Here is a 576,716-nt window from a genome sequence, read left to right on the forward strand (position 1 = left end):
AGATTTTACATGAGAATGACTCTACTAGAGTCATTTTACTGTACATCAAACTAAAACCAATCCAATGCTGTGAGTGAATCAAGCTTTGTGAAATAAGGGTTTTAACACTTAATATTAATGGCCCAATGTGGCACCATACATGTGACCAAGACACAAAATGCCAACAGCAGAAATTTTGAAGCTGAAATTGATTCTTTCATTTGGTTTTGTGACAAATATTCTGATAAAGGTTCAGTACCTAGGTAGAAAATACACTAATGCCTTCTAATGCTAGACCTCATTTAATTTTTTTACATAAGTTTCCTTGACATTGGATAAGCTGAAGCTTTACAGGCTTAAATGCTTACTTTCATAAGGAAGCTATGGATTACTATTTCTGAGCCAGCAGAGCCGAAAGATTGGTCCTCTTGAAGCTGCAGCATACTGGTGTGTGTGGCTTCTCCTGGAGACAGCCAGCTTATCCCTCAAGTGGGTTGGATTCTTGCCCTGCAGCTGAAGGGAACAATGGGATCCTTGTAGTTCCACTAGCGTGATGTGTTGGAAGAACAGGTAAGCTTTGGACATTTATACACAGTATTACATTTTTGTATGAAACAAAAATCCAAATGCTCATTGTCACTATATCACCTTAATGAAGAAACTGTAGTTGTGCAGCTTCTGTTTGCATCTGCAGTAAGAGATGTGCAATATGGCATTCTTCAGTTGCAGCTTCTGTTGGTGGTGTGGTTTCCTTTCCTAATTTAATTTTCTCTTCTGCTTCATTGCTGTGTGTGTTTTTTGTGAGGTACAGAACTGAAAGGAGCCCTCTGACAGTGCCCACTCTTGGGCTGTATCACCCCAGTGATGCAGTTGCTATTGCAATGGGAGTTCTGTCTACCTTCTACTACATTTTATGGAAATTTTGGATTCCAATTTGGGTTTATTTTTAGAGTCCTCTGGATTATTTACCTGACTTCTGATTTCCTGTGTTATCTCACCCTCTGATTAGAGAGAGCACAGATGTTAATGGCCTTAGTGCAAGCAAGATGGGGAATGGGCTGTGTGTTGGCTGGCAGTGATGGACACGTGTGACTGTCCTGTGTCATTGTTTGAGGGGTGCTTTCCTCTTTTGGGGGGAGAGGGAGAATTCTGCTTACTCAGCATTTACTTCCTTGCTCACCATTGACCAGTTACTTGGTCACAGTCACTCCTTGTTAAAGTGATGTTTGGTGGTTGCACAACCATCAGAGCTTCACAGTACCCCTTACAGTGTTGTGCACTGTGCTTCAAAATGATTTGTCCCATAGTTTGAGGAATATTTGCCTAGCTTTCTAAGGCTGTCAGGTTCTTACACCAGCAGGCATTAAATAAAATAAAAAAAAAAAAAATTACAAAAATACCAGTAGGACATACCAGTAGAGCAGACAAAGAAAAGTCCGAGAAAAGTAAAAGCGCTTATTGCAGATGCTCTTAGGCAGTGATACAAAGTATCTCAAAAGCCTTTGTAGGAAGTGTCTGAGCAGCACGACCTATGTCCGCACATTAGGTGGAAAGAACGAGTTTGGAAAAGGAATCAGCTTTGTACACCCGAGTGGCTGCATTTGTGCTTCCGTGTGTACGCAGGGATGAGTCGGCTTGCGCCCATCTCAAAGCTGGGCGGTGCGGGGGCAGACAGCGTCCTTGCTCGCCCGCTTCTCACGCTGCCAAGCCAGCGTTTGTGGCGACTCGCTGTCCGAGAGGACTCGCCCCGCCGCCGGGGCTGGGGCTGCGCAGCCAAGGGGAAGCGTGAGCTGGGCTGAGCGGGGCGAATAGCCGGATAAATCAGCCGCCGGCAATTTACAAATGAATGCCACGTTCTCCTCAGCCATACGGAAACAGGGGATCAGCGGTGTCTGGAGGGCCCGTGTCACCAGAAGTAGGCCAGTTTGTGCGTCGTCCTGCGCTGGCAAACGGCCAGGCTTTGTGTGCTCCAGACACCAGATGGGAAGCAATTATGAGTGTGACAAGCGGGTCATCTGGCAGACTCTCTGTGGACCTGCTGCTGCATAATTTTTGGCGGGAAGAGGAGAAGTTTTTTTTTTCCTTTCCCCTGCCCCCCACCCCGCCTTGTTTGTTGTTGTTGTGGGTTTTTTATTTTTTGGGGTTTTTTTTGGTTCTTTTTGTTTGGTTGTTTTTTTTTGGTTTCTTTTTTTTTTGGTTATTGTTAATACAGCATCTCCTTTAGCAAACTTTCAGTGACTGGGTATGGAGCATCCTGTGCTTGCTGAGCTGATGTTCCTTTTGTGCCTTGTGGTGAGCACTCTGGAGTGCAAGCATTTTCCCCTGGGCCAAGTAAGCGATGGTTATGCTTGTGTTTGTACACTGTGTGGTCTGCAAATACTGGCCTGCAGTGCTGGCACGGGTGTTTTAGCCACTCGGCCAGCCAAGCCGGGGCAGAAGAGTTCCAGCGCAGACCAGGAGAATGAGGGAGCCTGGAAGTTCCTGCAGCATGGACCTGGCTGTCCAACAGTAAGAGAGGAATTTCCAATCTCCCTGTAGGGCCAGGTGGAGGGGCTGGACCTTTTGGCAGCAGGGGCCAACATGGGACCTCATTGGTTTGTCCTTTGACCATAGTCACTGGTCTGTGAAAGGGGAGTTTTGCGAACACGGACAAATCAGCTTAGCTGGCTCCAGCTGAGTGTGACAATGCAGCCCCTCGGCTAAGAGCCTGTTGCTAATTGCATTGGGCAAATGTGCAAAACATATTACATCTTCCATTGCTTTTGTCTGGCTGGCTGGGGGAAAATGGCAAACATGGCTTGGGTCACCCGAGGTCACCCTTTTCAGGGCGCAGTGGAGGCGGCAAAAGTCTGAGCAGGCACAGGGGCTCCGTTGGTCCTGGCCCCAGAGAGGAGAGCTGTGGCTGGCTGGTGGCAGATGCCTCTCTCTCTGCAGAGCTCCTGAGGAGCTTGGTGACAACGTGTGGCATCTGACTCCCTCCCTCAGCAATGGCTCAGGAGCAAACATGACTATTAACAACGTATCAGGGGGAATTTCTCTTCACCTGAAGTGCTCCCATCTCATGCATACAGTGAGTGGTCCTCTTCCATGTGTCTGTAAATAGCTGCAGAATTTGAATCCTCTGGAAATCATGTTCAGTATAGCTTTTAGGCCCAGTGCCTCGGTTCAGTTCATGACAGACACTGTCACTGTCAGTTTTATGGATAGTCCTGTGTAGGGCTGAAAGTCAGAATCAAAGATCCCTGTGGGACCCTTTAAACTCAGCATATTCTACAACAGCTCTGTAATGTTTCCTGCTGATAAACAATTGCCCAGGAGTCATAGTGGTCTGTGTTGATAACCCAGCCTGGCCAGTATGGGTTTGCATTGTGTTCCTTGTCCTTGGGGAAGGCAGGAGAAGGCATGCATGCTTCTCTCCAGGTTCAAATGAACAGGTAACAGCAAGATAAGAAATGTCACCTTGAAGAGAATTGGTGGTTGCAAGTGCAATTTCAGGGAAGAAGCACCTGCAGCCTCTATTCCTGCTCATCTTTGCCAAGGTTTGGTGCTGGGCTCTGGGATAGGGGAGGTGTGAGCCACCCCAGTTCCAGCCCAGCTCCCTGCCCCATAGCAGCTCTGCAGGTGGGCAGGCACTGGATCTGGCTGTCAGTATCAGTCCTTGTCTACCTCATCCTTCTATGTCCTTTAAACTCTATTGCTAGAGACTGCTTGCATTCATAGCAAAGGCATGCTCTGCAAAGGTGCATGGTGCCAGCTCTGCTTAAGCAGCCAAAAATTCAAATAATTTAAAATGTTGAAAAAATTCACCATGACTGTGCAAGGTCTGACTGTGGCGGAATAGGGAAAAAAGGTAAGGCTGATTTAGTTAAAAATCTGTAGAGCTAAGTGAGGAGGACCACCTAGAGTGCCAGCATATCTGTGTGTCTACTGAGTGTTGATATTAGATGTTGTGAAGTTTGGAGCTGAACCCACATGCACACACCCCTGAAGTTCAGGTGGTGGCTGGACACTTTTCATTGTACCCTGGTAACTTTTTTTCCCATTAGAATTTATTTTTGTCTTTCCAATTTAATTTTTTAAATTTTATTTCGTGTTTAGTTCAAAACCTGAGAGATCATTTGGAAGACGTTTTTATGTATAATGACTGGGTCCAAAATATTTTCAAGCAGAGTTTTTTGCAATTCTTTGCCTCACAAAGACTGTGATGGCAGGATAGAAGTAGCTACATTGTAACATAATAGTTATGGACCACAGTTTTTCTTCTGTGCATAATCCTGAACAAAAGTCTTTCTGGCTATTTACAGAACATGAATGAAGCAATTGGCTATTGATTTACTTAAGCAGTATAACAGCTGCAAAGCAGGCGGAACACAGATCTTGGAGGAAGAAAGAACTTCAGACACCTCAATAGCTTTACTCTATAGCAGTGACCTTCATTTGCTGGGTTAGTTGCTGGACTTATTTCCTTGCTGTGACCTCATACCCAGCAGCAGTCAGCTGGTGATGCTAAAAACTCTGTTTGGGTTTGAGTGAAAAAGGAGGGGTTTGATTCTCAAAGTCTGGTAAAGGTTTGAAATGAACAGGGGAGGTGAGGGATGCAGGCAGTGCCCTGACTGTGTTGCTCGGTCTGTCCTTGCAGTGCTCAGGGGCACACAGTTGCTCTGACAGACATGGCCTAGAGCCATGTGAAGCCATATTTTTGAGTTTTCCCCTTCCCATGTGAACAAGAAAACACAAAAATATTTAGTTTTTACTTTTAAAAGTGGTTTAAATCCACACCTCATAGCACTGGAAGATGTTGAACCATTTGTGGGAATATTTTTCTCATTATACTATGCTGTGTGAAATGTTTTCTGTGAGGAATTTTCGTAACCAGACCATGCACCAGAACAAGCTGAGGTTTGTGCCACCTAAATAAAACACAGTCAGAGACTTAGAGCTGGCTGTACACAAGGGTGCAGACACAAGGGCTGGTTTTGGTGTGCTGTCCCTGCCCCGCAACACGTGTTACACAACAACCCCCAGTATCCTGAGGTGCAGTGCTGCCCATGGGTCACAGTGCACAACCAGGCTGGGGCCTTGGTGACAGGCAGCCTCTTGTTCAGCTGTGTGCAGCCTAAGGTGACACATGTCCAGCTATCCTGGATGTTTATGGAACAGCAATAGAATAACTTTGCATAACTGTGTCCAACATAGGATGTAAGTCCTTTTGTTTCCCAGTGTGTGACATCAGCCAGGACTCTGTGGTTATCAAGATGCAGGAACTTGGATAATAGCTGTGTGCATTTGCCCTGATTGACTTTGTGCTATTTCCTCATGGGAAATGAAATAAAGCAGCTGCTTTTGCAGTGGTTTGTGGTAGGGGTTGCTGGCTGGGAGAGGGTGAAGCTGGATGTCTCCTGGCTCAGCACCCCAGCAGGACACTGCTGCACTGTCATTTGGGAACGGGTGTTGAGCCACAGGGGAAAGTGTGTGTGTCAGTGGGTGGTTTTGTACAGCACCTACCCTCTATGCAGCAAGTGTGAGGCTGCATAGTGTGGGATCTCCTTGATCATATGTTTCTCGGCGAGGCAGCTGTAGTGTCCTGTGTAGCAGTGGGCTGTTGCAGGACTCATGCATATGCTACTTTCTCTCTGAAATAATCTGCTTAAACTAACAGCCCTCCAGCTGGCAGCACAACTAGATGCTGAGGAGGTGACTTGGGACTTTTCCTTCTGTTGTGGGTTCTGTGGCAGAACTACTAAAGGGGTTTTGGTGCTGACCTCATGATTTCTATGGGCAAAAGTTATTGCTGTAACTGGGTGACCTGACTATTGCATAAAACTAGCTCCATAATCACATTTATCTCTAACTTCACACCAAACATCTGTTATATAGTCTATTATGGTGCATATAAAAAGAGATTAGAGGGCAGAGTGATTTTTAGTATTTGTCAGATCCTGGAAAAAGGAAGTGTTCAAGTTGCCTTGAGTTCTTTCCAAAAATATTGCTCCTCATGGAAAGCATCAGGTCCAGAACTGTGAGCAACTAAACACAGACTGTGCAGAAGTTTGCACTGCTGGGTCCCTTTTGTGAAAGCATTCCTCTGCTATGAAGCGAGCCCCCTCCTCTGGAGCCTGTGGAGAGGGCTTCCGTGGCAGCAGGGCACAGTCCCACAGGTTTGGACTGGTCAGAGCCTCCTTCAGCATTCTGATGACTGCATCACATGCTGGCTTTGTATTTCAGGTGAACTACTGAAAACTGAGAGTCCATGGGCTGTCAGGAACTGTGTGTTAATTTTCTGCCTGTTCTGTCTGAATTTTGAAACTTACTTTTCCCCGTCTTATATTACAGTCATTGTTGGAATTTTCAGCTCAGTGGCTGTGATGCAATTCTGTGACTTTATAGATACATGTAGGTTAATCAGAGCAGAGCAGTTTTGTACCCTACTTTTAGGCACTTGGATTAACTGGAGTCGATTTTTATTTTGTTGATGTCTGCTCTTACCGAGCATTTAAATGTCTTGCAGAACAGCAATTTGCAAGCTTTTTAATACCAACACTCTCCTGAGAGAAATGCAGGCACCTAGGAGTCAGAAGATAATGGTGCCAGCCAGCTTAGCTGGTGACATAGGGAGAGATGTGAAGATGGAACCTGTGCCTGAAAAAAGCAGCATTTACCTCTGCACACCTGGGTGGTTGCCTGCCTGCCTCTCTTCTCCATCAGAGGATACCCAGAAACGAAAGGCAAGGATTTCCCACCCTCTGGGAAGAGCATGTACCACCCTCCCACATCTCTGCAGGGTTTCTGAAGGGTGATGCACCCCCAAAAACCTGGTTATGGACTTGGGCAACCCAGTGTTCAGTGGGATGACCTGAAGGCTGAGAAAATCTGTGAAGCTGACTTAGTGTCAGAGCTGTGGTCTGTGCCAGGATGATGCTGGTCTGTGATGCGTGCCCTGGTAATTCAGACAATACTCCAGATGCCTGCTGGGGCCTGCTGTGTAGTGGCAAGGCTGCTGTAAGCCAGCTGTTCATGGCTAAAAACAAGAGTTGTGTCAATAAGCTGTTTCTCTTGCTTTTACACAAAGGCTGTTATCAGCTGGAATGTGCAGTCTTCCTCTTTACCCTGCTGTCTGCACGGAGCTTCTGGTGCCAGCTTTAGTGACTGGACTGGGTGAGGAATGGTTTATCTGACCCTTTATTGAAGGGGCTGAGGCTGCTGACCCCCACAATGCTTGGGTTCACAGTGTTTCCACCCCTATTGATCATGCTGGTTAAGTTTTCATTACATGAGTGTCTCCAGCCCAGCAGTAGGAAGGTATTTTTAGCCCTGGCAGCTTAAGCTGAGGGCATGGGCTGCAGAGAGGCCCTTGATGTGTCCAGCTGCTGTGGCTGGTCTGCAAATGGGGTTAGACCCTGTTCCATGGGTTTGCTACAACAGATGTGCAAGCATGGCATTGACCTGCCTTCCCTTGCATGAGGAGATGTGGGGGCTGGCTGTGGCATGGCTGGGAATGTCATGAACCACAGAAGAAGGCAGAATGGGCTGAGTCCTTCTGCTCCACAGGGTCCCTGGGGAAGGGACTGCATGGCTGTTTCCCATTCCTTACCCACAGAGAGGACTGATGTGGGCAAGACAGGCCCTGGAGTGGTGGCAACCAGACTGTAGCTGTTTTGCACAGCTGGGGTAACTCCTCTGTCACACCATCTCATTTCTTTAGGTGGTGAAGATCAGGGAAGGAAGGGCATTACCTGAGGCACTGCACAGCCACTGAGCATCTCTGCTTTCCACATGGAGACCCTGTGTCTGGTGAGAGCCTTGTGCCTGGCTCCAAAACAACCTGACAGCCAGAGTGCATCAGGTGTCAGCTGAGGTGTGTGCAACAGTCACAAAAAAAGGATCCCCTTGCAACCCCACAGGATGGATGACAGCAACCTTCATTCACAGCCTTGCCCGCCCCACATCAGCTTTGTACAGACCTTTGTCTTTGCTGCATGTGGCTGGTGCCCTGAGGCACAGAAGCCCAGCATGTCAGCTTCTGGGAATGTCCATGTCAAAGGGCTTGTCCATGGAGGAAAATTATTTGAGGCTTATTTCTTATTTGTTTGGATTTTTTTCCCCCCTAGAATACTTGTGTCTCTTCAGCTAATGGGATGACCCACTTCCAGTATGTTGTTGTCAGCTAAATAACTTGATATTTCTATTTGTAAATTATTTTAAAAAAATTGTTGGCAAGGCTTGGATTTTTATATATCGTAATTGAGACTAAATGAATAGACATTATAGGAGTCTGAATGTTTATGAACACCATTTATAAGAGTTCATTATAGATAAGTAATGTGAAACCTGATCCAGGCTATAGTGTCCAGTTCTGAGGCCCTGCAAGGTAAGAAAGATTTGGATGTGCTGGAGCAAGTTCAGAGGAGGGTCATGAAGATACTCAGAAGGCTAGAGCACCTCTCCTGTGGAGAGAGGCTGAGAGAGCTGGGGCTGCCCAGCCTGGAGAAACAAAGGCTCCTGGGAAAACTTAGAGCAACATTCCAGTGCCTAAAGGGAGCTACAGGAGAGCTGGAGATGGGTTTTCGGCAAGGGCATGTACAGATAGGACAATGGGGAATGACTTAAAACTGAAATAGAGTAGCTTTAGGTTAGATATTTGGAAGAAATTATTTACTGTGAGGCACTGAACAGGTTGCCCAGAGAGGTTGTGGATATCCCATCCCTGGAAGAGTTCAGTCAGGCTGGTTTTTAGCAAGCTGGTCTAGTGGAAGCCCCTGGCCATGACAGGGGATCGGGACTAGATGATCTTTAAGGTTTCTGCCAAAGTGGCCTGTAACTTCTGAAGTTTTTGCTATGCGTACTGTGGTCCTTGTTACTAAGGCAACACCTTTGATGAGGAAACTGTTGTTTCCTGAGCCCCACCTTTGCTTGTGCTGGCACATCACAGGCAGAGTGTCTGGTTTCACAGCATCATCTCCTGATGTGGCTGTGCCCAGGGCTCACTTCACCCAAAAGTGCCTCGTCAGACACAGGGGTGAAGAACTCTGTATGCTGCAGGGGCCTTTGCATGTCTCTTCTGCTTTATGGTCTAATGAACCCCATCCTCCCCCAAAAAAGGAGCATCAGACAAATAGATTGTAGGCTACCTCTTGCTGTTTCACTGCTATGCAAAATGTGACGGCTCAGTAGGGAAATGTCAGTCTAAAATAAAGCAGAGTCAAATGTTAGGCAGGTGAATCTACAGGACAGGAGGTCTGATGTGGTGAAACACCTGGCTGGGACTGGGGGCTGCCAGTGAGTGTCTAAATTGATCTGCCACCTTTGGGCCAGCTCTGAGGCCCTGTACTACACCACAGGGCTTATTAATTAAAGGCCGTTAATTATAGTGTCTCTTTTAGTGGGGACCCAACCTGATGGCATGCACACTGCTTCCATATCATCCTGAATTGTCCCCCTTTGAGCTAAACTCCTGAGGTTTTCTGGGCCTCAGAATTTAATTCATCTCATTGAATCAAATATTCAACTCTTTTTTTCCTGCTAAATACTTCAGTGTTTATATTAGTGATTTGTGTGCCCATATATTTAAATAAGAGTTCTGCCACTTAAAAGAAGTTTTGAGTAACATGTAGCTTAAGATTAGAGTTGAGAGAGTCAAAGAGCCTACAGCTCCAGGAACACTGGGGCTGGAAGGGGCATGTCAAGGTGATCCCAGCAGGGCCCCAATATTGTTGCTCCTACACCTTTCTAATCTGGACCACCCGTGGGACCTCAGCCCTGGTGCCCAGAGGGTTAGGTTTAGGCTTCAGAGATCTACAGAGCCTACAGTTCCAGGCACATTGACAGTCAAAAAAGTGTTACAAGGGCATCAGGGCAGGGCGCCACCATTGCCAGCTCCACACTTTAGTCAGTGCCACCTCTGGCAATGAGGACCTCTGGCTCAGTGTCAAATTGCCATCAAGGTTAGGCTTAGGGTTAGGGTTGAGAGAGTGAAGGAACCTACAGCTCCAGGAGCTGGAAAAGGCATGCCAAGGTGATCACAGCAGTACCTCAGAATTGCTGCTCTATGTCTTTCTTTCTGGACCACCTGATTTATTCTGAGGATTTCACATAGGATTCTTCCCTGTGCCAGTCAGGTGTGGAGGGACCGCCTGCCCACTCACAAGAGGCACTTTGGTGACAAGGTTGGCAGAAGAGAATCTCTGAAAACTAATGGATGTTTTCCCCTGGACAAGTTAGAAGAGGTGGTATTACAGTGGCTGGACAAAATGTCTGAGAAACCAAGGACAGAGAAATGTAGAAGAGCCTGAGCACACCTCCTTTAATCGACATAGGTGGGGGAGAAAGCGTGCTAAACAAAGCAGGGAAACTGAAAGCTCCATTCCCTTTAGGTGTGAAGGGGAGGAGCAGCTTGATTTATGTTGGACAGCTCACTGATAATGGAAATGGAGACATCTACTGATGGCAGCTCCAGGACCCAAGAAGAAATTACTAACATTTTTAGTGGACACTGTGGCTCAGATGTCAGCCCTGATTAAACAAGATGGCTCTGCTTGAGGGGCTGTCCCATCCCAAAGGCTCTTGCTTGTAGTGAATGTGCCAGAACCAGTAACTACCACTGCAATTAGGCTTATGTTGCTGGGAGAGGAAGCTACCATAACTGTTAACATGGCAACCTTTAAGTTTAAACCTTTAAGTTTACTGGGACTGGATGTTTTGAAAGGGAGAACCTGGCATGACAATCTGGGGTGCCAGTGGTCCTTTGGAACCACCAACCACCAAGCTGGGCTGTTGCAGATGGCCCCAGATCTTCCCCCTTCTAACTTAAAAAATACCAAACCCTATCTACTGCCCTTGGGGTCCTGGGAGGACTGGACCTCCCGGACTAGAGGACTTGAAAAAATGGGAAATTGTTATCCTCACTCACTCATTTTCCAGTTCCCCAGTATGGCCAGTGTGAAAACCAAATGGTAAGTGGAGATTAGCTGTAGACTACAGCTGCCTCAATGCTGACACAGACCCCTTAACAGCAGCTGCACCAAACATCACTGAGCTCACAGCCACCATCCAGGAGCAGGCATGCAGGGTCATGACCACTACTGATATTAAAAACATGTTTAGTATGGTGCCATTGCAGGGATCAGCATCAGTTTGCCTTTGTGTATGGGGGCAACCATATACCTTTACAGGGCTCCCTCAGGGGTACAAGCATTTACCCACCTTAGCTCACCGTGTGTTGGCAAAATAATTGGAAAAGATACCAGTGGAATAGGGAGTGAAAGTTTACCAGTACATTGATGATATACTCACAGGAGGTAATCATAAGGGGGAAGATTAGGACTACCCAGAGTAACATCATTACTCACCTCGAAGGTTTAGGATTTAGCTGCTCACTCGTGAATCCTCTCTAGAGTTAATGCTGAGATTCTAAAAACTTTGCATAGATAATTGTGTCTATTTGACATCTATATTGTTTGTAGAATTTCTTATCAGGGGTCTCATCTGAGAAATCTGGCTTGTTTCAATTTTTGTGTGTGCAATTTCTGACACTGCAATTTTTCTGGCCGGGTAATTTACAGAAGTAAAGTTATTCTGCTGATGTCAATGTTTGAGTTTAAATATTTTCTGTATAAAGTGTGTGGTATTCCCTCAAACAGTGATGTGTCTGTGATCAACTCTTCTGGCAACCCTGTTTGCTACAGGACCTGTAAAGTGAGAGCAAAAGGGGAAGAAAGACAGGCAAGGCATATCTGAGGTGGTTTTTTTCATGCATCAGTAGGAATTATTTTATATATTAGCCTAGCCTAAATTCACGACAGTTTATTTAAATAAAGTGGTATGCAAAATAATTATGCATATTTTAGTGAGTAACTCTATCACAAAGATGGTTTTGAAATGGTGAGCAGAAATTAGAAAACTTTTTTTGGGGGAAATGAATTATAAATTACTGTAAGTGGGATGGACTGTCATCATGCACTCTCCTTCTGTCAGTGCCCTAGTCAGTCTCTAGTTCTGGGGAACACCAAATTATAAATTGACATGAAACATATCTGAGAAATGCATCTTCTCAGAGATGTTATAAATTATGACAACAGGCTTGTGTCTGGTAGTGCCAGAGTCAATACTTTTGAATGCATGGTTAACAACTTCTGTCTTTGGTGGAAAAATGGTAAAGTTCACTTATTTTTGTAATCACTGTTTCACATTTTTCTGAGGGTGTGCTGGAGTCAACCTAATGCATCTTTCTGTACAACTTCATCTGGAATACACATTGCACATCCACATCCTCTTCCATACTCATGCTGGTATTTTTAGTGCACAGCTAAAGTTCAGGTAGTGACAGATGAGTTCCTAGCAGAGGTCCTGGAAAAAACCTGTGCCAGCTCCTGTGGTGTGGACACTCACCAAGAGGACACTCCCTGGCTGCTCATACGAAACGTAGATGGTGTCTGTAATGGAAGAGCCAGAAATGTGCCAACTTTTCACCAGAGCTATGTGACTATGGGCAGTGTGACAGGCAGGGAGCAAGTCATCCTCTAGTGGAGAGCTATGAAGTCTGGGTTAGTGAACCATGCCCACACCATATGCCTTTTTTCCTTGTATCCTGAATTCTTTCCACTTGCAGTCCTGAGTCACCTTCCCTAGGCTGGGTTCCTTCGGTCCTGTGCCATCCACCTCAGGCTGGGCTGTGGTTCAGCAGAGGCTCTCCAAAGTCAGCATTGTGTTCAAGGTAAGTTCAGTGACTTTGCTGACAACTCAGTTGGCTTTATTCTCTACCAGAGCCTTAAATCCCATTCAGGAGTCTCTGTCTTGGGACTTGTTTGATGGGAGAGAGATGATGCAAATGTTGTGTCTGGGATGTGCTTGAGGTCAGGCGTGTATAGGTGTATCTGATTTCTGACTGCTGACAGTATCAGGGTTTTTCTCTGCACATCTGATATCAAAATGGTTCTATCACCTGTGCAATACTGGAGCTGCTCACAAATACACTTTCAGGCTGTGGAGAATAAAGTTCATGTTCATTGCTAGCAGGGGTTCACCTTTTTTCAGTACCATACATCCTCCTTTACTCACTGCTAAATGCTTCCCAAAAACTCTTAAGTCTCTGAGACCTGTATGTAACCACATGCTACTTGTTTATTCTGTTGTTTGCTTTTTTTTTTAAGAATAGAACATACTTTTAAATCAATAAAATAAATATCTACTACAATACAAAAATGTCCACAGAAGTTCCTGGAATACAAGGAAATTAAATATGCTTCTTGTAAATAGTTCCTTCTCTTGTAGATCCAAATTATAAATAAATAAATAAATAAGAAAAGCATAAATACATATGTCAAGATACAGCAATTATTAAGAAGAAATATTAATCATCTCTGCCTCCATCCTCATACTGCTCAAAGCTATTAATTAACAAATTAAATACTACTACTACTACAATGCAACTTCCTCAACAAGCGAAACTCTTGTTGCCCTGGACTGTGTTTCAGTACTTGGGCCGTGTTATCTACAAGGGCAGGTACCACAAATTCTCACTCTCTTAATTGCACCTAATTCAGTAAATGGACTTTTCCCAGTGTCTGTCCCTCATAATTATTTTTCCTTTGTTTAGGAAATGAGACCAAAGAAGAGAAGCGGTGGTTGGTCTTCTCCTTGCTCTTTGAATGTATGTATTGCTATGCAAGGGAGCAGTCCCACTGAATTCACTAGGTTTACTTATATGTGTGAAAATACATGCATGGGTTTCTGGCAGGAGTTCTATAGGCTGAGGAGGGGGCTGAAGTGTGGTTAGTGATATTTGTAGAAAGTGTTTCAGGAAACTCTTGACTCCAGCTTGGTTCAGTCATAGAGGACCTGATGTTGGCAGGGTGAGGGTGCTCAGACTATTGCTCAGGATCAGTGTGCCAGGCTCTAATTTAAAGGTGGGCTGGAGCCCTGTGAGAAGCCTCTCACAGGGAACTGTTCAGGTGTGCAGCCTTCACTGGGTGTTAGCATTGCTCTCATGCCAGGGCAGAGAACACATGGTCGATACTGGGTCACCAGTGCCAGCACATTGTTCATAAGGAACTGTATTCTCCTTCTTCCCCAGGAGCAAGAAATAAAAACTGGAAAGCAGATCATCCCTGTCTCAGGCTGCTGGGCCAGAGAAGGACTTTTACCTTTGGTAATGAGGAGGGAGAGTCTGTGTGGTTTTGAGGTGCAAAGTTGTCCTCTGACCAGCTGAGCACCTCTGAAGGAGGAGCCTGTGACTGAAGCAATGATGGACAGCTGAACAGGAGGGCTGACAGAGGTATTTCATGAAGGTGTAGTGCTTCTCTCTCCTTGGCAGACTCTGGACTGACTTGTCTCTAGCAGCATGAAAAGCCACAGTACCTTTTTAAGTAGGAACTTCCATTCTCTCCCCACTACCATTTCCACCATGTCCAGCCCCAGATAGGTTTTCCCTGTTGCCCTTCTTGCAGCCATCAGGACCATAGGCTCTGTAAAGCTACTGGCCCGCTCCATTTGTTTTCCCATCCCATGAACTTTGATTGCTCAGGCTGTGAAGCTGCAAAACCTCTCCTGTGTGCTGCTCCACTCAAAGCCAGAAGTCCTGGCTGTCTTTCCCTCCCATCCAGGTGGTCCCTTGACCAGGGCCAGCTGCTCTTCACTACCATGGCACTGTCTGTGATGGCATCTCAGTGCATTTCACTGCACTGGCTGCAGGCAAGCAAGTTTCAGATGGGAGCTCCTTCCCTCTGCTGCTGTCACAGAGTCAGACCTTTATTTTTAATTTACGCTTTGGTGCACTGGCGGTTAGATTAGAGGTCATCATTACTATAAACAACAGGAGATACGCCTCCTCCAACTTTATATTTAAAGTTTGTATTTAGGGAAACCAGTGGTTTTTTATAGTAACTAGGAGAGCACTCACAGAAGGCAAGTACTGCTCATGACTAATATAATATGGCCCATAACAGCGGTGAAAACTTTTTTTATAAAACTTATTTGTTCTTTTTTGAGAGAAAAACCAAAGGGGACCTGACCAGCAATTTCTAAATTGAAAAAAAATAAGAAAAAATTAAAAAAAAATTAAAAGCAAATTCCATTAAATCCACCTGTTCATAAGCACAGGTCTCTTACATGCAAATATCTCATACTTAGTCACCCAGTTGCACCATTTACATACTTTCCTTCCTCCTAGTATTTTGTGCACTTAATGTAATATCCTCTACCACATGGGTAGAGGGTAAATTGCTGACTACCATTTCACTTACAAGCAGGTTCTATGGCAGAAAGTATCCCTCGAGGTTACCCTATTGCTCATAGTTTGATCTGGCAGAACACCTTAAAACACACTTTTCACATAGCAAAGTTTGGTACATATGTTTGCAAACTTGCTCAGTTCTGGCCCATTGTTTTAGAATTTTTGCTTCTTTTACTCCTCCCTTTTCACCAAAACTGAAGGAAAAGAGTTGTTTGGCATGTGTCATTCAGCCAAGCATATCGCAAGATGAGATTTTTATCTCATGATATGAGCGGGGAAAGATGACAAGCAGTGGTGCACAACAAATAGGTCCCTGGGATTTAATGGCACTCTGTAATCAATCTGTTGCCTTGCAGGAATACACAAACCTCTTTGTAGGCTTCTCTTGCTGCAAGTCCGAGCTCATTCAAACAGGACATAGAAAATGGTGAATGGGTCAGCAGTAGTCTCAGCATCAAGTCAAGATGCAAATCTAGTGGGATAGTTGGGATTTTAGTGTAATGCAACAAGGCAATGCCATTGAGTTGCATCATATTCACTGTTTTTACCTTTGTTAGCCTTTTTCCCACTGTTCTGAGGAAATGGCATCAAATAATAAAAAAGATAGAATTTTCCTGGATGAGCTGTGCTGTGTCTGTTCCCTCATTGATCCTAAAGCACCTTGTCCTGCTAAAGGACCTTCTGCCTTTCCAAGGGATGCTGAGCCTTATCAGTCCGCCTCAAAGGCACTGTTTGTTGCCCCTAGGTACTCTGACTTCTTCTTGTGCTTCATCCACATCTTTCTCAGGAGGCTGGGTGTCCCACACAGGTTGCCTCCTGTCAGTGGTAGGGAAGCTTCTGCTGCTGGTGGCAGGGCCAGGTCATACTCTGTTGTCTTCCTCCAGCGCTGCCTGTGGCTAACAAATAAAACACGAGGTGTGTACAGAATGCTTCTCCCTGGCCCTCCTTCCCTGCTTCCTTACTCAGAACCAAGAGCTGCCTGGCTGAAAAGGTGTGCCCATGCCTGGCTCAGCCCTGGGATCAGCAAGTCTGGAATGAGCAAGGGCTCTGTGGGTCTGGGATGCTGCAGCTGCCACCACACAGCTTGGTGCCCTTGATCCCTCCCTGTCAGAGGGGACACTCACACAAGGGGTTGGGCTGCAGGTGGAACCACTCTAAGTGCATCCTCTCTAGCCATTGCCACCCAGCAAGGAGAGGGGGGATTGCCCAAGGAGAGAGCTGGGCTCTCCCACCAAAGCCCCAGGGACCACGCAGCAGTGAGCTCCACTGGCTGAGGGGAACTTACCTCTCTGTCTATGGAGTGTGGAGGACACTGTGACAATGAGTTACCCTCAGGTGACAATGGTGGCACCTCAAATCCCACCCAGATCCGTGTCTGGGTTAACTGCCTGGTGATGAGTGCATTTGTACTGCACTCAGACTGTTCCTTAATTAGACTTTAATACATACATTTTTTTCCTTCAATTAATTACCTTTTCTAATTACACTTCAGGGCAAATATTACAGACTTCTTAGGGGGAAAATACTTTTATTTTAAATTATGATGATTTTTTTCTAGTGATAAAGTAGAGCTGTAATGGGCACAGGGGTAGCTGTATAAATGGCCATGGCTGATAATAAATTCAGCATAACCTTTACCAGTCTCTCCCTTCCTTTGGGAAACAAGAGGCACGGCTGGAGGGTGGGAAGGGACTTACTCTTCCGTAGAAGTGCGGTCGCGTGTGGGCGAGCCCGTGACAGCCACAGCTTTCACTGTGATATGGGCAACTGGAGATGGAGGAATCTGTGGGAGGATAAAGCACATCATTAGGAAATGCCACTGATGAGTGGGGACACCAGTTCATCTGAGGAAAGAGGCTCTTTTAAGAAAACCAATAAGTGCTGCAAGTCTCTTAATAAGAGAAAGCAGGTTAAGGATTTGACTGCCCAACTCTCACCCACACAATTACCAGCTGCTCACGTGAATATTCTCACTGAGCTCAGCACAGGGCTTGTAGGAGAAAGAGTTACACCTTTCATCAAAGAAGGGATACTTGCAGAACTTTTTATTCCCTGTTTTTTGCATTTAGTTTCCTGAGGCAGTGAGGTTTTGTGCAGAGCAAGCAGCCTGCCTCTTGCAGCTCCCCACCTCTGCAGCTGCCTGGGAAGCAGCTGTCTCAGCCAGCACAGCTCCTTGAGCACTCAGAGATGTTTCCCTGTTTTGTTTTATGCTGCTCTGTGGTGTGGGGGCACCCTGGTTATGCTCCAGTTCTGCCATGGCCCCACAAGTGCCTGAGCATCCACTTCCTCCTTGTCTTATTTGATCATAAATCGCCTGCCAGAACTGAGTCACGCTTTCCCATAAACAGGTCTCTGAGAATAGCACATCCTCCAAGATGGTAAGTTAAAGTGTGAGTTGCCCAGAAATAGAAAAAAAAAGTCAAAAGTTATGAGGTGATCTCATTATTTCAGGCAATAAGCACACATTGATTTTACTGGCGATCCTGAAAAAAATGTTCATATTATTGTCACTAGCATAACTGGTCTTAAACTTTCTATTTCTCCTAGGATGAATCTGAGACTGGGTACATTTAGGTGTGTTTTTCTAGTATCCTAGGACTTAGAGATGTTTGAAATCACTTTTGCAAGCATCTTTTGAAATTTAACTATGTTAATTATTGGTAGGTTCAATTAGATTCATTACACTGAATAACATTTTAACCATCCTTAATATTGTACTGTCATTTTTCTTAAGTGTAGCCGAGCTATCAGCTAGCAAACATGCTTCAGCCATCCAAAACAGCCTCTGAAACCATAAAGTTTCAACAGCATGGTCCGGTGCTGGCCAGAAACTATTAAATTTATTTTTTTTTCTCTTAGAAAAAGTTATTTTTTATTAAATGTAGGGGCTTTGAAAATTAGGGGGGCATCATAAGACAAAGGGAGGGAGAATATTTTAGTAAAGGTGAGTAATTTTTAACCAAAATATTTTTTCTGTCTATTAGAGAGCACATTTGGGGGGTTGTATGATAATTTTCTCATCAACTCTTTATTGATGTTTTTGACTTTGGAGATTATTGTGTCAGGTTGGCATTCTGCAGAAAACAAATTGTTTGATGCTTGTTCTACTTAAGAAATTTTTTTTTTTCCCCAATTTGTGAAATTCCCTGAGAGACGAGATGCTAATTTCTTCCAGCTCTTGCAGGTGCCTGAGCATCCAGAACAGGAGCCTGCCTGTTTCTGTCCCACCACTCTTCCTGGCTCCTGAGGGCTGTTTTCTGTCCTATGCTAAGGGATCCTATGGCATGAATTATGTTTCAATCTGAAATGAAATCTGCAGGTGCTGCAACAGACTGACATGATGTTACTGTGGGACATGCTGACAGGTACAAGGTTTTAAGACACATTGGTAGTTGGTCTGGCTCTATTTGCTTACCAAAGATTTTCCATCCAACAGATGATTATGGGACTTGGATGACTCTTTTTCAGTAATTCCTGCTGCAAAGCATAAGAAGCATGATATTAGGGGCAATTATCCCATTGGCACAGCTTGTATGAAAAACTTCCTTCTGTGCAGTAAAACCCAGATATGGACAGAGAACCAAATACAGGTTATAGTCCCACCAGATTTGATTATAGCCAAAAGAGCAGAGTGATCATCTATTGTGATGTCAAAATAAGTGATTGTGGAACTGCTTAAGTCACTCTGGAAAGTCTCTCAGCTTGCTCCTGGACTTTTCAAATAAGGTGATGAGCTGCCCTTAGCAGACCAAGCTTAGCAGACCTTGCCCCTTCTGTAAACACTTACATACCTCTACATGAAAGGAGCCCAAATGTTGCACCTCAGCCCCCACTGCAGGTTTGTCCTGCCTAGGAGATAATTCTCTCCTTTCTATTGCTCTGGAGTGTTATTTTAACCTGGGAAGAGATGTATGCTGTGTCTACCCTGTCACAGGGAGGGATTTCCACCTTTTTGCCTCTGGCTGAGTGACATCTCTCTCTCTGCTGTCCTCAACACTGAAAGCTACCCTTCAGTTTCAAGTAATTGCTCATCCAATAACTTATCCATGGATAAATGCTCATTGACATTCCTGTTCACTGTGCCAAGAAAATAAATGAGTGAGGGATGCCAGACTTTTTCATGAGGCCAAATCCTCCTATTTGGCTGTGGGAATGTGGACCTCTTTACTGCTGTGACCAGTGGAATATAAATAATGACAGCAAATACAGAAATAGCCAGGGTGCTGCTTACAGAGCTGTCTCCAGCATGACTTAGCAGTTGGAACTGTCTCCTCCTTCTGGGGGCAATATTTGACTACAATAAATATCCTAACCAGCTTCCCGCTCCACCCCCCTCCAGTAATTCCATTAGGTACCTTACTGTATCCCTCACGTCAAAGTTAATGCAATTACCTCCTCTCATCTTGCATATTAGGTACTAACAGAATTCAGCAAGAGGATCATCTCTGCTTCAGCTAATGCCTGTTTTATTTTCTCTGATTTTGTCTGATTCTTCTCTTCAGCCTGTCCCTCTTATTAGATACAGAAAATGCTCTTGCAAACTTTTAGCAAAACATCTAAGCAAAAGGAAGTCCTTATGGCTTCAGGTTTGTAGTTGCTCTCCTCAGGGCAGTGGTGGCTGGATGCAGTGTGAATTCCAGTAGTGCCTTCTCACATGCTGGAGTGGACTGTCCTTCAGCTTTGCTATTTTTGCAGGATTTGTGATGGTAGCAACAAACATGCTAACGGCCTCATCTGTGTTCTTTTGTTTGCTTGTTTGGTTTTTGTTCTAATTCAAACTTAATTTCCAAGTTCTGACTACTCATTTCCCTTTCTTCCCCTATGAGACCTGTTCACCCTTTTTCTGCTCTTCTTTTCAGATTCCTACAGCTTGTCTCTTGTTTGCACCTATCTGCCATGGTTCACCTCTCATCTCCCCTAACAGCAGAGACCAGCAGTCCCTCCTGTCTGCCTCTCTGCCATCCTTTACCCTGTAGCCAGTCCCAGTCACTCCTCTTCCTGTCCCTGCTCCGGTCCTGGAGCTTCAGTTCTTTTTTTCAGCCACATCTTGGCTCTAGTCTTGAGATCTTTTTGAGATCTTTTCCTATGGTCCCAGGCTCGGTTTCTTCCTTTCCAGTTTCCCAGGCCCTGCTCTTGTCTGGTTTGTGTTCTTGATGGGATGGCTTATGTGCAGTGTGGTTGCAGACTGGTGATGTGAGGAACATACACCTTCATGGACCTGCTCTAGAGATTTTGCACCTTTGAACATCCAAATGTCCAATTCCTCTTGGACAAACATGCCATGTGGGATTTCTTTAAAGGCATATGACTTGACTGCATCTGGGTGATTCTTCATAGGAGTGCAAAAGATGTGCTTTTGATTAAAAGGCCATCCCATGTGAAACTGCACAACCCTGCTCCAGCTTCAGTCTTCCAAACATAACACACCAGTGCTAGAGGAGCTGAATGGCCACTCTGTTTATGTTTACTCATCTCCTTGGTTTTGTATTGGCAAGCTCTATTTTTCCTTCACGGTTTCTTGCAAATATGCTGAACAAGCTTTAGTTGCCAAAAAATCAGGTCTGTGGCTGTTGTCCAGAACCTGAAAATTCGTCCCAAGTGTTTATTTTCTGGCTAATTCTAAGCAATTGAACAGGGACCTTATATAAGAAGATGACTCAGGCAAACTCAGTAACTTACAATTTATCATCTCTAAAATATTGTCAGGGAGTGTTTATGACTGAATAAATTGAGCAACGCCACGGTCATTATCTCATTAATTCCACTGGATATTTTAAGCATGGAATTATCCTCCAGGAACATAATAAAGTGCCTGCTTTGCTGCAAACTGGAAGACTACAATATCTAAAAATGTTGGGGAATGATGCCTAAGTTTTAGCTTTCATATTTTCCAGATTCTGTGCTGCTTTGGTGTGTAACTCTGAGCTTCATATTAGGTATTTGTGAGTTCTCTTCACAGGGTAGGAAGACAAAACAATCCTTTTCCAGCTTGAGATCAAGGACAAGGATTATAAGCTCCAGGCCCCCAAAGTATAAACAGTGGAAAAGAGAAAACAAGGAAGATGTAACTTCATAACCTGAGGCTGTAATTGGACAATTAACCCAAATATGCAAATGGACCAAAGCTCATAAAAGTGTGAGACCTCGCGACCAGTCATCCATTTTGTGACAATTTTGGGTCCATCTTGAGTGTAGCCCTGGCCAGGCTCTTGCACTGCCCAAGGTGTATCCACTAAGGCCTTTCAATAAATACCTACTTTATCCTTTAACTGTCTAGTCTCCGTTCTAGGTCAGCCCACTCAAGGCATCACTACCAGGGAGGAATCAGGGGCTTTAATTCCGGACTTACCGTGCTGGGCAGTGCCCTTGGCGAGGCAGGCTCCACGCTGGGCACCCTGCAGGCAGCCCACTCCCCGTGCCTCCTCCTCGCCCCTGGCCTCGTACAGCACGTGCAGGAGGTCACCCTGGTGGGGCCGGCGGTCCGATATGGCAACCACCTACAGGGAGAGGCAAACCACCCCGTTACACCCGGCCCTGGGGATTAGGTGGTCTGTCGAGGTCACGGGGGAGCTGAAAGGCTGCTTGTTCTTCCTACTGCTTTGCTGTCATCCACAGGGGATTTTCTCAGGTGAGGACTGTGGGATTTGTGGGATTTTGTTCGGCTCCAGCTTCTGTGCGGTGTATGGAAGTAGGGGAAAATCCTGCTGGGTCTTTCTGGGACCCTGCTACTTAGTTGCACCTTTCTGTATTCTGACTCAGGAGACTGAAATGTGCTCCTTTCCAAGCTCTCTGAATAGGATATGCCTCCAAGACAGCTCAGATTTATTTTCTTATTGCATCACATCTTGGGCAATCAGTCAGACTCATGCAGTGTGAATGACAAATGCTGTTTCCTTATAGTCTCTCCTGTCTTTTGTACTTAATTACATATTGTACCTCATAAATGACTGCAGAGAATATGGGGCAGAGAGGAATTGTGCTCCTAGAGATTAATTTTTCCAAACATTAGCTCACACAGACAAGCTCAGTGACAGCTGCAACTTTGAGCATCAGCCCCCCTGGTATCTCCAACAGTCCCTGAAAACAAGCATGAACAAAATCAAGTTATTTTCTAATCAATTATGACTAAGCCATGGCACTCACTCTACTGCCACAGGCAACTGGGAAGGCCAGAGTGAGTTTGAAAAAACAGGGATACACCTCAAAGAAATGAATTCATCAGGACTGTTATCCAGGATGGTCTGGAAAGAGTTTTCTCATGAAGATCAAAGTTCCAACAGCAGGGACAGAGTGTTTCATACTTTGTTGGGCTTTTTTCATTCTTCCCTAAAGACTTGCTGCTGTCATACAGAGAACCACTTAAACAGGGTAAAGATCCAAACCAGCAAGGAAACAAGACATGTGGCAACTATTCAGACTATTTCCTATTAGACTTACTTATGTTGGAAGATTATGAGAAAAGCAGCTAGTTGCATCTAACTGATGGCTGGTAGTTGCTGTCTACATGTTTTAAATATAAATATAGTTATTTTGTCTCAACAACTGGCCAGCCAGCTATTGGCATAGGAAAAGCCTTAAATCTGTCTATTGTTCTGCCTTCTAACACACACTCAAGATAAAAACAAGACCCTATTCAAACATGTCCCCTCACACCAAATTGTCCATTTCCTCTAATTAAGTTTTAATTCAGTTTGCTGTTAATCCACAATACTCTGTGTATATGATTTTTTTACACAGGCATAACAACACATGCAAACCCATGTTTTCCAAAACAGGAAAGAAGAAAAATCCCAACCTAACCACTTTTAATTCTTTTGTCTCCATGTACCCTCAGGAGTCTGGACAGGGCCACATTACCTAAATCCTACTGACTAGTAGGATGAGGAGCAGGAAACTGCCCAACAATAGGCAAAAATACTTCTGGAAAAGGCAGGTAAGGCAACCAAAGCCTAACCCAAGGCTGAATAGGGGTTTCCCCCTATTTCTGTGGGTTTTGACACACAGCCTAACACACTCCATGTGCTGTAAACTACTTAAAGACATGCCCAGTGTTCACTTAAAGGGACTGCTGGTGTCCTTGAAGACAAGCAGATGCTAAAGGAGGCTGCAGCTGGGTCCCAGCTCTGCTGATCACAAATTTGGAGCTGCCAAAGGAGCTGAGCCTCAGCGTTGCTCTGATGTTTCAGAAGGAGGGTGATGCTGGTTGTGAGAGGCCTCCTGTTGCTACTTAAGCTGTTGGCATTGGCTCCCTCCCTGCTGCCCCTGGAGCAGTTCCAGCACCTCCACATCCCTCTGCAGCAGCTCCTTGCAGGCTGCAGGCTCCTGTGTCCACATGTGCCTTACAAGCTGCTCACCAGGGCAGCACCCACTTCACCACAGTGGCACCAGTGGCCACACCTGTCTTCAGGACTAGTGTGACCAGACTGTGGCTGGCAGAGGTCCCTAATGACAGCCCTTGGAGCCTGCCTCGTGTGAACTGAGCTCTTCCAGCTTGCAAGGACACAAAGCTCAGCTTTTCCTGACATCTCTGGAAAAAACATCCTCTTGGTCACACTCAGTCTTTGCTGGTGTGTGACAGAAAATGTCACCAACTCTCTGCTACTGAGACACCTGAGGTCACTTATTTTGCATTGTCATGAAAAGAGCATTTTTGGTAAGTAGGATGCTGGCTGCAGTCTCCTCTAATCCTGAAAGTGGCTTATTTGATCAGTGTAAACCACCATGGGCTTGAAACTTAACATTCTGCCTACGTGTCTCACAGGATGAAATACAGTTTGGGGAAATGATTTTTATCCCGATTAATAGCAACAATTATATAGGCACATTGTATATGTTTTTGAGATTCCTTATTACATATGATGTCAGTAGTGCCAAAATGTCTTCAAGCAGCAGAATCTGTATAAATAAGTTGCAGTGCCATTTTCCATTACAGCTGGAGACAACAGTGCAATCTCTGTAATATATTTTCAGTGAACATCTTTGCAGCATTTGATTGTGCACACTTTGGGAGCTCCTTATCTCCTAATTCAAGATTTCACAGTGACTTTGGCTACCTCACACGTTACTGTAATATGTAAAGACTTATCTAGGTCAGGAAACTAAACCTGCTGTAGCTGGATTTTGATCTAAAGTGGAGCTGACATTTCTCTAGGGTACCTAGGGTAAGGCAGAAGGATCAACTGGGAGTCACTTTTCTTTTCTAGACATACCAGGAAATTTAAATCTGTGCAGATGGAAGAGTCAGCTAAACTATGCAGAATTAGCAAACTGCTCTCTAAAAACTTACTCTTTTTAGAACCTGTAAATCCTTTGACCAGCCCAGTCTGTTTGCAGGACAGCAACTCTGAAATCAGAGCTCAGCAAACTCTCTTTTTATGGACTTTGCCATGCACATGAGAGCACTGAGGCCTGACATACCCACTGATGGAATTAGCTGTGTTAAGAGGACACAGGATGGTCACAGAGGCTGTTCCTACCATCCTGGACTTAAAATCCTACTGCCAACCAACAGCTTTCCAGAAAAGGTGACAATTAAATATCTGGCTTTGGATAAAACTCTGAAAGTTAGAGTCTGAACAACAATGTGCCTGTTAGTGGAGAAAATTCCAGATCTGTAGAGTTAAGTTATTTTGATGGCTTAATGCTGAGCTAATTTTTAATGTGGCAGCTCAAGCATGCCCAGGGGTATTTTCTACTTTATTGCAAAGTAGACAGGTACTGGTGTCCAGACAGTTCTACCCAAGGGATTTTGGGGCTAGAAGAAGAAAAGGGAAGGATCTACTATCACTGGAAATAACATGGCAATAGGAACTGCAAATATACATATTGGTGAAATTCTCAGCTGAAAAAAAAAAAGGTGCTTCCTCCTTTCTGTCACCCTTCCACAGTCATTATCACGCTTTTGGGATGAGTTCTTGTATGTGATGGAAGTTACCCCCCACAGTCAGTAATTTGAATGTTAAATCACTTAATGCTACACTGCTTGAGTATTTCTGCTGTGAAAAAAAAAGGTCTGGCAGATGTCCACGTTGGTTGCTATTTTTGTCCTTGCTGAGGATTAAAGTTGTGCATCCACTGCAATCACCAGAGCAGAAGATTTTATGTTGGCTGAGGCATTTTTACAGTTCTGACTGCAGGTGCAGATGTAAAAGTGAAAAATAAACAATCATTCTGCGACTCCTCTGTGGGTCTAGAAATTGGCAATCACAGCTTCCTCACAGGCATGTTTATTCCAGTATGTGCAATTAGTTCAGTGCTTGCTTACGAGCTGTGAGCAGCTGCATCCCACTGAAGAAGGGGAAAGTCTAAGAGCTGACTGTGCCAGTCATTTTGGTTTGAGAGCCATCCTTGTTTTTGTAGCTGGAGCTGCAGACCATTCCTCAGGCTTGGTGTTCCCACTGCTAATATGATGCTGCCTGCATCATGACTAAGAGCCAATCAAAGGACATCCTTAATTGGGGTCAGGAAAGCCCCAAAGGAAAATAAACCCCAATCCTCTTAAAATACAGCAACAAAACAGGGACTTTCTTATCTTATTTTCTGAGGCCTTTATGAGTACAGTGGTGTCACAGCAGCTGATGCAATCCAAATTAAATATTAGATGCTTCCATTTAGTAGAAACAACTATCTACTGAGATTTGGAGCAAGATAACAGACATAGAGTTTCCCTTGATTTTGATATAGGCCAGCTGAAATTTTTCAGCTGAATAGTTCAATGAGAAATATTGTCCAAAAAAAAAAAAAAAAAAAGGAGATAAATTATCTGAGCATTTTGTTTCATTAAGTCAGAATAGTTGACTTTTGGTTTGGACTTTTCTGCTGTTTTTTATATTTCATGGGAAAAAAAAATATATCAAAGGTCTAACAAATAGAAGTGGGGTATCTCAAAATACCTCACTGTGTAACATTCAACAAGTTTGAATAACACTTCAGCAGTCTGACTCACCTTCCTTTGGAATGAAGAGTAATTTTGAAATCTCAGCCTGAGCTATGGGACAAAACCAACCAAACCGAGACTGTCACAATTTGGGAAAATATTTAAATGCATAGTTTCTACCCAAAAAATGACAGACATGTTACTGGCTCTTCCTGGGGACCACTTCAGGTGTCCTGTGACATTTTGGGATCCTGTGATCTGCTTTAATAACCAAAAGAGTGGGTGGGAGTGAATGTGATGAGGTTTTTTCCCAGTGCATAGGTAAGTGTGGTAAACAGGAAGACCTGCAGCTCTGTGTGGAGATCAGGGAATCAGGAATACAAAGAAAAGGCTCTCTGAAAATGACGATGCATCTGGGAAGTAGGAAGGGGCATTGAAAAAGGGAGCAAAATACTTCAGCAAAGTGCTAGAGAAGTGACAGGTCTGTGGTGAGAAGAAATGCTTCAGCAGAAGAGTCTCAAACTTGTAAGAAGTGTTTTGATGAGCAGAAGAGACTCATTCCTGCAAATCAGCTAAAAGGAAGGGGTTGTGAATGGGTCAAGTGGATTTAAGGACAGAAAACTGTCTCTGAAGACAAGAAACCTCACACCCATGTGTGAAAGCACCTGAACTTGCAAGACATTTACTCAGAGCATGAAAAATGTTCAGTTATTTTAATTTGGGGGGTACCTTGTCTACAGGGAGTGGGTAAAGCTTCCTCTGTGCCCTCTGCACCAAGGCTGAGGCAAGGACAGGCAAGCACTGCTGGGATCAGGGGACAAACATTCTCCCTGGGCTTCTCAGTGCTAACTTTTAGGGTCAAAGTTACTGTCCATTGCTTGGTGTTTTTAGCCCAAATTCCCTAGGATACTGGCTGCTTGATTAACATGATTATTATTATTATTACTTGATTAACACCGACATGATTTGGTATGATTTGCTGACTTTTCATTCCTGCACGTCTCTCTGGACTTATTGTGAAGGCTGTATGGACAATAAATAAGTCTGTGATTCCCTCAGATGGACAGTGTTGATAAGCCACTATGTTCATTTTGACTGGCTCTGCATGGCAAGACAATATTTTGTTTTTTTGTTTCAAAGTACTTCTGTAAAGAAACTGCAGCTTTACAGAAACTCCCCCTCCTGTTTCCCACCCTGCTCCCTGCATCAGACACGGATGCTCTGCTTTACCCTGGAAGATCTGCTTCCCATTTACCCACAGCCCTTTTGAGGGTATGCATAACCAACTGGAATGTAAAAAAATAAAAAAAAAAATAGGGAAAGGAAAGGAGATTTTTCTTACACTCTTTGTTAGGATGTGCTGCGTAGCTTTGGCTCGTCTTCGGGCAGGACTACATGCTGCAAAAAGAACAGGAACGTGGTCAGGATGCTGTGGAGGCAGACATACGCCTCTGTAAGAACTCACTGGGGGCATGGTGGGAAGAGGGGGAAGAATAAAGGGTTTGAGGAAGATTCCAGCTGAAACAATCCAAAAGAAAGCCCCTTTTGATGTGATCTCAGAGAACATGCTCTAGCTATACAAAACAGAAATCTGTGGCCACTGGGCCACAGCCTTTCCCAAGTTTCTGCACCTCTCCCATTGGCTTCCAGGGGGAACACTCCTTCTCCTTTCTCAGTTTTGACCTGGCCTCCCACCTGACAGCATTTCAGTAGGAAATCAGTAGTGTATACATTAACTTGGAGACTATTATGATTTTATCTAGTTAAAATTTATCAATTTTAACTAGATAAATTCTAGGGCCTTTATCAATAAGCTCAAACTCCCTCATGACATTATTTCACTTTTACTGCATGATGTCCAAAGCACAATGTTTGCACTAAGCCTAATCTTTTCTTTTTCAATCCTCAGAATGACCTGTTCTGTTCTTTAGCTTGGGACATTTTGCTTAAAGTCTGTTTCCCACTTTTATTTTTTAGACCCACGAAGACACCAAAATCATAGAACCACTGGCCAATAGACACACAGGATGCCAGGGCCAAGAGCCAAGCTTTTGTCTGGACTGAAGCAATTGGTTTTGGGTGATGGTTTTACTGGACTGAGTGAAGGACCTTTAAACTCTTGTTGTTTGACTTAGACTTAAAACTGGCCTGCAAGACTCTGTGATACTCCCAGCTCTCCCTCTCTTCATATCTTACTTACCCTGCAGGCTACCAGAACTACAGGATTTAGCCACCAGTGACAGAAACAGGCTTGCAGAAAGCTGCCAAATGTGGAGAATTAACTCCAATTCTAAAGGCTGACCCTGGGGGCAAGGCACGTGAATGGGGGTTTCCTATTCAGGCTCCATGTATAATCCAAAGGCTTTGAAGAGCCAGGAAGATTTGTTACAGGATGATGGGTGACTTCTACTTCCCAGGTAAGCTTTCCTTTACCTTGTTGGCACACATTTAGCTTGCAGTGCTTATAGCTGCTGTATATTACTGCATGCAGAGTTTTGGAGTAGTGGAAGCAGCTGGAGGTCATCCAAGGCTGCTCATTACTGCAGCCAAACTCCTCAGATGGCAGGAATAACAAGTGACTGGGCTTTCCAGGGCTCTGGTGCAAGCAGAGCTGGCAGCGAGACCAAAGTCACTCTTCCTAGACAGCACGTGTGTGTCTAACAGCCATCCCTCCACACCCCAGTGAGGATATAAGTCCTGAGCATTAGGAGCCCACTGGAGAGGAAATTCTGGCCTGTGCAACAGGACAGGAAAATGGGAAGGTCCTTGTGAGCATCCTGTTGCAGCACAGGGCACTTCCACACTGAGCTTGTCACAAGTAAGTTATCTGCCTGCCTAGAGTGTGCTAAGCTGTCAGTGTGATTACAGCTCTGCACAGTGTGATATCCTCAGGGATCCTTACTGTCTTCTCCTGCAGGACACATTTTGTATTTTAAAGCATGGTGAGTGGGGGATGAAAACCAGACAAACATAATGAAGGTGGTTTGTTTTTTTTTAAATCTAGGAATAGACTGTAAGTTGTTTTTGAAGCTGCTTCCATCACTTTTACTTCTGGAATTTCACTGTGGGAGGACTAAACTAATTGCTCATAAGCAAAACCCTCAACTACAGAATAGTTTAGTGATGCAAGGAATTACCTTCTTCTCTCTGGTGTTTTAGGTATTTTACCACACAATGTAAGGAGTACAGTTTTTTAAGAGATTTCTACCAGAAGCAAGTGCCCTTGTGCTGTCATAGCTGCTACCCAGGCTAGTGCAAAAGGAACAACACATAAACGTGCCTAACAGTAATAAATTTACCTACTTTCAGAGTACCTATGATCCCTCACCCCTGTTGTCTGCCAGAATGAGTGGCAAAAGGCTTACAGGGGCTGAAGAAAGGCAAGGCATGAAAGGGAAGTCACAGCACCAGCAAACATGCAATTACTTGAATAGGCATTGAAAGAAGGGTGAATCACAGAGGTAGCCAGAAGTGACCCACTTGCGTGGGAATACAATGGCAGCAATGCAAACACTGGGGCTGCCAGGCTGTCCCTGCAAACACAAACTTCTGCAGAGCACTGGAGAAGGAAGAGAGGAACAAATCCTTGCAGATGATGTATGTGGATTTGCCTGCAAAAGGATGTTTGTATGCTCAGCCCAGATTTTGGGCAACAAATACAATTACAGTGATGGTTCACTTTGTCATTTCCACTTATATTCCAAAATTAAGCAGCTGAGAGCTCATGCTCGCAGCTTGCACGTAAAGATCTGATCTGGCCCCACAATTTGTTTTCCCTGCTTTTCCCTGCTTTCTTGTTGCTGAAATATGCAGCCATTGAGTTTAAACTAATTTGTTCAATCAAATGCAGGCTGGGCTTTGTCCGGTTCTTACTCTTCATTAGAAGCAATTAATGTTAATCATGCATTCATTTCCAGGGCATGGCTTTGGAAATGTTCCACTTATTGAGCCAGCAGACTTAAATTCAACATTCATGCACTTCACCCACTTCTAACTGCTCGCAGAACTTCATTCTCTTTTCTATTACACAGAAAAGCCACACAGTTGCAAGCTGTCACTTTAGCAGTTACCTCATAGGTACAGCAACACCGCTTCCAGATCTCCCAATTTTGCCAAAGCAAAGATTTTACAGAGCCACAACATTGAAGCACCTGCACGGATTAGGTCGAGAAAGCAGCAGCGAGGGCTGGGCTGCAGGCAGAGCACGGCACAGCAGAACAGATGAGCTGCTCTCCTCAAATATTTCCCCGCTGCTAAACATCCCATCCCTCTAAAAGACAACACCGTAGCTGTTGTTAGATTTTGATGTACTCACATTTGGAAGAAATCACAGTGGTGAAAACTTCTAAATTTTCATCGCTGCAGCTGTAAATCTGGTGCATTTTCCGCCTCTCCCTACTGACTGCCTTTCAGCTTCATGCAACCGCTCTGAACTTCTGGTAAATAGGTTTCACTAATCCAATCTGGCTCTGTGATCATTGTCCAGATCTACAAAGGACAGACTGATGCTGTGATCTCATCTCATTCCATATTCTTCATTGCAACATTTTCTGCTCCCATCTGCCTTTCTATGAATAATATTAACACAAAGATTTAATTTAGCTCTTACTTAAGCCTCTACTAAGATAGGAGCATTTTATTTTACATTTCCTTTTACCAGTGTGGAGAGTCCTCTGCAATTAATAGCTAATAATTAAAGTCTAATCTATTGGAAAATGTTTACAGAAGTACTGCAAAGATACTTTAAATAAATTTGGTTGAGTGTGTACTTGAACACATTTACCATAAAGATTTGCTCCTTACATATAATGAGGAGATGATTCTAGGTGTGTTAAGAAAAGCGTTTTGTGCTTTACCTTTTCATTTCATAAACAAACACTGGAATCCTGGGTTTTTCAAAGTAAAATTCAAAAAGCATAAAATTACAAATGCAAATGTCTAAGAAGGGCAGATGTGCATAGATTCTCCATGCCCCCTACACGTCTGCAAGGGGAGGAAAGGTGGCTCAGTCATAGATGGGTTCCTGACTTGATGGCTCTGGGGCCTAATTCCATATTTAGGGACTTCAATAAATGGTCTTCTTGCCAAAGCTTTTAATTTCTTAATACTCCCATCAGAAATTGTTCCTTTGCATCTCTATAAATATCAGCCCCCTCAACTTTTGATGACTTAATGCTGCCATGGACACCCAAGACAGAAAATTCTGGCTTGCAGGCTCCAACAACTGATGCAGTTGGAGCACTTTCAAGTGTGAATAATGATATTAAATTATATCAGTCTAATGAATAGCTTTCATTACTACCACGTGTGTGTCTAATTAACACAAAAACAAGTGCTGTCCTCTCCTATAGATGTCTGCCACCAACAGTCCCAGATGGAAAGTGCCAGTGAACATGGGCTGTCACTGTCATATTGATGAACGTTTCTTATTTGAAATAATAAATATTGGTCAAATAGACGTCCTGAGCCTGGAAGCATTTTGGTCAAGTGGAAGGTGTCGCTGTTTCAGGAAAGCAGTGAGCAAAGAGAAGCTGTTGTCACTTGTCACCTCCCAGGGCAGGCTCCTGCTGTCCAGGGGCAGCAAAGCCTTTGCGGGCGGGGGGCATTGTCCCAGGGAACCGCGCCGTGCTTGGAGCAGGCAGTGGGACGGCAATATAATCAACCAAAAGTTCAATTAGTTTTTGATTTATTGCGCCACATGTTCTGCTTGTATGACTGATGTCATTAACATCAGGCTCGGCTGGCGCATTCATCTGTCCCTGCCCGGCTGCCTCTGAAGGCGCACGCACTCAACAGATGGGGAGCTGCACGGGTGCGAAGGCAATTGTTTACCCCCCTATTGTCCCTGTGTCAAGCAATCAACCCAAATCCATTACCCACCGAGAAAAAGATCAGCGCACTGTCCATTCAGCACTGAATGGGGCAGAGGCGGTTATGCAGGAGGCTCTAAAAGCTTTCAAAAGGATAAAAAAAAAATAATGAAGACCAACACTGAATAGTCGATTAAAAAAGAAAAAAAAAAGCTATAACAAATCTAACCCACCCTTTATTTAAGCTTCAGATATTCAGAGTCCTATGAGAAGAGGGGCACTTTTGGACCTAAGTCATTGTTTTCCTAATTTTAGGTATGACCTACAGATATTTTCAAATTATAGGTGGAGTTTTTACATTAGAACAAGTATTGGATTCTTCTTTCTTTGAGGGTTGGTGGGATGTGGAAATTGAAGTGAGACTCTAGAGCTGGTCACCAGCTGGCATTCACTCTGTTACAAGGCAGATAGGCTTTGGACACATCTTTACAAGGCACAGGATGCTCTGGGGACAAATCACTGTGCAGAGAACTGATGAAAGGCACTCACATCACTTTCAGACAGAAAAATAGGGCTCAGGAGGACAGATATAATATAACTCATCTGAGTTCCTCATTTGGGAATGCGTTCTCCCCTGTCCATGAAAAGGAGTTTGCATCTTCATTTTGTCCAGGTCTTGCAGAGTAGTTGAGCACTATGAATGCTCAGGGTTTTGCACGAAATCTTAATGTGGCTTGAAGAGAAGAACTGCACATATTGTGGGCTACTTTTTTCTACCCATGTGGGAGATATTTTGGGCAAATGTCCAATGTTTGGTTTAGTTATGAAACAGGTGTAATTATATCTGCAGGAAGTGTACTGCAAAAGCTCTATAGCATGCTACCTGATAAAGTATAGGCAGCAATTTTTGATTTGGAGAAGAAACTCTCCACAATGTGCAGCCTCGGAATTGCAGAGGCACATCAGACAATCTCACATGGTATATCCTTCCAGCTCCCTACTCACTAACAAGAGTCCAGTCCGTGGTGGGAGGAGAAAACCAGTTTTTGACTCTATGAATCTTTTTTTTGATCCCCAAAACACATAAAGTGTCTAGAAACCAGCTGAAGAATAAGCTCTGAACTTAACTCACACGGTGCCACTGCAGCCATGAGAAGACCTTAAGAAGTTTTTGCCCTGGGTTGCATCTTTGACCTAAGACTCCCAAGTGAACATGTTGAATCCAAATTCCTCCCTGTGTATGCTGTGAAAATGAAGTTCACCAAATACCCACCCTTGGTGTTGATAGGAAAAGGATCAAAACATTTCCTGGTGCCAGAATGAGGTAACCAAAGGTGAATGGGGACAACTGAGAAGGAAGAGGAGGTGGAGAAAGAGGAGGAGAGCTCCGGACATGAGAACAGACACATGCTGTCTGACAAAAACACACATCTAACTTTATCTGCAGGTCTGGGAAGTACTCGATTCTTGGGAATGTGGGTAGAAAGGAGGGAAAGGCAGAGAAGAAGAAATGTTTGCTGAGGCTGAAAGGAAAAAAAAAAAAATTAAAACAGCAGAAGTCTCAGCAAACCTTGTAAAAATGGCAGAAAAATCCCATAAACTGGTGAAATTTCCCTCTGGGAAGTTGGCAAAGGTGTTTTTTCCAAAGCCTGAATCTGTTAGGACCTATTTTGAAGAAACAAATGTAGATGTTTGTCCTATTCACCAAGTATGCCAGAGCTGGTAAACTTGAAAGGAATCAAATTTTAAAAAAAATGTGGCTACAAAACCTGTAATTAAAACTTAGAGTTATTTAAGATAAGAATCAGAAACCTCTGGACCATGTTTATCCTGGCCTCTGTGAACAAATGAATCCCTTTTCAGTGCAGTATTCTCCCAGTGTAGTTGCTGGGAAGCAACCTGATACTCTCGACATGTGTAAGGGGTATTGCCAAGGGATTCCCTGGCCCACAAAGGACAAAGCTCTTCCCAAGGCAGGTCCCTGGCTTCTCCCTGGATCTTGTACCTTGTTGCATAAGAGGCAAATCTAATCTGTACTGAGCCACTTGAGCCTATTTCTTACAGTTAGCTGGGCAATATGATAAGGATAAACCCCAGGTATTTTTGGAAAAGGATTGTGAACCAGAGGGATGCACAGATGACCATTTAAAAATAAGATGGGATAAAACTGCACATGCATACTGCAGGCATCTACTCTAAACCACTTCTGCCTGATGCAATGACAGCAGCATTTTTTTTGTGGAAGGAAAATCGCTTTGTTTCAGTTTAGGGCCAAAGAATTGCAACTGCAAACAAATGAAAAGGAAAACACACCAGAAAAGCAAATTATAAAGTGAGTTTCTCATACATAATCTGTTGTTTTTCTCTGAATGAAAGGAATGGAGAGACAGATACACTATCAGTAACTTCACCTCACACTCGTAGCAGACAGCAAAACTAGTTTAAAACTGAAGCAGCACTGCATGGCTGAAAGGTCTGTAAATAAGTGAAGAATTTTCAAAAGTAAATGTGAATTTGCATCTGCCTAGAAGCTGCTGTAACATCTTTTTCCTGAATGGGAATAAGATTGAGGCATTCAAAAACATTTTGAACTTTAAATTCTCTACAAGGAACCAGGAGAGAGAGATGCAAGAGCAGTGTAGTTTGAAAAGACGAGTGCACAGGCTTCTCTGCTAATCAGGAAAGGAAATACCAGCCAGACCTGGAAGCCAGGCTGAAAGCATCTCCCCACTAATTACAGAAAGATACTGCAGAATTCTGAAAAGAAGAAGAAAAAGAAAAAAAAAGTAAAAAACCACCCCAAACCCTGACTGGCTTCTCTTATAAAAGTTACATATAGATAATTGGGCATTCACAAATTTGCCCTAAGCTTGTAAAACACACTTGAGTAGGTCCATATGATGATTAGGTAGAAACACAATGCCCAGCACCACAAGGTTCCAGTCCCACAGAGCTTGTGCCAACAGCAGGGATTGCACTAAGCCAGTATTAAAGCTAGGGCCAGGTTGAGCACGTGGAGGCTTAACAAGCTTTCATATACTGGTCATGTACTGGTAATCCACAGAAAGCATTAAAAATGTCAACAAAGGAGCGATATGTCCAAACCGGGCTGCGACAACAATAATTCATCAAGATGCTAATCTTCAACTACATTTGTCCTGGATTTCTTAATTTCTCAAGCTAATTGATCAGTAAGGTCTTTAATTCCCCTGATAAACCACGATGATTTTTTAGATAAGGTTTTTTCACACCCAATTTTTTCCCTTACAACATTTTAAGATTATTTAAACTATTGGCTCCTGCTATAAACGTAACCATTTTTGGGAAAACAAGCACATTAAAGCTTGTCCCGTGGTTCCTGGATTTAGGCAGTGGTAGCCCTCTTGCTGCAACTGCATCCCAAGTCTTGCACCATATGCAGTAAAATTTACTCTTGGGTAACCAGGCACAAAATACTTAGGATTTCTCCAATGGATAAGTCTAAAGAGTAAGGCAACCTGAACTGTCACCCTACATATCTCGTGTGTCCTCACATAGCCATCAAGCTCCTTTTGCCACATGCAATACATGTGCTCCAATGGGGATGAAAGGTCTTTGGAGGGTATCAGATGGCATTGCCTCCTCTGGCTTAAGCTCTGTGTGAAAATGAGATTAAATTTAAAACAGGGACCATCATTTGGACTCAGAGACCATGGGGCTAGCAACTTAGAACACAGGAAGTAGAAGCTGCACTAAAGGCACAAAAGTAGGATCAAATTTATGAGTACTCTTTTGATCCAGACTCAGGTTGCGCGGCCTGTGTGAAGAGGCAAGGTAGCACAGGAGTTGGCACTGTGACAGAGCAGGCTTCAGGATTGCTGTGTCTTTGAAATGTGATTGTTTTGAGGTATCTTTTGTGCAACCAGTACATCAAATAACCATAGAGCATACAGGTAAGAACCTGGAGTGGGGAAACTCTGATGCCAATTATCCTAAAACAGTTTTTGCTGAGATGAGGCGATGTATCTCATCTTCCTGCTGGTTTGGTCTGTCCTCTCTACTGACGCTGCTAGTAGGGGTGTCAAAGATCTCCTGCTGTAAGCACTTGACTTGTTTGTAGGAATCTGATTAAAGTAGATCACCTCAGATAACAAGAGGAATTAATGCTGCAAATACATAGGAGAGGATTTTCAAGCTTATAAGCTACATAGAGGTCAGTACTTTTAAAGTCACGCAGCAGCCTCTGAGATCTCTGATTTTCGCAGAACTCATGATCTTTACTTGTCCTTTTCCTTTATCCTGTTAGCCTTTACACTTAAGTATTTGCCTTTATTACTTCAGTTCTATCTGTAATCTGTTCCATTGCTCTGTCCACTACTAGGAAAGTACTTTACAGAGCTAACCCTGTGAGAAAAAAACCCCAAAAGGGAACAGGAAAGAGTTTTTGTAGCCTTGCTATGGACATAGAACCTAATAACTACGTAAGTCTAGATTCCTTATCCTCCAGGTTTTTACACTATTTTAAAAACGCATATTCTCATCTTAGATGTCCCCCTGAACTCTGATCCTCTTGACTCTTAGCCTCCTAGATCCTGGCACTCCAATGTTTTCTCTCTGTAGCCATGTATGTAACCATGTTATACACTCAGGCTCAACATCTCAGCTGTGAACAGCTGTACTCACATGTCTGCCAGTTTTTCCCAAAGCCTGGCTTGCTGTGTGCATGCAGATGTCCCTGGTGAAGGACATGCTCAGACCTTTAGTGCCTGTCAGCCAACCCTGGGCTGCCCTTTTTGGGCACCCCGGTGTTTTTAGCTCAGCTCTGTTGGGTAGGGCCCCGATTGGGCTTTATGGTTGGTGACATTACAATTTTTGACACAAAAAGTCACAAAGAGTTACTTTACAATCAAAACCTGCCCGCCAGCTCTCTGCTCAGTTTTACCAACTGAGAGACCTAACTTTAGGTCTCCCATTTAAAATGCAAGTACAGTAGGTATGAAGTACGCCAGCTTGACCACACCAAGAACTAAACCTGGGAGATGGCTACATGAAAGCTGTGGGACATGACATTCCAGGATGTCCTAAATGCAGGTGGTGACACTTTGAGTGTGCCTGAATGTGACCTGTGTGCTCCAGAGGCAGGGGCAGAGGCTGCAGCCCTCCAGAAGGGAACACCGAGGTCCCATCGCTCACAGAACAGCACCAGCACGGCTTCAACCCTTCCTGGGGAGAGACTGATCCACTGAAACACAGAGGCTCTGAGATTTTAGCAGTGCAAGGCAAATGCAATGCAGGCTGTTCATGTTAATTCCCATTTCTCGCTGCTTGGATAAGAACATGGTGACAGCTTTCACGAGGCAGAGACCTGTCCATTGGAAAATGGATTATGACCACCAACTCTTGCACATAAACTACTGAGCAATCATCCAATGGTCACTAGTGAGACACCACAGGTCTGTGCTGGTGACCTAGGGGTGAAATGACTTTCTTTGTCTGTCTGAATCCCTGAGGCATTCAGACCCTGATCAGGGGGGATGTTCTGATCTAAACCACCATTAATCTTCCTTAAGGTGAAAAGGTCAGAAGAGCAAGTTATTCAATGTTAACAGTTTTGGGGTTTTTTTATGCCAGCAAAAAAAGCTTTTTTATTCCCAACGCTGTCTTAAAACATACAGCAAGACACAAACACCCAAACTTTCACAGTCATTTTTTGAAAGTGATGTCAGCTTTTAGATAAATGACAACGACCATACACAGTGTCAGTCCCCCACAGCTGTGTCCATAGCCATAACAACAATGCCACACAATGTTGTCCTTAAATCCCATAAAGGCAAGAAACAATGCCAGAGAATGAAGCGATAACATATTGGAGCTGCTGACAATCAGTCTTTAACATGTGTTATCCATTTGACTGCAGGTGTAAATCAGCATTTCAATGTCAACTTGCTAATTTAAGGCTGTATGGTCAAACACCGAGAAAAAGCACAAGTGCACTGCTAAAGTAGGTCAAAGTCACTGCAAGTCAGGTAACACAGAGGAAAAGTTCCCCATCGATAAACCATTTTGGGCTATGAGAGATATATTTCATTATAAGCTAATACCAGATTAAATTAAATATTTAATGAGAGCTCAGACTACAGTGTCAGCACAACCAATATTCCTTTGCTGCTCAGTTGACTTTGAGGGTGCATGTGCTGCCCGTGTTTGTGGCTGAGGAACCTAGCTGTGTGGCTACAGGGTGACACAAATTAACACATTAATTATCTCCAAAGGACACAAGTCCCATTTCCTCTGCCTTCACTTAACTGTGCCACCACATGGATGTAAATTAATTTTCCCCTTTAATTCCCATGTTCAGAGAAATAATGAAAATATCTGCAGCCATTTGTTGTACTTAGCATCCTCTGAAAATGGGGTACATGTAATTTTTCAATAGAAACCAAAGACTAAAAGTACTTTTTTCACCTTCCTCTCCTATTACTAGGAAAGCAGATAACTTAAGAACCTGATTAACACTCCATTAAGCTGTGTCAAATGGTTCTTCCTCTTATTTTTTGGCTGGACAACATTTTCTAGCAACTCACTCATGGCAGCTGTTTCAGTATTATGGGGGAAAAAAAGAAACTGAATGGCATTTTAGTGGGTTAATGGAAGACTAGAACAGGCAAAGTATAAAACTGCATTCAGGAATATTGCATCTAAGGGAAGTGTAGCCTTCCTAATGATAACCCAGGTTATCATGGGGCTTTCTTTTTCGTCTCACTTTCTTTGAGAAAATCAGAGCAAACAGTAGAAGGTTCTGCTTCTTCTCACATAAAAATTATGCACTAAACATTTTATGACAAACTGACCCTGTGTGATTTCTCATACATACACTGCAGGTAAACAGAAAGGTTGTAAAATAAGCATGTGCAAAGAGAGCTGAGACCTCTGCAAGTTTGGTCACTGACAGTCTCGCCACACCACTACTCAGAGGAATTTCTTCTACAGGTGGCCAGGTGGTATGTCAAAGAGTAAATCAGACCTAGAGGCAGGATTAGCAGAGATGGATAGGTGTGGAAGACTCTCTTCTCACTGCTCAGGGCTGACACTGCAGCAGACAAGCAGCTTGTGTGATGCTGCATGAGCTATGGCTGCTGCAGACATCAGGAAAATGGTGGCATCACTTTCTGCATTCACTAGCTGGTGCTTGGATTTAAATTAAGTTCATTTTTATTCAGGAAGGACACAGGGATGGTCTGAAGAAAAATGGAGACCCTACCTTTGGGCCTTCTGCTGCTTTGCATCAGGCTGCCCTTGTCCCCTCTGCACAGACACACTTAATGCCGTGATGGGTTTATTTGGTTGGAGCTGTTGACTCCAAGGCACACTGCACATGTCCTGAAGCACAGTGATGCTTAAGCAGATTTACTCAGGGGTTACAGAAAGGGCCTAGACAGAGCTTGGCTATGTCCCTTAACCATTGCTCTTTCTCATCCATTTTTTCAGATCTCAGGGAGATGGAAAGCCAACCACAAGACAGAAGGTGATAGTCACAGCTCAAGACAGTTCAACAGGAATGAGCATATACACTAAACTAGGTGTAGTTTCTTCGAAGTTTATTCAGACAGGATGAGGGTGAGATTTTTTGAAGACTTAGGCATGTTAGGTACATATTTTTTGCTTCATTCTCTTCTTAACTGCTGAGAAAAATCAGTACTGGTATGGAAAGAGGCAAGGGAAATTAGAGGATGGACAAACTACTGCAGCAGCTGCTCTCATATCTGTAAATCCCAAGCAGCAATCCTGCAGGCTCTACCTTGTGAAGTGAGTTTTTCATTTGGAACTCCAGATAAAACTATACTTGCTGGTATTTTCACAGCACTACATAGCACTTGTTCATACTTGCTCCCCACAGCTAATCTAATCAATGTAAATAGACAGTGTGATCACATGGGCCAGGTTTTGGGTTGTGTTTACCTGCACAGAGCTCAGAGAATGCAGAATTAAATGCTGCTCTCAAACACTCTCAAACAAGCTTAAGTTTATTTTTGTTATTTGCATTTCAGCATAATCTAAAACAGATCCATCACAGGGGGTTTGAATAACAGAGCAGTAAAAGGAGCCACAAGAACAAGCCTCCCATATTTCACACACATGCCCAGCCACCACTGGGCACTCACAATTACAGTGTTACCCCAGCTCCCCACAGAAATACCAGCACAGAGTCATTTAGTGAGATAACACATGAAAAATCCCACATAGCTCTTCAGTACTGAATAAAACTACCACTGCCCAGGAGCCAGGATGTGACACCCTGTCACATCATTATTTGAAAGACAGCATTCTGGGGCAACTCGAGCTCCCTGGATTTTTCCTCAGAAAATCTCAACCAGTAATTAATAACTGGCAGTGGGGACTGAAGTCCGTGAGAGAGGTTTTCACATGTAGCTGATGTCTGTGGGAGATTCCACAACCAATTTAAGCCAGCTGAAGACCTTGATGCAGCCAAAGAGGTGTGAAAAACTGAAATGTCCTCTCTTACAGCACCATCTGCTTATGTTAAGTTAGGTATTACATAAACCCCTTTGTCTCATCTGTAAAATAAGAGTATCAAAGGAGATATGAGGTTTATTTTATGAATCATCAGAAGCTGCAGGTTACCTGGTATAAGTGTGAGGTTCTGTCAGTTGAAAATGCAGCCTGCCAATAACAGCCATACTGGCACAAAAGGCAGATAAAAAGTGTGCTGGAAGAAGTAACGCTACCTTCCTAAGCAGCCCATCAAAGTGCTCTGCTGCAATGATGAAATCACATGCTGCTCAGTTCCCCAGAGAGCATATTCCCCCTCTGCACAGCATGACTGCTATGAATTAGGCTCTGGACAAAAAGATTGTCTCCATGAATCTGTACTGCAACCACAGATTGCAGAAAGACAGAAGTGGAAAGACAAAACAGGCCAAAAGTTTATATAGAATCACAGAATGGTTTGGCTGGAAGGGATCTTAAAGATCCAGTTCTAACCTCCCTGCCATGGGCAGGAACACCTTTCACTAGACGGGGCTCAGAGCCTCATCCAGCCTGACTTTGAACGACAAGGCTGGACAAAAGGTTTTGACAAAAAGGTGTTTTTTTTCCAAACATGTCATCTTTGCACAATATAATGAAGTGAATCCCCTGCTATTACATCACCCTGCATGACAGAGGTACTTGTAGGCAATTTCAGTGAGGGGAAGGTTCAGAAGGACATGGAAATTTCATGTGTATTACACAGTGGCAGTGCAGTCCTATGGCTGCCAAACCCGTTCTGATTCTAAAAACCAGTCCTCAGCCAGTATCCATCCAGCTGTTTTAACAGCACAGAAACACATGCAGTGCCAATATCCAGTACACATCTGTCCTCAGGTTCTAGGGCAGCACTAGTTTGATCAGACAAACACACAAATGAAAAGTTGTAAGCACAGAGCCTTCAACAGGGTGACTGAAAAGTGCTCCCTCCCCAGCAGAAAGAAATACACACACCAGAAGTCACGAGGTTCTTCTCTCATTTGTCTTGTGCTGTCATGCTGCAGCATGAATCAGATGCTCCAAGAGTCCAACATGAAGCAGAATCTGATTTAAACAAACTGCATACACAACCACGTGAACTTTTTAAATAAAGGAAAATAATATTAAAATTTTCATTTCCTTTCTCCTTTCCTCACTTCCCTTTCTCAGCTGACAGTCAACCAGCTGGTTAACTGCTCGGAAGGTGCACGCTCGTTCCCACATTTAACCAGTGCTCCCCGTGGGGCACTGTGCAGCCAAATGCTTCACCATCACTTTTTAATATTGAACCACAGCACACAGCCACTTCCTCAGGCTGGTGGCTGCGCTCTGAGGGACAGCACCTGCAGGAGCTCAGCAGAAGCAATTGATTTACAGCAAAGCAAGATACAGTTGAGAGCCGCCTTCCACAGAACACAGCAGGAAAAGTGAGATGTTGCCTTCAGAGAGACAGAATGACCATGATGGATGCTGTCTTGCTGTTACATGGTTCCTGTTGAGTATGTGACCATGTTTTACCCTGGTTTTGCTCCTGTGATGAACACCTCACGTGCAGCATAAAAGGAAGGACAAACATATAACAATTACAGAGATTACAAGAGGAAAGATAAATATATGACAATATATGTCAGAATTTTAAACCAAACCAAATTTTCAAGCAGCTATGAAATGTGTATATTTTTCCTAACCAAACAGTGAAAAAGCACCCCAGTCCAAAAGCCTTCTTAGCAAAGCCAGATGGTAAAAAGATGATAAAGCAGAACAGAATACAGTAAGCTGACATTTTCTGCAGGGGACTTCCTCTCCCTAATTAAAAATTACCTTCATTATTTCTTAACTAGCATGACTTTTTAAAACAAAATTATGGATAATTTAAATAGAAGCAGAATTTGCAAAATGGTTTGAAATATCCCTTAGAACAAATTTTTCACCTTTGACCACCTCTAAAGCACAAAAAAACCCTTCAGTAATGCAAGAAATCTGCTCTAACTTTTATGCAAGTCAATGCCACTGACTAGTGAGCAAGAAAGAAACCACAGTCAAGCCCACACTTCAAAGCACCATTTAGTTAAAGATGAATTACATGACCTTTTGGCAGTGTACAATGGAACAGAAGTCAAAGGTACCCAAATTCTTCCATGCTCTAAACAAGTTCAGTCCCGTATCTATGAGAAACTATCTCTGTGTTAGAATAGACCACACTCTCCAGAACAATATGTTTAAGCTAATAAAGTTTCATGGAAGCCTCAAAGAGAGCAGATAAGTCTTCTTCTGTTTGGGGACGTGGTGATAGTTTAGTGACTCTCTCCTGCAAGATGAAAGAAAAACTGGATTATAAATGGAGACCAACAAAATTATTTGTAATACCTACCTACCAGTAGGTGAACTATGTGTCTCTGTACCAACATCCTTCATAGTGAATAACAAGGTTTTGCAAAATAAGTAATCAAATAATTAAAGTTGAAGCATCATCAACTGTACAGTACTTTCAAGAATACATAAGCTAAAATTAAATTTAATGTAATTAAATACACAGAAGCAAGATCAGAATGCTGTTCATCCTCAGAGTCAAGCACAGCAAACACAGGCCTTCTCCATCACAGATGTCAGTACACTGAGGACATTATTCTGAGAATATAGTTAATTTTAAAATTAATTTGCCAGCCCTGAACTAGGAGTTAAGAGTTTTAGGAACCAGGTCTTTCAAAATACTACATCTCTCAAGGCCCAGGAGCTGCTGTAAATGGGGAGAATAAACAGCACTTGCAAGTCAGACTCCAAAAAAGACACAGCAAGGGACAGTATGAAACTGCTTAATAAACAGCCCCACACCTTGGAGTCAGAATACAAAGCAGCTGTACAAAGTCTTCATTTGTACACTGATTCAACAGAATGTTCAGGTGCTAAAGTCCCACTGACTGAAATGAAACTCAGGTATGTGCTTTAGTGCTCTGCTTGACAAAATAACCACAAGGGCAGGGGCTGCAATTCAGAAAAGCCCTGTGCTGCTGAGGATGAGGAGTTGCATTAGTGTAGGTACCCAGTTACTGCAGAAACATTCAGCTGAAAGGGCCTAACATCAGTGTACTCATACTGGTTATGATTAGAGCTTTCATGTTCTCAACAACCAATGATTTTACATTTATTGAAATGCTGGGGAGAGTTAGAGATGTCTGCAAAGACAGGCCTACACTAGGAACACATTATTTTCAGATGAGGTGTGTTTTGGCAAGAGTTTCTTCTGCTGCAACCTGTTGCAACATCTCCCTTGTGGAAGATGTTGCCCTCCAGCTTTTAAGTTCCCTCCTTTTTTTCACATATGAGACAGTGGATTTGCTGAGGTCCTTGCCTCAAGCTCGGAGTGGGATGCAGGGGAAGGGGCTCCCCCAGTGCCCTGCATGGGCAGGAGGCTCAGCTGAGCCCCTGGGAGCAGAGCACACCCCACTGCCCAGGGCGATGCCACGGCACAAGGCTGCACAGATGCCACTTGTGGGCAGGCTGGATGTGGTTACACAGCACGTGAGGCCACTGCACTGCCAAATCAATGTGAAACACTGGTCTAGCATGGTGAGAAGTCACCTGTGAGGTATTCACAGCTCATAATCATGGTTAGCATGGTTTGTGAGAAGCCTGAGAAGTGCAGCTCTGCGTCCGTAATTTTACCTACAGAAGCTTTACTGGTGCATAAGTAGCAATCAAATGGTACCTCTTTCCCCATTCCTGACACTGGTGCTGCTACACAGAGATCCAGCCAAAGAGAAGACTAAGATTCTTCTGTGCAGTTTTGAAACCAAATGGAAAATTCAAATAGCACTAGGGCAACAGTGTGTTGTTTTTTTCAGACTCATAATATGCAAAATATAACAACACAGTGCTCAAGTATTCATAAATTCATTATATTAGGACCATCTGGGCCAAAGCCAGTATTGCAGCTCTGTGCACTGAGATGTCCAAAGTTATCTGTAAAATCACACTGGGTGACAGGAGACAGCCAGCCTGACAGCCTGACAGACTGGAGCATTTCCCAGCTCTGTCAACAGAAGGCTGCAAACGGGTGCTCCTCCCGTATGCTCGACACAGAGGCACCATCATTACCTCTGCACAAGCTTGCTGATATTTGCTGGAGCCCAGACAGCAAGGCCATGGCTCCCTCAGTCGGACTCAATGCACTCTGGTCTTGTGCCAAACCAAGCAGCTCTGGACTCATCACTGGCTCAGCCCCATTGTGGCTGCCTCCAGGATGTCTGCAGGGGGTGCGTGGACAAAGAATAGCCTTTCCACAATCTCTGATTTCCAGTGGCCCCATCTCCTCTCAAAGAACACCACCCAGCCACCTTGAACTTTGAGACAGCATCTTCTTCACTAGAGTAACTGCTATCTGTAAATAAGATCAATTTCAATAGACTCACTTAGTAAAGGAAATAAAATTCTGTTTTAACTTCAAGCATTGATGTCTGTTCCAACAGAGGTCCCACTCCAAATCCCAGCAGTCAGATTGCGTTTTTCCCTGCAGCCTACACTTCATTGCATGAAATATACTTGGCAAAATTTTTAGTGCTATCACCACTACACCACATTAGTTTCCTGATGTGAATGGGCCATTGCTGTATTACAAAGCAAACCTACTGCAAGATGAAAAGCAAAAGAAATTATACCAAAAAATGAATGTATGGATTAACCCACAGTTACTAACAGACTGTTAAGGAACACTGATATGTTTACATCATATTACATCTCATATGAAAAAATACAGGCTGAGAAACTGTTAAATCATCTCATTTTACACAGTAAAATTAATCACTGATGCCATAAGAACACAGAAAAACCTTTCAACATCTTTTGGTGAAGAACTCCCCTCCAGATATGCAAAACTTGCATTCAATGATTGTTTTAAAGAAATATGTTTATCAAAATAAACCCTCCAAATGCCTTATAACAATGTACATGCATAACCTACCTAACGGGTGCTCAGAGACCTTAGTTTTCTTCCTGGCTTTGCCACTGCTCTGTTGTATGTGATCCTAAGTAGTTGCACCTTTGTGTCACTTTCTCAGGTATAAAACTGAAACTTTAATATTTACTGTTAATGTAACTAAGGTTACATTAGGTTCTAAGGTGCTCTGAGATTTATGAGTGAGAAGAACTATACAGGATCTGCTGTAAAAAGTGAACGTTTTGGCCTAAAAAAATTTCACTTTCTCCAAAGTATGTATTTCCCTTGAAACTTGGTGGAAACAAATACTAGGTCCATAGCATATGAATCAAACTCTCTTTTTACAAGGAAGACTTGGGATTTTGCTTTAAGAGTGGTGTGTTGCTTTTTGCAGTGTCTTTGTGGGCACTGAAACAATAAAGGGTATTACAAGTTTAATCTATATCATCCCAGGGGACCTTATTTCAAATTCTGATGGGGGTCAATGGAACAAAAAAGCCATCTGCGAAGAAAAATGCAACTTCTCAATATGGAAAGTTTAATGCAAAGTGAGTTTGGTTGTTCTTACCAGATAGCACTTGGTATTAAGGCTTTATCTATAGACCACCTGCACACATTATTAAGAGAGGTAGTTATGAAAAAGCAGTATCTACTACAAAGATCACAGGCCTATGAAAAACATCCTCTGTTAAAAAACTATAACATTAAAACCCCAAACCCAAACACTTAGCCCTTTTTTCTGAATCCATGTGAAAACTGCAGCATGCACTCCATCCCGCTGAGAAGAAAAACCTAAGCTGTGGAGTGAAACAAAATACAGTTGACTATCCATAATTTTCTCCATTTAAATAGTCTTCATGTAGGAACAGAAATAAAACTTGCTGGAAAAGAAGCACTTCTGTTTTTGCCAAAATCCGTTGTATTTCATTTGACAAGAAAAACTGTTTTGCTTTGTGTCTTACCTGAGGCAGAGTGCCTTTGACTAATGCAGGGATGTCTGCTTTGGAATAACCAATTGCAGCCAAGCCATCATCAACATTCAGATCAAATAGGAATTTCCGGAGTGTGTCTGCCAAAATAAGCCCTGCATCTTTGATTCTGGCAGTGCGGATGTCAGCTCCTAAAATAAGACATAATGCCTTGACTGTAGGGTGGAGAGAGCAGAGGAAGCCTGTCCTGGACTTAATTTAATCATAATATCAGCTGAATACATATCCATACATAACAGCCACTGCCCTAAAAGCAGCATGAAGTAAAAAGAAGAATCAGTCCTCATTTTACAGTTGGAACAGTTTGTGAAAGGTGAAATAAAACAAGATCAGAAGCAGGTTAACTACTGCCAAAAAGACTAACTGCCACATGAGGTTAACTTCCTTTCCCTCTGTGCTTACAGGGAGAAGCACTTTTCAGCCTGACTAACCGCTGGGCGGAAAGAAGCTAGCGCATGAACGTCACTGGTATTTATTTGTATGGATAGTGTGCCAAATGCTAACTTCATTTTAAGGCCTTGAGTTTGCTGACATCTAGAGGACTGCTCCCTTCAATTACACATTCACAGAGAGGACTACAGCATGCAGGCTGAAAAAGGCAGGAGACAGCAGGGCAGTGTTCAGCGGGTTGAGTAAATTCTAAATTTATTGCTGTTTGAATATGTGCTGACTTGTGTAGGGTACTGTAGAACCAGAGAGGAGGAACTGCTCTCCTTGAAACATCTATTGAACAGTAATGAAAACACCAATATAAAAGGAAAGATTACAAATATTTCTTACAGAATAGCTTGTGTTCCGTTCTTCAATGAATATTCAGGACTTAGATAAAACTAATAATAAAACTATGTTCAGACAGGAGACCCAAGCTCCTCCATATGACTTATTTCAAAGTAACCCGAGCTCAATTGGTTCTGGTGTAACCTCAGTGATGTTACACCAGAACTATGTTAGGTCCAAGTGCCATACTGTGAGATGAGAAAGAGCAATACATAGCTACAGGAGAAATATCTTCTGTGATCCTCACGCAGCTCAGTGTAACATTCAAAAGGAGTTAAGTGAACAGGAGACCTACAAGCCCACTTGAAGAGTTCAGATATTCAGGTAGTAAGACTGGCAGTAATCTAGCAAATAATGTCTGGGAAAAACTGATCAATAAGATATGACAGTCTTGTAGGAAATCTTGTGCTATTTGGGCTATGCCACGAAGTCTGCGTTCATCCTGGGTTTTGCTGTGGAGGGGTAACTAGAACATAAACATACTATCTTCAGATAGTAAAGCAAAAGGGAAAGGGAGGAGGATAAAACAAGACAGTAAATGTGACTGGCAGTTTTAAAATACTGCTATAGTTCTAGTACTTTCTTTTTGCTCAACTTAAAAGATTCATCAGTCTTTGACTGCACTTAGAAAATTTCTGGCCACGTGCACACCTATTTCAACGGTTTAAGAATACACCCAGGGAGGTATCAAGCTTTTTCTGGTTGTACTCAAATACACAGCTGTACATACACACAACATAACTATTTAGTAATCTGCTTCATGTCATAAAATACCTTTTTAGTCACTGCATTTGGCAACATGACAGATTTGAATCAGCTACTGTAGTCAGTTGGACTCTGGAGTGGACTCAGAAGTAAACATCCCAGATGGGAACTAGTAAATTCAATTACATGTGACATGTTTTTGGCAGAATCCCTTTCCAGCAAGGCACACAACTACGTAGTTAAAATTTCTACTGAGAAAATTAACAGAACTTTTAGAGAGAATTTATGGCAGAAGTTAATACCACAAAACCTAAAGGAACTGCTTTTCAGTCATTTGTTTTAAAATCAAGAGCCAGAGCTTAAATTTTCTGATATGATGTGCTGACCAGTTAAACAGGCACATTTTCTTCATCTAGTTTTAGTTGTATGCTATTGCTGTAGGAACACAGATATTGCTTAGTATATGATTCCAGCTAGGTTTGTGTTTTGGTTTTGACCATAGGCAGGACAGCATACTTTAGAGGAAGCCTGAACAAACTTACAGGACATTTATGAAATACACAGAACTTTCACCCAATGCAGTTTTCTAACCATGTTGTTTTACACCCTCTATAAAATATGGTGGTATTTTCATTGTCTATATAAAAGTCCCATTCTTCCTTGAGAAGCCCAATGCTTTGAGCTTACTTACACAAGCAAGTCATATACATGACTGGATTGCTGTGACTTGCATACAAAAGGCTGACCATACAAGGGACTGAACACAAATTTTGTGAGGTGGCCTAACCATTTTTTCTCCACTCCCTGCACTGCTGTGCATGTGGCTATGACTGCTCCTTAGCCAGCCTGGCTATTAGCAGCAGTGTAGCCACGACACAAAACCTAGTGCAGGCAAAGACCCTGACATTAGATATAAATTAGCTCAGTGCAGAGCCATGCTGTCACAGCTAGACTGCTAACAGCTCTGAGATTACATCACTGGAAGCTGCTTTATTACACATAGTCATGCTGGAGGTATAATAAAGAGCAATCCTTTCTCTCACGATACCCTTTGGTGATGGGCTGCACACATAAAAAGGCACTGTATGAGAAAATAACCTTTAAATGAGCTGTCAGCTTGCAGCATTCACTTTTTTTTTTTTTCCTGCTAAAAAGCAAAGGGACATTTTGTTCATTAATCTCTTCATAGTCATTATATATGTGTCCACAGAAGAGCTACTCCAGGAAAAGCTTCCCCTTGACATCAGCCACTGAGAAATTCCAACACCTACAAACAAGCTTAGGTCTACGTTAGAAAGACAAAAAACCCACAGCTGTGTGCCATGGAAAAAAGAGCAGGAGTGATTCAGAATATCACTGTTCTAATTCACTGTCACAGCAGGGATTTGGTAAGCAAAATCCTTCTTTTTAGCTAAGAAATGCCCCTGAGTAGTGGTTCACTTTATGGTAACTACTCTTCATAAAGCACCAAGAGTTCTGCCAATCACAGCTACTCTTGTTTGATTTGCAGCAGATTAATTTCTGCCGTCCACTTTTCTGGCCAGGAATCAGATTTCTCCAGCTTGCTCCTCTAATCACATAATTCAATATCAAAATTCAGCATTATTCTATCTAATTTGCATTACATCTAATTCCAGAATCTTGTTCTTTTAAACTTAACCCCTCCCCAACAACCAATGACAATTGATTGCACACAATTTTTTTCAATCCCAAAATGTCATTTTGGAAAGAATTCCATTTGTACACGAGAACTGTACCCACAGATATTCCTACCTAGAATCTCTGCAGCTTCTAAATGCCGCTCAGGATGTATCTGTGCTGTGAAAGCAAACACTGCTGGGGATGTCAGCACCACAGAAAGGCCATGTGGCTGGGGGGAAAAAAAAGAAAAAAAGAATAAAACACGTCAACAGGACATGTACTTTTAACTTCAATGCACTTTAATGCTCATTAATGACAGACAACAGATATTTGAAATGTATAATAAAACCCAAAAATAAACAAGTTTTACCACTAAAGAGTGATCCACATTATAATCCTTTGGTTTATAAGTTTTCACCAAACCAGAAATAGGGTAAGACATTCCATGGCTGGAACAGAGAGCAGAGAGAGAGTGGTTAGGGCAGCTCTCCCGGTATTTGGAAAATTTGTGTTCAGTCCCTTTCGTGGTCAGTTTTCAGTATGTAAGTCTCTTCAGTACAGATACTCAGAAGGTATTGACAGGTATGGTGTGGATACTAGGTACAGACAACCCTCATCCCTCTGCACCTCAGGAACCTAGCTGTAAGAAACAGTACCTCCTTACTTTGTGAGTGTGAAGTTTTATTACTTCACTGACTGGACTGAGAGATGTTCAGTTCCTAAAGTAATGTATGAGTATGCCAAAAATATCATACTCTGCATACCTATGTGTTCACACTCTCTGAGAAAAATAAACTTTAATTTTAAGATATAATTAAAAGAGTAGGCTTCTCAAAGAAAAGGAATGAAAGGAAGGTCTCTGAAGAGAATGACTGCTAATAACTTCTGCACACAATTCACTTTGAGGCTTTGATTCGTGGATATTTTCATCCAAATGAAACTATATTGCCTTGCAATATTAATTACAGCTCATTTCAGGCTGCTGATTGCCTATCCCACAGACAAACTTACAGATAATTGCATCAGTTCAGGTAAAACTCAAGATTACTGTCTCACTGTGGAACAGTGAGATGTAACAGTGAGAACACTTTAAATGTTGTTGTCTTTTTTACTCTTGTTTTTACTATCAAGGAAGGTAAAGAAGGCTGTGTTTTGTAATTTTCATGAGATTGGTTTTGAGTATCACAACCCAGAATACATAATCCTTATACACATAAATCACAAGAGCTGTGTTTGTCACAACACACAGATCCTTCAGCATCACAGGCCAGGCTACAATCACTTACCCTACATTCAGCAACAAGGGCAGCAACATCTTTGACAATCTGAAACAAACACTAGCTATAAGCTAACCTCACATGGGGCTGCTATTTCTCTGTACTCACCAGAGATGAACACCAGCATTGCCAAAGCCAATACCAGCAAAAGCACTTGCCAGGTGCATGTTGGCTCTTGCTTCACGGTCTTCAGGGTTTCTAATGGCTCTGTGCACCATGGAGGCAAATGGTACCAATGAATTCACAGACAGATAGGTGATTCAGGAGGGAGAAGGGAGAGAAGGCATCTTTATGGACAGATATACAAAAAATCTAAAAGATAAGCTGAGATAAAAATGATGGAAACAGAATCAAGTCACACTTCGGTGAAAGAACAATCTTGCATCTGGATCACTTAAGTAGATCATAATGGTTCAGTGAAGGGCAAGCTTCCTTTCATTTTTCAAAAAAACAAGTAAATAGAGTGACTTTAACCATATTCAATTCAGTGGTGAATTAAAACATTCTACTTAGAATCTCTGGTATTTCCATGCATGGCTCCAGTATCACTTCAGCTTTCTCACCACTTCATTAGGTGGTGCTCTAGACCCCAGCACCAGTGTGGGAAGAGGACAGGATTCCCTGCCTCCCTGTGCCTTGTGATCCTTGTGTAGTTTGACAGTAAGAAAACATCTCATGAATAGGCTCCAAAGGAACAAAAGCCAACTATTTTGACTCACTAGGTACTGTGAAAAGATTTTACTAAAAACCCCCACACTGATCTTTAACAGAAGTGCACATGGTAAGCAAAAGCGGTAAAGAAGCCAGAACTGTATTGACAAGGATCAAAACCAACTCCCAGCTAAGTCAATACCTATTCTAAACTGAAGGTCTCCTAAGAATGAGTAGGTTTGCAGTAAATGCATAATTTTGCACATCCATAAGTGCATGTCACCTTCTTGATGGATGTGCAGGTATCTTAATTTACACTGGAGGCCACAGAAATAAGACTAGCAGTATTTTATTCAGTTTGTTACATATTCCCCTTATACTGTCATAGAAAGGAGTTTCTTGAAAAAAATAGGTAAATGCTGCTCCCATATTAACTGAACAGCTTGAAATACCTTTAACTGAGGACTTCTAAAATAGATTCACAGAGGCATTAAAAAGCTGCCTCCTTATGACAAACTAGTAATCCCAAGTTTATTTTGAATTTTATTTGAAAAATATTTTCCTTTATTTACAAAAAATCCAGGGTAGAAAACAAAAGCTTAATCTTGCAGCTTGCCTCATTCTAGCCCAAAATTTACATTCTTGCAAGCATGTCTTTTAGGGCACTGGTGACTGAGCACACTGCATGGGAGATGGCTGTTAAATGTGTTACCTTTTCAGATATTTAGCGACAATACGCAGAGCGTGCAGAGCCCAGACATCGCTGATGGGGTTGCTGCCTTGGTAGGCTGGGCGGTTGATGGGATTGGAAGGGCAGGGACTGCGCTTGTTGTAAGGGAGAGCAGTGTATGATTCCAGGGCATGGCTAACAGAAAGATTAAAAAATTAATTATTTAAGGGGGAGAGCTCCATTTTACCACCCTGCTGTCCTTTGAATGCAGGTTCTTATTAATTTCTGGTGTCTAAGAGTTGCTGAAACAAGAAATACAATCTCACAGACAACTGGAAGAATGCTGGGCCAGCACCTCCAGAGCACTTCCTCTCCAACAAACACACAGAAGGCAATCTAAACTCAGTCCCGTTCTATCAGTTCACACCATGCTAAAAGCCTGGTTGGATGCACCAGCACTTGTAGAGTTTTCTACTGAAGAGGGCTGTATGTGTGCAATGAGTGCATTTCCTTTCTGTAGGACAGGAATCATAAGAAGCTTTAAAAAGCTTTAAAGCACTGGAAACTTCATAAGGTACTTTTCTTTTAGAAGTACTGAAAAAATTATGGGTATAATATTTAAGCTAAGTGGAACTGCCAGTAGTCTCATCTCCCAGATACTCATGAGCCTGACCACATAAAGAAGGGGCACTGCCTACATGGCTCCACTAAGATGAACAAAACTACAGAAAAATCATTTTCATTGATGAACAAATGCCTTTTTTCCATTACAGACATTGCAGGCCAGGGTCCTTCACCACAGTTGAGAAGTCACAGTTTCATCACATATCTATTACTTTAATATACATAGCAGCCAGAAGCAAAGTAAGCTCTGGCTCTCCAAATAGAAATGTCAATGCATTTTGTTGCAGTTAAGCTGTTGGTTTAAGACAAATAAAATTTTGTGCCAAGTGAAAAGTAAACTATGAGATTGGTTCCAAAGGTGACCATATCTGGGTGAAGTTCTGCTAGTATCTCACAAGTTTTACAAATTTTTATTGACACATCATGGCTTTTGTTAGAAAATTCTTGTTCTCTATTTCCTGCCATGTCTGTAATTCATGATAAATGCTATTACAGTTGTGATTAATCATCTATCTCCATGATCCCTTAAAAAGGGACATTTGGACTCTTTCTTGACAATGGCTATTCTGGAAGCAAACAGTTTCTCCAGTGCACTGCAAAAACATTAACATTTCTGAAAATGCAGGATTTGTTTCCGTACTTTCTGAGGGAGGCAGTGAAACTAACGATGAGGAAAGTCTGACAGAGCTCACCTTAACAAGAACAGCAAACAGAGAAAAAAAGATCATCCTCTAGTGCTCTCAAAATACATTTTTACTACAATCATTATAGCAGAAATAACATCAAGTAGCAGCCTATGCAGAAAACTCACCAAAGCACATCAAAGCCACTGTTGGCCACTATTCGTTCAGGCATAGACAGCGTGTGTAAAGGATCAATGATGCCTAATGTTGGCTTAATGGCTCTTGAAGCAATACCTGCAATGTGTAAAGGGAGGAAAATCAGTCAAAGATGGTTTGCAACAAAATAGGACAAGATAAGCTTAATGATCAAAACATGACAATGAGAAGGGAAAAAATATTTGAAACCATGAACACAAAGAGAGAGAAGGGAGGGTAGAGAGTATTTATGAATATAAGACTGATGATGAAGTCTCTCTAGAAGAGTTATATGATTTGAGACTTTTGCCTGAAGTGAATTATACCAGACAATGTTCTCTCTCTCTGTTTGCAACCTTGTAAAACATCTGTGGCATCTGAAGTATTCTTAGATTTGCATCTTCTGTGGATGTAAGATGGAAAAAACTGGTTTGTATCTACTATCAATTGCTACTGCCAATTGCTGTCTTCAGCATCTGTAATAACCACATGTCCTTGTATTTTGGTTAAGGGTGCAAAGATGTAGCTTTGAGACAGACAGACAGATTGACTACATATAGACTAGAAAACTCCTGAGCTATTGTTGAACCTCCTTAGCACACCCATCTGGGTCCCAAGTTCTGCAGACTGTGTGGCATATAAAATCCACATGTTGAGAAGAAAAACCTTAAAACATTTATGAAGCTCAAGATGACATTTTAGCCTTAATCTCTATTTGCCAGGGATGAAAAGGCCAAAGGAAGATAGTGTCCCTGACTTGCAAAGCATCCCAGGCCTGAGGTTTCCAAAGTCAGGAAAAGGAACATTTGGTTGCAATTACACAACAAAGAAGCAGAAATCTTAAAAGTAGAAAGAAAAATACAGAGGAAATAAGGAACAGTTGGTTGACCTTGAACATAAGTAGAAATTTCCTTTGCAAATTAACATTTTCTGCCATTTATGGACTTGAAAGATTTTAGTTTCCTGTTTTGCCTTCAAACTATAATCCACTGTATTGCATAGGTATTTCATTATGTTAATATGTTATAAATTTAATTCAAGGAGGAAACCTTTAAGCATTTAAAATTTGCCTGTGGCAGTTGAATCAAACAAAATGACACCTGAAACGACATGCAGTATTCTTTCCTTTCAAGGCAGGGAAATAACAAAGACATTGGAAAAGCAATTGTCTTGAATAATACACAAAAACCCCTACAAAACAAACAAAATCCCAAAAAAAGCACCAAAACCTCACCCGTTTTAACTTTTAGTTCTTTGAAGTCAAAAATGGCAACGCCAGTAGTTTCACTTCCAGTGCCAGATGTCGTAGGAACTGAAAAGGAAGAAAGGGGATAACAACAAATAATAAATATATAATACTGCAAAATAAATAATAAAACCACAATAGTAACACCATCCAAAATACAGGACCCAGGAAATCTTGGGGGTATCCCTGACCAAAAGCCACCAGATCAAAGGGAAACTTCTACTTTGATCTCTTTTCTCAATCGAGGAGTCTAACTGAGCTAAACAAAACAAAGTAATGATAAAACCTCTGATTTTACCTCCACTGAATTAAACAGCAAAATGACTGCTGAATACAACTAGAGGAGAAGTAAACCCAAAGGAAGCTGAAACAGTCACAGTAAACTGATTTCAGCAGAAATATCAGAGAGAGTAAAATGACCCACCTTCCCTTTGCCCAAACTCTTCACACACTCTCCTCATGCTTTACCTGCAATAAGTGGCTTGAGTGGCACGGTGACAGGCTTCCCTTTCCCAATAGGAGCATTGACATAATCCAGGAATTCTGATGAAGGGCTGGCTGCATACAGGTTGGCAGCTTTACAGGTGTCTATCACAGACCCACCTCCAACAGCAACATAGGCATCAAACTCTCCCTTTTTAGCAAATTGAATGGCATCCAGGAAACTTAGAACACAAGCAAGATTTTCCAATTAGTCAGGATAAAGCCAGTACACAGGGAAACTAAGTATTAAGACCAGCATACAGGCCACAAGGAGGTGTTTTAAAAGCCATATGGAACCCTGTAAAGGCCTAGGCACTACCTGGAGAAGTGCACTGAGAGAAAGAAATTGTACCTTTGGTCTGTTGGCTCCACACGGACATTATCATATATTTGAAAGTTTATACCATATTTTGCCAAGGAATTCAATACTGCATTTACAGGAGGCAGTTTGGAGAGGTTTTTATCTGTCATCAAACAAATTCTTCTAGCACCAAGATTCTGCAGGTCCTACAGTAACAAATCAAAAAACCAAACAACTGGTATAAAATCATACACTTCACTGTTTAACACTAATCCAAATAAATGGAACCATTTGATAATAATAAAACCCTGACTTAAAACTAGTTGGTTATTGTAAAATTTTTAAAACCATTAAATTTAAAAGCAGTTGAAGAAAAAGAGCATTAATCACACACATGTAGAATACAGAAAGCACAATGAAGTTTAAGGCTGCCAAATTTATATAGTTGAAATCTTATGACAGCAGAAAACTAAAGTTGTTGGACCACATGGAACCACTTTAAACTATAGTAAAATATAAAACATTGTTTAAAATATTTTTTCCTCAGTTCCTGTGAGAATGAAAAAAGCTTTTTCAGAGGTTGTCTACACTAACTGCCTACCAAAGCACAGAATTAAAATCATGAAAATGTAATACTGAATATTAATTTACTGATGAAAAATCATAATGAGGTGGCAAAAGGAAAAAAAAATAATGCTACATCCTAACCTTTGCTAAGTGAATTGTCACTATAGCTATACAGTGCGTATAAATTATTCTAGTGCTGTTTAAAGATAGGTTCTGTCTAATTTAATTTACTATATAATCTTACTTCACAAATTTTCAAATAAAAAAGAGATTTATTAATGCCAGTAATGCCAAAATGGAGGAAAAATTATACATGAAAAAAGCCAGTGATAAAAGCATACTGGAACAATGTGTTCAGGTGAACCATCTCATACTGCTGAAACAAAAACTCTGCACTTACACAGGGCAAACTGAGAGCTGAATTAATATCTAGATAATTTAAAGAAAGTCTCTGATTCATTTTAATGAGCGCTAGAAAGATGAAAGTGATCCTGAGAAAATCCTGGTGAGTCACCAGAATTCAAAACTTTCTGCATTAAATTCCCTGCCAGAGAAAAAACATTGTTGTGTAATTCTAGCAAGTTATCAATAAGCAAACTGTCCCCTGAGCTGCATTTCATATACCACAGCAGCACTGATGCACCATGCCTCTGTTCTTCAACCAAAAATTATGCTCCAGCCTTTTCACACTGATACATAGGACCACATCATTTATAAGCTTTCCTTTATTAAGTGGATTGATAGCACTGGCAGCCCTTTAGAAAACAACTTTTCACCAGTGATGGACTTACACCACAGCAGCTTACCATGCCAATCTCTTTTGTAACTCCTTCTCCATATCGGATGTTTGAAATGGCCATCTATAAAGAAAAAAACCCCCACATTTATTTTTCTCAACAAAAAAGGCATCTGGCCCTACTGGCCCAAAGTGAAACATAAATATTTAATAATGTCAATATTTGTTAAATGCCATATTGGTCAAGAAGTACTGCTTATACAAATTTTAAATGAAATATATTTTATTATTAAATCTACCTCAAATGCATAATCTGTATTCCCCGGGATGGGCCGTTCAGGGACTGTAATGGAAATAAAACAGCAGAATTAGGGAACAATAAGTTATTTAAATTTGTTTCTCAGCTCTAGAGTTGATAGATTCCTTTGCCTTTAGAATCACTAATCTTCACACACTTTAGAATCACTACTTTCCACAGCTCATCTCATCTTGTCTGGATAACAGTTACCCATTTCATCCTTTGCTGTTTATGAGATTAAATGATCCAAGTACTTGATCTCACACATATAATTCAACAAAACAAGTGAGTTTTTTCAAGTTCTTTCAAGAATTAAGTATTTCTTATAAAAGCTGAATAAATTAGCAGGAAGGTTGCATGAGAATTCGTTTGCAGTCTACAAAGACAAGAACAGCACATAAAAAGTAGAACTGAGCATGTGTAGAACACTCAAACTGCTACCTACAAGCTAAGAGGTGCTAGAAATGTGTAGGGGCTACATGAAAACCTTCAAAACAATGCTGAAGAGAAATTTGTGAGACATCTTCTTTATGCACCTGAATAGAGAACACCTTATGCATGCATAGGAGCAATATTAAAAGGTGTTTACACTTCTTTTTACTTCTGCCTAGTCATGAACTTGCAGGTGAAACTGAATTATTTGCTAGAAAATTACCGCATGCACTGCTAATTATAAATAAGAATCAATGTGTTATTCTTAACTTTAATTAGAATATATTTATAAGGAGAGTATTTCAGTCACAGCTTCTCTCTGCCATGTCATTTTTTGCATGAATTATCATAAAACTCAATTTCTGGCATATTCTGATTTTTCCACAGAGTGAAGCAAACAACATCAACTGAAATTGCCCAATATTCTCCAAGAAAAGATCAGGTGAAGCATTCTGCTCTTCCTGTTGAAGTCATGCCTTGCTATATTAATTGAAAAAATGTAATTTGGATTCCAATCCAATGAGTGAAGCCATGACAATGAGCCCTAGACACGCTGGGGTGCACTGAAGCACTGACCCACACCAGTAACAGATAGATACACTAAAACCCATTACGTACTTTCTATTCAAACACAGGCCAGCTGCTATCAGCTCTTTCATTGCCACCTCTTGCCAGGCTGTACATGTTCGACCTCTCCTGGAGCTGGAGTCTGCTGTACTTTCAGTCATTAATTTGTCAGGTTAAGGACATGTCCAAACCATTTACTCTCTTGCTTTCTGATGGTATAATAGGTGCCCTGCCATTGCATTCTCGAACCAAACTTAACTTCCAGGGCAAATTTTACTGAATTCAAAAATTCCACTATTTCCTTGAGCACTGCCAAGAAACAAAAATATCTTTTTTTTTTTTTTCCCACAGCTATAGTCAGTGTTCAATCAATTCCCACTATTTAGAGATCTACTGAACTGCTATCATCTTGCTACACTATAGACTGCCTAAAACTTTCAGAGAGGGTACTTAATTAAGGCTTCAGTTTAGCAAGAGCTTAGCTTGAATTGACTGAGTAGGTTATGAAGCAGACAAGCGAAATGATGAAATTTTATTTCTCAGCTGCACTATTGTCTTGCTGTACGACGGTCTTGGGCAAAACAAGTATCTGAACATATAAATAGCTTTTCTGTGTGTAAAATGACAACGCCAATTCTTTAATAAGTCTTCTAAGCATGTGAAACCATGATACTTAGAGTTACACATTACTGAAATTATTGCCCAAAACATCAGTTTTTAGTGGATCTGGAGACTTACCAACTACCTAGAGGCTGACAGATAGTTATTCTCCTAGCCACCCTACAGACCAAGCAAACAGAAACTCCTCCCAGGGTGACTTGGGTTACGCAGTGCAGCTCCCCTAATCAAAGTCCACAATTGGCACAAGTGAGCTGCATTCTTGGGACTGACTGTATAAAAACCCTATGGAGATTTTATTCCCCAGGCCAACACACACCTTTGTGAAAAGCTACTTTTTATCCATACAGCTCCCTGTTTATTTTCTGATGTAACAGGTATGTATTCTAAAGCAGATCTGAAGTTGAGCTGGTTCAGGTGATGACAGCCAGAGCAAAGTTCAGATCAACATGGTATGGGGAGGGAGGGGACAAGAGGCAGTAACTGTGCTTTATGTGGCAACAGTGACTCCAACAATAACCACTACCGTTGTACAGCTGCAAAATAACAGGCTCTTTACCTTCTCCTTCAGATTGTTCCTTCCCACCTGTTACCTGCACGCTCTGCCCAGGTTACATGGATACATACAGCCCTTTGCGGGGCCATGGTCTCCTACAGAACTATTCTGTAGACACAAATTAAGTCTTACCTTGGGAATAAGTGTGGCCATGGCTCGGGCACCGACAACTAGTTAAAATGTTAAAAAAAAAAAAAGAAAAAAGTATGGTTAAAAGGGGGAAACTAAAGCAGAAAAACTAAAGTCTCCTTGTAAGCACCCATTCCAAGGGCGGTGTGCAGCGGGAGCGGGCACGGCGGGGGCTTCGCAGGGGCGGAGCGGCCGCCGCTTTTCGCTTTTCCCTTTCCAGCCGCGGCCCCCGGGCTGCCCCGGGAGGGAGCCGGAGGGACCCCCATGCCCCCTCCCGCCGCACTCACGCTGCCCGCTCCAGCTGCCGCAGCAGGCGGGACACCCGCGCCCGCCCCGCCGCCATGGCCCGGATCTGGGCCCGGCCCGGGCTGGCGGCAGCGCCTCCTCCCGGGACAGCGCCGCTGCCAGGCCCCGCACACGGCTGACCCTAACAGAGGGGACCGCCTGCAGCCCACGGTACTAGGGTCAGCCGTGTCAAAACCCAACTCACGCCTGCTTTAAGGCAAGCAAAACCTGGCTGATGAAATATAAAGCACAGAATGCCGATGAAGAGCGACTAAAATCTAATCGGGACCGAGCGCGTGTCGTGTATTTGGCGCAGAAAAATATTGAAAGTAATGGAATTGCAAAGTGAAAATAAAAAAAAACCAAACCCATGGTCCTGAAATTTGGTGAAATACTTTTCTGACTCTTCAGTTGTGCCCAGTGACAGGACAAGGAGGAATGTTCATAAACTGAAACACAAGAAGCTTCACTTCAGCATGAGGAATTTCTTCACACTGAGGGCAGCAGAGCACTGGAACAGGCTGCCCAGGGAGGCAGGGGAGTCTCCCTCTCTGGAGACATTCAAAGTCAACCCAGACACGTTCCTGTGTCACCTGCTCTAGACGACCCTGCCTTAGCAGGGGCCTTGGACGAGATGATCTCCAGAGGTCTCTTCCAACCATAAAAATTCTGTAATTCTATGGAATCACAGTAAATCACAATGCAGGGTGGATCAAAATTTTCTAACCAAATTTTTAAGCTGTAAGATATGCTGCTTTGCTGCCAGCAGAGTAGTATATCAATATTAAGCAAAGGAAACATTGGATTCTGACAAAAAAAGTGTTGCTTTTCTATTGTAACAGATAAAAGTATTTTGCCTTTGCATAGTCTTTATGTCTTACTAGATGATCTTTAAGGTCCCTTCCAACTCATACCATTCAATGACTCTATAAACAGATCAGATGAGTCTGAAACTCAAAATTTTGCAAGGTATTGAGCTTCGGAAAACAGGTTAGTGGCCTGCTCAGGCCCCCACATGAAGCCACAAAATGTTTATCCACTTTGTGAGAGCCAGAAAGTGGCAGCATCACAGGAGCATCTGCACCTCTGCTCAGGTAACCACTTTGCTGCTGGAGATGAACCCACTTGATTGGATTTTGGTGGAGAAAATTGACCAGAAGCCTTGTGAGCAGCACAGAATTCTCATCAGGTGTGGGTATGTATGGGAAAAGAGCCCTTCTCTCTGGCTAAGCACATACAAGACGTGCCCTATGGAAATGCCTGGAAGATCAGAGGCCTGGAATGTCTCTGTAACAACCTTTTCCACCTGTCCAAATGTCTGTTGCCCCTGCTTTGCCTTGATACTTACACTCAAAGGTTGCTAACAAAGAGTTGTGCCCACAAGATCATTCCAGCCACTGACAAGTCCAAAGCAGCTGCAGCACTGCAGACAGCTCAGCATACAGGCAAGAAGCATTAGAGAGGAAAAGAACGCACCTTATGGAAGGCCCATAGGTTGGGCAGTGGTCAGTCTATCATTGCCACCCAAGCTCCAAGGTGTACATACCCCTTCTGCCCACAGCAGCTCCCCTACACAAAGGTTTTTGCTTTCTGATGCTTTTTACCAAAGCTGCCATCCTAACTGAAGTGCTACATAACGAGATAAGAGAACTGCTAAAGTCACCCAGCTTTTTCAAAAACTCACTTGCAGCGAGGCATTACAATATCATCAACCACTCAAAAACCTCAGAGTTTGAAAACCTAATTTAATTGAGATTACTGAAACTTGTTTTACTAACTTTCTTACCATGGAACATCTTCCTTGTAGCTAAGCCACACATCCGAGACAGCAGATTTTCTGTTTCAAGTGTACACGTGACACTACAAAGTTCAAATGAGTAACGGGAAGAAGTCTGCGAGGATTTTTACTACCTGCTCTCAAACTGCTAGGTAAACACTTAAGATTATTTCTATAAAACGATGCATTACTGCTACTACAGGGACAGATTTATTGTATAGGTTCTAACCTGTACAATACAAACATTTTTCTGCTGAACTCAATGGCTGGTAAGCAACTTTGACTTCCTTTTTTCATCAACAAAATTCTCTAGAAAATCTGTACAATTTCTTAGGCCCTGCAGTAAATCTCACACTAAGTTTACACGTTCTTTTTGCAACTGAACCTGAATACCATAGAGCTGAACGGCATTAGTTGACTTACAGAGCAAGAGCTCCACCGTCAGGCCACTTGCCCAAGGGAGAGTAGCAACCACATCCTTTAACTGGACCTGCGGCTGCTACTCCATCAAAACTCCAGGTCACATCCAGTGCCAGTCCCAGCTACCTAAAAACGGGACAGCTTTGCTCAGCTTTTGTCCTGGCAGAAATGCTGCAGGCTAACTTAGAAGCAACATTACATGTGAAACAAGTTCCTGTGAAACCCCCCACTGTGGGGGGAACTGGGCCTACCGACCCCCTTAACAGGACATCAATTTCCCTTGGATGGAGAACACGGCCCTCTTTCTACCAGCTAAGAGCCAAACGCAGGATGTTTTAGAAAGGTCAGAACGCATTTATTGACAGATACGTGTGTGAATAGAGCGCCGGGCAGGAGGCTGGCAGTGACAGTCCCTTCCCACGCCTCGGTGGGCATCCCCAGCCCGTGCTGCACATTGTCCCTCACGCCTTCTTCCTCCTGCCCCCGCCGGTGCCACCGCCCGCAGGCTTCTGCTGTGGCTGCCGCCGGGCTCCGCTCTTCTTGCCGCTGCGCCCAGGCCGCTGCTGCCGCCGGCCGCGCTTGCCCCGCTTCGACTGCTTCTTGCCCTTGTTGGCAGCGGCCGCCTCGGCTTCCTCCTGCCGCAGCTGCTTGTTGACGGCGCGGGTGATGTCGAGCACCGGCTTCTTGCTGCCCATGTCCCGCAGCAGCTCCAGCTGCCGGCTGCGCTCGGCCGCCAGGTTGCCCAGCAGCGGCTCGAAGCGGCGCTTCTTGCCGCCGCTGCGGGAGGGCGGCTCCGCCGGCTCCTTCGGCAGGCGCGGCTGGAAGCGGCCGAGCGAGGCGGTGGAGGTGCGGGCGACGCGGGCGACCCGGCGCAGCTCGTCGCGGTCCTGGTGGCCGGTGGGGTGCAGGGGCGCGGCGGGCACGGCGCTCCCGGCGCGGTGGGCTCGGGCCAGGTTGCGCAGCCGGTTCAGCTCGTTGCGCGCCACCCGCTCCCGCTTCTCCCGCCGCAGCCGGGCGAACTGGTCCTCCTCGGGGTCGGCGCCCGCAGGCACCTCCGCCAGCCAGGCGCGGGACGGGTCTCCGCCCGCCCGCCGGTAGCCCCAGCGCCGCCGCCACTCCTTGGCCTGCTCGTCCCACACCAGCGAGGTTTTCTTCTTGCGGCGGATGCCCTTCAGCCGCGCGAACTGCTCCCAGCGCGTCGGCGGCCGCGGCTTCGGCGGCGGCTTCTCCCGTGGCAGGCGGAACGTGGGCTCGGGCAGCTGCGCCACCAGCGGGCCCCCGGCGCCGCCGGCGCGCTCGGCCGGCAGCTCCCAAAGCTGAGACACGAGCAGCTGCGTGTTGTCGCGGGCCAGCGCCCGCAGCAGAGCCTCCCGCCGAGGGCCGGCCCCGCGAAGCGCCGCCGCCGGCGGGGGGTTGCGGTCCACCGCCAGCAAATTGCCCAGATCGTACTCCAGCTCCAGCTCCTTTTCCACCGTGATGCTCCGCCGCTTCTCCGCCTCCTGCTCCTCGGCGGCCGCCAGCACCGCCTCCACTCGCACGGCCGCCATGGCAGCGGCTCCACGTGCGAACGGCGCCGCCGCTGCCCCGGGAGTGCGGCAAAGCTCCGCCGGGTCAGCGCGCCGGAAGCGCCGCGCCCGGAAGCGCCGGGCCCTTGGGACGGGGCGGGTGCAATGCTCGCCGGGTAATGTAGTCCCGCCTGCCCGCCCGCCAGAGGGAGCCGTGGCTCCCCGGAGACCCGCCGGGGCGCCGCTGTGGTGTCACCGCGCCTCAGCTCCTCTGCCAGCGGACCTGCCGCCGTGGCTTGTGGGCATACACTTCCAGTCCCAGAATCACAAAATCAATTAGGCTCGGAAAACCCTCTGAGGACATCAAGTCCAAGCTGTGACCAGACATCACTGGTCGACTAGACCAGGGCACTGAGAGCCGTGTCTAGTCTGTCATGAAAAACCTTTAGGGACAGTGACTCCACCTCCTCCCCTGGCAGCCCATTACAGTGTTTAATCGCCCTTTCTGTGGAGAAAGTCTTTCTAATACTCAACCTGAACCTCGCTGGGTGGGGTTTAAGGTTATATCCTCTTGTCCTGTCACTAGTTGCCTGGCGGAAGAGGCCAAACCCCACCTGGCTACAATCTCTTTTCACCTAGTTGTAGAAAAGGATGAGATCACCCTTGAGCCTCTTCTCCAAGCAAAACAACTCCCTTGGTCATTCCTCATGGGACTTCACCTCCTGGACCCCTCACCTCTGATACTGATGATCACCAGTGATACTGATGAAATCCCCAGTGACTCCCAGGCTGGGCTTGTGTGGGGTTCAGGGTGGCCCCAAATCTGCCTCTTGCTGCCACCATGAGTGGTGCTGAGGTGGAAACTCTGTGGGAAGAGTCAGCACATGAGGGGAGGCAAATGCCAAAAGCAGAGAGGTAGAACCATCGTAGAGTCAATGGGGCCCTGCAGCTTCCCTTGCCTTTGCCTGCTCTAGGGACTTGCCATGGCATCCAAACACTGAGGCTGTGACACAGGAACATACTTTTCCCATGTTTGGTGGTTTGTTTGGGTTTTTTTTTCTGGTGTGTGTGTTTTTAAGCATATGATTCTTTCTGATGCACCTTGTTGTAGAATAGTCCCGCTAAGTGCTCCTTGCAGGATCAAAATTCAAGTGCTGTATTGCAACTCCACCGAGTCTGAGACAGGTGTTGTGGGTAAATCTCCCTGCAGAGGAGGGGAGGAGCAGCATTTGGGAAGCAGTATCATCTGGCAAATGTCTCAACAGACATAATTATAAGTGAGGTGATTGGGGTGATATGGTGTGCTCCCAAAGGTCAGCTGGGTCAAAGATACCTCCATGCTATTTTTAAACAAATGGGCTACAGAAGAATCCTTTTATAGCTATACAGTGATTTGGCTTATGTGGCCATGATATTTTGAGCTGATCCCTGGTGCCCAAAAAACAAGCTCATGATAGCACTTAGCTGTAGTGGAGGGAACTGATGGGTATTTTTATATAAGGTATAGTTCTCTTGTAAGTTATTATCTAATCTTTGCCTTTACATTAGTTTTGGAGTTATGGAAATTATTCTGAGTGTAATGCCACAGCAGTATTGTCAAAATGAAACAAAATGCTGTGTTTGTAAGACAGAACAAATAGCTGATTCTCAAATTCTAATGACTAGCATAACACAACTTACCCACAGTCTAACTAGGAAATTTATTTTCCCCAAATGAGCCATTTTGAGCATTATTTGTATACTATGGAGCAACAGAATCCCTGTGTATTTAAATCCAATATGGTTGGCATGGACTATTTTCTTGTTTACCACAAGATGGCATTGGATAATATTTTGTACCTTGCCTTGAAAGCTCATACTTTGATCTGGAATTGCAGATAAAATTAATTTTAAAGACAGTCCTTTGAAGAGGTGCATAGGCGCTATCTAGATTTAGGCATAAATTTAAGCTTTTGAACTGGAAGGTCCACTGTTCTGGCAGTGTGGTTAATACCTCTACACTGATCTCTAGGTACCCTCCTGTATCCTTATGCAGCTACCTCTCTGAGTTCCTTTGGTCTGTATTTGTACAAAGTCTAGAATGCTTCAGGTAGATGCCTTGGGCTGAGAGGACATGATTGATAATATCAATTGCACTTCCAAAGTTGCTTGTACTGTTAATGATCAACACTGGAATAGCAGAAGGAGTGCATGCCAGAAATTGATCTTGTTTTACCTGAAAACATGTAGAAGAATCTCAGAAGGTAAAAATTACTTTCTGGAAACAGCTGTGTTGATCTGAATTCCAGCCTTTTTGTGTATTCCAAGAATCTGCACCTCAGAGCATGACCCTGCTTTTGGCATTTGCAGTTTGTGATTTCACAGTGTGGCTGGGAAGGTAGTAGTTGGAAGAATTTTGGAAAAGATTTGTAAACAGGAATTTAGAAATAGTTATATATATATATTTATATATATACATAAATAGTCATGGATATTTTGGGAAACTGCCCCATTCTGAGAAGGGTCTTCTGAGCTTGCTGTAGTAATCATAGCCATTCTTTGAGCTTGTACTCCCAGTTTAGGGCTGGGGATTATAGCCAGGTACATGGCTTCTGTTAAGGGAATAGCTGTGTGTGTACTTCTGTAAATCTGGGCTTTCCAAAAGATGAAAGGGTAATACCAATGTTCAGTTATAGAGACAGCTTTTAGGAAATTAATGTTTTTTATTATTTCATGTTTAATTCAGCTTTTTAAAAAGACTTTTCCAGCAATTTTAAAAATAATTATTTTTTAGAAGTGTTTATTAATTTTGATTATCTCTGTTCTGGGGCTCCTGTTTTCCTTTTGGCACATCGAATATCACATTTCACAGACTGCCTGTGGGTTGTGCTCAGCTACAGGGCTCGACAACAGCTAACTCTGGGCACTTAAAATCCATAGATAATTAAACAATTTCATCATTGCTCTCCCTTTCCCTGAGGTACTTTATCTCTTCAGTTTGAACAATAGCAATACATGTCACAGTATGTGCGTATATGTGCTTAATGATGTACTGTTTGCTTGCTTTCTTTACTGGGAGGTGACCAGACAGAGTTTGGATGTTCTTGCAGAGTGCAGTTTTATTTTGGGGGCAAAGAAGACTGTAGAGTTTTGGGTCTTTTATTTTTATTTTTTTTTTAACCACATGAAAAATTTAGCTGCATGAGAAACGTAAGATGGCAGAGTATAATTTGCAGAAACACTTGTCCAAAAGATTATTTGAAAGCATAATGCAGGATATACGTGATGCACCGAAAGAACTGCAACATCAACGTGATATACTGTCAGGTTTGTTTTTCTTGTGAGAAAGAATAAAGAATTATCCTACTTAAATTTTATTTTTGTAGTTTCTGTTCAGCTGGGCTGCAACTTGAAGTTCATGTTTGATAGGAGCTGCTCTAATGTAAGGGATTCATGTCTCACTGTTAGTGATACCATTAACTTAGATTTACTCTTCAAACTTTTGCCAATTACCTCTGGATGGCAGTAGATGTAGTTACAAGATGATTCAATCAATTCATAAGCCTGCTGTGAGGATTGTTATGAAGAACACTTTTATCAGGTAAACTCAAAGTGCTGATAATTTTGGAAAATAGTAGAAAGTGCCCCTAAAATATCCACACTATCTCCGAATCATAGCCTTCCACTGACTTTGTTCAATACATTTTGAAGTAAAAATCTGTGCTATAGGATTTTTTTTTTTGTATAAGGGAGAAGTTGTTTGCTCACTGAAGCTATATTAAGTACAGCAATTTATGGACCCAATTCTGCTTCCTGATACGTTTTTTTACCCCTGTAAGATACATTCCATGTATTTCAGCATGTATCTTATTTCCTAGGGCATATAAGTGCCTTTTCAGTCTGAATAACAAAGCACAGGAATGCGAATTTGGCTAAACAAAGACTCTTTCCTAGTTGCTAGTCCATTCAATGTGAAAAAAGCCTGTAAGGAAAAAAAAAAAGCCTGCAAAGATTTAAGGCACCATCTTTTATAAAATGTGAGAGTTGACTTCAGCGGTATAAGAAAATACATCTTGTAGTCAGAGCTTTTCCTATTACAAGAATTATATTTCTCATTACAGATAATGGGGCATTTCTTTTCTGAATAATGACTACAAGGTCTTACAAGCAACCTCATAGGGGACATGCTTAATTCTAAGCAAGTTGTGTTGATGGTGATGATATTATCTGTGCTCACATGCTTCAGAACATTTCTGTTTGGATTGTAAATGAGCCGGTTTAAATTTCCCATCCAAAGATTTAATGTGATTATAGCAGAATGCTGTATTTATTTAAAAAAAAAGAAAATGTGCAGGTGATACTCAGGAGGCTGTAGCTTTAGTTCCAAAACATAAGACTAGGTAGTTTGGAATGCAGTTACAAGTGGATAACTAAGCAGAGCCTGATTTTTGGTGCAGAAGCCAGAGCACAGATAGCTGGTGAGATAGCAGGAAGATTTGGATGACTGCAGGCACTGTGGAAAGTGATGGGTGGACCAGAATCTATTTTCATCATTTGACTGGTTGTGACTGTGTGGTTTCACTGAACTGATTTTGGGTAAACAAAACAAAGCTAAGCTAATTTGAGGCCTTCCCAAGTGCTTGATGCCTATCTTGCTATGCATTAGGGAATCAGACTGAGAACAGATTGTGATGTGGTTTGCTTTTTTTATGAGCTTAACTGTGACCTGATTTTTGTTTGAGAAAGTTTTCTTGTAGAACAGTCTTAATATTAGAAATACCAGCAATGGTGTGGCTTGGTTTTGTTGAGTGTTTTTTAGGATAATTTAAAGAGCAGAATGAGAACTTTTTCAGGCAGTGATGGAAAGAATGGCAACATAGTAACACATTCCTGTTCCAGGGTCAGTCCTTCTTATCATCTGTCTAGAGTAGACCTACTTTTTGGCATAAGATTGCTTCTACAAGTTAAAAAAAGCCAGTGAACACATTTCCTTCTTTTAGAACAAATCTGTCATGCTCAGAAATTTGTCCTTGATTAAGTCTGCACTTGTAAACAGAGGAACAAAACAAGTTCCTCTGTTCTTGGATTGGGTTTATGGTTGGAATTATCTCCAACACTGGAAGTGAGATGAAACATGTAAGTCTTCATCCATGACATAAAAGATGTTCCACTACTGATTTCTGTTGACAGAAGGACACAAGACAAATTAAGTGGAGCAAGAGGTTCAATACCATGAATCTGAGAGAAGGGTGAATGTATGGCTGCTGGCAATGACCATGCCAGTTCCTATAATCTCGTGGTTTTATGAGTCAGAAATAATCCATATCCCAGCAGCAGCCTTCTTGGGATGTGTTTTCAATAGAAAATCTCATCCTTTTATGTGCATGTACTCCATGCATGTGATTAAACCTATGCAGATAACAGCATTCACGTATGCAAGAGATATAAATATTGATTTTGGTAAAGGAAAAAATATGAGACCTGATCTTAAAGCAAGACAATGCAATGCATAAAGGACCATGAATCTTCAGGAACCTTTTGGGGAAGTTTGAACCTGAGACTAGACATAGATCTAAACATCATTTCATACACACACCACAGCCATTTCACACTCCTTTTTCACACTGCCTGAATCTTCCCCCAACTCTTGCTGGATGACATGGAGATGACTGCTGAAGTCCAGTTTGCCAAAGGTGTCTTCAAACCTCAGCACTACTTGACAGCAAGAAAAAGGCTTCCCAAACACAGTTTGTAACCTTTTATCCTCCATTTTTCCATTCAGCAGCAAAGCTGATCTGTCAGGATGAAATTTTGTCCTCAGTGTGCTTTTAGACCATTTTGTTCTTAAAGCTACATTAAAGACTTCAAAGTCTTGCTAATATTTTTTCAGTTGTCAGTTATTAATGAAATGGGAGAATAGTCTTTGTTTAGATCTTTTTGTACCCATAAATAGGGAACTTTTAAAGTCCAGTCCAAGATATTAAAGAGGATTTCAACCACATGTAACCACAGGTGACTTTTGTAAGATAAGAATCATCTGTAAACTTCTGTGAGCTTCTACTTAGGATGTATGTTGTGGCTTAGAGTAAATTAGGAGAAATTTTGTCAAACAAGTATTATTCATTTTGAATGTCATACAGCCTAGGGCTTGTGGCTCCACATCATTACCAAGTGACGACAGATTTGGTTAAAATAGTTCTTATGCTGAAAAAGAAGTCCTAGAGGTTAACATAGTCAATTCACACATTTTAGGCCATGCTCACAGGGTAGCTGAATCAGCATAGCTTCTGGGCTGGGGTAGGAGTATGAATTTGTGGCTAGGCGTTTGAGAGGGAACAGCAATCTTTCAAACTGTTTTTTTTTTCCTGAGGTAATTAGCCACAGCTTGACTCACAATCAGGGATGGCTTTCCTTGGAGAAGCAATCATTGTTTGTACCTATACAACCTACCAAACCTCTTCTTGAAGAAGTCTGTTTTGTAAAGGTGGCTTAACTGCTCATGTAGCTGAAGAGATCTCCCATACCTCTTCCTGTAGCAACCAGAGCTCACAGCTTGCTGTATTAAGGGAGAATGGCAGCAATTTGCTGTCATCTTATTATAATATACCATAAACTAAACAAGTTGCTACATAGACTGCTCAGTCATTCCTGCAAAAGGTTTGGGAACATCTCACATGGGTGGAGTGGGAATAACTGGATGCAGGAATGACGTTGGCCATCACAGGGTAACCTCCCTGCTGCTGCTGCTGCTGAATCAGAGCCCTCAGAGCTGGGGCAGGAAATCCCTGTCCTAATCTGCAGTCAGGGCTCTTGAGTCCTTGGAGGGGATGAGACTCTCCAAGCTGCTCAGAGCCTCCCTCATGCTGCCAAAAACCCAAATCAGCTGTTCTGCACAGTGCACTTTATTCTTTTTGTTTTTGGCAATGTGCCTCTGTTCCTCATCCACTGCACTACATGATAAGGGACAAAACTAGATAGATTCTAAATTTCCAGAATTCTACAGGTACTATGGGAACTGCTCAATCTGTGATTTTTCTGAGTTGCTGAGGAAATTTTAAAGCAGGGCAGGGTAATTTTGTGGGTAGAAGTAGTTAGGAGCAATAAAATGAAAATAACTAAATATATTCACACAATAAATGAAAGGGGCAAAATACAAGGTTTGCTTCTTTAACCAAGGGTACATGAATGACTTAATCCCCAATACTGTTAACTTTTGGTTTAAAACCTGCAGATTTCTCATACAACTTGTGTTCAGTCTTTGTTTCTTGGACTGCCTGTCAGTGTGAGGTATGGAAATACAAGTATTTGCTGGGCTGCATTGTTGCTCTTTGTTGCCCCCATTTCTTTAGCATTTACAGGGCCAAGCATTTACATTCGCTAGCTGTCCAAATATCCCTGGCTCTGACAAAGGACACCTTCCTTTTCTCTTGAAGGTGGTGCTACACCTTCCTCCTCTCTGAGCTTTCGAATACTTGCTTTGATACATCCATAATACTCTATCTGGAGTGCCTCAGAGATTCTCTACAAAAGCTATCACCTGGATCTTTGTTTTCCTCTCGTCACTTCCATTCCCTTCTGTTGTTCCTTCTTCACTGCAATACAGCAAATACAGGATCATAGGATAGTTTGGGCTGGAGGGGATCTTTAGAGCCCACCTAGTCCTTCCTGCCTGCAGTGAGCAGGGACTTTTTGAATTTGATCTACAACACCCATTAATCCTTTAATTTACTTTCTTGCCCCTGTATTTGAAGCTGCTCTTCATGGCCTGTGCTCTACCCTGATCACGCCCATTAGTGTTTCTAATTATTTCTGTGATGCACCAAGTTTGAATTCCCATGATCTGTGAGGAAATCTTGCTGCAGCCTGTCTCTGGACTGTTTTGTTGTTGGGCAGAGCAGCCACTTTCAGTGTCTAGGTGTGTCAGAGCATGAGTTTCTGATGCAGGTCTACAGAGCACTTTTAGGGACCTGGCAAACATACCTACTAAATTGTGTGAGTAAGGCAGGCTGAACTTTCCTATAATACACTGATATAAATGCATGATAAGTGTGGTAAGTGTGAGAAACAGGTGTTGGTAAGTTTAAGAAAGAGCTGATGGTAAGTTTGAGAAATGATTTGAGTTGTGAATTAAGCTTGTGACTCAACCCTTATTGATGTTCCTGGTCAGTTACAGGATCATGGAAAATCCCACCTGTACATTTGCTGTGGGCAGTGTTATGTGTTGGAAAGAAATTGCTTTCCACTCACTTTGTAAGGCCTTTCCTGGGTTTTGCAGCCTACGCCAATGAAAATACAGACATCTACAATCAGAGAGAGTAGATGAAAGAAGAGGAAAGCTACATGGAAAAATACTTCATAAGTGCCTCTTAGAAGATCAGTAGGGAAGAAGGAGGTGAGCAACATCTCTTTAAATAAATGGTTTGAATGATCACAGCTTTTCCTTCATTCCAATTTACTCAAGCTGTGCAAAACAGCTCTGAATAAAGCATATTCTCATTATGGTTTTTGCTGATTAGAGAAAGTAAAAACCAACCCAGTATATGATTTAGGACTGGACAGAGAGTATTCACAGATTGCGTTCAGACTATGGATTGTTATGAAGGAAGCATCTGACACTAAGCCTGTCTTTCAAATAAACCCTCCAAACTCAAACAATTTGAACAATGAGAAGAGTAGATGGATACTATCAAACATCTTATTAGACAAAAAGGCTGGGTCTAGATTGGAAATTCAAAGATTTGTGATCATCATGTCAATGGATTTAGCAGTGGTTTTCAAGGTGGTGTGAAATCTGTTTTACATATAGGGAAAATGCACTTTGACTGCAGTATTGATTGCTGTCCTCTGGGGGGGAAAATGAATCTTGCTTTTATGGTTTCACATTCAAATTTGCATTTTTTGTGTAAATTACACTAGTTTAAAATTATGTACATATAAAAAGAATATGTCCTTGCAAACCTTTTTTCCTGCCTCCCTTCAGCTAGCTACTTTTGTTTTGCAAGTTAGCCCCTGGTGTTAGCCCAAGCAGACTGTATTAAGCTGAATTAATATAAATTTAAGAACTTTATGAACTGGAGCTTCAGTTCCTTCCTTTCCACTATTTTTTTATATGCCGTTTAGCTGAGATGTGATCAAACAGGACACAGGCTATGCTTCTGTGTTGGTTTCATTATAAATTTGGAAAATTCAGCAGATTGTTGCCAACTTGCTCTTTGCAAGAAGCCCAGATGAACAAACCCCCAAAGTGACTTGAAATATTCCTTTGTTTTGCTGACTTTCAGGGTGGTGGCGTGACAGCAATTTTCAAGGAAAAGTTTCTATCGCATTATGCTTCTGTCTCAAAACAGAGGGGATGATAGAGCTTTCAGGGTCCAGAAAACACATTTTGACATTAAATGCATAGCAAACTTTTGCTGTAGTAGCGTTAAAAGTACACTAATACGTTACCACTTGTGTTAGAGAAGAGCAAAATTTAGCTAGGTTTCCCACATGTTGTGGGCAGTGAGTGGGGGTTTGCCAAGATAATGAGAGCTAATGCTAGATGACAGCTGTTCAGACAAATCAAAATACGCTGACTTCATCTCTCAGCTTCATCTTTAGCTAAACTAGGTGGGGAAACTCCTCTTATTTTCAGCCTCATTCAGGAAGGTACTCAGGCACATGAAGAGTCTTACTGATTTAAGGGTTTGAAGTGAGGTTTGTAGTTAACTTCTTGTTCTGAAAGCAAAATTCTCCAGTAGTGTATGTTACTGAGCTCAAATTCATAAAGCCCTGCATTCTCACCATGACATCATCATGAAGGAGCATGGGTACCAATAGAACATAGATTGTTGGATGTATGATATGTTTCAACATACACAACTTTTGGCAAGTGCCTCACATGTACACTCTGTATTTGTTCTCAGTATGAGTCCACTTGTGCACCTTTTAGGGCTTCTCGGTAAAATTCTTCTCTGCTAACATTAGTAAAACAGAGTCCTTGAGTAACTACTGGCCATGGACATCACTTTACAAGCACTAAAAAATGCAAGGCCAAATAATATGTTAATTACCACTTCTGGAAACAGAAGTGCTCTTGTAACCTTTTTCTGTGTGGTACAAACTATTTTTTGAGAGGTTATTTAAATTCATTATGAAAGTTATGTGAGATTTTTATCCAGAAAGCTTTTACAAACCAATTTCTCCCATTGCTGTTGTACAGGTCTACAGGCTGAGCCTTGACAGGTGTAAGTTGGTGTTTCTTTGAGTTACATCAGCTTTGCCAGCTACCTGAGCCTGCTTTTGTGCACAGCCTCTCAGTGAGACTAATTAGAAGGACACAGCTTTACAGCATCCAGACAGAAAGTTGCTCTGTTTTGTTTGTTTCTGAGGGTACAGTAAGGGCACAGTTAGGTACAAAGATGTTACTAATTGTCTGAGTATCTGCAAGATACAGGTAGGTACTCTCAGAGAGTACAATTAAGGTAAGCTGTTGAAAGGATGTGGAAGGGGGGAAAAAATCATGCAGATACTCCAGACAATTGGTAACATCCTTGTAACTTGCATTACATACTCACACAGGCACTGTGGATGAGACTTCAGGAAGGCAGCTTTTCCCGCCTATTCCCTACACTTTCCTGAGATTTTTGTAAGTTTTCCTAAGAGAACACATTGGTGTTTGTGAGCTAGAAGGATTGTGTCAAGAATTCAAAAATCACACATTTGCAGCACTGTGAAAGGGAAGGACCTCTGGAAGCTGCAGTGATGATAATTGTGCCTCTAAGCCATCCTCATTTGTGGTTGGTTCTCCAGACTTTTTATTCTTTGTGTTGTCCCCTGAAAGCTCTCAACTGTGCCTACATCTTTCTTAGGCTTTGATACCCTAAGTGAAAATCAGTAACATAACTCCCAAGTCTGAGTAATGGATGTCCTGCCTTCCTTTCAGTACCTCAAAGAATAAAAATGGTTTAGGTTTGGTTTTTTGTCTCTTTTTTCCCAGCATCACACATCAAGTTACATCTTGTAACTTGATTCTTATTCAGCTCATGAGACTGTAACATTATTTTGTGCACAACTTCTGCCTAGTGAGAGGTTCCCCCTTCTAGAATATAATACAACACACATTGTAATATAGTCCATATTAAATTAAATTGGAAACAATTAGATAAGTGTCTCAATAACATATTAACTCTTGCAGTCCTGACATATATGAGACAACTACGGCCTCATGGAATGGGACCAACATGGATTTCTGATATCATACATGCATTGTACAGATTAATAGAAGAATATTGAACATGTAGATCGAGTGAAGAGCAAAATAGCAAACAGACCGAGTGAACCCTTCTGAATTCTTCACTCAGAAGTGAAACTGGCAGGGAATTGTGAAACTGGCAGAGAATTGGGAGAAAGGACTGAAAAGCTTGAGAATTTTCTAGGGTGCTGCCTAGAAAAGGCAGGGTGAACAATCCCTTTGGCTGCCACAAAAGGCAAGTCCCATAGTAGTGATCAAAAACACTTTTTGTGGAAACCTGAAGTAGACCATAAAGTTCTCAACAAAGACATTTTGAAATGTCAAGAATGCTGTAATTGACAACAGAATGTCACTTGGGGAAAAGCACATCTTGACACCAAAGCAGATGGCAGATGAGACAATTGAGCACTATGTCATATAGCTGTACAGTAAAGCAAAGTAATACGAATTTGACCAGATAGCAGCCTAATTTGTGAGTAATAATTTGTCTTCTAACATATCACCAGGTAAAAATAGGGCACAGGAAACTCCTCTACCATGAATAGCTGGGGCTGGCACAACCTAATGAAAAACTGTGCTCTGTTCCTTTTTATAAATTCGGAATTTGTACTGGAACTGTCTTTCAAGAAGAAGGCCTAAGCTGTCAGAGTTTTGAAAAGTGTGTATGAACAAAATACTATCTATTCTAATGCTACAAAGCATGTAGCCATTTAAATGTGGAACACTGCTGCTCATCCCATCTAATTTAAAATTTTCTTACTCTGTTTTCCCGTTTGTACAGTCCGGTGGATCTAAATGGATTTCTTTGTTTTTCACTTTTGTGTAAATGAATTAGGAATTGTCATCCTGAAACAGGAGTGAAAATTTATGTGCAACAGCCTGATTCTCATTTAGTAAGACATCACTTTGAACTTTTTTTGACTGTGTAACAGAATTGTGAAACAAATGTGAATGTAATCTATATAGTCAATGAGATGCAAAATAGATTTTGTATCAGAAAGCATTAAGGCTGAAAATGGCTTTGCTCCTTAGGACCTGAGCATAGATGAATTAATTTCTACTCACATATGCACTGTTATGGTGAGCCAAAATTTAATTGGAGGCCTGGAGACAGTTAGAATTAGAAATTAGAGTATTTACATACTCAGAAACTTAGTCAAAAAAGAAAATTAGATCCCTAGTCCCTCATTAATTTCCAGGTGTCTTCTTGTTTGTTACCTTTGTTTTAGCAAGTACTTTGTAAAACATTAGTCTTTACAGAATACGGAAATTTTATTAGAAATTACCTTGAGCTTAATTTGCACAATAATTCATTTATTGGGAAGTATTATTGAAAAGCATTTGAAAATAAGGATCTCTAAATATTTAAAATTCAAGTGCTGGAGAGGATCTCATCACATTAGGAAGCAATCAACCATCTTGAGACAGGTTAATAAAAGCATTTTAAAGTCATCGTCAAAAGGCACTCTTGATTTCCATTATTAGGCACAGGACTTTGAATGATTCATTGATCACATTTTCTCTGTTCAACAAAAATACCATGAGCTGAAAGGTTTCAAGATATGCAACATGAGAGGATTTTTTTCCTGCCTCACAACTACATTTGACAGATGACCTTTAGTCTTTCTTTCACATTAGTGAGATATCTAACAAAAATAATGTAGATACATTTTTCAGTGTTATCTGATGCACATGCTCACAGAATCCTCTATTTGGTACCACACAGTAAACAGATAAAAGAGTCTTCTCTAAATGCCTTCATTATAAATAAATACCCTGCTTTCAGCTTTCTTCTGCCAGCAAGATCACAAGGTTTAAAAGCCTCTGAATAATTCTGTGAACACATGTATTTAACCTGATGCTGTTTCACAGGGAGGTTGGTGCATGTAGATATACAGGATGCTTTCAGGAGGGCTGTGTAGTCTGTTTGCATCCCTTCCATCCCGTAAGCTAACAACTGCTCTTGGATCTCCAAAGTACCGAGAGGTTCCATGCATTTTGGTTCACACCTTTGCTGTTGTGGACTTCAGGAGATGGATTGTGGCTTGCCTTTCCATCCTGAGTGTACCTGAAGTTTCCTGGATTGGGTACAAGTAACAAGGGACCTGTGATGTTGAGGACATCTGCAGCCAAGTGCTCACCCAGGGTCCTGGGCAGATTTGCACAGTCTGTGCAGAAATATTACTGTCAGCACCAGAGCTGGCAGCTGAAGGTGACTCATGTATGAGCTGCAGTCACACCTCTGGATCACGGCAATGTTCCCATTTTCACTGTTTCTTCAGCCTTGGCAAGTATCTCATCCTGCTGAAACTTCAGGTCATAGATGTTGTGGGGGGCACAAAATTGCACAGAAGTGTTAAAAGAGCTATGTCACCCCAGAGCTCCTCACTAGTACATCAGTGGTGCTCAGTGCACATCCTCACTCTGTCTGCTGTGCAGGTGGAAGCTGAAGTTATTCCACTGAAGTCAATAAGCTTGAAAACCATGGCCTTGTCTGTCTGAAGACCTTTCTCTGCAGAGCAGAAGGGAGCAAGGGGAGTTGTCTTGCTGGGATGAGCTGACACCCCTGCACTCTGCAGGTGAGAACGGGAAGGGAGGTGAGAAGTAGGCAGACAGAACCACGGAACAGCTGGCAGGACATGGTGAGCTCAAGGTCTCTTGGCTGTTGGCCCAAATCCATCCAAAAATCCCAAACCCCAGCAATTACTCAGGCTGTCAACTCCAAAAAAAAACCCCAAAAACCCACACACCAAAAAAAAAAAGCTGAGCCATGTAATTGTTCAGCAAGGGTATCTGGGTTCTGTCGGTTTGGAAGGCCACCATGGATAGAATGTGGGACCATCCCTGTTTGTTGCCTAACTAATGGTTGTGAATTGAACTTCATGTCATTTTACTTGATCACCTGCCTGAAAACAGATTCAAAAGTGTGTTTTCAAATAGATTAGAGATTCTTGGTGATTTTTCAACTTCTCTTGGGATGAAGAGGTGGATGGCTGAAGGCAGCAATGCTTTGATACAAGATGCCTGCTCGAGAGTATAGTACAGGCTCTGAAGAGAAGCTTTTCCTGTCTCTGAGGCTTTTATAAGGTTCCATCAATTCTGAGACATTTGAATCTTTCTTCCCCCGCCCCGCCCCCCCCCTCTATTAATAAACACAAATGTGTGGAAAATTACCCTAATCTTCTTCCAAAGAGGATGTGCCTCCAGAATCACTTCCAGTACCGGGGACCTCAGAATTCTGCTACCATATTTAGAGGCGATAAAAACAGTCCTTGCATTTCTGACCAAAATCCAAATATAGCCTATTTCTTTCTGCCAACTGAAAATGCACCTTTTTATTTCATTCAGTTTTGTTTAAATCTAACTTTGTTCCAAACTTTTCATTCTATAAATGTCTCTTTCACTATAGTTATTTAAATAAAGTGGGATAGTGCCCAATTTAGTGAACTGAATTAGGATGCTACTTAATGTGCCTGCTATTGTTGTTCTGCTAGGGCTTGTGCTCTGTTCCTGTTACAATTTCTTTTTAACTTTGGTGAATTTACACAAGACCTGAATCCAGCCCATGAAGGACAGTTTACCACAGACAGCTGTATTTTACAAATTTAAGTGGACATAGTTGCTATTTCTACATGATTTTTCAAAGTTTTCACACTGGAGGGAATACACTGGTTTCTACTTGGCCAGGCTTTATGGTTAGAAACTGGCAGTAGGTGTCAGTGATACCCTGAGACATCTAAGCCTGTCTTGTGTTTTGTGGTGTGCCAAGTCCTGGTTTCCAAAACATTTGGCTTATCTTCAGCTTGGCAATATGACATCTTTTTCTCTGGTGGGCACCTCTCTCTGGGAAATGGGAAACATGGAGCTCAAGAGTCCCTGGGAACATCAAGAAGCAGAAGAGACCACACAGGAGTGTGGGGTATGCTACTGTGTCAGTAACCTCAACCAGCTTTAGGTGCTTACACTCTAGAGAGCCACACAGAGCTGGTTGTTCAGGCTTCTTGTAGAGCCAGTAGAGCTAAACAAGAAATACCAAGATACTCTGGGTAGCTTCTCTGAGACAAGACAAAGCTTGCCCTAGAAGCGCTTGTTTGTCTTCAGCAATCTTAGTGACAATATGAGTAACCCAAGTATAGCTCTCATTAGTAGGTGTCACAGGTAGGTGAGATGATCCTATCTTTGTTGTGTGGGACCTCAACAGGTAGAGACCATTCAAGGTATGATGTATATATTTCCTATCCAGAGTTCTTTTTTTTCTCATTTCCTTCTCTTTATTTCTTCTGAAGAAGCTATATTTTTTCTCCTCCACACTCCTTTCCTGTTTCTCTTCATTCCTTGTTTAATTTAATTCATAGTCTATTTTTCTGCTACACTTTAGCACTTTGAGATGATGGTGAGTCTATATAAATGGGTTTGGCAATGAGGTTACTTAAGAAATTCCTTGAAAACATTTGTGTATCTCCTGAGGGTTAAAGGTAAAAAGCAGGCCAGTAAACTGGACATACTCAGTTGACTGTCCTTGCTGAATGCTTCCCTCTTGCCCCACTTGTGTGTCACCCACTTTCAGTCCTTGACCTGAAGGTTCCACATGCAGCCAGTCATCTAGCCTATGATCTGGAGAAGGGGTTGCCCACAGCAGTGAGACTGGTCTTATCCAGCATGCCCTGTGCTCACAGAGGCTCCTCCAAGTGATCTCCTGTCCTACCTGGAATTTCTCATGGCAGATTTATGTATTTCATCCACTGCCAGGAGACTCATACACTGGGACTTTCAGGGCGTAATTATAACAGAGCTAAACCCCTCTCCTGGTTTGGGGGCTGGGTGCTGCTGAAAGAGAGTGGTGGTGACATTTTCTGCCCCTGGCTGCCTACCTGTGGAACCCTGCACTTCCCATGTGCCAGAGGCACTTGTCTGACCTCAGAATGAGTCAGCTCGGGATGGACCAGAAGATCACATTAAAAATGAATGAGTTTTTCTTTTGAGGGAAAGAGGAGATTTCTGCTCTTTGTTCTCTTTGAAGCTGTGGGCTTTCAGGTACAGCACTGCTGTGCTCTGGGAGACAGTGTTAAAGCAATATATACATCTTGAAAATGTCTGTGAAGAGGTAGTACACAATGATCCAGGTCAGCTTCTTCAGAAAATTCCTGTTGTCTTCAGTGGCTCTGGATTTCATGCTGTTTCCCTGATGCTGTGTTTCTATAATGCTCTCAGTATTCTCCTGCTTACTCTGCATGGTCAAAGACCAAGATACTGTAAAACATTTCAGTACAACACTAAAACCGGGGGTGTCCCTGTGCTGTAAAGCACTTATGCAACTATGCTTTAGGTGTTGTAACACCAGACTGCACTCTGCTTCTGCTCACACTGATGAAATCTGGGATGATTCCTAAAACATCTGTAGATCTGGTCTTTGGATCCAGCCATGAAGGGAATGTGGGGGGGAAAAAAAGATATGCAGTAACTTTTACTTTCTTCTCTTGTATCCTTTGAGGCAGAAGTTCAGTGTGACTTGCCTGAACAATATTGTACTGCTGATGTGAGAGGGCAAGTACTGTCCTGGGCTTTTCAAAAGGGAAGCCAGATTGTGTCCGTGTCCTCACAACCTCAGCCAGGTCCTGTTACATGGTAAAGGGTGGCCAGTATTAAGGTGCTTGACCAAACTCTTTCACTTCTCCCCAGCAGACCTGAGTCTGCACCATGCCCGAAGCACAATGTTCCCTGCTCACATTTGCTGCTGCTTCTCATTAGCGAATTCACCAGATTACTTGTCAAAGATAAATCATGAGTTAATCCAAGTGGATTTGTTCACAAATGCAAATCAATAGTCACATCAGGGTTTTGATTGCCTTTTTTTTTTCTTTCTTTGTTTGTTTTGGTTTGGTTTTTGCGGGGTGGGGGGGTTAGTAACATTTGTTCAGCTGTACTCCTTACACTTGAGCTATAAAAACCAGCAAATTAAAGCTCAGCATGAAGCCACATAACATAAAATCAAAAAGTGATGGCAGAAATGTTTCAGTGCCCACCCACCACTTGAACAAAGGGATAGGGAATAAGTGCCTTGCTTGTTTCAGAAAAACCGTCATAATGATCCAGCCTAACAAAGCATGAAGTCCAGTCCTCCCTAAAGTCCTTTACAGTTTTGCTACTCTAAATGCTTGGTTTTTTGTTAAGGAGGATGCAAGGTGGTACAAGACAGTCCAGTTTGAAGGGAAAACACTGTAGTTCTTCCTCTGACTCTAAAGGAAGGCTTTTGAATGGTGGATTGAGCACAAGAACTTTGAAGACATGGACTATCACAAACATAGAAAATTATATTATACTTGTCTGCAAATTTCACATTCAATCAACCTGCTTGCAGATGTGGATGAACATTAGCTGTGCATTCAGCACATCCTGTTTTCACCACAAATCTCCTTTCTGTCTGCCCAGTTTCTGACATGATCTGGGTGCACATATTTTGGGATAAAGATTCAACCCCCTGGTTGGATCTTGGTTCCCCAGTAGGGGCTACTTTCTTTGAATCTGCCAGATCTTTCATTACACACGTCTGTCATGTGCAGCTGTGAATCAGCCTGCCTTTTGGGGATGTCAGTGTTGGACACACTGGGGCATTCAGCATCTACCACCAGGACAGTCTGTCCTTGACTTTGTTCCATTTCAGTAGAATTGCATAAATTTGAATTTTTTCATTCTTTCCTGTTACAAAATCAATTTCCATATCAATATGTTTTGTGAATCAGTCATTTTCCCCTAGCCCTAAATATATAATCTCAGAACTGAGATGCCAATCCCTTTACTTTATACAAGCTAGTCTCGTTTCTTTAGTGTAGGGATGTGGACTTATCCAAAAGTCTCTGGAAGTAATTCCATTCTTCATGCATACATCCTCCTGAAGTGTCAAGTACAAAAGCAATTTGTCTTCATTTCCTGTACCAGAACTGGAGGGCAGTGTTACTGTGTACCAATTACTGCCTTGTACTGCTCTCTACGTTTCAACCTTATAACTCTGTTTCAATTTAGCAATTGTCCCAGCAGTGGTTGCACATTTGAGGTGACAAATGGTAATCTGTCCTCACTGCTCCTTAAGGGCCAGCCTAATGGACCTGAAGGCAGCTGGAAGCCACTGCAGAGTGCTTTACATCAGGTTAGGGCCTCAGCTGCCCTGGGGCTCCTGCAGCTGCAGCTTACTTGTGTGACCTCTCAGCACAGGAGGAACTCATACTTTTACAAACTGTATGAAAAAAAAAAAGATAAATGAAACAAAGATTGTCTTCTGTAGGAGCAGCTGTGCTCATAGAAGATGTTTTTGCAGTGACAAACCAAATGGTGAGATTTTGCACCCTGAGCAGATACTGCTCTTCTGGGACTGATCATGGCAGAGAGGTGGTGCAGTCAGGGGCAGCCTGAACTCCAGGACACTGCTTTGCTTGTGCCTCTGCCTGCTCAAGCACATCTCATGCTTGCTGGTGAAGTTCTGCAGTTTCTTGCCACACTCTGCACAGAACTAACTGAAAAAGCAGACCTGAGTTGTAGTTCTTCTAAATTAACAGAGTCATAGAACAGAAGTCAAAGAAGTTCATAACAAATTAAATCCTTCATTTTTTTGAGTATACCTATTTTTGTATTTGGGATATCCTGGTTTGAAAACCTCTTCTGTCAGTATGGGGCTTTAGAATCAAAACATCTATATAAATATATATTATTTTCATAATATTAAATTATCTATTTGAAAATAATAATGATATTTTTTCATTGGATAATTAAAAATAATTATTATAATTTTTCTTTGGGTAGTTTTATCTTTTTTTTTAAATTTTATTTTTTTAACTTCAGAGACACAAGAGAAAACATCCTGGAATGTACTTCTAGGAAAACAATCCAAAGTTGGGAAGTCAAATGCTGTGTTACTGCACCAAACAGAGGGGAAGTAGCAGAACTGTGAGGGCATCATTCATCAAAGGTAAGGCAACTCAAAACATCGCAACAGAGCAAATTATTTAGGTGCATCTTTCTGACTTGATGGTTATGTCTGTACTGTGGTCTAGACCAAAAAACCAAACCCTAACTCTGTTCTCCTATGATTTGTTCTGAAGCACTTCAGTATTGTCACATCCCCCTTGCTTTGCTGTTTGCATTACTCCTGACAGAACATTTGGGTAAATGCAAGAGAAAGAGGGGATTGTATAGCAGTTTGACAGCTCTAATTATGAATATTTAAGAGCTGCTTAAATGTGCTCTCTTCTATCACCTAATTTCCTATCAATGACAGCATTGGAAGCACTTGTCTCATTTTTCAAATCAAAGCTTCCTCAAGCAAAATGCTTGGCGACTGAATAGCTTATGCATTCTATTAATCACAGAGGGTGGGAAAAGATCCATCAAGTGCTTCAGATAGTTTGAGAGTGTTCCATCCTTGTAGAGCTTTCACTTCCCATTTCTAACAGATGAGTGCATTTGCCTCCTTTGAATGATCTTTGTGATTCTTCCTCATCCAGAAATGGTTTCAGATTTATCTTCCTTCAACATTGCGTCAAATGATACCGGAATATTTATAAAAAGAGTAAATTCTGATTTGGGTTAGTCATAGATAGGAGGAAATAGTAGTCACATATTGTTTTCCTAAAGAGGGATAGCTCTTACTGTGCTTCCAGTGAGTCAAGCTTCATTGAAAAAGTGTTACAGTTGAGATGGAAGTGTGACCACTACAACTTTGAAATGAACTTTCTCGATTTAAGACAGAAACAGTATTGTTGGCTGGTGTTTATTCTGTGATTACTGTTACTTTCTGCACTTGAGGTTGACTTTGGCCATAATGGTAGAATGACCCCAATTAATTTTATGGGAGTTTTGTTCTTTGTGCATATAATGAAGTGTCTTCTCCTTACTACATAATGTCCACCAGACTCTCCCCAATAATAACATAAATTATGAAGGAAGCGCTTAACTGCTGCAGCTGGAAAGTGAGAAGTCTTCAAAGATGTTCAGGCCATACCTAGCTACATAATAGCTAGGCTGGCCTTCTGCCTCTGTGGACCTTGTGGTGGCAGAGCTGTGTTATAACTTCCTCAGGTTTTTGAAGGAGTTTGTTTACAGTGCTCCCTTCCGTTCTGTTACAACATGTGAATTTACATTCCATGTACTACTGGAAGATGACATGAAACAAAAAACTCAATACTTCACTGAGCAACACCTTGTGTTATTTCCTAATGTTTCTAGAGGAGAATATCATTCCTCCTGGTCTCATCAAATATAGGAAGATGGTAGCAAGAGGAGACAATTTCCAGATGGGAGATGTGTGGGATTCGGAAGTCATGTCTGCCTGCCTTTGTTAGATAAGAGCAGGGGGAAAAAGGGTTTAAATTAGGAAGCAGGGAAAAGAGGGAAGAATAAAAGAAATTGGGAGAGAGATTGGGACAATGAAAAGCAGGTTCAGAGCATCTTCACATACACTGATACAGCTGGATAAAAGTGTCCTTGAGCTCAGAAATGCCTAGTTCCACAACTCCCATTTAAATGACTAAGATCTGCGTCGAGTCACCTAAGAATGAACATCTTACCAGAGACACCCACAGTAAAAAATTTTAGATTTTTGTTTTCATAAAGTGTTGTTTTATATCCTATATTTAGTTTTCGTCTTCATGGGTCTAAACTTAGAAATATTTTTGTCCAGCTACCAAGCTAGAGGGAGCTACAGAAAAATAAGAATGCAAACCTTTTGGAGTTCTGCTATTAACTGTTTCTAACACTTATGCCATTGATTATGTTTCTACTTTTCCAGAAAAATGGTTGTTTTAATTTGCTTCTGTTTCAGTCAGCTTTCATAGCACAGCAATTTGTTTCTCACCAGTTCTCCCTGTTTAAGGGAGAATCTGTACAATTCTATACTTCCATTGCTATGTGCCTTGCTGTTGATGCATTCCTTCAGCATGTCTTTAAAAACACCTTAAAACAGAGATACAGTTTTAATTATATAAGGCTTTTCTTGCTGTTGAGGAAAGGAAGACTGCCTCAGAAAGCAGAAGAGGATGCCCTTTGTTGGAAGGACGAACTGTGTCCTGAAACAACTACCAGGATTGTGGATTTCCTGCTGAGTGACAGGTGAGACTTTGAAGAGGGCAGGTTGCAGCCAAATACCAAGTTTGGCCTCAAAGAGAGGAGAGAAAACTAACTGCACTTCGTGGGTTGACAGAAATTAATAGAGACCCTGTGCATTTGGCTGTGAGGAAGAATATGAGTCTGCTTACATTTTTCAGTCAAAATTATTTGTTTTTGTTAATTGAAATGATTAGCACCCAAGGCATATTAACTGGGCTCTTCAGCCTAGTGTAAATGAGCTCACAAAATCACGTCCTTTTTACAAAGTTTAAAGTGGGTCAAAAATAAATTGAATCAGTGACCTTTTCCAGTAGTTTTCCCAGGGGCAAAGCAGAACTTGTCATGCACCCAACTAATCTATTTTCTTTTTATAACATTCTCTCTTCTGTGGGGATTTTCAGCAGTCTCCAAACTTTGGCACCCGAGTTCTGCTGGTCACAGCTTGTGTCACAGCCTGGAAGCACTTCAATAACCCTACTGACCCAATGCAACTGGTGCTCCTCCAGACCCAGAGAATGAAATGAGCCCAGGCTCACAGAATGGCTGAGGTGGGAAGGGACCTGGAGGGCACCTGTTCAACCCTGTGTTCAAGCAGGGTCAGCACATTGCCCAGGACCATGTCCAGATGGCTTTTGAATATCTCCAAGGACGAAGACTCCAGAACCTTCCTGGGCAATCCGTGCCAGGGTGTAGTCACTCTCAAAGTGAAAAGGTTTTTCCTGTGTTTCAGTTTGTGGCATTGCCTCACCAGAGGCCATTGCCAGTGGCACTGGGCACCACTGAAAAGAGTGTCATTGTTACACCCTCCACCTTTACATCACTTCATGCCAATATATTGTATTGTTGTATTAATCACCTTAACAAACTTCCAGGACTGATTAGTGGGGGTGTGTGATGCAGAGAGCAGGAAGAAATATTTCAATAGGCTTTTGATGAGTTGATGTATAAAGAGGCAAATGAATGATGTAATTTCTACTAATTTTTCACTGGAATCCATAGTTACTTGGGGGATAAGAACAAGAACAAAGAATTTTGATACCACAACTCTCTGTGCCAATTAATGTTTGTGGTTTATATCAGGCAGCCATTTGATGAAATAAATAATAGCTGATGCAAAAACTGAAGTGCTAATTTCTCCTCTCTCAAGTGAGTGCTCTACACATCTGATTAGATGCTCTCATGTATTCTTTCTGTCTATGCTTTCTTCTCTCTGCCTTCGGAAAGAGCTCAGGAGAAATAGTGTGTAGAGCTGAGACTGGGTCACTGAGCCCAGGTGTCCCACCTGCATACTGATTGTTGCTTCATCTAAATTACTGGGAAAAAATGAGGAAATAGCTCTTTTCTGTTTTTGTGGGACCCTTTATGTGTTGGGTCACACAGAGATTTTCTTCTTGAAGGATTCAAGTGCTGCAGACAAAACAGAGAGCTGTTGGTTTGTAGGTCCCAGGAAGATGCAAACAGGAGACAAGGAACTGGGAATTTTTTCCAGGGCTGGGGACTTCTGAGAAGACCCAGAGGCAGATTTTTACACTGTAGGTGTATGTCAGTGTTAGTTAGTCCTTACACTAGGAACTTGTACTAGGATCATGTGCTATAGTCTTTAGTCATCTCTGCCACAGCCACATCTCTAAAAACAAATGTTGGGACAAATCCCATCCCACTTTAACTGGTTGTTAGATAACTGTCTTGAGGCTGAGACCAACTGTATGAAATTCAACAAGGTAAACTGCAAGGTCCTGCATGTGGATCACAACAGTGCCATGCAATGCTGTAGGTTTGGGACAGAGTGGCTGGAAGGTTGCCCAGAGGAAAAGGACCTGGAAGTGCTGGTCAACAGCAGCTGCATGTCAGCCAGCATATGCCCAGGTGGCCAAGAAGGCCACTGCATCATGGCTTATATCAGCAATGGTGTGGCCACAGGACCAGGGTGGTGATTGTCCCCCCATACTCAGCACTGGTGTGGCCACATCTTGAATCCTGTGTTCAGTTCTGGGCCACTCACTACAAGAAAGACATTGAGGGGCTGGAGCATGTCCAGAGAAGAGCAATGGAGCAGGTGAAGGCTCTGAAGCACATCTGATGAGTAGCTGTTGAGGGAACTGGGATTGTGCCATTACAACTGGGTGCTACGAGCAGAACGCTCTGAGGTGTTGCCTGATGCCTTAACTCCTATATATAGCTACTTGAAATCCCTTGGAGAATCAAATGAATTTTCCCAGGGCTGGCAGGTGTGCTATAGGACCTACAGGAGACACGAACCCTTCTGAAGCAGCAGTTGGTCAGGAACGGTACACTAGGACATCCTCAAAGCATAACAAATGTCCATCCTTGGACAGAGGAATTGTGGTACCCCCTACTCAGAGCAGACCATGTAGCTTACTCTCAGGGATCTGTGCAAATCCCTCTGAATCCTGGGGGTTTGGCAGCCTGGGCTCAGGACCAGCTTAGATGTGCTTATCCCTGTGGGGTCACAGGGCTCTTGGCTAATGCTGGTTTCCATTGCCATGCCTGCTCAGCTACTCTTTCCTGGATGCTCCCAAAAAGTGCCCAGTGTCAGCAAGGCTTCCACCCTGCCTATCCTGCTGCTGTCTTTGGATCCCAGCTCCCTTCCAAAGCAGACCCACTCTTGCTGCTCCCTGACACTCATGGTAGTGATTTAGCCCACCAAAAAGTAAACAAATTCTGTCTGGGCAGATCTTTACCTCCCCTGACTATATTGATTAAAGCTCTGCTGGCAGTGATGGGAGGCTCAGACACTTGTCTCCCATGGCAACATCTGTCACAGCTAAATTTAAGTGTCGGAAACCAAAGAGGAATTTCACTTTTAGCATATAGACAATCAGTGCTTAGTGTAGTTTCATGGCATAGGTGTTGAGAGATGACCCATTCCATGGAAGGGCTGGAGGTATCCTACAGGAGCTGTGGGGAGTCTGTGTCCTGCTGGAGCAGTGCAGGAGGCTGGGTGGTAGAGCCTAAGGAGCCTCACGTGGGACAAGGTTCTCACATTCAGGCAGATGGCTTCTGCCCTTAAAATCAGTTGAGGTGAATCTCTCATGGAAAGCTTGATGTTCTTTAGCCTCAAACTCATATGTTCTTCCATGCAAACTGAACATAAAATGCCTTACACCTGCTGTTGTGGGTCAAAGTCAAAACAACTGTGTGGGGCCAAGCAGTGAGGAGCCAGCTGGGGACTCAATTCCCTAGCCAGGAGCCCAGCAACTGGGGGACACTGGGACAGCCCTGGGCTTCAGGCACATTTCTGAGCATAGGCTGAGGCTGGGAGAGCGTGTTAGTCCATAGTGGGGGTCAGGATGTGACCCAGTGGGGAAGCTGTACACATGGCCCAGGATGGCTAGGCTGTGTTCTGTTCGTGTTCTCCTATGGGCATGGGAGATCCCATGTCGGCTGTGCTGGCACTGAGCTGCCCTGATGGAAGCACCCAGAGCAGGGGATGCCTCAGGGGGGACCTGCTGCTGTCATTGCAGTTCCTCCAACCGTCCGTGTGTGTCCCCTGCCCTCTTTATAGCATCTGAGCAGCAAATTTCTGCCCCAAAAATGCATCTACTGTTCCTTTTGAAAATAGTGAAGATCAGAGCAAAATTGTAGAATTTTCTGTCTCAAATGATAAACTTGCTTCAGACACATTTTGTTGTTACTGACATAAATGACAGTATGTTATAAGGGCATGTACTTGTTTGATGCTGTGTGTGTAGAGCAGTGCATAAAATTTGAATTCTGTTGCATGATGATTTTTGCAAAAGGAGTGCAAAAGCCACCATCAGTTTGCATAATTTCCAGATGTGTATTTCTGCATCATTAGTGAGATTTTGCAACAGTTTTCTTATGAAGATGTTCTTAACATAACTCTATTGATGCATTAAGTTTTAGCTTTCATATTTTCCAGATTCTGTACTGCATTGGTGTATAACTCTGAACCTCATATAACGTGTTAGCAAGTTCTCTTCACAGGATAGTCAGACAAAACAATCCTTTTCCACCCTGAGAACCAAGGACACCATTGCAGCTTCTGACCCAAAAAGATATAAACAACAGCAGATTGAGGAGAGCAAACTGGGAGGATGTGACTTCATAACCTGAGGCTGTAATTGGACCATTAACCCCAATATGGAAATGGACCCAAACTTATAAAAGCGTGAAAACGCGTGGCTGGGGGTCCATCTTGGGTGTAGCCATGGCCTGGTTCTTGTACTGCCCAAGGTGTATCCTTAGAAGGCCTTTTAATAATTACCTACTTTATTCCTTTAACCCTGTCCAGCTTCTGTTCTAGGTAGCCTCTCAAAGCATCAGTGTGGCCCCTGCATCTTATCCACAGCTCCATCAGGAGATGTGTGGGAGGTGTCAACAAAGACATTAGGTGGATTGGAATGTCTAATTAGTGTAGTGGGACCTTTGTTAGTTATTTGAAAGAATGTAACTACTCTAAAAAATGTTTAAGATAAATCTTCCATGTTTAGGGTTGGGGTTTTTTTTGTTTCTTATATTGTAGACAAGATAATGGCACTGAGGAAATTGGCTGGACACCCACCAAAGGCACTTGCTTGACCACAAGTGTATCATCTTACTCATTCTTGTGTATAGAACAATATGTTGCTTTTACTTTTGTATTAAAACGTTTACTCTACCTCAGGATCCTGCTATCCTTCCTTGGAAAGGAAAATAAAGGCAGCCTTCAAGATAATTCAAGAAATAAGACAATTGAATCAAAATATCTGGGTATTTGGATGGGAGATAATTTCAATATTTTATGTAGGTGTATAAGCCTTAATCTGTATTTGTAAAATAGTGTCATTCCCTTTTCCTTCCAGACATAAATGCTGGAAGACCTGACATTTAGCTCTTTTTCAGAATAGGGCAGTTTTGGTAACAACCAGTTTTGTAAGACAAGTGAGATAATTTTTGTGGGTTTAGGTCAGCAGGAAAGGTGATAAAAATTAGCTAACTTTTCTTTTCCCAGTGAAAACTTTTGTTTTCCCAGGGGTTTTTGAGTAAATGATTCAATGGTGTTATGAATTTTCATATTTTTAAGCAGTTTTTACAATATTTTTTTATATTGAAAATGGTGCAATATCTTTTGAACTTCTTTGATTCCAATTGTATCATAACTAGTCTTCAAAAGTGGTCTAAATTAAATGTTTTCTGCTGGGGAGTTGTGGAAGGTGCTATTTTTAATGTATTTTTGTTCTTAATTGCTAGTTTAAATAGTAATTTTTCAAGCTGATACTCTCTCTAGTTTGGGTGCAAGTCTTTATTTAGGCTTGGTTGGGTTTACATTTACCATTAGTTCTTGTGCAAGATTTTATGAAAAGATTTGCAAGATGGCAATAAGTGAAATGATGAAGTGTTAGAATCAAGGAAAAAAGGAGATGCCTGGACTTTTGGGATGATGGCCACATGGGTGAGCTAAGAGTAGAAGAAATCAGAGCATAGGTTACTTAGCTGGCCTCTGGCCAGTGTTTCCCTGCACCCCCAGGAAGCCTATGAACAAGGAGTGACCCCAACTGATGTTGTGACCTCAGTTCTATCTCCCACTTTGGGGGGATGTGAGACAGTGAGAACTCACATTAAATAAAAAAAACCAAAAAATTAGAAGATTTATTAGTATCAGAAAGTCTGGAGAGACCTGAGAGTGCTACCTGCAATTTCAGGTGAATGAGAATTTATCACTTCCCAAATGTGGTGTTTCTGCTTTGTTGGTATTGGTTGCATTTTTAAAAAGTTAATTTTCATGGCATGCTTGGCACTGATATGTAGCAGTCATATTCAGTCATGCTGCCTAGGTTTAATTCAAATTGAATTTTCTCTAACTAGTCTTAAGTATAGTTTTATGTGTTTGCTCTTCCTGTTGCCTAAGCTGAACTCATTTGTTTCCACATCCCTTGGATGAAGGGAATCAGATCCATGTCACATCTCCTCAGTGAAATAGCAATCTATATTCAGTTGTCTATTATGCCTCACATGTAATTACTTGTCTAGGGTAAGAGGGAGGGTGTGGAAGGACAGTGTTACTTATGGGCGAGTCTCAAAAATGAGATTTTTCATTTTCATTTCTTGATTTCCCGTTTTCTTCTGCAGTTCAAGCACAACCTTTGATGGACTGCTGACACTGCTGACAGTGTGACTGTTCCCTGCTCTGACAGGTCCTTTGCCTCCTGGTTCCTTCTCTATATTCTTTGCCTGTGGAAAAACCCTTCTTTTCCTTTGCTAAAAGACCTTCCTAGTTGTCTTGCTGTGTTTGGCTGGAATTTGAACAATAATCAAAAAGGTAATTATTCCTAACCCAAGCTTTAATATTCAGTTAAGAACTGCCTGCCCTACCCCCTCAAAACCCCCCCAACAAACCCAACCAAAAAACACCACTAACCAAAAACTCAAACCCTCACAAATTCTAAACCCCCTAAACCCAGGAAATGTATTTAAACAGTCACATAAGCTAGGGGAAGGTTAGAATAAAGTAGGGGCCAGGTGAAATACACATTGGCTTTGAACAGAGGTGCTGTGTGGAAGGTCTTGTGCCATGCAGTGCCAGTTTCTCTGCCATGTAATCCAGCATGCTCTGTCACATGAACAAAACTGAGAGGAGCATGTATGTACAAGAGGTCATGAGACTGGATGTAGCAGGAAGGGGCCTCAGTACTTCAGGAAAGGGAGGCAGCAGGTCACGGACTGCTAGAACAATTTCTCTGGCTTCCAATCTGACCCTGCCAACATTTCTGTGTCTTTTGCAGAAGATGGATTAGTCTTCAGGCTGGCTGGCTCTAACCCAAACACTCTAGGCCGAGTGCTCCTGCTATACATCATCTGCAGAGATATTCAGAAGGTCAGTGAGGCAGGCAGTTTGATACCTGTAGTAGTCTCTGGTCCCTGACTGTGGGCTTTCAAGCTGAGACTCCCAAGGATACTTGTTCTGATGTCACATCAGGATAAGGAAAGCACAGATTCCTAATGCTCAGGGTCACCTTTGCAGGTGGTTAGGGTTAGCAGAACTGTGCTGATTTACAGATAATCTGGTGCCCCATGAACTGGAAAAAGGCTTGCACTGTGACAGGGCGGGACACTACAGACAAAAATTATTTCAGGGGAAATTCTGTTTGCGTGTTCTATCATCTAGCAGCTAAACATTGGAAGGGGGTACATGGAGAAATGGTGGCATTCCCCTCACTACAAGTGAGTTCCTCAAGCCTTGACTTGATGGAAACTTTGGCAACCTAATCTGAAGCCTTGCTTTTGAAGGGCAGTAGGATCAGGGGATCTCCAGAGACCCCTTCACACCTTGGTTTTGCAGGTGTATCGTAATCTCTTTGAAAGAGTGACAAAGCTTTTGAAAGCAGAAGGAACAGACCAGGAATAAATTAGGCTAGTGAAATGAAAAGGACAATATTGCTGTGTGACTATAAGCAAGGGATAAACTGTAGGTAAAAATAGACATAGCTGCACAGAGCAGGGTTCAGAATTAAATACGATGTTCCCCTGGTTGTAATAAAAATTATTGCCCAAAGTTTAGATAGGACCAAGCCTCCTGCATCACCTAATTAGTCTTTATAATCTTCTGCTCTTTAGATGCTGATTCTGTCATAACTTATACCTGCAGTTGCAGCAAGACCAGATGAAAAACTGAAGAATGAAAGGGATGCAGAGAAAAACTGCCTTCTTCCCGTAAAGAGTATGTATCATGGAAGCCACTTTTGATTATATTGTCCCATTGCTCATGTTGAGTCCTGTATCTAAAAATAGAAATCCCATTAATAAAGATAAATAAGTGGCATGTTTAACACAATCAAATTAAATGTATAAATCTGAAGCAAAGATCCTGGTAACAATGTTAATTCATTAAGCTACAGGTGGTCTCACCATGAGGACATTATATGAAAGTGTCACTCATTAATAATCTTTTCCTGTCACTTTGGAATTAAATAATTTATAGAGCTCATGTGAATTTCCTCTGCTGATTAACCAACTTGCTATTACATACTACTGCAGGAGGTAAAAGTCCTCAATATTATCAAACCTAAAGTGATTTCTGATTTACCTGAATTACATCCTGTTCTTCATGTTTCCTATTACCTTGCTAGCAAACTACAGCTGGTACTGGCTTAGATTTATAACACGAAGACATTTTCATTTTAAAATACAAAATATTTCAGAATTAACGCTTTCTTCATCTAACTGACAAATTTCCAGGGTAGGATCTCAGGTAGGTATAAATCTAAGCAACTGCTATTTAATCCAGTGGATCAATGACAGCTTATTCCTGCTGAGTGGCTGTCCATGGTTAGCTTACAGCTACAGTCACAAGCACAGCATGAGAAAAGAGTGGGAAGTGAGCTGTTGGTGGAGGCCAAAGGCAGTTTGTTATTTAAAAGTTCAAATGCATTTGTAACAGCCCTGAAGTTACACCCTGCTCGTGCTGATGGACCTACAACAGTTTGGAGCTCTAGAGTGGAGTCAATGGCAAAACCACTGTTGGTTTCACCCATGACCTAATCACTGAATTACAGTTTGAATGGTGCCAGCCATTGTTCTGCTGCTCTCCTCCCAGTTGTTTGTTCCATTTCCACTTCCATGTGCAGTTGGCTTCAGTTTGTCTTTCTGTAGCTTCCTCATGCCAATTTGAGACTCACTGACTGTGTTAAACATCTTCACAGCATCTACTAAATAAACTCTTTTATTCCACCACTTCCCCAGGCAGTCTGTTCCAAAGTTTTACAACCTTTGCTGTGAAAAAAAAAAATTAAAATAAATAAATTAAATTCCTAATGTCTAATCTAAACCTTCCCTGTTCCAGCTTGACAATATTTCTTGTTGTCCTATCATGTGTTATATGGGAGACCCTCACCTGGCTACAGCCTCCTCTCAGGTAGGCTGTAGAGAGCAACAGGGCCCCTTCTGAACCTTTCCTGCTTCAGCCTAAACACCGCCAGCTCCCTCAGCTGCTCCTCATGAGACTTGTGTTCCAGACCCTTCACCAGCTCTGCTGCCCTTCTTTGGACCCACTCCAGCATCTCACACATATTCCCTGTAGTGAGGGGCCTAAAACTGAAAACAGGATTTGAGGTGTGGCCTCAGCCCTGCCAAATGGAGGGGGGTGAAGATGTCCCAACAGCTTACCTGCTTTCTCCAGCTCTCAAAAACCCATCTCATGAGAGTTTTAGCTTTCCTGCCTGCCAGGGCCCTGAGCACATTCCCTGATTCAGTGCTGGTGCACCTGAGGGCAGTCCCTAGTGATCCCTGTGATCATGGAGGTGATGTGGCCAGAACTGAATCAAACCACTCTGGGCATGTCTGACCCTGTTTACTCACTGTATCTGATCTTGGCCTTCACCTGTGGGCTGACATCCTGTCCTGATGTTGGCCCATCCCCAGGGAGGTGCCTGATGCCTGGAGCTGAGGCTGCCACAATGCCCCCTGACTGCCCTGATCTTGTCTGGGGTTGGACAGGATGGGATGCCAGGGTCTGTCCTGCTGTGCTGGATGACTCCCACTGCTTCCCAAGGAGAGCCCAGATTTTTAGTGTCCTGGCAGCCCCCAGTTGTAATTTTCTATGAGCTACATTGCAGACAGGAGTGGGGATCATGTACGTCAGCCTCCAGGCCCACCTGCATTGCTAGGAGCGGACAGAATACAATATATAATGCTGTTTGTTACGCTGCCTGAGCACTCTGGACCTTCTTCTTCCTCAGCCCTGCTGAGCTTGGCAGAGACCCTGAACTACCAGTGTCAAACTCACGAGTCCACTTGTGACTGAAAGGAGATGGGGAAAGATCATCCCAGTCACCTCTTTATCAGCAGCAATGACACATTGTAGGAAACTGCTGTCTGTCTCCAGCAAGGTGGCAAGAAACTCATGAATTATTTATGAGTTCAATTAGTTGACATGGGCAAAGAGTGGTGCAGGCTGTAAAATAATTACTTATTGATTTCCCTTTTCTTCCTCAAACTGCTTCATGATTTTGGTGTGAGACAGCAAAAGCACAAGGGCTTGGGAGTCTGGTTGCTGTCCCTTCTGGTTACAGTGCAGCTGGCATTACAAATAATGAGTCTTCAGCTCTGGGCATGTCCAAATATTGGTGCTGGCACAACAGACAGAATAACTTTATTTGCTACAGCACAGATGCTGTTACCCCATTATTTTCTACAGGCATGTTAAGCAACAATCAATAACTCTCTGTCTGCTTATGGCATTTGGAAATCTCTGGGGACTACTTATGACACTCATTTGTTTTTCACACTTGCCATTAAATCGTATTCAAAATGCCTCAGACCTTCAAAAGGTGGCTACACCTTGGCAGCATATTAAAAGGTATTTTTGGTGTGTATTTAAGAGGGAACTAATTCTTGTGCATATCGATATGAATAAAAAAATTCTACCCAACATCAGAATATGACAGACCAGGACACACTTACAAAGAATGAGGAAGGGCCAGTAGCATACTTTAAGATCATTCAGAATTCTGCATGACTTCAGTAAACTTTTACAGCTACTTCATTTTTGTTGCTATAGGTAGAGGTTTTATTGCTGTTGGCAGCTAGCAATGTTGGTTAGGGTTTGTATAAATCCCTGTGTCATGAGGTCATCATATAGGAGACAGTCTGAGAGTGATGCCTGCTACTTGCTGGTGATGGCATAGATACCACAAACACTCTTTTGCTGATTTGTCACCATAGGCCACTGCACTTGGCTGTGGGAGCTCTTCATGGAATCCTTTAATTAACTCTTTTGAAAGATAAATTTCAATACAAATAAAGACCAAATTATGAGTTATTTCAAGTAAATCTGAAGCTTTAAGAACATTATTAGAAGCAAAAACAATCATCTTGTAATCCTGTTGGAAACTTGTGTCCTAGGGTAATGGTGTGACTAAGAATTTGTATTGTGGCTCAGGACTTTCTGTATTTTGAAGCACAACAGTTCTTGAATTTTTTTGACTGTTGTCAAACTGCAAGTTAGAAAATGACATTAGTCATCACAGTCTATGGTCAGGAAAACGTCAGGTCCACTGAAAATCATTTCTAAAGACAGAAGAATATGGAGACATTTCTATCATAGGACTAGCCTGAGGTGGGCAAAAGTGGATGTGACAAGCACTGACATTTAAACCTTGAATCAAAGTTACAGGTTTGAAGAGAGGAGCAAGATTTTCTTTAGCTGGTGACTACCATCTCTTCTACAAACCATTTTCTGGTTACTCAACTCCTAGATTCCAGTAGCACAGGAATGTTTTCTCTTCTGTACTGGTAAAGGAGTGTCCTGATCAGATTCTGCAAGGTGGATTCTCCCCACAGGCTTTACAGCACCAACTGTGCCATTTTTTTTGGTTCTGTTGTTGGTGTAGTGCAGTGATGAATGACCACCTTGTATCCAGCTCTTGCACTGGCTAACCACTGACAACAACAGGAAAATCAAGCTTAGAACCTTCTGTGTTTGGTTGATCCTGATTAGCAATTAAGTTCTCACCCAGCCGTTCACTCTCTCCCTTCCTTCATCCCTGTAGTGGGATGGGGGAGAGGAGAAAAAGTGAAAAAGCTGCTAGGTTGAAATAGATACATCTTCATTTTAGTCAGTGAAAGGATGAGAGAGATATAGAGGAAAAAAAAAAGAGTGTGAAGGATAATCATCCCAAAGGTGCCAAGTCAGTCTCTGAGCAATGGCTACTTTGGAAACTAGCCATTTGAAAACTGGTCTTTCCAGGTTTTATTGCTGAGCATGAAGTTATATGGTGTGGAAAATCCCTTTGTGTAATGCAAGTCAGCTGTTCCAGCTGTTCTACCACCAAGCCTCTTGCCCACCCCCAGCCTGCTCTCCGAGGGGCAGAGCCAGGAACAGAGAAAACACTGCTCAGCAATAGCCAAAAGATTGGTGTGTTACCAACACCAACACTGTTTTAGTCACAAATTCAAACCACGCCACCATGTGAAATGTTATGAAGAAAGCTATCTCTATCCTAGACCAACTCAGCAGAATTTCATACCAGCATTTTGAAATGCCTGGACTGAGGTTCTGGTTCACCTTCGGCTCCTGTCCTCATCCTGCAGGGCCAAGTCACAGCCTGACCAGAAGCTGGAGCTACAGTGGGTCTGGATATGGCCTTCCTAGAAATCATATTTGTTCCTGTCTTGTCTGGTGACTCTGTGGACACTGAGGTCCTGCTGATGGTGAGTGTCACTGTGAAACAACCCTGGAGAATTTCCAGCATTTCTAGCAGAGCTAGAAAATTGCATATAAAACAGCTGAGCAGAATGCTCTGGTTGGAAATTCCAAAGGTCAAAGGATACAAAATTATATGATTAAGTTGCCCGTGCAATCCCTGTGTGGAGGATTATCACAGTCTTCTTGTTTGCCCTATGGCTGTCTTCAGTTTGAGAGTCACACACCATTTTTACCATGGGCAACTTTAATTCTATGACTTTCTTAAGTGCTTGCCTGTGCAGCACTAATGTTCTCAGCAGTTTCTATTTAACATGATGTGGGTGAGTTCTGGATATTTGCAAGAGGTTTTTATACTTTTTGTTTCTTTCTTTTCCATAAAAATATTTTCAGGAAGCAGAATTGAAAAGCATTGTGTTAAGTGGGGTCAGAATGAGAAATGTCAAGATCTTATAAAAAAGCATTCATAGTCTGGCCATTCAGCTCAACCAGCAGGTCTGATTTTTTCTTGCAATATGTTTGGGAAGTAAGCTTCTTCAGAAAGCAAATGTTAGCAGGAAATTAGGGGAAAGTTTCCAGTAGTTAAGGACTCTTATGTTCAAGTGTTATTTTGAAAATATTTCTGGTTAAGTGCTAACACATTTTCAAGTGTCATTTAACAGGTATGATGGCATTTCATGTGGGAGGTGAGCGTACACCAACAACAGCACTACTCCCTCAGCATGACACATATGTTCATTTTGTGTGCTGGAACAGTATGGTTTTATGGGCACCTTGTCAATACCTACATTGGCACAGTTCATAATCCTATGGGCATTGCAAATTTAATTACTGTCAGAGTGCTTACAGGCATTTTTGCACATCAAATCAAAATACATAAATAAAAAAAGTAAGGCAAACTTTTCAGTAGACACTTTTTACCAGCAGTGGCTCCAAGTTCTACTGTTGACTGCCTATCAGCTACCCAGTCCCCATCTGTGGGTCCGGATGCAGAAATAAAGCCCAGCCACACCAGTGGACAGGACAGTTTTTGCCAAGTTGCAGGAGCAAGGTAAACATAGCTGCTAGTAGATATGTCTGGTCTGGGAGGGGAGTTCTGACTGGCTGAGGGAAAAGGTCAGAGCCTTCAACAGGACTGTCCACCAGGTGCTCTGTGGTGGGTGTTTGACAAAGCTTAGTGTACCCCTGAGAGGGATTACGTGGCTTTTGGAGGAGAGCCTTCCCTGGGGTCCTTCCTTTGTTTTTCCTGCAGTGGCAAAGGACAATCTTTACATCATTCAGCCCACTACCTTTTTTCTTCAGTCTTTCTTATGTTGACACCATGGCCTTTTTCCTCTTGGCAATTCTTTACTTATGCAGTTTAGCAGCTGGTAGTAGCGAGGTATCAAAGGTCACAGCAAATACGTAAATTTTATCTTCTTCTGTTCTGACTGTAGGATTTATCCTCTTAGCATTGGCCTCTCTGGAACACCAAAGAGGCAGTAAGTTTATCCATTGAATTTTTTATGCACTTTTTTCTGTACCAGAATTCTGCTGCTCTAGTTATAAACCATGACAGGCTTTATTAAGTTAATATAAACACAGCACTTTGAACAAGTAAACCTAATAGTTAATGTTTCTAGCAGACTGTATAAAGTAATATCAAAAGTGACACCGCATAAATATTTTTCCTCCTTTCTTGCTTCTAAATGTCTTTGTAATTTTCTGTGAAGTCAGAGCTCTTGAATAAAGATGCTGTAAAAATAGAGGCATTTGCTGATGTTCAAAATTGGGGCTGCATGATGGCTGGCAAAATGGGGAACAAATTGTGTTCAGGTTGAACCAGGTGTAATTGTCCTCCTTTGCTTTTCATGGAACTGTAAATCCTAAGCATGTGGGTGGCAGTGGCTCCTGTTCAGACCAGTAACTCAAGGGCATTCCCTACCACAGGGTGCGAGATGCTGGGTCATCTTTAGCTTCTGCAAAGCAGTTTTGATATCCATATTTCTAAATGTCTCAGAAATTGTTGTAATGCGTGGATTTTTTTAAGGTGGAGAGGCAGATGGGAGATGGTGGGAAAAGTTTCCCAGTCACTCTTGTCCCTGTTATCCCCTTGTGTAGAAATAATGAAATACCAACACAAACAGGAGACAAACCCAGATGCCCTGTCACACTGTTGGGACAACCTGTCACTTGGCTACCAACCATGGAAGACTTTGCCAATCAGGCTCTGTCTCTCCAATCATTTCCTGCAAAACAGACCAACCTGAAAAGGAAAAACTGCCTGGATATCCCTTGCCTACTTTTTCAGGCCATTTGGAAATGGTGCAGTTGAAGGAAGTTCATGTCTAGTGGTGGCCTTATTAAGGGTAGGAATTTCAAGAAAAACTCCTCTATTCCCTGTGGGCACTCCAGCTGCCTCTAGTAGACTGCTCTTGGGTAGTACAATCCCAGCTGGGAGCAGTGCAGGACACTGGGCAAACATATGCAGAAAGTGACTAATGTGCCTCATATTTAGGCTCATTAGAAAGGTGAAAACAGAAGGATTTTTTTTCCCCTCCAAAAAAACGTGGTACTAAGCAGTTAATTTATAGTAGGACTTTTCTTGCCTTCTCCATCCTCAATTCCTTTCAAGGGAAGCCTCATATTTAGGACAGTCTATGGAGTCTCCTGTCAGACAAAGAAGAGAACCGCAAGTGGGGTGTTTCATATCCAAAGAAGAATCTTTGGAGATCCCAGTCTAATTGATGATAGGCCAGTGTGCAAGAATTATTAATAATTTTAATTTAAAAAAAGTTGAGCTGACTGACTTTTCCTTCTCAGAAGTGCCAGTCCTCACTGTATTTTCTGCTGTCAGAGAGGTCTCATAGACTTCTGCTGAAAGGGAGCACCACACCATTGTATGAAAGGGAAGAAATCCAATGATTTTGAGATCAAGAAAGTATTTTCTTCTGTTCCAATGGATTTTGTACAAAGCTCCATGGTAAGCGATGTTTATGTTTCACATTTATGAACATTTCACCCCTTGATTTATGCCTGAAATAAATATGCTTAAACCCTGGCTGTTATACAGCATGAAGAGTATACCACATCGATTTTCTTCTGTCTTAACATAAATTCTTGCTGGTTATAAGCCTAGTTATATCACTGGTACTATACACATACCTCATTGATGTAGAAGAATGAAGAATGAAACTTATGGACTGATTTGTATTAGCTGAGGACAAAACTGGCATGCTTTATTTTAACAGTTCAGATGCAGAAGTTCTCCTCATCTTTAATTAATAAATCACTTGCATTCAAACATTCACCAGATGAAGCCCCAGAGGAAAATTTGAATAAATCTGTTATTGTTTCTGTATCTTAGATGCATAAACATTTGATGATATAAAATCTTCTGGCAATTAACATTTAATACAGAGGGTGCTAGTATATTTTCTTTAAATGAAAAATATTGCTGCTATCTTTTAAGGGCAAACCTATTTAATTTCCTTTTTTATCATATCCTAACTTATTTCAGGTTATCTTTTAAAAAAAAATATTTCTACCATATATTCATTAGCATCAGAAGAGACAAGGCATAAACTAAAACATTTCACTTACGGTTGCTCAAATAAAAAAGGAATGATAAATATTTATCAGCAAATTTCAGTGTCTTGCCAAACAAAAATGTAGAAGTCCATTTTTTAAAGCACAAAGTAGTGAAATGCTTGTATAACAGCATAAATGCTGCTGGTCTAAGTCTACTTTTTATTACATAATATCTCTGGCTTTGTTTTCCTTCTCCTTGCTTTCACACCAAGATTTGATCTCTTTTCTCCATGGTGATTCCCAGATGAACTCTTCTAGAGTGAGATACCCAAAAGATGTTTTAAGATTCAATATCTTGGAACTGACATCGGCAGATCAGCAGCACCAGCAGAATTCTGTCAACTTAACCTCAGGGCAACAGGGGCTCCTAGTTTGAATTTTGTAGGCATTAAAACAATAATAGTCAGCAAGGACAAATGTAAGGAGGGGAGTAGTGAGGAGTGAGTAGTGAGGAAGCATGCTAAAAGATCTGGGCAAGAGGATTTCAGGAAGCTTCAACTCCATGTGACTCAAAAAAGCTCACAAGGTAAGTCAGGCTTCCTGATGAGAAGACATGAAATAAAATCTAAAGAGCCATTCATTGACTTGCAGTTTCTATGTGGTATTGGAAATTTGGGTATCATCCTTCTTTGCAAAACCCAGTTTCTGGACATTTTTTTGGCAAGCTTTGAACAATCCTGGTGTTTGGAGTAATTTTAATTGAGCATAATAACAACATCTGACACATGAACAGAAACTATCTCCTGCGAGTAAAGGTGTTTGGCTCTGATGTTCAACGAGACAGACATTTTTGAAACCTTTGCTTTTTTCCTTGTATACTTTGAAAAAAGCTGGTGAGGCCTTTTGTAAACATTACATATCTTAATACTGGTCAGGGACCCATCAAATCTGAACAAGTTGCAGACCTATATTTTGTAAAGTGCTATGTGCTGGAAACCTGTAAATACAATAATGTTCTTGACATCAGGAAGCATTCTTGAACATCATGATGGTGCGTCAGGAAGAAATGGGAAACTGGGTCTGAATAAGGAGTCAGCTAGGGAGGGAGTCCTACAGGATTTATTAACTTCAGGATATGCTGAGTCACCTGCTTGATTTCTGTGAGAACAAAATCTTCCCAGTACCTTAAAAGGCAGATCAGTGCTGAATGTGCCCAAAGAATCTGGAAACTTTTGTGGTTGGGTTGGGAGAAAAACAGCAAAGATTTGCACAGACTGCAACAGATAGGTAAGTTCTTCACTCCTCTAACCCTGGATGGGAAAGAGAGAACCATTAGACCACAGGAGGATGTTACAGATATATTTAAAGTAAAGGTCACTGATTTGATTTATTTCTTTTGGGGACTGAGAGCCCTCCCTTTCAGAAGTAGGTACTGTAAAATTCAGCTTGAGCCTTTCAGGTATAGGTGTAGTGCATCATTCTGAGAAAGGTCAGAGCAAGCATCAGTTCCTCTTCTGAAAGGTATCAAGAAAGAAATAGGCTTCTATTAAAACTTGTTCTGCAAAGTTTTGACTAGAATTTGAGCAGAGTATGTTCAGATGTCAACAGGAACTTTTCCTTATGGGAAAATTCTGTCTTTCAGGTGTTCTTAGGTATGGTGAGCCAATCTTTTAGACAACAGCTGTCTAAAGATAGACCAGAGCTAAACCATTTTAAAATGAGAACCTAATAGTGTTACTTGCTAAAGTTACATTTATTTTTCCGCCAGTAAATGAGCATGAAAAAAATTTAATTTTTTTTTATTTCATGGAGCCATGAAAATTAAGAATTAACAATGCAGGGTAGTGTGAATTTGATGCAGCTGGAAGAGTTTTTTTAATCCTGCTGTAGACTAAATAAATATTTATTAGTGAAATTCATTAAGTATGGAGTACTTTCTATGTCAGTGGTTACTCTCTTTACTTAAAGTCATGATTCCACTACTGCCACTTTGCAACATTAAAAGTAATGAGTGATATTAAATTGTTAATCTGGAAATGTGCCCACAATTTGGTGTAAGCTTGTAAAAGAGTTACGAGAATGTGATTCAGAGGTACAGAAATCAGTTCAAGATAAGTCTATCTGTCAACCTATGAATGTTTTTTTATATAGATTAAGAAATTTTGTACACAGCATACAGAACTGAGTATTGTAAACTGGTGTTAATTAGATTTTGATGTTAAATACAAATGATATCCAAGGGCAGATTAAGAACAGATATTTGCATCAGACAGAATATTTATATCTGTATCTATAAATATAAACAGAAAATTCTGCCCAATAGTCTCCATTCACCATTAAGGAGTAAAATAACATGCTTTCACTGGATTGTTGAAACAGAGAATCCAGCATCTTCTGTTTGTTTTTCAAACTCAGTGTTTCTGGCAATATGGACCATAAAGACCATGATTTGCTGATGATCAGGTTGTGTCAAAATTATTTAAGAACTAGAGTAGTTATGACTTTTAACTGGAAAAAGAGCAAGAAATCCATGCAAGCAAGTTTGCTTGATGGTCAATCTCTTGTCTCAGTGGAGTTGATTTCAGTAAAGCTGACCTTCCCTTTTGTCACCTCCTTCTTTTTGCTTCAGATTAATACACTCTTGAAATGAATGGTGTCCAGAGGTGCTATCAGAGCCTGTCCAAAGGCAGTTGTTTGGGTGCAAGATTTATTCTGGCAAAATCTCATCCACCTTAAAAAACTGTAGGTCTTGAGCCATTGTGGTAGGGTTACAGTGACAAGATGATCCTGGCCTAGTTGCAGGTGGGCTGATGGACATGTTCAAGGAACTGGAGAGGTTGTCCTGGATCTGGAACAGGAGTAGGTGGCACTTGGACCAGGTATCTTGATAAGGCCAGCCTGTATCTGGTCATTTGCATCGCTTTGTGGGTGTCCCAGGATTTGCTGCTGGCTTCTTCCATTTCCCCAGGTCTTTGACACCTTGTTTCATCACTTACAGCTTGTTTGAGGGATTGGGTTAATCCAATCAATTTACTTGGCAATCAGTGGGCACAGGTTCTGATGCAGCTTTGAGATACCCAGATCCTATGGAATTTCTTCAGAGGTTGGGCGTCTGCCTCCCACAGGCTCTTTTCAATATCACTTCCATAACTTCTCAGTCAGATATAAGGGTGGAGGGAGAGGAGCCCAGAACTGGCTAAGAATTGTGGTAATAACTTAAGTAATTTCAAATGAGGTTAATACTAAATATAAATTTCCAGTTTGACACAGAATCCACTGACAGCACCATAATCTCAGATCCTTCCATCATGCATGATTATAAGCACTCATTGGCATGAGGCACCTATCTGTCACATTTATAGTTAGAAGCAGTGGAGGCAGCTGACATCTGACAGGGATGAGGCAGACCTGACAGGCACCCCCATCTTGGCTTACTGCTCCTCTCTCTTTCATTCCTGTCTTTCAAGCATCTCCTCCCCATGGCACAGGCTCTGCTTGCCTAGGTCTCACTGCCACTGGAGGGAATTGTGCTTTTATGGGGTTATTTCACAACCTTGCTGCTATTCTCATGGCAGCCATCAGGGCATGGGTCTTTGAAATAGGCAAGTTCTGCCCACATTCTGTTTACTTATGGTCAGGGACTTCTCTGTTTTCCCTTTAAGAACTCAGCAGTAGGGGATTTTTTTTCTGAGCACAGGCTTGGGAACGGAGATTGCTTCAGCCTGGTGTATTTACCAGCTCAAGAATGCCATAATCCTTCCAGACCAAGCTTGGTGCTAGATCTCTGCTATGAGGAACATGCAATCTCTGAGCTGGTTAGCACTAAAAAAATCAGTCCTACATTATCATAGGAGAAGAGTAGCTGAATAGTGACTAAAGAAGTGTTTTAGACTCTGTTTCTTGTTTCCTTCCCTGAAGAGGATAATATCTGCCTTCCCTTTTCCTGGCAAAGCCTACCTCTTTCCTCACACTTGTTTACTGTTTGAAGTATCACCTTGGTGGAGGTCATTGTCCATCCACACCCACTCTCATGATTCACACAATTCTCATCAGCAAACAGAGAAAAGAATCAGTCCAGAAGCTGCTGGTATCCTGTTCCCTAAACACAATTAATAACATTGTAAGAGTTTCTAATTTTGCTCAACATCCATATAAAATTGTCTATAAAATAACTTCAACAAACCAAGGGAGCACAGTGAATACAGTCAGTGGTGGGTGGATGAATGACTGTTCAGATCAACATTCATCTTACTTCTAGGATGTCCTCTAATTTTTTGCTAAAATTTACTGTGAAAATGCCTAGGAATTTCTAAGAGTTGATCTCACTCTATTAGACTGATGTCTAAAGCTGAGAAATGCCAATAAATTTTATCTTTGATACCTAACAGGCAGCTGTCTTGTTTATTCTCTGATCTATGCCATAACCATGATACTTTTATGGTCTTTCCATTGCTGAAACAAGGGAACAGATTCCTCTTGTTTTCTTACACCAGGATAAATCTAGAATTACACTGCTGTTGAAAACAGTGGCAGAATTTGGCCTGTCAACACTTTATGAGTTTTAAAAACAGCAAGGAATAGAAAAGGAGTCTGTTGCCTCCAACTTTAGTAGAGGAACTTTATCTATCAGGCAGCTTCTGTAGTCTACCTGCAGTTGATTGATGTTAGCTTAATAATGATGATCGATTAGATCATCAGTGTCATCCTTAGAAAGAATGTACTTTAGCTAATGACATCAGTTGACTAATAGATTCCTGTTTAAATGTCAAGGGGCCAGAGAAAGACACTCTGCTAAGTACTTACATTATACCTATTGAAAAAAATCGCATCGAGTCTACCTAACAAAGGACTTTTGTGCCATAGTTATAAGCCTTGTATTTCCTCTACTACCCACAAGCAAATACTGCTCTAAGTTACAGCAGTGTAAAGCTGAGGGTTACTTCATTTGTCCTCAAGGTTTGGATCAGTCTTTCTAGACACCACGAGGTATAAACCGCTAAGCTGTCGCCTGAATGTTTCTCTCTCTGCTGTCATTACAGAGGGCACATATCCAGCCCTGAAAGCAGAGGTGTGGAAGCTGGCTCCTTTGCCCACTGTTGCCTCAGGAAAAAAAAAATAAAAATAAAAATTCCCTTAAGTTTTTCTTTTCCAGTCTGCTTGCTTTTAGATACATTTAAATTCCTTTCTTCAAATTATATACACCTCCTGTGAGCATTTAGAGACTATCTTCCATCACTGTTGCTGTAAACAAACTGCTTTTCCCCTTTGCCTCAAGCAGAAGATTCCAGATGGATTTTACATTAGTCTTATGTACAAATTAATGACTCCAGTCAGCTATATTATGCAATGAAATTTCCAAACATAACATTCAATTGATTTTAAAATTAGCATTCAAGGAAATACTTGCTTAATGTGGATTTAGAATAGGTAAATATGAACGGGAATGCCATTCAATTACTACCTAATTTGTGGATTCCTTATGGAGAGGTACAATTTATGACAAGATACGACTAACATTCAGTTAATACCAGGAGGTGGCTAAATGAAGAGCACAGTATTCTACATGCAGATGTGTAATTGCACAGTAGAAGAAAAATTTGTCATTTGAACATAAAATCTACAGAACTACTTTATTTTGATGGTAAGCCTAAAAGCTTTCTTGTGCTGAAATTTAATTAGCAGACAAATTTATTCCTTTTCAGAAAATCACTGTTACTGTAAAAGTGAGGTGCAAAGCTGATAGAGGCAGCATTACAGATACATATGTAGATTTCATTGTTCCCAAACATGTATGCATTAAATTTAGTTGCCCACCCGGCAACTGTTGTATTTTTATAACTGGAATTTGAATATGCTTCAGACAATGTATTATTTTCACAGCTCTGGCTCACTTGAGTCAAAAAACTTCATCAGAAGTTGACTACAGATGCTTCCTGAGAAAAACAAACAAACCAAAATTACTGAGCAGAGATATTTGCTTAGAGATCATCACAACTTTAATTGCTGCTGACATTCAGTTTGCTTGACCATGTTCCTTCTGAAGCAGGCCGATCTGAGAAGAATGTTGCAGGCAGTGGCAAGGAAAAGGTGAATTAGCAGTGATGATTCCCCAGGGAATCAGAGGAGAGTCTCTACCCCAAACATAATCTTTGACTGCCACTGAGCTCTCAAGGAGGTGCAGCAGGGTGAGAGCTTTGTGGATGAGGAAGAGATACTCTTTGTTTATCACTGACCAGGGCAGGAGAGGAAGGAATCTAGGGAAATAAATATGCAGGACAATATTCCATTGTGCCAGCAAAAATCAGGAGGATGAAACACAGAGGACGGTGTGAGTATTCATAGAATTTAATTTTATTTAAATAACTTCTTAATAACTTAACCTGATAATGTTATTCAGTCTTACCCCAAAAGACATTTATTGGACTGGACCCTGACCAACAATGCACAATCTGCTACCTCCTGAATTCATTCCAAAGTTTTTAAACTGGCATCTTTGGCCCTCACTCGTCTTCCATCACAGTGTATGAGCATTACAGATTGATGCTAACTTTTCTTTTCTTGCATCAAAGTATCTTGCACTGCTGACAAGGCAAAGACAAAGGCAATCTAAGGCCTAATGCAGCCATGACCTTCCTGGATGCTGAGGATTTTTTTTTTTTTTTTTTTTTTTGTGGAGGTGCTCTTCACAGTGCTTTGTAACCTGGAGAGACCTGAGAAAGTTTTGAATGAGCTGGAAAAGCTCATTTCCACTCCCAGAAAAGCTTAGGTACAGCAGTATGACACCCAGTTAAAAAAGGCTGTGGGAAATTTGTCCTGGATGTGACTCTGCCAGTACAAGATGTACTGCCCCAGGTTTTCAGTGCTACCCACTCTTGGGGACTATGGCTCTGATCTGCTTACCCAGCTACCTGTGCAGGTGCTCCCACCTCACTGAAAATGAGCAAAATAAATCCAAATCCGATGTTTACATTTGTTTTTTTAATTGACTTGGATAACACAAGCAGATCTGTGGGCAGCAATAGAGAAGCCATCTCTGTGACCTCCCAGTCTCTGTAAGCTGGGCAGTCATGGAAAATGGTGAGCTGTACCCACAGTAACGGGCTGCAAGGAGCTTTGTGTCTCTGGCTCCAGCATCCCCACATACACAAACATGCTGTGCTTTCTGTTAGAGAAGGGCTGCAGCTCTCTGATGATACTTCATGGCAGGCTGGAAGAGTTCAGAGTAATATTTGTAAGAGAATGACGCATGGTTCGTAGGAGTCTGAGCTCAGCGGACATTGAGCTGAACCAAAACCCAGCTACTTTTGCTTCAAAGGTGCTGAGATCCTCTACAACACCAAACTGCTAGAAAAAAGAGCCGTGTACTTGATACTGCTCAGGCTCTGCTGTGACCCAATTGAGTTCAGAGAGGAGATAAAATACTGCTATGAAGGTAACAACTCAGTAAGTGACGTGAGGTTGAAATTCAACCAACTATCATTATGAAAGTGATTACAATATGGCTTAAAAGACCTGGCAAAGAGCTGCTCTCTTTGCAATTTCGGGATAAGGAGATGCATTCATTGCCTCACTGCATGTTTAACAGTTTGCTAAATTTCACCCTTATCTTGCCCAGGAAATAAAAACATACTGAGAATGTCTTTTTGCATGAAGCAAAACAATTTGAAAAGATCATTTCTATAGCTTTGTATCTAACTATCTGTTAATTTAAGTCTTTAAAAGAAAATCATACATTGCAACCACCAATCTAAAGCTATATAACATATGAAGAAGAATTTGGCATTTTTGGAAAATTTTTTATTTTTATTATTATTATTTAGCAATTTATTTCCCAAGATGAAAAATTAACTCTTAATAGTGGATTTTGCAGAAGCATTATGTTCAGATTTCCTGCTCAATGCCTCATGCTGTGACTCACAGTGTGCAGTCGTATAGGTCACATCAGACTCCTGACTTTAAGGAAAACATGATGTCACATGTGTGGCCCAGTGGGATGTGTCAGAGCACATGAGGGGTCGTGCCTGAAATGTGACAGAAATAGTTCTCAAATTCACTTAAAATCTAGGGACAAACAGCAAAGTGCTAGACAAAGCTGTCACATGATGTTAATAGTACTAATTCTTACGCTTTTTTATAGAACCTTTAATCCTGAAGTGGGACCAACTCTGAACAAAGTAATAATTTTCTGGTTTAGCCATGGTATAACAGGAATTTTTTTCCCTGAAGAAATATTGAGCGAAATTGAATCTCTGTTTAGTGACCTATGTAGATTTAGTCTAAAACATAAAAACTTATGAGCATATGAGAATCTTACTTTTATGGTTTTCATTTCAATTGATATGATACCGTTGTGCCAGGCTTTGCTTCAGTAATAACACAAAAAGGAAGGTGCCACCTACAAATCTCTCTCCTTGAAGATGTTCTAAATATTCAAAATGTTGTCTGGACACATTACTGGGCTACTGACTCTAAGTGGCCCTCCTGAGCAGGGGGGTTGGACCAAATGCCTTCCAGAGGTCCCTTCCAGCCTCGACCATTTTCTGCTTCTGCAAAATCAGCAGCAGTACATTGATCCACAGCTACAAACATACCCTGAATCTACAACTAAAGACACTTTGAAATTTTTTTTACCTTTAGACTCTCTTTGATGACCACCAGCCCTGTGCAATTCTTGGGTCAGGTATTAAATACCTATTACTGTGGCTTTACTAAGCACTTTGAGCAATGTGTCTGTCTGCTTGCATGTTGATTTTCTACAGAGTAACACCACTGACAAGAAAAATATTTGGGTTAAAATAACTGGCAATAACCATATTTAAATTATTCTCCCTCTGAAACTATGAGCACATGTATATACATGCATTTCATGAATTAATAAAAAATTTACTTTTATTTTCCTAAGCATAAACACATAGCTCTCCATAATATGCCTTATGCAAGTGGTCGCTGTCATCATCTCAATGAGAGTTTGTGGTTAATATTTAATCCCAAAGTTTCTTACAAAAGAAAGGATCCATTTTACAATATTGCATTCTGATAAATCTTTGACCAGATCTGCTCAAAACTCTGGACAACATTTGTCTTTGCTTCAGTCCAGGCCTGCCCTATTGCATGCATGCTATAGATTAGTTTCTGTATGTGGTAATTAACTATTTCTAATTACTCTTCTAGATAAACCATTGCAGCTCTTTTTACTCTCAGTTGTGTTGCAATATTTTTTTCCTCTTTACTTGAACTGTGACAACAAAATTATGTACTGTGCCTATGTCGTGAGTCTATCCAACAATACAGCATTATTGTCTTTATATTTAAAAATTTCACTCAGGATTTCTAAATATTCCTTAACACAGCAACTCTTAATGGGAACAGTTGTCAGATGAAAATTATTATCTCTAAGTTCTGTGCTTATTAGCATTTAGCGGCCTCTTTGGATTAATTAATTGTCCTTTCCTATTGAAAATCTCCATTGTTTGGTAAAACTGCCAGGTTTTTTGAAGTGTGGGACAAAAAAATCTTTAATTTCCTGACTCTTCTGTGAGAACAAGTGTGGTTAAAAAGGGCTGATTGCTCTTTTCTAGTACTGCCATTGGAGCTATGTTCAGGGAGATGCAACTCATCATTTCTTCTTCTCCTAAGCTCTTCTAAAATGTCACTCTTGACATATAGTGTATATACACTGCAAAGTGTGCCCAGATCCCAGATCCAGGCTTTTATCCAAACCTCTGGTCTGGCCAAGTTTTTGGGGTTTATTGCACACATTCCACGCACGTTCTTTGCTTCTATTCTGGCGCATTAGTTCAGAGAGTTTGGTGCAAAGGAGGTATAGAAACATATCCCAGAGTCCTTAATACCCATTCAGTGGAGCCACTTGGAGGAGTAGCTCATGGGAGAACCTGTCTGCCTGTCAACCACCTCAGCATGAGCCTGCCTCTGGTGTATCCCAGGCTGAACTCGGGCAGGCACGTGTTTGCCATGGGAGGCGACTGCCTTTACTGGGCTCCCAGCCTGCTTGCTGAGACGAGGAGATGGCGTTCTCAATTCTGTTTCACTCTTATGACATCCAGGTTTGCTGAAGCTCTATCAGAAAAGGTGCAGAATGGGAAAACCAGGCTGTGCAGGGGCACAGGGGCCAGCAGGCTGTAGCACAGCTAGTGGCAAGGCTGAGAAGGAGAGCAGGACTGGTCTCCTCTGCTTACTGGGCAGTGCACAGCAAGCATTGCGTGCTGCATTAAAATTATTTATGTGATAGCAAATAGATGTGTGCATACAGCACAGGCTCAGTGGGAAACCACCTGGGCCCATGCCCAAGGAGCAGCAACCAGAGCTGTACCCCAGTTTATAGGTGAGGAAGGACCAGTGCAGGCACATCTGGCCAGGAGGCAGGGAGTTTTGGGGCTACAGACTGAGTCACCAACAGGTTCCTGTCCGACCAGTCTGGCTACCACAGGCTTCGTAGTTTTATAAAGCCAGGTTACAGAGTCAAGAAAGGTTAAATCCCAAGCAGAATACATTCACTCCTTTTCAGAAGCACATCAGGCTTTGTGAATAACACTCCATCCCAAACCCTCATTTCTGTTTGTTCCCTACTCCTGTCTATATTCAGAAGAAAGGGGAAGCTAGCTCCTTAAAATATTTATAAAGTATTTTGTGCAACTAGTCTAAGTTCTAAATTTAACTTTCCCCCTAAAGCCACAAGACACTTTCGGTAATAAATTCACTCTTTTTTTCCTATTTGGGAAGGAAAAAAAAAATTGTTTATTTTTAACAATTCAGTTCAGAGGAAAAATTATAGCATAGTGAATAGCAAGTAAATTAGCAATTATCTCTATTATCCAAACCAGCAGGTCTTCTATTAACAGGGGCAATTTGTGGCCCCTGGATTATAAAATCAATCAGGCAGTTAATTTTTCTTTAATTTCAGGGAATTAAGTAATTATAAATGAGTCAAAAGCTGCATGTAGGACTTGTATTTACCTGTGCTGCTCTGATTTATCTGATTTAATACCACTTTCTTACTCTTTATGATTTATATTTTGAAGCTGGGGTTGCTGATTTTGTTTAATTTACCCCAGATTAAGGACAGTTATTAAAGATTCTCTCCAGCAAATCTGATGCAGACAACACCTTCATTCTTGCTTTAAGAAATGTGCTTCGACAGCCTGACACTCAGCCAAATTGGGAATAAAGTCTGGGAACTACTGCATCTATTCTGTTTTGTCTGCAAATGTAATGGAAGACTTTTGGGTTTTTAACCAGGCGTGTATGTTGGCATATGGAAGAGCTGGTGGGTCAGCTGGACAAGGCAGCTCAAATGAAACCTAAATACAGGAGTTAACATCTCCTCTTTCTGAGTCTGGATTTTATTCAATTGTAGTAGAAAGGCTTCAGTAGTACACAGCAGAGGCTACCATTGTGCACCATGTGGGACCGAAGAGAAAACATCCATCTCCATATTTTGCCTTTCTAAAAAAAGAGACTTAATTGAATTTTTCTTTACCAATAGGTTTCAGCTATCTGATGGCCATACACAGGAAGCAGAAAACCTTGCATTTGATTTCTTCTAGGTCTCTTGACTGTCCATAAATATTTGCAGCATGTCAGCCTCCAACTTTGTGATGCCAAGACCAGAGTACAGGTACATGTACCTCGAGCTTTTGTTCTGAGTGAATGCTATTAAATAGAATCAGATTCAAACCAGTCAATGTCTTCCCAGTCTTGTCTGGGAAGACAAGAGTCTGAGCCAGGGAAAAGAGGAGTGTGAAGAAACTACAGCCATTGGCTTTACCAGCTCCTGCAGCCCTAGAGGCACATGTAGCCCTGCAGAATTCAAAATTGGCTTGAATTGCACACTGGCCTAAACCAGTTTCTTGGAGACAGAGTAAAACTGATTAAGTGTGAAGGCATGTTGGTATCCTCTAGGGTAATTGAAGGTCCATTTTATGACATAGGTGCAGGACTAGGACTCTTCTTCATAAATTCAAACATCTTCAAAGTTGTTCTTCCTTTGAAGATTAAAATAATTGGGGGGGCTGAGATTAAAGTATACTTTTACTGTGTGAAGGCATACAATCCACCTACTCAAAGAATTAGATGAGTCATTCAAAAATTCAGTGCATCCATACATTACTTTTTAAACACAAACAAATTCTGAATTAACCATGGCAGTGAGTTCAAAAAGACTCTAAGTAGGCACACACTTACGAGCATTTGGTTGAAAACATTTGTGCTGGAGCTGACTCGGTACCATCAAGGGCAAAAAAATTATGAAGATGGGCGTGAAAATGGAGACTGAAGATGGGTTAATGAAGATGATAGGAAAATAAGTTTGAAGATTTAAAGCCAGAAAACATCTTTATATCATCTAGCCTGAAACCCTTTGTCATCACATGCAGGTGCAGGACATGCAGATCATCATCACCTCTAAGTTGAATTCAGCGACATGATTAATGAAAGACCTCCCAGAAATACACCGAGTTCTGTTTTTAAAGCTCTTGAGAATTGGAGAGCCTTGATCTTGACTAGTCAGTCTTGGACAATGCATGCCCATTTTCATGATAAAAAGAGTGTGTCTCTGCTCTGACTGGGAGATGTGTGGCCCATGTTCCCAGTGCCAGCTCTCAGCAAGGTGAGCAGCTGTGGGTATGGTTTGTGCAGTGTTGCTGGTTCCCAAATGTGCTCAGTAAACACCATCCCAGGGGGCTACAGACCTCAACAGAGCGTCTAAATCAGTATGTTCAAAACCCTGTCAAGCTTTTGGTCTTGTAAATGTCAGCAGTCTTGTCTCTGTGATGAGATACAGATGTGTTGATGCGTAGACCTTTACTACCTTGTTCTCTTTAAGACATTGCATACATGGACTATACTGCCTGGGCCTCATCTGGAAAAGAAGAAATTCGGTTGCACACGTTCCAACGCTCCTTCAGCTCTGCTGCCTCATCCTCAGGATGACACACAATGCAGGTGATATAATGTTTTCTTCCAAACCTCAGGAGCAGACTTGTTAGTCACTGGAGAACTCAGCACAACTCAATTAAATTTCTTCCACTACTTAATTGACATTTAGTCAGCTGGGAAGCAAACAACACCAACAGAAAACAGTCCTTCCCTTCAGTTAAGATCTTGTGAAACTTCATAACATTCCAACTGGCCAAATGTGAGGAAGAAATGAGGAAAATCTAATTAGACATTGCATGGCCTCTCCTTCAAGATTAAATGTAATGAATTTGTGGTTACAGCTTCCCTTGAGGATCCTCCTACTCCTGTCAGGCATGCAGAAGTGTTAAAACATCTGTGACAGAATGGTGCATAACATAATATGTAATCTGTGTCACAAGACTGGGGTTAACTCTTCCAGCCAAAGAAGGCGATGCTGAAGGCTTGAGGCTCTGAGAATCTGTGATAACCTTAATCTCTGAAAGTGAGATGGGCATGGACAGCCACTGCCACAGTAGAGTGAGGCATGCCTCAGCTTTGGGTGTCATACGAGATTGGTCTTGAGACCAATGCAGGCCAGTGTGCGCGTCTTTGGGAACACCACTTTCTTACAGTTTCCAGCACTTAGCAAATGACACCATTCTTTGAGTCATTGTGGTTTATTTCCTAACAATCCCTGAAATCATGCAATTTAAGAAAGCGTATAGTTGTCAGGATCCTACTGCCTCTTAGCCAAAGTACTGTGATGTTGGGACACGAAATGTATGAAATCTACCTTTTGTCCAGAGCATAGAGGGGGAGTTAATCAAGAAACAATAGATGAAACTTGAGTCCAACAGACTTTTAATACTCTCTCAGGGCTGTTTGTCTTAAACATTGTAGAGGAACATGGTCTAGTACAAGTTTCTTTCTGGTAGCCTGTGGACTGACCTCTAGTCTTTTGTAACCTACCAGAGGTGAGCTGCAAAGTGGATGCCAACAACAGTTAAAGAGAAACTGTGTACACTCCTTGTTTATTGGGAATGCAACATGAGGAAGGAGGACAAAAAAGCTTTCACCTAGTTTTCACCACACCTAAATCTCATTGTGGTATCATTGCACAAGATGGTCCATGGATTTTTATTTTTCAGAAGGGCTGACTGGTTCTTGTTGAATAAGTTTGAAGAAGATTGCTCTAAATGAAGATGCAACACAGACAGTGCAAATCTGGTTCTGAAAATCTTGTTCAGAGAGATGTTATGATTACCTTTCCAAATGAGGAGATGCATTCAAGGACTTATAACTTGGGCTTGATATTAAGTATTTCATTAGTGGTTTGGATGATGGAATAGAGAATATACCTGTTAAACCTGCATATGACTCTTATCTGGGAGGGGCAGCATGAACGACAGAGGATTGAAGTGTTCTTAAAATTCTAACAAAAGTCCCACGCTGGGCTAAAGAGCTACAGCCCAATAAGCAAAATTTTATTTTTAGGAAGAAAAAGACACAAACCTAAAATGAGAGTCTTTAGTAGATATATATCTACCAAAAGAAGCCTAGGAATTGCAACAGATCTGTATGGAACTTGTGTGACATTTTTTTTGGACACAAAAACCAGCAGATAATGGGATGTGTGACAGTGTGTTTTACTCACTCATGGTAAGGTGTCACTTTTGTGTCCAGTCTTGTGTCCAGTCTCGTGTCCACCATCCTGTGAGAGAGATGTAGAGTCTAGAGGAGAATGGTATGGGGGATGCAGTCCTAGGAAACAAAATGTCTTGGGTAGATGAAAGCAGCCTAGAGGGGTTAGTATAAAGAAGACTGAAGGAAACACAGTCACAGTCTGCAGGTAATGTTTTGACAGGATGAAAACTCATGGGCTGTGTTGATGTTGTGGTTAGGTCTTAGGAAAGCTTGGTGATGGTAGGGAAAGATTAATGTGAGAGGCTGCAGGGACTCTGATCCTTCCTTGAGGCAAGACAGTGGTGTGGTGTTTCTCAGCCAGGACCATCAGACAGGTGAGGCTGTGTGGATGCACAGCTGCCAGCAGCATAGGTGTCCTACCCACCTTCTGCTCCATCACAGTCCATAAAGAATAATTTGCGATGTATTTCATATAGTCTACCTTCCATTTTCACTTGAGCTTCCAATATCCAAGGTACTGAGCTTTCCATCTCACACTTCCAGTGCTTGTCTCTATTATAACTGTTAATAATCTGTTTGAGAACACTTTTCTGTACAAGTTCTTTACGTTTTCATACCAAATAGGAGTTTTAAACTGAATTAGCAGCAGCAGCAGTCCCTTGAGATAAGTACATTTATGGTGGTATAAGCCAGGTCTGGCTGAGGGGAAAAACAGGCTCAAAGAAACTTGACTCACATTATCACAACTTCAACTTCAGCTCCAGTGGTCTTCAGCTTCTCACTCTGGTATTGATTAAACTCTTGCCACACAAAATATTGATTTCAACTAAATTATTTTTGCTCAGACAATACGAAGGAGGCGATCTGTCCCTGTGAGTGCAGAAGGTCTGCGTGTCCTTTGGAAAATATATAGAAGTAGCCTGCCCTTCCAGCATTGATTATTGTTTCAGTACATGCAGGAACAGGAAAGCATTATGCATGTGCATTTCCCAATGGCTAGTTTCAGCACTAAAGGGAGAAGTAACATTTGCATTCCTTAAAGAACTGATTGAGATTCTAAAAACAGATTGGAAACTTAATGGTAAGAAAGGCACAGCTTGAAAGTCTTTACTTTTTGGCATGAAAGTGTGGACCAGATTGACACAATCTGTGACGTAGTTTCTAATGAAGCATTTGTAATGAGACATTTAAAGCAACTCAAGAGGCCTCTCTATCCTGTTAGGGAAAGAACACAAGGAGCACATATTTGAAATTCATTCAGCAGTGAATACATAAGCTGATCTTGACATGAATTTAGAGTAGGATTCAATTGTAGATAGGTGCTTGGGGAAGAAGTTGCTTGTAGGAAAAAAAAAGAGAAGAAAAGAGAGAGAGAGAGATAAATTAAGAGCTAAAACAGTTGGAGGAAACTCTTGGGAAAATTACCAAGAAGAGAGAGAGAGGGGTTTCTGCTCATTGAACTGTTGAATCATGGAACTGACTTCAGTTGGAAAACTTTGTGCTGAAATTTCATGCAGAGACAAATTTGGTTTTCTTAGTAGGTAGGTGGGAAGGGTGAGACCTTCTGATTTCTGTTTCTCATTCACATCTTGTTTACCCCAGGCAGGAAAGTGTCTTTCATGCTCACTAACACACTGTAACAAGCCCTTTTTAAACTTCTTGATGTAGCTGGGATGAGTATGATCTACAGATTCTTTTCCTTGGTGTTTAAATGTTTATTAATTAGGCAACTCAAAGCATCTCCCTAGGTCTGACCTTGACCCACTAACATCTGTTACAATCGTAGCTTACCTTATTTCCCTGCTGAAAAACACCTGTTTCCCTACAGAGCACCAAAACAAATGAATGGCTGTGCTCTAGTGATCTGACCTTGATTCTGTAGCTCTGTTTTCTGATCCTAAAATATTGTTATTCCTTGCTTCCTTCGCTAATTATTTAGGGATTAATTTTCCACCTAATCTGCTTCTGTAGCTTTTTGAATATAAAGTGTTTATAAGTGCCAAATATTGCTGTTACTGCTGATTAGGTTATTAGGTAATAATCAGTAGCTGAAATAGGACTTCCCAGAATGAAAAGCAACATGGCACTCTTCCATCTTCTTTCCCATCTGTGGAACGGCTGACTCGCTCTGAAGCACCCACACAACACTCCTGTGAACACCTTGCTGAGATGTCTATGGCTAAGTGACACAGGTTAATTCACAGATGCATTTTAATACCCCATCACAAAATTAACTTTTGGATGTGGAAGCAGCTATGGCTTTCAGTGACATGAGTTGCATGTGCCACACCACAGCTGTCCTTTAAGACCATAATCCAGACATGTGAGAACCCGAAAAGACTAATGCTCTGGTTCACATGGCCTGACTTTTGACCCAGATTCTGTGCCTAATATTTCCTCTTGGCTGGCTGTAGGCCTTCGGAGGTGCTAATTGAAAACACCAGGCAGGAGGAATTAGATGGAAGCTGGGCTGAGTGAACCTGGTCATGGGCTGTCTCCTGCAGCATGTGAACGTCAGAGAAATGTCTAATTACAAAAGCTGTCATCTTCCTTAGTAGTGATGGGCTGACAGCTAGCATGGGCACGAGGGAAATTCTTGTTCTGGATACACTTTTGGACTGATTTTGCTGTCAGGATCTGAGTCAGGAAGGCATTCCCCACTGTACCCATCAAGACTGGGTCTGCAGCGTCTTTTGCGTCTGGACTGATGTTACTCTGCTGAGCTGTGCGAGAGAAGGAGCTGGCTTTATGTTGTCAAGTGTAATAAACCCAAATGTTAGTATGAATTTGCTAACAAATGAAGGTAATTGGGCTCTTTAGGAGGGAATGAGATGACAGCTTTTACTGTACTTCAAATATCAGTCCCAATTACTGTAAATACGATCATGATGCAAAACATTAATTAGGAAAATCTGAACTGTTTGAAAATTAGAGTCCCATATGAATGATTAACTACATGCAAAATATTGTGCCTGATTAGAGGCATTCTACTGAGACATCCATCTGTGAGCTCAGAAAAACCTGGTAGAAGGTGAGGAGGGATCACAGCACTGTTGGACTGGCATGGCTGAGATGACCTGGGAAGGGACAGTGCCACATATATCTCACAAAGTGCCATAGAGTTTCTGGGACAGGAACGTTGATTTACCCTCTATTCTTCACTGTAAACATCTTCAGAAAGAATATTTCAGGTTTAAATAAGTCAGGCACTGAAACAGTACATGGCTTGCTCACAGTCACTGAGGACAACAGGACCAGAGAGGAAATGAGTCCAGAGAGAAATGGGTCGTCTAAGTCTTAGCCTTAATCTAGTTCTTCTTCCTTACACAAGAGTGGAAGTGGCTGTCCACAAAAAGGTGGGAAATAAAACTTCTCAAAAAACATGATGGTGAGCAGAAAGCCCAGGAACTATAAAATTTTCCCTAGATCACCCCAAGTGCTCTTTTTGGAGCTGGTGATTCTTGTGATCCTGCATTAGCAAGCATGCATCAATTGCTAGTTAAGAACTCACCTGAAAATGCTAGCTTAGGTATTTCTGATAGAATAAACACATCCACCAGTTCCCTCCACTCAGTCATGGGCAAACCCTAAATGGTGAAGGACATTGTACTGTAATAATACCTATTTTATATATATAAATATATGTATATGGCTTTTTGGACATAGCTCAGTAGCAGAATTAATTTAGAGGGAAAAAGGAAAGAAATAATCTCCTAATCTTGTGACTTATTTATTCATGTGTTCTTTGGCAGAGGGAGGGACCATGAGGGCTCAAAACACTTTATCTGTTGCTTTGTGTCTTATTTGAAATGCATTGGTCTTCTCAGTTAATTAAAAATACTAAATAACTATGCTATTGCTGTTTTATTATGAAACTTGGGTGTATGTAGCCAAACGGGCTATTTTAAGCACAATATTCTGTTGTAGTCTAAATGTACTATTGTTCCCCATTTGGACAAGTGTCCATAGCAAATGAAAGATAAAAGCTGACAAAATGGTGTTTCTTTGTCAAAACCTTGGTGAAAGAATAAAGTGACAAAGGATAATTGTTTGTACTTTGGACTCCTTTTTCAGGCAGTTCTCAGTCTGAAAGCCCCCTCTCTTTTTTTTGGTGGTGATGCCACATTCATTGCTGGTAGAACTGCTCACCACCAGATCACCCACTGATCCAGCTGGAGCATGAATATACGCTCCCATTTCTGTCAAATTACTCACATCACGTGCCTTGGTATTTATACTGCCTCCATCTTCTGTGCCAGCTTTTGGGGGAACAGATGATACCCAGAGCAGCACAAACCCCGCTGGTACAAAATTAACTTGCTTTTGAAGAATTTTGATCCAGAAGCACTTTGCACCAGGTGGCTGCAGCACTTTTGATCCAATACTGGCAGGCGCTAGGTCAGATTGGCAGTACTTGGAGCTGTGTGCCCAGAACTTGCTCTGATCATGGCATGAGCTTTTCTGCTTTTCTTTCTGATGAGCTTTAGTCTTCTCAGGCTCTTTCAGAAGGACAGCCTTCCAAAACCAATGTCCAATAAATTTCCCCTGCTTGTTCTACTTGCATATGGCATTACTGGTGAACATTTTGGGGACAGAAAATAGTATTGCTTATTGTCTGATTCCCTAGAGTACTAAAATTGATGCTTACATTTGTCCCAAAATGGAAGGTGGCCATTTGTTCCAAAGAAAATGGGTCTAGTGCATAACAATGCAATATTGTACAAATGATGTAGGACTATAACAATGACAAACTATGTAATGTCCTAGCATTCAAATTTTTTTATCTCAGTACGCTCTTTTTATGACAAAATTAAACCAGGTTTATTTGTGAGCAGCTTATGAAAATTTCACTTCAAGTTTTCAGCTAATTGTTTAGGAGCTCTTAAAGAAATTCCCTAACCATTGACCGTGATACTACATTTTATTAGCTACCTCTTGTTGATTCAGAATTAACAGTCTTTTGTGGTCTATTTTCATAGATTAAAGTTGATGAAAGAGGCACAATTTCCCAGATTTTAATGGAGTTTAATACAGAAAATGCACTACGAGCTGCAAGAGGAGGGTTCTTTTGGAGGCCTTTTAAAATCAATTGCTAAAGGGTGGTACAGGTAACAAGTTATAATCACTGTTAGTTGATCATGAAAATGGCTATTCATTGCTTTTGTTGTCTCTTCTTTGTTTGATTTGGAGAGGTCTGTGCTGTAAACCTGCCACTGAAACCTCATTCTGGGTTTCTCTCAGCCAAGAGGTACCTGCTCTTCTTATCATTGCTCAAATTTCCAGTGCAGCAAGAAAGTTTCCCTTTGAGGATGGTGCATAGAGGAACAATTCCAAGAAGATCGATTTCTCAGTTCAGCCATTCGTCAGCAGGTCAAGAAAAGCCTCAGCTATGGCAGATGCTCATGTCAGTGATGCTGTAACTCACCCAGGCATTGTTCTTGCTGTCTTACTCAAGGTCCTTAATCTGAAATACAGTGCAATTCACTGTCACTGAAAGAGCTTCTGGTGCCTCATCCCTGGAGTAGGACATTGTCACTGATGAAAGGCCTGGTGTTAGTTTTAAGCATTATTTGACACATGCATATTTGGTAGTGTGTGGCTCTAGTGCTCAGCTTAGGGACCATGAGATGAGATTAACTCATGAATATTTGCATTTGAGGTAGTTCTTCTCATTATATTAACAATGAATACTTCTGGATGTACAGTTTCAAGAACTTTTAAGAAATTAGCAAGAAGAATTGAGGGTGATTGCTGTGCAGAATAGCTAGCCCCTAAAACTGCAAAACAGGTTATAATCTTCCTAAATGAACAGAGAGCTGCGAGAGAGTGAAGCACAAGGAGTCCAGCCATCTTTTACCTGAAAACCAGATGGAATAGATATTTGCTGGGTACAAGACAGCTGAGTTCTAGCACCACCTCTTGGCTCCCACCTGTAGGTATGGGAAGATTCCAGCCAAATAAATGAATAATGGCAAATCACAAATCCTAGTCTTTTTTGTTTTGTTTTGTTTTGTTTTTGATAAAAATAATTTGATTCTTTTCTTTCTGGAGAGATTTTAGTTCCTTAGCTAGAGGCACAAAGCAAGGAACCTACCAGCTTTACAAAACATTGTTGAAATATCTGGTATTTCCATTGGAAATCTGATGATTGTCTTTATTGTTTATGCTGTGGAAGAATCAGGGCTTCTACAGTCAGTTATAAAATCAATTCCTTCCTTTTTCAGTGTAAGGGCAGCAATGTCAGATGCAAAGATATCTTTCCTAGGAGAAAAGGGATCTTGCCAGTTTTACAGATGGGTTGTATAGCTGCAGTTCTCTTTTTCCTATCACAGTCATGTACGTGTTAGGATCTGTTATGGGGCATGTTTATTTTTAATGCAGATGTCATTCACAGACAGAGCACTTCTCAATCAATCTTTGTTCAGACAGGTTCACAAAATAAAATTCTATACTATCCTATTAAAATTCTATTGTATTAAACACAAAACTTGTCTCTGGATTGCCAAGTCCCTAAGCCACAGACTGCTCGCCATCAGAGCCCCTGAGCACAGATGTGATCAGGCCCTAGGACATGGACTGGGAGGTAGAGAGAGATGTTTGATGGAAGGCTCTGACAGACCTGTGCTGTGTTTTTGAGATATGGTAAGCACTGCAATAGCTGTTACTTCTTCAGCACTCCAGAAACATGGTACAATTGAAGACACTTCTAGTTTACGGCTAGTAGGTGAAGCATCTATTTGTTGCTGAGGGAAAATCCATTTGGGAGATACAGTCTGAGACTGATCTCCTCAGTAGTGAGTGGCATGATACTGATGCTGTGCTTCGCAAATTGGAGAAGGCCAGCTTATTTAGAGTGTAAAATATGTATGTGGCCCATCTGAAACTGTGCTATCAAATTATTTCTTTACTTCTCCAAAACCACTAAGAGTTATACATGTCATGATACCACAGCATTTACTGTCAGAAGGGAGAAGTCACTGGAAGATTTACTTCAGTTTAGATTCTTGAAAACATCTTAGTCTGTCTCAAGCTACACCCTAGCCATAACTGGAGGCTGAGGGGTAAGTAGACAATTTGTTTTTGTTATTGAACAGAGAGAGGTTATCAGCAGGTGTCAATGGGCATGAAGAGATTCACCAGACTATTGTCTGCAACTCCTCTGCAGTTGGCATCATTGATTCCAAATCCTGGAGGACTGAAATCAAAGTGGATAGGACCTCTAGGATGCTGTGGTGGTATATGCTGTATATGCAGATGGGAAACTTATTTCTTGTGGCTCCAGTCATAATGACAGGTAGCGTGTAACGATATTTAAGCTATGGCATTTGTTCTTTGGAGCATGAGGCAGCTCTGCCTCAAGCTCCATGTGTTATCTCAAACAGAGTCATGCAGAGAGACAAGGTTGCACTTCAGGATGGTGTTCAAGATTTAAAATCTGGCCTTGATCCCAAACTGGGACTCCATTTTCATTGTCTACAAAAGAAGAGTCAGATAATGCCTTGTTTTCCGTCGGTAGATTTGACTCAGCTTGGTGCTGACTTCAATGGATTTATTAAGGGATTGTCATGTAGCTCATTTTTTTGAAATGAAGACCTGTTACAAAAACTGGGATACCTACCCCTTAGCTAGGTATGTAGGACATGTTTTTTATTAGAAGTTTGTCCTCATATGTCACTAAACAGCTGAAGGAGGGAGGATATGTGTCTGTAGCAAGAGACATTGTACCCAGTTACAGCACCAAAAAACCCCCATGTGGCACAATTCCTACTGTCTCAGAGTGGATAAATATCTTTTTTCCTTGCTCCCTGGAGGACCTCCTTGAGTGTTTCTTGGGTCTAAATAGAGGTCTTCTGGAAATGTTGGTTGTGAATCTCTCAATATTTCTTCTTCTTAATTTCTTCAATTTGAGATTTATTTGTTAATAGAAATAGCAAAAGGTTCCAGATAGAAATTTTAGGCACAGTCACTGTAGTGGTGAAATTGGAGGGTATCTTGAGTAACAGATATGTGCCTACTGCATGTTCCTGCTGACATGATAAAGACATGATGATACAGTTCAATCACCTGTTGCCTTTAGAAGTCAGTTAATTTACTGATGCCCTTATTTTCCAGTTCACCAGTTTCTTCTTATTGGCATCTCCTTCCCATTGCTATTCTGCAACAGTCAGCCAGCCTCCATCACACAGCTCTGCCAAAAGCTCTGCCAAGACAAATAGGAGGAGAGCGTGTGCTTTTCACTTTGAAGCCAAAAAAAGTTTAATTACAGTCAGTGTCAACCCCTAGATTTAAGGATGCAAAATTTCATCCCCTCTGAGTCAAAAGCAGTACCTTTTCCCATTCGGGACCATTAATACAGACAGGGCAAACAAGGAACTGAGGTGTACTCCCTTCACTATACCCAGGGATCCTGTTCCTCCCCTTAGCAGCAGAGAGACCCTTCTCACTCTCAAGCCTAAGAGCAATCCTGACTAAGCTCCAAGTGCTTTTGTGACAACACTTTTATTGGATGTGTTTCCAGGTCCCTCGGAATCCAAGTCTCATGGCAGAGACCTTGCTGAGCCCTCGTCCTGGGGTGGCATCCCTTGGAGATTCAGATGAGCTGTCTGGTTGAGCCACACATTTTTTAAGTCTTCCTTGGGGACAAGATACTTGTAGAAAACTGGAGAGAGACAACCTTAAGGAGTTTATTATTATTATTCATGCTACTGTCTTACAGCAACACTCAAAGGTCAATGGCACTCACTGTTAACACCTTAAATGTGGCTCCTCTAAAATTATTTTTCACACAGCTTTCACTGAAGGAACTGGAAAAGCCTTACAGGGACAATTCCCAACCTTTGTATGCCCATATATGTGGCTGACTCAAAAGATACACTATCAACTCAAGTTTTGCCTAAAATTAGACTTTATTTACCAATTACACTTCTGATGTTATTTTTTAAGTTTAAAAAAAGAATTGGCTCCTCTGGTAGCAGCTATCTTCTCCCATTTGAAAGCATCCTAGGAGGAGCTGTGGACTTGGGGCCAACTGTTGTAAAGAGGCAACTGTGACTCTCCAGGAACTAACTCAAAGATTTCATCCTTTCTCTGTCCTTTACAATGAGCTAGGTTATGTCAGAGATGGGTGTTGAAGAGTTCTTGGCATTTACCCAGATTGTTCTAGCCAAGTTTCAGTTTTACTGGTGATCCCAGGGCACGTGCAGCAGCACACAGTGACAGAGTGCTGAGCCTCTGCTGCTCCAAACCCATGCACTTGTTCTTGCACAGAAATGTGAGGAGCCACCAGCCTTCAGCAAGACCCTTACATGAGATGTAACTGCACTGTCAGGGCAGTGTCAGAAACAAACTTGGATAGTCCAAGCATCTCTGTGCCCATTACCTGGCTAGGCTTGCCTGTAACACCCTCATCCTGCAGTCTTGCTTGGATGCAGCATTTAAATGTGTCCTCATGCTAGTTTTAGCCCAGTCTGTGGGCCTTGATTCTGGGTAGTGTTGGACTATCTCAGTACAGAAGGCAGTTCAGCACTAAACAAAATCAGTTGTATATGGCTATTCATTAACTTTAGTCATAGTGTTTGCAAAGCAGTTTGAGACCTGCTTCTTATCAAGTGGCCAGATATCAGGCCTGAGGTCAGGCTACTGGCACCACTGTGTTCTGGTGAAGAAGAAGTAAAAAACTTAGTGCTTAGGAATATTAATAATCTATCTTACCTGATTTTCATATCTATGAGGATAGAACAGTAATGTTCTTCAAGACATCCTCAGGCCAAAAATGTACCTGCTTCTAAGCTTCTTGGAAAGTCCTAGCTGTAAAGAGGCAACTACAAGACCTCATTGCTACATGCCTTTGCTCTTCCAGTATCAGCAGTTAAGAATAAAGTCAGTATTTCCCTTAAGACTAAAATTTTCCTAAGATACTGACAAAATAATATATGGTGATGTGTGTGTGGCAGTGCCACCCATAGCCCCCATCACAACATCTGTAATGATGAGAAAGCAGATGAGAAGTGAAGGAAACTATCCAGTGAATAAATTCATTAAGTGCATGCTTTGCAATTACAGCAGCCCATGGTGATATGGGGAATGGCTGAGAAATATGGATATTTTGTCTGGTGGAAACTCATAATTTCTTCATTTATTGTCTGGCAAGATGCACAGTTTTATTCTGTACTTTGATTCCTTCATCCAGTCTTTCATCTTGGCTGTATCAAAACCTACTCCAGACACTGCAGCCCTGAATTAGGAAGACCAGACAAAAAGTCCTGCCAAAATCCTACGCGTAAACTGTAGTTTTGTATTAGCATTGTCCTCTCATAAAAATGAAGTGTTTTCAAATAAAACACCATTGGCCTCTGGCTTAGAGAAATGTTTGTTGATCCTGTACACCAGAGATGCTGATGAAAACCAACTTCATGTTCCCAGCTAATTTAATACTACGATTTACTATGATGTACTGCCTGAATTGCAGTAGCACTTAGGATTCCTAGTCACAGACTAGGCCACTGCTGTGCTAGACACCAGGCAGGCATGGTACAAAAAAGAAAGTCCCTTCCCTAAAGAATTTGCAGTCTCTGGCATGAGTATGGTCATTGCAAAGACAACAATCTTTTTTTCCAAGAAACGCCTCATCATGTTCATTATCCCTTGCAATTAGTCTCATGGGGCTCCGCTTCCAGCAACATGCACCTGTTAAGTGCAGCCTAGTTGGAGCTTAGAGAGACTTTGATTCTTCTATTTTTTAATGAACAACAAATGGTGCATTAGAGATGTTTGCTACTTCAAATATTCAGACATCTGAATTTCTAATTGTTTAGTATTAGTCATAACTTAAGTAGGACAGAGCAGGTTCTATATATAGCCCGTTTCCTAGCCATTCAAGATGGATAGTCTGTTTGTATTTCTTTCCATACTTCCTCACTTTAAAGGAGTGAGAAGGCAGTTGCAACATTTCAAGTACTCCAAATGGTTACCCCAGATATTGAGACTGGTTCCAAAATTATACGATTTTTAAGGAAGATTAATTCTCAGTTCTTCTGGCTTATTTAGGGATTCTCGGCCCTGATGATATGGCTGGATGATGTCTTTAAGCTTGAAAATTACTTTTTTTTTTAAGCAACAGTGGAAGTGATAGCAAGATTCCAGGAGCAGGAGATGCCCTTGGTATTACAGAAGTCCTTTAATTTCACTGATCATTTTTCCCTTCTAGTCAGTTTTCATTTTTCAGTCTCATTCCTATGTTGTATATACTCTTACATGTGAATATATCATGTATTTTACATTACTACATCCAGCTCTGGGGTCCTCAGCACAGGAAAGACATGGACCTGTTGGAGTGAGTCCAGAGGAAGTCCATTAAGATGATCAAAGAGCTGGAGCACCCCTCCTATGAGGAAAAGCTGAGAGAGTTGGGGCTGTTCAGCCTGGAGAAGTTTCTGGGGAAACCCTAAGGTTTCCCTACTTTCCAGTACCTAAAGGAGGTTGATGAGAAAGATGGGGAAAAACTTCTTAGCAGGGCTTGTTGCAATAGGACAAGGGGGAATGGTTTTAAATTAAAAGAGGGTTGATTTAATTTAGATACAAGGAAGAATTTTTTTAGGAGGGTGGTAAAACTGGGACAGGTTGCCCTGAGAGGTGATAGATGCTCCCTCCCTTGAAACCTTCAAGACCAGTTTGGATGGAGCTCTGATTGAGTGGAAGGTGTCCCTGCTTATTGCAATGGGGTTGGAATAGTTGACCTTTAAAGGTCCCTTCCAACACAAACTATTCTGTGATTCTATGATTATGAAGGAAATCCTGGCTCACAACAAGCACACACAGTGGATGTTTTGCAACTGAATGAGGGCTTCACTTCCTGAAAATTCAAACTCCAGCGTTTATTCCATTACCTTCTTCTCCAACAGCAGAACAGTGGGTTGGCCATTGAAAAGGATATAGTTCCAGAAGTTTGCTCAGATCTCTTCTTCCTGGATGCTGGAAAATGCCACAACAGCTCAGTTGTGCTCAAATATTTCTCTTGAATTTTCTAGTAGTGCTCAGATCCGTTATTCTGGCTGCCTGGTTCCCCCATGCTCATGACATGGCTACAACATCACAGCAAAATACACTAAACCTTGCTGCTGACACTGATGGCTGATGGCAGGTCTGGTGGTGCACATGAGAAGATCAAGGCAGGGTCCCTGGTGTCAGCGGTGAGTTTGAAGGCTGAAGCCATCGCTGGCCCGGTGATTTTTCCTATAGGAACATCCTAGCTGGGCAGATAGGCTCTCCTCTGCTCCTGGCCTTTTCTGCACAGTTCTTCACTGACTTCCTGGAACAAGACTGCTAACAGCCATCCATAATATGGTTACAGCATTGTGGGCTCCCCTCTGTGCCCATCTCCCAGCCCCAAGTTAAGGGTCAGTTCTGGGCTCTAACCTCCTGGGACAGAGATGCCACTGGGGAGAGGCACTGTGGAATTCCCTGCCTGCCCTTCCCTGAAGGTCCACCCTGGTTTCCTCTACTTCCCCTTGGCCAGTGGCTGTGGCCAGTACCTGCCCTCCCCTGTTTCGCTCACTGCAGCCATACCCTGCTGTCCATATCCTGTGTGTGTCCATATCTCTGCCACTCTGAACTGAAGTGAACCTGACTGTCTTGATGCCTTAAGTTTTAGCTTTCATATTTTTCATATTCTGTGGTGTCTAGGTGTGTAGTTTTAAACTTCATATTAAGTGTCAGCAAGCTCTCTTCACAGAGTAGGTGGATAAAACAATTCCTTTTCTAACTTGATACCAAGGACAATCGTTACAAGTTTCAGGCCCAAAAGCATAAACAAAGGTGGGCTGAAGAGAGAAAATGAGCAGGATGAGACTTCATAACCTGAAGCTGTGATTGGACAATTAACCCTGATGTGCAGATGGACCAAAACTTATAAAAATGTGGGGCCTCGTGACCAGTTGTCCATTTTGTGACCATTTTTAGGTCCAGCTTGGGTGCAGCCCTGGCCAGGCTCTTGTACTGCCCAAGGTGGATCCTTTAAGGCCTTTCAATAAATACCTGCTTTATTCTTAACTCTGTCTAGCCTCTGTTCTAGGTCAGCCTTCTCAAGGCATCAGGTTTAGCAGCGTGTTCCAGATGCATGCCAGATGCAAACCCAAATCCGTGTCCTTGCCTCAGTCTGCGCCAAGGACAGACAGACAAACTGGGTACCTAGCTACCCAGAAAAATTTATTTCAAATGTACCAGACACCAAGACAACCAGGAATACCAGTTGCTCTGCACTCCTGGGACACGCCTGTTTGATGGATTTCCTTGTTGCTACCAATAACTGTGAGGTTAGTTCCTGCAGCATTATCATTAGCAGCGTAGAGGGCTCACGCACGTGCCTGTGCAGCCTTCTCCAGCCCTTATTTGAGAGCAAGAATAGCAGCTGACAAGTCTTGTGAGGTAAATATAAAGGTCAGCTGTTGCCTCCCTGGATGAGGGCTGTCAGGAGGAGAGAGGCACAGCACTTTCCCGCCTGCATGCTTCTCACAGCTTCTGCAAGTCCTTTCCCTGCTCAGAAGAAGAGAGCGATGCTGTGAGGACTCCTGAACTGCTTTTTGGTGTTGTCCAAGAGGGTATGGGAGCAGCTCCTCCCCGTGTTACCCTCGCTGGTGGGAATATCCCCCTGAACAGGCAGGGCTTTGGGAAGGGAAGGCTCTGGCTGGGGCAGTAGGTCCATGCTTGGGATTCCTGAGCAGCGCACACTGCCCCTGCTCAACTGGGGGCCAGGCCATCCCTGCAAATCCACACGTGTGTGAGCTGCTGGGAACGGCTGTGTTCCTCCCAGACATGCTGGAACCAAGAGGATATTCCTGAGGAATTTTTCCTTCTGCTGGGACCCACCAAACCCATACAATTATGTCTTGTGAGCAGACATCTAGGATCAAGAGTATGAATATGAAGTTGTGAATCAAAATAGTCCTCTGGTTGAGCTAATGAACTTGGTCTCAGATAATGCAAGATTCACTCCTGCTTCTTACACAACTCTTGGACAGACACCTGATACATTTCTTCACCTTCCAATGTTGTTTTCCCCACTGGAAAGTTTGGAAAATTAATGTGCTTTCCACTCTCTCTCACAGGACTGTAGGAAAATCTAGTACAAGTTATAGGTGGAGCTCTGGTATAAGATTGAGGTGCACCACAGAAAATCTCTGTGACAGGAGCATTTGACTTCCTTCCTGGAGCAAGGTGATTGAAAAATGAAAGAGAAATTAAAAGTGAAGGACAGAATTTTGAAGACTTCTGGGGTCAGAAGCAAGGGCAGATAGCTGAAATCCTTATCAGTTTCATTCTTCATCCTGATCTACAACATACCTTTTTGTATTTAATTGATTGATTTTGATTGATTTTTATAACTCATTTTAATTGAGGTTCTCTATCATTATTCTAGCGAATTCAGTCTGTTGAGGAATAACAGGCAAATGTGTTTTGTTCTTAAAGTGACTTATCACCTTCAGGCATAGTAAGATACCCTGAATTTTTCTTTTCTTCTTCTTTTAGTTGTCCTAGAATCCATATTTATAACTATCAGATATAGATTTCTTTGTATCAAGACTACCAAAAGGTGAAATGGAAGTGTGATGTACATGTGTCAGTGCATGATTGCTGGCATCTCAGAGTGGGTGAGATGAGCTGAGTTCACCTGAAATAGTCAGACAGAAAGATCACGTGTCTGATCATAGGAATCAAGAATGATCACATGAAGGGGTACTGTGAGATGTGGAAATGTTTGCTGAACTTAGCAATGCAAAAAATCCTTACTGCCTTCTGACAGAGTGGCAATGAAATATTGCACTGTGGTAGAAAGTTGATCTACATCTAGTGTGTGTACTTCCATGTTTGTAGTTGGACTTCTTCAAAAATACCTGGGGTAAGAGCCATACTCTCAGTTTAACATCATCCCCTCTGTATTACCATATTTAGATCTGTGTGATCTCTCTGCTATGGTCAGTCAGTGAGGAGGGGATTCTTCTCGCCTCACATTGCTGTCTAAGAATTCAGTGACCAGGCAAAGGTGGTTGTCTGCACTCCCTTTATAGACAAGGGAACAAGGTGAACGTCTCCAGAAACCTGAAGGTGCTCTGCTGCGTTGGGGTGCGTCATGCTCTGGGCATGCTTTTGCTTTCCCTCAGCTACCTCAAAGTAGCTGTAATTGCTCTTCAGTAGGTGCCTGAGTTTGAGATCACCAAGGCTAAAGGGCAAGAGCACTCAAACCAAGTTGGAGGAGAGGAAATGGGCCTCAATAGTGCTTTTTATTTCTAGACAGTGTTATTTTGTGATTCACTAAAATTTCTGTTTGCTCCTGATGTTTGCAGAGTGAGTCAAATATGAACACTTACGAAGGGTATGCTAATCTCAAACTATATCACTAAACAAAAATCTCTAATCCAGATGTACCTGGTATCCTCCTTGTCTTCCTTTTTCACCCCTCTGAGGAGAAGCCAAGATTTCTTCTGTTGCAATCTCCTTCAGGAGTGACACCTGACATTTCACTCAGAAACTAGTGACTCTGGACAAAGGACTTTTATATTCCTAGGCTGTCAGTTCTGCATTTGAAGTGCTGAGGGAAGTACTTTTTGGTTTATATATCTGTGATGTTTTATATTCCTCATTATCAAGATATCCGACTGTCTCACAGTGTCCCCTGCATTGCTGCAAGCCCTCTCACACATCACTCAGGATCTATGAGGAAAGTGGGGTAATAAGACCATGTTAGCTCAGAAACAAGCTTTTGTGAGACACTGCAGACCATGCTCAGAGACAGGGGAGAGGAAAAAAATGGAGGAGAAGAAACTGGCAGGTTGTACAGCTCTTGTGGAAACCTGAGGATGCCAGGCTGCTTCTGTGTTGCATTTGCTATACCTGGATTTTTTCAAGGGACAAAACTATCTGCGTAAAGAGACCTAAATAATATTGTATAATAATATTGTTATTAAAAACATAACATAACCTGTGCCATTTCTCACTGGCATCAATCTTTTGGAGAAATGCAACTCAGTCTTACCCAGATCTCACCCCTAACACCAAAAAAGTATATTATTTGGATCAAAATTCTTCTTTCTTTACATTTATGGTCACATTACTTTAAGAGGTTTTTGTGTTTTTAAATAGTATGTTAAACCTAAAACTGGAGACACTGTGATAGAACCCACCCCAGAGCACATCTGAAGGGTTTGAGTTTAATAAGTACCTCTTCCATTTTCCATCAATTGATTGAACTTAGCTCCAGTTTCTTTGAACCTCTTGTTCTCACTGAAAGCCGTGCTGACATGCTTTAAAAGCATACAAATAACTGCTACTGTGACTAGCTACACAATATATTCTGCTCTGTAATACACATTTCAGTTCATGAATGCCTGAGGAAAAAGTGGTAATGAAGAGCTAAATCTCTGGTACGACTACTTGTTTTTCCATTTGTTTCTTCATGATGCACAGATCTGATTCTTTGGCACTTCACCAAAAGCATCTGAGGCTGGAGTTAGGTATAACTAAAATTGAAGTGTAGAGCATCTCTAAGGAGATGCTCAGAATTGGGCCGTGGCCAACCTCATACATTAAGTGGTTTTAACTTTGTTATTTTATTAAGGAAATGGAGTTCAGATTTATCACTTACTTCACATCAATAGCATGAGACCAGCTGTTCTGTCCCAACTCCTCATTGCAATGGGAGACACTCAAGTGTGTCACCGCAGGAGTTTATTGTCTAACCAAGATAAAACCAGCAGGTTTTCTGAAAAGTTCTCCAGTTTAAAGGGAAGGTTATGATTGATGTTTCAACTGAGGCAGCAGAGAAGGAGGGCTGAGAAGCATTGGCAAAAATGCTGGGATGCAAAAATGGAAGAGCACACATTACGCATGGAATGGATGTTGGGCAGAAGTTATTTCTATCGGCAGCACTTCCTCTTCAAGAGATCAGAGGGCAAGAAACCCAGGTGGAGGCGTTGATGTAATATGGGCTGGAGCCTGAAGACATACTGGTCATGAGAGAGCACTTCGTAAAAAGCTCCACGTGGATTAGGACAGGTTGGAGGGGAGGGCCATAGCTGAGGAGGGCAAACAGGGAAAACACATGGAAAGGCCATGGCGTTCAAGAGGTGGGGAAGATTAGCTAGTGGAGTCGAGAAGGGGAGAAAAGAGCAGTTGTTGCCTCCACGCAAACAGTGGGAAAGCGATGGAGAGGAGCGCGGGCCGGAGCGCTGGAGCGGGTGCCGGCAGCGCGGAGCCGGGGCCGGGGCGAGCGGGCGGCGCTGCCGGCGGTGGCCGGGCAGAAGGAGCGGAGCGCCCCCCGGGCGACGCTCCCTGCCTCGGCACATGCTCCCAGGCGGCCCTGGCGGCTGTCTCGGCCTTCCCCGCCACCCCCTCTCTTTCCGCCCCCTGTCCCGCCGGCGGGGTCTTGGACAGCTCCGGTGCCAGCGCTGCCGCGGGTCCCTCCCTCCCGGCACCGGCACCGGCACCGGCACCGGCACCGGCACCGGCACCGGCACCTGCTCTGCCTCTTCCCCGCGGGCTCGGCTGAGCCCCTGCCCGCTTTGCAGGGCGGGCGCTGCCCCGGCCCGGGCAGACCCCGGGAGCGGAGCGAAGTCGGGACCCAGGCGAAACACGCGCCCCGCGGAGCCTCCTGCGCCGACCCTCCACAGCCGCCCCGTGCGGGCGGGCTCGGGGGCGGCGGAGGCCGGGGGGCCGGAAAACACCGGGGACAGAGAAGGAGATTGCCCGGGATAGCAGCCCCGGCCCCGCTCGGGTCGGATCCCTCCCCGCGGGCCGGCCCGTGAGTGGAAAGTTTCCCCGGAGTGACCTCTCATAGTACGCGCCCGCTAGGAAATCTCATTCAAGTATTTTTGTCAATGGGGTGGGGGGTGGGGGTGGGGGGGGGCATCCTGCTCCCCGGCCCCCAGCCCGGCTGACGTCACTGCAGAGGCGATAAATATCTGTTGATATAATTGGACGTGAGATTTGGGGTTGCGATAGCGAAACTCGGCCCATCGCCGCTCCGACGGGCCCCCATGATTTATTCAGCAGTAGATCGGGGCACGCAATCGGGCTGTCAGGAGAGCGTCAGCTTATTAGGCAAGTTCTGCGTGATTCCAGGAGAGGGTCTAAGCTATAAAAATCCCGCGCCCCGGCTCTGATTAGTACCAAATCTGATCCCAAGTTCGCCAGGAGCCGGCTCCGAGGGAGAGCGAGAGGAAGGGACGCCGGGCACCGCCGAGTCCCGCCGCCGCCCGCCCTGCCCTACCGCCGCCACTGCCGCCCCAGGTAGGTGCGGGGCCGCGCCCGGGCGCGCAGCGGATGCGCTGCCCTGCCCTGAGCGGGGCTGAGCGCCGCGTCCCGCGGGATACGGGGAACTCTCCTGGCCGGGCAGGGAGCGGGGAGGTGGGGAACGGGCGCTCGAACCCCACAGCTGGTGGGGAGAGCCGCCCCGCCACAGGCACCCCACGTTCCCCTTCTCCCCGGGTGGGTGAAGTGGCGCGGGTCGCGAACACGCGTGGATTCTCCGCAGGGGTTCAGCCCAGCCCGGTCCCGCTGCCGGCGCAGTCCGGAGCCGCCCCGCGGGCTTGTTCCGCGGGGTTCTGCGGGAGCGGCCGCCTCGACGGCGCGGCCGGGCCGGGCGAGTGCGGCCGGGGGCGGTGTGCGGAGCGCGGAGCGGCGCGGAGGGGCGCGGAGGGGCGCGTTTCAGCACCGGGACAGCGGCGGCGGGGACGCCCCCTCCCCGGCCGCCCGCTGCCCTCCCCGCCGCCGCGGCTCGGCTTTCTAACCCAACCCCCGTCCCCCGTCTGCCCCCGCAGGTTTGGGCCCCGATCATGAAGATCCCGCTGCTGGTCTCCACGGGAATCCTGCTGGTCGCCCTCCTGCCCTGCCAGGAGTGCAGAGCTCTCAGCAAGAGCCCGGCACCTGCCCCCGGGGCTCTGCACCAGCCAGATTTCTTTCAGCAGCAGCAGCAGCAACAGCAGCAGCAGCAGCAGCAGCAGCAGCAGCAAACTCTGCCCGTCCTGCTCCGCATGGGAGAAGAGTATTTCCTGCGCCTGGGCAACCTTCACAAGAGACCCGTGGGCTCTTTCTCCGCCTCCTCCAGCAGCACCAGCCACCTACAGCCCGAAGCCTCCGCCAGCAACTTTTTCCGGGCGGCGGTTCAACAGCTGCAGCAGCTGCCCGAGCGCTCGCCGGGGAACCGAGAGGACGGCGAAGCCGAGGGTGAGGCCGTGGAGAGGGAGAAGCGATCCGAGGAGCCCCCTATTTCTCTGGATCTGACTTTCCACCTCCTGCGAGAAGTCTTGGAGATGGCCCGAGCCGAGCAGTTGGCGCAGCAAGCTCACAGCAACAGGAAACTGATGGAGATAATCGGGAAGTGAAACGGCCCCTCCCCGCCTTGCCAAAGAGATTCCGCAGTTAGCACAAGAATAATTACACCGTCCGATGTACCATAGTGCTGCTCTGATGTCATCTCTTTATTTTTATATAGCTTTAAACCTAGAAGGGTGTACTCCGAACAGCCTCCGTCCCTTGACTAGCATGCACAACCGTGTACCAAGTGCAGAAACACGAGTGTCGTTCGTAACCTCCCCTACCTTTATTTATTTCTCCATTTCCCAGTTATTCTAGTGCCATCGCTACGTAGGGATGTGTGAGCATTGGAAGAAATGGTGCCAAGAAGACAGAAAACTTTTCTGCTGGGGGCAGGGAGGTGGGAGGGGGAATCTCTGTAAGCTACTTTCAATCCACTTTTTTTTTTTCCTGTAAACATTTTCACAATAAAACATCTTTTCAGCGCTCGGTCGATTTGGTTGTGTAAGAGAATGTTTAATATTTATATTTTTAATAAAAGCTGCAAAGTAAAGATGACTTGATAGACTTTCTTGCCTAGAGGCCTGAGGGCTGCTCCACCTCCCTCAGCGCTTACCGGGGCGGGGGGACACCCGGAGCCGGGGGGAGCCCTGCATCTCTCCCGGGGATGTTTCCCCCCCGCCCCGGGAGCTCCGTCTCCGCGGGCTCTCCCACAGGCGCGCCCCGACGCCGCCGGCCCCGGCCGGGGGCTGCCCCTCGGAGCAGGCTGCTCTCGGGAACGGGCTGTCGAGGGCTAATCGGTGCCCCCCAGAGCTGCCGAATCCCACCTCTGCAGCCCCCCGAGAGGGCTCCCTGGCTCCTGCCGCTGTGGCCGGGATCGGGCAGTCTCCTCCCGCCGGGGAGCAGCGAAGGGAAAGCGGTGAGGCGCTCCCGCATCTCTTTTGCGTTTTTGCATCCTCCCCGCACCCCAAAAAGGGCAGGTCCTCCCTGCTTCGGCTTTCCCCGTCCCGACGGGTGCCCAAGCGGGGTCCCTCCCAGTGGCTTCTAGGGAGGCGGTAGTGGGTGTGGAGAAACTTCCCACGAGGAACTGGGGGAAATTTCCAGGACGACTAGGGAAAAATAGTAAATCCCTCACCCCGAACCAAATCCCAGGGAAAAGCTGCTCCAGCAGCCGGAGGCGATGCGGTGGCGGTGCTGGGCGGCGCTCGTTCTGGGTTGTGCGAGCTCCAAAGCTTAGCGCGGAGCTCGCCTGCGCAGCCCTCCAAAACTCGCAGGAGAGTTTTCCAGGGAGCGTTCTCCACGGAAAACAGATACCAGCGAGGGTTGATGTCACTCGGGCCGGTAGTGACAGGTGTCCAGGACAGGGGCTCACCCCCCACAGCCTGCTAACCAGTCTGCACTGCCAGCTCACCAGTCCTGCTGGGGCACAGCGCAGTCTTATGGCCCCACAAGGCCCCTGCCAAAAGAGTGCACCGCGGGCCTGGCTCGGGGATTTGGGAAAGATCCACCCATAACCCTATTGCAGAGCTTGACACCTGGTCCCCTATGGCACCGAGTGCTCCCGGCAGCCTGACAATCTCTCAAACGCTACTGTGTGTTGACACCCTACTCCCAGTGACAAAAATCAGAGTGTTGCCTTCAGAGCAACTTGTAGAGCCTCTTTTAAGACACAAATTTGATTTCATTTGGTGGCTCAACATCTGCAAGGCACACAGAACAGGACAGTCAGCATTTGCCTTTTCTACAGCACAGCACAGGGGCTTCAAATTAAACCTTGAGTGAGTTTAGTACCTGTGACTACCTAATTTCACTCTGGTTTCGTGTAAGAACACGTCCCCTTTTGTACACACACCGATGGCTGAGAAGACACGGACACAGGTTATGGCTGGACAGACTGGGCAGCACTTCAGCAACTGCCCCACACACTCATAGCTGTGTGGGGGTCTTGGCCAGTGCTTTGGATATGTGCATCTTCTTCACTCCTGCCACTGGGAATCTTCCTTACAAATAATGTGTTTCTGTGAGCGTCATCTGTTGTGGTTTAGTAGGAAGAGCAAGTGCAAAGGAAGAAATGGCAGCTTCTTTCTTCCCTGCCGTGTTCAGCCTCCGCAGCCTGGGAGGCACCAGTACTGTTAGACACAACCCTGACTTGGGGCTGCCAAGGACATGATAGTGTCACTGAAGTCACCAGCACTGACAAGTGGGGACGCAGGAGGATACTGAGAAGAAACACTGTTTTGGCAAAGGATGCTACTAGAGAATATCATACCAGCATTTTAGCTAAGAACATTGGTGAAGTGTTTACACCTACATGGGGATGTGCCATCAAGTGAGTTACAAAATACTAGCAGTGCACAGCCTAAAGCTGTAGTGATGCTTCTTCCCTCTTGGAAGCAAGAAATTACTGGAAAACACTCTGACTACAATACATATCGTAACCTGTCCCCATGCTCCCCTCCCTCTCAGGTCTGTCAATTCAAGTGTATGACGTGGAGGTCAGCTGAGTTCGTAGGAACGAATCCTGCTCAGATGTCCCTTCCCAGGCCAGTTTCTTTGCTGACTGCAGCCAGGCTGCCTGTGCTCATGGTCCTTCTGAGGAGAAGCACAACAGAAGCCAGCCAGAGTGAGTCATCATTCATTCAGTGAGTTCAACCAGGAGAAGGAGAAGACATGACGAGCCGGCTCGTCACCCCTCTCACTGCTCACAGGAGCTTCCTCCACTCGTCCTTGAGGGTATGGTTCAGAACCAGTCTGCAAAGGAAGGAAAGGTTGATAAATGGAAGAGGAAAACATGAATTGCATTAAAATCAGTAAGATTTCACAACATGCAGGGAAACAGAATGAAGTGGGAAAGAAGGGAAAAGGCAGGGAGCATGGAAACTTGGGAAGCTAAGACAAGGCTTCTAGCACCAAATAAGTCAGAAAGACTTTTGCCATGACCAGTGTCTGAGGAAGGATTATGCTGGGTGAGCACGTCTCATCTGTTCTAAGGGCTTAGTCCTGATTTGGACCTCTGGAATATTATTATTATTTATCACTGAAGGTGATAAATGCCTGTTCAGAAGTGATCCTGAGCCAGCTTGGCTTGTGTAGCTGGGCCTCCAGATTGATGTGAACCAGAGCCAAATGTTATTGCCAGTGCATTGCCACTCAAAATGATATTCGTTCTGCTGTTATGAAATCTGCTTTGGAAGTGTTTTATTTATTTATTTTTCTTTAAAGCCTTCTAATATTTATTTCACTTCAATTTAACTCAGATGAGGAACAGGAAAAAATAATAGAGAAATATAAACTTCAGTTTATATCCCTCTTTTTTTGCAAAGGTATCCTACACTTTCAGTAGAAAAAGTAATCTGGACATGTATACTGTAGCTGCTAATAAAAGGAATTTCTAAAATTAGTTGAATATTTAACAGAGCAGTGTAATAGGCAGAAATATTTTACTAGTTCTAGATCTCTTTGGCAAAGAATGAAGACTACTTTGTGATAGTATCAGAAATCCTAATAAAGATAAAAAATACAAAAATGGGTGGTTTGCTAGCTAAGGAAAGCCTTGTGTCTTCATCATTAAAACCACAATTTAACTTGCAATATACAGGATTTTTTTGCCTTTTGTATTTCTTGATGCACAAATTTGTTATTGTACATTCCTAAAGTTAAACCAGTCATGCTGCCAGTCTTCTTTGTGCAGGGTTTTAGCTCACTTTGGAAACCTCAGCATGATCTCAGGTGAACTATTTGATGTCAACATACTACTCAATAGAGGGCAAATGACAAAGTAATATCCTCTGAATTCCAGCATCTCGATCATTTATAGAATTGTCCTAAAACAGAAAGCTACTAAAGCAGTGTTGCTAATAGACACATCCAGCAACAAACACTGAAGCGGGGATGCTTGTGAGCAGCTGAAGCATGGGATGGATGATTTTCCTGGGCATTTTTGTGTGTACTTACTGTTAAAGTGTACCACAAGAATAAGTAAGAACTAGTGGTGTGTGAAGTATAAATTGGCTAATGGGCTTCATTCCAGTTACCAGCTATTTGTATCACCAACAAACAAGACAGCATGAAGGTATGAGAAGAAATAGACCCGTGTTTCTTTGTTTATATCTAATTAGAGTTCACAGTGACATTTTCATCAACAAGATCCTTGATTGCTTTAAATTGAATTTAAATGAAATTTAAATGAAACAGCCCTATTAATTTCAATTAAACATTATCTGAAAAACTGCTTTACTCTTTGAGATGTGGACCTATCTTTGACTTAGATTCATGTTTTCAAAGCAAGGCACTGATTGCTACTTACTGCAAAACCCAAACGGGGATCTTGCAGATGAAAATAGCTTTTGCTTGCTAACTTTATAATGTGTTTTATTGAGGCCATGAGCATGGTGAAAACATGAGAAAAACAGCTGCCTACTTGAATGGAAAATCCCATTTCCAGCAATGCTGATGAGAAGGGCTTTCTCCCAGGCTCATGGAAAAATATGGTACGGAATTGGGCCCAGGGGGCCAGATCTTCAGCTGAAAGGCAGGTAGCTAATTGAGGCCTGATAATAGAAGATCTACCTCTCAGCCCTGGAAAGTGCTGATTGCAAATCTTTCAACCTGATTACAGTAAATACACAGCTAGACTTTCTGAGTTATAAGGCATTTGGCACTCTCTTGATCTTGGTAGATGCAGGAGCGTAGGTGGTTTATTAGTATTTTGTGAAAATTTTTGCCTTTATTTTTGGAAGGGCAAGTCAGAGTGCCTGGACTAGCTAAGAGCAATTTTGAAACTGGTTGAACAAATTTGTGTGCCAAGCCCTCAGCAGTATGTGTAAGCAGGCATGGGACAACCTTCCTCACTTCTTACTCTGTAAAGGAATGGGACTGGCAAGTGGTTTAAAACACAATTCCTGCTTTTTTATTTTTTTTTTTTCCCACTTTAACCCACCATCCCAAAATTTACATTAAATCAAGATTAACTTTGAAGCAAAGAACTATCTATAAGTTTAAAGTTACACTGAGTGTTTCATAGGATTTGGTCCTATTATAGAAGAAGAAAGAAAGCACAATCCAATGACTTAGACTGGCAAGGGTAACTGCATTACCCTGTTAACCACTTCTGCTGGTACTGCATTTCAAGCAAAACAATCTTTGTCTGCATCACTGCCAAAGCTGTATTTCATAATGTGTTAACTCCTTCATATTTTGCTGCGATGACATCTTCCTGTGTCAGCAAAACAATGCTGGAACTCCAACACATTCCCACTGGGTTTGGCTGGATGAAGCATTTGCTCCCTGCACCTTGCCGGACTCAGCAGGCTGCTAGTCTGCAATACCTCGATGTGCCTTTCCAAGACCAATCATTTTCCATCACACCCAGCCAGGAGTGAAGCAAGCACAAAACTGACAGTAGGGCCATTACCTGGCTTTTAGGCTTGTGTTTTCACACCTGTGACACTTCAGTGCTTGTCTCTGAATCATACAGTGACTGAGGTATGCTCTCTTCGTGTAAGACGAGAAACCATCAAAAGGTGCCAGCAGCAACTTTGTCCATGTTACTAAGCCCATTCTTCCCTTCCAACAGCAGCCCACACAACTCAGAGCTATATAGCGTGCTGAAATTGTCCAAGACAAGGATTTCAGCCGTAGATTTTACAGAAAAAGGCCTGTTTTGAACCAGGCTGTGATTGTGAAAGATGGAATGCAGAAGCAGGTCACTGAGATTAAGGCATTTGACCGCTCTGTAGGTCCTTGTAATCTCACGCTGGATTATTTTGCTCTCCCTATTACTGCAACCCTACTCTGCTCCCAGAGGAAAGCTCAGTGCTGAGCATGGCACAGCCCTTGCCACATGCTGTTAAGATAGTCCAGATTCAACACTTCATTGTGTCTGTCCATTGCTATTAGATAACTTGTCAAGCTTCTACCTGAGATTTATCTTTGCCTTGGAGATCTCATGGGTAGGACTTGTTTTTCACATTACCTAGAATAACAAGTCCCAACCCTTTGGGTCCCTAAAAGTAATAAGGAATAACTAAAGAGTTTACCTCAGATTACATTAATCACATTAGGGCAATGCTGAGAGAGTGCTGAATACTTACACTTTGATTTATGTTTTCCCCTGTGGTGTCGAGTGACATCAGATGGTGCTTTCAACAAGCACCAGGAATTTTCACCAGGCCAGCTCATGAAGTGGGGAGAGAACCATGCATGACTGATGGTTGGTTTTGTTTTTCCCATAAGCAAAGTCCAGGCTGGAGTTTACATGCCAATTCTATGGAGGTGCTGAGCAACCACAACTCCCACTGAGCAACCATTCAGCACTCCTCAGCATCTGGCACGCTAGAATTTGCATGAATAAACAGTATAAGGATCTCAGAGTTGAGCCTGATGAGTAGTTTCAAAGTTGCAAATATTCAGCATCTTTTACTATTTGCTTCCTTAAGCAGGGCTCTACTTAAATCTGTATAATGTTCTTGTAAAAGGGTGTGGAGAAGAGGAAAGATGTCAGTGGGATGGTTTGTCATAACATTTTCATCTATTAGGTCCAGCAGTTATCCTATTTATGCTGGGGAAAAATATGTAGACTAGGCTTTTTAGACATTTAAAATACAATGAAGTCTACACATTGTTTTCTGCTTTACCAGCACTACCTCTGTAGCCTTTAGGTACAAAGGCTGGGATCTGTACTGACAAACTTTAGTCATCCAGAAACAAGATATCTACTCAAGCAAACTCTATTCATTCCCTCTAATGGGAGTGATTAGAGAAAGACACAATCAGAAGGTGATTTGTCCCATCCTCAAAGAAGTGGATTGCCCTTTGGAGGTACCTGTTCCTTTCTACTGACTCTACAGACACTCTGGGCGGCTGGGTTAGACCAGATCTGCCTTTTAAGCAAGTATACAAGCAAGATTCCAGCCAAGTATTTCAGAATATCAAAAAACTCCTTGACAGGAATTCAGAACTTTGACTGCAGTATTATTTTACAAGATCACATACTCTTAAATTTAGGAAATGGGGAGGAAAGGCGAAGGGCTGAATGGCTTCATAATCTACTTTAATGCAGAAGGATGAGGTGGTTGGCTACAACCTATATGAAGGTCTTCTGGAGGAACAATGCTAACCAAAGCAGGTTTTGTCCCTTGGGTCCCCATTCACCTCTGCCTGCTTTTGTTCTATGGTTCACTGCCCATTTGCATTGCTGCAGCTCTTTGAAGGGCTGTGCTAGGAATGGGAATGTCACTGGAACGACATCAATTTTTGGTTGGTTTTTTTGAGGTGAAGGAAGCTATTTTTAAACCCGGATCATTTGAATGATTTGGTTTCAGCACAGCTCAACAAACAGCTGCCTCAGCACCCTGTAAGTGGTGGCATCTGGGCAGCAATAAGAGGCAGGGCCATTTGGCAAAAAAACTCCTGAATCACCTTTGCTGCCAGAGGAAAAAATGGATCCACACCCTTAGAGGCACATGAACTACCCAGTGCTTTTGCTGCTTACTCTTGATCCAGCAGGAGAGCAAGGGTGTGAATTTGTTAGAAAGTGTGGGTCTTGGAGAGAGAAACAGTGAAAATACAGGTTTCTTGCTTCCAAGGTTTCTGTAGTCTCAGAAAATGAGCTAGAAATTAAATTTAATTCCCATTTTTAGCTGGCTTGTTTAGAAACAACCCCCAGTGTTGACAAGAACAAGCATGATTAAAAAATGCTAGCTGGTTGCAAAGCAATCACAGAATCTGTAGGCTATGTTTGTCTGCCTCAAATGTCAAGTGTTACACTTCTGGCACTCAACACTTCCAGGCAGCGGAAACAAAGGGAGCACAACAGGTTATTTTTAAATAGTTTAAACTTTAGTTCAAGCATTTTGTTTTCAGATTTTTATGCAGTCTAGCTCCTTCAGCATAACACCTGGCAGCTGTCACAACAATATTGTTTCAAAGCTAAGAGGCTGCTTATTTTGCATGGATTTTTTTTTTTATCAGTAGGAATCAACAGAGCATTCTCCAAAATATTTGCTACAATTACCTGCCACAGAAATACATAAGATAGCAGACAAAATTATATGCACAGACAAGCTCCATCAGACACAGAATTAGACATATCACTCCTTAATAGTGGTCAGTAATGAATTTTAAAAGTCCATTGGGAGGAGATGCTTCAATAGATCATCACTGCATTACAATTAACATTATGTGGATAATGTCTAATGCAGATCCTCCTACATAATGATCTCAAAGTGATAAAATATATTTCAGAGGAAAACAGCACAACTGGCTTATTTTGGTATAGGTTCCACATATCTGCCACGGGACATGGAGGTCCAGACACTTGAACCTGTGGTGGAAACTGCATTAGAGCATGGTGTGGGAGAGCAGCCTTTTTCTCAGCATTACTTGGGACAAATTAAATACAGTTACCTTATATAATTCACCTATTTTTTTCATGACCCAAAGAAGAAAAGGCAGAAATAACATACTTGTGTAATGTTTGACCCATTGCAGCACCTCACTGATCCAACTTTTTATTGAGAGTAATCCACTACATATTTGCAGGAAACCTAGTCCTGCTCCTGCCCAGGAAAATAAAGTAAACCCAAGAAGAAAGTCTTAAAAATACGCAAATATTAAGGCTGCATGATCAGAACAGTTTGTCCTGCATTTATCCACATCATTCTTCGTTCCTCTTGGAGTGAAGGGTTTTTGGGACCTCCTGATCAATCAGCCTTTTACCATTTCTGCTCACTTCCAGCCCTGCTGGAGAGCTGTCTAGCAAAGGAAGGATCCTATTGAGAGGCTGCAGGAGTAAGTGCTGGTCACGTAGTACACACTGGTCACCAGTGCCAGGAAGCTACTCATGAATACCAGTTCTTCCCTCTTCCTCTTACTGCTGCTTTGTCACACAAATAGATATGATTTCAGATTAACAAGTTAAATGTGAAGTAAAGACTTCTAAGAATTTCTCCACAGCAGTAATCAATCTAATCCATGTTGTAGAAACTTCACTGTCAGCTTTCAGGGAGAAGTAGCAAAAATAGTAATGGTTTAATGTCTTGTCTGTTTCTGTCAGGCAGTCTTTGACTAATATGGACTTTTGTATATCAAAGCTTTTTCTTCCTCTGTAAATGGCACCTTTGCAAATCCAATGAGTGACACAGAGTGATAGTTCAGACTGTGATTCACCCTGGAGCTCCATTCATGGGATCAGATAACAGAGCCAGCATAGCTTTGAGGTGTGTAGACAGACACATCCCATGCTTGGAGGCTCATCCTGTGCTGCTCACATTGTGAGTGACTGACTGACCTGGGCTCTTGTAAGGATGCAGGTGGTGAGAGTGGTGTATGTGTGATGTGGACGCAGCACAGCTTCTCTGAGGGATAAAACCAGTGGAGGTGCAGGACAAAAAACCAGACTGTCAGCTAAAGCAACCTGTTGTCATTCCACAAAGCCACCACATAACAGAAAAGAGTCTTGGCCACAGTTACCATATTTTTTCCCTCATCAGCTGTTGCTGCTACCACATTTTCTTTGTGTGCTCATTTTTCCATGTCTCCAGTTGCCTGAATCTGCTCCTTACTGCAACCACAGCAACTGAAGCTGTTATCCAAGCTATAACTCCGCTCCAAAACTCCAAAATTGCTCGGTGAGTAGCACTGTGATTGCCCAGATGGATGTCTGTCACATCAAATCTCACATTGCAATCTCTGCTTGCCCGTTAGCAATGCTGGCCTGCTTGCACAGCACTCAGCCAAGTGATGAGCAAGATATTAAATCAAGCTTCTTTCTGTCCATCTCACACAGTTCCCAGGTGAAGTCCAAGGAAGCGGTGATAAATTCTGATCTTAGAGCTTTGGATTCAGTCACAATTATTGATCAGGTATTGATAGGGTATCGAGTACAGATTGCAGTCACTGTCACTAGAGGCAAGCTTGGAACTGACCTGCATGTTGGGCAAGCACAGACTCAATTTCTTTTAAAAAATAAATTTATTTATTTTATAAAATTAAACTTTGAAATTGTGCATAAATATCAAAATAAATGTGTTTTAAAAACAAATCTTTTGCCAGATGTTGAAGAGGCTCATCAGCACTAATGGGGGAAATGACAGCTATATTTTCTCAGTAAGGCATTTTGTAATAGAATAAGTCATACAGCAAGTATTTCATCATGAACAAAAACCACTTCTGTGTACAGAAGTGCTGAACCAGGAGTGCTCTGAGTGACTGATCTGTATTTCGATCACCACCTTCAGTGTCTGAAATAGACTCAGGCAGATTTTATAGGGTGCTCTCTAAATTGAAAAGAGCAATGAGAAATTCAGATCACTTATCCTCCAGGACCGTGAGATCCTCATTTTCTGCTCAGTCAAAGGCATGATGTCTGTGTTTGACATCTGTAGCATGGTTTGAACATCGCACCACCTCTTGGCTGACAGCCAGGGATAACAGGGTTTTTTAATTAGTCACTGGTCTCTTACTTAATGACCTGAAGATTATTGCAAAGATGCCAGGAATATATATCACCTGAAAAGAGATAAATCACCTGAAAAGAGATACAAGGCTGAATCATCACTGTTTGATATGTCTGTCTCCCTATTTTCCATTTAATTTTGGCTGCACATGCAGCCCCCTGGTCTTTATCTCCATTTTAAATGCATGGTAGGTGGGCACTGCAGGGTGCTGCAGTCCAGCCCCTCACCTCTCACAAGCTTGGAAACCCTGCAAGTGGAGTGACCCCAACACTGGGGCTCAGGCCCAGTTAACTAATTACCACCACTGGGATTTTCAATCAAATAGGCTGGCATTTAAATATTGATCCATCTCCAGTGGGTACAGGACTACCAGTGCTGCTTTCCAGAGGTGAGTGAATGGCTGCACTGAAAGCCTGGACTGCCTCAAGGCAGTAAGATAACTAACCAAATATTCCACAAGCAGATGGTTTGTGTGGTTGTGACATATAACTACCATAATGCGATGTAAACCAGACACAGTTCATCTGTGATTAAGAAATATTTTTTGTTGACATTCTATTTTCCTTTCCAAACTCCTTAACGATGAACAGAACGAGTGGTGCTTGGAAGAGGAGGCTGAATGGAGGTAGAATTCAGTATTTAAATGATCAAGTCACAGAAAGACAATGTCTAGGTGAGCCTGGCTTTGTATTAATTTCAACAGAAAAAATAATTTTGTCCAAACTCTCATTGTGGAGATCCTTTTCTTAGTAATAGACTGAGAAAAATGAAATATCCATAAATCAGATGGTATCTATGACTCACCAGTCAAACGGCAGAGCAGACTATTTGAAGGAAAACTTCAGGTGAAGTATTTGCCACTCATATTAATTATGAGAAACTGTTGTCTGAAATCTGGTCTTAATGCATTGCCCTCACGACTCATCACTGCTGCCTCTGAATCACCCAGGTAATTCTCAAAATTAAGGGAGAGGGAGGTGTTAAAAGAGGAACAATCAACACTTTCCTGATTTCCTCTGCATGTATTGCCAAACTAAGGGGGAAAAAATTCACCTGAAGCACAAAGTCAAGATACAAAATGGAAATTTACAGGCAAAATTTGCCAGCAACTGAACATCAGTCAGAGTGACCACAGACATAGCTGCTATCACTGAGCCCCAACTCACTGAGTGAAACTACTGAGAAGCAAAGGCAGAATTTCTTGACTGCTAACTGAGTTTCTTGCATCTAGTGTTTGTCCTATAGTTCAGGTACAGGCTGAACACTTTCCCCCCACCCCCACCCCCTGCCCAGGATGAAATTTAAGAGATGTTTAGGAAGAAGACTGAAACAGAGTTTGATTTGGCTTCTATACCAGCTGATTCAAGGGTCTGCTACAAAAAGCTCAGCTTCATGGAGAATAGATGACTCATTTTCATTCAGTCAAAACTTGCAGATTTTTTAATGGTACAAGAATAAACTCATCAATTTTCTACCTAAGGAAAAGTAAAATACAGGTATATCAAGACCTAGATTGCAAATCTCAAGTTCATTTTTGCTGTCTGCATTCCTGGATCTTTCATTAGCACTAAACACACTTGTTGCAGGGAGCAGAGAACCTTTGGAGCAGCAGCTGGTGTCTTGGAAGAGAGCTACCTGGGCCATACCTGCAGGTGTTCTGCTCTGGGGGAAAACTGTGGGAAGGCTGTGTTGGGCTGGCCAGAGGAAATGGAGACCCTTTCTTAGCACAATTTCTGCAAGATCAGCCTTGCAAGGCTGCCTTCTCCTGAGCAAGAAATCCTGCTTGGAACAGCTGGATTAAAGTAGGTACCTGTCTTCTTTACCTGAGCAGATTGGCAAGACTGAGTTTCCAATTTGGTGAAGAGAACGTTTATTATTTGTGTGTTCTGCTGCCATGCTTGTGCAAACATTCCAGAGAAGCACTGTGCTAAAATGTGGGACCATGCCTTTTATACCCTGATGGGAAAGTGAACATATGTGGGAAAAGATCACAGTGGAATCTCTTAGCCTTATTTTGGTTTTCAATGATCTTATTTTGTCCATGTTGTCTGCATATTGACATGACAACCAATCAGCTAAAACTTAGCTAAATACTGACCTCTCTGATGTGATTTAAAGCTGTCTCATGGAAAAAAATTGAAGTATCACCAGCTGAAATTGAAATACTCAGCAGCAGGGCAAAGAGAACTACAGTACATGAATACAGAGAGGACTGTACTTATGGTAATTCTGACAGATGGCATAAGGTGGCAAGCAAGTAATAGAAAATTTTAAAACGAATGAAACAAGAATAGCATAGGCCATTCCATTAGTATTTCTCCTCCCAAACAGTTCAGTCCCGATTATATTTTATATCCTCATGGAATTAAAGCACTGTACTTGCTGGCTGCAAAGGGAAGTTAGATCAGGCCACTGTTTGTGGACGATTAACTTGCATTCCCTTTCAGACTAAATGTATATGCTGGAATCCTTTGGAGCCACAGATAGACTCTTTTTTTATGGGGAATTTGAGCAATGGAATGCACGGTTCAGTACTTCATCTTAGGTGAAATAAACTGTAACCACAGACACAGACAAACCAAGACATTCATGAACACTCACAAATCTATATGGTTTCACTGCATGAAAGATGTTGCTGACAAAATATGATGAGGGAAAGTTGTGGGACTCTGAGATCTGTTTCTCCCATGCACTGGAAAGGGCTGCTTGCTGATGTCTGTGTCACCAGCCACTAATACATCCCTCTCACGGTTGCAAGGCAGTTCATCAGTGCTATTCCTGCTCTCCATGTTGTAATCATTTGCTGCTGGTTGTCATCTCCAGAGGCTCAGATCCCCCCAGCTTTAGTCACTGAACAAAGGCAGCTGGGTTGGGAGCAATGTCACCTCACACTCAGCAGGCAGGTGGAAGAGGTGCCAAGTGAGAAGCAGCAGCTGCTGCTGAACTCTCTCTTACAGGAGATGCCTCTCATTCTCTGTCAGAGGCAGAAGCAGCCCGTGGTGACCACACTGCTGACTTAGCCACTCCCTGAAGAAGGATGAAGCTGTCTAGTGCAGAGTTATCTATTTTGTTCATGCTGAATAATCTTCTTTTGGCCCTTCTTACACCAAGCAATCGGTACACCTGTGGGCTGCAGCTCCTGTTCCTTATCCCTGCTGCTACACCCTCCCACACTCTGCAGGAAATTTATAGATGCATCATTACAATTTCTTAGAGTGAAACGACCCTTAAATAAAGCAAATGTTGGGAATTTATAGCGGAATTGCTCTCTTTTTGCTGCTGAAATATGATGAAAACCCTATTGGTGCATTTTATTAAAAGAGCCTGAAGATAAATTATATGCTGCTCTAATGATGACAGTCATGCAGATTTATATTATTATTATAAATAATTATACAGTTATTCAAAGTAATTTTGTTAATTGACTTTCAGGGGTTTATCACACAAAGGAACAAGGGCAGTGGCCTGATCTTTCATATGAAAGATAAAGACACTTAAACTATCTAACCAGCCACTTCACTATGCATGGAGAGTAAAACCATTTTTATGCAAATAGAATCTGAGACCAAAATGTCTTTTTCCTTCACCTCCTTTCTACTTCATTATTAAATAAATCATAAAGATGTCACTGGAGACCACATAGAAAGAGGTCTCAAATGGTAGAAATAAGACTTTCTGCATTTGTCTATTTTTAATTTCAAAAGGTATTCTGAATTAAAAAAGAAAGAGAGGGGAAAGAAAGCATAGTGCTCTTCACATGCCTGATTTCCCAGGAGTAAAAACAACCTCTATGTCCTTTATTAATGATACAACAAATCTTCAAAAACAAACACAAGTAAATGAAGATTAAATGATGATCCATGAACTTAATTGAGATTCGCATCGTCCAATGCTCTTCAAATTCAAATTACTACCAGACAATGAATCCTTTTGGCTAATTTATGCAACTAAAGTCTTTTGAGTCAGAGGCTTTGGTCTTCAGTAAGTAACGTTAAATATCCCAGTCATAATACAGAATTATCTGTAGATCAGTCATATCACACTGAAAATCGAACACACATATATGTCTTACTTAAGAGGGCCACAAATTTAGAGCTGGAAGAACTAAGTCATGGATATTGTCTACCAATAAGGGGTTACTTCAGAAGAGATGTTACGGAATAGTTAAGGTATAGATTACAGAGTTTGTGTTTGGGACAACTTCACTTGGCAGTGAAGTTCTTAGTCCTTGATCCTGTGGATATTTCAGCTCTTAATGTGACTTAAGGAAAAAAAGCCTTTGTTTAAATTGTGTGGGATTCCTGAAAATGCTGCATTTCAGGGTCATGATTGGTACTCCATGTTCACTGGGAATGTGGGAGAGATAGCTCTAACCATCTGTGGTGGGACCTGAAGGGAATGTGGGGTGTTCTGTGTGAGCTGGGGTGTGAAAGGACCCTTTCCACTATTTTCATGGGGACCTCTGAAGAGTAGGGCTTGAGCCATCCACCCAAGGGAGTACAGGTGATTTGCTTGCCATGCTAATCCTGGCAGCAGGATTACTCAGTGGATTTGTTTTCCAGACCTTAACCCCTCTGATGGCAATCATTACTCTCCAACTCTTCCTCCCCGACAAGTTGGACTGAGCAAGCTTGGTATTTTTCACATCTGTCAACCAACAGGTTCTCCATGCTGCTGGTCATCTGAACAGCAACTGAAATACAAGCCCATATATCTGCAACAGTAAATGTCTCTTTTCATTTTGAACCAGGGAGATGCAATGTTTAACCATGCAGGAGTAAGCTGAAGAGTGGCATTTGTGAGGAGGAAGAAATTATTTAGGCAGCTCGTACTGTGAACTAGCATGATGTTTTTGGATAGGAAGAAAGGGAAAAAAATCCTTTAAAGCTATGTAGGAACATCACCAGATGCACTATTTGAACTGTTAGTTAATGGTAAAATGAAATATTTCCTACCCATGAAAGTACAAATCATGTATTGAATCAGATTCCAAAGATGATGTAGTATGATAAGAAATGCCAAAAGTGTTGTGCAGAATGCTAACTCCTGTGAGAAAATAAGAAGAGTGCTTCACCAGTGTTGTCATCACATGAACTAGTCATTATCACTATGTTCCGTGAAAAAGCTCTGTTTCCACAGCACTTTTCCATGATATACTTTAATTAGAGGAAGGGAGTAAATACAGTGGTGTGAAGAACATCAGCTGGGTTAAAAAAAAATAAAATAAAAAATAAGGGAAAATAGCATTTCAGAGTGGGTTGTGTAAAACCACATGCAGGAAAAATACAGAGCTGAAGTTCACATACTTGAAAATGATTACTGCCACATGACAGCAGTCATTTCCTTTATCACATAGACAGAGCTCAGTTTAGATCCTTAAATCTGACCACAGCATCATCTCACGGCATCACCTCACTTGGTCACTCTGCTTTTCCTATTCTTCTGCACTTTTCTGCTTCTTGTGCTTTCCTATCTCTTGTTCTGTCTCCAGCCCAATGGCAATCCCGTCCTCAGCTGTTTCCCCTGCTCCTTTCTCCCACATCACCAAAATCATGAGCTACTCTTCTCAACATCCTCCTCCTTCTTCCAAAATGCCAGTGTCACCTATGACCTGGGAAAATATTGAGATGCAGCAAAACTCACATACCAACAGGAACTGACATCTTTCCTATGTGCCTGTTTTTGCTCCTGGTACTCAATGAAGAAAGTTGGGTACCAGGCTGCTGTCGTTTTTCAGATAGCTGCCCACATCAATCAGGAAATTCACCTACTACTGAATTTACCTACCTATGGTGAGGTTAAGCTGCCTGGTCATCAGTGTAACTGATAAGAAGAAACAGCACCAATAAATTTCACTGTGAATTTATTTTTTGCCAGCTCATTTTGAATATACTTAAGAAGATAATGTCATAGTAGGTTTGATAATTTTAAAGTACTTTTGTTTTTAATTCCACTCAAATATTCCCAAATCAAACCCTGACTTGAAAAATAGCCACAGAAATTTAGTGGCAAAATGTTGCTTTTGTTAAGAAAGTCAGTGAAGTCAGCCACCAAATTCAAGTGTCACTGACTGAAACCTCTAGCAGAAGATAAATTCCCCTTTTATCATATCTCTGTGAACTCCTTCTCCTAACTTTTTGCCTGGCACATGATTGTTTATCTATTGTCTTACAGTCTGTAATTGTTGACTATATAGCTGCTTACATATGCTATATAGTCATATCCAGACTTAAAGGAAACAGCACAAGATACTTAATACCCACTTTTGCTTTCTCTCTCTCTCTCTCACAAACATAATCTCCCCTCATTGCACACATACAGGTAATTGCTTTGTTAAAACATGCGGCTAGAACCTGTAAATTATGATGGTTTGATTTACAGAGTGCTGCTCATGGGCTGGTCACCAGACACTGGAGCTGTAGTGTGCAAATCCTTGCACAGCTCCCTCAGCTCTGTTCCTTGTATCTTTAGCCCATGTGGAGTTTATAAACATGTGCTGAAGGAGGATTGTTCAAATTCAGGTTATACCAACTCTAATATTGTCATTTTAAGGAAAACATCCTCTGTACTCAACACATCAGTATCTGTTATCCTATCATGATGCTGAGTGTCTAACACTAAGCTGAAATGTATTATCTTCATTCTATCTTTTAATAAAGTCTCAAGAATCCTTGGAACAATCCCTCTGCCACAGATCTGAACCCAGGAAATCAGACTCCTTACTGAGCGGCAATCAAACGCACAAGAAGGCTCTGGGTGTTTGTATAGCTTCGTGCTCACATGGGGAAGCACTCCAGGTGCAGCCACAGAGCTGCAGAAGGCGAAGCCAAGCCATAGCTGCTCATGCTCAGCCAGTCATGGTAGGACAGCACATACACAGACTGTCAGCAGGTGATGAGAGTAATCTCATGCACAGGATTTCTCTGTCACTAACACATGCAAGAATCTGATGTGCAGAGACATCACCGGCCTCTCCAATAGCTCCTGTGCACGAGTAACTTGGATAACAGCTGGCACAAGCAAGGTGCACTGGCAGGTAAGCAAAAGCAACCACCAGCATGCTGCTTTGAAGCTACAGTCAGCCTGTCACATATTGAAACCATCTATAAATCCAGTGGATTTGCTGAAACAACAATTTGTGCTGTTTTCATATTTTTGAAATTGTTCTTATTCTTTAGCATGCAGAGGAAAATGAAGTCACATTTTCCTTAACAACTGCTGTTCCCGCCTTGCTGCACGTCCCAGCCCTCTGGGGTGACTTCGGAAGCACTGACCTTGGACATCGCTGCAGTGGCATTACTTTCCTTACCACTCCCTGGTGCACTCTCCTCGATTGTTGCTGCTGTCGGGGCTTCTGCCTTCTTTGCACTTGTTTCCAGAGAAACAGGAGTCCCTACTTTCCCCAGCCCACTCACCGGGGTTGAGCTTGGACTGCTTGGTCGCCGTGATTGGGACTTATACCAGCTAGGGTAAAACAAGGGATCGATGGTTTCAGCTGTGGCCGGCACTTGAGTGTCAGACTCAGGAGTCTGTTGAGAACCACTTGGTGTCACAACAACATCCTTAATCAGGACAGATAAAGAGAAGAACAAGCAGAGTGCACCACGTTACCTTCCTGCTGTAGCCACATTGTTCTGCATGTTGTGTTTGTTAGATATAACTGCAAGACATAGGTTTGTCCTACTAATAAGATGTGAAAGAATTGCAATCAAAATGCTAAGCAAAAGCAACTATCATTTGAATAACATAAACAAGAGAAAGAAGATAAATGAGCCCAACAATAGAACAGGAGGGTAGAACTAGCTGGGAAGGGAGTGCTAACTGAGAAAGAAATGAGCAAGGGGTTCCTTAATTCAGATAAACTCACAATTCAATTTGAAAATCTTAAGGAATTCTGCGTAAGAGCTTCATGAACCCATACCAGCCATGAATAAGAGGTGTAGGTACCTACAAATGGCTTGTTGGGTTTTAGGTTAAGAGTAACTCTTTTGCCAGTGAGTCTGTTGATATGAGCAGTCAGAATAAAGGGAATACTGGAGAGAAGCATTTGCCCACCGTAAGCCTTGCCATTAATGCTGTAAGCCAAGCAATGTTGCTGTGCTAGGAAGAGGAGCAGCCAGATGAACTGCACCTCTCTACCTGCATCAAGCTCTTGGGGTTTCTGCACACAGTCTGTTATATCACCACTGCATTTTTGCTTTGCCTTTTTATACCAGAAGGCAAAAACTCAAATACAGGTATCCCCTACACCACAGCACCCACAAACCATGTCTGTCTTTATGCCTGACTATCTCCTAATGGCATTTTACAATGTCTAGAGCAGCATGCTGTACCTTTCTCTATTTAGCCTTAAGAAATTAGAGAATTCATGTTGGTGGGCAGAATTACTAATGTCTAGTTCTTGTTTGAATAAAACCTTGCATTAGTTAGGGAACACAAGTTTAGTTAAGTCACTGCAAATCTTCAAATTTTGATTAAATCAGTAAAGCCTAATTTAAGAGCATCTTCGCATGACTGGTGAAAACTCACGAAAGTTTTTAGATCAAAGAAAGAATGAATCTATAGTATTTATTTTCACTCATTTTATGTGGGGAGCTTGCTACAATCAAAGATCCTTTGTGTGCTTTCTTGCTTTCACACAGGCCTCCTCAAATATATTCACAGCAGCCTTTACCCCCTCAGCAACTTCACTGAGTAAATTGTGTAAGAGGAGAATTTACTAAGTTTAATGGTATGCAAGGCAAACTAAAGTAGCACATGAAGTATATTTTTAAATGTACATCTTTTAGAATATGCAGTAATTATGGTCTCATTCTAGTCAAATTCCCTAAGAAAAGTGTTGGCTTAAAATACTCACACCCTGAACCTGTTTGCTGTTAGGTTGTAAGAGGCAGTTTCCTCTCCTCTTTGGTATGATATTCTTGCATCTACCTAGACATATCCCAAGGATGATGAGAGCAGAAGGCAGCAAGCACCATTCACAGAAAACAGATTAGAAGTATAATCTAAAAACTGGAAAGCTTCCTAAATCCAGAGGGAATACCAAATTCTCTTAGTATAAATATTTTAAAAATAATCTGATTTATAACAGTTAGTCTGAGTTAAATCACAGCAAGCAGAACATTCGTTATAATGCACTTAACTCCCAAACTGAGTCTTTTTTATTTATAACTTATGTATCCCATATATATATCTTAATTTATCTAGCATCTAATTTTTTGCTTATCAAGTTATACATGCACAGGTTGAAGTAAAGTTTCATATATGGGTACAAGGGCAGTAAATAATTTTGCCCTCCAGTGCATCGACTCCCTTAGCCCTGAGCCTGACTTGGTGCCCACAGGGCACAGGGGAGCATTTTCTGGCTCTGCCAGGTGCACTCAGCATAACTGGCAGGTCAGTGGGACAGCAGAGACGTTTACCTGACCAGCTGGGGCAGCTGGAGTGGGTTCAGCCAGCAGCTCTCCCCCTGCACTCTGTGCTTCGGAGTCCTGCTGAGGTGGCTGTGGTGCTCTCTCCATGCCTTCCTCTTCCACCTCTTCCTCCTCTTCCTCCTCTCCTGATGACTCTGTGTGGACTTCACCCAGGCCTTCGCCATCCTCTGTCTCCTCCTCTTCTTCTTCTCCCTCCTCCTCTGATAGGACATGTGTAAAAGGACAGGTTGAGCACCATGTGGCTTCAGTCTTAAGGTAATTAAAAAGCCATTTGCAATTGCACAGCAAAGTCACTGACAATCTGCCTGGCAGAGAGGGTGCTGGAGAAGAGCCTGCTCCCACCAGCCTGGACTGGGCACTGCCCTGGAGCTGCCATCAGGATCTTTGGGGCCAAACACACATGCTGGTTAAAATCTTAAGCTGGCCCTTTCCATGGGAAGGAGGACAGAAATTCCTGTCAATGCAGTTATCCTCATGAGGAATGTGCAGCACAGCCCTGTGTGTTTTGGGGACAGGCTACCTGGGATCTGGCACAATCTGTCATGAAAAACGTCCTTCTTCCAATTCTAGGTATATGTTTAATGCCATTGAAGCTTTTTACACAAAACATTTCACAATTTTTTACCAGGTCAGTGGTTGGCAATGCATGACTGGAGGTCTGAGATACCAACATGCCTAAACCAGATGCCAAACTGGATCAGACTGTTGCTTTTGTGCCATTTGACATATCGTGTGGTCTGCAGTTGTGGCTCAGGTTGTTTCCAGAGGAAGGTCTCTAGCAGTGGATTTTCTTTAGTATAATCACACCAGTTATCCTAAAAAATGTGCAGGGGCATCCTAGCACTTCAAAGAAATAAACCTAGATTTGATTATAATTGATACATAATGCTCTGGTTACATTTTGGCATAGAGAGAAATATCTGATTTGAGGCTTCCTACTCAGTATCATCATGTGAATCAAACACAGCTGCCATTTAAGAAAGAAATTTTGGTGAATAATAATAATAAAAAATAAATTACATACCTCTGTCAAAATCAATTTCTCGTATTATTTTTTCTTCTCTACTAAGATTCACTGTGAATTGGTTCATATTTTCATACCCATCCTCTATTTTTTCCATTTGAAATCCTTTAGAAGCTTCAGTAATTCTGAAATTGAGATTGGTTATTGGCATTGGATTTGAAGAGATATTTATAAATTTTAAGTGATTATAAAAAACAAGAGTCTCAAGTTTAAATACTTACTTTTGTAGCAATGTTTTGGCATTCTGTGGAAACAAAAAAGAAATAACTGATTCTCAAATGATTCAATTTTTCAGATATTTTATGCATTGAGAGATAGTTCTTACACTGGCAGCTTTTAAAAGCTAGTAAGGATTTCATAACTGACAGCCATGACATCTAGGAATGAGATGGAATTTGGAAGGTAATTAGTATACAGTTCAGTAAACCTTTTAGTTCTTCAGAGATATTTTAATTAAAATGTGAATATGATGGGAAATATGAAAGTTGATTAAAAAAAAAGAGAAATTTTTTCATTGTGGTACATTTTTCCTTTGTGGTTGTGTTTGTGGTGAAAAGAATTTGGTCTGTTACCATTACCCTCTTTAGTCACAATAATTACATCTTTGATTATGCATGAGGGCATCCTTTTGGAGACACAAAGTTCTGTTTATTTGCCTTGGAATACTATTGTACTATTCAAAGGCAATTCTTTGATGAAAGTAAGTGTTGGTTGTTTTATTTTGGCTTTGTTTCATTTGGTAGAAAATGCCCTTCCAGCCTTTACTACAGAGGAATTGTAAACTTGCAAGACAGAAATTCTACACCAATTAATTCATTGGACAGGCTGCTAATGATTTCCTACTCATCTTGCTTAAGTTTATAGTAAGAAAACAGAAGAAAAAAACCCAAAAAAACTAAAAGCGTAAAAATGTAATTTAGTACATAAATTACTGAAAAGTTAATTTTGTCAATTTACAAGTGAAACCTATAATTCTCAGAAGTTCATATACACATAAGCATACTGTTCCCTGATGATATTGATGGGAAAATAAACATTAGCTGGAAAATATTTCAATTCCTATTTCTTCTAAGGGGACCAGAAATTCATACATGGGATAGTATATTTTGGTGCAAATAACAAATACTCATGTTCTTGATTTGGATACTGCCCACAAGAAGAGTAGTTATTTGTCTGAGCTGATTCAGGTGTTTAAAAAATGAGTTTGTATAAATGTTCAGTTGAAGATTAACAAACTCTGAATGGCTCTACAATTGAGAAATACTTATATATCAATAAACACATCGTTATTTTTCTATCTCTATTTATAGACATTATACCTGCAAAAACACAGCCATTTCTGGTTCTTCCATGAACTGGATTCCTGATTCAACTAGTTTTGACACTGCTTCCAAGTGATCCGCGTACTTCTTCATCAGGGAGCGGACGTGTTCCAGTTTCTCCTCTTGGGTTCTAGTGATTATTTGTGTCATCTCATTTTTTCTTTCTTCCAGTACAGAATAGAGATAATCAAATTTTTCACACAACTGTTCTTTCTGTCGTCTGCAGCATTCCTGTGAATCATTTGGTTTATGTTAAACATGTTATGTTCTTAAAAGGGTTTCTATTTTTACAGTTACTTGGAAGCATTTTCATCAAAGAAATTCCTCTTTCTGAACAGTGCAAAGGATTCTGAATGACCCCAGAGACTTTTGTAATTTTCAAAGTCCAAGCTGTTGGAACAAAAGTTTAAAAACTCTTCTCAAACTCTGAGTTTCAAGCCACTGAAAGCCCCCAAACAGGTTATTGTATAACTTGTGAGTCTGCTAAAAAAAGCAAAAAGGTATTTATGATGTCTGTAGTGATACATCAAAGTCTGCAGAAAAAGTAAAAGCTCCCACCGTATTAGCAGCTGGGTCCATTTGCGTGAACAGAACGGTTTTAAAAAGAGTGAGCATCTCAAACAGCTCTGGAGAATTTTCTTTTTCTGCCAGAGTACCTGGAACAATCCTGGCTCGATTTTCACATACGCCCTCTTAGACTCTATTTGGACAAGAGGTGTCCATTATATTTCATTTACTGTGCACTGAATGAGGTAGAGGTTCTGCAAAGAAAATGGTGTGTGACAGAAGCACAAAGACAAGAAGGAGGAATCAGATTCCAACCGTATGTTCAGGCACTGATTTTCACATTGTTTCTTGAGACACTTCTATTGTCCCTCCAACCAGAGAACAGAATCTTTCACTGAGTTAGGAGGATGGGTTTGATGACTGCTGCATTGAGTGGCTCTCTAAAAAGAACAAACTGCACTTGTAAAGGAGAATTTATGGGGAGGAAATGAGGGACAGATTATATATAATGTCTGAGGTCTACCAAATGGAAGTACTTGAGTCACCTGTGTGCCCCAGGGCATAACCTTATTGTGGTTAGACCTGGTTGTGGATGGTGGTGATTGTTTAAATCTCTTCCCTAGAAACTGGGGCTGAATTGATTCCTCATCTTCATCCCTTGAGGCATAGTGCTGAGATTCAGTCAGCACAGGAGTATTTACAGTCCCACAGAATTTTTGGTAGTGATAAGACTTATTATTCACAGCACTTGGCTAGAGAGAATCCCATTTTTTTCTTGACTTCCAGCCAGACCTCATTCCTATGAATGGTGACAGTCTGCTCTGTATCATTCAAAGGAGAAAGCCTTTCAGAGATCTACATTTGGCTAAAAATCATTGTCTATATGAGGGTGGAGAGGGGATTGAAAGCACATCTTGATGCATCGATCCAAGTGTCCACTTCTGCTTCTCAGTGAGGAGAGCTAGGCTAAACAAGCACTCCTTGCTGGGGGTGCAGGCTTGTCCTGCCCTTCTGGCAGTCCTTGTCACTTCCCAGAAATTCTTGATCAGTGCAATTACAAGATGGGGTTAACGAAGTTTTCAAACCAAGTGAGTCGTGGTTTCTGCGTGTCCTTCTATGTTCAGACCTCAAATAATATTCTCCCACTCCTCTCCTAGCTTTTTCCCCATGAAATGTCATTCAGATCACTTGTAAAACAACCTTAATTTCAAGACAGGTGTGTGCTATCTTTGTCATTTGACACAGGACAAGTATTAGGGGGGGAAGAACAAACAAATGATAGCAGGGTACCCTGAGAGATCCTTCCCTGTCTTTAAGCACTAATAGATAATATTTCCTGCCAGCAGATACTACAGAGTTGTGAATCTCAAGAGCGAGAGTGCAAAACTGCACTCTCTAACTGCAAATGCTGAAATATTTCTGAAATATTCTCTTTCTGTATAAAAAGTTCCCATATGAAGTCTCTGCCTGATGGAATTACTCTAATCAGATTCTGTGTAATGAAAAAGGTTAACAAATACATGACTTTGCATTCTAAAAAGTTCTCAGCCTTTTTGTTTTTTTAAAGCACAGCTACATCAAAAAGAAAGGAGTCCTTGCTACTGAGCATGAATCCCACTGCTCGTTCCAAAGGACCTGTTTTGACCGGCCTGTGCTCTTAGCATTTGAAAAAACACTGTAATTTTTCCTTTGTTATTAGACTCACATACAGAGCAAAACAGAAGCTAATTATTTATTATAGTTTTCCAGGATTTAGCATTTTATATTCCTTTCTCAATTTTCAGTATAATATATGAATTAGGTCTACTTTTCAATAGTTAAAAGCTGTACAAGTATTTTTTTGCTTTTCTGGTTTTTAAGGTTGGATAGGAGCAGTGGCTAAATGTAGAGCTGTAGGCTATTACTTACTCCAGCTCAAAGTAAAATGATCATGTATTTTCTGCTAAAGCAGATATTTCTTATTCTCTGCAAAGTGTTAAGCAGAAAGAAGAGACAATCCTGGATTGTGTTATTTCCACGTGTAAACATTTCTGAGTTTCAGCTGTAGTTTTTCATCTTCAAGGACAAACTGATGTCAATTCAAACAAAGCTCCTGCATAGTAGGAAATGTGATTTGCTTGAAATGTAATACGGAAGGGCCAAGGTAAACTCTGTTTTCTGCAATCTTTGACTTTAAAGGTGAAAAGCCTGATAAAATATCTGAAGGTAAAATGGCTGCATTTTCTTTGGGCTTTGACTTTAAAGGTTAGATTTTAAACTGAGTGGCTGACCCTGAGGAAGCTAGTTTCAGAAACTGTTGTATTTTTTAAGTTATTTTTAGTACAGTGTTTTCTCCATACTTCAGACTAGAAGTTTGAAGATTTGCTTCTGGTTCAGCAAGTTCAACTTAAATGAGTGTAAGCTTCTGCTTTAGTATCATTCAAATTTCTGCACTTAACCTACTTGAAAGGCTTGTTTCTGTCTGCAACATCCTGATAGCAGCCAATTTTATCCTTGCAGCATGGAGGCTTCCCAACTACAAAGTCCTGACTGCCATTAATGTGCTCACTCTTTTACTTGGGGCAGTGGTTTTGTGTTCTTTGAAGCAAACTCAGACATTTTCAGTTCCTTCTTGCCCATAATTGCATACATAGATTGTGTAATTGTTTTTTCTTACTAATTACAATCTGTACATCTTGGATTAACTTCTTTTTCCCTACCATTTCTCCTTTCTGCTCCAGCTCTGAAGGGTCAATATAATTCTAATTGGGCTGAGAAGGATGTGACTCCTTCACTAGGTGCTTCATCAAATTCTGATCACAAAATCAATTCATATGAACTCCTTTCAGCCTATTGTTCTGTGATGCTCAGAATGGTCAAAACTGATGTTTATATTTGCTTTGCTGATGTAAAGCTCTCAGAGGAGGTGAAAGCCACTTCTGCTATTGAATAATACAAAACTAATTCCAACTCTTCCAGCATAAGGCCTTCACCAGAAGTCCAGTAAGAACTCAAACTCTAATCTCCCATGAGCAACAAAACAAGACTCCTTAAAGGACAACATATTAAAACACTACTTTTGTGCAGAAGACAAAGCAACTAAATACAGAACATACACTGACATACCTGGGAACCATGCTGTGCCTACCCTGTGGCTGAGACTAAGGCTCTGTTCACCAGACCTGTCAGACTTCAGACTAACTGGTCTTTTACAGCTCTAGAATCTGATTTTAGATGTTAAATGAGTTGGGAATTGATGACATTTTGGCAGATCTGCTTTTAAATTCAGTGAGATCCTATTCCACTAAGAATATTGAGCAAGACTTGCTGATATGGGTTATCCTTACTCTTTATCCTCCACCATATAGCAAATGTCAGAGGTGCTGAGCAGGATGTACCCTTTGATTTAGGCAGTACATCTTGATAATGTACAAAGCCATGAGGAATGGTTTAGTGAAACAATGTGGGAATGCATTTGGGTAAAGTGAGGTCTGTTAAAGAATGATCATTACCAGAAGTTTAAAAGATGCAAGGTCACACTGAAATAACTTCATTTAAAGATGTGGTACCTACCTCAACTGTCTTGCAGGTCTCCTCCAGCTGCGTGACAATCCCTTGCATTCTGTCATTGCTCCCCACCAGGACTGCAATGCCATCACTCAGCTCAGACTAGGCAGTAAGGGGACAGCAAGCAGAAGAGTGTTAGGGGCCGTCACACTTCAGGGTGACACATCTAAGAGTGGGGAGCAGGGGACAAATAAGCTGTACCCAGGATATTACTTCATCTTTCCACCAGAACTGAGAAAAATTGGAGCTTTATGTGCCCACAAGATACCTGTTTGTATTTTGACATTTGTTTCCTCCCTCAACACACTATGAAGACATTTAGGAATTTTTAATGGAGAAGAAACTGTCGTTTGGAAAGAGGAAAGCACTTTGTTCTAGAAAGTTCTTCTAGATGCTTTTGTCTGAAGTGGTATTTCAACAGGCCCCAAATATTTCCATTGGGTTTGTTGAGAGAAAAGACTCTTGGGGGGTTGTTTTTTCAGTGTCTAGTCACACCACTGTGATATTTCCCTGAGGACTGTAGCTCTTGGCCTTGGAATAGAGAAGAGGTGGTCCGTGGACCTGGAGGGACCAAGGTGTTACAGAGTCCCTGGTGTGCAGGGAGTGGGGTTGGGGTTGTGGTGAGAGGGGGCAGGAGAAAAGGAAGAGAAGAATGTAGAGGCTGAGCCACTGGCATGAGGGAAATGAGTGGAGGAAGAAAATAACCTGAGTGTGGGGGTGGAGATGATTGTGAGATATCCCTAAGAGAGACAAAGAAGCCAGTCCTAGGGAACTTGGGAAGGGTGCTGGGGCTGCAAGGGGCCCTTGGTACACCCTTGTAGTAACAGAGACAACTGTGTTCATGGTCTCCACAGCTCTGAACAGGATCCTTTGAGGCCTTCACAGCTCTTTAAAGGCTCCTTTGAAGCATGCGTCCTGCAGCTTCCAGGTTACGCCTCTCATCTTGGGCATGACAGCCCCTTTCCATGGGCACTCTGGAAAGGAAGACACAGCTTGCAAATCTCCACACAAAATGGGTGATGGGGGCATGGATTTAGTTCAATAAACTTCTCCTTCTTCTCCCACCTTTTCTGATTGAAAATGATGTTTTTAACTCCTTTCCTAAAGCAACTCCTCATTTGTAGTTTACACACACACGAGCATCTGTGTGACAAAGTTGGAGGCTGGGATTGAAAACTTGGCCTGTCTGATTGCTTGCCCCACTGGGGCCCTCCAGAAAAATGAGCTGTTTATCTCAGGAGGATAACCCAGTGAGTCAGGTTTTAAATTAACACTGTATTAAAAATAAACAAGTCTTTTACTGGTGACAGCAAGGGCAGAAGATGTTAGGTACATCCTGTGCTGCCAACTATTGAATATTTCTTCATTCACTTGCAGGAGGAGATTTTTCACTTAACTTTTCTTAAAAATGGCATGCTTAAATGTAAAAGTGTCTGATAGATAACTACTTGATTTGAAATGCTCTGTTCTCTTTCCAGTTCTTAGTGTTGAAAATACCACTTGTTTGTCTGATCTAAAAGCACTGCAAAAAAGGGATTAGGAACTCAAAAGAGAGATCCTCAGCTCCACATCAAAACTGGGACAAATTGTAATATCTTTTTGTGTGATCATTTATAAATTTATTTTCCTGTGTTTCTAAACAGATTTGTAAGAGCCATTCACTCACACTCAATGGTGGCAAAGGCGACCCCAGACCCCTTTGGAAACTCACAGGAAGCTCATGGGAATACATTCCCATTGATGGTCCTGTCAGTTTCTTCAAGGACTTTGAGAAACAGAAAGATATTTACCTTCTGTTGCTGGTAAACATTTGTGAGAGGAGCAACCTGACAGTCTTTGTGGGCACCAAAGATTTTGCACAAGGAGCAGGTGGGCATTTCACAGTTCAAACAATAAATATTAATTCTCTCATCTTCGTGCTCTTCACACATTGGCTGGTCACACTTCCTGTCAGGTCTGCGAAAGAAAACATTTGTCTAAAACAAAGATGGTGCTCATGAGTTTCTTCTAATAACATTTAAGAGTGTTAGCATGAAATATGGTACATTTGTATAGCAGCATCCAAGGCTGACTGAATGTGCAGTGTAGACTTACACCTGCCACATGGGATGACAAGAGACAATGGTAGAGCTTACTGTCCTGACACAATATGATGTGGTGACAAACCAGCAACACGACTTCATATGGGGATTTCCATATGAATGAGGAATATGTCTGGGAGTGTGACACAATGCTTGCTCATATTTAAAAATTTAAATAACCTCACTAAGCCTGGACTCAGACTACTCATGTATTTTAATTAGCGTGTTATCTGTCTGAAATATGAAACACATGTAATTTCTTTCCGGTTCATCATGCAAATTGCTGTGCACTTGGCTTAATGCAGCAAAGGTTTTATGGGGGAGACTGATTTTAAGCAAGAGCTACAGATACTGATGAACCTTTTGGCCCTTAACTCTAAATCTCTACTGATGAGCTCTGTCAGGCCCTGGTCAGTCAATATTGAACAGCACTGGGTCCTTACAGCCTTTACATTAGGCTAGCAACCAAAACAAGGTGTCACACAAATTCATTTCAGCTGGGTGAACTTTACAGTGTCAAATGTTTTACCAGTAGTTTATTCATCTGTACACAGCAGAAAGAACATGGGCTACACAAGTGTTCTTCTCTTGTGCTAAGCCAGGAACTGTTGACACATTATAGCTCAGTCTGATCTTCTCTTCACCAAAACAATTTATCTTTATACACCCAAATTTCCAAAACCTGCTGTCTTAGGATAATTTAGTTTTAGCTTCCTTCAAATGAGCCAATTAACCAACATTCCCAGTGAAAGTAACAGCTCCAGTCTGGTGTGTGTGGGCAGGGTGGCGCTTTCCTGAACCCACACTTCAGGCTTAGCACCCTGAGCACATCTGTGGCATCACATGAGTGTGTAAGGATGTTGTACAGAAGCTAAGGGCAAGTAGACTGATGGAAAGAGCGTGTCTAGGGTTCAAGCCTTCAAAAGCCACCACTGTTACTATGGCAATGTTAAATATTTTCAGCATAAACTATAATCCCCTTCTGCTACTGTTTGGAAAGAGAACTATAACTTACCTGTAGCAAGTGGAACAATGGCATAATATAAATATATTTTTCATCATTAGGAACTACGGAATTTAATGGAATTACATGGGAACATTTTTTAAAGCCCTTCTACAGATCTCTGTAGCAAGGAGGCAACCAGCCATTCTAGTAAAACTTAAAATGTATGGAAAAAGAAAATAATTATTTTATATTATATTACAGCAGAGTCTTTTCATACCATTTGGTAGAGTGGATACAGCATTTATTTTTTGATGACAAAGCATAAATTTTCTCTCCTGAGGGGAATGGAATATGATCAGTTAGATGCATTAAAAAAAAATCTAGCAAGAAACAAAATGTCTCACACATGCGTGATTTTTTTTTTTAAATTCAAGAGTGTGATGGGATTTAAAGGATTCATAAGAAAAATCTGTAATCTGCAATATAACATGATATACCAGAATAAAACAAGACAAACACTTCTGAAGAAAGCCTGAGTTATTTGGGTCAGATTTCCAGCATTCATTAACATAAGGCACTTTGTCAAATCCAGCATTGTTTCAATGCTAGTCAAAAAGAGATGTGTCTCCTCCATAAAAAATGCTTTACATTGTTTGCAGATTACTGCAAACAGCCCCTAATATATTCATGTCATAGTGCACCAGTGTGAGGGGCCAAGTGTGAGTGAAATACAGTGAATTTCAAAGTGATTAATTAAGCCTGAGATAGCAGCTCTTCCTACAAATATTTACAAGATCAGAGCCAGAAACTACTAGAATTTTATTGGACACTGGAACAGTGCCACATGCATGAAAGACACATTGCATAGAGCAAAAAGGTGATGGTGTCAAGCAAGTTCAGCCAGAAGCAGCCAACCTTCAAAGGTGCCACGAAGAGCTGGAAGCAACCTGGCAGAACTCCCTGAACTAGTGGGGCCCTGAAGACAGTGTCAGAAGACTAGAAATAAACAGATTTACAGTCTCCTCCCCAGGCAGTGCAAAAGGAGAAATTTTTAGTACACCACTCCCTGACTTCAGACGGGATCCTCTTAATCTATGTTGGGGTAGCAAAGGCCAAAACATAACCTCTGAATTTAAAATGGAGATTGCTTCTGAAACAGGAGATTAAAGAGTAGCTGATAGGAAAACGACTGCATGGCTTTAGCAACAGAAAGGATTCACCAGAGCTGTGCTGGTGACCAGAGAAATGTCGGGTTGCTGAAATGTCCTGATAACTCTGTGGTCTCATTCTCTTTGAAATGCTAAACCTGTGTTTGACTGCCAGAGGCTTATTCTTTCCCATTGAAATTGTGTTTGGACAACACCTGAAGAACTGACTGGGTCCTGTTCTGGACGGCCCAGTACATGAAGACAGACATACTGAAAGGAGTCCAGAAAAGGGCCCTGAGGATGATTCAGGGTCTACAGCAGCTCTCCTGTGAGGAAATGCTGAGAGAGCTGGAACTTTCAGCCTGGATCAAAGAAGGTTAAGGAGAATTTTAACAATGACCTTGATCTTATCAATACCTCTGATTATCTAAATACTTGAATGGAAGGTGTAATGTGGATGGAGTCAGGCACTTTTCAATGCCAGGACCAGAGGCAATGGGCACACACTGAAACACAGGAGGTATCCTATGAAGATCAGGAAACACTTTTTTACTGTGAGTGACTAAGCACTGGCACAGGTTGCCCAGGATGCTAGTGGAGTTTCCATCCTTGAAAATACTCATAAGTCATCTGGACATTGTCGTGGGCATCTGGCTCCAGGTCCTGCTTGAGCAGCTGGTAGTTGGACCAGATGACTTCCAGAGGTTCCTTCCAATCTCAACCATTCTGTGACTGATTTGGTGGGACAGTGCAAAGTTGCTGGGCACATGAAAAAGCACACTTTAATTAAGAATATAGTAAGACCTTAGGAAAACTGCTGTTACAAAGCATGTTTTCAGTAGGATTTTTTCAAATCCAAAAAGGCTTCTACTGAAATCCTGAATCTAATTTTGATAGTGTTTTTACTGAGAATCCTAAGACAGCTGTAGCCCTTCCTGTGGCATCACATCACCTGATGTCTGCACCTGGTCAGGTGATGGAGAGGATCTGCATGACTTTGTGAGGCACAGTCAGGTCATAGTGAAGCTATGAAACTGCATTTGCCACAGTATCAATCTTGGGCATGCAGTGCTAATGACTGGCCCCCACTTGACTTCATGCTGCTCACCACAACCCTTTGAGTCTGGTAATACAGCAAGATTTTGGTCCAGTTCACTTTCCACTGTCCACTCTAAGCCTTATTTACACAGGTTTTTTTTAATAAAGATGTCACAAGAGACAGTGTCTAAAGTCTAGATAAACAGTATCTATTGCTCTCCTCTCATGTCCTGAGTTAGTCAACTCACTATAAAAAGGCTATCAGATTAGTCATGATGATTTCCTCTTCATAAATCCATGCTGACTATTTCTAATCACCTTCATGTTATTTATATATTTGGAAATGATTTCTAGGAGCATGAAATACTTTCTAGGGACCAGCGTGCATAACTAGCCTGCACTTCCCTTGATTCTCCTGTTTGCATTACTTGAAAATTGGAGAAACATTTGCTTTCTTCTAGTCCAGTCCACAGGAAACCATTCCAATTGCCTTTCAAAGATTATTGAGTGACCTTGCAATAATATGTCAGCTCCATCACCACTTATATCTGCCTCCCACCAGGATGTCCAAATTTTTTTTATCCTGATCCTCCCTCCACCAAAGGTGAGTCTTCCCTGCTCTAGACTTTCCCACTGGTCTCAGTGGGATTCCATAAAACTCAACTTAATAGTAAAGTCTGAGGTGAAGGTGGCATTGAGTACATTGGCCTTTTCTATGTCCTGTGTTACCTGAGGCCCTGCTCTGTTTAGTAGAGAACTCACAGTTTCCCTAATCTTGCTGCTGATGAAGCTGTAGAAGCTCTCATTAGCTTCCATGTGCCTCATCAAAATCAGTTCCAGGTGGGCTTTGGCTTTTCTAACTTCATCAGCGTGTGCTTGGGGAGTGTCTCAAAATCTTGCTGAATCACCTGGCCATCTTCTTTTTGCTTCTTTTTTAACGTTTTATTTTTATCAGGAACTCTCTATTAATCAACACAGGTATTTTGTCACTATTATTTGAGTTCCTGTATATGGGGACAGACCATTTTTGACCTTGGAGGAAGGTGGTCCTTGAAAATCAGGCACAATGAAGGACTCTCAAAAGCAATGACAAGCCCACCAATATCCAGGGTAAAAATGGGGCTTGAAAAATGAGAAGGCTATAGAAGTTCACGTGTACATAAGAATTCCTGTAGCTCTGTTATACTACTATCATGAATGCCCAGCCCAAGAAAACTAGTGGTGCAGGTGAGCTTGGGGCTTTGTCTCATGGGGAGTTGGAGAAGATCCAGATGATTTCACTCCTCATCTCTTTCACTGCACAGCTTGTGGGGCTCCTTCTCCTTGGTGGCCTGTGGTCAGGGAGTACATTTCCCTGGCCCAGCCTGTCTGAGCTCCCCAGATGCCCCTGCAGCCTGGAAAGGAGATATATCCTGCCTTGGGAATTTGGGCTAAGACCTCGGAAGTGTCAGGGACAGAGACTTCTGGCAGTGCTGGCTATGGGGCCCTGCAGGACATCAGCACCATGTAGGCTGCTCTCAGCACAGCCTCGTTCCTGCTGCACACTCTGCTCCATCCGTGCTTGGGGCTGCAGGGACAGCCTGTTCCTCAGGCTCTCTCTGGTAAGTGCAAGGCAGAAAGAGTGCTTGGCCCTCCCTGATCAGGATTCAGCTGGTAACAAAGCCCAAAGCCTTTTGATCTGGAATAGCCAGCTGAGATCATTAGAACCTGCCAGATTTCACAAAAAGTCACAGCCTCCCATTGCTACCCTTTCCTGGTGACAGCAGGGGTCCTGATGTTCCTCAGATAGTTTAGGTGATCAGTGGCCTACAGATTTTCAAAGACTGGTTTAATTTTTAGCCAACTCAATTTCCACTGTTTTCAGTCCTTTACTGTCTTTTAAAGCTTTTTACAAGCCACCTCCTGCTTGAAGAATTCTTCCCTTGTGTTGCTAACACATTCTAAATTGGGCAACAGGCTATGCTGCCATCAGCTGGAATTTGATGAGCAATGGGATAAAAGACCATATGATGTGATACTTAGTAATAGGAGGGGCTGCATATGAGGGCTCAGGCGGACTCTCCCAACCTCAGTGCAGCTCCTGCCCCAGTTTATTTTAAAAAAAACACCAATTCCTTACTTCAAATAGAAAATCCAATTACAAAAAACTAAAAAACAAGCAAAAAACCCAACCAAACAAAAACCAAACAAAAACCAACCAAACCTTTTGAAACAAGCTATTTTTGGCTAAGCAGTAGTCAAGGTTTTCTCCCTTTACTCTCCCTTTACTCTAAGTTCATGTGGAATGCAGGTGGGAGCTGGCCTCATTCTGGCACATGCAGTTATAGTGAATTATACCCAGAGGAGAACTCAATGGGAAGAGGTTCCTGTCTGGAAATCACACGTGCTACCAGTTTGAACGGCTGTTTTGGGAGGAACAAGGGGGCAAAGATCATATCTCACCCTTCCTCCTACATATCTCTGCCAGACCCCAGTTGCCAGGATGGAAGAGACTGGTACAAAAGGAAGAAGTGGGGAAGACTTGATTTCCCTTGACTTTTTGCTTTCAGTGGGACAGAACAGGGAAAAGCCATGAAAGATCTGCTCACACTCTCAGGGGAGCCCAAGGAATGTTAGGCAGAGGGAGATAAGCAGCTGAGGCCCACAAAGGACTGAATAGTTTAGATAGTGCTGCTATGTGCTGCTGCTACTATGTAACCCTGACAATAACTTTCATTCTAAGGACATACATGAAGGTTAAATACACACTTTAACAGATTAAATAAACAAGTTTTTTTGACAAATATATAAGCAAACCTATGTTCTTTCTTTTTTTTTTTTTTTTCCCATTTTATTCATCATATTTTACTTTCATGGAATTTTTAAAAAATTTACTAACTCTACTAAACCTATTCTTACATTTCTCATTTCTACTTAATTGTATTTTGTACCAATGCCCCATGAACTACATAGGAAAGAGGACCTGCCTTTCTTTTCTTTCTTTTTTTTTTTTTTTTTTTGAGTTAAATACAACTCTGAGCTGAAAACAAAAAAAAAACAAACAAGGAAGACATGAGGCCACACATGTCCAGCTTGTTTGGTCAAAAGCGAAGTCCACAATTGCAGCTTTGTTGATTCATTTCCTCTGAGATTTTCCTGACTAAAATAATATTTGAGTATCAATGACACACACAGGGGTAGCTGACCTTTACTTGGCATGGAGCGCAAAGGGCAGCAGAAAGGACAATTTTAAGCCAACTTCGTGCTCTCCAGGGCTTTGGAGCTCCAACCTATGCCCAGCTGCAACAGCCCTCAGAGAGATTCAAACAGCTAAGAATAGCCAAAGCTACTGCCAGGCTCCAAAGTGTTGTCTCTGCTGGTGACTGTCCTCCTCTGCTGGAGGAAGCATCCTCCGCCATCCCTGGGTTCTGTTGGTTGTGTCCATCTGCACCAGTGATGCCATTGTCTCTCTGTCTTGGGAAACTCAGCTCTTTGCTGTGGTGGGATCAAAAGACCCAGGGAGCATGGCCAGGATTACAACTTCCAGGTGAACAAAACACCTGGTCATACAGAACCAGCACTAAGTATCTATGCTGGTGACAAAAAACAGCTTCCCTGGGCAAGACCTCCTTGCTTGGTGGCCTGGGGCCAGGTTAACTTCATCATAGGATCACAGATTTATAGAATAGTTTGGGTTGGAAAGAACCTGAGAGATCATGTTGTTTCAAAGCCTCTACCTTGGGCAAAGACACGTTTCACTAGCCCAGGTTGTGTGAAACCCCATCCCTCCTGGTCCTGAACACTGCTAGAGATGAAGCATCCACAATCTCTCTGGGCAACCTGTGCCAGTGCCTCACCACCCTCATAGTGAAGAATTTCTTTCCATACCTAATGTAAACCTATTCTCTTTCAGTTTAAAGCCTTGTCCTACCACTTCATGTCCTTGTCAAAGTCCCTCTCCAGCTCTCTTTTAGCCCCCTTTAGCTACTGTAAGGTGCTATAAGGTCTCCTCAGAGCCTTCACTTCTCCAGGTTGAACAACTCCATCTCTTTCAGAGGAGAGATGCTCCAGCCCTCTAAGCATCTTTGTGCCCCTCCTCTGGATTCACTCCAGCAGGTCCATATCTTTCTTGTGCTAAGGACTCCAGAGCTGGATGCAGTACTCCAGGTGGGGTCTCATAAGAGCAAAGTAGACGGAGAGGATTATCTCCTTCACCTTCCTCCCTGCTAAGTTCTCCACAGTGGCAGCATGAATCCAACCCATCCCAAGGAAATAAAGATAAGAAAACATTTTTCTATTTCTGGATTCATTACACATCAAATGCAAGAAATTACCATTCAGGAGTAATCTTACTTTTAAGAATTAACCCATTCCCCTGCCCTGAGGTCTTGATTCTTGTGCACAGCCACAGAGCTCTGATACTTATTGTTTACCACTCTTTTATGGCCTCCTAAATAAGACTTAATTTCATAAGTTCACATCCCAAACTGACAGGAATGGAGATATTTTAAACAGAATTTTCATTTGGCATTTTCATTACAATGCAGGGTACCTTCTGTGTGAAATTCAGTTTTCTTCTTGTTTGCACTGTCTGTACCTCAGGATTTTCTAATAAGATTTGAAATCCTTACCCTTTTTTAGCATGAGAATGCTCAGGTTAAGGAGAAAAGAAATGTATGAACTGTTTTTGCAACAAACGATGTTAACCATGATACTTTTCCCTTAATCATGTGAGTAGCTGTGCTGACCACAAAGGTGTTGCTTGCACAGGTAAGTGTTGTTCATGTGAATAAATACGGCCCAATCCTCTGCTGTAAGTGGAAACAGGGAAGTTCAGCATCTATTTGGATACAGTTTTTTATCCTCAGTGAGAGCTGACTTCATGGTGCAGCAGATAGTCAGGCATGGCAGCACAACCCCTTTCTGCTTTTCCAAGAGACAAAACAACAAAAACAACCTCACGTGTGTCCTCCGAAGGACATGAATTCCCTTGTTACCTTGTGGACTCCTGCTTGTAGATGTCAATGATGTTCTCCACCAGCAGGTTCCTCTGCAGCCCGTAGACACCGTGTCGGTCCAGGACCACCTCGTGCCTGCAGGAGGGACAGCGGAAGCGGCCTCCCGACGCCACAGTTGTACCTCCCCTGGTCGGCAGGTAGGGGTTGGAGGCCTGCTCTTGCCAAGCAGCACAAGGAGAGGGAATTATGGCCATGCAAAACCATGAAAACCTCTTCTAAAAGCACCAAATGTTAAGAAACCATTTGTCACTATGCCAAATGAGAGGGTAATTCCAACATGCCACCCCTGGGAAAACACCTGGTGGCTGCTGGGCGAGGGGCCAGTCCCTCAGTTCACGCTTGGCCACATCACCACAGCCAACACGTGTCACTTTCACCTGCTGTGAGCTCAGCCCTGGTCCCCGGATACATCAACTTTGGCCTTAAATCACTCCCCCCACACCTTGTCTCACCAACTGTTAAAATTGATCTACCAAAACATGTAAAAACTCTTCTTTCCCATTCATTCCAGCCAATCCTGCTTGGGAAGCAGAGCTCTCTGTGGGAAGAAACCTACCTGGAAGATGTCACTGGCACACTTCCGACAGAGGTTGTGCTGGCAGGGCAGGATGACCACTGGCTTGGTGAACATCTCCAAACAGATGGGGCAGATCAGCTGTTTCTCCAGGTTATCCATAGTTTGCTGCTCTTTGGAGAACGACTTGTAGCTCAGGGAGGTGCTCATCCCTAGCTTTTCCTGGGGCATATGCTCAGGGCCACGGCCTTGTGGAGAGGTTTTGGGGTTAATTTCCCTTGAAATAAGTCCAAGGCTGTGCTGCGATCAGAGGCTCTCTGGGTTGCTCGGGCCAGAGGACATTGTTTGAACGAGGGGCCGAGCAGAGCCGGGGCTGTTTTTAGCAGCGCTGCGTCACCAGCTGCCGTCCTGCCGTGCCCATATATGCGTGTGAGAGCAGGACAGGCTGGGACAGGTGACGGCTGCTGGGGGAGGGGGGGAGGCCAGAGAGGCCCTGGCTCTCCTCACTCACACATGGCAGCCTTCACCCCTTGAGGAGTTGGGGAAGTGATAAGCAAAGGCCATCCGCTCCCTTTTCTTATCTTTGCAGGTCAATGGAGATTGAAGGACTTGTCCCAGCCTGTGCAGCCACATCCTGTAGCCTAATAGACATTCTGTTGTGAGCAAGCAGCCGTGGCCATGAGAGGCAGAATGTAATTTTGGCCATGTGCTTTGGCAGACTCCAGGATCCTACCTTCCCAAGGTGTGAAGTACATGTGGTTACTGGAGAAGACAATAGGAGTGATGCCTGCTCTGGAGCTTGAACACTTCAGGGTGTAAACATTTCACTGCCTTGAAATCCAGACAAATAAAATTGCATGCTTGTAACTGTGCGTAAGTTTGTTCTGGTAAAATTTTAGTCTTAGGAGCTGTAACATAAAAATCCAACATGACTGATTGTGCCACTAACTCCGTGGTCAGGTTAAATATGCATGAAAAACATTATTTGGATTTCTGGATGAGAAAAAAAAACAAACCAGAAGAAATACAGCGTGAAAGGCTTTCATTTGTGCTGCTAGAGAATAGGTACTAATTGTATATGCTCTCTCCGCGATAGTTTAATTCAAATACATTTTAGTTTTGGGCACTGCTGTGTTTATATCTGTTTATTAGACACTGATATCCCTTTCAGCTTGGCACTTGTTCCAGAGTTATTTTTAAAATGACAATTTCCCAGATAATTTGTGACATGTGATGCCTGATCTTAAGGGAAAGCCATCTGTGCTTCTACTTGCCAATAATTTATCACACAACTGTACAAGCAATAAATATCTCATCCCCAAATTTAAGCCAAAGTCCCTGCATTACTGTATAATATCACTTTGCCACCATACTGTACATGTAATCAGAATATTTTATTCTCTTTTAGTCAATAAATACAATAGTTTCTCAGTATCTTGTAGAAACCTTTAATATTTATTCTGTTTTATGACTGTATAGTGCTTGCATCTGAAAAATGCAGTAGAGCAGCTGAGTGAATACCCTACACATCCAGATTCTAAAGCAGGGCCCTCAGTCTGCATGCAACACCAGTCTGGAAACTGTGCACTTCAGGAAAATATAAAAGTGAAGGTTTTAATGGATTTCTGCATAAAAATGAATACTATCCGCTGCATGCAATTGTAATAAATAACATTAAATGAAATGTATTATTGACTATTTTATTTTCCGCATCTCACATGCTTCTTAAGTGTTTGAGTGAACTCCTGTACTCGTTCACAGACCACTGAGCTGGAAAATTCCCCTGTGTAAACTTACACACATTTGTCAGCAGTCCCATAGAAGCGAATCGATTTTTCTAAGTCTTGCATTCATGGGAAATTAGTCATAGTTTAGTTAAACCCACTTGAAATCACACCTTTGCTTCAACTGCCTGGTGTGGACAAGAGCCTGGAGTCCAGTGGGAGAAGCTGCTCTGGCAGCTGAGCTGAGGACAGCTGGGGCTTTTGGCAGGGCTGGCAGGGAGCCTTCCCTGGCAGCAGCAAGAAGATATTTCTCTTCTTTCCCTCCCCTCCATAGCTGGGTCAGAGGTGACTTTTGCATCTGGAGGAATCTGAACGCCTCATTCTTGCCCTCCTAACTTTGAGTCAGCTGCCCCTTGCACAGCAGAACCTGCTTCAATAAGGGGCTCTGAATTAGATGAGGAAAGCCATCCTTATCTGGCAGGGCAGGAACTTCCACCTTACTGCACAGGCAGAAACAGGGAAATTCTGGAGGGAAAAGCTGAAGGCTAGAAATGTCAGCACACAATACATCTGCAAATGCTGATGTAGGGAAGGAGGTGTTCATGGCAGGCAAAAAAGGCCATGCTGTCCCTTTGAAGAATGAACTGAGGGACGTCTCCCAGTGTAACATACCTCTGGGATGAAATTCTGGTGAGTTTAAGTTTACTTACCCACAGTAACCCCCAGAAGCCTTCTGTTAACTGGCTGAGCGGGACATCTGATGCATCTGAAGAGGACATCTGGTAGAGAAAAGGTGAGGGACAGTGTGCTGGTGGTTTTCTCCTTTCTGTGTGCTGAAGCATGTTAACACAGACAGGTAACAAACAGTACAACCAAAAAGAGGAGTCAGCAAAACAAAGATAAACCCACCTTTTGTAACCAGGCCTGAGCTGAAATATTTTTCTGCAGACATGTGAAAAATTAGTACAGGTTTTTCTGACAAGGTATTATGAACCACAGCAATAAATTATAGGTAAAGAAATGAAGAAGCTTAACCAAACTTGCAAAGGCAGGATGAGAAATGCCAGGAAGGCCACACATTGTATGACCAATTTGCAACAAGGAGGAAAAGAGCCAAGTCCAAGACCCTGAGAAAAAACAGGAAGATCCTGCAGCTGGTCTTCAGCAGGGACTACTTAGTATAAGTCTCAAACAACTTGCACTGAGAAAGAGCCTGGCACCCTCCGATCTCTCCTGGCAGCCCTGTCCCCCTCCTCTTCCTCCCCCTTCCACTCCTGCAGGGGAAGACCACCAGCACACACAGCTGTCCACCTCTGAGGAGACACCAAGTCAAGACATCTCTCAAGGGACAAAGAAAAGGCAAGAGGATTTGATTTAACACTCCTTCTGGATAGAAAATATGGACGACTTCCAGCCATCACCAAGAAGAAATTTTTTTTTTTTTTTTTTCCCAGTATTGCTTGTCTGGGAGTGTTACACAGCTTTGTTGACATAACCAGAACACTAATTCCTAAATATAGTTTTGCTTTTACAGACATTACTTCTAACTCCTCTATTTTGCAGCCGAGTAACAGCTTGTGGCCTGTGCACTGATGGCCTGGAACCTGGAAAGCTGGCTGCAAAGCAGTGGGTTTAGGAGAGGGATTTGGAGAAGGAAGGAGAGGTTGAATGTTGTCCAGGTTCAGGTTTCAATGCCATAATGGCATCTCTGGGTTTTGCATTCACAGAATTCCCCTCTGCAACCTCTTATCTTGTACCAGAGTTGTAAAGCTTTTGTGTGTCACTCAGAAAATCAGCCCTGTGGCTCTCTCGCATGACTGGAAAACAAAAAGAAAAATCATATTTTGGCCAGAGGATGCTGTCAAAAATAAGCTCCCACATGACCTGCTTCCCCAACAAGCCTGCAGAGACAAAGTGCATTCTGCAAGGTGCAGGCTCCTTGTCCAGGCACCCTGTCCTGGACATGGTGGGTGGTGAGAAGCATCCTGATCCATGGGATGACAGTGCCTTGGCCTGCTGCCACCTCCCCTTCTGTCTGTCCTGCGGGTGAGCAAGCACCCCGCCATCCAGCCGAGGAGTGGGAAGACCTCTACACTGGCATCTGCCTAAAGCAGATGGGAGCTGCCCATCATTCCCTGGGAAGGGATAAACACCCACCCCCACCCCACTGCCTCCAGGAGCTCCCCACAATCCTGAAGCTGGTCAGACACACCTGCATGCTTCCCACAACAGCCCAGCTGCTGGAAGAGGACAGAGCTGGTGGGTGCTTGAGCAATACAACATCCTAACAAAAATGAGGTTGCCACTTCCAATTCTGCTCACCCAAATGTGAAACTTAGGGCAAAATGATGGTGCATCCTTCCCCTCTTCCCATACTGCTAACTCTGCTTGTTGTTTTGACTGAAAAGGTCTGCATTTTTAGCTAAGCATCCCTGGGGAGGCTAGGGGATGTTCTCCATCAATCTCACCTTTTGTCTGTGCCCATTCACTGTGCTGTGAACAGTTCCTCAGGAGCGGGTGGCAAGCACTGGCATTCCCACCTACAAGCCAGCATGTTGGAGATTCAGATTTCACTTACATTGGCAACAACTTACTGAGCCGACAAGCCAGCTACAAGATGAAGCCCTCCTACCTATACAAGTGCAAACTACAAATTATATTTTGCATTTCATGATTTTATTGTGATCCATATACACTCCATGATAAATACTGAGACTACTCTTGTGTGTGATTCAATTTATGCAGCCAAAGAGAGCTTTTGCAACAGAGACAAGTGCTTTGAAAAACAGTTGCTTTTTGAGGCTGACTTTTTTTCACTCAACACACACATACACACACACACACACACACACACACATATATATTTGTCTTTGTGTACTTCATATGTGATGACAGGCCATATGCGGTCAGTATTTGGAGACCTTCTAAAAACAGTCTGAGGGTTGGTTTCAGATCTCCAAGAAAACAAAGACCAGCACAGGAGACAATGACATCTTTAGAAAGTTTCTTTTGCACATGAAATCACAGCAGAAAAGGAAAGCTCAAAGCATTTCCAAGGGTGAGTCACTGGGAGCACATCAAATGTACAGGACATGAGATTTCAGGCACAAGCTGCAAAGAACACACAGAGGGAGGATGTCTGTCCTTTTCTTTTTAATAGAGGGTGGACACTGCCCTGAGCTGAACTGTGCTCAAAAGCAGCCTGCTCTGGGCTTATCCACACTCAAGGACCTGGATTGCAGAAAAACAGTGGAAATATGGGATAAAAGGGCATATGTATTAGATAATAACTTCTGTACCAAATTAATCAGTGGTACCAAGATGAATTATAGCAGACAAACCTCAGAGATTTGGATTAAAAGACCCTGAAAACAGTCAGAGTCTGTGGACAAACTGCATCAAGGACTCATTCCTGCATGCTGTGGTTCTTCCATCATTGTGATACTAAAACTTGAGGTCACTGCCCCATGTGTCTGCCTGGGACAAAAAAGATCCTTTGGCTTCCTTCTGCCCTCCAGCAGTGCCAGCAAGCCAGCATGAACCTGTCACCCAGCTTTAGGGGACACAGGGAAACAAAACCCTCCTGAAAGAAGGTCCTGGTTTCCTCAGAGTCCTCAAGGTCAGGATGAGAACTGGTGGTCAGGCCATACCCTTCAGGCAGGCAAGGTGACCCTGCAAGGTGATTAACATGAGGCATTTATCATGTTCCTTGCAAATATCTGTATTTTCAAAAGTATCAAAATCAGTGAACCTGAGAAGACTGGATGTAGGATAACAAAAATGAAACAAACAGTTCAGCATGTCCCCAAACCATATGCAACTTTACAAACCTGGAGATTCCCAAATCCTTATTCCCTCCACACATCACTGCTAGGAAGAGATCCATATTTCACAGCCAAGGCATAAAAGTATGTCCAAAGGACTGAAGGAATTATTGAATGTGGGAAAGAAACAGTGCTGTACTACTGTCTACCTAAAAATAGGTCCTTTCCCAGGCTAGGGACAAGTTTCACAGATAACAGGAACAGGCTTGCTTTTCCACACCCCCAAACATATCCTGCAGTGAAAATAAGACATGAAGGAAGAAAGGATATAAGTAAAACAAAAGCAGTTAGAAAAAGGGGAGAGCACACCAGTTAGAAAAGTGGGAAAATCTCACTTCCTTTAAAAGAGTAAGCAACCAAGTACTTTACTATTCTAACACAACCCTCTGCTTTTCAAATGCACCCCTGACCCTTTTCCCTCTATTTTGCTATTACAGCATCCCATGAGAGCCTGTTTGTAATTCACAGCTCCATGTCTCCCGTACTAGCAGAAAGGTAGGAATGGTAAATCCTCCTCAAGTACCTGCATTTTGTGGAATAACAGGGATGTTTTTTACTGGAGTGCGGGAGTTGGTGCTGGGGCAGTGGGGAGGAACAGAGGTAGCATAGCAGGGGCAGTGCTAGGGGGCCTCCTAAGCATACCAGAATATAAGGAAAAGGGTTGCAGAGCTTTAGCAACATGATTTTTGACTGGGTGACAGATTTGTTTCTTGCTCTGGACTTAACGGGCAATAGCAGCAGCACTATTGCTGCAGCACTGCTGCAGCCCCAGCTCTGTCAGTAGGAAAGGAGAGTGATGTTCAGTAGGGACAGACTTGTGTTTCACAGCACAAATCCAGCTCAGGCGTCCCAGCTGGCATCAGCTCATCACTTCACAGGGATACAGCCCTGTCCCAGTGTCAGGTTTCTCCCTAGCCTTGGTCTGCTTGACATAAGCCACTCTTGATGCTATTTCAGAATGCTCTCCATTGCTCAGCTGGCAGAGCAGAGGACTGCAGATATTTTTATTTTTTTTTTCCAGGACAATACTCAGGTCCATAGTTCAAAGGAGAGACTGATTTTAAGTTTGTACTCAGCACAAACTTTATACCAAACCGGAGATCTGCTGACACTCCATCCAGCTCCCCAGGATGGTCTAGGTAATGTTCTCATCCATCTTGAGGGTCATTCTTTCAGGACAGAATAGAGATTCAGTGCTTGAAGATAAAGGGTCAAATATTTCCATATTACAGCTAAAGAAAAATACTGTGTTTGTGAGCAGGAATGCTTTCACACAGTAAGCTGCTACCAGAACTGAAGTGTCTATTTATCAAGTGGCTGGTGGCAAAGGTAACAAATGTTCTTAGGGGTTGTTGTTTTTTTTTCCAAATTCCTCTGTTTTCCTTTTATTTCCTTTTGCTATATACCCATATGCCTTGTAAATGCTTTCAAGGCATATAGCAAAACCAGCATGACTCTTCATTCCTGAGCACCAATACCTTTTCTTTCCTTTTGAAAGTCAGATAAGAGAAAGTTTCCCTTTTGGCCATTTTCCAGTCAGGTTCTTTCACCCACTCCTTCACATGAGACTTTTGTGAGCATAGGGGAGCATAGCACTTGAGAGAGAGATGCAGGCATATGCAAGGAAAACAAGGAAAAGCCTTCAAGCCAGGCACTTTTAGCTACAATCAGGAATGCCATCCACTGTGACATTGTGTTCATTGTACCAAGCAGCAGTTTATTGCATTAACGTCCTTTTGAATTATCACTTCAGGAAGCATCTCAAGCACGTCGGCCCATGTCCACACACGTGGTGTTGCATCACCCTCTCCCCACACCAGGCTGTTCCCTAGGAGTCAGCTCTTCTCATTCTGGCAGAGTTTAGGGAATGCAAGGGAAGAAAGGGTGCACAGCAAGTCCTTTCACCGTAGAATAATTCAGAATTTTTATGTCTCCTAAAAAGCCTTGACCTTGCCACGGAGGGGGCAGCTTTGCAGTAAGATCTGAGTTTTGCTTGTGCTGACTGAGGATGCACATCTCTCACTACACAGTTCTACCCTCTGTAGTCAGGATTGGGCAATATGAACCAATAGCTCATGGCAATAGACAGCAGCATAACAGTCTAATAGAATGATCTGGGTGTAAGACAAAGAGTTGGGGCTGGCTGTCTTCCTCTCCTTCCAAAATTCTCTCCCTGATGCAGCCTACAGAGATTGTCATCAGCCTGGAGGGTGACCCCCCTGTGACCCCAGCCATCAGCACTGAGGGAGGCTGCTCCAGCACTGGATGTAAGGGAAGATGTGCTGCTGTGAGCTGAATGTGCTCCTTTGTCCCCGCAACTGTGGTCAAGAAGCTGGAAAAATAGGGCACCACTGACTCCACATCCCCTGTCACTGCCACCCTTTGGATCAGAAGAAGACAAGTGGGGGAGAAAACAGGCATATGCAGGGCACAGGGAGGACAAAGCAGAGCATAGGATCAGTGCCAGAGCTGCTGTGCATTTCCATTGTCACAGCATTTAGAGCTGCTCTGCTAATGAAGCCTGCAAACAAGGAAAGGTGGTGTAAAGACAGAGTCTCTGATGGATCTGCTTATTGCAAGTTTTGCTTCCTCATGTCACTAGTTTTGCTCTTTTTGTAATGCTGTGGGGTCAGCTCCCTTCATCTCTATCCTGTTGTAGGTGTGCAGACAATCTTACTTCATATAATCCTTAGGTAAGAGGTGACAACTGGAGCAGTACACAGCCTTGTTCTGATGCTTCTGACAATTCCAAAGCCTGTAATGCAAACATGAGGCAGTGCTAATAGATTTATATAAGAGTAGACTACAAATCACATCTCTTCCAGTTACCCACGTCGTATGGCCTTGGTGCTATTTCCATCCCTAATCATTGCTATGAAGCACTTCACAACAAGCTGACAGCTATGCAGCAGCATTGTTTTGTGCAGAAATTTGTATTCAAGGCGCCTTTTAGGCCTTGGTTCCCCATATCCCACAGAGATGGATCTGCTACTTGCCATCATGCTGCTGGGACTGGGGCTCCTGTGAGATCTTGCTGGGAGTTTCTCTCAGGACTGCATCTCTCATCTTTTGATAGCTCAGTTCCCAGGACAGAAGGCTGCAGTGCTTTCAGAGTAATCCTTTGTCACTGGTTTTAATTACAGCTCAAAGGAGACGGCATTTTGGCGGGGCGGTGGGGGGGGCGGGGGGAGGTTTCTACTCATCAGTAAACTTCTTATTGGACCCCTGAGAGACACATTGAGGAATCTCAGGAGTCATGCCCAGAGCCTTTGTCCCATTCCACAGCTGCTTTTGCCAGCAGAGGATGCCTCTGCCATCCCTGACCTTCATTAGAGGTACTCACCAGGGACCTCATTCCTGCAGCCAAAATGGGGCAGACACAACAATCATAACCTTTAGCATTCCAGAGAACATGGCAAGGAGCCTGACATGAGCTAGGTGGCCACAGGGTAACCGTTCACAGTCATCTTCAGCTAGCAATGTCAGCAGGCAATCAGTAACACTGAAATCCCACTTAATCCAGAAGAGATGAAGTAAGAATAAGAATAAAATAATTTATCCATGACAAATCCATTAATATCCATCCAAAATAGATTATATTTATGTAATACTTAAAAAAACCCCAACTATACAGGCTCCTATTCTTGCTGATCCAAATTGGCAAGACCTCTCACCCATCATCAGGTATTCAGGTGATATTCCTGAGAAGAGGCGATGCTTCCTTAGAACCTCCTCTGCATGAAATGTTTCAGGTTGCATTCATTGATATGTCAGATCTCACAGCTAGTTCCTTGGGCTTCTGGAATGTGTCCAGACAGGATGTTCATTCCCAGAACTGAAGTCATCCATCCCTTTCAGGGAAGTATGTCTCTTTAACAAGTCAGGTGTCATCCAGTCAGGCAGGAAGAAGGTGCCAAATCTCTCATTCTTTCTCTGGTGACTTGTTAACATGTTCCTATGTTATCTGAAATATTCTTTACACCTGACCTCCAAGGTACATGAAGATGGAAACTGAAAAACAGAGCTTCTCAAGGAGCCAATGGGGAAAGCAGGAAGCTCCACCTTTCTACATCTTGGTGCTCTCATTTTCAGCCTTTCCTTCACAGATTTCTTGGGGAAGCACGTCCAGCATGTGGGAGGCAAGAAATCCTCTTGTCTCTGACCCAAGCCTGGTGTTGTCCCCAGTCCTCCCTCCACCCCAAATGCTGTAGGAGCCATGCAGGACGGAAGAAAGGTGCTGAACCATTTCCTTCCAGTTTAGGGAGGAAACAGTGCTGCCAGCTAGCTAATGAGTAGCAACGTGTGGTCCCTGTGTGAGGCCACTTTGTAAGACTGGCAGGACAACGTTTTCTGAGTGAAGTGGAAGAAGCAAAGGGAAAAAGACACAAGAGGATAAGGAAGGAGACTGTATGTGCATGCACAGCAGTAAGCCCCAGAATGCTGTCTACATTGAACAAGTCCTTTAGAAGTGATTTCTCAAGCCCAGTGCAATGCCTCCACCTCCTCTGCTACTTTGCAGCACCACAGCAACCTGCTTCTTATCCTTCCCACATCAACTTTCATCTCCTTTATCCCCTTTCATGAAGAGGTGAACTGTCTGGGTGTCTCCCTGAAACGACAAGTCCCACCAACCAGGGAGCAGTCTCTGCTTGAGCAGGCAGGGACTGCTCCCCTCATTTCTATTCCCAGCACTAGCTTGAAGCAACACATCCCCTTCCAAACCAAGGCTGAATACATTCTGTTGTGATGTGATGATGCTCTGGTGGGCTGTATGCCCACCAGAACAACAATAGCAGGCAGGTCAAAGAATGTTTTTCAAAGATGTTTACATTATTACAGAAGAAAAAAAAAAAAAAAGGGAGAAAAAGAAAATCGTGGCATTGAGACATCAAGCCAGTGCCTTTCCCATGACAGAACTCAGGCTTAGCACTGGAGCCAAGGTATTGTTAGCTGGCCAGGTAATGCTAAAGGAATGAAATCATTCTTATTTTTGCCAAGAGGAAAGACCATCCCGTCTGTTGAATAGGGAAGAAATAGGAAGAGCTCTATACCAAATTAGTGAAATTTGATGGATTGGAAAAATTTGGAGTTTTAGCCGAAAATTTTTTAGAACATGAGAAGTGCTTTGTTCCCCCAGAACAAAGAAAAAGCTTCTTGGACAACACAGCCTGAGGCGTAAGGTGTGGAGGAAGGTAGGCTGTCTGCTCCTTACTATGTCAGGAGAGCCTGCAGCAAAATGCCTGGATATGAGGGAATAGCCATGCTGATTTAATCTTCAAAGCCAGTAACTGAAGCCTTGTTTTCTCTCATTTCCCCACCTACCTCTTTTATAAGTTTATCTGTCTTGGCAACAGTGACTATATGTTTTTATTTTCTTTTTGTCTTAACCTGTCTTGTATTAAGTATGATTTCAGTGTAATTGGATACTAATGACTTCTTCCTTGCCAAAGGATGTGGTAAAACTCCACGTAGAGCTCGAGGCGCCTTACCAGCACTCTGGGTTGTCAGCTTGTTCTCCACGAAATCCACAGCATTGTGTGTGAATATCCAAAGCAATATCCCTTCCTTTGGATGCAGCCCCCATGCTCTCACCTCGACAACAGGCAAGGAGAAATGTCTTCTAGAGATGACATTTCTAGTTCTTACATGTATTCACTCTCTTATTGGTCCACTAGCCTGAATTCCCAGCTCTGGCTCCAGCTTTCTCCAGACATTTGCATTGTTTGCTACTTCATCTAGGCTTTGTCTCAAACCATTAGTCTTGGCTGCAGCCTTTTCTATGGTCCAAGCAGGGCCCATCTCACTGGGTCCTGCTTTCTGAATTGCCAGACACCATAATACAGCTGTTTTGGAATGCAGTACATGCTGCATTAGGCAAAACGGAGAAGCTCAGAGAAATTCTGTTGTTATTACACAGAAATCTGAGAGATTATCTTTCTCTAATATCACTCTTCATCCCATCACTGCAGGAGGGGTAGCATCCCTGGGATCTCTGAGCTCCTACGTGGAAGCCCTCTATCCCACCTGGCCTGGGCATGCAGTGGATCTTCTCTCTAGCTGCCAGCTGGAGGAATAGGTGTGAGTCCAAGATGTCCAAGTAGAAAAAGGCACCACCTCTACCCCTGCAAACTTTTGTTTTCAATTACATCCTTCCTGTTATTATACAACCACCACCCATTTGGACATGCTCAGCCCCTTTCATTCACTTTGTGGTTTTTCTGGTTAATTCAGGGGAAAAAAACCCAACAAACAGTTGCAAGAGAGAAGTTATTTGCACATCCTTGCTTATAGATCTGCTCCTCCCAGTTTATCCCCCTGCACCAGCCTGAGGCAGGAATTTGGCCTCATCTTCACTACCCACCTTATTTGCACCTACACAAAGTAAATTGAGCAAGGACAAAAATGAAGAGAGATTGGAAAGAACAGGTCTAAAGTGAGCTGTCTGTGGACACAGACAGCAGTTCTACCTCTCACCTATTGAACATGTTCTCCACTTCTCACTCCTTGCTCCCACTCCATGCCTTTTTCTTCATTACCTCAGCACAACACTGCTCCTCCAGGCTGCAGTTTGGCAAGCACTTGCAAGAGGCTGAGCTGCCCTGGCCAGCAGGAGAGGGCAGCCTGGGCCTCTCACCTACCTTGTGTTGGCCTGAGTGCAAGGTCTGGTCCCCTCATTAGCACCATCTGAGATGATTCACTTCACTGACCATTGGAAAATTACTCACCCTGTTGGATTATCAAGCTGACTCAGGTGCCTCGAGTGCCCACACACAACTATAGCTAGGACAAGGCAAGCTGTGTACTTGAGAGCAGTGGAGAAAAGGGGAGGGGAAGGGGGAATCTCTTTACTTTGGACTAAAGAGCTGCTTATCCTCCTTTCAAACTTCATTCTCAACTTCCTTATTATTATCCAGAACATAACACCTTCAGTATCCCACAAGATAGTCCATGACTAGAAGGAGCACTCACAAGTAAGTCAAACCAAAAGCCACCATTTATCATAGTAGTCAGGCAAAATCACTGCTGCTGGAAGGTACAGTAGCAATGCATGTTTAAATAGGGTTGTGTCAATAAATGTCTGATTCCAACAGCTCCCAGCATTTTCCATGGCAGCAGGTAGCATGAATCCCATCCTGCTTCTAAGGAATGGAGAAAAGTGACATCCATGTTCTTTCCCAAGCTCCCTAATGTACAACACTGTTTCGATTTGGTTTTCATTGGCCTAATGAAACTAGAGCTGAATATATGGAGTTTTTTCCCAGTATCCTGTCTCTCTCTGGTACAGACCTGCCCATAAAAGCCTGAAAAAATTGTCAGGCCAGAACTCAAACATCAAAGGCTACTATGGGAAAGAAGCTTGCAGCTCACTGACATCAAGTTATTCTCAGTGATGGATCAACACATTTGACTGCCACAAGGTAAGCAAAGGGCTCAGAAAAGCAGGCAGCAAGTGTCAGCAAGAAATCCTGAAGCTGAATCTAAAATGTCATAAGTCCCCATCTCTTCTTGGAGAAGCAAAATCTATTTTGCATGTGATGAGTAAAAACTGGAAAACCAGTTCTGTGACCTCGTGGTCTTTGTGGAATATATCAAGTGACCAAGACCACAGTCGCTGAGACAACAGTCACCTTTGTTGAAGCACCAACGTGATGCTCTGCATGAATTCAGAGGCAAAGCCTGTTTGGACAGTTCAAAGAGCATCATCTCTGGCAGCTGAGCTGCGGGAGAAAATTATGGGGTAGAGACCAAGAGTAATTCAGAGGTCGGGGCAGGAACCAACCTGCTGATGTGAGTCAGGCGTGTTGTAACGGGAGAGGTATGGATGTGACAGTGGCATGATGGCTGCCTGGAAGATGAGGTGCTGATGCTGTCTGACAGCCTTCAGAGATGCCCTTATCCCTCGGAGCAGACCAGCTCTCTGTCGGTCCGAGCCCTGCAGGCCCCGTCTGTCTGGTCTGGGGTCCTTCCCAGAAGGAGGACCAGATGTGGAGTGAAAGCTACAAGGCTGGTCTGCTACAGAGCCATAGAAGCAGCAGATTCCACCTCCTTCTCCCACAAGCTGGGATTCCTCCTCCAGACACCAGGGGAGCAGAAAGGCTAAGCTGGCACAAATGTCTGCTAGGGGCAGGGAGACAACAGGGTTTATGGATGAAGGGGCACTCTGACAGATGTGAACATGCCAGAATATGTGAATTGGATGATATTATGATGTTTTCCCTGTTTTCCTTTCAGCATAGATATTGCAGCAGGTGACAAAATGGGGCTTATTTTCAGCTTACACTTGCAAAACTCTTCATCACAGTGAAGCAATATCAGATATGGAGCTTGGACACAGATGTTGGGATTTCCACTGTGCAACCTCTGCATTTTGGTGGTGCCACGCATCAGAAAAGGCGTCCCCTGCGTCCCTGTGGGGCAATACAGCACCACCCACACGTAAAGCATCAAACAGCTGGGGGCCAGTGGCGCAATGGATAACGCGTCTGACTACGGATCAGAAGATTGTAGGTTCGACTCCTACCTGGCTCGTTCTTTTCAATTTTATACTCCTTGCCTTCCTAACTCTAGTCTTCCTCACGGTTCCCACCCATTCTTCTGTGCGTAGGTGGAGGGAAAACTGGGAAGCTTGGGTAATTAAAAAAAAACCCAAAACCCAAAACTAACCAACAACCAAGCGTCTTGTTCAAAAGCTGGAGATGTGAATTTGTGTTCCTTTATATGATACCCACACATCCTGCTCGGCATCCTTGGGAGTTTTCTATTGGGTCAATTTTACCTCCAAACAGACTTATTTTTGAAAAGAATTTATTACATGGATCTTTCCCAACCCCACTGGGAACTTCCAATATTCAAGTCTTTTCCCAGCATCTTCCAGATTTCCACTGTCACGCTCCAGCTTGGCTGACCGTGGAGGATGCTCATTTAGCCCACTTCTCCTGCTGAAATAAGACAGGGGAACGTCCCAGGGAGATAAAAATTATGTCTTAAGTGCCCAGTATGTGAGCTGATAGAGCTGCTGATAGCTGAGTGATAGTTGGGTGACCCTGAAATCCCACTTAGGTCAGGTGAAGTACAAAAAGAAGCATGTGATTACAATATTCAAAATAGATACACTGACAAAGAATACCTCAGTAAAGAAGTAATAAAGTGTCAGGTACTAAAAATATCACGAAAGTGCTCTTTTGTTTCCAGTGATTTCCCACCTTTGCAATCTGCAGAACATCTTGTCTATGCACATGCCACATATCTCAAACTGCATCCATCAGGAAGCACCTTGTTGTGCAGGAACATTTTCGCCATCTCTCCTTTGAAATCCTTCAGGCAGACTGAAACTTTCTATCCTCATGCTTCCATGAGATTTATTCTGTTTTCCCTTTCTCCAGCAAAAGGGACAGCTTTCGTTTGAAACACAAACAAACATTTTCTTACAAGACAGGACCTGAAAATTTCCTTTCTGTTGCAGCAGGTGTTCCCCCTGTACCCATCAGGCTATTTAAAAACCCCTCATCCCTTTATTATCCCCTGAAGTGCTCTACTCTGGTAACCAACCAAGTGTATCTGAGTGAAATGTTGTATGATTGGGGTTTTTATAATCTGGAATCTTTCATTAAGTGATACAAATGACTTGACTGTACACACAGAGCTCATTATTGGATCTCGCTGGAGACCAGATACAAAAATAATTATGCATTTGCAGATGACTGTCACTAGTAACTTGCACCTAAATGAAGTATTGCACAAGTTACACTATCAAGCGACCACTGACTAGTTTGCTACTGTAGTGAAAAACAGTACCTTTATATCCATGAGCATGTCCTACAAGAATGGGAAACTGAGCCAAACAGTCACATGAATGTAACAGGCTGTAGCTCAAGAGGCACAATAGTTGCTTAGCATAAAATAAGTCCTGAGACCAGGACATTTTGTGAGGGTTTTTTGTTTTTGTTTGTTTTGGTTTTATTTTCCTGGCTTTCATTCTCCCTCAGGTGTATTACACTCTTACACAGAAATGCATGCATGTCAATTCCTTCTGAGTGAGTGGGAGAGAAAAAATGTCATAGAGATGGATATCTCATATCTCTCACAGAGAGGGAGAAAGGGAATGATTCCTTCTCTTGAAGAAGGTCTGTGTGTGCTTTTAGTTTGTGAGCTATCCTTTAGAAGTGAAAAGAGTTGCCACTGAACCAGTGAAAAGGAACAAAGGAGTTTAGAGACATTCATATAGGAAGGACTGAATCTTGGGAATAAAATAAATCTTTAGCCCTAGATGGAGTCTGTGCCCTGCCCCACACCAGGGAATGGCACAGGAATGTGCATTTGGACTGTGGATTCAGTTTTGACTGCTAGTGAGTATTAAGTTGTGTGGACAACAGCTAAGGAAATGAATGTTTTCTTCAATTTATGCCCACTGAGATGCCTCAGTTCCCTAAAAGGCAGGTTTTCATACTGGGTCATTCATGGGACAGTTCCTGAGAGGGATACAGTGCACCATGATGGAAAAGAAGGGAGAAAAGGTTGTTGTTGGTGTATGGTCTTTGTCCATACACATACACAAAAACATACTAATTAATAAAGAGGTATCTGGGGCCATGGGGATAACACACAAAGAGAAGCAAAGTGTGCAGGTCTGACTCCTGCTGAACTTTATAAATCTATTTCCATGCTGATAATCTTACTTGTACTGTATTCCCACAGAGAGTGGTTCTTCCTTGCTCTCATATCTGAAGTCTGCCCCAGAGAAACACTCCCACACAGAGAGAAGACTCACTTGGGGTTCTGTTGAAGGAGAAAACTTCACTTCCATTCTCCCCCTGTTATGCAGACAGATTTGGACGCTTTCAGACACGTTTACTCTCTCCAAGCCAGGAGCTGTTGCCAAGCATGTTTTTCTGCACCCCACGTAGCACCTGTAATGGAAAAGAAGACTTGAAGGAAAAAGGAAACAATAGAACACAGGAGATTAAAAACAGAGTATGAGTGCTGGCTCTTTTATTAACTATGTCCTAAGGAAGCCCACATTTGTCTCCATTAAACCCCTTCTGTGGGATCTCTATGACCCTTCTCCCTCTGCTCCACATTCTGCTAGAACATCCCATGTCACCCTTTTTGGCACATCCAAAGGACCAAATATCACATCTGCCACCTTAAGTCAAGAGATGGTGGAGGACTTTTTTCCACTCCTGTCAGCCAGGGCGCTCACAGCCCTCATTTATAAGGATTATCTGGCATCACAGAAAGCCAAATTAATACAGATTATTTGGCATCACATAAAGCAACTTTCAAAACAAGAAGAGACTGTCCAGAATGGAATACAAAGGATCACCATGGGAAAGAAGACCTAATAAAACTAGCTAAGACTGAACTAAAAATGCTTAATTACTTTTGGCTTCACATAGGAGAATGCCAAATATATATTATTAAATTGAGAAGGGATCTCATTAGGTCATATAAGTATCTATCTCAGAGACGGGTGCCATGAGGATGGTGCCAGACTCTTTTCAGAAGTGCCCAGTGACAGGACAAGGAGCAACAGCCATCAGCTGAAGCACCAGAAATTCCATCTCAACATGAGGAAGAACTTCCTTACAGTGAGGATGGGAGAGCACTGGAACAGGATGCCCAGGGAGGCAATGGAATCTCCCTCTCTGGAGACATTCAAAACCCATCCAGATGCATTCCTGTGTAAACTGCTCTAGGTGATTCTACCTGAGCAGGGAGGTCTCCAGAGGTCCTGTCCAATCCTAACAATTCTGTGATTACAACAATATATTATTTATTAAATTTCATTAATAAATAAATAATTATAGTTTTATCAAACGTAATAATAACTAATATTATTACGGAAAACAACAAAGCACTTCCAAAAGCATCGCTGCTATTCGTATTGCAGTATTTTCTGCAGAGCTGTCACTTCTTTGCGGTATTTTCTTTTTTTTTTTTTGTTTCCTCTCAGGAGAAAAAAAAAGAAAAAAGAAAAAAAAAAATTAATCGCTTGCGTATCACAGGTGTTTATAAACTGCTTTAGGAGCGTCTTCCTGAGTGGAAACAAAGCCGCGCTCCGGTCCCAGAAAAGAAAAATTCGGCGTCTCCTTCGAGCCGGAATCGAACCAGCGACCTAAGGATTCCCGCGGGGCGCGGCCTCTACAGTCCTCCGCTCTACCAGCTGAGCTATCGAAGGGACACAGCCGCCGCCCCCCAGCGGCCGCAGAAGCCGCCGCCGGGCCCCGCCCCGCGCGCGGCTCCGCGCGTGCTCCTGGCGGCGCCGGCCCTCACGGGGCGCAGAGGCGGGAACAGGGTCCGGTCATTGCACAGCGTCCGGGGCTGTGGCAGGCTGAGAAGCTAATGGCGTAATGGTTTACCCCTCCAAGTCTGAATTCGGACATCAGAGGTTCGGTTTCTGCCTCTGTACTGGACTGTATGCTTTTTAGCGCAGCCGTGCCTTTTAAAGGAAAAGCAGGGCCCTTCACAGCAACACGCACACGTCACTTCCAAGTATTAGCAGCCCTCATGAGCTACCGCAGTTATTTATTCATTCCGCCGTGCACCACTTCATTTGGGAAATTTGAGTGCACACACTGCTGCATCCAGTTCCGCGGGTCTCAGCACAGGAAAGACATGGAGTTGATGGAGCAAGTCCAGAGGAGGGACACAAATGTGATCAGAGGGTAGAAGCAACTCTCCTGTGAAGTCAGGCTGAGAGAATTTCGGATGTTCAGCCTAGAGACAGCTCCCGGGAGACCTCAGAGCACTTTCCAGTACCTAAAGGAGTTCCGAGGAGAGAGACTTTTTCCATGGGAATGTAATAATAGGACAAGGGGTAATGGCTTTGAACTGAAAGAGGGTGGGCTCAAACTGGATATAAGGAAGGAATTCTTTATAGTGGGGTTCATGAAGCAGTGGAAGAGATTGCCCAGACAGGTAGTGAATGCCCCCTCCCTGAGAACATGAACAAGGTTGGGGCCTCTGAGCAACCTGATTGAGTTGCAGATACCCAGTGTCCCTGCTCATTGCAGGAAGGTTGGAAGTAGGCAACCTTTAAAGGCCCCTTTCAACCCAAACCATTCTATGATTCCGTAACTGGCTACTCTGAAGCTAAGGCATGCTCTCAAAACTAATCATTGGGAATTCCTTCCTCACTTCACCCGCTTGCAAGCTCTTCTTTATACACTGCATAGCCTTTACATAAACGAAAAATGTTTGGGTTTTGTTGCAAAATCACACACCTTTCATGCAACTGCACAAGGATGTTTTCGCACTTCTGAAGACTAAGGGATAATTAGAACGTAAACAACATTCCTAATCACAGCAGTATTGCTTGCTGCCTTCAGAGATCTCCTGGTTGTTTTATTTGATGCCATCTGTGCGAGTAACCAGAGTGTCAGGCCAATGTGGAGTACCCTGCTCCTCTCCCAGGGCCAGAAGGTTTCTCCCCTGTGTAATGTAATGGTGTGTTAATTGAGTTCATTTGGGGGGAAAAAAATAAAAAAAATAAAAAATTAAGCCTACAGTAGTGTTTTGCTTTGGGAAACACAGCAGTACCAGGCAGACAAATGGGTTAAATCATAGAATCATAGAATTTTAAGGGGCTGGAAGGGACCTGACAGGTCATTTGGTCGTAACCCGGCTGTCAGGGACAGGTACCCCTCCCAGTAGGCCATGCTTGCCTTTTTCCGGCTTTATCATGCCTTGCTCAAGACCTAGTCCTGAACACTGCCAGAGCTGTGAGCCGCACAACCTCCCTGGGAAACCTGTTGCAGTGTCTCACCAGCCTGCCAGCAAAAAATTTCTTCCAGATCTCTAATCTAAATTTCCCCTCTCATTTTGTACCTGTTACTCCTTGTCCTGTCACTCCAGTTCCTCATGAAGTCAGGATGATGAGATCAGATGGGGAAAAAGAAGAGGAAAAAAGGAACAAAAGACGAGGAATGTAAGGAGCCAGGATGGTGAGATCAGCTGGAAAATCATGACCCCTTCAACACGCAACCAGGGCCGAAAACGTAAAAAATATGCGAGCCAGGCAGGAGTCGAACCTACAATCTTCTGATCCGTAGTCAGACGCGTTATCCATTGCGCCACTGGCCCCGCACGTTAGGTAGTATTACCGCTATCCCCTATAGCGAGAGCAAGGCCGCGGCGCACCCCGAGCAGCCCCGGCGCCCCTCACGGGCCGGGCCCCGTCCCGCCCTGCCTGCAGGGGGCGCTCCCGGCGTTCCCGCCCCGCCCAGCGCCCGGCCGTAAGGCCCGCCCGAAAGTAGCGCGTGCTGCGCAGGCGCGAGGCGAGCCGGCGGCGGTCTTGGTGCGCGGCGGCGCCCTGAGTGGCAGGTCCCTTCGATAGCTCAGCTGGTAGAGCGGAGGACTGTAGCGGTTGCGCCCCACGGGAATCCTTAGGTCGCTGGTTCGATTCCGGCTCGAAGGAGACGCTACTCTTTTTTTTTTTTTTTCAACAATTTCTCTTTTACCTTTTGCAGATATGGTTGCTTTGCTCAAAGAGTTCGCAAACCAAGCCTATGCGCTATGTCTCGCTCTCAGGAGCGGCTGTTCCTGCGGGAGCAGGAAATGCTGCGCCTAATGCAGGACTGCCAACGCCTGAATTTCTAAAGGAGAACAAGACGTGTGTTCGTATTTCATCGTGCCACAGCAAGTCAGTGCAGGAGGATACCGGCTGAGATCCCTTTGTCTCATCGCATCTAATTAGGATGTTGAAATTCTGAGGGTCATTTTTCCAAGTCTCCTCTCTTCCAAATGTCTAGACACTGTTTTTACAGCATAGGGCTGTATCTGTACATACTGCCACAAAAGGAATACATCTAGCCAGCTGAAGTGTTCAAGTCCAGGCTGGACAGGGCACATCCCTGCCCATGGCCGGGGGTTGGAAATGAATGATATTTAAAGTCCCTTCCTACCCAACTCATTCTAAGATTAGTCAACTCCCTTACTTGAAAATTTCATGTGTTTACCAGTGTCTATCTATTACAGGTGTCAGCTACCACACAGTTGTCCCATCTTCCTGCCTTCCCAACCCTGAGATGGGTGAAACTGGCATGAAGGACTGAGTCCTCTCGTACCAAACTCTGTACCCATTCATGTCTCAAAGTGAAAGGAGAAGCCGGATGTGATGACTGAGCTGACTTCAGTTTGTGGAGGGAAGCAAGGTTGTTATGGTTATCTGGTCATTTCTCTCTGGTTCATAACAGCACACTCTTTTCTACAGGAAATGATAACATAGAAAAATAAATCAATAATTTTACCTGTACTCAGTTTAGCATGTTTCTTCACTTCTTTTTAATGATTTTATTCTACAAAGAGGCAGAGATGTAATTCTTTTTGGCTTAAATAATATTGGTATTCATTCTTATACAAGGTAGGCAATCAAATTAAGTGACATACAGTTATGATTGAAGTTTTTTGTATTAAGCATTGTGGCTTATCCCACAAACTTGTTGTGGGGAGTAAAAGTGCACAAACTACCTAAATAACTAGTTACATGGTCGTACACCTTAAATTGTCTATGCTGCCTCTTCTGTTTGGTGTTTTGAATGAACCTGGATATGTGTTAATATCTAAGCACACAAAGGAACAGATCTTTGAGAATACATCTATCCAAAACAGTTGCCCCTTGTCCATTTTTCAAATGCTTGGGCTTTTGTGGTCACAGAGGCTCGATACCAACCTAGTGAGAAATATTAGTATATTGTAGCACGCCTAGATTATCTGGCAGTCTGCGCTGGTCCTTGAGCAGATGCAAAACACCAGAGTGAGGTGCTGGGTGTCTCAGGATGTCTGCTGTTGCCCTCAGCAGTGCCATGGTTCTGTTCTCTGCACACACCTTTTGCAGGGGGAAATTGTTCCATGTAGGCACTGATTCAAGTAAAACTACTAGTGTTACATCACTTTGTCACACTCATGATTTTTTTTACAAGCATTCTGCATTAAGTGAAGGACTTACAATGTGCGGCCATAGCCCTGGCTGCTTTGCATGGGCAAGCACATCTGCTGCAATCCAAGAGCTAGTTCCTCTGTGGGGAAATCCTGAGTTGCCATTCGACACTTGCCAGGTTGCAAAGCTATAACTTTGGACAGCTGTCTCAACAGCTTCTCAAGCTGTTACCGGAATGAAGTTGTTTATAGCGTGGCAAGGTAAAGGGAATGCTACAATTCATATGTACAACCTTTATTTAGTCACAGTGATTGACAGCCAAGGTAGATTTGAATAGAATACATGGAAGTTTACATATAAATAAATGTAGCAAAACAGAGAAAAAAATTGAGACTCTGTACTTTTTGAGAAGATTTCTGGGTGTGCAACTTGACTGTACACAAAAACAAATAATATTAGCATGTGTTCACGTTAGGAACTTTTCTGAAAAGCAGAAAAAGGAGTAAAATCACACTGAAGAGCTAAGTCCTGAAATCCTTTTTCATCCTTTCTCCACGTGTCCTTAGAATAGCTGATCTTCACATCAGTAAGAGAGAAATGCTCTGATACTTTTAAAACTAAGTTTCCCATTTGAAATTAAAAGTTTAGACACTCAGATCTCTAAGCTGCAGGTCCTGGACAACCCCCTCAGAGGCTTGGTCACTGGTTTGTTCTGAGGTTTTTTTGCTGAGATAATGTGTTGTGGCTCTTCTGTACAGAACCCTGTGTCTGTAAATGAGACTTGCAAACATGCAGCAGCTTGTCCATCTTTGCTTCACACTGTGAGAACAAAAATTTTTCTTTTCCCAAGAATAAGCTCTCATTTAGAAAGTGTAAATAAGAGCCACATGACTTGCTGTACATCTCAGGCTGATAGAGAAAATTTCCTTGATTATGGTGAACTTTGGCTCTGGCCCTCTAGACACATCAGTGGTGTTGCATGTGAAAAAATTCCCCAGTTGCTTTTGGTCTTATGGGATTTACTTCTTCCTCTCTGGCTTTAGGCCTGCTCTATAGCTGTTGTCGAAATCAAGGGTGCAATTCCCAGTGACTTCCATGGGAAAAGGAGGATGGATTTCACATGGGAAAGGATTCCACATATAGAACGTAGCTTTACACCAGACTTTTCTCCCAGTGCCTCTTTCAGCTCTCTGCTGGAAATAGTCACTAGGTAACATTTGGACATTTTCACACTAAATTTCTCTACTAGACAGTGAAACTTAGGAAATTACTTCACCTGCAGATTTATTATGTACTCTCCATACTCCTTCATTGGGGATAACATCCCATGCCAGAACAAACACCCTGAAAAGGGGAATAATGAAGAAAGCCAAAAGAGGAGTGTGTGTGCTGGTGTCCACAGCACATACCTAGTCTCTGGCCTCTGTCCATCTCTCAGCACCCCAGTGCTGTCTGATCCATCCCCCCGATGGGAAGATGTGCAGCACTCTGCTACCGCTGGGGTCATGTCTCCTCAGTGGCAGGATGGTGTCACCAGCCCCCCTCTCCTGGCACCACTGGGTTGGATGGGCACATCCCCAGTGGGCAGGTAGGATGGCGGTCTGGAGTTACATACATACAAGTGGTTCCCAAAATCATTGTAACTGAGGACAAAGGAGAGCCTGTGACTAGGAGGGAAGCGAGTGTCTGTGCACAACTCTGGCCATGCCAGGATCTTCCCTCTTTTCTGAAGCAGAAAACCAGGGCCATTTCTGAGGGCAGTGTGCATGTTGGCTGTCCCCAGTGCCTGCATCCAGAGAACAGATATATAACCTGAACAGGAAATAATGGTCTTGAAAATATCCTTGTGTTATGGGACTTTTAAAGAAACATTGAAAGTAATATGTCTTGACTTTGGAGTTACAGCTGGTTCTATAAAACACATTCTTTTCCCATATATTTAGCTGGATGACATTTGACTTCAAAGGTGATAGAAGGATGATAATAATTTTTCACAACTGCGGGATCCAACTTTAAGCAAGGAAACAACACTTTTAGCTAGGTATATATTCACCAGTCTGTATAATTTACTGGAACACTGTGAGCCCCTTTAGACCACAGCATGCAAAAATAGCAAATACACAGAACTCACAATGATTGATGTAAAATGATCAATAAGGAGAAATTCAGCTGCCTCAGGCTTAAGCTACTATGTCAAATCAGTGAGGTGCTAAGCTTAAGATCTTAGAGGTATTCCTTTAGCTCTTATGAATTAGTGGCCTAAGTTCTTCATGCTTCCTTTAGCCATACCCACATGTATCTCCACTGATTTGTGCAGCGGTACATCTGAACATACACCTCATTCCTGCCTCTTTATTTAAAATCATGCCATGTGCTCTTACAGGCCCTGTGCCTGGCACAGGAGGGAGGTTTCAGTCCTACCCCAATGAGCTGGTGAGGAGGACGGTCACTCCTTTGCTGCCTGCTTTCCCTGCCAAGTCCTTGCTGCTCCCACAGCCCCAGTGCCTGTGCTGCTGTGATGGCTCCCAGCCCAGTGCCAGCAGGGCAGTACCGCCACACGCTGAGGGCATGGTGGAATAAGCCAGCTGGCAGAAAGCCGTTGGCTGCGAACCAAAAGGAGGAGCTGTGGGAGGAGGAGAGAGGCTCTGGGACAGCCTAGGACCAGCCTTCCATTTCCCCTGGTCTTTGCCCACTGTCTCATGGGTTTGCAGATTTTTTTATGGATGAGGCTCCTGGATTTGGAGTGACCTGCAATAAAACAACCATCAGAAAAATCTCCTAGCACTTTGTCTTGGTTCAGCTGCCCTCCAAAGAGCACTTCCTCTCTGGCTAGGAGAGTCCCATCTGTCTTGCCACCAGCTTTCTCCCTGAGGCCGGCTAAAGAGCACTTCTGGGGCTCCCTCACGGAATGTTTCACATCCAGTAAAACTGCTGCATGCAAGTTCCTGGAGCAGGGAGAGACAGCCAGTGTGCCCATAAAGGGACTCAGGACTGTGTCTGGGAGGTGAAACTACAAATGAGAGCAGGGAGGAGACCAGTTATACCAAAGGGAATATTAATGGAGAGAAAGATAATGTGAAGCTGTGAGAGACCAGCATGCTCCATACAGGCCATATGTATCTCCATACACAGTGCAGGTATTGGAAGTAGCATAGAGGGAGGTTCTGCCTCGGTAGGAAGTTGCTCTCAGATTACTCTTGATTAGCTTAAAGACAACTATGAATACAGGCTGCAGAACTTAACACATGTTTTTCTCACTGTGAGACTCAGTGAGAAGCACCAACAGGTCGCTCGCCTGCTCTAGGACTCTGTGCGATAGCTCCGATGGCTGTCCCCAATCAGTTGTGTCTTCTCAGTTACGTTAGTCGGCTGAAGCGTAATAGGAGTTTCTCCATCTAAATTGGAGAGGACAACAAAGATTACTTTAAGAACCCTTCATTTGCTACCAAAGTCAGATTTCTTGTTAGCATCATGACATTTCATTTGCTGTTCTGGTTGCAGCTCAATTTGGTTTCATAGACAGCTGTGTGAGTACTAGTAAGGTGTCACTGCCCACACCAAGCCTACAAATGCTCTTACTCCTACTTCTCATACAGTGGCAGATTTCTGGGTGTTGCTGCTGCTGCTGCTGTTAGACTGGACATTTGCTGTGCCTTGTGCTTTGCAGAGCTTGCAGGCCAAAGGTTCCTGCCTGTTCTAATAGCAAGTGGCTGTTCCTACAAATGGCTGAATAAAATCAGTGCTGTTGTGAGTCAGCAAGCACTAACCTTGACAGTGTTTGTGAGAATGGGACAGAAATGAGTCTTGAAGAAGGCAGAGTTAGCAGTAAAGAAAGAGGAGAGTTAAAAGTGCGTGAGCAGTAATAGTAATACACTTGAGAGGAGAGAAATCATATATATCCTGAAAGCCAGCTAGTTAAATAAAAATGCTAAATTGAATTTGAAGTCTTACGTAATGTATGTGCAATAGGGTTCTGGGATTACTATTTTAATGAATTTGGAACTACCAAAACTTTATATTGTCACTATATAAATCCTCACTGCTGTGTACTTTTTCACTCTGTGCGATTTTATGTTTGCTTTTCCAATATATCTATTAAAAAATGCATTTGTTGTAGAGTGGAGGAAAGTAGAAGTAAGTCTTTACAGAGTTCCTTGATGGCTACTCTGTTCCATCTGATAAAAAACAAGGTTTGGTTGCCCTTCCAACCTGCCTCTTTCCAACCTGCATGTTTTTCGGAGGGAGAGAAATACTCAAGTCTCATAGACTGAGTTTTACAAGTTCAGCCATCTTAGTGAAGTGTTTCATATGAAAAACTTTGGACTATCTATATCTTGATACTAACATAGCTTTCACAGTAATTGACTACAAATTATGACTTTTTCTGCCAAATGACCAAATGTTCAGGAAAAAAATCTCATCTGACATTTCCTTCTGTTTACATGACAGTTGATGGGATGAATCATGGGCAAAAGATGTAATGTACAGGAGTAACTTAACCCAGAGCAGGAATCTAATTGCGTGCCATACGGCTTCCACTCAGTGGGGGCAGAACAACTTTGACTCTGTCAAGGTGAAAGGCAAGAATGATTAAATGCCAGGCAGCTTCTCTGTATGGGCAATTCCATATTTAGACACAAGGTCAAAGACAGACATGTTTCATAACTTCTAAAAGTATGTGAGTAATTAATGCTTTGAGCTCAGCTCAGGCTCATATTAGTTTGGCAGTTCCGATCCATTTTTAAGTTGCTGTGTGTTTTCTAGATTTCTGAGCAGCATTCCTTCCCACCCACTTCTGCCTCCAAGTTGTTCATTTTCTGTAAGATTGTTGATGGAGGGCAGAGATTAGCAGTTCATTTTGCTGTGATACCCAGGTGTGCAACAGAACAGGACCCACTGCAAATCTGTCACGTTGCCTTCAGCTGATCTGCAGACGGCTCTTAGCTGACACCTTCACCAAGCATTTTGCTGCTTGCACCCTTCTCAGATTTATGATAGGGTTTTTTAGAAGAACAGAGACCCGTGGCATAATAAACTGTACAAATATAGTCTGCTAATGGCAAGCTGCAGAATGGAGGTGAGGCAGAATTCACAGTTTAAACTGCTTTCTATAGATAGCTCCTGCTCACTGTTCGCCTACATTTGTATCATATGGAGTGTGGAGGAGACAATGAAGTGATAAAAACTTATTGCATCTGAGTTGGGAAAGTATTTTTCTACTCAGGTTCTTTTATTCTTTTTCTTTTTTTTTTTTTTCTCTCTCAGAATTCATTTTCTGTAAAATAAAAGTTGGTCTAGAAATGCCTTGCTTTGTTCTTACAGTGATAACTGAACAGGAGAGAACAGACCTGCCAAACTGCTTTGAGTGCATCATTACAGCCTGAAGTACAAAGGCAGTCCAAATTCCAATGCCACCTCCTCCAGGAACACAAAAGTTAACAGAAATTTTGCCCTCAACTTCAGTGGAAGCAAAATCTGTCAACCTGCTCCATGTGTGTGGGAAAGTGATGAAATGTTGCACGTGTCTGTGCTGCAGACAAGCGAGTGGTACTTTCCTCTGCCAGTGCATTTTGACAGGTTACCTGTAACATCATGGCATGATACCAAGATTACCTTATCTTGCATCTTTCTAATGTCATGTTTGATCTGAGACACTAAAAAATGTCATGTTTAAAATGTAATAACCCAAATATAACATTTAATTTTTGGTCTTCTGCTCCATATTATGTCAGAGTATTCTGGTACAAATCAATAGTTGTGAGGAGAAATCCTTGTAAGCTAAGTGTGTTCCAGGGCTTGCAAACCCCTAATTTCCTTTAGTTCTGATGGTCATGTTACCCCTGGAGGTACATGCTGTAAAACAAGGCTCTCAAGGAAGACATTGAACTAGCTGAGCACTAGAGCTAGTCAAATTTATTTGACTAAAACCTTCTTCTAGAGGAATATAATTTCCCCTAGAAATTCTCTTTTTCTAGAGAAGTAGCATTTCAACAGAATTTAAGCCTTTGGCATGATTGTGTTGATTATAGAGGCAACTCACTTTTCTCTTACATTTTAGAAAATGGATCACTGAATCTTTGGCCTCAGCTCTTTCTTTTTCACTAATAATTATGTTTTATGTTATGTTAGTTTGAGGAATGAAATAAACTGCGTAAAACCTTAATTTTGTGACTAAGACATGTGAAGAACTGAAAAATTATTATAGTTGTGACAGTTTGATAGTTGAAGTCTAAAACTCAACTCTTGAGCAGTACAGACAGCACCAGGCAGCTCCCACTGAGCACAAATGCTAAGGGCTCAGTCTCAGAGGTTTTTAGTATCAGGAATTGTGATGCTTTATCAATGATGCATTCCTCAGAAAAGCAATGACTGATTGGCTTGAAAATCTACATTTTGACCTCAGCAAGAAGTTCTGGTTAGCAATACTGTAGATGCTGAAGACAGCAGGAAGCAAAGAAATTAATTACTGGGTAGAATGCTCAGTCTGTGCTTAGAGGACATGCAAAGAACTTGGATCCTAATAGAATCTCCTCTTCCAAAATTAAATCTGCTGCACAAGTGATTACAGTTTGTTTCTGAATTACATACAGGAAAATTTCTATTATTTACCTAAAGGAAGGCATGAGTATTAATTTATATGGATCAACATTCAAAAATGCACAGTCTTTGCTATTCTAAAAGTCAGCTGTGTCTTTCTGGTCAGCATGCCTGAAGCTGGGATGACAAGGAAAGAAGGAAGGGAGGAAGCACACTTTGGTCTGGTTATAATTTATTTATTTTTTTTCCTAAGTGCATTGTGTGTTTTCCTTTCAACTGCAGAAAAGATGCTTGTGTTACCCTGTATCATAAAGCTTTTATTTTTATTCCTTATACATTGCTCTCTTCTAAAATAAAGAGAATGCTACTTTACTGAGACTTGCTGGTTTTGACTAGGAGGAAACTGTAGCAAGACTGGAGAGGACAGTAGGAAAAGTATAAATATCTAGTTTTCTTCAGACCCTACCTATATGTTTAGTATTGTCTTCCAAATACTTAAAAAATGAAATTCCACATTATGTTAATTTTTCAGACTGGTACTTTGCTAAACATTTAAAATTAATTTTTAAGACTGGTCTCAGTGGGACTTGGTGAGAATAAAGAGATGTCAAGGGGCCTAAAGTTAAAGAATACCAATATCTTCTGGTACCTGTGCCAGAAGGACAGAGCTGTTATTTTTCTGCCACTGGGGAATTTTGTGCTGGATTTTGAGGGAGAATTAAAATTAAAAATAAACCAAATTTTAAAAAAATAATATTAACAAAATGGGCAGAAATTAATCATACTGATTCTTCAAAGTCCATCCTTCTACTTCAGACTTGGCTTTGGTATCATAGACTCATGAAGAGCAAGACCCATTTTAGATTTGCACTTTTCAGGTGCCTAGTGTCATAGAGTTTATTAGATTTGTCTCAAATAAGGTATTGTGGTTATAAAGTTTTTACTTGTAGTTTTTACTGACTTTGCAGAGACTGATCAAGTATGATCAGTTTTTAAGCTGACTGTGTTTACCTTGATATGCCTCTAGGCAAAATCAATTTAAAAACACCACCACACGTTGGCGTAACAGTTATAAAAATAGCATTTGTTTCAACTACTACAAGTGTTTTGTTACATATTTATGGAAGGGTAAATTTGTGTGAAAAGCTGGGGGGGAAAAATTTCTTGCTGCTAAGGGAACATGACATTTGCAATCTGGCAGTGCTATTTTAAGCATAATAAACGTAAGAATATAACAGTATAAGATCTTCCATAACAATAGAAGGGAAAAAGAGTGAGCTGACTTTTTAGGTCCTTCCTCATAAAAAACGCATAACCTTAATCATAGTTAGTATAAAAAGTATTTCTAGTTTATAGAAAAGTGTTCTGAGTCTTTCCCTGGTGCCTTGGGTTCTTATTGCTGGAGCAGGGCTCACTGCATCTCTCACCCTGTTCATATCTATCCAGTTTGAGATGTTTCTACTTCCCCTGAATATGAAGGCAAAACTGCCCTTCTTTGGCACACTAGGACAGACCTCTTTGTTCAAAGCATGTATCCCATGCTAGTGCCAAATTAGGAATGCACCTCCATCATCCCTTGGCACAGCCAAAACCTGAATGTACATCTGGGGGAATCAGCAAAGCCAAAAAAGAGGTTGACCTGCTGCCACAGGCCCATGTTCCTGGCTCCCAAGTTCCCTGTTCCTCTTGCCCCTGAGTTAGCACTTGCCTACTCCACCATGTAGCACATCAGAGAATTAAATGGGCCAGGAACTACACACATTTTTGAGAGGCTTAGTTTACACCTGGATTTTATCCAAGGCCTGGGTAAGGTACAATTGCTACTGCCAGTGCAGAAGAAAGTGAGCAGCTTGGGGCCTGGATGGCAGAGGGACAGGACCATGGTAACTCCCATGCAGACTCTCCTGGGTTACTGCACAACCTTACTGTTGGAAACCTCGCATCTTTTCTTGAAGCCTACTCTTAAATGGGTACAATATCCACCACAAGCAGGGATAAATTTTGCAGAACTAAAGTCCGAATGACCATTTATTCAGGCCAATCAGGTGTGACAGCACCAGTCCAGCAGAGTCTAATATATGAGTATAGGATCTAGGATAAGAAGCAACATGGGCATGGGGGCTGCAGGGTGAACACTGTCTCTTAAAATAAGCTATAAGATTTTTATTGTGTAAGTATCTCGTAAGAGATACAGGAGATACTTAGTTTTAAGTCCTATAAGTTTGGTTTTTCATTAATACATAATTTGTGAAGTTTGCTGGGTTGTGGTCTTAGCTAGAGTGAATTGGCATGTCTCCACTGAAGTCTGGAAGCAGCCTCAGCATTGTGAGCAGAACATCTGGTTCTGGCTTTAAAGATTATTTTGAACAGCTTTGCCACATGGTAAGCTCCTACAATACATACCTCTTTCCATGTCGTTCTTAATTTGCTCTTCCAAATCTTCTGGAGACACACAAAACTCCTGCTGCTCCCCGTCAGGTGCCTTCGGTTTACACTTTCCACAGCAGCAGTTGAAACAGCAGCAGAGGCAGCAGCAGAGGTAGCAGCCCGTCAGCAAACCACAGACTGCAAACAGGCCCTGGGTTGAACAGAGAGGGATGAAAATCCTGTCAGCAGTGACCTTCCTCAGACTTGTGGCTGTCTCTTACAGCTGAAGGCAGAATGTCAGAGGAACTCCGGTTCCTAAGTGCTTGGCACTCAGAGGAGTCTACCTGATTTCCCAGTGCCTGATCAAGGGACAGATCTTCCAAAGCCCTTCTCACCCACAAGTTCCTACATGTCACTAAGGACCACATCCACAAAGAAGACACCAACCAACAGGCCCCCACATACTCAATATTGCAAAGTCTGTTGTTCTGCTGATGGCCCTCAGAAAAATCCTCCAGGGAGTATGTAAAACCCCACCCACCTTAAAATGACTCATTTTCATCTTTAAAATGACTCATTTGCCCAAGATCATTTTTGCAAACACTTATTTACTGGCAAGCTCTTGTCAATAACAAAGCTGAGAGAAAAAGAAGCAAAGAGCCAGATACATCCAGCATAATTTTGGGCACTGAGCTAAGGCATCCAGTTTAGAACTGTAGCTGCTACGGATTCCCCACACAGTCAAAGAGAAATTAAAAGCCCTTCCAGGGGGAGATTCAGCCATAAGAGTATTTGAATTGCCCATTGTGAGTGTCTCTCTCTCTCTCTCCCTCCATTAGCCTGTGCAGGACCACACAGATGACAGCTCCTTAATTATAGTCCTCAGACTATGGTTTCTTGATCTGGTCACTCAGGTAACAAGAAGTTCCCACCTTTGCTCACTCTTGTCCCCATGGCACAAAGTACAGAAGCTTCAGAAGAAACAACACAACTACCTGGGGCTAAGACCAGAAATAATAAGAGTCAAGAGCCAGAAAATTTAAATTTACAGAGCTTTCTTCCTTCACATGAAGCCAGTGCCTGGGTTCACAGCGCAGCTCCCCAGATGTTGAAGTGCATGCTGCATCACAGCAATGGGACCTGTAGGCTCAGGATGGCATTGCCACTCTGTGCTCCATGGGGACATGACAGCAGCCTGGCTCCTGACCCAAGGCAGATCCAGGACTACCTGGAGATGTTTGTGACACAGAAAAAATCTCCATGGACATCTCTTCATGGACATAGTAGTGTGAGAACAAAGAAAAACCAGTGACATTCCTGGAGAGCAAGTCAAAGCTGATGTGTAGAAATAAATGGAAAGAGGGTAGATTTAGATTAGATATTAGGAAGAAATTCCTCATTGTAAGGGTGATGAGGCACTGGAACAGGTTGTCCTGAGAAATTATGAGTGCCCCATCCCTGGGGGTGTTCAAGACCAGGATGAATGGATCTCTGAGCAATCTGGTCTAGTAGGAGGTCTCTCTGCACATGGTAGGGTGGTTGGAACTGGATGATCTTTAAGGTCCCTTCCAAACCAAACAATTCTATGATTCTCTGAATATGTAGGTAAAAGCAGCACAGCTTTGTGGCCACCAGGTATATATGGATTGGAGGTACAGCTAGGCTTTCACATTATAGTTATCCAGTATGCCCTTTGCTAACTATTTGTTGTATTCCTAAGGCTACATGCTGCTGAGGAAGAAAGTAAGCACAAATGTCAGGATATTGTCAAATTTTGACAGTGGAGCTATGCAAATAATATTACGTATGCATGTCTGAGTTAACGTTAGTGGGGGCTGACTGGATCATCTTTGAAGGTAATAAGACTATTTCTATGCCTGATATTAATGTAAGCATGTATCTAGAGTGAGCAAGGTGGTTTTAAATGAAAAGAAGGACTCCAATTTTTTGTCTTAAAATGCTTTCCTTCTAATAGTCACCTGAAATGGTGCTATAATCCCTAAAATAAGTTATCTGTTTATCATTTATGCCATTATGGAAAATATATCACCACAATGTATAGAATGAAAAAAAAAGACAGAATGAAAGTGTATAGAGGGGAAAACACATTGAGTTTATTCATGAAACCTTTAATGTTTCAACACGTCTTGTACTTACATTATCATAGTTGTTAAATCAAGATTCAGTTTATTGAAGTCATCAATAAACAGTCTTCATGGTAGAGGGTAAAGTAGTTTTTGCTGAAACAGTTAAACAAACAACCCCTATACCTGCCAGTGGAAAAGCAATTTGAGTTCCCATTATCTATGCCTGTATGTTCCCAGTTTAATATGCCTGCTAAAAACTCTAGCACTCTGAAAAAGAACAGTAATTTTCATTTTTCATTTCCCCTTTCATTTGAGTTTCCCCACTGCTAATGATAAAACTCCTCACAACTCGGATTTTCCCAGTACGGGTGTGGTGGGAAGAGGAATGTTTGCAGTCAATGAAGAAGGTAACAAGCCAAGGCTGTTGTCCCTACTGTCCTCCACCAGAATGGAGGAAATCAGGAGTTCAGAGGTCATCTGCAGATGATGCCAGAGACTCAAACAGTATTATGATGACCAATATAAAAATTTCAAATTGATCCATTTGTGCTCGAGTTAAAAACAAATGAGAAATAGTGAGCTCCTCTTGCAAAAATAAAATCACAAAATCACTTGGTGGTCTCTTTATACTTTGGGGGTGGTAGGATTTTGGATTGGGGGAGACATAGAGAGACCACCTGTGATAATCTTCAAATGACTCTACATACATATTTTGGATTTTTGTACAAAATTCTTGAAAACCAGGAAGCAGTGATTACTTTGCTCTTCAGCATGTCTTGTCTCACCTCTGGGATACAGCTTGCTTGAAGCAATCCTCACATTTCTCCTTTAGTTGTTAGGGACTTATTAGCTTCTCTCCATACTCCCCACTGCTCTCTTTATGAGTCAAAGCCACAGTAGTTATTTCTGTACCTGATTTTATGACCCCAGAAGATTTTGTACTCCATAAAATCTCCATTACAGATCACCAAATAAAAGAAAAATAGAAGCTAAAAAAAAAAAAAGAAACAGTAAAGAAAACCTTCTTTTGCCAAAAACTGTTAAAGGAGTCAACACTGTTGCCCTCTCAGCTAAGGCCACCTAGCTGTGATAAGGAGGCAGAAGAAGGGGGAATGATCCATCAGGAGATGACAGCAGCTGTAGTGGGGTGTCCAGCCTGCAGCAGGAGACAGCTACAGCAGCTGCAAGCAGGCAGCCTCCAACCAGCCTCTGAGGGGCAGCGCCTTTGCAAGTTTAATTTAAATCCCAGTACTTTACTCATTGGTTTCATCCACTGTTCTGCATTTGAGCAACTTCTGCCTCATCCTGATTCAGAAGTCAGATTATGGCTTCTCAGACCCCCAAAGTGCCCATATAACTTTCCAGTTTAAAAGGGACATGTGGGGCAATGCAGCACTGGCCTGTTCCTTGCTGAACAGAGAAATCTGTGTTTCACAGTTCTCAGATAAAAACTGTCATCGCATGCTTGCTTCAAACAGTACAGATCATCTTCCTATGTATTCCAGCACAGTCCAGCAGAGTGCTTTCCTGTGCTTCTGTGGCTGGAAACAGGTGGGGACTGCGTGGATGTGGCACATTTCCAATTCTCTTTGTTGCATTTCTGTAACATTTCAGTATTTGGAGAAACACCTGAATTTGATATATGCAAACATCAGAAGACAACAGTGTGGTAAGGGAAGAAATGAACCCAACTCCTTCATGACTGGAACAGCCCATTATGTTTTTTTTCTTGAGCAATATGCAGAGTTTTAATGTATCATTCTCTTCCATTCTACTCTCTTTTCCTCCATTCCACTCTTCTAACCTTTTCTTTGAGTTCCTTTGTCTCGCTCTGTCACTATGGCATGTGTATAATGCCGTAATCACAGTGTTATGTATTATTATTGCTTACTTATGTTGTATGCTATAAATAGCAAAAAAGACAGCTAAATTTGTACTGTAATAACTTATTAATTGGTTGTCACATAAATGGGGCTTCTTGTTTTTGAATAATGAGTCATTTTTATTTAGTCATTACAGAAAAGAAAGTCAAAATTAACCTGGAGCACTAGATTCAAATCTAATTAATGTCTGAAAGTGTTACAAAACATGTACTATAATTACATACCAGGTTAAAAAAAGAGAAAACTTTCTATATTAGTGCTATTCTGAGCCTTTGTTACATTCTGCCACGGTCAGTTTTCCAGATAATATTGTTTTATTAACTTTTTACTTTAGAGTACTATTTCTTAAGCCTATAGAGATCATGTTTTTAAGGGAGTTCCTTGTATACGTAATTTTCAGTGTGCATTGTAACATTTTATTTCCAAAAGAAAATAACAGCTTACCTTTGCCCACCAGCTTGAGAGCATGAAGTAGGTGTTAACATTTTCCTCACCAAACTGTTCCGCCACATAGAGCCCTAATGATCCATACTTGTCATATATGTTTCGCTTGGACAGATCAGTCAGGGTTGCATGAGCATTGTTGATCTCTTTAAATTTTTCTGCAGCCTCTGGATTGTCTGGATTTTTGTCAGGATGATATTTCAGAGCCAGTTTTCTTAAATGTGAGACACACAAAAACAAACAAACAACAAAAAACAACAAAACAAAGGGAAAATAAGTCATCTGTATGTGTGCATGTATACAGACAAAAAACATTACAAAAAATATTTTCACCGAGTTATAATGATTCTGAACTGTGTTCAGCCTTCTTTTTTCCAGCTCTAATGTACTCAGTGGAAGAAAAGTGACACAAAGGTAACAAATATGAAAGTTTTGATGAAAGAGGTGTGCCTATTACACTGGGAATGAACTTTGTGTATTGATACCTAGTCAGCTACTGTGTTAAGCAGACAGTGATATATGATGAAAGCACAGATTGCAACACGATAATAAATCACAGGCATTTGTTGCATTATGATTGCCAACTCATTTGCATCATTTAGCAGGTTTTAGCAAAGATAAAGATTTTTTAAAGGTTGTTTAAAAACATGATGATCACACTGCTTATCCAGGCAACATTATTTTCTTCATAGCAAAGGAAATTCTGTGTTCAATTGCCTATCAATAGTAGTTACATTAAAATGTTGTAAACAGTGTCTGTGTTTGCAGAAGCCCAGACAGTGATGATGGAGAACACAGTTAGGAGTTGCAATAGAAGAGAAGCATCTTTCTGAAGCACAAGGTGGGAAAGCATAATGAGTTAATCCCGGTTTCAAGTGCCTGTCTTTTGGCCTAATTCCCCACTGCTGCACTTCTGAGACAATGTTAAAGCAGTTAAGGCGATTGTCATGGGATCATCATAGGAACCATCATAGAATAGTTATTTTCATAGGGTCATGGTGTGGTTAGGGTTGGAAGGAGCCTTAAAGATCATCTAGGTCTGGCCCTTCCACCATGGGGATGGACAACTTCCACTAGACCAGGTTGTTCAAAGCCCCATCCAGCTTGGCCTTAAAGACCTCTAGGGACAGGGCATCCACAATTCCCCTGAGCAAGCTGTTTCAGTGTCTCATGACCCTCTCAGTAAAGAATGTCTTCCTAATATCTAATCTAAACGTACTCCTTTTTAGTTTAAAGCCGTTGCCCTTGTCCCATCACTTCATGCTCTGATAAAAAGTTCCTTTACAGCTCTCTTGCAGGACCACTTTAGGTACTGGAAAGTGCTCTAAGGTCTCCCTGGAACCTTCTCTTGTCCAGGCCAAACAACACCACTCTCTCAGCCTGTCTCCATCTCTCTGATCATCCTTGTGTCTCTTCTCTGTACTAGCTCCAGCAGGGACATGTCCTTCTTACTTTGGGGTGGCCAGAGCTAAATGCAGTAATCACTGTGTGGCATGAGAGTGGAGTAGTGTCAACTACTTTGGGCTGCTTATGCCATTGGAAGAGTTTACTAGGGCAGGGTTTGACACTGCTTTTTCCCCCTGACTGTACTCAGCACTATGGCATTTGAGGACAGGTAGAGTTGAAAACTAGAGTGTGTGACTCTTGGCTCACAGTGCAGGGGAAGCACAGCATCGAGAAGAAGGGGTTTGCTTCCAACCATCTTGAAGCACTGGTAGTGTGAGCTCACATACACTTGCAAAACAAGCATAGACAGAAGTATATATTTTCAAAAATCACCACTCCCTCTAAAGAACTGCAGGCTCCAAGACATTTATTTAATGACTAGTGCTGACCTCTAGTGGCATCAAAAGTGATTTAGTAGTGTTTTAAGCTGATTCAATCACAGCAAAGCTATGTTTCATTTTGTTTTCATTACTGTCTCCAAATATTTTGAGAGCTAGCCATAATTGCTCTGACAAAAATTAGTATTTGTGGTGTGAAGGCAGTGTGCCTACACTTCCTCTAACAAATTTAACCTGAGAGTGGAGCCCTAATAGATTTCCTTTTGAAGTCCTAGTACAGGTTAGTCCTCCAGTAAAAAGTAACTGCTTTGTTCCTGATGATAGTTCCTGCCTGGAAGACATTCTGCTGATATCGAGACTGATATGAGCCTGGGAACAGCTTCCTGGGAACAATCTTGTCAATTCTGTTAAGTCACAGAATCATAGGTCATAAATAACTCTCTAAACATGTGTCTAATAGTATGAATAGGGTTGTGTTCAGTCATATTTAATATACTGTACATATTGCTCCTTAAACACAAAGGCTTGGTCATGTTTAACATGTGCCCTAAACACAATAAAAAATTAAATATGAGAACTGAAAAAACAAGCTAAGTCTTGCATGACTAATGACATTATGTGTCATCCAAGTATTTAAGTAAATTATGCAATCTATCCCTTTTCTTACCTGAAAACAAGCCCAAACAATTAGGGAAAAAAAAAAAAAAGAAAAAAAGAAAGAAAAAATTAAAAAAAAAGAAGTATTACTTCTGAAAGCCCATGTATGTTTGCAGGCATGGGACAATGAATTTCCAGCCTTTCTTTATTTTCCCAAAGACCCAAAGACACCTTCTGTCTGACCTACATTCCAAACAATCTTATAAAAAATAAGAATTTGAACAGAATGTAGTTTTAAAAATATGAAACACATTAGTTGCACTCTCAATTTACCTAGTATTATTTTTGACTACTAACAGGATTACTTTCAGCAATTAACAAAAGATAATCTATGTTCTTATTTTGGTTGTCCTAGTTTAGGGCAAATCAGGAAGGAAAACTCTAAATGGGACAAATGCTCTCCCTAAAAAGAGTACAATATCAAAACAACTCTGCACACTGATATGACCTATACTAATTGGAGATGATTTAACAATGGGAGAAAGATCTAGATACTAGCAGTGCAATTCATATGAGTGTTAGCTATATGGTACTGTGGGTACCTGTGGGTCTCTGGAAAAGTGATATTCCCAGTTATATAATAAACAGGGTTCATTATGACAAAAAAAAAGACAAAAAAAGTAGGGAGTGAAAATAAAAAAGTAGTTTGTAGGCTACTTCCTATGCCAAAACCATGGGTTTATATACATTCGTATTCTTTTCATGGTGAATGGCCTTCTCCTACACCACCTTAGGATCACTGCCCACTGCAGCCTTCCACAACAGCAAGCAAGTTTGAGAGAGAAAAGTGACAACAAACAGAGAAACAGCTATGCCACAAGATGGGTAAATATGCCTTGGATAAGGCACTATGGAAATGAAGTCAGTGAAATCAACTCAAGACTGTCAGTGGGAGGCTTAGACTGAAAAGTGAGATCAGGCACAGGGATAGGTCTGATGAGGGTGCTTTTGAACAAGGATAGCAATATTTTGAAGACAGGGAAGTATGTTCTATAGGGTCAAATATGACAACACTATGAAGTATCAGAGGATGTGAGCAGCATGTCCCCATGCTTCCTTCGATAGCTCAGCTGGTAGAGCGGAGGACTGTAGGCTCCCTTGCACGGCCATCCTTAGGTCGCTGGTTCAACTCCGGCTCGAAGGAGTCATCTTTTGGCTCTGGCACACATCCTGCACTGGCACTGCTGCCTTTTCCTGGTCCTGCCCAGGAGGATTCCTTTCAAAGGTCTGTCCAGGCATGAGCTCTTGCCTGAGGTTGGGAAGATGTCCAGACAAGGAATTTTTGGGTGAACCCTTGAGCAGGGGATGGTGGTTCTGGGCTCTGGAGTTGTCAGAGGTCACCTCCAACAGGAATGTGAGTGAGTGGCTGGTAGTATGAGAGTGAAGATCATTACAGGGGGCTCAGGCTTTGGTTTTAGGGTATCCTGGGTCAGGGCTGGGTGCCTGGGAGGGGAGAGGACCTCAGGCAGAGGCAGCAGGGTGGGGAATTAGCTCAAATGGTAGAGCGCTCGCTTAGCATGTGAGAGGTAGCGGGATCGATGCCCGCATTCTCCAATGCTTTTTGTTCCTCTTGTGTGGACACAGGGTCGTTTGTCAGGGATCCATCTATTCTCTGGGGCCTGTGGGAACATATATGGTGTATCCTGGATTTACAGAGGAGGATGACATTTAGGGTTGTGTCACCCTGAAAACTAAACCTTCTGATCTTGTTTTCACAGTTTTAGTTACTTTCCCAGGAAAGTAACTATAAACAAAAGGTGTTTTCACGTTCCTTTTAAGAAACATCTTTTGATGGACGTTTTGCATGACCAGTGTGATTGGGAAGGTGGTAACTTAATTATCCAGTCCCTGGTCATTGTCAAGAACCTATAAATACTGGAGTCAGAAAATAAAGTTACTTCTTTTTCTGTCATACCACTGAGACGTGGTCGTGTGAATCATTCCATGTCTTCTAGCGACAGGGCTGTATTAAGACTACTATGGGCAGTTTGGCAGAAGAATTGATCTTCTCCTTCTTTGCTGGACAGTTCTCAAGTATCATGCCCAATACAGGAAAAGGACCTCTATGGTATAGAGCCAATTCTGGAGGGCCACAAAGAATATCACTGAATTCTCTTTAAAGACAGGCTGAGGAGAGTAGGTGCTTTCAGTTTGCAGAAAGAGATGTTCAGAGGACTTACACATGATGTTCCAACACTGTTACAGAACAGAGAAATAGCTATCATTTTGTTTCTTCTTATGCTTGAGCAGAGGGCTGAAAACAGCACAGTGAAAGGGAATCAAGGAAAAATGCAGCGGTATAAAGGTAAGCTCTGTGTGGCCGTGAGGAAATCCATGATAGAAACTACCATCCAAGGATCTTATGGAGCATTTCTGTGGTTTGCATGACTGATGGGTTCTGTGATGTCTCAGCTGAGGCTGTTTGAAGGATGTGGTAATTAGAGGCATAATGATGCTCTCTGGCTTGGGAAAAGTGCTGGGTGAGGTCTGCCTGGGCATGTCCCCATGCTTCCTTCGATAGCTCAGCTGGTAGAGCGGAGGACTGTAGGCTCCCTTGCACGGCCATCCTTAGGTCGCTGGTTCAACTCCGGCTCGAAGGAGTCATCTTTTGGCTCTGGCACACATCCTGCACTGGCACTGCTGCCTTTTCCTGGTCCTGCCCAGGGGACTCCCCTTCAAAGGTCTGTCCAGTCATGAGCTGTTGTCTGATCTTGAGAAGTTGACCAGCCAAGGCATTTTTGGGTGAACCCTGGCCAGGAAATTGTGATTTTGAGCACTGGTGTTGTCTGGGATGACAACCAGTCGGAACATGATCAGTTGAGTTGTGGCTGGTGTGACAGTGAGGCCAGTGGGAGGCCCGGGCTCTGGGTGCAGGGCATCCTGGGTCAAGGCTGGGTGCCTGGGAGGGGAGAGGACCTCAGTCAGAGGCTGCAGGGTGGGGAATTAGCTCAAGTGGTAGAGCGCTCGCTTAGCATGTGAGAGGTAGCGGGATCGATGCCCGCATTCTCCAATGCTTTTCATTCCCCTTGCCTGGACACAGGGCCCTTTGCCAGGGAGCCCTTAGCCAGCTGGTGTTAATAGGAGGTATTTGTAGCTGGCTGCACAGATAACTACAGGAACTGGAGCTGTACCAGGAACAGCAAGGGATTTAAACTGGGGTATCTGAGTCTTCCTATTTATTAGGGATTAGATCAATACACTTGCCCACCTTTATGCCTCCTCAAGTGAAGTCCTCTGTTATTGAGAAAAACAATACATCAAACTAATTTTTAAGTATGGTAAAAAGAATGACTCTAGGAAACACCAAGCAGTGAGAGTCACCCTGCTAAGATCACAGAATAGATCATCCTGTTAGATATGTCTAGACATGTGAAGACAGGGAGGTGCTTAGAGACAGCCAACATGGCTTCACCAAGCACAAATCATGACTGACTAATCTAGTGGCCTCCTGCGATAAACTGATTGCCTCAGTGGACAAGGAATGAGCTATGGACATCATCGACCTAGACTTTGCTAAAGCCTTTGACATCATCCCACACAACATCCTTGCCACTAAATTGGAGACACTGGGTTTTAATGGATGGACTGTTCAAAGGAATGGGTTGGATAGCCACATCCAAAGAACTGTAGTCAACAGATAAATATCCAAGTGGAAACCAGTATCGAGTGGTGTCCCTCAAGGGTCTGTATTGTATTGGGATCTTCATTAGTTATGCCATTGTGAGTGGGATTGAGTGCACCCTCAGCAACTTCACAGATGATAAGGGGAGCTGTGTGGTTTATATGCTTAAGGGAAGATCTTCCATCCAGAGGGACCTCAAAAACCTCAAGGAGTAGGTCCATGTGAACTTCATTAGCTTAAACAAGACTGGTGCAAGGTCCTGCACCTGGATCAGGGCAATTACCAGCATCAGCACATTCTGAGGGAGGAATGGATTGAGAGCAACTGTGTGGAGAAGAACTTGTGGGTGCTGGTGGATGAAAAACTTAACATGAGCTGGCATTGTACCTTTGTAGTCCAGAAAATCAATCATATGCTGGGCTGACTCAAAAGTAGCATGGCCAGCAGGTGGAGGGAGGTTATTCTGCCCCTCTATCACCTTCTTGTGAGACCACACCTGGAGGGCTCAGTCTGGCCACAGGTTCCCAGAATAAGAAAGACATGGTTAGAGTTGGTCCAGAATAAGGACACAGGACTGATCAGGGGGATGAAATACCTTTCCTGTTAAGACAGACTGAGAGAGTTGGGACTATTCATCCTAGAGAAGGCTCCAGGGAGACCTAATATCAGCCTTCCAAATAATAAAGAAGGTTTATAAGAAAGACAAAGACACTTTTTAGCAGACCTTATGGTGGGAGAAAAAGTAGAAATTGTTTTAAACAAAAGAGGGTAGATTTAGATTATGTAAAAAAAAATTATTTATTATGACTGTGGTAAGGCATTGGAAAAGGTTGCCCAGCGAACTTGAAAATACTCCATCCCTGAAAACATTCATGTCTGGTTGGATGGGCCTTTATCAGCTATCTCATCTAGTGGAAGAAGCTCTTGCCCACAGCAGGAAAGTTGGACGACATGACCTTTAAAGGTCCTTTTCAACCCAAAATATTCTATTATAATACATGAAATACATGATGGTCACAAACTGCACACTTTGGGTGAGCTAAGCAGAAGGTTTCAAATGCCTGTCAGGTTATTGATTCAACTGTTAGACCTTTTACTATGGTGATGGGAAGAGGAATGAGAGAGTGGGTCACAACTGAGGCAGGATTCCATTTTTTCCCTCCTTGGGTCAGACAAGCAGGAAAAGAAGGGTGTCCTGGCTGTTCAGTCTCCATGCTTGGAGGTTAATGTAATATAAATGGCTGAACCTTTGAGTCAGCTGCAATGATCCTAGGGCTCAGGCTGCTGTTGGAGATTTGAAAAGAGTTGACCTGAGGCCTCATCCAAAGCTGATTGCTTTGGCTGCTCTGTCACAGAGGAAGAGCTTGTTTGTGTGCCTCCATAGCTCTGCTGGTGGAGTGAGTGCTGTAGGCTCCCTTCTGTGGATACACATCACATCTGGATGGATGCTGCCTGCCATAATACATCTGAAAGGTTCTGAACTGACTTCATGTGGGACCTCCATCTCCACCCATGGGTCCAGGGGCTCTGTTTACATTAATTTCTCTTTTCATGTTACACCATGGGAGTCTTGGTCACTAGCTAAGCTTGAGCCATAACTTTGGATATGTCCAGCCACAAAGACCCTTGAAACATACACCGATGTGCAGATGGATGTTCTGGTTTGACCTCAAACTTTTCTTGTCAGTCTGGTCCTGCCTGGCACTCACTGGACGTGATCATCATTCTGACCTCTGCACCAACTTCCCTGCTTGCAATGCCTGGTGGTACCTTCTGCTCCAGCCTCTTATCTGGAATGAGCCACCATGGCAGGATCTGCCCTGGTTTGGTGGTGTACACATGAGATTTTCTGGGTAATGTGGGTCTAAGGAAAGTGTTTCTTTTTTCCTCCTGGACAGTGTCATGCAGGTATATGTGAGGTGGTATGAAAGCCAAATGGCTTTCTGAGTGTGTCCTGGGTGAGGTCTGCCTGGGCATGTCCCCATGCTTCCTTCGATAGCTCAGCTGGTAGAGCGGAGGACTGTAGGCTCCCTTGCACGGCCATCCTTAGGTCGCTGGTTCAACTCCGGCTCGAAGGAATCATCTTTTGGCTCTGGCACACATCCTGCACTGGCACTGCTGTCTTTTTCTGGTCCTGCCCAGGGGACTCCCCAGAATGAGCTGCTCAGACATGAGCCATTGTCTGACTTTGGGAAGATGATTAGCCAAGGCATTTTTATGTGAATGCTTGGTGACAGATGATGGTTCTGAGCCCTGGAGTTGTCTGCAGTCACCTCCAACAGGAAAATGAGTTGGTGGGTAGTTGTGTGAAAGTGAAGTTTATTAGGAAGGCTCAGGCTTTTGGGCATCCTGGGTCAATACTGGGTCAAGACTGGGTGGGTGCCTGGAAAGAGAGGGGACCTCAGTCAGAGGCTGCAGGGTGGGGAATTAGCTCAAGTGGTAGAGCGCTCGCTTAGCATGTGAGAGGTAGCGGGATCGATGCCTGCATTCTCCAATGCTTTTCATTCCCTTGCCTGGACCTGTGCTGCAAAGACGAGAACAGCATCTAGGACTATGTTCATGGCAACATGGGCTGTGAATTGAAGGAACGGATTCTCTTTGTTCTGATTATAATGGAAAGGATCTAGAATATTGCGCCCAGCCTTGGGTCTCCATGTATAGGACAGACATTGATCAAGTGCAAAGAGCTCTAGTAAGGCCTCCAGGACACTTGGAAGCAGGTGTACTTGCCCTTTGAGGAGATACTCTTGAATGTGGCCTTGTGCAGATCCTGAAGAAGAAAGGGCTGTGTGGGAAATAAGCAAGCACTTATCAAAATGGCTATCAGGAGGTTATTGATTCAACAGTTAGGCCTTTTACTGTGGTGATCAATGGAGGAAAGAAAATCAACAGACCACAGTTAAAGCAGCAGAGGTTCTATTTTTTTCTCTTCTATGAGAGAGTGAAAATTTAAAAAGAGTTAATGTTTCAAACACTTGGTAGCAAAGGACTGTTTCCATGCCGACAAGATAAGGTGAAGTTAGAAAACAGCATCTTTCAATGTATGATAATGCTTTCCTTGGATCAGCTTTCTTGTCTTGTGTAACTATCTCCAAAACCAGGTATGAGGAGAAGGTAGACATAGAGATGCCCTGAGGACTCATTCAAACTGATTGCTTTGACAACACAATCACGGAGGCAGAGCAGAGAGAGGACCCTGATAGTCTATTGGTATCTGCTGGTATAATGGAAGGCCTCTGGTTCTCTCACATGGTGACCATTACATCTTACGTGGGCATTAAGTGACTGAATAGGCCTGAATGGCCCTCACTGGCCTCATTTAGGGTTTTCACCTCTAAACATCAGCACAGGAGTTCTCATTATGTTCACATCTGGGCCTTCACTTTCTTTCTGTGTTAAAAAGCAGGAGTCCTGGTCTCTAGCTCAGTAATGGCCATAGCCATAGCACTATCAAGGTACAGAGACCTTGGATCCAAACCTGATGTGCAGATGAATGTCCTGCATTGACCTAAACCTTGGGATCTTACACCTAAATGTATGGACCTGCCTGTCAGTGATGGGACATGGTCATCATTCTGACCTCTGCAGTGACTTCTTAGCTTGCAGTTGTCCCTGCCTTGTCATGGTGATAGTGGCTTCTGTTCTGGATGACTGATTTGAGTGAACCACCATGGCTGTGTCTGTCCTGACCAGGGGCTGTAGGCTTGAGAAGCAATGTGAAATAAGCCAAGTCTTTCTTATTTCCTGCAGAGGAGAGTCATGTAAATACAAGGGAGTGGTTTGAGGCTTGAATAATTGGATGAATGTGTGATGAATGTCTGAGGTGTCAAAATTGCATGCTTCCTTCGATAGCTCAGCTGGTAGAGCGGAGGACTATAGGCTCCCTTGCACGGCCATCCTTAGGTCGCTGGTTCAACTCCGGCTCGAAGGAGTCATCTTTTGGCTCTGGCACACATCCTGCACTGGCACTGCTGCCTTTTTCTGGTCCTGCCCAGGGGACTCCCCAGAATGAACTGTTCAGACATGAGCTCTTGCCTGAGGTTGGGAAGATAAATGGCCAAGGCATTTTTAGGCGAACTTCGGCCATGGGAAGTTGATTCTGACCACTGGGCCTGTCTGTAATCACGTCCAACTGGACTGTGAGTGGGTGAGTTGGTGGTATGAGAGTGAGTTTATTGGGAAGCTCAGGTTTTGGTTTCAGGGCATCCTGGGTCAGGGCTGGGTGCCTGGGAGGGGAGAGGACCTCAGTCAGAGGCTGCAGGGTGGGGAATTAGCTCAAGTGGTAGAGCGCTCGCTTAGCATGTGAGAGGTAGCGGGATCGATGCCCGCATTCTCCAATGCTTTTCACTCCCCTTGCCTGGACACAGCACCATTTGGTGAGGGTTCCCTTGTCCTCTGAAAGGTAAGTAAATCTGGGAAGCACAGTAGAGCACAGCATCCAGGACTTCTCCAAGAGTAGCAAGGCCTCTGGATTGAAAGAAGATATTATCTGACTTTCCCTCTTCATTGGATAGATGTCATTTACAATAGTGTACCTGTTATATATAGCTTTATATAGGTTTTGGCTACAATAGATTTAATTTTCTTTCTAATACCTGGTTTGGATTCAGAGTGAGAATAATGCTGGTTGCACACTGCTCTTAAGCAGAGTTTATGCAAAGCCAAGGACTTTTCAGCTTCTTGCACCATCCCAACACCAAGGAGACTGGGGGGCACAAGAAACTGGGAGGAGACACATCTGGGACAGGTGGTCCCAGCTGGCCAAAGGAATATTTCATACCACATGACATCAAGCTCAGTATATACTAGGGAGAAAGATGGCTGGAGGCCACTGCGTATAAACTGGCTGTCTGGGCATTGTTCTGCAGGCGTTGAGTAATTGTGTTGTATGTCACTTATTTTGTATAATCTAATTCTGTCCTGATTATTGACATTTCTCCCATCCTTTTGCACTTTCTTTTTCTCCATCCACAAATTTTTCTTTGTTCTCCCAGTTGTCTCCAAAAACCCTTTTGAGGGTGGAGGGAGCAAGCAGCTGTTTAGAGTTTTGCTGCCTACTGGGTGCCCAGCATGGGGCTTGAAGGGTTGAGATAATGACAAATCTGACTAGAGTATATTAAAACAAATTTCTTGTAAGCATTCATTTTAGTAGTTTAATAGTAGCTAATCCTGATGTTGATTTATTTAATCTCAGAACAGTTTTCTGTTCTCAGGGTTGTGTTTTATAATATCTTACTTGCTCTGTATGTTTCCTGTTGTGCTGTTTACCACCTTTGGGGGCTGGGCTAAGGTTATCATGTTGTCATACTTTGTAACACTGGCTTTTGATATGATAAAACTAATGGTCATGAGACTAATCTATTTGAAATCAAGAATTGTTATCTTCTCCATACTTCTAGAGCCATCTATTGGAAACTATTCCTAATTGCATCCTTTATCATTCCTCCTAGAGCAAATCTGTGGGGTATACACTTCCCACATCTTTCCCTTCTCCTCCAGGGTAATTACAATAGCTCTTGAGAATTCTGAATATAGTCAGGATGTTCAAACCAGTATGTTCTTACTGCTATGTCTCCTGATTGTATTTCAGGCCTTGTTTAGACTTAAACAACTCTTTAGGGATGCCACCCAGACAACTGCCCTGAGCCTGAGCATATATAGTGGCAAGATGTGTGGGATAGTACAGGCAATGGACATCTCAAATATTTTGGAATTTCATCTCTGAGCAAGTTCAGAATCCTGAAAACCTAGTAAAATATTTGGAAGAAATATGCTGTCAACCTGGTAATTCCAGGGAGAAACAAATCACTTCAATATGGTGGGGCCTGGACCATGCCTAGCAAGGCCTGTTCAACACTATTTAGTACCCTCAAGGGGACAAGAAGGTCTTTGGATCTGATGACAACATGTCAGGCACTTTGGCTACCCCAGTCCCAGTGACAGACACTGCATCTGAACCAAAGAACAAATGTACAAATATCATCTTCACAAGAATAAATACTGGAAGTAGATGTCAGCTGCTTTAGTAAGGGACGAAGGAGAATCTTCTAAGAGTCAGCAGCAGGAAGAAGTGGACAAGGCAGACTGCTCCAAAGCAGACCCTCTACAAGAACAAGAGGAGGAAGAGAGGCAGCTGCAGACTGAGGAGGAAGAAGGGGAAGAACTTGTAAATGAATTGGAAACCACCTGATCCTGTAATACACCAACCAAGACCCCCTGGTTCCCATGAATAAGCTAATTTGCCAGCTGGAAAGCCCTGGGGGGATTAGCAGGACTCACTCACCCTGTAACAGTTTCATATGACCACTGAAAATCTGATCCAGAGTGGACACCAACAGTAGATTATAGTGCCTTGAACAAAGCCATGCTGCTGCTAAGTGCTGCTGTGCCAGACAGGCTAGAATTTCAATTTGGACTGGAGGCAGTTTGTATCAAAGGCAGCCAAGTGGCCTGCCACAATCAATATCACTAGCAGGTTTTTCTCAATCCCTTTGGCAGCAGAGTGCAGGTCACAATTTGCTTTCACTTGGAGGGATGTCCAGTACACCTGCCCTAGAGGTGGAAATCCAGCCCTACCATTTTCCATGGGCTTAACCATACTGCACGACAACAGGAATACCTGCAATACATTGATGACATCATCATATGGGGAAACACAGCAGCTGAAGTTTTTGAGAAGGGGAAGAAAATTGTCCAACTCTTCTGAAAGTCAGTTTTGTCATAAATCAAAGTAAGGTCAAGTGACTTGCACGGGAGATCCAGCTGTTAGGAATAAAGGGATGAGATGGATATAATTGTATCCCAATGAATGTGATCAACAAAGTAACAGCTATATCTCCACCAATTAGCAAAAGGGAAACACAAGCTTTATTAGACACTTGAGGTTTGGAGAATATTTATTCCAAATTATAGTCTGATACAAAGCCCATTCTATCAACTAACCTGGAAGAGGAATTATTTCATTTGGGCGCTGAATAATGACAAATCTTTGAACAAATTGAAAAGGAAATATTACATACAGTAGCCCTTGGGCTGCTCTGGGCAGGACAAGATACTGGAAAGGTGCTGCAGCTGGGGAGAATGGTCCTACTTGAAGCTATTGGCAAAAAGCATCCAGGGAGGGCTCAAAGTTGGTTCTTAGGGTTTTGGCATCAGAGACACTGAAGATTCAAGGCTGGCTATACTCCAACTGAAAAAGAAATACTGGCATCATATGAAGGATTTTGAGCTGCTTCAGACATAGTATTGAAGTACAGCTCCTCTTGGTACCCTGACTGCCAGTGCTTGGCAGGATGTTCAAAGGGAGAGTCCATTCTCTACATGATGCAACTGATGCTATGTGGAATAAGTGGGGCGCACCTATTCAAAAATGCACTTGAATAGGAAACCCCAGTGGCCCAGGAATTTTGGAAGTGATCATTGACTGGCCAGAAGGCAAAGATTTTGGAATGTTGCCTAAAAAAGGAGGTGATGTGGGCTGAAGAAGCCCCATTGTAAATGAAATAACAGAAAATGAAAACAATATGCCCTGATGAGTCCTGTCATATTTTGGGAAAATATCAAAGGTGGAAAGCTGCTGTGTGGAGTCCTGTACACATCACAGAAAATGCTGAATGAAAAGGTGAATCTAGTCATTTTTCAGAGGTGAAAACTGATTGTGAAAGCTATCCAGCTGACTTTAGACATTGCTGAAAGGGAAAATGGCCAGTACATTATCTCTACAGACTCATAGATGGTGGCAGATGCTTTGTTGCGAGGGGGAGCATTGAAATTGAAGTAGGTCAAGTGGCAGAGCAGACATAAACCCACCTGGACTGCTGGATTAAGGCATCATATTTCTGCTTGGGTAGAGGACTTTGTGGTAAAAGTGCATCACGTAGTCACATACCCAAGACTCAGGCCACTGAGTAACATTGAGAATCCCAGCTGATGAGTCAGGATGCAAAGACTGAAGTGGATTAGGTGGATCTGGACTGGTGTCCATAACATAACGTAAGTGTGAACTATTTATAACTTAATGGGTCCATGATATCTCAGGCCATAAAGGAAGAAATACAACATATTCATCACCTCCTGACTGAGGGGTGGACTTAATAATGGACACCATCCATGATTATCCATGAATGTGACACATGGCCTGAAATAAAGCAAGCCAGACAAGGTAAAAGCCTCTCTCTAATGGAGAACAGTGGCTGAAATACAAACATGGGGAAGTGTGGCAGATTGATGATATCACATTCCCACAAATGTGCCAATGGAAGCGTCAGGTGCTTACACTCACAGAACTGTAGAATTATTTATGTTGAAAAAGATCTTGAAGATTATCAGATCCAAGCATTAACCTAGCACTGTCAAGTCCACCACCAAACCATGTCCCTAAATGCACATCTACACATTTTTTAAGTACCTCCAGAGATGGTGACTCAACCACTTTCCTGAGAAGCTTGTTCCAGTGCTTGACTACTCTTTGCTTTAAGAAATTTTTACTGATATCTATTGTGGAACCTACAACCAGATGGCTGGAAACATATTCTGTGCCTCATGCCACTGGCTGGAATACTATCCTGGGCCTTGAGAAATGAGGTAAAAATTAATCCCAGAAAGAACTGAGTCAGACAATGGTACTTCTTTCAGAAGCAGCCTCTTAGACATGTGGCTCAAACAGCATGGCATTGAATGGGTATATCACACCTCCTACCATGCACCAGCTTCCAGAAAATTGGACAAATGATCTGTTAAAGACTACACTGAGAGCAATGGGTGCTGAGACATTTTAACATTAGAATACACATTTAGCAAGTCACATGCTTAGCCAATACTAGAGGATCTTCTAATCAAACTGGCCCTGCCCAATTAAAACTTTGATTTACTTTTACAAAAGGGAGAAGTCCCTGTAGTGCACATAGAAATTATGCTGTGAAAGACAGGCTGGGTTATTCCTACTTCAGGCAAAGGCAAACCCATCCATGATACTGCTTTTGATCAAGAGCCTGGGTGCACTTGGTGAGTAATGCAGAAGGATGGAGAAGTATGATGTGTACCTCAAAGGGATTTGACTCTGTGTGAAAACTGGCAAATATTTGAATTGTATTATGCTAATTGCTATATAATAATGTATAACATCTTTGCTATGGTTGCTATATGCAATATCAAAATTATAAATAATTAGCTTTATTAATCTATGAAAAATGAATTTTGATTAGACCAGGCTAGGTGGAGCAATGATAAAACCATAACTGTCTTCAGAATACAACAGTCCAACATCACACATCATCTCTCCTGCCCCAAAAGACTTAGAGGAGCCCAAAGTCATGGGTTAAATAAACTCAATTGACATTTTAGAGAAATGATCTAGAGAAATGGTCCATAGGCTAAGGGAATAATATCTGCATATGTATATAAAAAGACCAGAAAAGATGCATTGGAATGTGTGGGACCTTAGCATGACATAAATGGTATAAAGTAAGGCATAAATATTTACCTGGTTTCAGATGGGATTGAGTTAATTTTCTTGCTAGTAACTAGTATGGTGCTGTGTTTTAGATCAAGGAGGAGAATAATATTGATAACATTCTGATGGTTTAGTTCTTGTTGAGCAGTGCTCATCATAAGTGAAGGACTTTTCAGCTTCTCACAGAACCCCACCATCAAGGAGGATGGTGGGCAAAAGGAGCTGGGAGGAGAAAGCCATGACAGTTGACTCCAACTGGCTAATGGAATATTCCACACTATATGGTGTCATGCTCAGTATATAAATTATGGGAAAAGACAATGGAGCTACTGCTTAGGAACTCACTGGACATCATTCATTGAGTGTAAAGCAACTGTGTTGTGCATCACATGATTTGTATATTTTCCTTCTATTAATATTGGAATTATTATTATAATTGTTACTGTTGTCGTTGTTATTTCACTTTCCATTTCTTTTCTGCCCTATTAAATCATCTTTTTCTCACCCTGTGAATTTTATTCCTACTATGGGGAAGGGCATGAGTGAACAGCTGTGTGATGTTTCACTGCCTGCAAAATAAAGCCATAACAGTGCCCAGCCTTGTGCCTCTGTGTAGAAGACACATGTGGACCATGTGCAGTGACCTCAGACAGAGGCCATCAGAACACTTGGGAAGAGATGATCCCACACACAGGAACTGACATCAATGGAATGGAAGAATCTCAGTGGAGGGCCACCAAGAACCTGACAGAGTGGAGGGACTTCTCTACCAGGATGAGCAAGAACAGTGAGAAAGTTCAGACTGCTGAAGGAGAGAATCAAAGGGTTTAGGCATGATCTTCACGCTTGTAGGAGATTACAGAGTAGAGGAAATGCTGTCCTTTATCTGATACTTGAGCAAAGTATCAGAAGGCCTGAAGACTGCAAAGTGAAAGGGAACCAAGGGAAAATGCAGCTGTATATAGGTAAGCTCTGTGTGGTCCTAAGGAAGATGACATGTGGCCATCTGCAGCAGATGACATTCAAGGAGCTTATGGAGCATTTCTGTTTGTGGTTTGCATGACTGATGGGCTTAAGGGTTGAGCAAGGAGCTGTGATGTCTCAGCTGAGGCTGTTTGAAGAAGGATGTGGTAATTAGAGGCATGATGATGCTCTCTGGCTTGGGAAAAGTGTTGGGTGAGGTCCGCCTGGGCATGTCCCCATGCTTCCTTCGATAGCTCAGCTGGTAGAGCGGAGGACTGTAGGCTCCCTTGCACGGCCATCCTTAGGTCGCTGGTTCAACTCCGGCTCGAAGGAGTCATCTTTTGGCTCTGGCACACATCCTGCACTGGCACTGCTGCCTTTTTCTGGTCCTGCCCAGGAGACTCCCCAGAATGAGCTGCTCAGCCATGAGCTCTTGCCTAAACCGTGGAAGACAACCAGCCAAGGCATTTTTTGGTGAACCCTTGGGCAGAGGATGGTGATTCTGACCATGGGGGTTGTCTGCAGTCACCTCCAGCAGGAATGTGAGGCAGGAATGAGTTGGTGGTACGAGACTGAGGCGAGTGGGAGGCCTGGGCTTTGGGCAAAGGCCTCCTGGGTCAGGGCTGGGTGCCTGGGAGGGGAGAGGACCTCAGTCAGAGGCTGCAGGGTGGGGAATTAGCTCAAATGGTAGAGCGCTCGCTTAGCATGTGAGAGGTAGCGGGATCGATGCCCGCATTCTCCAATGCTTTTCATTCCCTTGCCTGGACACAGGGTCCTTTGCCAGGGATCCATCTGATCTCTAGGGAGGCTGTGGGGAGATTTATGGTGTGCCCTGGATTAAGCAGAGGAGGATGACATCAAGAGCACTATGGGCAGTTTAATGGATTAATTGATTTTCTTCTTTGCTTGTGTTCTGGGTAACCCAAGATGTTATCATATTTTATATCCATCTGTGCCCAAAATTGCTACTGTCTCTTGAAAACCTTGTGGTTGGAAATGGAACTGCAGGGCTGGGGCATTGCCAAGTCTTTTAAAAGCCAGAATCTCTTAGGCATAGACAGCTCTCTCTTACCTCTTGGTTTTTGCTCTTTCCATTTCGTTCTCACAGGGAGAGAGCCGAGGCAGCATGGGTGGAGACTGCCTTGGTTTTCTTTTGTTTTCTTTCCTGAGAGGGTTGCTTCAGGTTTCCAAGGATTTTGTGGTTCTGGATTGCTTCAAAGCAGATCTCACCTGTCTACAGTCACATTACATCAAGAAAAGGGCAACAGCCCCACTCTGCGTGGTTGCCCCAACCTGCCAGCAGTGCTCAGTTGAAGTGGGAAGGCATGGAGTCCAAGTTGCTCCTGCTGCTGCCTGCTGTGTCTCCTCATGAAAAGGTGAAGTCCCTCTATGAGTTCCAGCTGGATAGAGTTCCAGCTGCTGGAGTACCTTTTTTGACAGAGCTGCTGCCACCAGAGAAATAGGAAGGGGATTTGTCTGCTTTGGACTAAAGGCTTTCTTTTTGTTTTGCCTGAGTTCTCTGTTACTTGTTGTTTAGGGGGAGTTTTTGCAGTCATGGAGGTTTGGATCTGTGTTGTTTTGGTTTTTTTTTTTTTCTCTCTTTTTCTTCTTTCTGTCCACATGCAGTCAAAAGAGGGGGAGGGCTGCCACCATCTTTGTCTCTCCACACGCAATCCTTCATGGAGGGCCCATCTTGGGCAGAGGGCTTTCTCTACCACTTTTAATTTCTCCTTGTGCCCAGGGAGTCAGTGAAATTTAGAAACCTTGTAATCAGTGATCATTCTTATTTTTCTTGCCTGTTGCTATTTCACATTTTTAGTAAACTGTTACTTTTTATTGATATCTCCTCATGTTCATCTCTACTTATTGGTGGAAGGGAATTGGCTAAAAATAAATGGGATGTAACTAATTTTAAAGTGTCTACCCCCTTAGCTTGACGTAAATCAAGACAGCTTGGCAGTTCTCAAATATCAAGCCCAGTATAGAAAAGGATGTCAAAGAAATGGAACAACCTCAGTGGTGGACCACCAAAAATCTCACAGAATCACTGGATTTCTCTTTAAGGATGGGCTGAAGAGAGTGGGAATGTTCAGTTTACAGAGAGACAGGTTCTGAGGACTTGTGGACGACCTTGGGGCACTTAAATGTAGGTTGCAGAACAGGGAAATAGCTATAATTTCGTTTTGTCTTGTGCTTGAGCAGAGAGCAAAAGACAGCACAGTGAAAGGGAATCAAGAGAAAATGTAGCCGTATATAGGTAAGCTCTGTGTGGCCCTAAGGAGAGTCCATCTGTAGAAGATGACATCCAAGGAGCTTATGGAGCATTTCTGTTTGTGGTTTGCATGACTGATGGGCTTAAGGGTTGAGCAAGGAGCTGTGATGTCTCAGCTGAGGCTGTTTGAAGGATGTGGTAATTAGAGGCATGATGATGCTCTCTGGCTTGGGAAAAGTGTTGGGTGAGGTCCGCCTGGGCATGTCCCCATGCTTCCTTCGATAGCTCAGCTGGTAGAGCGGAGGACTGTAGGCTCCCTTGCACGGCCATCCTTAGGTCGCTGGTTCAACTCCGGCTCGAAGGAACGATCTTTTGGCTCTGGCACACATCCTGCACTGGCACTGCTGCCTTTTTCTGGTCCTGCCCAGGAGACTCCCCAGAATGAGCTGCTCAGCCATGAGCTCTTGCCTAAACCGTGGAAGACAACCAGCCAAGGCATTTTTTGGTGAACCCTTGGGCAGAGGATGGTGATTCTGACCATGGGGGTTGTCTGCAGTCACCTCCAGCAGGAATGTGAGGCAGGAATGAGTTGGTGGTATGAGATTGAGCGAGTGGGAGGCCTGGGCTTTGGGCAAAGGCCTCCTGGGTCAAGGCTGGGTGCCTGGGAGGGGAGAGGACCTCAGTCAGAGGCTGCAGGGTGGGGAATTAGCTCAAATGGTAGAGCGCTCGCTTAGCATGTGAGAGGTAGCGGGATCGATGCCCGCATTCTCCAATGCTTTTCATTCCCTTGCCTGGATCATAGCTGTGTCCTCTCTTGGTTGTGGGGAGCCTTGGGTGGACCCAGAGGCTGTATCAGAAGCAGAAGAAGCCATTGGCAGAGCCATGAGTAAGCCATTTTCCCTCCTTGCTTGCTAGTAATTAAATGGCATTAAGAGAACTGTACACATTTTCTAATAAAATTCTTAATCACCAATGTACTGTCACAGAGGTGTTGACCTTTTGGAGCAAGTCCAGAGGAGGCACACCACAATGATTAGCAGGATGGAGCTCCTTTCCTAGGAGGAATGGCCAGAAGAATTTGGATTATTCAGATTGGAAAAGAGAAATCTTTAGTATGACAGTACTTACAGTACTTAGGGAGTACTTAGGGAGGTTCTACAATAAAGCTGGAGCAGGACTTTTGACTTGGGCGTGTAGTGATAGAACAAGGGGAAATGGCTAGGAATGGAAAGAGGCAAAATTTAGATTAGATATTACAAAGAAGTTCTTCACTGTGGGGTTGGTGGTGCACTGGAATTGGTTGCTCAGAGAAGCTGTGGGTGTTCCCTGGAAGTGTTCAAGGCCAGATTGGATGAGGCTTTGAGCAACTTGGTCTAGTCTGAGCAATCCTGGGCAGAGGGTTGGAACTAGATGATCTTTAAGGTCCCTTCTAACACAAAGCACTCTATGATTCTATGATGTTCTTGTAAGTAGTCTATCAAATAGGATCTTTAGAAACTTCTGAAGAAAAGAAATCCATTGTCTATATCTCTGCATATTACTTCATATATTCAGACAAGAAAGCATAAGTCAAAGTACAGTTTAATTTTTTATGCCAAAAAAAAAGTTCTAAAATTATTTTTGTATTATATTGAAGATAAACAGATCTCCTTTGAAATTGTGCTGATTAAAAGCCTATTAGCTTTACTCCCTGATAAATTAGATTGTGCCAAACTCCAAATAAAATCACAGAGTCATGTCTGTCATGTTTATGAAAAAGCAAATTTTGCCCTGGGCTGTGGCAGTATAATTAACAGTGACTTAATTAATAATGGCAGCAAACTCAGAATCAGGTATGGCTGGTTTTATACCTTGTACTAAAGAATACCATTTCAGCAGCAGATTTTTGGATTAGCATGAATTAAATTATAATTAAAGCAAATCTACGAGACTGACTCATCATTTTGTCTTGCAAATATTTACAGCTACTCCATTAAAAGTGAATCCCTTTGACATTTCCACTTTAGTCAGAAGCAGCCTTTTTTTTTTTCTTTAATTACTAATAAAGATGGAGGAAGCATCACTGTCAGTTTTGCCATAGATCACGGTGTAAATCATCCATATTCATGTTCAGCATTAAATAAAGTTAATTGCATTCTACATTCTTCCATGACAACTTTCTCCTTTGGGGATTTCCAGAAAATTAAATGTAAAAGCAACTGGAAATCATGAAGTTTGAAACAGAAGATGATTTCTATAGCCAGGCTGTACTACAGGAACACAGAAGATGCAAGTCATAAGTGAATTTGATACCATAGTATGCTTTTTTTCCAGTGGTATAATTACACAAGACAACAGAACCATGGAATGTCAACAGTTCTCCTTCCATTGTATGAAGAGTTTGGACATTTACTCCTTTTGCTTCCATTGAATATGTGCCTTTAGGAACAGAAAGCAGGAGAAACGCAATTTGTTCAAAAACATGGAGGACAGAGCCTTGCCAAAATTCAAGCTAAATAATGATGCAAGTAGATCTATTTAATAAACCTTTTTGAGATCATATGTATTCTTGCATTTGATAGGAAAAGCAAGCTGTGTTAAGTTTGCCTGGTAATATAGTGCAACCAACAATACCCAGAATGATGCTGTAATAAAAGTTTTACAATATTTATTAAACCTACAAGTATATTTATTTCAGTGTCAAGAACATCTACTTCACACATGACATTGAAATTTCTTTCTCTTTTAAGGGCAGCTGAGCAAATTTAAGGGCAAAATTACCGTAAAATCTTCTAGTCTTACTTCTAGGTTTTGTTACATTTCAGCAATAAAATATTTGCCACCATTTTGATAACTTGTGTTTGACTCAAACTATTCTTAATGTCCTCTCTTCTTCTTCAATAGAGAAAGTACCATTCCTGCGCCAGTATTTTTCAGTAGTTGGTTACACTCACAGTTAAAACCATGTACCTCTTTTTCAGCTCAAATCATTTTCAGATCCCGAGCACTGATTTAGGTTATGCCTGCCTTCATGAAGTGAACAACTATCTCACACCTAGCAATTTTCCCCGTCAAGGATATTCCACACTATAATCAAATAATCTATCTTTTCTTGCCTTCTAAATCAATCTTTTATTCTAAGTAATCTTCTTTTTCTTTTCTGACAAGATAAACTGATTGAACTCCTTATGTCTCTTACTCTAGTTCTCAAATTGTCATTACAGCACTTGCATTGGCTTTGCATTTCAAGGTACTTCAGGGAAGGTACTAACATAAGAACTGGGTGCAGTATTCAAATACCCCAGGTTTATCCCAACAGTCTGACCTCTCATTCACTCAGATTAAAACATTTTAGGTAAATCACAGACTGCCTGTGGTAGATTCACATTGCATCATGATTATTTTCAGGCTCACAAATTTTAAAAAAAAGAAACAATTGTGACAATGAATATCTAATGTACATGTAACTCAAAAGGTTTTACCATCATAATCATACCAGACAAATAAGCATTTTTACATCTGTTGCAAAGCACATTTTACATACCTGTAGGACTTTTTAATCTCATCATGTGTTGCTCCCTTCTCTAGTGCCAGGATGTCATATAGCGCTTCACCTGATGTTGACAAAGCACGTTGCCTTTGTTCAGCCATGATAGCAGTGCATTACCAAAGCTGCTAATGTAGAACATAATTTAAAATACCAGGGACTGCAAGTATATATAGATAGTATTTCTTATTGTTCATTTTAATAGATTTTTATCAGGCAGCAAAAGGTTAAAAAAACATGAAAGTAAAACTAGAATAAAAACTCCTCTATATTATCCTCTGTCCCTTAATATATTTTGCAATTAGGAAAAAATGATAAAATGGAAAAGTAAAAATGAAAGAACAGAAGCTTTTGTGTTGTAGCACTGTTCATATTAATAACTTGATGTTGCTGTAACTGAAATGAATAGATGAATTTGCTAACATTAATACCCAAGCATTATAGTTCCACCTAGTTTTATTTGTATTTGTTTACATTTGTCTTTTCTAAGTTTTAGGAGAATTATTCTACTATTTGTTGAGGCTACTGACTTCTTACAGCAGGGTTAGAGCTTTGTACCTCTGAGTATTAGCTAATATAACAAAGTGAAGAATTTTTGCTTTCTTAACGCAAAGATTCAGGTTCAACCTAACCAATTTTAGGTGCTTAAATTGTAATTAAATTTGATTCTGAATTAAACTAGATTCCTTATATTGTCAAGAGACACAGATTCTGAGAACAACTGGAAAAACACTTTCTCCCTATTATCTCTACAGTATGCTCAGGATGGTTCGAGTACCGTGTCCAGTTCCAGGCCCCTCAATTCAGGAAGAACACTGATGTGCTGAAGCAAATTCAGAAAAGAGCAATGGAGCTGGTGAAGGGTCTGGAGCACAAGTCTCATGAGGAGCAGCTAAGGAGCTGCAGGTGTTTAGCCTGGAGGAAAGGAGGCTCAACAGTGACCTTACTACTCCTTACAACTCCCTGAAAGGAGATTGTAGCCAGGTGGGGGTTGGTTTCTTCTCCCAGGTAACCAGTGACAGGACAAGAGGACACAATCTCTAAGGTGCACTAGGGGAGGTCTAAGTCAGACATAAGAATTTATTCACAGAAAGAGTGATTAGACATTGGAAGGGGCTACCAGGGAGGTGGTGGAGTCACTGTCCCTGGAAGTGTTTAAGGAAAGACTGGATGTGGCACTTTGTGCCATGGTTTAGTTGACATGGTGGTGTTCAGTCATAGATTGGAATTGATGATCTCAGAGATCTTTTCCAACCTGATTGATTCCATGACTCCCAACCCATGACCCTGAGAACCAGTGGAGTGAATTCCATTCATTGAGTGGCTTGACTACCTCCTTACAGTGCACAGTTCATCCTTTTGGATTTGAAGAATGAAACATTTTTAGACCAGACCTAGCTAATGCTAGGCAATGACACAAAGCAACTCAAACAGCAGAAACTCCCTCTAGCAGCTTTCCAGTACTTTAGAGAGTGCCTATAAGAGACCTGGAGAGGGACGTTTTACTTGTAGTAATAGGACCGGTGGGAATGGCTTTAAACTGAAAGAGGCTGAATTTAGATTAGATATTAGGAAGAAATTCTTCTCTGTGAGGGTGGTGAGGCACTAGAACAGGTTGCCCAGAGAAGCTGTGGCTGCCTCATCCCTGGAGGTTTTCAAGACCAGGCTGGATGAGGCTCAGAGCAGCCTGATCTAGTGGAAAGTGTGTGGAAGTGCCCAGGGTAGGGGGTTGGAACTAGATGACCTTTAAAGTCCCTTCCACCTCAAACCATTCTAGGATTTTACATAAACCATAATTTAAACCACAAGATATAGATATCTATGATTCATAAGCTTATTGATGGCAGACTTGCCACAAGAAAACTCTCACCACAACTGGCTTTCTTTGAATGTTGGATTCCACTCCAAATGTCGAAAAGTGATCACAGAAAAAGACTAAAAGTGAGCTGTAACCCAAGTCATAAGAAAAATTTCTGTAAACCTGCTTTGTTAGGTAAGACTATTCCCTCTTTTATTACACCCTTCTCATTGCTGAGCTAGAAACACTATCATGACATTATTCATATATTATTTACTAAGTCACATTTTGTTCAGAAACAAGTGTGTAACACTTTTAAGTTCTTTGGTGTATTCAGTGTGAAAAAGATCAAATACCATGTAAGTACTCAGAGAGCCATAATCCATGTAGTAATTTTGGCACATAGTGTTTACTTTGATGTTTTCTTTTTCTGATCAACCTTTGACCTACTGAAAGAAAAAAAATACCTGTCTATTTTTAAATGTTGTAAACAATCCCTCAGTTAAATGTACTGAACTTTAGGGTTCAAGTTAACAATACAGAAAATGAAATTGCATGTGAGTATCTAAATACTACTTTACCACCTGCAGTAGCTACCATGCTTTTTGTTCATGGTGGCATACCTAGAGCATATTTAGCATAATTCTGGGATCTATCCTGGCACTGGAATCATGCAAGGCATAGGAAGCCTATTAAAGCACAAGACAGTGGTAGTAGCCATGTGAAGTCACAAATATACAGCATTAGTTAAAACATCTGTGACGTAATTCTAGTCAGCTACATGGCAGCCCTGAAGCATAAGCTAAAGTTAAAATGGATTTAATTTTGAAGAACTACCAAGTCATGTAATTTGTGCTTTCTCATAAAATAATTTTAATAACCTAGTCAGCTATGGAAATTTAGACTCAATAGCCTATTCAGTCTTACTAGCGATTAATCAACTTGAAGCTTTAACTTTAGCTATTCAAAATTATTTCTTACTTATTTAAAGCAATCCTATAAAATACTAAAAATGCAATGAGACAATACTTTTCTAGAAAAAGTTAAACTTTCCCTATTAAGGAAGAGGTAACAGTCACAATTTTAGTACTAGATACAATCCTGATGGCTGAAGTTACATTAGAATCCTAATAGTGAGCTGTGTATTTTTGTTCCAGTAGACCAAAGCCAAGATGTTTTCTTCCTTGAAAGACAATAAAATTATTAAAACACAATCCAAATTCAGGTAACAATTCCACATCACCTAAGAAGATGGAGCCCCAGTTAACTTCAGCTCTTTCTGTACCAATTTTATATTACCCAGCATTAAGTATCTTATACAGAGGTTGCAATGATATGCCTTTTTTTCTTACAATACCCATAGTTCATTTGGATTAGTGCTGAAAAATAAGGCAAATTATTTCTTATTTAAAGAACATACCTGCTTCAAAAAGTGATGGAACACAGTCTGGCATGTATAAACTCACAACATTATGAGTTCAATACCTTGATGTCTTTATGCCAATATCATCCCGAAGGAAAGACGTAAGTGCCACCAGAAGCCCTGTTCCACAGAAAGCAGCTGCTGCTTTTCATCCTTCACAATCAGGGTTAAACAGGTCAGTGGAGTCTGATTACTTCTTTTGTTGTCCAGTATCCAATTGTTTATCTCTCAGGAAGATCTATGAAAGAGCAAATAAAACATTCATGAGTTTAAAAGCTGATATATCCAAGAGTTAGTGACACCAAAAAATTTGGGACAACTGTGTATTTAGTTAGTTGTTTTTCTGTGCTTTATTCTTGATAGGGCACTAAGTTTGTCTTTTTTTTCCCCCATGAAAATATATTAAATTATTTTAAATATAAAACATCTCTTGCTCTAAATTTCATTTCTTTAAGACCAGCCATAGCTTAGGTTTACTACATAATCTCTTCCAAAACAGGATTAAGTGAAGAAGTCCCTTTAGGACTTAGTCATGAGTTCTTGTAAATTTTTATATCAAAACAGAAGATGTAGGATGTTGTCTTTTATTCTGGTAGAGTTTCTACTCTTACACTGTGAAAACCTGGACAGCCATTCCTTTACATTTGAAACAGAGAAGACTATAAATGCTAGAGACTTAAAACCCCCTATTTTTCTTGGTATATCATCCTCAGAACCAAGTAGTTCATCTTTTGTACTCAAAAATGTCCTAGATCACCAAATTCCAAACCATATCCTTTGTCCTGTGTTGACTTTGGCTGGCTTCCAGACCTCTACCCACCTCACATCATCCATCATTTCCCCTTCAAGAGAATGGGAGGAGAGGATAAACTGAAAAGCTCATAGATCAATATAATGATAGGGTGATCCCTTACCCATTACTGTCATGGGCAAAACAGATGTAACTTGGGGAAAATTAATTTAATTTATAACTAATTAAAAGAAATTTGGATGGCAAGAAACCAAGACAAAAAAAAAAAAACCCACCTTTCCCTTACCACCCTGTTTCCAGGCTCAAATTCACATTCCTTCATTCACATTTATCCCCCACCATGCATGAGCAGAGCCAGGAGGATGGGAGTTGTGGGTTGCATAATTGTGATCATATGAAGTATATATCTATAAAATATATTTATGATCATATATATATGGTATTATGATCACATATATGATACAGTTATGGTCAAATACCTAATAAAATGTTTTGATCACAAAAATATAAAGTATATTTATGATTATATAATTATGACCATACAAAAACAAAACACCAACATGAAAGCTAATAAAAAAAAGTTAAGTGGGTGCTTTTTAATGTGAAGCATATGATTTTAACATTTCTTTTGTTATTAGGTATATTCTTAATTTCAAATGTTCCCTCAAATTTCAGCTTTGTATGGGGACAAGGCAAGGATTTTTTCAATCTAAAATGTGAGCGTTTTCTATAGTTATGAGAAGTCAAAATAGCATAGTCAAATTACCTTTCCCAGGACAATAAAAACAGAGTAGATATAGCTAATTCTATTACATTGCATGAACACAATAAACCATATTATTCAATCAGCATGCTTGATCTCTATCTTTGAAATTACTTTATCATTCTTGCAATACAAACCAAAACAAAATATACTCTTTCTAATGGCAAGAAAAAATTTAGAGGAAAAGAAAAGAAACAGGCAGAAAATAAAATCACTTTCAGGTTGTGCAAATCCCTTGTATTTTTATTCATCCTATTACAAGAACAAGATCCCTGCTCTGCATTCCTGGCACACACCGGGACTTGCAGTTCTGTGTGGCTACAGCTCCCTCTGGTGCACAGAGCTGGGACCGCTCTGCAACCTGCCTTGCTTTTCCTACAACCACTCCCTGCTTCTTTGGAGGAAACGAACACAATCCCAGTAAATCTAGGCAGTTTTTTCCCTTTTGGGGTTCTGTATCCTTAACACATTCTAAAGAGTCTTTAAAAGACTCAAAATTTTTTGACTTGTCATAACTCTTTTGTCAGATCAGCTGCGCAATTTAGAAGAATAGCCAGATAATTTAATACCTGTTCACTCTTCTCATTATTATTATTATTATTATTATTATTATTATTATTATTATTATTATTATTATTATTATTATTATTATTATTATTGTTGTTGTTGTTGTTGTTGTTGTTGTTGTTGTTGTTGTTGTTGTTGTATTGTAACACCTGATAGTGCACCACAAGACCACTATGGCAGGCAATACAAAAGTAAAACACAGTTCTAGTCCCAAAGGCTCTTATACTCTGGCTTATACTTTACATTTCATGTATACATTGCATGTATTTCAAAACAGGCAAATCAGAACATGCCTGGAAATTCAAAGTTGAATATCAGACATAAAAAATTTGAAACATGGCCCAGACAGAACAGGAGGTCTGGGGTTGCTTCAGAAGCCTCCAGTTACACATAACCAGTGCTAAGGACTGAAGAATTCTGAGTCACTCCAGTCCTTCCTCCTACCACTCCCTCCTTTTCCAGGCTCATAGCAAGTTCAAGAACTTAAAGCCTCGAGCTGAGACATATACATGCATAAATGTACTGGCGTCATTGCTTAACAGCACTGTGAATTTTAATTTCTAAGGCAAGGAAAGACAATTTTTAAAAGCAGAATTATGTTTTTAGTTTGTTGAATCTGGTAGGATTAATACTGACAACATCCAAGTATCTAGGGGATACATGTGATCAGATAAAGAACTCTTGACCTTCATGGAGAACCTACAGCTTTTGACTCTCTTCCAGTTCTGTCAGGAAAAGAAAATCTCAGATTTTACTTTGGAGAACTTGGCAATTTAAATAAATTGCTGACATGCTTCTGTAAAGCCAGCAGGTTAAGGGAGATAATCCTTACTGTCTGCTTAGCACTGGTAAGGTCACATCTGGAGTGCTGGGTCCAGATAAGGGCCTCCAAGTACAAAAGAGACATGGACATACTGAAGAGAGTCCAAAAAAGGGCCCAGGGATGATGAAGAGACTGGAGCATCTGTCCTGTGAGAAAAGACTGAGAGCTGGGACTGTCCAGAATGGAGAAGGCTCCATGAGGAGGAACTTATCAATGTATACAAATGTCTGAAGGGAGAGTGCAATGACGACAGATCCAGGCTCTTTTCAGTGGTGCCAGTGCCATGACCAGAGGCAATGGGCCCAGACTCCAAACTCCCAAACATAGGAGGTTACCTCTGAACATCAGGACACACTTCTCCACTGTGAGGATGACCGAGCACAACTTTCCCAGAGAGCTTTGGAGCCTCCATCCTTGGAGTTACTCAAAAGCCATCTGGATATGGTTCTGGGCAACTGTGTCTAAGTGTCCCTGATTGCTCTCCCTGAAACTTCCCTGCTATGAGTACTGTTATTGCCAATTTCTGTGTCTTTTTCTACAAAAAGGTTGTCCACAAGGATGTTGGAATTTATATTGGTGACTGTCAAGAGAAAGACATGTCAAGAGAAAGAAGGCAGGTGAGGATACTGGAACAAGAGCTCTTGGTAGCTGATGTCTTTTCACTGGGGTGTAAGTGGCAGACTGGAAAAAGACCCAACATTAGTAGAGCATAAGGACATAAGTGAAGTATGATAGGCTGATGAGATAATATGTGAATACAGAAAGGGTGCATACAGGGGTAGTGTGTTCTAGTTTTTCACTCTCTGCGCAGTTTTCCGGTCTCTGGATTTTTCTTTTGTTTTATATTTTAATATTATGCTGTGGTGATATCAATATTTGTAACATTCAACTAAGCAGGATAGTCAAAGGGCAAAAGACTGAGACAGTGAAAAAAAAGAATGCTTCTGCCAAGATGTGCTGGGCCTCTGGCTAAGGCATGGGAATTTATTTTTGTTAAGAAGGAAGAGTACTTCTCAGTTGCTATGTCCCCAAATGCTCTTCTTGTAATTTCTTTTTATCCAGTCCTGTTTCATACACTCCTGGACATCTAGTGCCCTGTCTGAACTTTACTGCGTGCTGTTAGATATTCAAACAATCTCTCAAAGAAAAGAGCATTTGATTAAGGTCCCGTTTTCAGAGAGAGACTTTTTAGATGTCAGTCAAGCCCAACAATTCCAGAGCAAGTTACATTCCTCTTGCCACTCTCTGTTACAGAGTAGTTACTGTCATTGTGGCTTCAAAAGCAGTAACAGAATTTATTTAAATAATATGATTGCATTGCATCTGTTTTTAAATACATGGAACTATATTTGAAGGAAGGTATTCCATCTGGTAACCCATCTGCAACTCCATCTATACAAGAAGTAAGTATTCATAAGAGAACATTCATATATTTGAATTCTCTGAACATATTGTGACCTTCTGTTACTATTCACATAGAATATCTCAATTTAAATATATCTTGGGTTTTTAATATCTTTAACTGAAGTACTAAAAAAAATTAGCAAACTCAAGAAGCAGGAGCCTTAAATGAACAGTCAGTTACATATTTAAATTTCTCATGCCTTTACCTGGTCAGTTTGACACAAAGAAGCAATCCAGACCTGGAATTTACATTCCAGTAAATTCAATTGAAAGCCTTGGCAGACTACTTAAGTGACATGATATAAACATTTTTTCCTGACAATTTAAACTAGAGACCCCAAACATGATGTTTTAATTAATAGTAATAGATTTAACTTTTTCAACAAGCTACTCAGGAAATACCAGTAATTTTACTTTCATCTGTGGTTTATGAGGAAGTTTTGTCTATCCTCCCTAATTTAAAGTGGGTTATGGAGGCAGCCTTAACTAAGATGTAAATCACAATAATCTGTCTATTTTTAAATTAAATTACTTTTTAAAAAGCAAAAGCTAGTAAGTTTATTTAGCTTTGACGACTCAGAGATGAGTTTTCTAGGTCTTTGAGTAAAAGTGAAATAAGAGAATTCCTTAATTCTTTATTTAGGAAGTGTCTTGGTAATTTACTGCAGCTGTAGTTATTTAAGGCAGTATTCTTCTACTTCTTATAGTAAATTTACAAATCCACATTTCTGGTAGCAAGGCTATTCATTTTAGCCTGGCCTAATCATCTACAGCTAAGAATCAGGAAGATCAGCTTGAACAGTATAAATAAGTGCTTTGACCTATTTATTAGCCTATTTTACCAGAAACAGATTAGGAAACAGCAGTACCACATCTTCTCAGTACCTGCTCTTTGGGAATCAAGACTTGTTTTTTGTCCTCCCCACTAAATACAGCACCAAACAGTTCTCTCCGCTTGTTCCTCCTTCATGTAGTTTTCATATTTCACCCTCTGCCATCTCCTGCAGTCTTTGTCTATGCAAGCTCTTTCTTGAAATCCCCACATAGTCCTCAGTTCTACCCTGCACCTACCACTCAACTATTCTCTCCAAAATTCCTGCAAGCTAGCTGCTTACTCACACAGTTCCCAGGAGGGAGGGGATGTAGCAGGGGAGATAGCAGGCAGTAGCCATTTCTCTCTAAAGCTTCATTAATCCCCACATTGGATTTATTGCCCTGCCTTAGAAATGCTCACTTAATTGATGGCTGAGGAAGGTAAATTCTTTCTGAAGTGCTGATGAGTAACTATCTTATCTAGAACCAGAAAGGAATGCCTGTTCAGTGGTTGAGTTACAAGTCAAAGAATTAAAGCAAAATGCAATCCCAGCAAGGGAAATACAGGTTAATGGATGAAAAGACAGAAGTCTAAGATATTTTTCTTTCCTGAATGTTACTTACTGTCAGAAAATAAAAATTTAAAAAAACGTATTTCATTAGCATAAATATTTAACCAATAAAGTAAATAAGCAAAACCATAAGCATGAATGCTATTATGCACATAGCCACTGGAAATATTTCGCAATGATCAGAAGACTAACATTTCAGTAAATTAGTAGCTTTATTGTTAACCATTTATCACAGCTGTTCTTGAGATTTTTTTCCTTACCTTGTTATGACAAGACCTTTCAGCTGGAAAGTAGTCAGAATTGAAACTCAAAGTCTGAACCCATGGGCTCACAGTTGGCTCAAGTTAATCTTAGGGCTGCCAGCAATGGAACAGTCCAAACTTTGACTGATTTTCTTTCATGTTATTATTTTTTCCTTAGTTTTCAGCAAAATCAGCTTTCTAGTCTGACTCACGGCACAACTGGCATCATTACTAGAGCTGATGCAATGGAAGTGGTGACATCACACCTTTTCAGCAGCACTTAAAGCCTTACATTGTTTTCAGCTCACCACAGAACTGCACCTTAAGAAGGATGTAGGGGCCAGAACACCATACAAGCATGAAGCACAAGTAAATTCTGTAGAAAATAGTATGAATAAGGAGAATTAAGACTCCTCTGGAGCAGTCTGTGACTAAAGGACAGGCCAATGTTTAACTATATATTAAACACATTGAGGGCCTCTGCTGCCAGCTTAACACTGCCATGGGTATGTGACACAAGGTGTTGTTCCAGTTGAAATGCCCTCTGCCAATTCAATTTGTTCCAACAAAACTTTAGCAGGTTACCTTTGCCCCAGCAGGATTAGTGCTGCAACAGGTATCGGTTGCCCACAGGGCCCTAACCCTCTGTGGTTCCTGCACAGCACATTTCCTCTGCAACCAGGATAAAAGCAGACAGGCGGCAGAAAATCCTCACCAAGCGCTCTGCTAATTTGACAGAAATGTAATCATGTGCCCACACCTGATCCAGATCAAATTTGTACTGCTGGGTGATGTGGCATGGCCCAGAGCCAGCGGTAATGATTGTGGAACCACAGCACTCGGCGAAGGCTTCTCCTGCAGAAGAATTACCCGTCCAGGAGACTGCAAACACAGAGTGTGGCCTATTACTGTGCAAACAGCTTGTGCAGGCTCCCCTGAACATGCCCCGATCCGCACAAAAGAGACATAGTATAACCCCTTGCCAAACCACCTTTCTTTCTACCCTCAGAGGCAGGGTGCTGGGTTAGCTTCTGACTGAGAGCATTAAGCACAGGAGGGAAGAAAAAAAAAAAAAGGAAATTACACGTCTGAGGTTTTTCTTTCAGGCAAGTCTCTTATAAAAATAAAGGAGTGTACAAATGTCTTTGTTTCCCTGCCAACTTTTATAAGAACTAATTAAAACCAAGAAGAGCTTCATTTTCCTGTTTATTTCATAGAGAGAACAGCTAATGAATTTAACCTATTGATGATTTTGCAGCTGCCTGCTTTAATTTGCTTATGATTGGGAAACAAAAAGTTAGTGTAACAGCAAAGAGCTGCCAAAGCCGCGGAGCGGTCACTGGTGTGTGACCAGTGATCCAGCTGTGTGATCAAATTTCAATTAGGCAGCTGTGACAACAGAGCACGGGCTGTCCTTCTGAGCAAGAAAACAGTATTAAAATTATGGCCACTGCTTAGTACTTGCTTATTTTCAAGTCGGCTGATTTGCCCATAATAAGGTCACTATAACCATAAAGGTACAGACTGCTGGCATTTATTCTCTGCTAAAGAACGTCTTGAACTTTTCAACTTTATGATTTAGCTATTGATTGCAATAGAAAACTCAGGCCACAAAATACAGTAGTAATTGCTATCAATAAATGAGAAATTATGCTTTACCTGAAAACAATTTTCAGAGGGAAATATTCACAGGCCTTAACATAACTCATATTTCTTAGTTCAGACAAGTGGATAAAAAGGCATTTATTATATCAGGGAGTCCTATGGACTTCATGGAAATTATCCAAAATTCAATAAAGATTTTTATGATTCCTATGAACTCTACAAAATATTTTTTAACGTCCTTTTGATTCTGAAGGTTATATCCCAACCCTCTATAAATAAGTGACAGGACTCGCAATTGAGATTGACAGAAAATGAGCACCCAATAATTTGCAACTCTAATTTATAAAATTTTCCATAAATTACTGTACATGACTGGGGAACCTTATGGGTTTTACTCACAATAAACTTTACAGTGTGTTGTTTTTGGTTTTTTTTTTCAAAAGTGGTGGGGGAAGGATGATTCAATTCAGAGGAAGTGAGTTACTTGATTTTCTTGCTTTCCTTAAAATAACAGCTCTTCAAACTTTCACATGTTATTTCAAAATATTATTTCAAAAGAATTTGCAAATATTAGCCAGGGATCCCCAAACTTGAGTATCCTAGCAGCAGACTACCTAAGCTACTTAAGAGGGCATGGGAACTACTGCTGCCTTACTGCACCATCAGTCCCCAGCCAAGATAACCCTGCATCAACTTCTGCAGGAAGCTTTGTACAGTTCCAACAACTGGAAATTAGACTATCAAATAATAGGTAACTCTCCAGATTTCCACTGTTAATTTTATTCCAAAATCACCAATCTGAAGATACAAAATTTTTCCAGGGAAGCAGGGCAAAAGCCCTTCTTAGAGCAAGTAGAATTTGGCCACCAGAATCCTCTACTTTGAATATTAGCAATATTATAAAGACTTAGACTTACAGGGTGTGCATGGAGTCCGTGCCATAGAAAGGGGAAATGGGTTGCTGCAGAATGCATGTCAAATCTGAGCAGAACAGGATGCATATTATGCATTACTTGGTAACAGTCAGTATATGCTGCTACTGTTGGTTCACATCACGATCTCCTTTGCTGTGCCAGACAATAGGAGATTTCACCGATTTTCCTTTTCCTATTTTATTTGAAAGTCACATGAGATTTAAATTAATGTATTGTTACAAATTGCATACAAAACAATGGTTTTTTCCTACATTTGATAAATGGCAATTATGAATAAGTTTTCATGATGAACATTTGTTTATTTTTTTTCCAAGTAGTGTTTAGAAAGATCTGTTTCATCAACTATTTCCACAAATGGACATTCATGCATACAGACATAATAAAGTGACAAGAAAACAAAAATATAACTGAAAATTGAATTATAAAGCAATTTAAGCTTTGAATTTATTTGCTGTTTGGGACCATAGCTTCACACTGTAAATTTTTTCCGCATCTTGCAATAAACCAGTCACTTGTAATGCAAATGGTATTGACTTGCAGTGTATTAGTATTAATTCTGACTTCTAACAAATTAAATTCTCCCATTATCTGGGAATTGATTATTTTGGCTACAGATGCAATGACATGTCATTTTCCCACAGATCATCTATTTCAAGATCACAGCAAGATAAGCAACCTTTTGCCAAATTAAGCTTTTTGGGCCTGTTCTCAATTCTTTGTAGTCTGCAGAAACATCAGCATTTCTATTGGAGTTTTACACTCATTCTGTCTTTTCAGACAGGGCTTTCTACTTATTTTGTGTAGTCAGAAGTTGGGTGTGTAAGTAAAACCTCCTGCATAGAACTAAGCAGACGTCATGTTTTTTTCCTGGTTTTAGGTATTCTATGAAACACACTGCCTTGCAGGTTTTGAACCATTTGCAGACTAGTACATTTGTTCAGTTTCTATACTTTTCAGTATGACATTTCTTACTAAAGAATTATACTAATAAACATTCCGAGTCCAAGGTAAGATGAAACATTATAAAAGCTGCTTATTTTCTTAGGTCTATACTTGTATAAAAGTAGTCTACAAATTCCTAGTCATGTAATTTAATCTAGAAAACTGCTGACATGGTATTGATTTATGTAGATTTAACTGATGTTCTGACACGACTAGAGGGTGCTCTCCATAATCCCAGCTCAGCAAAGCATGTAAGAACACGCATAAAATTAAGTATGTGCTTTGTACCACTAACACTTTATGCCAATTAACCCATATTTTCACCACAATTTCTGCTATGTCTATATTGTATCATAAATATATTACACAAATATTAGACATATGTAATATATTCCATCCATATGTGACATATTACTCTTTTCTGTTATATATTTCAATATGTTACTCGCACATTCCAATTAATATATTTCTGTGAAATTTTAAAATTAGATTTTCTAAAATGAACGACTATTTGAATTATATAGTATCTGAATAATTCCTTACATAATGCTAATTTACACTATGTAGGTGAGTTTTTATGATACAGATGATGTGGTCTAATGTGGGCTGACTCCAAAAGGGGCACTCCCACTGCTGCTTACAGACCTGCACCTTGAACCAACCTGGGCTGGTCCCACGTTTTCTAGGGGGAGAGGAAGTGAGGTGGGGCTAAGAGAAATTTTTTGCCAGTTTAACTCTCTAAAACTCTCTTGGCTTACCCTAGAGATGAACATCAGTAGTGGTAGGAGTAAACAGCCAGGAGGAGTGAGATGGAGGGGCATGGCCTCCCTGCACAAGATCTAGTTTAGCACAACGTGTATTAGCAAAATGTATGTTTTAAAACCACATTTCCAGTGCGCTCCACACCATTACGGGGCTCAGCCTCTGTGTTTTACTGCACTACCCAGCTTCCCCACCTCCTCCCCCATTCAGCTTTTAAAACACGAGACTTGTCTCTAATTAACTGCAAAGCTGCTTTTAAGAAATTGATCAAAAAATGTTCTCCTAATACTCAGACTGCCTTTTATCTGAACATAAAAGTTTATCAGAGCTAATCCTTTTAGTATGCCCTTGTTTTACAAGAACAATTTTCTTTCATTTGGTCAAGACAAAGGAGTTCAGGAATTCCTGTAAACTAACCCTCCCATCACTTTGTTGCATTTTTGTTGACATATTGGCAATATTCCTTCCAGTTTTAATTGCATTAAGCACATAGAAATTTAGTGAGTTGTAAATGTGACAGGATGCCAGCTACCTTTTCACAATTGTTAAAAACAAAAGGTTTAGCAAAAAATAAACCAGAAGAAAAGCAGAGCTAGTCTCTTGAAAGTAATGAAATCTTCTTGCTGCATTTGCTCAGGTAGTTAATGGGAAGACTGGCAGAATGACAGATGTTTTTCCAGACTTGCAGAAGTCATGCTAATGCTAACTCTGACACATTCTTTCCTTCAAAAAGAAATGTCAGGATGCTACATGGTGGAAAAACAACAGTAGCTTCAAATGTTTAATCCTCACACTTCTATCCCTGAATGGGATTACCTTCTACTGCTGTAGGTTTTGATAGAATTTCCACCACTGAGCTGAAAAAGAACAAAAAGATGAAAATCCTGATTAATTTCTGAAGCAAGCTCAAATTTATTGGAGAAACTGAGGTAGTACGTGTAAGCATTTTTTGAAAAGGCAGAAAAATAACTGCTTGGAATATAATGAAGTAATTTTATTTGAATACTAATTAGTATGCAGTTTTACTAGTAATGTGATCCTCTGAATGAGATTGTTAATTCAAATAGTATTTAATATTTATTTCAACTTAACTCTTTTGTGAGGGAATAATTACACACAATAACCCTTCAATAAAAATAAAATTGAATAGTAAAAAAGCCAAAATGTAAGAGGAATGTAGGTGTAAGAGAGAGAGACTGTAGGTTCTTGTATATAGTCATCCAAATTATCAGAAGTGCAAATGCTGCAAGTTACTCCAATTGCCATACACCAAAGGGAGACTGCTGCTAAAGTGTCCTTTTGTTGCTAGAAATTTTTCATTAGTTTTAGCATATATAAAAAAGCAACTAGTCTACATTTTCATACAAATAAGCTTCTGCAACAAAGGAGTGTGCTCATCTTTAATACAGCCAGACATAAATAAAAACACTCTTTGTCTGAAGAACTTCTAGTGTTATTCCCAGAACTGGTTCTATAAAAACCAGGACTAGTTAAAGCTCATGATCTATTTATTTATTTTTTAAACAGGAATTGCATTAGCTGCTTCTTCTGTGGGCTCATTTCACTACAGAACCTTCTGCAAAATTAATTCAGTGGAAAACTCCTTCTGGCCTAGAAGAAGACAGGACCCCAAGAAAGGTCTAATTTTTGGCTTATAAAGAAGCAAAGTGCTTTCCTGTGATTTTTAACAAAACAACACAATGAGATTAATAAAACACTGTTGCTTCAGCCTAGTTGGTAAGCAGCAACTTTAGCTTATTATTTCACTTCTGTCAGTATTTGATAGTCTCAGTTTTAATATTACATGACATCTTTAGTATATATCAATAGGCCAGTAAAGGATCAGCTGTAACACTGGGAATCTTTTGAACTTAAACATGATTCCAAATCCAAACTTAAGTCTAATCCCCAATTATGGAGACATTTTAAAAAAAGTAAAAATTTCTTTACAAAATCCTTGCAAAGGCTGTGCTAAAAATTATACCTTCATGTAAAGAAATTTAGAAAGGATATGCAATTTTGATGAGGTACTGGGGCAGCATATAAAACATTTTTAAAAAGCTACCAAACCAAATAAAAATAAATCACTAGATTTTCTAAAGATAGAATGGGAGATTGATGCTCTACAATTTATCATGGAAGCTACCAGGTACTGTACACTGAGTGGTATGCTAAGAAATTATTCAGCTAGTAAATGTGCAATGAATTTGTTACATCTGTTCAGAGAGGTCCAAACCCACCTCCATTACCAACATAAAAAGCTGTGAATTTTCAGATTCTAATAACACCATTAAACTTGTAAGCTGCACCTTGGAAACTGCACCTGGGGTTCCCATATCCTCCCACTCTGATATTAAAAATATTCTGCACATCAGCTGTTATTATTCATATAAAAATGACACAAAGAGAAGCTTTTTCCACAGGCTTATGCTGACACCAACGCCCTTAGTCATTTAAACTGTAGAGTGAGGATTTTTGTCCAGGTAACTATAATCATTGAAAAACCAGAACTCCGGTGGCTGAGACCAGTTAAGCTGTGTGCACTCTAGCTAAAGCTTTTTAGAAGTGCATTTAGAAATAATTATTCCCAATAATATCTTCAATGGAGTTAGAGAAAGCTGGCTTTGAACCCATATTAAACTTGTGACAGTCTGTAGCTGTGTTTAGAACTGACTTTTGTTAGCCTGTTTCCACAGTCAGTCCTGTTCCTGGAGGCTATAACTTGTCAGTAAAGCTCCACTCTTAAATTAAGCATAGAGGATGATTCTTGGGCTGAAAGCAAATTAAAAGATGAAATGCTCTGGGATCACTCTTCAACTTTCTGCTCCAGCTTGCTGGTTTTGGTGTAGAATTGGTATATATCTATTAGCCACTGTCAGTTTAGTGAAACTGAAATTATTACAAATATTGAAAATATTCTGAACAGGTTTCTATATAATTTAAAATACCAGAAACTGAAGCAAAAGCAAACAAGCAGTCTGCCCAGACAAGTCAAACCGACTTTATCTGCCTCTCCAGCAGTGACAAAACCTGTAGCTAATGGGAACACAGCACACGTGACTTAGCTTGTCTTCGCTGACACCGTCCTTCTCCATGGCCCACCCTGACAGTCAGAAACCATCACATATGCCACTTCATCTGATTGACTTCACAGACACTAACTGAAGTACACTTAAATTAGGACAAAGGTTACGCCATGTTCCTTCCTTTCAGTGAAGAGAAAGGCAACTTCAAAGAACAACTTGAAGGACCTGCTGTCTTTCCCTTAATTATTGACTATGAAATTAGCCTTAGGCAACTACTCTCCAGGTTAAGCCTCTAAAGTCAGGAATGATGAACCAGGGCCATAGAAAAGATAAAGCTATTTTGCTATTGTTGCTATTGCACATTTGCAAGATGGGTGCAAAAAAATGACTGTAAAACATTCCCAGAAGAGTTAGCATGAGTTGACAGGATATACTAAATACCATATTTCAGATCTCTTCCACCTCTTAGATTAACTCATTCATGTAATTTTTACTGCTGAGCTGTTTTGAGAGCATGCTTATTAAAACTGTAGATGACAGAAAGCCAGGAAAGTATATTGAAGGGCAGGACTAGTATTCAATCTTGACCAACCAAAAAAATGGGTTGAGGAATTTACAATACACTCATGTGAAGGCAAGTGCAAGTTATCACACTCAGGAAGAATGAACACACTGAGGGGATGATGAAAAGTTCTGCAGAAAATATCCAGGGTGCAGGGGATGTCAAACCAAAGAGGAGACAAGAACGTTGTATTGCCCAACAATTCAAAGAAGCTCAATGCAGACCCAGGGCAAGGTAGAGGGAAGGGACACACCAAACAGAGAGATAAGTATATTTCAACTCAGCTGCCAGATGTCTGAAATTCCTATGGAAATATATAGTATTCACTCAGACAACAACTGTGTAGAAAATAAAGGACTATGGTCATGTGCCAAAGAAATGCCAAAAACTATGTCTAAAAATGCAGCTACTGGGGATGTAACAAACAAAGAGACTTGTCTACAGAATAACCCTGATTTTTAGACCACATAACTTCTTCAGGTAAGAAGAAAAGCTAAAGCATCTTGTGCTTGTTTTGATCATGTACCTGTACAAATATATATTTCCTCTGTTCTCAGTATGTTTTCAAAGTACAAGCACATTATGCCTTTGAGGATCCTTATTTTCCATTTTGTAAAGACAACATTGGGAAAGCATCCTCTTCTGTTCAGACTGTTCAGTTCTGCTTGTGTTAGCTGGGTGTGCCCCAGAGAGCCACTCCGTGTCATGCAGTTAACCCTGCAGAATGTCTTGCTGGAGTACCTGTGTGATTTAATCTTCTTTTTACAGTAACCAGGAAGCTAAACTAACTATGATTTTGTGATCTTCCATCTCTCCAGTTTCATAAGTGCTGTTCTTTGTGACAAATGCTTCTTCCTTGCTAGACAGCATCCTGAAAATAATAATGATGTGTAAAAGACATTAACTACAAATGTGAAAAGAAACACTGAAACATTATTAATGCTCCCTAAATTTGAATGTTCTAATTAATAGCTGTATCTGCCATGATAAAGAACTCACAAGACAAAGGGCTTACATGGCTGAACTATGGCACCTCATGATATCCTATGATGCATTTAAGACATGCACCACCATGGTACCCAAAGAACTCCATGGTTGAAATTTAATTCAAACAAAATGCTCTGAATAAACTCTTTGGTGTTGTTATACCTATATGAAAAAGAGGTATATGACATATATATCAATAAAACCCTCTTTCCTTTTCTACAAGCTCTTAGTGTGTGGCAAGTGAAGACAACAGAATTGGCAGGATGTAAGTCACAGAATATGCGTTCTTTTTGCAACAAATGTATTTAGGCTGAAAATACGTGACTTACTCCATAATTTTAAGGCTTTGTCATCCTGAGGTAAGATTGGGGGTTGGAAATAGATGATATTTAGGGTCCCTTCCAACCCAAACCATTCTATGATTCTCTGTGGGTCTTCATTGTAAATTCACTCAAGAAATCAACATCAGGCTAATATTAATAAAGTCTGTATTTATTAAAAAATAGCAATTTTTGTTCTGAGAACATCACACTTATGGAAACAGTCACTGCCTGGAAAACCTATGCTTACTTCATAATAATGTATTTCAGTTTCCTTAAAGGTGTTTATGTAACATGAATTAAAGATCAAAGGTGATCTGAGGGACAACACTGGTTATTTAAGGCTATACTGTCTCAGACTGAAAATTAAAGTGTCCCTAAAGAACAAATTTCAAATAATCAGATGGAAAGTATGCAGAGCTGATAGGAACTATAAACCACACTATTAATAATCTTCACTTAAAAGTTTGACTATATATGATTGAAATACAGACTGCTTATATTGTGAAAGTAAGAATAAACTTTTTTTCCCCTAAAAAACATGACATATTTTTGATGAATTGAATTTCAGATTGACTAGAATAAAAATTCATCCTACTCAAATTCAGAAAACAAGTTCATTATTATTAGAAAAGGACAAAAAGTAATTTTTGAAATTTTGAAAAATTACTGGGAGAGGGAAAACATGACACCAGTGAAGCTGGTGGAGTTCTATCAGTAACTCAAAAGCGCTGCTGATTTAATGTAAGCAGGCCAAATATGAATGAACTGTCAAAGAATGCAGAGCAAACCTGACATGTCTTAATTACTGGGGAAAAAAAAGCTGAGTGCGTTATTTTACTTTGAACTACCATGTGCTTATTGTATCTTGAATTACTGCATGCATGCATTATAAAATCATACTGAGAATGCTTGTGAGATTCTTATCTTTAAAAAAACGGGGAAAACAGCTGAAAAAAGCTCTTAAGACACAGCAGTTGATCCAGGGTCCTCCTCATGTGTCCATATGTTCTTTTGGCTATCAATGAGACAAGGTGGGACTACAGTTCTGCAAAAGAAGGACGTGCATTTGTTAACTTCACAGCTCAAGGTGAAATGGCCATCAGTTCACATCTATAAAATTACTTGCTTCTAGAACTAGTTCAAACAGAAGAAAATCCTCCATACAAACCACCTATTTTTCCCAAATGGGTTTCTCCAAAGCTGTGTCACTGCCTATAAATAACCACTATCATGTGAAATCTAAACCTTTCTGCCAGTAAGCAAACACTGAGAAGAACAATGTATTATGCAAAATTAAATCATATGAATCATTTTGCAAAATCTGATTTTTAAGTGGGTACAGGCATTTCATATATTATTCAAAGAACAGAAATGTTCCCTTACCTATCATGCTATATTTAGGGTTTTTTTTTTTATGATGGAGAAATAAAAGAGATGAAAGAATGGAAAAAAAACCCAAAAAACAACAAACCCAACAGTTGCAGACAGACAAAGGGAGGCTTAGTCCTAAGGAAAAAAAAAACCCCAAAAAACAAAGTTTCTTTTTAGCTGTCCCAGCTAATGTGATGTACACAGCTATTGACTAGTAGATCACGTCACAAATTATTCCTTTTCTCCCTTAAAGTGCAATTCCTGGAATTATGTGGTTTGCAGGAACTTAATTTTTTATGTTAACAAAAATTACATGGTTTTACCTCTTTGTCTTGCAAAAAATCCCACCTCTCCCCACTCTAAAAATGAGCCACAAGGGTTCAAATGCAAATACAAACTCCCCAGTGTATTGCATTTGATGGATGATGCATTTTGGAACAAAACTATCTTTCCATATTTTATTTTAAGGAAGCTGCCCAGGTTAGGTGTTCAAGGCCAAGGCTGTACTGATCACCCAGCCTCCCTCAGGAGCAGCCAGAGAAACCAGATCTGGCCCTGATGATACCACAGCCCCTTCAGTGCTGCTCCCCCAGAGTCAGGGCACAGCCTGTGAGGACGGGGAATGAGGAACTGAGGGCAGATGGATACACAATATCCTGAGCTGGAAGCATCATAGTCCAACTCCTGTTCCTTCACAGCAGGACCATCCCCAAGAGCCACCACACGGCAGAGAGCATTGCCAAAACACTTCTTGAACTGTCAGGCTGCTGCTGTGATCACTTGCCTGGGAGCCTGTTCCAGTGCCCAAGCATTACTTGGGTCAAGAATATTTTCCCAATATCTGACCTAAGCCTCTCCTGACACAACCTCATCCCTTAGAGATGACATGACACGGGGGTACTGAGTCAAACCTCCACTTACCACCTTTCTGGCCCAGGGGTTCCAGGACCCCTTGGGTCTCACCCAAGCACTGCTGCATCTTGGATTCTGCATCCAGTTTTGGGCCGCTCAATTCAGGAAGGATATTGGGGCACTGGGTCCAGAGAGGGGGAATGGAATGGCTGAAGAGTCTGGAGCAGAAATCTTAGAAGGAGCAGCTGACAGACCTGGGGATGTTTAGTCCCCTGGGAGAGAAGGAGGCTCGGAGGTGACATTATAGCTCTCAACAGCTCCCTCCAATGAAGTTGTAGCCGGGTGAGCGTCGGTCTCTCCTCCCGGACAACCAGCCACAGGATGAGAGGACATAGTGCTAAGCTGTATCATAGGTGGTTCAGGTTGGACATTAGGAAAAAATTCTTCACAGAAAGGGCGACTCGATACTGGAATGGGCTGATCAGGGAAGCGGTGAAGTCACCGTCCTTGGAAGTGTTTAAGGAAAGACTGGACGAGGCACTTCGTGCCGTGGTATAGCTGACATGGTGGTGTTCGCTCACAGGCTGGACTCGATGACCTCCCGGCTGAGGACTCGATGACCTCCCGGCCGTTCCTCAGCCCAGTCTGTTCCGTGATTCTGTGACTGAAAGCAGCGCAGGGAGAGAAGGAGGGCGGTGCCGCCCCCCGCCCCTGCGAAGGCGCGAGGGGGAGGGGGAAGGGCGCATGCGCGCGGCGCGCGGGGCCCGCCGAGCCGCCCCTGCCTGGTGCGCGCGGACGGGGCGAGTGTGGGCAGCGGTGACGTTATGACGCCGCTCTGCGCGTGTCGCCAGCCGCGCGACCCACGCACGGTCCGCCGGGCTCGTGCCTGCTCCTCCAGCCGGGCCGCCGCGCGCGGGCGGGGCGGAGGCGCCATCCCTCCTCCTCCTCCTCCTTCTCTCCGTTCTCCTCCTCCTCCTCCTCCTCCCCCTCCTCCCCGGGTCCCCTCTCTGACGGCCCGGCCCCTTCCCCTCGGCAGAGCGGCGCCTCCTCCTCCTCCTCCCGCTCCCGGCTGTGCCGGACAATAGGGGCGAGCGCGGCGCGTGTCTCCCCCAGCGCGGCCCCCGGCCCTCCATGCGCGGCGCCGGGCAGCGGGGCTGACAGCGGCTCCCGCCGGCGGCAGCGCGCCTAAGGGAGGGAGCGGCGGCGGCCGCGGGCTGCGGGCCGGGACTCGCCGCCCCGGGCGCTGACAGAGCCGTCCCGCTCCGTCGCCTCCCCCTCGCTCCCGCCGGCGGCTCCCGCCGGGCTTTGGCGGCGGCGAAGCACAAAGGCGCGGGGCCCGGCGCGGCCCGGCCCGGCCCCCCGGGGGGCGCGGGGGTGGCGAGGAGGCGCCGGGCCCCCGCGGGGCTTTGCCGCCGGTCCTTCCCCGCTGCGGTGAGCCCTGCGCGGGCAGGTGCGGCGGGCGAGGCCGCTGCCCCGCGGCGGGCCGGCGCACGGAGGCTTCGTCAATGGAAGTATGTTACCAGCTGCCCGTGCTGCCGCTGGACAGGCCGGTGCCGCAGCACGTCCTCAGCCGCAGAGGGGCCATCAGCTTCAGCTCCAGCTCCGCGCTCTTCGGCTGCCCCAACCCCCGGCAGCTCTCGCAGGTAGGCACTGCCGCTGGGCCCGCCGCCCTTGTCCGCCTGCCCCCGAGTACCGGCGGCCGTGGCGAAAAAATGCAGCATTTAATATTTTTATGACTAATTATTGCCGAGGTTAGCTATTTAGCATCGCTTGCGAATTGAGCGGTGAACTCCGTGGGGTTTATTTCCCCAGACAGTGGGTTATTTGTTTCTCTTGTGTTTTAAGCTAGGACTGTTTTTTAGCTCTTTTATTAGCTTGGGCTTTCTTTGAAGGGTCCAAATTTCCTATGGGGTTGCCAAAAGCTGCAGCTACTTTACTGAAATGGTGAATATGCACTGCAGTGTTTTATTTGGGATGCTCTGATTTTTCTCCCTCCAACTATTGAGGCTTGGCAGTTTGTCTAGAAGGAGACAAAGATCCTTGGCTTTTTCGTTTCCACGGTATTGTTCCCAGCCCATATTACATCAGTCACAATGTGAACTGTACTGTATTTTGTTTCATCTGATCGTGTTGGAAATACTGTGAAAAAGGTCATTATAACTATTAGGACAAAAGGCAGGTTTTTCTTGTGAACATTGCCCTAAATTTCTGGATGTGCGTTAGTATGGTTTCCCAGCACCCAGTGATAAAATTATATTCTGGCGGAAGTCTCTGGAGAAAATCTGGAGTTATGGTGGAAAGCATATGTTTTCGTGGGGAGCAGCCCGTTTTGGCTTCGAGGGATTTCCTATGTCAAGATTGAAAAGTCTATTTAGGGTCTGTGAAGTATGTTGTCCTTACAAAAGATGTTGTCTTTGCGTGTGTAATGGTAAGTTTTTGTTCTGTACATTTTTAGTGTGTCTTATTAAGTTATTCTACTTTTTTTTTTTTTTTTTTTTTTAATGACTTGCTGTGCCACACATACATCTTTGTAGAAAGTACAGAGCTGCCAGTTGCTTTTGGCTTTGTCCCCTTTTGGTAGCAGTGGAGCTCTATGTGTGTGTGAGCATTAGGCACATGTATGTTTGGACAGGAAAAATCAACAAAATATTGTGTTAATGACCAGGAGCTTGAATGCATGTGGAAATAATTATTAGCAAGCAAATGAAGATGAACATATGTTGATCATTCTTCCTGCCCTGAGTATAAATGTAATAATTGACAAAAACTTTGGTTTTATGGCCAATTAATTTTCCATGTAGCAACGAGATTAGGGTCTTTTCCATTTGTACAGCTTGTTCTGAGCTGTACTTGGTGGTGGTGACTTTTCCATATGTATAAGTCGTCTTGAAAGTTCAATCTAGTGTGGCATGCTTTGTTCTGTGTGAATAAGAGGAGGCTCCCTTGTTTGAAGCATTTGTGGTTTTCTGAAAAAGAATAGGCAAAATGGTCAAAGTGATGAACTGTATTCCTTTCTGTATGATCTCCAGAACAGGTGATGCATGAAGTGTATATGAGCTTACCAAATTAGATCTGGTATTGACATTTAAAGTGTTTTTTTCTCTTAACTTTCAAGCTTCTCAATTCTCTGACCAATATTCTGCAGATGTATTGGTGAGGTCCAAGAAGAGGTGCTTGAATAACTTGTAAAAAGGGAAACTATGTGTGCTTGGCCAAGTAGTATTTTGTCTGCATAAGCCAACAAGTAACTAATTTTATGCATTAATTAAAAGGAATTAGGATATTTAAGTGGGGAAGCCTTTGCTGTTACCAGACATTTCATTAGAGTACAGCTTTACCATTTTTTCCCCTTTCCCTGAAGTCTTCTGCAAACAATAGGATGTGAATAGGTCTACCAGACCTGCAGTCACAGGTTGGTATAAATGATGAACTAAGAAGCATCACCAATGAGATTAGTGATTCTGTGTAACTCCTGAACTTAACTTCACCTTACAAGGCTCTTGTAAGATGTTCCAGTTTCATTCAGTCCAAAGAGAGCTGAACCCTTAGCAGTTTGTCATTTTCAGTTTTCTGCTCCAGCTAGCTTTGAGCAATAGGAGTAACACTGGAGATGTGTACCCAAGGAGCTGGTATGTACAGCTAGCATTTTGCAACTAATATGCATTTAGCAGATTTTCTTGAAAATTGCATTCCCACTTAGAGATTAAAAGTGACATGATTGAATCATAAAATGTTTTAGGCTTATCCTTCCAGCAAGAAGGTATTTTGCATAGGAAACATACATGAGATAAATGCACACTATGTTATACGTACCATTTAATTGGACAATCCTAAGCAGGCAAATATTTATATCTTAATTTATTTAGTAGAATTTCATTTTTGTTGAGGTTTTTCTACATGGGTTCAAAATGGGCTGTATGTTGCTTTTTTAAAGCTTAGATAAAGTGGTGCTGGAAATGACCTCAAGGATTCTGATCTACTCCTCTCAGCCCCAGGAAGGATAAATTGTATTTACAGCATTATTGGCAGATGTTTGTCTAATCTGTTTGCTTAAGCTATATTTTAAGATACAGTCTTATGAGATGAAGTGAGTTGACATAACTCATTGTTGCTGAAGGTTAAAAGCCCTGTCATTGGGCACGTGTTATTACTGCTTCCTCTATGCCATCTCTGATGCTTGTCAGGTGTTTGTTCATTCAGGTCACTAAAACAGCAGAAAACTAACACAAGCAGGAAATTTGGTAGCTTCCTGCCATCACTTTGAATAAAACAGGCTTTTTGAAGTTTGTCAGAACTAATTTAGAGGAAAAGATGGTGCCATTAGGCTTTTGAAAGTCATAAAAGCTTTAAATAATAGAAATTGTGCAATCTCACTAGTCAACTGTTCTTAATAGTACTTAACTGTTCTTGTCGTAAAAGAATTTGTAATACTGAAATTAAGTCTTCCTTGTGGTGATTGCACCTTTTACCATACCCAGTAAATGTAGAGAAAGGCTTATTCCTTTTTCCTTGTAGTTTTCTTTTATATTTGAGTTATTTCCCTATTGTCTTAATTTTCATTAATTTTGAAATTTTTACAACAAAAATAATAAAGGCAGCATCTAAAGGTTATTTGTGATATTTATTGTTCAAGTCCAATCAGGTGAAAAGCTGCTGTTGTAAGGGTATATACAAATGTTTCAGTTAATAATCATCTTTAAATAGGAAATAATTTAAAGTGCTACTGTTAAGGTTATTTGAATGTGTAAGTGTTGAAATTATCAGGACATTTCACATTGATGAGATTTGAATTTAGGTTCACTTGATCAGGTGAATGTTAACTAGTACCTTGGATCATACATTCAGGGTGTTCATTCCATATATTACAAAATTCTGTTTTTCAAATTAAAGCTGAGCTTTTTAACTTGGGTTGTTAATATCAGTAAAAAAGTTTATAGAACTGTACTTACTTAGTATGAAAATTCTTAGTTCGCGTTTTTATGAATAAGGTTTTATAATGAAAACCACAAGCATAGCTGCGAGCTACTTTTAGATTGTCCTGCATTGCACTCCTCCTCACCCCATGCTGAATTGACATAAACATATCACAAATTAGTAAGAAAACTTTGGCCTAACCTGCTATTTTTGACTGATTTCCATCTCTCTACTTGGTAACTGGTTCTGCAGTCTCTTCGGTTCCTCCAAAAATTACATCAATGGTATCTAGTAGCAGTATCTGAATAAAAGGAAAGATCTGGCTTTAGCTTTCTATCTTTGAATTATTGAAATTGATTATGATAAGGAAAGATGTCTCCTAATAATGAAATTGTTTGTAGAGGGAATGGAGCAAATATGAAGACTCCATTTGAATTTCAGAAATGTACGCATTGTCTCCACCTGAAGTACCAAGTACTACTGCGTGCCAGGCAGTACTATGTCTTGCTACCTGCTATTTGATAGCTCGGTTCATGATCCTTCTTCATTGCATCTCCATTTCATGCATTAAGCAGTGTAGTGTCAGACTTGGCAACTCTCATACCTGAAGAATAGATTGTTCTCAATCACACATATGGAATCCTAGATTTGACATGGGGGATGAAGTGGGGGGAAAGTCACTATGAGCAACTGGAAATATACTGCATCAGTTGATTCTTCAGTGAAAGGTGTATACTTCCTCTTCCCCAACATTAGCAAAGTGCTTAGGCCACCTTTTGCTGTGTGTTTCTTCTTGTCCCTGTCACCTGATGTGATCCAAACATGTTTAGGTCTGCATGTAGTGTGGTAAGTTAGAAGATGCAGTTGAGAGGTGTATTTATATGGTCTGGACGTAGACATTGTTCTTTAATCCCATGGTTGCACCTTTTGCTGAGAGAAGTGTTGGCATGACCTATTTTTCCCTTGCAGCTGCTCGTTTCTACTCCTGCGTCTTCCTCTTAGTTGTGTCAACTTCTTCTTTTTTTTTTCTTTTTTTTTTTTTTTTTTTGATCAGGTTATTTTTCAGCCTTGGCTGACTCATAGTACAGTTTCATAAATGACTGTGACTGTTAGTGAGGAGGAAGCAGCACACCAAAATGTTAGACCAGGAGTAACAAGCACTGGAGAAGCAGAAGGAATGCCTTACAGTGGCCCTACTGATGAATGCAAAACCTTGCCCTAAACCACTTTATTTTCTTATCCACCATTTTTCATAACTTTTCTTCTGTACCTTTCTAATCCTCTTCATCAGTGCTTCTCAATTGCTGGCTCTTTCATTAGATTTCTCGTGCCATTTCCTGTATCTCTACTACATAAATAATTAATGAGTTAAAATAATGAAATAATTTTCATGTTGTGATTCCTAGCCTCTGGAATTAATTCTGTGTTGCTGCTATGCTTGCCATTCCCTTCATCTTGTATTTATTGTGTCTGGTTGCTGAGATTGCATCTATTCATATGAGAGGGAGAGACTGACGCTGACTATGTACAGCTCAGACTAGTTCTGATTGAGGCTTTCATACACTACGGTAATTTTATGTGGCAGTTCATTTTTAAAATGTCCTGAGTTTTATGACCAAGTAAATTTTTCATATGTTCTTGTGTAAAGCAAACATTGGTACTGCATTCAGCAAAAAGGTCATAGCAGCTTATTTCATGGCCTATAATTGTCTATGTAAGATCCAAACAGAATAATAAAGTCCCCATTAATTAGATTGTCTGAAATCATCAAAAGTCAATTCTTCTTTGTGCAGACTGTTTTGTGCTTTGTATGAACCTCAATTTTTAGATAATATTTTTAAAGAGAAATTGATCTGAAAAGAAAGGTTATAGCTATGAGCCCAAGTTGGGAAATATTTAATTTTAACCCTAAAACTATTTTACAAGAAGTCAGCATTAGTATATGAATACTCAGTATTCTATATGAACTAATTATATAGTAATAGCATGCCAATACAGGTTGTTGGAATTCAGAGTGTTTTCTGTGGGATGTCTGTTTCAGCAGCTTTCCTGAAAAACCCTTTTTGCTAGTTAAGTCTGTTTTTATAGGTTGCTTGAGAAAAGCAATAGTGTCCAAACTTGGTTAATTCCGAGTCAATAAGATCAGTTTTGAGGTAATTACATATCAAAAATAATGTAAATTTTCTAACATGTATATTCTACAGTTTTGGCATATAGAAAACAATGCTGAGAACATCTGCATTGTGAATCTTTATTTCTTCAGTTCTTCTACTTTCTGAAAAGTCTACAGTGGAAAAAAATTCTGGTAATAGAATGGTGATTTGTTAGAACAGTTCTCTATCATGTCAATAACCATTGGCTTCTTGTTTTCTTATGTTTCTCTCATCACTCGATATCTGCAACTTCACTGGTTTTCTGCTAAAATTATAGAATTCTGCATCTACTCAGTAATGTTCTTGCATTAAAGATCTCAGATTAATTGACTGCATTTTCAAGTCATGCCAGGTTATGGCTCACATATATGAAACACCTTTTGGTTTGGACTAAACCTGTTGTATTCACTTTCGTTCACTGCACCTGCATGGGCATAATGAGTAATTTGACAGCTCAGATTGGTTCGGTGGTTTGCCTTTTTTGTTTGTTTTGTTTTTTTGTTTCTCCCAGAAATGTGAAACCAGAGTAGCTTGGTTGTCCTTTACTGTGTAAATTTTTGTTAACATGTGTCAATATTTTCCACATGTAATTTTATACGATTGTGTGTCTAAGATACAAATTCATTTATCTTACGATTGAAGGAATGTAATGTGTTCTGTTATAATGTCTTTTCTTTGTAAATGAAGACGTGAAGATGGACATGCAAAAAAATTGAATCTTAATCTAGGTTATCATACTACATAAAGCATTTAATACAAATAATCTTTTGTGTGCATTCACCACTGAATGAAATGTTCAGTTCTGCTTGAGAAAAGTCTTATATAAGCAAACACAAATGCATGGTGTGGGCATATGCACAAGGGTGTACGGTCTCACAAGAAGCATGTGTCTGGGACCAGGAATTGAACAGACCTCTCAAGTTCTCCTTCAGAGTTATGCACAGAATCCTCACAGGAAACCTTGAAAGAGTTTGAGTTTCATCACATTTGAAGTTTTCTTCAGTTTGTTCTGATTATGTCATTAACAAGTAACTGCAGTGTAAATAAGCACCCTGTGTAATCCAACAAGGCAGCCTGCCAAAGACAAAATATCTTATTATAAAAATAAGATGCAGTTCTGGGAAACTAGATTTAGGGGTTAGTTGGAGAGTTGTTTATTTGTATGTTTGCATTCTGGCTGTATTGTAGTGAATTTCTAGCCAAATATTTTGTTTTCTTTCTGGTTGAAAATATATTTGTGGCTGTTATCTTGCCTTCCCTGCCCTCTTCCCTTCCATATCCTGAGAATTTTTTACTTCTGTTACAGCTCCTGTTTTCCTCCCACTTCCCCCCTCTTTGTACACCTTTGATATGGCAATCTGATTTATTATCTTCCTGACCACACTCCCACAATAATTATAATTAGAGATTCCTGGAGTCTGCTTTTTATCACAAGTTAGAGGGTGAATTCTTTTCTCAGCTCATAGCTAAGTTGTGAAAGAGCCAAGATTTACAGCAGGCCTTCCTCCTCGGCGTGTGTGAGCATCAGAAAGAATATGCAGCAATGAGAATAATAAAGAAAGGTCTATTTTAGTAGACTATTTTACTATTTCTTCCTCTCTGCCAGATGAGACATGTGGAAAGAAAGACACTATTTCCTTTACCAGTCATAGGGATTTTTTTCCTGTTTCTCCCCCCCATGACAGACGTAGCTGGAGGCTACTCTGACTAATAAGACTGGATATTTAATACATGTGAAATGCAGCCTGTTGCCCCCTTTAGGGCAAGGGGCAATTCTATCCCACAGTATAAAGAAAACCAAAGGAAAATATACAGAAACCTATTCCAAAGCTGTGAGGGAAAAAGTTACAGTGGGAACTCCAAGACATCAGTAGGTGGATCAGCCTTGGAACAGAAAGGATTTAGAAACTTTGTGTGAAGTTTCATTGTGTGATGGTTCTTAGTTGTCTTAAGAATGGAGGTACATATGGTGATGGGATGATGGCAAGCAAGTAATTTCCTGAGGGACTCAATTATATCAAGGTCAGAAAAAGTTAACACTCTCACAAAAAATACTTGGAATAACAGTCTGGTGGTGGAGGAACCGTAGCTGTCATGGCAGGAATGGCACTGACCTGTATTATTTCTTACTTTGTGTGTTTAGCTAATACACCACATATATTGATGCTGCAGTTGATGGCATGCTGAGGAGGAGGTTTCATGTTTAGTCAGGCATGAACTTGCACTTCCATTTTCTTAAACTTTCCAGTAAAGTTCGGGTGCCACAGTAATCTCCTGAAATGTGTATGTGTGACAGGGGTGTGTGTCTTATCAGTAGTGCCTTGTCTTCTCTTTTGCAATGGTAAATTCCTGTAACTAGTTTTCAAAAAGCCTGGAACATTTAAATTTCCTTGATTGTTACCTGTGGAATTTTAGACCTCATCTGCAATAATTGAACTTCTGGTATTGGGCAAAGAAAAATCTGTAGTTTTTTATAGCTGCAAACGCAGTGTGAAACTACTAAATAATAAATGTATGTATAGATATATAAATAGTAAATATATGGATAGTAAAGGTCAGGGTTTTTTGATGCTCTTGATTATGATGAGATCTAGACTGTACATTTGTTATGGAGTTCTGCCATTGTTGTGTTTCTTCTGTTGCAAAGTCTGAGCTACATTTTTTTTAGCATGGTGATAATAGGAATTTCTGCACTTTCCACTGGATTTATGTTTAATAAGATTTTCTTAGCTTGTTTTCTTTTGGACAAAATAAACTGATTACATTTTTGTTCAGATAAAACACTTAGTATTTAGCTAAGACAAACAGAAAAAATGGTTAAGCTTTATTGCCTGAATTAAAAACAAAAAATAATCTTGAGTTTTTAACCTTGAGAAGCTCATAATGTCCCAAATATTAAAAAAATTTGTCCCCTCAGTGTTTTTTCCCCCCTTCTCTTTTCAAAAAGATTGTGCTCTGCATCTAGTCCTTCTGTTTATATCTTTGTCACTTCAGATTATTGCAGGAGTTTTGCAGCCTACCATAAATGAAGACTAGAAGCCAAACCTAGCAAATTGCAGGTATTAAATGCCTGAAGTTTTGTGTTGGGCTTGTACTTTATGATCTGTATTGACTTTCAGGCTCTTTAAGGAGGAGAAAAGCTTCATATCCATAAGGGTGTTGAATGGTTGAAGCTGTGGTTACCTTGTGTTTTTTCTTTTCCTTGTGATACTATGATGTTATTTTTGCCATGCCCTTCCATCTTCAGTTGAGGCCTGAAGGGATATTTTTTTTGTTTTAATAAAAGGCCTTTGGTTAAAATTCTGTACCTATCACCTTTTGATACAATAGACTGTAAGGAAAATAATCAGCTGTGCACTACAAGGCTAATCCATTTTCACAAGCTTTTTAGCGAAGATGATTTGAGAGGATTAGACAAGGAGCTATTATTTATGATTGACTGAATAAATAGGAAAGACAATTAAGAGTGATGAAGTTTAAGACATTTTTTCTCATTCTTAATGTTGTTATATTTATATGAGAACATTGGAAAGAAGCTACATGCTGAAAAATATGATTGTGTTGGAAGCAATTTGTGAGTCAGGAGATCAGATTTTTCTCTTATGCTGAGTGTGGATGACAAAAGAGTCTGGTTGAGAGGAAAGTTGATAAGGCTAAAAGATACATCTTAAGCTCATTTCTTCATGTAATAATGTGTTACAGAAGGTGTTATTATTATTATATTATTCAGAAGGTCCTGAAATTAAGATTGTTAAAGTTAAGTACAATGATTTTTGTGTTTAATGTGTCATGAAAAACATGAGGGCAGTTTTTTTAATTCTGCCTTGACACGTTGTAATGCTGTGCTTGGTGTTTGGAGAGGCTTTGTGGTTGATGATTATTGTTGACAGGAGCCATAGTTTTTATTACTAATATTATTTTAAATGGAAATTCTTTTTCAGGTAAGAGTTTTATTTAATGTCTGCATTAATAGTTCCAAGATGCTTTTGGCGTTAAATGTAAGCAGTATTGCTTGCACAGTAATTGCTTTTAGCTGCCTATCTTTGCTTCTGCTCTAGTGCTGACAGCTGCACTCCTCTGACCCTGTGGAAAGCTGGCCTGCTGAGCTGCAGCAGCAGAAAGCCCTCTTATTTTTGTAGCAGTAATTTTCTGCTCATTTTGTCTCCTTGGTTCTCTTGCAGGATTTGAAGAGTGTTGGTGCAAGGGAAGGAACTGGGATGCAAGCAGAGGCCACCCAATGTGTGGCAACACTGACTCAAGTTGTTTCTGTTGCAGTTGGAGGAATGTCCAGAACAGCTGAACTCTGTGGAATTGTTTCACTTTCTCAGCAAACAGGAGTGGGCTAATTAATTCCGTGTTGTTATTCAAATTAAGTACTGCACAGTATTCATATATTTAGTATTTCTGAAAAAGCACCCGGTGTCTTTTGTATGTTATTGTTCACACAGCTTCAAAATCTGTAATTTCATCTCTATTTAGGTGAGTCTGTGGTTCTATGTGTTTCAGATATTAGATAGACTTGACTTGATAGAAGGAACATTTTAAAAGGACTATTGATAACCTTTGAACAAATTATTAAGTGCATTAAGTCAGAAGAATCTGTATTTTTTTTTACCTATAAAACATTTAATTTCATAATTTGGATTATTTGACTTCAAAATATGAAAATTTTTGGTTTTCTGTATGAGTAGTGATTTAGAAATAATGTATGAATGAAAGGTTATTTTCACATGAAACTGAAAGTAACTCTGCATATTTTTAATGAAAAGTAGACATGGTTGCTACCGTTTATAAATGAAGTGTGTGAGACTATGGGGCTCAGTCCTGTCATTTGTCTTTGGAGAATTATTTGTCGTACTTGAAAGGCTTGCTAGTGTGTGTTTGTATGTGGGAGTGACTGTGTGTATATATAAATGTATACACATGAAAATAAATATATAGATATATCTAAAAATGTGGTAACTGAAGAAGGCTATGGTGCATGCTGAATAGATTCAGAAAAGTGAAAAAATATATTCATTGTACCATTTGCTACCATTGTTGTCCTGTGTCCATCCAGTCACAAGCCGAAATAATATCCTAAAGATAACAATTTTGGGAATATTTGTTGCTTTCACTTGATCTTTCTAAGTAAGAGATTTTTACTTATTAGTTTGCTAGCCTTTATCATAGTGAGGTTTTAGAAGCTTTTGGTCAGAATGACACATTAGTTTTACAGTTGGGAGTGCTTCAGGATGATGTCAAGTAACTGTTGGGATTTTTCTTTGTAGTCCTTTTGGTTTTCCTGTTTCCAGGTTACATGTTGTTAGATATTGCCTTCAAACTCTGTAGAGCTTGCCCTGAAGCATGTCTTAGGCCAAGGACAGTCATACCATAATAGCTATTCTTTGTGTTACTGAGTTGCCAAGTAAAACAAATCTGGATTGACTGTGTACATATGTGCACAGTTGTTCAGCCATCCATTTCTGCTGAATTTAGTGGAGCACACAGTATGCTGATTATGTTGATTGGCAGAATTATTTTGAATTGTGTCCTGAAGTGCTTTCAGTTGTATGGAGGTATTTGTGTGTGGGTTCATTAGGGGCCTGTGGAGAACTTAACCCCTGGTCTAGGAGTAGTGCCTTGAGTGAGTGAGTGAGTTGTGATGCTATATGCTGTCTGCCCAGAGTAACACCAGGAGAGCATTCCTTGGAACTGTCAGCATACAGGAGATAAAGTAGGCTGTTCTGGCTGATACATTTTCTGGATCATGATAGAAGAGAAGAACCTGCAGTGGTAAACGTATTGGCTTCCATTTCATGCATGCTGGCTTTTGAGAAGAGAATGGATCAGTAGCAGATGATGGTTCTGCAGATGAAGTGAAACTTGAGAATGGAAAAGGTGATGTGCGTGGCTGTCCTCTCTTAGTAGCTCTGCATCTTTGCTGTAGAAGATACCTCATGAAGGTCATGCCTGGAATCTTCTTTGTAATACTTGTGAGAGGAAAGGCTGAGGACTGACAAAAGGCAGTATGAGTACTGTGCCGCCAGTGCCTTTTGGGGTTTATTCCCCTTGGCAGAAGGTGAAGATCAGATAACTGCATGAGATGTGTGATAGCAGAATATTACCCCTGCATGAGATTGCATGTTGTGAAAACAACATGGTTTTGTTGAATGCACACATTGATGCGTGTTGGTTTCATCCATTGTATCCTCTCCCCCCTGCTGCCTGCTTTGTAGCATTGCCTTCTTTGTGTTCCTACATGGTGGCTTAAGCCCAGGTACTGCCTCTCGAAAACCTTCTGTGAAAGTTTTAGGTGGCTTTATGAGGCTCGGTGCTTCACTCTAAAAGTGTCAGTGGAAATGTTTGTATGGTAAATAAATGGTAAATAAAGAAGATGGATCTATTATGAAAGCATAGATTATTTGTTAGAGTAATATGTAAAAAGGTTTTAAGCAGGTCTCTGCTCTTTAGGGCTTCCACTGTTCAATGCTTTGGGAAACAGGAGGAAGTGGCTCTTGTCAGGAAGAGAAAGCTATGAGTTTTTAAGTCTTCCTTACTTACACACACCTAGGTGTGTGTGTGTGTTGTCATGTAATGGTGGTATATGCCTTCATCCCTGCTTCTTGTGACCCAGTGTTCTGTGCAGGGGGGTATGGGCTGTGCCACTAATTCTCTGCAGGGAATGGAAAAAAAGGTTGTGTGCAGAGTGTGGCAGCACCTACACAATGGAGGCCTCCAGTGAGGTGGTAGTTGCTGAGTTACAGTTTCCAACATTACTTCTCAATTGCTTCTTTAGTGCCTCTATTCATTTTCTCATCTGTGTTGAAACCATAGAGTAGCCTCCAGCAGTTTTGGAGCAATGGAACAGATTTTACTCTGCTGTTCCAGTGGTCTTTTAAGCCTCTCTTGGGTCCTTAGAAGGTTGTGAACTGCTTCACATGTGTCTGGTCCATGGTGTTTTCTCATAGGTGCTGTTACTATGCCTCCAGTTTGGGCCCCCTGTGCTGCTGCCTTGTCTCGAATTCCCACAGATCCAGGACAGCTGCCTGCATGCAGCTGGGATAAAGGGGCTGTATTTGAGGTGTGCCTATCACATAATTCACTAGCAACTTCAGCAGTCCTGTTTTTGGATGGCTGGCTGACTTTGGTGCAGGTGTGAGAACTGTTCTCTAACTATAGTGTGACAAGATCTTTCAGAGTGTGGTTGTTAAAGTGCTTAGTAGTTTGGGAGGAGGGGTAGTTTTTACGTAGGGTTGAAGTGACTTGAAAAAGCAAGGGCACAGGAAAAGAGAGAATCCTGGGTTTGGAAATGGGCCTCATTCTACTGCAGCTTCAGATGGAGACTGTTTACAGGTTCCATTTTCTGTATTTTTTTCTGAAATCATACTCTTACTTTGACCACTGTCTCAACGTTGAAGTCAACCAATAGAGTACAGTCCTGAAGTAGCTTAAAAAGGGAGACTGTTAAAATGTGATTTTGTCCTTAGTCCACACATTAGTGATTGGAAAGGTTTCGGTAAAAGCACCAGGGCAATGATATCCAGAGGAAGTTTCTGATATGGGTTAATTAGACCCATAACAAACTGAAATAATTCAAAGTCAAGTTTCATCCTTGACCTGGCAAAACTTGGTTATACGTAAAAAGTGAATTAATATCATATCATATCACATCATTGCAGTACTTTATCAATACCTTCTTTTTTGTATTCAGTCCCAGGTATCCTGCAGGTTTTCACTGTTTATCAGTCCGTGGTCCTATATTTTCTGTCTTAGGAAAATGAAACATATTAGTGAAAATTCCTCAGTGCATTCAAGAATGTAATGTTCGGGTTAAACAAAGATGGGAGATTTGCAGTTTGCAAGGCAGATAAAATGGTTTTGTAGTTAAAAAGATAATTAGTAAAGTGATTATGTTCTTTAGTTTTCTAGTGTGCAGATCTAAACCTTACGTATTTAAATAATTTTTTTTTCAGTTTGCATTTCTGAACTAGCTAGTTACACTTGGCTGAAATGTGCATGAGTTGTCTGCATTTTAAATCTTTCTCAGTACTGTTCTGAAAAATAATACTATAATAAAATTAGAAATCAAAATACTGTTAAACCTCTGCCCTATGGCTGAGAAATTGTACAAGGATTGTAGGTGAGGTAAGCAACTTAGTTTTCTCTGCACTAAAAGCAGTGACCTTTCATGTACTGTATAATCCGGTTGAAAGGCACTACTAAAGTGTCTGCCTCCTTCAGCATCTCTTTTCTAGCCTCAGCTATGCAGACACATAGAAGTGCATCCTTTCACTTAGATGTTTTTGGAATCTCTCCTCTTTCCTAAATTCCCTTTCCTTGTCTCAGTGGAGAGACAAGCTCAGAGCTCTCCTATAAGCTCTTTTGTGTACCATAGAAAATGGCAGTTCTGCTCCTAAACTTTAGCGGGGAAAAGGGAGTCATGCTCAGGGAAGAAGGGTCTGGTTAATCTGTAATCCTTGATGCTGCTGTTTGAGGTGGAAAAGGGTTGAGAATGAAGGCAAATACTTGGGAGTCTGAACATGTATATGGGGGCCCAGAACTAGTAATGCAGAATTACTGGTGCAGATACTGCAATAGGCATTAGTGCTGACCTCTTTGGTGTTGCTTTCACTTTTAACTGCAGTGTGTTTAGGCTTATTTGTGAAAAACTGCTCTGTTAGATAAGGACATGTCTTTCATGACAGCTTTTTTATGCTTGCTCTCCAATATTTATTTAAGCCTCCAACAGCATTCATGGGTTATTCTGATTACTAGGAATGTTTATTGCTATGGAGGGCAACATGATGTCTTCTGCTTTAGACTAGAAAGCGTTTCTGGATTTTAAAAAAATGTTTTCTTAGTATTCCACAGACATTAAAATATTGTTGGCATGATGAGCAATTTATTTATTGCATTTATCTTCCATGAATGTTCACCTACCTTCCGAGTATGTTTCAAGTATTTAAGAATCAACTTATTATTTAACTTAGTAGTAATCATTTTGAGGGAAGGACTTCCAGGCTGCTTGTTTTTAAGGTTCTCAAGCAGTTTTTGAATGAGACTAGCTAGTGGACAGATGTGTAAGGTCTGTTCTTGGTAATGCTGAGTCTTTGTCTATGTGTGTGAAAACTCCAATAATTTGTCCTTCTTACTCACAAGATGAAGCAGATAAATTTAGTATCTCCTACTTTCTTGTCTAAGAATGCTGGTTTGTCTTTTTTTTAAGTTCACAACTTCAACTAGAATTCATCAACCAAACGTGGTATTTAGAAGTGTGAGCTGTACTTTTTCATATTAAAAACACAGAGGTAAAATATTTCAACAGCAGTGCGAAGGAGAAAAAAACCTGAATGTGTAAAACTAGTAGGAAGGACAGGCAAAAGGCATAGCTGAGTGTATAATTTTAAAGGAAAAAAAATATAGGCAGGGAAGAGGGTTTTCATGGTAGATGCTTCACATATTTGAGATAGGAGTTCCTGTGTAGTGGTGTTGAAGAACTGTGCATTCTTTGTGCTTGTCCTTTGATTCATTGTAAGGGTACAAAGGTGGCCCAAGTGTAGCCCTCTGGCTTCTGTTGGCAGTGGTAAAGGGACAGACAAGGTTATTTATTCATTTTCTCTGTCAGAGAGACACTTCAGCCAGAAATAAAGACATTAAAACATGGTATATGTGAATAAGTTTTGGAATTTGAGAAGTTTTGGAATTGAGAATTTTCATGTTTGCTAGTTTAAATTGTCCTAGAATCATGGATCAAATTATGGTGAAAAGGTGCTTTCTTGAGGATCATTAAAGAGTCTTAAGTATTCCAAGAGCAGCTCTTGAGGCTATGTGGCACAAATTAATTCTAATTAGCCCATGGTGGAATGTGTCATTGAGGTTTTTAAAACCTGTTCTATACAGTAGATATCCCAGCATGTTTTTCAAGATGTTTCGCCATGTTAAAATCCACACAACACCACCTGGAGGGTTCTTCTTTAAATTGCCAGTCTGCTTTGTGATGTGTATCTCCAAATCCAGCTGACAGCTCAAAGCATCTGAACATCTGCAGTGACCACATTACATAAATGTGCTGGCACCGCTGTCAGTTCCTCCCACACATTCAAATGAAGCTGGTATGGGTGTACTGTATCTTTTTAATCAGCTTTGTCCGGCCATCTAGGTGATTTGTCTTTGGAAATGATGCCAGTTACTTAAGAATTTGTGGCACCTCATGTATAGGCAAGGAAAGTGCAGTTGTAAGAAATTGAGCAGGAAGAATGAAAGCTGAATAAGCTGGTGATTTAAGGTCTTTCCTGCAGATGAGACCTACATGATGTTTTCAGTATTATTCCTCTTTCTGAAAACTGTTTTCAGGGCATGCAGGTAAGTGAAAACAACAAACCTTTTTTTCTGAAGTGAACTTCTAGGCTGGTATTTTTTGGTGGTGTTATTTGTTGTTTGAAGAAGTGAAGTAACTGATTTTATGGGTAGTACTATCTCTGTTAGTGTTGTCTGGAATATAAGTATGGCTGTGCAGTGAAAGTTTATAGGGCAGCTTTCCAGAAATTGTATCTGGACTGACAAACGTAACAGCTCTAGTTGTAACTTGAATATTTTTCTTACTAAGAGTTTCTAAGGTCACAAAAAGTAGTTAAATGTGTTCCTTAGAATTTAACCTTTGTACCTGTTTTATAATATGATGAATTCGTGATATTTGCAGATGATAATTTAAATAATTTAATTTAAAAAATGCTTTGTGCATCATGGCAAATAAAAATTTTTGTATCCTGTTGCTTTCATTCAAATACAATAGGTGATACAATAATTGCAGCTATTGGAATTCACTTTTTTTAGTTCCTGGGCTTTTACTCATAGTAATAGAGGTCATAGTTTTTATCCAGGCCCTCATTTTTTAGCTTTCATTTCAAGCTTGCATGTTTTCAGTAACTTAATACTTCAAATAAAATTCTAAGTATTTCTGTAACATTTAACTTTTGTTATTGTTTTTCTGTTTGGGAAAAAGTGTAAGTCTAATGCCTTTAAATTACAAGTGTTGATAGGTGTCATAAAATTAATGTGTGATTATTATGTTTTCAAAGGTTTTGTGCTTTTTAAAATAGCTTTTTATCTTAGCCATTCTATTATGACCAGCATTATATTATTCTGATAGTTTTTGGCACGGGTTGGTGCTTTTCCTGAAAGCAGTCCCTTGATAGATTTCTGAGACACTTTGAGGATCTGTGCTTTTTGGGGTGGCCAGGGGATGGAAAGAGCCTCACTAGTTAATTCCTGACTACATTTTTTCTGTATTGTAATGAAGAACTTTTTGTGGGTATTAATGATGTCAGTTTCATCAGCACACAGTCTTCTTTTGCCAGCAAAATTAAGAACCTAATGTAAAGTTATCACACACCTTCAGAATCTGGCAGCCTTGATGTCTTGGAGGCCTTCATTGTGTCATATGAGTTCAGCTGTGGGCTGTTGGTAGTTGGAGAAATCTAGACAGGAGTGTGAGGGGAAAAAAATTGATGTTCTACTTGAGTAGATTAAATGGCAACTATATCAAGATACTCAAGATAGTTTAATCTTTAACAAAACTGATAAAGCTGTCTTTATATGTACTGAATTAGCCTTTAATACCACCACATGTAATGGTCATAATACTTCACTGGTAATAATTACAGAATTTATTTGCCTTTTTAGAGGTATTACAGTTCTTGGCTATTTGCAAAGCTCAAGATACAAATCTATGTAATGCTTAATATTATGCATTTCTTAGCTTTTTTTTCCTCTTGATTTGGTGATTAATAATTTAGTGTTGAATACTTTTTGGTAGCTTCTGTCAGTTTTGACCATAGATACAAAAAGGTGTCCTAGAAAGCAGGATTATCTCCCTCCCAACTGTTTTTGTGTGTATACCCTCCCCATAATTTTTTCAGAAATGTGTATTGACATCAAATATGCCAAGGTATTATTAGCAGGATACATTGTATAGCAGGATTTCACTTTAAGGGACATCACTGGTATGAATGATGTTGATTTGGTCTGATGGAGTTTGACACCACCTGCATTTTGGAAAGAAAAGGTCTTTTACCTACATTGAAATCATGCGTGTGCATATCAAGGAAATGAGTCATCTGGTATTCTCTATGGGAGAGAGGGGTTTGGAATCAGAGCAGCCTCCTGCTCACATGTAGCAGGCTTTGACATGCACGGATTTAGCACATACATGGAGGCAGTTCCCATACTCATAAGCTCAGAGAGTCTGTTCTAGACTTTGTAGTATCTAATTATCTCAGTGCCCAGAACTTGCTAATGTGTTCAGTGTGAAACCAAGTTTCTCTCTGAAGGATTTTCATATATCTGGCACTTAAGATTGATAAATGTAGGAAATTTGGATAGTTGCTTATAAAAAACTTTGCCCAAACTGGTGTGCTGTTACATGTGCATGCCTAAATGGAAACTCAGAGGTGAAAGAGTCTGCTTGTTGAGGGAGGCAAGAATATGCCTGACTTCACTTGTGGCTCCTGTTTGTGTGAACTGTGGAGCCCAGGTTGCTTCTGGATTAAGCAGGTGGTGGTGACGCTTAGCTCTGACCTGCAGGTAGTTAATTGTCACGAGCTAAAGAAAAGTCTCTGAATGTTGTCTTCCCCTTAAAATACACATTCTGTTGACATTTATAGATTTAGGAATTCAGTACTTCTCCCAAATACTGTGAAAAGGTGAATTCCTCTTCTGGCTTTGCAGAATGCTTGCTCCTCATATTTCAGAAGTTCTTGTGCCTCACTACAAGCCAGAGTTAGGCTTCCCCAGCTTTGACGATGATGCAAATCTGAATGTGGTTCGTTGAAAATTGTTTCTGTCTCAAAGATTTGTTCAGACTTTCATCACCTCCCATTTTTTTCTGTCTTAAGAGCAAACAAAAATAAGTAATGTTGATGTTAAGCTTTCTCTCCTACTTTGAGTGTTATCCACAGTGTAACAAGGAGGCTTTCTGTTCAGTTGGTCATTTGGTTTCTTATGTTTCACTGTGTATGTTTTAAATAATAAAAATACTGGCAGTTATGGCAATCACCACCCTTTCAGTTTTAAAGGGAGATTATCAAACTGTGGCATATGATATACACATAGTTAGAAGAAAAATAATAACAAAGTAATACATCAGGGGAGTTTGTCAGAATATATTTTATGTACAAAATGTCTAGGAAAAATTAAAGCAAAATAAATAAGTGCTGTGATACTTGTTTAGAGAACAAAAGCTAAATTCCTCTTTTGAGGAGTTTTGTGATGTATTTTAATTAATAGAGAGGAAGGGTTTGGGTGTTGCTAAGCTACTTGCTTAATTTCACCTATAGAATTCCATTTTATATGGAGTGATTACCATGAAAATATTGTGAGAATTGCCAGTAATCTCATCTGCCAGTGGGAGGTAGTTTATTGTCCCTTCATGTGGTTTTGTGGGGGATACTGTTGTGACTTTATAACTTTACATTCAAAGTTTTTATAACTTTGCATTCAAAGACGTTTTTTAGATTCTAGTTGTCTTTTTATTCCTACAAAAAAAGGGGAGAGTATTAACACAAAAAAGTACTGCTTGATGCAAACCAAAATTTATTCTGTGCATTTCACAGATGTATGCTGCTTTTTAAACAGTATTTTTCTGTAATAAAATAATAGACCTGTCTCTGTAACTGTTGCAGAAGTTACAATTCTGATTTCAAAGCTGTGTTTTTTGTCTTACAACATTACTTGCAAAAAAAATTTTTTCCCCTCCAGTTCCTCATTTCAGGAGCCTTGCATTTGTATGAGCTTGTCCCACTCCTCCACAAGATGTCTGGATTCAGGAAGAGGTGGAATAATATATATTGCCTTAGGACAAGCCATACTTCAGTGAAAAGCTGAAAGGTGTAGAGCTGAAGGGCAATGAACCTCCTGTACCACGTGCCCATGGTATGGGGGAGGCTGGATCCAGGAAAGGAGTGCACCTTATTAGTCATACTTCTGCCTCTCCAGTGTTGAGTGTTACATTGAAACCTGTTTTGCAAAATTCAGGAATGAAAAGAAGATACAACAATGTCCATGCACTGAGGTGCCTGTCAGTGCCAGCCCTGGCTGTTGTGCCCTCTGCAGCATTGCAATCTCTCATTTTAAGGTGGGCTGGAAGTACTTAGTCGAAGTAGTCTTGTACCACTAAAAACAAGCCATAATCTGAGGATGAGAGGCATCAGTTTTTCAGATAAACTGCCCTATACCTGGGGTTTTTTAAGACATCAAGCAATTATTTTTATTAAAAAAGGAAACTTAAGCAGTGTTTAGTCTCATTTCAGTTATTATGGAGGAGGCTCTCGAGCACTCTGCAGTGCTCTTGTGGCTAACCTGTTCAAACCTTTGTACAGTGTTGAATTTTCAGGATGAAAGGCATTTTGGCATAAACTGTGCACTTGAAAACTTATTCTCATCATCAAGGACAGATTGCTTTATAGCTAATGCCCTGTCCACACCTGATTACTACACTACTTACAACCCCAGTAGGCATTGTGTGCCTAGAGGAAGCAACTTCAGACTACTTCTGAACTCACAGGTTGAAAGATTTTTATTGAAGTTTTGGATTTGTAGACAATAGAAACAGCAAGATCAATTGTTCCTGGAAAAGTCTGTCTCAGGTCTAAAAGGATAAAAATGTATCAGTTTATAGAACTACCTTATTTTATTTTTTTTTTTTTTGCATTGTACTGTTTTCTGTGCAAAGTTTGTACTTAGTGGTTAAGAATGATTGCTTTAAATGTGTGTGTTTGTTTCCAGCTTACATGCTTGAGTGTATTTTTATATCTCTATATGAAGATTTTTTTCTTTATTGCTCAAGATACATTTTAAATTTGTTAGTTTTTGAAACAGATTTTTTTTTCTGTAATTAGAAATTATGAGTTATATATGTTGTTTGTATCTTAAAACAGCGGAAGTCTCTGAGATGAACGTACTTTTTAATTTCTCTGAAATTATGTGGGTAAAGTATGTTCTGGCCAGTAGTTTCATAGTTTGGTTGTTGGTTTATTTTTTTCTGGTTTGTGATTTTGTTGTTTTGGGTTTTTTTCCCCCAATTGAAGTAAAGCAGAAGAGCTGTGAAATAGCAGTATTCTTCCCTTATGAATGTAACTCTAAAGACAATCACAGCATTTAGAAAATATGCATTTCAATTGCCTCTGCAATCCGTGTTAACATCCTTACAAGAATGCATTGTGAGATTTTAATTTTATTAATGTTTTACAGGAAATCTCTGTCTCCTTTGTTGCTAAAAATGTATTTGCTTTTGTTGTGAAACGCATTTTTACCACACCTTATGTTTTTTGTCTGAGAAGAATCAAGGATTGGATGTATTTAAAAGGTAGTTAAATACCACTCTGGAGAAAAAGATACTTCTCATGCTTCCATCTTGTACTTGCTTATTAGTATGGACATCATGATTGATTGTATGCTTCTCATTTGTTGAATACTTGATGTGAGATCTTGCAGCCTGATTTGCCATTGCTGCTCTCTTCCTCTCCTCCCCCCCTCTCAAAGAGGGAGATGCTTAGGCTGGGGAGTCATGCTTATGTGTAGGCTGTATGTGATTAAAAAAATAATTTAAAGAATACAATTCTAGCAGTCTTAAATTGTAGAAGAACTGATGTTTGGGCTCTGATCTTGATGCTGGGCTGGAGTTTGAGGATGAATGCTTATCATAGAATCATAGCATGGTTTGGGAAGGAAGGGACCTTACAGATCCTCTAGTTCCATCCCCTCTGCCAGGGGCAGGGACACTTTTTGTGAGACCAGGTTGCTCAAAGCCCCATTCAACCTGGCCTTGAGCATTTCCAGGAATGGGACATCCACAGCTTCTCTGGGCAGCAACTTGTGAAGTGTTCTGATGGTTTTGATTAATGCTTTACAGAAGCCACTGAAAAAATCAGTATTTCCTTTGGAGTTTGAGCCCTTTGCAGTATGTGAAGCCAATTACCATTTCAGACCTTGCACTTTTTAAGTAAAGGATTATGACTTAGTTATAGGAGCAGCAACCAATGTGCATAAATTGACTTGGGAACTCTGTGAAAAACCAGAATGGAATCTTACTCTTGGTCTATTAAACAACAGTTAATATATGCTGTAGAAGAATTGCTAGTAATCTTTTTTATATTTTTGAGGCGAGTTTAATATTAAGGGCATCATAAGTATGGATTATAATAAACCGACTGTTTTTGCTAATGATTTGTTGCCAAGTATACCTTCAATGCAGCATATTTTCCAAAATGTTTGTATTGGCTTTTTAGAAGGACATGTCTGAAACTTTCTTGAAAGACATAAAAACTACTTAATAGAAATACTTGTGTGTCTCAAAGCAGAATAAAAAGTTCAGTGTTGAAGATGAGTTTATTATGTTTAGGATTTGAGAAGGTTTTGCTCTTCACAGTTTGGAAAGCAAATGAAAGATTGAGAGTTGGGCTTTTCACTGGTAATTTCAAGGAGTTCTCTGGTGAGCTATGTGATAGGACTTCACCCAGGCTAATGGGTTAAGCTACAGTATGTGCTACCTTTCTTTTATTGTTCTCCTACACTATTTGAAGGAATATGATGCAAAAGAGGGGACAGTAGAATGAGACCGAGTTGTTTGGAAAATTTTGATTAGAGGCATGAGGACAAGTGTAGGAAGCAATAAGGAAGACATTGGGGAAATTTTGATGGAGGTAGACTGATTTATAGCATTGGAATCAAGGTTCTGTTGTGTGTGTCACTGGTTGGCTCCCCGTGGCACCTCGAAAAACCCAGGTATCTTGAACTTCAGGCTGAGCTGCATTTCTTTTTATATTTTTTAGCTATGTGTTTGGGAGTAGTCTTTGCAGTTCCAGTACTGTTCCCTTTAGGAGCAATAACACCCATATTCAGTAACTTACTTTAAAGCAAAAAATGCTTTTAATGTTTTCTACTATTCTTTTGTTCTGCATGATCATCTGTATTTCCATGAGTCTTAAATTCTGTCAAAATGAGAAAGGCTGTAATTATATTGAGGTCTTGTGTCTGTCTTCCATCATATTTGGATAACTAACTGACAGCAGATCCTCCTTTCCCTTGGAGAACAGGGCGTATGGTACTGTGCGCCTTTTGATCTGTGAGCTCCCATCTCTGACATAATTAGGAGAAGCTTGGAATTTTGCTGCAGTCATACAAGCTACTCTTCTCTTTCTCTTACCTCGTTTTCCAAATGTATTTCAGGGGTTACGAATCTAGCTTGGTTGTTTTGTCCTTCTGCTCCTTTCCAAAAGTTTCTTTGTAAAATTAGTTCACTACATTAGTAAGATAATTATGATCCAATATACCAGATTTCCCCTTTACTGCCTAAAACACGTAACATTAATGAAATTAATTGTCTTGGTACTTTTAGTTTGTTGTGCAGACAGCACAAGTTTAGTCCTGGAGATAATCCTGTAGCGAGCTGAAATGGATTCTTGCAGAGTAATGGGATGATTTGTGATGCTAAATTTGAAGACAAAATTGGTGATCTGGTATCAAAAATGCATACTGAACTACTGGTCATGATTCGTGGTTAAAATGTAAAGTTTTATCATTAGCTTGTGTGCAAACAGAGAAGACAGCAAGCGGACTAAACCCCAGACTTCAAATAACAAGTTCACCCAGAGTAGCTAACTCTTGCCTTAATTAGATACAGCTTCAAAGTATATGCTAAGATTTTTCCACTACAGCTTTTTATCACTTCCACAAGTTCAGCATGCCCTATACAGATGCTTAATTTGTATGCTGGGCCCTGTGATAAAGCTATTTCTGTCGATGAGATTCCAAAATTGTAGGCACTGATGTCAATGCAGATGAGGTTAGCCTAATTTGGTCAGGAGAGGGCTATGCCATGCAAAATCTTCTTTACATGGGCACATAAAGGCCAGTGCCAAGACTGACAGGTGTCCAGTGGGTGGCAAGGAGCTTCAGAGATAAACATTCTTGTTGGTACTGCTACAATTCTTGCTTCTTTAAGAAACAATGTAATAATTCTATGTCTGTTTTCAGCATCCCTGTGGGAGAACTAAGTAAAATGTAAATGGAATGTAATTTTACAAATTTAAATTTTTAAATCCTATTGAAATAACTTCTTTTCTATGCTTAATTCAATTTCTGTTTAGTGTTAAAATCTTGACAATGAAAATAGCATCTTGTTATCTTCAAAAATGGTATATTAAATTCAGAAGTATACTGCTGTGAAATCCCAGTTAAAAAAAGTACTTGAAAGTGGTTTTTAATTGTAGGAGGTCTTGGAATGTTGTAAATGTGATAAAGTGCACACTCAGGTTGAATAATGAGGAGTGTGTACTCAAGTACTCAAGGATATAGTACTTGATAGAAGGCTATAGAAGGATATTAATTGTAGTTGGAGAAGTCCCTAGATTTTCTCTTCTGACTTCACATCTTTTTTTTCTATGTCAATGTGTCAGCGGTGAAATGTATCAAAAATGTATTAATCTATTAATAGAACGCTTTCTTTGTACGCCTGTTTCCATACCTCCTTCCATGCCTCCCCTAACAGGACTGCAATCATACATTGTTTTTTGCCTTGGAATTTTTTTATATTAGTTTTGAGCTTAAAGCTCTATTCCTTTGTCAGCTACTTCTTTCTTAGTAGTGATCTATTAGGAAAAAAACCCCAAACAATCCATGAAAAACAAATCCTCTTTCTTTATATCCAGGAAAATAATTCTTACATTGACATTTCTATAATGGAAAGCTGAGCCTTTTCAGTGTATTTCAGTCTCAAACACAGTAGTCTTTTTCAGTTCAACACCTGCAGACATGAGGCACAACACTACTGAAAAGCTCTCTCTGTTTCAGGGTCAGCTTTATCTGTAGTGGGTGAGAAGCTGAAATAAGTAGATTTGGGTTTTGATGAAAAAGTGTTTGAATGCATGGATTGCTGGCACCCACATGCTGACAGAATATTAATGCAGTGTAATAACTACATGTTTAAAGTCATGTAAATGTCTATAAAACATAAGGTTTGCATGAAAATACCTTTATTAAAATTCATTAGCAAGTTTTTTAAGCATTTACTGTAAGAAATTTGCATGTGCTACGGGTCAGAGAATGAGAATTTAGAGGTATGTAAAAAATTGGTAGCTAATAAAATGGAAGTTGGGAAGCTGGCAGTAATATATTATGGCCTGGAAAGTGAGGGAAGGTGTTGAACTGACAGGTGTCTGGCATGGGGAAGACTAGGGTTTTCAGTTTACTGTCTCAGAGCTTTTTCTAAGGGGTTCTGCTGAAATTGATCTGCCTATCCAGCTCAGTTGAAATTGGTCAGTTTATCTTTAATTAGAAGATTAAAAGCATTTTTTGGTACGGTGAACAAGCAAATTCTGAAGTAAGTGTTTAGCACAAATGCGTCTCTAGATTAATTTCCTCTAGAAAGAACATTGTAGCAGAAACTGTAACTGCAATGGTTTGGGTTTGTATATGGTATGTGTGTGATTTTTCTGTTGTTTGGGTTTTGTTTATTTTGGTTTTTGCTAGTTTCATTTGTTTGGGTTTTCTTTGAGCTTGAAATGTTAGTGGTTTTGGTTTTTTTAAGGTGAAAGAAGTTGAATGTAGTTGGTCAATCTTTTCTGTATTTCATATACCGTGATACCATGTATGGCTTCTTAGTTTTGTGCTTTGCCTTTTTGTGATCTTTCTTTGACATCCTTTATTCTTCATAAACTCTGTCATGACTTTAAGTTAATTACTATTTTCATTCACTATCATAAGTTAAATACAATATTGATTTGTGAATTTGACAGCAAATGGTGTAACCAGTTTCAGTGTTTGTCCTCTGTTACTTTAAGAGAGTAACTGTCTTCAGTTACTTTAATGGAAATAATCACAAAATAAGAGAATGAAAGCCAGACTTCATTTATTTCAGATGTCCTGTTGCTGTCTCTGCTTAATTTGTGAACGTGAATCGTCCAGCTTTCCCTTTGAAATTTAATCTTTTTTGACAATGTAATATTTTTGTGATGGTTAGCAAGGAAACAGAAACAAAGATGATTTTATTACTGCCTTTCTAATATTTAACATACTGTTGGAGCTTTAGCATATGCCAGTGTGCCTGGGGAACTGCTGAAATGTGTTAGGTTTTGTTTTGTTTCTTTTTTCTCTTGTGGGAATAATTAATTTTTTTTTAAATGAGATTTGAAAATTGAAAATCCTTGCTTAAAGCTAATGGATGCTGTGTTGCCTGGAGAGTCTCAATAAGTGTGCCTATTTTAATTTTGTGTAAATTATTCTTTAAATTATTCCTACAAAGTGAATTGAAGTATGTGTGAAGGGGTTAAAGGTAGCATTTTAGCAGTGCTGGATTAGGAAAAACTTGCTAGACAAGAACCAGGCAGGAGGATATTACTCTAGGCTTAGAGGTGAGCCTTCATAGTCATGGGAGTACCCATCACTTAGTCAAATAGAGGCTCTTAGTTGTTGCCATTAATTTTATTTATTTCCTTTTCCTTTTTACATGTGAATGAGAGAGCACAGGGAGCAAGGGAAAAGGAGCATTTCACATTGTACCCTGCCCCTGTGCCTTTTAGCCTTCATTTATTGCACTGCATTGTTCTCTTCTCTGCCATCATGAGCTGGACAGACACATCTGTAGAGATTCATACATGAGCTGCTGTATGGGGAGTGCTTCCTGTGCTCTGCATTTCCACACACATGCTTCTGGAGGCCCTGAAGAATCATGGGTGAGCTATGCTTTTTATAAGCATAAAAGTTATTTGGAATGCTTCTCTCTGAGGCAGAAAGCTTAAACCTTGAATTTAGAACACAGACTTATGTCCTTGTATCTTCTACTGATAATTTGTAAAGAATTATAAGATACAACTTCTGTGCTTTAAGTTCTGTAGTTTTCTTTTCTGGTTGTTGTGATATGTTGACAGCTTTTCTGCGTCTATGAAATTGTAAACACAATGTTTTTTATTTAGATTCCCGTTTAAATATAGCACAGTAAGATGATCTTTTACTGTTCAAAGGATATGCTTTAGAAATAGAACATAATTTTTTTATTCCAAAGTCTAAACCATTGGTAGCTTTTCTTGTCACACGTTACTGTTCAACTGTTCTCACTTACATGGCTGGGTTACTTGCAATATGTGAAGTATGTGAGAATTGAAATTACTGTTTGCGTCTAGTATACCATTCAGTTTTGGCTGAAGGTGTATTTAATAGTGCAGCACAGTAACTCAGAGCAGCTAAAACTCAACTTCTTGCATCTCACCTTCAGAACAGTCTACCTTCACTTAGTGGATTGCAGTCTTGAGACCTTGGTGGAACTTTGTCTTGTGACAGTGGTACAGTTCTGTGACTGTTTGAAATCACAGATGAAGATACTGGTATTGAACTCTAAATTGGCCCGGTTTCTTGCTGTGAATGAGCAGGTGTGGGCAGATACAGACTGCTGTAGACCAGTCCGGGCTGAGCATCTGTACAACTGGTAATATGGTTCTCTGTCCAAGGTGATAAGGCTCACTACATCCAAGGGTTAAAAAATTATTGTTTCCTAAAAAGTAAATGACATGTGCATCAATTTTGTCCTAACTCTTCCATATTTTTTTGATTGTTTCTTTAAAGAAGCTTTGAAGAAAGTGGTGTATGACTATTTTCCAAAATCTCTTTTCTGGAGAGAAGCGGAAATCTTAGTTCTGTGAATTTAAATGAAGGCCTAAAATGCTGTAGTAAGTAAATGTGCTTTGAAAACATTTGTCTGAATAAATCAGAGAAAGAATACTGTATTGTAGAACTTCACTTAATCTTCTGATGATTTGTTTTACCTAAAACAGTAAATTTCAGAGTTTCTACATTTAAATTATCTAAATTGGATTGCTTGTCACTGAGCCAGTTTATACCATGTAACACTTATTCTTATGAAAACGCATCTAGCTAAACTGAAGATCATGATATGGCAGAGGCACTGAGAGTGCTTTAATTTGTATTGCAACAGAATAATTGTAAAAAGAAGTAAACTGTTAAAAGGTATTTATGCAAGGAAATTTAAAAAGTACACCCCTTATACACACCTCAACTCTGATGTGTATGCTTTTCTCTTTTTCAGTGTTACATGTCCATTTCTGTTAACCTGCAAAATCGTGATGCTGAGCAAATAAAAGGAAAGGTTTAAAACAGCCATCAGAAAAATGCAGTGTTTAATAATGTGCTTTTTTGGACAGGGATTTATATGATTTGTTTATAAAATATAGACTACTTCTTACCCCTTTTAGAAATAAAGGACACATAGCATGATCCTGATAGTTTTCCATTGCTAAGTTGCAGTAGCAATAGAAAATTCACAGAATGGGTGATGGTACAGAAATGCAAGTTGTTGACTTCTTTCATTCATTGGGATTGTATCCTTTCTAAGGGGGGTTTCTTTCCTCTTCTGTCTTACTGAGGGCTGAAATGGAAGATTTCTAAAACTGAAAAGTGTTTTCTAAGGGTATAATTTCTGCCCCCTGGATCTGTAGCTGACCTTGACTTTCAAAGTTCGTGTTTTGGAGTTCTCAGCCCTGGGTTTAAGATCAACCAGCCCTTTGAGTTTAATTGCAATGTGTTAGGCAGTTGCAATGGTGATTTATATGTGGTTGTGGAGGTGAATTTTGCTAACTTTCTTAGATTTTCATATTTGCGTATGGCTTGCTAGCTGATATGTAGCTTTGTTGATGAGTCACTGTCCCTGGAATTATTCAAATGATGTGTAGATGTGGCATTTAGGGATGTGATTTAGTGGTGGACTTGACAGTGCTGGATTAACAGTTGGACTTGATGATCTTAAAGGTCTTTTCCAACCTAAATGATTCCATGATTTTGTTAATAAACAGCTAAAGTATTTGGAATCTTGTACCTAGTAACATAACAAATCTTTTAAATAAGAAGCTGAATTGGAAGTAAAATGCTTAGATAACATTTTAAATTAAGATGTAAATAAAAGTAACATTTATAAAAGACGGTCATTGTGTATATATTGTGAAATTCTAGAAGTTTTGCCCTCAGTATCTATAAAAATAATGGCTTATTTTCTTCTTATTTCCCTTGAAGTGCAGTGGTTAGTGGTTGGGTTGGGCTGCAGCAGTTGCTACCCACACTTGTTATAAGAATACTCATAGATTACCATTTAATTATTCTTTTTTAGTGAAGTCTGTTGGAGAGAGAGAGATCACACATGATATATAATGAGACAGGGAGAAAAGCAAAGAAAAGATGGAAATTAGTTGTGTTTTTTTTACCTCTGTGTGCTGATGAATTTGTAAATTATAGGCTTGTTCCTCTACTGGAATTGTATGCTGTTAATATAGTAAAGTTTTTCAGACTAGTTCACAGCATGTAATAGGTCAGCCAGGAGAGTATCCTAGAAATCAGTGTGTCACAAGCCTCTGTTCTGGAAGGGGGTGTTTGAAGGGCAGAGGAGACTCCATAGAGATTTCTTTTCTGGGCCAGGTGTACAAGTGCAAGCACATGAAATCAGGTCATTCTGGTAAGCAGTGATAAGCAACAGGCTTCCAACTTTAGCATAAAAACTGAGGTGGTGATGGAGATCTATGAAGCCCTGCTGTATTTGAAACGGGGCATCATTTGAGATCAAGTAGTGTCTCTGAAATCTGGTGCTCTTCCTTTAACTCTGGATTTCTTCTAGGTGTTACTGAAATGTTTTTTTGGGGGGTGGGGTTGGAGCATTTAAAGACACTTCTGCACAAACAGTAGTTACTAAGCTTTGTAAGGCAACTCTGAGTCATTCCTCAGGGCTGATGAACTTGAGGAAAATAAATAAAAATAGGAAAGTATTGGAACAGATGGGTATTTAGAAATATACAAGTAAAATTGGGATCCTGTACGTGGTATTTCAAATAACAGAGTATGTAATAGGAAATAATGGATTTTTGCATGGAGCCTTGCAGATCTCTAGGAGTGTATATGGAAATTATGGGAGCCTTACAAATCATCGTGGTGTGTTAATGGGTGAGCTACTTTGAATGGGTAGGAGCTGGTCCCATGTGATGCCTGTTACCCAATGAGAGCGAACTGACAGCTTTAGCAAATTCCTTAGTGGAATCTTTGTAACAACTGTTGCAAGATCCCAGCTGCTTTCTGCTGTATTGATAATGCATGTTTATCTTACCTGGAATAGCACAGAGAGGTTTGTTCAGTAAATGCAAAAACTAGCAAAACATGCCTTTGTTTAAATGCATCCACAATGCTGCATATCACCAAGTCTACATTGAAGTCATTGGGATATTTCTGTTTCTTTAGAAATGGTAAGAGACAGCAATTGCACTTGTATGTGTGAGCTGATGGTAAGGAGACAGGAATAGCTAATGACTTGTATGCTAGGTACTGTAAATCTTGCCTTAATGAACATGGTGTCTCTGCAGACACCATGAAAACCCAAGAAAATGGGTTTTAGAAAAACTTAAAACGAATCTGTTAGAAAAGCAGTAAAGAGAAGTGAAATGGCATTAGCAACTTAGCAACCCAATTTTTAAAAAATACAATGCAATGTATGGTAGATATTCTTTTTGGTGTGCTTCTTAGTTTCAAGATTAAGCTGAGACTGATGGCGATGTCCACAGCTCAGGGGTCTCTGCAGTCCTGGAGCTGAGGCCGTATAACAGGGAGTATGTTAACACAGAGGGAATTACCTCATTTTTACATTGCCTCTTATCTGTGGGTATACTGTACTTATTAATAGCCTTGAATAATTTCTTCCACATATTTGTAATTTCTTTCACTTTAACCTAGGAATTGTTAGTGGGATTATTCAAAGCAGAACTTTAGCTTCTGTGTTGATTTCTTAAACTTCTCACTCAAACCAGTGCACTTTCTGATCTGTCTCCAAATTCAGAATCGTATTGCCAAAATAATCTTTCTATTTCCAAGCTGTAATTAAGACAAATAATGGTGAAGTGGTGCTTAACAGGTGGTCAAAATATTTTTATTTCTGTGTTCTCATATTAAACTTATGCATGAGACAATTTTAAGAAAACTTTCAGTGAGAGGAGGCTTCTTAATTGAGCCACTTAATGGTGGAAGACGAAGAAATGGTGATCACTTTGTGTAGCTCTGTTTTCTAAGATAATGCTGTGTTTCTGAAATTGGTGGAAGAAAGTCTTGCTCCATGCACCTGGGGCAAGACCACACACACACTGCAAGAACATCTTCATGTGTTTTGAGACAGGAAAACAGAAGACTTGTCAGAGATTGATACTAGTGGTGACAGAGAGGAATGCTTGACATTTCTAAGAATATGAGGCTATTTATGCTGGAGTTTTATTCAGAGGAGAGTTCAGTCTTGAAGCAAATCACCTCATTGTTCCTGTTTGCTGTGCCCATTTTGTTGTTTTCCAGAGTGGTTTTGGTATGGGCTAACCAAAGGCTAACCTCCTTCCAAAAGAAGCAAAATAATTTCACTCATTGTCTGCACCAAATGTGCCCTAACCTTCAATAGGATTGTAGAGGTTTGATCAATTACTGGGTCACTTTTTGGAAGCTTTGAACCTCCTGTGGTAGGGTCTGGTTCAGGAAGTTGAAGTAAATATGGCCTACAAAAAGAATTTAAACTTCCTGGGCTTCATATGGTATAGGTGCAAAGATATGAGCAGCAGCTGTGTTTTGATCTGCTCCAGTTGTGCCAAATTGTAATGCAAATATAGCCTGATGCCATTTATTGTGGGTTTATTTTTTTAAAGAAACATCAAGACTGATGGTAATTAATTGTCAGGGTGTTTTAACCTTGTCAACTGTTTGGAGGTGGTAATGTTTTTAAATCTATCTCTGTGACAGTTTGTATTTTATATAGAACTTGACAGATCTTTAGATAAGTGCTGCATTCATTAAGTGAAGTACCAAAAGGCCCATTCTGAATGTTCTTTCCTTTGGTTTTGATCTGACTGGCTTTCTGGGGCATGGGGACGGGGCAGGAGATGAATGTTCGGAATGTAATGGTTCTGTAGGGATTCACAGGTTGTGCTTAGACCATGATTATAGCTTAAAAGGCATGATAAATACTTGGAGTCATGACATAATATGTGTCCCCTTTTCCTGTGGAAGGGAGAAAATTAGTTCCTTAATGTTAAAACTACTCCTTTGGTGATCTGTGCGAACTTTCATGTTTTATGCACATACTGGAATTTGGAGTCAGTTTTTTTGTTAAAAAAAATACATAGGAAAAGCAAACTCTTCATATGATTCTGCTTTCAGTTATTCAGCTTCATCCTTTTAATCGCCTCATTATCCTACGCTGTTCCTTTTTCTCCCCCACTGTAGCTCCCTTTTTTCCAAAGTATTTGAGATTTCTTTGTAATTCTGAAATGAAGCACTTTTGTCAGCTTAAAATGACAGAAATTAGCATGAATCTCAAGGCTGCATCAAGCATGTAGGACCATTTTGCTACATAATCAGTGCTCTTGGAGGAAGTTGGACTGCTTTCCAACCCTGGGAAGGGCTAGGGAGGCTGTAGCCTGGTTCAGCCCTTGGAGCAGTAAATGAAAGCCGCATGCCAGTTCAGGCATGAGTGTGAGTGGCTAGAAAGACAGTATGAAGGATGGCCTGGTATTTAATGGACAAAAGAAGTTTTTCAATGCCAATTGGTTTGAACAATTGCTCATATTCGGTGCGTTAACTTTCATTAACATTATTTATAGTATGTTGCTATAAAAGCTATTTTGAAATATGTTTTGAAGTTCAGTTCTTAGCAGTTCTCCAGGTGGCAGAGATAAAAGGAACTTGTGAATATCACAAGTGGTGGAATCTGCTGGAAACAGGCTCCTCATAGTATTTGAAGGCAAGGCAGTATCCTGACTTAGCTCGGGTGTTTTGACTACTGGAGTTGGATCCTATTGTCTGGCACACTTTGCTGTATTTAAAGATAATGAAAGGATGTAATCATGGTTTTACATTTCCTTTAGCATTTTTGTGATGTTTAGTAAGGTTTTACTAATTGCCATGTCCTCTGGTTGTAAAACTTTCTTGTTGAGTCCAGTGTTGGCAGCGAGATGAGTGGGGCAGAGCACATTGCAGGGGCTGTCAGGTGACAGCTGCTGCCTGCCTTGTGCCTCAGTGCTGTGCCCTGCTGCTTTCAGCACTGGCAGCCATCGGGGGGAGATTATGCTTCAGGTATTTGGGGTGATCCAATGGGAATTGCATTGATCTGGTGTTTAGCTCTGATCTTTATCAAATGGATTACTTCTAAGGTAGGCCATTTTTAAAATCTGTTTTGACTAATTTGGTTTATGAGTAGTCTGAGAGAAAACAAGTCATTAAGAACTTCACGAGTGCTTATTTTTACTTTTAAAACCCAATCTGTTTTAGAAGCAGCATTTGCCATTTAAGATTGTCTTTCTGAAGTGTTCATACATGATTTTGTAGCTCTTGTCTTTTGCTTGCCTTGAAGTGGGAAGGAGTGTGTTTGCAGCAATGCCAGTTAGGAGACGGGATTAAAAAAGGGATCTGAAATGGCTTCTGGATGGCAGGAGTTGTCTCTGTTACTAGCATAGATTTTCAATTTTACAGCACTTTAAAGCCTTCGTGAAATAAGGAAAAACAATTTTAAACATTGTGAGAATAATACAAATTAGTGTATTTTGCTTCCTGGACAGGATATCCTTTTGTATTGTTGATTTCAGAGTTGCAGGAGTGGAAATACCAGTTTTGTTTGCTTATGTGAAATATCTACTTACTTTGTAGCCTTTCCATTTCAGATCCCTGTGATTTGAAAAATGCATTCTAATATTAGGATTAAGTTTTTACTTTCTCATTCCAAAGAATGTAAGTATCCCCATAATGGATATTTGTGCTAGTAAATATAGGTGAGATTGGTGTCTGGAGATGAGACCAGGCTCTTCTCAGCATAGTTTGCTGCATAATCTGGAATTAATTCCAGAAGGAGGAATAAATTTAAGTGTAGTATTATGAAGGAGAGCCAGAATCATTGCAAGGAATGAAGGAAAAAAAAAATAAAAAAATAGAGTTGCTACATTTATAGATAGATTTTTTTTTTTTTTTGTTATTGTTACTGATATACGCTTCTAAAATTTTTGTACAATTAATTGGAAAATCTGAACAAGCATGAATCTGAGTTTGTGAAAACAAGCTTTGCCAGGCATCCATGTCTGTACTCTTCAGTCATTGCAAATAACACGTTTCTAAATTTATGAAAAGCAAAAATGGTCAGGCTTAGTTGTTAGCACTTGTGACAACTTTTGTCACATTAAGAAAAAGACCAAGGATACCCAATGGATGTTCACTCGTGACTCAAGGCAGATTCTGCAGATTTAGAGCCTGTGTGCTAGACTAGTGCATCATCCGCATTTTACTTGTACACTGTTGAACTTTTGGAACTTCTGTGTTGTTCTTCTATTTTGGAACAATTATATTGTTGAGCTTTTTGGAACTTCACATTAAAAACCTGTTCAAGGATTATGTCTAATCCAGTTTGGTCAGAGATTGTTTTAAAGTGGGGGAAAATAGGAATTTCAGGTAGCTGACATAATACAGTTAGGCATAAAATTCCCTGATATTTATGATTGTGTTTTTACATGTGCTAGTGGTGGTTTCTTTAAAAGAATTAGTATTTTTGTATTCATCCAATTACCTATTTTGCCCTTGTCATTGAGTCTTTCTGCTAGTCTGATTTAGTTTCTTAGGCAACACCCCTGTGCATTACTGTCCTCACGTAAACCAATTGATTGTGGGTTTTGACTGTACATTCTTTCTGATCAATTGTCAAGCTTTTGTTTTGTTTTATTTTTAAGCATTGATTTTTTATGTTGATAAAGCTTTGGATAAATCTTATTCCACACAATATACATCTGAGTTATATAAGAAAAAATAGCTTACAGAGATACATGTATCACTATTGATAACTGTTGTTCAAAGGATAGCTAAGTTTAAAAATGGATGTCGTCTGTCTTAGGAGGTGATCATGTGAAATAGCTTTATATGGAAGGAAACATTAAAATTGTCACATCTGAATATTTGAAGGAAAGGTGTGGTTCTTATTGGTGATGAAATTTCAGGAAGGCAGTATTAATGACATTCTCTTGCTGCTGGTTTGATAATCTTTCAGAGTAATGCTTTGAGCTGCAGTGAAATTTTTAAATAGTAGGACCATTTTGCAGTGGCTTACCTGAATTCAATGTCACTTTAAATGCTTGTAAAGTGCATTTTTTTGTGCTTTACTTAAAAAGTTGATGGTGCCTTTTGGAAAACTGAATCTTAGCATGGAATTTTTAAATACTTGAAATAAGTCTGAGATACCTTACAGTCTTGCTTTTGAAATCAAATAAGAGTTGGAGAAATAAGGTCTTAACTAGTTTGCCATTTCCAAGACTTCTAGTTCATAAACTGTCTTATGATCTTAAATGCTTTCCAAGTGTGTATATTTGAGGCAGAACAACCAGTACATTGCAGTTGCCATGGTAGAACAACTCCACACTTGTCTTCAGAGTAGTTGAGAGTAATGCTCTGGTAGTTCAGCAAAGAGCTTGGACTGGAAAGTCAGGTAGGTGAAAACACCTGCCTGGCTGTGTTGCTCTCTGTCCTTTCTTTCCCAGCTTCTGAATAAACAACTGAGTAGCAAAATAAGGGTTGTGTAGACCATCAAAAAGCATGGATGGTTGTTTCTGATAGTTGCTGCTGAGTTTTAAAGGCCAACAGCTCTAGCAGGTTTTGTTAAAGAATGAGACCTGGAGTTGTTTTGCTTGACAGTCCACAAGCTGGCCCTTGCCAAAATCAAGGGCCCAGCAGTAATGCTGGTGCTCTGCTCTCAACGAGATTGGGAAGTCCATGTGATAAAACTGATACATCAATGGAAACATTTCTGTTTGACACAAACAGCAGCAGGTGCTCTGTTACCAAGTGGTACATGCAAATGCTTGTACTCCAAGCATCACTGAAGCGGTTTCTCTTTGAAGATGTATCTGTGTGCTATTTTGGCATGTTGTTCCCATTGCATGGCCTTTAAAAACTTTCTGTACTCTGTGAAAAGATGTTCAGAGAGATCTAAGTTCTGGTTGATACTCCCTTTGCGTGTTTTTGCTGAGTCCTTATAACAGTGTTATTCTTAGAAGATTAATGGATCTTCCAATTCAGTTTGAACTTCTGCCATTCACTTTCCACAAATATGTCTCAAAAGAGAGGAAAAAATGAAGTTTTTTTACTCTATTACCCTTTGGAAGAATAAACGCAACTCTAGTGTGAAACAGAAGTTTAAGGTGAGGCATTGAAAATGGAAGTCCAGTATAAACAATCCTTCCCAGTCATCTTTCTGACATCCATCTTCGCTGCTGAAGCAAAACAGCCCACCCAGTTCAGGCAACTGTAATTGTGCCTGGGAAGGAGAGCAGTTGAGAAGTTCACTTAATCATTTGAAGGAGTTTAATCACTTTAGGGTCCATCACATTCCCACCAACCAAGTTCTTCTTGTGCTTGAGAACGGAACCTGCCTGAACACAAACACATTAGGGTTATCTTGTCTTTGAGCACTAAGTAATTCTGTCTGCTTGCTGGAATGGTGCTTATTTGTTTGATATTTATTTATGAGGGTCAATATTGTTATTAGTACAGATCTTTGGTACACAGAAGAGATGACACAGAGATTTAGAAATAAAATTTTATGCTAAATGAGTTAAAAATATTGTCAATAACATGACAACAATTAATATTTTGAGGGGCCAGATTGCCAGCCTTAATCCACAAAGATTTCTCATCCAAGGTGTTTGTAGTGTGATTCAGTGTATGCTATGGTTGTCTCAACTGTGTAAGTAAGGTATATTTTTAGAGTAGGTATAGTCTTGGTGTAGGCTACAGCGAGTGGGCCTTTGATTAGCAATGCAGAGGGTGGCATTTTTGGTCATCAGAAGGGGTAAAATCATGCTGATTAAATTGTTTGAATGGTTGAGTGTTTCACAGTAACTTTAGTTCTTTAAGACACGTTTGCTTTCCTTCTTATGAATTTGCTGTCAGATCATATTGCAGTAAAAGCATTAAATCTGTTTTTTCTGTTTGTTTAAGTAGTGGAATCTGGGCAGTATATCTTAAAGAAGCATACACAATATATGTTAAATTATTTCTCTCTTTCTGCCTTTTTCCTTACATTTTTCTAGAGTACTGTAGGGGGTAGAATAATAAATGCACTGACAGTATTTTTTGAAGTGGGAAAATAGGTGATGCCTGCAGTAGATGGTCTGTTATGTATTTGCAGGGTAAGCTGACACAAAGCTATCTGTATCTGGATGAGTGCAATATTATTCGTTTACTTAGCACAAATTGCTAAAAAACCTCTGTACCATTAGCTTTGCCCTTTTTCTCTGACTGCCTACCACAGTGCTCACTTACTTGCCTGGTTTAGAGATAAAAGATCTGACCACTCATCATCTACCCAGCATCTGTTGGTGGAATTTGCTAATACATATTTTCCTCTTACCTCCTTTATTTAACAAATTTCAGTGAATAAGTGTCTTTGAGACCTCAGCCCTTTTAGCAGAACTAGCTGAAACAGTCCTACTGTTTGTGTAGTATTGCTAGTGAAATTTATACAATAGATTGTCTCTACTTTTCCTTATAGAACCAAACTTTCTAAGGTAATTTTACTAGATTTGATGGTTTCAAATATATCCTTGCAGAGCAAAATCACTTGTCCATATAAGCAGCTACTGTATGTTTTTTAAAATATGCTTTGATATTATACATGTATGCACTACTTTATACATACTGCTTTATCTAACAGTATTTAACTTTAGGGGAGCAAGTAATATTTTAGAATCAATGTATCAAAAGGATTTATTTTTCAGTAAATTTTTGTATATTGTTTTCTTTCTTGGAGACTAATGCTCCAGTTGTATGTGGGTCTTGTAGCTACATGTGTGCTTGGGTTTCTCCTGTATTAGATTACAGAACTGTACTGGGCATGTCCAGAGGTCTGTGATAGACAGGTGCAAATTGCAAGTTAGCACTAAATTACATCACTGATTGTGCCTTGTCAGTGATATGAAATGTTCCAGGCTACAGAAAATATATTCAGCTGAGATTTTCTGAAACTCAAAGGCAAGTTTAATGGTAAACATTGAAAATGTTAGTGAGAAGTCAGCATCATTTTCTGGGTGATGAGTTGTATTTCTGCCTTCCCCCTTGGGACAGGCTTGCTGATGTGAGAAATGCTGTAAAACATATATTGTGGAATTATTTGCATGGCTTATGATCTTCCAAGGAAATAAAGAACAAAATATAAGACAACATAAAGGTTCTGTACAGGTTCTGTGCTACTTCCTTGTAGTCTTTACAACAGCTGTTATTACTGGACCCCATTTGGAGCTAGGTCTTTTGGTCACTTCTGTAATTGCATATTAAACTTACTTTTTGGAAAAAAAAACTTCTACAGCCATTAAAAAATAATGTTTTATTTTTTTTGTTTTGGCATTAAAAATATTTTTTTTAAAACAGCATAACTTTCAAGTTTGGAGTCTTAGTGCATCACTTGTACCAATCACAGTGATTGAGGTTATTCATCTCTAGTCTGTCTTTGAGTTAATTCAGTTTGTTCTGTAGGTAGATGCATATCAGCAGTTCTGCCATTTTACCTTTCCATGTAATTTTTCTTTCCTTAATTTTTTTTCCTTCATAATTCTTCGCAGTAGCCAACATTATAATTTCTATCCTGTTTCCTAACATGGTTTGATTTCTTATCTTTTGAATAAGAGAAGAATAAGGCTGTTGTGTGTCCATGAGACAGTGTTGTTCCTGATGCACAAATGAAAAAGAGGGTGATTGTATTTGCCACCAGGCTGACTTTTATCTGAAGTTCTCAAAGGCATATGGTGACTCTTGGTGGCATCAAGGACTTCACTGTCCTGAGTGTAAGAATTAAGTGTGGGGTACAGAGAAAGGTCATAGGTGTTTCTAATGTACGTCTCCCAAAACCAAAAAAATCTTATTTCTGTGAAGAACAAATGGTCTGAACTGTCAAAAAGGAGGTCTGACTGTGAAGGTGATCCTCTAATCCTAGGATTAACAAGTAACATTAATGAAGGTCTGAGGAAGGGGCAGAAGATTGTCAAAGTACAATAAAGGCAAGATGTTAGGTTGGGTGCTAAGTGGAGTCATGCTTTGCAGACTGAGTGATGCCAGTGAGAACATTCCTCCAGTTTTTAGCTGTTACAGGTCCAATTCAATACTTTGTGAGAGACTTCCTGGATTTTAACTACTGCAGTAGCTGAATATGTATGAAATGTATGTGTCCCATGTAGGTAAGAAACACAGCTTATGTGGGAGTATCTCAGTGTTGTATGTGGATAATTTGATGACTCTTCTGAACTTTAATCATCAAATTGGAAATACTACTTGCTGGCTTTCTCTGAAATGCCTTTATGTATAACATCTTACCTCAGTGGTACCTTGCTTTGCCTACAGAAAGTACAGGGTAGAATGAAAGTAGTATGTGGCATCCCAGGGCTCCAGTAATGGTGTAATTTCATTTCTTCTACATCTTTCCTTCTTTCATTCTTCCTTTGGAAGATGGAATACCCCATAGGTGAAAGTATAAATATAAACGGGGATCTGCAAGTATTTGTTTCAAGTATGGTGTTCTAGAAGGCTATGAGAAGCATTTTCTTGTGTCTGTGTAATCTCATTCTAAGTCTTTTCTGTTGTGCAGAATGATTGAGGAACACTGGAAAGAAATATATTGGGGTGTTTTTTACCACACTCTGATCTCGCTTTTCATAATCTTTTCACTACCAATTCCTATCCTTCCTTTGTCCCCTCTTAAAGCAAAATCAGTAGATATGCATACTTGAAAGATGCATTTGCATGAAGGACACACAATTTCTAGAATTAGTGTTAAGAGTTGAAATGGAAATTGTCAATTAATACTTCATTTTCATTTCAATTTAAAAATTATTTGCTTTTAACTTGCCTAATAGACACTTTTTTTTTTTCCAGAGACGTGGAGCAATTTCCTATGACAGCTCTGATCAGACTGCGTTGTACATTCGTATGCTAGGTAAGCATACAATTTTCTATATTGCAAGTTCCAACATTTATGATTGATTTAAATAATAACTTTTTTATATCTCTGTTGAATTAATAAACTTACTGTTCTCTTTCTCCTGGATAATATTTTGGTTAGAATATCTACAGGAGTTTGGATTCTTTTGTGTTGACTTGGTTTTTTGGTTGTTTGCCTTTTGTCTTTTCTTTTTTCCTGAGTTAAACATTGTGTAGGATGCTTTACTCCTATATTAAAGAAAAAGGGAAGTTCTTATAATTAACGCAATGTGTTTGGTAGAAGTAAAGTTTTCTAAGAGACTCCTGATTGATCTTTCTGCGATGGAATTTGCCACCTCTGCATAATATCTTTCTAGTTAAAGCTGTGGCTTAGAGAACTCTCATTGGAGAGTTACCACACACTCTTATAAACTTCAATACTGAGGCTATGAAATATATGAGGTGTTCTTGAAATAACGACATGATTTTAAACAATATTTTTCTCATTAATCCTAGAAGGTGACTTGAGAGGGGAAAGGGTGCTTGACAGGGCCAAGTAGCTCACTCTACTTACTGAGGAGTATTTCCAGAGTAGTAAAGACATAAAGGGTAAAGCTGAATTCAAATGAAATGATGGTATTGGGAGGGGAAAGCATCTAGGGGACACCCTCTGTGATAGTGAATGCACAGAAGGAGTTGAGGTCACTTGTTGAGAGGAGAAAGATGCAAAGCTCTTGCAGATCTGGCTGCCAGATTCAGTATTTCCCGCACCTCTTCTGAAGGCTGCTGGTGGTGCAGATGGCACGGGGACTGTGTATGTGATCTAAGTCTGTTTCACTGCTAAATGATGCCACTTAATTTAAGCCACCTTGAGCTATGAATTTGTGTTGAAATGGACTGTGAATACTTGCATGATGTCTCACACAGCTCAATGAGCACCAACAGCTACTCATTAGAAATTCTTAACCATCTCAAATTAAATCAGCCAGATCATGTCTTTTTATGCCCTGAGTCTTTTCAGTTTAGTGGTATATTTTACACGTTAAATTCCACAGAAATTCATATCTGTATTGTCGATTTAAGTTGTAAGCTATATGTATGTGTATATATGAATTTATAGCACTAACCTACATATGTAGGAATATATGGTCATACATACATATTAATCAAATTTTGACTTAGTAGCTTCACTTTTTTTTTCCAGTTATTTTGAGTTTTTACATTTGTGAAGCTGTTAATACTATAGCACTGACTGTCTACTGAAGGGGTTTTGATCAAAGAATTTATTACTTTGGAGATTTGTTAAGATGAGAACAGAAGATGCTGAGTTCTAAATGTTTATTGAAAAAGCTGCTGGGTTTTTCTGTTGTTGTTGTAAATAGGTTTATTTTGTTTTCAAAAGTTAAAATGAAGTAGTTAGGCCCATAACTTCTGCAGAAGGATTTGTGATGCTAAAGTAATTCTAGAGAGAAACAAAGCATGGCTTCCTCTAGTTTTTGGTATATACATCTGAATGGAGGGAAAAATCTAATTTGGTTTGGAAGTCTTCCACTGTTCTCATACGTGGAACTGGAAAATATTCAGAACATGATGTTAAGTAAATTAATTTTTCACTTGTACTCTCATTGGAATTAATTATTACATAATGAAATTGGTGCTTGTTATGAATAATATACTCTTGCTGGCATAATTCATTCATGCTGTTCTGCTATTCAGAAGCAGTAAATCTTTTAAAGGATTGACTTCCAACTTAGGTGGGGGAGGAGGGTACCAACAAGCAAACAAAAAATTGCTGACAGCATGCTTAAATCATTGTGTGATAAATTTGTATTATTTTCTTACTTAATAAAGATCACTTGATTTTCCCAAATGTTATGTGCAAGTTAACAACTATTTACATATTTATTATTTTTGTACTTGTAAATGGACCATAAAAAAGACCAGCCTGAAAGCTGAACAGTTGGACTCATCGGTATGTAGAAACATTCATATCAGAGTAGATTCAAGGGTTAATATATTCCATTACAATTGTTTGCAAGAAATGTGAAGCATTCCATTTCCTACATTATTATGAGGGTTTTGTTTTTGTTCTATTTATCTTAATACACTTGAGCAGAATAAGCTATAATGAATCTTCAGCTGTAACTTAGTGGGAAGTTAGGCACAGTCAAGAGCAGATTTGCCTTTTACTTGGCTGGTTTTATTCCATGCAGACTATATCTACTAATAAAATGTACCTTGATAGGGGGTTTATCTTAGCAGACAAAAAATAGAAGGCTAAGAGCACCTACAATAACTCCCTCTGCATTTGTTTAGTTGTACTGGCCATGAAGTTGCTTCATTCAGTGTTTTTTTCAGGCTGTTCCAATGGTAATCCAATGAAAATACATTTATACCAATTAAATAGGAATTCCTGTGGTATAGCAGTGTGTCCAGGTTCAATTTAAAAGATCCTGTTTTAGGGGTATGCAAAATAAAAAACTAACTCCTAACTGCCTTCATCAGTGTGTGGATATAAACAAGCAGCAGTGACTGTAATGACTCATCTGTCATACCCCATTCCCAAAATATACACGAAGCCACTCCCGAGTGGCTTATTTACTATTTTAAAATATAGATACAGATGCAGCATTGTAGAATTTTTCTTTTAAGATCTTGGAAATACATCTGCATCACCTCAACCACTTGTCTCAGCAACTATGAGGAATTGTCAAAATATCTTGTAAGTGCTTCTGTGTAATCTTGATACTTTCTTGATTTTTTTATTGCTTTTCTGGTTTCTTTTTCTTGTTGCTTTGTATTGACTGTAAGTTTTTCTACTGTGCATGGGTAGAAAGTGTGGTGCACTGACTGCTTGTATTGGTGAGCATGCACCTCTCAGCTACAAGTGGAGCATTTATCTCCCTTTACAGGCCTTGATCACTTCAAATAGGAAAAATTGGAGAAAAGCTGCTGTGTACTGTGCACGCTCTTCTCTGGTAGTGGTTTTTATGTTGTGTTCTGTTTGCTTTAATTCTGGCACATTCAGTTGACCTGTCATCTGTTTCTTCAACAAATTTAATAGGAATTTTAATCTGTGAAGTTAGTAATTCTGTCTGAAAATCCCACACTTCACAAGCTCATGGCTTTGACTTGAGTCCTTTATCTTGAGGTGGCTGTCATAATTTCTGCTCCCAGCTGTCCTCCATGGTCTCTGAGGTTTCTGTCCCTGCTTCGGATGGCCTCAGCTCCCCAAGCAGCTGCTGCATTGTTACTGTGCTACACTGCAGTGTTAGGGTAGCACCAAGTACTATCTGGTACTAGCTGGGTAACCCTAACACCCAGGGATGTCAGCTGTGGCATTTCAGCTGCCTCGTAAGTATCAGAGCTGTCCTTGTGTGAGCAGGAATCTGAGAGAGGGGCAGGAACTAAACAATCTGTTTCAAGGTAAGTTTTGTTACAGCCCTAATTTCTTTTCAGTTTTGAGTTATAGCTGCAAACCTCCCTCTTACATTCCTTCTTCCATGATTTATTTAGTCTTCAATTAAATTTTTGCCAGTGTCATCTTTGTCTTAAAATGTCCTGATCATGCAGGACTATTCTGGAAAAAAGTATAGCTAAATAATCTGCTGTCAGATATTGTATCATTTTTGTGCTCAAAATGAAGTTTGGAAAGGAAGACTTCACATTTTTTAAATCTTTCACTTGAATTTTTGGAATTGGCAAAACTCTCAAAGAGGGAAAAAATTGTTCCTGGAAGTCCAATATCATTAAGATGCTGGACTTGAATGTGTTCCATAAAAGTAACACAGGAATCTTTCCAGTGTGACTGGAAGTGGCTCAAGAAGAGACACTTCAGATGAAAGCTGTCCGTCGGCTTGCTACCACTTCTGTGCCCTCCCCCGTGGAAAGTCACTTAAAAGCAGCCTGTGGGATCTGATGACATTAAAAGATTGTGTAATCATTTTGATATGTTTGTTAAGGTCTAAATAAACAAAAACTATCCGTAAATTCTTTTGTTTTAGGTGTTGAATTTTAATAGTCTTTCAGCTACCATAATAATGGTTGGCTCTGAGGTTGGACTTCTGTTGCTGTTTGAAGGAATTATGTAACAGTGTCCTTTTATTTGTTAAAAGTAATCTCAAATATGAGATATCTTGTGCTTTTTTGTCAGGTTCCCTGTGAAGATAAACATGTCTCTTCCTTAAAATTAAATTTTTCATAACTTCAGAGTCACAGGGTTGCAAAACACTTGTGTAGGATTTCCCAAGTAAATCGATGTGAACATGTTACGTTGTGTGAAGGTACAATGAAGTGGGTGCATTTGGGATCCATTAATCTTCTGCGGGTTACATTAACCAAAGAGTGAAGGCATAACAATGTTCCAGTATTTCTGGATGTTTTGGAACTAACTATACATATGCACTAGAGATTAGTTTCATTGTGCTAATAGCACATTGTTTCATAATGTGCAGCCAGTGATTCCTTTTTCTCCTTCTGTATATTTAGAAACTTCAGACGGATGTATGGTATCATCAAATTCCACTTGTACCAATATTTTTCAAGTACATTGATTGTCTCAAATCCTGAAAAATGCAGCAATTCTGTACCATGATAATGGAGACATCTCTTTTGCCTTTGTTCTGGCACAAGAGAATTTTCTGCTTTGTTTGCTGTAATCAATTCTAGTCCTGTAGAAGGGGTATATTTTTCCAGAATTAATCCAGTTGTATTCTAAAAAAACTAATCCATTGTTGAGATATTGTTGTTTTTTTTTAAATAGCTTCTTCTACCATGATTAGGGAGAGAGACTTTTGTTCAATAACTATGTAATTAAAATATTTAGCTTTCCTTGCTGGGAATTTCTCATTTTATATGTATGCAGGCAATTACAGTAATTTTAGCTCTATCTTATTACAGTTCCCTTTTTCCTTAGTTTGCCATGTGCATTTTTAGTATACAATTCCTTCTTTGGCTAAATATCCCTGTAAATAGATATTCTAATAATTTCTGTTCAAAGTAATGTTGTCAGTTGAACTTCTTCATTTTACTTACAGTTTTTCTTATTTTCATCCCTAACATTCTCAACATTGCAGGCATTTCAAGGGTGCCAGGGATGTTATTATTCTGTCTGTGCTGTTAGTCAAGGGTACTAGTAAATGAAAAAGAATAAAGCAGAGAGAAACTTTCTGGACATCATTTATCAGATGAACCTGTTCATTTTGTTATTTGCAGAATTCCATGTTGACCTTCAGGAATTTTTTTGTACACTTTTCCCATTCTTGACACTTAAATTGTTTGCCAAAACCTAGTTTTACATTGGCTGAAACTATTTACTAATTTGTACTGTGGTTTGGAAATTCTAAAAGTAAAAAACTGCATTTAAATGAAAAATAAATCACAAAAGCTATATCACCTTTTCTGGAAGAAATTAGCTCCACTTTAAAACCTCTATTATTTTCTTTTAATATAGCTGGTGAGGTCATTCACACAGCTGTAGCTATGCCTGATTACCCAGATAAATATGAGTGAAAGGTAATGAAAGTAGAATTTTCCTCCGTGTACACTGTTATTTTCATATACAGCTACTAATGCATTTACCCTCTCTCTTCCAAAGTTCCCTCCCTTTTTCATTTTTATTAATTTATTTTGCAAATAAAATTCACCAGTTGCTTGGGCCTAACAGAAGAGTTCTACAATTTGCTGCCTCTGTATTGCCTGGAAGGAGACAAGTCTTTTGCACTCCACTCAAATGAATGCTTGAAGCCTTTTTAAGTAATATATTGTAAGTGGTCTGAAAAATAATACTTGCAGATAGTAATTGGGTTGCTTTCCCTTGCAGCTCGGTAAAGGTTTTCAGTTAAAAAAGAAAAGGATTAATAACTGAAAGGCACATGTATTTACTATGTTTTTGCTGATGTGCAAACTTCAGGGGAGCCCTTGGCCTACTTGACCTTTTGTGGTCCTTCAAACACGCCTCACAAGATAACATTCATGTAAAGTTGTCAGTGTAGATGTGTTAGTGTTTATAGATATGTATCTCTAGAAAAATGCCTGTTAAGTGTTAAAGTGTATTACTGAAGTGTGAGTCAGTACCTTTAGCTATTTTCTGATAAGTTGCTGACTTCAGCATTACACTTTAACAGGTTAGAAAAGAAAAAAAGGAAAAAAAAAAAGCTTTTAAGATGTTTACTACTTGATGAAAAATAAATAGTTACAGTTTTATTTAGCTCTTATAAACTCAGTCATAGTGCTTTTTGTTAATTATTTATTTGGGTTTCATATGGAAAATGCTGTGTTTGAAGTGAGGAGAATACGACACTTGATGGATTTTCATAATTAGAAACCACAACATTTGCACATCTTAAATTTATCTTTGTTACGGTTTGTGGAGGGAAACACTATTGCATTTGATCCTCGAAGATTTCTCCAAATTTGTAATTGCAAAAGGATTTTAAGTGCAAGCTTTTAATCCAGGTGAACTGCTTATATTAATACATACAAATATCTAATAAAAAAATACTGATCAGCTTTCAGTTGGTAAAATGCATAAGTAGAAGTATAACTAGCATGCTAAAAGATTCAGGTTGAAGCTAATTACAGTGCAAAATAGTTTGATCAAATTTTAATACTGAGTTTTGGTATTTTAATAGGCTCTTGTGTAATATTCAAACAGCTGAGTACAAGTAAGTAAATGCTAGTGGGAAAATATATAATATAAAACCTTATTGTAACTAGCTTATTTGCTAAAAGCTACCATTTCTAGAAATTGAATCTTTTTTGTATTCTACAAAATGTTATCGTTGTATGTGTGTTACTGAGGAACAAATCAACTTTAAATGTTCTTGTTTTCTGTCATATTAAGGTGCATTTTTACCATACTGGTGTAGCAAGCTCTTCCTGATTTCATCTGAATGCTTATCACATGCTTCTGGCAACGTATGCATAGGCAGGAGAGATTTTGGCAAGAAAGCATGTGATTGCATGTTTAACAAGTCTTCAAACTTTGTTTTGAATTTCACCTTTAAAACAAAAACATTGAAGTAGGCCTATTGTTTGAATTACTCTCCTCCATTAAGTACATGAATCTTTACCCCTCCAGGCTATGTTCATTTGCATTTTATCTCTGCCACTCTTCCACACTTTTATTTCACTCTTGACCCTGTTTCTAGGAGATGTGCGAGTAAGAAGTCGGGCAGGATTTGAAACAGAGAGAAGAGGTTCTCATCCATACATTGATTTCCGTATTTTTCACTGTAAGTATTTAAAAGCAGATAAATGACAAATAAACAAAGGCTTCCATCAATTTTAACTACTGAGCCTCTAAAATAAAGTTAGCATCTCTTATAGCAAGACTATTTTTTTTTTACACTTCTTAGGAAAATCTTTCATTCTAGTTCATTACCAAAAATAGAAGAGGAAAATCTTCACTGCTAAATATTTTTTAAAAAAAATATAATTTTAAACTCATTGAATTTAGACCTGATTCCATATGGAAATGGAGACTTATCTTCTGAACAGCTACTGATGTGTGTGCTGTGTGCTTACTTGGCAGACACTATCAGTTGAGGAGAATACTTTCCTGTTTTTATAAAGCAGTAGAAAGGCCCTGTCCAGGATGATGCTTGAACAGAATTACAGCAGTATAAATATTCTTCAACTCATCATAACATTTACATCTACTGAAATGGGTTAGCTAGGACTTAAATTTTTGGACAAACCTTAAATAAAAATTGAAGTGTTAGGAGAAAGCGGCAGCCTAAATCTCTTTGATTATGTGTTTGAGGAACCCTTTATTTTTCAGAAGTGTTGCAAGAGTCTTTTTGTAGATAAAAAAGTAAAATTATCCATCTGTATTGTTACAACTAAATTTGTCAGTAGTTGTGGTAATATAAAGTTTCACCACTACCAAACCTATATGCAGCAAAAATGCAGGGGATCTGGGTCCTAATTAAATTATGCCAATAATGAATGTATTAACTGTCATAAAGGATCTACACCAGTATTGTATCAGCACAATTCCAAGTATTCTGAATACAATGGAGAGATTCAGTAAAGCCGATTTCATCGTAGTAAGTGTGGTTGTTGTAATTACCTTATGAATAAAAATGAGTGGCAGAAACTGATCTTTTGCTCTGATCTTAACTGAAGTTATTATTTTTAAAAGTAGATAATATCTAAAATTCTTAAATGCTTAGTTTTGTTCAAAAGTTTCATAAAAATAGGTGAGAAAACAAAGTTTGAAGAGTGTGCTATGTAGAATTTTTTAATAAAGAGGAGATAAGTTTCATCTCAAGTCCTGATTGAGTATAATAAATTCTCAGTAGAAATAGCATGCAATTTATGAAATACGTAACTGTCTTTTTTTTGTGTGTGTATATATATATGTGGCATTTCATGCTGATATAGGAAGATACTAACAGAAGTATTAAAAGAATTATGTATTTAAAGGCAGTCAGCATATTATTGCTGTTGTCAAATTAACTTTTTTCTATGGTCCTCATCACACAGTTTCTTTCATCCTGATGATCATGCATCAGGCAGATCATGACTAGTCAGAAGGACTTTCACACCCTTTCTCCTTGCTCCTACTTGTTCAGACACAGCCACCAGCTTTTAGCAACATCACCTGGAGTGTCTGATGACAGCAAAAAATATTGCTAGGAGGCCCAAAAAATTCTTTGGCTTTAACTTCCATCTCAAGTCAGTTGCTGTGTTAGTTTTCAGAATTGTGATATTATAGTCAGATTTTTTTCACTTCAGGATTGTAGCTTGTTGAAGAATTGCTCTTTTGACTTCTGGGCTCCTGCCACATTGTGGAGTTTTTCACAGTCAGGAATCCAGCACCATCTCTCACCATGTCAGTAGATTATCTAGTAATTTACATAAATGTGGGATTCTTTTTTATCCATAAGATGTTTTCTTCCTCTCTGCAATGCTAATTCAGTCTTGACCAGTGTTTCCTTAATTGTTTTAAGCCAGAGAGATTTAGTAAAGCACTATGAGACTGCCAGCAGAGAGAAGTTGCAGGAATCAGACTTGACCTAATTTTTAGCATATTCTCCCTTCCCTCTCCCAGTTACTTAGAAGCAGATGATTTTGCCACGTAGAGGTAAATGACTGAAAAATATTCACCCATTTGAGCAATAACATGTGAAAGGAGTCAGTCAGCTCTTCTTTCCTTGGGGCAAATACTGAACTGGAAGGGGTCTCTTCTGCAGCTGAAGCAGTCTAAACCATCTGAATGTTGCCTTTTTCTTTCTCCCCACCACAGCTGTATCCTGAACATTAGTTGTGCATGGACATACTTCCTCCACTGTGTTTGGTTTCACTGTAACTTTCTTGTACTATCCACTAGCTTTATTCTGTGGTTCTAAATATTTTGCAATGATCATTGCTTATGTGTTTTGCAGAGGACTTACATAGTGGCTGTCAGTCTCAGTGCTGAAGCATTAGTGCTGTTTTGTGTTTTGTTTAGCTAGCTTTGGTTGTTCAACATTGTTTTCTTTTTCTGTCAATGTTTTGAGAAGAAGTTGAATGTCTTTCAGGAGGTTTAGCTAATAATATGCTGACCAGTCTCTTTTCTAATATTTTATTGATAGGCTCTTAACCTGTTTTCTTATTTTACTGATAGGTTGGAAGAGTATTGAATTTGAAATGCATTACTTTGCTTCATAACACTATTTGTTATAACCAGTGTTGCTGAAGTAAAGTTTGTCAGCACTTACTTCTAAAGATCACTTCTGTATCTTCGTAGGCATTATAAACTCAGCATCTATATCTTCATCCCAGAATTCTGTAATTGATACATGAATATTCAGGTTTCTAACCTGTGTATTCTCAACAGTAACTTAAACAAAATTTGATTTTAGGAAGATGGTTGGAAAAGTGTTATTAGAGACAGTGGAATGGGAGTCATATCTGAGGATTATTAAATGCGGGATTTGACTGATAATGAAGCCAACTTTGTTGGATGGTAGTTTTCCTTCTACATACATTATCTGTTATTCCAGAAGCCACCTTTTTATACGTAATTGCAGGAACTACCAAAGAGGAATAGCTCAATAAACAAATTTTTGTTTTAACAAGACTGTTTCCTGGTGAATGGGGAAAGTCAGGATTATATTCTTCTTGTTGGTTGGCAGTTGGTTGATGTTAAGTCATCATTTAGTAGGTTTTCTGTTACTGTGTTCTGTTGGTTATGCCTGTGTGAGATCATGGGCATAACATCAAGACAGCATCTTAAATCCACCATTTCTGGAAAGGAAAGAGCAGCCACACAACTTTCTTCCTCTGAATTCGCTGTTGCACAGTAAAATGCCTACACCGTAAAGTTTTATTGAATTGGCTGTAAAACACTGGATCTACTTTTCACTCCATGAGAAACAAGAAGGGAGTTTTGTAGTTTGCAGTGAGAAGGCAGCATGTACTGTTGGGTTTTCAGGGAAGTTATCGAAAAAGAAGTGATTGCAGTGGTTTTAATCACTTACTGTCTTCTGGTGTACAAATAGGCTCCGATTTTCATGGATACCTCAAAATTTTCTTTACATTACTCAAGACATCACAGATAATAATTCAGTCTTCATTGTTGTCAGACTATGTTGATAAAAGCTAATGTGAAACAAAACCTTTGGGAGAAGAATTGGTGACAAGATAAAAATATTCCCTTTTTCCAGAAATAGTAAAAGAGCAAGCTACTACAGTTAAAGAGATTTTGATTGTTGGAGGTGTTTCTCATCTGCACAAAGGCATATATGTGCCCTAATCACTCTGTTTGTCTTTAAAAAAACCCCTAACAGTGAGCATGCACAGTGATATGTACAGAATGTTACAGTGAGGAAGTGAAGCCAAAATGAATAAAGGTCAAGTGAATAGTTAAGATAACAGAAGAAAATATTGAGAAATGTCATATGCAGATACAGCTGAAATTAAACCTTAATTTTAACCTTCCTTTTAGGGAAGGGTTGTTAGATATAGTTTGGAGGAGCCAGACAGAAAAATGAATGCTTTGGTTTTGCAGAGAAGAAACATGTTTTTCTTGCTTCTCCTGTTGTGTCTGGCCCAGAGTAAGTAATATCTTGTCAAAAGGTTTTTAGAATTCTCTTGTGCCAGTCTCATCTGAGCATGCTTCTATGGGGAGACGATGATGCTGCCAACACATAGGGCTCTGTTTTGTGTTTTATAGATAACTGAATCACATCTGTGAGTTAAAATATCTTAGAAAGAAAAAGGGAATTTGAATTAATCAGTATGTGTTTAATAACATTCAGGAATGCTCAATTTTGAAGAAAATAGTTGCTTGCATACAGTATAATGGTACAGTAAAAGACTTCATTTAGATGATTTAGATGGTTCTTCTTAGCTGTTTATGGAGCCTTTTCAGGGGGAATGGAAAGAAAGGAAGAGATGTTTTTATAGGTGATAAATAAATTGAATGCTCTTTCTTGAGAGTGCAAGTATGTGATGAAATGTCAGAGTTTACCTTTATTATACAACCTTCAGACTCTTTGCTTGGAAATTACAGTTTGTGGAACATATTATAAACTATTCCAACATCTGGCAAAAATGTCAACATGTGCTGTTTCAATGTTTTTAATGTTCTGGTTCTTAGCTCATGAAGCATTGAAAAATGTTTACCTTGAACAGTTAATTTAGACTTCCCTTGGCTGAGAGGCCAGAATTCAAAGAAGAGAAAGGAGTGCAAATCCAAATTGATTGCCTGAAACAATTTGAAAAATCCTTGTGTAGCAGCAGCTAATGATGCTTTTGATGATACCATCTAGAGATTGAGATAAACTTAGCAGAGTCCAGATGAATTTCAGTGCCCTTTTTTGTTTCAAGAAAATAGAGGAATTTCCTATTTGGTTTTGTTTAACAGTAATTGTCTGTTTTGTTCAGCAGTCTACTGTAAAGAAGGGTGAGTTTCATCATGAATAAAGTAATGCAAGAAGATTTGTGTGATCATAGCTTAAATATTTGTTTCCTTTTGAAAACAACATCACTGAGGAGTAAAAAGCTTGTACTTGAGAGATTTCTTCAAGAGCTCCCTTTCTGTGAAAGATGCAATTCTGAAATAGTCTTCTAATTATTCACAGTCCAGATTATTCAAATAAATTGTGTTCCACAATATGAGAAACGTTTTGACTTTGATTTAGTTTGGAGAATGCAGTCACACAAGGGGAAATCACAGAAAATGCTCCAAATACAACTGTATTAGCTAAATGAAAAGAATGAGCTTGAAGTGAGCTTGATTAAGAAAGATTTGAGGATAAAAAGTGCCAATTCAGAATACAGAGCAGGTTTGTTTTTTAACTTTGTTATTCCAGATGTTTGTTTTACCTGCAATTTCTTCTTTCCAAGCTACTGTAAAACAGCATGTGTGCTCTGGAGTCTTGCACAGGTACAGGCCACTCTGTGTTTCATTGCTGGCTTAAGTTTGACCATAGAAGAAGACAGAGATACATTCTGGATTTTTTTCCTATTTCTTCTGAACTTCTCCAATGTGTTCTTTCTCCAAGTACCTTATTTGGAAAGGATTTTTTTTGGTATGCTGGACAATTTGGTAGAAACACATGAGAATTCTTTTATTTTCATCTCTGCTCCCAGTTTGACTTTCTGTATTGACCGTCATATAGACTGGTAAAGGAAATTTTTTTTTTGTTAACCATGACAGGTTAACACTTTTCAATTATTCTTTTATTTCTGGTGATGAAAAATGGACAAAAAAGATGAGTTGAGGGTTCTGTCATTCCTTTACTGTAAAACTGAAGGTTTCTAGGACACCGAAGAGAGGTGGGTTTTTCTGGGAAGACAGCAAGAAAATGATTTGGCGACGATCTGGAATATATTATCCTTTTGGGAAAAGAGTTGAACCATTATATGTCATGTTCTTCAGGAGGATCACTATTTTGATTAACATGCATAACCCGTTTTGTAAAGGCTATGTTTCTATATATATTGTATATTTGTGTTCTGATGATATTCCTCTATCTATTTAGCTTCAGTGAGGTTCCTTAGTTCATTGTATGCTGTTGTGAATTACAGATTTGTTGTGCCCAGTGAGTAGATTCAGGTTAAAAAAAACCCCAAAAACATAACTGCAGGATTGCTGGGTTTATGATTCAGTAAACTGGCATGGAAAGACTGCTTTGTATGTAGATTCCTAGTCCTGAGATTATTGCAAAATGTTACTCATTCCAGCACAGGAGTGGCATTGTTTAATTCACTTAATTTTGTATCTTTCCTGAGGCATTTACAGAAATACTAAGATGAGCCAAAATTCAAAAGAGATAAATTAGTAAAATCCTGTAGATACCTTTTCATGATTTTTTTTTTTTTTCCACTTCTACTGCTGTGCAATGACTGAGAGGGCCATTGGAGAATTGGCACTTATTTCATACTGAAGTAGTCCAATCCCTACACTTTGAGTAACTTCTCTCAAATTAGCTCTGCCTTGAGTAGAGGTTTGGACTAAAGAACTTTCAGAAGTCTCTTCTGTCCCTTCTTACCTAAATTATTCGATGGTTCTATGACGCTCTGCTTTGCTAAGGCAGTGAGATCCTTTTGTTCTGTAAGATGCTTCAGGAGAAGTTATCTTTGGTGGTGGTGATGCCTAGCACTTCCCCTCCATTAGGAATCATCTGATGAAAACCACTGGAGTTTTTAATAGAGTTGTGGTACTACTAGAATTTCTTGAAACTTAATTTTCTTTTTTTTTTTTTCTGATTCCACTCACAAGACACTTGCAAAGCCATGTTTATTTCATTAATCCTTAACCCACAGCATATTTTCCAGCAGTCATTATTATTTGGAAAAAAAAATGGAAAACATTTGGAAAATAAAAAATATTTATGAATGTGTATATAGTTATATACTGCACATTGAAACCAAAACAGTGTGACTTAATATTTTTTTTAAGCAGAAGAAGGAGTGTAGTGCCTTACAATGATGATAAACGAGGCTTCTAAGTGGTTTTAAGGAAGACAGGGAGTATAATGAGGTAATTTAGACCCCAATAGTCTAAATTAGTCTTTTGATGTAACTTTAAAATCCTTACTAAAATTATAAATTCCAAATGAAGTCATGGCTTTATATAATATTGAGTACTAAATGTCATAAAAATATTTTAAAATTCAAACCATGAGTGGTAAACATACAGGAAAGTTAAATAGAAGGACTTAATTAAAAAAAAAATGTTCATGGTTCTAATATAGTGCATTTCTTAATGGTTTGATGGGAATGGATGTAAAATTAGAATGCTTATGGGTCCCTCTAGTGGTGTGAAATGCTCGATAATAGTTTCAAATTATTCATAAATTGAAAATTATTTGTATCCTGGAAAGATGTATCTTTAGGAAAGTGCATCCTTAGAAAGATGACATGTGAAATGTAATACTTATTTCCAACAAATATTTACAGGTAGTGGAAAATTTCAGATGATATGTCAGGTTTAATGATAGTATCTGCTGTGCAAAAATGATAAATGGGCAGTTGGGTTACTACAGAAAAATCATGAGAGATCACTTCCATTAAAAGAAGATAATTCCTTCATCTTTTTTTGGGAAAAGCCTCCTATGATGGGTCTGCGAACCTCAAAGTTCAGGTTTTACATTCAAACATAAGAAGAAACATTGTCTCAAATCCTTTTTTGTTTTTACATATTTTTTTAGTGACAGTGATACCCAAGATCCTCAGTTATGTGCTTTCTATTGGTATACAGCAAAACTCAGTGCTTTTTATCATGGATAGTTTTCTATGTGCCTTTTGGGCTGTAGCAAGGAAGAAATGGAGGTAAAGTTCTTATCGCTGGATAGCCTTGTTTTGACCAGATTCACATCAGAGGGTGTAAGTCTGTCTTTGCATTATAAGAAAATTGAAGTATATTGCTAGGACTTAAGATTCCATTAATAATTAACCAAATCACAATTGCCATTCTTCCTTTTGTGGACTGCCCTTACTGTACAAAAGATACAAAAATTTTGAGAGTAAATCCATCAGTGTATTGCAATCTTTTAAGATTATCACTTGTCTTTGCTAACTTTGTATTTTTACATTGGCATGAGAAAAATAAATATTTAATATCCCTGTGAAATGTGCTAAAACTTGGGGTTTTTTTTAGGTTTTCCTGAAGTTAAAAGATTGGGAGTGGGAAGAGATTAAAATTAGCATCTTGGAATACAGATGAAATCTGTTGCATGAAGGCGACTTGTGTTATTTTATTGCTATATATGCCTCACATTAGAAAAATAACTGGTATTAATAACCAGAATGACTTCTTTTCCTTTATTTTAAAGATTTTTTTTTTAATTACACCAATCTCACTTAAGATGTTTAGAAACAAGAATATAACCATTTTAATCAAACAAAAAGCCCCAAAACGTTGGATTGATACTTTGGATGATAATTCTTAATTTACAAAGGAATGGCAAGAAAAGTGTTATAGGACAGCTGCTGTTGAGTAGGCACTAAGGTCTACAGTTGGCCTTCTGGTTCCTTGCATCAAAAGCACTTCCCAATGCTGTAGTGTCGTTCTTAACATGCCCATCATCCCAATTTTGCTTTCATTCTCTTTCAGTTCACAAGGCTGTAGATGTCATATTTATTTTATTGTTCTAATTTGTCCATAAACTGTCCTTGAGAGCAAATGGTTGATATTGGATATTAGAAGGGCATTTAGCACACTGAAGGCTCCAGATGAGAGATTTTTGAGCTGGGAGGAGAGATGTTTTTGCAGCACGCTTATTCATGAGCACATGCAGTGCACTCTTCATTCTTCACTGTCTTATTTCCATGATCTGTACATTACTGAGCCTTGGCTTGGTAGGGTCTCTGAAATCAACATCTCTTCTCATGACTCTTGATAGAAGAGGGGAAGTTGTAATTTCTCATATTAATCATGCATCTAAAGGGAATGAATGTGCCAGCAGGAAAGTGCCAAGTTTCCATTGCACAACTGTATCCTTCATTTTACCAGTCTTTTCCATTAACTGACCTTAGCTGGTTTGCCAAAACCACAAAGCAGTTGGTTTTTGTATCCTTAATAATAATTTATCTGTGAGGAAAAGGAAGAGGCAGGCACAGTAGCTATCAGTGCAGCTGAAGAATGTATCTTCCCCTCACCCCCTTCCTTGAAAGCCAGCTATTTTCTGTTCCAGCCTCCCCTTTAAATTAATAACCTGTTAAGCTTCTGCATCTGACTTGCTTATTCTGAATTGTCCTTGGGTAAATGTTTAACTGTTAAAGAGAGAAATTTAGTTTTTGGGTTCGTGTAGTCCCACAACTCAGGTGCTCTGGAGCAAGGCTCCAGATCTCTTTCCTCATTTGGAAGTTCCTCTAATCATTTCAGATCTAAAGGATGAAGATACTTATTTAGTCAAGGTGTTATTACCTAATTTGGGCTATCCATGTGCAATAAGTAATAGCTCAAAGGGAAACGCGAAGCCCAGCCCATGGGGAGGAACAGCCCCAGCACAAGCAGGGGGCAACCATCTGGAAAGCAACTTGGCAGAAAAGGAACAGGTCCTCCTGATGGGCACCAAGTTAAACGTGAGCCAGCCATATCCCCTTTCTGCAAAGAAAGAAGATGGTATCCTGGGCTGCATTAGGAGGAATGTTGGCAGCAGGTTGAGGGGAGTGATTCCACTCTTATATGCAGCACTGGAGAGGCCTCCCCTGGAGTCCCAGTCTGGGCTCCCCAGTAAAAGAGAGACATGGACACATACCAGAGAGTCCAGCAAAGGGTGGGAAGATTAAAGGGCTGATGAGAAAAGGCTGAGAGTATTGTTCATCTTACAGAAGGCTCAAGGAAAAACTTCTCAGTGTATACAAAGGGGACAGAGCCAGGCTCTATGGTGCCCAGTGTGAGGACCAGATGCAATAGGCACAAACTGATCCACATCAGGAAACGCATTTTCACTGTGAGGGTGGGTGACCAAGTGTTCGTGCAGGGTGCTCAGAGAGGTTGCATTCTTGGAGATGCACAAAAGCCTCTGGGAGGTGGTTCTGGGCAGTGTGGTGACTGCTTGAGCAGATGAACCTCATCTGGTATCTTCCTAACTCACCTGTTCTGTGATTCTGTAATAAGCAGTATCACTGCTAGAAAAGCTGGAATAATGTAAGCTTTGCTTTTTTTCTTTTAACTAGGGATACAAAAAGTAGCATTAATGTGTAATAGTAGTGGTTTACAAGCTATGCAAATTGGTGATAATTTAGAGAGTTTAAACATGTTTGTAAAATGAATAAGTGTCAGTAGTGTATTGTGAAGAGAATGATGGTTCAGCTTCACAGAAAACCAAGTAACTAATTTGCCTCTGTACCTCTATCATTATCAGAAAGGATCCTGAAGCAAGATGTGCAACCCCTCCTAAATGACTTCTGAATACAAGTAAAGGTGGAACACAAGCCTGTACTGCCGAATTATTGCATTTCTGTGTTCTGTTGTGTACTTTGCTGCCAGAAGCTGCTGTTTTACTTGTAGCACCTACGTCATACTGTTCTATTCAAGATTAACGGGTGGTACCTGTGATGTGAAACTTAATTTGTAGCATGACAACAAAAACAAGTTTTTATTAACTGTAGATTTGTAGAAGAGCACTTGAGAGCAAGAAAATTATCTATGCTTCCAAAAAAGTGCTCATTTTTCCTACTTTAAATACTTTGTTTTCTTGAGATTTAGTGAAGTTTCTGGCTTTTGTGTATGACTTTATGGATATTTTAGATCATTTTATGAACTAAATATAACCATTTTATATTATTTTCAACCCAATAATTTCAGTTTTGAAGTTTGGCTCTTAAGGAATTGGATGGAGATTGAGGGGGAGAAACTTCTTACCCATAGCATACACTGCATTAGCAGCAGCAGCTGTATTGCTCCCTGCTTCTCTGTTCTGCAAACTGGCAGTGCTCAGACTGCAACCTCATGGTCGCAAATGTGCTTAGAAGTATTGGTAATGTAGCATGACAGAATCTATTTATTTTCCTGCTGTATATATGAATGTTGCTTTATAAGCAACCTTTATCATATGTAGTATGTCTGTTTACTTAATATATATAAATTGGGATATATTATAGGTACCAGTGTCTTCAGAGGAAGAGCCCTTGGCCTTGAGAATGATGTCTTGAAGAGGGATACTTAATGTGGAGATGTCTGTGTTAGCCCTGAACTTCAGTGTCTTGATGAAGCATTTCAGGCATGTCTGAAAGAACATTCAGTTGTGTCAGTTTAATCTCTGCTAACACAGACGGTTGATAGGGAATGGTGCTGTGTTTGATTAGATACTCCATGATCATCCCACTGCCAGCTCTATTTAGAGATGTTTGGAGATTAATATATTAATTTAATATATTAATGAGCTAGCATAGAACAGAAAGTAAATTGGAACTTCTGCAGGAAGAATTTAAATGGATAAAAGTTTATCTTATGTAGAATTAAGCTGCTGTCACCAGGAATCACTGAGGCTTTTAGTACAGATTGTCAATAAGGCCACACCTTCCCGTGTATTAACATTTTAGACTGAATTTAAGAACAAAAGTTGTAACTCCTTACTTCACCAGTTTCTAATATGCATTTTTTTGGAAGGACAAGAGGTCTGTGCTACGGAATTATGATCATGTTGTTTTTGATGATCTGCATTTTTGAAAAAGAGCATGTTGGCACTGATTTCCTTACTTAATACCTCTTTTTGAAATTTTATTATTTAACATGAGTCATTTCAGGCAGGTTGAGTGAATATCAAGATAAGATTATTGACTTCCTGTTGGTTATATAAAACTGCTGTTGGGTGACACTGTTGAAAAGAAAGTAAAGACCAAGTTTGGCCTTAAGTATTTCAATATGAGAATTTCTGGCTTTCTACAAAGGAACTGTAGCTCTGGGTAGTTTGATTTGGGGGTTTCTAAAACACTTCAGGCATCAAATAGAACTGGACATAAACTAGTATCAGTCATTTGTATAAATCAGTTAACGTAATAAAAGTAAAGCAAAATATTTGGATTAATCTTTGAGAAGAGGCTGAAATAATTTTCTGTTGTGTTTTCACCATACTGGGAAACAGAATTAGATATGCTGTGAATGTAAATGTCATAATTGTTTGGCAGAAGAGTGTAGTTATTTGCAAAAATATCAAAGTTACTTGAGTTTAAAACATTGACAAAGTAGAATGAAGAGATTTTCTGAGCTCCAAACTGTGTAAAAGTAATTTGTACTTGCTCAAAGCCTACTTGTACCTCCTGTATCAACACTCAGTTTCTGATACTCTCTTGCTGGTATACATATTGTCTTAGGTGATTTGTTAGGGATGTGGATTGGATGTATATAGATGACAGCAATTTTCCAAAAATAATTTGTTTGCAGTATTGTGTGTGTTTTTAAACAGTATCCATATTTTTGTCCTTTCAATAACAGAGTTCCTTAAAAAGGTAAGTTGCAGCTATGATTTCAGTATTTGTTTTTCTTCACAGGATGCTTACACAGAACATATTTTTTTCTAATCCATGGCTTGTATTTAGTATTAATAAAAATATCTCTATTTGTGCTGAAATGTTTGATACTCAAAAAAATTTCATTCTCTTTATACCAAACTTCCCTGAGCATTTGTCTTTTTGTTATAGGTTTTTTAGAGAGAGTGTTTATTTTCTTGTTTTTTGTAGCAAATTCTGAAATCGAGGTCTCTGTGTCTGCAAGAAATGTGAGAAGGTTGCTTAGTTTCCAGCGATACCTGAGATCTTCCCGTTTTTTCCGTGGTATCACTGTTCCAAATTCTTCAAACATTTTAGATGATGATTATAATGGACAAGCAAAGGTTGGTTGCTTGATTTTTATTTATTTAAAGTATGTTTTTCTAAATGCTTGCTAGTATATGTATCACATACTAAAGGTGCGACTAAATACCAATTTTAGGCATATTGCTTTTTAAGCATGGGTGTGTGTATTTTTTTTTTTTTTTTATATACATATATGTGTATGTATGTATGTATATATTGTAATGAAATCCAGGTAAAATTTCATGGTTTGTAGAAAGCTCCTCTACTGCCCACAAGTTTACTCAGATGAAGACTAGTGTATTTTTGTTATTGTTGTTTTGTTTCTTTGGGTTTTTCTTTTAATAGCTGGTGAATTAAGGATGCCTTTGAATGATTTAGGAAAAAAAATGAAGAGAGGAAAATGTATCTGTATTTAAGAAATGCAGTGGAGCAATTTAGACACATGTTCCCTTTGATTTTTTTAGGCTAACCTCACTAGTGAACAACTGGGAAAGTGACTGCCAAAACTGAATAAAGTGCAGTGAATGGTTTTCTCAGGACATGCTTATGTCAAACTGACTCTTTCTTTGGTAGGCACTTCTAGAAAAGAAAAGTGATAGCTGTAATACACTTGTGCAGCACTAAAGCAGGGAAAGTAGATACTGGGAAGAGAGATGTTGCTAAGGGAGCAGCCACCTGGATGAGGGCTGCTGTATTTGTGAGTGAGGATGGGCAGTGCTGAAGGGGACTGAGCAGGCAAAGATTATTCAGGTTATTCAAGATTCCGAAGGCTGTGCTTTTTTGTCATCTGACACAGAAAAATAATATACTTATAATACAATGGATGTATCCATGCTCAATATCATCATGCTGTGGTGTAGGAAGAAATCCGATAGCCCAGAGAGTGGATCTTAAAAATGTACATATAATTTAATCATAAAAAGTTAGTGTTAATGCTTTTGTTTCTTCTGATAGCAGAGTTCTAGTAGCTGGTAGAGAAAAGCTAGAACCTATAATTGGATCACAAAACAACTCTACCAATCTAATGAGAATAGGAGAAGGCAGGAATCTGTTGTAAAATGTGCTGGACAGGTATTTCTGATACAGGTAGGGGAGGCAAAGACTGGGACTGCTCAACTGTGGTGAGGCCTCTTGTACTGTTTGCTATTCTTGCTCATCCCTGTAGCAGATAGAACAGTTCATGTGGAGCAGCTGGGATAAAGACGTGCTAGTTCAGTCGGGTGAAAAGTCAAAAGCCAGGTTCTTAAATTAAAACACTCATACAATGGCTCAAATGCCTAGTGAATCATCTAGATACTGTTCTATGAGCAGGGGAAAGAAAGAAAAGGTAAAAGTCTACACAGAGATTAATGGTCTTTTTATTTGTAAATGTGTGATGTTTTTCAGTTATCAGACATATTTCATTATTCTTTTACTACTATTTTTTAATATGTAGAAATTGTAAAGATTTGATCTGTCCCTGAAATCCTAAATACTCCAAGCTGCAAGAAGATAGGCATATACTGATTGAAAAATGACAGCTCTTTTGTTTCTTTTCAGTGTATGCTGGAGAAGGTTGGAAATTGGAATTTTGATATTTTTCTTTTTGATAGACTGACAAATGGTGAGTTGACTTTCGGTGTTTCATTTGTGCTTCATCTTTTAGTATAACTTAACTGTTGCACTTATGTTGCAGTGTCACATGTGATTGTTCACTAAAAACTGTAAATTCCAGGTAGTACTTTTTGATTTAATAGTATTTAATATGAGTCCTAGTTTGCCTGGTCACTCCATTAAAATAATGATACTGTCAGTACTGATACTAATCACTGATTTGTAGAAGAGGCCCTTGATGTACTTTATAGGTTGCTGTTCTCTTAGTAATTTATAGTAGTAATTTGATACAAATTAACAAATAATTTTATGATCTTGGACTTTTTTTTTTCAGTTATGGGATGCTGGTAGTTTTTATGGTTGTGTCCAAAAGATGAATGTATTTGTTTTGGTTTAGGGCAAATTTGGGAGAAAACTTCTAATGGGCCCCCCCCTCCCAGGAAGCAAACTCACGTGGCCCCTTTCTCCCACCTCTCAACCGGTTTGGGAAGAGATTTCTCTGAGAGAAGTGGAAAAAACTTGTTTATTTCACAGACACAGCACTACCCAGCACAAGAATGAAAGATATCAAATTACAAAACTTTTTGCCATTTTGAAGAGATGACAAACTTCAGAGGGTCTCTTTCCTGGGGGTGTTGGCTCTGTTATCAGTCCCTCTGGGGCTGGAAAATGCCACTGCCCAGGCTGGGCTCCCGGTAGTTTATGGGTGTAAGCTCTCGGTGGTCTTTCGAGTTTCTAGTTCAGAGCAGGTTCAATTTGTTTTAAAAAAAGCGAAAGAAAACAGTCCAGGAAGACCTCTCTACTCTGGCTAGCTGGAAAGCCAAGGCGATCTGTGTCTTGTTGCTTGTCTGTGCTGTAGTCAAAACAAAGTAATTGCTACCTCAGTACAATCAGTACAAGGTTTTTCTACTCTCTCGTGCCACGGGCTGGGCGCCAATGAATGTATTTGTTTTGGTTTAGGGCAAATTTGGGAGAAAACTTCTAATGGGCCCCCCTCCCAGGAAGCAAACTCACGTGGCCCCTTTCTCCCACCTCTCAACCGGTTTGGGAAGAGATTTCTCTGAGAGAAGTGGAAAAAACTTGTTTATTTCACAGGCACAGCACTACCCAGCACAAGAATGAACGATATCAAATTACAAAACTTTTTGCCATTTTGAAGAGATGACAAACTTCAGAGGGTCTCTTTCCTGGGGGTGTTTGCTCTGTTATCAGTCCCTCTGGGGCTGGAAAATGCCACTGCCCAGGCTGGGCTCCCGGTAGTCCACGGGTGCAAGCTCCCGGTGCTCCCCCGAGTCCCCAGTTCAGAGCAGGTTCGATTCGTTTCAGAAACAGGGAAAGAAAACAGTCCAGGAAGACCTCTCTGCTCCGGCTAGTTGGAAAGCCACGGCGATTTGTGTCTTGTTGTCTGTCTGTGCTGTAGTCAAAACTCCCGATGCGGGGGGGAGCAAGTACAGGCTCTGATAACAGACTCAGTGCTTCTTTTCTACTCACTTTTACTCTTAGATGAAATTTTAAGAATACAAAATCTGTGTCTGGGTTAGGTGGACGAATGGGGATACAATTTAACATCATAACCAACTCAGGATAGTAATTTATATTGAATAAGTATTTTTCCGATAAATGTAGTGTTAGATGGAATAGTTCTATTGCTCTTTAGTGCCATAAGAGGCACATTGGTGTTAATCCATTATAATTATGACATAGAATACCTAGAGACTTGGGAATTAAGCAGAGGGAAGCTGCTGTACACATATCTTGCACAACTTAGGAAAAGGAAGAGAACATTTCGGTGACTTTTGTGTGCCCATACAAATAGCAGTAGGAGCTACAGGAGTAGTTGGTTAAAAAAAACCCTAAGTATTGTTCATTTGTAGGGAAAAAAAAGATCTGTGAATGTGCTGGGAAGGAGGAGAGAGGGCTATTGCAGTGGGTAGGATGGTTTTGCATTATAATCTCAGCAATGGCAGCTGGGTTTTGAATGGAAGGAGGAGATGAGCAAGTCCAACATCACAGTGACATTTGTGCCAGTGTGGGAAGAGAATAGAGGGCAGCTCTTGCAGATTTTGTAGCAGTCATGTGGAAAAGGTAGCAGAGTTGCAATTAAAGTTGCCAGAACAAGAAATTAAGTTCAAAAAGCAGAATGTGGCACCTAAAGATCTTTTTCTCTTCTGTTTTATTGAAGGGGTGCTGGACTTAACCAAGTGTAAAAGTAGTAAACTCACAGTTACATTTAATACAGAAAATCGGTAGGAAAAAATGAAAATAGCAAGGACTTGTACAAATAGAATGCTTATATAGGTAATGGTAAACTTTACATAACTGCATGAGGAAAAGCTATACGTACAAGTTAACATGTAAGCATAGCTACTTTTGGATTAGCTTGTCAAAAAAGTTGTCCTTCTCTGAAGAGCCCTTTCTACCTTTTATACATGCTTTTTTCAAAAGTACCTACCAGAAGAGCTTCTATTGTGGATGCCTTACGATACCACCATCCATTTTGCATCCTAATTAAATAATTTTTGGAGGACATTTGGATCAGGCAGCCTTGTTCTTGAAAGTTTGGAAGGGCAGAATGCTGTATATAAAACTCTGCTGGATGAGGTGCCCTGGATGAGCCTCTATGAAAGAACTTCCCCAGTCAATGTTGTTCCAAGAATTGCGTATTTCCTTGTGATGAGGTGGCATGTACATGAGAATACATTAATTCTAGCCTAGTAATAAGCTTGATTTGCAAGGAATTTCTGTCTTTTTGTATCTCAGTTTCTGTCTCTGCTAGGTTCTATAATGCTAAATTAAGATTGGCAGCCATGATATTGTTTGCAGAGCAAATAATGGACAAGCTATTTCAAATAAACATTATGGACAGTTTATCTTTTTATTTCACCACTGCAAAAGATTATAATAAAGCTAAGAGTAGGTGAAATATATTATAAGCTTGTAATAGTTTTAACAATACTTAGGGCCCTTTTTTGTAGAGTTCTGTGTGAAATAAAAAGTCCTGCAAAATATATGATGAAAATTAGAGATAGCATATTTGCAAAGTGCTCTAATCAATAGTGTTGTCTAACTTTTCTCTTTGCCTGATTATATTTGTATTTTGTGTATATGTTTGTGATATGTTGCATAAATATAATTATAAAATTAAATATCTTTATAATGGATTTGCATGTTGAAACATGTTGGTTTTTTAATGTTCAGTAACATTTTCTTCTGTCAGTTGCCATTGGACAGTTGGTGAATGCATTAGAATTAAGCAAAATCACTGCTTACTAGAGACAGCTAATGGAAACTTGTCATGCATTAAGATTTAAATATTTATAAATGGTGTAGAATATCATGACTTGGTGTAGAGAAGTTTGCTTGTATAATTTTTGTGACCAATTTGTTTGAAATAATACTTTTCTTATTATATTCCAATGAATTAGTATTTTCATCTTATTTTTAGGAAACAGTCTAGTCAGCTTAACCTTTCATCTGTTTAATCTACATGGACTAATTGAACACTTCCAATTAGATACGATGAAACTTCGTAGATTTTTGGGTAAATACAGCTTTTTATTTTGATGAATATTGTTGTTTATCTGCATTTTTATACTTTAAATGAAGTCCTGGTTGTAGTTTAGCAATAAGGTTTAAAGGATACTGATGCAATCTACATTGTGCAGTGATTTAAATTATATTGAGATGATCTCTCCAAGTTCTTAGGAGTATAGAATATTCCATGTTAAATCTAAACAAGTATTAACAAGTTTAATAGTTTCATGGGCAATGCTGTATTTTATTTATTAAATTTATTTATTATCTATTAAACAATCAGGAATATATGTGACATTGTGTGACATTTGTATTGGGAAAGGCTAGACAGCTCCTTTCTTGGTTCTGATTTCTAGTTCTGTATTGATCTTTACTTGTTTCCAATTATATAGTTCCCTAACTGTATGGAATATATCAAAAATATTTTCTGGTGCCAATTTGGTGTTGTTTCTGGCTTTCTCAAATTCTTCTAAAAGTAAGCGTTGTATACTGTGGACATGGTTTCTCCGTAGATGGAGTACAGGACAATTTTAATTGAGTGTCTGGGCCTGTGTCACTGGAATGCTTCTTTGGAAAGAATTGTAAATACAATGTAGAATATTCAAACCAAGTTGTACATTCACTTGACAGATCTGTCTGCGTCCCACTACATAGACAGGTGCTGATGTGAGACCACCTTCCTTTGGTTCTTCTGTGACAGTACCTTTAATTTTGAACATTATAGGTAGAATTGTGGTGGGTTGATTTTTTTAACTGAGCAGGAGAAACAAATTTTTGGTCCCCTTCAGCAGTTTTTCCACCGTTTCAGAGAAAACAATTCTGTGGTTACAAAGCTTGTCACTTAACAGGGGAGAAACTACATTTGGGAGTCTTTTCTCCCTTTTCAAATATTAGGATCTTTTTGTTTTCATAATTTAGTTCTTCAGTTAAAAAAATATCAGTTCTGTCTTGCATTTCATGTTTTAAAGTGAAATAAATTTTCTCCAGTTTCAGGAATGTTAATCAGCTGACCTTAATGACTGATATGTTGGAATGGAGGAAAATTATTATAGAAATCTGATTTTTAGGCTACACAAGTTCTAACTGAATGTGGTTTGTTTTTCTCATCTGGTTAGTTGACATTATGCAAATTATAATACTTGAAAAACCAGTTAGAAATTACTGGCTTGGTTAACTGGTTATCATAAGATGATGACACTACATATGACTATTCAAAGTTATAATCTACTAAAAATGAGATTAGACTTTGAAGAAGGCAGAATTTATTCTAAATTTGAAATTCAGTGCCTTTCCTTTTTTGTTAATGCCTTCTACTTACTTAGTATCAGTAAAAAGCTCTTAGTCCATTGTAAAATCAAGTAACCTTTCTTCCAAATACAGCTTCTTAGCATGAACAAAATTCATTGTTTTCTCTTGCTACCTCTTATTCTCTAATCCATAGAAATCTGAAGATCAAATTCCACAAGGCTAGGAGAGCTCAGATGGTCCAGGACCACACAAAATTTACATTATATGAGACTGTACTGGAATCTTATAAGTAGAAAAAGCTGATTTTAGTCCCCTGTAGGATCTTGGCTTTTTTATTTGTTTATGTGTATATACACACACACACACACAGAGTCTTTCAGTGATTTCCATCCTCTACTTGGAGATCCGCATTTTCTTACTGTGTCTTCACAGGTTCTTATTCCAGACTTGAACCAGGGAAGAGAAAATGCAATGTTGTGCTATTCCAGTTCTGGAAGGTTGTGATCAAAATGTTGACCTAGGTCTGCTTTAATAACATAAGTAAGTTAGGAAAATTGTAGAGTTCAGGTAGCTGGATTAGCCTATGAAACCACAAAATAATTAAGAAGAAAGCCAGGGATATATGCCATTAATGCCCTTGATGTGAGGTATCGGTGAGAGAGGGTTCTGCAGGTAATAAAGCTCAAAAACATTTATATTGATTTTCATTTTTGATATGAGCTGTAAGCTATCCATTGAGTTCTATTGAGATTACATGGTGGTGACAGTATTTTCATTATTCATGGACCACAGCTCTTCACAAATAACATGTCAGTAATGCTCTAACATTACACTCACAATTTCATGGATCCTTTGGGCTTGTAAACTAAGTAGAAAAGCTTGTGGGCATGTTTGTTTGGTAGGACTGACACACTGTAGTCAGACAGGAAAATGTTTTTTGAGGTTTGCTTGGAAGAATTAATGTGTCAGGCAAAACTTTAGAATATAGTTTGATTTGTGTTTTAGATCTTCTTCCCCTCCATCCTTTATAGCATTATAGTTTTTTCATTCCCTGTACTTGGGCTAATGTTGATGCCCTTTAAGGAATTCTACCTATAATGGTCAAAGACAGCCAGGAAGATGGAGGAAAGAGGAGGAAAGCAAAGAAGTTAAATAGGGAATATTGAATCTAGGTATAGTTAGTCAGACCATCATCTCAATGAGATTCTTTTCTAAATTGCTTATGGGCTTTAAGTTTGCCTGCGTACAAGTATGAGAAAATGCCTAAAAATAGAGTTGGTTTTCCATGACCACTTTCCTGAATGGGAAAACAAAGCAGTTCATAGGAAAGCAGTGCTTAATTCCTCTAAAATTCTATCTGTTTTTAGGTCATGATATGAAGTCATCCTAATGGTTTGGTAAACAGCAAAATTTTCATGTTGTATTCAGTGTTGCCTCGCCATTCAGGCAGATTGTCAAAGACAGCCTTCTCTGGGAAGTTGTCAAAGTCAGATTATGTATCAGTCAAATCTCAGATTATATATTGATTCAAGTTTGCTCTGAGGTGACTTTACATGTAGTTGATTTCCTTTAGCAAACACTGTTTCTTTGCATAAAAATCTTACAGCTGCATCGTGGTTCAGCTGACAGTTTATTGACTCTGATGCTTTTATGTATATGTAACTTGTGATATTGCATATTTCTGTACCTAATAGGGGCATATAAAAAGGTCCTTGAAAAAATTGCCATTTTATTTAAATTTGGATGTGTGTTATTTTCCTGCAGTTATGGTTCAAGAAGATTATCACAGTCAAAATCCTTATCATAATGCAGTTCATGCTGCTGATGTGACTCAGGCCATGCACTGTTACTTAAAAGAGCCCAAGGTAAGGCAGCTTTCTCACTTTTACATCACTCATACACACAGAAACATGTGTGTGTATATGCATATGAATGGATTGTGTTCACGTATCACAGAATCATTTAGGTTGGAAAAGACCTCTGAGATCTGGTCCAACTTGTAACCAAACACCACCTTGTCTACTAGACCATGGCACCAAGTGCCACATCCACTTACACACCTTTCCTTTAACACCTCCAGGGATGATGATTCCATTACCACCCTGGACAGCCCATACTGATGTCTAATCACCCTTTCTGTGAAGAAGTTTTTCCTAATGTCCAACCTAAACCTCCCCTGGCACAGCTGTAGACTGTGTCCTCTTTGCTGTTGCTGGTTAGCTGAGAGAAGCTACAACCTCACTTCAGGCAGTTGTAGAGGGCAGTAAGGTCATAGATCCATATATAAATTTACATGCATACATGTATGTGTATATGCACATATAGGTTTTATCAAAAGTAAAGAAACCTAAGAACCCAACAAGAAACACTTCTGAACTCTCCCTTGCCCTCCCTGTTGCTGAGGCTGTGGATTCACACTTAGTATACTTTTCTTTTTTCCCCCCTTCTGAGCTGACATTGTCTTTTGTGTGACTTCCTATTAACTAGAGCAGGGAATTAAAGTTGCAGCTGTTTAACATCGTGCTGTGCCCCAAGACATTCATATAGAATTGCAGCCTGAGTCAGAACTGGCAATAATAAACCTGTGTACTTGTCATCTGGGGTGGTTTTTTTCCTTCCATAAATTACCATTATTCTTGCTTTGCTCATCTTTGCTGTTACTGAACAGTTTGATTGTGCGAGAGGCAGTTCACAGCAATACATCAGGAGTTCTCTTTGACTTTTTAAGAAAGGGTAGAATGAGAGACCTTAAGGAACTAAACTAATTGAGGGTTTGTCCTCACTACTTGGACTACTGTCAGGCTGCTGTAAGTGATGACTTGGACAATTTCAGGGCAAAGCGCTGTCCTTCTATATAAAATTGAAAGCTGTAGTGCACTGTAGCTAGAGAAGAAGTTATCTGCCTTGATGCAGATTATCACCAATCTGGTATTCCCTTGAATAGCATAGCTCCTTATTCTGATTCTGAGGTAAAAACAAGTAAGTTTTGGCTCGATAAAGCCTTTTTCAGAGGCTCTTTGCCCACTCCTCCCACTCAGTTTCTCAGTGCTGCTCTCAGACCAATTGGTGCAGTGAGCCTGATCAGAGCTGATACATGATGAGCTTTCCTATGGCATTCAGTTTGGAAGCTCTGAGCATTTTTTATTTAATACTTGCGATGGAAGTTTTGTGAAGCTTCAGATACAAGTACAGACTTTGTATTTTTAGTAACATATACAGCTGTAGTTCAGTGTACTGAACTGCAGCTCTGTTGCACTAAAGTACGTTACAAACATGTGAGGTGTGATAGATGGCAAATGCAACAGGGAACGAAAACTTCTGTCCTTGCAGGCTGTCTGCTGCAGTTCAGCTTTATATGGACAGAACTGTCCTCTCTGTTTTAGTGCAAACTAGGCTTTATTACTGAGTTCAGACTTTTCAAACCTCTCAGCCACAAGCAGGAACAGCTATGAACAGTGAAAGTAAGTCCATGTAGATGCATGCTGAGTTAATTGACATGCACATTGAAAATACTTATTTGTGGCAGATTTTCCTCCTTTTTTCTGTTCATGTAGACCTTGGTTCTGTTCATGGTAGACCTTGAAATACAATTTTGCAAGAGTAGAAATACATCCAAAACACTTCTAAGTCTTCCAGAACATTAGTTTCTTACTCTTAGGAGGAAAGGGTTTTCATGCTTTTTAAAATACAGTATGAATTTAAAGATGAATAGACACATACAAATGGACTTGGTAAATGAGAGGGAGAGCTAATTTTAAGAATTTTCTTCTTTTATGGGGTCTGGTGAGGAAAAGCGCTCCATTACTAGACACAATTATGTTTTGTGCTGGCAGTTTTTAAGAATGAGCCTTGCCATTCAGAAAGACTAATTCTTAAACATTGTTGAAATTTTGTAGCTTTTGGGGGGAAATACTGTGAAAAGTCAGTGGAATGTTAGTTTTAGATGTTCAAGATTTTCTCCAAATTTCTATTGGCTGTTAATTACTGAAAACCAAAAATGCAACACTCATGCACTTTTTCTAAGGCCATATTGCATTACTAACATTTGTTGGGTTTGCCTTGCAGCTTTCCAAATCTTTAACTCCATGGGATGTCCTGCTCAGTTTAATAGCTGCTGCCACACACGATTTGGATCACCCAGGCGTTAACCAACCTTTCTTAATTAAAACAAATCATTATTTAGCGACTTTATATAAGGTAAGGATAAAACCAATTGTTTTGTTAAAACCAGATTTGGAGAGAAGTACGGAAAAGAAATGTAAATTGTGATGTGTCTAGCTAGTGGTAGGATTGAATGCAGATGCAGTTTCCATGTCACTGGGATAAAAAACTGTGCAAATTAACTAAGTATTCAGGATTTGTGAGTTTTAACCTCCTTGGGAAAAATAAAAAAGAAGAAAATAAAACACCAACCCCAAACCATAGCCAAATTGTCTGGTGCTGCTCTTGGTTTAAGAAAAAGGCATTGACTGATATGTGTTACTCCCTTTTAATTCACAGAATACCTCAGTATTAGAGAACCATCACTGGAGATCGGCAGTGGGGTTGCTGAGAGAATCTGGTTTATTTGCACATATGTCATTAGAAAACAGGTATGTTTATACCACATAGTATAGATTGGTTTGAGATACAAGCAATCTGTCAGCTAAGACAGCCCTGCAAAATAAGATATTGCATGGCAATTTTGAGTACAAAATGTAGAGATCTATTCTAAGAATTCCTGGATACAGTGCTGGTAGAGTAGAGCAGTTCATGATGCAACGTGATATTTGGAAAATAACATTTATTGCAAGCACATTGAAGGGGTGTATTCATGTAGTCGAACACCTGTTCAGACTAAACTTGGCAGTCTTTTCTCATTCTGCCACCACAACTGTAGTTTTAAATAGACCATCTTCACCTACTCTTGACAAGCAATAATCTTGAGACAATCAGTTCGTGCATTTTTAAGGGAAAAAAAAGGTAGGGGGAGGAAAAAAGCTAAAAACTGTTTTAGTCTTCCTGAAAGCTGCCAATGAAATATTCTGATATTTCTGTGAATGTTACAAGAATTTTTCAGGAAAAGAAAACAAACAGTTCAGTGAAAATGCTTGTTAAAAAGCTTGTATAATAATAAATATGATGAAAAGCCATGTAGATCTAGTGATGACTGTTGTTCTTAATTGATATATTTCTGAATGTTTGGTGTCATTTATTTCAGGCAGCTGATGGAGAGCCAGATAGGTGATCTCATTCTTGCTACAGACATCAGTCAACAAAACGAGTACCTGTCCATGTTCCGATCCCATTTGGATAGAGGAGATCTATGTTTAGAGAATGCAAACCATCGTCACTTCATCTTACAGGTGATCTTGCTGGTCATATTTTTGAAAACAGCATTTTAGTGTGAAAACGAATCTACTGTAAAATACTAAATACTACTTCTGCCAGATTTTCAAAATGAAGCAGGACTATCTTTTAGTCTTTCTGTTCCATTACAAAAAGGTTGTTCCCTCCAATTCCCACAGCCAGCACTTCTCTCAAGTAATGGTGTGTATTGCTAAGTCTGATAACTTAGAGCTGCTGAAGCAAGATGTTTCCAAGACAAGGTTTAGCTCTTCCAGCAACTCCACTGCAGCCTCAGAACTGTGAAATGCTTTGTCAGAACATATTATGGGGAAGGAAAGCACTGCTGTTGTGAATCAGTTCACAATTGTGCTAGTAAGCTTTAGCAAACTTGAAAAACAAAAGCCTTGGGAATCTTTTTAGGTTTATAGGCATTTTCTTACTAGGTTCATATTGTGGGCTATAAGAGGCAGTGGACAAACAGATGAGAAGTTCTGTCTTGTGCAAACCATTGCTAAAAATAGAAGCTTGAGAGCTAGAAATGGAAAACACTGCTTGCTTGCTTTGATGCTTCTTTTTCTGAAGTTATTTTTGTCTCCTGTACCCAGTGAGTATACTAAATATAGTGGCCCTGAAATACTTTGTGTTGACTGAATTTCCATATTACTCAGGGATGATCATGAGATCTCACAGTTCCCCCAGGGTGTTTTTTAAATATTACAGAACATAACTTTGGAGCACAAATGGTAGGTAGGTTTGTTATTGACAAAACCTAAAATAATCTGCTATCAGGAATTAATTACAGGCACTTCTGTTGGAAGAAAGGCGATCTAATACTGTGTGTTAACTTGTTAGATGGCTTTGAAGTGTGCAGATATTTGTAACCCCTGTCGGACATGGGAGCTGAGCAAGCAGTGGAGTGAAAAAGTAACAGAGGAGTTCTTCCATCAAGGCAAGTAAGAGTAGAAGTATCTGTTAGTATAAAATGTATTTAGTGTGGAGAGAGCATCCATGACCCTTAGACCATTTATATTTAGCACTAGCAGGGATGTACAGTATGGGATTTTTTTACTTTCATGGGTTGTGTTTCCTGCAAAAGGTCAGTTACTAAAACTCTGCAGAGAATCTGCTTAGAATCTGAACCTGAAGTGGCAATACATCCTTTTGTATAAAGGGGCTCAAGATTAATAATTATGGCCACTTTGAAATTGCCCTAGCAGTTTCAGCAAATTATGGAGTATGTTCATCATGTGTCTTCAATATTTAAACTTAAGCTCTAAGGCTGGTTGGTAAGCAGGTAAGAGCCAGGGAGGTTTTAGTTACTGTGAGCAATTAATAAATCCTTTAACTGAGAAATGGAGTGAATTTGCTCCATTATTATTAAATTGTTTTACAATACAATTAAGGCTAGTTTGGTGGACTTGAGACCTCCTAATTTGCATGTGAATATGGTAAATGGGGAACATTTATATATTTATTTGATGCTAATTATGTGAGACTTAATCTTAGATAAAGGTGATGGGGAAGCCAGAAACAAAATTGCCTTTAGCAAGAAATTTCTGAAGGCTAAGCTATCCTCTTCCATATTGCTGAGGGGGGATTAGTTTGTAATTTCTTTGACAATGTAGGAGGTTTTGCAAGAAAGAGGATGGTAATCCTTCAGGAAACCTGCGTGGTTCTATGGGGTTTCTGTAATTACTGTTTGATGAAAACCACCAAGTGTTTAAATGCAGTTTTAAGTATTGTTATCTGACAGATCGACTTGGTTTTTGTGAGATGGGAAGTAAATGCACACCACCAGCTGCAGGGTAGTGTCCTTGTTAACCAGCACTCACAGCTTACCTCTGTTAGTGTTTGATTTGTTTGGGACTTGATGATTTAATGGTTGCCTTTTACTTTTGTTTCTTTAGGTGATATCGAAAAAAAATATCACTTGGGTGTGAGTCCACTTTGTGACCGACAGACAGAAACTATTGCCAACATCCAGATTGGTAACTGCAATTCAGTTCATTTTAGTAGATTTCTTTCAGCATGCAATTTGAAAAAAAAAAACCACTCTTTGGATACTTTTCCTAGAGGCTGAACAGACTGTGTGTGTGTGTGGCAGCACTTTATTATAAAGAGCAATTTTATTTTTCTTTGCTATATAATATCTCTTGAATTGTTTATGAACGATGCTGCCCTGACAGTCCTGGAGCTTCTGTTTCCTCACAGAGCAGGTACAGTGTGGGAGGCAGCTGTCTGACTTCTCCCACGCTGCTGCCCAGAACTTTCCTCATCTGAAGTGGTATTTGCTGTATAAGTGGAAGAGGAGGGTCCCTTCCCCTTGCCATGTGGTCTCAGATGCCTTTTGCAGAGAGCTTGCCACAACTGGGCATGCTGGGTTTAGCTTTTTGGAATGTCAGCATTCCCTTTAAATGCAGCCTTTAAGGAGGGTGGTGGGCAGAGATGTGATGGAGAATGGTGGATAGCCATTATATTAATAGTTGTTGCTAACCTGACTTGGATTTCAATAAAAATGTCTTTTTATAGCTAATAAAAGTTGATTGTGGAGGTGAATTGGGACTTAAAACTTAAAAACATAGTAAAAGAAAAGAATAAATTTAATTACAAGCAGACTATGAATTAATGCCTTAGACTGACACAAAGCTGATGTGTTCAATCCAGCTGCAGTGTTAGAATTTAGAATGCTAGGAAAACATATTGTTTAATTAAAATACTCAGTTTTGGTTATCTTAGCATTGAATTTTTGTTTCATGGAAATAGCCATTACAAATAAATGAACATGTGCATGCACACCAAGTACATCAATGTGTTGTTTTGTGGCTTTGTTTAACAAATTTCTAAAATTTGTATTTTGAAGTATTTTTAGTCACCCTAATATTGTGAAAATAATGTGTTCTTTTTTCCCCCCACGTAGTATAATTCATACACTCTGTGGGTAATTAATTATAAAATCTTTTAGAAATTTACGTTTTCTAAATTGTGTGACTTAGTTGCTGATGTTTAGATTTCTCTCTCCCTCCCTATTGTCCAGTATTTGTCTTCATTTGGTCACTGCTGTGAGAGAAAGAAGGTTAATCTGTAATGCAGTGTACTGCTGTCCTTCAGAGTGATTTGTAAAATCTTTCACATTTTGAGAGATTTTTTTGGTAAAGACGCCCAAAATATCTAAATGAATATTTAAATGCACATTGAAGAACAGCAGTTTGACACGTTTATTATTTGCTACTAAACGCTATTTAAAATGTTTGGTTTGAGTATTTTAATTCATCTCCATACTGTTTTTTTATTTAATCTGCCTCTGTTTGCTTGCTTTTGAAGGCTTTATGACTTACTTAGTGGAACCACTGTTTGGGGAATGGGCCCGGTTTTCCAACACGAGGCTGTCACAGACAATGCTTGGCCACCTGGGACTGAACAAGGCGAGCTGGAAGGGAGTGCAAAGGGAACAGTCGGGCAGCGGTGACGATGTTGACCCCACCTTTGAGGAAATGGACTCAGACATTTTACCTCAGGAACCTCGATTGTCCTGACCTCAATCTCCATGACAAAACTGCCTCTTCCCTCGGTATCTGCACGGTTGGATTAAAGGAGACACATGCCAGCCCAAGGTTTTGGTAAAACGGTAAAATGATGCCAGCATTATTTATTTCCAAGTTTTCCTTTGACACAGACCATTTGACCCAGAATTTTTTTAAGCCGCCAGATCTGAACATAGAGCAATATGCACCCGCCTCAGTTGGTTGTCGTTCGGAACCTCGAATATGCAAAGCACAGCAGTGACCGAGCCTTGGAGCAATGGGACGAAAGCTTCATTGTGCCCCTGGCTTGGGTTTTCTCATGATATTTGGAATACGGTCTTCAAATCTAAGACTTGACACGGATTATTCCACTCCCTTGGAATTTAGCAAGACTTGCATAAATGTGTTTAAAGCATACCTTCCACTCAGTCCCTGTTTTAATACGGAAATGTGAAGTGCCCATCCTCTGCTGCCTCTGGCAAGACTTGATGTTTACAAATGTACTCTGAAACTATCGGTTCTAGACTTAACCTTTGCGCATGGCTGTGAAGGAACCACTAACTTGGGTTTTTTGCTTTTTTAAAAGAAAAAGATCAAATCTGAGACTGCAGCTCTTGTTTCTTTGGATGCCAGAAAAGCCTCCCATTTGCCATAATTTTGTTTGTGCACTGGGAACTGAGCATTCATCATAGAGCACAGCCAAGCTTTACTCCAGTGCTATATGGGAATGCAATTTTTTAACGGCAAAAAAAACACTTCTGAATCTGGGAAGGGAAGGGTGGGGGGGGGAAGCGTCCGAACTGCATTGCGATTCTGCAGTGGGAACATCGCATGTTGTTCTCACTATTGTACACTTGAACTGCACATGCAAGAAAAAGGTGGAATGTCTAAACACCATAATCAGCTCAGGGTATTTGCCAATCTGAAATAAAGTGGGATGGGAAGCGTGTCCTTCAGAACAAGGGTACAAATGCCCCTTTCGCTGCAGCGTGTGTGTATGTGTGGGTGTGTGAGTACGTTTGGGACGGGGGAGGGCGGGAGGGCTCGGGGAAGGGTTTGAACGGCAACATTTTTTCTTTTTGTTTTTTGGTTCTTTTTTTAATTTATTCTTTTAGAATGTGACAATTTCATGAACAGCCACACTGGGGAGGAAACTGTAACAAATTGCTACAGATGCCTTAAACTATGCACAAAGCTAAGTGACCAAATTTGTTTTTGATTTGAAAAAAAATAATAAAAAAAAGTGCATTGTTTACGTATTCCTCCCTCTACTAAAACATTACCCACTGATGGGTTTTTGATGGGAAAAGGAGAAAATGTTTTTTAGGGCAAAATTAAAGGACTAATTTTAAACTTAAAACATTCCATTTTTGTAATTTGTTTTACATCGTTTTAAGTACAGTAAGCACAACTGTAATCTAGTTTCAGAAACTGGTGCTTTCTTTTAGTTCATTTGTATTTCCCTGTTATTATTGTAAAAGACTGTTTATTAATTCTGTTTACAGTTTGTTGCAACAGCCATTTTTGGAAGAGAGCTTCAGCGTAAAGCCATTTGTAAAGGCTTTGCCATATTCATTTATTATGTGCCTGTTGCTGTTAACTTTTAATTAATAAAACAAAATCTTTTCACATTATGCTCCTGTACATTTAAGTTATGATTGAGTCCAGCGTTGTGGAAAGGTAGCTAAGGTTGCAGTCAGCTTCCACTGTAAAACTAAGCCAACTTTTGGATTTGAAAATACTAGTCCTCGTATGCCAAAATTTATTGCCTCCTGGAGCTTGGCCTTTTACTGTTTGAAAAGCAAATCCTGACTTACCTGATTGTTTCCCTTCTAAAACTGTTTATTATTCTTTCATGTTCCCTGAAGTAGTATCATTAATCTCAAAGTGGCCATGTTTAAAGAAATAAATTTCTAATGAAACCTGTCTTTTGAGCCTGCGTGAACTTCCTTCGCTGTCAGTACAAGTTCTTGATGTTGACTCCAACAGAGAAGGATCAGATGGGACAATGAGTTCTGGTTGTAATTTTCAGGAGAGAAGAGCCACTTTTAACAGGTTGACTTTGAAAGGGTGTTTAAAGCTGGGAGAACACAGAAGTAACAACAGTGTGTAACTTACTACAGAGAAACTTACTACAGAGCAACACTGCCTTAAACATGGAAAAATACTGATTCTTCTTGCACCTTTTGAATGAAACATATGTCAAGCCTACAGCTATTTTCAAAATGACCACTAAAATCAGGATCTGATGATGTCGCCTTCTGTGACACATTTATAAAAAATGAACTTGGTTTAAAGAGTATCAACTGCATTTTAAGTTTTGCTACTTGTTACAGGCATATGCTAATATGTAAATTGAATGAAAATTAAGATTAATAATTTTACAAATAGGTATAGAGTATTTCAATATAGTATCTATAAAGAGCCTGTGATTTTTAACATTGTGTGAACTTGCTGTCCTTTGCTCTGACAGGACCAAGAAGAGTTTCTCAAAGTGTAAAATAGGAGTAGTTTTGTTCTAATCCACCCTTCCTACAATGGGGTCTTTTGTCTTTTCCTACCAAACTGGATTTAGAAAGACTAGTTCTAATCCCACCTCCTTGTGTGTGTGGGAAGCATCTGGCATTGGACTTGAATTAAAAAAAGAAAATGCCCTTTCTATGCTGGCTGTGCCTTCTACAAATCTACACTGAACTTTAACATTCCTGCAGCCTCAGCATTTCACGGGAGAGCCGAGAGCCCACACATGCTAGGCACAGGACCTGGAGTCCCATGGCCACTAGCAGTCCCTGGAGGCCAGAAACCTGCTGGGGGAGGGGGCCACACCCCCCCCCCCCCCCCGTTCCAATTCACCTGCTCCCAGCACTGTTCTGGACACAGACAGACACAGACACACCTCACGTTATGTCCAAGGGCCCTGCCCAGCCTCCACAGTCGGCCTTAGTTTGAGCACTTGAGGTGTTTTTCTTTGAGCAGTGGAATTCCATGTAATTTCAAGTAAAAAGATACAAATTAAGGTACTTTATAAGACATTTTATGGCAACTTTGTGATTTTATTTTCTTGCAGAGATGACACTTGTGCAGTAATTTTACATCACTGCTAAAGCTCACCTCATTTCTGGTGCTGGATACCCCAGTTCAGATGGACAGTGTCTGGGCGATTCTCATGCTTTAGCCTGGTTTAATAGGTCAAGTGACATCCTAGATTTTACAAGTTAATGATTTAATTGGACTGCCAGAGGACCTGAGTGTACCAGGGGATAGAGAGGCTGTTGAACAAGTTTCTTCCTGCTATCCTTGTGGTGAGGCATACACTCCTCACTGGTTCCTGAGAACCTTCCAGACAACCAGACTGTTACTGCACAGCAAGGTAAGCAAACCAGCCCTGGAGGAGATGCAAGGAGTCTGGCACTAGATGATTTATAGTCACTGTAACAGAATGGAAACTTACATTATTGTGGCTGCTATCATTTGTACAGAGTACCACAAATCAAATATGCCATTTTTATTTTATCTGCTTTTAATTTTATATAGTGGCAATAGAGCATAAAATACAAAACTTAAAACCAAAGTCAACTTTCACAAAGGTGTTTTAAAGGCACTTAAAAGACCTGAAGGATTGAATGACCAATCAGTAGCACTGATGGCAGAGCACTTTGGAAGGAAGTTATGTTGTGTACATATTAACACCATTTCAAGTACCACACCAGAAAACAAAGATCCTCTGTGTACAACCTACATTCCAGTTATAAGCAGCAAAGCTTCCTCATCTTCAGTAGCCTTGTCAGAGCCATTCAGCTGTCTTTATTAAAGAATTGCTGCTTTTGCGTTTTCCTAGGAAACAGAAGCTCCCAGAGAGGCAGTTGTACTTGTCCCAGAAGCCAGGATCAGCTTAGAGCACCAAAAATACCCAGGCTCAGCTTTTTCAGTGCTCATCCATGGTCAGAGCAAACCATGGCTTTGTTTCAGTGTGCACCTCAACAGCAGCTCCTGGTTCCTGAACAGCTCTTTTCACCCTGACTTGTACTTTCAGCTTGAGCCTTTCTACACCTGTGACTGGAGACATGAGCTCAGGTGGTTGGTACAGGTGTGACAGGAAATGGCTGCTGCATCAAGGCCCCAGAAGGGCTTATCCCATCTCTTCCCAGCAAACAGGGCCATGAGGGCTTGTGCAAGCCCCATCTGCCAGAAAGCCAGGGAGCCAAGTTGGGGAGGTGTCTGTGAGCACCGCCTAGAGCAGCAGAGATGAGCTGCTTTTGGCAACTTGCACCCCACAGTACTTTATACCTTTGTTTTCTTATCTACACCACTTTTTGCTAATTAACACATACTTTAATCTGCTGCTGTCTGACTATTTCAAATTCCCTTGACTACCTATTGACAGAGGCTCCCACAGCATGATTTTACTCTTTATAATGGCCACAGGACGATGCAAGCAGGTTTTACTCTCTTACCCTTGCAAGCTCAGGAGAAACAAACAAAAAGCCCTGCACAAAAATATACTACCATGTAAAATTTAGGTGACCTCTGCAGCAGGTTCAAGTTTTCACTTTGTTTTGGTAAGAAGCAGAGTGCCTCCAGTTTTTCTTTGGGCTAAAAATTTGCTACAGTTAAGTTTAAAAGAAAGACTTCAACATGAAGACTTCAGTATCAAATTACACATCGTAGTGCAAATTATAGGTAGAGCTCACATAAAACTGGTATTAACTTAAGGGTGTATCACCGTCATTAATAACATGTACACAAATGTTTAAGTTGGTCAGTTATGCACAAAAAATGTTGTATATATAACTTAGTGTTAAGAAACTAAACCCATCACATAAATCTGAGTGGAAAGCCAGGCTGGGATATAAAATTAATACCTGAGTATAATGGTCCAATTTATTCCCCCTGATAAATCACATACATACAAACATGTTTAGTGCCTCATTTCTACATTTCACATTAGGTCTTTCTGTGCTGTAAGAAAGAGACCGCTCAGTACTAGTGCTATTTGCAACATAAAATATTTTATACAAAGCAGCTTAACAGTCTTTTGCAGAATAATCTTTAACACTAAGATTTTTCAATTAAAGTCTTCATTTTTCCTGTAGACTTCAGCATGTGTGGTCCAAACTGGAAAGAAAACCAAAAACATGTTCAGATTGCTTTCAACAGAACCCTTGTTGAACTACTATCTACCAAGTAGTAAAAGCAGAACTTGGGCAGAAATAATTTCCTTTATCACCCTGCTTCTCTGCATGTGGATGTCACAAAGTGAAGGAAAACTTGGCGTTAGCAACAACTGAAATTGCTCAGAGGAAGGAGCCAAGCACCTGGCGGAGCAGGGCTGGAGGCAGTTTGGATTACCACAGTAAAATAAGGAGATGGACACAGTTAATGTTACACTGTGACAACCAACTTCTCTAGAACCGGTTAACAGTGCTTCTGGTCTTACTCTACCCTGCATTTCTGTACAAGTCCGTTTCAAAACTGTCATAGAAAGACACCATACAAGTCTGAGCTAGCAAAGTTAGATACTGGTAAGAAACTGATGGACAGGTTTTATTAGCCTATTATGGATCAACATTCTATCATTTAATGAAAACCTTAAATTTTCTTAGCTCCTGAAGATTTGATGATCCTTTACCTCAAAAGGGGGACTGAATTTCAAAACTAGAAAATAAGGAAAAAACCCTGTGTGAGTAAACATTGCCAACTCATGTTCTTAATGCATGAGAGATGCTGAGGAGATGTGATTAATTCTTGGGAAATATCTAGCCTTTTAGTTGAGAAGAACAGCTTGAACATTACAGAAATAAAACAGTAGAGGCCAAAAGGCAAGTCAGTCAACATTAATTAGTTGAAGTACTCAAAAGTCCTGAGATTTGTGGCGTGTGGAAATGTTATTTTCCTTAAAACTTAATTCAGAGCAGAGCCAGCTTTTGGACTTTTATGTGCATTTTTTTTGATTGCACAAATGAAGAAAAATCCCTCTTTACTCTTCCTCTCTGTTTCCATAGCACAAGGCTTCAAGGATTACTGACAAACAAAACTGATCTACACCAGGCTGTTTTTTAAGTGTACATTGATAGAGATTTGTATTTTGAATGTTCACTGCTTAAAAACCAACCATCTGAAATAAACTAGAAGCCATTAATAACTTGTGCCAGGAGGTGGACTTCAAATACAATTTCATTTTAACATTCTCACACTGTAAAGAAACTACTTTCATATACTCAGCATTTCCAATTATTAGAATAAACTCCCTATACCAATGAACCACGATCCAGCAGGAATTCTGAACAATTTGTTTTCCAAATTCCTAGGAATGTCTGACATGTTCCAGGATCTTGCTTCAAAGTTTCACCTGCATCAGCTGAATGGTTAAGGTTGGTAGTACCAGGCAAACTCAGCTCAGACTGGAATCGATGGGAGCCCTTAGCAATGGTTTTCTGAATATCAGATGCTTGTGGCAACAGAAAACATTTTTGTTTTAAAAAAATAACAAAACTGTAACGGGACTTTTTAAAGGTTAGGCCAAGACAGTGCACAAAGCTAAGATTGCCACTAAAAATATATGATTGTCAAAAGTCCTGGTACATCAGTAGTGCTTCACAGGGTTTTGGGGACAGAGATGCTGACTTGTGTAACATCTACATATGTTAGCAGAAAGACGTAAGTAGGTTTGCACAACTAGAATTTAGTCCAAGTATGTGTTCAGAATTACAGTACTCACCAGCACCTCAGTCTGTGTCTTTGTTTCAGCCTTTGGAATCACTTTTTCTGTTTCTTGGCTATCGTTTCGGTATCGATAAGCAAATTTCTTTTTGAGAGCTTCTGCTATTAATGATGCAGGATCTGCAGGCTGAGACACTTTAGATTTTGTACCTTCTAAGGGTCTAGAAAAGAAAATGGCATCAGCATCTGTCTCACCCTGAAACAGTTTTGAGTCACAGAAACAAATCACTAACGCTAATCTTGGTACATTGACATTTATTACCTTTTTACCGAGCGCAGTTTCACGCTGTTCATGTCTTTGAGGATTTCTAGCATGTTTGGTACTTCAGGCTTCTTTGGGCCATTTTCCACCACATTCTGGCCAGCGTTCATTTTTTTGTTTTTCCTCTCTTTAATGAGATCAATTGCAGACTTACTCTGACCCAGACCTGAGGGAGGGGGTGGAGGCAGAGGAGGAGGAGGTGGTGGCGGCGGTGGTGGCGGAACAGGGACAGCAGCTGGAGCAAGTGGACTTGACCCAACTAAAAATAAAACATGCATTACAAGTCAGTTTACTTTCCCCTTCACATGTCACAAATACTCAGGTGAGAAAATCACTGTAGTAACTTCAACTGTGTCGCCTCTGCCACCTTTAGATTGTCACGTAACTTCTTCATTCCTAAACCACCTAAGCAGACTCAGTTAAAAGCCACATGAAAATCCTTCTTGAAAAGTTAAACGCATCCTTTGAAATTCCAGTCCTAATTCCAGGTGCATTTGTGTCTTTACTACAGTGGGACCACACATCTTTTAGTTATTCTCTGCCGTAATGTTCCCGGTATTTCCCTTTCTTCTCAGAGGCTGCTACTGAACTAGAAGTCACAATCTGCCACAGGAGCAGCGATTCTTCCAACTTATCATCACAAATAAGGAATTACTGTACAAGATTTTTAAATGTAAATTTCAGAGCTCAAACAGTGCTTAAATTAAAGCTTATTCCAGCTGTCTGAGGTTGAGGACTTTTAGGCCAGTTACTTATCTGTCTCTACTCATAGAGAATCTCACAATAACCTTGATTTTGAGTTCCATGTATACTTTAGGTAAAAATAGTTATAATATATATGTTATAAATATATTCTCAGTAATAACCTGACAAATGAATGAAGAAACCTCTGTTTAATTGTACCTTTGAAAAACAAAGAGAAAAATCAGATCAAACCAGAGTTTTGAGGCTTGGAGTATAAAGTCTGTAAAGATATTGATAGGGATAAAACAGTAGAGTCTACTCCATGTACCCGAAGGCAAACACACAGCGTCATTACCATGTTCTACCAGAAGAGGGAGGTAAAGATGGTAAAATAAAATTTAATTTCCCTAATAAATACAGGTAAAGGGAAAAAAATCAAAATAAGTTTATAGTTATTTCACATGTCCCCACCCTCCACTAATTAAAATTCCAGTGATACCAGGTGATCCTTAAAACTATTTTACAGTTTTGAATATGAGCAGTTCAGGAAAAACAAAGTAACTGCTATCAGTTAACAGCTAAAGGAGCATCTGAAAAATCAGAATATGATTTTATACACAAACATAGGCAAAGCTGTACTTGTTAAGTGACCTTAGGAAAGAGTGACAACCAAATACTTGTCATCTGCAGCCGACAAGGGCCATCTCCTGCTAATCTTTGAAGACTTAAAACTGAAAGGAGTCAGAGGTGGTGGAAAGAGGAGAAAGAAATTCAGGAAAAGAATTATTCTGTTTGCTACCAGAAACAGTGCACCACTTTTGGTTCCATATGGACAATGTGTCTGGTCCCAGAGATGATTGCAGTAAACAATTAATTGCCTTTTCTGTTACTTGAGATGTATATTACATATTCCAAAAGCATAATTAGCATCTTGTATGAATACTTAATGATACCAGAGAGCCTATTTCCTTACTGAAGGGAAAGATTTCAGTGTCAGTAATTAAGTTACATTCTTTTAGTTTGGTTTAAGCCATCATGTTTATCATGAGCTTTGCTCTGAAAGCTGTTTAATACTTCTTTACTCATTCACAGATTCAGAACTCTGGCAGATTTACAGACAAACATGAAGACTTTAGGAATACTAAAAAATACAGAAAATCTGGTAAGTCACTTGTCTTCAAGACCTATTCTGTACCCCTTGGTTATTGTGCCAAACTAACCAAAATAATATGGAGAAGAAGTGCTTGGTGCTGCAGTAACTCACAAAAAAGAATTAGCACAATATTAATTACAAAAGGAACACATTCAGTAAGTAATTTTTGCTAAGCAAATTTAATACCTGTTGTCAAGTTCTGCTGTTCTTGCAAGGTTACAATTTTGGCTATTTGTGCTCTTAAAGAGGCCAGTTCATTTTCTAGGGCGCTGATCTTCTGTAGTGCTTCTTCGTTTGCCATCACCGCGCTCCTGGGCACTGGTTCCTCTCCTGACGGGCTTTGCAAGGACGTTTGTCTGTGTGGGGACTTCCTGGAAGGATGTGCTTCGCCTGGAAGAGGCTGGGGTGTTTTTGACCAAACTTCTGATCTGTAACAAAAATATCGTAACATATTTTAAAGGCTTTGAAATAGACAAAAACTAAACCAATGTTACCTACAGATCAGGGGTCCAAGCTGAAAAACTGACTTCACAATTGTCTACAAAAATCACTTCCATGAAGACCTTAAATAGTTTAAGGTAAATAAGAGCTGCACATCCTTTCTAATTTGCATCACGAGCTGTGCTCCTTCTCTTCCCCCAGACTGCGTTTTGTACAATCCTTGGTTTCCACAAAAAAAGGAATACATTTCCCCTTATCCTAATCTATTTCTCTGCCTCAAACCTATTGTGTATTTTATTTGAATTAAGATTATCTTCCCTTAAATGTTATTTTTCCCCATGGGCAGCAAATAGTCATTTGCAGTTGATTCCTTTGAAGAAAGAAGAGACTCTTAGTTCCCACAGGGTATTTTTTTGTAGTATTTGGATTTCTGAATTTTTAATTTTTTTTTAATTTTTCAATTTCAGCAGCACTAGGAAATATGGAATACATGGAACAGCTTAGTGATGCAGAGACTGGTGGTCAGTTGATGGGAAAGTGTCTCATACCTAGTTTTCTAACACAATATTTAGAACTAGAGAGAAGAAAATTTCATGAAGTTTTCAAGAGTCTGTGACCTTCCCTCTGCTTCTCACAAGAAAATGCAGCTATGTCACCTTCCCATAATACCCACCAAAGCTCAAGCCATGTTAAACTGAGGCATTACTGAGCATCTGCTCAAACAAGTCCAATAAGCCCTTATAAGGACACCATTTATCTCAAGAATCTGAGGAACCTAATTGAGTTAAAGATATCCCTGCTCATCGCAGGGGGCCTGGACTAGGTGGTTTTTAAAAGTTCCTTCCAATGCAAGCTATACTATGATTCTGTAAGTAGAATTGATAAGGATTGATGGATTGATAAGGATTGATGAACGAATTATCATAAACTTTAAAACACAAAATGTGGCCATATACTTAATACCTCAATTCTCCATAATGTCGATCCCCAAACTTCTCAGGAATGCCAGGATTCCATGATTTATTTAAAGAGGAGAGTGAGAACAGGGGCTCAGAAAAGCACTTTTTTGAAATGGGTAGAATGGTTCCAGGCTAACTCAGCCCAAGTGCCCCATCACTCTGGATTCGTGGATGAAGCTACTGTGGGTGCTCATCATGTTAGATCTGCAGTTGTGCTAGACCCAAAGCAAGAGCCAAGATTTAAGAACAAGCCCTGTGCTCTGACCACATCAAACCAGATTAGATACACATTTAAGTCTTCTATGACACTGACAAAAACCATCAGCACAGCTTGCAGAACTTGCAGAAATTTGATCAAGGAGAATTGAATATTATCATGGATAATGAAATTTAGGTGTTGTTACCTAGACAGGAATAGAGAGCAACTAACGCAGAGAACAGGATACCTCCTATAGCAGCCACCTCCCTGCTCTCCCCAGGTAAGGTCTAAGGACACAGTGGTCTCTTCACTCCTTAAAACCTGCCTTCCAGAAACTCTTTGAAGGAGGAGAATAGCTAAATAGCAAAAGGTATTTTCCACAGCAGTAAAAGAGTTTTAAGGAGATGTCTTGATTGGAATCTAACACTATGGGAAAATATTATGCCAGAGTTGTCACTACTGCTCTGACTAGGGGTAGAGGAAAAATAATTTGTCATTTAGTTTCCTCTATAAAACTGTATTCACAGGAAAAAAAACCTATGTCTGCAAGGCTGTTTACTAAATTTTACAGTGGATAAATATTTAACAGTAACACCTATGTGATCCTGTCGAAACAGAGAATTTCAAATGCCTGGAGAACACCTAATGCATACCAGCTCCACTACTAATACTGTGCACAGACATAATAAACAGTGCACACTGAAATACTCGTATTTGCTAAGTAATTCACTTCCCATGCTCCATCATAAGCTGTTTGCCTTAAGGTCACTATGTATCTGCAGGATTATTTTAGTCCCATCCCACATCCATCTGTCCCTGCTCCCCCCTTCCCATGCAGACATTTCAGCAAATATGCAGTCCTACATCTTCTGTAATAGGTTCTTTGAAGCACCAAGGAGCCATTCTCCCTGTTGTCTCCATTAAATGTAATAGCTTTACAAGTTCAATCCTTAAACAAAATACTTCTGCGCAAACAAAAGTAGTATCGGACAGTTAATTTCCTTTGTATTAAACAGACTTCAGGAATAGTGTTTCCCAAGCAAGTGCTGATTTCTGTGACTCCCCTCTGAGTTTGTGAAATTAATGTGGTGGTGCCAGAATGTTTGTTACACAAAGCTTCACTGTAGCAAGTCATGTTGGAGGGCATCTAGGTCATTACTAACCTATTTTATGCTTTCAAATTAAGAACAGTATCCTCCTGTAATCTCTGAAGCCAACAATCTGTGCCCTTCTCTGACAGATTAGTTTGTTTAGAAGAAAAACCTCCTCTGCACAACAAAACTGTACTTTTATTTCTGGACAGTCTGAGCAGCCACCTGAATAGAATGGAATAGAGAACTTCATCCCTTCAGCCAGACTGTTTCATGTAGTCACAGTGCTGTGTAGAACCCTTGGTCCAACACAGCAGTACCTATCCCATCATTCTGGACACAGGTGCTCACATGCTTCCCTGCCAGGTTTTGTTATGAAGATTAAAGGTGTGAAACACAAGCCACAAATTTTTCATGTACTTAGCAGACTGTGGAGCCTTAACCAGAAAGGTGAAAAACAACGTGCCAATTACTGGATTGCCAGAATGACCATTGCTGCTAATGAGGAAGCTGTACAGTTCACTGCCCCATGGTAATGACAATCTCAGGAGAACTGGAGAATCACTGCTAGCAATTGTGCCATAGCACAGCAGGCATTTTCATTGCTTGAAGCTATTGTGTGCACTTCTTTGAAATACATAAATAAAATCCAGAGTCTTCCTTGGAAAACGTAACCTTCCGTACGTTTTCCAACAAGTCTTGGTTTCGTAATCTTATTAGTCTAACCTCTACTACTTCTTTTCCAGGCCCCTATCTCTGTCCCTTCTCCCAGCATTCAAGTGCTCTCTGTAATTGTAATGCACAGTAGATTGTCACTGGAGAGAAGTGGTTTCTTCTTCTCAGTTTGGAAGTTCAGAGAGAAGATTTCAGAAATATACCTGAGCCTTGTAGAGACTTCACCTTCTTCTTCAGCAATCCATCCCACATCAGCAAAGGAGGCCACAGCATCTTCTCTGAGCTGAGCAGGACTGCTTCCTTCCGTGACATGAGACGTAAGCTAAATTTAAAAGGCAAGATTAAAGGTTTTAGAGTCAATACTCACAGCTCAAGTCACATTTATGTTACCCAGTACTTCTACCGAGGCTACATGTAACTATTAACATACACATGCACAAAACACATCTGTAGACTTGAAACACTTATTTCAGTCCTGTGCTCAGTCCAGAACCATTTCACTGACTTCAAACTATTCAATCCATTCTGCTGAACACTCTGCAGAAGTTCATGGCTAGCTACGTATACCATCACATGATGCTAATGAACACTAAAAATCCAATGCAAATTGTTACCTTGAAGACAAACAAACAATATTCTCACACAGTTTTCTATACTAACTCAAATACTATGTTTTAAAATTATATTAATGACCAGTAGTTAAAAAAAGACATTAAGGCTGCCAATTCTTCTTATGCATTTTGCTCTGATTTAGTATTATTTTTAAAGTGAAATTCTGCCAAAGTTTCCCCTTCCCTTCAACCTCCAAATTTCTGTACAGGAAGTATGTACATTGCACAGAGGGAAAAGCAAACAAGCAAAGCAATGCCAAAACCAGGCAAAAAGCCAATTCTACCAGCTCAGTAATCACAAAAACTTTGAGTGAGAGGTAGGATGCAATCATAACATTATATATTACGTGCCATTACAACATGCCAAACAAAGGGACCATTTTAGCATGGCCATTAACTTTACAGCTGTTTGAAGCCAAAGGTGAGCAAAGCTTCAGAGACTGGAACCTTTCTTCAATTTCCAGTTAAGTGACCTGAAGGTGATTTGAAAAATTGTTTGGACCATCAATGCTTGCTCCATAGTTGCAACTCAACAAAATGGTTTCAAACCTATTTTGAAATACTGGCTGCTTCCTCAGGTCAGATGAGGGCATGTGTTCAGAGTCACTGGACTCCTGAGTAGCCTGAGCCCCATATCTCAGCAGATAAAAGCTACTGAAACAACTTTCAGTAATTTGTTCTGCTCAGTCTTTCACCTTGAGTTCTGAATCTCCAATGCCCCAGCTTTTGCTTGTATTCCATAGAAACACAGAATGGTTGAGGTGGGAAAAGCCCTCTAAGATCACTGAGTCCAGCTGTTAACCCAACACTACCAACAAACCCACAGCCAAATCTGCATGAGTTGTTGCAGCTGCTCAAGTGCTGCCTGAGGCCAGCAATACTGACAAAGATGGTGGCAGTAGGTGCCAGTCTGTGAGGACAGTCTGCATCCAGCCCATTAGTACTTAGGTTAATTTTCAAGGCAACCCCACTCTGTAAAAGCAAACTACTATGAAATGTTAGCATTAATCTATTAGCATTAATGACTTTGTAGCAGATCTATCACAGTAGGACTGCAGCCTGGATGAGGTGGAACAGTTTCAGAACATCCACATGTATTTTAGTAGTAGCTTCTGATACAGAAGTGTCAGGAAGAGAAAAGTTGTGGGCTTAGGGCTGTTTTTTCCCCCAGGAGTTGTTGCAAACAGCCTTAGAAATTGAGATTAGTTGCCTCCACCTCACACTCTCACTTGTATGAGAGTCTTTATCACAGCTCCCAGGAGTGTGTATTGGCACCATCAGATCATTTGGAAACAACAGGGTTTTTTCCAGGTAGCATCAGCACAGATGGTAATATGTTTATCACATTAACAGTTGTGCCTAATACCATTACAGTCTGCCTCTCTTTAAAGCAGTCTAGAGAATACTATATTGCATACTAGGATTTTTCCTGCTTGAGGTTTCCTTGGCATTTTTCTTTCAAAAAATGAATAGAAATTTTCAAGACCACAGCATTTGTTTTAATGTTAACGGCAATTTAAAATAATCTGTAATACATTAGCCACTTCTTACAGGTGATACAGATTTTTCCGGCATCAATATTACCATCAAAAGATTGAAACCTTTTAAATAAAGGCACTACACATACTTGAATCAAAAATAATTTTCCAAATCAACAGTAAGGAATATATTTACCACTGCCAAAATTCCTGCATTATGAGATAAATAACTTCTAATCCAAGATTTAGTAGTAAGCCTTCTGTTATATTGTGATAAAAGTTTCTTCTTAATTTTAATTCATATTTATATGTAAACAGAATCTGCTTGTTACCCCATATACAGATGTTTCTTTTCTCCATCCCTAAAAACAACAAAGCCTTCCTCAGCAGTGGAATTTGAATTTCAAGTTAATGCAAGATTTTTACTTTAATTTAAAGATGAAAAGCCAATACCCATCTCTCAAAACCTTAATCTGCCTGTAAACACCTCTGTCACTACCCTATTCCTCCAGTCAATCCCAGCTGAAGAAAACCTGAACAACTGCTCTGCCAGCACCTAAAATAGAGAACAGGGAACAGAGGCCCAGTTCTACTGGATGACAGGAACCAAATGAATCAGTGCCGTGGCCTGCTTTTCTTTCTCTGGAAACCGTGAAGTTGCTTCCCCCACTTCTTCCTTCACAGGCTTTTTGCCTTAGCGTGCATGTATGCTGCACACACAGACACGCCTGAGGGCTGCAGACCCATCCCGGATTTCTGAAGACTACACACACTGTACTGCTCTGGCACCTCGGGTTGGAAGGGACACATAAAGAACCATCGAGTGTAACTCCCAAAGAAAGAAAGAGCCAGCCTCGCCAGTGTTTCCGCCCGGTTTCGAACCGGGGACCTTTCGCGTGTTAGGCGAACGTGATAACCACTACACTACGGAAACGCCGCTCGACAGTGAGCAGGGAAGGTTCCCTGCTCTTTTGTTTGCTCCAGGAACTGCAAAGCAGCAGAGATATTTTTAGACACTTGAGGACAGAATAAAAACTTCTTCTTTCAAAATACTAATACAGTTATGTGTTAAACATTTGGAAACACTTCAAGTAAGACAAATTTGCTGTGATTTTTCAAATTAGCCCAGTAAATTCAGATGTTTGTTACACGCACACCAATTTATTAGGAGACTTCCACTGAGTGATCACATATCCATCAGACAGGAGAAGCATGGGACTAAAACAGAGATGCTGTAGGATGTAGCTGAAGGATGCTATCTTGAGAGATACTACTCTAGGTTTGGTTGAATCTACCTAGGCTATACTGGTAAGTTTAATTTTATTTTCTCCTAAAGACTACATATAAATCTAAAAAATATGACACACAAAAGATCTATATGAACTGTTTTCATTTGTTCATGCTATATAGAGTACATAAGGTACATAAGCTTTGCCACCTCTTACTGAATATGTAAGCAGCATTTAGTATTTAGCAGTTAATTTAAATGTTGACTATGACAAGATACACAGTCAATAGACCTCAAAAATCAAAATGTTTGGCTACTATTATTTTTTCAGACTAGCTGAACAAAAACATGCTAGAAGGAAAGTATGAACATTACAGGGAGATTCTTTCAATGAGTCTCATACATTTATCATAAGGAAAACACGGACCTGTGGAAAGCCTGCTGCTCTGGGGTTAGAAACACTGATTACATACATGCACCCTCAGATGATGCAAGTAAGATTTGATCTGTTTTTTTAAATAGAGTGACTTACAGCAAGGTTCAGTTCATGGTCCTTTCATAACAGAGCTAAAGCTGGCAAGAAAGAAAGAGGAAGAGACAGCTATAGGAAAGCATCAGTTGCAACACCACGAAAACGATCGAGATCAGTACTGAACTTGACTACAGAATCTTAATGCTGAGATAAAGACATAAAAAACAGATGTTAGCATCATACTTAACATGTTCAGCAATTTTTATATTAAAATAGTTTAGAGTCTGCACAAACCATAAAAATTTTAATGTGTTTCAAGGCTCAAATTTTGAAATTCCTATTTCTAATTAAATCAACTCTCACAACTGTACTTCTGTTTTCAGGATCCTTTTCTTTCATCTCATGGAAGGTGAATGCTTATTTAGTGTACACACAAAGCTGAAAGAATGTCTCTTTAAGGGTACCAAGAGGCAAATATTATTTTTAACAGAATCACTATGAAAACATATTTATGTATTTATTTGCTTAAACACTAAAAATAATCAGGAACAGATTCCTCAGATATATCTTACCATTCCTTGCAAGAACATGAACCAAAAATGTCTTCTTTTATGTACCATACTAAGAAAAGTCAGTATTATACTATCTGCAAACAAGCATCATCCTCCCTTGTATGGCCTTTACAGTACAGAAAATCAGACACACAAAACTTCACTACCTTTTAAATCAGGCACAGGGAGCCTTCTTGCTGGCAAAACACCTACTAATTACATATTCAAAAGTTTAATCCAGCATGCAATTTGTTGTCCTTACCTGCACAAAACCCCACATCCCTTTATTTATTTTTTTTTCAGCAAGCCACTGAAAATGTGAGATGGTTGCCCCCAGCTTTCTCAGCATAATTTTTTAAGAGAGGCAAAATGTTAGCATGGCTTTTACTATCACACCAATAAGGCTTCTACGGTAATCTGAACTATCTGGTTTTGCTACTGTAATTTCAAGTCTAAATATTGTTCATACATTTAATTTATGATAAAGAAATTAATTTAAACATTGAAAAATTTAGCAGTGTGGAAAGTACTTTATCTTAGTGTGGCAGCTGATTCCTTCCATTCATCTTTACACTCCCCACCCTTGCTCAGCCCACGAAACATTCCTCTCTCTACTTGAATTTCAAACACTAAATTTCTCCAATTCTATATCCACCCCCTACCCCTAGCACCAGAGTTGAAGAGATTATGTGTAACAGCTTCCACTTTCCCATCTGTTCCTGAAAGACTCATTATAGAAATCATGGGTTTTCTCTTTCTTAAGCTTTTGCACTTGCTCTTTACCCTACCCTTTCACCTACACAGTGCTAGCCTTGTATTTTACACAAAAGCAAACAGGGTACTCATGTTATCTTGTTACCAATTTTTTTATTTCTGATAAAGTTGTTTATTTTCCCAAGTATTTTTAATACTGTTCATTTTTACATGCCTCTTAAGCCTAGCTTATAAGTACTGTTTATATAAATAAGTTTCATTTTTCTCTTTTACAATTTTTTTTTTCCAACTTATTTGGAAAAAATCTGAAACGGAAGCAGAGAGAACTTAAATAGGCTAATTCTCCTACATCTAGTTTATCATACTCTACTTTTACAAACCTTCTAGCCATGAGAAAATCCCTTTATCAGTCCAGCAAAACACAAATTCTAAGCTGTTGAGAACACCTACCTGAAAGTGAACTCTTGGACACTGTATAAGAGAGAGGTTAGTACCAATTTTTCTTACAATACTCCGAGATGAACCATAAGGCTTTCTTGACCAAAGCATCTGCGTGGGAAAAAATAAAGAAGCCGTTAAGAGAACTGATTTTTGTATCATCTTGTAATAGTTTTCCCTTATTCTTCCATACCATGCTTTTGCTAGATGTATTTAGTAATTCCTTTCATGCTAGAGTAGGATATAACATTTCCTATATAAACATGAATTCTGTCCCAGTGAACTCCTAACATCCTATCCCCAAATGGGCACAAATACATTGTACATCATCAGTACAGTACAGCTAGGGCTGCTTAAGGTCAACACAGCCTTTGTATTAAGTCTAAAGACATAACAAGACATCAGGTAATGCAGGAGACTTCAGGAGCTGAAAGTATCTTCATAAACACAATATTCGAAGTTTCAAGACAATAAAGAACGTAGATTCAGTCAGACACCTCTTTTTATAGGGTTTCAAGAAAAGCCACTCAATCATTAAAAATCCATAAAATCACATAATTATTCATTTCTTAAAACAACTTTTTTTTTTTTTTTTTAAATTTAGAGCTCTTCTAAAACAGGAATAGTATTTACTCTTCTTAATGGAAGTAAGTGTCAACTACAATAAATATGAAAATGTAACTGTGAAATTCAAGAGCAAAGGAAAGCAAAAAGGAGAAAATATATTGAACTTTTTGTAGGAAAGGAACTTTGTCCCCTGCCCAAAAAAAAATAGGTTCAACTAGACAAAACTGTCCATAGCAGCTCAACATACCAGGCTTCATTATAACTGTTTCTACTACAATTTACATTTCTACTATGGTGTTTCAACAGGGATTAAATTTGCTTCTTTTTGTTATATTTAGAATTTATGAAAGGAAGTAAAATGGGAGTTTAATCCTAGGAGAATACTACAAAACGAGCTGGAACAGAAGCAAACGCCCCAGAGAGAAGTAGGAAAGACTTCAGCACAGGCAAAGGCAACAAAATGGCAATGCAAACAAGAAAAAGAGTAATGAGAAGACTCTAATACAGGGTACACTGTTAGTGAACAATTAGAACACTGCATGGTAATTTTAAAAACTTGGCCAGTGTTTAATTATGGCTGTAAATAAGAATTTACTAGCCAGAGCTTAGTTTTTAAGAGATCACAGCTTCATGCAAACTTGACATCCTGGTAGAAGGTTGCCCAACAAAGAAAACAGGAAAAATCCAGGCTATTCTGGATTGGCAATGGCAATATTGCCTGTATGATAACTGTAGTGGTGCTGTGGGAGTGCATAACATATGGGTGGCTATTTTGATATACAAAGCAAAGATCACTACTCATAGATGTTGAAGTTTCTATTAAAAAGGAAAGTTTATGTTCCATGGTATTAATCCCAGGACATTTCACAAACTTCACACAAACATTTCGCCTATTTCTAATTTCTATTGTTCTTTCCACTGGCTTTACTAAAATGTAAAAATTTTGACAAAATAAATGTGCACTGCACATATGTTATGCTACATCCTCACAATAGAGGTGCAACTTTGCCATGAATCCACACAGATCTATTTTTTTTCCATTCTATAAAAAACACACTCTCTTGCTTAGTACACTGCTAAGCTGTACAAATTTTTCAATGCAGAGTAGTCTTTGATGCTGCATTTTGGTTGCCTCAACAAAGACCTCGGATTTGTGCCTATCACTTTACTGTTTGTTTATATGTCTGAACAAACAGCAGGTAGATCACTGGCTTTCAAAAACAAGTCACCAACAAATAGCACCACAGTAATAGTCTCATTATTCACAACTGATTCTGATTAAAGCAGAACTGTTGGCAAGAGACTCAAAGTGATGGGGCATTGGAACAAATAATGCCAGTCAAAGGAAGGTTTAATTAGTTGCAGAAGTACTTCCACAACAGCAAGAGAGTCTAGACTACATGCTCTATTGCCAACACAAATGTAATGCATTTTAAATGAGCAGCAAAACTTGTTTAGATATTGCTCAGACCACAGACAAGTTTCTGACTACCACTCAAAAATATCTAGTTTCCAAATGCCCTTGGGGCTCTTCAGCAACAATGGCTTGGTGCACCAAAACACTGAGTGACTCAGTTTTGGTAATACACGATATGCCAGGACATTATTTTCAGAAAACTGCATGCAAACTGTGCCACAAGGGATGCAAGTAAAGTCAGTTCCCTGCTCAGCTGAGCTGAGGTCTCAGCACTGCTCTAACCAAGTTCACACAACTTCTTGTTGACTTGAAGCACTAGCTGAGCAAGTCTACAAAATGCTACTTAGTCATACACCCCTATTGCATCAGTGTTCCGCTGTTGTCCAGAACAGCTGAGATTTGTAACGTAACTGTGTTATCTCAAGCTTGATGTAAATAGAGGATGGGAAGAAACAGATTAAAAAACTGTTCCTCTCCCTATTTAGACTGAAAATGCTGAATTACCAGTGTCATAATGCAACATATTCTTAAACTTTGAGTTTTCAGTTACACAGAATCTCAGATCAAAATTCAAATAAAATCCTAAAATACAGATCCTTGTAAATTTTAATTTACACTGTATAAACCATTTCCTCTCCATAGAGTCCCAAGACTGATTAAAGGTTCTACCATAATAATACTGACTAAATACTGCACATAGCTGTTAAGGATTTCCCCATTTTTAAAACATTAAAAAATTTCAAAAACTTACAGGGATTACTGCACTGAGGTCAATATTTGAACTTAAAATAGCTTCCTAAAGGTACCAGTAACAGAGCAGTTGATCTGTGGCAGCTCTCTGTCTCTCTCTGCTAAGCACTCAAAGAAAACCTTCTACATAGTATCCCCCAAGAGGAGAACTAGGCAGGACTATTCCTCTGCTTACCCAGAAAAGAACACAGCTGTACTGATCTTATGTACTGTTACACCTCCAGAAGAGGTAACTATAACACAGAAGTGGCAAATGTAGCACATTTAAAATCATGTCAGTTTCATGGGGCTTTTTGTATCTCCAAGGTAAGAACAAGAAATAAGATTATTTTTTTATCACTGTTAAAAAATAAGATGAAATTCTCCTTCAGCTTCAAAACACACACGAAGTCCAACATGAAAAACAGTGTTTATAAAGTAAACAGTTTATTAGAACCAGAAACAACTGCATAGTACTTTTAACACATTTATTACTCAATATTTCAGTGGCCAAGTCATAAACCTGATGACTTTTCAGCAATGCAGAATCATCCCAGTATCGAGTATACCTCAAGTGTTCTTCCAGATAAGCACAAACTAAAAAACACAAAGTGCTTTCTAGACCTTATTTTCTGAAAACATAAAGGAAGTTTGAAACACTTACTGAATCCATGTTCAATCCAATTTGTTCAAAAGCCATTCTAATTAAGCGCTTCAGCCAGCAAATCATCTGGACTGGAAAAGGCCTTTCCGAACTTGGATTTAAGCCTTCCAAACCTACAAGGCTGCCAAGGTTCCATAGTAGTTCTGAAATGAGACACATAAGAGGTTTAGATGCATGTTGTGGAACATGTACAGAAGTGCTATATTCCTGAACAAGCACGCTTTAGATACAAGACAGATGACACCAAATCCTCATCCTGCAAAGCAAAGGTGTTCAAAAGGCATCTACTTAAAAGTCTTAGGTAACAAAGACTTTTTAGTACTGTCTTTTTTATATAGAATCATAGGATTGTTTGAGTTGGAAGGGAGCTTAAAAGTCATCCAGTTCCAACCCTCTTGCCACATGCAGGAACACATTGCACTAGATCAGGTGGCACAGGGCCCATCCAGCCTGGCCACGAAAATTACAGGAATGGGGTATCCACAATTTTTTTGGGAACCTGTTTCAGTGCATCAGCACCCTCATGGTGGTACATATCTAATCCAAACCTATCCTCTCTAAGCTTAAAGCAATTGCCCTTTGTTCTATCACAACATGCCCTTGTAAAAAGTTCCTCTCCAGCTCTCTTGTAGACCCCTCCAGGTACTAGAAAGAAATCCAAGCCATTGTAAAGTTAACAATTAAGAAGTTGGGGAAATGATTGCTCACTTGAGCTTGGACAGATGATGGCATTGAACAACTCTAAGTGAGCATCAAGCCCTATGGAATGCCTGCAGATGGGGATTAGCGCTGAGATTGAAGTGTCATACTCATATCTAAAACTCATTTCTATGCAGGAACAGACTGCAGAAAGCCGATCACCTCTCTTGATTCACATTCTCTGACAGCTTTGTTGTTCCTTCCTTTTTCCTACAACTAAGAAGGAAACATGAAAAAATGACTAATGCAGGAAAATGACAGGAAATACTGTAGATGTAAGATGTGAAAATATTCAAGCAGTTTATAAAAATTAGGCAGATTTCAAATTCTGTCAATTTATATATACTTCCATTCACTTGATTTAAGATGGCATTATTTATCCTCTAGTGAAAATAGTGTACTTTTTCTTTAACTGTGTTCTACACCAGTCATAACCTGGATGCCACTGAGAAGTGTATGCCACCAAAACCAGGAACGGAAGCCACAGATTTAGGTTTACCTTTGTTTTGTGTATCAGGCTGGACACAACACTCTGTGATCCACCCTGAGCAATGTATTTGTAGTATGAAACAACAGTTTTGCTGAAGCCACTCTATATACAGACAGGGATGACTAAAGCAGTGTAGCAGTAAGGAACTGGTACTTGGGAAGTTTGAAAGTCAGGAGATGGAAAAGCTCTGCTGTCTGGAAGTGCCCACAGGCCCTATAGTTAAACCATCATTGTTTCCATTACAAATTTTTTTCAACGGTTTACAGTTCCTTAGTAATAACTTAACTTCTTGTGGAAACTTGGCAGAAACAGTACAACCATACAGTTATCTTTTTTTAGACAGACTTACAAAACAGCTAATATTAGTTTCTCATCATCACAGGATTTTCTTTTGTTTGTGACTAAGGTCGGAAGAAACTATTAATCTACACCAGGAGATTAAAATGAAAACTGCAACTGTTATAAGAAAAACAATAAGGAAGAATAATGACCTAGCTACCAAGGAGCCATGAATACACGCTACAGTCATCTACTTATCTATTATTCCTTTAGGCATCTGCTATTCTTCCCTTACACAGCCTACTAGATGGATCTTGGATCTCACTGCACCTGCTGCGTTCTTAAAACAGGAAGAACACAATGCCCCACATTGGATTTGACATAGTATCTGGCATTTTAGCATGCAGTGACATAAAACAGAGAGGAATGCTCCTTTAAAAGAGGAAACCTGTTCCAAAGGTGTGATTACATGTGATATACTCCACCTCATTCCAAAGTCCAGACTTGTTCAACAAGCAGCATGGAAATCAAAGGAAGAAAAACGAAAGCTGTGTCAAACAAATTCAAACGAAAAAGTGAAAGGTAGAGAGAGCATTGCTGAGCAACTGCAAAGACAGGGCTGACTAAGGAAGGCAGGTGATGGGACTAAAAGAAATTACTGTATTCTGATACATTGGTCTTTCAGCCAACTCATACATTTAAAAGAAGTCAGAGTCAAGTTTTCTTTCAGGCAAAGAAGAAAATGTATGATTTTGTTTCTGATCAAATGAGATGCCCAAGTTTAACAACAGAAATAATTTAGACAGAAGTGAAAAGGGAGTGTTAGAACTTCCTCCAAAGAAATCAGAGCAAGTCTAGAAAGTTTTCATGGGTTTAAGAAACTTAAAGACAAACAGGTAAAAGAACAACACAAAACCTGACAAGATAACCAATTAAAAGCACAAAACCAGATGTAGAAAAAAAGTAGCACAACATCAGGATGACAGCATAGTATAAATGCGAAGTAGTAAACTAAAAAGGCAAGCTACAAAATGGGTTCCATCTTACAGGCATAAAGAAATCCTACACATACTAGCAGCAAGAGACAAGAGAGATAACCATGATGTAACAGGAAAGAAAGCAGCGAGTGATATGGATAGTCAGTATGTATTCAGTGTTATCACCTGACAATGGCAGATAAGAGAGACAGGTGTTAGCATGGATAACATACAATGCTGACAAGTTCTAATCATCCAGGACAACAATATCTAGTGAATTTCACCTTGCAAAGTTCAAAAACTTGTCAAAGAAATTTTTGAAAGATTGATAATTTCATAAACTTGTTCAATGGGATTCCAAAAGCCCAGGAATAAAAGAAGGAGCCTGATGACACAAAGCATTGGAAATAGTCCAAAGCACTTATCCTTTCCTAAAATATTAAGGTGACCCTTTATAATTCCAGGTTCTAAGACTTTGATGACTGAACACAAAAGAGCATTCATTCAACAAAACAACTACTTCAGTAAAATGAATATTTATAGTTCACTTTGTAAGTCATTGTTTCCCCTGTAGCCTAAATACTTAAAGCACCTGAGACTGGGGTCATCAATGCCTTGCTCTTGTCAATGATCTGTCAGTCTGTTTTTGCAGAAGAAAGTGACTTAAATCAGTCTGTAAAAATGCAGAGTACCACCCAGTTCCTGGATTAGCTTCCTTAGTTTGTGGCATTAAGAAAAAACACCATGTTTGAACGACCTCCAGCTAATCTATTATCTAAAAGAAAATTGCTTCTGAGTATATCAGATAGATATTTTTATATTATTATGAGTTTATAGAATTATCTCCAGGCAACTTTCATACTTATTTTTTTCAGACTATGTTGCACTATACCTTTTTTCACAAAACTCAGCTATTTCACAATTAGTTTGTGTGCCAAGAACAGACAGGGTTCATTCCAAAAGAAACTGCTGGACAGTGGGAATGAAAGCATTAGCAAATTCTTCTCTCATGTTCTGTATACATGCCATTTTCAGAAGCAGGAGTTAAAATGTTTATTGCTTTTAGTAAACAGAATAATACCGTTTTTAAAACATTGACCTTTGTAGTATTTATCCTCTGTCTTCTCGGTGCTACCTACAGCAAAAATAGTTTAATTTAAAAAAAATTCCATAACTCAATTACTACAATGAAGAGCCCTGAGTGATAGTAATGTTGCCATAAAACAATGATCCTTCTGCTCTGCGTCTGCAAAACTATTACATGGTCATAGACAAGATTACCAAGATGTTCAAAGAGCAGTAACACAAAGAATTACATTTCACTGCATAAAGCATGAAGGGGTTGGAATTTCATGGGTTCATTTCAACGAAACCCAGAAATTAGCAATGCTGAAGAACTTTCTTACAGATACGGAAATATGGAGGAATTCCTTGGTTTAGAAATGAGATCTAAATTTCCAAGCCCCCTGGAGCTTGTTTGCCTCTACTTTTTCTAACCACTTTTGCAGGCTCTGTTCAATACTCTCATATCAAATATCAAGTCTACAAAGCTGAGATAATACCATTTATAAATTATAAAAAGTTCATTAAATAAATATAAACGCCCTGGAGTCTGTATACATAAGGTATAATATGCAGTAAATATGAACACAAGCCCTTTGCCATGCTTTCTAGTGAGTCCTACACACAAAAGATTAAAGGAAAGAGAAATCAAATGCAACTGCTTTCAAATTGAAATTCTTCTATGAGATTTTGCAATGTTGTATTTGTCAAAGTCCCTTTCAGAAAATGAGTTCTTGCTCTTTAAAAGAAATATGCTATTCATATTTTTTTACTGAAGGTTTCTCTCATCCACTTAAGATCCATACAAACATAAAAGAGAATGACTTAATGGAATTGATGGAGCAGATTAGCCTTAACAAAGAATAAACAAAGGCATGAAATCTGAAAAATGAAAGGTGTAGCCTCTAAACTGAAAAGGCATAACATTAAGAAGTATAAAATTTTCAAAGAAGCATGGGTTCAAAGGAATACCAGCCACATAAAAAAATCAAATGCAAAAAGACCAAGCTCCTCCTTGTTTTAGCAAGAACTAGGGCAAGCATATCTCCTCAGTCTTTAAGACTGCCACATGACCCAAGTTAATCTAATAAAATTACATCTATAAGGAAACATTATTAAAAAAGTAATAAAGGAAGATAAAGCCAAAAAAACATTATCACAACAGCCAAATGGGTAGGATGAATCTTCGGATAAAGGACCAGACTCTGTCCAAAACTGACACAAATCAGCTATAAGCAAAATAAAGATGCATTTGGCAGAGGTCATATAGCAGAAACAGAAGTCTGTTTCTTGGTGTGGAAGCTACAAATAATGAAGCACCCTAGTACTAACAGAAACACCTGTTTGGAAAGATATGAAGAGAGAGATAAAACTCAGTGAATACTACAGGGACAATCTAAGCTAGTATTGGTATGAAATTTAAAGGAGGAGTTGAAAATCATACATATTTGAAACAGAAGTCGCCAAAGTTTTCTTAGAAATATAGTCCAATCATATTTACCTATTTACATATTTATAGGTGCAAAACCCTATTAATCAGATTTTATTCATGCTATCCTATCTGGACAACTAAGGTCAGATTAAAAAAAAATAAATCCATGTTTCAGCATTAGTTTAACCAAAAGCCTTTGCTCAGCAATGATCATACCTGCACAGTGCACTATAACACCACTGAGAAGAAAGTGAAACCCTTCAACACCTATAGACCATAAGGTCTATATTATATGATAGAGACAACCAAACAACTACACTTCCCTGCCAAACAGAGAGACTTCCCCACCAGCTGCTGTGAATGTCAATCTTTCTGCTACAGCTTTGAGAGACAACAGCACGTAAGTCTTATAAACAAAAAGGTCTGTTTGTCTGAAAAAGCATTTAAAATGTCCAATTTCCACCTCCAGTTATCTGTGTATGCCGAGTTCCTACACACAGCAATCATATTTTAGCTAGTGATCCCTGCAAAGCACATTATTTGCATTAAGCAACAAGTAACCAAAACTTTTAGACCTAATATGCAGATAACTCAGCTGCCTCGTTTTTATTACCTAGGTAAAAGCCCGTGGGCATCAGAAGACATAATTCCTATTCACTTGATTTTTTAAGTCTTGCCTTCACAAGAGCTGCAGAGCACTCTAAGGACAGCATGTTAATATTAATGAAGCACTGCTGACGCTGTCAGACAGAGATCAATGCACTACGATTGATTTCAGCATTCTACTCACCCTCAATATTTGGAATTTCAACAGCTCGTTACACAAAATGAAAACACGCACCCAAAAAGTTACTTATTTACGATCACTACAGAAGATCCTGAGCACGGCAGCAGTATCACTAAAGGTGCACAAAGCAAGCAGCTTAAGTTTACAGAAAAGAGAAATAAAACCACCATACCCCTTAAGGCTCGTTTTTTCTCTTATACGCCAACTCTCTATTTTAAAGCCTCCTTAAAAGACTTCCTTCAAACTCCTCCGTATTATCGCCACATCATCTTTTATTTACATTATTTCCCGTGACCTGTCACCTTCTCATCACTGCAGTTCTCCTGCACGAACAAAAGCTTCGGTCCAGCACTCCGAGGCGCTTCCACGGTCCTGCTCGGCACCTGCCCTGCCCGGGACAGGCCCGAAAAAGGGGACGGCCCTGCCCGGGGAGAGCAGGGCCGCCCCGAGCGGCCTGTACGTGGTTTCAGGCAAGTTTCCCCTTCCGCACCGTCCCTCGGCCGGGATCGGCCACGCCAAGAGGGGCTGCCCAGGGGGAAGGGGCTGCCTAGGAGGAAAGGGAGAACCACGGGCCGCCGCCGCCCCCACCCCCGCCTTGCCTCACCCGCCGCCGCGGCCACCGCGCTGCCTCACCCGCTGCTCGCGCGGCCACTCGCGACCCTTCCGCGGCAGCCAATCCGCGGCCGGCTCGGCACCGTCCCGGCCAATCGTAGGCCCGGCGGCGGGCGCGGGAGGCGGGACGTGGCGCGCGTTGTGGGCGTGAGGCACTACCCGGCAGGCGCCGAGCCGGCAGCGGGCGGGGGAGCCGCTCCTCCCCGCCGGTCACGTGAGCGGGGCCCGCCAATAGGCACGGGCCGCCGGGAGTGCAGCCGGGCCGCGGAGTTTCGGTCCCGCTGCCGTAGCCATGTGGGAGTCGGTATCATCTACCTGGCAACAAGTGAACGGGGTACAGGACACAGCTTAAAAGCTGGGGAGGTTCAGGTTGCACATCAGGAAGGATTTGTTCACTAAGCGGGGACGTTGCAATGGGCTGCCCTGGGAGGTGGTGGAGTCACCATCTCCAGAGGTCTATGAGAAAGGCTGGATGTGGCACTCATTGCCCTGGTCTAGATCACAAGGTGGTGTTTGGTGACAGGTTGGACTCCACGCCCTCAGAGGTCTTTTCCAGCCTCGCTGATTCCGTGATTCTGATCGGGTGGGGAACGGCAGCGGGCCTCCCCTGTCACCGCCGGGCCAGCGCTGCTGTGCCAGCCTGCGGCCGCGCTCCTCTGGAGGCTGCAGTGGCTGCTGGCGCTGCCCGGCCGCTGTGGCCGGCCTGCGGCTCCCGGAGGTGCGGCTGTCGGCTGTGGCACCGCCGGTGGCTCTGGGTTGGTGTCGGCTGTGTCCCATTAAAACCCTGTGGAAAGAAGGGCCAGGGCCGCTGTGGGAGCCAGGCGGGAAGTTGGGATCGCTGTGGGGCAGAGGGCGCTGCGGGATACAGGGGAAGTCAGGGAGAGTTTCTTCGTGCTGATTTAGTTTAAGAATTGCTTACCGGGTGTCTTCAGCTTTAGAAACTACTGAAAACTTTACTCAAGCGTTTTAAAATAAGGTGCGAAGGTGACGTGGAGGAACGAGGAAACAGAAAACCTTTGCGACTTGAAAGAGTTTGGGACCCAAACCATCGTAAAGGATCAAGATGTTGAACCCGGTGCTGGTAGAGACTTTTTTTTTTCAGCCTTGACGATGCTTTGATTCTACATTAAACCAGATTTAATTTCGGTGTTTCATGGGGTTCATATTCCGAGGTCGGGTTTCGAACCAGATGGGCACTCTCTGCCCATAGAGCATCAAGCGTGGTTCACACTAGATTGTTTTACAGTACACGCTACACTGTATTTCAGCAGTAAAGTCAACTTCTGTCGGTAACCGTCTTTGAAGAAAATAAAAAGTAAATTCAAAACAAGTGGAGCGGAGTGAGGGGTATGTTTCTGCACTACAGCCCTCGGACTACGCCTCCCGGCCTGCACCGCGTTCTCCCACGAACAAAGAACTCCAGGATTGGCGGAGAGCCACGCTCTGCACGCACCAATCGCGCTGCGCGGTATTGCGCGGTGCCGGGTCAGAGCGGGCTCCGGTGGGTGGTGCGGCCGTTCTCGTCCCGGTGCTCGTCCCGCGGTTCTTCCCCAGCCTCTTCCCGTGCTCCTCCCGTCGCTCTCCGCAGGCTGCGCCGCCCCGCGGGACATGGGGGCGCGGGGCTGAGCTGCTAGTCCGCCCAGGGACGGCTTCTGCGACGGTACGGCCCTGCCGGGGAGGGGAATAGGCCGCGCCGGGAAGGGCCGTGAGGGGGCGGCGTGTGCGGCCGAGATCCCCCCTGCTTTCCGAATGCATCCCGGAGCTCCTGTTGCCCGGTGGCTGCGGGGCTGAGTCTCCGCCGGCCGCGGGGCCTGGGAGCTGAGTCCCGGGGCCTGGTCCCCGCCGGGCTGAGGCCTCGGCCGCCTAGGGAGGGCTGGCAGCGGGGCTGCGGAGGTTCCTCTCCAGGGCCGCTTGGGCGAGAGCACAGAGCGGAGGGGGAAAACGGCAGAGAGACAGGGCTGTGGTGCCTGGTCAGGCTTTGATCTCAAAGCTAGGAAGAGAAAACAGGAGCAGGCACCTGGCTCGCTGCTCTGCCAGACTCCTGAATTCTAGATATCTTATTATAACTTTTAAGGCCACCTGATGTTTTTAATTAAAAAACTCCATGAAGAGGGTGGGGGGCGGGAGTTTTGATGGAATTGATTGTTGCAAGTTACGGAGAAGGGTGAGAATTTCAGAGTTGTCTCCGGAGTTGAGGCGTAGGAGAGATGGAGAAGGGTCTGGGTTTGGGTTGGAAGAGACCTTGAAGAGCATCTAATTCTAACCCCCTACCCTAAGCAGGGACACCTTCCACTAGACCAAATTGCTCAGAGCTTCATCCTGGCTGGCCTTGAACACTTCTAGGGATGGGGCACACACAGCTTATCTGGGCAAGCTGTTCCAATGCATTACCATCTTTACAGCAATTTCTACTAATATCTAACCCAAGCCTACCCTCTTTTCAGGTTAAAGACATTGTCCTAAAGACCCCTTTTCCTGTCATTATATCTTTGTAACATGTCCCTCTCCATCTTTCTTGAAGCTACCTTCGGATGAGTGTAGCCTAGTGGAATAGGAGGGAGTGTTTTTGGTTTTTTTCGGAGGGTTAGAAGGAAAAAGGCAAAAGCTGATCAGGATGGAAAGAGTTATAGGAATGTTATAGGAATGATCTGGTGATTGGGACCTGGAAGTCAGAGACTTTGATTAGCATCAGCTCCACACTTGACTTTTAAGTCTTGAATAAAATGTACTATGGAAAATAGTTAATAATGCTCAACAGAGTTGCTTTGGCTTTGTTTGTTTGATGGTTTTATTTTGTTTGTTTGTTTTTAATTTAGAATTTTTCCCTTTGGAAACACAAACTTGTATTGGTTAAGGTGCTGTATCTCCCAGTTGTTATATTTTTGATTTCTGATAATCAAGAGAAGTGGTCTGGAGACTAATCATTTGCCTGTACTTTTCACTCTAGCTGTCACTTTCTTGAAGTAAAAAGCATTGACTTGTTAATAACATTTTTTTCTATGTGAAAATGTCATAATTATCAGAAATTATCATAATCCAAATGCATATTTATGGTTCATTGTTTTTGATGAGTGTGATAAATTTATATTCCCAGAGGCCAACCTTCAGTGAGGAAAAACTACGTAACATTGGCAAATAATGTTAAAAGAATGTGATTACCTAAAAATTCTGTTTGTTCTTTATTTGAGTTATTTAACAAATTAACAATACGTACTCACTCCCACTTTTGTGCCTTAAGTTACTTGGCTGAGTTGGTACTGGCAACAAGTGGGACTACAGTTAGCATTTAGTAGTTTCAGAGGCACAAAAAAGCTGTGGTTTTTACACAAGAGTTTAGCATTTTCTCTGAGAAAACCTATGCTTTTGTTGCCTGTTAAGTAGTTATTATTAAACAGCTCTGCAATCTGATACTCTCAAGCTAACATGTGTCTCCTTTGAAATTGATCTGGTGGCTTGGACTTCCACTGGAGCAAGGCACAACCTGCTTCTCTCTTTTTATCAAGGGATACTCAGGAAAAGGAGAAAAAACAACTCAAACCCAGCCTGTAAAACCAGTTCTGCCTTTCAATGTGTGGCATTGTACTAGTTATTTGATGTATAGATGAAGAATTAGGCTTAATGTTTGCTGGTTTTGATACACTGTTAATATTTTGTATACTTTTGTGGTTTGTTTTTCTGTAAAATTTTTTGATTGTCAAAGCTACTCTGAAAATACTTTTTGTGCCTTTACAAAGAAGGATGTTTATAGACTTCTAGGGAGCCCTTTTGAGAAACCCAGTTTTATTGAAAGGATATGTCACTAGTGTAAGGAAAAAAAACCAACATGTAATACTCCCACAAAGATTGACTGCTCTGAAATGATATGTAGGAAACAAATAAAAACCTTATTAGCCAAATATATCTGCTCTCTGCATAGGAAATTAATATTTCCAGTTTATAAGTTTCAGGACCCACATCCTTATCAATTTAATCCATCTTCCATGGATTCTAGTCCTTGGGTTTTTATACCTTTTTGTTTAGAACAAATCATTGCCTTTGTGCTTTTGTTTGTCCATATTTTAATTGATGATAAATACTATGATAGTAGTAATATTTTTTTTTTCAGCAGGTTTTTGTATGAATGGTGCAGAAAAGATGAATTCTGCTATGAGTGAGGAGCCTGATGCACTATCTGTAGTTAACCAACTCCGAGATCTAGCAGCTGATCCATTGAATAGACGGGCCATTGTTCAGGATCAAGGATGCCTGCCAGGTCTTATTCTGTTTTTGGACCATCCCAATCCTCAGGTTGTTCATTCAGCTTTACTAGTAAGTATTCTGGAGATAAATTTCTGTGTTGGTAGTTCATTTTTAAGCTTTGTTAAACAGGTTGTTTAAACAAGCAGTTTACAAACAAAGCTGTTTAAACAATTTGTTTAAACAAGGGAAAATGTGGAAAATAATGCCTGGTTATGTTGATATGCATTACATGTGTTTTTTTAAAAACCATGCATTTCAAAAATGACACATTGTTCCAGGGGATTTTTTAAAAGCTATTAATTTACTTTGCATTTTTTTTCTTAATACAGCTATTTGACTTTTTGTGTGGAGGGAGGTAAGGACCCTTAAATCTCTTTCTTAAAGTCAGAGCTTGGTAAATATGGACAGTGATTTGATACTCACATTATAAAAATCAAAATCCAATCATAGGGTATCTTAGGTTAGAAACAGCCTCCCGAGGTGACGTAGTCCAATCCTGTGCCCAAATTAGGTGTGCTCAGATCACATCTCATGGTTATATCTGTTTGATCTTGAGCACTTTGAAGGCTTTCTGTGACCTCTCTGGCACACTGTTCCAGCGTTTGACTAGCCTTATGGTATTAAAAATAAAAAAAACCCTCTCAAAACTGAAAGAACCAACCAACCCCGAATCTGTCAACATCTCATCAATAATCAATAATATCAATCTAATCAATATCTAATACAACTTAAAAGGAAAAGTTTTTTCAGCTTCTGTCTGTTTCTTGTTCTAAATCATAAGGGCTGAAGTCCTGATTTCTTACCCTGAATTGTAATATTAGTTTAAAAAATGTGTTTCTCACTTAGAAATGGGAGAAACAAAAGTCAGAAATTTAAATGAAATTTAGTAATTTCAAGAGCTGAGTTAGGCTTCTTAGATTTTAAGCTATTGATATTTATGTGGTGCTCTTTTTTTTGTCATTAATGAATTGTAAATAATGGAAAAGAACAAAGAGCTCTGGCTTTTACATGCAAGTGTACATTATTCTTTATATCACTGAGACTTATCTGTACCGTAATTCTTTATTTTTCATTTGTGTTGCTTTCATAGTGGATATTAGTGGACTTCATGAAATTACCTTGGTGACTCTTGATTTCTTTTGAGTTTGGGGAGGGAGGTCCTATAAGCCAGAAACCTGCATCCTGCTAATTGTTTTTTAGGTTAACCTTACCCTAGCATTTGGTGTTGAGTTTAGTGTTCTTGGGAGTGTGTTGCATTGGTTTTCTTCCCAGTGTACTTTCCTTAGGCTGTGATCCTAGAAGATCTTGTTTGAATGTCCCACTCTCTTTTTTTTTCCTTTGTTATGTTGGGCTGTGTATTCTCTGCCTTCATGAGATTCACAAATCAGTCTCTGATCAAGTTACAAAAATTACTGCTGCATAAAAGGATGGGGTTTGTCAGGAATGATGAGGGCTAAGCCAGTTTGCAGTATGGTTCCACAGCCCCTGAGAGGACTCAAGTTGTGTTCATAGGAAATCTCTTTCTTTGGGTGAGGATGGGAGACACATGGGTTGTTCCATGTAGTGATAACCTACAGTTAGAGTGGATTAAGAATTGTATTTAGAGGAGACCAGGACGTGGCTGCAATGAGAAATGGATTGGTTTATTGTGAAAACATGTTCTGGTCTGCTACTCAGACTCCTTGTGTTTATGAGTTCTTGAACTGCTTGGGTTCTGAAGGCTTAAATATCTTTGCTGGCAACTTTTTAGACTTCATGTTTTATATTTTTCCATCCTAAAAAGTATTTTTGTTTTTTTACTCTTCCTGTTGGTCAAAAAGTGCTTCAATTTGAATGGGATCATTAAATGTAATTATCTTCCCAAAATGTGTAGCTAATAAAGGGATGTGCAGCGCTGACTTCAAATTTCTTCTTGTACTACTTAGCAATTCCTATACCTGAAATTGCAACAATCTGTATGAATCTAATAGTTTAACTTCTAATATTTGACTTCTTGGATGTGTTGTAGAACTTTTCAGGGAGGGTGTTTTTCTCCCCAGGTGTAGTTTCAGCTCAGTCATTTCTTTGTATCTGACGAAGAAGTGATACATATTTTCTATATATTTCTGGTTTTCTCTAGTCTTGATTTCAGAAATTCTTTATGATATACTTCAAATGTTAGAAGTTTTGAATGATTTAAATTAAATAAATCAGAAGTAACACAGCAATACTACTATTTTTCCCCTCTTAAATTTGGACTAAAATTTTAAAAAATAGGTCCCTGAAGTTAAGGAACTACTTTAAAATTTCATGTAAAAACCATCAAAGATGTCTTTCTATTAAGACTGGCAGCAGTGTAATTATATTAAAGTATGCAGGTAGTCCTATTCATTATGATGAACTTATATATATGAGCCTTAAAACTAACACAGATAAGTGTTCAGCTGAACAGAAGCTGAGCCAAAGTTCACAACAATAATTTTCCCTATGATTTCAGTATTCTGAATTTAGTAAGTGTAAATGATCTCACTTCTTTGGAGGTTCAGTTCTTTGTATTTCCCATGGGAGGCAGGAGGAATGGGAACTCCCTAGTGTTTGAAAAGTTGGGTCAATTAAGTTGGTCTTATGGCTTTGGTCTCATTCGAGCTGTGACTCAAAGAATCAGCTGTGAATAGGTTTTCCTTTGTCCAGCTGAGTTGCACCCTTACTAAATTGCCAAAATAAGAATGAGAAACCTGTTACACCAGCAAGTATACGTTTCATAGCATGCAAGTTACTTGAGAGCTATCATTTAGGTATTTCCCCATAGTTGAAAAGTAAGATAATAAGTGGATATACAGCATTTATAAGCTGCAACCATTGATACTGGTCCACATCAGGAGATAACAGAACAAAAATCACATCTAAAGTTCTTACCGTGCCAGAAAGCAGCCAGAGTTTCTTAAAAGGCAATAAAAAGGTCTTGTGAATTTTACCTGATATGTGCTGAAGATGACTTGGAAAAAACAAACCCCGATGGCTAGTCCTCTCTTTCTGAAGGGATTAAGGAGCATGTTATTTTTAAAGCAGTTACTGTGCAGTGTAGGTACTACATGGCTATATATAAAGAGCTGGTGCACTTCTAAACCTTGTGTCACAAACCCCGTTTTATAAATCATTGTATTTGTGTATTGCAGGATTATTCAAGTACAGTTCTTGTACCTACATCAGTAAACCTTTGATGGTTCCTTCTAAGAAAACTTTCTCAGCACAAACTGTAGAGAGATGTCTCATGAAGAGGACTGTTCCAATTTTAATTGGAAAAGTGTTATGTTAGAAGTATCCTATGAATATACAGTTACCAACTGGGGTCAACAGTGTAAAATTGTGCAAAGAATCTACTTTGAAAGTCAAGTGAACAAACCCTTGGGCAACAAATAAGTGTAATTTCCCAGTTTAGATCACAGTAAGCTCAGAAGCTTGCTGCTGCTTGTATTCTTATTCCTGCATGGAATGATGAAAGTGCAATTAGTCTTCAAAAGCTTATACACGTGTTGGACCTCTTTTTGTGGACAGTAGGAACTTGGTAATGATGAGGTTTGTAGTAGTGGGGGAGCCCACAGAATTGATGGAAATTGTACTGGAAGCATCATGTGTAAAAATTACTTTAGATCTCAGGTCACATAAATGTTTATTGGAAGGGACTTCTGGAAGTCGTTCACTTCAGTTTCCAGTTTGAATTGGGACTGTCACCAGCACTCAATCAGGTCAGTTGTAGCTTTGTCTCGTTCATTCTGCAGTTCCACTAGGTCATCTGTTCCAGTGTTGTACTATCTTCAGAGGAAAAAAAGCTTTTTATAATACCTAATTTGAACTTCCCAAACTACAATTTGTGGCTGTTCTCCCTCGTCTGCTGCTGTAGAGGAAAGTTTGGCTTGACCATCTTTGTAAAGTCTTCTTGCATAGCTATAGACAGCTGTTAAATGGTCCCTTAGGCTCTTAGCTGGTGTATAAGCAAACCCAGCCTCTCAGCCTTTTCTCATAGATTAGATACTCTGTGCTTTCCGTGTATTTATAAAAATAAAAGAATTTTTTGGTGTTCATTGTAGGTGATAGTTCTTCCTCTTCCTACTAGAACTGCCTCTGTGACTGTTTGGCAGATGTGCACTAACAGAAATGACCGATAATGTACTGGATGTATTGCTGATCTGCTGTGGTCCTCTTTTTTTCAGGCTCTCCGCTATTTGGCTGAGTGCCGTGTCAACAGAGAAAAGATGAAAAGTGAATTGGGTATGATGCTCAGCTTACAGAATGTAATACAAAAGTAAGTTTACAATGGGATGTTGGATCCAAACAATGTAAACATATAATTGTGATACAAAGTCAAACTTTGAATTTGTATACTGAGTTTCTAATATATCCTTCTAATATTTCCTTGTTGAGATCATGCGGCTGCAAGCAATTAATCGTTTTCATTTTATGGTATTTTGAAGTCATCAAACCATAGTCTACCAGAAATATTAATTTGCAGAACATTTGCCAAACAACAAGTTTCCTTTGCCTTGTAACAAGATAACTAATTGTGTCCCTTCAGGTTCTCTTATAATCCTTCTCATCATTTTATAAGGTTGCCTTGTGGTAGTATGTTTAAAGAAATTGCTTGGCATCTGCCACATTTATTACATTTTTTCTTTGAACCCCACCTTTGGGTAGAGAATTTGTTTCAATGTATTTTTGGAAGTAAATATCTGCAGTTCTGTGTTGAGAAAGCATCTTGCAGATGGAGTAGAAGTTAACGAGGTTTGTAGTGGTCTCTTGATATCTTTGTACAAGGTGTCAGATGGGTTATGTCTCTTAAAATTAGCGATTGTTGGATTTTCTCAGGATTTCTAACTGCTGAATGAGTATTGGAAGATCTTTGTGTACATGCACACTGGAGGTGATGCATGTGTGCACTTACTCAACAGAAATTTATGTGATGAGCTAAGGCGAATCACTATTCAAAAGAAACCCCACAGCCTCCTTCAAAGATTAGTCTGTCCCAGCAAAAATTAACTTACCATCAAACTAGCTGAAGGTGATTATTTTACACACAGTTTCGAAGTGCTCTGTTGGAGCCCAGGACTTTGGAGATGTGAGGAACTGTTCCATGGGGGAGGAAAAAAGTCATGTTGCTGCATTAAGATGTCTCAGATGAATGTTTAAAACAATTATTTAGAATAGGATAAAACACAAGTGATGTTGTATATTAAATATTCCTGTAGAAAGTTTTTGAATATTTTAATATGTTAATTGAACTTCTGTCACTTGTGCTGTAGGTGTACAAGTTTTTTCTAGAAAAAACACAAGGCTGGACTTTGCTAGTTCCTCCATACCACAGCCCTGCCAGTTCTTGGTCTTCTATTAACATAAAATATTAAGGGCTGGGAATGGACTTTAAGGATCATCTAGTCCCTACTTACTAGACCAGATTGCTCAAGGCCTAATCCAACCTGGATTTGAACACTGCCAGGGTTGGGACACCCACAACCTCCCTGGGCAACCTGTTCCAGTGCCTAACCACCCTCACAGTAAAGAAGTTCTCCCTAATATCTAACCTCTTTCAATTTGTACCCATTGCATCTTGTCCTGTTGTTACAGTTCCTGATGAAGAGTCCCTCTCTGGCTTCCCAGTAGGCCCCTTCAAAAACTGAAAGGTTGCAAGGAGGTTTCCACCCAACCTCTTCTTCAAGCAGAACAGCCCCAGCTTCCTCAGCCTGTCTTTGAAAGGGAGGTGCTGCAGTCCTCTTACCAGCTTTGTGGCTCTCCTCTGGACTTGCACCAGCAGTTCCATGTCCTAATGTTGGGGGCACTGGAACTGTGCTCAGCAGTTCAGGTGTGGTCTCACAAGAGCAGAGTACAGGGGGATAATCACCTCCTTCAACCTGCTGGCCACGCTGCTTTTGGTGCAGCCTAGGATTTGGGATTATTATTGGATATTACAGGATTATTGTTGTATTTCCCTCTGTCTGACATTCCTTATCTATACATGAGAACCTGAAGGAGGGGAGATTATGGTCTGTACTCAAGTTCTGTGTGATCTAGGAAATATTACTGCTATTTAAGTATTTCATTAATTGTGCTAAAGCTAAAGATGATTATGTATTGGCATGGAATTCAGCATTATACCTGAATATCATCTTGTGATTCACCAGTTATGCAAAGCACAAGGATTTAAAACATGTGCCTTTAAAAAGAAAATGAATGAAGTTTCTAAAATTTAGAAGAGATGTGTCAATTTTTTTAAAATAATGGTATAACTTTTGAAGTGATAGGTGTTCTAATATGGTGTATATAGAGAAAAATGGAATTAAATCTTAGGATATTCACCTTTTCTAAGGACAAGCGTAATTAAGTGAAATATATGGAAGTTTTGCTACTTTTATAATAACAATAAGACCAGAAACATTTAGGCAATAACAGAAGCATGTGTTTCTAAAGAACTTACTTTTAGTGTAGATTACATGTCTATTTAGAGTGCAGGGATGTTCTGAAAAAGTTGAGAGGGGAATGGTAGTTCATTATCAGCCTCTGTAGCTTGCAACTATTACTTGGGAAACTTTGAAGAATTTTATGGAAATCTCTTCAACAACATTTTTTTCTAGGTTTCAGTTTCAAGGGCCAAAAGAGTGAAGTTCAGATATGTGCAGAAAATGAGAGATAAGTGGAAATCTTGTAGGTGTTTCTTTTTTTTTTTCTTTCTAGAAAGCTCTTTGGCAACAGTAAGAACATACGTTTGATTTGTATGCTTGTAACATTTGGAAAGTGTGATATCATGAAAATTTAAATACATAGCATCTTCAACCACAAGACTTTGTCATGTGCTTGTCAGGATTTTAGGTTTTAATGTTGACAGGAAATGCTGAAGTTAAGTTTTGTACTGCCTGCATAAATATGGGGAAAGATGGTAGAAAAGTTCCAAGAAGATAAATATAGACTTATTTTTATCACAATTAGGTTTTGGATTGTGGGTTTTTTTTGTTAAAAGGTCTGTAGGGAAGAAAGCAAGGTACCTACTGTCTTTGATTTGATTTACAAAATGCAGGTTCTAGTTTTTATTTCAGTTTACCAGAAGATATAGTTTGTTGAACTGAAACTAGACACTAATAGATGCTTTGGTCTAAATGACTTCATGCTCTCTGTTCCCTTGTACTTGTCAAAATCTGCATATTTAACTCATTGCTCTATCTAAAATATTTTATTATTTTCAGAATGTAATTTGGGATTTAATTTTTTTTTTTATCGTGTGTTACAAAAATGTAAACAAATTATACAAAAAAGATAGAAACTTCTGTCAGAATTCTGCTTTTCCAGATTTTGTTTCTTTCATTCAAGTGAGACAGAACCCAGCATCTTCTGGACCAGAAGTTGTAGTCAGTGGCTTTTTGCTCCTGACAGATGAAGCACATCCTGTCATCTGAGTAGCTCCTTTTCACCAAGGATTTTTCTACTCTAGCTGTCCATTTTATCACTTAACTAAATAATAGTCAGTGGCTTTCCCTATTCAGTACTTTCTTATGATAAACTGTATTCTGCCACTGATAAAGCTATGGTGTGTCTTAAGCAATGAAATAGAGTGCAGGCAAATCACAGACTGAATATTTGTCATATTTCAAACTTAAGTTTATGTTCAGCAGTGCTGAACTGACACTGTGCTAGGAAGTTGAGGTTTTTTAGCATTCCAGTTCGCTTTGCTTTCAGTTTAACGCAAATCCTGAAATTTGAGGGCTTTTCTCATCATGTGTCTTTTTATAAGATTTAAAGGTTTCTGTGTTAGAGACCTCAAGTTCAGAAATGAAATTTCTTCTCATAACCTAAGTGAAGCTAAACAAGTCTAAAAATCTTTAAATGGTCAATGCCATCAACTGGAAAGTAGTTGGAATTGGTTTTCTACTGCTGGTTTCTTGTAGTAGTACATGTGAGACCCAGGCACAAGTCCCAACCTTTTCAATGCAATTAATACACAACCAGTTGAAAAAGACTATACCACTTACTTAAATCCAATAACATGATGGCAAAGTACTATTTCTTTCATGAAGACTACTGAGGATGAGAGTTGACATTGAGTTTCCACCTGGTTATCCAATCATAGAATCATAGAATGGCATGGATTGGAAGGGACCTGAAAGATCATCTAATTCCAGCCCCCTGTGTCGGGCAGGGACACCTTCTACTCGACCAGGCTGCTTAGAGCTTCATCCAAGCTGCCTTTGAACACTTCTAGGGATGGGGCATCCACAGCTTGTCTGGGCAGTCTGTGCCAGTGCCTCACCACCTTCACAATAAAGAATTTATCCTGTGCTAGGGACCTCGGTGGTAAGCAGTAAATTGCACTGCATCCTGAGGAATGAGTAGGAAATATTGGAGACATTTGAGTTTGACAGTTGTTTGAGGTACCTTCATGTCTCCTGTGGCTTATCAGTCCTCTAGTATTACCTGTTCAACTTCTTGGTGTTTTGCTTATTGTGTTAAAGCTCAGTTGTGAAAATCATGTTGCTGCTCAAAACTGATGTCTGGCTGACTCCTTAGTTGATACTACATTTAAAGAGCAAAAGATAGATTTCAGGTTCACTGTGACTGATTTTCAAGGTGCATGAACACTAGATTTTGTTAACAAAAGAGTAACAAATTTTAATTGTAGATCCTGGAAGCTACAGTTTGTACAGAAGAAGTATGGAATGTCAGCTCTGAGGAGTACAGAATGAAAATTTGATGGCAGCTAGATATTTTTATGTTTAGGATTTGTTTTCTGACTGAACTTGATTTGGAGCACATGACTTTCTAAGCTTCTTCATGTGAAAGACTTTATATACTTCCACATTTTCTAGGACAGATGAAGAACTGTTTCAGCTTTCATGGAATACTTCAAAACATTTTTCAAGCATAAAAATTTCTGATTCCCTGTTCTTTACTTGCTGCTTTTTTCCTTAGCAAGAAAGATTTTTTTTTTCTCTTGTTCACCTACATCTGCTTATTTTCAAGTGAAACTTGATGCATTTTTCCATGTTATAAACTCCGAGTACACCACTGTGTTGGAGGGATATCAGACCTTTAAAATCTCTGCCTGGAGATTTCCAAACTTCTCTATCTTCATTTTTTTTTTTAGGGCTGATATTGCAAAAATGTTACACTCCCTTGTCATGTGTATGTGCAGAAGTGTTTGCATAAATAGGAAAAAAAGAGAGAAGAGATTGAAGCTCTTTGAATACTGGTGTTTCATTGTATTCCAGCATTCATCAGCAGTTATTTAATATTGAAAACTGGTTTAGTTGCTGGCTTCATGAATTGTGTAGAGGACTTAATGTGTCCATATGGACTTTCTAAAATGTTATTAGCAGCTTCTAGAATTGAAGTTAATTAGGATTTATTGCCTACAAGGAAATACACTAGTTTGTGTTCAGAGTGAAAGTGTCTTTTGATGGACAATAAAGGTCAAAGTTCATAATTTTTCATAAACTTTATGGTCAGCATAATGCTACTGTTTCAGTATAAATAGTATTAAAAAAACCCAAAACACTGATGAAGAGTCAATATACTAAATAGATCTTATTATGGAATGGCAAATTACTGAGAGTAAAATTCCAATTACTTAGCTAAAAGAGCTTTTCAAGATAGTCTTCCTTTGCCAGGTTGTCAGATTTAACAAGCTGAACTAAATCCAGTGCATTAATCAGCTCTTCCAATTTATTACTTGCCTAAGAAGATTAGGGCAATTAATATGTGTTTAATTAGAGTCCCTTGCAGATATGGTAAAATACATGCAGTCTATAATTGCTGACTTCTTACTCAATTTTAATTTTTGGTAGTCTTAATTACCTGCACTTTTTTAAAATTTAATTATTCAGTGAAGCCAGTAAAGTTTAAATTTATGATATCTGACCAAAAAAAAGGGCAAAAAGCCAATTATTTCAGATAGTATTTGTTGAAATTAAAATTAAAATAGTAGGGATGTAGCATCACAATGGTTTTATAATTTTTTTGTTGTGTGGCATACTATTTTTTCTTCTTTGTGAGAGGATGAATGGTTGGGGAAAGACAGGGAAAAGGGCATATATTAATTAGGAAGTAGGCAAACAATGTATTTAAAGGGATATCTAATGATTAAAGGGAAGTTGCCATATAGCTAGCTTCAAGATAATACTTTGTGAGAAATTACAGTTAAAAAACTATAAGCTTCTTACATTTAATGCATTTATGTTTTTAACTGGAATACTTAAATTCTGATCTGCAAAGGACAAAGAATCAGTTTTTTGTAGACTATAGAAATTTTATTTTTCTCTACCGGAATCACTTAGTAATGCTATTTTGTAATCCTTGGCATGTGGGGTTTCTTTAACACATCAAAATTGAGAAACAGTTGAGATTGGGTAATGAGAAGCATGATTCTGTTGCATGATTATTTTTGACCTTTACAGTACTTGTGGTTCTGCACTGGGAAGTTGTGTTTTTGGAAAAAAATATGATTATCCTAGGCCTTGGATATTCATGTGAGCAGAAGGTTCCAGAAACTTTGGTTTTAGTTACTGTTTCCAAATTGTAGTATATCACCTGGAGGAAGAATAATACACACATCTCTGTCTGTTTCATGTTAACTTTCCTGGGCTTTCCTTTCCTGTTATTTTTCCCAATAAAATGACACCCTTGGTTGCTGGTGCATCTCTGGGCTGTGGGGCTCCCAGTGTATTTATTGCCGGAGCAATGTGTTTGTTAATAATAGAAGGTCACAGCAGGAAGACACCTGCAGGCTGTTCTGTTCAGCATTGTTAAGCAAAGTAGCCTAATATCCCCTTCTCCTAGATACCTAGAGTTTCTTTAAAGAATGTTTTTATTGTATATTTTCTAAACATTACAAGTTTTGTAAATTGATTGTTTCTTGAAGTTATTTTTGAGAAAGCATCCTCTGCCCCCTTCCCCCTGGAACAAAATGAAATATTATGAAATGTAGGAGACATCAGTATATCCTCTTTAAAAATACCACATTACTTGTTCTAAATAACTAAAAGCTCCTTTTGTCTGTCAAAGGCTTTCTTTTGAAAGAAGTCATATCAAGGGGAGAGGGTTTAATGTAGTGAGCTACCTCAGGCATGTTCTCAGTACAAGTTCCTGCTCTTCTTTTTTGTGGATCATGGCAAACTGACAAAAGTTCAGACTTTGGTTCAGCAGTCTTTGGTTCCTCTACTGTGTTTCAGTAACCATACAGGAAGTTATGATCTTGACACAGAGGTGCAGGCACAGGGACAAATGATGACAAATAAAACAAAAAAAGCATTAATTGAAATCCTACTGTTATAATATTGGTGTTAACCTAGACTTTAGTCATAATGTAATAGGCTTTCTGGGAGAATCTTATGGCTGCTGTAAGGTAAGGAAATAACGTTTAGTCTTGGAAAGATGGATGTCATTTGTAAGTCCAGTCAAAGTCTGGATCATCAGCAGTTCAAATGTAAATAGCAATTTACATGTTGAAATACTACTGTGAGTTTATATTTTGCATGGGTTAATAGAAATTAGCAGTCATGTAAGTAAGTGTTCTATAGGTTTATTTTGTGAGGTACAGTTTAGGATAAGCTTACTGTTTGTGTGTGTAGAGCTGATCACAAAGATATACAAAAGCATGACCCAATGGAAGGGTCTCCTCTGTGCCCTTACAAGATTTATTTTTGATGTTAGTGGCTTTTTGTTTTTTTAAATTTTTTTGTTCATCTCAGGACCTCGCTGCAGTCAGAGACATTACACAGTCGTCATTTTTACTTCCATGTAACTTGCTTGGTGAACTCTACATGATCAGTACTATTTCTGTACTCAACAGTTTCATTCTGTCATGTATGTATAATTCCTATTACAGTATTTTTGACCGTAATCAGAACTACAGTTTAGTTTTGCTCTTTGTTCTTTTCCAAGCTACTGTTTTTACCTTACAATGCTCCACTTGGCATTTGTGTCAGGACTGTTGGTTTTGCAGCTTTACAGTGCCTGATGTCTGTCTCAGTGTAATCCAGGTACTGTGCTTCCATGGACTTTTCATAGTACCAGTTCAGTACATACTGGTTCAATAGAGCAGTGCACTTTTACTGTGCTACATCAAAGCATTTGCATGCCCTATGACACAGCAGAACTTTTGTTACTGGTTTCTGTGCAGCACTTGCAGTTAATGCAAAACTTTCCTTGATGTGACAGTTTTCATTTCAGTTTCTTCTGCCTCTATTCTTTGATAGAAATGTTCCATTTTCTTAGCATTTTGAGACTTTCATGTTAACTAATTGACAAACAGTGAGGTAACAAAATAGGTAGTTGTTAATGCGGTGTTTTTAAGGAGTACCTGCAAGTTTTTCAGAATTGTGGCCTTTGGCTGGTTTACGGTCACTGGCTTAAGAATATGATAATAAGCAGTAAAAGTAGTTACCTGTCCATTGAGGTGCCTGAGTTCTACAGTGGTGATTTCTGTACAATTACCAAATTGTATGTTCCTAAACCTGGAAAAGAATTTTCAGTATCCATTACTGAGTAAATGGGCATTATTCCTCTTTTCTGGCAGAGGGAGGGCGGCAATCATAGTTGCTTTGAGTACTTTCTGTTTAAATGGGGAAAAAATCAGTTGGGAAGTTAAAAATGAGCTAGTTGCTTTTCACTGTAGGCAAGAAATATTGTGATGATTATTGCAGAATTTAAAAAATAGATAACTTTGAAACACTGAGAAAATTATGAGGTATAAAATAACTTAAATAAAAACACATTTGTTTAAAGCCTTTAAAAAGCCTTTTGTGCTCAATATCTTAGCCAGTGTCTGCTTTATTTAGATATTGGCTAAAACAGGGAGTTAAACATTTTCGGAAGTAATTTAAGCTTAAGATGTTTTTACTTCCTGTTTTTTTACAGACTTTATATTAAAGCAAATAGGGAACTCAGAAATGTTGATTTAAAAAAAAATAAAGTGGTTTACAGAGTGAGACACAATATTATGATATGTTAAAAAATAATAGAATCTGAGTTGGTATTTAAATAACTACTGACTGTTGGATGAATTTAGTGCCTCAAGATCTGCCTGACATGGTGTGCCAGAAGACAGCTTCTTGTCTTTTTGTGGTGCAGTTCTGTACGTTCTGTATGTGGAAGGGTAGAGATTTAAGTGGATTGGCAGAGGAGTCAGGATTAGTAATGGCAGCACAGGATGCCTTTAATGCTCGATAAACCTTGTCATCAGCTGGTGGTGAAAGTATTTCAGGAATACAGTGACCTTCTCTGGTTACTATTGAGTCTACAAGAAAAAGTGCTGAGGTAGGTTCTTCAATATGCTGACTTTTACTGATGCTTACTAAAATGAAGAGCTAAGAAGGTGTAAGGTGCTTTGGAATCAAAGTAACAAAATCTAGGGTGAAGTATTTAATACTAGTGAAGGTGAGGATTGACAGTATTGTAGGCTGGAGTAATTTACTTATGAAAAGGGCGTTGGTACGTGCTTAACACTGTAAGGTTTCTCATCTTCCCCTGTCAGTGTCACATGTCTACATTTGGTTTACAGTGACCTTGTCCACAGGTGGTATTTGTCCCTGGTCTTTGACCTTCATGGAAAGCATCCCAAAAAAATTGCAGATTTTTTTCCTAATAAACCATAAGTGCGTTACCCTTGTATTATTCTTTTTTTCTGACTGCTGCTCGATCAATAAACATAGTAAGGTGCTGGTGTGTGATTAGAACTTACATAGTTTCAGATGGGTATTACAGGCAAAAAAGAATAAATTTTATTCTGGAATAATTAATCTTAAAAGATGTGATTCTCAATTGGATGTATTTCTATCCAGGAATATGTTTTGATATTTTGTTGTTTTGTGGTACCTGCTACAATATCTTTAAGCAGGATTTCCATTGAATTTTGCAGTAGAAAGCCCAGTCTAATAACTTGAAACAAATTAAAATTGTTAGCACATGCTGTATTTATACAGTACATCAACAAGTTCCCCACAACACTTTTTTTAAAACCTTGTTGTATGCTTCAACCTATTTTGCATGGGGACTGCAGTCCCTTTGACTAGAAATGAAGCTGCTAATTCTGGCTTGCTTAAAAATAAAGAAGTCAGTTCCTTGCTAATAAATAAGTAGTTTAAGAGTTTTAATAGTTACCTACTTTGAGTCTCTACTGAATTGATATTAATTTATATTAACAAATTAATCAAATATGAAGCTTGTACTTTATGCCTTCATAGATTAAACTTGCTTTTTTTTTTTTTTCCTTTGGGACTGGTTGCTGCTGTGGTTCTATTCCTATTATTCATACAAGTTTTGTTTAGGGAAGCCTGTATCTTAGAGCTTTCAAACCCTTTTTTTCTTTTTTTTTTAAACTTTCTCCAGTAAATTTCAGGGAAATAATCAGATGAACCTTACTTTTAAAAACTAAAATAAATGATGTGGATTTTAAGATATAAATTAATTTTCCAGATAATTATTACAATCAACTGTTATTATATTGTATACTTAGTGCTGTTAGCAGGCTGATAACACAAGAAAGTGGTATTTGGCTTCCTTCAAGATATTTCTAAAATGCTTCTGTGCTTCTGTGATTTCAGCACAGCATCATTCCCAGGAAGAACTGGATTTTTAATGCCAACATTTTATATCTTTCATTGTAAAGGACCAGAGACAATTGTTGCCCTTAAGATATTTTTGGTTTTGTTTTTTTTTAGCCCTGTTGCAACTTGTTGAAACCATATAATAAACATGATTTTTGCCATCCATGAAATTATTACTGTTCATTAGCAGACTGTTGGAAGATGTTGGAATTAGCTACTGTGAAATTCAGCATGGAGTTTGTCTGTTACATGGACTCTTGTCTAGCAAATGCTGCTATGGAGCCTTTTGAGTTTAGTTGAGTTAACAGCCCTTGTGGGTTGTTTTTTTTTATGTAGAGTGTGTCCATATGGTAGATACCAAGCTGTGGGAGATCAAAAGTTGATTTTCCATTTAATGTATAAATAGCAAGAGTTAAACAAAATTGGATGAATAGCTGGGTTAAGCATATGGCATATGTTCAAATCTGTTATCCTGTTCTTGAAAGTTCATTTTCTTCTTGTGATCAGAGGACAATAGAATGAATCAGGAAAATGTTCTAAGTATGGGTAATTAATCAATTTGATAAATGTTTAAATTATATCACAGTTGCTGATTTTACAGCAGTTAATGGGATTGTACTGTGATTTTATTCTTATTTACAACTCATGTAATATTTAGGCTTGTTTGTTTGTGAAAGTCTTCATCCCAACATTTACATATGGGTTTCTGTACATCTTCAAGGTCAGTAGGTATATAGTGTAAACTGAGCTGGAAGTGAGATTGGGAAATCCAGTCCTCACTTCTAGTTTCAGTGGGATATGTCTTGTTAAGTACAAAGTCAACCTTAAGACATCAGATTTCCTTGTTTATTATAAGCTTTTTAGTTTAGTGTTTCCTGGTCAAATTCTCACAGTTAGCAGCATGAGTAGCATCTGGAAGGCTTGCCAAGTGACAGGCATCTTGGAGTTCTAGGGAGCATTCTAGGAAAATCTGTGTGACCTTGCCTTGTGGAAGCAAGGTCATTGCTTGGTGGAACCGCCTAGGAGCACGTGATTGATACCAGTGGAGTGTTGGCACATAACACTACTGTACTCAGGCTGTGCACAGGTTTATTGAGCAGTCCACCTGCTTGGTTTTGGGGTTTGAAGATCCATAGTGCTGCTGTTTATTCTGTCATTTAAGTCTTGCCAGACCTACAGGTTCTCTTGTTTTTCCTGTTCTACCCCTACAAATTATTTTTCCTGTTGTTAACCCATTACAATGCTTACTATATTGTTATCAAGCAACATATCTACAATATCTTGTCTGTATTCTTCATGCATGTATTCAATGCATGTCTGTATTCTTCAGGATTTTGACTTTTTCTTTTCAGAAAGCAGGTGGTAATCATTTTGTTAGCTGCTCTCTAATATTATCTGGTCTTTGCTGTGTTTTGGGCCTGGAGGAATTGAGGGTGTAGTATGGTAGTAGCACCATAGTGGGACTCTGAGAAGGTGTGTGCTGAAGTAATGCTTCAAGCTGTTTTTAAATAATGTGCCTGCTGCCTGGAACGAGTCAGGAGAGCAGTCGTGTGCTTATGAGAGAGCCCACTGCGTCACAGGGTGCACTAAAAGCTTACAAGAAAGAGCAGCATTCTTGTAGATAAGAAAGGATCTTGCCCTGGCACTGGAGCAGAACAGGCAGAAAAGCAGCTAGATCAGATAACTGTCTTGAAATAGATTGCTTTTTCTCTAATACCATGCTCTTTCTTTAGGCTTGTCATTCATGCTCAAAGTTTTCATCAAAACCATGTAAATCACCGTGTCTCACTCCTAAAATCAAGGATTAGTGATTTCCTTCCTTCCCTCTTACAGAATGTAGCAACTCTTTGCACCTACTGCTCCTTTTAGTTGCTGGAAACAATTTCTCTCTTTAAGTATAGGAAGAATGTATTCTGAAAGAAATAGTTCACCTGAAAACAAATACATCGGTGGTCTTAATGTATAGCGACCTCAGTATATGTTGATTAGCCATTTGTTACCCGTGTCTAAATGATAAATCTCAACCATGTATATACTTTAAACTCTCTTATATGCGTGCACTTGCCCAACAGTGATAGAATGATAGAGTTCATGTCAATCCATGAAATACTTATTTGTGCTTTTTGTGTTATATGGGCTACTATATACATTGCAATGAATGAAGTTTATTGCATAAATAAAACAGTGGTTGAAAGTATCACTACTTAGGCTCCTAGGGAAAATATTAGGGCCAGTATGTGTGCGTATGAAGAGGATTGGGATCAAATGAAAATATTTGCTTCTTTGTGATGATAGGTTTTCTCTTAACTTTTTGGAAAGGTGCTTGTGTTGCTCTGTAATGTGGTCTCTCTAACTAGTGTTTCGAAGGAAAAATTACGCATTCAATCTTTTGTTATGTCCAGTGATTTAGGATTCTTCTGTGACTGTTTCTACTTTTAATTTATGAGTAGATTATTTATGATGGCATTTGCTGAAGTCTTGCCAAATATTGGGGCCTTAACTTGGATAATGAAGATATTTTTCTTCTTCAAACTTTTCGTATTTGTTAGACTTGAATTGTGTAGTGGATTCTTTTTGCAGATCTGTACTTTAAGGTACTACTTTCCATTACTATGTAAAATCCTTGAGATATCATACAGGAAATTTTACCTGAGCTAACTTTAAAACATCAATAACTGTTTCCTTGGTTTTGTGTTTACAGTTTCTTTCCTTCACCACTGATAGCTACTTTTCTTTTTGTGTTTACAGAGCTGCTCTTTTCTTTCTGTTGGTTTCCCAAGTATTAGTGAGCCAAGAGCACAGTGATGAACCATACAGTGCATATCCACCTTTTCCGTTTGGCTGTACCACAACCTTTGTCCATGATTTATAAGGCTATATGTGGTGCTCCCTTACTTATGGGGCCATGCCAGCTGAAAATATATATAGTGCAGACACTCTCTGTGTGAAATACTATGTAAGTGGTGTATTGCAAATTTACCATTCTCCTGTATCATTTCCCTTGCTTTGATCTTAGCAGAGTCCTGGGGTGTGAGTTCTGTCATAGAGTCTACCTCTGGTTGCCCTCTTATCACAGAGGTTTTTCATTTTAGACAAATTAGCTGTAGCTCTTCTCCATGAGGAGGGGAATGAGTTGTAGCTCTTCTCCATGTATCCTGAGAATCATAAAACATCCTGAGTTGGAGGGGATCCACAAGGAGACCATCAAGTTGAGCTCTTGGCTCTGCACAGGACAGCCCCACAGGTCAGCCTTGAGATACAAGGTGATTCTAAACCTAGCAGCTGAGAATGCTCTTTGTCTCTTTGGTTCTCTTGTTCATGAGCATGGGGAAAAAAGGCCCATCAGTACAAGGCTGAGATTGGTCCCCAAATTGAATACTCTTGAACTACATCAGATTCAGATAAGAGAGTAACAGTGTAAACTGAGTGAGCTTATATGCACTGACTTTTTGATCTGTGTTGTGAAGTTACTTGAAGTTAAAATATTTCTTTAGTTTGTCTGTGTGATCTCATCTTTGGCTTTACACTCTTTATGTTCCGTTTACCGAATACAGTTATACGCTAAGTAGAATTACAAAGAAATTATGTATTTTGAGTGAGAAACCTGGGAGCAGTGTTCTCCTAAAATCAATGTCACGTTTGAACCAGTGAACTATTGGATTTTCAAGTTTTGTATTAAAAGTTTCTAAATTGTTATTATAATGTGTACTAATCTCAATAGTTTTTCCATGATGACTTTGTGTAATAAGAAGACCTTGCTATAGGCTAAGGTGGAACAGTTGCCTGGGGAAGTTGTGGATGTACCATCCGTGAAGGTGCTCAAGGCCAGGTTAGATGCAGCTCTGAGTGAGCAGCCTGGTCTAGTTGAAGGTGTTGCTGCCCACAGCAGGAGGGTTGGAACTAGGTGATCTTCAAGGTCCTCTTCTAACCTTAACCATTCAAGGATGATTCTATGAAGGTGAAAATATCAGCAATCCCAACTGACAAGTTTTAATGCCTTAGAGAATGATGCCTTCCTTTTTGCATCTAGTCTTGCCTTTAGTTCATGATGCCTTAAGATAAAACAATTTAAGACTGAGCAGTTAGCTGTAAGTCTAAATATGAGAGCAGGAAGTTTCTGAAATCAGTCTTTCTAATTATCAGATGCATTAGAATTATGTAAGCTGTCATGCAGAACTCTTCGGAAGACTGTGTAAGGAAAATAGTTGGCAGGAAAATGAAATAAATTTTTGCTTTACTTACATAAAAGCCTATCTCCTAAAATACTCTTACCCTGAAAGATTAGAGATCCACAAGTAGGTAAAAATGGATGTGCTCCATGTATATTGCTGTTTGAATTTACTTAATGACTTCTCAATACATGTTCACAGACTTATAGGGTGATTGAGGTTGGAAAGGACCTCTGCGGGTCATGGGTCCAGCTCCTGTCTGCTCAGGCATAGGCACCTAAACCACATTGCCCAGAACCATGTCCAGGCAGCTGTCCGAGGAGTATGTCCAAGGATGGAGTCTACAACCTGTCTGGACAGCTTCTGCCAGTGCTCAGTCACTTTTGTGGGGAAGTATTTTAGTCACTTTTGTGGGGAAGTATTTTCTGATTTTTCAGTTTGTTCCCATTGCCTCTGGTCCTGCCACTGGGCACCACTGAAAAGAGCCTGGCTTTGTCCCCTTTGCATCCCTTTCAGGTATTTATGTACATTGATAAGCTCCCCCCGAGCCTTCTCTAGAAATCTGCTGTTCCAAATCTCCATCCCTTCTCTCATCAGCCCTGTAGTCATCTTCCTGACCCTTTTCTGGACTCTGCAGCATGTTCATGCATCTTGTGTACTGGGAGCCCAGACCTGTACACAGCACTCCAGGTGAGGGCTCGCCACTGCTGATACAAGGGGCAGAATCATCTCCCTCCACCTACTGGCAGCAGTCCTGCCAATGAATCCCAGGATTACCAGTAACCTCTGCAACAAGGGCATATTGCTGGCTGATGCTGATCCTCATGTCCAACAGGTTCTTTGCAAAGCTGCTTTCCAGCTGCTCATTCTGGGATTGTGCCTCATCTGAGTGGTGCCTGGGGCTGTTCTTCCCTAGATGCAGCTCTTTGCACTTGCCCTTATTGAACTTGATGAGGTGCCTGTCGGCCCATTTCTGCAGCCTGTTGAGATCTCTCTGTCACAGCTGTCTGATGTATCTGTAGCTCCTTTCTGGTCTGTGTCATCTGCAGACTTGTTAAGGGTCCGTTGTGCCCCAGATCATTGGTGAAGATACGGAACAGAATGGGACCTGGTGTTGATCCCTGATGTACACTGATAGATACTGACCTCCAGGTAGGTTTCATGGCCTCCATCACCACCTTCTGAGCCTGGCCATCTAGCCAGTTTTCAGTCCGCATCACAATCTGGTCAGCCAGGCCATCTTTCATCAGCTTCTCTGTGGGGATTGTGTAAGGGCCAGTGCCAACAGACGGTACCCGTTTGTTCTCCCATCCCAGTGAAGCCAGTCATTTCATTATAGGAGGCCCCTGGGGTGCTCAGGCGTGACTTTCTCTGTGAATTTGGGCTCACGCTTCCTAGGCACCTTCAGATTTGTTCCATCACCTTCCCAGGGGTTCAGAGATTATCAGAGCCTTGACAATTCATGAATGGACAACTAACTTTTTCATCTTCTTGGGGTACTGGAGAAACTGAGCAAGTACATCCAAAAGCAGAATTATTACAGAAATTAAACTTTTGGAATTAAATGACATAAATCTCTTTTTGCTAGAGTCTGGGATGTAATTGAGTCTTGGGTAAAGAAAAATCCCCTCTTTTGTTTGGAAACTTCCTGTGTCAAGGTTATAAACTCAGTAGAAACACCGTAATGAAATGCAGTTGTCGTGTGTTTGTTAAATGTTTGGCTAATGTGTCTTTAGAGCACAATGGGTGCCACTAAGGAAAGGGACACCTACAGTGCACAGGGTGTGCTCTACCTTGAGCAGGGTTACAGTTGCATGTTTCCTCTGATGAAGTAGTTTGTATGTAATTTACAAGTATGTATACACTTTTATTTTAAAAGGATGCATAAAATATTATTGCTTAAAAAATGATAAGATTATCTTTTACACACACCCCCATGTATATATTTATAAACTTATTTATGTCTTGCCCTTCTCTAAAAGGGGAAAATAACTATATTAGTCTTTCTCAGTCTTTGTGCTTCTTCTAGAGGAAGAAAGTATGTCTCTGTTACCTTTGCATCAGATGAAGCTGTGGTTGTCATGCTAGGAAGGTTGTCATGCTAGGAAGGTTGTCATGCCCTTCTGTTACCATTTGTGATGCTGTGTGTGTACTTTGGTGCAGGTTGTATAACTGTGATGCTGTACACTGCTTACATGTTCTTTCCAAGCATCTGTACTCTGCCCACATCACACACACCTTTGGAGTTGTAGCCATTAGTTTTCATGTCCTTTAAGGTTAGCTAAAACTTAAAAAAAAGTCTTGCTATACTAATAAAAACTCTGCAGCTCTTGGACCATGTTTGAAAAGTTATTTTTAATAGTGTAGAAAATGAGAACTATTTCTTGTATCCTCTTCTGACAGATACAGCATGTGTCACTTGGATTCTGTGTTTATATTTCTTATACAGCCAGTCTTGGGTGAACATGATGGAAGGACAGGCAGCAATCTAGGATGACAGGAATTCAGGAAGACAGTGAAAACTAAAGGGTTGGGTTTCTGACAGGCATCTTCTGAATCTTGCTGAAGTAATGTAAGATGTTACCGTGTCTGAAAGGGATGGTAACCAACTCTTGCCAACTGTTACTTCGCTCTAAGTAGATGATACCATTTTCCTAGCACGGTAGAAAAACACTAGTCATAGAATCACAGAAGAGCCCAACTTGGAAGGGACCACAAAAGATGATCTTGTCCAACCTTTCCTGGGAAAAGGAACCTAGATGAGACCATCTCATGCCCTGTCCCAACTGTATCTTGAAAACCTCCAGCGGTGGGGGCTGTACTGTGTCCCTTATTGAGATTGCTCCAATGATTGTTCTCATCTAGCTGCACAGTGACATTATGGTATGCACCTGCACCTTCAGTGGTGACTAAAGTGCTATACTGGAGTGGGAGAGGGAGAAAGGGCAAGGGTTCCCTTGTGCTGCTCTGATGGTGGCAGGAGACTTGGTCAGAGAGCTATGGGCAGTATTATCTGAAACTGCTGACACACAGGTGCTGGGAGGGCTGGTGTCAGTGCTCTCAGAACTCTTCTCCTAAAGTTTTCTTATTTTAGGCAACAAAACCACAGCCCACAAGTTACAGCAGTTTTTTTTAATAAAAAACTTCCACTCTTCTGTGGTTTAATTTTATGTGCAGTTTCATTGTATTTGTTTTCATTAGTAATATAGTATGTAAGCAAACAAACTCACCATTGAACATCACCTTGGTTTTGCAATCAAGAGGGTTTATACTTGCTTCCAGATAGGTATTTGCTTTCCTTAAAGATCACAGAATCATAGAATAGTTTGGGTTGGAAGGGACCTTTAAAGGTTGTCGAATCCAGACCTCCTGCAATGAGCAGGGATATCTGCAACTGAATCATCCAATTTGACATTGAATGGTTCCATGGTTAGGGGATCTACTGTTTATGTGGGCAATCTGTGCCAGTGTTTCACCACACTCATCATAAAACATTTCCTTTTATCTAATCTGATATTCAGATATAAAGATTTCTATTCTTTTTACAACTGTTACAGAAATTACTTTGATGAAAGAGTAACAGGTTGCTCAAAACTTGCATTCAGTCATTTTACCAGTATATTTAAAATTTTAGAAGGTTTTGTCAGGAATTTTGGGCATCTTTGTTTAACTGAGTTGCTGAAAATGTAGTATTTTGTTTCTGCAAAGTAAAACAGGTGGATACCTTCACTTGGGATTGTTTTGCAATCTGATATTTCTAAGGAGCAGTCATTGTCCTTGCCCCTGTAGTGTAGTGTCTGAGTTTCTTGATGCTTTTTATTACACAGTGAGTTGCTTATTACTGATTCTCTTTAAATAAGATTAAAGTCTGCCATTTGAGTTAGTTTTTTGTTTGTTTTTTTTTTTTTTTTAAAGGTGATAGGGGTAACTTAGTGGTAGATAGTGGTAATCCTCCATTTGGAAGAATATTGGAAATTATCTGAGTATCTTGTTTGAGAGTGTGTGTGTGCGTGTACAAATAAAATTTATCAGTATAGACTTGTTTTTGGAAGATCTTGGAGTAACTCTGTGAAATAAGAACCAATTTCCTTTTGTGTTTTAAAGTCAGCAGGTTGTTTCAGTTGTGCAGTTAATAGCAGGTCATTAGTTTTAAAGAACCTTGCAAACTATAATGTTGGGAGAATATAACATATATGAAAACCACTGTGATTTTTTGCTTTTAGGCACTTGAATATTTTATATTTGCTGACATAGTGACAGCTTTAAATTGTCTTTCTTTTGTGTGGGTGTGTATATATATGTGTGTATATATATATATATATATATATATATATTATGGCAAATATTAAGGATACTCTATTTCTCGTTTGTCTTTTTTTTTAACTTTGTGGTGCAATAGCCAAATTATTTTGGCGCAAAGCCCCTAACCAACTGCATAGTGGGTGCTGTGAGTAGAATAGTGACATTTTCAATAGTTTGCTTAGTGAGCTGTATTTAAACTTAGAAAAAATAAAACTCCTCTGTTATAAATCACTCAGTATGGGCAGGATTGTTGTTGAAAGAAATTGGCAAAACTAGTAAGTGGGGCAATTCCTTAATCTCTTGATAAGCTATCACTTTAGCAGAAGCTGATTTATTACTACCTCAAGACATCCAGTTGAATGGCTTTATCACCAGTTCTATTACTTTATCTAATAAATTATGGAAGGATAAAGTTGAAATCTTTGTGAGTCCTCAGCACTTGCTTCTTTGAATTGACGTAAGTGATTTTTCAGTATAGGAAAGCAGAACATAAACATGTATTTAAAACTGAACATATGTTGGAATGCTATCCCTTTTTAGGTCTTGATTATTTGCTTATTACTACTTTTTTCTTTTTCTCTTGGAATGTTGTTAATCTACTGAATTATCACAAGAACTGACATTTTCCTTCCCAAATGGGTGCTGTTCAAAACAAGGTGCAGAGAAGTAAAAAAAAAAAAGGCTAGCTGAGACCCCCACAAGCCAAGAACTCCTAACATGCTTGCTTTAGTGTTCTTTCTTGTCCATATGGTAGGATGGAAAATGTGTTTAGTGTCTGGTAATTAAGGAAGTCAAATGGAAAAAAAAAATAAATCTAAAGGTACTTGTTACTTACTTAGTGTTTGCTAAACAAAGCAGCAAAGCTGTCATTCATCATTTTAAGATTCATTACAAGTTGATGCAGTAATAATTTTGTTTCTACACAAAGCTTTAAATCACTGGCATAATTAAAACAGGGCTGAATTTGGACAACAGATTTATATTAGTACCTTATTAAAATTAGTTTTAATTAATCATAAGAATTCAATATATGTTGAATCTATTATCTACTTTTTTTCTATCTAAAAAAATGCCATCATATAATTCATATCATAAATTGTAGTCTAATCAGGAATAACCTTTGGATTCTTCAGGAAAATTATATTTCTGCTCTGCTGCTGATGCTAAATAACTTTGGAGAAGAAAACATTAGGGAAAATGCCAGTTCTACAGAGAAATTACTTTTATTATTTAGCAAGGAAAGTGGGAAACAAAACATGTCACAAGGCAATTGAAGAAGTTTTGTTGTAAAATAAATAACGCTGAACACAGAGTAACCCTGAAGCACTGACTATGTTACTGCCATGTTTGGCTTGTAGTTGTCAAACTGATGTAAATTGTGTTCATGTTGTTTGAGAACAGACCTTCTCATAATGAGCATGGAATCAACAAATCAACATAAAAAATTGAAATTGGGAAAAGAAAACAATTTCACCCAATTTATGCTCTCCCCACTTAACATTTTTGCCATGTCTTGACTGTACTGCATGGAATATTCCAGTTGCAAGGATGTAATGAATAGCTTTGTGAAGTACTAATGAGTAAACAAATATTTGGAAATTTTTGTCCCTTTTTTTCTTTAAGGACCACTACACCAGGAGAGACTAAACTTCTGGCTTCTGAAGTCTATGATATCCTTCAGTCTTCCAACATGTCAGACATGGACAATGTGAATGAGATGAATTATCGTCGGCGGAAAGCACAGTTTTTCCTCGGCAGCACAAATAAGCGTGCCAAGACAGTGGTTTTGCATATAGATGGCCTTGATGATTCGGTAAGGAAACCTTCAGAGTTTGTGTAGATGAGGTGTACTGTACTGAGATTTATTTTAACCCCAGAAACCAAGTCAGGCTCCTTGTGTGACATCGTCAATTGTCAGCAATTTCTGTGAATGGTATTTTGAAGCATAAGATATGTATAAAATCTTGTATAAATTGAGCTTACTCAGAGCACCTAAAGAAGATGTTTTAAGGCAGTTTTCTTGATGTTTTTTCAAGGAAGAATAGAATAAACAAAATGCCTTCAGCATTTTCCACTTAAGGATCTCTTGTGGTTGTATAAGTGTGTTTACCTAAAAAAAGTTTCCTTTTGGTTATGAGAGATTTCAGACACCAGGGTTTTTTTTATTATTCTTAATTTAGAAATGCTGTATTTTGAGTTGGTTTTGCTGCATCTTTTCATTGTCTGTGAGATCTTTTCTACTGTGGTGACCAGAATGGCATTTGAATTAATGAGGTCTCACTGAGTCTTTATGCAATGTCAGAATAACTTCTACAGATTTATCTACCATACCCCTGTAGATAACACCCCAGGGCCATGTTTGCCTTTTTACGGCTGCCAAACAGCATGTAGGCTGTTTAAGCACGTTATCCAAAAGTGCCCTCCGGACTCTGTATCTTTCAGTTTTGTACCCATTTTAAATGATCAAACCTGATCCTTTGCTTTGTTGCTTTACGTTCTGCCAAGTAAGCATGTCCACAGGCCCAGTTTACCAGCAGCATACCCACTGTTCTGTTTTCATAAGACCATAGTTAATTCCTTTAGAAATAACATGCTGCTCTAGCTCACTTTACACAAATATTTTTTACAGTTTTGGCCTTCCAGCACTTGCTTTATCTAGAAAGGCAGTGCTTTGTCAACACCATTGGCTTTTCTACTCTGTGAAATTTTTTAAATTCAGTCCCATAGGTTGTTGTTTTTAAGCTTGTAGTTGATTTGTTTGTTCACAGGTATCTTCAAGCAAGAAATTTCATCCACTTCTACTTTGTGAGTTTAGATATTTTGCCTGTAGTCCAATTCTATCTTACAAGCATGTCTTTGTTTTCTTCAACAAATGGAACATAGCAATATTTGTCGAGTTTTCTCTCTGCAATGGTGAGGTAAAGGTATTGTGAAAAAGCATAGAGTATTTAGATATTCATCTCTAGAGAGCAAAACTGCAGGTAGATCACACCAGCATGTTTTCCTAGCTTGTTGAAAGAAAATCTGGCTGTGCAGAGGCTGAGATAGCTGGTGTATGTAGCTCTGTATTTCATCAGATTAAAGAAATGTTAAGAGGTGCTCATCAGAAGTTAAACATCTCTGTAATGCTGTTTTAAATGTTACGTAAGTTGAGACTGGGAGGATCATAAAACTTGTGAGCAACAAAAGCAATTTGGTTTCATTCAATAGTTTATTCCTCACTTAAGTAGCAGACAATATTAGGTTGCATGTATGAGTTAGAAAAGGCGTAGTGAGTAAACACAGAACTTTAGACATGGTGTTCTCAGTCATCTGAGCACATTTGCAAATGGAAGCTCCTGTTAGGAATGGTTGCAGATCCTACAAATACTTGTGGATTTCGAAACCTCAAATAGTAGATATTGATTGTTTTAGGAAGAAAGGGGAAAGGTCGTTTGTTGTTTAATTTGGTGTCAGGTGTTTTAATTTTAAGATCTAATAATCAAATTTGGTGATAAAGGTAAAAAAGGCAGTAACTCAGGAGTTTGTGGCATGCCCCTCAGTCAGTTTTCTAGTCTGTACGTTTTAGTAGTATTTGTGAGGGACATGGTAATCAAGGCTTGGTGTGTAAGAAAATAACCTAAATTTTGCCTGTGCCCATGCTTCAGCAGTACCATGCAGAAAAATGTTTAGTTGTGTATTTCTGGGGTTTGTGGCTACCTACTAGTCAAATATCTTTTGCAAAGTATGTCTGAGCAGCAAAGCTGGTGGCTGCCAAGCTGCCAGTTTTTTAAGGAGTTTGTGTGGACCTTAAGTTTTGTCTTTTAAGAAATGATTCACCAGTTACCTGATCACTGAAAGCCTCATTTTGAATTAAACTGAGGTGCCTGTGGTTTACCTGGGATCTTAAGAGTAAAAAGCTGAATTCTATCACAATTGCTACACACCAATGTATGAATTTAATTTTTTAGGCTAAGAAGCTATGAAAATGTTGCTTCCTGTGTCCAGAAGTAGGTTTAAACTTTTACTTGTGTAAGGCAGCCTATCATCTTTGCATCAAATATTTCCTTTGTATAGTAAAGGTAGCCTATCTGACAAAGTTATGTTTTGGAAAACACAAAAATGTTTGCTATTTTGATAAATAAACTTACACAAATGAATTGTTTTAATAAATATATATGCTAAACTGCTAAAAAAAACCCAACCCAATCTGCTTCACTTCATTCTTCCAGGGATTAAAAGAATTTAATTTGCTTGTTGTGCATACAGTGAATACTGACTAGTGATTATTTGGTAACTAATGCAAATATACTTTGACATAAATAATTATTTAAAGCCTTGAAGGAAAAAAAAGTTAAGTATATAATTATTTTAAACCTGTGTAAAGGCTGTCAGTTTGTCTGATACAATCCATCTTTTTTTCATCCCCTTCTGTGCTAGCAGTCTCTCCAAGTAGACTTTAATTCTTTTTGTTGCAACCATCTTGTGCAAATATTAAAAGGAAAAAAAAAATAGAACATTCTAAGGTAGTGTAGCAGATGCAACTAGTAGGGGTCAATGTAATGTTACAGCACAGTAGGTGATGTCACTTACTTTATACATAGCACTCTGGGTTATCAACCAAGTACTTTCCCTTTAAAATAAGAATTAAGTGTCTGCTGTGCTGTGATGTCTGTGAGCTGCCACAGATGAAGCGGCTGAAAGATACAACAGCTGCTTTGATGCATTCAGTCAGTATGGAGCCAAGGTGTCTGATAAATAGCAACTTAAACACTAACTACTCATCAATGAGCACTTCAGTCAGTCAGAACTTAACCAGAGGGGACTGTTTAGCTGATCACACAGAGAAAAACATTCTTTGCTTTTCAGCACTTTTCTCTAATTATTTACAGTTGATTCCATCCTTCTTTGACTTCTAAAGTGTAAGCAAATTTTTCTTTTGTGACAAGAGAGTCTTAATATTTGTGCACTAAAATGTAAGTCTTAGTTTTTCTGTTACTCAACCACACTTTTGTAACCGTGTGCTTTGAGACATACAGTAGCACCTTAACAATTCATTGTGAGCATTTTCACATGGTATGTTTTTAGTTGTGGGATTTTTGTTTGTTTTTTCAGTCTCGAAGGAATCTTTGTGAAGAAGCCTTGTTGAAAATTAAAGGTGTTATTAGTTTTACCTTTCAAATGGCTGTTCAAAGGTGCGTGGTCCGAATTCGCTCAGATTTAAAAGCAGAGGTAAGTGCTTTGTAACCCTCCAGATCCCCACATTATTGCATTCGGTTGCACTGAGCTCTTGCTTTTTTCCTGTGCATTTGTAGGCGCTGGCAACGGCAATAGCATCAACCAAAGTTATGAAGGCACAGCAAGTTGTGAAAAGTGAAAGTGGTGAGGAGGTAGGAGCCCTATCTTTATAAATACCAGTTGTTACAGCTCAGCTGTATCTTAAATATCAACACCTCTGCCCATAATATCTGAGAGTAGCAGAATTTTTTAAGTGTGAGTGCTACGCATCCAATATAAGGGGAATCAAGCATGTCCTATGTCAAAGTATGAATCTATATCCTGACAGTTATCTATCTGTTATACAGAAATTATTGTTCAGAAGAAGGACAAAAGTACTGTAATTGATTATCTCTAGAATGACATGAAAAGGGTCACAATGAATGTGCTAACTTTTCTTGGTTGGAGTTGCTTATGTGCATTTGTTTCACAACCACTAAAAGGTAGTCTGTATTTACTTGATGCTTTCTCTTCCCTGTTAAGCCAAAGCTTTTCTTGTGTATCTTCTAAGCATAGTACATTCTATTTATGTTCTTGCTCTACAGGGCAATGGGGAGGAGTCTCACAAAATGCATGCCTGTCACCCTGAAAATGTATTTATTATAACTTGGATTCATTCTTTTAAGTTACAACATTTGACATAATTTTAATCTGTTGTGTTCTACCAGATGCTAGTTCCGTTCCAGGATACTCCAGTGGAAGTAGAGCAGAACACAGATCTACCTGAGTATTTGCCAGAAGATGAGAGCCCTACTAAGGAGCAGGACAAAGCAGTGTCTCGTGTTGGGTCACACCCTGAAGGTGCAGCAAGCTGGCTCAGCACAGCAGCAAACTTTCTATCAAGATCTTTCTACTGGTGACTTGTATTTGGTGTTGAAAGACTGTGTGAATGAACCAACAAGGGGGCCAGTTTTCCATTGGTGTGGTGAACTGCCAAGTGCAATTTGCAATAAATCATCACAAAAATTTTAGATTAAGCAAATGTATGCTGCATTTTACATTTTATTGGACGTTTAGCCTGATAGGGCAGGGGTCAAAGGACAGAGGCCTCCAATCAAATTGTTCCTGCATTAGTTTTTCATGTAGATTTTATTGCTTCACTTTTTAAAAATGGGTCCACTGTTATATACCAAATGTTTATGCTATACCTATAGAGCTTTAAGTTTGACTTCACGTGAAACACATGGTAGAGAGAATCCATTCAACTCGTCTCAGGGCCTCTGTGAAAGAAAATTCTTAATAGCTCCAGTTGTACATTCAATGAAATGCCCTTTTCATTTCTACATCCCTTTGGACTAACATTGTTTTGTTCAATTTTCTAGATTTTGACTCCAGAGAAAAATACAGTCTGCCTCTTTTTTTTGCCTTTGTTTTTGCCAGCTGTGTTCACAGCATGAGCACGAGGATCCCCTTTTGCTGTTAAACTAGAATCACTACAGACTTGAAATGCGTAACCCTTTTATGTGTATTGATTCTTTTCCCAGCCTGCCCTTAACCATTGGAGTGCTTAAGATAAGAAAAAAGGGACTGAAAAACACAAATATGTATGCATACATTGTACAGTAAATAAACTAGAACATATTTGTAATGATGGGTGTGACTGACTGATATATATATATATATATATATATACATATATATAACTAATAAATACCACTGACTGCTGTTTAGGCTAGCTGGGAAGACTAGCAGAAAAAGCTGTGGTCTAATGTAGTGATTACCCATTGCAGCTCTGCCTGCAGAGAATAGAGGAATGTAGACTATATTTGATTAAGAAATGGTGTTTACTGTTAGGAAATATTTAATGGTAACTAAAACCTTAAACTTGAAGTATGAAGCAGGACAGAATGCCTCTTTTGCCACAGTGCCACACTTGTAAATTTTGACTCTCTTGTTTGTTTTCCCCTAACAATCCTGATATGCAATTACTGTTTCCTCCTAAAGACATTTCATGAGACTCCCATGAAAATACATCAGCTTGGCTTGAAAAACATATGTAAACAATTGGCTTTGCCCTGTAACTTACAGACAGTATAAGTTTCAAGATGTCTTAGTAATTCCTGTGAGCAGAAGTGATAATAAAAACAAAACTTCTGTAGGTAGAGAATAATATATCTGAGCTGTTAGTAAACACTGTGCGTGAACGGATTCAATACACAGTGCTTGAAAGCTGCAGTGCCCCTGCTTTGTTGCATCAGAGAAATACAGCTGAGAACTTTGAAACATGTTATAAACGTCCTTATACAGTGCTTTTTTGTGGTAATGTATTTGCTATAATATGAATCATATATACCACTTGGAGACTCAGAAAAGAAATTTAATGCATCAAAGTTATTCTCCTGTGCCTATGCACAAGGAATAAATAAAAAAACCCACAGGCTGTCAGTACTACAGAAATGCTGAGGATATGATAATGTAAAATAATAATAATAATAATAATGCAGGTCAGAGTTCACCCACCCAGTTGTTATTCTAAGAAAAAGAAATAAAACAAAATCTTGTTGGCAGACTAGATGTCTTATGTTTTTTTAATATATCTAGTTTATTTTTGATTCAGGTTTACACGCACAGATTGAAAATACAGGCTTTTCAGGGCATGTATTGCTTTAAATATGTAATGCTATTCATATTGCTGTCTAGGATGTTACAGTACCAAATGTGTTTGAGAAGTCCTCTGTTCTATAGCCATGAATGCAGAGTTTTGTTTTTCTGCATTAACATCTGTTTGCATTTGCATTACTGCACATCTATTTGCTAAAAGACTACACCCTTTGGATATTAATGGTTCAATACCAGTAGGTATTACAGTTCATTTGTGCATTCGGTCTGTAGGTGTGCTTTTATGACAGTATTGCAGCTCTTGTAGAACAGTTTAAGGCATCTGTAAAAGTTTTTGAAATACATTGTAAAATAATAAAGGATAATATAACTAAACAAAACATGACTGGTGCCTTTTTAAATGTCTAAAGAAAATCTGATGCCTTCTTAAATGTTCTGACATTTTTTTTAAGCTACTTGTGGTTTTATAAGTGTATTCATCTTTAATTTGACAGAAAGGAATGCAGATGTCCAGTCATACTGAGTCCTTTGCTGTATGTCACAGCCGGGCATTTGTATATCTGTAGAACATGCTTACATTTAAAACAAAAGTTTTTTGCAAAAGTGGGTAAGCAGATGATTCCTGAGGATATTATCTCAAATTCATTCTTACAGGGGTTTTTTGGACATTAGCTTTTATTTTTTAATAACTGATGCTATGCAGGTCATATTTCATTAGGGAAATTAAGAAAAATCAATTCTGGAGAAATTTCTTTGATAAAGCTGTTGGGGGGGAATCATAGTACGGACTCATTAATGTAATGCTTATACTTTTTCAGAGGTCAGATGAAGAATAAGAAAACCCTTTTGCACTGACCTAAGGATGTGACAAAAAAGAATTAGTACAAAATTAGAGGCTTCTAAAAAGATGCTGAACTGGGCCATGGCACTGGTATTGCATTGAAAAGTTGCAAAGTACTCAGTTGCCAAGGCAGGCACTGCTTTGCATCATGGTGGAAGCTCCTGACTTGTCCTAGGGTTATCACTGTGTACAGCATAATGGAATAATCACTACCATGTTTCCTCATTATAAGAGTAAATGCTGATGGGATAGGTAGAGGCAAAATTTAGGCTCCTAGCTGTGCCTCTGAGCAGCTGTCAAAGCACTGTAAGCAGTACAGTGAAATACATTATACTCTGGCTTTCCCACTCCTATGGCTTATTCTGTACAAAAATAGCTGATGTGGCTGAGTTTTGCCACAGGCTGTGTAAGCTGGCAAGGGGGGGGTACTGTGTGGGGCTAATTTGGAAGAAAACATTGACTACCTAGGCAGATGCAAACTGGCAGGTGTGAAGTACTCCTGTAACTGCCTGCAACGTAAAATAAAATGTGGGTGCGCCTTTTTGCCTCTGACAACGTTCTAGCTGTCAACTAGCAGAGTTTAAAAACACACCTAATAAAAATTAGCAGCACCACTCATTCCTGTATTCCTTTGGCAGAAGGCTGGATCATAGCCTTTCCTGTTTCTTTTTCTGTACCTAGTTATTGAGTTCCTGAAACCTTAACAACCCCTGTCTGTTAAAATTAAGGGTTGAAAACACATAGAGATGAGAATCATGTCTCAACCCATCTCTGTTGCTGATTGTAATTCTTCAGGAAAAGTTGAAAGCACATGATTTGGCAAAAGGGAGTGAGTGGAGGGGTCACTGGAGACTTTTTCAGTGAGGTACAGCATCTAATTAGCCCCAGGGGTGACTGCCTGTTGAGATTCCTGCTCTAAAGCTTAGTATAAAGCTATTAGAAAAAAAAAAATTGTCCTATTTGTAGTTTACAGAGGGCAGGCAATAGTCTTTGTTTAGCATGCATTGCAGGTTTTAAATAGGGTTGAAAACAGCTGATTTAAATTTGCAGTACTTTGCATGTATATAGATGGAGAGCAAGGTCTACCTCTAAGCTGACACACATGCCACATCAGAATTACATTATTTTAAAGTTTCTTCAAGCTACTGTTCATTTATGTGCGTGTTGCACTATGCAAGTGGCTGCAAGAATTAGAGCTTCCTCTGTGGAATAAATTAGGATCCTTTAAAGCAGTTAAAGTCTCAAGATACAAACACATCTCAGAGGAGATGCACACTGTTAACAGATTTTTGTGCCAGTTGTCATGGTAGAAGTTGTTTATTATGTTGGGATCTGAAGACTGCTATCTGGATCAAATTTCCAGCAGCTCTCTCTCTTCATGGCTACCAAGATACAGAACTTGGTAGCTAAATAATTTCTGCAGTGTTTAATACTTGCCCAGTGGCTACAATTCAGGTTGATCAGCCAGCGCTGCTTGTGCTGCTCTGATCTGAAGAGTTGAATAAAATCACAAGCGAAACCAAACTTCTTATGTCGAAAGCACTTCGTTGTCAGCAGTGCATGGCAGTATGTCTGACTGGCATAACAAAGGTCCTCTAAGTAGCAGTTATTAGAAATCTGAAAACCCACCATATGACAGAAGTGTTTTCATTTCCTATCAGACCACCAACTTGAAATACAGAAAGTAAAGGGGTGTTGTTTGAGGTAATACTTCGCTGTTTCAAACCTCTTCTCTTTGAGGTCCTTCTGGGTCATGACATGGTAACCCACCGGTGCAGGGGATTGCTGTGTCAGCTTCTCTGTGGGAACTGCCCCTCTGGATGTTTGCTGGTGAAAGGGGAGGGTGAGATCCCTCGTGAGCCCATGGTGAGCTAGCAGGGAGCAGCTGGCACATTGTTCACACCTAAGATCCCACAGACATGGGAACATACATAAAACAAGGTCTTTAAAAAAGGGTTTTTCTATCGGCCTCATTTTACAGACTGCACAACAGAATCTGTTTACCCAAATTGCTCAGGAATCCTGGGAAGTGCAAAATTTTGTGAGCTGTCTTTGATTCTTAGTTCATGCTTCACTTCATAAATAAACTGAAATGCTTTCCATTTTAAGAGGGACCTTTGTACTGTCAACTTCTCTGGGCTGGAGTAGGAAAGTCAAACCTGTCACAAGCAACTTTCCTTATTGAGTTACACATTTTCTGCATCAGGATGTTGAAAGGCAAGGTCAAAAGCCAATTTTCATCTCAAAATAGTCCTTACTGATTTGTTGAAGTTCTAGGTAGCAAAGAAATTTTTGGTAAAAAATATCCTTTTGGCTTTTTTTTTTTTAATCAGCTATCTTTGCATATGTTATATTTCAAAAGCTTTGCACAACATGATGTATTTCAGCAGTGCTGCCTGCATAAGGTGCCCAAGGCATCTGCAGCTTTCACCAGAGTTAAACCACCCTGACCATGGTATTTGTGCTCTTTCCAGCAGTTAATGTTATTAGTGGGTTTTAATCTTTAACATTTCTCTAGGGAGGTGTTGTCTGTTTCTAGACTCCCCAAATACACAATATTATGTATCTTATATAAATGTAGTGTTTCTTTTTAATTACTTGTTTTGGTTAGACTCCCTTCCTGCCCCTGTGTATAACACAGGTGGAAAGTGATAGCACACCAGTGTCCCTTTTATGGTGTGGCCTTTTGGCCATGCTTCCTTCAATGGGCAAGTATCCATGGTGTATTGTTTTGTATTTAACTTTAAAGGGTAAATAGATGATCCAGCACAGGCAGTCCTGATTTTGGGGAGGCTGGAAGGGAGTGGAAGGAAGCTGGAAGACAATTCACAGGCAAAGAGACTTCTCATCTGCAAAAGGCTGCTCCTCCTGGCCAGAGGAACAGCGCTAATTTAGCTTTACATGAGACTATCTAAAGGTGAGGATTTAATTTGCATTACTGCAAGATTAATTTTGTTTTCTGAATAAAAACTTAAACTGCCATAATGGATTTTTTTATTGTAAATCCCTGTATTATTCATATGGAAGTCCCACATTCAGTATTCACAATGCCATTCAGATTCATAATCTCGGTATAAAACTAGCAGCTTATACGTTGTCCTTGGGTTTCATGGCTTTACCTCCTTTGCTACAACAAATATGTGCTGTAATGTTTTAGCAAATAACCATTATTGTTTATACACTGTAATTCAGTGGGATGTAGTAAATGGCATATTTTAAGGAGTCTATTTCTTTGCATATAAAATACCTGTAAAGCTTACTGAAGGTGAAGAGTGGCTACTACTTAGCTCTCAATTGTTGGCTATATTACTGAAACAATGAAGATATATCACCCACTATAATAGGGAAATAGCAGCCATTTAACATAGGTGAGCATTAACTCTGTCATTTAGGCTGCTGAAGCAATCTTACTGTTATAGTTAATGTAGCTGCTTTTGTTTCTCCATATGTGTAGATGTTCTGGTGTATAAAATGCATTGCTGTTTGTAACAGTAAATTACATGTGATCAAAGGATACTCCTTCTGTTTAAATGGGGTTATATCTGAACCTTTCAACAAGCTAAGCAAATATAAAATAAGTAATGTCTGGTTTTTGGAACCTTTTTCACTGTTACAGCTTCAACAATGAAAACTCTCCACCATTCTGCAAAATTTTGTCCTAAGAAAAAAGTAAATAGTTTTTTTGTACATAAGCCTTCGCTGTGAAAACAGCTTCTTGAAACATAATTTCACACTGATCATTATCAAATAGGTGTGTGTTACCCTCTTCATAGTTAGGAACCTGTACATGAAAGCTGGCAATGTTTCTTCACCTGGTTCTTCACCTGGGATGTCTCAGAAGTCATGCCCTCTCTAATATTATGTGTGTAGTTCATATTTGTGTGACTGGCTAAAGAAGTTAAGAATGTCATATTGTGCTGTTTTCCTTTTTCTTCAGCCTTCCACACACACCACCCCCAATATGATGAACCTGATGCAGGTAAAGCTAAATAGTTGCAATTCAATGAATCAAGGGTCTATGATTTTATTATGAAATTATGAAAATGAAATGGTAGTTATTAGGGTAAAGCACCAAAAATAGAAATAACTTTAGAAATTTCAAAAATTGTGTCTAAATTTAAAAAAATGCCTTTTTGAGACACTGTTCATAATGTACACAGGGAAGCATGATGCAGACCAGCCTGTAGAATGAATGGATATCTGGCTATCTACAGTGAGAGCTACATCTGACTATTTGTGAAGACCCTGAGTGTGTTAGAGTTTCCTGCATAATTTAAATTAATTGAGTATGAAGAAGAGAAGGAAAAAAGGAAAAAAATCTAATGCCACAAAATGAAGTAAAAGCTTGAATGTAGCCCAGCTCTTCCTGGTCCCTCATCCCAAAACCACTAGGCAGCAGCAGGGTCTGTAAACAGATGTGGGAAGGGACAGACCCTTTGCTTGTGTGAGACTGGCACAAAATGGCAACAGTTATCATTCCCATTAGCTCTGAGGTACTTCAATATTCTAGCAGTGGTAGCTCATAAAGACCCAAATTCTGAAAATGAGCTTCTATCTTTAGATAGCCCTTTTTGACCAGCCAAAACATTAGCACTCTAGGACCAGTGTTTCTTCTGCAAGGTCAATGTCATGCTATTTTGGCTAAACAACAGTACAGTCATCTCTGTGTCTGTCTTGCTGGACAGTCAGCCACCATCAGGGAAAAGAGAGAGGGTGGTCTTTAATGGGAGAGCTGTAAGGATACTTAAGTTTAGCCTTCATCAATGTGCTGTGTGCCTGCTTCTAAAGACATGTGTACTTAAATGCCATTCCTTCCTTCCTTCAGGATAGGAACACCCAAACCCAAAATGCCTCACTGCATTCTGAACCCTGAGCCAGCTCTCAGCTGCTTGGTGATGGGTTTAGGATCATCTAAATGGATGATAAGAGGTACCTAGCAAACCTTCCAATTTGTGGTCCCAGTGACTACAGCCCATCTCGAGTACCCACCTACTCCTAGACTGAAACGGCAGCTGGCATCAGCTACTCAACCAATCCAATTTACTTTCAATCACACCATTACTACAACCTCCCTCCTCCATCTGTGTAAACATATGTCTTTGTTAAACACCACCATTTGTACAGGATAAAAATTGTCAATGCTGACAAAAATGCCCCCACATAATGCTGTTGTGATTGCAATGTTGTCCTTAAGCTGATTTTAAAGAAGTCTGATCAACATCTTCCATTGCTATTAGTGGGAAACTTTCTTTGATAGGAATAAATAGTGTAAAAATGTTCTTATTTCATCCATGGGAGATATGATCTCACTTGCCTAAGACAAAGCTCTTATAAGCCACTTATTAATTATCAGTGGCAGTTTGCAGTGCCACAGTAATACCCTAAAGCAATGGCTGTTCCATGAATAGTTTTTTCTAATAATAATGTCTTGGCAAGAACGTGTTTCTTTCATACCTTTCTGAGGCTGGCCCTTAAATCTAGTAGGAAAAAGTTACAAATCTGATGAAAGTTACTGGTGATTACTCCTTGCGCCTGCTTTTAAGAAATGACCAGTACTGGCCTCCATAAGGGAGATTTTCCTATTTTCTATATCAGAATGCAGTTCTACTAGGACTGTCCTACAAGGCAACTGAATTCCAGCATAAGCAAGGGCCTCCACTCTCTAAACTCAAAAATTATGAAGTAATATAAAGTGGATGGGGGTGTCTGTTTGCACAAAGAAAGTTGCTGTGTGATACATCAAAAGGCAAAACTAAGAACCAAATTTTTCCCCTGCCAAGGGGAGAGCTGTTCAACAAACTGGATACCCACCAGAACTGTGCAGTGCTTTTTGCTGGGCCACCCTGCAAAATGCTGGCTTGATCAGCATGAAACACGAAAATTGGTTTGGGTTCTGTGACCTGAGCTTCTTGCTCTTCAGACACTTAAAATTAACAAGTCCCTCCATAGAAAATAATAAATCCAAGGATGTTGGGAATTCCAGCCTTGGTGCAGCATCTATCAGCGCAGATTGTGAAATCCTTAAGCAAGTAAGTATTTTTCTTTTGTACAAACCTGCTCCCTTTACTGCACACATTGTTCCTTGCTTTTGCTCTTATTACAATACTCTTGTTGTCATCATCATTGTAGTCTTTCATCCATTCAGTCCTTATAACACTAAATATGGAAGAGTAGTTCCCACAAGAAACTCAGCTTAAATTCCCTGAGGATTCAAACCCAATAATTTTGCTTCTTGCTTGTTTTATCCTGCTGTTTGGGTATGCTAGAGTGCAGTTCTCTGTTTTTGGGTTTTTTTTTTTTTTCCCCATAATTTCTGCAGCTGTGAGGATTAGGGATGCTTGTTTTTTAATGAAAATTGAGACTTTGTAGAATTTCTTGCCTTACAAATTAGGGCTTTGCATTAAAAAAACCAAAACCAACCAAAAAGTTAAAACTGTTTTCCACTCTCCTTCCTTTGTTAATTCCTCACAGGCCTCGGCTTCATTTCATGCAACCTGTTCCTGTTTCCCTGGCTTGGTGGTTTTGAAGCATTCAGAGTCTTCTGGATTGTTTATATTTTGCTTTGTCTTCTTTTGCCTGCTTTGCTTGCCATAACTCTGCATCTCACTTTTCAACCAGGCAAGGCAGGATAACAGGGCAGAGTTTCTTCTCCTTTAGGATTTGGTAAAGTGAAGTATTTGAATCAAGTCAGAGAGACTTGACTGGGCAGCACTGGGCCAAGATAGGAGGAGGCTGTTAGTAAATCTTGCCCCACATATATTATGAAATCACAAAAATTGTCTCTGGGATGTGAAGATTATGGAGAGAAGCTGTATCACCTGTTCTCCTGGATGATTCTTGTATAAATGAAAATGTGGGATATCAGGAAATTCCTTTATTCTCTGTTTGAAAGTATTGGTCTCCTGCCAGAGGCCTGGGTGGCTGCTTGTGCAGCCCACTAGTGCAGGCAGGAAGGACTCCTGGACTTCTCCTACCACCAGTTCAGGTATTCTCTGTACTTGATGGCCTGGCCTTATTCCCAAAGCTGCTACTTAGTGTTTGATGACTGTGAAAATGTTATGAAGGTTCTAAAGAGGCACTTTCTAAGGGCACTTCTGATGCAAAGGGAAAACTCTCCCCACCTCATCCCCTTCCAGCCTCTGGACCTTCAGCTTTGGCTTGGTTGATGCTCCATCTCTGTCTCATTGACCATGCTAAACCTCCTGTGTGAAGGGGCAGGGGGAAGGAAGGACTGGCTGACTCCCCACATAAACATGCTTGCAGCAACACCTAAAGTTAACTGAGCCTTATGCGTCCTAAAGTCCTAAAAGGGCTGCATGGCCACGCTGGTCTCCTGCTGCATGGGAAGAGACTTTAGGAAGAAACTCCACTTTGTATTGCATCTCAGGTGTTGTGTGTTTTTTGGCTGCTGCTGCTGCCTGTGCCCATTCCCATTATGGTTTACCTGAACAGTGTCAAACCCCAGAGTTGTGTCCTGGGCCTCAGCAATGCACAGGGCTGTTCCCCTTGGCTGGCAGTTGGTATTGCCAGCTCTGAGAAGATGTTCTGTCATCCTTTTGAAACCACTTCTGCATATTAAGCAAGATAGAAAGCTAGGAAGTCAGAATCACAGGTTGGAAAAGACCTCTGAGATCACTGAGTCCAACCTGTGACCAAACACCACCTTGTCAATTAGATCATGTCCATTCTTTCCTTAAACACTTCCAGGGCTGGTGATTCCACTGGGCAGCCCATTCCAATATCTAATCACCCTTTCTCTAAAGAATTTTGTCCTAATGTCTAACCAGAAGCTCGCCTAGTGCAGCTTGAGGCTGTGACCTGTTGTGCTCCCTACCTGCCTGTGGGAAGAGGCCGAATCCCGTCTGGTTAAAGCTTTCTTTCGGGGAGTTGAAGAAAGCAATAAGGTCACCCCTGATCCTCCTTTTTTCCAGGCTAAACACTCCCAGCTTCCTCAGCTGCTCCTCATTGGACTTGTGCTGCAGACCCTTGACCAGCTTCGTTTCTTCCCTGGCCCCGCTCCAGTGCCCCCGTGTCCTTCCCGCAGCGGGGTCCCGGTGGCCCCCACCTATTGCAGCGGTACCGGGGCTGTACCGGGGCTGTACCGGGAGCTGCGGGGCTGTGCGGGGCTGTGCCGGGCTGTACCGGGCTGTACCGGGCTGTACCGGGGCTGTACCGGGCTGTGCCGGGCTGTACCGGGGCTGTACCGGGGCTGTACCGGGCTGTACCGGGCTGTACCGGGCTGTACCGGGGCTGTACCTGGCTGTGCCGGGCTGTACCGGGCTGTGCCGGGCTGTGCCGGGCTGTGCGGGGCTGTGCCGGGCTGTACCGGGCTGTACCGGGAGCTGCGGGGCTGTACCGGGGCTGTACCGGGCGGTACCGGGGCTGTACCGGGAGCTGCGGGGCTGTACCGGGCTGTACCGGGCTGTACCGGGGCTGTACCGGGCGGTACCGGGCTGTGCGGGGCTGTACCGGGGCTGTACCGGGCTGTACCGGGGCTGTACCGGGAGCTGCGGGGCTGTACCGGGGCTGTACCGGGCGGTACCGGGCTGTGCGGGGCTGTACCGGGGCTGTACCGGGCTGTACCGGGGCTGTACCGGGAGCTGCGGGGCTGTACCGGGCTGTACCGGGCTGTACCGGGGCTGTACCGGGAGCTGCGGGGCTGTGCGGGGCTGTGCGGGGCTGTGCCGGGCTGTACCGGGCTGTGCCGGGGCTGTGCCGGGCTGTACCGGGCTGTACCGGGCTGTACCGGGCTGTACCGGGCTGTACCGGGCTGTACCTGGGCTGTACCGGGCTGTACCTGGGCTGTACCGGGGCTGTACCGGGGCGGTACCTGGCTGTGCCGGGCTGTACCGGGCTGTGCCGGGGCTGTGCCGGGCTGTGCCGGGCTGTGCCGGGGCTGTGCCGGGCTGTACCGGGCTGTACCGGGGCTGTACCGGGGCTGTACCGGGCTGTGCCGGGCTGTACCGGGCTCTGCCGGGCTGTACCGGGGCTGTACCGGGCTGTGCCGGGCTGTACCGGGCTGTACCGGGCTGTACCGGGGCTGTACCGGGCTGTGCCGGGCTGTACCGGGGCTGTACCGGGCTGTACCGGGCTGTGCCGGGGCTGTACCGGGCTGTACCGGGCTGTACCGGGCGGTACCGGGCTGTGCCGGGGCTGTACCGGGCGGTACCGGGCTGTACCGGGCTGTACCGGGGCTGTACCGGGGCTGTGCCGGGCTGTACCGGGCTGTACCGGGCTGTACCGGGGCTGTACCGGGCTGTACCGGGCTGTACCGGGCTGTACCGGGCTGTACCTGGGCTGTACCGGGCTGTGCCGGGCTGTGCCGGGCTGTTCTTGGGCTGTACCGGGGCTGTACCGGGGCTGTACCGGGCTGTGCCGGGCTGTGCCGGGCTGTACCGGGCTGTACCGGGGCTGTACCGGGCTGTACCGGGCTGTACCAGGGCTGTACCGGGCTGTACCGGGCTGTACCGGGGCTGTACCGGGCGGTACCGGGCGGTACCGGGCTGTGCCGGGCTGTTCTTGGGCTGTACCGGGGCTGTACCGGGGCTGTACCGGGCTGTACCGGGGCTGTACCGGGCTGTACCGGGCGGTACCGGGGCTGTGCCGGGCTGTACCGGGGCTGTACCGGGCTGTACCGGGGCTGTACCGGGCTGTACCGGGCTGTGCCGCCCTGTGCCGCCCTGTGCCGGGCTGTGCCGGGGCTGTACCGGGCGGTACCGGGCTGTGCCGGGGCTGTGCCGGGCTGTACCGGGCTGTACCGGGCGGTACCGGGCTGTGCCGGGCTGTGCCGGGCTGTACCGGGCTGTGCCGGGGCTGTGCCGGGCTGTACTGGGGCTGTACCGGGGCTGTACCGGGGCTGTACCGGGCGGTACCGGGGCTGTACCGGGCTATACCGGGCTGTACCGGGCTGTACCGGGGCTATACCGGGCGGTACCGGGCGGTACCGGGCTGTACCGGGCTGTACCGGGGCTGTACCGGGCTGTACCGGGCTGTACCGGGCTGTACCGGGCTGTGCCGGGCGGTGCGGATGCTCAGCGGGGCGGCAGCACTAGATGGCAGCATGGACGTGCCGATGGCCGGGAGGCGGCAGCGAACGGGGAACGGGAGCTGGGAACGGGGGAGGGAGGGAGGGGACAGCGAGAGAGCGGGCAGCCCGCCCGGGGATGCTGGCACCTCGGCCCCCGCGCCTTCCCGGCTGGGGTACGAGGCTGTAGATGTCTTCCCGTCTTTTGACTCCTTCAGACAGATTATTTTTTTGTTTGTTTGTTTGTTTCTCTTTTAAATGCATTCTTTCACTTTTCTGCCGAACTTTGTGTAGTTTTCATAGATGGAGCATTACGCTTTCTTTGTTCTCATATGGATCTCGTGCTTACGTTTCTTCGATTTTTAATTTTGTTTTGTTTTTGTTTTGTTTTGTTTTGGGTTGGTTTTTTTTCAGAAAAACTGCCGGAAGTGAGTTCTGTCTCTAAATAAAGACCACCATTTATTTTTTACAATTAATTTATTCATAACTGCATATAAAGCGCTACAGACAATCTTAATGACCCATGAAATGGAATGGATAGTGTGGTTTGTATGTCTGTGTGTAAATATCTGCAGATTTATGCTCTATGTGCCACCTGCTTGAGTGACAGAAGTCCTGAACTGATCTACCTGACAACAGTGCAAGCACAGGATAATTTAATCCTAGTTTTATCCCAAATGTAACATAAATCATAATTCAGCCCAGGTTCTTTGCAAATAAATGCCCTCTTCCAGGTCGTGCTTTGGTTCAAGAGGAAGGGATGTTCCTTTTGGTTCAACCTCCAGACCCAGGTATTGCCAAGGATTTTGTAGGTTTGTAGGCTTAGTTTGCATGAACAGCCACAGAGGCTGATGGCCAGCTCTCAGACCTGCCCAGCACTTGGGTAAGGCTGCTGTAACAGGTTTCCACCCAATGCCCCACCACTGTCATCACTTCTGTCTGATTTTAAAATACAGGAACGTGAGCAGTGCCTCTCTTCTTCATCTATTCTGGTGTTCCTCATGGTGATACATGATGGAAGAACATCCGTCTAAATGAGGAATTAGTGAGAAGCACAAAAAAAGCGTTTCCTGGAAGTGGCTAAGGTTTTGCCTGTGTGTGTTTATTTTTCATTTGGAATGTGCTGTGCCTCATTCAGCATTGGGGGCAGGGATAGCAGCCTGGCATCCTCCCTTCCTAGAGAGAGCTGATGCCCCTCAAGGATGGTGCTGGCACCACGAGTGCCTCCTGGCTGCTGTGGCTGTGGGGTTGGTCCTTGTGTGTGTGGAAGGTTGAGTGAAGCAAAGCAGAGGTCTGCACCCTTTAGCTATGCTGGTATATGTAAAGTTTGGCCCAGGTTAATGCAGCCAAAATTAGAGCTCCAAGTTTCTTCTTTAGGAAGCAATGCCCTTCCACTCTGGCTTAGCTTTTAAAAAATAGAGGAATTACCTGTGAAATTAGAGGAAACTAGTGCCACTGTTATAAAGACAATTGATACAGAAGGGTCACAAAAAGGCATTTTAATTTAGAACCTAGAAGATCTTTTTTAAAGTGCCCTGTATGCACTTTATTCCAAAGGACAGAAAGCAGAGACAAGTATTTTTTCCTGTTGTAGGCCTGTAAACATGTATGTTGTAAATATGTATGTTTATGTATTTAAAATGTATTTAAAATGTATTTAAAATATATTTTAAAATGTATTTAAAATTTGTTGCTGGAAGATCAGTTGATTGGTGGATATGGATGCATTATGTGTAGGAGAGAGAAATGTTGTGCATATTACTTCAGAAGGCTCTTCTTGTTACCTGAATGTTTCTGAATAGACAACAGTCTGTTTATAGACTTCCTCCTGCCACCCACAGTGCATATTCATTGCCATAGCCTATGTTATATATAAGTAAAATTTCATAAAATTACTGCAGGTGTAAGGGCTTTGATATTCTTGCAGTGTATTATACAAAGGACACATGGTCATGGTTATTTCCCTCATGGGACCTTTACAACAGAAATCGGCTTGGTCTGTGGCCACAGCTGCTGACCAGGAAGACCAGCCCACAGAAATTTCAGGAACAGCTTTGTCTTATGGTCCTATCTGACCTTGTGTCAGGCTCTGGTTGTAAGTGCAGCTGAAGATGTTGGTGTAAAGTCTACTGATGTTCGTGCCATGATTAAATTCCCTTCTCACATCTCTAAAATACTTCCTTGAAAAGAGTCTTATGTATTAGTAGAATGGACTGCTTAAAACTAGGAGTCCCATCAGTGGAATAAAAAATGGGAATTGAATAATGCCATTTAAAAGTGGATGATGATGCCACTATTCCATAGAGAGAGAGAAGCAATAAATGAAAGTTGTGGGTGTTACTGACTATGCTACCAAATATTTTCATACCAATTAAAATGTAGTGCCACTAGAGATGTTTTCTTCATAATATGAGACAGAAGTACAAATACTGACTCAGAGAATGACAGTGGGGAAATGAGCTTGTGCCACAACAGATGTATAACAGGAGAGAGCCACGTATAGCAGAGTGATTCAGAAAAAAAAAAAAAGGCACAGTATTGCTTGTTATGGAAATAACAGAATTTGAGGTTTCTGTTGTGGGGACAGAAAAGAGAACTCCTGACAGTCAGTCAGAAATGAGAATTCACTCTAGGCCTTTAGAAATGTTCCAAATGGCTAGGCCTCATGGCAAGCCTAGATGGTTGTGATCCTGTGACTTAAGCTGAGTGCAAAACCTGAGGTTTTTTTATCTTATCACAGTAAGTCAAATGTAGTTTTTATATGAAAGCCTCCCAATTTACTATGGGGTATTTTGTCCAGAATGAGGTTTGCAGTTTGAAGCTCAATACTTGGAAAGTCTCCTGTGACTTTTGTTCATACAGTATGGACATAATCAAAAGGAAATTTGTTGGAGGGGGGGAGTGTCATCTGACTTCAGTTTGGCTTCAGTTGGACATGTTTCCAAGGTGCAGTCATAGAGGAAGAAATATGTTCATGTCAGCCTCTGTGTTGTCCTCTTCACAGCGTACATTCAACAGTTCAGTGCACAAAGACTATTAGTTCTTTGTTTTTGCCTCTTGCTGTCTGACTAGTAAGATGAAGAAGCAACAGTGGGAACTGGAAACAGGAACAAGCAATTGAAGAGAGGCATTTTGTGAATCCAGAAGCAAAATGAGCATGCTTTCATTAATATTTTAGCAAAACTGGATTCTTCCCCCAATTAAAATAATGCTATAAAATAGCACAGATCCAACATCTGCTGGATCTTCATTAGTTTAACTGTTACAGTTAGATTTCATGGGATTTTAGTGGCAACACTTAAAACTGAAGAGAGTGCTTTTTCTACAAATACATTTGTGCAATAGAAGCTTGTGCCCATTTACTGATGGACTTTGTGACACTACTTAACTCTTATTGCTTCTTCTGTCTCCAGGAAGAAAAGTTCTTTGTTACGGACAGTAATTTTTGGTTGATGATCCCAGGGCTATGTTCTCTGCTGTACCTGTGTGACTTAGGAAAGTCATCCAATGTTTTACCCTTTAGCTCTAAACTGGGAAAATGAAGGCATCAGGTTTTTCCCCAGATGGATAATGATGGTGTTCCAGACTGGATGCAGCTGCAGAGGGAGTTGGATGCTCTGTGCCATCTCAGCTGAGGTACACACACCAAACAGGGAAACATCAGTTGCAGGGCAAAGCCCCTTGCAGCAGTGATCCCTTTAAGACCCCACACACCAGAATGAACACATGTACAGCTATGCAGAACGTGTACCAATTCCTCAGACTTGTGCCTGAGGATTTATTAAAGGTTAATCTACAACTTTTTGTTGTTGTTGTTTCTTCCTCAAATCCCTGCTAATTGGATCAGACCAATGTTAATCTTCTTTCCAATTGACCCTTGAGATGATTAGACACACTAGATACTTCTAGAGACTAATCTTTTTAAGAGACTGCAACACTAGCAACCTCCATAGGAAATATCCCTCCCTTTATTATTCTAAATGGCTATTTAGTGTCTAACTAATTTAGTGTCTAGGGACAAGCAAACGATGGTCTTGGCACTGAGGAACATGAATTCCATTGGTGTGACTGTGTAGCCTTCATGTTGTGAGCAGAGGAAAAGGAGGACAATCACACAGCTCCTCAGTCAGACATGTAACAGCCTCTCCCTTCTTTTTTGTCACTCATGTCTTCCTTGCACCAAAAGTTCCAGAAATAGGGTTTTTAAGGTATTCTTAAAGGTGAGTTAAGGTGAAACAGATGGGCTGAGATCTGGAGATCCAGACCAAATCAAGGTGTCATGAGGAGTTGGGGAGAAAGGGAGACAAGTAGCTCCCACTGGGTTGCTGAAGGAGGCAAAGTCAGTGGATCAGGATACCTCAAATGTTAAAGATGACAGGATGATGTGAAGTATCTGTCAAATCCCAGCATTACTAAGTTCAGGAATGCTTGGTTGACTTAATGTACAGTCAGCTGTAACTAGAAGAAAGGGGGGATCATTAGTTGCTGTCAATTCTCTCTAGACACGCTTAATTTCGCTATCAGGATCAACTATTTTGTCATGGTTTCCTCTTACTTAGAATAGCCTATGAGGTTCAAGAGTGCTACTTATGGAGTATCAAAGTAAATACATGGAAAAGAACATAAAACATTGCCAAAAATAGGGACAGGAAGTTCAGCCTTATGGAGCTGTGCAGTAGTGGTATAGAAAGTAATGTTAGAAAGGACAAAAGGTGATGCTTTTATGCATTTCTGTTCAGTGCACCACAATCTGACTGCATATCTGCAACCATTAAAATATACAAACACCTTAAAATAATGTGGAATCAAAAGAAACTTAAACTGACCTTTGCACCTGGGAGATGCCTGAAATGGAGGATGGGGTATTACCATGCAATTGTTACTCCTTTTGCTAACTTTGTGCCTGGATGAAAGAGATTTTCAGAATACCAGACTCATTAACTGCTTGCTGATAAGCTGTCTGACTGCTTGCTTCTCATTCAACTGGGAGACAATTTGTGTCCCACCGCTTGGCTTGAAATGTGGAACAGTTGAGCTTATTAATTTTTATCAATATACCACCAGTGGCCTGAAGATCCTTTCTCTCAATACCTTCTCTTTTTAGAGTCCTGACAAATGCTGCTGCATTGGCTTGCACAGCCACACATCACAGGGTCAGAGGTCTTGGGCTCACATAGGGACAGGATTTTCATAAACACAGAAAGCAATGCTAGGCTGTCAGTAGGTGGTGTGCCAGCGTGGAGTTGAGTAAGGCACAACACAAGTGAAACCCTTTAGGTTTAGACTCTTCATCACCCTTTGCAAAAGCAGAAATAGAACCAATATCCTGGTTGACAAGCTAGACCATGGAAATAAGTTGCATACACATGCACGTGTGGTTCCTAGTGTAGTAATCCAGACCTGAACTGCACAGTAAAGGCTTCCATGCAGCACAGGCAGGTCTCATAGCCATGCCTCTAATAGGTAGAGTGTTGGACCACTTGGCTGAAGAGTCCTGTGTATGTGTCATAATCACATAAGTTAAATTCAGCTAGCTGCTTGTAGAGCTGTCAGCCTGAATGCTCTTGAAATTAAGCTTTCACAGTTTGCCATCTGGGTCCTGTATGAAGGCAAAAATGTTTCCCATCTCTAGTACCATGTATTAAGAGACAAAAACTGAAGTTTTCTATACACCTGCCAAGCCCACATCTTGGTACCAATTATGGTTGAGAGTTTTCTTGGAAAAACGTCCATATTACAAAAATGAGTATTTTTGATGGTGTACTGGATGCATTTAGTTTAGAAGTTTATGTTATACGTGGCTGGAACTGCACAATTGCCTTCATAACATAATCAAGTCTTGATCTCTACGCAGTCCTCATTCAGACAAGAATCCCACTCATCTAAGTGGTCTGAAGTGGCTGGTAACTACCCTACTCGGTCCTGGTGAAGCCACGTGTGGAGTGCTGTGTCCAGTTCTGGCCTCAGGACAAGAGAGACAAGGAGCTCCTGGAGCAGGTCCAGTGAAGGGCTGCAAAGGTGATGCAGGGGCTGGAGCATCTCTCTTATGAGGAATGGCTGAGGGGGCTGGGCCTGTCCAGCCTTGGGAAAAGACAACAGAGAAAAGTCTTCATCAGTGTATAAAGGTGTCTGAATGGGGAATGTCAAGAGGATGGATCCAGGCTCCTGGTGGTGCCAAGCAATAGGACAAGAGGAGTGAACAGAAATAGATGCACACAAAGTTCCACTGGAATACTGGGAACCTCTTTACTATGTGGGTGACTGTGCACTGGAACAGATTGCCCAGAAAATGTTGGAGTGTCCCTCACTGCACATATTCAAGAACCATCTGGATGCAATCCTGTGCCATGTGCTGACCCTGCTCGAGCAGGGAGGTTGGACCAGATGACCCACTGTGCACCCTTCCAATCTGACCCATTCTGTGGTTCTGTGATTCAGTATTTAACCTTCCAATCATTAGGATACATTTGCTGATGAGATTTAATTTGTGACAGCTTGGCCCATAGTGGTGATTTTAAATGACCTTAAGAATAATGCAAGGTGACTTTTATGAATTTTTGATAGGAATTGTTTGCATCTGGTAAAATAATAGTATTTTTAAAGATATGAGATGATTGGCAAGTGTTTTGCTCAAATTGTAACTGTTTTTCTGCATAAGTCTCCATTTCCATCTACAGAGGAACTAATGGATAGTCCTGTGTCACCAGCTCCAACTTCTTGAGATTCCTTCTAAATTCTTGAGATTGCAGGGAGATAAGGTTTCTTCACAGCCCTAAAGTGAAGAGGCATGAGGTGGCTGCAATGGAGCATGGCATAGCACCATGCAGTCCTGTGGATAACTGTGTACCTAGATGATAGAAATTCTCAGAATATTAGTGTGTCATTAACACAATTACAAAAGGTAGCTAGATAGGAAGGTGAATATAGTCACTGGAGAACACTGGATTATACATATAACATACATATAACATATAACATACATATAACATACATTTCAGTTCCTAAGTTAGAAACATAGATTTATTTCTGAAGGGTGAGGTGAAGTGTGTGTCTTACTTCACTCCAAGTTATCCTGGTCCCTCCTTGCAGACCTTGCAAGCTGAAAGTCCTGTAGCCTTGGTATGGATAGATGGGAACCAGATAAATGAATAGATGGTTAAAGACACACTGAATTCCTGATTTTGGTTTTCTTATGGCTATGATGTTCATGTAGAAGTTATTTTTCTGGGTGCCAATGCACAGCACTGACACTTCTCTCTTTCTCTAATAGTGGTACCATGTCCTCTGCATGACATCAGTTCCATTCTAAAGGCTCATATCCCTCTGTTTCAAGGAAGTTTCAAAGATACTGAAACCATGGTGGTTGCTGGGGTGTTGTGCACTTTATGCTTGTGTATTGGAGATATTTTGATAATTCTGCAAGGGAATATTTTAGTTAGTGAGGGGTTTTTTTTTGTTTTATTGTAGGTATTTTTTAATGTTTGTTTAGTTTTTAAATAAAGCTCGATATTGTATATGTGAACCATAGCCCTTATAAAATAACTGGTAATATCAGCAACTGTAGTTTCATGAGAAGAGCTACAGCTCTAGAGGTCTCTAACACATCAGTGATGGTTCTTACAGACAGATTTGCATCTGGGGGAAATGCGTAAGTATTTAGTTGCACATTTGTGTCTTTACTGGTGACAGCACATTAATAAGCTCTTGTCTGTTTATTAACAGAATCCTGTTCTAAATCTAAAAGGGGCAAAAAGCAACCAAGGCTTCTGTGCTTAAACTTTCTGTGCTTAGCAGCAAAGAAACATATAATCTGAAAAAGGAATCAGCTCGTGAATGAGTCCTTAATTTAAAAATAAGGCAACATCATTGCATAATTATATTTTTAATTATTTGACTAATCATTGACTAATTGACTATAATATGTGAAGACAGTGCTAACAAATCATTGCTTTGGGAAATGTTTACTTTCAGGATCAGTATAACATGTATTTGCACAAACAGTAATGCCAGATTGAAACATCTAGACTGCCTCAAAGCTGGATGTGGTTGGTAAAAATAGGAAGTGATTTTAGAAGATTTTAGAAGAGAATTCTTTAATTCTTTCTCCAGCAGCAAATTCTTAAAATCAAAGCATAAAGACTGTGAGAAATAATAGTTTTGAGTCTTCAAATGAGTATATTTTTTTCAGAAATTATTAAGGTATTTTTTCCACACCCATTTCTTTATCTTTTCTAGAGTCCTATGAGTAGATAATATAAAACACTGTGACACTATACTCCATCTCTTTTCTCTAGTGGAATATTTCACTGGGGTTATTATCACAACTATTTTTCTACGTTCAATGAAATTAACATTGATTCCATTTGTTGAATTCATATGGAGACTGCAACTGCGCTCTGCCTTATTACCAAACGAGTACAGTTTGCCCTTCAATAATTCTCTAAACTCTCAAATGCCTGGGAAATAATATGCTGGAGTGTTACCCAACTGTGACTGAAGCACCATTTGTGCGAAGTGTGACAGTGCACGAATGATATTCCACAATAAAAGTTCAAATGACATTAATCTTCCACAGAGGTTCATTGACTGGGAAAACGCCTCAAATGCAAAATAAAGACACTGTGGCTTCACTTCACATTATTTCTGAGCAGTTCCTCTCTATCTGTCCTTTTCAAACGTGCACAACAATTATCCTGTTATATACTTAAACATTACCAATGAGAAATTTAAAAAAATGTAATAAATTATATAATTTCTGCAACTGCATTAATGAAAAATTTACATTTGCTGTGGGGAAATCCTCTTGGCAGTGGTATCATTAAGAATGTAGTGGCAGTGTAATCCACCCATTTTCAATGCTTGAAGATGATGGAATATAACTCATTTTGTGGTTTGGTTTCCTTCTGCCATTTTGTACTACAGCCATTCCTTGGCTGAAAAAGGCACAGGCTCTGACCACTGTTGTTCTCTCACTTTGTAAGATCCTAGTACAGGGAAGAGAAAACAGTGCTATGGAGATCTAAAGTGCTAAATGGAGATTTAAAATTACATGGAGATTTAAGTCATATGAGTCTTGGAAATGGAAGGAATGACCTTTCAAAGATTGTGAAACTTGGTGGTAGGAGTATGGGACTGGGAGAATTGCTTATTCCACTTTCAACCTCTTCTCATTTCCTTTTTTTTTTTGTCTTTTGGCCATATTCTCTTATGTTTTACTTCCCTCCCTGGGGAACTGGAGGTAAGAAGAACATTGCCCCTGGTGTCACACAAGTATTTGAGAATCTGTCACTTGATACCTGTTGCAGTAAAATTTCCTGAAAACTGTCTTTCCTCATCCAATCTTGGCTTGAGGAACTGAATTCATGGGGAAAATGTAGACCAGTGAAGCTGTGATCCTGCAGCATAAATACAAGCCCATTTTTTCCTTCCCTGATTTCCATCATTTGTTCAGCTGAGTATCATTGAGCATTCTGTACTCCTTTGGAAGCCAGGAGCCCATCTAAACTCATCAGTGTCTTCAGAAGCCAGAATTCACTTTTTGTAGCTGTGATTTTGCTGGAAACAGGGAGGATAAATCCAGGTCCTGGCAAGAGCACATGCTGTTTGGTGCAGAAGTCCCTTGCTCAGTTGCTCAGGGCCTGAACAGGGAAACACACCCTAGGGACTAGTGGAATTCCGTCCTCTTCTAGGACTAAAAATTGATTTACTTTTTCATTTATCAGCAAGGAAATTGCTTTTTTCAGCCTGTGATGAACCAACCTTCTGACATCATGTCATAGATTAATTGCAAGAGACCAGAAGGGATTGCTATGACCATCTAATCTGCCTTCTTGCATAACATAGACCTTTGGACTTTCACTAAATAACTCACACTTGAAGGCCAGTGTATCCCCAAGGAAAACAGCCAGTCATGATTTTATTGCCAGAGCCCACTGCAACACTCAGCACATTTTCCAATGTGCAATGAAGCTGTCTGTTAACTATTTTGTGGTCTTTTCCATGTGTGATGTGTTCATTTAATTTAATTTTTTAATTTTTTTTTTTTTAATCAAGAGCTAATCAGATAACTTCCCCTATGCCTCTATGCCATCCATGAGGAGGAGACTCAAGGTCATTTGCTTCCTGTTCCAGGAGGCTTGGTATTTTTCTTTTGAATTGATGAGGGCCATTGAATGACAGCAACCATGAATCAAACCTCTCTGACTTTTTCTGGATGGTGCAGGCAGGTTCCCTGTCTGTTCTCTGGTGCTATGAGCCCTGCACAGAAGTGTGTAGGGGAACAAAACAGGCAGTTTTGAGAAAGGGAGCATTCTCTTCTAGTGTGTAACCTGCACAGCCAGGTACTCCCAGGGAAATGAGATTTTGATGGGACTGATGCCCTCAGTCTAAAGTAGAGTTCAGATTTTAAGTCTCCTCTTCCTGGGTTTGGGGACCTGCCACCACGTTGTTGTGCTAAGGCAGGAATAGCTGAGGCTGCTCAGTCAGTCAGAGGAATGCCTGAACTCCTGACTCCTCTCTCAGCAGGCAGTGGTGTGAAACTGCACCAAGCTCCAGTGCAGGACTGCTAGGAACCAGTGTTTCCTACCAGGTGGAAGTAGAAAGTGCCATGTTTGGGAAACCTAGAGGACCAAGGGGAGAAAAAGAAATTTGATGATCTGAATCAGATTCCCCACAGAGCAGCTGAGGAGCCTTTGCTCCTGAGTCATCAGGCTGGGGCAAGGTATTTGATTTTCAGGTGTTCCAACTCTCAATATTAAGTGCCTAAAGCAGGTCATCAGAATATAGTCCATGTCCTCACGGACTCCAGTGATTCTGGAGAGGTGCTGCAGTAACAGCTGTGAGATGTCTGCTAGAGCAGGACAGATCTGGGGGCCAGGTGAAGGAAATCACAGAGCAAAAACAAGAACAAGAGGATGTAAGAGTAATGGCCAGGTTTGCCTGTGCATCTGCTCTTTGTGCAGCTGAGTCACTGTCCCTCTTAGGGCTTCTGCTTACCTAGGAGCCCCAGGCTGTGGTGGTGCATCTTCTGCTTATTTATTGGAAGGACCATCTCTGCCCACACTCTGCAGTCAGCTGTATTTGCTGCAACAAAGATTAATAAACTACCGAGTGATGAGTAAATATTTAACAACATTTTTCCTTGCTTTGCTTTACATGTAAAATAAATATATTTGCAGAATATTCATTTTCCCTAGGTCTGGCAGCTTCCTAGAGTCTTTCACTTTTGACTTTCAGCAGATATGTTCATATGCTGTATCTAAAAGGATGGTGATGCAATCTTTATGTTTTGCACATAGCAAACATTATGTTTCATCCTCCTTTGAGAAAATCCCTTTCTGAGGTTTAAACTAAATGTGTCTCATCTTCATATTCAGTATGGCTCCACTTATGCTGCATCTTCCAAATTATGCTAACCCTTGTGTGCCTTTTTTTAGTAGGATTTTTCAAGGATTTTTCGAGTTCCATTTTGTTCATAGATAAATTTATTGATGAAACAAAAGGCATTCCTTTCAGGGATTGAAATACTGATAATTTTATCTTAATCCTTAATGTTTTAGTCTCCTGCTGAATTGCTGGTTGTCTAGGTTCTTCCTCTGTACCTGACTATCTTCTTCAGAAAGAAGCACGTCAAATAAACTATTCTGAATGTGGCTTGAAAAAGGCCTTGTAAGAGATATTTGTTTCAGCTTCGGAGGAAATTACTGCCCAGGATTGTATTTGGCCTTTCCACTGCTAACTAGACTTTAACCTTCAGCTTCTATATTTGTTGCTTTTCTTCTTCTGAGTCTTCTTCAGCTGAGTTCCTTGGTGAGCTAGTGGCATTTTACTGATTCCCCATTGCAGACTGGTATTTGCTGAGATTGCAGGTATCCATAACCTTAAATGGGTCACAAGTTTAAAATTACGTCCATTGTATCTTTGTTAACTACCTCACTTTTTTAAAATGCAATTTGAAAATGTAACATCCATCTAATGATATTAAATAGGATACCAATAGATCATATTCTGTGCTTGACCTGCACTAGTAACATGACCATTGTGGAGCAGATGCTTCTTATTTTTCAGAAAGAAAACAGTAGTTTTGGGAGCTTGATGGTTCACACTTGAATACCATTTTTCACCTGATAATCATAGTCTTAATTCTGTCATTAACAGATGAAAGCAACCTCTGTCCCCTGGATTTAATTGCATGGTGTAACTAGTTTATAAGTGTTACTGAACCATGCTGTAACTTTTATTTCATGGCAGAGTCATTCCTGTTAAGTTCTGCCATTCTTATCAGTTACTTCTAGACCTTTGTTTTCTAAATCCTCCTATTACCTTATGTAATCTTCTCAGGGTCACCTCAGTAGGGAAGAACTGGATGCGTGCCTCTTTTTGCCCTTTCTGTCTCCTCACACCATACTCAGTAAATATGATATTTTTCTTTTATTTTATTTTCCAGAAGGAAAAAAGCAAAATAATTGGTGCTTCAGGTCTCTTGGACTGCAAGCAAAACATCACAGAAAACTTCTTTGCATTAATGCAGGAGGAGAACAAAGCTTTTCAACAAAAGACTTAAATTCCATCTGTCATTTCCACCCACTGCTAAATCTACCAAAGACTGAACTTTTATCCGACTGAGCTGAATGCAATGATCTCTGACTGTGGTTCCACTGATCACTGCAGAACGTAGATCTGACTTTTTAGCTTTTTGAAACTGTTAACATAGATTTAAGTGCAGCAGAGGAGGCATGAAGCCATGAATGTTTTATTGGAGTGCTTCAGATCATCTCTCAGCAGGTGAGTCCAGTGCCATCACTTAAAAGATTAACCTCCTATCTTTACAACAGCAATTATGACAGGAACTGCCTTATTAGGTAAAACATATTAGATAAATTGAAACTCTAACTCTATTGATAAATTCATTCAGTAAAGCTGACCTCATGGCTCCCAGGCTACATGGAAAAATCCGTAGTCTTTGTCCTTTCATGCAGAGGGATTATCAGCCTAATGAAGAATTAGTGAGTGTCCATATGACTTAAAGACCATATTAAGAATGTGTCTGTTTTGCAAACATCTAACCTTGTCATGTACCATACAATCTTTGGGGTCTCACTTCAACAGTCAAGCTCAATAGGACATAACATGTGTCCCTTCCCTTTCCTAGGAGGAATTTGCTAAGCAGTCATTCCTCTGAGGCAGCTCCTTCCAAGAGTCTTATATAATTTCTAAGCTTGATTTCAGCTTCATTATGCCCTGGTGTGTTGAGCAGGTAGAACATTTCTGCACTAGGGGAGAAAATTGAGAGGAAGGATTGTTAATATCCAAGTTTTCAAAAGCAGGGGTGCATTTTCATGAGTTCTTCGATCTACTTGACTCTCCTTGCATCCAGTTTCATGGAAGCACGACTTCCATTTGGCTCTACCTCCAGTTAAAATAGTATGATTACACTGTTAATGCTGGGTTGATGGCTGGACTTGCTGATCTTAAAGGTATCTTCTGACTTTGATAATTCTACAATTCTGTGATTCTATGAATCTGGAAGTGCTCCGTGAGTCAAAGCCTATCACCATAGGCTCTCATAATGTAAAGAAGAGATATCACCATGGAAAACACAGGCTGGTGGGACTAGGCTCAGAGAAGATGAAAAGTCTTTACCAAAGCTGAGAACCTAAATTCTCACTACCTGTTCTACTGGAAGACCTATAAGATTACATTTTCCTCTTGTCTTCAGACAAAACCAAGACAATAATTTTTCTCTTTTTTTTCTGTTTAGCAGGATAAACTGCTGATTCATCAGCAGTTGTCTCCATAGAGTATTAAAAGTTAGCATGGTGGTTTAGAAGCAGCTTAACAATGTGACTGTTTTGCAGGTTTCCTAGTTTAAGTCATAGAACCATAGAATGGCTTGAGTTGGAAGGGACTTTAATGATCACCTAGTTCCAACCCCGCTGCCATGGGCAGCTAGGTTACAACATGGAGGTCTACTACACCAGCCCCTGCATCCCCTCAGGAGGTTGAAAACCACATTAAGTTCTCCCCTCATTTCCCCTTCTCCACACTGAACAAACCAAGTGACCTCAGCTGTTCCTTATAAGGCTTCCTCTCCAGGCCCTTCACCATCTTTGGACACTCGTTTATAGCTTAATGTCTTTTTTATATTTTTATATTTATACCTCACGCTGCATACATCAGGCAAGGTGAGGCCAAAGCAGTGACACAGAGAGGGACAATCCCCTGCCTTGCCCAACTGGCCATGCTGTCCCTCATGCCCCCAAGATGTGGGTGGCCCTCCTGGCTGTCAGGGCACTGCTGAATCACATTCAACTTGCCATGGAGCAGGATCCCCAGGGCCTTTTCTGCAGCACTGCTCTTCAGGTCACACCTAAGCTGCTTGTCATGAGTGGAAATTTCAGATGATAAGTTTTCTAGGGAAAAAGAAAAACAGATGAACTTGAGACACTTCTTGGTGGAGGTGGCAGGGATAGAAAGGCTGGGACAGATTGATCAGAATAACGATGGGAAAAAGTGCTTGTGGGAACACAGGCAAGAGGACCTGAAGTGAATATGCACATAGTCCAATGAGTCTTTTACAATCATACAACTGATCCCCCCTCCACCCTCCACCTCCCATTAACAGAAAAGAGCCAGTATGACAGCTGGAAGAAGGAAGGTATATCCCTGCATCTGATAGAAGGAATAATTTGTCTTTTTATTCCTGTGGACTCCAGCTTTATTACATCAGCTCTTGTGAAACTGACATACAAGTAGGTTTTAAATGAACTTTCTGAATCTCTTTCTGGGTCTGAGAGTGTCTTGCTCTGCCTGAAGGGGCAGCCCTATCTGGCAACTGTTTCTGATTGTGGCTTTGGTTGATGTGACACAGAAAATGTTAGGCAGATATTATGGCTCTAGTGCTGTGTTTTATTACAGGAATTTTTCACTGGCCTAATTTATTCTTACCAAGTGCTAACATCCCAGCTTGACAGGGAAGGGTTTGAGTTACACAATCTTTAAACGACTTGCTGAAAACCAGGCATTAAAAGCTGTGCTCATGGAGGTATTTAGGCATCTAAATTAAATTTAGATGAATTTAAATTCATTAATTTAATTGAAATTAGTGTCACAGGCCACCTAAATATGAATGTGGGTATAGCCCATGAGTTTTGATAGAAGTGAAAACTGAACCAAATGCCACATGACTGGAGTTTCTGCTGTGATTATACTGCTGTAAATGCAGTAATCTTGTCCACCTGTTTGGCACCTTGGATTGCTGGCATCCCAAGATGTCTGCACATGAATGCAGAAGAGTTTGGAGTACCTTCACGAATGTTGTTCTTTCTCTCAGGAAACACTTTGTATGTCTCTGCTCTATGGGTTGAAGCTATACATCTAGTGTCTTGCTGGATTTGTGCCGGCATAAATGCCTTTTATAGGGCAGTGAACTGAAAAACTAGAGACATAACAAGTTATAGACCAGTCAAGCACCAGGCTTCTCCCTATAATTAATTCGTGAGGTGTGAGAATTGCTGTTTGTGTAGGAAGATGTGTGGCAGCCTCCATGTACCATGTGTCTAGTCAAGCCTGTCCATGGGTGGTTTGTCTGGCTATCAGAAAATCGGAAAGTTTTTCTTGGTACTCAGTCCCACTGCATGAATATGTCTCTCTGCCTCATCAACTCTCTCTTTTCAAACCCAATCTTGAAACATATCTTTCCTTCTTTGCCTATGTCTCTTAATTTTTCTTTCCTTCGGTCATTTGCCTTACGACTGAATGATTTAATTTATTCACCGTGCAATATCTTTATGATGCTGTTTTCTGTAATTTATATCAGATACAAAAGAGTAGACTGTGTTATTTCATTTCATAAGGGGCTTTAGGGTGCCATTTCTACAAAAGGTAGTTAAGAAATAAAGTCATGAGTCTGCAAAATATTTACTCATGCAAATAGGTACATTAAAATTTATGGTGCTGCCCGTGTGAAGAAGTTGTTTCCAGGCTGGATCCTCTTGTTTTGTACCTGGATACCTAAGCATCCAAAATGGATTGTCTTCTAAAAGTCCTCTTGGGAAGATAAATTTTCTAACAGATGCTTGATTTATAGCATGGTGTGGCACCAGGAAAGTTCTTTTTTATGGTCACATAGGGCAATATTGCCCCAGCTGACTTCAGGTGTTCTGGGAAGGTATGTGGTGTGGAGGTTGGTCACTGCACAGATAGCTGCCTTCAGGAGGCAAGCCATGCACATTCAAAGCCTGCTTTTCCCCATGTAATTTAGAGGCAGATTCCCCAGAAGCCTGATATCCTTGATGGCTGGAAAGAAACACGTTCTGGAAGCTTACTGCGTCTCAGGAGGTCTGCCTTATCTTGGGAGAATTTTTCTGTCATTATAAAAAAACCCACATACTTTAAATTTATTTTAAAGACAATGTTTTTGAAATTTATTGTTATTTTGTTTAATGTTCCTTATTTTATTTTTTTTTTTTTAGTGGCTTTTTCTCCTATTTATCTCCTATATGCCCAGTGTGCATATAGCACACAAGATTTACAGGGGAAAAAGATTTACTCAGAATTAAACAGAAATAAAAAACTCCAAGACATTTCTTTTTTTTTTTCCCTGAGTGTCCTTTCCATGTTAGACCAATCTCAGCTGTGTTAAAATATTCTGTGCTGGCATGTTTCTTCCCCCAGAATATCTCCAGTTCACTAGGCTCGAATTATGACAAGTATCCCTGAATATGAAAGCTTTTGGCTGAGCCTGAATAAGCTTTCTGGTAAGACAGATGTTCATTCTTTGGATATGTAATAGAAAACCCATCCAATGTCTCATCAGTACAAAACTGATGATGTGATCCAACTTCAGGTGCTTTGTCTCCTGCAGCAACTTTTATTTCTATTACCTGGAAAATGGCATGATGATTTCAAACTGGATACTAGACACCGGTGGAGGCTGGACCCTGGTTCACTGACAGCACCAAGTCTTTCAATTTATTATCTCTCTGTTGGTGGTAAAGGGGGCAGGAAAGCAAAAGGAAGATGGAAACTCATCAGTTGTATTTTTTCCTTTTTTATACCTTTCTTTTTCTTAAAGAAAAGGTGCCCTAAAGCAGGCACCTGTTTTTCCACTCTGCTGCATGATGGAGGGGCAACTCCATCTAAGCCCCAAAGCAGCTCCTTTCCCTGACCCTTGCTTTTATGTATCTGTTGTCTCACAGGTGAATTGCACTGTCTTAGAACTTCTTAATCACACTGATTGTGCTAGCTAAAATGCATGAAGGATGGAAAGGGAAGAAGAAAAATTTAGCAGCTCAGAATAATAGATCAGGTACTGCACAGACTTCCCATTTCCCTGACCAATGAGCCAGATATTTTGTGAACCAGGTTTTGGGGATGGCATCAAGTAATCTGTTCAGTTGCTGGGCTGTTGTCTGAAATTATTTTTTTCCCCCATAGCTTCCTATTTTAAGATAACTGTGAAAAATATAAAGTAATTCTTTATATTTTGAAGTAAAAATATTGAGCAAAGTATGGTTTGCTGTAGTTTAAGGGATCTTACAATGTCCCTTAAGAAATGAGACCTCTTCAGCAAGCAACAGTGATATCATGGAACTCAAAAGGATGCTTTAGTTGGGTGGACATTTTTGTAGTCTATGTTAGTCCTCACACAAAGATTATATCCAGCCGTGACATATAAATGTTCTTTAGATAACTTCTCATGAATTCTGCTTTCATAATGACTTGGCTATGAAAGCTGGTGGAAAGGCCAGTTTTTAACAAGCTAGGTTCATATCAGGCAAACTTATTTTGGAACTGGTATATTTTGCTCACTGAAAAAAATCTCTGTTTTGAGCAATACTCTGTGTGTCTTCTGACACAATCTCATTCAGCTATTCCTTAAAATAGAGAAAGGGAAAATAAGAAATATTTCAATTAGGAGATGATATTTACAGTCATGGAACAGAGTAATATTTATGGTGAGTGCTGCATTATCTTTTACATTCAAACTTGGTTTCAGGGGATAAAGAGATTGGACAGAATGTAAGCTTGCAATTAGATTTAAACAATGAGGCATTTGAGTGCACAAAGTGGGAAGAAAGCTGCTCTTCTTTGCTGGGGCAGACAAAAAGCCCATGAGAGGTGTCCTGATCCCTTGTGCAGGCAAGGGTGTGCCTTGGCAGTAGGGATGCTGAGCAGTGTGGGTTTGGGAGGAGTGCAGCTCTGTGGCTCGGTGTAAATGAGTGCTAATAAGACCAATATACCACATGTTGCCCACGCCATTGTATCACTGTCTGCTGTTCCGAGGAGGAAAGCAAAGTGGAAGAGAACAAAAGGGTGGGAGTGACAGGGAGACGACAAAAGGGTTGTTGCTGTAATCAGCATTTCACTCAACTGTGAATTTTAGCAGTTTCTCTGTAGTTCAGATTGTTATTTTGTCCACTAGGTACCTGTACAAGATAATGATGATGGCTGGTAGAATATTGCGGTACAGCCGAATTCTCATGAACTTTGCAAACAGGTCTCTTGCCCAATATGCTTCAAACTGTATGATCAGCTTTGTCATATTGCCACATTGTTTTTGATGCTACATTTAATTTTATGAATCAACTGGTTTCTTAATTGCTAACCAGTTATCTGATTAGCTGCTACAGATACAATTTATTCTAAGTGGTCAAGTAAAGTGTAACTGCTGCTTTTATGATGTAATCAGTACCCTTGTCATGTCTGTCTAACTAGCATTTGTGAAACCTATGGTCATATGATAAAATTCCTTTAGAAATCACTAAACAATAGTATGAGCATTTGTGAATAAAACCAACTGTTATATTTAGTTTGTTGTAAATAGTACATGTTATCCTATGACTTAATGGTTGGTTGAATTTCAGTACAGAATCTGGCAAACTATGAAGTATAGGAATAGATCTCATATCTTTCATTCTTTCTCTTCACATATCTACTCTTGATTCTCTGAGAAATCGAGGGTATATTTTTTTCAAGGTTTATTTTCCAGCCCCCAGGAAGTGCTTATTTTAGTATTTGTGGGGTACAATCTGAAAACAGAGGACTTAGCTTGCATTCAAAATGAGTTTCTGCAACAAATTTAGATGCTGATTTTCTAGAGATCTGCAATTTGTTCCGTGAAAGCAAACATCATGAGCACGAGTCATGCCTGTAAAGGCAAAGCTGATCACCTGACAACAAGCTGGAATATTTGCAGCTGGTGAAGCAGGTCTTGCCACCCCATTCTGCAAGTACAGACACAGGAAAAGGAAGTTGCATCATCCACAGGAATGTGAACAAAACACTTAAACACAATGCTGATGAACAGGTCCTCACACTGCCCACTTTTGGTGCCTGTGAGGTGAATTATTTACAGAAATGGAAAGGGAGAGAAGCTCCTTGGAGGACCATTCAGACTTAGCACTGTGAAGTCTGGTAGATAAAAAACCTCCTGATCTCATACTCTGCTGGCAGCTTTTCCATAGCTTAGAGTTAAGGGACATTAGAACGAGACACAAGAACCAAACAGAAGCCATACACTTTAATAAACACTACAGGCTGGTCAGGGAGGATCCAACAGCCTTGATGGATGTTGGACAGCACTGCAGCAGGGCAGCTGCTCCCCCTCACAGGAATGTGAAGGACATCCCTCTCCCCTGTCCTGTGTTAAATCTGTGCCTAACAGCCATTTCATTTCTCAGTTTATTGTAAGTACCTTTGGTCTTGCATGCTCAAGGTCAAAATATTGTCAACACATGGTAGTGAACAATGTGTGTGTCTTGAGTGTTAGCTTGTACTGTTTATTTCTTGCAGGGGTGTTTCCTTTTTTTCACTGCGTAAAATGGTTAAATGTGGTATTTTGCCTGCTTACAACTGGAGCTCTTGTACTTGTTTTCTGTGTTTACCTGAGTTATTTTCCATCTGTTTCCTCACATCACTTTCAACTGGCTTAAACCTACTGCTTGATTGTGGCACCTTCCACGATGCACTGTAATTAACCACAGGCAACTATTCAACATATTAGACATGAAAGCAACATAGTGTGTTTTTTTCTGGCTTCATGACATGTGAAGGCCAAAAGAACAGCTTTATTCTCTCCAAAGCTTCTCTTCATCTCTTTGTTATGTGATCAGGATATTTTTAGATGGCCTTGCAAGTATACAGATATAGGTAGGACACCTTGCAACAGTATTGCTTTGGTCTCATAAATACCCCATCCACACCAAAAAGAGGGGAATGTTGGCAACTGGTTAATATGTAGCAGAAGAAATTAAATGCCTCTGACAGTAATTGCCTGAAGAAAATTCAGAAGATGAGATAGCAACAACACAGCAGACACAAAATAACTACATTAAGAGCACAATAGCCATATGTCAACATTATATTAAGAAAACAGTGCTTAAAATGGTCAGGTCAGATCCTGTGCCAAGAGCCTGACATGTGGTTGCCAAACTAGTTTTGTCGGATAAAATAGTATATGGAAAAGATGCAAAAGCTGCCTACCCCCTCCGGTCCCTACGATTTGAGGTCTCAGTGGGTCAAACCAAAATTGATTGCTGCTATTGACTAAGAGTATTAATGGGGGAAGGGAATGTTAAAAATGAAACAAATTCTCTTTTCATTGCTCAGTCTTTTTCAAAATAGTGATTCTAATAAAACAAGATGTAGTTGGTTAGAAAATAATTTTTCCCCATGTTAAGTCTTGACTCTTAAAACATTTGTATTATATTATGATCTCTTCCTACCTACAACTAACATGAGAAATAAACTGGGAGTGCACATTAAAAATTAAACGAATTTTTGATTGTGCCTTTCTGGCAAGTCTCAATTTGCTGGTATCCAAGGAGGGGATTTAGTTTCAGACCTCCTTACCTTTCAATTAAATATGGTGAATTGCCCTACTCAGTATAAACACTGATTTCTGGAAAGTGTGAGTAATGAGGCCATTGCATTAGTATAATTTTTAGAACAAAGACATAGACTCATTTCTGGTAACTCTGGGTGTTATATATATATATTAGTTAACCTCTCAAAAATTCTGGTAGATTAGGTAGATTTTTAAAATGTCTGTGCCTAACAAGTTTATCCTTCTTGTAAATTTTCGGTCTGAATATTGGGAAACACTTTTTCATTGTGAGGATGACTGAGCACTGACTGCCCCGTGTTTTCCATCTTTGAGGACATACAAAAGCTGTTTGGACATGGACATGGTCCTGTACAACCAGCTTTGGGTGTTCCTGCTTCAGCAGGGCCATTGGACCAGATGACCTCTGGAGATCTCTTCCAGCTTTAGCTGTTCTGTGATTCTGTAAAGAGAGGACTGGTGCAAAGGGCCTATTAAAGGACCCTTTTTTGGAGGGGAGCTTCTGGTACACGTCTGGACTTACATGTCATCTGTATTATTTTGATAAGAACAGATAAATATGCAGCCTGCTGTAAGGTGCCGTAGTTGTATAGTTTAGCCTGTTTATTCTAGCTGAAAACCAGGAAAAAAATACCAACCCGACAAAGAACCTCAGTGAGTATAAGGTATCTGGGCACAGATTTCACCACATCTACTTTAGGTCTTTTAAAGGTAAAACTGTCAGCAAAATATCACACCCCAAACTGACACAGTTTTACCAGTGTGAATTTTTATATGTAGGCCAACTCTTGCTCTACTATATGTAAAATGAATCACAGGCTGCAGTCCAATTCCCTTAACAAAAAATAATTGGCAGAAACCTCTGCTGCCAGATTTGGCAGTGCAGAAGCTGTACAGGCATGCAGGCTGATTTAGTCTTGTTTTCAGAGGCACTTCTTCAGGACAAAGTTACCCTATGTGAGTGAGGCATCATTACAATCTTGCCCTGCTGTTGCCCATTCTTTTAAGCTATTTAACTCTGGGAACACTTGACCACTCTCCTGGGTGCTATATACCCTGATTCTGGATATTATCCTGGATATTAATCCATGAAGAGCTCAGCAGGACAAATTATATTCCCAGTCTGCCTCATCTTTTTTGCAGGTGCTGCAGCAATGGTACCACCTGGACTCTCAGCATCTACATCCTGGTGGATACTTTGAATATATATATGTAATCATGAGCTCTGCCCACCATACAACACAAAAACCTGCATAATTTTGAACATTGTGTTCTTTTTTTCCTTTACTATCTGTTTTCTGAGGTGTTTCCTTCATATCAACTTTTTTTTTTTTTTTTTTTGTTAAATACAACTCCCAGAATTGTATCTTTTTGCACACTCCCCCAAATAAAAAATGAAATTACTGCCTAATTAACTGACTATAAGAGCTGATGTTTTATAAGAAAAACAGAGGATTCATTAGAATTCAAAGCTTGGCATTATTGCAATGTATGCAAAACCATTCCTGTCATTGGTTAAATTATCACTTACTCAATTTCATTTATCTTATTAAAAGCTACATTGGAACAGCCTGTTGCTTAAATGAACATACCTCCCCATGAATATGTTGTTTTGATTCCATGATTCTTTTTTTATTAAATCTGTTTATGAGCTGAAGGAAGTGAAAGACAAGTGGAAAAAATTAGCAGCTGATATCCCTGGTTCTGACTAGATACTGCTATGTGTTTCATATTTAGTTGATTTTAGATTTACAAATAATCTTGATATGTATGCAGTATTGAAATGGTAAATATTCCTTCGCTGGGTATTTCTCAATAAAAATAACAGTGAATGTAACGTTTAGTGGTTGCTGGCTTTTTAAAAGGTTTTCTTGTCTTTGAAATAGGTGACTACTTGGTTTAATAAAGTCTCACTGTAATTAGTGGCACACAGTCAGAAGAAGTTGAAGTGTTCAAATTCAACTTAAGGCTTTCTTATGTTTAAAATCTATCCATTAGATTAGGTGGAAGGGTCATAAAGCATTCTGTGAAATCCGGCGCTGATATATATCCATCTTGAAGGGTGTTAATTTGGTTCTCCAGTTCTGATTTGTTTGGAAGAACATATTAATTGCTTGTTAGACAGAATTAAACCATTTTCTGCTAAAAAAGAAAAACAGAAATACTGAGAATAAAAAGCTATGTCTTTGCAGAGCATTTTCATTCTGAATACAGCAGCTTGTTTTGCAAAAGGCAGAACAGGAGGATTCTGTCTTTTTGGATCTTTGAACAGCTCTGTGAAACAAAGGCTGATAGAGCTGAGAGATGCAGAAGAGGGAGCACTTTATCCCTGCCACAAAAAGAAAATAAAGATCCTTCAGGTCATAATGTTGTGTGGTCTGCCTCAGTCAGGAAAGTGATTGCAGAGAAACTCTTTCACTTGCGAACAGAAATGCTTGGTTCTATTGCAGTCACAGATTGTACCTGGGACCTGATCATGTCTCTCCTGAGCCAGGGCAGAGTCCCAGTAAAGTTAGAGGAGAATGACTTAGGCATCAGGGTGTACATGGATTAAGTCAAGACCAAAGTCATCACCACCAAAAATCCAGGCAGAGGGGTCTGTTAAAAATGATATTCTGATATGATGGTGTCCAGTTTAGATTACCAGCTGCTTCGAGCAGGTGTACAGGTCTGTGTTCTGCACATGACATGACTGTAGAGGAGACACTGCCTGGACAGACAACAAAGTGAAGGGTAAATGTCCCCATGCTCTTATAAATTTCTGTGTTTTTTTTAAAAAAATTATGGTACTAAATGAATTTTCTAGATAGCAAATTCACACAAAACCACATAGAACATAATAAACCCATATTCCCACAGTAGTATTGTAAGTATTCATTTAAAAATGACAGGGCAAGGCTGAACCTCTGCTACATTGCCTGATATATTCTCAGAAGGGCTACCCTTTCCATCATGTATTGATTTTTGCATAGGAGCTGTATGGAGGAAGGACCTACCCATTCACAGGAGGCCATCCTCATCCCTTGCTGTGTGTGAACACAAGGTCCCAGGGTGATCAGTGGGGGACAAAAGCCTTGACAGGAATCCTTAGTGAGTAGGATGCTTCTCTGAGGAGGACCACTTGAACATGAGAAGTTGTCTTGAATACTTTATAAAATATCAGCAGATTTCTATTAGGTAGATGAAAAGGAAGCAATTTTCTATATCTACCTAGCTGTTTCTGGGCTTGATTGTTGAGGGAACTGTGATTCCCAAATTTTGCTATTCCATATTTTGAAATGTTTTCTATTTGCTTCTGTATAAAGTGATTCTCCTGTGTAGGTTTTAATTTTCCTTTTGTTTAGTTTGAATCTCCAGCTTCTTAGAACACATTGTATTTAAAGCTGAAAGGACACTGATCAGCTTTTCATGATAATTTCAGTTTGCACTTGTGCTCTCAAATGGGTGTGAAGAATACATGTGGGAATATTTTTAATTTAATATTTGAATTCTATAGACCTTACAGAGTTTAAATCTCCCTTCCAAATCTGTAATATATACAGGCATAGTTACAAAACTTACTTGTTGCAGTGGCCTTGCCATATCTTTGCTCTCTGCCTGGATTGCCTCAATTCTTACGGTTTCAGCAAAGACAACATGAATGGGGTATTTTAGAAACATCAGTGGAAGACTTGCTTTGTGTAATTTCCTTTTGCATGCCTTAAAACCAGTGATCTGAACCTTGTGTTTTGTTGCTGACAAGGGTGTGTTTTTCTCTTTCCTCCTTAACTCTTCAGCAGCCTCTTGTTTTGTCTGCCTGGTGAATTTCTGCCTTATCCTCACCCCTGAGCTGCCAGAGTCAGGATCTCTCACCCAAGCTTGACATTGTCACTGCAAGTCACTTGATCTTGGCTGTGAGTCAATGCTACCAAGAGCAAAAAAACCCACCAAAAAACCAAATCCATATATCTCCTTCATTAGGTCTGATCTTACCCTTAGCTAAGACAATTATAAGTATTTTGGGGAATGGGGTGGGGCTTTTTTTAAAGCTTTTGAGATATTTGTGCTTTAGGAATGATGCTGTATGGGCCATAAGGGCTAGCTACTAACTTACATCATCAGGTTTAAATTAAAGTGATTGACTCTAGGACAAATACTGGAATTTCTCCATTGAAGGCAATAAAATAGTGTTTGGCTTTTTCTGAATTTCTGTAACTTTGTTAGTGAAATAAAGGTCATCCAATTTTTCAGATTCAGTTGTCTAAACTTCTTTTGTCCATCTGTTTTTGTCCTGGCATGCAAACCAGTAAATCCTTCATGTAAGTGCTGTTTCATTTTCTTCCAGAACAGTGAGGATGAACAATCAAGAATATTATCGTTCTCTAAATAAAACAGAGTTGTTCTCATTTTCTCTAAATATCTATTAGCAAGACAGATAGTATTATGAAGCCCATAGCAAAATAGTGATAACATATTTGTTAGTAATCAAGATAAAATATCACTTCATTTTTAAAATGACATCTAAGATACAGTGGAACAACAGAGATGTAAATAATTAAAAATATTTTAACTTTAATGTTCTTTTTCTTTTTTTTTCTTTAATTTCTGAGGGACTCATTCATAGCCATCTTCAGATTTGGCCACAATCTATGGGGCACGTATTTCAGCACTTTGCAGTGAAGTAATTTGATTAAGTTTTTATGTATTTATAAAAGAGATATGAATTATAAATGTTGTATAGTTTTAACACTATAAAAACTAATAGTCCTTGCTTTTGTCATTGCAGTGGGTAAGTGAAAATAGTGTAAAATTTATAAAGTGTCTGTTGATCCAATTTTTTTTTGAGTTGAATTCTGATCTATATTTAGATTTGCTAAATTACAGAAAAGTATCAGTGAGATGTGACTGTCAGAGGCTTACATGCTGCTTCAGAGAAAGCTGAAAACAGGAATGTCTGAAATTGTTAGAAACTAATGACAGAGTCAGTGTGGGTGAGCACTGAACAAAGACATAGATAAAGCAGAACTAAACGCCTCAGAAATGTTGCTGCTTTCTGGCAGTAATGCTTCTTATACCTTTGATGGGGAAGGATGGCAAGCCTGTTGTCACACCAAGTTGTCACCACAGGAGCAGTGAATATGACTTTCAAGCAGCATGGGCTAGGTCAGGGTTTTACCTGAGGTGGTGCATGAGGATGATGATGACAGGCAAAAATAGTTCAGCAGGGCACGACAGCCGCCACGAAGGACTTAACCTTCACCTGGCAGCAGCCCTGCTGCACTGCAGAGCTTCAGCTCGTGCCATGGCAGCAGAGCCTGACTGCAGTCAGTACTGTCAGTCCTTCAGAGAAATGCTAGCTGCTTGATAAAGTATTGCTCCTTTTTAAGGAAATGATTGTATTGTTGAATAACTGGCGTTCCATATCAGCATTTGAAGCGATGCGAAGGAAGCTGCTCTCTAGGATGCCTTTGTGAGCTCTCCAGAAGCCAGTCAACTAAGAACTAAAAAGGGTACATAAAAAAACCATAGTATTTGGGTGAGATTGAGGTAAAGACAAGCAAAAGACAAGTTAATGCATCAAAATTATTTGTGTAATGCAGCAGCAACAATTTAACATAATTTCCACAGGAGAAAACATGGCCTGCAAATTTTCCTTTTCCATGTCAATTAGCTTTCCTCATGCTTCGCCAAATGCCTTTAGCAGCACCTAGAATTATTGTGATAATGGAAGTTTAACTTGGCAAGAGGCAGAGGAACTCAGTCAAAGCCAGAATAATGAAACAAACCCTTCACACTGACAAGGGAGTAAACACCCTTCTCTCTCTGACTCTCATGTGTCTGTGGCACATGAGTGTTCATGTCCCCCCTCATGCAGCAGGGAGGTGATTTGAAGTGCTCAATGGGCTATTTACAGGCTACACTGGCCTGAACAGACTGTCCTGCTGTCAGAGTTAAGCTAGTCTGGATTCCTTATTATGTGGACATCGCTACCATATATCCAGTTTTCCTTGAAAATAATTTATTTTTTCCTTTGTTTGGCAAGGAAAGAGCACTTTGCTGTTTGCTCAGTGTTTCAGGCTGTCTGATGCCGGCTCAGGCTGCTGGGTCTGACCAGGCTCTGTGTGCAGTGGAGGGCAGCTGGGCATGACAGATGAACTCTAAAGGTACAGTAAGCCTCAAGTTCTGGGATGTATTGTTCTGCCTATATTTGCATAACAGATTTGTTAAAATCTGTATGCATCATCTGCCTTACAGAAGAATCAGGCGCAGAAGTATGGCAGCCCCAGACACAGACACCAGTTTGCATGCAGTTAATATTCCATTGCTACTCTGAGTGGGAAAAATTCAATGTGTGCTGCTCCTAGGATTACCTTCAGACAGTGGCCACACCACAAAATTGCCTAGGTAAATATTTTTGCTTTTCCATATTCAGGTCTTGCTGTGCCCATGGGTTGTTGCATACCTGGATGAATTTTAAGGCTCTTCTACTGGCAAGAATCCCCCCCATCCCCAAATGAAACAAAAGTGATACTGCCTCTCGTTTTGCTTATAATGGAACACAGCCCTCTAACCTCATCTTGCAAGTATTTTGAATTGAATCCTCAGGAGGTGCAAATTGTCTGCACTCCACAGAGGAGAGGTGTCTCTGTGTGCCAGTGCTCCTGGGGATGTCAATGGGAGCTCTTAATAGTGAGCATTCACAAATGCAAACCTGTGGCAAATGAGCCTGTCTTGAATGTGTTTGTGAGCATAGATTGATCTTGCCATGAAGCAGAGAACAAATTTTATTTGAACTCTGTCCCCCTTGTAACTTTTTCTTTGCAATCCTCAATATGTTTTTGCATTTAGGGACTGTAGAGACCTTCTGTAGCTGTGCTAACACATGCCAGTTCCCCTGGGTTAGACTAAAAAGCTGTTTAGCCTGGTAAAACTCCTCACAGCTGTTAACCAAAGATTGTGTTGGATGAGGGGCATGCCCCATATGTCAGAGGGTGCAGAGTTCACATGTTGATAGGGTTTCACATTTTAATTTTGCTTTCCAAACCCACAAATAATGAAAACTGAACTGCAAGGCTCCTGTGGCAGAATGATTGCAAATAAAGCAAACTATGATTGATGTGAACTTGACAGTGAAGTACTGTTTTGTCTACCTAACCCAGGAGCACAGAAGTATTCTCCAGAGAAATGAGTGACCTGCCTCATCTTTTGCATTGAAAAGCCATTTTGGCCACAGTTCTGCAAAGACAAGTACATGATCAGCTTTTAACATGAAGACTAATTAGAAGTAGCTCCTGAATAAAACTGGTTACATACATTTGGACATGAGTACACATTTGATCACACCATCGAGTTTCTATTCCTCTGTATATTGTAATAGACAGTGTGTAAGATCTCTATTTGCCCACTGCTTACAAAGTAAAATGCATTATTAAAATTCTTTTCATAAGATTTGAGTTGCATTATACTTTTTCCCTACTTTGATAGCATGGTTTTACAAAAATGATGCAATTTTTTTCCTCAGGATGACAATTTTTGTTAGTAAATGTTTATGATTTAATTGAAGGTACTTTATCCCCTTTTTAGGAGACCGTTCCTTTTACAAGTAATTCAGAAGGTTATTTACAATAGAATGACAACAGCAGATCTGAACTACTGATTTATACCAACCCAAGTGCTTTTAAATCATTAAAAGGAAACATTGTTTAGGATAAAAGAAAACTATAAATATGTCTGTGTAGTAGTGTATGGATTAATTCAGACTAATTTGGAAATGGGAACTTTCTTGTGTGAGTGAGAAAGGGAAAAGAAAGCCTAAAGCCTTCCATGAAGTAGGCAGCAGCTGTACTGATCAAGCCCTCCTTCAAAAGCCAGTGCCTTCTTTCTCCAGTGTGGTGGCTTAACAACAAACTGACAGCACGGGTAAGTGTACTATTGCCTCAGGTTTAAAAGAAAATTGTGGACACACCCAGTATATTGGAAAGAAATGTTCTGAAAGTTTCACACAGGCTTTGTTGGAACATGCCAGGTGCTCTGCAGCATGTAAACATCAACAGAGGGGTTGGTTCTAAACTTGTCAAACTGCCAGCAAAGAGTGGGTTTTCTGAGGAAAGTCACATATTACCCTACACAGCCTTACAGCTTGGGGCCCTTCTCTCAGTTCCACTGAAAAATGAGAATGGTGGAGTCACTTCACTGGTCAGGATTCCCAGCAAGTTTTCAAGATTAGTCTTTTAGATTTAGTATTGTAAAATTTTATGTGCAATAGTTAAAATTAGGTAAGTGATTGTAGATGCAGCAGTGCTATACATTATTTTTCTTTAATTCCATTAAACTTCACCTTGAATGACAATGGTGGCTGCACAAGAAAGAAGCGTTAAAAATGTATCAGGCAGAAGGGGGAAAAATGGTAATTTTTTTCTTCCCTAACTTGCTTTTCAAGCCAAAGAAGACTTACTTGTGTAGTTTAATTTAATTTATGTACTTAACTGTGATCTCATGGAGTCATCTAAATGAATCCTATGAGTAAAAATAAGAGGTTTTATTTCCATTCTTCTTTTTCTGAAAACCAAAATTATGTCTAATAAAAGCAAACAAGATTTTAAATATTTAGCAGTTTAGTTTAGACTGCTTATATACACAAGGTTTATAGGCCAACATTTTCAAATATTTTGCTTAATTTTGCATTCCAGATTTGTTTCTTCCATAAAAAAGCCACAGTAGCTTTTGGCATTAGTGGGACATACAGGCACTAAGTGGTTTTAAGTCAAACCAAATGTGAGTCTGGTCACTTAATTATTTCTGAGTTTTGTTTTAAATATCCAGCATTATGCCCCTAAAGGTTTCTGCTGAGAACATTATTCCAGAGCACCTAGTTCTTGAGGTTTACTGACTCCCTAAAGCCTGCAGCTCTTTCTCAGATGCTGGGAGTGATCTCCTTCCTGGCACAGCCAGTAGAGCTGCTCCATTCCCAGTCCATACCTTGGCACAACACAGATCCAGCAAGACTTGTTTGTGGCAATGCTTGGCTCCTTCTCTGTGAAAACAGCAGGTGCTTACTGAAATGCTGTGAGGCTCCTTCACGCAGAGCTTAACCCCCTTTTTTTGGATGGATGCTTTAAGATTAATATGGGATCGTGAGCCTAACATGGGCTTGGAAGCCTGCCACCAGGAACTGCATTTGGAAACTTTGCTCCAAACTTTATCAGGTCATTCTTGGACTGCAGATTTCTGTTTCTGCTTTTAAAATGAGTATTCATGTCTGCATGATACATTTTTTCCTTGTGAGTATGGCATAAACTGCAGGATATTTAACAAATTAAATTGACCATAGGTAGAAGTGGTTGGAATTTAAGCAGGTTGTGCTACATTCCCTACATGGACATGAGGTTACCAGTGCAAAAGTAAAAAGTGCCCTTAGTGCTGTACACCCTGCATCCTTAACCTTTTAGCATGTCAAGAATGAAAGACACAATACACTACAGGGAGGCAAAGGGGGAAGGAAAAAATTTTCCATGAGCTACTACAAGGAACAAATTGATGGCTGAAGCTCAGTCATGATACCTATGAAATATTGAATTCTTACCTTGAATTTAAGGATAAAGCTTTTGACAGGTTGCTAAGAGCTAGATTTTTAAAAATTCTTGCATATTTCTTGCTTAACTATTGTTGGATCACTTAGATGACTAAATGCACCTATAAGCTGAGATGGTAAATGCTGATATTGGTGGCTGCAATGTTACACTGCAGCTCATCATCAGGACTCAGATGGAAGTCAAGTTCTGTTTTGATAAATATTATGAAGAATCTGTCATGCTTGATTTTGTAAAAAAAGAAAAGGCTGAGTCCGTACACATTCTAAAGTTAGTGAAGAACTTTATTTTTTGTGCAAATCTGTTGTGTTGTCATTAAAGATAACTAAAATTCTGATGTTATAAGCAAGAACACTCTTTGAACTGCAATACAAAGGACCTGGCTCTTCAGGTAAATAAACAAGCTAAGATGTTACTAAGGCAACATAATGTATAGTAAACAAGAAATAATAATCACTACAAGATTTAAGCAACATGCTAACATATGTTGAAATCCCCAAAAAAATATAAGGACTCTGATCTGAGTCAGATCAATTAACAACATTGTTTCACTTTAATGGATGTTGTGGAATTTGACCTCTGATGATTCTGACAATTCTTGAACAGATTGTCTGGAAATGTTATGAGGATCCAATTAAGTCATGATATCTGTTGTGTAACTTCCTCATAGTCAGGTGTTCTTGTGTTCTGTTAAACAAAAAATCCATCACTTACACACCAAGAGATGATTGAAATGCAGGTGTTTTTGACATTATTAGCATGTTTTCCTATGAATTTCTATTCACAATAATGTGGAATTCAAAACTATCTTACAGAAGACACCGTATGAAGTCTGTACCCTTGTGTGTTTGCATGAATGTGTTTGGAGAGCTTCTCACTGACCTGAAGAATGGCAGCTTTAATGTTTCTTCTTTTTATTGCATTGTATTTTTAATCTCTTACTGATGCACATGAAAGAATTTCAATTTTTCAAGAGTTAAAAAGATTTTTTATCAAGTCTATCCAGATAAACTGATAGTAAAGAGGTGACAGTAGTTTTAAGCTGATTTTAAAAAGGGATATGACAGTCATTTAGGAAAACATTTGTCTTAGGGGAAAAAATGATTATAAAATAAATAAAATAAGGGACATTAGAGGCAGTGACAGGTTGTAGAGTGGGAGTGGGAGAGCTCCACTACATGGGTTTGCTCTTATGATTTTCTAATTAATTGGTAATTCTTCTAATTTTTTTAAATTTCTTTTACACTAAAATTTTGCAGTAATTTGAAGGAAGTTTTGTGCTTTCCCACCTGTTCTCAAAAAGAAGCCACCTGGCACAGCCAGCACACTTCTGACTTTGGTTCAGTTGTTTCCTAGTTCTTAGCTGTGATGGAGTAAAACAGTTTGTATTCAAGGTAGAGAAAAAGCTGCAAATGTCCAGAAAATTCCAACTTGGGTTTGAGATGTTTTTAGATCCTCCTGGCTGAGCCGTCTTGCTTTGGTTTCATACTAAATGTCTTCACTTGTGATTGACTTGTGATAGGCACAGCCAATGTAAAGCTTGTGTTAAAACACCTGCAAGGTGAAGTGACTTTAAAAAGTTGTGTTCTGAAGTCTTGCTGGCAAAGAGAGGAGGATGATTCTTGCTTACCCATGGCTGACATGGAAACTTCACCTCTAAGTCACCCATGGGCCAGCCCTTGCAGAGCAGGGGCCATCAGGACCCTCAGGCGACGAAGCAATCTTTGCTGTCCATGTTCCTTGAGCTGATGCTCTCTAGTGCTAACCTCAATTACCTGTTCTGGGGCTGTGGTCCAGCTCTCTCATCCATAGCTGCACACCACGAGCACTGATTGGCAGAGCCAGCCCCTCAGAGGTGTGAACGACTGTATGGGTTCACATAGAGAGAGACTGAGATGGGTCATGAGAAAGTATCCTCCAGTTTGATTAGGGCTGAGGGGGTTTAGCCTCTCCTTCTAGTCAATCTCAAAGATTTCAACAGCCATGAGGACCAGCCCTGATCCTGCTAAGCCTTTCTTGAAAGAGGAATCTTAATTCACGCACGTCCCAGTGACTTTGATGGAACTGCTCACATGTGTAAGAGTCTGTAGGATCAGCAACCCTTAACTAACAAGGGAGTTATGTAAAACTGCATGGCATCTGTAAATAAACACAACACTACAGACCCTGGTGTGCTGCTCTGCTCCTTTTTGGACACACTATCCTATCTTTGCTGAGGCAAAGTCTCCCCTGCTCTCTTCGCATCACACAGATGGGATCAAAAAGCTGAAGAGCTGCGTTTTCATGACGGGAGTCCATCACAGGAGCATTGCTATTAGTCTTTGCTAGCCATCAATGTCTGGAAATTTCACAGTCAAGTTGCTAGTGATTGTATTGAAAGGGTTTATGTGTGGGTGGCTGAAAATATGGTGCCTGGCCCCTGGTGCCAAACTCTCAGGCAATATCAGCTGTCTTTACACAAGTGATGAGGCAGAATATGTTACTTTAAGTTTAATATTCAGAACTTTGTCTCTCTTGCTGTCAAAAAAACTATACATGTGGAGGAGATGACTGAATACGGAAAGTGCATAATTAAATACCTCAGCACAGAAGAAGACATCATGTAGTTTTCATGGGGAAAGGTGGTGTGAAGTAGTTTTTTTATTGTTTACACTTATATTTGTCTCTTCAAATTATCATTTTATTTAATGTAGCAGGAATTTCTGTCTGTATTGGTAGTAACTTAGTTTTAGATTCTCTGAGTGTGTGGTTGACTTTCCAGTGTTTTATCATGTGTACACAGATAGCCAGGAGCTTGGCTGTGCACCTCACACTTAATAGAAAGTTTTCTATTTATTTTTCATTCATCGTATTACATACTGTTACTAAAAAGCATGGAAACTGATGAATTCTATCTCTGTTTTTCTTGGTGTTTCTTTTTCTATTATGAAATTAAGTAATTTGTATCTTAAACATTGAGAAGGAGTCAGTTTGAAAAGGAGAAAGGAGACTGAGGAAAAGGAACTGCTGAAGAGAAAGAGTAATCTCACATTTTGTCATCTTTTGGGCAACCATTTATCCTTAGATATAAGAAAGAAGTGAAATGGTGATTGTTGGTGATTTCTCTGGGAAGGGCCCCTGGTCATAGAATCAGAGAATCATCAATAACCTTTAAGACCACCAAGTCCAGCCATCAGCCCAGCACTACCACTGTAACCCCTACACCACTAAACCATCACCCAGATTCTGACAGCTCTTGAACATCTCCAGGGATGGCGGCTCCACCACCTCTGTGGGCAACCTATTCCAATGCCTGACCCCCTGAACAATGAAAAAAAAAAAATTATATCTCATCTGAATCTCCCCTGTCTCAGTTTAAGGTTATTCCCTCTGGTTCTCTCACTGCAGGCATGGTGGAAGGGACCAGCCCCCACCTCACCACAACCTCTGTCAATGAGTTTTTGAGAATGATGAGGTCTCCACTGAGCCTCCTCTTCTCAAGAATGAACAATCCCAGCCCTCTCAGCTGTTCCTCATAAGACATGGTATATTCTACCTTTGAATAGCCATTTAAATTTTTATAATTTTATAATTTTTATTAATTTTTAGATGAGATTACTCCTCTCCCCTTTCTCTCTAACATGCTTGTTTGCATACCCATCCTTTGCAATAATGGCCACTAAGCTGCTTAGACAAAAAAAACCCAGAAATATGAGCTAAACTATTTTAGGATTTTTTTTTATGAAGTGGCAGAAAAAATTCACTAAAAGCCATAGCTCTGTCCCTTCAAAAAGGTTTAGCAGTGGGTAGCTTGAAAAAGGATAATATATATGTATTTAAAGATAAACTGTCCTTTATTTCTCTCTGCAGCAAACCATATTGCTGATTAACCACTGCTTTCATAAACTACAAGTGGGCCATTTAAGCTGTTTCACTGCTGGTTAATGTACTGTATTGTGCTCCCTCTTTCTACAGTACCTCGCTTGTGTTTTGTTTTTATTAGAAATTCACCTATCCCTGTCTACCGAGGAGAAAAGAAATTACACTACAGAGCCCTACAGCCCATAAAATGGCAGAGATTCCTAAATAAGAGCGGCCCGAAACTGAAACCTCTGTCTGCCTGCACTGTAATGAAATGCATGACTACAAGAGATAATAATAATTGCAGCAATAGCTCGTTACAGCTCCCAGATGATTTGGTGCTGTCAGGAGTGCACTGTCCTCTGACATCCCAGGAGGCGAACAGCATCACTGACTGCAGCCCCTGATTGGTGTAGTGAAATATTGCTGGCAAAAATTAAAAGGTCTTGGTGTCAAAATAATTCATGATATGCATATCTTCCATTCTGATGAAATGGCTGATATCCGGATTAGCAAGATAATAAAACTGATCAGGCTACAGTTAAACAATTTAAGCTGGAGAGCTGTTCATTTTGTAGGTGTCACTTGTCAGATCAAGGGGTCAGAGCGGGATGAAGGGCTCTCCCCAGTAACCTTCTGATGATTTGGATCTGGAATGTTCTTCATGATTTGTCCAAAGTTTTCATCACTGTGCTGCCGGGTAGCATTACCACGGCAGGCTCTGTTCTGACATTCAAATCCTGGGAATGACAGGTTATTAGGAGAAGAGAACTGGCTGTACATACATTAAGCCCCATATCATTGACCTGTAATTTGAACTGATAGTGATATTGTAATTGAGTGAGTAAAAAAAGGAATTTTTTATTAAAACACGGGAAGATGAAGAAAACGTTTATTTTCAGGCAATTTATGGGTTCATAAAATAAGCTTTTTTTGATGATGGTTTATTTTATGGCTCTTGAAATGCTGAGCTGTGTGCTTACTATTTATTTTATGGAACAGTTCTTTAAAATATCGTAGCTTCCCATATATTTCCAGCCTGTTCATCAGTAACGGGGCTTGTGCAGATGGAGAGATACCCTTTTCATATGGGAGTTCATGTCTTTGAATAGTTCAGGGATTATCCCAATAAAATGGACCCAGGAATATATTGTACCCAGTTAATGCTCATTGCTTCAGAGACCCCTAATGTCCTTTCTTGACACCTTATTGCAGGATATTATTATACAATGGATCTTCAGTCATATGGTGATAGGGAGTGGGGCAGAGCAGGGCTATCAGGGTAATTGACTCCTGTGCACGGCAGTGTTACACACTTGAGTAACTAATTTAATGGAATGTGTTTTCATGTTCTCCCACACAACCCTGCCCCAGTATAATTCTCCTCACGGGGTGCCAGCAATTCGGGACAGGGAAAGAGTGGCACAAAAGCTCTCGATTTCCCAAAAATAGGACCACAGCTTCTGTGGTAAATCTGCTGCCAGTGAAACAACTGTGTCTGAGCACAGTAAATGAATTGGAGTTACCAGGAATTCTCTGCTCCTGATGAAACGGGACCTCCAGTGCTTGCATGACAATTTCTTTTGTTGCTGATTGTTATTGTATGTCACCATTGGGTTTTGTTGCACAGTACAGAGATAATGGTTTGGCATGGGTGAGGTACTTAAACGATCCATCAATAGCAGGGATTGGGCTGGACATCTGCAGAATTATGCAACTGTGTGAGAAACACCACTCCCTTGAAACCTGAAGCAGTCTTGTGCTATTTCAGCATGAGCTGGTCCTCACATTGGCTCAAGCAAAGGTTTTAATTATTTTTTCTTAGAGAATGTAGAGCAAAGGAAATGGTTAGTTCTAAACAAGGTAGCTGGATTCTTAAAAATCAGTCACAGGGGACACTGATGGTTTGTTGATGCCATTTTTTGCTTCTGAACTGTTCCTAGAGATGCAGTAAAGTGAGGATGAAAAAAATCACTCTCAACAAGTTTTTTATTTCCTTTTTACTATGGCACAATCATTGTCTAAATGCTTGGTCATTTCATAAATATTAATAGAGTATATGTGATAGAATAGGCTTGATTGCTGTGGGTTTCTTCTCTGTTAATTTTCACAAGCAAGATTACTGATCCCTGAGAAACTCTGGGTTCACTGCATTTGCATGACAGGTCCTTCTTCAAAAAAGGTACCAAGTTTGGTATTCACATACCAATCTTCTTTTAAATCAGAAAGCAAGTCCTGCAGACAATGTTTTTGTAATAGAATTGTTTTCCTGACTTTGTTTAATAGTCAGATATTTGAGTAGATTCAACAGAAAATACTCTGCAGAAGACTTTTACTTAATTAGCCCCCACCCAGCATAAGTACCTCCTCTTTTGCTTGTAATTACATCACAGTTGTCAGGTGAATATTGATGCTTATATAATTAAAGAATTGATCCTTAAAGCATAATAATGCCATAGTAATATTTGCATAATTGTATTAAAAAAAGTTTCCAGGATGTAAATTTTATGGCTCATCTTTCAGAGGGATTTGTATATTCTTGCCCTTACAGTTAGGTCAAGTACAAGTGAAATTTGTGAGCTTACTCTCATGAGTAAAGTTAAGTAAGCATATATTTCCAGGGTTAAAGCTACAGATTCTCCCTAATGCAGTCTCCCCAGGATACAGTGAATGATACAATGGTCTTTAGCCATAAACTGCATTGTAGTTTTGGAAGGACACAGAGTTTAGACCTTGTAAGTAGTTTTGCTTTTTGCTCTGTGCCATTAAGATATATGCACAGTTTGCTTTTATGGTGTTTGCTGTCATTTAATTACTGATGCATCAAGATGATCTTCCCAATTCAATTATGTTAAAATTAATGATTATCTTGGTGCCTTTTTTCCCAAGTCAACAGAAGATTTTGGGATGTTGCCTGTTCCATGCACCAAATATGTTCGTCATCTAAATTAAATGATTGTGTGCTCGAAGACTGCCTGATGGACTTCCAAATGTAGCCTTCCTTTGCTTGCTAGTTAAAAATTGGAACTCATGGACATTTGTGCAGAAGTTGGTTTCTGACACTAAGCTAGGAAGGTCTTTAAAAAAGTTGAGGAAGGTCTTTAAAAAAGTTTGAGGGCAATGTCATGTGCTCTTTCTCTCATGCAGAAAATCATTGCATAGGTCATCGTTGGTAGGCCATCTACTTTTGGGGGAGGTGGAGAAAGTCAAAGTTAGCTATTGTGTCTTTCTAAGTGTGGTATAACAGCAGTATCAGCCTTTTTTTCTCTTAGTTTTTCTCCCTGTGGACATGGAGAATTCAAATTTTCATTATGTTTTACAGTTATCTTTAAAAATATATTATATGACAAATTCTGATTTTTTGCATTTTTATGGGTATAGCCTGGTGGCTGGCTTTCTGTAACTTTAAACATAATCAGTAAAACACAAATTGGGGAAAGGTTGTTGAAAATCTTTGTACAATAAACAGTGCAATATTTTCCCACTTGGTTTGAAGTGCATTCCTCATGGAAGACAGGTGAAAAGAGGCTAGGAAAGACATGGAATTTTAAAAAATACACTACAAGCTGGATTTAAAATCTGATTAAATCAAACAGCCTGATTTTAATATTCATGTATTTGATTCAAATTTATTTCTTATACACAGTATATAAACATAGGTATCAATGTAGTTAGAAAAGAGTAGAGAGTGAATTTTATATGCAATATATATTAGCTGGGAATAGATGTTTGTATTTTACTTACTTTGCTATGCAATTCAACCAGTTGTAATGAGGCAAATAATTTTCTTTGCTCTTCCATTATCTTTTCTATGTCACAGGCATGTATTTGAGTCTACACATATCAACAATAAAGATGCAAGAAGATATGAAAAACAGGAGGAGATCAGTTGATTACAGACATAAAAAGCTATGAATTTATTGTTTCCACATCAGCTGTACATTTTGGAGATACCTAAGAAATGACTCAGTAGCTAAGCTTATTTGATTCCCTTACAGGTTTTATGTCTTTACTCCATTTTAATTTTTCATTAGAATATAATAATAGCCACAGGAAAAAATGATTTGGTCTGTGATCTATTTCATTATGTTCTCATCATAAGGAGAGAATCTGAAGTGGGAGAGCATCACTAATTTTTCGGCACAGTAATTTATTCTACAGTATTTAAATGTTGTAATTTTCACACTGAGGCACATGCTGCCACATCTATCGTCCCCTGGACTAGTCTCTGTCTTGCTCTTTCCTTTTCATCTGTTTTGTTTTTGCATTTTTTTTCATAAATTCGACAGATGGCCTCTTGATGAATCCTTGATAATACTGTCATGTAAAGCAGCTAAGACTAGAAATCATCTCACAACAATTTTTCATCGCAAAGAGAAAATTGAAGGCAGACAAATATCGCTAAGTCCATAACAACAGCAACAAAATATCCACTTCATGTAAATAAAGAGGACAAGCTTTCCTTATAATGCTCAAACACTAATGCCAGTATCCTTTAAAGCCTCTGGATTTTTTTATGCTACATTTAATTCATCTTTCAAGCCTTGGGTTTGTTTAATATTTTGTTGGTTTCATATTCAGAAACATTTTCTTGGCTCTTAATGTGTTCTCTCTCCTCCTTAGTCCCCCTCCTTTTAGGTCTTTATAATTGTGGATCAGGTGAAGTTTGCTTCCCCTCATTTCAAGGTCATGCACCACTAGGACCATTTTCCTGACTCAGAGGGCACGTAATTTCACAGCCGTGTACTCCTCATTAATCCACCCTGAGTGGGTGCTCAGGAAGTTCCAGATCACAGATTTGTTTTTGTCTTGTTCTCTGACTCAGTGCTTCACAAAAGGATTAGATTAACCCCTTTTGATTGTATTTATATCTTAGTGCATCGTGATAGAAATAAAGTGATTTCTTCTTCTCCCCATGTAACCTTCCCACCCCTTCCACTTTTGCACTGGGGACCAACAGCCTTTCTTTTCCAATAGTGTTCAGTTAAAGTGAAGCTTGTGGCAGACAGAGAATTATTTTTCTCTTTGCTTGCTTAATGCAGCTTTAATGCATGAATCTATTTCTTCCCATTTGCAGAAACTTGTTTATTAACTTTGAATGTTTTTTGTTTAACTTGAAACTACTTCTGTCCCCTGACTCTAAAGTGGTCTCATCTGGACCTGAATTGCCCTGGATGCAAACAAAGAAGAAAACAAAAAATATGGCACAGTGACTACTGGAGAAGATGCATTCTTTCCCCCTTGATATTGTGTCCCAGCCAGCTGCTTCAGCCAGACCCCTTCACCTGGGAGCCCTTTTCTTCCTCCATTTGTTGGTAAAGTTTTCCTTGGGACCTGCTGGTGGAAGGGCTCTCCACTCACTGCCCTAGGTGGGGATTGACTCCCCAGGTGGAGTCTGTGTTCACTGCTGTGCCCTCAGGTCTCAGAACCTGGTGTGCTGAAGCTCTGGAGGGTCTTGCATCCTGGTGCCACAGCCGGCCTGTAGCAAAATACAAAGCCTGTGGGAGCTCTGAGAAATATTTTTAAATGGAGCTGATCTGCTGCATTTAACATCTTAAGGGAGCAAGGTGTGGTATTTGGAGCAAGCCCCTGGGAGACCTGAGCTAGCACAAAAGATGTAATTGCTTCACACTGGTCCTTCTTTCCTGTGTCTGTAGCAGGAAAAGAAAATTCTAGGTTATATTATATAAACCCATTTTTTAATTCTTCAGGTAGGATTTGATTTGAGATAAAAATAGCCTGCAGGCTATATGGGTAAACCAGCTTGCAGCTGTATGTGAGAAGCTCACAACCTTAACTATTTCAGCTATCCACTTTTTTGTAATGGGAGCTTACATCTGTGCTGCAGCTGTAACCTAACTTCAGATGCCTCAGTCTGAGTAAGAATCCATCCTTAACATCCTTGTACTGGACCTATCTTAAAGATACAACCATAGCAATACATGCACTTAATTTGTGACATCTCTTGTTATTATAAATAACTGTATTTCCTATGGAGAAAACCAAGAAGTCCCCTAACTCTAGACATTGGTCAAAACAGAAGTGGTAAAATGAAGACTATCACTGAAATGGATTAGATTCAAACTGCATGTTGGGGGTAAGGGGATGCTGACAATTGCTGCAGGAATTACTACAGAGTTGCAGAACAGAAGATAGCAGAGGAAGAATGAAGAAAAGGTTTGGACAGCTTAGAGGAATGAAGACCTGGCAGGCAGTGCAGGAAAGGAGACAGAGAGACAATACTGAAATTAATTTGCGTTCATTGGTCAGATAAACCAGACTGAACAGATAAACTAAACTTGAAGGTTAAACTTGAAGGGCATTACACATCAGCTAACTGGTGAGACCTGCTGTGTGAAGGTTCCTAACTGGCCACAACTAGGCTTCATTGTAAAAAGATGTGTACATTCCATTGGCTCCTGGTTTCCTGTTAGCCAGAAGGGGATAACCTATTGCAAACCAAGTGTGCAATCATTAACGATTTCATATTGAAACATATCAAACAGGGTGGGGAAATGCCCATTCAAATGTGTAGAAAGTTCTCAGAATGTCTCCCTGCTTTGACCCCTTCTGATCTTCCCAGTGGCTTAATTAATGAATCCAATTTTGGGCATGTCAACATAAGTAAGACATCAATATACTGAAGCAAATTTTGCAGGGGGCCATTGAGGTTGTCAGGGACTGGAGCACCTGTCCTGTGAAGAGAGGCTGAGGAGACTGGGTTCATTCAGCCTTGAGAGGATGTGGCTTCTGGGGGACCTATCAAAAGTGTACCAAAATCAGTGAAGAACTTATCAAGAAGATGGAGACAGGAATTTACAGCAGTGTGTGGTGAAAGGACAAGAGACATTGGAAGGAATCAAGGAAAATTTTAATCCTAGCAGATATGAGGAAAAACTGTTTCACCATGAGCAGAGTGAAGTCATGGACGGGGATGCTCTACCTGCTCACTCCCATGTTTACGGAATGTGTTAGAATTTGTGTGTGATGAATAACATCACCTGGTCTCATAGCTGTGCCTCCTTTAAGAAGGATGAACTGTCCAAGTTGTATTGCCCTCTGATTCACATGGGATGGAGGGGAATCCCTATCTAATTCTGATCTCCCTAAAGCAGTGGAAAGGAGCTTTCTCTTTCTGCAGCTCTGAGTCCAAGGTGATAGTCAGTATAACCCCAATTTGCAAACCCTTTTGCCTTTTTACTTTTGGCATCATCTGTGGGATGATGATGAAGGAACCATAGCAGAGTTTGTCCCTGGTGTCTATGGTCAAACTGACTGAATTTCTGGAGGCTCTACCCCCAAAAGGGAAATACCCTCAAATACTGAAAGCTGTTCTATACAGAGAGTATAAAGAAAGCTTTAGCTTCATATCTTTATAAAGCTAAAGAGGCTGGATATCTGGACATTTATATGGATATAAAGCTATGGAAATTTTGGAGTACTTTTTGATGGCTTCTCTGGGTTTTGTTAAGGGAAGAGGGAAAATCTCAGATGAGAATGAGAGGAAGACTTGTTCCCAGCTGGGACCTCTCTCAAGCTGAGTACCATTCACTCTGGTGCAGATGGCTGATGACTTCTTTCCATGAAGCAGGATAATTTTGGACTACCTGTGGGGTATGCAAGCTTATAGAAAATTAACAACCTAGAGTCACTTGTTTTGCATGGGAGGAGACACTACAATGCAGTTACTCTGCAGCTGAGCTGACTGCAGTACAGAAATCCTAGCTAGATTTGAACTGGATGCTCCTGGTGACATAGAGAGCTCCATGCAGGCTGCAAAGCCATTCTGAGGAACTCAAGAAACACTGAGACATTTTATCCCACCAATTTCTGTGCAAAAAGAGCTTTCATCCCCAGGATCCATGAAGTGAATACAGTTCTCTTTGCCCAAACTGCAACAAAAAAAATATAGGTATACCTATAAAATAGGTATGCTTATAAATACTCTTTATTTTAGTGTGTTTTGACAGATTCCCTTTGTTACAGGAACAGAATTCTTCTTTTTTCTTTGCTTCTCCATCCTGATTATTCCTGAGACCTTGGTTCATTCTTTGAAATCAGAGAGAGAAAAAGCTATGACAGGAGCATCTCCAGAATTTAAATTATGTAATAAGGAAAAGGAGCAGAGCAGAAAAGAGCAGAGCCATACGAAGCAACCAGCCCTGTGTTCCATAAGGCAGCTACTCTGACATTTGTTTGAAGACATAGAAATTTGGATTGTTGGTTACATTGCCACTTCTGGGTGCTTTCAGTGCTACAACATTTGATATGTTTTTCCCTATGAAAAAGAGTTTTGTTTTCCAATGGTATAAAATACCAGGAATTGTAGTAAGATAGTTCCCTGTGGAGGGTCATATCTGGGACTCAGGAGTTTTTTTCCTTAGCCAATATGGCAATATTTTAGAGGTGAGAGGAAGGTATAAGACTTTCTAGGGAAGTCTTTCTATTACATTGGCCTAAGCACCAAAGGCATGAAAGATTTGCAGAAGTGTTGGTGTGAAGGAACAAAACAAGAAAAAATCCCAAGTGATTGTTTCCACAATAAATATGATAACCATTAAACACAGTTTCTCTGTGTTTCACAGGGTGTTGCAGCAGACAGGACTCATACTGGACAAGGCAATGTGCAAACAGACCAAACTCATAGAGTTGGTACCACCTTCAAACAAAGAACTTGAAATCAAACCTGGTATTCCAGCTCCTTGCCCACTTGCCACCCATATATCCAATTCCCTTAACAATCTGCTGTATCCTCTGATTGTATGGCTTAAGATTTCTTATGAAGTCATTTTCTGTTGGACTAGACCTGGATTCAGATCTGTGGTCCAAACCAAGCACAGAGATCTGTGCCACCTCAGGAGAGTGTGTGCACCAGGTCAGCACTCTGAGAGACCTAGGGTGTAAGAGGTGCATTGACAGATATTCAGTGTGCTCCCTTCACAAGCATCAAATTCTTCTCCTGCCTTGCAAGGAGGCTGTAGCCATCTCTTGAAGAGTTCTGAATTCATAATAAGACAGCTAGGGTAATGTTACAGTGCACAAGTCTCCTTCAGTGAATTTGGTCCATGAACAATTAATAAATCCAGCCGTTCTTCCATGGTCAGTTAAAGTGGGATTAAAGGTAGAGGTGTGGTTACCATCTAAAGTTGGGAGGTTATAAAAATAGTATGCTTGTTAATGACTGGGGTTCAATAACAGAGCCAGAATGGGTATGTCTGGTGTAGATTTTGTAAAGGGTACATATATACAGGATACCACTGAGTGTGAATAGAATATATCCATGCCTCTGGATATACTCTTGTACATATACCTTCTTACACAATTTGTATATACTTTGAAGTTCTTTAAATTAATTAATATAATTGAGCTTTAGAGATTTTTTTTATAGTAACATGTGGCCAAATACTAGAAAATCCAAGAAAACAGTAATCAGTCAGAGAGCTCCCATCTCACAAAAACTGATATTGAAAGCACAAGAAGAAAATCCTTCAGTCTGTGGTGAAGATTTCTTGCTGTGCTTGATTTCTTATGGTGCAGGGCAATAGGGAGCTCAGCAGAGGGTGATGTTTTTTGGCAGAACTCAGTCAGCTTAAAAGAAGGGAGATGGGAGAAGATTTTGTGACTCAGCCTCTTGGTGTTAGTGGCTGTAGGCTCCTGTCTTGTGATGCACCTGAGAGCTGTGAGTCACCTCAACAACATAACTATTTGCATCTTTTTAGTCACTGTTTGTGCAAGGCCTCAACAAAGAGGAGAAATAAAAGAATTCCATGCCTCCAAATGTAATTTTTGTTATTGTCATGGCCAAAAATCCTGCATATAGAAAGATGCAGTTAGTTTGTATTTTCTTCCTTGCGGTCCTTCTCATTTCACTGTGGTATTTGTTCATGCAGGCATGTTCTTTATATGGTATTTCTTCACAGGCTTTTATGCTACAAACAGAAATGAACTGGCATCATCACGGGTATTGGCTGCACTTTGGAAAAAAAGCCCATTTTTGGAAAATTCTTTCTCCCCATGGAATAGCAGCAAAGTAGGTAGCATTGCTGGAAGCAATTGGGAGGTGAAATGGATGTCTGCTTTGCAGGCTCTCCAGGGGTCACACTCTTTCTGCTGTGGGAATGAGCGAGCTGCAGGTGCTGCTGCAGTGCAAATCTCAGCCACGACTTGCATCTAGGGCTTCTCCACCAGTGCTCAGAGCTCAGCCAGGGTGGGCACGGAGCAGAGCACTCCTGGACCCTTCTCTGTAGCCACAGCCACACACAATGGGTGGCGCAGTCGCCTTCTGGAACCCTGAAAAGTTCTCTTTCTTCCTCATTTTTTTGTTGTTTTCTCTTTTTTTTTCTTTTTTCTTTTTTTTTTTTTTTTTTAAGCACTTAAGCCCAACTGCTAATGGAATTTCATGATTTTAAATAATTTACATTTCCATCTGGTTTGAAAAACACCAGGTGGAGATTGCAGATTAGGATGAGTCTAAGTGGAAGGAAATGTTTGTTTAAAATATTAAAGCTAAAACCAAACATTTATGTGAACCACATTTTTGCTGTCCATTGTGCTGTGTTCTTCTCTATCATCACTTTAAATTTTGCTTTTAATTGGATGTTTTGCACATGTTGCTTATCATTATGATCGGGGGAGATGAGGCCAGAGTGGGGTGCAGGAGACTCCACACCAAAGGGTGAAAGAGTCAGGGATTGAAGGATTCTTCTGTGTGAGCTTTTGATCATTGCATCTGTTTCTCTATGTTTTCTATAGACTCTGCTAACTTGCTTACTTGGAGGCAGAAATAAATTTGAACCTAAATAAAATAGGCTACACAAGGGTGATTTTAAGGGAAAACATGCAACTTCTAAAGACTATGAGAGTTTTGTTAGGGTAAAGACTGATGGTTTACTGGTACACAGTCCAAGCCACCCACAAGGACAAGAAATTTCCCTCTCTCCTACTTGCCAGCTGGCAAGCTTTTACTTAAAATGGGGGATACTGAGCTGTGGTTTCTAAAACTGCTTCTAATACTGGAAGCTTAGCAGCCAGTTCCTTGATGCACTTTCCCAAGCACTGCATGAAACCATGGACTCCTAGCAAGGAGCTATTGTAGCAGCACCTTGTCCTCTGTACTTCAAAACAGTTCATTTCAAGAAGCCACATCTGATACTGATCTTCTGTCCTAGCTAAAACCCTTGTATTTCAGTTCTTTGGAAATGGGATGGTTTTACTTTTGTGAAATGCACTAGAAACTGTAGAGATGCTATGGTTGGTGTGTGCCTTAGCGTGACATTATTCAAAATCACACTTTCAATTGTAGTGATAGCATGAAAGGCTAAAGCTTGCCTTTGCTGAACAAAACTCCAGATACCAACCAGTGAAAAGTACAAGTAAAACAGAATTAAGATTGCATAAGGAAACATCTATTTAAATAAAATAAACAGAATTTAGACCGGTGTTTCTGATACTTGCAAATTCCCAATTCAGAGGTGCCAAAGGCTAGGAAAAAGCTACCTCTACCAGCCTGTAATATGATTTATTTACCATGAGTAAAACAACTACTCCAGTTGCTCCAACCTCTCTCCAAAGATGGTAATATTGCTTTTTACTGTGTGTAGATAGTTCACATTTTCATTATTCAGAGTTTTATTAGGACAAGAAAACCCTTTGCTTCTTTGATGAATTTTAAAAAAAATTACAAGCAGAGCATTTGCCTTTTGTCTGTGTGTTGTGAACACTATTGCCCACAGACACTGCCAGAGAGGTGAAGAGTGAAGCAGACATCAAAAGTTATTATATCCTTTGGTAGATTCCAAGTGTATTGTGGTAGGTCTAAGTGGAATTGTGATCCAAAAGACCAACATATATTTTTTTATTGTATAGGAAACACCAAATGTTTTTGGTGAGAATTTGGCTCCAGGACCAATTAGTCTGAAAGTCTCATGAGCAATTAATTGGTTTATACTAGGAAAGATGAGTACTAGAGTGGATTAAAATTGTCTGCAGAAAAAGTTACATGGATTTACCAAAGGAGAGGATGTATGGCATAAGCTGATTTTGATAAGTGTGTTGCAGAGCAAGCTGACAAGCAGTGGATGTAATTTATTTAGACTGAAAGATTTACTGTTTGGAGAAGACTTGCTTTGTACAAGAAAAACAGTCAGATGCTGCTCATCAGGATTCAATAAAATAGTTTGGTAGGTGGAAGATAGATGAGGAAGTTATTGGTGATTTTTCACATCATGAGGTAATTGCAATGGGGTCTATGTTTTAGAAATTAGGGTTGAGTAGCTCTCTTTTGGTGATTTTAAAGGAGTATCAGTGAAAATTTGGCAGTTACAATAAAGTGAAAGGTTATTCTACCACCAGAAGGAGATGAAGATTGTATTTAAGATGGAGCAAGAGTTTTAAGTGGCTTTGACCATTTATTATACTCTAATGCTGGAAGCATGATGAGGATTGATGTTTTCAGTGACCAGTGCTAATCACAAATCAGGAAAAGGAACTGATTTTTGTAGGAATCAAGGGAAGTTAGCAGTCAAGCCTTGAAAGACCGGTGACAAGGCACACCTGTAGACAAGCTGGAGGGGTGGGAGTGTGTTTTTTTGTCCTGCAGTGCTATTTGGATATTGTGTGTTATAGTCAGGTCTAGATTCTCTTTTAATCATTCAGTTACCTGACCCAAGGACTCTGGCCCTTGTCTGTGAGGGGCTCTGGAGGTTATCTGTAAAGACGTGTGTTTTTCTCCCACATCCATTATTTTTATAAACAGCTTTTACCATACTTCATTAATAGTAATCACCTGTGCAGTCTTTGCAATCGGAGACATAGCTGAGAGCTCTTCATCTGTACACATGAAAGAACTTGCATTCTGTTGATTTGCATCTTGAGTTTCTCCAATATTGGAATGTGCAGTAGGTGACTTTAAATGACTTTCTTGTTGTTTCCATCCCATTTGGGAAAAAAATAGTAATCTCAGAAAAATACCCTCTAAACAATATCATTAAAGGTAAGTAAACTAATAACACATAGATTTTAGTGTTTGCTGGTTTGTGTCACTGTCTGGTAATACAATGAATAATTCATATCAAACTAGTAGAATGTAACATTTACATAAAATAATACTTTGCAAATTTATGGTAAGTACTAATTACTTGCCTTATTTGCCATGACTATGATATTAAATATTCATAAAAATGTGATTATTTCTTTGATTTGGCAGGCATTTAGATTTCTCTACAGCTTTTCACACTGCTAATTTTAATCCAGTAAATTATCTGGAAGAAAACAGTATGCAGCCGAAAAACTGTTCAAAATTCACTCCAACATTGAGCACATTATGGACGTAATGATCCATTACAACCAAACTTCAAGAAGATCTCGCAAGAAAACTGAGAATTAAACAAAGAAATATGGAGACTATCATTATTATTTATCAGATATATTTATTAATAGTTTAGAATTTTATATACATCAAGAAACTTTCAAATAATTGGACACACTTTTATATATTTTATTTTTGTGAAGTTTTTTTTTCATTCTTCCTGTGTTAAATCTGTTGTTCCTGTTTACTTTTTTGGTGTATTTACATTTTAACTCATTTGAGGGACTGAATTCTGTCTTTTGAATGCAACAGACATATACTTATTTTTTACTGTCACTTAGAAAACAATATCCAGTATTAATGTCCCTTTTCACTTAGGTGTCTGTATGATCATGTGTGTATGTCTCTGTGTGTGTGTACGTATACATTGGTTCCAAGGCTTCAAAACTGCTTGTATAATTGAATCTTCATATCTGTCTGTGAATGTTTAGTACTTGCTCTTGTCTCTCTAGCTGTGTAATGTGTATACCTCGAAATCTACAATGTTTTAACTAATAAGAATAAAACCTCTAAGGCTCCATATGGCATGTATATTATATATGTGACCCAAACTGGAAAGAAGTAAAAGGAATCAGAAATGCTGGTCCTTAGACCCTCAGGGTTAGATTATTTCCCTGCACTATTTACATCCTTTTCTGTGGTTTCTAGCAGCAGAGGAATAAACAGTCAACTCAAATGAAGTAATACAATCAAAGACAATCATCAGAAAGTGGCAGGAGCAAAAAAAAAAACAAAACAAAACCCAAAACAAGAAACTTGAATGCATGAAGATTTCTATAACAGAATAGAAAATGATTTATGCAGTATGTACAATATGTAATGGTAGCTGTAAAATTATCTTTGTAACTTTTATAATCATCGAAGCCTGTCCTTGTTTCCTGGTGGTTTTTTTGTTTTTGTTTTTTGTTTTAGAGATTTTGTACTAAATAAGGCGTTTTGTCAGCACGCCTAATCTCAGCTACCTGTACTCTCAGCCACTCAGTGTCTTCCTAGCCAGGGATAGCCCTAAGGAGGGCTATCAGGAAGAGTGCATCCATCCCTGAACACCTGCTCAATTAAAACTTTGCTACTCATCAAGCTTCACTTAAATATGTGTGAAACTTTCAAAGATACACAAATGTTTTAAACCCTTTGATTAAAAGTTAAACTGATGACTGATAACTTGCAAACAGCACCACTAACCATATGTAAAAATACAGAGTTCCTGTATCACTGCTTAAAATAAACATTTGGAAAAGGTTTTGAAATATCAATCTGCTTCTTTGCTGTACAAATAAGGAATGTGAAATGAAATGTAGCTCTGTTAAGTCTAAACAAAAGAAAACAAATTTTGTCTTTGGTCTTAAATATCTCAGTCCTGTGTAAGACTTGCAGGATTTCAGCAAGCCACACGGGTTACTGGAGCAAGATTTGGGTTCCAGACCTGCTTCTGATGTCATATCCTGCTCAGTAATGCCCTGAGCATAGGATATGTCACTTGAGCACTTTGGCATTGAAACCCCCTGGGGCATATTCCCCCATGGCAGAAGGTGGGGCAGAGCTGGGGCATGTGGTATTTTCCCTGAACTGACATAAAAGTCCCACAGGAAAATCCATTGCTCCTAATTCCAGCTGTACCAGGGCCATGGCTTGGTAATTCTCCCCAGAACAGCTCTCTGCTCTATTCCTACGGCTTCATGCTGCCCCTTTCTCTACAAGAGGAATTTAAAGGGCAGAAGCTTCTGATGAAACTTCTGCCTAGCAGACCACTTGAGAACAGAGGGGTGTTGTGTAAAGATGATTTTACTTCCTAGCTAAATCAGTCAGATATTAAATAGTTAAAATGAACCTAAAAAAAAAAAAGAGAAAAGAAAAAGATACATTTTGAAAACCCAGCGTTGTGGTGTCCAGGAGGAGACGGGGAATGTACACCTCAAGTGACACATTCTGTATTTATTCTGCTGCTGGTTTAGTCAGCCCAGGGTCCTATGTGCACATCTGACTGGAGTTCTTGACCTTAAATAAGTGTGAGACACAGTAGACCTAATTTCCTTGTGTTGAAGGAAATATCCTTCTGAAAGCTTGGTGGTTTCAAATATACAAAGTCAGACAGTTTTTATATATACAAATGCTATCACCTTGTCACCTGTGAATTCACCATGTAATTAAACTTCTTCTGAAGCTGTACACTTACTGACATGTCTTTTGTCAATGAAATTAAATCCTTTGTTTTTACATCTTTTGACAATGTGAACTGGGGGCAAGTGAAGCAGAGTCTTAAAATCTCCCATGCATCTCTAATGGAGTGTCTTCTTGTTGCTTTGTACTAGTCTCAGGGATAAAAAAAAGAGTTCACTGAAAAAAACCCACATTTCCCTTGTGTCAAAATGAGAAACTATTGATTTGTATTTGTATTCTCCAAGAAAAATCGCTGGTCTCTTCAAATGGGAAAAAACTTTTGTCTTGCAGTCCTGTGAGCTGTGTAAAAGAGGCCGCATGCTCAAAGTCAAAGGGAAGCCAGAGGAAAATGGCACGCAGGAGGTCAAAGCAGTTCACATGGCTCATCGACAGCTGTTTGCACCATATGACAGATCTAAAGGCAACTTCAGAGCTGTCTGTACAATATGTGGAGCTTACCAGAGATATAGAAGCGGCTGCTTTAATGTCATTTCCCATAAAAAAAGTTGGTAAATTTGGCACTGTGTTTCATGGACCGCAGTACCAATGACAGCCTTAATTGATGATATTGACTAACCTGATTTCTGTCTATTACAAGGTGCCCCACTTTGTGAATGGGGCTGTAGACATTTTCCACTTTCCTCAGGAAAGCCTTTGACATAATTTCCCACAGTATTCTCTGGGAGGAACTGGCTGGCCATGGCTTGGATGAGTGCATTGTTCTCTGCATAAGAAACTTGCTGCGTGGCCAGGCCAGAGAGTGGTGGCAAATGGGGTTATAGCCAGTTGCTGGCCAGTGATAGATGGTGTTTTCCAGGGCTCAGCAATGGGGCCAGTCCTGTTTAGAATCTTTATCTATAATCTGGATAAGGGGATCGAGGGCACACTCACTTTGTAGTCAGCACAAAGCTGGTCAAGAGTAATGATCTGCTGGAGGACAGGAAGGCTCTACAAAAGGATCTGGACAAGCTGGATCCATTCATTGGCCAAGGCCAGCAGTATGAGCTTCAATGAGGCCTAGTGCCGGGTCCTGCACTCTGGTGTCAACAGCCCATGAGGGCTTGGGGCAGAGTGGCTGTAAAACTTCTTGGTGGAAAGGACTTGGGAGTGCTGGTTGACAACTGGGTAAATGTGAGCCATCAATGTGCCCAGGTGACCAAGAAACCCAGTGGCATCCTGGCTTGTATGAAGAATAGTGTGGCTAGCAGGACCAGGGCAGTGATTTTCTCCCTGTACTCAGCACTGGTGAGGCTGCACCTGAATCCTGTGTTCGGTTCTGGGCCCTCACTGCAAGAATGACATTGAGATGCTGGAGTGAATCTAGAGAAAGGCAACAGAGCTGGTGAAGTGTCTGGAGCACAAATCTCATGAGGAGCAGCTGAGGGGATTGGGATTGTTTAGCCTGAAGAAGACTTGGTGGGAGACCTTATTTCCCTCTACAACTGCCTGAAAGGAGATTGTAGTAAGGTGGGGTTCTCATGTCACAGCTAACAAGTGATAGAACAAGAGGAAATGGCCTCAAGTTTAGAGGAGAGCTTTAGACTGGATATTAGGAAAAATTTCTTCACAGAAAGGGTGTCAATCATTGGAACAGGCTGCCCAGAGAAGTCATTGAGTCACCATCCCTGAAGTTATTTCAAAGAAGCGTAGGTGTGGCACACTGGGACATGGTTAAGGGGTAGACTTGGTTGGCAGTGTTAGGTTAACAGTAGGACTCAGTGATCTACAAGGTCTTCCTCAGCCTTTTATATGATTTTATGATTAATATTAACAAAAAAAACAAGGAAGAGTTGGAACTGGACTTAATTTTTAATATGTTGTCTGGGAGTACAACTCCTGGCTGCTCATCACTAAGTCTGTATCTTAGCCAGTTTTGTTTTATTTTTCTTATATTGGAAACACAGGAATTAAAAAGAAATTTCACATGTGGATAAAAAGAAAATTCACATCACCTGCATTTCTCTAAAGGTCACTTGGGTTCAGCTGGCTGGAGTTTTGCAAGAAGCAGGTCTGATTGCATCCTACTGTTAGCTGATAAATGTGAGAGAAGGTAGATTAAAAAAACCCCAAAGTTATGTCCATTAACCACTAAGTGTGGGTTGTAGGTATCACAATATAACAAAACTATTAAAATATTTTCACTTGATGTAATTCTATCAAATTAGTAGGCAGCTGTTTTTCATAAATACTTAGGAGAACTTTGAGAACTTTTCTGTTTCTAATTAATTCTATCCAGTCATGCCTAAAGGTCATTCTGCTAGGGTATAAAGGTATAAGGTATAAAGTTGCTTTTCATTGCCAAAATGGAACCATTAATCCCTGATCCTGGAAGCATTTTTAACACAATGTTTAGTGATTCAAATAACATCACCATTATTTTCAGAACCACCCAAGTTCATCAGATTTCCTTAGCATGGTGTCTTGTTAGTACCTAAGATCCTGATCTGCAAAACTCCCTTGTCTCGTTCTGGAGGCTGCTACTTTTATGCATGGTTTGTGAGGTAGATAGCTCTACAATTCTTAAGATGAAATGCTCTGTATAAATAGTTAATTTGTTTTAACGTGCATTACCACTACATCTCAAGACACATACCAGAGCCCATCTTGTGCTGTCCTGCTGGAAAGACAATCTGCCACAAGTCTGGACTTTAAGGGATCATTTTGAGAAGTGTTGGAATTGCTATATGCAGAAATAGATGTGTTGCAGACTTCAATCACTGTAGGAAACCTGCTAGAAAATGTGGCTGCTCAGTTAATGAATCTGGAGAGTCAGATGGGAATAGTGAAAGAAGGTTGGAATGCATAAAAACTGAATTTTCACCTGAGAAGCTCAGTGTGACATTTTCCAATCTTCATGAAACATTTTTTAAATGTCTTACTCTTAAGTTTTGCCCCTATCTCTTCTATAGAAGTATCTTCTTCATCTGGAGAGACAAGGTAAAATCAAGGGAATATAGCACTAGTTCTTTCTTGACAATGGTTTTAGAAGTAAGGATAAAGGTTGCAGGAACTTCTGTAGCAGAAATAATTATTATATTGACTCTACATTGCAGGGTCATTATCATTCAAAGAAACATCTTTCAAAACTGCAGTGAGCACCTATGTCTATGTTGACCAGAACTGTCCTTACTATAGAATCTCTCTTTTACTCATGGGATGAGCATCTGATAAGATGGAGATGGGACTTGCCAGCTTCAACAACCAGGCCCAGCAAATACAGACAATTTTCTCTGTGCCCTGAAGTTTTCTGCTGGTGAAAATCCTCTGCAGCTAAAGAGTGGTTGAACTCACCTTGAGGGGTTGTGCTGGTAGTCTATGGCTTTAAGAAATGCAACAGTAGTTATTCTTGCACCACTCACATGGAATTCATCTAAAGAGAAGCATGGAGCAGTGTTTTCAGAGACAGAAGAATTATGTCTTACTGTAATTTCTGGTATTGCTTAGTAGAAGATGTATTGCTGAGAGAGATTTCTGCCATATTAAATACATTTTAAAAGACAATTATCTGAGAGGGACTTAAAAAAGTATATATTTGATGCTCTTTATGATGAAAACCAGGACATTGGTGCAAAGGTGTGAATCAGAGTATTTGTCCAAATGGATTCCTTTAAGAGCAATAAATATGAAGAGCATAGATTATGGGTCAATAAGATGAATGTTCTTCTATTTGTGCATCTAACATCTAAACACAGTGGAAATTGATTATGAGCATATTTATTTATAAATCACAATTACAATTACAATTGTAATTCAGTTTATTTAAACAACAGCCTATAGATAAGAAAAGCCTTTTTTGCCTGAGAGAAAATGATACAGAAACATCAGTTAACATGTAGGTGAATACAATCTTAGAGGTCACTTGTATCAGTATGATCAAATTAGATCCCCCAGAATACTGAAATTAAGAATATTATGTTAGTGATAAACAAAAGATTAAATATGTTGCATGAGGGGACACAATCCCATGTATTGAAAAAGGCAAAAGAGAGTGGAACGTTGTACGTATAAATGAAGATTCTTTCTGACCTTATTTTGGTACCTCTGCAAAGCATAAGGTTGCATTAGGAAATACTGCACAGTAATTGCAATTGATATTCTTTTCTAGTTTCTGCTAGAAGCAGCTCTGATATACTCAGTTTCCTTTTTTTCCCTGGATTTCCTAAGTTATATGAAAAAGATATTTATACTGTAAGCCATTTGAATGACTGGAGGACTCTGATGATAAAGACATAGAGTGCATACTCTGCTGCGGAGGTCTTTATACCGCAGAATTGATGGCTGATTACAAAGCAGCCTGAAGATCTAATTACAATTGGCAACCAGGAGATGAGGGAAGACTGCAGACAATTTTCCTCTATTTTTATACACAGTCCTTGTGGCATTCACATTGCTTTCAATAAGTGTGCTTCTGGCAAAAACTGTCAATGATGGTAATCGTCTGGATGACTGGCTTTGGAGAGGCTGCAAGCCTGACCTTTGCTACTGCAATCATCGCCGTCATCAGCGTGGGGATGCACGCCGCCCCAAAGCCAGAACAAGTGCTGTAACTAGACAGTAATTGCAGATTGTTAATGATGATGCTATTGATGATGCTTTTTTTCTTGGTTTTGTTTTGTTTTTTTTTTTTTTTAATTGAAAAGACATTATTTTGGGCTAAAGTCTACGGTGGTGAATGATTAACACTAAAGCGAGGAGGAAATGGGTGGAAGTAAGGAAGCCAAACATTTAATTGTATTATTCTGCTATATCTACCTCATCTCCTACATAATCAAAGTAGGTAACACCCTTCTGTTTGAAAAGGTGGGCATGGAATTCAAAGTTTGATTTAAAATTAGTTAAAATCCCAGAGATAAACTGTGCTCTTAAACCTATTTCACTATCCAGTGAGTACTATGAGTACTAGACATGGGTACTCAGTGGTCTAATTATTACAGCTCACCAGTGATGGATATCACAGATGCTGTATGGGGCTGAAATACCAGTTTAGGTACTTGCAAATGTTCTCTGTGTAGCTGGAATGAGATCACAAACCAAGGATATACAGGATTCTCTAGAAATTCTGAGGTCTGGAATTCTCTGCCAAAGTTGTAATAATCTCACATTGAGTACTTAATTTTCCTGATGATCATAAGGCATTATATCCTATCTCATGTTTTCAATCTGTAGGAAAGTTTAAAATTTACATAATGGACTTTATCCTCTGGATAAATATAACTAAACATCATGAAAGTTAGTGTAAGACTAACACTTCTGTGGCTCCTTAGTGCTCTTGTTCTTTCTGAAAATTTGAAAACACAAAGAAAAAATGGGTTGTACTGTTCAGCACTTGTCTGGAGGAATTTCACAACTGCTGGACCTGAATACTGAACAAAATGGTTTACAGAAACCAAAAATTCCCATGGAAACAGAAATTTTGGGTCTTGAGTGAAGAAGAATTGTTCTCCATGGTAGAAAAATGGCTGGCTGGAAGATTTATCTGGCTCATGGGAGTTCCTTTCCCTCTGTTCTGAATGCAAAAATGTTTGCTGAGCTTCATACCCAAATGTCAGGGCAGGGTGTTTGACTTCCTGCTTCTAGCTTTTGATTTGTCTGCCTGATCTTGGATGAATTAGCACTAAGCCAAACACATGCACATTTTTCTGTTGCACTGTACCATGGGTATAGACACCAAACACAAGCAGTGTCAACTCTATAGACTTGTCTGTGACAAAGTGTGTGGCAATTGCTCATGCACATATCCTTAAAGAGATCTCCTAAAAAATAAATCAAAAATAATTCAATAGGTTTCTTCCAAAAATTGCACTGAAGACCAATGGGATGTAATAGGAAATTAAATTTCTGCTATAAAGTGATATTAATTAAAATCAAATTGTTAATGTTGTTAAAAGAGCAGCCAGTATATTCTAGCTGAAGGGGAGACTTGGTTCCAACCAAGTTTCTTGAAGTTTGGGATATTCTTCAGAAACTTGCAGCTACATTTCTGCTCTCACTAATGGCAAGATGAAGTGAGTAGAGCCACGAATACAGCTGAAAGTGGTAACCTGTGGAGAAATGTGCCTCTGCAGTGCTCATGATTTAATTTAGCTCTGAGATTTTGTGATCTTTTACAAGGGAAAGGCTTTATCATCTAGCTGTGTTTCAGCAGCCCTTAAAAAAAAGTTGATCTAATTTCTTTTCTGTGAGCCTAACTCCCCTCTGTGTGAAAAATGCTGATAAAATGATGATGACTTTGCTGGTGAGACCTGGAAGCCCAAAGATCCTGGTGGACATGATGAAGGGGATGCAAACACTTTTCCTGGAGCCTCTGTGTCACTCATATTGTACATCTTATGAGAAATAAAGTACTATCATAAATGCAGTGTCTTTCAAGAGCAGTAAATTTACATTAAAATAATCAGGCCAAATTAGTTTCTCCTTTAACTCTGTTTCTCTATTCAGCTGGCACCAAATTTGTGTTTTCTCCAATTTCTTTAGATCTTGAATCTTCATGATGAATTTCAATTATATCAATAGCACAATATAGCACAAATGAATATTTTGGTCTCAACACAAGTTGGTGATGTTCAGCAACACAGGAGGATGACTGCTCCTCCTCTGTTATTTAAGGGCCTTGTGGGCCTATCAAGATTGTTCCTAGAAAAGTCCTTATGTGTTAGGTAATCTACTGAAATGAAATCAAAGGTGTGTGTTCATATATATCCATAGTCAGTCTCTTGGCAGGTCTGTGCAGCTAAGCCTGAGATGGGAGGTCATTGCATGGAAGGTAAGAATAGGAAGAGAGATGGCTATTGCCTTGTACACCTTGTACATATATTCATGCTAATGACTTCTTGCTAAGTCACACACAGCCTGATTTCCTACAGAAAACAATGACACATGGTGAACATTCTTCCCCAGCAAAAACTGCATGCTCAGGATTAGAGCTTAACTTCACCTTTTAAACTGACATAGCACTTTCCTCTCCTCTGTGGAAAAGGTTTCATTACAGCAGCACTTAATGGTGCTGAGACATCTTTAGCCAGCAGTTCCCAAAGCCCTTTCCAGATGTAAGACAGGGGTAAGTGGAAGTCAGAAAATACTATGCTGAGGACGTTCTTAAAAGCCTAGGCTTGCACTTGTCACATACCAGAGCCAAAAATTCAGCACTCATATACTGTTCTTACTGCAGAAAACGTAAATTACTGCAGAACACCTCTTTAAATGATGGTTGGTAAATACTTTCTGTTGGGGCCACAACTCAAAATGGAATAAGACCCCATAAAATATTCCATAAACATCCTGTGTTAATGAGGCCTTAAAACCTGTGAGTACAGGAGAAGAGCAAGGTACTGCACTAAGTTAGACCATTGATTAAATTAAGCCATGAAATTACTGCCTATTATGAAACATGCATGCTTGTTCTACTGTTATGTCCTTTCCTCTCTTCCTCTGTGTTTGTGCATTACATCTGTATGTTGTCTGGTCATATACCTGGCTTGTAAAATCTCTGTGGAGGAATCTGTCTTTATTACGGCGTGTGAGCAGCCCCAGATATAGCGACAGTTCTTGACAGGCATCTCCTTTGCTCCAAGGTGATCAATAATGTACCTCTCTGAAATGACCCTACCACCACCATAAAGCTCTCCTGCCCTTCTCACTCACATGCTAAACTGCATTTTCTCTCAGAAGCTGCTCACTCATCTTGCCCCAGCACCTTTGAACCGTCCAGCTGATCATACAGGAATCCTCCTGTTGTTTTGCCAGTTGTAGCCCTGCCAGGGCTAAAAAGTGACACTTCAGGAGATGGCAAATACCTCTGGCCATGCAGAGAGATGATTATGCCATGCTGTACATAGGAAATACTTATTTTATGGGGTGCCAGTGCTATTTCAGAGACATTGAAATAGTAATAAGGTAATTTTTTGTTTGTTTTTCAGAAGAGCGTGTTTGTATGAGCACATAGCAGAGATATAAAATATATAGCCAGGTCTTTCCTGCAGTGTTGCCCCAAGGGGTGTTAAGAACAGAAGTGTGTTCCTCACATTTTGCTTTATGGTGAAGTTTATTCTTTGCAATGTTTTTGAGTTTTCAGCCAACACTTCAGTGCTCCCTACCTTCCTCTGGGTGTTTGGGAAGGCAGGCTCGTCACAAGCAGCTGTTCATGGTGGTGCCACCAAGGTCCTTTGCTGCATTTCCAGTGCTGGAATTCAGTGCTACCAATAATTTATGTATGTATATCTTCACAAATGTCAAAAATAAACCTTTAAAAACTGAACCTGCCCTCTGAAGGTTTAAATATTTCAAAGTAACATTTCAATGACTTTCTGTTGTACTAAATTCCTTAGCATTTGACAAAAGTGCAGGTTTAGTCAATAAGCATAAGCATTTGAAAAACAGATATCATGAGTTTTGCTGGGAATAAAGAAAAGATCTTTTTGGCAACAGAAAAAAAAAAAATTCCTAGAAAGCATTTAAGTAAAATAGAATGTTTAAACATAAAAGCCAGCAGAGGATCCCCAGCCAAACAATGTACTGCTCTGAGGGAGGACTACAATTAAAAAAAAAAAGGTGCTAAATTATTTCCCAACACAATTTGTGAATAAGTAGGAAGAGCCTATAATTTAAATGATTCAGCTCTGTCTTTTGATCATATAAATTCACAGACTTATCTGATAACTGCTTTTGAAGGTGGCTACTTTTTTAAATTTCTTTTGTCGCACATTGGGAGATTTGCAAGTGATGTAAGAAAGATGATGCAATGCTTTGGTTTCCCAGCTCTGCCAGTTTCTGCATAGAAACTTTTGCATTTTTTCATAAATGGACTTCATTTGCTTTTAAAAATATTTCCCCTGAAATGTTTAGCACGAGACTAGCTTTCACCTAAAAAGCCATATTCAAATGCCTTGTTAAGAGCTGAGTTAATCGAGCAGTGGGGACCGACAGCCAGGTCTGGTTTCATCCTGGCGTTGTGTTGTGATTTGTACACTTTGCTTTTGAGGATTTCACTTGCTTGTGGGCATTTGCCTTCCCACAGCTGATGGGGAGACCTTGTGCCCCGAGCAGCTGGTCAGAGAGGGTCAGGGAGCAGTGAGTGGTGGTGGTCACTGGGCTTGTGTGGGGTGGCAACCAGCCCACCAGAGCTGGGACACAGAGGGATGTCCTCATCAGCGTGAGCGCCTGGTCCCGTGGTCCTCACCGTGCTGTGTGGCATCATCTGGGAAGCCACCCATAAAATATCTGTCTGATTTTCTTCAATAAGCACGAGTTAGAGGTTAATAATGTGGGGATGTTTGATTCCCTGCTGTTTTAAATAATTTCATGGGGAAACTAATATGATAGGACACCAGTTAAAAAGGTTATTATCCTCATCAAACTACAGCACTTCTTTCCTATTATTTCCCACCAGTTTCTTGGTCTTACTCCTCCTTTCCTTACATGTACTGCAAATGAGTCTTTGAAAAGAGAGTTTGTGGCAGGGTGGAGGCAGAAAGCCTGATCCCCAGCTGCTGTCCAGTAACATTCCTAGGGATGTTAGTGTCCTCACCCTGCTGGAAGACTGGCAGCATCCTGACTGCACTTCCTGGTGGGGCTGGAAACTGCTCGCACCTCACATTCTGAAAGGCTTGGCTGGCAACTCATCAGCTTGAGATGAGTTATACATTGTCAAACACACAATGGTGGTCCACCACATCCCTTGGATAAGCTGCTGATCTTATGTATTTCCTTTGTTTCTTTGCTTTTAAAATCACATAGTGTTTTTTTCCCAGACTAGTTAGGCGATGTGACACCCTTGTTTGTATATTTTTTTTCTTTCTCTTCTTAGACTAAGTTTATGATGTTTTCTCTTTGGCACACTATTTTTCTGCTTAGCCCTTTCTCTCTCTTCCCATTCCTTTCTCTTCTTTTGTGTGCTCTGGCTCATCTCATGCTTTTCATCACTTTCTCTGTCTAAAAAAAAAGAGATTAGTGGAGAGTAGCCTGGTTGCCTTTGCAATACAAGTCTTGGGAACGTTCTGTTTTGGTTGATAATGGGAGACAGTGTTTAAAATGGTACTTGCAAGGGCTGCAGTGCCTTGACATAGGAGTCTGGCCAAGGAAAAACCAGTTTTTTTTCCAGTAAAACCACAGGCTGCAATTACCAATTGATTAGTGAAGAAATTTGTATATATATCTTCCCCCACATTTTAATAAATTCCCTTAAGTTCCTCTTTCTAGTGGCATAAACGGGAGTGGGGAAGACCATTAAAACAGGAAAAGATTACAAAAGCATTTTTTCAAATCCAGTAAAATATTTTTATAGTTATTTTCTAAAATGAAAAGTGGTGGTTTTCAAAGCAGCAGAGGAAAAACTATTTTGAAGTCATGAAATAGAAATTTCTCTTTTCACTATAGTAACCATGTGTTAGAGTTCTAAGTGGCCAATAATACTCAAGACAACACTGTGATTAAATGTTAAAAAAAATAAAGTTCTCTGAACTTAAGAAATGTGATCTAAAGCTTGGCATCACTGTATTTCATGGACTTTGAGCACCTGAGGTAAGTCCCTGATTATAGCTGTCTATATTATAGCTGATTAAAGCACTTAATTTTAAGAGATGTTCATTACATTGACCCAAACAAAAACAAAGACAGTTAATGGTTTCAGTTTAGTAGAATCCTACTAACTGGCTTTGAAGGGATATGTATATTTCTGGATAGTCTCCCTTTGTGCCCTGGGTAAGAATTCTGTTTGTCAAAACCTGTGGCTTAAAAGTGTACTCGCAAATTTTGGAAATTCTCATAGATTTTCTCAGTCAAACTCAAATGCATTTTAGTTTTCTTTTTTCCAACCAGCTCAAGCTCATATAACAGGTAAAATTTATAAATATAATATTAAAAAAAAAAATAAATTAAAAAAATCAAATGCTTTAGGAGGACACATTATTTTCAAGCCTATTTTCCCCTTTTTGTTTTGCATTTATGAAGCTGAATACACTGCGGTTGAAGCACGCAGGGTCTCCGTGAGTGTGAGCCTGAAATCTGGTTACAATTAAATGGCTTGAAGTTATTATGAGCTCCTAGCTGGAGGGGGACGGGTAGGAGTGGGGCCAATATAAACAACCATTCCCAAGTGATATTAGTGGTAGGAAAGTGGGTGAAACTCCCCCAGAACATTCTGCCTGAAGGCACTTATGTACAGAACATCACATGCATTATTCGGCAGCTCCCCCGGTATAGTTTGAATTCACACTTGTGGGTTTCACTGGTTCTCAGGCACATTATTACCTATGAACCATATTTTAAAATGCATTCTGAGATTTGAGCTAATAATGTGAATGACATTCAGTGAGATTGCCAAATGCTGGTAATTTACTTTCATTTTCACATTAATGTGGGCCCACCTGTGATGAATTGGAAACTAAATAAGCACATCAGTTTTAATTAGATATTTCAGTGGCTGGATCTAGTTAAAAAGCAGCATTCATTCCTATCTATTAAACAGTCAAAGAGACTTCTGCATTCTTCACAGTAAGTTCTCTCTCCTTCCAACTCACCTTCTTTTTATTGCTTTTCTCTCCTTCTTTGTGGAATATTTTAGAGGAGATGATCTAAGCAGGTGACATCCTTAATAATGCAGCTGTCAGAGAATTGGCTAATAGAGATGATTTTCCGAATTTTGCAGAAATTTTGAAGGCTCTCAGTATTGTTTTATTCTGTGAGGAAAACAAAACAAAAGCCAAAGAAATCAGAATAAGTTCATAGTTAGGTTTAACAAAATGGAAATGTCTTTCTGACAGTCATGTACTTCTACCACTGCACCTTTGGGACCCAGTTTCAGCTGGCTGGTAAAAATCTGGGTACCAGCTGGAACAATTTCTGGTCCTGTGGGGGCAGGGAACTTCAAGGGGGATGGAAATATTCAGTGTTATGTTGGAAGGAGTCAGGCCAGCATCCTGGGAAAGGTTTTTTTTTTTCCTGGCCTGACTGTTGATTACAAAAACTGCCTTGTGCCTCAGTTTCCCCACCAATAAGTCACCAGTAAGGCTGAAAGGCAGCTTAAATATGCTGAATTATCAGTGTTTTTACTGGGGGTACCAGCAAGCTGTTGTTGTTTTCTGTTTCAGTTGCCAGTCATTTGGTGAGATAATAATGCTCCTGTCTGAGGACTTTGTATCTCTCTGCTGCTCAAAGCAGAGCTTTTTTCTTTCTCTATTCCACATTTCTCCAAAAGTTTTGCAGTATGACTCTCATTTCCAAGGCAGTTTTCAATAGAAGCATGAGCTCTAGGCTGCTGCTGTGTTGAACAAGCCCATTTCAAGGCTTTCAAGCCCAGTTTCTAAGAGAGAAAGGGCACCAGGTTGAATCTTAATCTATTTTTCATTCTTCTGTGGCATCTTGACATATTGAATGCTGACTTATAAAAAAAAGTCTATGTAATTATATTTCTCTTTGGAAATAAAGCTAATTTAGGTAACTATTTTTAGAGATATTAATTAAAAATTAACAGACATAGCAGATGTAGGTGTATCCTAACACGAATAAATTTTGAACTAGAGCATTCATTGTACCTCTACCTTCCTACGCACGATTTGTTTAAGGGGTGACATGCTTGGGACAACTCTTAGGAGAGCAGCTAATATTGGTAAAGCTGATATTTCAACTTGCAGCTAGTTTAGTGTTTTTACTACCTCTGGCTCTATTTTCTGATTTGTATTTTGAAGAAAGATCAAACAAATTCATAAATACAGCAGATAAAGTGCTGATGAAAAACAGCTTTATTTGGAGCCAGAAAATGTGTGAAAACCTTGGAAAAATATTTGTCCAAGTCCTGCTTTTTTGCACTGACATTTCAGTCTACTAGCTAAGAAATATTTTTGGGTGTATTTTGTGAATAACCATGTTGTTCATAAACAACACAAGAAAGAGCAGGGAGAACCTGAAATGAAATTCATAACCAATTCAGATTTTGGGCAGTTTAATTTAAAAATACTTTTGTATAAGAACATACGTGTTTAGCATTAGAGCTCAAGACTAATGCCCTAGATCTGACTGTGACTCTGAGCATAGCCTACAAAGTTATCTCAACACATACTCAGGCTATGGTGGTCTACAAGATGGTGTGTGAGATTCCCAGGAGAAGATCCTCCCAGGCTTTCCTTCCCCAAATCCTCTCTGAAGGAGGAAAGCAGTTCTCTAAATAATCCTAACCTGCTGAAAATAAAATTGGGCTGACAGCTTCACAAACCCAAGTGTATTGCTTTAAGCACATTCCAGAGCATTTAAACAGACATATTTTGATGAAAATGTTTTGTGTAGTAGCTTTAAAGAAACAGAAAAGATGCACTAAATGAACACAGTAGTGAGGAAAATATAATTTAGCACCCCTGGTTTTAGATGGCCTCCCTGCTTCTAGATCAGCAGAGGTTTGTAATAAAGCCTGGCTGAAACTGAATTTAAAGTATATAGTTTAGGGAGATTTAATGCTACCTTGATATATCTTTTTCTGGCATGAGTAGTCATTGTCTTCAGCTAGCCCTTTTCATACTTAAAATATATGAGTTTCAAAACCCACCTATCCTAGTTTCTAGTCTTGCAAAGCACTGTACATAATGATATATACCAATTGCAAGATTAAGGGAATCATCCAGCGCATCAGCTCCTTTAATTTGGGATAGTGCACATAAACTGCAACGAGAAAGAAAAGGTGGAACAGGAGTATAGCAAGAGGGGTCTGGCCTGGCTGTACATGCCAGCAGTTGCCCTTTCAGAGGGCCTGAAATGTGAGATATCACAGCTTTTTTTTTTATCACTCCCTTTTTCTGAAATTAGGGGTAGGAGCATAATGTTTAGTTGCCTAAAATAAAGAATACAACTAAAGCTAAATCTAGAAAGTACCTTGAATCCTGTGTAGAGCTGTTTCATGGAAATGATTGAGAATAAGGCACAAGCATGTGCAAATGCTCTGTAAATAATGAGGCATCAAAGGGTATTTTATGACTCAGATGAAATGCTGTTCAGAAAGGCATTTCCAGGAGCTTGTTCAAAACGTGTGTGTGAGAGAGAAAAATGGGTTAAATTTTCTAGGCAGATATTGACTCATCATATCATAACAAAACCTGCTAGAGCTGGTTAATGATGTGTCTGATACTTCAGCAAGTGACATAATGTTGAAATTTGGAATCAAAGCTGTCAGGAAATTGCTCCTTGCTCAAACACACAATATTCATGATGAAAACCTGTTGTAATCTCCCTCTCCTGAGCCATTATGCTAAAGGGGCAAGAGGGACTGTTGCCTGGTGACATTTCTTCCTGATCCTTCTTGAAGTGCTGCAGCTTTCAGAGAAGTTTCTAGGCATGGTTTCCTCTCATGACTGCTAATATGATACGGCAGTCCTTCAAAGGAGCAGAATGCACAGGACTGCAGCTTTGGGGCTTATTTATGCAATCAGCAAATATGAATTTTTTTTGTTCCTCCCAGCTAAATTGCTCAACATGCAAGGAGTAAACTGAATGGCACAGTCCTTTCCACACTGTACTGCTATTTTCCCCTTCTTTTTGAGCTGGCAGCCATACTCCTTGGAATTCTGGTTCTCTCAGCTTGCTGCTTGGAGGTAGAGTGGGATAATGTCAGGAAAAAATCCATTCTAGTTTGTCTCTTCCCAAAGATAAAATTGCAAGTGCTTGATTGTGTAATAGTGTCTGCTAGTCAGCTCTGCCAATGAATTTATGCTATAGGGGTGGTGTGGAAGAAAAATCATACCTCTACTATGCAATTAGTTAAGGAAGAAATGTGCTAAAATCTTTAAAGATTCTTGCATGGTCAAGTTGCCAAATTCTGTCTGTGATATAGAGGTAGGTGGAAGTTTTATCTTTGACACTGACTCCCTTCTCTTCTTCTTTAGATCAGCAATGCTGTCTACCTTATATTTTGCTTTATTTTGTTTTGTTCCAAGATGAACTTAATGGTTTAACACAGCAGGTAAATGTGTAGTGTCTGGGGTGGAATTCAGTCTCTCAACTTCAAGGACTGAATTTGGGGTAGTGATAACAAATATGATGGGAAATTGAGGTGAATGGGTTTGTTCTTGCCTGTGTTCTTTTAATGGAAATTGTTATGGCTAAATCAAGGATGTCTGGTCCACCCAGGAATCAGCTCCTGAGATGACACTCCTGGCTGGGTTTGGGTGCAGTGTCCCCAGGTACGTGCAGTATGGGCATGGGGCACCTGCACCTGTGAGCAGTCAAGCCTCTAAAGCCCAGAGTAATTACTGTCATAATTAAGCACAAATCTGACCATGTTTGGACTTTGGGAAGGTTTAGGTGGAATGGAGCTCAGGTGGAATGACCTCTTAGGCCTGGACCATGATGAGATACCTGCATTTTGGTCATGTGTGTTGGATTAGATTTAAGTGCCCAAGGATTCTCAGGCTCTGCACTGAAGTGCCTGATGACTTAAAACATCTAGAGTTTTGGGCATATTGCTCCAGCTTGAACCTCACAACACAGATGAAAATTCTATGGTAGATTTAAACAACATTCAGGTTGTCAGAACAGTTTTAAAATCATGCTCCCAGGGTAAATCACTGCAGTGGTTTGCCTGAACTTGGAGGTAGGCATCCTCAGACCCCTGAACCAGACAAAAAGGCATCAAAGACCCAAAGCTGGGGGCTAGGCTACAGGATGGAGGTGTCCAGAGTCCTCACACTTCCCATGGCATTGCCCACTTGGTGTGAGACTGGATCCTGCCTTGCTACAACCACCAGCAGCTCAAACCAGGAACTACCTACCTCAGGCCATCTCATTGGTACCAGCAGTATCAAGCCTGTGTTTAAAAATGTCACATTATCTTAATCCAGCTCTACATGTCTCTAACCTATACATGTATTGTGAATTATTTATTTTTTTTTGAAGAAGAAAGCAATATTATGTCTGCAATGATGTAATTTATTTATAGTAGGTGACAAGTAGTACTTTGGGGAACTTCCTTTTTTAAAATTGACTAACAAGGGAACAAATCCTCTCTCAAAACTGTGAATTAGCTTCATGGTTCTTCTATATAAATATTTTGGTGGCACTACAACTCCCTTCTACCCAGGCCAGAACATTTCTTTCTTTCTTTATTGAGATTTGCATCGCAGGGAAGTGGTGGTAGCAGGGAAACTTTTCTGACTGTAGTTTTTAGAGAGGATCAGTTTTCAGCCCAGCATTTGATGCCCCTCTCCTGGAAAGGGGGCTGATTTTGACCTTGCCCATCTGCAATGTTTCCTGCTCTCAGCTTGTGGTGCTTGCTCCTGGGGCTGCTGCCTCTTGTGAATTGCTCTCTGTGCTGACATTTGGCTGTTCCACATAAGCCAGTGACCATGGGCAGCTGTTGACAGAGGCTTTTGCCTCTCTTTCCCCCAAAAGATAAATTATCTGCCAGGTCAGCTGAAATCACTTGCCCTGCTGCCATAGGATGTTTAGATGCCATGAAGAGCTGGGAGAAGTGAAGAGATAAAGAGGCCAGGATAACTGTATGAGCAGGACTGCCCCTTTTAGAGGAAGGCTGCCTTTACATGAAATGAGCAATGTCAAATGTTCCCAGTGGCACTAGGTTACCTCTCCTTGCAGTCTAAGAATTTAGATGGAGGCTGTCTGTCCTTGTGCAGTGATGGTGGCCAGTGTACTGGACTAATGGCATCTCTAGAAACCTGTCTCTGCTGTCATTTGTGGTGGTCCAGCAGCTGCTCTGGGAGCAGCCCAGCCCTCTGGTTAGCAGTGGTCAGACAGTGGTCTCTTGTAAACCCTACTGCTGCCCCAGAGTCCTGGCCACTGGTGGAAGGGCAAGCTGTAGCCCCTGGCTCCTGGCACACATCCCTACGGCTCTGGGGAGCAGCATCCCCTCACATGGCACAGTGCTGCCTGTGCCACCACGTGAACAGATGCAATGTTAGATTTTTTGGTAGGAGAGATGCTGGTCTACTCTGCCTTGTGGTCCTCAATGCAGGTTTGAGGAAGCCAGGAGTAGCGTGTTGGTGAGAGATGTGTCTGTGAGAATAGATTGCTGGGCTACTTAATTCAATAAATGCCTCACTGAGATCCTTGGAGCAGCTTCAGATCTATAAAGCCACTTCAGTGAGTTTATATCCTGAATAAATATTATGCAGTTAGCTTCTCCCCCGTGTATTAAAGTACAACAGTGTGATGCCATGTTGACAGGGAACAACATGGGACATAACACAGGAGGGTTAACCAGATTTCAAACAAGATCAGAGAGATTATCTCATTTTCTTCAAGTTGGTTATCATGATATTTTCAGATTCCTGTGTCTGAGGGTAAAAAGCCTCCTGTGAAGGAAATTTGAGTTATTTTCTGGCCATCTTAAATGTCAAAATGAATTTTACTTTGAAGTGTTTCCTATAAAAAATAAATGCCTGCTCTCTCTGCAGAAGTATATCATATTTTAGTGCATGTTGCTCTCAGGTTTTCAATTAGAACTTTGAATCACATTCCTGATTAGTAACAAGCAATCAATCATAATTAATTAGTTAAAATGTTCAACCGTTAAAATCATTACCATTAATTAAAATAATTATCTCTATTTTGGCTGCACTTCATTGCCATTTCAGGGAAATTTGTTGCTTAACTCTACCTTTAGCACTCAGTAGGGGATTGTGGTGACTAAAACACACATGGGAGGTGGGGGCATGACTTTCAGAAAGCTGGGTTTTGTAGAGTAGTTGTAGTTAGCTTTGAGTAGATGCAAGCATATCAATCACTTACATTTTTAGTAAAGAGATTTCTCCTTAATAATATACCTAGTATCTACAGGGGTACACTGTCAGCAGAGTTCTCTTCTAAGGAATATGTTCCTTATAACTATATAATTCATTGATGAGTTCTGTGCATTATCATATAGGATATGCTCGTTCTTGGGTAAAGACCACTTTTTTTGAGCTGCATGCTGGTAAAAGGAAACGTAGGTCAGACACTTCAGGAAAGGATTCTGCTTCTACTGAACAAATGTGTTTGATCCAGGAAGGAAAGGGTTAGGTTACATCTAAGAAAAGGATTTAAGAATCATTGCAGTGACTACAAACTGCTTTATCAGTACAGAAATGCCACAGTTTCATGAAAGACATTTGTATCCCCAAAGGAATGAACTGATTCTGTCTCTCAAAGAGAAAGAACTAGACGAGTTTCACAAATAAACTTGTCTAGGTTCCTGGTACCTAGTTAAGTTTCAATAAAGAGACCACAAGCCAGGAGGAAAGATTTTTTTTTTCTCAAGTATGCAGCCTAAGAATAGAGATATACAGGAAGATAAAAGCCATCAAAAAGCAGGTTTTGCAGAATTTGTAAAGGGAAAGACAACCTTTCCAGGTAAAGTGTAGGCAGACTATAAGGTATTTCCTGCTCCTAATCCCCCACCATTTCTTTACCTGTCTCTTGAATGGTTATTTGAAAAAGTATTTTCCATTTTGAATGTTATGAAAAATGGCTGAGTAGAGAGTTATTTCACTGTAGCTGGACCTGAGCAATACATTTGTCACTGCAGGTGTGGTGGATCTCTCAGCTACAGTGCCTCTCAGTTACAGCACTGCAGCACCCCTGGATGCTCCCCAGCAGTCACTGCAGCCTCATGGCCACGGGCGTGGGACCTGGAGCTCCAGTGCAACCTGCATGGAGACCTCAGTGGTCAGCAGAGGAGAAAGCTCTTCTTTAAAACTACTTACAGTGGTTGTAGATGGGTTGCAAGGATTTCTGCTACTGTACACCACACCTAGACTTTGAGTAGCCTGGGGTGGTTTCTTCTGCTTTAGGTACTGTAGAATTTTTTGATCATAATGCTAGTTCTGGAGGTCATTTCGTCCAACTACTCTGTTGTTGTTCAGGGTTCTGTCCAGTTTTTTAATTAACTCAAAGGATGGAGACTCCAGGGCCTCTCTGGGTGACTTGAGCCAGTGTTCAACTACTCTGACAGTAAAAATAAATAATGTGTTTAAACAGAATTTACTGCATTTTGATCTGTGTTCATTGCCTCTTTTTCTGTCACTGGAAATCTCAGAGAAGTGTCTGGCTATGCTGCCTTTACCCCCTCCCATCAGATTATTATTCTCCTCTTATTTCTCCATGCTTCAGTTGGTGAAGATTTCCTGTACTTATAAAAATGGTCAGGACACACTTGGGTCACTTTGGTCTGAAATATGGCCTTAATTTCCTGGAGCTGTGATTTGGATAGGTGTTCATTGAGAGACCCCTCTTTGCCCACCTGGGACCTTCTGCTGTGTAGCTATTTTTTTAATAGGTGTAATATCACCTTAAAGGTTTGACACTCTGCTATGACAGCCACAAATCTGCCCTTTGAAAAATCTTTTTTATTTGGAAGGTGGATGATGTCTACCTAAGACACATGAATTGGAATAAGGGCACTTGAGTTCTGCTCTCTGTCACAAATTTTTTGTATGACCTGAGATGTCTCATTAACAACTGACCAAAAGCCTGTTGGGAGTCTTTTCATTTACCTTAATGGGCTTTGAATTAGGTGCTTAACTTTCTCAGACTCACTGACCAATTTATATAAAGGAGATGGTGTTATTTGCCTGTCTCGTTGGACTGTCACAAAGTGAAATACACTACGACAAAGGATTTTGGGATCACTGAGTAGAGTGCTATTCAAGTGCAAAGTATTACATAAACCTTTAGAAGCAGCAATAAAAGTGCTAGTGTTTCCTTGAAAAACTATGATTTCTTTTCACCTTTATGCTTCTAGGAAAGCTTGTCATTTCATGTTCTTCCAAGGAATTCAGCATCCTCTGAAGCATGCAGGGGCCAGCTTAGCATCATATCTCAATGGCCTGTGGACAGGGTGAAGGAAGGGGACTGCTTTCACTGTGCTGTATTTAAAATCTTGTGAATTTAAACTTGTAGTCACTTGTAGCAGAGGAGCCTCATCATGTGCTATGGGAGCATGATGTGATGTTGCAAAGTGAACAGAGAGAAATTTCATACTTATTCTGTGTTATTTTGCAGGTGTGATCAAACTAACAGGAGCCTCTGAATATTTGTGGAATTTAGCAGATGCAAAAGTTTCAGCTCATCAGAGAAAAAAGATTGAATAGTTCTATTTGTACCTGCTAGATATGATATAGAAAAACATAAACATTAACATGTCATTGTAAATTAAGTTGTAAATGCAATGGATTTCACTCTCATGCTTTTTTTTTTTTTTTTCCTTTGTGTGTTTGCAATAAGATAACTTGGTTTAAAAAATCATAAGCATCTTTTGTGCATTTGCTGTTGATTCTGTCTGGGGCGAAATGTGATTATAAAAGGAACTCAAATATTTTCATGCACATTCTCTCTGTCCAAGTGTACCTCCTCCAGGAAGAAGTCTGATGTGAGTTTTAAATACTGACAAAATGCTATTCAATATTCAGATATTTACTCTTATTTCTGGAACAGACAATTTTTAAATAAAGCTCTACACCATGTCAAGATCCGCCACTGCCTCATTGTTTCCATTTGGTTTGATTTCCTGAAACAGTGATTCCAGGCTTCAGATGGGAAAAGAAGGGCCAAGAAGATTGTGTCATCTTTTTGTAGTAAAGCACTTATCAGTACCTGTGTCCAGTCCAGACCAGGATTTAAATTTACACCAGAGTCCAGAACATCAGATCTTTCTTGCTCTGCTTTGGTTCTGTAAGACCTTAATAATTTAAACAAAAGTGGCAAAACTAAGGACCTCATTAAGCATTTCTTCTATACAAAGGAGGAAAAAAAGATTGATTCACTATAGCTTAAAGTGAAATAACTCTCTCTAAATCTTTGTGATTCTTAATATCTTTCTTAAGTTTATTTCTATGTTCCCCTGCTGGCCTGTGTGCTTCAGTATTAAATGTTAGATTATAAATTATGTCGCAGCCAAAAATGTATTATGGGTTTGAATCCTACTTGAAGGACTCAATATGTTGGCAGTAATAAAGAAAGCTACTTGAAGAATGTAAGAACTTGCTAATCAGATTGTTAATTGAGTACATGAGCTTCACATAATAGAGAGGCAAACTGAGAAGGTGACGATGATAGCCAGACTTCATCTGTTGAGTTAGAATTAACGATGAACAAAATCAAGATCCCTTTGTGGTTGATTCTTGTACAGCTGCAGCCAAATATAAAAGACCCATCAAAGAAATCAACTCATTAGTAATTCTGTACAACTTCAAAGAGAAATTCTTAACCCCTCATCAGCCTTTCTCTGACAACCCCTTAAAATCTGTGTTAAAAAAGCCAAAAAACCCCATTATTTGCTTCATCAACTCAAAGAAATGGCCTGCAGGAACATAGCATAAACTGAAGCTTTTAAAAACAGATCTATCTATAGGTAGAACAGTCAAAGCACAAATATATTGTGACATGCAAAATCTCCCCCAGTCACCCATGTCACACAGTGTCAATAGCCTGTCTGCTTCACAGAAAAACAAACCCTAGATTTAAGTAATTTTAACATTGTAACAAAAACTGACAAAAACCAGTGAAATCAGTAAAAAAGCTGCCACTGTGTCCTTATTGTACTGTCATTTGTCTATAACTCTCCCCACTGGGGGAAGTTGCCAAACCAAGGGTGAATGAAAGATTGTGTCTTGCTGGAAAATGATGTGTTTTTACAGCAATCACCTTCATAAGATTTGAACAGTCCGTTCCATTGTCTCATTGCCACAGCAACATTTATTTTATCTCAGTGGGTCTGTTCTGATAAAGAATTGCAGGCCTGGACATTTAGTCTGTATTTTTGAAATTTGATTTTATAAGATGATGTGCAACCTGGAAAAGGTATTTTATTACACTGGCAGAAGTGCCTATTAAAGCTCTTTAAACTTTTGTCTTGTAGGCTTTTAAACAATCTAAAAGATTGAGTATGTGAATGAGAGATTAGCTCCTATTTTTGGATAGTCTCATGTGAATGATGTGTGATTATACAGATATATTAACAGAAGTTTGTTAATGAAAGGTCTATTATATCTGTTTTAAGACTCTGTAATTTAAGTTTTGCGTATTTTAAGTTTTTGCTGCAGTAGGGCACATAGCATCTAGGGAAAAATAGCAGTTGTACAAAATTTAATGTAGGGAAATATCCCAAAGATGTTATTTTGGTCATCAGTAAACTATGTACTGAATAGGATACAGAAATTTAAAAATACTTTTTTCACTTATCTCCTTTCCCACTTTGCAATTTGCCTTCCAAAAAGGTATTTTGCAGTAGGTACTAGCACAGCTTTGTGAATGAGCTTAAAAACTCAGAAAGTCTCTTGGCTAAAATCAGCAGCAGCTGGAAAGATCTTTGTAAGAGAATGATATTGATGCTTATTCTGCAAGTACTCATGGCTAATATCAATGTGCCTGCTGAGCACATGCATGGACAAGTGGACTTCTTGTTGGCATGCCCGAAATTTTTGAAACAAACTGTCTCTGGTTTATCTTTGAGGACTGGCCTTGAGACTGAAGTCTGAAGAACTCGATTTTTTGTGAAGTCTCTCTGAGCTGCCTGACTGTTTCCCAGCAGTCTCTTGGAGAGCTCTTGGGGAGCTGAATGTGATGTTTTCGTCTGGAGGCCTTGCTCTGCCATCCGACTAGCCCTGGCTCCTTGGCAAACACAAAGGAGAAGTGGCAATGCTGAGAGAGAAGTGGAGAGTAATTCAAATGGAAGGAAAATAGGTGGGTGGGTGGGTGCATGATGGTGCGAGAGGAACATTTTGTACCGCAATGTGTTCCTTCCTGCTGGATTCACAGTCCGTGAACGAGTCTCCTATAATTAACGCATTGCTATTATCAATAAATGCTATGAAGCAGGACTGGGGAGAATTGGCAAAGTTGCCGCTGCTCACAGAAAGGCCTCCCCAATCAAAACCAGCTCCCACCACGCTCAGGGGCCAGTGGGGAGCTCAGAAAAAGGATGCCAGGAGTTGGTATTCCGGGTGTGAGCCGTTCCATCCTGCAGCCCTGTCGTTTCAGCTGGCTCCCGTTCAACCCACGTTGGCATGTGCTGTCTCTTAGCAACTGCCAGACGGATGGTCCCGGCTGGCCGCTGGCAACGCGCCGCTCGGCCACCCAGCCTAGGTGCTGGTGGAGGCCTGCCTGCCTTCCACAACTCCTGGAAATTACCTGCTGGAAACGGCCTCTGTTTGCCAGGGAAAAAGGAGCTTGGACTGGCGAGTCTGACCTGTTCATGGCAGCAACAGATCCTGGCTATGGCTGGAAGGGCGAAGCTCTGAAGATGGCACAAATCTTTCAGAACTCAGCTGGCTGCTCCTGCTACCTGTAAGCCTCACCTGAGCCTTACAGCAGCGTAGGGCATGAGCTAACACACATCAGTGCATTGTTTGCACATGCTGAACAAGAACATCTATAAATGTTAGAGACACTACAAAAATATTCACAAAAAGTATTTTGCTTTTAATTTTTAATTGTTTGGGGTGTTTGGTTTGAGTTTTCAGGATTTTTTTTTTCAATCCTACACTGGCAGAATTTTATTCTTTTTCAGTTACTTTATGAGCTACAATGCTCTATGAAGTGATTTTTTGTCTCTTAGTTTCTACCCAAACCCTTAATTTTTAAAATGTTAGGTTCAGCTTCACAGTTTCCCATGCAAGCTGCTGGGCTAAATCTCAAACCAGTGTCCTCAAATGGTAAGGCTGGGTCCTTGCCTTTTTCTGGGCTTGATTTTCATTGTGCTCTCTGTATCAGCCATCAAAAATGAATGCAGTCATGCTTACATAAATGAATTCCTCTAGTTCAATTTTCCAACCTTGACTAGTTTTTTGTAATTGTAAAGATGGAACAATTTAGATATATTCTATTTTGCCATGCAATATCTTAGAGATTGAGTGCTTTCATACATAGCATATTAAACATCACTTTAGCAGTGAGAACAATGATAAAAACAACGTGTTTTTTTTTTTTCTTTTGTGTTCTAGAAAGTGCAAGTCGTTGAGGAAATAAATGTCTTTGCACCATACTGTGACTCAATTCTAAAAGAAAAAAATCTAGAAAGTCCATAGTCCCTATGGAGTACCTCTGAGCATCTGTTTTGGTCTACAATGTCTGAATTATTTCAAGTTCCTGAATGAGGAAAAATTATGATTGAGATCATTGCAGTGATCTAGAATTGACTCTGTGGGCTGTAGTTTCCCCTAAGTCATGCTCATTACCATACCATCTTCCTGAAAACACAAATAAGAATATTTTCTGGCATCAGTCAACGAAACCTCGTTTCTGTTCCCACTGGACCTCTTTACATTTTGATGTGGAAGCTGAAAAGGCTCCCAAAAGCTCTTAGGCTCTTTTTTTGCCTGTTGGTGGAAGCTAAATCACTTAACTCACTGTTAACAATCTTGAAAATAGATTAGTGATTTTCTTATCTGAATTCCTTGTGGAAGGTAGGGAGTATTTAACAGCACTTGCTGTGGCAAGCCAAGGTGAGATAGGTGCAGACTGGACTCAGGGGACAGGACTGAAGAATCCTATTTATATCAGGGAAGGGGAAAAAAGAAGCCAGTAATTTATAAAGCCCTCAATGAGTCACCAAGGTTTTCCTTTATGGGCAGGATAAAGTGAACAGCTGTTCTACTGCATTCCATTTGCTTGAGTCAACAGGCCCATTCTAATAGTTTGTTGATTCTCTTACATTTTGTCAATATTGTGGTATGATTTCATTGTTTGTTTTATCGCTACTCAGATTGACAATGTTTTATTTTGTGAGCTATGATGAGAGATAGCTCATAGGCTACAATGGTAAGAATGATTTATCTTGAATTCCTTTTTTAGCAGATTGTTTTGCTGTAGCTACCACCCTGCACCAGCTATTTAATGATTTTTTTTTTAGCTATTTAATGATGTTCTTCTCTTGTAACCCCCAAACAAAACAGTGTTTTTCTTGGCAGTCGGTGATTTGAGCCATTGTTCCTGTGGCACGTGGCTGGCTTTTCTTTTATGGGGCAAACCAGATTGTCTCCTCTTGAGAGAGCTCCCTCCCACGCCCTTGGTATTACATCTGCAATATCCTTGTGTGTGATGTTGTGGCTCTCTGGGCTGCAAGTGTTGCTCTACTTTATGCCCCTATCTTGAAGATGCCAGAGAAGAAAGGAGTGGTAACATCCAAGCATGGAGGATCACCATCACACCCAGATTCTGTACGGGAGGCTCAAGTGGTGCTCATCCTTCACATCTCCAATGGGCAAAGCACTAATTTTATTAGTCTTAAGCAATTATGATCTCTTTTACAACACAAGTCAAGAACAAGTCCATGTACCTGCTGTGGGGATGTGAAGTGCTCAGTGAGCTCTAGAAGACCAGCTATGAAGTCCCTGGCAGAAGTCTAACAGGATGCATTGCATGAGCATGCAAGGGGGCAAGTGGTGCACAAGCAACTTCCCCACAGGTGAGTTTGGGTTTTATTGCTGCCAATGGGAACATGCAAACCATGGTATGGAGATCAGATTTACTGGCCCCCCAAACAAATAATTAGTAATGTTCTGGATCTGAATTGTACTGTATTATATATTCAATTTACTTCATTCTAACTCCTCCCTGTAGACATACTCTATTGGAAACATATGAAAAACAGAAACAAACAGAAATGCCATGTCCCTAATAAATAAACGATTATGCTGGGAGCTGCAAGAATATTTTTCTGTTTTTTTTCAGCTAGTATTTTGCAAGTGTTAGCAATTTTCAAAACAGTTCAGAATTCCCATACCCATCTGTGGTGATTTCCCTCAGACACCCATAAACCCACTTTCTGAAATTTCTTATGTATTTTTAACTCTGCTAGTGGAAAGATTCAATTCATCTGATGTGCATAAAGCATCCTATGTTGTCAAATCATTTTTAAACTTCAACAGAGAATGCAGTAGTATTAATAGTCATGCACCTTGCTCTGCTATTTCAAACTGCCCACTTTATTTATCTAAGATGTTCCAGTATCTTCTATCACTCTAGTCGTTAGCAAATTTATGTTGCTCTCTTACCTTTTGCGTGCTTTCCAGGGCAGAATATGTAATAACAGTCTGTAATTAAATCTTCCTCAACTTACTTTATCACTGTACATCTTCTCTATACATTTTCTTCCTTCCACCGTCCATCAGATGATGGAAATGACAGAAAGGAAAGATACTGCTCGAGCTACACAAATACCTGTATGCAAATTAATCTGAAATTAATCTGGAAACCTCCCCACATTAAATTTATATTTAATGAAGCTCTCAAATTTTAGGATGTTAAACTGCATTTAGCTGAGATTTGAATAGAGCTATTGATGTAAATAGCTGTAAATGTTTTGCAGTGATAGTAAGTTTGATTAGGAAATGAAAAGTTTTTAGTTTAAAGTAGCTTAACAAAAAATTTGTGTGTTATGGTGAATCATTAATATAGCACTTACAGTGGCATCAAAATTTTCATCTTTGCTGTCATGAAAAATGTTCAAAACAGGATCAATTTCTTCCACTTCTGTTTTACTTTTTTCCTTTAAGCTGAAGGCAAAGCAGGTTTTCCCTTCCATCCTTGGTCTTGCATGAATCCTTAGTAGGATTCTGAAGTGTTAGTAAATTAATGTAACTTTCTAAAGGAACGAAATACTTGACTGATAAAAGTAACACATATCTAAAATTTTAATCATCAATGTTTGATTAAAGTTCAGCTGTATCTTCTGGCTAGTGAGCAAAATGAATGTCATGACTCACATATTATCTGGAAGATTACAGGAAATATGGCAAGGAAAAGTGGGAATTTCCCCCTAATTTCTACTACTTGCACTATAAGAGAATGATATAAGTGGGTAAGGCTTTTTTACCTCAGATTTTTTGGGAGATTTTTCATGATGGAAAGTGGAAGCAGTTGAATGAAAATTTCTTTACTAGCTAATATGGTATTAAAGAAATTTCATTTGGACTTCCTTGCAGTATGCTACAAGCACATGTCTGACTCTCCATGGGCCGTCTAAGGCTTAGAAAACCTCTTTTGGAATGTCATAAAAAGACGTAACTAAAATGTGGTTCAAATAAAAAGACTATTTATTTCTTTATCAAGTACAAAGAAATACAAACAGCAAAAATTGCCAATTAAAAAAAAAATCTGCAATAGTGATTTTTGGGTTTTGCATGAAAGAAAATGAAATAAAAAGCCAACAATGCATTATAAATAAATGTTATGTCTCATTTTACTTTCAGTTTTCACAACCATTCTCTATTTATCTCTTCCTCTATGGAGGCTCTCTGGCTTTCTAATTTTATATATGAATTTATAAGCTACTCTGAAAACATCTTCCTCTTCCTAGACTTTGGGGAACCATGTATCAAATCAGAAGGAGCTTAAAAAAGAATAAATTATTTATTGTTCTGATCTGGTGGAGTCTGGTGGGCTGAACTCAACAGTGTTTCATGTTTCACAAATCCTTCTAAATCCCCAAACTCTTCAATGAGGTAAGAAAGCCCTCTGGCCTGTCCTGGCTTTTGGATAACTATGAGAGATGAAGTAGAAGAAGTGGTTATCAGCTGGAGTCTGGGGCCACTGCTCTGCTGGGATACATGGCTGACTGAGTGGAGACTGCAGCCATCATCACAAATGTGCTTTAGGCAAGTGGTTTCACAAAATCACAGCAAAGTTTGGGTTGAAAGAAACATTAAAGATCATCCTAGTTCCAACTCTCCTGCCATGGGCAAGGACACCTTCCCCTAGACCAGGTTACTCAAATCCCCATCCAGCCTGGACTTGGATGCTCCCAGTAAAGGAGCATCCACAGATTCTCTGGGCAACCTGTTCCAGTGCCTCTCCACCCTCACAGTAAAGAATTTCATCCTAGTGTCTAATCTAGACCTGCCCTCTTTCTGTTTAAGACCATTAGCGCTTGTCCTATCCCTTCATGCCCTTGTCAGAAGTCCCTCTCCAGCTTTCTTTTAGCCCCCTTTCAGTACTGGAAGGTGCCCTAAGGTCCCCCCAGACCCTTTTCTTTTCCAGGCTGAACAACCCCAACTTTCTCAACCTGCCTTAATAGGAGAGATATTCCAACCCTGTGATCATTTCTGGCCTCCTCTGGACCCACTTGAACATATCCATGTCTTTCCTGTTCTGGGGACCCCAGAGCTGGACACAAGTACTCCAGGTGAGGTGTCACAAGAGCAGGGTAGAGGAGAAGAATCACCTCCCTTGACCTGCTGGCCATGCTGCTTTTGATGCATCCCAGGGTAAAGTTGGCAAAACCTCTTGTCACACCTTGCAACTTTCTCCACAATTTTTTTCCAGTTTCCCCCTTACTTTTTTTTATCCACACAGGGCTGGTGTGGAAGACCAAACACAGCTGGACATAGTTTGCACCTAGCAGTTGCTGTCTAGCTCTACTTTTGTGTTTGTTTATGGGAGGCTGTGGGCAATTTTCATGAATGTTTTGTGTTTCTCATCTTAGTCTGGATGTTTTGGTCACTTCCAGTTGTTCTAAAGCCACCACACCAAATTATAACAGATTCATCTTTGACCTCTGAAAACATGTCACGCTCCATTGGATTCAAGAGAATCTTAATGATTTGTGATTATGGCTGTTGTTAGAGAAGAAATAATTGCATGTTTCCTTTTCTTGGTGCTACCAAAATGAACTCCATCAAATATAATTTGTGATAAAATTTAAGTCTGCCAGTTTCAATCTGTTAATTCATACCAACCATTTTTTTTTTCTAGTAAGCTGAAAAGGTGAGGAGGGATATATTTGGAAAATTTCCAGGAATTAAATTAGAGTTCATTCTATTGTGTATTCATGATGTATTAGCAACTTTAAAGCAAACATGAAGGAAACTGGTACCTGAAAGCGTTAACCTGCAAGTACAGAGAGCTGGAGTCCCTTATTACACAGTGAGTTAAGTGCATTGATATGTGAGATTTTACCTTATAGTGTCATGTGGTTATTTCACCAGAGAGCACTACTTTTCCTTGCCTTGTTTGTAGAGCTGAACCTAGGTAGGTATGTCTGTACTCTTAATAAATTTCCTATACTGCTAATTTAAGCAATGTAGATGAATCATTGAGAGTGACAAGTATAATACTGAAATAAACTTCCCATTTGAGCCAGGGAAAATTGTACTGGGGACTCCAAACATCTACATCTGGAAGTGTATTCTCAATAGCAGCAAGTTGCAGCTGAGATGGACAGATTCAAGTAGAGTGAGAGGTGGTGTTAAAAGAAGTGATGGTTCCTTATCTTTAACGTATTGGTGCTAAATCTGTGTCTCTCTTTACCTCACACACATTCCAGATGTAGATATTTCCCTGTTTAATGATTTCAGGAAATGAAATTAAACCCATAGATACTCAGTGCTTAGGGAGTAAATGGATGGTGAGCAATAGAAAGGCCACTATCATGAATGTATCTGTTTATTCAGTAGCCTGATTTCTGCAGCCTATTGTGGATATGCTTGTGTCCAGCTGGACTTTTCCAAGCTTCATGTTTCCATGGTGCTGTAGCTATGTGCAGCATTGTACAGGGGATGCCAATGGGGCAGAATTGTCATATACATGGTGTTCCCCTCTATTTTTAATTTAGTTTAAAAATCTGTATGTACATGCAAAGCAGATCTATCTACTTCTCCCTTGAACACCATTGCCTTGAATATTTTCCACATATGTGAAAAAAAGACATTTTTAATCACTTTGTCACTGCACAGATATGAAGTAATATCACACTGAGTAATCATGTTCTGTGATACCTGGTCCCACAGTCTGTGGGCTTTGTTTTGCAGGTTCATAGCTGTGAAGTGGAATTTTAGGATGCTTTTGAAAGTGACCACTTTGTCCATCTTTGTTACCGCAGAGAAGTGCGGGGACTGTTAAAAGGGTGAAGATACAGATTATAGCAAGTCAAGAGCGTGGTAAGAGAGTCCTAGTTGGGAACTCAGACAAGATGCTTAGAGTAGGGATGGGTTTTTAAAACAGTCTTCCATTGCAAATGAAGGAATAAGAAAAGTAGTTTTCAAATGCAGTGGGATTAATGTTGCATGTTTGTCTGTGATAGTAAAGTCTGCTCTGATTGAGGTCTGTTCTCTGACTGAGGTCTGTCCCAGTCCTGTTTTGTGATGAGCTGTTGATTTTCCTCTTTTTAAGTACTGCTTATAAAAACAAACATAACAAAACATATATTATACTGAAAAATGATAAATATAACTCTGAAGGTAAAAGATATCAGAGCAGCAAACCCAACTGTGAAAAACCTTTTAATAACTAAAACCACAATTGCTGCAACAAACCATTGTTATAGAATTGCTAAGACAATTAAGTACAAATAATGGCAAAATATAAAAAACTATGAAGGATTTTTTAGGCAGCTTGCAGCTCCCAGTGCTGCGTTTCTAGCACAGCACTAAATGGAAGAGGAAGTTTGAGGACCATTGAACAGAGTTTCTATCCCCAATGAATCACAATTAGAGTAACACCTGGATTAATAAATTTGTGCTGATCCACTAGGGAAATTCACCTTGTTTAATAGCCCTCAAATTTCTAAATAAAGTTGTTTATCTGTGGCAGGATGAACTACTTTGTCCCAGGTTGGGCTGCAGAGCTTGTAGAGAGACTTCTTCAAGACCATTTGAAGGACTTTTCAGTAAAATTATGGAGTTCAGTGCTGCCCCTTCAAAGGCTGGTCATGTTTCCATAGTTCTGCATTTTCATTAAATGCAAGTAACCTTGTTAGGCTTACAGCATGATTCAGGCATAGAAAGTTTGAGATTTTGGACCAGCTTTTACCTCAGAAAATATTTGACTTAAAGAAATAAGAGAGTTAAGTGTGCTGAGGGATTACTAAATAACTGATTTATGGTCATTAAAGGCAATGCCTGAATCAGATGCTTAGAAAGGTTTAAGTGATAAAAACATGTTGTTTCAATATATGTCCATCTTTTGCTATTCTCTGTCTGATGGGTCACCTTAGTTGCCAGACAGGATAATTTCACACTCACATATAAAACTGGCTAAATTAACCTGAATTTTTCCACTTTGCCTAAGCTTCATAAACCTCTCTTGCTGCTTTTCAATATTTAGCTACTATTACATCTTGCGTCATTTCTTCTTGAAATGCAATTTTAAATCACTAGGAGGCAGAAACCTGGAGCTAGATTTCCCCTGCTTCTACCAGTTTGGAGACTGGAAACTAACTCCAGTAGGAGTGCAAAGGATAAAACCATTTTTACATATATGGGCAAAGATATTCAAATGACATTACAAAAAAAAAAAAAAAACAACAAAAAACCGCAACAAAGTGTGAAAGTTGAGACTGGTTGTGTGAGAGACTTTCCTCTGAACTATGATTGAGACTGTCAACACAGGGATATCTGATGACCTACACGAGTTGTAGGAGCCGCCCCAAAGAGTTCATCAGCTCATTCCTGGAAGTTATAAATCAATTAAATGTGTTTTTATTATCACTGATGAAGTTCCACTTTCCCACCTTTTCTACCCCTTTCAGACATATCTGGTTCTGAGGAGGTTCAAATGTCTTCTATTTTGGTTTAAATGATACCCACCTAACATTATTTATGCAGTAAATTCTCTGCTTATTCTGCACAAATAAGACATGTCAAGAATAAACAGGCTCTGTGTCAGTGACAAACGGCACTCTACAGGATCTGGGAACATGTATCATTGGGGTTTGTTGATTATTCAAGTGGCATACGGTAGTGAGAGTGATTAACACTGTACTGCTCAAATTCATCAGTGAATAAAAGCATTATATTACTGTGGTTCATGCTGAAACAAGCTACTAAATCAGACTCTTCCAAGACAGTGAACATTCACTTTTCTTAAGTACTAAATAAACCTTGCATCTTTAGGTTAGAAGAAATTGGACAAATAAAGAAATCAGGGCCAGTGTTGGCTCTGCAATTTTGAAAGGTTTTTGAAGAAAATCCCTAAAATTAACTGAATTTTATGGCTGGCTGTTAGCATCAAAGAAGTGGAGCTGTATGTACTTTTGGAGAAAATATTGTGAAAATCACACTTGTTGAGGACATTCTTTCATAGCTTTTAAAAACCAGAAAGTTGATAGAAAGGAAGGGCAGAAAGGTAAATAATTCCTGCTGTTTTTCAGTGGAAACACAAACCAAATGGAATCTTAGCAAGTGTTAGAAAAGCTGTGCAGCATATGCATGAAGGGAATAGTCTGCTCTAGTTATTTTCTATTTCTGTATTGGTGAAAACTAAGCAGGAGCTTAGCTGGCTGAGCTGGATTGGTGGAAGTGCTTTCCAACAGCAACATCTGCAAAAAAGGTCAACAGCAGTTAAGCAGCTTCTTTCATTTGAAGGTTCAGCTCTTTTCCTTGATAAAGTCAAATACATATTTAGACATAAATACAATTTATTAATTTTTAGCTGGTCTTATGACTTGAATGCTTGGAGTTGGTAATTGTGGGAGGTACATCTGAGTTGTGAAGGTGACATGTGTGTTCATGCACTCATGAAAGCTTTCATCTGGATGAGAGCCATGTGAGCCATGCAGGCTAGACATCTCACTCACCATAAACTAACCCAAATTTCTGGTTCCTTCAGCAGTTGGTCTGCTTGGGGTTGGCAGAAAATTGCTTTTCCTTGCAGCTGGCTGTGTGCACTAAAAAATTGTACCGCAGCTCAGGGAGGGAAATTGTCATGGGATTTTGGATGGATTTAAGGCAAATCACCATCTGAACATCCAAAGTGAAAAATGGTCCTGCTCTGTGTTTCAGAAAGGCAGGAAATCTACTTTTCAAACGTAAAAGGTTTGTGCATAGGTTGTTTTGGGAGAGCTCAGGAGAGCTACTGTCACTTTCCTGATATTTAAAGAAGGCATCTGAGACCATTCCAAAAATTTCTGATGTATGTTTTCCTGTCCATAGGAAATAAGAGAATCCGACAGATTTTACAAACACACACATATATGTTGCTAATGAAAAACTTCAGAACTAATAAAATCTTTCAGGACCAGCTTTTCTGTGGCATGTTGACATCTACTGAATGCGAGACAATGATGCCATGAAAGTTTCATTGACACACATTTGGGTTGACCTACATATAATCGTTGTGTTTCTCTTGCAGACAAACTAACATAATAACAAATATGCCACATCAGCTAATCAGCTGTTAGAAAGTGAGAGCAGTGACAGGAAACTTGTAAGTATATCTCACTAGACACCTGCCTTGCAAAGAGTGAAGAAGTAATCCTTTTCCAAAACTTAGCAGATATATGTTATCTTTTTTCTACCTCAGAACAACAAACTGTTTAAAAAAATACATAACTTAGATTTGCAAACTTACCTCAGCCCTATCTTTGTCAAGTAGTTGGGAAAATAAGGGATATCTTCATCATCACTTGAAAGACTGGGGAAATACAAGTCTTCAAGCTCTTGCACAGCTAAGGCAGAGTGAATACATCTTTCTAACAAGAGGAATGGATAGGCATGGGATAGTTTACATATGGCAAATATGGTGGCACAAATTCTGAAGGCTTTTAAGACACAGAGCTCTTGGAAGTGATTTTCCGTAGTGCTGTTCTTACTTTTTCATGCAATGGGGTGTGGCACATAGATACCTGATTTTCAGCATCTCTGCTTAGACCAAGCAGGCTTGAGATCCTGACCACAGCCTGGAGTTGCTGGCTGCAGCACAGCCCCTATGGAGGACTTAGGAATTCAGGTTCAACACCAGGAACACTTCCCAAATCCACAGAGTACACTCTGAAACACCACAGGGATATATGAACAGTATTTGAAACGTAAGCATGGTTTATCACGCACAGGGGAGGCCTGAACACAGGTTTCCCACTTCCCAGGCGATTAGTCTAATCACTAGAATAGACAAATAGCTGGCTTCTCTATGATTTATGTAGTTATTCACACAAAAGAGCTCAATTAAGGGTTACTACCCCATTACAACCAAGCAGTTAGGACACTAACTGAGTCAAATGAATTTCCTAAGCATTCAGGGATTTGCACTCAACAGAAATCCTACCCTGAACCCAAGTAACCACACTGACAAAGCTATTTTAATACAAAAATTGAGAAGAACGCTGGTGTCAACGACTTGAGAAATTCTCACTATTTTATTCCTTTGAAAAAAGGTCTGTCCCCCTTCCGTACGTCTAAATTCTATGTTGACTAGCTTCTACCCATTTGCTACTGTTATATTTCCATCTCTCCAGAAGGCAGACTGACAAGGTTTTCCCCTTCTGGTAAATAATGATCACCTCCCAACCGTCATGACACAGAATGTAACTCCACATTTGGGGTGGAGAGAGCCCTGCTTACCAAACTGATAGCCATTTGTTACAGGGAAACAGATTCTTAAATGAAATCTTTGCACTTATCTTTCATATTTCGAATGAAAGAAAAACACCCATTAAGCAACCCCCCACAAAGAAAATAAGATTTTTGGGCCATTATCAGACTGTCTGATATCTTTTCAGGCTTGCAATTTGTTTTACTTTGTCTTGAGGACAGCATATTTTTGATTTATAAATACCAGTCTCCTCATGCTTATTCCTTCTTTCTTTTCTTTCCCTGATAGTTTGCAGATCATTTAGACCATCTTACATTTGAGACCGCTACTGGCTGAATAAGATATGGTGTTCTCTTTTCTAAGGTCTGAATCTTGTCCCTATCCTGTACTGGCAACTCTCTGACTTGCAAAAAAAAAAAGGTCAGCTTCTCTTTCTCTTCCTTAGTTGGACACAATACAAATTTAATCAGTCTCCTAGTTTTGCCCAAATTATGTTTGTCTAGTTCTGCCACCAATAACCTGACCTAAACCATCAGGTAATTTTGTCCACCTAGGCCTGTTAAAGGAGCTTGGGATCTGGCTTTGTCAGTGTCCATAGAAAATTTCCATTCCATTCAATGGCAGCTGGATGAACCCATTAGTTTGCCGATCAAGGAAGGACTTTAAAAATCATATATCTTCCTAAATACCTTGGAGATGTTTGGAAAACAACTGTGATGATTATTTTTGTTACAGTAACCAAGATGAGAGTTTGATTAGGAGCAGTTCCATTAGCTTTCAGAATAGCCAGAAATTGTGGTTCAAATGCAAAGATGCAACTCTAGCCTGCTGTTAATTAATCCAGAAAAAAGTTATGACATAAAAAGTTTCTCCTAGAAACAGCCTGTACAAATGCATATGACACTGCAGGCTCTCTCCTTCACACAGACACAAGGAAAAGAATTAAGCCCTAGGAAATAAGGAAATTGCTACTAAATGGTGATTGTTGTCCCACTGCAGACTATGCCTGCCCCAGGAGGCTGAGTGAGGCTGAGGCTGACAGGTAACCTGAGACCCACCACTTTCCTCCTTTAGCTGCTTTATGATGTACGAAGGAGTCAATTACTTTCTGTTGCTGAGCCTAAAAGTTTTCAAAGCACTTTTTTTTCTTCTTTTCATTTTTTTTTTCTCCCTTCATGACAGACTGAAGAACTCATTGGTGCTGTAATGAAAGGCAGACTGCGTTCCCTGTCATGTCAAGAACGCTGCATCGGGAAAGTCGACATGATTTCATGGCTAATGATTCACTCGCTAATATCAATGTGGGCTGCAGCGAGGATAACCAAGTTGAGCTGTCTTAGATCAAATGATTCAATTAGGCCAGCTGTCCCTATTTGTCATGGCTCAACTCGCTTTCAAATTACCTTTCCAAAGTGTGTACGTGCCTTAGCATAGAACTTAACAGCTCGACTGTTTTACAAAAAGGGGATATTTAGCCATGGTGATAAGGGGGGAAGAAAGACGTCCCTTTTCATCTGCACTGAATGCTTTTATTTAGCAGTTAAAGTATGTTAAACTTTAAACATCACTGCTAAGTGTGAATCACTTCACTGTCCTAATGACAGTGCTCTTTTAAATTTTTGGATTATCTTTCTTCAGGTTTATGAAAACAAAAAAGAAAATCTAACGGGGTGTGTGTGCACAGGGACGAGCAACACAGATGGGAATAAATGGTTCACAGAAACCAAAAACAAATGTGTGGTCCCTCAGACGTATCCTTTAGACTTAAACTGGGCTGAAGGCAATAGTAGCCAGATTGCTCATACAAAGTGTAGCGTAGAGCTCTTCTGCAATGTGTTGGTTATGTTGGTTAAACTCCTTATTGCTGAACATGTTCCTGGCAGGAGAAGGACGCGGCCATCCCTGGGCAGCAGCCCTCAGCGCCGCAGTGGTGAGCGCTCTGCGGAGACAAACGGAGCTGGAGTCTGGCAGTGGCAGCGCGCAGACCCGGGGCTGAATAGGCATGGAAATTCAATTACCCTTGGTGGTGGTCCCTGCAGTGCCGCACGGGGAAGCTTCTCCTGCTGAGGCTGAAGCAGGAAGGAGGCAGTGGCTGTGCTTGCAGGGCTCCCACCAGTGGGCATGACTTTTGACTGACTTTTTAGTATTGCAGACGTGTTAAACTGGGGGAAGAACAACTTGGATGTACACAAAACAGATGAAAGTATTCACAAACGTACCATTACAGTCTCACATATTTCCTGTAGTTGCATTTGGCTGATAATTTGGGCCTTCTCATTTTAAATATTATAACAAGATTCCAGAGGCACCTGAAAAATACTCCCCTGCTGTCTGTATGGCTTATTTTAAATTTATTTATTTATTTATTTATTTGCTTGTTTGTTTAATATTTATTTTTCTTAAGTTGTCTCTGGCAATCATACCAAGTTGCAAGATAGCAATAGAATTTACTACAAAAATAGGACAGTTTAGTCATGCCCTGGATTGATTATCTTGCAATTTTGTGATCATGCTCTCAAGAAAAATATACTGTTAATTTTGAGAAGTCTTGTACTAGGGAAGTGTTTTCCACTTATCTAAGAAAAACAGTTAAAATTGGAGCAGGCTGAGCCTCAGTTCTCAAAATTTGTTGTTTGCTTTTATGTTATTCGCATCCTTTCCACAAAATAGAGACATCAACTTAAAAAGTTTGATTGGAATACTAAAAATCAGAAAAGGTCTAAAATGCCTAAACTGGCCTTCTACTTCCTGGTCCTGTGAGACACATCCATGTGTGGGAGTAAAAGTAATAAGCCCATATACATTGCTTGACTCACACCTATCCAGCATTAAAGAGAGTCCAAGATGAAATCATGCCATATCAGCTGGATGTGATATACGAACTTTCAAGAAATAGAGTGTAGTTTGCCTTCTCCCTAAATTAATAAACACAGGTAAAAAAGATTGCCAGCCTCATTCCCCTGGTATTTATATTTGTTAATTAATTCAGTTAATCAAAACCACAATGCATTTTGCAGCTTGCAGTCTCTAGCTTTGACTGCAAAAGACACAGCTATGGATGGCAAAACCATGGAACTGAAGAAAAAAAGTAAGATTTCTTGGGAGTTTCAGTGTAAAAGCTTTCCAAAGGTCAGAAAAAGCTGAATGATTACAGCCAGGAAATGTGGCCTGACCAGGCTGATGCATAAGGGTTTTCATTTATTTCTGTCTGCTCTGTTTTCTTTCTTATTCCTGATATACAAATCTTGGCAAGGAGGTAGAAACTAAGAAAAGTGACTTTTTCCTTCCAAAGATTTTAAAATGCAAAGAGAACTGCTAAATAAATTTCTGACTATATTGAAAAATTTCCTTGAATTCTGCCATGAAAAATACCTTTCAGAGCTCATATTTCAGCCTCCCTCCATTTTCTCTTCTATTTGGCCATATCTCAGAGGGGGACGTTTCCAGTCTACAGTCTCTGCTCACTTGGAATAATGTTTGTTTGCATGAGTAAACCAGCTAAAGTGGCTATCACTGAAGTCATAACTAGAAGATGAAACCAGTTGGGACTATTCCCATGTGAAGTGAGTCAGGTTGCTGAATCAGGCCCATGTGTGAATCTTTCTGTCTCCCAAAGGGTTTTTTTCCATCTCATTAGGAAAAAAAACTTCTTCTAGAGCACCAGACAACAAAAGCCTGGAAATGCAAAGTACAGGAAGGGAGAAAACATAATGTCCTTCCAGCTTTTCTCTCCATTTTCTTTCCTGTAATGTGACTAAAAAGAAAACTCTCCGGTGAATTGTATAATTTTAAGCTTTTTATCAGATTGCTATTTTCATTCTGTTCTTGCTTAAATATATGGTACATATACTTTTTGGTATTTTTAAAATTTAAGCAGCCCCTTTGTGTCTAGTTTTTTTTAAAGACCACAAAGAAGTGGAAGGTGTTAATGGTGTTCACTGTGCAGTGTGTATTTGAGGTTCCCTTTCTACAACAATGGAGAGTGTAAAAACAGAAGAAATATGAAAACTGTAAAGACATTTAATGTGTAAAAAGGACCAACTAATGTGTGTCAGCTCAGCCAGATGCCCAAGGCTAAGTCTCTTGATGTGAGATGGTGATTCAGCTGTCAAGGTGCCTGAGTAGACTTGTGGTCATCATAATGATTGGCTGTGGGTTTGTTTTTTTTTGGTGTGGGTTTTTTTTTTTTGGGTTCATGTTTTTTCCTTTTTCTTTTTTTTTTTTTCTTTTTCCCCAAAGACAATAAACAGAAAAAAGGTCAAAGCCATTCAAATGAACCAACAGCCCATTTTGGTGGAAATATATCAGGGCTCGTTATCTCAATTCACATCTTTTGTGTCAGTTTTCTAACATACCGTACATCTGGAAAAATGCAGTGATTTGAAAAAGACATCATGTGCCTCTTGCCCCAAAGGTTTTGCTTACAGTATGTAATAAAATATGATACAGTTTTTCATGGAGATGGGATATGGTAATTTGTTTAGATATAATATGAAAGTATCAGTCTGTGAAATGAACAGCATAAAAAGTAAGCAAATGGTCAGGATATGTTAGCTAACAAAACAGCAAGTTCAAGAACACTTATTCAAGTGAAAACCAGAGGCTTCAGCAACAATATTTTTCCCCTAAAATGGGTCCCTTCTGATAGTGTCTAATATTTTGATGTTGATTGCCATTAATGAGGCTGTGTTTTACTGTGACAGAGAGCTTCCTACTCTAGGCAAAACTTAAGCCCCTGTCAGGTGAAAATCCAGGTAATGAACGGAGCTCAAGTTTTCAGGTATCCTAAAGCATCAGCACTTCCTAAGAACCTACACACCATGTCAGCCCAAAAGTCTGCATCCAGCTTGATGTGATGGCTAATACTTGAGTGGAGGAAAGCATCTAAAACTCATTTAATCTGGGCAAGCAGTTAAGTCATATTTGACTCTTGATTTTAGCCTAATTTCCTTTGCATTTCTTTGTTGCACTTCATATTAGCAGCCGTGCAGTGTGTGGTGTCAGCCTTTAATAGTAGAGTACTTAGCATGCATGTCAGAAGTTTGGTATTCACCCCCCACTCTTCCCTTTTAGCTTGTGCAGGTGCTCTCAGTCCTTAAAAGCAACTGTTTGTTGGAGTGTGCTTTTGCAAACTGTCAGGAAGCAATTGACATTTGTGAAAAGCAGGTTTTTCTTTTCTGCTCGCAAACTGAATGCAAATGTTTTTAAGTGGTCAGAGCTATGATTTATGCCTTATCAAGGCATAAAGTGTCAAGACATTATTTTTTATATATATTCAAGGATACACCAAGAAAAAACAATGGCAATTTGGGTTATTCTGACTTTAAACCAAAGAAATGAGGAGTTTTATTCTTTTTAAGTAATCTTTCCTGGAGGAGCAAGCAGCTTCACCTTATATTGATCTTCTTGGCTTTACAGTCTCTCTAGCCCATTTCAGAGTCCTCTAAGCCTTTCCCCATATCCAACCACATTTTCTGAGTGAAGCCATCCTTGTTAGATGGCATTAATTTAGCTCACCTTTAGGCTCCTTGTACAACACAGAAATGAGGGATTAGTTTCTCTGTTTTCCATCTATGTTCAGCAGGGAAAGAAAGGACCCTCAATAGAGTGATCCAGAGCAGAGGTAAATTGGGTAAATTTGACTAATTCACACAGCCAGGTCACTATTTCCAGTGTGACAGCGTGAATACCTTCTCTCAATGCCCTGTGTAGCCCTAAGCCTTATTACTGGGGTGCCAAAAAAGTCCCCTGAAAAAGCAAAGACACCCCCCTCCCCTCGTCAAATTTGAGTGAATCCTGATTGTGGCCATGACAATTCTGAACTTTCATAGTTTATCACCTGGATGGTTGGACAAGAGCTGAAAACTGGCATGAGTAAAATGAATGAATCAGGTCTAGGGAAGAGTAAAGAAAGACCATGAGATTTCTTTAGATGCAGAGCTCATTGAAGGCATTCCACTGCAAAAAAGGTCAACAAGCACCAAGAAGGTTTTCGCATCAGAGTGTATCCAGCCAGAATGGGAAAAACCTGATGTTGATGTTGATGTAATGATTAACAAAGAAAATATCTTGAACTGGCACTGGAAAGTGGACACTACTCAGTTTTATATAACCAAATTCCTAAAACATGTGTAAATGAGTCCCTTCAGTGTAAAGTCACTGGGAACCTGTGACTTGGCTTATGACATCAAGAAACACCAAAAGAAGCAGCAAGTGAATAGAGTATCAATCTATTATATCAATAAGCTTTCATGCAGACAGAGTATACAGTTTGTGGTTAAAAAGAAAGATTAGGTAGGGTAGAATGTTAAAAAGAGCAGATTTTCCTTGTGAAAAGTGCAAGTAGTCTGTATGTTGAAGGCATGAACTGTTCCCTGACTGTTGATTGCATTTTAACTCCATCTTTCAAATATTTGAGAGCTCAAGGGAGCCCAAGCAGCAAATCCTGTGACTGCAAGGGGTTAACAGGCAATTTATGTAAAGTCTTAGTATTCTGCAAAATGAAATGTGCATGTGAAATGGAAAAAAAAAAAAAGGGAAAAGATTATATTTGTCAGCTGTGCTACCATATGTTGCTCTGGCGGAAGCACAGTAAAATGGTGACAATTTCTATTTTATTGAATGAGGATCTGTGTTGATTTCCATTATTTGAGACCGTCTCTGGACAAACAGAGGTATCTTCATTATCACATAAAACTGTGCTCACCAGTAACCTAGAATATCCATGGCTACAGGGTGACCTGGGACTGCAGTCTCCTTGAAAATAAAATATCAGAGAATCAGTTCAATCCATCTGCATATTTTAATGGATTTAGCCCTTGGAGGGCATGGGGGAATAGTCTTGTGAAAAGATAAGTGGCAGATACAGGAAATATAGACAAATTTGAAGCTCTTTAAAATCTGAGGAGAACTTATCTCATCAGCATGATTAAAACAAGTGTGTGTAAAGGCTTTGGTGGTTGCAGACTACTCTCAGCCATCTGGTCATACTGGGATGCAGAGCTTCATAGTTTGGGCACAGAGCTGCACAAATATGACTAAATTTCTCTTGGACATAGGCTGATGCAATTGTTTACCTCTACTGTGTGATGCAGGCTTATTTGTTGGGGTTTTACAGGGTGAGGGTATCTGTGCCATTCCCTTTTCCACTGTATATAGGTGTCCTAGAAGATGCTGCTTTTGTTATTCTAGGATCACAGCTTTCTTTCAAGCTTTTTCTCAGCCTGCCAGGACCCCAACATGTGAACTAAAGCTGGGTGCTAAGTGTCACTGAACATCCAGGGCTACCCTTCACTCCATGTGCAACGTGGGAGCACAGCATCTCTCTGGGCCATATGTCCAAAGTGAGGCATGAGAAAATATTTCCATGGGGCACCCAAAACTACATCCATTTGCTTTCAGGGTATCAAAAGTTAAGCTCTTGTTTTCTATCCTGCTTAATATTACTCAGCATCCCAGCCTCTCTTTCCAGTGAACACAAAGTTTTCCTCTCCATGTCAACTCTGTCTCTGAAGCGACACCATTATTTTTGGATAATGACACCAAAGGGCTTTACAATACATCTGTTTTGCCTCAGCAAACATATCAGGCTGATTTTAACTACCTGAATGCATGGCCTGGGAAGATGCATCAGTGGGAACAGCTTGGTTACATCTGTGCAGCTCTGTACCCAGGCCCTTAATCCCTGCCAAAGAGACAAGTAGGCAATATCCAGGTAGAACAGAATTCTGAAGGGCCCCAGTTTTAGATTGCCAGAGCCAGCACCCAGCCCTAAGCATCCCATCCCCACAGTTATATGATCCAGGCTCCAGGGGCTCCTGCAGGAATGGGTGGGATGTGTCTTCTGGGTGGTGGAGCACAGCACTCATTTTACAAGGTGCTTTGTTTTACAGGTGTGAGATTAACAACACTTGGTTCTTGGTCAAGCAGAAATGTAATGTGGTGATGAATACAGGTGAGGGCTATCTTAGCACTGATGTCACACAGAGAATGAAACTGTTCAAAAAGACTTGATTTTCCTGTATGCCCAAACAGAACAGGAATTTGGTTGTATAAGCTGAGCATTCACTTCCATAGTGGATGGGCTGATAGGACAATTTATATTGACTGCTATTTGCTATAACAGATATGTTAATGAACCACTGGATAAAGGTATGCTTCTGTTTAAAATTCAGCCTTTTGTGATTCTTGAAGGGGAAAAAGGTACATTAATTTGCTTCTGTCTCCTCTCCCATCTTGCAGCAGACAAATTTTGGGTCATGGAGTCACTCACACTTCCTGTGCTGTCATTGTAGGCAGCAGATCAGTACAGCTGCATGATACCAAGGCAAGCCCTGCAGCTGCTGAATAACCGCATTTTAGAAGAAGCTAAACTAAAATCTTGATTTTTTTGCATTCATATTGCTTGTCTCCAAGGTCACTTTGCCATGGTTTTTTTTAGTGGCTAAAATTTCTGTTTTCAACAACTCCTAAGAAGCCTCGTGAGAGAGACAGTGATTGTGATTTGCTTTTAGCATGCTTGGCTCAAGAGGTGACACACTCAAGGTGCTTGCAATGTAGTAAACAAAGGGCTCTCAACCTGTCTCAACCTTTGGCCATGATTTTATGTGCTAAATTATCTGTGCTGAATAGTGGAATGTCTTGTACTGAGCAACCATGGAGCAAACTTAATTTACTTTTTTTCCTAAATCTGATTATTTATTTCTGGGGACTCTATAGAGCACTTCTATAATGTAACCTCTATAATATAACTTCATTGCAAATAATAAATCATTTTTTCATTCCAGCAGAAGCCACACCTTTCCACTTGTCCTTTAAATTGCCTTTTATAGGACACATTTGATTTCTGCTGTTTCTTCTTAATATTGTGGGCTTGGGAGAGAATAAATGAGGACAAATCGCCTACTATTAAAATGAATTATATTCTTTCAGTGTTACTGTCCTAGTTTCTTTTTTGGTCTTTGTGTTTGATTTCTGAGTGCTTTTGTACATCAAAAATAAGGTTCTAAATAAGAAGTCCATAGTATGCTCAAGTTTTGGAAAAGGTCACTACCTGTTCTGAAATGGAAAGATCATAAAATCATTTTACTTAGGTGTTAGCAAAATTATTAACTATTTCTCAGAAAATAGTTTTGAGGACCTCTTAGAAAACTGGAAAGATGGCTTTGTTTTTAGTCACACTCTTCGATCTTAAAGCAAAACCTGGATAAACAGCTTATCTTTTATAGAACAAACTGAGCTGATATGTAAACTGGATATCCTCTTAAACTAAGTATGTTAGCTAGAATATTTTTAGTGTCTAGATTTTCATTAGGGAAGTTGATATACAGCCGAGGCCATCCTACTAAATGTGTCTTGGTAGAGGTCTTTCCATACATCACTGAGCGTGAACCACTGATTACAAGTCTGTGTCGTAACTGCTGACTGTGGAGCAGAATAAATTATTCATTTACTTCAGATACGTGTTTTACTGCAATTTGACTGCCTTTGCATACATCTCTCCCCTCAAATATAAACATATTAAAACTTAAACTTGAAACTATGACAGCATATGTTTAGACATTACTTCCAATAATCTGTTTAAATAACTTATGATGAGTAGAACTCAAACAGCACATCTCTAAAGTAAATCAGATAACTAAACCAGGAGAAATCATTAGTTCTGTGTCTGACATGAAATTAGAAAAAATTACCTGCTTTGGAGATCTGTACTCTTTTTTTGGAGATTGTACTAATTTGACTTCAATGTAGTCAGATTTTTTGAAATTCTTGACTAACTGAATGGAAACTAGAAAAGCTATGCAAAAGAGGAAAATATAATAAAAGTAATTTGGGGAAATGTTATATCTTACTTCTTTTGTATAGGATATAAAATTTGGTTTATGAGTCTAAGAACAGTTAGTCCTCTTGTCTTGAATTATTTCTAACTGCAGATCATCAGCTCTTTTTATAAAAAATTGGTCATCTAGTAAAGTAAGTGAGTTTTGATATTTTTATGCTGCATATTTGAAATAAATTTATTTAACTACCATAAACCTGCAATGTTAATTTTCTGCATTGTTAATTGAATTTTGATATCCACCCAAAAGCACAAATGTGAGTAAAGACGTAATCTAGGAAATAGGAAAGATGGTTTAACATAGTGTTTCATAAATATAAAAAAAGACAAAACATGAACATTAGGCACTATAAATTATTTCACCGTGAATACTATATTGTTCAGGAAATAATTTCCAAATATTTTGTAAAAGCTACTTTCAGACATATTTTTTGCAAGTAATTTGCCAAATGGTGAATCAACAAAATAAAAAAAAAAAAATAGAAATTGAAAGAGGAAGCCCCCATTACAGTTCCTCTACTGTGTTTGGAGTATTTGTGTTGCAGGCAAGAATCTGTGGCACTAGTGAGGGAAGGGTCTGGTTCCCTGTTAGAGTGTCAGCCCTGTGCTTGTGCACTTGAGGGAAGATTTGTTGCTGTCATGTCCATCACCCTCCAGTGAGCTGCAGGTCTGTACACAGCACTGCAGCCTTTCCTAGGATCTTTTTCTGAAAGCACATTGTGGCATTTGCTTCAGATATTTTGGGGGAGTTGGTTGGAGGTGTTCCAGAAAAATCCCCCTGGCTTAAAAGAATTTTATTAGCACAGCAAAGTAGAATTTTGAATGTCAGAACTAAAGCTGTCTGGCAAGCTGTGGCACCTCCAAGGGTAGGCATTAATATGCAGTCTTTTATTATAGGGATCACTTTTTTCCTTGGGCTTCATCCTATGCCTAGGTCAGATCTAATCTGAGTTCTGTGGCAAGATTTGGAGAGTAAGTAGGATGATGATATTTAGATAATCAAATACAGAGAAAAAGAATCAAGTATAGGCCAATTTGAGAAGAATTATAAAAAATACCAGTTTTAAGCTGTGTTGGTAAATGTGAAGTTATATATACCACAAAGAATGTTAAGAATTTTAATTTGCATATCCAGGTTCAAATTGTAAAAGATTAATGAAAACTTCTCTTTAATATATGATATTGATATATTATTATAACAAAGGAAAATGGTGGCACAAAAATGTAATAGGAAAAAAAAAGGGAAACATTCTAGACCCGCATATAAATATCTGCCACTTGATTCATGCTTCCACAAAGGTAGTGGGTAAATCTTGTTACCAAAAAAAACTAAGATATAAATGCTAGGTCTTGGAATAAATGAAGAAAATTATTAGTTTTACATCAAATTTCTATCTGACAAGGGAATAGATGCCTAGGTTTGTCCTGAAAAGATAAATGAAAGCAAAAATACTACATATCTATAAGTCATGAATGGTAAAGAGAAGGTGAACCAGACATTCACATTTGCCTTTCTTCACAATAGCAAAAGAGATATTTAACAGGTATGAAAAGTGATGAATTTAAATCTGACATAAGAGGCTTCTTTGCCTCACTCACATCAGAGTGTGGGATATTACAAAAGTAAGTGTACAAATTTGGGATTTTAGATGATTCATGTTTATAGATATAAACAGAATTCTATTAAGCATGTAAGCACTTTTTATTGAGAGATAAAATTATCATACTTTAAGACAAATTAGATCTAGCACCAAATCTGGTGGAGCTTGAAAACAAATTTCCTTTAAACAGCATCTTCCTAACTTGCTTTGCTCCATTTTCTGAAACTCTTCTGAGGTCCGTTTTCCAAAATCTTTGTCAGGTGATGTATCAAATGTGTCTAATCCAGACTTTAGTTCTATTACAACCACCTATAGAATCACATCTGGAAATAAAATTTGACTGTAGGAAATGAGTCCACATATGCCATTGCAAAGACTGTGCCACTACTTGATTCCTAGTCAAGAAATTTTCCGTCATTTCATTTTGTGCCTTAGAGATGGCATTTTCCAAGCTTAATAATTCATGTCAAATTAATCAGTGGGTTTTCTGGATAGTTTTCGAGTGCTGCACCTTTCTACTGCTAGTAATTTATGACTATTTTTTTAAAAAGTATTTCATACTGTAGTCAAAACTCTGTGAAGGTCTCCCACTCTTGAGCAAAAGAAAGCAAAGATTAAATGATCCTAGTGACTTTGCTCTGTTTGTGTAGACAAGGCACTGATTTAATAGAGTTTTCTTTCTGCAATGTGAACGCTGCTCTAGCTGGGGACCGACAGACCTGAGGAGGCAGCCTTATGGCATCTCTATGGAAACTGAGGATGGCAGAGTCAATGCATCATTGTATCTGATAGTTCAAATCTTGTAGCATTTATTTTGTACCAGGAATCCGGCCTAAGAGGTTGGTTGATTGCTGTGAGTCAGTGAGTTGAAATGACAATCTTCTACAAGGGGCAGCAGAATAATTGAAATATGGGCCTGGAAGGTGCCCGAAGAGACCAGCTGGTACAACTGGTTGCTCTGAGGAAAGATCCAGCACAGCTTGGCAAACTCATCTATATTGCCTGCATATCTAGAGACAAGACAGTCTGACCTGGGTACAGATGCCTGGGTACTGCAGAGATGTCAAAAGGACTGAGAAGGTGGATTAAAAGAGAAGCTTGCAGAAAACCCTCTAGAGCTACCAGCAGGAAGATATTAGTCTCCAGAGAAAGTGACTGCTTTCTCTGGCCTTCTAGATCACTAGTTTAGTTAAGGATAAGTAGGCATTTTTGCTGAAGTTATTTTGGGAAGATTTTCTTTGCATGTATGAAATGTCTTTCCTTCTGTTATAACATGTGTATATAGTTCAACACTTGTTTGTGTAATTCCCTGTACATATTTAGCCTGTAGTGTTTTATGTTAGACTTCAGAATAAACTTGTTTTGTCATTTTCCGCTCACCTTCTGTCTGCTATTTATAACTGTATGCAACAGTAATTAAGGAGGGAACAAAACAGCCTAATGCAATCGTCCTTGAAGCAGTACTCTGTAATGTAAGGAGGAATAAGAAAACTTGTTCAGTTTTTGGGCAAAAAGAAAAATTTACTAGCAGATTTTTTTCATCATATTTTCTTCCATAAGTTGTACTGATTTTTTTTTTTCCATTGCTTTTTAAAAATGTAGTGTATAAAAGGATAAACCCTGATGTTCTGAGTAGGAGCTGCTTTCAAGTGCGTTGCTGTTCCTTTCTTGAGCCAAGTACCATTTGACAGCTTTTAAATAAAATGTACAAATAAATGGGAAAATTCGCTAGTTCTTCATACCAAGAAAATTGTATGTTTCAGACAATGCCATAGTGACAGAAGAAAACCCTACCTGGGAATTTCATGCATCTGATCTCCTCATAACTGACCATGTAAAAATCCAAGGGGGACTGCAAAAAAGATGTATACATCTCTATGGCATCTCTGTAATATTCATTTATTGTGTTTTCTTTTGGCAATGCCCGCATTTACGAGCTAAATAGGATATGCTGGGGCTGCTTCTGCATAAAAATCCATGGTTATGGAAAATGGTACAAGTAATTCTAATGTCTTTCAAAGCTGCCATAGTCTGTTCAGGTTCTTTACCACACACAGCACCACGGTACCTGAGTTTTCCCCTAGAGCATTAAATAATATGAGTAGAACCTGTCACATGCAGTTTGTTCTCCTAGTGTAAATGGAAGGTTAGGTCAAAATCTTCTTCAAGTTTCATAGTTAGACATGCTCCATAAATATGAGCTAATATACATATGACATTTTTTTGATTTTTCTTGGACTTTCTGTTTTGCATTGGTCTCCTTTACTAGATTTTTTTTTTTTTTCCCCAGTTTGGTACATATTACAGTGCTGAATGGCAAAAGTCCAGCATTCAAAATGTTGGTTTGAATGACAACATTGGATCAAATATGTAACTGCTTTGGACAATCAAGACTTCCAAATATACAACAAATGCAAAACTACTTTCTTTTCTGTATTAAAATATTTCAAACATCTCCTTTTTTAAATGGTGAAAATCTTAAGTTTTTACATTTTTGGAGTAAGGGACATTTTTGTAGAAATAATTTATATAAAGTATTTCAGGTTGCAACTCAGATGAAAAGCAAGAAATTAAGAGTTCAGACAACAAATGTTAGGATTTAATCCAACTCTATAAGAATGTAACCTTCAAGACTGGTACAAGCCTGAAAAAAAGTCTTCTGTGTAAGCAGATACCAGGAGGACATGGGAAGTTGCTCAGTTTGGTGACTTTTCCTCAGTGTGAACTACTTATGGCTTGGGTTTGGAAATCACAATATTTTTGAGTGTCAGGGTCTACTCCATATCAGCTGTCATTATTGGCTAATGATAATATTTGATAATCATGTTGGAATCTTATAGATTTTGACAATCTTTAACTGTTAGGTTTGTTATGGCAACATAACTGCTACTCTAGCCAATTGATGTGTGAATGTGCCCAGTAACTTCTCACTTTATCATTCACTCAAGTTCAGACTCTATCTCCTAGTACTAACAGAGCAAGCGTTTTCATGGCACACTGAAATCTCTGCAACTGTGAGATATTATATTCTTAGAGCCTCGCAGATTGCTAACTGCCTCATCAGATTCTTTAAGAATAGCTTTTGAACACTGATTTGTAGACAGTTATACCACTTCTCTTCATCTTATATCTTTCAACAGATATCTTGTGCCAGTATGAGTTTGTACTTTCTATGCCCTGTCTACTTTTTGTGATTGCTTTATGAGGAAAACTTAGGTTTTGCTTGCAGTACTGGGAGGTCAATCTTAATTTTGCATGTGCTTAGAATGATGATAATGTATTTAGCTCCAGTATCTATTTTGAAATTTACTTTGACTGGTTATTTCCATTTTCACAAAGCCAATCTGTTATAGAATTTTGCTTTGATCAACAGACCCAACAAAGACCTCTGTTTTGGTATCAACATCATCCGAGCTTTGCCTTGTTGTGGTGCACTCATGAATATGTTTCCTTTTTATGTGTCTTTGCAACTTGTGCTGAGATTGACACACTTTGGCAAAATTTTATTGGAGATATGAGACAGCCCCCCCTTACTCTGCATGCTTTTGTGTCTTGTTATGATTGCCTCCATATGGTGAACAAAGAACTTGAAACTCAGCCCAGTAATGTATAGTACTGGCTACCTAAATGTGTTCAGCCTAGTTAGATCAAAACTTATGGAGACTCAGTGATACTGTAGCATTGGAGGTTATTTTAGTCAAGCTTGGAGGTAGCATGGAAGAGAGAGCTGCTGAGATCTCAGGCAATGGTTTGACAGCTCAATCATAAGGTTCTTTTGTTTTTCTGCCATTAAATGACATCTCTGCAGTACCCTCAGAGAACATGGTTGGTCCTGGAGGGTTAAATAAGTGGGAGAATGCCAGAAATTCAAGGAGTTAAGTGGACAGACCAGGGGATGGTTTGGTAAAGCAGCAGGAGACCTTCAGTTGGGTGTTCTTGCTTAGCTTTGATTTCTTTTGCACAGAAGTCTGACATGACTGGTTGTCATTTGTGTTTCTGGCTGGTGTGCATTGAGTGGTAAGCATAAGACAGAGTTTGTGGCATCTGCTTCTCTAATATTTTGTGAATTTTGAGCTTTTTTTATTGATACAACCAAACTTTAATGCTGAAGCAAACTCACTGCAGCTCCAAAACGAGTATTAAATACTCTCCCCGAATCTCAATTTTGGTGAAACTTCAAAAAACTATGAGTAATTATTTTTGATGGAAAAGATGAACAGAAATTACAATGTCTTTGGATTACAAATGTTACAGCAGTTTGCTTGGGCCAGAGGGCACAGTCACAAAATTAACAGGAAAATAGATGTAAAAGAAAGTGAAGTTGCTTTAATTAGATTTTATTATACAATGTAAGTTATAAACTGTAACATAAGTTAAAGGATATGTTTGACCTGTTGTGTGGGATGGGATACCAAGACAAATGGAAAACTTCTGACGTTTTCTGAAAAGGTAAAAGCTGTAGGAGTGAATAATCCTGTTTTAGGCAGCCTCTGTAAACATGAACAGGTACCCACATATTGACAAGGGGAAATTAATTTATTTATTTAAATTTTTGATAATGTAAATTTCCCCATCTACTTACTGAGTCAAATTCAATAGTAATTAGAAAAGTTTTTCTTTAAATCAACAGATGCTGGTAGCTTATTCATTAGTCAATGTGCTAACACATGGCAAAACTGAGCTGCTCTGGTTTTTGTGGTGATGTTGTATGACCTTTTTCTTCCTGTGATGCCTATTTTGTTGAGATGATAAAGTCTTAAGGGCAGGGTCCTCAGTTTTGTCTGGCCTATGAAATCATTTTTCATGATTTCTCTGCAGAAGTAATGTATGATAGATTTAGAAATATATAAAGACTTTTGTGACCTTCTTTTTACTCACTGCAGAGTTCTCTAGATCCTCAAAGCAAGTTCATACTTTGAGCCCACTAAAATTCCTACACCAAAAGTGAAGTTGCATCCTCTTCAACAAAACCCAGCTGAACATTTTCTGTAAGACTATATCTCGCTAAAGCCCATCTGTTCATCTGTGTTCAACATGTAAAGAAAAAATCCAAATCTAATATAATGGCCTCGTTCTTCCTATAGATTGATACATTTCACAGAAATAAAAGAGACATTGAGATGTCATTTTTTCTCAGTGTTAGTATTCTGGAAAATTTATTACTCATGAGAGCTCTTTTTTTTTGAAGTAGATTCCTCTACAAGGATAACTTTTTATACCATCTTATGATAGGACAGAATGTTATGTTATCTTATCAAGAGTTAGAAAATCCAGATTAACTGGTAATGTTGTTTTTCTTTTCTCCAATATTTTGATGTTAACTTTAGTATAGGTTGCAGGAATGGTTGGATGTCTTGACATCCATCTCTACCCTTTCCATGGTATCTTTGAGTTTCAGGTTTCTTGAATCCAAATGTTTGCTTTATTTTCCCAAATTTAAGTGTCAAAATCATAATTTTATAGTAGTTGGAAAGATGCTGATGCTCTTCATTTGGGAATGTACAAACATTGCAGAAGTCTCCAGGGCTTGCAGGTGGCTTTGATGCCTTTTCCTACTGTCATTCTCTAAACCAAGAAGACCTGTGCAAAGATTTCACTTAAATATAATAGAAGTGGGAGCTATTGTCAAGTAAACACATTTATTAGTACATGCTCTCTAAATGCTTTCTATTTTTTAAATAGCATAACTATGCCAGACTCTGTCTCAGAAATGAATAATGGTATTCATGAAATGTATGATACATATATTCAGTTAAATATGTGCTAATAACATATCATCTTTAAACAACCGAGACAATGGTTTTGTTAGAAAGAAACAGCAGATTGGCCCTTATATCCCCATGTGTGCAGCATTAAATCTGCCCTCTGCATTTTGTGCTTCTCACATGCATAAGTGAAATGGATTTCTTTGCATCTGACCAATGCATAAACCGCAGGGTGGTGTTTTTAATAGGATTCATTGTGATTAGGAGCTGTGGAATAGCCCCATAGTCATAGCAATGTTAGAATGCCACAACTATTTGATAGGAGACATTTCAATCTGTCATCATCTTGTGTGCCCTGACCCTGATAATACACCCCATTCAACCTGAGGCACAAACAGAAATGGTGAGGTAGGGTTGCATTTTTTTTCTGTTAGCACAGCACCAGTCACAGCTTTCATGGGTTCCTGAGAGCAGGAAAAATATTTTTATTTTTTTGTCCCTTATCTAACCATTTGAAAATACATTTTTTTTCCTGAAACACAATAAACAAGTGGAAGGGGGAGAAAAATCCTTCCTTAGGTAACCTCAGAACAGAAGAACTTTGTGCATTATGCAGCTCAGGCCATGCCAAAATGCAATTTGGAGGGTGTCCAGCACTTCATTGGAAAGTAATGGTTTTCACTGAACTGAGTTATGACCAGCTGTTTACAGACAGTCTGTGACATACTGATAGAGCAGAACACCGTATGTTGCTTTCCAAATCAAATGATACAAGAAGTGTGACAGAGTGGAGAAACATCTGTCATTAGCAATTTTCAGCACGCTTCACTAATTCTGGACAAAATACGAGTAATGAACTTACCGCAGGAAACTTCAAATACTACCACTGCTGAAACAAGGATATAAACAGCTAGTGCTCCTAATGGCGTCTAATTTAATTCATTTGCAGTAAGAAACAAACAAAGTGGGTTATTTGTTTTTGATCATGGGGTAGTAAATAGTAATGCTGATAACAAACATTCATTTTAATCAAAGAAAAAGAGATCGTGGAACTCAACTTTCCTGAAGTTCAGAGAGAAGGTAATTATCAAGCAGTTTTTTTCCTTAGTCTTTTTGAATGTCAGTGATAAAGGTGTTTTGTTTCATGTTTTTTTATTTGTTTGGGTTTTTTTAAGCAAGGTTTTTTCACAACAGGCCAAGGATATTGTCCTTCTTTGCCTGGGTCCTCTCCCTCACATGTCCTCCACCATATCCTCCCCCTGAATCTTAAGAGAGCAAAACTGCAAGTTTTCTGCACAGTATCACTCACCACTGGACATGAAGACAACAGTGAAAGGAGTCCAGTGTTGGCTTTTACTCCATTTTTCTGCATTATGGCACTGCTGCTGGTGTTTGAAATCTCATGGTACCAAATGTACTTTTTAAAAAGCTGCACTTCAGTGTGAATGTGCCCCCTATATATTACATACCCGAGTGTTTGCTGGTTGATTTCTCTGTTTTCATCATATCTGGAGCCCAACCACTGTAATTTTGTGGCAATTTTTACTTTCTGTCTTTGAAATCACGGGAGTTGTTCTGCCATTCACATTCAGGGGCTTTAGTTTCCCCTTAGCACTGATAACACAGCAAATTCCTGAAACTGTTAGGAATAAGTGGCAGTCCTCAGGGGATAAGGAGGGAAAATGAAAGGACAGGTTGTTACTCTTTATATGAACTTTCAACTAATGTTCACACAAAGCTATAATACGAAATGCAGAGGATAGATTTAGTCCAATCCATTGGTGTCCCACCTATGGGACTTCCCTTGGAATGAATCCCAGACCAAGAGAGTGAAAGCCATTCCGAACTGATGACTGTAAAATGAGTGTAGGAGGTCTTTGAGTAGCTGCGTAATTGCAAAATTATTCATGATAAAAAAGCTCTAAACTAGAATTCACAGTATCTTGAAGAATTTCCTGAGGTGCTGAAGAAAAAATGTGTCACTTTGTAACACCTTGGATAAACCAAACTGGTCCAACTACAATATGGTGAAGAGGAAGAGAAAATGTATGGAAATATTTTTTTATATGGTGGGAGTTTATGATAGAAATATTTTTCCTGCACTTTAATGCAGAAAAGGAAAACTACTTAACAGAAAACATTTCTAGAGCTACGAATGTGAAGTTCCTCTAATTCTTATAGACATCTACACAGGAGAGCAAAGCAAAGGGGATAGGTACCATTGACACCCATCATTATGTTTGTGATCTAGATAATAAAGGAAGCAGACCCAAGCAATTCACTAACACTAACGCTATTCTTTACATAAACAGTAAATGTTTAGATTTTCCTGTTCACTGACTAACAGCACACATATCATAAACACTAAGCTGTTATAGTACGTTTCGTGTGTTGATTCACTTTAACAGTTGTTAGTGTGAAGACAGGAAAAGAAAAGTGGGTGTAATGAGACCATGTGCAGTATGCTGTGAAAACAGAGGCCCTTATTTGGCATAATGGGTTGCACCATAAGGGCCATAAAATTGTGCATGTGTTAGTATCATTTTAATTATTACGGGTGCCACATGTTAAGCAGAATAGCGGAACTACTAAAACAGCTTCAAAATCCTTACTGCTGATCGCTGCATTTAATTACAAATAGGAACATTTGGAGATAGGTCACCATAAAACCCTTCTGTTGTCAAATGAGCTCAAATCTGATTTTTGTAATTATGTTTTTATACCACAGATCCTGTTGAATAACTATAGGGAATAAAATTTTAATAAGTACTGATTAAATGCAGGTACATCTTGCTTCCTAAGAATATTTATGTATGTTCTTTGCCACTTACATCAAGGTACCATCATTGCTTCTGTTTTGGTCAGTGGTGATCATTCAACCTTAATGCAAATAAGCTGAATAACTTTATGTGCCATGAAATATTGGGTTTTTTCAGTGAAGCATAAAAGCACTGGATTTCAATTATTCATTCTGCTTGCTAGAGCTGTGTACAGTACTCTAATCCTCTAGTACCAAGGCACTCTCATTATAACACTGCATGTCACATTCAGTAGAATATGATAATTAACCTTCCTAAGGCAGAGTTTTGTATAAGGAATAACAACTTTTATTGTCTGTAACGTTTTCCATTGTAATAACATGTTTATAGGTTCATATTAATGATGTTCTTTATTAGTATCAAAATTAAAACCATAAATATAGAAAATATTCATTTTAACAGGAAAATATAACTTGGATATTAAAAGGTGGTAAAAAGCATAATTTTAGATTTAGGTAAGCAAACTTTCATTTTGTGTGAAGACTGCCTATAAAGTTATCTAAACAAAAATTTAAATTAGGAGTAATAAAAAAAATAAAGAGGAATTCAGTGCTATAAAAAGGAAGTAGTAATTAAATAAATATGTAAAATTTAACACAAGCTGTAGGCTGAATTTTGAGTTATACTAAAGACGGAAGCATTGTATTTGGCTATATTGCTCAAGCAAGATTGAAGTCAGAATGTATGTGCCCATGTATCTCTCTGAACATTTATTTGCTCATGTTCCTTGTTTCCTCTCTCGAGATACATGTAAACCTTAATTAGGCCTCACCCTGTGGTTTTTCAATCTGAAATACTGTCATCAAATAGAAGGTGAAAAACATATACAGATTTGTCATGAGCCCTGTGGTATCTAAGAGAGGAAATGTCTTTTGTGAGAGATTGCCATTGGAATGATGGGCTAACACCCAGCTCAGAACATGCTCCAGAGCTACTGCACATGCAATGGCTCCAAGAGACTGTCAGCTGGAAGTAAGTAAATACACAGAGCCTCCTGGAAAGAGACTGATGTAATTTGTAAAATGATCAGTGAAAGAGAATTACTTTGCTAGTTCTGATGCAGTCTGACTGCTCTGCATCATTTATAGCTGCACTGTAAAAACTCTCAACCCACAGAGCAGTCCAAGAATCTGTGTTCTGGCTCAAAAGAAAAAAAGAAAAACTCTTGTTGATTTTTGTAACCTATTGAATAGGGTGATTGAATGAGTGCTAAATAAAGACCTCAGGTTGTACTGAGTGACAGGAAAGCAGTACAGAAGTTTTCAGGAGCCAGGAACACCAGAAAATAATGATCTCCTCTGTGATAGAACATTAGAAGGTTATATGTTGAACCAGTAGTAAAATTTGCACTCAGCAGGGAAAAGTCATAGATATTGATGAAAGTCTGGCTCCATTCTGACCCCAAAATAGTTTGTGCACTAGTACAACTCCATTGTAACTTTTATTATTTGAACTCTTCCCTGTGAGGGCAGAATGGACTCCTTGTTGCACTCTGGCTCAGAGCTGGAATAATGCACTATCTGTATGTCTAATGAAATTGTCTCTCACTAATGTGAAATCTTCATCTGACAATGTCAGCCTCCATCTAAAATACAAGTGCTAAAAACCAAATGCTTGGCTTCAGTCCTTCTGTTGGGACTCTTAATCCCATGTAGCTCCAGTTGTGATCCTATTTCACCCTGTAAGGTGTGCCTAGTGTTGGATGGAATTATGCCATTGCAGAAGAAAAATAATAAGAAAGGAGTGTGAAGAATACTCAGCTTATTAACTGTCCTTCAGAGAAGGAAAAAAAAATAAAATGAGTGTTTTATCTGTTTATCTGTGCTTTCTTCCAGTCTAATTCCATTAATTGGTCCTGCTCTGTGATTGTAATAATACAAATCTCTTAGTACTAAGAGAATTAAGAAGGGAGTATTGGTATTCTTCTCCCTATGGGTGATTAACTCTGGAAATTTGATTTATACTGGTGATCTCTGTATACTGGGCCCAATCTCCCTATCTACAAAGGGGAAATAATCAAGAAATTAGACAGAAACAATGAAAAAAATCATTTCAGCACATCACTTTTTAACAATTTAATATTACATGGAGAGGCTCATAACATGCAGACTTTGGATCATTACCTGTATTGTTACTGCATCTCAGAAACACCATGACCCTTTCCTGTTGATAAAGAATATTATGGCACTCCTCTCAATCACAGCACAGCTGAGACTTTTTCAGGGGTTGTGCATCTTGAGAATTGGGGCAAAACATATGGTATTGACAACTCTCACAGGTGGACATGAGCTCACATATTTGGTTTTGGACTAAGCCAGGTCCTCCTGTGACTTTGATCCACTCCTTTACACAGTGTGTTTTCATGCATGCTTGAATTTTTGTTACTCTTAGGAATATTTCTTATTACACTACTAAATATTCCTTTGTTATAGAAATGTTTGTCCACTTTTAGAGGACGTTTCTTTCATGCATTCTGCAGTCAGAGCCTGCTGGATCTCTCATTCATGTGCTGTGGCAATTATTGGGTTTTGAGGATTCAGCAGAAGGAATTTGGGGATTGTTTTCCAGCTCTGCTACAATTTCCAGGCTTAATGCTCCCTTTCCTCTTCTTGGACAGTGAGCTCTAGGCAGCGGTAGATCTTGCTTTTTGAAGCTGAAGTTCATTGAGGGGAAGGAAAAAGTTAGAAATAGGAAAATAAACATTGTCAAAATTTGTTTTCTGGGAAAGAGACATTTTTTCATTTAGCTTTAGTGTTTGTCTTTTTCACCCACCAAACCAATCACATCTTCTCTTATCTAACTTGTATCACTTCTGGGTGAATAAAGACCACCATTCATCCATCAGTCCTTGGTTACAATTAAAATCTGACAGTATTCCTGCACTTTTAGTATAAAAGTTCTTTGATTATCCAAGTAGGGAAAAAATACCCTAAACAATTGGTTGCTATAAATTAAAAAGTATCATCATAGGGACTTAAAATTTCAGTGAGTGCATTGGATATGCTTTCCATTTTTACTTCTCCATAATGCTTTGTAGCCTGTTGAAATGTATTGCTGCAGAATTAATTAAATTTGCATGAATGTACAGATACTAAAGCAGAAATGTTTGTTGTAACTTAATTTTCACCTCCAGGTCTGCGATGACTATGAGAGTAAAGTGTATGTAAATGAAAGTAGTCTTGCTACATAGATTTTATTTCATTGTAAAGAGAACTAAAAAATAATATAGACCAATATTGGTTCTCATTGGATTTGCTCTGCAAAGCATCTCCTGGACTCTTAATTCAGCCATGCATGCTTCATGGCCAAAAAATAATTGTGGTATTCTAGCTCCTGCAGTGCTACTTCAAGGATACTAAGAAGGAAGACAAGCTACCTCCTGAAAAGCACAAAAGAGAATTTTTCCAGCTCTCAATGCTTTCCAAATTTTAGTGCCCCAGAATAAGAAAATGGAGTGAAAAATGACAATAACTTGTCATCTGTTTGAATGTCATTAAATGTGAAGAGAATTTTTGCTGCATAGTGAGCACTCTTGGTAAGACATTCTGGCTGGGTCACTTGCCTGGCAGGGTTATTAATGAGGATTGCTGCCTGCAATTGTACATATAGAACATTTCCCCCTTGGAAAATGTAAGGTATGCAAAAATGAAAGCTCACTAATTCACTACCTTTGTTTATCATTTAACTTCGGAAATATTTGTAAAAATGGTAAAGGACCTTTTAGATACTGGTCAAAAGTACATTTTATTAATAGTCCTGCTTGCTGTGCTGTTCAGTTGCTAGAGGTAACTTCACATGTCAGTGCCTTTTGTGAGACATGTTGTGTTGTGCTGAAAATGTAGGCTTTTAATTTTGGACCCTGCTAACTTTAGCTTCCAGACCTGATCCTTCAGTTGTCCAGTGAGTTAAGTAGCCCTGCAGAACTCAACTGCAGACCAATAATTTTGGTTAATTTTTAAATAAGTGAGAAACTGTTACCGCTTTGTACATCTATATGGATAAAAATGTAAAGAATTCTCTAAACTTTTTTCATCTGTATCATGTACAGATTCTCCATCTTTCTTCCAAAACATGCCCTAAGAAAAACTATCACTCTACTCCCAAGAAATCTTACTTCTTTGTATGCAAAACTGCTGCCTGTGCAATTTGATATGGAATCTATCTGTTCACCCTGAAGCCTTCTCTTTTCCAGGGTGAACAATCTCAGCTCTCTCAGTCGTTTCTCAACTTATTCTATGCCTCTGATCAGCTTGGCCCACCTCTGGACTTGGTCCAAAAGGTCAGGGCCCTTCCTTGAGCTGAGGACCCCAGAGCTGAGGACCCCAGGTGGGGTCTCTCCAGTCTGGAGCAGAGGGACAGAATCACCAACCTGCTGGCCGCTCTGCCTTTGCTACAGCCCAGGATTGGTTGGCTTTCTGGGCTGCAAGAGCACATTGGACTGGATTTCTGGGCTATTCAGGACACCTATGTGAACTGTCCCTTGGGAATCAGCCCTTAAAAACAGAGGGGCCAAGGAAGGCTGGATATACTTTAAAGAAGAAATCTTGAAGACATAGGAACAGGTCATCCCACTGTGCTGAAAGATGAGCTAGCTAGAAAGGAGATCATCCTGACTGAGTAGGGAGTTTGTGCAGAATCTGAGGGTAAAAGAAGAGTGCATCACATTTGGAAAAAGGGGAAGGTGACTTAGGAAGTGTTTAAGGATATCAGTAAATCATGAGGAAAGAAAACTAGAAAGATAAATCTCAATTAGAACCTAATCTGGCCACTTCTGTAAAGGATAATAAGCATTTTCTATAAATACATAAATAGCAAAAGAAGGGGCAAGGAAAAACTCCATTCTTTACTAGGGCAATATAGTCACCAAAGATGAAGAAAACACTGAGGTACTCGACACCTTCTTACTCTTCGTACTCTTCAAGTAAGTAAGTATACTCTTCAATAGTAAGACTGGTTAACCTCAGGTCTCCTGAGCTGGTAGATAGGGATGATAGTAAAAGGTCTTAAAATCTTAGAAAATTCATAGACTTAGAAAGAAAGTTAGGTTTGCCAAGCCCAGGAAAAGTAGGCCCTAGGAAATGTTAGACCTTATACTTGCTAAAGATCATGTCAAACTGCACCTGTGTAATCAGTAGATGATCATGATACAATTGTTAGATATGATTAGATATAATTATTGTTTAAAGAACATGAGGAACAATGTTAGGGGCTGGGGGGGATCATGAGAAATCCATGCTTGGGTAAAAACAATGCTTAGAACAATGTAAGTTTAAATGTTAAAGTTAAAATGTAAGTTTAATAATTAATATGTAAGTTATATAACGATAGAGTATAAAAACATGTTCAACTCAAAACCAAGATGGGTCAAATTTGGGTATGTGTACCCCTGACACCCAGAGCTCTTCAGTAAAGCACCTTCATATAACCATTCCATGATTATGTGTGTTCCTAAATGCTAACAGGGACAGGAGCTCACATAACCCAGAAGGAAGCAGTTAGTGATCTGCTGAGCCACTTAGATGGTCACAAGTCTGTGGGATGGGATAAAATTAATCCTAGCATGATGAGGGAGCTGGTGGAAGACCTTGCTAAGCTGCTGCTCATCATTTATCATCAATCCTGGCTAACTTGGGAGCTCCCAGACAACTAGAGGTCAGCCAATGTGATGCCCATCCACAAGCAGGGCCGGAGGGAGGATCTGTGGAAATACAGGCCTATCAGCATGACCTTGGTGCCCAGCAAGGTTATGGAACAGATCATCATGAGTGAGAGCACATGACACATACAGGAAAACCAAAGGGTCAGGCCCAGCCAGCATGAGTTTCAGGTGGGTCCCTTGACCAACCTGATCTCCTTTTATGATCTGATGACCTTCTTGATGGATGAGGCAGAGGCTATATATGCTGTGTACCTGAACCTCAGCTAAGTTTTGACACTGTTTTCCATAGTATACTCCTGGAGAAGCTGGCAGTCCATGGCTTGGACAGGTGCTCTCTTTGCTTGGTTGAGAGCTGGTTGGATGGGTGGGCTCAGAGACTGGTGGTGAACAGTGCTGCACCCAGTTGGCATCCAGTCATTAGTGGTGTCCCCTGGGAATCAGTTTTGGGCCTAGTTCACTTTAATATCCTTATTGCTGACCTGGATGATGACATTGAGACCACCATTAGCAAATGTGGAGATAACACCAAGTTGGGTGTAGTGTTGAACTGCTGGAAGATAATAGATCTCTGCAGAGGGACCTGGATAGGTTGGATAAATCGACCAAGACAATGGCATGAGGTTCAACAGGACCAAGTGCCAGGTCCTGCACTTTGGCCACAACAACCCCCTGCAGTGATACAGGCAGAGTGGCTGGAAAGTGTCTTGGCAGAAAATGACCTGGGGGTGCAGGTCAATAGCTGACTGGACATGAACCAGCAGTGTGCCCTGGTGGCCAAGAAGGCCAGCGGCATTCTGGCCTGTATCAGGAACAGTGAGACCAGCAAGGTCAGGGAAGTGATTCTTTCCCTGTAGAGGCCATACCTCAAGTCCTACATTCAGTTCTGGGCCCCTCCTTACAAGAAGGGCAGTGAGGTCCCAGAATGGGTCCAGAGAATGTCAGTGAAGCTGGTGAAGGGTCCAGAGCACAAGTCCAATGAGGAATGGCTGAGGCAGCTGGAATAGCTGTTTAGATTGGAGAAAAGAATGCTCACAGAGGACCTTCTGTCTCTCAACAACTACCCAAAAGGAGGTGTTAGCCAGGTGGGGTTGACCTCTTCTCACAGTCAACAATAGGGAAAGAGGACACAGTCTTTAGCTGTGCTGGGGGAGGTTTAAGTTGTACCTCGGGAGGAACTTCTTCACAGAAAGGGTGGCTAGACATTGGAATAAACTGCCCAGAGAGATGGTGGAGTCTTATTTAAGGAAAAACTGGTGTGGCACTCTGTGCCAAAGTCCAACTGACACGGTGGTGTTTAGTCATAGGCTGGACTCCATGATCTTAGTGGTTGTATCCGGCCTAATTAATTCTGTGATTCTGTGATTGCAGGCTCATGTCCAGGCTCTCACCCACCAGCACCCTCAAGTCCTTCTCAGCAGGGCTACTCTTGTTCAGTTTATCCCCCAGCCTGGATTGATACTGGGGGTTGTCCTGACCCAGGTGAAGTACCTTGACTTAGTCTTTTTAAACTGCATAAGATTCCCATGGGCCCATTTCTCAAGCTTGTCCAGCTTGTTGTTCGGGGGTCTCAACTGCACCACTCAGCTTATTGTCATCTGCAAATCTGCAGGGGGTGATTCCTTTGTCTATGTCATTAATGAAGGTAAATAAATAACAATTACTTTAAAAGAACCTAAAAGTCAGCATGATATTGAAATTTCATTCCCTGAAACTGTTCAAGGGGATAGAGAGATACAGTCCTTGCTCCGAATCCTTACTATTTAATTAAAAAAGATAAAGGATGGCGGAGGTTTGCATTGCTAGTGCAATGTCAATAAAGAGAATAATCTCACTGCTTCACAGATTTACAGACCATTAGCACTGACTGCTTCAAACTTTTTATTAATGGCATTACAGAATTTTTAAGAATTCCATGTCAACCCATAGCCCTCTGTGCTCCCATTTTATATAGTTTTCATCCCAGAAAATGCCAATGATATTTCTCTGGGTATTTATATTATTTATTCCTTTATGCATATACTTAAAAAGATGGACAAATTGTTGGAATAGGTAGGTTGTGAGATGGCACCAGTGCTGAAGCAGCTGAAAATGGGATAACCCAAGAGTATAATTCATGTACTGAAACAGGAGCAGATGTCAAAAGAGACAGCTTGTCTAGTTTGTTTGGATGATGATTCCCTAGCATGTATTGACGGAGCAAGATTGTCAGACAGCCTGTTTGTGAAGTTCAGTGTTGCCTGTCTTAATCGTTCTTTACAGGGAGGTGACATTTTGTTGCAGGCAATTGTAGAGTGGAATTTTTGTGAATTGTTTAAAGTAAAGCAAAACTGTCCTACCAAGCCACATTCTTTGCAAATATCTAAGGTCCAGAGGAAACAGCTACCATTTTGACATCTTTAAATTGGATGGGCTTTCCCATCTGTGCACCGTGTGCAGAAAGAGGTTCTGTTCACTTCCTCTGGTATGCAGATCAGGATGATTCAAGTGGCTATGGTGGCAAGGAAGAAGAGAACTATTTTAGACAGAACATTGGGTTAAGTGAGTAATTTAGAAAGTATTATGCATCTGCTACATCTAGGGACACAGGCTTGTTTATGATGCAGCTTGTGTTATGATGCAGTTTGAGAAGAAAAGGAAATGAGAAATCTGAGTAATCTGGCCCATTTAGTAGAGTGTGTGAAACACAGTCCTACCTGTCTCCTCTTGTTTTCTTGTTTGGCAACAATGTTTTCAACTTTCTGCTGTCTTGTGTAAGTAAACCAGAAAAAAAAAAAAAAAAAAGAAGAAGCAAAAAAAAATCAGCTAGCAAACAGATGTTAATGTGTTCAAAGGTTTGAAATCATCCCTTGTGTTTTATGAATTCAAATGATATTAAGGATCAAGGGTCTTAGGATCAAGGATTAGCTCCCTTGCTAAAAAAGGAATAGAGAACACTCCCTCCCAGGAGAATAAGAAAATAAGAAAAATAAGTTTTGTAAAACCCTGTCTTCACAGACAGAAATTTAGATTTTAAGCTACCCTTACAAGGCATACATGCCTGCTTACTTCCCATAAATAATTTTATTGAAATTTAGCTAAACTCTTTGCTTGAGTCTTTCAGTAATTCTCTAACTAAAATACATTGCCTCATATTTTTCACCTCTTGATATTGTGGTCACTTCTGTGTCATCTACAGAGTATTCTGCTCTCCATTTCCCTTTCACTTTATCCCAGTTTTCTGAAGGCTATAAAGCACTGATGGTGACTTCAAGTTTCCTCCTTTTCATTTGAAATCTTCGTCTTTTACAAGACTAAGATTCCTCATCCTCAATTTGTTGGATTCTTCTGTCCTCCTCTTACTGGTTTCCTATTACTAGTGCGCTTTCTATTTAATTTCTCTTTCTGTGAACTCCTCTCATTAGCCTTCGTGTGAGCTTTTTCTGTGTCCTTGAAACAACCTTCTGCCTCCACGGTGCCAGCCATCAAGGTGCTCTCCTTTCAAATCCATCCTTAACTCACATTATTGCTTTACACCTGCCAGAGACCATTTCTCTATATCATGGACTAGTAGACCTCTCACCAAGGAAATAACAAATCAGAAAAAGATAAATTAAAACACAAGATTTGCAAATGTTATCATCTGTTATCATTAAGTACTAACTCTCATGCTCAGCATGATATGCCCTTCATTTTTGCATTTTCTCTCTTTAGAATGATGCAGGTAAGTAGGCATTGCCTTGTATTTCTTCTTTTGTTTTTGTCTCTAAAAATGATCAATCGATGTTGACATCAAGGTTTATACTAGCACCATATCAAGGCCTTGAGCTGAAGAACCCTGAGGTCAAGAACTTTGTTGTGCTATATCCTTACTAAGTGAGATAATATATTCCATTCAATATACAAATAATGGTAGCAGACTGAATGAAAAGACCTTCAGAGGTTAAACTTAATGTTGGTAGGAAATCTGTGAAAACACAGGTGTTTTAACTACTGGTGTTTTTGTGCCAGCCATGACATATGGAGCAGACACCAAGGAGATGGAACTGAAGACTATTGTTAGAATACATCAGTATCATCTTGCATTTTGAGCACTGCAATCTAATTTACTAATCAAATTGATATCAGTATATGCATGCTTATGCATAAATATATGATGAAACAGCCACATATTTTTAAAAGATGACATATTTTTATTTGCACTTAATTTTGCACTTCCCAGAATTTTTCTGTCTTTTCATATTGCCTTATGGTGTGTTGCTTGACTCCTGTTCTCTGTAAGTGTGAAAAGTCAGGAGGAGAGTTCACAGCAGGTTGATGGCCTGGAGATTAAAAGTCTGTCTAAGGACATTTCAAAGTTGTAAAGGTATTATTCTCACATGTACTTATTTCTTGGTGGGTGTGAACAACAGCTACTCACCAAGCTGGTGTAGTGTGAAATAGTTTCCTGTGAAATGATGTGCAGACATATGCAGAAAGCCACATGTACAGCACATGCACAGACTCATCCCTGACTTATGATTAGTGAGATTCTTGCTGATAACTGAGTTAGGAATGACCAGTGGGGCATCCAATGTTTTAATTACCCACACAACTCTGTGGATTTTCCATATTTACCAATCTAAAAGCATGACTTTGTCCTGATGCTTTGAGATTAACACACTGGAAATGACCTTGACTTCTCAGCAGTAGTTCTCTTACTAGGCCCACTGTAGACTGAGATTTTGCTGTGTGCATGGATATCCTCTATACATTTCTTTGTTTGTCAATGCCTGGGATAAATCCTTCCCATGCTCTGCAGAAGTAAGTTTTATTCTATTAAATATTAAAAATCATTCTTGGTCAACCTAAATACATCAACTAAATGAAACAAAAGGAGGTTAAGTCTTTCAAGAAATTTTCAAAACCTGAGTAATAATTTGGTTGTAATACTTTATATCTTTAAAAGGATGAATGTATAATATAGTGGAACAGCTCCTACAAATAATTTGCTTTCATTTCTTTTAGGATAGTGAGTAAGACACCAGAGCAAGTGGATCCAAGGCTTCTGACAAAGCCTGCTCAATCACAGATGCCCAGGGTGACTGTGACCAGAATGAGGGGCCTTTTCAACATGCACAAAAGTGAGCTCTTCCTGTCCTACTGCTGTATGCCAGCACAGCCACACCTTTCTGGTGGGCCAAAAATTAGTGTGACACATGCCAGAAATGACAATAAGAAATGAAAAGGCCATATGGAGCCATTGCTGCCTGCCAGTCATTGCAGTAGGTGGCAACTGGGACAGGAGACGTATTGGAAAAGGCTCCATGCATTAGGGTACTGAAAGAGTAATGCAAAACCTGGATGTGATTCCTGGCAAAATTTAACTTATTTTTCTGTTCATGTTACTTTGCACAGTTGTATCATATTTATTATGCTTAATAGCCTTATATTAAGGATATAATGAGTTTTGCTCTGGAAACAGAACTTGGTTTTACCACAAATGGTAAATTGTGGGATTTTCTTGGAATAACATTTGGTGGATATTTACTAACCTATGCATATACTTCAGTCACCTGAAAGACACTGAATCACAAATAATTGTGTAAGCCTTCTCTGAAGGCATTTAAGAGAACTGGATGAGAGAGTAATCTCTCTGTCCTAACAGAAGCAGATTGGGTAAGTCATACTTTAGTGGGGTTCATCTCATTCTAAAGTTCTTGTCCCAGAGACCAGATGAAACATGCACTGGAAAAGCTGGATTCTCTCCAATTACTAGAGTGACTGATTAGGCATGGCTAATGCTCAGATAAGATTAATCCAACTCCTAGTAAATACTTTCTAATCAGGAACTTAGATGTCTCAGTATTGTAAGGTCTTTTGACATAATTCTTTGACATAATATTTTATGCACAAAGAATAAATCCAGAAATGCAGTATAGGAACTAATGAGATTTAAATGGAAGAAGGTATTGCATATAAATTTATATACTGAACTCAAAATACAGACAGATTCAATAGTTTTGTTACTTCCATAAGAGTACCTTATCTTACATTGAACACACAATTATTATAACCAAAAAATTTTTATTTTGGTTCCTAATATACATCTCTTATACTGCTTTGCAGAGCAACTGCCAGATTTCTTTATACTTTTGGGCTAGCAAAATTTTTTCCTATTTAAGAAATATTTTTTGTGAAGATTTTCTGCATATTCCCTGTCCCCTTCTCTCTCTCCCCTTCTCATACTTAATCCACTTCCTTTCATTATCAGAAAGTTAAAATGAAAGTTTGATACTGTTGTCTTGAATACTAAAGAGTTTAGCTGTAATTTTTGCATCAGTTAGCATGCTAAATACATAGACTTTTAAATACTAACACATATGTGACGAAAATAAAAACTCAGTCTTTTACTTGTTTCCTCAAGTACCGGGTGAGGCCTTTCTTGAAGATTTTATGCAAGAAGACTTCTGTGCATGAAACAAATCACAAATAATTTCACTCTACACAATTTTACTCTACATGAGTACTGTACTGTTCCACACTTGCTTGCCAGATGTCCCACCTCAAGCTCTCACCTCACACCTTGTCCTGTGCAGATCAACCTCTGCAGAATGAGCTGAGTTTCCACATTTTAGGAGATCATGCTGAGAGCAAAGAACTGTTCAGTTTGAATAAGGATGCCAGCCTGTGATACTAAAAAGAAACTATTCCTGGTTGTTTAGCTGTAACCTAGATTAAGCCAAGGAAGACATAAACCTAAGAGAGAGGACTGAAGTTCTTACACATGTTCAACAACCTCCAGGTGGATAGCCCCATCCATGCTGCTCATTAGCCCTTTATCAGACAAAAGAGTCAGACTGCAAAGAAGGCAAGCATGTTTCAGAATAAGGCTTATGCTGGAAACATTCCCAGGAGGAACAATTATTTATCATGTGGCCCTGATAAATATACCTATAACTACAACTACCTATAACTTCAAAGGTTATTTTTCATTTTAAAGTTATATTAAGGTATTGCCACCTATGCAGTCTTTTATCCATCCATCCATCCATCCATCCATCCATCCATCCATCCATCCATTTTTTATGTTTGTTTGCTCATGAGAATTTCCCTAAAGAAAAATAGAAAGACCAAAAAAAAAAGTTAAAAAGTCCAATTTAGTGAAATTATCATTAAGTGTGATTACCATTATCTGAGATTGGGAATCATTCTCACAAATAAATGAATCCCAGAGGTATTAATCATGACTCCTGTGTTCTCACCATGTCTCACTATAGAGCTCCATGTCTACAGATATGTGATAGATCTCCCTTCCTGGAAAAGAGGGAGGTTTGCATTTTTTTCTGGCTTCCTATTCCGTCTTTGTTTTATTTTTAGAATTAGCAATGAGTAATTTGGCTTCATCTTCCTCCTAACTACAACAAAATTTGTGGACCTGACCATAGATTATAGTCAGATTGCTCCATTATAAACATCATCTTAATTCGTCTCACAGTGACTCAAGAAAGGGGTGATATTACCGATTTTTTAAAAAGAAGTTTTAAGGGAAGTGTGGGGGCAGGGCTTTCCTCTTTCCAGCAACTTGCAAGGTCATTCTGCAGGGTCAGAAAGTCATAGAGCAATTTAGGAAGAAAATTAGTGCAAAAGACCACTTATCTGGTCCAAAGCCCTGCTCAACACAAGACTATTTGCATCAGGCACCATGTCTGGGCAAGTCTGATTATCTCCAAGGATGGAGTTTTCACAATTTCTCTGGTAACTTGTTCTAGTGGTTGACCTCCTACACAGTGAACTATTGTTTCCTGGTATCTCATTTCATTTTACTTTGTTACAGCTTGTGCCTGTTGCCCAAGTATTGCCTCTGTGTGCTGCCTAGGTCTGTTCTCCAGACTGTGTGGCTGAACCTCTCTGTAGAATGGGTGTGCACTTGTCTCATCTCACAAAATATGTGACAAATTTCCCCATTTTGGAGAAGGAGGTGAACATGTTAATTTCCCTTCTACTATTTACCACTTTCATAGCTTGCTACAAGTAAAGACTAAGGCAGCAGAAACACAAAAACCTTATAGATTTCTTTATTTGTACTACAGAACATTCAGTAAATCTGTTTTTTGAATTCTTCTTTGTTGAAAACTTTTATTCCAATTAACCTTTTGTTTTCCTCTTCAATATGAGTGGGAATTTAAGACAAAGTTTTAGATGAATTCAATAAAATGTTGTATTTCTATGTGTGAAAATTATACAATTACCAGACAAGTATAACCTGACATGCTTATTTTGGACTGGTGTGAATTAAGAGTAAGAAGTATGTTTCTTCTACAAATCACTGTTATCAAGTGATTTTTAAATTATTAAGAGAGAACAAATAAGATGGAGAGAACTGTCTTGGTACCTCTTTCTGATGCTGTTCTACATTTTGAGTAAAAGCTATTTGCAGGAGAAGTCTGGAGTGGAAGGTTCTGTGAAATATATCAGGCTGTGAGCATGTCTGCAGAAACCTCTTCTGTACCTGGTTCCTGAAAAATGAAATGAAAAAAGAGAAGATGAAGAAAAGAGGAGAGAAAATGAAATGTGGCAGTAATTATCTGCCTTCTGAAAAATCACATTTAAATTATGGCTGCAAGATAATACTCAAGCAAAATCAGCATTGTTTTAATTACAATTATTTTGCAATTCATAGTTCTTTAATAGTTTTCTAATTAATCAATTTCTATATACAGGTATCTGTGTAATTGTATGTAAACAGTTGCAATAGCAAAAAAAAATTGGTCCTACTATCTGTAGAGAACAGAAGATTAGGCCCCGAAGAGAGTCAGCTCATTTTTATTGAATTAAGTCTATTGATTAAATGTTCATTTTGTGTGTGGGCTTTTTTGGAGGCATGAAATAGTCTCATTTAGTTACACAACAGCAGTAAGTGGAAAATATGTAGGGGAAAGGGAACTGCCTGTTCTATTTAAAACAACTGCTACAATATATATATATATATATATATATATATATATATATATATATATATATATTTTTTTTTTTTTTTTTTCTCAGATATTTTGGTGATAAGTATTTCAAAAGTAACTTTTGACTGACTTCTCAGGTTTCTACTGGAGATCTTGAGTCAATCCTACCAGTCTCTCCCTTACTGACATCATGGCCATATGAAGGACATGCAGATCTGATGTTCACAGGCAAATGCTTATGGCTCACACAAAGCATGCTGAGTCCTTGGATGTCACTGCAAACAGACTTCACTGCAAACAGACTCTTACCATCTCCTTTTCTTCCTCACTTCTTCCTCACTCTCTAATACTGTTGCTGCTGCCCTTCCCTCCACTTGCCTATTTTCCCAGGGAAAAACTGAGTAATTAAAATGTGTGTCAAATATGTATTGTCTAACTGAGAAATGCAAGAGCAGCATGTGCTGAATAACCTGAATAACTTCTTCTAACAATCTCTCCAGTTCTTGAAGTAAAAAACTGATCTTTCTGTGGAGAGTTTATGTCTACGTGCATTTCTAGTAAAATGAGCAGTTCTGTGTCACCTGCTGGCTAAACCATGCAGTGCAGAAAGGCATTTTCCTTATAGCTTTGCTGCTGTGGCTGACTTATGAATAACTTTGTTACTGTGGATGTGGAATGGAGAACACTGGCTGATCTAGCCTGCTCCATAAGGCTAAAGTTCCACCAATGATTAGGACAGAGACAATATTCTCAGACCCATTTGTGAACAATGGAAAATTTGGTTGCAGGTCCTTCAGAAGAGCAAAGATACTTTTCACCAAGAATAGTGATCCGCACCTTTCCTACATCATTTTATTGCTTAGCCATGTGTTGGTCTGTATCAACACAGATTGACAAAGTCATAGAATTTTATGGGACAATGTGAAAACTCATTTACAAATTTTATTGCAGTCCATCATTGCCTGCATTCACAGTCCAGAGGTCTTCCATTGTTGTGAATAACAATTGGGAGCAATATCTGGCTATGGTCAATGTAGGGGTTGCAGTCTTCCACCAGCAGGTGTTCTTTTCTAATTGCTTCCATTAGTTTCCCTTTATTGCAGGGCTTCATCACCCAATGAATGTAGTGTTTCAAAAAATACCAGACCAGATCTATAAGCTCCAGTATGTGGCATGATAATCAATGTACACTCCTTGAGCCCAGCCTTAGTAAAATGATCTAGTCAAACTTGCAGAACTTATTTCCCAATAAAATAGTTATTATTCCAAATGTGATATTATAAATAGAAAAAAAAATGGTGCAGAATTTCAGGCAAATACAAGTACTTGCTAACATTTTTGTCAGCAGTAGTGTGGCCAGTGGGACCAGAGCAGTGATTGTTCCCATGCACTGGGCACTGGTGGCCACACCTTGAGTCCTGTGCTCAGTTTTGGGCCTCTCACTACAAGAAGGACATTGAGGCACTGGAGAGTGTCCAGAGAAGGACAATGGAGCTGGGGAATAGTCTAAAGAACAAGTACTGTGGGAAGTAGCTGAGAGAGCTGGGGCTGTTTGGAAAAGGAGGTCCAGAGAAGACCTTATCACTCCCCACAACTACCTCAAAGGACGTTGTAGCCAGGTGGGGGGTGGTCCCTTTTCCCAACTAACAAGAGATAGGACGAGAGGAAATGGCCTCAAGTTGCACATGGGCAGGATTAAATTGATTATCAGGAAAAATTTCTCACTCTCAGCATCAGAACAGGTTGCCCAGAGAAGAGGCAGAGCTAACATCCCTGTGGGTATTTAAAAGATGTGTAGATGTGGCATTTAGGGACATGGTTTAGTGGTGGACTTGGCTTGTTATGATAATGGTTGGACTGAATGATCTTAAAGGTATTTTCCAACTAAAATGGTTCTATGATTCCATGATTTGAAAATATGCTGACAAGAGAAGACATTTGCATTGGAAAATAATGAAGGTTCTGACCTGGTAATCTCACTGCACCATAAAGCTTGATTCCATTCTAGAACAACAACCATTTTTTGCATCACATCTTTACCTGCTTTGAGTCAGAATCATATATATTTTATCAAAAAGAAGGATGTACTCTTTCTTTTCATACTCAATGAAGAATTAGAACAGGTATCAATGCAAAATGGATTTCTGCTTTCATTTTGCATTCTAGATTATCTGAATTTTGTTGAACTGCATAGAGGCAAACTGTGAACAGAATATGCCTTTCAGACCTTTTGCCACTTGAAGTGATACTCAATCCAGAAAGAATATCGCTTTTTCTTATCAGATCTGAGACTACATTTACAGAAATTGTATTTACAAATAGCAACAAATTCCTGGTACCTTCCTCTATAGGAACTAAATAAATTCAGTTGACAATTCTTAAAAAAGGAAAGCCCAGAAAATCATTGTATACCTTTTTAGCATATTTCCCCAGAACAGAAGTGTAGTTTGACCAAAACCACAATTACATAGCTCTATAGTTGCAAGAAATTTTTTCCGAAGTACCTTTCTGCCATAGTATTACTTTAACTATACTTTTGAGTAACAATTTTCCATTAAAAGTAAAGAGCTGGTTTTGAGTGATTTCACAGCACCTTCAAAGACAAATATTTCTAAAAACATGTTTTGTTTTGTTGGTTTTTTTTTTTTTTTTAGATAAATTGTTTTTTATCATTGTCTTTCTACATCCATTCTCTCCCTGTCTCTCTTTTTTTCTCCATGGTAACATAGAAGTTGACCATAATGTTCAACACATACCAGCAAAAGGATTCAGATGAGAAAAGAGTGCAAGAAATGTAGAAACCTATGCCCAGAGCTTCACATCAGCTTTCTGATTTCTGAAGACTAACCTTTTTTCTGCTCTGTTCACATTTGACTCATTCTCCAAAACAGATGGATCTCATTGTTTTTATCATTTACCTTGCCCTTCCTCTCTTTCCTTTTGGTCTTACTTAAAGTGCAAAAAAATTCCTCAGGCTTTCCTGTTGAATGCTCCCATGTGAGCTGTGAGAGGAGAGAATCACGCAACTTGATCTCAGGGGCAAACATCAGTCCAGCTGATACCAATGAAGGCTTGCAAGCGGAAATGGACCAAATCAGCAGCAAACCTATGAAAGCAGCAACGAGTCTCTGTTTTGCAAGTATTTTTTTAGGACAAAACAAAGTTTCTCTGGATCAAGTTCCCATGGGCCCTTTATTGGTTTTCTGGCAAACTCCCAGATGACCTTCCATTGGCATACTTGTGGTTCTTCTGCCTGGACCAGACTCCATTGGTGGGAGAATTCTTTGCAGAAAGAACAAGAAATTAGCTTTTTCAATCACTGTTATTTTCTCTCTTTGCTTTAGACACCAAATAACGGAATGAAAAACCTTTCAGAACCCTCATTTGAATCAGTTGGTATATACAGAAATCATCCAAAATCCTTATTGGCTGACACCTTTCCTGATGTAAACAGGATGTCTCATTCATTGTACTATTACTGTGCTGTACATTTCTGACCAGGTTCCTTGCTCCTCAGCAACTCACAACTGCGGTGGCCAAATGTTTAGCCAGGTGAAAGGCCGAATTGGTCAGGAGGATTCATAAAGCATGGCTATAATCTCACTATATCTGCACTGAATTCAAACACATCCTGTTTTCTAATGGTCCCCTAGAAAAAATATAAATATCAGCATGATTACATGAACTTGTAATATTTTTGACACGCCCATTTGCATACATATACATACTCTTTCCTCTGGTTTTGGGCATTCAACAGAACAATGTGTGTCACTGAAGTGTAGAGCCATTTCCTTTATCCTTCTGGCAGCCTCACACGTGAATCACAAACACAGTTACTGATGGAATAGTTAGATCCTCCAGAGTGCAAAACCTGCTTCAGACTTGCTCTTCTTTAAATTAGCTGGCAGAGACAAGGATTTTTTGGCAAAAAATGTTAGGTGTTGAAATATTTAGAACTGAAAAATTGGGTGTTTGTGTACATTTTGGAGAATGACTTTGTTAAAAGGTTGCACTGCAACATTTTTCTGTCCAGTGTTTTTTTATTTTTGGTACCAAAACCAGCTTTTCAAAAACGAATCTTCATTTCAGCTAGTGAAATTAATTATTCATGGATTTTTATTGCATAGTGAAGTTTTCTGGCTGTTTAGGCCCAGTGCTTGTAAGCTCATCTGCCTGTACTCTCACATTTCAATTTTGCTCATTTGCTTCTGTAGATCTAAGTTCCTTAGAAGGAGCGTGTTTCAAAAACAAAGAGTTATTTACCTCAAAGAGTTAAAACAGCAAACAAAGCCAGCCTAAGAGGCTGCATACCACACTGCCCTGCCCACTTCAAAAGAAAGGGGGATTTTCTACATCCCTTTGGGGGAGCTTCTGGCTTGCATGGGTGCTGCCTGGGTGAATACAAAGCACTTTGGGGCAGCATACAGAGGAGGAGTTGATGTTGATTTGAAGTCAATGGACTACCTGTTGGGACAGGGTAGGTGACACCTCCTCCCACCACTGGCAGTCTTACTGGCATGGCAACGAACTCATCCCTTTTATGCCAGAAGCCATGATCTCATATTTGTTAGGTATTGGAAGCAGTCAAAGTCAAAAACACTCCTACAGTTTTGAGGACGCGAGAATATTATTCTACTGCTACGCTTCAGCCAGTTATGCTGTGCTGCTCTCACTTACTACCTCCTGTGCCGCCACCTGCCAGACCCAGCCCGCCTCATCCGAGCGCCGTCTGGCATTGCTGGAGCGTGAGGGGCATGGCCTCCCCGTGAAGGTGGAGTATGTTGGCACCGCAGGCCAACAACCCTTCACTCTTCAATATGGCTGGCGCCCAGGGTCAGCGCAGGAGAAGTTGGGGTTTTTTTCTGGTCCAAGTAGCTCAAACAAAAGCCAATTATTGCACATGCAACAAATCTAACAGTGCTCCCTGAAAGCAATGCTGTGATTCTATGGCTGATATGTCCCCAACACACCGTTGGATTGGGGAATGTCGTGTTCACCAGGCAGGTTAAGAATTTAGACACTGAGCCTGTCTTAAGACACAGTAAAAATTGGATGTCTTTTTATCCTAACTGTGGAACTGCTCCATGATGTTTGCATTTACTTCCTTACATTCATTTCTTACAGCTGGTAACGAAAGGTCCAACAGGTCTGAGGGGGTTTGTGTCCTTTTCTAGGACAAAGCCCCTGCTCCCCCTCCACGGTGAGGGTAAAACAGCAGAGGGGAGGCATGGCAGGGCTCGGGCACGCACTGCCGGGGAACAGCATTGCGGGCAACAGCCTGGCAGCTTGTGGTGTCATGGTATGCAGCCCATACAACTGCAGAGAGGCAGATTGGCTGGCCCCAGCCTCGCCTCTTCTGCTGAGGTGTGCTACCACCGGCTGACTGGAGTGGGGACCTGGAGGCTGGGCCCACTCCTACACTACCCCCGTCACTCGCTGCCGTGGCCACCGTCCAGATGGACACTGCGTTACGCAGGCTGGAGATGAGGCTTTGTTCCCGCTGTCAGTACTGTGGAGCCCATTTTTCTGAGGAAGCAGCTTTCAGATATTTGGGGTTGTGCCAGGTTCTGATAATCCAGAAAATCCTGAATTTAAGCATATACTTTAAAATTAGTGTTCCTTTTGCCTTTCTTTGCAAGGCTCCAAATGCTGCCCTAGGAGCAGGGGCGCCTTATTTGGCAGATGTTTTTTTTTTAGGTTTATGTGTGGCTTTGGTTTTAAAATATATTAATTTATTATAATGTAAAATCATCTGCCCGGGGGATGTGGGATGTTGTTGGAATACAACCAAGTATTGGCTTGTAGCCTTCTAAACCAGGGTGCTAAGAAATAAATCCTAAATAGAAATGGATGAACAGTTTATGTTGAAAATGTATTCAACAGATTTCACCCTTCTTTTCTAAGAGCTTTCCTCAAAACAGTTGATGTTTCCTAGAGTTTTTCAGCACATGAAATGCTGTATCCTGATACTGCAAACAGCAAAAGTTATCTGTTAATAACAAATAGTTAATTTGTTAATTGCAAATTGTTCTAAATGTCTTTTTCCTCTTTGGGGGCTTCATGGTCTTGCATTATTCCTCCTCTCTGATCAAATGAGTAAAAAATTCATACACAAAAAAGACATTATTTATCACTAGCTTCTTAATAGTAGTACTCATATACTATAAAAATATACTCATAAAAATTATTTAAAATTATTAATTTGAGTTTTATGCAAGCAGCACATTCTTTTCCTTCCAAATAATTTTGAAGTGTACTTTCTACACCTTGAAGTCATTCCTGAACATTTTAGTTTTCCCTCTACTCACACTGATTTCCTGAGTTCTTAAAATAATAGTTAAAAAGATCCCCAATAGGTGAGGAATTAAAAACATATAGATTTTTTTTCCTTCCACTGTTGTCTTAGGAGGACAACGTACTGTTCTGAAGTAAGGTTATGATATTTGTTGTGATAGCTATGACCTGTCATGTGTTCATTTACAGAATTTGTCAGACTATTTCAGCTTGTTTGCTGAATTCTAATGACTTTTTTTAGTTTAGTTGCTGCCAAGTGAAATGTAGGTTTGTGTAACATTGTTACATTACTGATGATCTATTTGTGTGCTTGTAACTTCTGCAGATCAATGAGGTACCATTGTGCCACCCCACATGCAAACACCAAAACTAGATGAGTACTTGATTTTTAACACCACAAACTTTGCAGTCCTAGAACACTTCTGCTATTGGAGGTGTTTAAAGCAGCTTGCTACATCCCCAGTTCGCTGACCTTAAAGGATCTTCTCTGGGGAAAGCCAGTCTTCTTCATATTCTGCCAGTCATAATGTTGAGAGAAAAAGACTGAGAAGAGACACAATATGCAAGCACAACTGATGGACACAAAATAACCCAAGTTAATATTTGATGTATTTCACATTGATTGTTCCCTTTGCAAACTGGAACTGGACTAGAATGGTGTGAAGGAATAATTAAAGGCATTAGCTTTGACCTTAGTTGAATTGCAGAATGATCATATTTATGGTTACAGGTGAGTCTTTCTTTTAATTGGAAGTTATCCAAAGGAATTCATACCTTGGGATTTGAAAAGATAATCACAGACTACTACATTGAAAATGCTGATATTGACTCAAAAATTCAGTCATTTTGACAATGAGCATCATTACTCTCTTCTCAACAGCACTTGTTGAGCTTGGGGAAAAGTTTCTGTCTAAATCCAGAAATCTGCCATGTTATGCTCCTGTAATTACATCTTTACAATTAGTTTTTAACACAATGTCAGCAGAAGAATGCCTCTTGACAGTGACTAAGCAGAGAGACAGGAGTCTATTTTTTGCACAGCAAAACACTTTCATTTTTTGAATTTCCTCACTTACCCACACTATTTGTCTCTTTCCATCATCTGTATTGTCTCTTCCAAAAGCCAGACTGTGAGCTGTCTGTGGCAGGCACCCATTTGTTATTTTCTATGTGGGTAGGTAGTCTAATATAAATAAATAATAAAAGGTCTTTGACACTCCTCAAACAACAAAACTTTTAATATAAGTGGTGAGACTTCTGCTTGGGTGTAAACAGGTCTCATTAGGATTCTGGCTACAGATCCTTTACATCGACATAGAAACCTGTGAAAAAAGTACCACAGAATTTATTCATGCTGAGCTGAAAATTTACCCTACCAAGCCCCCCTGCTGTGGATTGTCTGGAGAAAAAAATCCCAATAACTGCAAAAAAGAAAAGGAAGGACTATCATCTTCTGATAACACTAATGGCAGCAGCACAGTTACCTGCTTTTTTGCCTGCCTCATATGAAATTCATAACTTAATGTTTGGCTACCCCAAAGATCTTTAGATGAGTAATCAAAAATATTTTGATTGCCAACTTTATATCTTGGGATGTTACAAGAAGACATGAAGTTAATATAATTAAGTAATTAAGCAAACTAGACAGTTATATAAGAAACCTTAGCAAAAAGAGACTACAGAAGGATTTGACAGATTACAGGCTTCTAATACTGTCATAATCACTATTAAAATCTGTAATCTCATTAACATCAAAGAACTGGAACCAAACTGAACAAAACTGAAAAACCGTCCAAAAAGATAATTTTTTATTATAGTCTCTAGTACTGTTGTGAAGTATAAGAGGGAATAAAGGAGAGCAAGAACATTTCAGAAGAGGCTGATGAAATGAAAGCTGTGGTGAATTATCTTCTGCCTTCCTTTCCAGCGCTAACAATTTAAGATCTCCCATCTATTCTAAACTAATGTTTGTTAAGAGTTCTCTGTCAAGGAGTACAGGACATATATCCAAATGATGCATAGCAATAGTAATAAAATCTGAGAGGACTGAATGGTGGATTATTTTCTCCATTGTTAAAAATCCTTCATATCTATTAAATTATTTTTTATATAAAATGATGGTTTTAGAACATTCTTCTTGTTTACGTCAAAATTGCCTAATGAATTAGAAGCACAAAATCAGCATTTTTGTTCTTAAGCTTTTTTCTAGGGTAGAAGGAGCTGGTGAGCTTAACTGGATTGTATGCTTCAGTTATTGTTGGTTTTGCAGACAGAATTGTGAGATTTTCAATGAAGATAACATCCTTGGGTGGTTTTAGGACTTTTTGTCACCCGTGATAGATTTACAATATTTTAAATACTCCATATGTGTGTTTTTTAAAGAAAGGGAGGAGCTTTCTATTTGATGCTAACAGTTAGTATCTACCAGTAAATATATGTTTCTAAGTAGGAAAGAAACCCCTACAACAGATCTGCTCACAGCAGCTAACTTATTTTCAAAGAGTTTACCTGCTTCTTAGACTGCATATCTGATTATATGAAATTTTATTTGAAAAGTTGAAAAATCAAAACATTATGTAAGATGTTACAGAAGATGACAGAGTCCAGGCCTGTGATCCTCCAACATTTGCTGATGGCATCTGGTCATGGAAAAGAATACAAGAATTCTATCAGGAATAAAAAACTCATTTCAGATAAGTAGCATGCTTCAGATTAAGACTGAGGCAGTGTCAGAGGCATCACTGATAAGATATACACATTATATATTCAAATCAGAAATGCCACAGAGAGGTGATTACAAACAAGACAGAAACATATTCATACAGTTAATTATGATTTCTGTTGCAGAGAAGTTGGCTTTCTGGAGTCTCATCTGTTTAGGCTTTTCAAAATCAAGCTTACGTGAAGGTTAAGCAAAGAGAGGGATAACAACGCATCACAGGACAACCCAGCCAGGACATTTGATCAATCATACAGGATCTTCTGAGTCTAGAGTATGAATGGTAGAAAAGCTGTAGATATGCTACAATCAGCTTGAAGGTTACGAGGGGAGGGTTAGCAAAACCTGCTCTCAGATTTTAAAAAAAAAGGACAGACACCTGACTCGAGAAAATGAGTAAGCAGCACAGTCAGTGCAATTTTCTGTCTTAAAAATGGACTGAATATTGTTATAAGTTTTTGTCTGAGTTAGTATCAGAATTGCAGGTGCTACCAAAGCTGTCTTTTTTCCCATTTTTCAATAACCTTCTGATTCTCTCTGCAGAATACATGGCTGTGTGCACATGGATGTAATTTAGGGCAATGAAAATGGCACTCTTGGAGTCTTCTTGGACACACAGACTTGCACATCAATAAGTGCAAAAGGGAAAAACAGATTCCAAACCAAACTGGAAGTTTGGTCCAATTAAGAAATTGGAGGTGGTAAGCTCCTCCAGCCTCAACACCATATGATGATAACAGAGGATCGGTGTGGCATTGCTCCAAATCAAGGATGTGATAACTGCTCCCAGTCACAGCACCCTGGTCACTGTGTAGGCTCTGGAGTATTAGAGGGGGTATCACCATACTGCAACTGCACCTGCAGTAGCACAGGTGGGAAATATCAACAATCAAAAACGATTCTTTGAAAACAATTGAGAAACATTTTGGAGCAGGGGCTGATGTGCCCACCATCATGGCAAAGTAGTTGGTCTATCTTGGGTACTGTTCCTAATAGGGAGGCAGGAAGGCAGGAAGGCAGGAAGGCAGGAAGGCAGGCAGGAAGGCAGGAAGGCAGGCAGGAAGGCAGGAAGGCAGGAAGGCAGGCAGGAAGGCAGGAAGGCAGGAAGGCAGGAAGGCAGGAAGGCAGGCAGGAAGGCAGGCAGGAAGGCAGGCAGGAAGGCAGGCAGGAAGGAAGGCAGGAAGGCAGGCAGGAAGGCAGGAAGGAAGGCAGGAAGGAAGGCAGGAAGGCAGGAAGGCAGGAAGGCAGGCAGGAAGGCAGGAAGGCAGGAAGGCAGGAAGGCAGGAAGGCAGGCAGGAAGGCAGGCAGGAAGGCAGGCAGGAAGGCAGGCAGGAAGGAAGGCAGGAAGGCAGGCAGGAAGGCAGGCAGGAAGGCAGGAAGGAAGGCAGGAAGGAAGGCAGGAAGGCAGGAAGGCAGGAAGGCAGGAAGGCAGGAAGGCAGGAAGGAAGGAAGGAAGGAAGGAAGGAAGGAAGGAAGGAAGGAAGGAAGGAAGGAAGGAAGGAAAAAAAAAATAATTAATGAACAAAGAGAGTCCCATATTTGAATGTGCTAAACACAAAGCATACATTTTTTTAAAGCTGGAACTGGGCACTATTCAGGCAGGGCACTGCCATTTTGACATGCCATGTGGACTTTGGTGTAAAAAAAAAGATAAGGAAAATAGTAATGCATATGTGTGGTAATAATCTGCACATGACTGGTTGCTGTAATGTGCACTGCTGTACTGCCAGCAGGGAAGTGAGTGATTGCCTCTCGCCTACACAATGGGCACTGGCTTTGGCTTGCATGGTTTTTCAGCAGAACAAATAAGGGGAGGACGAGCAAGAAATGAGAACTGCTGCCTGACTCCTCCAACTTGTAAACCTTGAGCCCAGTTTAAGAAGTCAACAAGAAGTTTCTTTTGCTTTTAAAATGCTTTTTAAGTGGTTTACTGTGCCCAGGGAACTTGCTCAGCATGAGCTGAACGACAACTACCTGCATTTTGCTTTGACCTCAATGTCTTTTAGCCTAGGTAGTGAGACAAGTGCCACAGAATCTGTGCTCATCAGGAAAGTTTCTGTTTGTTTTGCTAGTCTGGTGGTTCATCCGGAGCAGTTTGATATTCAAATGAATCTGTCAGAAACAAGAGTGTGGTGCTTCAGTTCTTGCTCAGGCCTGATGACATTGATTTGTGAGCATACTGCTTGACTACGGGATGTGTGACAGATAAATTTTATCAAAATTAAGGCACAATTAAACATTTCATCTTCCTAATTACTGGCTGTAGATTCAGCCTGATGACCATGTGCTGTAAGAAATCAGCGACCATTACACATTTTAATGGAGCACAGCTGTCTTACAGCTTGGTAATATTTGCACAGTGCCACAGAACTGTAATTTATGATAAAAAGAAAAAATGTGTATTGGCTCTTTTTTGCCAAAATAGATTAAGGATTCATATACTTTAATGAGATTTGGACCCAGCCTTGGATTATCGTTATAAATGATTTATGTGCATGTTGGTGGACTCCTGTAGTTTTGAGTTGATTTGTGTTTTGGTCGACCAATATGTAATTCAGTATTTCCTTTTGTGCCAGTATTTGCATTCTTTCCTGTTTCTGTTTCAGTTCTGTTTTTCCACCATAACTGAGCAAGAAGGGCGAGTGGCAGGGTTAAGAAAGTAGCAAGGTGTATTTTCCAGGAGACTCCCTCACAGTAAACTTGCCCCTGAAACCCCTCCCCTGCTCCCCTGCTCCACATCCCAAACACATGGAGAAGAGAGGGATGGAGGTGAGGAGATGTGGGTGACAGCAGCCTGGATCAGGGTCACTCCTGCAGCCTGGAAAGAAAGGCACAGGGGAACAGATGCTACCTGAACCCCTGCTTAGACAGAGACCTGCCTGAGCATTGTTGTATCTCAAGGCAGAATATCAAAAACCTTTCTCCTGCTTGTTTAAAGCATGACCTACAAAAGGATGTTTGCTCACCCACTTGATATTTCTCCTGTTTCAGCCATTATGTTTTCCACAAAATGTGCTGCTTCTCTAAAGGAAAAAGAAACCAAACAACATATATTCCCAAGTGATAATTTTTGGAACCCCCTTTCCTTATCATTCTTTCTTCACTAGGTTTCTTTCACAGATTATTTAGTGTGTGGAGCAAGGGGATTGATGAAGATTAAATTAGGTGTTTTATATATACACATATATACATACCTACACACATAAACACACACCATGGCTATGTTTGTATTTGTTCATGCTTTTTTTTTACATTAAACTTAGTGAACCAAATTAATACCAAGTTAAAGTACCTAGATTTCCAAGGTGTCACGCCAAAGTCCAGAGTTTGGCCCCATATGTTGCGAAAGCCTGAGATCCATATGCGTAGATGAATAGAGAAACTAAATCCTAATTTTCATCATAAAAAAAAAAAAAAAAAAAAAAAAAAATCCTGTCCAAGCTTGATTTACTTCAGTGTTCATATGCTGGAATGTTTCATACTGTACCAGGTTGCATATGCTTGCACACTAATTCTCAATTGCCGTATGCAGTTTGTGACAACCATCTGCTAAGACCTCCCTTAGAGTTCTTTCTCCCACTCAGCCCAGCTGAAATAAAAATATGGACAGAAACAACTTCTGCAGGGAGATGAAAAAGTTAATAGGGGACTTGGAGTTAGACTGTGCATCTGATTCGAATTCAATTGCTCTTACTACTTATGCCTTACTTATAAAATATTCCTGACGTGTAAAACATTAAATATAATGGAAAACTGTAAAATAAAGCCATACTTCCTTTGACAGACTTGACTTGCTGGAAAGGTAATGCTAAAATGTGTACACACAGTGCATGTGTTAGCTAGCCCTCACTAACAATTCTAAACCAGCAGCTTAGATTAACTGTGCATCACACCTTATCACATTAAAGTACCCTAAAGGAGGAGGGGGATGAGTGGTGAGAAAAAGAGGTTATGACAGAGAAGGATCTGAAAAACGTGCTTTCAGTTTCATTGCCAGAGAAGTAATTCCTTTTAAGCCAGTCTCATCAGAAATTCTGAGCTCTGGGTGTTGTCTGCTCCCATTTGAGCCAGAGGGGAAAGTCAGAGCATCTGAATATCAGGTGAAGGTAATGACTAGATGAACAAGTGATGAGCAGAGATAGAGAGGGTGGTTGTGGGCCAAGGAAGTGAAGGTGGACTATTGCATTCCACTATTTGATAATAATTTGATAACTATTTGATAATCTCCAGTTTTACATTTCTCTTGATTTAGTAATGTGTCAAATTCTCATTAAGTATTTTTCAACACAAATTAAAACAGGAGTTTAAAAGTCCAAGTGGCCTACCCCCAAACAGGTCTGGTTATGCCACAGCTGAGGAGTGCAGGTGGCAGTGACAGCAAGCTTTTTGTTAATTTGTTCTTTAAAACCCCCTGATACAATAAAGTTTATCCAGTCAGATTTTTCCATTTCTATCACGTAAAACCTTATGATTCTTCCTGTAGTGCTCTCTGTCATGGGAAAAGGCACTTTTCCTAGTGCTGCTCCTCTGCACATTTTCTGAGGTCCTGATATTGTAAAGTATTATTGACTGGTAAAGATGACTCCAGGTGTCTTCTGGGCAATAAATCTCTACATGGCAGTATGGTGCTCATCTAACTCACAGCGTGGTGATTGAACCCATATTTGGTTCATGAGAGCCCCAGAGAAGTGTCCCCAGAGAAGAATGAAGAATTTTAAGGTGGCAACCATGAGTCTTGGTCTGTATTTCTGTGCTGACTTCAGCAGTTTTTCAGTGTAGTCTTGAGTGAAAAAACAATCCCAGTGATGAAGAGAAACTATTCAGAGTTAAAAGGGGTAGGAAGGAAAAGGGAAAGGAGGAATAACTTTTGATATGATGAAAAAAACCAATACTTGGAACTCATGTTTTGCTAGATTTTTAAAGTCAACACATCAGGGTATTTGGGAAAAACAGCATTCCCAGGCCAGATTGTCTTGGGTGATAGCCTTGGCCTTTAAGGCCTCAGTAAGGCATAAGGGATTTTTGCCCTAGAAATTGTAGGGCCGCACATGTGTAAACCTTGAAGTTGAAATGAGTTTGAACTATTTTAAGAGCTTTTAAAAGACTGGCATATTAAGTTATATATCAATCTGTCCCTCATTGGTTATTATCTTAACAGCTACTCTAAGTGGAGCCTATCAGTTTTAAATATAGGAATAGCAGTAAATAGTGTATTATGATATTCCAGATGGAACACTTAAAATAAATTGAAATATCTGTATATTTGAGAGTTTCCTACAGCACCACTATTATGTCATCATTTTCTGTAGGTAGTGTAAAAACCTCTTATCCCTACAGTATTAAAAAAGTTTGAAGACATGGATGAGTAGAAAACTGGTGACAAACAAATACTCAGCCAGACCTTTTGGCTGCAGAAAATGTTTTATGCAGGAATAAAAGTGAGATAGGAGTGTACCAGGGTCTAGGATTTTGTTACTCATTTTCTGGGTTCTTCTATTCATGCCAACTGCTGGAAAGATCCATGGGGCATATCTCTCTCATCTTGAACCACCTATTGCTGACTCAAGCATTTGGTGCCTTGAGGGGTGTCTGCTCTAGAAGGAGAATAACTACATTAAATGGAATCCGGGTATAGGGCAGCTCTAGTGACCCAGGATTCCTGATGAGGAGAAGATCCTGAATTCAACTGAAGGTTGTATGGCCCTCCCATCACACAGCAAAACTGATATACTTTGTTTACAAGCTAAAGGGGAAGTGAAATTGCATTGAAAATATTTCCTCTGCTGCAAAATTAGCTGTGCTTGCTTTTGAGGGACTGGTGCTTGAAGCAGGGAGATGTAATTCACAGGTGAGCTGAGAGATTGAACTGCCAAGCCCTGTGTGTGATACCTGTATTAATTAGTGCATGGGTTAGTATTGCACAAATAACCATGCAGACTTGTCAAATCTACCTTTTTTCCCCTCACTTGCATTGCTTAAGGTGTTGGTGCTCATCCCACTGCACAGACAGGGAGTTCAGCTGCTGTCCTTACTGTATGTGCTCCAGAGGCCCCATACCTCAGTAGCCTGAGAAACACAGAAGTCAAATTATCATGTCTCTTTGTTCATGTGTGCTTGCTCCCTGGTTCAGTGAATAGGTCAACTTATCTCTCTTATATATAAAAATATATCCCAACACACACCCCAGAGCAAAGAGAGGAAGATAGGACAAATGCCAGAAGATAAACCACGATGGTGCAAAGTTGTTCAAGGAGCCTTGTCTGTCGTCATTGGTCATGCCTGCAGTTGAGTTTGCTTTAGAACAATAGGTTCCTTGGAAGATGGCTAGGAAAGATACTCAGCAGACCCAGGAAATACTGCTTTTATTGCATGCAAATACACATTACTTGCTATCTACTTAACTTTTCTTATCTCTTGAAATCCACTTCCTATACTGGGATGTTGTGATCACTTTTCAAGTAAGATACAGGCAGCATAAGTAACACATAAGCTGTAGCACTATATAAATTCTATTTGTTACTCTTATGCCTACCTTTAAACTCCAGAATCCTGGGCTCCAGGAGGTGCTATGAGTGGAGAATGACAATAGACCAGTTTCTGGTATTCCTTTTGCTTAATCCACTTGGTGTTATCCTACTGCCCAGCACCTATCTCAAATGTTGTTAAACATACAGTGGCTAAAGGTGCAGGTTTCCCTTTCCGAGCTGATGAGACTAATCAGCTACAGTCTGCATACCTGTAGTTTTTCTGAGGTCAGAGTTGGCTCCATGTTTAAACTTCTGAAATTATTAATATAGTCATTAGACTATAAAGCATTCTGATGCTATGATCAGGAGAGTCCCTATCTCTTGTTAGCCCTCTGTTCTGCTCAGTTAATTCCACAACACAGTCCATGCCAGTGGAGATATCCAAATGTGATTCTTGTGCTCCTCAGGTGCAACATAAGAGCAATGGGTAAGCTCACATCTCTGCTGAAAATGAGGTGCCATGGAGATGGCTTATACAGAATCTGAGGGTAACCTCCTTGTTCTTTCATGGAGCTGCTGGTTAGCACCAGGTACCTCCTCTGTGACTGCATCTCAGCCAGGGCTAGGAATCTTCAGCTGGTGAAATTCTTTGTAACCAGGACTATATGTGCCCAGCTGCTTGTGCCAAGAGACTTGAGTAATGTCATTCTTAAGAAACAATTAATCTTCCAGCAACTTTCCTGGGTGAAGTCAAGCACAAAAGGTGCTTCCTTTTATAAGTGGTAAAAAGAAATCAAAGCTCTCCACATCCCCAAGGACAGATGGTGAGCCCTGGCCAATACAGGTCATAGGAGTATAGCTCTAAAATTATCAGTCCAGTTTTTCTAGCTATTGGACTATTCTACACTCCAGGTTCATTCTAGAAATGATGATATTTATTCAGAGGTTGTGTGTAAGCTATCAAGACAAAAGCAGTGCTGGAATGCATCATAAAATATTCAGTTCATGAAGCCTTGATCCCTAAGTTTGGATACAATGACAACAACACTGCAGTTATCAATAGAATTTCTACTTATTGACACTAGTGTGAACTGCTGAAAGCAATTACCTATACATTGCTCTGTATGTGCTGTGAAAAAGCAGGTTACAGGATGCCAATGTCCAAATGACTTGGTGTCTCTGGCGAGAGTCACTACAGGACTCGATAACTGAACACAGAAAAACCTCTGACAGATTAGTCCCTCATACTGCTAGGTGTTGCTGTGACAGTACATCAATAGTTTTAAAGTAATGTATTGCCATTATTACTGCAGTCCATGGGCTGCTTTTATACTTCCATCATCATGTCCATGGCCTTCAAAGTTACAGCTGATGGACCTTCTGTCAAGACCCAGATATTTAATCAACGTGACAGCATCCTACATTTTTTGAACCCCAGAGGCCCTGAAAAACTTTAATGCAGCTTCCAGGTAAAGTTCAATCCACATGGCTGAGTCCCCTGAAGTATTTTCTGCAGACAACTCCCCTCCCCCATATACCCATTGTCCTTTACATTTGAAGAAAGTGCAGAGCTCAGCTTGAAGGCCAGATATTATTGCAATAGAAATATGTGCTTTACAGAGCTCTGCCATCCACTACGAAGTTGCGTGCAAGACTTACGGTTAAACCCCTCCACTTGGAAGAAACAATTAGAACTTCTGACAACAAAAATGAGTTTCTCCCTACCACAGTCACCAATTACCACACAAATGTTTGTGAGCATTTGTAGCCTAGAATAAGAAGAGGAACATATTTTTGAGGAAAGGAAACCATGCATTAACATTTGATGGGTACAGGAACAGTTTTATTGATAAGGAAACATCCTGTTGCTGAGCTCAATTACAATGTTCATGCACTGACACAATTCCATCACAGATCTAAAATTATTCAACATTGTTTTAACTACAATCAACAAATTATGCTAAGGCAATAAGATCACTTGAGAAAGCTACTGTGGACTTGGAAGCCCCTCTGCTTTCCCCAGCTATAGCATATGACCTCCCAAAAGACAATCCCTCTTTCTTCTTATCTTCCTTGGCCAGGATAAAATGATTCCCTCTCTCTCTCTCTTTATATGTGCACATAAGCATGCACACAAGATCAGAATCTGGCCCAGAATTCTTTTGTTCACAGCACTTGCCAATGAGTACCAATTATATGCAACATAAATAAATGCTTGCCACATTACAATATGAATTTCCTTTAGAAGGGAATGTTCCAGAATCCTAATGGCTGCATTTTCTTTGTCTGTTTTAGTTTTACCCTTTGCATGCAACATTATTAGATATACTCATTGCCTGCCTTAAACAAGTAATATTGTCTGTAATTATAGCACAAACCAGTTTATTTATAGTTAAGTAAAATGCTATATGTCAAATATATCAATGTGATCTGTATAATACCAAAAATTTAAACAATGAAAAATAACATCAAACATGAAAATCCATTCATGCTAGTCATTAGATTTTAACTATGCTTTAGGGTTGTTAATGTGAAGAAGGGGAAGACACTTCAGCTGACCATGCCTAATGCAGCAAGCATGCAGCAGAATGAAATTCTTTATTTTCTCAGTACTCAATAAAGGAAACAGAAGCATTGCCTATTAAACTATAACACCTCTGATGAAAAGGTCTTTAGTTCCTAGTCCCTTACTAATGCTCTATCCAGAAAATTTTACTGCAGGTACTACGTTGCATAAATAAGCTGACCTGTCAGGTTTTTGGCAATTTATGGGGCTGGTCAGCCTGTACATTCGTGCAGTTTTTTGTTGCAATGAGATGTAATGGCTTTTCAGCGCACCATAAGCACAGTTGTGACCACAGGCTCACTAGTGTCATTTTGTGTGCAGTAATGAAGCCTGACGAGTGGTCTCCTGCTTGCAGATAGCCGGCTGTTGTCCTAAAAATGCAAACCATTGCCTCAGGCCATGGAATCAGGAACAGGCAAAGGACAGTGGCACAGGCACGGCTCCCCACTGCTCACCCTCCCTTTAGCACACTGTACTTGGATGCAGTAGAATAGTCTTTACCCTTGTACATAAGGACACAATGAGAGAAAGTGATAAAAGCAATTGTATAAAGGCCATGTTGGAAATCGGGTTTTGTGAAGTTGAGCTGAGGTTCAGGAGAAAAAAAAATCCGTTGCCAATACATTTTTCCCCTGTCAGAGTGCGTCCTTTGAACAAAAATACTGATCTTCATCACTGCTTCCTGTCCTTCATTTTTTTTTTTTTATCTGTATAAATATTTGTGCAGATATGTGAAAGCATGCTTATTTATATTTATTTATATTTTGAGAATATGTACTTACACCCACACTAGCACACACTTAAACATGCATACATATATACAGAGAGACACAGCTAGCAGGCACAGCAAATCGCAGGAGCAAACCTCACCGCTTTTTTTTCACAGCTCATCAATATTCCACAGCCCAGGAAGGCCAGCCGTGCACGGGGCTTCACACTTCCCATGGCACAGCCAGCCCCATCACAGACCCCCCTCCTTGCTTCGTCACCCGAGGGTCACCAGGAGAACCACCCTGAGCTGGGTAGCACAGCGCTGGGAGGTGGCTTGTTTTCTGGGGGAAAATGAAAAATAAGCCTATCCTGAGTCAAATAGCAGTTAGGCCTCATCCTGGAATTGTGTGATTTGTGGTTTAATTAAGCCTCTCTCCATACACCAGCCATCACGGAGCAGCCTGGGTGCTCACAACAGGGCACTATCTAAATTCTGAAACCTGGAGGGTGGTTTGTTCTTCAGGAGGGCAGGAGCTGCTTTTTTGGTTTCCACATGCACACCCAGTGTTTTGTAAAAAACTACAGGCAAAGGAGATTGGAGCAGAAGCTACATATCTGTTTCAGTAATAACCCCGTTGCCATATCCCCTCTCACTGTTTCATAGCTCTTTGGGAGTCATCCTTCCCTGCAAAACTTGTCCCATGGTAGGAGGTGTCTTTGTGAAATGTCGTGTTAGAGGAGGACATGGAGCCCAAGGCTCTCACCCTTGTCTTGGCTAAGGCCTTTCTTATCTTTTTCTTCAAAATATTTGTCCCCTCAGCTCACAGAGTGCACAAAGCTGCAGTTTACGTGGTTTTTATGTGCAGAGGTGGAGCTGGGTGGTGCAGGAGGCTGAGAAGAGGGGAGGGAAGATAGGGGATTGTTTGTAGGTATAGTTCATCAGCTGTCATTTTTGTCTCAAAAGTGAGACCCTGGCCCTCAAATATAAACCTTAGAGTGCTTCTTTTCACATTTCTTCATTTCTGAAATAAGAGGAAATATTTGGTGAGGTATTAGGTCTACTGCAAACTAGCAGTTCATCACATTATGTGTCACAAAAATGGCAAAAGCAAAAGCAGCAGTTTCCATTGTCACAGTCAGCAACGTGGCTCATAAGCATCACATTAGATTTGTCTTCATTTCTTAAATGTGTAGCTTGATATTGATATTTTTGCAATGTTAAATATAAATCAGAAAACATACAGAATGTACAACGTTCCTTTGGGAACCTTTTCTTCCTTTTTTGTTTTCCTTTCTGAAATTTTATGATAGAAACTCTGCAAAGTTAAGGTAGTATTAACTCAGTCTTTGGGTATATATAATACAAAATGCTTGAACTTCTGGGACAGCAGCTATTTCTATGGATACAGTATGTTGAACAGACATGGAACAAAGAAAACCAAAACAGTTGGTTCTCTGCTGTCAAGGAAACAAGCTGCTCTTTCTGCTTAAATATCTCTTACCAGAACTAGGAGGGAAAAATCCTCCAAAACCCAAGTTTCTTAAAAAGAAGGAATCTGACTTTCAGGCCCTGGAATAAATGTATTTTCACATGTTTCAGTAAGGGATGTTATGTTGCTATATACTTAAATCAATATATCTCTCTGAAAGCCCCTAATATTAAGGTTACTCTTAAAGGTAAATACTAAATCATTTTTTGAAAACAGTAGGAGTCCAGAAGGAAAGTGTGAAAACATTCTGCAGTATTCTGGGCTTTGTGCTGCTTGCAGATCACTTACTTAGATTAAATTCTGCTTTTTACACTCCTGTAATCCAAACTCTTTTTATTATTTTTTTTTACAGCTTTTCAATTATTAGCGGTTCTGTGGTTTAAAATAATGAAAACTAAACCTGAAATTAATTCATAACCCAAAAATATTAATAGGTTTATTTCTTTCAGAAGTATTTAAAGGTGTACTGGATAGAATTACTTAATCTGATAAACAGGCTAAATGAAGAAGCATAGACATGTTCTACATGGTACTTCCAATGTCCAAATGGCATGGGAGAATGTAGATACTTGGAAACATGGCTAAGGTTACATGAAAGTAAGTGAATACAGGAAAAAAAATTACTCCAAGCTTTTTTAATATCTTGGAGTTACCTCCTGGTGAGTGACATTCTGGTTCTGGTGGGAATAAGTTTCACCTTGGGCTCCTGCACTTTAGTGAAGGATATTGCAAAATACTCAAGGAAGCATAATAGAAAAAATAGGTCTCTTCTAAGACAGCAAAATATCCTAGGACAAAGGTTGTGATCTGATACATACTAGTGAAGATCACAGCCATTGTGGACAAAGTAGATCCAAAATGCCCAACTAGCTTTGAAACACATTTACAGACAAAAAACTTTGGCTATTCACAGCACCATTTCTACTTTGAACCAGGAAACAGAAATGAAGTTGAAGACAAATGATGCATTTAGCCGAAGTTGTCTTTGTTTATGGGCTATGTAGGCTTTCTCTGGCAGGTTTTGCAATGCCACAGGTGGGCTTAGACATATGATGTCTGAATACTGAGTGTCCCCCCCTCAATGTGTTCTCTTATGCATGTCCTTAGCTCCCAGTAATAGGAAAGGTACACGTATTCAGACTTTACCCTTCTGTGAACAGCAATGTTCCTGAGGGCTGGGGGCTGCAAAGGAACCCGAGTGTGTAAAACAATCCTGTGTCTGGAGTTACCATTTGCCTTGGTAGTTAGAATTTGGCCCATTGAATACAAAGATTGATTTTGAAGAACATGGCCATTAAAATTTCTGCCATGGTATTTTTGCTTTCCATATTAGCTTTGTTAGTCTTGTAGGCTAGAAATAGCTTTTCTTGAGAAGAGTTGTGAAACATTTTAAAAACACAGCCTTTAAGGAACTGATAACTTCAAAAGGCATACTCTGAAATGTCACTGAAGAGTTTACATAAAGCCCCAAAGCCCCACTGAAGTAAGAATTACTACTAAAGACCTAGTCCTCACCCATAACTTTGCAGTGCCTTCTTTTAATAAAATTCTTATAAAATTCTCTATCTTCTTATATTTGAATTTCCTGGGTTTTCTTACTTTGTTTAGACACTATTGTAGCAGGAAAGAGGAGTGGGTTTGGGGGAGGGAGAGGATTGTACACTTCTGAATATTTGAGCTGTGTTTAATCATTCTCATGTGTGAAATCCTTTATTAAAAAAAAAAAAAAATCAGTTTATCTGATACTTACTGCTCTTTAGTACAGCACAGCTTGGTAGCACTAGGTACGTCTTGTTGAAAGTATGTCCATAAATATGTCCCTTGCAGCACAGAACAGCTTGTTAACTTGGCAATCCTCAGCAATTTGCTTTGAAAAGTTTGCCTCAGTTTTGATAGTCCAAATGTAGGGCAAAAACTCAAAGTAACTTTTTTAGCTAATTTTACCAATTGACACTTTCCTGCTAGTTTTAACTGCCTGTTTACTAGAACAAGAACTACAACATTTCTTCCTCCATATTCAATTAGCATTTTTTTCAATGTTTTATTTATTTTTAAAAGACTGGTACTATTGATTTTCTATTTCTCTCTAGAGTACAATGTAAACAAAAAAAATAGAGTCCATTGCCTTGAAGAAATATTATCCTATTAACTTAACTTGTATGTAAACCTGGTGCCAGTATATAGGGAATGGTATTACTAAGACTTTGCAATGCTTTCAATTTAAAGAGAATTGTAAAAGTGGATAAATGTTATGCATCCCTATGTTGTAGAAAGAATAAATGGGGCACAGAGAGGACAAGTAAATTGTCCAGTGCCCAAAGGCTAGAAAGAATCAGCAGCACTGAGAAAAAATATCCAGATTTTTGCATGCCTTGTGCTGTCAAAAATTTCTACACTCCTTTTTCTTTTGTGGGGGGCTGAGGGAAGTGTTGTTTTTTGGTTTGGGGTTGGTTCTTGGGTTTTTTTGGCAAGTGAATTGGTTTGAGTTTTTTTGTTATTTTATTAACACTTTCAGCTATCTTTTTTGGATATCCTTTTTAATGGAAGGATGGGAGTAAGATGCCTATGGTATTCCTATACCAAATATATTAGGTTGACTTATTGGGGAAACCCTGAAGTGGAAACTCTTGAGTGTGTGCTCTATTTCAACCACATGAGGACTATGATTAGAGATACTTCAAAGTGGGTTACAATGGTTAACTAAGTGAAAGATAATATCCTTTTGCCATTGCTGTCTAGTAGGTCTCATTACTCCTCTGGGCACACTCCTTAGAATAAATTAAAAGGATCCACTGAGAACCATTTTGCTTTGGATTTTTTATTTTCTAATGATTGCCAAAAGCCATTTGCTAAAATAGTACAGAATGTTTACAGATGCCTTAGGAAGAAAACAGCAGAATGTGGAACTAATTGTGTTTATTCAAGATAATTATGAAACACAAATGACCATTACTTACAACAAATCCCTTGACAGCTAGAGTTTGACTCATGGGGCCAGGATCAAACTCAGTAAAGAAAGGCCTTAATGTAAAGTTATACTGTCCATATGAACACCACGTATCAGCACTGGCTATTTGAGTTATTGCTCACCCTCCAGTGCTCTTGTATCCAACTAGTGTTCAGAACAGAGCAGCCACAGCTCCTAGGAAAGAGGGAAGGCACATGGAGATGGTGAGTACTTCAAAAGGAAATCCTGCTGGGGTCAGAAATTCTGAGAAAAGCAACCACAGACCTCTCTGGCAATTAAAGCAGACCTTCATAGGAAAATGAACTATCTTTGCTCCACAAGTGATGGGCATTTAATCTCATCAGAGAATGAGATGCACAAAGCAAACCTTAAGACATGACTATTAATTCCACCATGAAGGACATGCTATACACAATGCATCTGTGCTCATCCCAAAACTGTTTGTCAAGCCATCCCTACACATCCATGCAAAACTGGTATACTCACTTCATCCTTGAGTAAGAAGACAGTGCAGTACAGTGCTGGAATTGCATAAAGGTAGATGAAAAAAAATGTTGTGAAAAAATTCATAGTTTCTTTGGTTTTGATTTTGGTTTTGATTTTTTAATGGGGCACTGAAATGTGCTTTTTTAATTGATCTAGGGGGTTTGTTCTGTTAATACCCAAATAGGCAAATACTCTGATTACAGTTTCATTTGACTTCGTTCTTCTGTTGCTGTGGTTGAATTGTTTTCACTTTGGCCAAAAAGAAGCAGTTATTTAGACTTCCAAAAATTTATTAACATGTGGTTCTTATACAGAGAGGTCATTTATACCCTTAACAGTGTGAAAACACAATGCAGGCTCTACTGCTTTTGTTGGTCTCATTTTCTGGTGACATACACAAAATCCAAGGCTTAACTAACATCCAAAAGAAAAAATAGCAAGTTCGTTATTGACTTTGGATCTTGCTTGCCCATACAGATGAGGGCACACCTTGGTGAAATCCTGGACCTTAAATCACTGAGTTTTGGTTCAATGGTCATTTAACATACCATGCATGTAGCTTATGTTCAATATTATAAATCAGCATTTAGGGCCGGTTTCAAAATTCCTTGAAAAAGGTTGAATGTGAGAACTCGTACAAGAATTGTTGATGAGGGTTGAAACCTACCAGCAAATATATTGTGACTGAAAAATTCCAGCATCTCAATGGGACTAGGAATGGCCTCAGCAAACAAGCTGGATCTTAGCAGTCTGGGTCCCTGTTAAGTAAGCTCCAGTGTTTCAGTCTTGATGGTTTTTTTTTTCCTGGAAAAGAAAATCTACTTAGCTCAGTGTTAATATGGCCAGAAGAAATTGGACTGAGATCTCAAATTAATTGTCAAAAATTTTACAGATGGTTTATCACACCTCCTGTGGTTTTTCAGTTTCAGAAAACTTTTACTGTAACATTTCTGCTGTGATTTTTATTTTTCATATAATGGATAATTTAGCTATAAGAAAGGAAAAATATTCTAAAAGACCTGATAACCCTCAGAATGAAATCAAGCTTATAACTGTGTCACACAGAAAGCTTCATCAAGGTTTGAAAAAATTTTCCATGGGTTTCCATTCAGTAGCTTTAAACAATGTTTTATTTAGACTCAGACCTACTTTCTCTCATTGACTTCAGTACAGTCAGGTCAGACTGGGGGCTCAGTCCCTCACAGTGACAGGACTTTTCTCCATCTGTTACAAGGACCAGCCTGTGCTGAGTTCACCCAAACCACACTTATTGCCAGAAGGAAGCCTTACCTTTGCACCATGGGGACACTGATTTCTTCTACCACTGCTGTTAATAGTACAGGCTGAAGAGATGTAGAAGAGAAAGACAGGGTGAAGGAGAATGCAAAATAGAATCCTAGGGTGAACAGTTTTTACCAGTAAGAGCTCCTTGAATCTCTTGTCCAATGCATGTGAGCAAGGAAAAGAAGGAGAATTAATTTTTATGGGAGCTGAAAAAATAGTAACAGCAACAGAAATAAGAGTCAACTTTTTTTTTTTTCAAACTGGCTTGTCAAAATCTCCCAAGCAATACATGGGACTTCTTAGAAAAGAAAAAGCACAGCCTAGTGAGCTTGACCTCCAGTTCCACATTTGAGTGGACTGGTTTCTCAGAGGTGGCTGCAAATGGCTTCTGATGATTCCAGTCAGCTGGGCAGAACTGGAGAAAAAAGGGCTTCTCCTTGCCTTCCCTTCCCTGCAGTTGTGCCCCATAAGGGTTAAGGAGCTGCCCACCAGCTCCCAGCCCCTGTGAGCTCTCCTCAGCCACCAGCTGTTCCCTCCAACAAGCCTCCAAGGTGAGAGTTCACTGACAGAGGTGGGTGAGGTTAAAGATAATAGGAATCTAAACATCCATAGGGAGTTCAGCTCATGTACAAAGACATAATTACATAAGCCATTACCGTCGTACGGGTGAAAAGAAATTGCTGCGAGCAGGGCTAGAAAACATTTGTAAAGACAGGCTTAAGAATCAAGGATAGAAAATATCTGACTTTCTCCAGTGGATGCACCATGGCTTTAGCTAGGCTATAAAATGAAGATTGTTTGGTAATTCAAGTAGAAACCTGTTAAATGGATAACCTTGTTGCAACAAATTTTAATTTTTTTAGCAGGTTTGTTCTTTCAACAGGTATTGATTCAAGCAGCCTCAGCTATTTTTATCAAATGCATTTTAGAGGCGCAGAAAATGCCACTGAGGATTTAAACCCCCAGCAAGCTACACAGAGGCAGTGTTTGTAATACACTGCTTTCTGCTTTCATAAGCTGGACAAATCTCATACATTATGGGCCAAATTATGCCCTTGGATGAGTATGCCTGATTCCCACTGCTGTCAATGTGTCTGTCATAGAAATCTGTGGGAGACCAGCTTGTGCATCCAAAGAGGAATCTGGCCTAAAACCTATTGTGCTCATATTCCTTGTTACTTAGCTATTTCTTGTGTCTGCTTGACTTACTCTCTTTTTAATTGAGGTTAAATGACTGCATTTAAAGATAATCTTACAAAAAGGGAAAAAAAAGGTATCTAGTTCTAAAGTGTTTTGATTTATGTGTGATTATAATTAATGAATGTTCTTTATCCAGGGTTTCCTTGAAAATATGATATAAATGGGTTTACAGAAATCTGGTGTTTCTGCAGCCTTTTGAGTTTTTGACATGCCTGGCTGATCTCCCCTAAGAGCAAGCAAATGTGGTCATTTCCCCACGAGTTTTATTCTGCCAATCCTCATCTGCCCATCAGTTGCTGCCCTCCTGAAAGAATTCAGTAAACATTCTGCTGCCTCTGTGACTCAGGAGCATGCTCCCTCTTTACTCAGGTAAAGGAGTCTGGGAGTAAAGAGAAGTCATTTACAAATATATAGGGAAAGCACATACAGTGGTGTAGCCTCCACAAAAAAATCAAACTGAGCATATCTTGTGCATTGGTGTGCACTATTGAGGGGAATGTGGACCTGAGGCTGAAGGGGTGACAGCAAGAAGTATAGTACCAAGGGCCAGCTCATCTGGGGAGTATTCCCACTGACCCCTCTGGTTGTCTCCTGGTGCCCTGGTCACCTCTCTGAGCTAGATACCAGGTTCAAGATTTACTCCTCTCTGCAGGGCTGCTTTGAATTCATTTTCTTCCTAGGCAGCTAGTTGGAATGGGAAATTTATACATGCATTCAGCATTGTCATAGTCATATCTTGCCTGAGGGCATATTGATCCTTGTTACCATATTGACTTGATGCTTCTACATCTGCCAGCAATAGGTCTACACATTTTTTTTTATATGAAGATTGCACATTTTCCTTCCCCTGCCCCAAATCTCCCCTACACAGTCTCCTTTTATTAAGGTAAAACAGTTGTGGGCTTTTTTCAAGTGCAGCTTTTAAAATGTGTCAGTGTTTGCCCAGGTAAAGGTTTAGCAATTGCAGTTTAGCCGGCAGCTAAACCCCTGCTGCTGCTCGCTCACTCCCCACACAGTGGGATGGGGGAGAGAATCGGAAGATTTAAAGTGAGAAAACTTGTGGGTTGAGACAAACACAGTTTAATAGATAAAGCAAGAGCTGCGTGCACACAAGCAAAGCAAAACAAGGAATTCATTCACCACTTCCCTTGGCAGGCAGGTGTTGAACCATTCCCAGGAAAACAGGGCTTCATCACACATAAGGGTGACTTGGGAAGACAAACACTATTAGTCCCAATGTCCCCCACTTCCTTCTTCTTCCCCCATGCCAACATGCTGAGTGTGACACCATATGTTATGGAATATCCCTGTGGTCAGCTGGGGACAGCTGTCCTGGCTGTGTCCCTTCCCAGCTCCTCCGTGCACCCTCGGCCCCCTTGCTGGTGGGTGGGGTGATGTGATGCTGAAAAGGCCTTGACCCTGTGTAAGCACTGATCAATAATAACCCTGAATTATCAGCACTGTTCTGGCACAAATGAAAACATAGCCCCATATCAGCTACTATGAAGAAAATTAACTATGTGCTGTCCAAAACTAGCACGGCAGTGATGACTTTAATGAAAAGAAGGAATAAAACAAATAGTTGGAAATTAATTGGCAGCAGAATTTCCTTTTCAAATTATAAACACACAGAAATCATTCTATGTATTTTCTTTCCAGAGGAAAAGAATCAAAGCAAAGGGGAAATTACCTGTTCATTTATAATTAACTAATGACTGGGGGAGCAGTAGCAAGATGGTCCTTACAACTGGTATGCTTGGAGCAGCAGATTTGCCACCACAAGCAATTTCTTCTTTTCACTCATGTTCTCCATACAGTTTCAGCTATAAAGGTCACTAACCAAAAGCAGGTGTTAAAGTGGGTCCAAAGTAGTTTTTGCTTAACTTTTAGCATTTACTTAACTGATTACTAGTTACAAATCTGACACACAGCAGACATAACGGTGCTCTCAAGGAGATTAAAGGATTAGTCACTCACTAGCTTAATCAGATTAATAGAGATTTCGAACACAATATATAAGTCTATCCACAGAGGGAATACATGATAGCCACATGCTAGCCTAATTTGGGAAGGGATACTAGGGATGGACAGACCCAAACAAAAAAGCATAGAAAAAATTGCTAGTTATCACAGGGATTTTTCTACGTACTGCACTTGTAATGCCACACAGAGACCTTATATTTTCTAGTGGAATTACAAATTCACAAAATACAACATTATCATCAGCTAGCAGCCTACGCAATACTGCAAGAAGAATAACATAATGCCCTGATATAAGCTTGAGATACTGGTATACAGTAAACATATGTGTGTGTTTCTACTTATGTAATTTTATATTTGAGACTTTGTTTTTATTTGTGGAGAGTGCTTTTTTTTTTTTTTTTTTTTTTTTTTTTTCCCCTGTCTTTTGATGCCACAGCATCCAGGATCTGAAACACAAAGTGTGGGGAACAACTCTGTGAAATATTAAAAGCTTTGTGGCAAAATTGGAAGTTGGATACAGTAAATTAATCAGAAGGAATTAAAAGGAAGGAAAAAAAGAAGGATTTGCTGTCATCTGTGAGAGCTTCCAAAGATAATATTTAAACATGGCTTTACCTGTGGAGAAATCTACTATTTTTAAAGAAAACATGTGTTTCTTCTCCACATGGTTTGAATAGAGGGGAAAGTAAAGTGGAATCTCTGCGTTCTGAAACTGAGGTTTTCCTGTAGTAGAAGTTACTTGACAACTGTGGTATTTCTATTACAATTTATAGACAGAAATCATAGAAAGCATTTATATGATCCATGTTTTTACATATAAAGATAAAAAGCAAAGAATAATCAGTATAAGTGACGCTATCTTCATCTATCACTCTCTTCTTTTTAATCCATTATTTTGATTTTTTTTCCCCCCCCATTTCTGAGATAGTGACCTTCACAAGTTCCCGAAGCATTTCGGAAGGTGTCAGTCTCGTGTCTGAATCTTATTTCCCTGACATCCAGTCTTCAGAAAAGAAGCACTTTTAAGAAAGAAACAAACAAATTAATCTCCATGTGCTTCAGGAAAGACACTGTAGCTGGAAGTAGGCCAGGTTTTCACTCTGAAGGATGCTCTGAGCTTGGCAAAGCCCAGAAATGTGCGTCTGCAACGGTTCTTCTGCTAAGATTTTGAAATTTAATAATTGCAGCTCTTTTAAAGGAGGAACCTCAGCTTAGTGGGAGCATAGCAGCTAGCGAGGCAAAAACCACGTTAGCAGCAATGAAGTGTTTGTCGTGCAGGAGCTGCAAGAACGGAGCGGAGCTCTCGGAGAGAGGCTCGCACTGTGCAATCTGGCAGCCCGTGCGGGGTCAGGCGTGCGGCACACGCATTAAGCGAGCCCAGGTGAGCGGCTGGGCGACCTGCCGCCTGCTCCCCTCTCCCTCGGCAAGGAGGGTCTGGAGGGTACTTCTTTGCCGAGAGGACCCAACAAATGTGTTTACGGCGGTCCACCGATAGGCTCAGCGCTTGGCATCACCTCCGCGGTGATGCTGCTCCCTCGGCCAGCGGGCCCCGGCGCGGCTCCCTCCCTGCAGCCCGCTCCTCCCTGCCCGGCCCCGGCAGTCGGATTTCAGCCACGCAACCCGTGGCAACCAGAATCCCATCGCTGCTCTCCGACAGGAGAAACACAGACACAAACACAAAGCTGCCTTTGGAAAAACAGCAATCGCCTGCTCAGGCTTTGCTTTAAAGAGAGAACGCGCTGAATTAAAAATGTGCCAAGAACAACCAGGATGGCATTGCTTTATTTTCACAAAGAAGTCTCTCCTAATTGCACATTAACTGTCTTTTCGCGAACAAACTTGTTTCCACCTAACGCTGACAGTCGCAGGAGCCCGAGTGTGTGTGTGTGTGTGCCGGGGGAAGGGGCGGGGGGGAGATGCTTTGTGGAGCTGTCTGTACGTCTCGTGCCTGCGCTGATGGAATTATTGTTTATTTTTTTAATTTTCAGAGGTAGGCTGATGACAGCTGAAGAAGACTGTATTTGCTGAAGAGCAGCATGATGGTAGAGAGGAGCGGAGCTCCTGAGGGAGATCTAATGGTGCCTCTCCTTCCTGCACAGAGATAAAGACTTATAATAAGCGTGTATGTTCACCATCTGGCTCTGTGCATGTGGTCCTTATGGAGGCGAAAGCAGCACAATCTGTAAATGATCAGGAGCCATCGCACTCTCTCCAGAGAATCCACGATGCAATCAAGGTGACAGATGGCATGGCCGCTGCTGTGGCCTCATGGAGAAGATCAAAATCACCTTCAATAAACTCTGACTGAAATGGGCATGAGCACCTCAAAAAAGTCAGTTTGTCAGTCAAACTGCGACAGCAAGCTGCATTGGGGAAACATAGCAGCCAGCTCTCTGTTTTCAATCGTTTCCGTCTGACTGAGCCTGAACTATGATCTTTCTCAAATTGTCCTTTCTGTTTAGCTGAAGCAGGCCAGCAAATTGCCAGATTCATAGCTTTATTGAAGGAAATTGAAAACATGATGTCCTCAATTCAAGGGACAAACAGCTGGCAGGTGCTTGGACACCCAAGCACATAAAATGGACCCCTAGTCTTTTGGACAAGTTTGTCCAACTTTTGTCAGAGTAAATATAGATATATAATAAAATAGATATAATAAAATCCCAATTTAGGCAGGGTTTATCAGGCATTAGCTGACAGCAATTATATGGCTGCAAATGGACCTTGTGTTATGTATTAAATGCTGGGTTTTCCCATTTATGCAAAAAATTCCACATCTACTGCTAATTACAGTGGTTCTTGTTTCCCTGTTTTTGGATGAATATCTGAGTATAACATTTTTGCCATGACTGCTTATCAAGTACGGGCATTCAGGGCCCAATCCTGCAAGGTTCCCAACATGCCTGATGAGGTGGCTCAGGACCTTACAGGATCAACCTGCCCAGGTCAGACTCTTCACAACACTCTGTCCCTCCCTAGCCACCACCCACACCACTAGCAACCCCAAATGCCCCATTTCCACCCTTGTGCAGGCAGAGTGGTACCCATCAGGTGTTTTCTGTCATTTGTCCTACTGCATGAATAACCAAAGGACTTAGGTGAGCTTCCCTGAAACTGGTGAAGAAACATATCCTTTCCATTAGTTTTCCTAATTCCTTCTACTTTTTATACTTATTTTTTATGGTGTCCTAGGCTTGAACAACTCCCTTTTTCTTTTATTTAAGGGAAGGTAAAATAATGTTCTTGTTGTTGTTTCCAAGCTTGCACATGGAGGGTTCCAGGCTGAAGTTTTATTGCCAGGCTGGAGCAAGAAGGACACACTGAGAGAAGGCAGAGGATGGGCAGCCTTCCTCCCGCCTGCAGGATCTTGCCCCAAGATCTTCCTGGCCTGCTTTGGTACAAGGAGTGGATGGATGTCTGCGGCCCCGCTCCGCGTGGCAGATGGTCACTGTCTTTCTCGGTTTGCTCGCTTGCATGTTCGGTTTTCTACCACCACATTTTAAAACGTCCCTATCGCCCTCAGCCTTAACAGCTACTCGTTTTTATCTTCATTACTAGTGAAATATTCTAGAAAGCCTTTTGGCCTGGTTCAAAGTCTTTCAGCAGCAGCGAGTCTTTTCAACAACTTCACTGTGTTTGAGTAAGTCCTTGGCACACATTTATCTGTAAAACACAGCGTTATCAAAGGCAATTAAAAAAAAAAAATTGTTTTTTTTTTATTCAGTGTGGAGCAAGGGTCATGCTTTGAACTCCAGGTTTCTGTTCCATCTGACTAATTTTGCAGATATAGCTGACCATCCTGTCTTGCTCATTTTATGCATATTTGGAAAACAAATAAATAGGTTGCCTTTGTACCTCTGTTCCTCTCTACCAATATGAGTTTGCATGCATGGGAGATGAGCTATGTCCCCTCTCCCCAGTGCACATGTGCCAACACACTGTGACAGAAATGGACCAGTGTAAGGCTATTGTTTTGACCAGGCAAAATGGTGTTTTGCTGCTCCAGAACTCTGCCAGTTGGTTAAAGAGGTAGTGGCAAAACCTTGATCTGACCAAGAGATGCTGTTGGGAGAATGAGGAGGGAGTTTAAGAGATAAGCTCCTGAGGCTTTTTGCTCTCTTTGTTGAGAAGTATGATTTGGGGTTACAAGGTGTTGCTCTGCTTTTTCCTGGTGGGCGGTAAAAAGAAGCACAGCAGAACAGGTGTGTTAACAACCTCTCCCAGAAATGAAGAACTGCATGGACATTTCCTATGGTACAGTTCCCAAAAGAGACTGCACATAGAGCTAATATAGCAGAGTAAAATAATAAATATAATATTATAAGCCTGAGGTTCTTGTGTACATCTTGCCAAAACATCTGAATACCTGACATCTTTATTATGGCAAACATCCCTAGAAATTTAGGCATGTGGACACTAAGATTCTGGAACTCAAGTATTATGAAAAATTAATGCACTTGCCCCAAGAAAAATCTAATTGGGACCTCTCTAAATTGTAGTTAAACCCTGGTAGCTTTCTGACTTGTGCTACTTTCTCTCTCTGTTTTATTTCCTGCTTGTTTTTCTCCTGCTGATTACAGAAAGTAGCCGGGAAATCTGCTTTGCTCCTGTAAAGAGGGAAAAGACCAGATCAGGTGGTTTAGTTGACTAACCCCAGTCCACAGCTACACTCTGGAGACCCCTGGTTAGAGAGTTTGTTTTCCCCTACCATGATCTCCAGCAGGTCTCTACAAGGACTCTATCTCCTGTTGGAGAAGAGGCCTGAATTGCTCCCTCCATGGGAAGATGAATGTGAAACACCTTCAAAGACCAGTTTGAGTATAAGAAATGGTTTTATTTCTTTTTTTAATGGGTGAGAATGCATGACGCATAATGCACGGTACATTTCAATACACATGTGCATTAGATCAATGGAAAAAAAAGCCCGGCCCAATTGAAATTTGCCACTGCACGGCTGAGGAATTTGGAGGTCTTTCCCCAACAGAGAGAAGTTTCACTTAATGCATAGAAATTCAATGTCATATATTATGAGGAGGAAAAAAGAATAGGTTTCTAGATAATTGAATGAAGTGAAGGGAAATTTAGGGCCAGAAACGCTTTTGTCCTTGAATGTTCTTTCATCGTATTCCAAATAGGGACTCTGTGTCATGGACCTGTGAATACAAAGACTGCTTTTAAATCTCTGCTTCTTGCATGACTGACACTTAGAATTCGGTACCATCTTTCAAGGCATCCTTTGTGCACATTTATTTTAAAATAATGTATTGGACCTGTAAAACCTTATTAGAATATTTTTGCTACAATTACACTTCCATATTCTGTGAGTGACATTTAAGTTGATTGTTCCTTGTTTTAACATGGCCTTATATCACAACAGCACAAATACAGTCAAAGTCACTATCTGAAATGAAACAGCTTTTATACTGGCTATTTTGTTACATATTGATGGAGGGGATAGTTGATTGTAAAAGGAAAGTGTTTTGTTTTCTGGAAGTAAAATACAGAATTTGGAGCCTAGCAACGTTGCCTGGGGAACATTTAATAATATTGCCATGCCTGCCACATACCAGGGAAATGAACCTCCCAATGATGCTTAGAAATCTGGGATCACTCCTTAGCCTCCTTTTGTTTGCTGGCTTTATCTCTTTGACCCTCATTCTAGTTAGAAAACCATACTGTTTCAATCTTTTTTACAAATCATTTAAAATGGATCGAAATCAGGAGAAGGGAAATATCAGCATAGAACAACCCACTCTCAGGAGTGGAGTCTCTTCCATTGCCAGTTCAGGGCAATTTCCATTCCATTTCCCTGGACAGCTTTATGGGGAAATAGGATGTTCTACTTCCATAGTTATCATTGCAGCAAAGGCAATGAAACACCCCCTTAAGAGGAGGTCAACAGAGTCCAGTATCAAGAGCAGGAGGTTTCAATGGAGAAGAGGAGATGAGAAAATTGAAATAAAGGATTGATTTTGAACAACAATGCCTGTGCTTCATAGATATGACTGTCTTTTATCTAATGAAGGTACCTCATAGAAGGGAAAAATTAAGTCATAAACGCAGCAGATATCTTGTGCATGTGAAATAACACTAATTTCTTGCATTTCCCTAAACAGCTATGGCCAGGAAAGGGGAATGTTTATCATAATGTTCTACTGTCAATTTTTCTTTTAAAATTGATGGGACATTTTACATAGTCTGAGTGGTGGATACACTGGGATCAGCAGTTTGAACTGAAATAAAGATGAAATCAAACTAGTATGGAGTGTCCATTTGGAAGTGTTTGGGTATGTTTATTAAGAATGCAAAAGTCGATATGGGCAAAAAGGGAATGCTTTTCAAACAATTTTTTCTTTTAGGTGTGTGGACACAGAATTAACATCACAAAAAGTAGACAGATACATTTGTGGATGGTATTAAATAGCTGCAAAAACCATGCCCCTATTTAAAAATGTCCATTTACAGAGTGGGCCCTGATTTCTAATTGTTATTTAAGCAGAAAATGCTGTACTTTCTCCTGTGATGGGAGCAAATTAGTGAACTGGAATGGTCTAGCTAAAATCAGAAACTAGGAGCTGAAAATATTCAGAATGATTGCAGTATGTTTTATGTTATGAATGTACCACAGAGCCCTCGATACTTGCATTACTATTTTAACAGCAGCTGCTACGTCTGGGTGCTATGTAGGGTCTGCTACTACATACCTGCAGCTCCACCAGAGCCACAGAATGGGAGCCTGATAAGAGGACATGCATTGCTTTGTATGATAAAAGGTACTTTCTTTGTCTGGCAAACCACTCCTTTTGTATGCACATCAACCAGATGGCCATTTCAGTTTGTCTCCGGCTGTGAATCAGACAATATGGCAGAATTAAGGGAAAAGCAAAACCTTCCCCTCTGCTCCTCCTCTCTGTATATAAAATTAGAAATCAACAACCTTCAGGGAGATTTTATTTTAATACTTCAGTCCATCAGTAATTTAGTGACTTTTGACTTTCTGAGTCACCGTGCATCACTCATTAAGGTGTGACTAGATAAATGCTTAAGAACCATGAGATAAGAAAAAGGGTTCAAAAATTAAGTGACAAAAGAGGTGTGAGAAGCAGTGGTTATTAAAAAACAAAAAAAGGTGTGTGTATAATTTTGGTGATTTGATACTAACTACTTTTTGCACGGTGAGTTTTCTGATGGTGTTTCATGGACACAAGATAACTGCAGTTATCTTCTGTGTCATAGGAAGAAGTCTGGGGTCTGGTTGCAGGATTAAACACAGGAAGCTTTTCTCTGGGGGTCTACAGTGTACTGGTGTTCTATCCTACACTGGAGATCCTTCTACAGATTTTGGGCAGCCCCATCATTACCTTGCAGAACCTGCAGAGGCTTTGGAAAAGCAATTTGTTTCAGGATCAGGAGTTGTAAGGCAGCTCTCATGCTGCTAACACTGCCCACACAGGTGGGGAATGTTACATGCTCTTGAGATATAAATGCAGTGGTTTCAGCTGAATGGGAAGAAACAACGTGAGGAAAGAGGGCCAACAGAAATCTCATTAAAATAATTCTCAAAAAAAGACTGAAATCCGCAACAGGAGCCCTAAAACCTTTGTTGCTGGTCTTCCAGGGCAAACAGGCCTTATGAAGTTAACAGAGACCTGCTGTACACAGCTTGTAGCTACTAACATCATTTAAAGCCTTCTGACACTTCATTTTCTTTATTTGCACAAATGTGTAGGATCAAACTCGACAATAACTAAAAACAGTCCAAAAGCCACTGTGCCAGGAAAAAACCATTCTAGTCCCTGGTAGGAGATGGCAGTTCTGTATTAAATCCTATATTTTAACTGGGCTTAATTTTGCAATTTTCCAGAAATATTCAAGAATATACATGCTGATTTTGGCACATCTCTCAAGACAAATTTATCACCAAGTACCAGTAACTTTTGTCGCAATACTGTGATAGCCATGTGCAGTTGTGAAAAGATACATTCCTCATTGAAGCTTCTACTCATATTTTTTAGCAACTGCTAAAATTAAATCCATGGGTTGAGCCCTCAGTTTGCCTTCTATTTCTACTTACTGGTAACCAAGAAATACAAAGGCATTGCTCTAGTGTGCAAGTGACATAGCATTCTCTTGGTTCATAGCAGATCTCCGAGAATGACCATGAAATCTTATGTAAAATTTGATCCCATGAAATAAAGAAACGGTGCACCCACAGGATTCTCTCTATAGCTGGCAAGAATGCCTACTGACTTCTATTAAGACAATTCCAAATCCTGTTCTAAACCTTTAGGTAACAAATACTGAAACCACATTCAAGTGACATTTAACTGTGAGGGCAGTGGAGAAGAACATGTGCATCCTTCTTGGCCAGTTTGAATTTATGTCAACAGTAACAAAAAGCAAGTGTATTTCATTTATATGCAATTTATACCTGTTTTAAATTTAACTTTTATAAAGACCATACAGTATTCCATTTCCATGTAGTAATTTTGCAAGAAATAATGAGAGGAAAACAGAAATAAAGAAAGTTTTGAAACTGTCTTTACTTCTATACAGGAATAATGGAATATATTACACACAATTTCAAGAGAATTTGAGATGTTTCTACACCTTCAATCATTTATTTTAAAGCTCTGGAAATCAGATTTCCCTCAGGTGGCTGCTGTTGTAGTGAAGGTAAACATAACAACAGAAAAAAAAATGGAGACATTCTGGAGTTTTGAAATGATTCCATGAATTCTTACACATAACCTTTTGTTAAGGAAATGTTGTGAGGGCTAGCAGACATTACAGATATTTAATGAGAAATAGCTTTTACTTGAAAGTTCAAGCATCAACCTGCTATGCAAAGGATAGGTAAGACTGAAGGAAAAAATAATAATTGTGGTTTTAGATGAATGAAGGTTTGATTTCATCCAGAGTTTGCCAGCATAATATCTGCATTTTGATAGTACTCCCATATAAGTTTGATGCATTAAGTCTCAAATGCAAGCACAAGAATCTACATACCCATCTTAATCATTGCAATAAAAAGGAGGAAAATTGTTGGTTTACTTGATAATTGTAAAAAACTAACTTAATGGACATTTTTAGGAAGGGCGCTTTAAATCTCAGGAAGTCACCTCAAACTTATGGAAGAAAATCCCAAAATTCAACAAAAAAAGTAATTTTTATTCTTTGAACTGGCATGTAATTTTTTCAATAAATAAAATTTATACCCCTATATAAACAGATTGCTTGGAATTAATGTCTTCCTACCTTTATCAAGTTATCTTCTCACAGTTTTAAAAAATCAGAAGTCATAACTTACGGTATATGAAGACTTGAGTGTTTTATATGTTATTTTTACTCCTGAGCATGGCTTCCAAAGATGCATGCATAGCCTGCAGCGTGCATATATATACATATATACATATAAATTTATATATATACATTATATATGTGTGTGTGTGCTCTCACTAATAACTCGTGAGTCTCTGGAGACAAAGCCACCTCTTGTGCAGTTCTTAAGTACATGAATAACCTTAACCACATGACTCATTCTCTTGAGTGGGATACCTCGTGCATTTAAAGTTTCATACATGCTAAAGTGATTTGATGGATCAGGGCCAAAGCAAGTAGGGTCTATGGCAATGTAGGACTAATGATGCTCTTATTGTAAGAATCATTATCCCTGGTTTTGCATGAATTTTAACAATGCAAAGAGTTTGTGGTTCGTGGGAATTCTTTAAGGTTAATTTTAATTTGTTTGATTTCATTCTATTGTGCATGGCCCATTTTTATGCCTGTGTTTCCAAGGAAACAGTTGTAAAATGGAATTTGATATGATGTGTTATCAGGTTCCTTGTCAGCAAGTTCTAAGTGATAGTTATGAACTTGACAAATTAAGTTAAAAAAATTATAATTCGAGTATTAAGATAGAGCTACATGTACAATGTTTATTGTCATCTGAATTATGCTCTAATGCTTTAATTTGTTTGGGGACAGAAATTGCTCTGATCTCTGCAAGAAGGTCATGGTATTGATAGCATGTATACAATAGACAATGTCTGCAATGCTGAAATCAATGTTTGAGACTGCTGCTGTCTTGATTCCATTAATATACTCTCAAGAGCAAGTACCTTGAGTTAAATCAGACTGACTCCATTTAAGAAGTCCTTTATCTACATGACGGCTAAAAAAATGAAAGTGAAATCCAGTCGGGACTCATGTTTTATGTACCAAAATCCAAACAGGGGCTGTATATACAATAAGTCTAAGTGGATGCTGTACTTTGGATGGTATTTACAATCTGTTAATTGCTGTGCAAGCACAAACACAAATGTTTATTCCAAAACATTTGTGCAAATGTATGTGTTTTACAGAGCAACAAACAAACTGGAGTTCTGCTCCTCAGCTTCTTTGTTATTCTTACTGCAATGATAAAGGTCCCTCAAGTAAAAACACTAAGACAAAAAAAGCTTTATAAAAAACCATTTAAATACAAGTTTGTGATATTTTTCACATTTATTGACCTCAGGTAAAAGATGAACAAGAATCTCCAAACTCATACTTAGGACTCCATTTCACATAATAGTGTTTTTTGATGACACTTGAAAGTCAAAATATTTCAGGAATACTTCATCAGTCTATTGAGAATAGTTTATTTTTAAAGCAATCTCTATGGGCTAGTTGCCTTGACTGAGATCTGAGAAATTAGGCAACACCCTGGAAAAAAAGAAAGACCTTTGCAAGTGATATGAAACCCATGGATTTTAGGGAAGGGAATTAGGGATTTGTTACTGCAGCATATTCCAGCAGTGCTCCCTTTCTAAATAGGAAAGTTATTTAGCTTAGTTGTAATTCAATCAGTATTTGTCTTTCAGGTACTTAGTAGAAGTCATGTGAGGGCTTGAAGAACTCTTAAATTGCATTTTTATTGTCTTTTGTCTGAGCATCCTTGTGAGGCACACGAGGAGCTGACACATTGTTGTGTGTTCTTTGACCTCTACCATGGCCTGTCCTGTGGTCATGGACTCCCTGTTGGCAAGACGTGGGACCACACCAAAGCCCAGCTGTGCTCTCACTGGCTGCTGGGTTCACTTTCCCATGAAACTTAGGCTGCTGGAGACATCAATATGAAACTTGTCCAGAGTCAGGATGTAGACAGGTCATTCATTTGAAGCCACAAGATCAGGAGCTTTCCTGGTTCCCTATGTTTAGAGGTCAAGTGCAAAACTGTAACAGGTTTTTTCAAGTGGATGGGGGGCAGTACATTAATTGAAGGCTTAGGAACAGGACTGTGCAGAAAACTTTAGGCCAAGCAAGGACTTAAGCTTGGTTTTCCTCAAAGGTTGGCTACTGTCTGAGCTGTCCATTTACACATCACTTACAAGTGATATGTAAATGGAAGCAAAACCAAAAAAATCAGAATGTTTATTTTTGAAATGCACCCATCTTCACAGCACAGAGAATTCTCTGTTATTTCTTGTTCCTGGTTTTATAAATTTAGGGGGTAATGACACCAAATCCTACCTTTTTTATACATGCGAATGTTATTGCTCGCTCCCAATTCAGTGTTATCTCAAATTTTTGTAAACTGTGACCCTAAGGAGGTAAATGTTAATAACAGAAAAGAAAAAAATTACTTCCCTGTAGACTCAAGTGTTTGTAGCTTCCAGAAATGTGGTATTTTTAATGTTCTTGCAGAGAGAGATTTCTGACCAAAGGTAAGTGGGGTGCCAGAGGTGAAAAACTTTGTCCTCATGGAGCAATCACCACTCCTTGCACAGTTGCACTTGTGGGTGCATGCGTGCACACGCACACACACACACGCACACACACACACACATTCTTTCTCTTCCATGTTTTAAGCCTAAATCCAGTTCATTTTTTTGCATTAAAATTTTGAAGTAAGTTCACTTAACACTGGATTTGGTGAGGCAAGGGTGAAGTGTATGCTCTCAGTCATAGAAGAAAGCCTTTACATTAAAAATTACTGTAGTTATATTTGTCTCAGCCTTTTCCCTTTAGTAACAGTTTAAAAGAAAGAAAAGGAAAACAATTCCTCTTGAAGACAATTGAACCTGACACAAAAGACTGTAAAAGCTTGAAAGATGGTCTGATGTGGAAATACATATTTCAACAATTTGTAAATTGTGCATTATATACACAATGAATAATTGTGGTCTGTTTACCAAATATAAATATGGACAATTGTTAATGTAGTATCATGTCAGTCCATGCGACAGAGGCATTATATAGTTGATACGAAAATGCACATTGAAGAAACAGAACCAAAGAAAGAAATACTTGCTGCTGTCCAAGCATTAATAAGAGCTGTTTTACTGTTGTTAGAGACTGGAAGAAGTCTCATTCTGAGACAACTAAAACTTTTCAGATTCCTTTCCCTAAATATATATTATAAGAGTGCAAAATGCATCCACATATGATGTGTTGTTATCTTGTCTGTCTCTTTTTCTAATTCTGTCTTTTGATGTCATTTAAAAATGGCTAGGGGAGTGTTTTGAAGGCTTGAACAAAAACCTAAAAAACCCCCAAGAATAAAAAAAAACCAAAAAAACAAACCTGCTTTCATTTCCAAGACAAGTCTTGCTATGAAGTCTCAGGAATCAGCTTGGGTGAGTTATTGCAAATCCTTTAAGAAAATGGGAATACACGGGCTACAATAGCTCTATTTAAAACAGAAAATCTACTCAGTGTGTGTGTATGTGTGTGTGTGTGTGTGTGTGTGTGTGTGTGCAGGCAAACATGGCATTCAGGAGAGTGAAATGAAATGAGCCAGAAACTTCTCACATTTTCCTGGCATCTGTGGCGTGTCGCCATATGAGAACCATATGACTGCTGGCAGATTGGCATGTCAGCTCAAGCATGTACAACTTGACCTCACGGAGCTCTGTGTTTATCAGTTTATAACAGGAATATTGATACAATTTTAGCTGCAGTCTTTCTGTGCAAGGACACTTCATCCTTTCACAGTCCTAATTCTCCTTTGCTAAAATGACAGCACCTTGTTTTTGAAGTTGCTTTTCCACTTGGGGAAAAAAAAAAGCAAAGGCGGCAGAAGACAGCAGAAAGCTGTTCTGTGTGCCAGAATGATGTTTCATTCATTGTTTTGTTAACTGTGAAGTCCTTAGTGGAGTTTGTCACAGGATTGCCTGGCTGAATTGTGCTGTCTTTGTGGCTGAAAAACACAGCAGTATTAAAAACAGAGGTGAAGGCAAAAATCTGGTATATTGTTGAAGATGTAAGTTATTGCTGAAGTGTATCTGCACAGAGCACTCCCAGTGTTTATTCACTCGGAAGAAGGATAAAAGAACAATACATAAAAATGTGTATGAGCAGGTTTTCACCTCAAGTTTGCTTTCCTGATCTCTGAATGAGTGGAATGTAAACATATATGTAGTTATTGCATTACCTATAAATGCAATTAAATATTATAATATCATGAACATGATAAAAAATCTGAGACAAACAGCTCTCCATCCAGAATGAGAAAGTGGATATATGTGTAATCATAAATCTGACTTTGCTGCAAAAACTCAGATGTCATATAAACTTGTCTGGCTGTTTATAGCAGGTGAGAGCAGTGAAATGTAGGTACAGTCAAACCACGACCCGGACTGGAGACAGAAATAAGAAGTACAGAGAGTACTCTTGACCACATGGTTTCATGTAAACTGCCTTAGTCACCACCGTTTTCTTCAAGAATAAGAGTATATCTTATATCCTCAAGGACTTAAACATACACTTGCACTACAACTTGTTCCACTTAACAGTGTGGAAAGATGATGTAGTGAACACGCATCGCTTCACATTAGCGCCCGCAACTGCACTCACGCCATCTTTCAGAAGTAACGTTTTTCATATCTGCTCAAGCTTCCTTGAAGGTTAAGCTTTAAACCGCTGTGATTTTCTAATTTTCTCTATACTGGCAACTTAATTAGAATCTCATCAGAGCAGATTCTAGGACTGACATTAAAACTTCCTCACCCACCGCCTTGATGAGAAACATTATAGAGACAAGTACGTAATACTAGTTTTTTTGTAAGGACTGGTATGAAGTGTAGGTGGAAAAAGCAGCGAAGAACACCATTAGAAAATTAATTATGTTAATTAATTAATCATTTTCAAAAATGAAAATGTAGAGTAATTTTGCATCTTCAATTTAAAAAAACAAACAAACAATAACCTAGGAACAGAAAGAAAGTGAGGTGTAAAATTTCACTTTCCCCAGAGACTGACTATGGGACTATATGGCAGGCAAAGAAACATCCTGTCACGTGCAACTGTATGTTCCTATAAGACTCTGTATAACTGAAATATGTAATATGTGGTGGTCAAAATCGCCACTTACAATGTCCTGCAGAAAATTTATCATTAAGTCTAAAATATTTGGATCTATTTTCCAGAATTACATTCAACAGTCTTTTCATGTTGATGGATTGGAAGAAAGACTAAAATAGAAATAAAAAAGGGAGGGGAAATGGCTCTGCTCTGCTGAAAATGGAGAGCTATTTATTTCTAGTTTGTTTTGGCAGGTGATGTTTGGCCAGCAAATCTAATATTGTGGTAAGGCCAAACGTTTTTGAGTTTACCCATCTGTAACCTCCACACAAGCTACAAAATTTAAAAAATTCAAAGTTTCGGAATCTTTTATGCATGATGAACTGTGATTTAGTTTTCATTATCATCTGTACTCTGAATCTCTGCTGATAGCTTGAGAAAACTTGCCATATCAAATTACCACAAAAAGATGTCCAGCCTATGGAAATGAACAATGAGGCAACATCTATTTGACAATTGTCTCTTATGTTGGTTGAGACATTCTCTGTCAAAAGCACCACCATAGATCAGTGATGACATCTAAAGAGGCAAAGTGCATACTCAGAAAAGACTATTGAAAATAAAATATGATCACAAATTATCATGGATGTGCCAGTTCATGAATTTATACACACATTTTCACTGTTGCCCACTTGTACTCAGACTTGAACACATTGATGTTTGCGGATGGGGGTAGACTCTCCACAAAATATATATATGGGTTTTTTCCTCTATTAGGACAAAAAAAATTAGTTTCAGACAGACTTATCATGTTTATTTTATGTATAATTTATCATTTTGAACAGTAGCAAAAGTACTTAGAGAAGTAGAAAACTCTGAAGTGTGCTTGTCATTCATGATGGTGATATGCATATTTAAGGAAAGGTAAATTCTTCTCCTGAGCATTGAGCACATCTTAAGCCATGGGCAACAGCAATTAAATTGTCATCATCTGGAGAGAATAACATAAATCTGTGCAAAACAATTTAATAGATCTTACAATCATTATGATATAAACTTGAATAAATGGTAGATTTATACATGAACAAGCAAAGCCTCTCATCATTAGGTAGTACTCAGTGTAAGTGGACCAGTCAAGCTGTTTGTGCCTTTTTGTTTCTTTTCAAAGAATTGTAGTGGGGGTGCCTAAGCATATGATTCAGAAGGGAGGGAAAACCATTTACTGCAGCATGTGGACAGGTTTGAGTGAGAGCAGATTTCCATGAGGAATGAAATATGAGCCAGGGAAAACACCCCTTTTTGAACACACTCACAAGCCCTGATTACACGGCCCACAGCTGGAGTTAATCCAGATTCCTGTTTAATTAAATAGTAGCAGGCATTCTGTTGCCTTACATCAAAATGAAAAAGGATGGAGGCGAAATGCAAAATGTGACACCCACCTCTCCTCATTGCTCCTGAGAAAATATTTTAATGAAAATCTATTCACTGTGCAGGACAAATTTTAAATGCACTGGGTGAATTCTAACAGCATAGAGAAATGTATGTGATAAAGTGATGGCTTGGTACTAACATACTAAATTTTGTTATTTAATAAACTCCCTATGAAATAACCTGTGCTATAATTTTCTGTGAGACCATCCTATTCTGGGCCTGCATTATCAACCTGTTTTTGAAGAGAATAATCCAAACTTTTTTTTCTTTCATGGCAATAAGAATAAAATCTTAGCTGAAGGATGTCTATATGAGAAACAGTCCCATTATATACTGTGCCATTTTAAAGCTGGGCACTTAGTGTAGTATCTATCCTTTAGTATCTATATAGCTATATTCAATTTTTTTCACAGGTGAGAGTTGAAATTTCATGAGTCTTTTGGGAGCAGGAGCTCATCTATAGTGCAGGTCAAGTGAGATGTAACAGGCACCATCCAAGGTTAAAGGGTGTAATAGAAGTAAACAGGTCACAACTTTATTATAAACTTAAAATAATATGTATGTTCCACTTCCCCCTAAACAGATTTTCTTTTTTAACCTGTTAATCTATGACACAAGTATACTGATTTCCTTGCATGACAGAGGCTGGTTTAAAAACACAGATACACTCTGGGAAACAGAGAACATTTGCTGTCATTGAAGAATACAATTTTGTTCCAGTGTATCACTTCATGTAGGTAACAATAAAGATACATATTATGGGGTTCTGCATATTTTTAGCACCATATGGTAAACATGGATAGCATCCTCGATGAAATGACAATGGCAACAACCACTACCCTCTTGGTTTTCTCCTGTCAAGAAGTGTAAGTGTTGAGTTGGCTTTGTTATTTGGCTGAAGTCAACAGCAAAGAAAACTGTTGACCATGTACATCAAAGAGGTCCTGGCTCCTTGAGGAGGAAGATGACTATTGGTGTGGTAACCAAAAAAGTGGAGGTTAGAGAAGCAACATTTTCCCAGAAAACATCATTGGTCCAGTCTTTAAAATTATTTATTTCTATACTTTTCCTTAAAATCATAAAATGGGAGCAATAAGTGTACCCGAATTGCAGATAGTTTAACAGTGATCAGAGTTTAATGTTGTCTTCATGTAATTCCTTATTAACTAATGTAACGCCTTTCATAGACATTACTAAGCCAAAAATCAACAGGATTAAGCAAATGTATAAAACATTTCTGTGCCTGTTGAGAGCATTCAGTCACATTACATTAGAATAAATTATTTTCTAACAGTATGAGCACTATCTTAAAGAAGGAAATACCCTGACTGCTTGCTCATTTTGGCTAGCACATTATTTCCAGTGCAGGAGATGGCTTAATATGCATTTTTAAACCTTGCTCTGACATGTGAGAGGTCAACTAGATGGACTGTTGGTCTGATGTGGCATGGATATTCTTATGTTCCTTATGATGGTTCTTAACTTTGTGTCTGTTTAGCATTATCCTTCTCATAATTTATGGATATTCTTGAGCACATAAAAATACATTCTTTATTTTACATACCTTAGCTACGCCTATCCATTGCCCTCTGTGCCCTCTGTCACAGTCTGAACACACCTCCTCTCCCTAGAGTCCATTTGTATGTTTCTCCTTAACTCTTGACACCTTTCAGCTCTGGAAACAACATTTAAAGATCAGCCTAAAAGCTGAATTATTGATTAATTTCTATCTTTCTCTGCACCTTAATTCCATGGGCTTGTCACCATAGCAGGCTTGGCAGAGATGAAAGAATGACAATAAATGCATTCAAGGTCTCCTGAAATCTAGAAAACAGAGCAGCAATTCAGAGGAAAAAGGCAGCTGCTCTAAATTCTGCTTAAGATATCTGCAAAATCTTTCCAAGGTAGGTACCTGTCTGTTTTCAAATCTAGCCTAGATTTGTTTCTTTTTCTTCTCTGTTTTTTGATCCCAGGGTTATATCCCTCTTCACACACCTGGAAGAGAGTTCTCAGAAGGGATGCTTTGCTTCAGGTTCCTCTCCCAAACAGCTCTTGGGGGCCAGGGTGCAGCCGGCCTCAGCTTGCACTACCCCACTGCTCCTGGCTCCCATTCCTCCCTCCCTGACGTTCCTGGCGATGGAGCTGTGTTGGAAACAGGCTTCTGGGCACTGTGCTCTGGGCAGTGTGTGCTAGGATACAAACCACAGGTAAATCATGTGCTCCATAAAATGAAGCCTTTCAATCCAAGAGTAGAGGGACATCATCTCAATTTTCTTGCCAGCCACATCACAGCCTGTGCAATACATTTACTTTATGACATTTAAAAAGGGCAAGGATCTGCCATCACAGCTGCTTTATCTATCTGCAATTTGTGTGTGTTGCATACATGCATAGTGTATCTGCAGGGCTCCCAAGAAACCCTCCAGGGCTCCCATGCTGGGATCACCTCCCCTGTGGGATGGTGGGGTTTTTCTGGCTTGCAGATGCAGACCACATTCCTTCTGCAGGGAGGCAGGAGAGGGTCAAGCCCCAGACTGGTAAGGATGCTGTCCTATAGCTCAGTCCTATATCTTGCTGCTGCTGAGGGAAGTCTGGAGCACCCTGTCTAGTTCGTGTTTTCTCATTGCATCATAATAGTTTTATATTTAGGTTTTGTCCTCTCTCTCTGCTTTTTCTTTTTTTTTTTTTTTCCTTTCTTCTTCAGACTATATTTGACCATCTTTACCTCTCTCTATGCATTTCTCCTACTAGTTTCTTTTTCTTGCAATGGTTTTATTTTTTGAGATCTTTATAGCCACATTTCTGCCCCAAACAGAGAATTTATTTTTTTTAAGGGAAACAAGCTCTAATTTGAAACCTAGTTTTTGTTTTTTCAAAATGGACTTTCTGCTTCTCATGGCAATTTCCCTCCTTCCCTCAAATCCAGCACTAAAAAATTGTTGGAAACATTAGCCAGACAGGATTAAAAAGAAACATTTTAATAATAATAAAATGTCACTTGGGTTTTGAATGACAGAGAAAAGCTGTGTGTATGATATACTATAAAATGCCTTAAACCCCAGTATATTATGCAAAGAAGTAACAGCTATTCTTTCTGAAGCTGCCATTTATCAGCATCTGAGGAGGTTATTTAAGTGAGTAGTTTAACAAACGTGAACTAAAGTGTAATGTTTATCAGCTGTCCTGTTTAACTCTAAATAACACAGAAGAAGATGGTTCTTAAAAATGAAATGAACATCAATCAATATACATTGCCAGTTTGCACGAGAGGTTATATATAGCCCTATAGAAACAATGCATGTGAGATGTGCTGCTGGGGGTCACTTTACCAGGCAAAGGAGAGAGGCTGAATCATACACCTTAGGCAGGCACAGACAAGCACTCTGTCATTTTAATAATGCTCTCATTGCAGAAAGTTTCACCAGTTATGGCCATGATGCTTAATTGCCCTCATTTATCTCCCTAATAAGTGATGTCATTGAGTTAGAGCTGTTGAACATATACAACTGGCAAGTCAGTAGGTAAACCTGGCCTCCACACCTAGTGATGAGAGAGGGGGGATAAATGGGAACAAGAAATGCAGCAATGCCTTAAAACTATACATAGTGAAATTTAGAACAGCAAAACAGATCTTTTATTGTCTTATTTCTCTACTTGTCTGAGACCATCCACATTTATTGAGAGCTTAAAAGCTGAAAATATATACAAAGAAACCTCATATTCTTAGAGTATAGAAACAAATCCATTAGTACTGCCAGCTTGAGAGTGTAAGGGGTGACAGCTGTCCTTTGGTCCTGCTGCATCTTCATATGGGTAGAAATAGCTGCAAGCTTGCACTGTGGATCCGTCACTCTGTGCATAGAGAAAAAAGTGCTTTCAGCTCTGTATTTTCATTCCTAGCAAGGCTTTAGTTTTGAGTGATATAGATGAATGAAAGCAATAAAAAAAAAAAAAAAAAGCAAACAGAAAGCTCCCCCAATGGCTTTACTCAAGCTGAGTGAACAAATAGAGAAAAAACCCAAATACGTTCTTAGCAGTGACTCTGCGTTATCTCCATAGGGTACAAATCACTGCCATTTCCAAGTCTTTATCTCCCTTGCAGAGGTTACCACCTGCTGCATTTCCAGGAGGTCTGGATGGTGTTGCCGTGGCCTGGCCAGGGGCTGTCAGTACTGCTGTGCTTAGGCAGGATGATCTGTGAGCATGCAGGAAATGTGCCCAAGGTGGCTGGAGTTTTGTTTGTTTACTTGCTGGTTCTCCTGTATTTCTAGGTGAGCAAACTTTCTCTAAAAGCAATCTGTTCTGACAGAGCTCAGCTTTTGGGGCCAGTCTGGAGTTTCTTCTCATCTCAGATCTACCCCTTAATGGGGGAAAAATGTGAGAGGAATATTAATATCCTTCTTAGAAATCTCCTTTTCCCAGTCTCAGGAATTACATGGCTGGAGTTTGACAATTAAGAAAAGTTGCTTAGTCTCTGTTAACCTCTGTGTCTACAAGGGCAGGGAGCAGCAGGACTTTACAAGTCTGAGCAGGCTAAAAGTGGTCATGCAAGATGATGGGAGTCTTGGGGCGTCCTGTGCTGCTTCATGCAGGAAATTAGGTGATTATTGGAAATAACTTCCTGGGAATTGCTAGGAAGGCATAAAGGGAGTGAGGGAGGCTGAGCGTGAGTATAGAAAAGCCAAGGGGCTTCTGCAGGGCCAGAATTAGGTAAGTGCCTACGTGAGAAAATGAGAGGTAGAGCAGGGGAGGACCAATGACCTGCAGCAAAGCCGGTCTCCTCAGGCTGCTCCTTTCTCAGAACTGTTTGTTTCTCTTTCTATTATTTCATCCTTTATCAAACTGGGGAAAATGATTTTTGAAAATGCTTCCTGTTTATGGCATGGCTTTAGATTTTTTTTTAAGGTCTTGCACCTCTATCTGGAGCACTTAAACTGCCTGTGGGCAGATAGCTTGCCACCGCAGCGCTGAGAGACTTCCTCAGCAGAGTTCACAACTGTGGCTAACAGTTTGGGTGGTTCTACTAAAAATACATTACACCTGGAGATACTTGATGACTCTTTTCCCAGAGCTGATGAAAATTACTGTTACTTTTTTGAAGGGAATTTTCAGGAAGTGTTAAACGTATCTATAATAAGAGAAGTTGGCTTTAAATGTAATATTCACCACGGCTTTGAACTGTTGGTAAATCCGTTTGCTTCCTACAATATCCCCACATTTCTTTATGGAAATAACTTCACACAGTTGGAATCTGTGAGAAGGAAGGTGATATGGGTCATGAAATTATACCAGATTTTAATTTCTACTGTATGAAATTCATAGCGTGCGGGATCTCAAACAGCAGCTACCAAGTTAGATTGTATTCTTAATATAGACTCTCAAACCCTTTTATGATTAAATGTTGACTTTTCCTACATGAAAGCACAAAAGGTTGATGTTGTGTGGGAAGTTCAAGGTACCCAGATTACAGGGTGTGAAAACAAGGATAAAAAGGATTTTTTTTTTTCATTTTAGAGTCCTTTTAAAATGTTGGAAAAATGTTCCAGGCCATTTCAAAACCAGTGTTTTTGAAATGTTGTTAGCACGATGAACTATTACAAAAATTATGGGATAAAACCTTTGTTTTCACTGGTGTTAAATAAAATTTTAAACCAAGAACTAATTATAACAAACTCACAAACTCAAATTTGTGTTTAAAAATTATGAAGAAAAATACTTCTGTTTGCTCCAGTATACCTTTAAAGCATTTTAATATTCCTAGATGAACAATATTGTAAAAATAATGCAACTTCACAAAATGTTTGAATTTTACTGACACAAATTTGTAAGAAATTCAAACAGTTGTCTGTGGTAGGGACAGGCACTTGGTCTACTAGGATCAGAAAACTGCAGTAAAAGTAGGGAATAGAGACAGGAAAGAAAGAAACCTCTACTGCACAAGTCAGAAAGTAGTGGAAAATGGAAATGTCAAGAAGACAGACTTGGGGACTTGACCACCTCCCTAGGAAGGTTGCAATGTCTGATCACCCTCTCAGTAAAGAAATGCTTCCAGTATCCAGTCTCAGCCTCCCCACGTGCGGCTTTGAACCATTCTCAGGTGTTCTGTCACTGGGTACAGGGAGAAGGCAGCCACACCCTGCCCTTCACTTCCCCTCCTGGAAGGGAAAGCTGGAGAGAGCCATGGGGTCACCACTCAGACTCATTTTATCCTCCAAAGTAGACAAACCCAATCTCAGCTGCTCCTCACAGCCTTACAACCCTCACATCAGCTTGGCTGACCTCCTCTGGGCTCATTCAAGGACCTTCAAATCCTTCTTAAATGATGGGGTCCAGTATTCAAGGTTTCTCATGTCTGTGCCTTCTGGGGTTTTTCTACTCAATCTGTAGATAATATAAAGTAATAAAGGAACAAATTCTTAATAAGCTGTGAACTTAGTATAGTCTTGCAACAAATGAAGTATCAAGGTATGTTTTGAACTAAAGGACCTTTTTTGAAAGCAGTAGGGTTTCTTTGCTGAATTTCAGTTGTTCTTGATGCCTAAATAAATATCACACAGTAATATTAGCATAACCAAGGAGGGTATTATTTGAAGCAAAATATAGATATATACCAAACAAAATGATTCAAAGAAAGCTGCTTTGGGTGATATCAGGGTAATGATGTTGTAAAACATTATTCCTGACTCATAACCTTATCTTTCACACCCTTTGCAAGATATCTAAGATGCCATATTAAAAGAGTTTTAAAAATAAATAATTTCTTCTACTTCCTGAAGTGAAGGGCTTTTCATCAGAGCATAAATTCAGCATAAAAAATAAAAAAAAAAACCCTTTGCAATTTTTCTGCAAAATTAAACACTGCTATCTGAACCATTGAGAGAAATATATTTACATATTTCAGGCTAAAGATCTTTTGTAAATGTTTAGTTACCACATTCAAACCTTTCAACACTTCCCCCGAAATCACATTATTCTTATGAAGATACAACAAGAAGTCAAAGAATAAAATGTAAAAAGCTCCACTTCAGTAATATGAAGGTTGTGAAAAGAGCTGACAGCATCCAGGAAGCTCAAAGTTACAGCTGACAGCCTGTCCTTAACTCATGCTGTGTGAAAAAAGCAAATGGCACTAATGCATATTAGCTGAGCCCAAAGTTTGAACCCCTCAGCCCATCCCTCCTTCTCTATTTGAGTTATGGGAGCTGTTGTTTTGAGGTCTGATTTTCAAACTTGGCTTCAGTGTTGCTGTTAGAAGGCGTGCGTGGCACTTACACACAACATAAATCTTTGCTCAAAAGCTCAGTTTTGTCCAGGCACGTGCTGGTGCAGCAGCCAGGATGCAAGATGTTAGTTACAATCAGTGTGTTTCTGCAGGCTTTGTAGACTTCACCAAAGGCACAACAGCTTGCTGCACACCTCTTCAGAAAACATTTGTTTGACACGCTTTCTACCTTTTACCCTTGCTACGGTTCATTGGCCTTGTATGCATTTCTAACTTGTGATGCTCAATAAGGATAAATTTAACAAGTGCACCACGTATGTTTACAACCTCTGTGGAAAGCAGAGATGATCCATCTGTGAAATCTGTTCCTTTCTAGAAGCTGGTTGACACCTGGGACAGAGAACTCTTCCTTTACTGGCTCCATTCCCAAAGTCAGCTCTGGTGACTCTGGTTGGGGGAAATAACTGCATTTCAGCATGCTACATAGCCAGCACAAAGGAAGCAGGACAGACTTCCACTCATGACTTAGGAATTTTAAATGTAGAAGCAGGTTACTTGAAAACTGCGTAAAGCAGTTTTTACTAGTCCACAGCTAGTGGAAAACTCTCTTGCCCTTTCTAATATACCTCCAAGAGCACTTTCAGCTAAAAAGAAACACTTTCTCAAACTGTTTAAGTCCTGCTATACCTTTTAGAAATAGAGCTTAAGACTAGACAAGGTGGACAAAAGTCTGTGTCTATCTTCTAAAATTTATTTTTTCCAAACCAGCGATCCAAATTCAGTACCTGTAATCCACAAATCTGAGGGATTCCACATATTTCAGAATAAATCAGCTGTCTGCAGGATTCTGATGATTACTTTCTCTGAATGCTCCTTTTTTTCAGGGTTGCTCCCAAGTTGCTGTACACTGGTGCTGCTGTGCACATGTATTGCAGATTAATGTGAGCAGTTTCCATAAGAGTGAGCTTTGACAGTATTCACCGGTTCTTGTGACCCCTATTTGTTAAACCTTCCTGCCCATTCCTGCCAATGTCTCCTTAATAAAACTCAGCTCAAACCACTAGTGGAAGGTGCTGATAGCATAATAATAATAATAATAACATTTTAAAAAAACCAAAACAATCTACCAACCAGCCCCTAGACTAGAGAAGGTACTTAAAAAAATTAGAACATCTGAGATAAAAAGGTGTAGAGAACATGACAGTCTGTCAGTAGAAGTCTGAGCTGATAAAGCCTGCAGTTTGTTGAAATGAAATGGCCTTCTACTAAAATGCTAGGAGAGTAACAAGGCACCCATGCAAGGAAATAAAAAAAAAAAAAGCTGAATGAACGTTTTAATTAACTCATGTGCAATTTTAATTAAAAACATAATGTGTCAGGAAAATGAATAATGCCTTGGGGCAATAAAATAGCTAGATTTTCTGTTCAGTCTTCTGCTTCATATCTTTTATGGAAGAAGGAAATTATTGTTAAAATGAAAAAAACACTCCTTCCAGCTTCCTGCCCCCTGCTCCACACACATCTAACAAGAACACTTAACATAACAAAACACAAAGGTGTGGACAAATGGAACAGGATTAAATCAGAGCATGGTACAAGATATTCTGTGCTACCATCATATTGGTTGTGTCACTCTTCTGGCTTCTAACAGAAAAACTTTGACCTTTAATTTCAAAGTTGGTGTTTTGGTCTTACTAAAATATGCTCAGAAAATATGGATGTCCATATTTTATTTTATTTTTTTGAAAAATTGAAATATTTGAATATTATCAGGTCTTGATGACAAAGTGGTAGCCTTCATCCTTTTCAGATAAACCATTTTAAGCCATTTGGATTCTATAACCTGAGATACTAGTAACCACATGACTTTTTAAACATGAAAAAATAAGGCTTTCAAATATTAGAAAGGAAAATTGATAAAATAAAACACGGGGAAAAAAAGTTGAGGGAAGTTAACTTTCCCCAAACGGAAAATGTATAATGTCCAAACCTATTTATTTCTTTTCTTTTCCCCAGATACCACTCACTGAAAGAGATTTGAAATTCTAGCAGCTATAGCATAGCCTGGGGCAAAGGCAGGGTCACAAGCACCATCATGTAACACATTTTAAAGGCTGTCAGAGATGTTTCTTCAGTCTCTGTGTCCTCAGCAGTCCCAGAGTCACTGGTTTGCTGCAGGGACTTGCTACCTGGTCATACCTTTTCTGTGGCTCACATCATTTTGACCGTAAATCATATCTAAACTGTGAGAAGGCTGTTTGCCCTAATGTGCTCTGAAAGCATATGAAGCTTTGTGTGCAAAAACTCCTGGGCCACATCCAGTCTGCAGCATGTTTTGCACAACTCTGGTCTGATAGGACTCCATGGGAAGTCCTGGCACCCAGGATCTCCTCCAGCCCCCCTCCATCTCCCCCCACCCCGTATGTATTCAAGAACCCCACAGGAAAGACTTTTTTTCCTAATGTCTAATATAAACCTACCCTCTGACAGTTTAAGGCCCTTTCCTCTTGTCCTATCACTACATGCTCTTGCAAAGTGTCCCTCTCCAGTTGCCTCGTAGCCCCTTTAGGTACTGGGAGGTACCAGAAGATCTCCCCAGAGCCTCTTCTCCAGGCTGAACACCCCCAAGTCTCCCAGCCTGTCCTCATAAGAGAGGTGTTCCATCCCTCTGATCATCTTCATCTCTGAACTTGCTCCAACAGGTCCACATCCTTCTTTTGTTGGTTGAATACTCCAGGTGGGGTCTTGCAGAATAGAGGGGGTTAATCATCTCCCTCGATGTGCTGGTCACATGTAGGTGTTTTTAAGGTGTGTTAATTCTAATTTTCCTGCTTTGATTTTGATTCATAATGATCTCCATTAATTTCCCCAAGTCAAGTCTGTTTTGCCCACGACAGTAAACAGTGAGTGATCTCTCCCTGCCCTTACCTCAACTCATGGGCCTTTTGCTATATGTTCTCTCACCTGTCCAGACGAGGAGGGGAGCGATTGAGCCGCCTTTGGTGAGAACCTGGCATCCAGCCAGGGTTAAATCACAGCTCATCCATCTTTTGATGCATCCCAGGAATGTTCAAGGACAGACAGACGCAGTTTGCTTCCTCCCCAGGGCAGGGGGTGGTGGGAGGCTCATCTGAGCCTGGTGCCCACCCAGCAGAAGCAGCTCTGGTGCAAGCTCTGGTGTCAGCTGCACCCTCAAGCATCAGCACATCATAGCTCACAGGCCAAACTCAAGAGATAAACCAAGCTTTACCTTTCAGTCATCCAGAAAACAGTGGAAGGCCTGCCGCAGAAGCATGCAGGAATTAGAAATTTAACAAACAGGAGATAAAAATCAGCCTCCCAAGAGGAGCTCTGCCTCTGAGGTCACTACATTTAAAGTGTGTCTATAGCTACATTTGCATACATTTTCTGATGAAATATTGTATTGTTTTCCAGAGCCTGAGGGAAATACCTAAACTCATTTTAACTGTACAGAGGATTCCTTTTCAAGTTTGCTTTTTTATTGCCCCTCAGACCTCTTACTTGTCTTTTCCCCTTTTTGTTTCCCACCAAATTTCGGCTTTAGTACAGCTAATAAATAAACAGTATAATTCCAGGTTGCATGCACAATTGCTGAACAAATGCATTTTAAGAATATGCCTGCCATTTATGCTTGCTTCTCATAAACAAACTTGCTTTTGTCATGGCAGGAGTGCCCACCATAAGAGTTAATTTATGCAAATTCTGGATAATATTCAAGTTGAATTTTCTTTTTTCCTTTTCTTTCTCCCTCAGTCATTCACTTGATTCTAAGACTGTCATTCACTGAAGGAATAATAAAGCAGCATTTGATTTAGGAGAGCAATCACAGTTCATGTTTCAAATCCTGAATATTCACAATAAGCTGAGACAAATTATTACAGAATTATTCATCAAATTGTTTTGAATAACAAATAAATGTTGTGGAATTACAGTCTGAATGCAGACTTTCACTAAAAAGCAAATACAGTAAAATGATTTAAATAAGTTTTTCAGTGCTAACTAGGGTTTAGATTGCTATACTCTTGGATCCTATAAGCAGCAAGTTCCTTTGCAAATTATCCCATTGGTTTTGAGGGGACGAGCAGTGCTGGTCCAATTTGCAGTATAAAAATTTTGCCATGAAAATGCCCGAGAATAGAAAAGAAAAATATTTTGACAGTTTGCTGCAGTATGTTTGTTTCTGGCCATGGGCTACAAGGACCTGAAAAGATGTGTTTACTCTCATGAGCCATAAAGCAATTTTTTTTCCTTGTGTGTTTACTCTTTTTATAGACTTACACCAAGTGCTAAGGAACTGGAGTTTAACCACTTAATATTGAATTCTTCTGTGCACTTGGCCAGTCTTAGAGGACTGTGAAAACCATGTCCTTAGGTGAGTTGGGATATCTGGCCTGTGCATATAAGAGACATGCTACCTCTGATAACAGCAGCTACAGCGATTTGTACAGCCTGAACTAAGCAGGCAGGGACTGAGCAGAGGCTCCAGAAGGTTAATTCCAGACACTGGCTGACAGTTATTTTCTCAAAATTCCTACCTAAATCACTTTGGTTAAAAACTATTAAAACAATTTATTTGTATTTTGCTTAGTAAGGATTTGTTTGCATCAAAACTAGAGCCAAAATTCAATCGTTTACATTTGTTTTGGTAGAAGTCCACATGGGGACACTGCTGCAATAAATCTGCCTGCTTTTGAGACAGATCAGGATTGGAGTGTTATAAAAGTACAGCTAGCTGCAAAATCAGAGTTTTTCACCCATCTCATAAAAAGGTAAAGGTATTTACAATTAGTCTGCAGCACAATGAAGCACAGTGGTCTTGCAAGTTCCAGCAGCAAGCTCTGTCCAGCCCTTTTAAATTTCCCTGTATGGCAAATACACATTGTCAAGAAAAAAAACCCAACAAAACTTTTCAAAAATTCAGAGGAATGAAGTTGGCATCAATCATTAATGTTCTCTGTTGCAGATGCAAAGATAATTAATGTAATCTAGCACATCTTGAGGTAAACTAATGTGCATACAGATATAAACAACAATTCCAATCTTTTAAAGTGTGCAAAGCTGGTGCTTATTAAAACAGTTCATAATCATTCCTATTTCAAGTTCTGCATGAGAATGCGCTGTAATGAGGAATTTAAAATTTTCTAATTAGACATGATTTTATAAAACACACAGATAATTAAAATGGTGAAGATTACACAGAGAAGGATGAGAAAGTCCTGTAAAACAGACAGAAAAGAAGAAAAAGAGTGTAAATAAGGAAAAAACCCACAAAGCATTACTGATGTATCAAATTTATCCTGCAAAATTTGTAGTGTACTGCAGTTTTAGACTTCACTGTGCAAAAAGCTATTATCAAACATTTTTTATAAGGTTATGCTACCATAGGTAGATTCATACTGACAATTTTATTTGATTAAAGGATGCTTACTAAGCCTTGGAGTTTATTTTTTAAGTTTTAGCACTTCAGAACAGGAAATTGAGGTCTATAGACCATTGCTGTTAAGACTGATCAAAACACATAGATAATAGCTCTTAGCTGCAGAGCCATTGCAGAGCTATTTACCCTGATTTGTATTCAGTGAGAGATTGGAACAAATAAAAAATATTTTCTATATAATTTAAAGAAGGAGAGTGATGTTCTGTTAAAAGACAGGAAGGGGGGAGAAGCTGACTCTACAGTGAGCAGTTCTTTCTCTTCCACCACCCAGTGTGAGTGCCAGGTGGGATGCTGAAGGCTTGTTCATTGCCCAGCAATGCACAGAAACTGCTCTACAGAACAGTCTGAGGATGAAGGTGACAGAAGATGTCTAACCCTTGTTAGCAGGATACATTTGCACCCCAAGAGAAGAGTGGTCCTATTTCCTGCCTTTTAAGTCATTTAGGAAGATGAATTCATTTTGCCTCTGTAGAGTTAACAGAGACTGGGACACTAATTTTGTTTTGTGTTGTCATTGAACCAGCTGATTTTCCACAACAGTTTAAGCAATTTCCAGATTGTAACAGGGGATGCCACACACTAGATAGATACTGAGCAAGCGCCTCTCCAAAGAGTTGCTGCATTTCCAAATGCTCCATACCAGTGGGAGAAATTCAAGGAAGTACATATGTTGCTTCTAGCTTCCACAATATTTTGGGTGTGACTGACTAGACTCATATGTTCCCATATTTCACCAGCAGATAAGTATTGGACTCAGAAACAATTCCACCCTATCAATATGAAAATGATGTGTGAAGCCAAGAATGTTATTACTTAAGATCTTGCCAACTACCCTTGATCAATAGATGGAGGTCAACTCACTCAAACACATGAAACTGTTTCTGATCAACCAGTTCTAGCTGCATAGCTAGGAAATTGTTTATTATTTAGGAGCTAATCTACATATATAAAAGCGCAATGTTCCTTTCACTGATAAATAAATATCCATCAATGTTGCAAGTGATAATATTTGTTTTGTAAAGATTTATCGTCTTGACTAAATCTATGAATGATAGCAACCGGAAAGCATTCAGAACTCATCCCAAAATGAACGTGCTGAGTAAAGAGATCTCAGTATCACATTTTGATGCACTTGTTCAGCAAAAGAAACTGGTATGTTGTAGCAGATAAAATCTATCTTTCTTCTTCCTTCTGCAAATAAATGTAAAAAAGACTGCTTTGAAAGAAAAGCCTGAAATTTGGTTAAAAAACACAGTAATAGCTAAACTAGAACCTCTGAACTAAAATGATATGGAGGAAAATATTAGTTCCTTTTTCATACCATAGCAGATGAAAAATGGAGACACTTTACATTACAATAGGTTTCCTTTTGATAAGGATGTAGAATTTCATGAAGCAAAGTCATCAGCAATTTTTCCCCATCTGCAAGCTCATACTGATTTTCCATTGTCTTTTCTCTCTTCTTTCCTTATCTGTACACTGAAAGAATGTCTCTACCTTCTGGCACTTTTATCTTAAGCTTCAACAAGAATACTGCTCCTGTAAGGATTTGATACTGATGCTGGCTAAAGTGTAAGCAGTGGCAAAGACCACAGGTTTCTATGTGTGCAGTTCAAAGGATTGGTGTACAAGTTCAAAGGTTTATCTTCCTCTCAGTGGTCAGATCTTTTAGATGTCTTGTGCATGTGACCACACCAAACTCCAGCACAGAGTGCAGAAGTGCCATCAGTTTCTGCTCCAGCACGATGGTATCAGGGATCCTTTCTCATGTCATCTGTCTTCCTCAGAGAAGGAAAGTGAAGTTTCAAAGAAAAATTGGCTCTGCCAATGCTGCAGCAGAGAAGATGGGCGTGTTCACTCCGTGGTCATGTTAGAGTTGGTTTTGTGTCTTCACACTTCATTTGAGGTCAATCACACATGAATGCTGGTGAAGAGCAAGGCTTGCTCAGTCCTCAGGGGTAGAGGTATGGTTAGTTTGAACCAAAGTGGCTCCATACAGACAACAAATAATGACTTTTAACAAATAATCAATGTCCTAGTTTTTTTCTGACAGCTTGGTAATGGAGGAGCTTTTGGCTTTGAAGGCACAGAGCTGGAAATAGCATTATGCACTTTTATGATATGTGGTTTTGATCAAAACCCAGATAAGAAATTGTTCCTTTACACAACCTTCATGACCTTCAGGTTTGTCAAAATTGTTGGAATTTATTGAAAATTTTGAAATTTTCTGAGGTACTAAGGTAAGGTGATACTTGCCTTGGTTCAGCAGGCTTAAATATGAAGTAACTTGAGGTGTGGAGGAGTGGTGTGGAGGTCCAACAATGCCATAGTTCATTCTGTCATAACAGTGGATTCTCATGTCTGATTTCTTTATTAGAAGAGCCTTTCTGCCTAAAGGGGCAGAACAGACATGTGTATCGTGTATCTTCTTCTCTTCTTGTTGCTGAGCTGTATCTACAATGGCCTTTTAGCAATCCAGGCCAGGTTTCAGTGGCTTGCTATTCCAACATGCCTTGGTCTAAAAACAAGTGCCAGAGACCACCCTGAGAGCTATAGTTATATACTCTCCAACTTACAAAACAAGCACTAGAGGCTTTAATCCCTAGAACTGAGTGAGAGATGCCTCACTTGAACAGGGGCCATCCAGCCCAACTTCTAGGTATAGATGTACAGGGCTGATGATGACAAAATCCTCTCTTTAACAAGAGATGTGAAATATTTCTATATCCAATTGATATTAGAAGGTGCCCAGGGATTTTTCACTGATGGACAAAGGAAAGAAACTACCTAAGATAGAAAATGGATGAGAGAAAAAGCAATTAAAGATGTGTGATAAACTGCAGTTCTCATAATTTTATGGTTTATTATATTAAGCAGTGTGTGTTTATGTGGTAGGAAGAGCACAAAAATATCATCCTGCTGTAAAGCATTGTTCTGCAATACTTAAGAATTTCATCAGGGCCAGTGAGACCTAAATAAACCCCAAGATACAACCAGCTCATTTGTGGCTTGCACTTTGATGTTACAGTAGCATGTGCTTTTGATGGCTTTATTTTATTAAACAAAAGATGAGTGAGTTCTTGATTCTTCTCATCCAAATGCCAAAGATTCATGAATTAAGCTTTGTTCAAGGTGAACAATAATTTCAAAATTGTTTTTCTCCTTAGTGAACATCTGATTTGTTCCTGTCAAAATGCATCCTTAAGATGTATCTTCCTGCTTTTTCCCCCAGCAGATAGTTTAAATTGCAGTAGGTTTTGAAAGGTTTTCACACTATAGATGGCCTATTGGGACCTTTAGAATGTAAGACCTGATTATTGAATATCCTTGAAGAATGTGTCAGATCCATGTGTAGAAGAAGATGAAGAAAAAAAATAGTAAAAATCCTCTGATGGATATAATTTGTAAGTAGAGAGACTGGCAAGGATTATCTAAGAAATAAAAATATTGAGTCTTGGACATTGCAAGTCTTAATTTCACACTGTTTTTTAGCAGAACAGAGAAGCTGGCTTTCACCA

General features: G+C 40.2%; 9 protein-coding genes, 4 long non-coding RNA genes and 13 other non-coding genes across 57 annotated transcripts; 16 read left to right on the top strand and 10 right to left on the bottom strand.

Moving 5' to 3' along the window:
• Positions 1-12,435: 12,435 nt before the first annotated feature.
• On the bottom strand, positions 12,436-30,501 carry VXN (vexin). Its single transcript, XM_023921090.2, has 6 exons — positions 30,397-30,501; positions 27,424-27,479; positions 21,555-21,702; positions 18,621-18,682; positions 16,903-16,988; positions 12,436-16,101 (listed from the first exon to the last, which is right to left on the bottom strand). Exons 1-6 carry the CDS (start codon positions 30,461-30,463, stop codon positions 15,915-15,917), a joined length of 606 nt encoding a protein of 201 aa, XP_023776858.1. The 5' UTR covers positions 30,464-30,501; the 3' UTR covers positions 12,436-15,914.
• Positions 30,502-39,873: 9,372 nt separating this feature from the next.
• Positions 39,874-64,287, bottom strand: ADHFE1 (alcohol dehydrogenase iron containing 1). 3 transcript variants are annotated; one of them, XM_086886606.1, is made up of 14 exons: positions 64,137-64,287; positions 59,418-59,455; positions 57,114-57,157; positions 56,885-56,938; positions 55,563-55,717; positions 55,196-55,392; positions 54,716-54,793; positions 53,475-53,580; positions 52,082-52,234; positions 50,827-50,925; positions 49,812-49,890; positions 49,574-49,670; positions 46,292-46,449; positions 39,874-42,704 (listed from the first exon to the last, which is right to left on the bottom strand). In XM_086886606.1, the coding sequence occupies exons 4-14, from the start codon at positions 56,936-56,938 to the stop codon at positions 42,621-42,623; spliced, it is 1,260 nt and encodes a 419-aa protein (XP_086742732.1). In that variant the 5' UTR covers positions 57,114-57,157; positions 59,418-59,455; positions 64,137-64,287; the 3' UTR covers positions 39,874-42,620. The 3 variants fall into 3 exon arrangements, with proteins under 3 accessions (XP_086742732.1, XP_086742726.1, XP_086742737.1); XM_086886600.1 differs by lacking the exon at positions 64,137-64,287 and adding an exon at positions 59,702-59,812; XM_086886611.1 differs by lacking the exons at positions 59,418-59,455; positions 64,137-64,287 and adding an exon at positions 59,049-59,154.
• Positions 61,425-63,546, bottom strand: RRS1 (regulator of ribosome synthesis 1). Its single transcript, XM_023921093.2, has one exon. The coding sequence runs from the start codon at positions 63,441-63,443 to the stop codon at positions 62,358-62,360; it is 1,086 nt and encodes a 361-aa protein (XP_023776861.2). The 5' UTR covers positions 63,444-63,546; the 3' UTR covers positions 61,425-62,357.
• A 68,634-nt stretch (positions 64,288-132,921) lies between the features above and the next one.
• On the top strand, positions 132,922-134,798 carry CRH (corticotropin releasing hormone). Its single transcript, XM_086886840.1, has 2 exons — positions 132,922-133,219; positions 133,750-134,798. Exon 2 carries the CDS (start codon positions 133,765-133,767, stop codon positions 134,311-134,313), a length of 549 nt encoding a protein of 182 aa, XP_086742966.1. The 5' UTR covers positions 132,922-133,219; positions 133,750-133,764; the 3' UTR covers positions 134,314-134,798.
• Positions 134,799-135,905: 1,107 nt separating this feature from the next.
• On the bottom strand, positions 135,906-190,992 carry TRIM55 (tripartite motif containing 55). Of its 3 annotated transcripts, XM_086886633.1 has the most exons (15): positions 190,635-190,992; positions 187,576-187,714; positions 186,011-186,202; positions 173,694-173,816; positions 171,302-172,167; positions 170,725-170,897; positions 162,326-162,491; positions 160,542-160,637; positions 156,480-156,713; positions 155,382-155,404; positions 155,161-155,285; positions 154,125-154,336; positions 151,977-152,264; positions 149,658-149,748; positions 149,155-149,395 (listed from the first exon to the last, which is right to left on the bottom strand). In XM_086886633.1, the coding sequence occupies exons 5-15, from the start codon at positions 171,488-171,490 to the stop codon at positions 149,268-149,270; spliced, it is 1,725 nt and encodes a 574-aa protein (XP_086742759.1). In that variant the 5' UTR covers positions 171,491-172,167; positions 173,694-173,816; positions 186,011-186,202; positions 187,576-187,714; positions 190,635-190,992; the 3' UTR covers positions 149,155-149,267. The 3 variants fall into 3 exon arrangements, with proteins under 3 accessions (XP_086742755.1, XP_086742752.1, XP_086742759.1); XM_086886629.1 differs by lacking the exons at positions 149,155-149,395; positions 149,658-149,748; positions 151,977-152,264; positions 186,011-186,202 and adding an exon at positions 135,906-136,996 and having other exon boundaries at positions 173,694-173,762; positions 190,635-190,664; positions 190,842-190,967; XM_086886626.1 differs by lacking the exons at positions 149,155-149,395; positions 149,658-149,748; positions 151,977-152,264; positions 186,011-186,202 and adding an exon at positions 135,906-136,996 and having other exon boundaries at positions 171,302-172,252; positions 173,694-173,762; positions 190,635-190,983.
• TRNAR-ACG (transfer RNA arginine (anticodon ACG)) lies at positions 185,264-185,336 on the top strand. Its single transcript has one exon. It is a non-coding gene; the product is annotated as a tRNA-Arg (tRNA).
• TRNAY-GUA (transfer RNA tyrosine (anticodon GUA)) lies at positions 188,895-188,985 on the bottom strand. Its single transcript is given in 2 exon segments — positions 188,895-188,930; positions 188,949-188,985. It is a non-coding gene; the product is annotated as a tRNA-Tyr (tRNA).
• TRNAR-ACG (transfer RNA arginine (anticodon ACG)) lies at positions 190,817-190,889 on the bottom strand. Its single transcript has one exon. It is a non-coding gene; the product is annotated as a tRNA-Arg (tRNA).
• A 140-nt stretch (positions 190,993-191,132) lies between the features above and the next one.
• On the top strand, positions 191,133-191,223 carry TRNAY-GUA (transfer RNA tyrosine (anticodon GUA)). The gene is given in 2 exon segments: positions 191,133-191,169; positions 191,188-191,223. It is a non-coding gene; the product is annotated as a tRNA-Tyr (tRNA).
• Positions 191,224-192,962: 1,739 nt separating this feature from the next.
• On the bottom strand, positions 192,963-249,575 carry DNAJC5B (DnaJ heat shock protein family (Hsp40) member C5 beta). 12 transcript variants are annotated; one of them, XM_086886762.1, is made up of 11 exons: positions 248,808-249,574; positions 247,416-247,560; positions 245,732-246,076; positions 242,434-242,474; positions 241,614-241,683; positions 239,896-240,085; positions 231,501-231,676; positions 228,215-228,342; positions 206,003-206,216; positions 201,625-201,799; positions 192,963-196,079 (listed from the first exon to the last, which is right to left on the bottom strand). In XM_086886762.1, the coding sequence occupies exons 8-11, from the start codon at positions 228,319-228,321 to the stop codon at positions 195,985-195,987; spliced, it is 591 nt and encodes a 196-aa protein (XP_086742888.1). In that variant the 5' UTR covers positions 228,322-228,342; positions 231,501-231,676; positions 239,896-240,085; positions 241,614-241,683; positions 242,434-242,474; positions 245,732-246,076; positions 247,416-247,560; positions 248,808-249,574; the 3' UTR covers positions 192,963-195,984. The 12 variants fall into 12 exon arrangements, with proteins under 12 accessions (XP_086742888.1, XP_086742904.1, XP_086742914.1 ...); XM_086886778.1 differs by having other exon boundaries at positions 245,732-246,093; positions 247,440-247,560; positions 248,808-249,538; XM_086886788.1 differs by having other exon boundaries at positions 228,215-228,345; positions 245,732-246,093; positions 247,440-247,560; positions 248,808-249,467.
• TRNAY-GUA (transfer RNA tyrosine (anticodon GUA)) lies at positions 209,499-209,587 on the top strand. Its single transcript is given in 2 exon segments — positions 209,499-209,535; positions 209,552-209,587. It is a non-coding gene; the product is annotated as a tRNA-Tyr (tRNA).
• Positions 210,955-211,043, top strand: TRNAY-GUA (transfer RNA tyrosine (anticodon GUA)). The gene is given in 2 exon segments: positions 210,955-210,991; positions 211,008-211,043. It is a non-coding gene; the product is annotated as a tRNA-Tyr (tRNA).
• Positions 211,381-211,453, top strand: TRNAA-AGC (transfer RNA alanine (anticodon AGC)). The gene has a single exon. It is a non-coding gene; the product is annotated as a tRNA-Ala (tRNA).
• TRNAY-GUA (transfer RNA tyrosine (anticodon GUA)) lies at positions 214,055-214,143 on the top strand. The gene is given in 2 exon segments: positions 214,055-214,091; positions 214,108-214,143. It is a non-coding gene; the product is annotated as a tRNA-Tyr (tRNA).
• TRNAY-GUA (transfer RNA tyrosine (anticodon GUA)) lies at positions 215,908-215,996 on the top strand. The gene is given in 2 exon segments: positions 215,908-215,944; positions 215,961-215,996. It is a non-coding gene; the product is annotated as a tRNA-Tyr (tRNA).
• TRNAA-AGC (transfer RNA alanine (anticodon AGC)) lies at positions 216,330-216,402 on the top strand. The gene has a single exon. It is a non-coding gene; the product is annotated as a tRNA-Ala (tRNA).
• Positions 222,724-222,812, top strand: TRNAY-GUA (transfer RNA tyrosine (anticodon GUA)). Its single transcript is given in 2 exon segments — positions 222,724-222,760; positions 222,777-222,812. It is a non-coding gene; the product is annotated as a tRNA-Tyr (tRNA).
• On the top strand, positions 224,967-225,055 carry TRNAY-GUA (transfer RNA tyrosine (anticodon GUA)). Its single transcript is given in 2 exon segments — positions 224,967-225,003; positions 225,020-225,055. It is a non-coding gene; the product is annotated as a tRNA-Tyr (tRNA).
• A 286-nt stretch (positions 249,576-249,861) lies between the features above and the next one.
• On the top strand, positions 249,862-326,688 carry PDE7A (phosphodiesterase 7A). 5 transcript variants are annotated; one of them, XM_023920979.2, is made up of 14 exons: positions 250,194-250,381; positions 289,754-289,814; positions 296,431-296,463; positions 296,950-297,033; positions 309,425-309,576; positions 311,078-311,141; positions 314,577-314,672; positions 317,678-317,778; positions 319,979-320,110; positions 320,414-320,505; positions 321,114-321,258; positions 322,094-322,190; positions 323,149-323,229; positions 324,563-326,688. In XM_023920979.2, the coding sequence occupies exons 1-14, from the start codon at positions 250,244-250,246 to the stop codon at positions 324,772-324,774; spliced, it is 1,488 nt and encodes a 495-aa protein (XP_023776747.1). In that variant the 5' UTR covers positions 250,194-250,243; the 3' UTR covers positions 324,775-326,688. The 5 variants fall into 5 exon arrangements, with proteins under 5 accessions (XP_023776748.1, XP_023776750.1, XP_023776747.1 ...); XM_023920980.2 differs by lacking the exon at positions 296,431-296,463 and having other exon boundaries at positions 249,862-250,381; XM_023920981.2 differs by lacking the exons at positions 250,194-250,381; positions 296,431-296,463 and adding an exon at positions 282,835-283,008.
• A 1,576-nt stretch (positions 326,689-328,264) lies between these two features.
• MTFR1 (mitochondrial fission regulator 1) lies at positions 328,265-352,315 on the bottom strand. Of its 9 annotated transcripts, none has more exons than XM_086886732.1 (9): positions 351,844-352,167; positions 346,677-346,730; positions 345,816-345,958; positions 342,451-342,549; positions 337,150-337,268; positions 333,768-334,009; positions 331,745-332,003; positions 331,481-331,643; positions 328,265-329,877 (listed from the first exon to the last, which is right to left on the bottom strand). In XM_086886732.1, the coding sequence occupies exons 3-9, from the start codon at positions 345,879-345,881 to the stop codon at positions 329,818-329,820; spliced, it is 1,008 nt and encodes a 335-aa protein (XP_086742858.1). In that variant the 5' UTR covers positions 345,882-345,958; positions 346,677-346,730; positions 351,844-352,167; the 3' UTR covers positions 328,265-329,817. The 9 variants fall into 9 exon arrangements, with proteins under 9 accessions (XP_086742858.1, XP_086742813.1, XP_086742804.1 ...); XM_086886687.1 differs by having other exon boundaries at positions 346,524-346,730; XM_086886678.1 differs by having other exon boundaries at positions 346,524-346,730; positions 351,714-352,114.
• TRNAV-AAC (transfer RNA valine (anticodon AAC)) lies at positions 339,897-339,969 on the bottom strand. Its single transcript has one exon. It is a non-coding gene; the product is annotated as a tRNA-Val (tRNA).
• Positions 352,316-352,335: 20 nt separating the features above from the next.
• On the top strand, positions 352,336-387,619 carry ARMC1 (armadillo repeat containing 1). Of its 5 annotated transcripts, none has more exons than XM_086886870.1 (8): positions 352,404-352,487; positions 353,130-353,813; positions 356,259-356,461; positions 360,583-360,674; positions 381,048-381,237; positions 384,519-384,635; positions 384,719-384,793; positions 385,349-387,619. In XM_086886870.1, exons 3-8 carry the CDS (start codon positions 356,270-356,272, stop codon positions 385,538-385,540), a joined length of 858 nt encoding a protein of 285 aa, XP_086742996.1. In that variant the 5' UTR covers positions 352,404-352,487; positions 353,130-353,813; positions 356,259-356,269; the 3' UTR covers positions 385,541-387,619. The 5 variants fall into 5 exon arrangements, with proteins under 5 accessions (XP_086742979.1, XP_086743001.1, XP_086742996.1 ...); XM_086886864.1 differs by having other exon boundaries at positions 356,262-356,461; XM_086886853.1 differs by lacking the exon at positions 353,130-353,813 and having other exon boundaries at positions 352,336-352,487; positions 356,262-356,461.
• Positions 387,620-444,914: 57,295 nt separating this feature from the next.
• On the top strand, positions 444,915-446,971 carry LOC147655423 (uncharacterized). Its single transcript, XR_015279078.1, has 2 exons — positions 444,915-445,349; positions 445,563-446,971. It is a non-coding gene; the product is annotated as an uncharacterized LOC147655423 (long non-coding RNA).
• Positions 446,972-457,550: 10,579 nt separating this feature from the next.
• LOC147655424 (uncharacterized) lies at positions 457,551-467,649 on the bottom strand. Its single transcript, XR_015286177.1, has 3 exons — positions 467,579-467,649; positions 459,395-459,553; positions 457,551-457,808 (listed from the first exon to the last, which is right to left on the bottom strand). It is a non-coding gene; the product is annotated as an uncharacterized LOC147655424 (long non-coding RNA).
• Positions 459,304-468,322, top strand: LOC147655425 (uncharacterized). The gene is made up of 2 exons (XR_015286169.1): positions 459,304-459,368; positions 466,378-468,322. It is a non-coding gene; the product is annotated as an uncharacterized LOC147655425 (long non-coding RNA).
• Positions 468,323-471,049: 2,727 nt separating this feature from the next.
• LOC111924750 (uncharacterized) lies at positions 471,050-471,837 on the top strand. The gene is made up of 2 exons (XR_002861838.2): positions 471,050-471,134; positions 471,791-471,837. It is a non-coding gene; the product is annotated as an uncharacterized LOC111924750 (long non-coding RNA).
• The last annotated feature ends 104,879 nt before the right edge of the window (positions 471,838-576,716 follow it).

This window comes from Cyanistes caeruleus, chromosome 1 (assembly GCF_971803275.1).
Source record: "Cyanistes caeruleus chromosome 1, bCyaCae1.hap1.1, whole genome shotgun sequence".
Taxonomy (NCBI): Eukaryota; Metazoa; Chordata; class Aves; order Passeriformes; family Paridae; genus Cyanistes; species Cyanistes caeruleus.

Excerpts from the sequence above, each read along its gene's own strand:
- PDE7A (XM_023920979.2), top strand. The coding sequence starts at position 250,244 with ATGGAAGTATGTTACCAGCTGCCCGTGCTGCCGCTGGACAGGCCGGTG. Across the intron at positions 311,142-314,576 it reads TTTTGATAGACTGACAAATG|GAAACAGTCTAGTCAGCTTA; the intron begins GTGAGTTGACTT and ends TCTTATTTTTAG. Across the intron at positions 314,673-317,677 it reads GAAACTTCGTAGATTTTTGG|TTATGGTTCAAGAAGATTAT; the intron begins GTAAATACAGCT and ends ATTTTCCTGCAG.
- MTFR1 (XM_086886687.1), bottom strand. The coding sequence starts at position 346,641 with ATGAGTTTTAGATATGAGTATGACACTTCAATCTCAGCGCTAATCCCC. Across the intron at positions 337,269-342,450 it reads GTCCAAGAGTTCACTTTCAG|CTTACGTCTCATGTCACGGA; the intron begins GTAGGTGTTCTC and ends TTTTAAATTTAG. Across the intron at positions 331,644-331,744 it reads AAACTGCGCTCGGTAAAAAG|ACCCTTAGAAGGTACAAAAT; the intron begins GTAATAAATGTC and ends TTTCTTTTCTAG.
- CRH (XM_086886840.1), top strand. The coding sequence starts at position 133,765 with ATGAAGATCCCGCTGCTGGTCTCCACGGGAATCCTGCTGGTCGCCCTC.
- VXN (XM_023921090.2), bottom strand. The coding sequence starts at position 30,463 with ATGCACCAGATTTACAGCTGCAGCGATGAAAATTTAGAAGTTTTCACC. Across the intron at positions 27,480-30,396 it reads CACTGTGATTTCTTCCAAAT|CATGTAGTCCTGCCCGAAGA; the intron begins GTGAGTACATCA and ends TTCTTTTTGCAG. Across the intron at positions 18,683-21,554 it reads CAAGGGCACTGCCCAGCACG|CAGGAATTACTGAAAAAGAG; the intron begins GTAAGTCCGGAA and ends TATGCTTTGCAG.
- ADHFE1 (XM_086886600.1), bottom strand. The coding sequence starts at position 59,757 with ATGGCGGCGGGGCGGGCGCGGGTGTCCCGCCTGCTGCGGCAGCTGGAG. Across the intron at positions 50,926-52,081 it reads GTCGCTAAATATCTGAAAAG|AGCCATTAGAAACCCTGAAG; the intron begins GTAACACATTTA and ends CATGGTGCACAG. Across the intron at positions 42,705-46,291 it reads TCAAAGGCACTCTGCCTCAG|GAGAGAGTCACTAAACTATC; the intron begins GTAAGACACAAA and ends TTCATCTTGCAG.
- RRS1 (XM_023921093.2), bottom strand. The coding sequence starts at position 63,443 with ATGGCGGCCGTGCGAGTGGAGGCGGTGCTGGCGGCCGCCGAGGAGCAG.
- DNAJC5B (XM_023920972.2), bottom strand. The coding sequence starts at position 228,321 with ATGGCTGAACAAAGGCAACGTGCTTTGTCAACATCAGGTGAAGCGCTA. Across the intron at positions 201,800-206,002 it reads TCTCAAGCTGGTGGGCAAAG|GGCCTGTTTGCAGTCTGTGG; the intron begins GTAAGCTGTTAT and ends TGTTCAACCCAG. Across the intron at positions 196,080-201,624 it reads TAAGAACGACATGGAAAGAG|ATGGAGAAACTCCTATTACG; the intron begins GTATGTATTGTA and ends TCTCCAATTTAG.
- TRIM55 (XM_086886633.1), bottom strand. The coding sequence starts at position 171,490 with ATGCCCCAGGAAAAGCTAGGGATGAGCACCTCCCTGAGCTACAAGTCG. Across the intron at positions 162,492-170,724 it reads TACAAGCAGGAGTCCACAAG|ACCTGACAGGAAGTGTGACC; the intron begins GTAACAAGGGAA and ends TTTCTTTCGCAG. Across the intron at positions 155,286-155,381 it reads GCCAAAACATTGCTACAAAA|AATTACTGAAGCTTCTAAAG; the intron begins GTAAGTATTTAA and ends TCTCAATTTCAG.
- ARMC1 (XM_086886853.1), top strand. The coding sequence starts at position 356,270 with ATGAATGGTGCAGAAAAGATGAATTCTGCTATGAGTGAGGAGCCTGAT. Across the intron at positions 381,238-384,518 it reads TAGATGGCCTTGATGATTCG|TCTCGAAGGAATCTTTGTGA; the intron begins GTAAGGAAACCT and ends TTGTTTTTTCAG. Across the intron at positions 384,636-384,718 it reads GCTCAGATTTAAAAGCAGAG|GCGCTGGCAACGGCAATAGC; the intron begins GTAAGTGCTTTG and ends GTGCATTTGTAG.